Source organism: Acipenser ruthenus, chromosome 10 (genome assembly GCF_902713425.1).
Source record: "Acipenser ruthenus chromosome 10, fAciRut3.2 maternal haplotype, whole genome shotgun sequence".
Classification (NCBI taxonomy): domain Eukaryota; kingdom Metazoa; phylum Chordata; class Actinopteri; order Acipenseriformes; family Acipenseridae; genus Acipenser; species Acipenser ruthenus.
Window position 1 is genome coordinate 50,509,096 of NC_081198.1, and position 454,424 is coordinate 50,963,519.

The 454,424-nt window shown below is 40.4% G+C and overlaps 4 protein-coding genes and 1 long non-coding RNA gene across 15 annotated transcripts in view; 2 read left to right on the forward strand and 3 right to left on the reverse strand.

Moving 5' to 3' along the window:
- Positions 1-9,675: 9,675 nt before the first annotated feature.
- On the reverse strand, positions 9,676-21,125 carry lancl1 (LanC antibiotic synthetase component C-like 1 (bacterial)). 4 transcript variants are annotated; one of them, XM_059032551.1, is made up of 10 exons: positions 21,071-21,125; positions 20,163-20,399; positions 17,585-17,702; positions 17,150-17,357; positions 16,414-16,561; positions 15,979-16,125; positions 15,250-15,432; positions 12,644-12,820; positions 12,300-12,372; positions 9,676-11,373 (listed from the first exon to the last, which is right to left on the reverse strand). In XM_059032551.1, the coding sequence occupies exons 1-10, from the start codon at positions 21,095-21,097 to the stop codon at positions 11,297-11,299; spliced, it is 1,395 nt and encodes a 464-aa protein (XP_058888534.1). In that variant the 5' UTR covers positions 21,098-21,125; the 3' UTR covers positions 9,676-11,296. The 4 variants fall into 4 exon arrangements, with proteins under 4 accessions (XP_058888534.1, XP_033878083.3, XP_033878074.3 ...); XM_034022192.3 differs by lacking the exon at positions 21,071-21,125 and adding an exon at positions 20,571-20,765; XM_034022183.3 differs by lacking the exon at positions 21,071-21,125 and adding an exon at positions 20,566-20,765.
- Positions 20,911-63,574, forward strand: cps1 (carbamoyl-phosphate synthase 1, mitochondrial). 2 transcript variants are annotated; one of them, XM_059032550.1, is made up of 38 exons: positions 20,911-20,979; positions 23,131-23,240; positions 23,759-23,903; positions 24,306-24,395; positions 24,574-24,630; positions 24,775-24,867; positions 25,499-25,588; positions 25,962-26,090; positions 26,625-26,731; positions 27,366-27,507; positions 27,783-27,860; positions 28,168-28,266; positions 28,353-28,448; positions 28,773-28,962; positions 29,123-29,280; positions 30,424-30,552; positions 30,823-30,967; positions 33,428-33,638; positions 33,953-34,151; positions 34,436-34,612; positions 35,769-35,887; positions 38,540-38,681; positions 39,161-39,226; positions 40,009-40,072; positions 40,588-40,769; positions 41,604-41,798; positions 42,996-43,063; positions 44,501-44,576; positions 45,901-45,978; positions 51,431-51,538; positions 51,880-51,969; positions 52,108-52,278; positions 54,977-55,051; positions 55,651-55,749; positions 56,835-56,894; positions 57,118-57,236; positions 62,485-62,614; positions 63,110-63,574. In XM_059032550.1, the coding sequence occupies exons 1-38, from the start codon at positions 20,947-20,949 to the stop codon at positions 63,206-63,208; spliced, it is 4,419 nt and encodes a 1,472-aa protein (XP_058888533.1). In that variant the 5' UTR covers positions 20,911-20,946; the 3' UTR covers positions 63,209-63,574. The 2 variants fall into 2 exon arrangements, with proteins under 2 accessions (XP_058888533.1, XP_033877419.2); XM_034021528.3 differs by lacking the exon at positions 20,911-20,979 and adding an exon at positions 21,236-21,927.
- A 52,330-nt stretch (positions 63,575-115,904) lies between these two features.
- LOC117403204 (uncharacterized) lies at positions 115,905-118,574 on the forward strand. The gene is made up of 3 exons (XR_004544538.3): positions 115,905-116,109; positions 117,191-117,285; positions 117,595-118,574. It is a non-coding gene; the product is annotated as an uncharacterized LOC117403204 (long non-coding RNA).
- A 20,702-nt stretch (positions 118,575-139,276) lies between these two features.
- LOC117411505 (receptor tyrosine-protein kinase erbB-4-like) lies at positions 139,277-397,137 on the reverse strand. 4 transcript variants are annotated; one of them, XM_034019120.3, is made up of 28 exons: positions 396,764-397,137; positions 286,062-286,213; positions 253,486-253,672; positions 218,137-218,268; positions 214,819-214,884; positions 209,514-209,632; positions 208,845-208,986; positions 208,617-208,730; positions 207,827-207,953; positions 206,211-206,284; positions 205,696-205,786; positions 204,832-205,031; positions 203,044-203,176; positions 198,446-198,539; positions 195,040-195,194; positions 192,007-192,081; positions 186,737-186,869; positions 183,821-183,943; positions 183,403-183,501; positions 179,843-180,028; positions 154,210-154,365; positions 153,466-153,541; positions 152,975-153,121; positions 151,358-151,455; positions 150,230-150,400; positions 147,804-147,851; positions 146,820-147,120; positions 139,277-146,446 (listed from the first exon to the last, which is right to left on the reverse strand). In XM_034019120.3, the coding sequence occupies exons 1-28, from the start codon at positions 396,837-396,839 to the stop codon at positions 145,893-145,895; spliced, it is 4,029 nt and encodes a 1,342-aa protein (XP_033875011.3). In that variant the 5' UTR covers positions 396,840-397,137; the 3' UTR covers positions 139,277-145,892. The 4 variants fall into 4 exon arrangements, with proteins under 4 accessions (XP_033875011.3, XP_033875019.3, XP_033875026.3 ...); XM_034019128.3 differs by lacking the exon at positions 192,007-192,081 and adding an exon at positions 192,229-192,273; XM_034019135.3 differs by lacking the exon at positions 147,804-147,851.
- A 29,971-nt stretch (positions 397,138-427,108) lies between these two features.
- LOC117410817 (zinc finger protein Helios) overlaps positions 427,109-454,424 on the reverse strand; it is a 50,394-nt gene continuing 23,078 nt past the window's right edge. For 3 of the 4 annotated variants that reach the window (XM_059032557.1, XM_059032555.1, XM_059032554.1), the window contains exons 4-8: positions 451,280-451,471; positions 447,294-447,461; positions 439,621-439,758; positions 436,784-436,924; positions 427,110-433,560 (exon numbers count right to left, since the gene is read on the reverse strand). In XM_059032557.1, the coding sequence (XP_058888540.1) occupies positions 432,788-433,560; positions 436,784-436,924; positions 439,621-439,758; positions 447,294-447,461; positions 451,280-451,471 (1,412 nt within the window). In that variant the 3' untranslated portion in view covers positions 427,110-432,787. Of the gene's footprint in view, positions 433,561-436,783; positions 436,925-439,620; positions 439,759-447,293; positions 447,462-451,201; positions 451,472-454,424 lie in introns of all 4 variants that reach the window. The other variant, XM_059032558.1, reaches the window with a different exon arrangement.

Below are 454,424 nucleotides of genomic sequence, written 5' to 3' on the forward strand. Positions count from 1 at the left end.
GGCTCTGTATTAAAACTTTCCTAGAAGTTTATTTTTGCTGAAGATGGGAATCTGTGTTTTTCCAAAGTCACAAAGGCTAAATTTCATCCGGCAGGTTGACACTACCCGTTGACAGGGGGGAGTGGCAAGGTAATAGAAAGGGGCGTGGACAATGAAAGTCTTTCCACACATGCTTTTTGTCTTGACCACTCCCACACACCTCATCTTCTGTCGCAAGAAAGTGTGGATGAAGCAGGGCTGAGTTTAAAAATAAACTCGTCGTATAAGGTTAAATGCCCTTGTTATGTAGCAATCCTTCAGAAAGATACGCAACTGCTACCACCATTCCGGGTTTATAATAGGTTAAGATAGTTAGTCTAACAGTTAAACTACTACCTTTCTATACCTAATCAAATACTACAAATATATATATAATCATAATCATATATCAAGTCATATATCAAGTTATTTTCCAGCTCAGTTCTCTATAACCCTCCCCTTCGCTGCTCATATTTATCCCTACTGGCTATACTGCTGTAACAGTCGGAACAGATGCAATCTTTGTTTTTCTTGATAAAAAACCTGATAAAATCTGCACACAAATAAAAAATTAAAATAAAAACTCTTGAAGAAAAGGCTACGTGATTAGGAAAATATGCTAAGACTCGCTTTTCTTTTTTTCCTTTCTTTATAATTGCATGTTTTCCCTCTCCGGAAACAAAACAATGTATGTGCCTATATGTGAAGTTGTTTATAGAGAGTGTTCAGAACAGCACCCTGTTCATACAGCCCGGAGAGTCCTGGGTTTTTGTACCTATAAATGCATGGTGATTTCGAGAGACGCACATGCGTCGTGTTCTGTGAAGTCCGCTGTGAGGTTTTGAAAGACTGCACAGGGATCACATGTACATCTGTCTTCTTTACCTTAGGAAGTACAAGCTGGAAACGAACCCGAAGGCTGAGATTTCACAATGCAGGAAAAGATACGTATTATAGTTGTATCGGTGTATTTTGGTAACGCTTTCATGGATTAGATAAGGATTCATAACACCCTTTTTGTTAGTGACATTGGTAAATCATGATCTAAGACGAATCATAATTAGATAATGAAGTAGAACACACATACACCGATATAAAACGGGAGACTGTTAATATTCGGATGCGCACCGGCGCATGCTTAGAGATGCAACATATCTAGTTCTGGTCCTCTGAGAATCTCTCAGTTCCGTCTTTCCAAGCCTGCTGTATAGTATCCACGAGGCTCCTAGTTAAATGTTAAACTCTGAAGTCCCTAAAGAGCGTGCACAGACAAACTGCATGATATTTGATCCCGGTCCCTTCTGGTGAATCACTTGAAAAGCCTTGCATATTCACAGCACATTAACAAGCAGCTATTAGCAGTGCCTCTGCTGCAGTCTGTAAATTAGACCCTATAGCACCTCAATGACCCGATCATTAAAAGTGCACTGTGATCTCTGGGGGGTGCTTGGATTGTAATATATTCTGATATAAATAGGGAAATAATTGTTATAATCTGCATCATCTACTACAATGCAAAACAAATTTGCCAAATACTACTACTACTACTACTACTACTACTACTATTACTACTACTACTACTACTACTACTAATAATAATAATAATAATAATAATAATGAGAAAGATGTATTCTTTTTTCTTTCTTGCGAAACTGTGAATGTAAAATTAGCAAGTGAACTAAAAGTATTTGTAAATATTTTGAAACAAACCCCCTAAACTCTGTAAAAACAGTGTAGAAAGATGTAATGAATATTTATTTTTATGAACCACATAAAATATAAACGTGGATTCACTACAATTGCTATTACACGACAATAACACGTTGCCTTTTTTTTTTATCTTTCAAGAACCTTTCCTAAACCTGATTCTATAAATTAAAAATACATTCATTACAGCTTTCTCAATTGGTGTTAATTAAAAGCTAACATCCATGCAGAACAGTGTCATGAATTACAAACTTCTAATTCTTCAACAGACCTTTAATAGGGAACAGGGTACAGTAGAGGAGGTTTATCGAGGTCTTAATGTGCACTATATTTTTGTGAAGGGAAAAATAGCTTTCAGAAAGAAACAATCACGATAAACTAATACAGGAAATATCTGCGGTAACTTAATTTTGCGAATGTGTCACTCTGCATGTTTTTGCGCATGTGAACTATACATATACTGGATAAATCTGAATTGAGTAATTATCCTAATTTTGCGGCATGTATCTTTAATCAAAGCGAAATTACCGGTAGTGAATATTTCTTGCCAGCAAGCATTTCATGTTTTACAGCATTAGAACACTCTTCAGACCCTAATTTAAACTTCACAGTTGTGTGATGTTGCTAGTTTCTGGCGTACAAATACAAAATAAATCGATATAAATGTATCCTAATGTGTTTTTAAAAGCTAGAGATGGGCACTGTATAGACTGCTTACTTTGAAGAAGCAGCTGTAGAATTTGCCAGTGTCTTCCATTCCCAACGGTAAGAAAGCTTCAAGGAAGACAGACGTGACAGCTGCCGGTGTCACTTACAGCCCTTGGCCTGACTTTGCATTTTCTGGCTCCCTTCCCTCCGTATTCATTCTTCTAAATCTGTCAGAGCTCCGCGCCAGGGCCAGCGACATGGGCAGGGAAGACATTCCTCAGAAAGGCTCCTATAATTAACCTCTTGATGGGGCGGTTGGTTCACAGGGAAAGTCAATGCAAGCGAGAGCCCCCAGCTCTCTTCAGCTGTCCGCACAGTATTGCCTTCTCTTGTTACATAATACTGGTACATTGAGGTTTGGTAAAAAATAAGACATGGAGTTGAGGGGTTTCCCTACAGAAGTACAGATTCATGCTCTTCCTGATATCACTGTATTGGTGCAAGACAGCTCATCTTTGAGAGTGTATACAGTACGTCCATGCCCTTTTTTGCAGACTGTGAGTAAGCGCTTATAAAAGTTTAGCACAGTAAATTTGCAGTACTTTAGCCATTTTCTCATGCAGTTACCACAGTTATATTATAGGATAAAACCAAATAAACCAAAATGAACACAGCTAAGGGAATTACATACTGTATAAAAACCAAAAGGGCTGTAAACTGCTGAGTAAAATTGCATTTTTTTTTTGTGGGACGGCTTAATTAGGCTACAGTTTTAACTGGCAGACAAACCATTCAACATGTGTCTGTTTTTGGTGACCCCTTCAAAGTTATGAGCAGGATACAGTGCACAGGACACTCAATACTGTAAGGGGGAGTCATGAATGGGAATTGCCTGTTATGTGCTGCAGTGTTCATAGAAAGGCAGTGGAAAACTTGGAAAATGGCTCAACACTCTTGTATACCAGTAGACATCATGTCTGGTATGGTAGTGTGACAAACCTGGTCATCATTCATCTCGTCCAGGGCTTCTCAAACTGGGGGACGGGACCACTGGGCTTGTGAAAAAACACATCACAAGCAGACTGATTTCTTTCATTTCATTCTTTTACACCGGAAAATTGTTTTATGAAAGTCAGTTAGATTAGTACTAAATTGTTTAATCTTAAAAGTCTCTCTCTCTCTCTCTCTGACATATAAACCACGTATACTTTGCTCAATGACGCTTGTAGAGAGGAGGTTGGTTGCACACTCAAAAATATCTTCTTTTAGACTTGACCGCTAATATTATGCATCAGATTCCTCTTACATTTTGTTTTAAAAACTTTTATTATTTATTAAAACAAAACAAGAAACAAACACAACACGTTTCGACACATTGTGTGTCCATCTAGATTTTGTTTTAGACGTGGTAGGAATATTAAGAATGCGTTACTCACTTCTATGTATAAATCAATACCATCTCATGACCATTGGCTTACTAAAACAGCACAGTAACTTTTGGTATTTAAGTGATTGGCTGATTGGCTCAAGAAACCCAGAATGGAACCAGCCAAGGAAGTTATGCCCATTCTGCAACAACTTGAACTAGATCTTTTATTGGGGAGCCCTGTCACTATCTGGGGTTTGGGTGAGTAAAGGGTCTTGCGAGAGGCTAACCGTGAGGATAATTTTTATTATTTGTTTATTTAGCAGACGCCTTTATCCAAGGCGACTTACAGAGACTAGGGTGTGTGAACTATGCATCAGCTGCAGAGTCACTTACAATTACATCTCACCCGAAAGACGGAGCACAAGGAGGTTAAGTGACTTGCTCAGGGTCACACAGTGAGTCAGTGTCTGAGGTGGGATTTGAACCGGGGACCTCCTGGTTACAAGCCCTTTTCTTTAACCACTGGACCACACAGCCTCCTATGGACCACACAGCCTCCTATGGACCACACAGGAATGACAATTTGCTTCAAGGCAGCCCCAGTAAGGCCTCAGTAGACTGGTAATGCACTGCTGTGAGTCCTCTTGGAGAGTGGCAGATCTTGACTGGTATGACGCAGAGTCAAGTGACACCATTAATCTTGGCATGCCAGACTTGCGCTTATATTACCCACTGGGGTCAAAGGGCACAGGAGAGGACCCCCCTTCCCCATGTGTGGTGGCTTTAATAGGCCATCCCATTATAATCCAAAGAGACCAGACATCTACACAGAAACAGAAAGTGTCAGAAAGCAAGGCCAATGTTAGAGGTCACAGGGCTTTCCTTACTGATGCATCGGCAGGGGCATTCACTGCATCAGCTGCGATTGGCAGTGCTAGCGACAGAGTGGTCAGTGGAAAGTACTAGAATGTAACTGAGACTGTCTTCAGGAACAGATGCATTCTATATATAAGATCCCTCTGGAGGTGTGAGATTTCTTAGGATTTCTTAAAAAGGGTAGGGCTCCTTTTATTTTAAGGACCTTGGTAGAGAACTACAAGTGTAAATCTCAGCTTCCTAAAGAAGAGCAGTCGACTTCTACAAAAGATAACTTAAGCCATTTAACTTCCATAAACAAACAAACAAACAAACAAACAAAAAACTTTCCTTAACAAGCTTCTCAGGCTGCTCTGCAAAGTTCCCTCTGCTGCTGCTGCTGCTGCAGGAGCCAAAGCAAGAGGATGTGCCCTTATGTGGAGAGGTACAGCAACACAGGACACTTATAAACATTGTATCTTAAAAGTTAAACAATTTGTTTCCTATAGCGCCAATAAAAATAAATAAATAAATAAATAAATAAATACATAGGCTAAATAAACTTATTATTTTTAACTACATTTCAACATTATACACAACAATCATTTTATATATTTAACATATACTTTTATGTCACATTTGTGGACCCCCAGGAGTTATAGTAAAACTTAAGAAAAGCTAACAGTAGAGAATGATAGAGAGCACACATCAATGGATTTTTAACAGGTAAGAAATGAAATACCATGCAGAAGTAAAAGATATAACGTGTAACACGTGCTGTTGAGCTGTCTTGATTCGCTAAAACTGTGGTGAAGGTGGGGCTCAGATTTCAATACTCCCTGTGAAAGGGACACACTGTCCAGTAAAAAGAAAACGCGAAAGAACGCCCTTTTGTCGTAATATCATATGTGAACGTTTCCTTGCGATCTCGGTGTGCAGTATCTACTCAGCTCGGCATGCAGTATCTATTCCGATCGGCGTGTAGTATCTGTTCAGATCGGCGTGCAGTATCTATTCAGATTTCGACGTGCAGTATCTATTCAGATCGGCGTGCAGTATCTATTCAGATTGGCGTGTAGTATCTATTCAGATTTCGACGTGCAGTATCTATTCAGATCGGCGTGCAGTATCTATTCAGATTTCGACGTGCAGTATCTATTCAGATCGGCGTGCAGTATCTATTCAGATTGGCGTGCAGTATCAATTCAGATCGGCGTGTAGTATCTATTCAGATCTCGACGTGCAGTATCTATTCAGATCGGCATGCAGTATCTATTCAGATCGGCGTGCAGTATCTATTCAGATCGGCGTGCAGTATCTATTCAGATCGGCGTGCAGTATCTATTCAGATCGGCGTGTAGTATCTATTCAGATCGGCGTGCAGTATCTATTCAGATCTCGACGTGCAGTATCTATTCAGATCGGCATGCAGTATCTATTCAGATCGGCGTGTAGTATCTATTCAGATCGGCATGCAGTATCTATTCAGATCGGCGTGTAGTATCTATTCAGATCGGCGTGTAGTATCTATTCAGATCGGCGTGCAGTATCTATTCAGATCGGCATGCAGTATCTATTCAGATCGGCATGCAGTATCTATTCAGATCGGCGTGTAGTATCTATTCAGATCGGCATGCAGTATCTATTCAGATCGGCGTGTAGTATCTATTCAGATCGACGTGCAGTATCTATTCAGATCGGCATGCAGTATCTATTCAGATCGGCGTGTAGTATCTATTCAGATCGGCGTGCAGTATCTATTCAGATCGGCGTGTAGTATCTATTCAGATCTCGGTGTGCAGTATCTATTCAGATCTCGACGTGCAGTATCTATTCAGATCGGCGTGTAGTATCTATTCAGATCGGCGTGCAGTATCTATTCAGATCGGCGTGTAGTATCTTTTCAGATCTCGGCGTGCAGTATCTATTCAGATCGGCGTGCAGTATCTATTCAGATTGGCGTGCAGTATCAATTCAGATCGGCGTGTAGTATCTATTCAGATCTCGACGTGCAGTATCTATTCAGATCGGCATGCAGTATCTATTCAGATCGGCGTGCAGTATCTATTCAGATTGGCGTGTAGTATCTATTCAGATTTCGACGTGCAGTATCTATTCAGATCGGCGTGCAGTATCTATTCAGATTGGCGTGCAGTATCAATTCAGATCGGCGTGTAGTATCTATTCAGATCTCGACGTGCAGTATCTATTCAGATCGGCATGCAGTATCTATTCAGATCGGCGTGTAGTATCTATTCAGATTGGCGTGTAGTATCTATTCAGATTTCGACGTGCAGTATCTATTCAGATCGGCGTGCAGTATCTATTCAGATCGGCGTGCAGTATCTATTCAGATTGGCGTGTAGTATCTATTCAGATTTCGACGTGCAGTATCTATTCAGATCGGCGTGCAGTATCTATTCAGATTGGCGTGCAGTATCAATTCAGATCGGCGTGTAGTATCTATTCAGATCTCGACGTGCAGTATCTATTCAGATCGGCATGCAGTATCTATTCAGATCGGCGTGCAGTATCTATTCAGATTGGCGTGTAGTATCTATTCAGATTTCGACGTGCAGTATCTATTCAGATCGGCGTGCAGTATCTATTCAGATTGGCGTGCAGTATCAATTCAGATCGGCGTGTAGTATCTATTCAGATCTCGACGTGCAGTATCTATTCAGATCGGCATGCAGTATCTATTCAGATCGGCGTGTAGTATCTATTCAGATCGGCGTGCAGTATCTATTCGGATCGGCATGCAGTATCTATTCAGATCGGCGTGCAGTATCTATTCAGATCGGCGTGCAGTATCTATTCAGATCGGCATGCAGTATCTATTCAGATCGGCGTGCAGTATCTATTCAGATCGGCGTGTAGTATCTATTCAGATCTCGGTGTGCAGTATCTATTCAGATCTCGACGTGCAGTATCTATTCAGATCGGCATGCAGTATCTATTCAGATCGGCGTGCAGTATCTATTCAGATCGGCGTGTAGTATCTATTCAGATCGGCATGCAGTATCTATTCAGATCGGCGTGTAGTATCTATTCAGATCGGCGTGCAGTATCTATTCAGATCGGCGTGTAGTATCTATTCAGATCTCGGTGTGCAGTATCTATTCAGATCGGCATGCAGTATCTATTCAGATCAGCGTGCAGTATCTATTCAGATCGGCATGCAGTATCTATTCAGATCGGCGTGTAGTATCTATTCAGATTGGCGTGTAGTATCTATTCAGATCGGCGTGTAGTATCTATTCAGATCGGCGTGTAGTATCTATTCAGATCTCGACGTGCAGTATCTATTCAGATCGGCGTGTAGTATCTATTCAGATCGGCGTGCAGTATCTATTCAGATCGGCGTGTAGTATCTTTTCAGATCTCGGCGTGCAGTATCTATTCAGATCGGCGTGTAGTATCTTTTCAGATCTCGGCGTGCAGTATCTAGTCAGATCTCGGCGTGTAGTATCTATTCAGATCTCGACGTGCAGTATCTATTCAGATCGGCATGTAGTATCTATTCAGATCTCGACGTGCAGTATCTATTCAGATCGGCATGCAGTATCTATTCAGATCGGCGTGTAGTATCTATTCAGATCGGCGTGCAGTATCTATTCAGATCTCGACGTGCAGTATCTATTCAGATCTCGACGTGCAGTATCTATTCAGATCTCGACGTGCAGTATCTATTCAGATCGGCATACAGTATCTATTCAGATCGGCATGCAGTATCTATTCAGATCGGCATGCAGTATCTATTCAGATCTCGGCCTGCAGTATCTATTCAGATCTCGACGTGCAGTATCTATTCAGATCTCGGTGTGCAGTATCTATTCAGATCGGCGTGTAGTATCTATTCAGATCTCAGCGTGTAGTATCTATTCAGATCTCGGCGTGCAGTATCTATTCAGATCGGCATGCAGTATCTATTCAGATCGGCGTGCAGTATCTATTCAGATCTCGACGTGCAGTATCTATTCAGATCGGCATGCAGTATCTATTCAGATCGGCGTGTAGTATCTATTCAGATCGGCGTGCAGTATCTATTCAGATCTTGGCGTGTAGTATCTATTCAGATCTCGGCGTGCAGTATCTATTCAGATTGGCATGCAGTATCTATTCAGAGGCCGGTCACAACACAGGATTGCTTTTGCCTCTGCAATAATGCCCACTCGATGACGAGTCCTGACAGCAGGACCAGCACAGTGACTGGGGCAGTGCTGTACAGTAGCCTCCTGTCACTCTGGTGTGACCTGACAGGGGGAGTCCTGAGAGCAGGGCCAGTGCAGTGACTGGGGCAGTGCTGTACAGTAGCCCCCTGTCACTCTGGTGTGACCTGACAGGGGGAGACCTGAGAGCAGGGCCAGCACAGTGACTGGGGCAGTGCTGTACAGTAGCCTCCTGTCACTCTGGTGTGACCTGACAGTGGGAGTCCTGAGAGCAGGGCCAGCGCAGTGACTGGGGCAGTGCTGTTCAGTAGCCTCCTGTCACTCTGGTGTGCCCTTACAGGTGGGTTAGAGGGTAGACAGGGCCTCTGTCAACTTGCTCCTTCCACTTTTCACTTTGTCTGTGTGTTTGGTTTTTGAGTCTTTGGGCCCTAATATAAATTTGTTTCTATCCTATGTAACACTTTATTTAATTTCAGTTTAGTATCTCTCCTGCATAACACTTAAGCTGCAAACTTTAAAGTGTAATTTTCATACTTTGCATACACTTTTCATTATTTGTATTTAACACATTTTCTATCTTTGCTTTCTTTGCTGGGCATTTCCAATTCAGACTCTGCCTAATTGCTATCTCATGAGCCTTGGTGGCTGATATAAGAGAAAGTATGCAGTAGGTACATGGTCTGTTTATGTCATTCGTTGTATTTAACTACAAAATAAATGCAGCCTCCCACGAAACTAGAATGGAATCCAAAACTGCTTGACACCAGGGCTCTCCAACCACATACAGTACAGTACATGCTCACAAAACTCTTAAGAACACTACTGCCTCCTTGTGGGATAAATATGAATAACGGGGGCTGAGTGTAATCAACAGAGCACAAATAAACACAACACAGGAAGAGAACATCATTCTCAGTGTTTTAATGTATATTTATATCAGGCAAAAAAAGGCGGCTAAACATTCAAGACTCAATATTATGAGGAAATACATCAAGGTTTAGCGTGGTGTCGGGCACTGCACTCATCGGTACAGTATAAACAGCACTGGCACTGGAGGCTTGCTGCTTGCCCCAAGCAGTGCACACACCAACAAGAAGAGCACAAACATATTATCTGGACAGGCACAGTTCATTTTTCAACTACAAGCAAACATTTCAAAACGTTTGTCAATGCTCTTAGAAATAAATGCTGCAAGTTGCGTAGACTTGTTTATCAGTGTCAAATTACAACTAGTTTGACACACAGCATTAATGATTATAGTTACGTTTACATACTGGCTGATGCCAGGATTTTCTAACGCTAAGCTTTGATCTGCTAATAGCCAAAACTTGGTACTGCACCTAGAAATCCTACTTCTACCAGAAACCAAGGCTAAAAAAAACCAAACAAAAAAACACTTTCAGATAAGTGCTCTAAAGCACTATTAAATAGACATGTGTCATCATGAATTTAACACACCACCAGAAAAGCAGGAATATGAATTCTACTAATATTAAATATAAACTTGCATTAGGTAACTTAGCAAAGGCGATTAAAAAAGTAAATAAACAAAGCATAAGTTCAGTTCACTTGCTCTACTGCGATGAAAAACGATACATTCACAAAGCAACTGCTTTTGAAATGAATGCTTGTTCTCATTAATAAGGAATTAAGGTTTTAAAATAAATAAAAGGCTACGTAACAAGCCTGGAATTTTTGTATTTCTCATTCCAAGAAATCCCATTCAATACTATGAGTACAACCCAGGCTAATTTAGTTCTGATGTTTTTCAACTAAAGTACTAACTAATAAATTTAAACTAACAGAAAAGCAAGAACAATGATAATGAGACCTTACTGAAGTTAAATACCAAACACTGGGCCAGTTCAGGTTGAATTCTTTCAAGCACTAGAACACAATCTTTGGTGTGTGCATTTACTATTATTAGCTAATTCATACATTTAATCTCAAATACCAACCCACATGCATTTCTAGCCCTGACCAGTGCTACCCAGGAGTGATTTTCAACTCCAGTCCCTGGTTAACCATAAACGCTCCAGATTGCTGTTTAAATCAAGACGTAACAATGGATTTTAAATTAGCATTTTGTTTCCACACTCCTTTCAAACTGTAGATGATTCTGCATTAATCAGGTTAAAACAAATTATGTTCTTAGAAAGAAAGGTCTTGAGGAGTTGAGGACTACTGACGTTGCAAGAGAATTGCTAAGATAATGTTCAGAGGGTGTTTACCAGGACTTACCACTAGAGGGCACATACACTGAGGCACAGGGGGGCAGTGCATTCTGCCCATGCTGGAGAAACGTGAGGCTTTTAGAATGTTGTATAAACCAGCAGCTGGGAATCCCAAATAACCCTATGATGCTGTTTAACTGGCTGAACCCTCTTCCCTACTCAGTGGCAGCAGGGGTCATCGTTTACCCAGATACTGGGATAGAATTTCTTTAAGAAAAAAAGGAAAATGAAGGAAAAAGAGCAGAGCATACATGTGGAATACGCGGCAGCATCCTTTATGCTTTTGTTTCTCTTCACAGTTCAAATGCTGGGAACTTGGATTTCATTGGCTGCAACAGATCAGCAAGAAAGTAGATTGTCCCCGCCATGCCTAAACATAAAACAAGGACATTTGCGAAATGATTAGAATGCAGCTGAACTGCATTTATATCCTATCGTCACACTAGACTCGTTTTTAATGACGCCATGGAATGTAGACAAAAAAAAAAAGAAGAAAAAAGTCACAAATAAATATTAGAAAAAGTAACAATGTTTAATTTGGTCCTTTGAGAGCCATTTCCTTCTAGGTCTCACAGTAAAATTAATTCATAAACTACTTTAACGTATTTGCAAAAAGGGAAATGCCATGTTTAATCAATTGTTTTGTACTCTCAAATGCACAGATACCCAACAATACTCAAATCACAATATTCTTGCACATACTGTAAAATATATATATATATACATATATAATTTTATAGACCAAAGTATATCATGTAGCTTCAAAAGTACAAACTTGACTGTTTAATTGTCAGTCCAATTTGTGGGTCCCTCGGTCTCTGGTGACGAAAGGATTAACATCTCCTCTGAAAGATTGCACCTTTAACAGAGTGCGACACAAACCCTATGGACCCATTCACACTTGGTTCAGTGTGGGCAGCTACTGTACTTTCTAACCGAGTGCGGTTGGATTTCTATGAAATCTCCTTCGTTTACACTTTCACTCTTTTCTGAGATCACATCAGGAGGTTGTACAGTATAGCTTTGTCTTTTTTGGTATGAACAGAGTTTGGTTAGTTTACAGAAAGCAATTATCACTTCAGAAAATGTGGATGTGAACCAACAAAACAAAGCAAACAACCCATATGTGAAAACAACCCCTTACAGTAAATGTTATTCCCAGGAGGTCTCTTATGCAAGTACTGAACTGGCCCAACTCTGCTTCGCTTCTAAGATATGAGATCAGAATCCAAGATTACACATCCATAGTCACTACAGTACGTCGAACTCTGCTTTCAACCAGCTTATCTTTCGTACCTTCAAACAGGGAGAATGGAGTGTCGGGGGTCCTGCAGCCATGCTTTCCGTAGTCCAGACACCATTCAGCAAACTTGGGACAAGAGAAGGAAAATACATCAAAATACAAATACTGAGCAACAAGGAGGGCAAAAAAAGAAACAGTCAAGTGCAAGGCTAGCCACATTTGTATGCAACACTAACACAGTACAACAACATTAGCCCTTTTCATTTCAGACTCATGTGCAACATGGAGTTACAATACTGTGCTACAGTGAATAGGTACATAACAATGGTCTGCCCTGTACAGTAGTAGACAAACATTTTGTAATGGCTGGGATCTGACTCAACACTCTCGTACACACCTTACAAGCCCTGTACAGGTACTTGGCGTCCTGCGTGAGCTTGTACAACGCCAGGAAGCCATAGGCATTGCCGCCTGCCCCGTGGCACAGCCCATACCCCTTCTTCAACAGTCCTCGCTGCCAAATCACCTCGCCGCACTGCACTGCATCAGACAAGTACTGGTCAACTCCAAACATCTGAAAAGGAAAAGGAGAAATGACCATTGTTCATTTGTATGTGTATTAGGGATGGGATGAATACAGTGGTTCCGAATAATTTTCCTGGTCTCACTGAACCGACACATTTCAATTGAAAGCCGGTTAAACTTTTAAATCACACAATTAGGTTGTGCTGTGTGTATAATCTCCAAAGTACTTTCAATCAAAAACACATCGTCACCTTTTAATCTGTAGAGAGGTGAGTTTCGCGTGGCCGATGCAGATCCGCATTATAAACACATAAGCATAACAATAGTGTGTAACGTCTTCAGGTATGGTTTAAAAAAATCCCTCTTGTTAGAATTCTTTGGTCTACTGATGCTGATGTTTAAAAGTTTTAAATTGAGATGAGGCAAAACATACATGATAATTGGCCAGTTAAAAGCCAACAATTCCCTTTGAATGGAAAGCACTCTGCAGAACCTCATGACATCATTTAAGAGCGTCACCATGTGCAAATTAAATGTCAGTTCCGTTGTGTTTTTTTTTTTTTTTTTTTAAATCCTACCTGAAGATGTTACACACTATTGTTATGCTTATTTGTTTATAATATAGAGCTGCATCGGCCACACGAAACTCACCTGTCTACTGTGTTTTTCACTGAAAGCACTTGGGAGATTATACACACAGCACAACCTAATTGTGTGATTTAAAAGTTTAACCGGCTTTCAATTGAAATCTGTCGGTTCTCTAAGACCTTAAAGGATAATTATTCGGAATTGCTGTATTCGTCCCATCCCTAATGTGTATATATATATTTACTGTAACAGAGTGGCACGCACTCTGGTTCGTTTGCCCCTTTAAAAACCATAGACCCAACACAAAACTAGCGCTTACGCATACGTTTAATAATACAAAATAAACAAAAACAAAATAAACACCTAGCTCCTTCGGAGCGCTAACTACACATTTGCAGGTTTCCTGACTAGCTCGCAGGATGGCTAAGCCGTTTACCTGAGAAATAACCAAAAACACACAGTTTTAAACACGAACAAGAAACAATACACACAGTTCCTGTTTGCTTACTGTTACAGTGCACAGTCGGGCACTTCACACAGCAGTTGCCCAGAAGAGAGCAACTGCTTTCCTTAAATACTCTGCACCTGGCTCTAATTTACAGTAAACGCCAGGTGCATATGACAATTAAATAAATTAACAAACAATAATTAAACACATTTACACGTATCTTTGGCAGGGAGAATTTTAACCCCCTCCCTGCTCTGCTACAGTATATATATTGTGGCAGAGATGACGGAGGAGGACTGGGAGGTAGAAAAGTTGTAGTTCAAGAAGGAGCTGCAGGACTACATTTCCCAGGAGCCATAGGGGAATCACCTGGCTCCTTTTCAGTTGGAAGCACCTGAGGCTGATTAAGGCCCTGCATAAAGGCAAGGGAAACCCTGCAGTCAGGGCTGCTGAAGAAGAATAAGCCATGTGCACACAAAGGATGCACGAGTCAGCTCTATAGAGGAAGAACTGTAGGGCGTGGAGCACATGTGGTCTAAAATATCTGCACTTAAACTGTGTCTTGCACATCTGAAGCAAGAACCAGTTACAACTTGCAAGGAATCTCTCAATCTCTACATTGCTGGAGGAAACTGGTTCATTAATTGGGAGTCACAAGACAATAAAAGACAACAGCATAAAAATCGCCACTGCCAAATAAATGATAAACATATGCAAGTCTGACACACAGACGGACAGACGGCATTATTTTTGCATTGTACAGGGTGGATTTAGTTATCAGTGTATAAGTGGACATATACAACCATGTGCTTTGAGGAGTCTTCAAAGGCTAAGCCTATTCACTCAGCAATAGCTTCAGGCAGAACAGGAAACAAGTCTAGGGGAGTAGAAGCAGGTCAGGAAGGTTGGGCCCTTTGAAGGTTTTTTACTATCTGGTATGAACAGCAGCTGCAAGCTGACTAACAAATACTTTATTGCATTAGAAAGAACATAGCCTACTTTTTCATACTTAAATGTGCTGTATCAATCCCAGGAAAAACTAAATCACGTCGAAAACGTTACGGGTAGTCGTTGGACTGTGCATCAGTGTTTCTTTTCTTACGGCACTAGCCGAACCGTTTCCCAACTTGACTTTGACTCACTGTCAATTTGCTCTTACTTAAGAGCACTGACTTGGTGGCATATGTGTATTGTTTGAAATTCCCAGCTCTCCCTCCTCCCTCCCCCTCTCCTCTCCGAAAACAGATCAGTTAAACAGCTCTGCTCAACGTGCACCACCCTGTATCACAATACGTGGAATGTCGTGCTGGTTAAGCAAATAGGAAATGTTTTAATTTGTCAGAACAACCAGAGCCCCCCCACCCCACACACACACCTGATCTCTCGGTATTAAAGAAGCTCTTCTTGTTCTCATAAAGGGGTTCATCGTGTTTAGGGTTTACCTTGTAGGCCTGAATGAGCATGTAGATCACGCCTGGTGCCCCGTGGCACCAGTGCACTAGTAAATCCCGTGTGTCACCGATGCAAGGTGGGTAATTTCCAGAAGGAAACTTGAGCTGGCACAGGAAGTCCACACTGGGCTTCACCAGTCCTACAAGCTTATCCTGGCTCGCCACGAAACCAGGCTGAAAGGAGACAAAATAAACCAGTTACAATATTACTATACAGATTTGCCTCTGAATGTCAGATTCATGGTTAAACCAGCTGTAACTATTTACTCATCTTTGCACCTCTGTCCCTGACTTTACATAACTTTCAGTGTTGATATTTATAGATACCTTGTGTCATGGCAAATATTGAGCATTTTCTTTAAATTAAAATGTGTTTTATTTATTGACCATATTTTAAATGAAGTGATTGTGAATTGTTAATGTTAATGAACTAACAACATTCACTCTAGTGTTTGAAATGTGTCATTTCCCCCCAGACATGTGTACAGAATGTACCATACATGCAAGTGTTTTTATGCAGACAGCTGCTATTCTACAGCAGCCATCAGTCTAACAGCAATCTCCTGGGTCCCTGAGCTTTCACGATTCTTCCCTACAGGTTTGATGTATTTGAAGGTCTTTATTGTACATGGAGTGTGCAGGGGTAGGATGGTGGTGGTAAAAAACAAAGAATACATTAAATGACTAACTGCATTCCAGTGGTGTTTACCCGGAGTTTACCTGCATGAGGAAGTAGTAGATTCCTGCCAATCCGTGCGCAGCCCCAACGTAGTGTTCCTGGAACCACTCGTACATCAGGGGGCTCTTCTCCTGGTAGCGGCTCTTCATGGACAGACTCTCCCCGGAGACGATGACGCTGTTGCAGATCTGAGACACAAGCACATCCACGGACACGCCCTTTCACTGTACAAGCTAGCAGCGGTGTGTGCGGGGATGGCATTTACTGTTAGGGATGATCCGCTGAAAGTTCAGCTCCAGAATATTCACGATGATCACTGTGTATTTTAAATGTACTGTATATTGCTTTCAGATACTGCAACATCAACTGAGAGAGTTATCAACTGTTATTTGAAAGAAAGAGGTTTATGAATATTCTGCATATTTTTTATATATATTTTATTTTAATCTGTGTCATATAATTTGAACAGGTGTTACCTGTTGTATGTACTGCATGGGGATCTTCTCCTGTCCAAACTGCTCATTCACAAAGACCAGGGAATACAGGTATCCCATTCTACCATAGAGCACCTCATCCGGTAAGCGCGAATCCTGCTTCACTACGGACTGGTGCAGCCGCAGCAAACTGGGAAGATCAGACACAACAGCATGGACACAGCATGAGGAGCGCAGGGGCTTTGAAACGCTATTCACGACTGCAGAAGGGTTCATCCTGGGGTCATGGAGAAAGCCCAGTACTCTGGCCTGACTAAATTCCCTCCCCACCTACCATGACTTATCTCTAAAAAACAACCAAACAAAAAGTTTTCCAGGTTACCTCTGTAAATAAAAGCATGTTCTCTGCTGGACGACTTATCTTTGGGTAGGTCTGTTTTTTAATTTTAGGATTTTGTTGATTATTATAGGACACGATTAATCTTTAAGTCACTGACCTGAATCCAGGCTGGTGGAATGTGGAAACTACTTAATAGTGAACTGAATCGACCGCATGTTGTAATACACAATTGTAATCCCTTTGCTGTTCAAACAATAAAAAAGCAGACTAGAATTTATAGAATCTGTGTGTTCAAAACTGATCTGTGTGATCAAAATGAAGGTGTACAAACATGATCCCACTATTATTATTATTATTATTATTATTATCATGTTTTCATAGTATTCTGATATCCGACAGGGGTAGGAGGACTCGGTGAAATGTGATCGTGTTCCTCACCGTCCGAGACAGTCGTCTGCTTCCTTGTCCCTTTGCAGTTTGTGGAATACCACAGCAGCCACAGCCAGCGGACCTGCATCCCCACACAGGAAGGTCACCCAACGGCGTGTCAGGCAGCTCAGGCTCCTGTTGACAAACTCCAGCGCCCTCTGCAGGTAGGAGGAGTCTCCGTACACGTTGTACAGGTGCAGGTAAAGCAGCGCAATCCCTGAAGATGACACAGAACTTGAATTGAAAAAACACGTCGTGGAGTGCCTGTCATGGAGTGCACTGTTATGATGCAAAGTCTGCACGTCCAGCAGCTCACCTTATACATATTCACATCACAGGATTTCTCCCCACTGTGAATGAGGATGGATTACTATGAAGGTCCAGCTGAAATGCTGGAACTCGTCAAGCTCTACTACAGAGCTGCAATCCGTGTCCAGCGCTTACCTGCCCAGCCTGTGTAGCCACTGCAGTCCCCAGAGTCGGCTGATTTGAGCCCATGCTCCATCTGCTCCAGCAGCTCAGCAACCTTACCGCTCAACCGCCCAGCAAAGTTAGGGGTCAGCTGCGGGCAATGAAACACTTGTGAATGCAGTGCTCATCTGTATGTAATTACTACTTCATCAGTGAACAAAACCATCATTAGTAGGGCCAGTGTTTGCCAGAAATTGCAGTGGTTTTCTCTGAAATGACCCTACATTTCCGAAATCACTAATGCCCGATTTTAATAACAATTGTACAATATTAAGCATTATACTTTAAACTTCAATAAAAAATAATAATAATAAAGCAAAACAACAACATTCAAAACCATCAATCGTCGTAAAACTGAGATTAAAGCTGCTGTGTGTGTTTCTGACTATAGCAAGGCTTTTCTGTCCCCCACGTGTGTGCTGTGGGACTGTTGAGTGCACTTCAGTTCACTCAACTCTCCTATGCGGTTATGTCTGTAGATCTGTGATTTGGAGGTACATGAGTGACTGAATAGAGCTGAAGGCGCTGGACTGACTAAGCTTGTGTTCCACTGTAAAGTGTGTAATGTATCACTTTTTTCTAAATATATATTTTTTTAACTGTTAGTGTTTGTATGCTGATTATCTGGCATCTCCGCTATGATTTCTTTACTGAGTTCTGTGTCATTTTTAAACAGTACCCGGCAATACAGTTTACAGCATTTCACAATAAAGGTTTTACATAGTGCTCACGTTCAAACACATATTGTTTGTACTAATGTAATGTTTATATATTTTCACACTAGCCTTAACCATCAGTTTTTGGTAAAATAACAACAGTTCAACTAAAGAAACTTCTTAAATACAAGGTTCTTAAAGTGTCACTTCCACAAAAGTTACTGTGTTTCTAGATCCAATTAAAATGCTATATATTTTGGGGGTTTATTTTTTATTGCTTTGTTAAAACCTGCCACAAAGCCCATTTTGACATGTCTCTGTTTGTGTCATTTCCCCGTTTCAGTTTGTTTTTTTATTTTTTATTAAAAGCCAGACTTCAAAGTCAATTGCCGGATTTAAAACATAAAAAATAAAACTCAAGATACCGTTATTTGGAAATGCTTTTTAGATGGCAAAGGGGTTTGGGCAGAAACTCATGAAGGTGATTTATCTGTCAGCAATGAAGCCTTTTCATACAATTCTGAAAACATGTAATCCCGAACGGACAAACTGTGCAGATAATTTCTGTTTTAATTTAAGGGGACTGGCAGTACATGCACCTCACTCACTGCTTTGTTTGTTAGTTCTAGGGATGTGATATTACTCAGTCTCTCTAATGCTCAGTTACTGGTACAGTCTGTAGCATAGAGAGATATTTGTGGTCTGTGAAAAAATCCCTAAACACCAAGGTACTACCTTGGTTGTGAACCTCTGTCTGTTCACTTCTAATTTCTGAAACATTAAGAGTTTATTTGTCCTTTTCACAAAAAAAAATTGCAAAATGTGCACTGGAGCAAAAACAGTTTCTAAAAAAGAAATAAAAACAATCAGTGTTATATAAATTAATTTTCCTTTCCTCTTTTACATTATTTTGGCATGTAGTGAATACATATACAATACATACTATATTTTCTTTCCATGCCACTTTGCTGATGTATGAAGCTGTCTAATTACTTCTGCCCAGCCAGCTGGCCTCTGCAAAGCGCTGATTCAACACCGCTCTGTTCTATAGTCAATAGGGTACCCACCATTATTACCCAGCTCAGTAAGGTTAAAGGCTAATCCTCCTCATTGTGAGGCAGAGAGTACCGTCAGACTGGCTGCAGATTGAAATCTGCTGCTAAAAATAAAATGCAACATTAGAACGTGGACAACCGGCTTTTAATAAGGTGGGGGTTAAAAAGCAGAAACTAGGAAGCCTTTAGGTTTGAATCCTACCCCAAATTAATCCATTTTTAATATGTATACGTTGCAGTCATTTCATCATGCTAGTCATTTAACCAGTCAAACACGCTCAAGGTTTTTGGACAATATCCAAATTGCACTTAATGTCCAATTCGTGACAGACATGGTGAGCTGCTGTCCTGACAGGTGGGGTTTACAAGCTGTCTCAGTGGGCAGAATATTGCTGTAAAGTTTTACCTAGACTGTACTATTGCCTGATCATCACCCAACCCACCCACACTACTAGCAAGAGGCTCAGAATTCCTGCCCACCTGGAGGCTGCCATGCAGACACACCAGCGTAGGTGTAAACCTGGCATGTGGAGTAAAGCACAGCTGGGCACTGTCACCACTTGATGGAAAAACTCAGAGCAACATTGTGTTGGGTCTTCCCTTTTCACACTTATAAAAGCTTACCACTGGTAAAGCTGCATGTTAATGTAGCTGTTTTGGCATGCTTATACATCGCATTTACCACGTGAACCTCGACTCCACCACTACTACACTGTCCTACCCTATGTTAAATATTAGCTCCTACTTGCAACAGGGTGATGCAACTGTATATGTTTTACAGAACTAAAGTCTGGTACTGCATGCAACTGTCACAACGTGGCTGTAGTGAACTGTACTCACCCTACCCTGTGGGTCAAAATAGGCCTGGGTGCAAGATGGGGTCCCGTCATAATCTTTGTAGGCATTGTTTATTGCTCTCTGTTCCATATCTGCAGCGAAGCACCTTCTAGGCCTATACAGTGACAGAGTGTTCTTAACATGCGTCACAGTTAAGCCGGAGCCGCGGCGAGCGCAGTTGTTTCCCCTTTCTGTAGTAATCGGCCTCGTCTTCTGCAAGCCACTGACGTGCCAGGACCGCTGTAAACAAAGACCGAGACAGACAGGCCTACGTAACTGTTCAATAAAACTACATATACGCTGCGTGCACATCTAGATATTGTGTTTTTTTTTTTAAACAAATTTTATTATAGAATTTAGGATGTTTATGCAAGGATCTTTATGATAGAAAATCATGTAGACAAACCTTACAGGAGTGTGTCTTGCTGCTGGTGCACTCTGTAAACGTGTAGGGGCTTGCACAGATGTAGGGATTATGTACAAAGATTAAAATGTAAGCAGTATGTATCTATCACGTTTTACATAGTTTGGTATTTTCGATTTCTAAAAAAAATAGTGTTGTACATGTTATTGTTATTCACTTTATTGCACGTTTCTTAAAGATAACGCTTTTCACGTTTTTACACGGGTTACAAATATTTGATCGTCCCTTAGATGAAAGAGAAAATCGACGCCTTTTAAAGGGGAAGTGTGCGTTTTCAGGAGTTTTATTACGTCAGAGCGCTCTCAGTTGAAAAGCTGCAGTACTGGTATTTTCTGCAGTTGGTCATATTGATTTTTTTTTTCTATGGATAAAGTTTGTGTGTGTGTGTGTGAAAAGGTACCAACAAACTTAATTCACAAGTAGAAATTACAAATTGTGGCACTGAGAATGCCAAATATCCATTTACAGACCTTTCGACTTTAATTACCATTGCTTGGTTCAAGCCGTACAACATGCTGCACACGAGAAAAGTCTGTATGACTTTGCAAAAAAGACGCACACCGCAAGCGTGTGGATGATGTAAGGTTGGTTCAATACCGGCGTGCGCGCTGTCCATTTTCATGATAACTATATCACAGCTGCTAGTCATCAGACACCAACCTCTCAACTCGGAATTGCCATAACTGAAGGAGAGGTGTAGTCAGTGTAATCTGATTTTACCACCACTGAAATCACTCTGTCAACTAAAACATTTTTAAAACTTTTTTTTTTTTTTTTTTTAATACGGTATATATAGAGTATAATCTTCATCGCAATATACCGTAATACCTTAATCATTTTTAAACATCACCATTAGCGGTTGAATTCGACCAAATTAAACATTGGTGGCTGCTCTAACAATACCTACCTTAACAATACCTCTGAGTAATATAAGAAAAACATAACATTTCATTAAAAAGACGCCGTGCAGTCCGCGACAGACCGAGTGCCTTAGGGTGCTTCTATTAGATACTTTACGGTACAGTTTATTTTTTTTCATACTTGGGAATATCAGATGGAACACGCAACATTTAATCACACAGGATTGGCTTCGCAGAGGATCTGTGTGGCTGGCTGGTAGCAGAGAGATTCTGCGGACGAGAGGGATTTCTAGTTTGGGGAAACAGGTCATAAAAAGCAGACTTGTAAACTAGTTACAGAAGTCTTCGTAAAATTTTATATACAACGATGACAAAGATTTTGACAGTATACAAGTTGGTGAGATCTCTCAAACATGGGCTGTCTTCATCGTGCCACAATACTGCGGTTTTAAAAGCAGCCGGGTTACGATTATTCAGTGTGAAGGTAATTTGAATCACCTTATATTTATTTATTTATGTTTTTATATATATATATATATTTTTAAAAACAGTTGTTTACTTTGAAAACACACTTTTGCATTCTTTCTTTGTACATGAATGTGTATATGCTAAATAAATATGCTGCCAGTAACTGAACGTTTTTTTTTTTTTTTTAAATTCAATTTAGCCGAATAAATAAATAAATAAATAAATAAATTAATTAATTAATGCGAGTGTTGTGACTGGGTTACTTTACACTTAACTCACATATTTTAAAAAGCGAAATTCTGCCACATTGGTCATCCTTAAGACATATTCGTTCATTTAAAGAAAAAAAAATGGTTATAAAGATATTTTTTACCTCACTTTAGCTCACTGAACGTCGGATCTCGTGCGCTGCTAGCCACCACTGAGGTGGTGCGCGGGCAAATCATAAGGACAGTACATTAGGTTTAGGTTATGTTAGGCTATTGTTGGGTCTTGTTGCCTCTAAAACTACATTATCAAGTGGTGGGGTGGCGTAGCTTCAACTTAGTCACAGGGGAACATGCAAAACAGTAAACGGGTATCCGGGTAACCCGGCTGGTTTAATCCCTGTCAGACAGCGCCTCTCTCTGTAGCCGTTCTTGTTGTCGGCACCCAGGGGGAATGCTGAGCAGATTTTAGGCAGCACCTAGCTTTTCTGCCGTGTGGAACTGCAAACTGTGGGGTAGGACACAGATAACATGTGGGCACCTGTGGTCGTTTGCCATGACTCCAGCACGGGCACTCCTGTTCTTTAGGAATTTACGTATTAGAGACATAATAATTGTTGTGATTTATTCAACTGCTTTAGTCTGAAGCCAGTTTAATTGACAGAGACTTCACTTTAATTTAAAATGGAATTGGAATTGAAAAACAGGAATTGACCCCCCACCCTGCATGGCGCCAACAATATAACCGTTATAGTGGGGTGGCCCTACACCTCAAGGTAGAATTTATTTTTAAAAATTGCAAGCATTGCTTTTGGTTATTACTGTATGTTGGTTATTGAGGGCTAGTTTACTGTTATGACTGTCTTTATTTAATGCAAATTCTAGTGTACTGTGCTGATCAGCTAGTTTACTTCCAAGTTCTGATCTGATGCACTGGAGAGAGAGAGAGAGAGAGAGAGAGAGAGAGAGAGCGTGTGTATATATAAAATGTTTCTACCTGCTTGGTTCCTCAGGCACAGACTGCCCACTTGGTGCTGGATGATGGTACAAAGATGAAGGGCTTCTCGTTTGGGCACCATGGCTCTTCCTCAGGAGAGCTGGTGTTCAACACAGGCCTGGTTGGGTAAGGACTTGCTCTGTGTTTATTCTGTTTGGCAATGTTGGAATTATCATTAATTATATAAAAGCACAGGGTGAAAACCTGATTGGACATGATATTGTAGATATTATCAGTCGGAAGTATAAGGTATAGCTCTGTGTTTTTATTTATTTATAAATGAACTTGGCGCGTGTCATTTTCTGTGTCTGTACAAATATAGACTTCATGTCTTTCTAACCTACGAGGTTTGCATCTGGGATCTTTTTGTTCCTGGTATATTTTAAACAGCTGTTTGATTTGAACAACAGGGATGGAAATAAGACTCCTGTTGCAGAGCAGTTTGATTAATTCCTGGTTTTACTGAGTTTAATAAGACACACCTGATCTTGTTACCTATACAGACTGGGGCTAATCAAGCACATATTAAAACCTGGAGTGGGTGAACCTGCTATGCAACAGGAATTTCATTTCCATTTCTGGTCTTGCATTTGTTGGCTCTTTTGTTGCGATTGCTCAGAAACTCTTCCTCGGATTGATTCCAGGTACCCAGAGTCTCTGACGGACCCGAGCTACAGGGGCCAGGTTCTCACCCTGACCTACCCCATAGTGGGCAATTACGGAGTCCCAAACACAACGGAGCTGGATGAGCTGGGGCTGGTCAAGCACCTGGAGTCCGAACGCATTCAGGTAAATACTGTCCAGAGGAGGGTTACAGTGCGAGTAATCGAAGCTGCCAACAGCAAAAAAAAAAAAAAACATCAAAAAGGGTTTCTGGGTTTCTGTTTCCAACAGGATTCTTTTGCAATTCCAAGCATGCCAGTGATACTAAAAAAAAAAAAAATAGGTTTGAATGGTCAGGTGAATGCAATATGATACTAAATTTTTAGTAAACAAGTTTACTAAAAACAAAAGCATTATTCTTTGAATCAAAACTTAGTATATTTTGCTAATTGAATGCTTCTTGAAGTCATTAACGGCTAAAAGAATGAATTGTGAATGTAGAAACTGGATTCATATTGTGTGTAACTAAGTGACTGTTCCTGGGAGACGTGGAGTGAATTGCAGGTTGTTCATATTCTTCATTTCCAGGTGTCTGGCTTGCTGGTGCAGGACTACAGCCACGAGTACAGTCACTGGAACTCTAATAAGTCTCTGTCTCAGTGGCTGCAAGAGGAGAAGGTATGACTAGTCTGTCCGCTGATATATCCAATCTGATTTGAAATAATCTGAATAGAATATACTGGGTTGGATTTCAAACTGGTTTTAAATGCCTGAAAACCTATTGAAACAGGTATAGTAAATGTTGAAGGTGTATCTAATTATTTCCTATCTCTTACTTTTTTAATTGTTTTAAAAGGTCCCAGCCTTATATGGAGTGGATACCAGGATGTTGACCAAAATTATTCGAGATAAGGTAACTCCCATTGCTGGATCCGGTAATTGGCTCTGCTTGTTGTTGAAAGTTTTCTTAAATGTGGTGACATTTGTTTTTTCATCCTTTCTGTTATAGTAAGTGTCTGGTATAAGACCGATCATTTGTTACTTTTTTTATTTTTAGGGAACAGTTTTGGGCAAAATAGAGTTTGAGGGGGAACCACTGGAGTTTTCCAATCCCAATTTGCGTAACTTGGTTGCAGAGGTGTCCACGAAGGTAAGTGTCAGACTCTTAAAAGGAGTTGATATAGGTAACTCAAACCGTTACTTTGCAGTACAGAAACCAGTAAATAAAATGGAAATGGACTTAGGACAGAGGAAAGGAGACACTTCTTCAAACAGAGAGGGGTATGTAATGGGTATGGAATGTTGCTGAGGCAGAAACACTTGGATCCTTTAAGACTCGACTTGACAAAGTTCTGAGATCAATCAGCTGCTGGGAATCAAATGAGCTCAGGTGGGCCAAAGGGCCTCTTCTCGTTCGTAAACCTTCTTGTGTTCTTATTATTTCACAGTGACATTCAGACTGATTATAATCTGACAGTGGAGGGTCAGACCATTGTCTTAACCCTGTCTTAGACTGTTGGTTGAAGTGGGCAGCGTTGTGGAACATGCTACCAAGAATTAAGGGTGGAGGAGTCCAAGGCATTTAGCTGATATGATTAAACTTGATGCAACTGCTGGAGTATAAGTGTTGTATTGTACTGGTGTGGCACTTACTGCACACGTCTCCCAGTACATTTCTGTAAATAGGAATAAGTACAGGAAGTAGGCGGAATACAAGAGGTAATGTCTGCTCGTTTTATGAGAGAGCTCCTGTAACTGAGTTACTCCCTTTCACTCTGCAGGAAGTGAAGGTGTTTGGCAAAGGGAATCCTGTAAAAGTTGTTGCAGTTGATTGTGGGATCAAACACAACATCATAAGGCTTTTGGTTAAGGTAAGGTTCAGTGTTTAAACCCACCAAAACCGACCAACCATAAAAAAAAAAAACACATAATTATAGCACAGTTGGAAAAAGAACCAAACTCAACATTGATATATATATTGTAAATCACTTGTTGGAATAGTAAAACATTTGTAATGTTATGTCAAGGTCTTTCCGATTACATGACCTTGTCAAAGGCTTGTCAACGTTCACGTTATTATTCAGAGTTATATTTATAGTACCACTGTAACATTTGTTTTTTAAGTTATGGATACAACACATTTCCTCCATTGTGACGATACCATTGTTGTCATTGTATTGATGACGTTCCTGCTCTTCTGTTTGTAAGCTGCATTGTTTCCCTGTCCTTTCCTCTGTCTCTCAGCGTGGTGCTGAGGTCCACTTGGTGCCCTGGGACCATGACCTGCTGGGGATGGAATACGATGGGCTGTTCATCTCAAACGGGCCCGGCGACCCTGCCCTAGCGCGCACCCTCATTGAGAACGTCAGAAAGGTACTGTAGGCTCGTCAAGCAGAACTCTGCTTGAACTCCTCTTTCTTCCGAAGCTGCTGGTGGTGAAATACAGTTTTACAGCTTAATCATTGTCATTATATACAATAATGAGGCCAATAACTATTAACAGAAATTAAGCAATGATACCAGTTACCAATTTCTTGATGCTTCTCAAATGCACCTCCAAGTGCTGCTGTTTTATACAGTCTCTACACCGCTTTGCATGCAAAGCTTAGTTGCTGGTTTATCTCTGTGCGTCAGCAACGTTTTGACCAGACAACTCTTAATTGCACCAGGTCAGGTGAGGTCAGATCTGCTCATTTTATTGTCCCCTTTTTTAGCCAATAAAACATTCTAGCAGCATATGCTGCCCACATACAGCTGCACCCTTGATCATAGTTTTGCACTTAATCTTTTAATGAACTCTTTACACTGTCAATATATTTCTGAAATATGAAATACAGTATGACTTTCGACATGGTGGGGTGGAGAATGTATCAACTCATTCTCTCTCATTCTCTCTACCTTGTGTAGGTGCTAGAGAGCGACCGCACTGAGCCTGTTTTCGGTATCTGCATGGGAAACCAAATTACGGCATTGGCGGCTGGAGCCAAGTCCTACAAGCTGCCTATGGGGAACAGGTGAGTAGGGTTATTCTGTGTGACATAAGCACTTATATGATTGGCTTGTAGGAGGGTGCACACATGATGGGTGCTGCGATGGCAGTCTTGGCAAATCAGAAGGCAGAACAGAATTCTCAAATTCAAATGAACAGGGTGCCTGAGGTTTAATTACAGGGATGGAAATAAGCATAGCAGTTTGATCCATTCCTGAGTTTACTGTGACCCATCTGAGCTTGTTACCTATATACTGGGGCTAATCAAGGATGTATTAAAACCAATACAATAGGAGGCTTATTTCCACCCCTGAATTATATTGATCCTTAGATTGCACACAGCCACACGCTTTATCTTGAGGGCTTGAGTTCTAATGTGAACACTTGTACAAAAATTCCTTCTCAAGGGTATCGGAATCTAGGTCTGCAAAGAAACCAGTTTCAATGCTTGGCATCGCTGTATGTGTTGAGATAAGGTGTTTGGTATAAGGTTTTCTGTGCAACATGTGTTGTTGAAGGCCATTGAGCCACACAGGTAAACCAGTGGCATTTTCTTTGACATATCTGTTGTTTAAATTATTACGTTTTTGAATATTTTCTTATTGCACATCCCGTCACATGCACAATGGTACATTTTTTTTTTTTTTTTTTTTTTACAGAGGACAGAACCAGCCTGTGGTTAACCTGTTGAATGACCAGGCCTTTATCACAGCTCAGAACCATGGCTTTGGGATAGACAGCAAGTCCCTGCCCCCGGGGTGGAGTCCTCTGTTCATCAATGCCAACGACAACACCAACGAGGTGCAGCGGCCAGACTGTTTGTTTAGGCTTCTGATAAAAAGCCATAGGAATAAAGATTGGTTACAAATGGATGTTGCTCAAAAAGTAAAATGTGTTATTTAATGTAGCATGTTGCTAAATCATTGCTATAATCCACAGTACAATGTTTGTGAGGGTGTCTAAATGAATTTACAGTTTGGCCAGTCAGCCTGTCCTAGTCCCATCCAGTAGCTTTGTGCTAGTGAGCTGCTTTGCTGCTCTTCAGTTTGGATGTTTGTTTCTCTCCTGTCTTGCAGGGAATAATGCACAACTCCAAACCTATCTTCACTGCTCAGTTCCACCCTGAAGCCAAGGGAGGTCCCACAGACACAGAGGTAAGATCAGCAGGCGTTTTGGATGCGATCGGTTCAGAGCTGTGAGCTGTGCGAGGTTCATGCAAAATGCTTACTTGCAGCACACAGCCTCTCCCTCACCTCCTACTGTGAAAGTCTTTCAGCGCTTACTGTAGAAAATGTACAACACATTAGGTTACCTGCCTTCTGTCTTGACTGGAGTTATCTTTGCAGTACTACCAAAGCAGTCTGCAGTTTTGAGTGGGGTTATCTTTGATTACTGAAAGAGTTGTAAAAATTACTGGCTTCTATTTCCCATTCTAAGACCCATCCCTTGTCTTTATTCCAGTTCCTGTTCGATGCTTTCCTTTCCCTGATAAAGAATGGTAAAGAGACAAGCATTGCGGCTGTAATGCCCAAGAAATTCCCCTTGCCAAAGAGGGTCCAGGTATGTGAGCCAATATGGGTGGTGGTGGTGTTGTGGTAGAGACAAAACAAATGTGTACTCACAGATATTCTTGTGGATCCTCGTAGGTGTCAAAGGTTCTGGTACTCGGCTCAGGGGGATTGTCAATTGGTCAGGCTGGCGAGTTTGATTACTCCGGATCCCAGGCTGTTAAAGCACTGAAGGTAGGTGCAGTAGCACACTTGATTGAATAATAAAATCATCTGCACTTGATTATAAATATGTAAAGGAATCCTTCTTTTTTGTGCTCTGGGTTCTGATTTCAAATTCTGACGTAACAGAACAAAGCCAGTTGACCATGCATTGTCTGCTAATCAATGGAATGCATTTAAAGAAAGGCTTGCTTACTTCAACTGTTGAGGAAACATTCTACAAAACATGACCTGTAACCCCCATCACCATGACAGAACACTTCTTCAATGTACACAAGCTCAAGGAGGGTTTATTATAGTGCCATTCTACATGTGCATTATTTTATTATATTGTAGGAAGAGAATCTGAACACGATTCTGATGAATCCCAACATAGCGTCTGTTCAGACCAACGAGGTGGGGATCAAGCAGGCAGACTCTGTCTACTTTCTTCCTGTCACGCCAGAGTTTGTCACAGAGGTCATCAAGACTGAAAAGCCTGATGGGATACTGCTGTCCATGGGCGGCCAGACTGCTCTCAACTGTGGTGAGCTGCCTCTCCATGCTTCTCCAAAAGCGTTATCTAAAAAATTTGTGAGTTTGGGGAGATAAAACTAAGTTGAGAGGTCCTACTCTTTAACTATCTGACTGTATGGGTGGTGTTTGGGGTTGTGTAGCTGACTGCCTGTGCTTCCCCCTCCTTTCAGGGGTGGCGCTGTTCCAGAGCGGGGTGCTGAAGAAGTACGGGGTGAAGGTCCTGGGGACCCCTGTGGAATCTATCATGGCCACAGAGGACAGGCAGCTATTCTCAGACAAGCTCATGGAGATTGATGAGAAAATTGCCCCCAGTTTCGCTGTGAATTCGGTAAGAAGCAGCAGTTGGTGGTCTGGACCTCATCCGAGTTCACTAATACTAACTGTTATTAAAGACCACATTTATTTGTGTATGTTAAGAGTCTAAATGGACATGCACACTCTAGTAGATAAAAGGTCAGTTCCCACACTTGGTCATTGAATGAATGCTGAGACATATACATTTATTAATAGACTGACGATGAACAGAATACAGTGAACCAGTGCACGCATGAGTCTGTGTGTCTTTCCCGAGTGCAATCCCTTAAATACAGCTGTTTCACTTACAGTAATTTATAAGTCTTACAGAACACGTAGTCTTGCTTTAATTCCATAGTCTTTTTTTTTTTTTTTTCTTAAACTGTTACAAAAACAGTATTTCAAGATAAAACTTAATAATTGATTGTTTTAAATGTTACTTCTGACTCTGGAATTGAAGGATTGATTTGATTCAGAGAGGATATATTCTGCTTAAAGTCTAGATTTAGGGATGTGAAGCTGCGATCACACACATCCTGGTGTACATCATGTTAACTACGAATCTCTGGGTCGGTAATAATGAGGTGCTTCACCCCTTAACTCAAAAGTGCTATTTTTAGCCAATTAAGTTTGCGCTGCTGAGCTAATGAAGGACATGTCAAGGTAGTGCGCGTTTATTCATTCAGCTTTCATTTTCTTAGAATGAGGTGGCTCTCGATCAGCAATGTTAATGGTGATTTCTTGTATCAGCAAGTTCTTCTGAGGCACTACTCATCACTTGTTCTTCACAGAGACGCTGTTTATGAACAATACCTCACGCTCAGTTTTCAGTACCTTTTTTATCTAGGCTCTTCATTCAGATAAATACCTGACTAGCAGTTGTCTAAAATGCATTTGCTTTGTATGTTACCTATGCATATCCTATATTTTGCATTGCCTGGTCTAATAATCGCAAGCTGTATTTCAGGATGAGCCAGCAAAAGTAGAACATCGTTTTAGTGTTGTTTTTTTTTTTTTTTTTATCCGTGCTGTTCCTGCTCATGAACCAGTGTTTTGATTCCTGCAGATGTCTGTCTGTCTGTCTGTCTGTCTCCTGGGTTATTTTCAGGTGTAAGGAGGTTATAGAGGCGTTCCTCCTGTCTCCTCCCTGTTATTCGTGTGTTTGTGTATTGTGCAGGTGGCAGACGCCCTGCAAGCAGCCGATCAGATTGGGTACCCTGTGATGCTGAGATCTGCCTACGCTCTGGGTGGTCTGGGGTCGGGTCTGTGTGCCACCAAGGACAAGCTTCTGGAAACTGCCAAGAAGGTATGAGTATGCTTGGGAGGCACTGACTGCCCTGCCTGACAGATCCTGTACAACATGTGGGTGGGATCCTTTTGACAGACCCTAACCCATCTTCAGGCATGATAGGATGACTTCTTACCCGAGGGCCCACCTGTTTTAAATTGGCCAAAGATATTAAGTAAATTCAACTTTTTCATTTTTAGATTCATGGTTTAATTGCGCTGTTCCATTGTATTTTTGGACCCTTGAGTTGGAGTTTTGCTTGGTTAGCCATGCCTGCTCCTTCCACAGGCCCTGGCGATGTCCACTCAGATTCTGGTAGAGAAGTCCCTGCTGGGCTGGAAGGAGGTGGAGTACGAGGTGGTGAGAGACATCGCTGATAACTGTGTCACCGTCTGCAACATGGAGAACTTCGACCCGCTGGGCATTCACACAGGTAAACCCCTACCATGCGAGCTTGTGAACTGGAAGAGACGCGGAAAAGTACAGTACCATAACCGCAATATAGACACTGTTAGTGTCTGAGTGAGTGTAATATTTGTGAATTTTGGTAGCATGGAATTAACTACATTGTTACACTATAAGGATGAGACCGCACCATGTTTTAAATTAACAATGTATAAGGATTTTTGCCTATGTATTTCCCTGACCTTGCAGCTCTTTAGCTTGGCACATGGCCCGAAATACACCAATGTTGGAGTGACTGGCTTTTCATAACTCAGAGTGCAGCTGTGACCTCGGGACAGATGATAAAACCTTTGTTTCTGTTTAATAAGCTGTTTTGAGCCTATGTACAAACCATAATCCAACCAATTAAAACTGGTTCTAAAACCATTTACTTTTGTTGAAAGTGACATGCTATAACTTAAGGTAAGGTAAGTGTCACGGAATGCATAATAACACACTATTTGAACACGTAAGCTTTTTCTGATGACCACACACCAGTGTCCACATTGTTCCAATTAAAATGGCACAAGCTCCTATTGTTTCATCAGCGTTTGTTCCTTTTCATTATACAACCTGTTACTTATGCTTCCCATTTAAATGATGAAGGAAGTGAGAAATCATTGAAACTGTCTGTAGACATTGTGTGATTTTCCTGTGTTTAATGTAAGCTCTGAATCAATGCAGGGTTAACAAGCTCTTAAAATTAAGCTGTACATGGCTGGTGCACATCAGCAGTTTGCAATCACCAGCCTTGTCGTTCGACCTTGTGATGTATAGGTATAGCGCTTTGCTGTCTGTGAGAATTGAGCAAAACTCATAGCAATATTCTTAAATGTAACTTCTTGTTATCTGTCTCAGAAAAAAAAAAAAACAACATCTCTGATGCCATGAAAGCTCAACTTGGCTCAGAAGTAAATAACATCTACACTGATGGCAGCTCAGAACACCATCAACTGAGACTTGTATGTGAGATCACTGATGTATCACTGTGGCAAAGTGGTTTGCAGTGCTCAAGTGTAGAGGTGATGCAGTGCTCAAGATAATGACAAACAACAAAGTACTGGTGAAATGGTGGTTTATTTATAATCCAAAGTCTGATGACAACAGTAAAGAAAAGGAGGGTTGGCAATACACAACAATGTGTATAAACAATAAACAGTTCAATAAACAAAGTGTTGCAGTCCCGAAATAATAGACACAGTTATTAAACACACACAAGACACACACACGATCACAAGTCCAAAGTGAGTGCTAACATGCAAGTGGTGAAATACAATTAATCCGTGAACAATGGTCAAGTGCTGTCCGGGTTTGTGCTGGACTTAAGCGACAGCTCCAGATCGTGTTGGCCATCTAATAATAACAAACAATACAATTAGACTTGACAAAACAAACAAAACACTCACAATGATATTCGCTTGTCCTTTAGCGTTCTCTTAACCATAAACAAAGGAACAGATCACCTAGCCACGTCCCCTATTTGTACCTTCAGTCATGCCCCCTTGATTAGCGAGTGCAGCCGTTTCTCCTCCAATCCGTGGTTGCCACATCGCTTTCCCTCTGGAGCAATGATTTAATGTACCGTGCCCCCTTTCTAGATGGCCAACTTCCACCTAACCCTGGGAATTAATTGTAAGGCCATCCAGTCCAGTGCACTCTGTTCCTTTTACACTGCAACCTCACAGGTCGGGAGGGAGATTTATCACCAAGAATCATTCTGTCTCTGTCACAGTCACCTTTGATTTGTTTTGTTCCTGCTTGCATTTTGATTCCTGAATAAACTATTTTTGATTAAATTTACCTGAAGAAGATTAATTATTTTTAAGAAGAAATCAAACCTCTTACAAATGTTTACCATTCGTTAGTTCCAAATAACCACATTACATTCTACATTGAATGTTATTGTTTAGATACAATACGTGACACTAGTATTAACAGAGATAGGCAATTGATCAGATTACCTGAACCCCTGAAGAGCCCACAGACTGATACATCAATGGTCCACAATGATCCTGGAGGTATTAGAGGCTTCTTTGTCTGTGTATGCCTCTATGTCTGGTATTTATACTATAGTAGGCTCAGAACATACCTGACAACAGTCTGTTTTTGTTATCTTACTAATTATCAATAGAAATGAGATATTTAGCTGTTATTTCATTCAAGTGCAACCACCCACTAACTACTCTCTTTTACAAGGTTACTATGGTTAATTGTTTACCATGTTTTCTTTTCCAATACATTTCTCCAATCAGTTACTTTAGCAACTCTACTTATGCCAAAGTCACTTCCAGCAAACTGGTTTAACATTACCAACACATTTTCTCTCATATGACATTTGCATTCTACATGAGGTACAACAGCCTCTCCTTCCTCATTGTTTAATGTTTAAACAATGCTAGCCTGTTCCAGCACTCCTCTCTTTTTGCTAAATCCTGGGTTCTTTCCTCAGGGGATTCCATTGTGGTGGCCCCCAGCCAGACCCTATCTAACGAGGAATACCACATGCTGAGGGAAACTGCCATCAAGGTGGTGCGCCACCTCGGGATTGTCGGGGAGTGTAACATCCAGTATGCCCTCTGCCCCACCTCACTGGATTACTGCATCATTGAGGTGAACGCCCGCCTCTCCCGGAGCTCCGCCCTCGCCTCCAAGGCCACTGGGTAAGGCCGGCCTGCTCACAGAAGCACATGTAGGACTGAGCGGCATACAGGTGTGGCTGTGTCGTGTTTGTGCAAATACGTTGCAACTATGAGGAAACCGATTACCTCCCACGGAGCACTCAAATATAAGTTTGTTTTTAAACCATCTCAGACTTTGAAATAAATGGCATCTTATTGTACAAGAATGTACGGCTTGGGGTGACTAAAAAGGATTATTAAAGAGGTAGATAATTTATATGATCTCTGTCTCTGTCCCTGTCTCTCTCTCTCTCTCTCTCTCTTTCTTTGCTCCTGTCTGTGTTCTGTCCTCGCAGGTATCCACTGGCCTTTGTGGCTGCCAAGCTTGCTCTGGGCATCACCCTGCCCGAAATCAAGAATGCCGTGTCTGGGAAGACGACGGCCTGCTTCGAGCCCAGCCTGGACTACATCGTCACCAAGATCCCCCGCTGGGACCTCGACCGTTTCCAGGGCACCTCACAGGAGATCGGCAGCGCCATGAAGAGCGTGGGCGAGGTGGGTGGTCCGCACTGACACAGCCGTGTGCTTCTTTTTGGTCTCTTTGTGTCTGCTGGTTTTTCGCATTATTTGAAGATGTGACTTTACACTATCATTAATAAAAGCACTTGGATACATAGACAAGCAAATGCTACCTGTACAGTATATTGATTACTGCAAGACCTAAACTAAATATATAATGAGTTGCATTAATATTCAAGTTCTTTCTATTAATTTTAAGGTTGCTGGCGCTTTTTTTAAGTCCTGTTGGTTGGTTTGAAAGTGTCTCTACCTGTCTCTAGGTGATGGCAGTCGGACGCTCCTTTGAGGAGAGCATTCAGAAAGCTCTGCGGATGTGCCATCCCTCGGTAGACGGCTTCATGCCCCGACTGCCCATGAATAAGCCCTGGGCGAAGAAGCAGGACCTGGAGCAGGAGCTGGCAGTGCCATCCAGCACCCGCATCTTCTCCATCGCCAAGGTACAGCGACCACCTTGCCTTTGACGACTATTTGGGGTGCCATGTTTATTCCAGTGGCACCTTTGCCCTCGCAAATAACAATAACAATGCTGCAATACATTAGATTTATAACTAGCCTATTTATTTATTTATTTATTTATTTATTTATTTATTGCTCTCCTTGAAAATGCCTTTTGATGTTTTTTATTATTATGTTCTTTGGTGAATATTGCCTGATACTGTACATTCTTTAGCTTTTAAGTTTAGTCTTGTTGCACTGCTACTGGAGTATTGCTCTGTTGTAATGTTCTCAGGATCCATATTTTCATTCCTAGCTGGTTGGGTGTGTCATTGTAACTCAGGCCACGTTGATTCCTCATTGGCTATGAGAAGCCAAATTTCTTATTGACACAGAACTTTGATACAAAAATAATTCTAACCCCACCCACCAGATGCTTTTATAGTCAAGTTTCATTTAACACGTGCATAATCAATTCCTACAGTAACTTCTCATTTGCTATAGATCTGACTATTATCCTCACGTACGGGAACCAATATGTTGTATAAAAAGAACATACCTTCCCTATTTGCCTGCACATAATTCTAAGGAATTTACATGAACCATTTTATTTGCTTCATTCTATATCTTGAAATGCTCATTAATAAATTGTAACATTCGGGATATAACTTAACATTTACATTGCATAAGAGTGTGAGCCATTCTGCATTTTAGTGTGAGCTTAATTAGAGCCAGCACACACCTTTCTTAAAAGTAACTTACAAATAAGGATCTCTGGGAAAACCTGGAATGGCTCCGACAGTAACGTCATGGGAGTCTAGTACACAGACGTTTCAAGTCTTTTTCAAAGCCCGTCTTCACTTACCACTGTTTTTGATTTGAATCCTGCTTGTGTGCTATTGACTGTAGCTTTGAACCTAATACTGCAGTAGACAAAATATTACCTAGTCCGCAGGACATGTTGAGGTCGCTACCCCCATCCTTCACCTTTTGAAGTTTAACTGATTCCCTTGAAATGCATTGCTGTTTCAATGCACTGTAATTGAACTGGGCTCCTATCCTTAGCTGCTTTTATATCGGTGGCTGTGGAGCCCAGGAGACTAGACTTTGTGTTCAGTCCCTGTCCTTGCCTGTCAAGCTCTGTGCTCTCCCCTCCAGGCCCTACACAACGGGATGTCTGTGGATCAGATTCACAGCCTGACAGCCATCGACAAGTGGTTCCTGCACAAGCTCCGCAGGATCGTGGCTCTCGAGAAGCACATGAGCCACTTCAGAGGGTAACAACACCTTTTTTTTACTACTATTGGGGAATGTTTTAACCTAAATTCCTGGCAGATTTTTTCCCATGCATGCTCTAGCCCCAGAGCACCCTCTGACTCAGCCTCTGTGGTTCATTTATATAATATCACCATAACTATTTTAATATGGGTTGTAGCATGCAGCATTTATCAATTTTTTCATCATTGCTTAACATTTTTATTGTTTTTTATTATTATTATGATGATGATAATGATTTAGTCGTTTAGCAGACGCTTTTGTCCAAAGCGACTTAGGCCCTGTCCACACTACATAACCGATCTCGAGAACCGTACTCGAAACCGCTCTAATTAATACAGCTCAAAGCATCCACACTGAAGTACCGTTTCATGTTTAGACAGGCTTAATGCATCCACACACCATTAGAATAGTTCAGTTACAATTCCCAGCAGCGCAACGAACCGTGGAAATTAATACGCTAGTATCCCACCATGCACTATATTTTATTTTAAAATAATGTGTTATGCCCCATATTAAAAGAGGTCCATATTGTATAAATGAAATATAACAAGTATTGTGGGAAAAGTAAATCCGAAGTTTTCAGGTTTTATTTTTAATCAGGTTAAGTCCCTTTAAACAAATTGAGCTGATTCTGTTTTATAATTAAACTCAGAAAAGGCTGTTAATTACAAAACAATCTTTGTTTTTACCTTCATATCTTGCATGAGCCTAATTCTGGTCCTCTTAATTTTATTTCAAACAGAGCTGACACATTACGTAATTTGTTCATCCCCGATCCTACTTTTAACTCGCATTTCATTTTTGCAGTCGCCTAATTTAACGTTGTGTTTTTGTTATTTTCTCCACTAGTTTAACAGAGATGTCCTGACAGATTTTTTGAAGCATAAAAATGAATACCTAGTGCGGAGTGTACACTGATAGCAAGTCCTTCAGGCGCCTGCTCTGAGTATTTCGCCAAACATACCACAAAGCATTTTGGGATATTGGAGGATACACAAAAAAATGTAGTTTGGTATTACAGCGTCCACACTTCTGATAAACCACACTACCTGATGCGATCTAATTAGAACCGGACTCGAGACTACCTCCTGAGGTGGTCTCGAGTACGGTATTAAATGCTGCGTAGTGTGGACGCAAACCGTATTTGGCACTTTTAAGCCGGCTTAAATGCAACTAATACGGTTTAAAGGCATAGTGTGGACAGGGCCTTAGAGACTAGGGGGTGAACTATGCAACACAACTGCTGCTGCAGAGTCACTTCCAATAGGACCTTGGTTTTATGTCTCAACCGAAGGACAGAGCACAAGGAGGTTAAGTGACTTGCTCAGGGTCACACACAGTGGGATTGAACCAGGAACCTTCTGGTAAGAAGCCCCTTTCTTTATCCAGCAAGCCTCCTGCTTCTTGATTATGCTGTCGGCTTCAGCATATTCAAGCAGTTACCGCAACCGTACAGTACAGTATTAAAAATGACTTTAACTCTGTGTGAGCTTCAGCGTGGGGCACCTGCTGGTGAAACACTGCATTTCAGTAGTAATCTGTGACAAACCAGTTTCTAGTTAGATAACAGCCTCTAGCATGCATGAGATGCAGGACAGGTTGACAGAACTGTGTATCTCAGAGACCACGGTACCATGTTTCGCCAGTTTTATAGCTGGCTTTGGCTGCCACTGTAAATAAGTGTAAAATAAGGGAAATAAGTGTAAAATGACTTTTGAGCAGGTGGATTCATCTAATGAACGAATGCAGCTAAACAGTAATTTTCTGTTTTTATTGAATCTAATTAACCCACTCTCCTTGCATTGTGGGGATGAGCTGTAGTAACCCTACAAGGCCAGAAGATGGCAGATGTGCACTATGAAATACACCAGACAGCAGGATCTCAACTGAAATGAAGCAGCCTTTCAAACTATGTATTGGGGAGAAAAAAATAATATCAAGGAACATTTTAAATAAAAAAATCAGCAAGACTAAACAAACAAAGGCAGTTATTTAACTTTACATGGAACTTAAGTATAGACTAAAGTGTACACTGGTTTAACAGATGCAGTTAATAAAGAACAAGAGGGAAGTCACTTGACTTGAAACATCTGAAGGACTGAGAAAAGCAGGCAGTATAGAAGAACTATCTTTCCAGGCAGGAATCCAGAGCAGTAAGACTTTTCAAAGGGGATTTGGTACAATGCAATATTACTTGTGTACTTGCCCCTGAACCTCAAACCACACAGATTTCAGCAGTTACAAGTTGGATGAATCTCTTTTCTTTTCATCCATGTGTTTGTCTTGGGTATATCTAGCCCCTATTAGTTGGGGTGAGGGTATGTTTGAGAATTAACAAAGGTGTGGGTAATGATGACCTCGGCTTGTGTATAAAGCTTTTTAATAAAAAAAAAAAAGGATGGGATAAGGGAGCGGTTCTGTGGTATGCTGTCTGCCTCTATAGAATCTGTGTTTGTTACCACTATTTTTAATACATTGCACACAATCCAGGTGTAACTGCGTGCTTTTCCTTGCAGGCTTGCTGAAAAGCAAAACCATTTTGAGAGCAGTAGATGCTGAGTGAAGCATCCCCTAAATGAAATGGGGTCAATAATTCAACTTAGACTTGTTTTCTTTCAGTGTTTGTTGTTTTCTGTTTTTGTCCTCTGCAGCTCTGCAGTACCAGATGACTTGTTGATCAAAGCCAAACAAGACGGCTTCTCTGACCTGCAAATGGGTCAAGCCCTGGGAGTGAGCGAGACGAAGAGCAGACAGCTGCGGCTGGAGAGGAATGTCAAGCCCTGGGTCAAACAGGTAACGCAGCCTGGACTTCGCTTGGATCTCCCCTCCACGGTACATAGGAGAATCTTGGGAGACCTGTCTTCACTGTCGGGTCAGAATAATTAGAAAATGAGAGCATAGGTAAAGTGCTGGGCTGCAGTGGATCTGAGGGGCTCAATGGTTAGAGAAAGTGCTGGGCTGCAGTGTAGAAAAAGAGCTAGGCTGCAGTGAGTTTGAGGGGCTCACTGGCTAGAGAAAGCGCCGGGCTGCAGTGGATCTGAGGAGCTCAGTGGTTAGAGAAAGTGCTGGACTGCAGTGGGCTTGGGTAATTCAGATATTGGTGGGAGCTGGTAAATCAATTGAGAGGTGTGTGTTTGTATATAAGTCTAGGTCGGGGGTCGCACTGCATTACCCCCTGAGACCCCTGAATGTTAGTGTAGGCTGGAACTGAAGGGCGTGTGCATATGAAAGGGGTTGCTACAATATTGTCATTCTTTTCTCTTGCTGGCCAGATTGACACCCTTGCGGCAGAATACCCTGCAGTGACCAACTACCTTTACTGCACCTACCACGGGCAGGTGAGTGCTAAAGATTGCAGGGTCTCCAGTGTGAGTCACGCCAATGAAACCCTGTCAGTGTTCTGATATATTCCAGGTACGCATAGTGATGATCACTAGGGAGCTTATACTTTACTGTACATGTCAAAAGTTAGTAGGATTTCACTCTAATTGTTAAAGTTTTTTGCAATTACCAGTACTTTACGTGCATCACTGATAGTAAATGGTTCATGTATAGAATACTTTTAGTCCCTGAAATTGTTTTTTTGGCACAGGCCAGACTGCTTTCAGACTGCTAGCATTACTGTTAAATGATAGCCCTGAAATGCAGCAATCCAATGCAATTGAACTTCTGCTCCAATTGGGTGCCATATGGTTGTCTCTGCCATTTTCTGTCTGCAGAGTAATGAATCGGATTGGTGCTGAACAGAACATACATACTGTAAACAGCACCCCCTCCCAAAACAAATGGCTGAGAAAGATCCACAAACCTAAATTTAAACAAAAAAGCTGTTTTTAACGATGCTGATTAGAAAGCAGTCTGCTACACTATTGCTAGTTATGTTAATTTCATTTCACTGCAGACATGTGAAACACCATGTGGTAGGTGGAATAAACAGGGATGTGACCCAACTCATGACTTCACTTCCAAACAAAATGCAGATAATTCAGTCACATGTAGCCCATAAGATTACGTGAGCCTAAATCCTTCCAGTCCTCCATAATGAGCTTCATTAATTTGGAACGGAACCATATGTGTGGTAGCTAATCGAAGCTAATCAATACTGTGCTCTTTCTTTTAGGAACATGACTTGGATTTCAATGACCATGGGGTGATGGTGCTCGGATGTGGACCCTATCACATTGGTAAGCCAGGCTGTCCCTCGCTGCCAAGCCAATGGATTCATGTAAGCCGTGTCCCACTTTGTACTGGCACGATTCCTCACCCAATCTATGCAAATTCACTGGAGTCTGTTGCGTTTTGAATAGAAGTCTACTGCCTTTAGCTACACAATCCCCAATGGTCAGGTATAGTGTAGTGTAGAAAAGCATTTACTACAGTCCATAAAGGTAAATGTTTTAGAGGTTTTAAAAAGAATGACTGAGTCACGTTTCAAATTTGCTAGGTTACATTTTAGCACTGTTAAGGGTTTTATAGTTCTACCTACAGCATCACGAAATTCACATATAATACCTCACGCACACTTTCTTTTCTTCTCTGCAATAATGAATACAATGTTAATCCCAAGGACTCGCAGAACAAAACCTCAGGTGCAGCTTGTCATTTAAATAAGTAAAGATCTGGCTTGCACTGGGATATCTCAGTGGAAGATGATGTCACCGCCGTCCTCACCCTGTCCCTGTATGTATCCCTCCCCCAGGCAGCAGCGTGGAATTCGACTGGTGTGCTGTCTCCAGCATCCGCGCGCTGAGGAGGCTCGACCGCAGGACAGTGGTGGTGAACCACAACCCTGAGACCGTGAGCACAGACTTCGACGAGTGCGACCGGCTCTACTTTGAGGAGCTGTCCCTGGAGAGGATCCTGGACATCTCCCAGCAGGAGGTGAGGGGAGCATGCCTTCTACTGCTTCAGAGAGGGAGGAGGTAGAGGGGAAGGGTAGCATGCCTTCTGCTGCTTCAGAGAGGGAGGAGGGAGGTGAGGGCAGCATGCCGCCTTCTGCTTCAAAGGAGGCTGTGTGGTCCAGTGGTTAAAGAAACGGGCTTGTAACCAGGAGGAAAGACAGTACTTGGAGTGGTTATTTAAAAAGTTTGGTACAGCAGTGACCAGTTTACTTGTCCGTTTTTGCATTTTTGTTTTCATAACTGTTTGCAAACACAAATAACTCCTCTTTTAGTGATGCATTATCGGAAGGCAATTCTGTGCAACTGATATGAAATAAATAAAACTAAAATGCATAAAACCAAGATGTTGGACAGATCCCACTGCTGTCCCCATCAAAGATGAATGTGTCGATTCACTGACCACCCCTCCTCAAATCTCCTAAAATCAACACACTTGCCCCCCCTCCAGCACTCCTTTATAGAAATACAGACAAACTTTTTTTAAAAATGTGCAAAGATCAGGCTTGTATGAATAAACATAAACTAAAAGTTTTATTTTGTTTTATTAACCCAGAAACACAATGATATTAGAGACTTGAGGCTGCTGAAAAGCTACACAAGTCAAGCCAGTTGAAATGGTTGTAGCTGATGCTGCTGTTCCCCACTGGCCTGCCCCTGTCTAAGATTTGATCATACCGGGCAGCTTATATTTTGGTATAAAAATCTGCCTGCCCTAGGTAAGAAAACAAACCCCCATGGCCTCTAATGCTAGCTGACAGCCTGCCTGCCTGTGCCGTGTGGGGTGCTGATCACTGTTGACAATGTTCCTTCTCAGGGCTGCAGTGGAAGCATCATCTCCGTCGGAGGGCAGATCCCCAATAATCTGGCCGTGCCGCTGTTCCAGAACGGGGTCAACATCCTGGGCACCAGCGCCCTGCAGATCCACCGTGCTGAAGAGCGCTCTGTCTTCTCTTCTATCCTGGACGAGCTCGGCGTGGCACAAGCCCCCTGGAAGGCTCTGAGCTCTCTGGTACGAGAGACCACCAGGGAACTGCTGCTGTTTACTGAGCAGCTTCTGATTTTCAGTTGTGTTTTGTACTGTGTTTAAAGCCAGGTTCTGTTTTGTATCTGTGCTTGCAATGCTTAATCTGTATCTTCCCATTCTGCTTACCTTTAATCTTTTTTTCTTGCTTACCTCAATAATACATACCTCTTACAGAAAAGTGTAGAAGGGAGTTTACATGTCCTGAGATTGAGTTTATATTTATATAGCGCCTTTCATGATTCTGACGCTAATGGTGAGAGAGAACCTAACGTCGCTGCCAAATGACTGATTTAAAAACATATTCCCTGTGGGTGAAAGATCTTGATGACTAAATCAAATCGAGTTCTCTGAGCCAAGCTCTAGTGCCGGGTGACATCCAGCCGGCACTGGGACAGCGAGCCTGGGTCTGCAGGAAGGAAAGGATTGGACCGGATGACGGCTGCGTAGCCCATTTAAAGATGCATTCCTACAGCAGAGTGCTTGGGCTGGCTGCGGAAGGGATGAAGATGAGATGTAGGGGAAAACAGTTTGGGCTTTGATGCTGTCCCTGAAGATCATGGTGCGGTTCAGTGGAAACTGTCTGTTAAATATGCATGAGCCTCTTGCTGACGTCACTACTCACTTTGAACCTGCTTTGAAAAGCATGCTGTACTTGAAGTCATGACCAGCACACTTTGTCATGGATTTTTACAATCCTTGCTGCTTCTAAGATGTGTCTGGTGGTTATTTAGAGCATCAGAAGTTGTTAAAAATAGCCTTAAGTAACGCCTTTGAATGTGGATGTTAGTTTTAATTAAATCGGGTCATCTTGCAGGAGTTAACATTAGTCTTATTAGTAAACCTGGCAGGTGGTGCTGTGTCTTATATATCGCCCATAAGCACAACTAGAGTTCCATACTGGTGACTTCTAATTGAAATGTTTAGCTGCATTGTTCAGTTGTCACAAGTTTATTAAGATGATCAGATTGTAGTATCCAGGCCCATGCTAAAGTCTTGTTGGCTAGTTCAGGTAAGCTGTTTTAAGCTTGTATGTTTTCCAAACGGTAATTGATGACTCACAAAGTTAAGCGAGGTTAGCTTGACTGTCACTGTTTCAATAACCTGTATTAAAGATGGATACAAAATCAGGCCTGGGTTTAAGACCTCAGATATGTAAAACTTGTGTGCATTTTTTTTTTTTAGGAGGAGGCATTCATTTTTGCTGAAAGAGTTGGGTACCCATGCCTTCTGCGACCCTCATACGTATTAAGGTAAGTTCTCTCTAATTAGATTATTTTCACCTTTTTGCTCAAACCAGCTGATTTCATTGATTGTTTAAAAACAAACACAGGGACAGTGACTTGACCTGTTGCATGGAGTATTTAATGCATCTCCTTTCAAATCAATACAGACCACTTTTACACAGATGGAAGTTAATCATCTTTTCTTGGTATGAAAAGCAGATCCAGAAAGCTTATTCTTCAGTAGGATTGCAATATGTTTTTAAAATGTTTTTTTTTTTTAATTAAAGCTTGATTGGGTTTTTGCACTCTTGGTGTTATTTCAACATTAAGCATCTTTCAAACCCCCGAGGGGAACACGCTTGCTTAAATTACTTCTAACCATGCAAAACATGAAAAGTAAAAAAACAAATCCTTGCATTTCAAAGTGACGAACGCTCTTGAAGTATGATGATTGGTGTGCCTGCCTACAGTGCGCTTTAATAGAACACAAAAATAAAGCCTGAGGTATCGCTCTCCGAAACAACTTTAATTAGCGGAATGGAAACAGAAGCGCAGTATATTTACAATTTTAATTGTTGGCTAACGGAGGAGGAAATATCTGGGGGAATAGGAGGACCCGGTAGATTTTAACCAGTCCCTGAGATGTTTTTTGTGAAGGATGTGTCCACAGCTTGGATCGAAGATGGACAGAGCTGTCTCTTCTGCTGCTTCAGTTTGCCCGCAGTTTGGGTACAGTGCAGACAACCAAGGTTCTGAACTAATCCAAAACGCACACCCCAGCAGGATTGTAATTCCACACACTGTTATTTAAACAATAGAACCCTGATACAGAGGGCGATGCCAGCTGGAGAGCCCAAGCTACAGACTCCATATTCCATACAACGGCAGCCTCGTGTCAACACATGCAACACACTAAATTTGAAGTGGAGGTTAAATGTATTTACTTTTGACAGATGAGACATGTCCTCTTATATTTGTGAGAAATAATGCAAGGTAGTTTATTTTGACTGTATATCACTGTTTATGATGTATTGTATGATCAGTGTGTTTGTGATGTATTGTAATCGATTTTTGATTGCAGAAACAGTATTTTGTTTTTAAGGCCAGTGCACGGTAGCTGCAGCTCACTTGCTGAAAAAAATAAAATAAAATACAAGGCAGCTGCTTCAGTCTGCTCTTCCCTGGGACGATAAATCAGCATCACATGTGGGGGGGTGGGGGGTTGGTGGGGGGTTGGGGGGGGGGGGGCGTAGTAAACAGTTCTGAAAGTCGTTTATTCTGTAACGCTGAGAGTGGTTCACAGAGATGGTGCAAATTGTTTTTGAGAAATAAGAGCCACTTGGAGTGAATTTGGAAAGTTGTGTATTTGAGATGCAGATATAAACTATATTCAGTGTGCTTGGTAAGTAAACTGGTTTTAAAAAGGCTGACCTGTTTGTCTGTTTTCTGTCTTTTCTGTGGCAGTGGTTCAGCCATGAATGTGGTGTACGGAGAGGAGGAGATGAAGAATTTCCTGGAGGAGGCGGCCCTTGTGTCTCAGGTAGGCCAGAATGGATGTGTAGCTGAGTAGAACACATTACATTTATTTGCACCCCTTTCATTTTCCATTACATTTTTATTTTTATTACACTCATGTGAAAAGTAGGACTCTTGTGTGCACGCATTTATATTACTCTACTACAGTGAAAGCACAGTAAAGCTGGTTCCTGGCTTGCATATCTATGAAAATGTAAACTTTATTATGAGTTGTTATGTTTGTAGGCGCTTGTTTTGAGCTACACAGACCAAAGCAAATGTACTTGGCAGGGTACACCCCTCATTGTTCAACACTGGGGCCATGTGTCTGACCTCCAAACAAGCCACTATTTCATACACCTCTCTCTCTCTCTCTCTCTCTCTCTCTCTCTCTCTCTCTCTCTCTCTCTCTCTCTCTCTCTCTCTCTCTCTCTCTCTCTCCTCTCTCTCTCTCTCTCTCTCTCTCTCTCTCTCTCTCTCTCTCTCTCTCTCTCTCTCTCTCTCTCTCTCTCCTGTGTAGTCTTTGGGTATGAGACCCTTTACTTGCCCTCAGCATTGAAAAGCCTCCTCTGTTGTTTGGTAACCTTTTGAACTAATCATCCTATTCCAGTATTTTTCTTTACTACAAGACACTTTCCTTCATGGATGTAGAAATAAGTAAGTTGATCAGCACTCTGATATTCCATCGAAGCCCTCAAGTGATTGTTTTGTTTTTCTTTTGTACATTTGTACATTTCAAGTCTTGTACGTGGGTCTGTGATGACATTCTTGCTGCACAGTAATTCAGCTTGCTGTACTTGGTCTCTCTTTATCCTGTGTATTGGTAAGGACTATCATCATTGAAATGAGGACCCCCCCCAACAACCCCTGTAAGTGTATATCTGACTTTCAGTGTTCGTTGACTCCTGTCCAGTTCAGCTACCTATCTACCCTGGAGAGGGGACTGGCAGTCATGTTTCCTCAGTGAAGTTGTGACTTGATGTGAGCTCAGGGTTTTTTGGATAACAAATTTTGCTTTGCCTCAGCCTGTACTGGCAATCCAGACTATAACTCAAAAACAGTGTGTTTGTATTTCCTTGGGCGTACGGTATACTTCAGTCCCTTTTTAAAATGTATTTACGTATCGCATCAACCTCCCAGCATCTTCCAAATTACTCACCTGAGACTTGGCACTAGGTTCAGGTAGGGACCCGGTCTACTACAAATATGCCTGTAGTGTTTTTTTTATTTTATTTTACTACACCTATATTTTTTTTAATTATTTCATTCACTTCGACTGTGGACTTTTAGAACCTGTATAATGTAATGACAGGTGACAACAAGGAGATTTCTTTCTTTCTTTCTAACAGGAGCATCCCGTTGTCATCACCAAATTCATTGAAGGTGCCAGGGAGGTGGAACTGGATGCCGTTGCAAAGGATGGCAAGGTGCTGTAAGAATCAGATTCTGCTCTTGAAAAAGACACACAACAAATAGCTTTGTGGCCTCAACAGGGTTTTGGCTGGTCAAGCAAATGTGTTTATTTGTATTTTTTATAATCCCCGACACCCTCTGAAGGATCTTTCAAGAAAGAGATCCCAAACCCAAACTGTTTTACTGCAGTCAGACCTGGGACACTTTAGTGTCTTGCTCTGTTCCATAACCCTTTCTTCAACCAACCCTGCCAGCAGCACATAGCTTAAAATACAAAATGTACTGTTAAATTTCATGTGAAAAGTAAGTGATTATGTATTTTGAATCCAGTAGTAGACTGGGCTTACTCTGGCCAGAGCCTTGCTCTGTAGTGTCATTCCTGATTGCTCACCAAGCTCCACCATTCAGCTCTGCAAGCCCTGCAATGCTGGGGACCTGCTGTCTTACAGGGCTGGCGCACAATTGGTGAAATTCTGTCAAAGGAAATCAACAAACCTTTCCCAGACACCAGTGGGTGTCATTGAGCTTCATGCTAGCCCCTGGGAACAAACTCAAGTGTTCCACATTGAAATGTGTCTGTCTGCTGCAACAGGGGGGCAAATTATATATATATATATATATATATATATATATATATATATATATATATATAATTATATATATATATATATATATATATATATATATATATATATATATATATATATATATATATATATATAGAGGGCTCACCCGTTATAACGTGCCCCGTTATAGTGCGGAATCGGTTATAACACAGTAGGTTTGTGACTCCCTTTTGCTCCATAATGCCATTACAGTAGCCCTTTTATACCCGTTATAAGGCGGAACACAAATAGCACGGTCTTGTAACTATGGCTCCCCACTATAGCGTTAAGTTTCAGTTCTTCCTGGAGTTTATTCGAAGGGCATGGAACAAGAAAACTGAATGCCTTTTTTCAAATTCTGTACGAGCTTTAGAAACTATTACCTCTAATTGCCTCTACTATTACTAGAGGCAATTGGAGGTAATTTATCTCTACTTTTGTAATGCTTGTCTCCTGCCCGTTATTATTCAACAATGACGATATGCTTATTTTTAATTGAGTACAGTTCACATTTAAAATCAGTTAATTTCATATTGCCTAATAAGCTGTTTGAAGTGCTGCTGAGCTTAATTGCTAGAGGAGTTGTAATGATATGGAAGGGGGTTAATAACTGCAAGTGGTTTAGTTGTTGATGAGTGCTTTTAGTAGGATGCCTTGCATGAGAAATACAGGCTTTCCTTGGTCCAAAACAAATCTCCAAAGTTATAATGCAGACAATCCTGCCCCAAATGTGGAAGTATGGATCTGTGGACCCCACTTCCCACTGGTGCAAGATCTACAAGAAAATATTTCACTGTAGCCTCCTGGCTGCTGTCTGACTAACCCATCTTTACATTCTCCCATTACACTGTAATTGTGTTTTATGCATAGAGATACTAACGTATACCTGTGACTCTGCACTCTGACCTTGCAATGCAAATTATTTGCAGATTCCTGAGAACCTTGGTCCCTTAGGAATCTGCCCTCTGACCTTGGTACCCTTTTACTGCAAAGCCCTTGTTTGCTGAATACAGCTGAGAATGTTACAGCTTGATGTGTAAAACAATTTTTTTTGGGGGGGGACGACTATTTTGTGCTCGATAGGGAGGACCTGAGACTAAAGGGAAGAGAAAAACAGCATTCATGTGCACACCCCTCATGCTTTTGAGCTTGCACGTTGCAAGACTAGATTGGGTTTCACTGCTGTGGTGCCCCATAAACCATCCACTTCTATATGCGCTTAACGTTATGACCAGGTTTTCCTTTTGCAAATAAGACTAAGGAATGTGCTAACTGAGCCTGAAATGAAGACCGCTTCACCCTTTTAATTGCATGAACCTAAAGTGAAATTGGTTGTTTACTGGGCAGCGCGTTTTCAATCTAGTATCTGCAGGGTGTTACTCTAATGTTCTCCAAACCCAGTCCTCACTACTTTGCAATATTATGGATCTGGAACACCTTGTTTCACAGCACAGCATTTCTGGGTTTTAAACCTGGAAAATAAACCAATTTCTGTGGAGAATATTCTCTATGGAGCCTGATTCTTTGCAGCATCGGCAAGCTTAGATTCTTCTGTGTACTTTGACTGTTTCTCTGCCTACGGTACTCTAAATACCCAAGCTACCGAGATTTTATTGCAGTACAGTTTTATTGAAGTCTGAAAATTGGCATTCTGTTTAGAACCAGTACAGGAATAATAATAAAACAAATAATAATCAAAACCGTCAGGGATTACGTTTAAAATATATATTGCTGCTATTTGGATAATGCAGGGTAGGGAGAAGATAAAGTAACATGTTTCTTGTAAGCACTGCAGGGTGTTCTGTAACATTTTAAATTGCACCAATCCATTGTTTTAAATAAGGGAATAAAACGCTAACTAATGACAGGTGATGGGTTTGTACTGCTAGTATCAAATTTCTGGACTGTGCTGTTCGCTAATATCTCATCACATTTAGATTTTTACCCTGGAGTGGAAAAGGCATGCATGTCAAGTCTCAAGGTTTACCCGTGAAACTCACGGTGTTTCAGAGTTTTGAGAGTCTCACGGCCGTGCAATGGTTGTTTGTTATTGTTTGCGAGGCTGCGAAACCCTTTATACACGATACAGCGGTAAATCCCATACAACTGTCCAAGCGTATTATTTCATTTGGGGGGGGTGGGTTACCATGAAGAGGTGTACATTACCATTCTATATTCTTGTAGCTGCTACGCAAACTCCACCTTTACTCCAAAGATAGAATTGCCTTGTTGTCTCAAACTTTTGTCTGCGCAAGCCTTCTATGTTTCTGTACGCAACATGTCATTACTCGGACAGAGTCGAAGGAGAGGCTGTCAGACTGTCACTGTCTCGTTCACGCAGAAATTACCGCAGAAACAAAAGACAAATGTCCCTATTATTATGCCCTTTGAATTTTTGTCCATTATTCTGACTCATATTGATTCTGCATCGTTTTTTTCTTCCAGATTTAACACCTGGGATTCAAGACTATTTTTGATGTATAGCGCTACCCCTCCACCTCTTCTGTCCTGCCTGTCTTTCCTATACAGTGTATACCCACTAATATTACATTCGTCTCCATCACTCTCGGATAAGCAAGTAACACCTATCACATCGTAGTTACTTGTTAGTGCAGTAGCTTCAAGTTCTAACATTTTGTTTCTGAGACTTCTGGCATTTAGATAAATACATTTAATGGCTATCTTACCTGAGTTGTTGCCCTTGTTTTGATGTAGTCTCCCTTCTGTTTTTTTGTTGATTTCTACCTCCTTCCTTTCTAGTTTAAATGCTTCTGAACCTCCTTGAGGATCCTTTCTCTGAGTAGATTGGTTCGCTTTTTACTTAAGTGCAGTCCGTCCTGCCTATATAGATAGTCCTTGCTGTAGAATGTGGTCCAATGTTCAAGGAAGGTGATAATGTTCATTATGATGCCAGTGTCAGTGGTTTATTGTAAAGACAATAAAAAGAAAAACACCATATGATAAGAAATAACAGAACAATTGGAAATTGATGGTATGTCTATCTCTCTTTAGTCAGTGACGGGGAGCGCCACACACTGGTTTGTATTTCTGTAAAATGATGCTTCTTTGTTTTAATAATGTTGACCAGTAATAATAATCGCATTCACACACTAACTGAAGAGTTTATTAAAACTGAAAATCAATAAAAAATATATTAAACTAATGTTCTCAGTATTTACAAAGAAATGTGTAGATGTATTCTTTTTTTAGTAATTTAAACCAGATCACAGATAAACATTCACTGTTAAATGTCATTTTAGTGTGTCGTATACCCAGACTTTTTCTTTGTTTTATTTATTTTATTTCATCTCCACAAATGGAGCAAAAGCAGACATTATTTTCTTTTCATGACTAGCTACAGTTGTGTTTTCTTTGGTTATTTTTTTTTGTTATGTACTCATGCTGTATTTGTGTTGTTTGCTTTGTTCCCTGGTGTGCATAGCTCTTAAGTCTAGATCAGTGGCGTAGCTGTCAGCCATGTGCAAAAATCTTGATCCGTCACCAGCACCCCCCCCCCCCCTTAGGGGTTGACATGTCTGAACAGGGGTTTGAGGAGTTTGAGTTTTGCATGTAAGCGTTATGGGACGGAGACTGGGTGCAAACCGCCGATCCCGCACACCACAACCGAGCGTCTTAACCACAATGCAAAAACGCCAGGCTCGTCTGCATTCGTGGTTTTGCAGATTTGAGCTTCATCTCAGCTCACTGGCAGGGGACAGAATCCGTAACGGCAGTGTATCACACAACACTGCACGTTACACACGGAACTGGCAGGCCGTGCTTCGGGTTGGGCTCACCCCAGGCAGCAGGCTGTTCAAGGCCAGTGATGATTGGCTGTTAGCTGATCATGCTAATTGCTAGTGATTAGGAGGCCCAGGCCGTGCCACACACACACACACACACACACACACACACACACACACACACACACCGCTTCTCCTGGTTTGTTCCGAACATTGAGTGAATGCCAAACAAAATGCATTATTCAAGGCAGAGAGGGGAGGCAATCTGGGAACACTTCACTGCCTGTTCCATATTAATTGTGGCATTCATTTCAAGTGTGTTAATAAACGTTACAGTTATTGTCCGTTTAGCGCCTCTGACATTGCAATTCATGAAATTTGTAGCCTTCCCCTGAGAGAACAATGGTATTTAAAAGCTGAAGTGTTTGTGTGTGTGCGCTGTTTGAATAATGTTCTTCCAATACCTTGAAGTATGTATCTAGTTCCAAAACAAAACAGCTTGCATTATGTATTTTAAACGTTCTTTTGTTTTTGGTTTTATTAGTCTTGGTTTTCTGATTAGTTGCTGTAAGATACTGCCCTCCCCCAGGGGAGATCTGGTACTGCAAAATGTGGTCAATATATGTGTACCATTGTTATAGAGTAAAATTATCTGATTACCATATCAGCATTATTAACGTCACCTGCTTTAAAATATCATACCTGAATTCCATTCAAAACGGTTACATCACAATCGGCTTACGTCCTGGTGCACTTGTTACCTGACTGTTCCTGTGCTTGCACCCCCAGGTCCTGGTGCACTTATTAGCTGACTGTTCCTGTGCTTGCACCCTCAGGTCCTGGTGCACTTATTAGCTGACTGTTCCTGTGCTTGCACCCTCAGGTCCTGGTGCACTTGTTACCTGATTGTTCCTGTGCTTGCACCCTCAGGTCCTGGTGCACTTGTTACCTGATTGTTCCTGTGCTTGCACCCTCAGGTCCTGGTGCACTTATTAGCTGACTGTTCCTGTGCTTGCACCCTCAGGTCCTGGTGCACTTGTTACCTGATTGTTCCTGTGCTTGCACCCTCAGGTCCTGGTGCACTTGTTACCTGATTGTTCCTGTGCTTGCACCCTCAGGTCCTGGTCCATGCTATCACTGAGCATGTAGAGGATGCCGGGGTGCACTCTGGAGATGCCACTTTGATGCTGCCCACACAGACCATCAGTCAGGGAGCCCTGGAGAAGGTCTGCACTCATTCCTTACCCCGTCCACTGGCCTGTGTAGAGTACACGTTATCCTCCAGTAGATGCCTCTATACTGACAGGGCTTCACAATCATGCTGCTTTCACTGTAGCAGCAGCTTGGTTTCAACCCCAGCATGTATTTAATATCCTGCCACCTGAACATGCAATTATAATTGGTACACTGATGAAGTTTATAAAGGGTTGGTTTCAAACCACATGATGTAATCAAGTTCAGAACCTCAAATTCTTTGTAATTGTTCTTCTCTTTTGTTTTAAGAGCACTTCAGATGCTTTCATTGTATTTTTAATACATTTTATTTGTTTATTCCCCCTCACTCCAGGTGAAGAGTGCAACCAGAAAAATCGCCAAAGCTTTTGAAATTTCTGGACCGTTCAACACACAGTTTCTGGTAAAAGGAAATGATGTAATGGTATGTACTTTAACTATGTAGTACTATAGTAAAACCAGGATGTGATCAAACTGCTGTGCAATGGGAGGCTTATTTCCATCCCTGTTGTCTGAGGTACCTACACCTCTCCTTGTCTTCACTTACCTGCTTCCCCTCCAGGTGATTGAGTGCAACCTGCGGGCCTCCCGCTCCTTCCCCTTCGTCTCCAAGACCATTGGGGTGGACTTCATTGACGTGGCTACCAGGGTGATGGTGGGGGAGGACCTGGATGAGTCCCAGCTGCCTTCCCTAGAAAACCCCATCATTCCAATGGACTACGTGGGCATTAAGGTGAGTGGAGGGCAGATTGACAAGTACATTTTCACAGAGTTCAAATGAGATGGAATGAAGGAGAGGTGATCCCTTATAGAGGTTTACCATAGTCAAAGCTATGCAGTCTAATAAAACATGGTAAAGCATAGGTAAGCATTTTAAAGCATAACACGGTATGGTAAAGCATATTAGTAAGCATGGCAATGGCAATCAAGGGTAAACTACTGTAAATGCATTGTATAACCATGGGGGAAAAGCATGGTAAAACTGCAAATGTACAGTGGTAAACTTTTATAAGGGATGGTTCTGTGTGACACACAAAAGACTAGATAGAGGGACAAAGAACCAGGTGAAACTCTTTTTTTGATTTATTATATTTTGGGAGCAGTGTCGTTTTTTATGGAAATTGATCAAGCTTATGCACAGGATAAAAGGCATTTGCATCTCTGAATGCAATTAACGATGGACGGGCCATGCATGTGTGTTTTTATAGAATTGCATATTCAAATAATTTGCATGAACTGATTAACTGTAATTAGTGTAGTTGTATGCAGATTGTTTTATATAAAAAACGAAATCACTTCAAAACAAATACAGTACAGTAGCTATATGTGGCAAACCTTTACTTTAAAAACCTTAGTGTCACTTTTACCAGCCACCAAGAATACATTAGCATCCACTTCTGCGAAAAGAAAGATGAGCTGAATTAGGTTATGAAAATGTGATCACTTTGTTAATCTAAAAAGCTGTATAATCTCATGCCATTCTTGCACTCTTCATGGTAATGTGGCTTATTAATCAACAGACATTCTTCTCTAAAAAGGGAGAGTGAAGATGATTGCTGCCTCATTTTGAATACAGGTCTTTTCAAGTGCACTGATGTGTTCCTTTCCCCACATCCCCTATTATTTATTCCTAGTAACCCATTGGGTGATGGAATGTTCCTGGTGAACTGGAGCAAAGCGTCCTGCTGTATCCCTATCACTACTGTGTGGTACAACACATCACATACACAATAGGAATGCCTATATAAACCAGAGTGGGGCAACAGAGAGGTTTAATTACAGTGGAATAAATAAAGCTGAAAGTGGCTTTATACAAAATAATCTGTGCTTCCCAACAATGAAAGATATCGACTGAAAAGGCACTTGGATGGATTGAAAAGGCACTTGCTGTGAAACAAGGTTTTGTTGCAGTGAAATGTCCTCCTGTTTTGTAATATGTACAATTGGCCCTCCCATTGAGGACACTTTTTTGTATTTCAATCCACTGTTGCAATTATTTTATTATTATTATTTATTTCTTAGCAGACGCCCTTACCCAGGGCGACTTACAGTTGTATACAAAATAAAATACAGATCAAGAATTACAGTACAATTAAGAGCAATAAACAAAATACAACGACTTCAGTCCTAATAAGAGCGAAAACAAAACACAGTACGATTTGATATCGGGGCAGTTCAAGAGCAAAGGACAGTGTTGATAGTTACATCAGGGTTAGATACGAGTGCAAGTGAAATACAAAATACTACAAATTGGGTTAAGTGCCGGATTAAATACAGTAAAATAGGGAGCAGATAAGTGCAAGTTAAAGTGCATTAAAGGCAGGGTGCTATATTGTCCAGAAGGGAAGAGTTGAGTTTTACAGATGTTGTCTGAAGAGGTGTATCTTCAGGAGACGCCAGAAGTTTTATTTACATAAACTTTATTTGAATACGTTGTTGTAAAGTGCGTGGTCAGGTAGTGAATGGTCAATAATATAGAGAAGGGATTGTTCAGGGTTCCTGTCCGTACAGGAAATGACGGTCATCAGAAACTACATTTCACAAAATGGCCGACCTTAATAGACTACGTCCCGCAGAGTGCACAGTGCTTATCCCCAGGTATAAAGCAGGCACACTTGTCAGATATTAGACCTATATAAAGTGCACCCTGGGATAAAGAGGGGATTGATAATAGGGCAGTGTTGTGAGAACTGAAACAAACTGTGCGCATTGCTGAAACTTTTACCTTGTAAGACAGGGCTTCTCAAACTCGGTCCTGGGGACCCCCTGTGTCTGCTGGTTTTCATTCCAACTGAGCTCTAAATTACTTAACTAGACCCTTAATTGAACTGATAATTTGCTTAATTAGACCTTTTGTTCTCGGTTACTACAAAATTGCAGAATTCAAGTTACTTATCAAATGTTTTAGCTAACTTGAAATCTGCAACTGTTAAGACCTGAAAACAAGTAAAAAGGTCTAATCTTTAACCGCTGGACCACACCGTAGTGTATCAGTAGTATGATATACTATCTTTGAAATCCAAAAACTATACAGCAGTCATATTATATTACTAAAGTACTGGGACTGCTTAGATTATAGCCTAGGTCATGGGTAGGCAACCTTGGCTTTTCCAATGCATTCCACTGAAGGACTTTGTTCCAACCAGACCTTTAATTTAATTGACCTCCAACAGGGTCAATTGAATAACTAAGGGTCTGGTTGGAACAAAGTCCTGCAGTGGAATGGATTGGAAGAGCCACGGTTACCTACCTCTGGACTAGGTTGTACAGACTGTTACCTCTTGAAAGTGTTCATTTTGACATGTGTGACCTGCTCTGTCCTCCAGGTGGCAGTGTTGCCGGCAGTCTCCACTGTGGGTCTGCAGCACGGTAGTTGCTAGGGCACTCTGACAGAGAATGGCTGGGTAACGTTTTGGGATTTCTCTTGGCAGGCGCCCATGTTCTCCTGGCCCCGGCTGAGAAATGCAGACCCCGTGTTGCGCTGTGAGATGGCTTCCACTGGAGAGGTGCCCACTTTTAATTTTTTTTTTTTTTTTTCTGATATTTAATTAATCTCTAACAAAAGACTGTTTAGCTTGTCTAATCCGGGAGCAAATGCTAAGAACCACACTGCAAGTCCCTTAGTGGACTTAATAAACTCACTCCTCATTGAAGAAGGCTTTGAGGAATTACAGAAGCCCTGGTAAAGGCTGTTCCTGCTTGGCCCCCCTGAGTCTCTCCTTGTTGCACGCCACACAAGCACTGCTATAGAAAGTGCAGGGCATCGCCGATACACTATACACCCAGTGCTGCTCAGTTGCTTTTTAACAGGCAAAATAAACATCATGTTTAATACCCCGTGTGTCTATTAAATGGTGACTATATTGTATTGCACAAATATTTACCTAAAATTAAAACCTTTTGGCCTGTTAAACACATTCTTTCACTCCAGTGTGCAGTTGGGTGAGGGGGAAACTTGCAAATCTGTTGTGAAACAATTCAGAGAGTTTAATTAAACACCTAGCATTGAAGCCCACATAGTCCTGTCCCTTTCCTGCCCCATCAGAACTATTGTACCTTTCTTTGGCCGGTTTCTCATTTCTTTTTTTTGTTGATTCTTTTGCAGGTTGCTTGCTTCGGACCAGATATTTACTCTGCGTTCTTGAAGGCGATGCTCTCCACTGGGTTTAAACTGCCCCAGAAGGGGATTCTGATTGGAATTCAGGTAGGGGAGGGGGTGCAAGACCCTCAAAGTGCATTTCTTTAATGTGCCGACTAGCAGTATTCTCCTTTCCCGGGCTGTGCGTATGAGCAGGCAGCCACAGTACAAATCACACAGTCGCAGTGTAGAACAAAAAAACGAAATGTGCAAAAATATGTTTAAGTAAAGGGTCATTTGGAAATTGCATCTGAAGCAGTGCATTAGTCAATAGTATAAAATACATATGGGAAAACGTATTTTTAAGTATAAAACAAACAAAAAAATGTCTTTCCCATTCCCTTTGACATGGCCATGTTTGTTTCTACCTGTTTCTTTTTAAATGGACTCATTATTAAAACAAGTCTCTTCATTTAGTTGTTTGGTTCCAGTAAGTACAAGTTTGCAGCTCATGCTGTCATGTATCCCGCTATCTGCTGCTCCTCACAAAGGCATCCATCCCCGGCAGACTCACAATCTGCTTTTAAATCTTTTGAAACACAGATGGTGGTTGACAGTAGTTATCCCTCATCATGGAGAGTCTGTTTTATGTGTCACAAGCGCTCAATACTGGCTTGATAGAAGTATATAACACCATTATGAAACACAACACCCCCAGAAGGCAGAGCAGTTAGCTATTTGGCACCCTTCCAATATTGTCATGTTTTATACTTGTCTCTTCTGCTTGGGGAAATAATGGTGGAAGCAGCTCTGTAACTTCAGCACAGACAGGATTGTAGGATCTTTGTACATGTGGGATGAGTAGCATGAGTCTGGCGACGGAACCTATTGTGTATGGCAGGACCCATGTGGATTGTATGTAACTGGGGCGTTTACTACAGGGCGGAGTGAGATCAGGTTCTCCCAAGCTTTACTTGAATCCTAACTTGGCTGCTTTCAATTTAACCCTTACAATTTATTCATTTTCTCTTGTACCTTGTGAGAAGCACTAAATAGAAGATATATGTACTGAACACCAACTTAAGGCTTAATCATAAAACCTCGATTTTATATCCGAGAAGTGTGTGATTGTGAAGAAAGTAGCTTGATTTTTAAGTGGGCAGCCGTCTACATTTTTTATTTATTTTTGGTTTGGTTTTATTTTTTTCTAGCATTCATTTCGACCCAAGTTCTTGGCCACTGCGCATCAGTTACGTGAAGAAGGGTTCAAGGTAAGTGCTTTCCTTTCAAATCTTTAGTCCATTTATCATAAAATAACAGAATGATGGCTTTCGGAGCAGTCATACACCACAAGGTTGCATGGCTCGTATAATCGGCACCTTGGAGATATCAGTTATACTGTGTGAGGAAATATATCAGTCCTCTTGTTTTAGCACTTGACGTTAGGGATGTGCAGTGTTGTATGAAAGCTCATCTGCACTCTCTGCTTTCCAGCTTTACGCCACAGAAGCCACGTCCGTGTGGCTCAACGCCAACGATGTCCCCTCCAGCCCGGTGGGGTGGCCTTCTCAGGAAGACGAGGACGGCCCCCCCTCCCTGTCCAACATTTATAGGTAGGAATAGCGGCAGCAGTTCAACCTCATGCTTGTCACCTCACCTTCTTAGAATGGAGAAAAATAAATTCCAAATGTAATACACTACACATCAGTCTACACAACTGTCATCCGTTCTAGGTGATATTTAGCACAATCAATCAATCAATCAATCAATCAGTATTTATTTCTTAAATAGTGCCTTTTGTGATAAATCGCCTCAAAGCGCAGATCCAAATTATTTATAATATACAAAATTATTTAGAGATATAGTAAAAGATAAGATGATAAAATACCCCTTTACATTACATAATTACATTAAAGCTATTTTAATTCTTACTTTAAAAAGCAGTGACAAAAATAAATAGTATAAAATAGGATGATACATTTTCCCTTTTAAATTATAAAAATATTATTATTATTATTATTATTATTATTATTATTATTATTATTATTATTATTATTATTATTAATTTCTTAGCAGACACGCTTATCCAGGGCGACTTACAGTCATAAACAAAAATACATTTCAAGAATCACAGTACAAGTATTAATACAATTAAGGGCAAGATAATGCAGCAAGAAATGTGTTGGAAACCGAAAGAAGGGCTAATTCAATAACTCTAAACAGTGTTCGTTCTTTCTTTCTTTCTTTCTTTCTTTCTTTTTTTCTTTCTTTCTTTCTTTCTTCACTATTGTTTCACGGGTATATTGAAGTGTTGACGTGCCTACGATGGCACTAATGTGAGAAGAGTCTCGCTCTTCTGATCACCCAGTCTTCTAAGACAACGCTGCTCCCTCATTATGAGCGGTTCTTAGGGAGGAGAGGTTGCTATTGTTCGAATTAAGTGCTCATTATAATCAAAGTAAGTTTAATGGGGCTCTGTGTCAATGACAGAGAGCCTTCTAACAAGAATGGAGTGCTTATGATCCTTAATTCGGAAGCAGGGCTCTGGAGATACAGATGTTCGGGTGGAAAATCTAACCTCTGCCATTCAACACTCCCAGGGGTCACTATGTACAAATCATCGCAGGCAGCCTTGGAAATATGTGGCTTCACTATATTTTTTAAATACTGTATATTTCAACTGAACATACCCACATGTAAATACGTATTGGCTTAATCTTTCCATTGCCAAGCTCTAACCAGGTGCTGTTAAATTATTAATACAGTTCAAGCACTTCAGTCCAGTAATTTTGTTTTTTTAAATGTAGATTTCAGACAGGATATCGGAAACCTGTAGCTGCTGAAGTTTGACTAGGTTTGTATCTTCGGTTTTAGTACAGTCAAACCCCAGCCAATCACATTGAAAAAGGTTTATATTTAAATAAAAATGAGTTATACCTTGTCATTAATTGTTTTCTAAAGCAACATCATGAAAATCATTCCTCTAATGGAGAGCCACAATTCCCTTTCTGCATCCATTCAATTCCACTCGCATTTACTTTTAACCGTTTGCCAAGACGGACCTCTTGTTGTCTTTGTTTCGTTAAGACGTTATTGAAAGCACTGAAAAGATTAAGAATTAAACTCTCCTGCTCATCCACAGCTTTCACTGCGACTTTTCCTTCCAACTGTTTCCTCGACCAATGTGTTGATGGGAGAAGGTCAATGTTATTACAATGAAATTTTATGCCTGTGATTGATGACTTTTTAAAATTGTTGCATCACTTTCTCAGTGTGAAACACAATAGCATTGGGGGAGATGGCGTGATCCACAGTGGATGGTAATTGTCTATTTCCTGAAGGTGGAGGGGGAGTGATGAGCATACAGATCACTTGTGATGTTGATTCATTTCTGCCACTCAGAATTGCCGCTCTCTTGCAGTTTGACGTGCATGGTAATGCCTAAAGGTGACAGCTGCTTGTAAAAATAGCTACAGATTGGTTTTGTGTGATTGGTCTGAAATTCCTCTGGTCACAGCACATGTTCTCAATCCATTCTCTGTTAGACGTAAAACTGCCCTGGCAGAATTGGCGCACTGTGGGCTGGTAGTTCACCTGAGGCTTGCAGGATCACATTCAGAATCCTCTTTGAATTTAAAAACCCTTCACTTCTTGGCACCCGTGTCTCTCTGAACCTGTACAGCGCTATGTTCCAGTCTGCAGCCTGAACCTGTCAATGCACTTTGATCATAATCAACCCCCTCTACCCACCACCTCATGTACAAACTATATATATATATATATATATATATATATATATATATATATATATATATATATATATATATATATATATATATAATCTATCCTATATATCTATCAGACTGGTAGGACTCGAGTCACATCCGCAAAAGACTTGGATTCAACCTTGTGTGACTTGGACTTGGACTCGAACATTTGGGCTCTGTGACTCTGAGATATTAACAACAATTCCTTTTTATATTTTCTGTTACACAAGTAATATTACAGTTACTAGGAAACTATAAAAACCAACCCAACAAAACATTATCCAATCACTGGTTAGCCCTGTTGTCTTTGCAGCCAATCATAGTAAGAATAAGAAATTGGAAGCGAGTTAGGTTATAGCGTAAACACCCCCCCACACAAACCCCATCGCAGACCAAGTTTTATAAGGAATAAGTAATGTCAGCATGGTAAACAAGTAAGTCATTATTTGGCTTTTAACAAGCCTTTCTGTTTTTTAAGCGCTGTAAAAATACATTTCTAAAACTGCATTCTTGAAAAATACGTAATTGAATTTTGCGGAGCTCTCTGAATCGCTGGAATATAATGTATTTGTTTGCACTGAAAACAATAGAACATTGGTCACCTTAATAATTTTTAGTTTACTGAAACTAAAAATGAATGAAAAAAGAATAATCATGTAAGTTATAATCATACTTTTAGAGCTTCTTTATTCATATCAGAAAGTCGCTGTGTGCTTTGCTTCTAATCTCCACTCGTTCCCAGCTCACGCTGTCACTGTTTGCAAGAAATGTCAATGAATTCACCAGGCAAATTCAGTGTAAAACTAAAACTAGGCACTAAAGTCTCAAATCGAAAATTGCCCGCCGTCAAACAGACAGATATATCAGACTGAAATGACATAGGGACTGATTGATAGCAAAAAAAAAAAAGAATGACAGAATAACCTAATACCACTTAATTTACCAAAATAATTTATTATGGATGCAGGAAAAACACATTTATAATGCACTGTGCAGCGTCAAGCTAGAAATCTGTCTGTGTGAACTTCATTTTTTTAATTCCATTATGAACCTACACACAGAAATATAATATGTTTTTCTGGAAAAGAGAAAAGATAAAAAATACATGATCTGAAATCAAATGAACTGAAGCACAATCTCGTAAATGCATCATTGTTTTACAGACTTAATAAAAGTGCAAATGCAATGAAAGTGAAACATAATGTTTCTGTTTTGCAAAACAAATAATACTACATTTACTATTTAAGAACACGGTATATATACAGTTTCTGCATTGTTTAAATCAGATTGGCAGATTTTACCCCAATTGAAGTCAAAGTAGATGCTATAGTCAGAGGTGAAATTAACTTTAATTTCTTACCGGTGTAGTGTTATTTTCAGGTATGTGTTAAAAAGTGGTACTTCCGCTAAGAAAGCAGGGAAGCGCCCATTCAAATCTGGTACATTATGCTGTTTTTGTGTTTTACATATTTTAAAATTGAATTTATCATATTTTCCAGTCTTATGTCATTTTTAAGGTAATTTACCATATTTTTGAAAATAGTATGCAAACATATGCAATACATTGGGTCTTGTACATTTTTGCGCAACTTTGCGGTGGACTTCTAGTGAATTGTTTTTTTTATTTTTTATAGAAATTGATTGTCTCTTTCCAATTTAAGTTTGCAAAAAAATAATGTATAATTAAAGGTAAATGTATTTCTTTTTGACAATAGGAAAACACCCATCAGATCGCAATTGATTGCACCTATACCAAAATCTGACAGCATACCACTTGCAATCTGACAGCATACAACTTTCTGACATTACACAGGTTATGTTTTGGTGCGCGTACCACATTCTGACAATGTACCACTTTCTAACACTACACTGGCTCTGTAGTCCAGATCATGACTTCTATCAAAGTGAAAAACAATGTCCACAAACTTGAACTTGAAGCTTATCTATAAACTTCAGGCGCATTCAAACAGTATTCCAATTCCAAAAGAAAGGAAGATAGTGACAGACAAGTTGAAAAAGGCATGCAAATAGAATAATATGATGTCAGACAACGTCCGTTAGGTAAACTGTTCCCCCACTACTACCACTAGTTTAATGAAAATTGATTTGAGTTTGTTTCAAGGAATCAGACTCAAGACTCGGACTTCAACTCAAATGATAGTGACTCGGACTCGGACCTGGATGACTTGGACTCGCGACTCAGACTTGGGGTTTGAGGACTCAGCTAAAAGTCTGATTTATATATATATATATATATATATATATATATATATATATATATATATATATATACATGTATACAGCTCTGAATGGCATGATAAGATAGTGTAGCTCTTATTTCTGAGTTACCTGACCCCACTAATGCACAACTTCTTCAGTCTCCTTTAGCAAGCTTCATGCAGTTTGATCTATGCGCAATGTGGATTGACTTGTTAAAGATTAACCCTTTGCAGTCCATTTATTAATTGCGTGTCAGGCACGCCAGGTCTAATTAATTTTCACACGCGCAGTTAATTTTATACGCGCTGTTTTAAAAGTATTTTTTTTTCACAGTCAAACAGGTTTAAATGGCCATGCATATCAACAAAGCACTCACTAGGCATCTCCAGCCCCGACCCACCCTTTCATTTGCTATAGCGTTCACCTATGTAAGAAATAAATAATAATAATAATAATAGTCGTACATACCGATCGATCATCTCCGGATCACTCGTTTTATCACCAAACTCCTCAATAATGCGATCCAAGTCATTATTTTATTACTATAACATCTGAAAAAAGCTCTGCAAATGTCCATGATAGTCTCTGTGCGCTGACGCACTCAGCCAGCTTGTTTACTATGACCGCCCCGTTATCCGATACCTGATACCATGTATGACTAATCATGAGATACGCCTTTTGTTTTTTTTTCGACTTGTCTCGGCTCCTGTCGCTCCCACTCGGCAATTGAATGGTTTTCTCGGCTTTTTCCGGAGAAAAAACGACTAAACACCCGTTTATTGCGTTGCTATAATGATGTCGGACCCAGTCCGACAAAGGACCTGTGAGGAATAATTGCAATGTTGGTTCAAATAAACTGTTTTTGCTCTTCCAGGTTAATAAACGAAGGTGAAATTGACCTGGTGGTGAACCTGCCCAATAGCAACACCAAATTCATCAGGGATAACTTCCTGATCCGTAGAATGGCAATTGATCACGGAGTGCCTCTCATCACCAACTTCCAGGTAAGAGGCTATAATGGAACTTGCATACCAAGAAATAATGGAGTGTCTGACTGACAGGCTTCAGCATTGTTCCTTAACTGCCTCCAGTGTACCACATTTCACTTATCAGTAGTTTCATTCACTATGCCAGAGCCTCTGAACTGCTTGCTAGTTGAAGCTGTCTGTCAGGTGCATCTGATGTCAGGTCAGAGGGTTCCAATTCAAAGGCCTGGAGGGGCCGCATTTTGCTTTGGAGAGCCCTGGTAAACATAGTTTTATCAGACTACTCTTGGTAGTTTACAAGACTGGTTCAGTCAAATTTTAGTGTGCTTTTTAACATTTTAGGATGAACAGTTGCCTGCCAGTGACTGCAAACACACCTATTCAGTTTTCTTGTTGGCCAGAATAGTAACCCAAAGAGGTATGATAACCCCTACAGAAAGTCCAGCGCTGTTGTGTGTGTCTGTTGTGAGAAACAAAGTCGTATAAATGACCCTCTGCTCTGCTCTCCAATAGGTTGTGAAGCTGTTTGCAGAGGCCATCAATCACTGCAGCGTGTTGGACTCCACAAGCCTCTTCCACTACCGGCAAAACGAAGCCAGCAAAGTAATCTAGTGAGCCTCCCTCCCTGTCTGTCCATCTCTGTTCGGGCAGAGTTGAATTGACTCGACTCAAGTCATTGTCATCGAATGACTTGACTCTCCTCGAATCCCTGCAAGAAAAGACTTGACTCGAGTCCCGGCCCAAAAGTCTCCACTTGACTCGAGTCATAGTCTTTATTGTAAAATAAATCAGTTTCGTTTTCAATAACCATAGCCCTTCTTCTGATGCGTACAAGCCCTGCCTCTCTATGAGTGAGAGGAACACATGACAACATAGAGACTGAGAGAAGAGCGTCAGCAGCATGGCTCGCCGAGTTCACAAAAACTACAGAGTAGACGGAGAGAAATGCCAAACTAAAATAAACTGGGTCTAAAATAACTGAAATCGTTGTTGGTTTTTTTTATTATTTCTTACCAATCAGTACTTATTTGGTGGGTCAATCAATAGATTTTTACTTATGTAACCTTAAAACCTAAATGTTGTTAAAAAAAAAGGGTTTAGTTTTTGTTATCTGGTTTAATGTATATTGATCTAATGCTATACTATGTTTAAAAAAAAAAAAAAAAAGTTTTAGAAAACAAAAAAGAACTAGCGAAAAAGCCATATTTTGCTACAATTGTTGTTTTAAAAATCCAAACTACCACTTGCCAATCCAAACTCTTCAAGCTTATAAACTTCAAAATAAAATGTTTTGTACACGAAATTTAACGCAATAATTCACTGTACAAGAAATTAGCACACAACAACCCTCTGGAGCTTTAATAATTGTATTTATTTTTTTTACATTCACATAGCCTACATCCACTGGCACCATAGTACACGGTACAGATGATCAATGAAGCTGTTGCACGATCGTCTTTGTTTTCCAGAATTCCCAAATTGAGTTCATCAGCTTTAGACATGTTCAATTTTAATACATCAGAATTTGCACCCTGGATAGATGTCCTAGAGTTAGTTTTGGTTTAAAATGTTTTGCTTTTTTAAAGAATACATTCATAAAAACAAAACCGGACAGACCAGACCACAGTAGCATCATTTTGGGAATAGGCACAATCAACATTGCCAGACGAAAGGTTGATTGAGGACAGAACTGTATTGTTAAGAAGTGGTCTGAAATTCACTGAAATGAGACAAAACACAAGGCAGAAACCGTGGACATCAGTGGGGCAAGTATGACCACATTATTGTACAACTCAGTTGTCTATGTTTAATTTAAATGTTCTTTTCTTTTTACTTGTAGATTACTAATCTCCTGTGAAATAAATCTGATTAAATCAAACTGTCTCGAACTGTCAGAACTAATGACTTGAATTGACTCAAACCAGATAAGTGACTTGACTCGACTCGACTTGAGAAAACTCTCTGTCTCGACTCGACTTGAGAAAACTCTGTCACAAGTCTTACTGCCCAGTGACTTGACTCGACTCGATTACAGGACTGTTGGGGCACTTCCAGTTCAGCCTTCATCCACAAGGGGCGGTGTTGTTTTCAGCAGTGAAGCTGTGATGGAGGGATTATTTTTATTGATGGGGGGGAAAAAAGATGTGTTTACATTTATATGGCAATTGGCACCACTTGGCGATATGTACGGGAGCCTGTTTTGCATTGTACATCTGTACTTTAATACTGTATGTGAAAATGAAATGTGCAGAGGAGGAAGTGCATATATATTTATATATATATATTGTAACCGATCGATACTCACTCTTTTCAGCACAAAAATGATTGAGCCACATACATAACCCCTAATTTTTCAAAGTGCGGCTGCACTATTTTTATTTTCATATACAAAAATAAAACAAACAAAAACAAAACTGAACTGTTCAGAGTACTAAACTAAACTTCCACAGCAACCTTAAACTAACAAATCAGGCAGCTACTCTGCCTACCGATTTAAAACAAAAACACCCTTTACATTCACAAACACACATTGCACAACAAGGATTTACACAGTACCTTTTCTTTCCTTTAACGACACACAGTTGCGCTCTTCACACAACAGCAACCCAGAGCAGACTGGCTGCTGTCTTGAATTTACAATTATTGCTAGCTAGCAAACAATTAATTATCAATAATACAATTAACCACATGACAATACAGTTAAGGCTTTTCAGCCTGTGACCTTCTGGGAGATGTAGTCCTGTGCTCCCCAGGACTACGTTTTCTCTACTCCTTGTCTCACTATATACAGACGTGCTCAAATTTGTTGGTACCCTTACAGCTCATTAAAATAATGCTTCATTCCTCCTGAAAAGTGATGAAATTAAAAGCTATTTTATCATGTATACTTGCATGCCTTTGGTATGTCATAGAATAAAACAAAGAAGCTGTGAAAAGAGATGAATTATTGCTTATTCTACAAAGATACTCTAAAATGGCCTGGACACATTTGTTGGTACCCCTTAGAAAAGATAATAAATAACTGGATTATAGTGATATTTCAAACTAATTAGTTTCTTTAATTAATATCACACATGTCTCCAATCTTGTAATCAGTCATTCAGCCTATTTAAATGGAGAAAAGTAGTCACTGTGCTGTTTGGTATCATTGTGTGCACCACACTGAACATGGACCAGAGAAAGCAAAGGAGAGAGTTGTCTGAGGAGATCAGAAAGAAAATAATGGACAAGCATGGTAAAGGTAAAGGCTACAAGACCATCTCCAAGCAGCTTGATGTTTCTGTGACAACAGTTGCAAATATTATTAAGAAGTTTAAGGTCCATGGAACTGTAGCCAACCTCCCTGGGCGCGGCCGCAAGAGGAAAATCGACCCCAGATTGAACAGAAGGATAGTGCGAATGGTAGAAAAAGAACCAAGGATAACTGCCAAAGAGATACAAGCTGAACTCCAAGGTGAAGGTACGTCAGTTTCTGATCACACCATCTGTCGCTTTTTGAGCGAAAGTGGGCTCCATGGAAGAAGACCCAGGAGGACTCCACTTTTGAAAGAAAAACATAAAAAAGCCAGACTGGAATTTGCTAAAATGCATATTGACAAGCCACAATCCTTCTGGGAGAATGTCCTTTGGACAGATGAGTCAAAACTGGAGCTTTTTGGTAGGTCACATTAGCTCTATGTTCAGACGAAAAAATGAAGCTTTCAAAGAAAAGAACACCATACCTACAGTGAAACATGGAGGAGGCTCGGTTATGTTTTGGGGCTGCTTTGCTGCGCCTGGCACAGGGTGCCTTGAATCTGTGCAGGGCACAATGAAATCTCAAGACTATCAAGGCATTCTGGAGCGAAACATACTGCCCAGTGTCAGAAAGCTCTGTCTCAGTCGCAGGTCATGGGTCCTCCAACAGGATAATGACCCAAAACACACAGCTAAAAGCACCCAAGAATGGATAAGAACAAAACATTGGACTATTCTGAAGTGGCCTTCTATGAGTCCTGATCTGAATCCTATCGAACATCTATGGAAAGAGCTGAAACTTGCAGTCTGGAGAAGGCACCCATCAAACGTGAGACAGCTGGAGCAGTTTGCTCAGGAAGAGTGGGCCAAACTACCTGTTAACAGGTGCAGAAGTCTCATTGAGAGCTACAGAAAACGTTTGATTGCAGTGATTGCCTCTAAAGGTTGTGCAACAAAATATTAGGTTTGCGGTCCCATCATTTTTGTCCATGCCATTTTCATTTGTTTTCTTATTTACAATATTATGTTGAATAAAAAATCAAAAGCAAAGTCTGATTTCTATTAAATATGGAATAAACAATGGTGGATGCCAATTACTTTTGTCAGTTTCAAGTTATTTCAGAGAAAATTGTGCATTCTTCGTTTTTTGTGGAGGGGTACCAACAAATTTGAGCACGTCTGTATATATATATATATATATATATATATATATATACACATACACACATTGCTATATATATACATTGCTATCAATGTATATATATATATAGCAACACAAAATGTGCAGCATGGCCGCACATGATGGCACAGTGAGAGCCAATACACTGTAGTTAAGCTGCAGTCTGCTGTTTGTACCAATTTACAGCATTGAACAGCTTAACTTCGTTCTAGAACTTTCAAATGTAAAACATACCATCGGAATGGAGCAGATCCCAAATGCTGCAGTTTGCATTATTCATGAGCAGAGCTAAGAAAGCCACTTGTGTGAGTCAATAGCCTTATTAACACAGTGAATACCATTCTTCCTTCACAGGGAGCTGTATTAACTTCCACACAGATGCTTCATTTAGAACTGGCTCAACTGAGATTGTAAGTGGGGGTACGTACAGAAGTTACCAGCACTTTTAAGTACAGTATTTAAAAGTGTGAGATTTAAAGCAATGTACTGGTCGAAATACAGTACTATGCAATGTGAGTGAACACTCTACATCAAATTAATATTTGGTGTGACCACCCTTTGCCTTCAAAACAGCATCAATTCTTCTAGGTACACTTGCACACAGTTTTTGAAGGAACTCGGCAGGTAGGTTGGTCCAAACATCTTGGAGAACTAACCACAGTTCTTCTGTGGATTTAGGCAGCCTCAGTTGCTTCTTTCTCTTCATGTAATCCCAGACAGACTCGATGATGTTGTGATCAGGGCTCTGGGGGGGCCATACCATCACTTCCAGGACTCCTTGTTCTTCTTTACGCTGAAGATAGTTCTTAATGACTTTCGCTGTATGCTTGGGGTCGTTGTCATGCTGCAGAATAAATTTGGGGCCAATCAGATGCCTCCCTGATGGTATTGCATGATGGATAAGTATCTGCCTGTACTCAGCATTGAGGAGACCATTAATTCTGTCCAAATCCCCAACTCCATTTGCAGAAGTGCAGCCCCAAACTTGCAAGGAACCTCCACCATGCTTCACTGTTGCCTGCAGACACTCATTCGTGTACCGCTCTCCAGCCCTTTGGCGAACAAACTGCCTTCTGCTACAGCCAAATATTTCAAATTTGGACTCATCAGTCCAGAGCACCTGCTGCCATTTTTCTGCACCCCAGTTCCTGTGTTTTCGTGCATAGTTGAGTCGCTTGGCCTTGTTTCCACGTCGGAGGTATGGCTTTTTAGCCGCAAGTCTTCCATGAAGGCCACTTCTGACCAGACTTCTCCGGACAGTAGATGGGTGTACCAGGGTCCCACTGTTTTCTGCCAATTCTGAGCTGATGGCACTGCTGGACATCTTCCGATTGCGAAGGGAACTAAGCATGATGTGTCTTTCATCTGCTGCAGTAAGTTTCCTTGGCCGACCACTGCGTCTACGGTCCTCAACGTTGCCCGTTTCTTTGTGCTTCTTCAAAAGAGCTTGGACAGCACATCTGGAAACCCCTGTCTGCCTTGAAATTTCTGCCTGGGAGAGACCTTGCTGATGCAGTAGAACTACCTTGTGTCTTGTTGCTGTGCTCAGTCTTGCCATGGTGTATGACTTTTGACAGTAAACTGTCTTCAGCAACCTCACCTTGTTAGCTGAGTTTGGCTGTTCCTCACCCAGTTTTATTCCTCCTACACAGCTGTTTCTGTTTCAGTTAATGATTGTGTTTCAACCTACATATTGAATTGATGATCATTAGCACCTGTTTGGTATAATTGTTTAATCATACACCTGACTATATGCCTACAAAATCCCTGACTTTGTGCAAGTGTACCTAGAAGAATTGATGCTGTTTTGAAGGCAAAGGGTGGTCACACCAAATATGGATTTGATTTAGATTTTTCTTCTGTTCACTCACTTTGCATTTAGTTAATTGATAAATATAATCTATTAACATGTCTATTTTTGAAAGCATTCTTACTTTACAGCATTTTTTCACACCTGCCTAAAACTTTTGCACAGTACTGTATATCACCCTGACTAATGTAGTATTTGCAGCATGGACTCTGTGCAAGGTGCAATAGGGAATGCACATGATGTTTTTTTTCTGTTTCGACGTACGTTAAATTCGAATGCGTTATCGAATCCAGTGTTCAATGGCCTTTACTTATAAAATGTTACAGCTAACTTGAAATCTGCAGCTATTTAAGAACTGAAAACAAGTAAAAAGGTCTAATTAAACAAATTATCAGTGCAATTAAGAGTCTAGTTAAGTAATTGAGAGCTCAGTTGGAATGAAAACCAGCAGACACAGGGTCCCCAGGACCGAGTTTGAGAAACCCTGGAGTAAACGATAGCATCAGACACAGGAGGTCCCCAGGACCGAGTTTGAGAAACCCTGGAGTAAACAATAGCATCACACGGGGTACCCAGGACCGAGTTTGAGAAACCCTGGAGTAAACGATAGCATCATGCTATAAGTAGGGGTCGCCAACCCTGGTCCTGGAGAGCTACATGATCTAGTTTTCGTTTCAATCAACTTTTCAGTTACTTAATTGAACCAATTATTGGCTCAAATTGTTGATTAACATGTTTTCCAGATCTTTAGCCATTGATGCCGTGAAGACACCTGTAACACCTGCAGGATTGGGGCTTGTAGCAGGATCGCATCAATAATGAGACTCAGAGACAAGAAAAGCTGCAGTTTAAGTGCTGTTGTGCACTTTTAATACGCAGGCAAATAAGACACCAGAAACAAATAAACAGGCAAAAGGACCAAAATAAGAGGTTAAACAAAACCATTTAGCTGTTAGACTGAGCATTCGCCTTCACTGGCTAAGTTCTCCAAAACACAGTATAAACACAGTCACCGGCGCTCCTCTCAAACACAGTATAAACACACAGTCACCGGCGCTCCTCTCAAACACAGTATAAACACACAGTCACCGGCGCTCCTCTCAAACACAGTATAAACACACAGTCACCGGCGCTCCTCTCAAACACAGTATAAACACACAGTCACCGACGCTCCTCTCAAACACAGTATAAACACAGAGTCACCGGCGCTCCTCTCAAACACAGTATAAACACACAGGTCACCAGCGCTCCTCTCAAACACAATATAAACACACAGTCACCAGCGCTCCTCTCAAACACAGTATAAACACACAGTCACCAGCGCTCCTCTCAAACACAGTATAAACACACAGTCACCGGCGCTCCTCTCAAACACAGTATAAACACACAGTCACCGGCGCTCCTCTCAAACACAGTATAAACACACAGTCACCGGCGCTCCTCTCAAACACAGTATAAACACACAGTCACCGGCGCTCCTCTCAAACACAGTATAAACACACAGTCACCGGCGCTCCTCTCAAACACAGTATAAACACACAGTCACCGGCGCTCCTCTCAAACACAGTATAAACACACAGTCACCGGCGCTCCTCTCAAACACAGTATAAACACACAGTCACAGGCGCTCCTCTCAAACACAGTATAAACACACAGTCACCGGCGCTCCTCTCAAACACAGTATAAACACACAGTCACCGGCGCTCCTCTCAAACACAGTATAAACACACAGTCACCGGCGCTCCTCTCAAACACAGTATAAACACACAGTCACCGACGCTCCTCTCAAACACAGTATAAACACAGAGTCACCGGCGCTCCTCTCAAACACAGTATAAACACACAGTCACCGGCGCTCCTCTCAAACAAAGCAGTTCTCCATGCTTTTATACATGTGGCCACTCTCAATTAGGATCAATTACCTAATCCAGGAATGGCCACACGTGATTGTGACTGGGACAGATTTAACCCTATCCCTGCCAACCTTACATCCCCCCACACACACACTAGTTACAGCAGCAGGGCTTCTGTCCTGCCACAGGGCTCTCCAGGACCAAGGTTGGAGACTCCTGTACCAGACAAATCGGTACAGTTGGAGGGTATGTTGTTTGTGCATGGGAACATGCCTGCTGATTTAGATGCATTGGTGTCATAGAAACTTTAATTTCCCAATAAAGTGCTAATTGGCCTGTTAGTTCTCAGGTGATTGGGGTTGTGTGTGTGTGTGCGTGCATGATGGTGAGAGAGGTGGGGGGATTCTGACATTGAGTAGAATGTGTGAAACAAGCCAGTCACGGCAGCAGTTATTCAGTGCAATTAAAACACATTACCCTTCATCAGAGTCGTTCAGGCAAGACGGTGGCTAACAGACTGTGAAATTGTCATCAAGTAATCATCATCAAGGTTGTTTAAAGTTCTGTAGTAGAACATCTGTCACAGATTCACTTCTACCAGTTTAACACTACAAGTGCTGTAGTGAGAAAGACCCATTAGTAAAAAGTGCTAACGTTACCTTCCTACTGTGTTGCCATGTATTGCATGCCGTGACATTGTGATGGAACTCTAGTCCTACACAGTTTCCAATTGCTACAGTATACCAGGATAATCTCTGTTAAATGGTACATTCACAAGGCGTTCTGGTGAGATCTTGCACAGAGGTTTACAAGTCATTCAATAGTTCCTCAATTATTTACAATATTAAGACGATTAACGGTATTTAAAATGTTCTCGATTGATCTTTAGTAGAACTAATAATTAAGCCTTCTTGAAGACCAGATGATGATTGATATTTTACCCTCAATTTTCTCCCCAATTTAGAATGTCCAATTATTTGTTCCCCTCATCGCAGCAACTCCCCACACCGCTCAGGAGAACCAGAGGTTCAGTGGGAGTCCTTCCATCTTACAGTTTTATCTTTTACACCCAGAAACCAGAGAGAGGATAACGTGTTTCTTTAAAATCTGCATATTGGAGACCTGTATGATAACTAATGGAAGTGCTCAATTTATGGAAGTATTGTGTCAGCTCCAATTACTTTAAGATGCTTTGGAGTTCAAGAGCATCTCATTGGTTGTAGTTGCCAGATTTTCACTGTACTTATGCAGTGTGTAACACAAGTGCCCTTGTGAAGTGCTGCCAGTATGAAGTGCCTTTACACAATCATTACTTACTAGATAAGAGTTTGTTTTTACATGTTATAGGAGTATTGTATGTTGGAGTGTTTAAGGCTGAATACCTAATAAAGCATGTACGGTAAACATTGTGCTAATTGCTAACTGCATTGTAAACATGGGAAAATATACTGTGCAAATACTGTATAAGTACTGTATAGTAAGATACACTTTTCTAATATGTACTTACCTGCAACAGGGACCATCACAAGTATTTTAACTTGATTGCAGTCTGTCTGTGCTCATTTCAAAACTGCTTTCATCTGGCGGCCTCTCTCCCTAATAAGAAGCAGCACACAGTGTCCCATTTGCTTCTGTGTGACAAGGTCATTTGTTGAATAACAGCATTGCCAGCTAGACCCATGATGTGAGCATTAAGAAAGGTATTTTGTATCAGGATACAATGTACAGATGGGCTGTGCTGTTGACAAGTCTCGCCCTGGCCAATGTCAATTCCATTAAAAAGCTTGAGACTCAATAGCATAGCTTACAGATGAAATTTGACAATTCTTAATGAGGATTTGATGTATTTTCATCTCACATGTTTCATAGCATTTCAGTGCATCAAGTGGCCATGGTTTGAGATTTTTTTTATTTTAAGTGGAATATTCAAAGAATGGGTTCCATGAGTGTGTTCCTTCTCTGCCTCCTTTCCATCATTTCTGCCTGTTTTTTTGAAATGCTGTATTCTGATTGGTCACCACCAAGTTGAGCAGACCTCTGATAGGCTGTATGGAAATCCAATGTACAAAGTGTGGGTAAAAGATAATTGTTGTTTTTTACCTCAGCTTAAACGTAAGGAAAATCATGGAAACTGCAAAATGCATACACAAATCAGTGTGGTCTAATCCTTGGTTCAAAACCTTGTCTCTCCCTTGATCTAACTAATCACAGCAAAGAAATATGGTACATTAGTAAATAAATGGAAAACTGGCATTTTTCAGCTTACCTTAGCTATTTTGACCTTGATGTTCCTGCTCTCCATAAACCTTAGTTAAAAAACAAACACATTGCTGAGATGACGTCACAACCATTACTCTGAAACGGCATTCATTTCCATCTCATAAACCCCTGGATGTCTCAATGGGGAGATCTGAGACCTCATCACCAGACCATTTCACTCTGAAAGTTCATTTTTCTCAATCGACAGACAGGTACAAGAGCTGTCTAGATTATACATTAGTTATGGGTACTTTCTTGTACAGATGTCAACACATATGTCTGCCATAAACACAGGTGTTTCAAATGCACTGCAACTGGGACCTTTTAATTAAACACAGCTTCTGGCACAAAAGCTTTTTTTTTCTTCCTCTTCAGGTTTACAGGTCCATTTGCTTTAATTTCCCTAAATAAATCCATGAAGATTGCTATCAGTCCGCTTGCTGCGGTTCTAAACAGCACAGGCTGTGCTCACTGCGTGGTCAACACCAGAGAACCGACAAGTGGTGGTGTTAAAATATCAAATAGCACAAATAATAAGATCAACAGGAACCCCCAGGAGTCCCCATCAGTGAAGCGCTTTATTTAGTTTTTTTAAATATGGTATTTACTAACTAACATATGCATTGTTTTTATTGGTTTGAAATTGAAAACAACTGCATTTGTAAACCGATAATATACAACCCTTTCGTTCAGTAGACATATAGGGACCTTTTTAAAATATGTTCAACAATGACATGGTTCATGTTGAATTGATCTCTTTTAAGTACGGTTTAGAAGCCAAGTGACTTTTAATAAGGTCTTATACTAAGTAACCATTACTGGAATTAATAATTAGCCGAAACCCTTAATAAAAGCTCTGAATGCTCTTTCAGCTGAAATAGAACAGCCCTTTCAAGGTTTATAAGACTCATACGTGTGTAAGGAACTTGGGAAGTATGCCAGCGTCCCTAAAACTAGAAAGAGGAAGGAACCCTGAGGTGCAGGTTCAGACATTGATGTGCTGGCTTTGCTGTTAAATGTGTGTCATTATATGACTCAACTCAGACAGCATCCAACAAGAGTTCTATCTGATTAAACAAGAGTTCTATCTGAGTAAACAAGAGTTCTATCTGATTAAACAAGAGTTCCATCTGAGTAGACAAGAGTTCTATCTGATTAAACAAGAGTTCTATCTGAGTAGACAAGAGTTATATCTGATTAAACAAGAGTTCTGTCTGATTAAACAAGAGTTCTGTCTGATTAAACAAGAGTTCTATCTGATTAAACAAGAGTTCTATCTGATTAGCTTCTATGAAGCTTTCATCCAGCAGACACACAGGGATAGATTCTCTAAACTTGTTGCACTAAACTGTTACAAGCACATTCTTTGTGGAATACAACCATGCTTTCCATTGCTTTTTTTCATCAGTATCTTGTTTGTTGATCAGCCCTTATTCAAAGATTTTTTTTTAATCAATTACACATTTTTTTTAAATCGTCACCCAATTTATAATGCAAAAAAGTAAAATAAATAAATAAATAAATAAACAAACCGCGAACTTTGTTTAAACGTACAGAACAAACCGTTGTGAAACTGTCCAAAAATAGTTGTTGGAAAAACATATTTCACTTACAATGCATACCCCTGACATGGGAGATCTTAGGGAGCATTAGAAACCTGCTTGATGTATGCTTGATGCAATTTTGCTTTTCGTGTTTCTCTTCAGTCCCATCAGATCTTCAGAATCATCCAAATCTGTCATCTTTTGCCCGGACCAGCCAGACTGTTTATACTGGGGGCTGCATTAGCATACGCTTTACATTTTAAACAAGATCAAAACACCCCAAGCTGTACTTGTCTTGATCTCTTCCCTGTTTATATATTAACTGCATCAGAAGCTCTGGTTTCTGAAGTTACTCTGTATCCTTTCACAAACCAGCACAAGGTCCTAAGAGACCCCTGGTAAAAAGATCAATCTTTGAGACCCCCTCCCTCCCTCCCCTAGATGTTATAAATATTAAGAGACCTTATCCTTTGGAGAAATCCTCAACTTAGATCATTAAGACTTCCTTTAGTACACTGTGGTTTTACAAGTAAACAACATTAGAAGGGCTAACAACAACCCTTTTTTATTTAGTTAACGTTTCGTATGTCTTGGGCTTTGTGTTCCATGATTTCCATTGGGTTAGGCAATTAAAATGCATGGATGCCGATATGCATGGTTCATATGTACATATACATGTCCATAACATGTGTTGCTCCGTGGGCTGGCATGCGCACACATGCATGTGAGTGGTCACAGCTAAACTGAGTCAGCTCGTCCCAGGTCATCATCCACAGGTCATACTGGCCCAGGGGAATCAAACAGAACACCTACCTATATTGAACTGTATTGTATACAGATGGTTGACATTGTTGTGTTGCATGTGATTGCTGTTCTGCTTAATAATAATAATAATAATAATAATAATAATAATAATAATAATAATAATAATAATAATAATAACTAGAACTGCCAGCCAGATTTAAGGCTTCCAAGCTTAGTACCAGTTGGAAATTTTGGCAAACTGTAGCATTGCAGCACAAGTGTCAGCAACAGATCAGTTTTTTGGAGCAGTTTCAATTCAAAATACTGCATTAGTTCATTATCTCACGATGCTTTATAACTTTAAACACCATAGTAACCATGACCCTATCTACACACTGCAAGGTGTTATAAGCAAATTTTACATTTAATCTTAAGGATGGGCCAAAGGTCACAATCAAGGTAATTTTTGAATAGAGCATATATGAGTTCCTAAATGTGTTGTATAGTAACCATAACCCTATGTGCACTTTAAGGAGTTAATCAACTAAACCGTGTTCAACTGAAGCGGTTTTAAATTTAAGAACAAAACGTAGGTCTGGCTGCCATCTTGTTTTACGTAAGAACACCATTTTGCCATATTTGAATTCCATTGTCCCCAGGATGATGCCTACCAAGTTCAGAGTTAGTTGGTTAAATGGTTTGCAAACAGAAGCAGTTTGATGTTTTGGCACGTTTTGGCGAATTTGGTGGCAGCCATTTTATCCCAGCAACTTCTGCTTCGCAAACTTGAAGCAGGTTTGGTTGCTGATGACGTATGCAAAGTTTCAGATCAATCGGTTCACCGGTTCCCAAGAAGAAGATTTTGAAAGGTTTTTCCAAAAAATACGTCAGGCTGCCATCTTGGTTGACGCAGGAGCGCTATTTTATTTATTTTTTTTGCATTTGAACTGTAATCTACACGGGATGATACCTGCCATGTTTCATGTTGATTGGTTACACAGTGTTCGAACAGGAGCAGTTTAAAGTTTTGGGAGGAAAAACAAAAATAATAAAATAAATAAATAAATAAATAATATTTACAATAACAATAGGCTTCCCAAGTGTCGAACCTTGCCTTCAATCCTCAAACTCCCTGCTTCACACTGGCTGCTGTCAAATTGGAAATACAAGCTGAAAGACAACAAGTGAGCATGGAGCGTATCAATATAAGAAGAACCTTAATTGCTGGGCAACCTGTGAATACCATGCCCTTGGTGCACCATAATGGTGTTCCAGGTTGTAAGTCACAGGTAAGAAAATGTAATAATCTGTTCTGAAGTCCAAAGGGTTCATTATACAGTGAGGATGTACAAGGCAGGAGTCATGCTTCTCATGAGTATTTTATTTTTCAGGGCTTTCTTTAGGATTCAGGGCGATCTATCTGCTTAGTTAACTGCTCGGTTGCTTTCATCCTCTTAGATTTAGTTCAGATCTCAAAATCATGAACCTTTTTTGAGAAAAAAAACACCCTGAATTTCCACAAGGACTCTGTAAGTAGAATATAGACATCAGCTTTAAATTATGCATCAGCAGAAGCTTTTTTTTATGCTTCAACTTATTTCTGTGTAGTATGTAGTTAAAAGTACGGTACTTTAATATGACAGGGATGCTGTACGTCATTTCATAGGTCCTGGCCTGTAGCTGTATGCTTTCTCTCTCATCTGCTTCTCAATACCACCCTCCTTCTGCAGATCACAGTGGCTATGCCTTTGGGACCTGGCCACTGAAGTATATGAGCCAGACAGCATCATTTCACCATTGCCTATGATAATGAGCACATATTTATTGAAACTCGCTCTTACTTTAAACTTGTGATTATGATGGGAAGAACACTACAGTATTTAACACCTACTTCAAATTGCGTGCTCTTGAGAAAACTGTGGGGAAAGAAATATATTAAAAGAATGAGAAACTATATTGCTGTTCTGAAAAAGTGCAAATCCAAGTGAGAGTGTCAGCAGGCGCACAGAGATTTAACAGGCAGCCACATACCGTCCGTGCACAAGTGCAAATGCTTCTAATGAGCTCCTGTATAATGGGTTTAAATTTGTCTGCAATGAAATCCTAATTGATTCCTTGCAGGACTGCTTTTAGTTTTTGGTGGTGTGACTGTCTCCTTCTGGGATTAGAGTTGAATACGGCGCTCTTCATCTTACCAGATTTTATAAAAATGCAGTATCTGTCACATTTCTGTGATCTGGCTATCTTTATTACTGTACTTGCATGTCCTTGTGTAATACATCACCTGGTACAGGGTGTGCTGTTAGAGTGATTATAACAGTGGTACCAACCTACTCTCCTTTGTTATGCATACTTGTGTTACATGTTTACATTCACGTATTCTATATCATATACAGAAAAATTAATTAAAGGCAACCGCAGGAAAAATAATAAATAAATAAAGCCTGTATACATGTTTTGTTATGGTTTTTCATTTAAATGGTTTAAAAAACAAACACATTAAAAGACATTCAGAGGACTCTAGAAGGTGGAGCAGACACACTGTTGACACACAGCAGGACGTGCAGTCCAGAAGTCCTTTATCGTCGTGGAATCACCAGCAGCAGAAAAGGGTTTTTCAGTTTCACACTTGGGCATGTAAAATTTAGAGCTACATGCCCGACCAGGCATGTTAAAATTTGGGGAATTTTCTACCCCTGGTATGTGTTACTCAACATCTTACTCTAGAGAATGGAGGAGCTGTATTTTGATGCTCAGCACCAGATCCTTCTATAATCCGCTTTCCATTCATTTACATGCAGATCCATGTCGACTAGCTCCTCGTGCATATTTATTAATTTCATTACCGCAGCACAGAACGTGACTGGGAAATGACAAGCACAGACTCTCAAATCAGAGAGGAGATGCAAACCCGCATCCCTCTGATCAGCACACATGTCTTAATGCCGATTTTTTAGTTTTGTTTGTTATTTAAGTGAAGCTCTTCTTGGTCTTCTGAGAGTTTGAAGGCAATAAATGGATAAGTGTCCTGGCAAAATCCCAACACAGGCCAATAACAATCTGGCTAAATATTCCCTCCGCACTGGTTCATTCTCAAGCGCAGGTCTCATGTTCACCTACTGCAGTAAAACGAAATCAATTGCAGTTGCATTTATTTGTGCAATTAATTTAACCACTGCATGAACCCTCATGTGTGGAATAACTACAGTACTGCATGAACCCTCATGGAGTATCTTCCATATATTCTTTGATGGATAACATTCTTCCAAAACTGTGTAGGCACTAGTTATACCAATGAAAAATGGAAAAAAACACTCATTGCAATTAAATACTGGTACATATTCATGGGAGGGTTGTATATGGCTTGGTTATTGCTCAGTGATTTATTATTTAATTGCTGTCCTTTTGAGGGGCATTAATTTACAGTATCCAAGGGGTTGCCCTTATAAAAGTTCCCCATAGTAAAAGCATGGTAAAGTGTAATAAAGCACAGTGAAAGCATGGTAAACCACATGCAAACAGTGTAAAGTCCTGCGAGATGTGGTAAAGCATATTAAACAACTTGACAAACCTTGGTAAACTATGGGAAATGCATAATACTGTATTAGCATGGGAAAGTCATGGGAAAACTGCAAAATGACCATGCAAATTTACAGTGGTAAACTTCTATCAGGGTGTAACAGTAGGAGTCTCGCTATGCGTATGTCTTGATATTTTTGCTAAGCCAATATATTATGGGCCATTACAAAATGTGTTACACTCCTTCTCTGGTGTTCTGAACACATTTTTTAACATAGATGTTGCTGTCTCCATGATTCAGTATTCCAACTATAATACTGCCTCAGTACCAACTTTTATTTTAAACTAAGCTACAGATGGGCTATTGTTTAAACTATTGTCTTTATGATGGTGGTCCACTATGAAAGGCGCTATATATAATAAAGATTGATTGATAATGTGGTCAATCAATCAATCAATCAATCAGGCCACTCCCTGACCACATTCCAGCGCCTCCTCAAGACTCACCTCTTCAGACAGCACCTGTAGAACTCCTCTGTTTTTCCCTTGGGACACTTACCACCCTTCCTTAAATGCACTTTACTTGCTCTTATCTGCCCCCTATTTTACTGCATTTAATCCTGTACTTCAGAGTACTGTAATCTGCCAAGTGTTTAATCTGTAGTATTTTGTATTTAATCATATCCTGATGTAACTATCACTGACACTGTTATCTACTGTATTATTGAATTGTATTTTGTCACACTTGTACTTGCTTGACCAAAGTCATTGTATTTATCTTGCTCTTAATTGTATTATTACTTGTACTGTGATACTTGAAATGTATTTGCTTACGATTGTAAGTCGCCCTGGATAAGGGCGTCTGCTAATAAATAAATAATAATAATAATAAATAATCTAGGGGCTTTCTCTGTAGGGGTTTTCATTATCAGGTCTGGTGCTGTAGCTTACTTTATTGTTTTGTGGCTTCAGGGGACTTACTACACCATGCTTGTATAGCATTCGATTCACTGAAACATTAAGGATAGCCTAATGCCTGAACACACACTCTGATAAAGATTCCACAGCTAGATACAAAGTGTTAAAAGCATCCACTGATGGTACCATATACACAGTCTAGAGATACCCAGCTCATCTAAGTTTGTTTATGCCTTGTTGTGATTTTTGTCCGGTAAATAAATTAATGTCAAAATTAAAAGTAGAGGTAGAAGGAGCTAATCCCTTCATGTGCAGATTAAGTGCGAGGGAGCGAGTGGGTGTGAGCGTGTCAAGGACATGCAGGAGCCACATTGAAGATCTCAAGACTCTCCTGAAGTAATAATTATGGCTCAGTAAAATCATTTGAATATTTGATTCCCTGCTACACTGCCGTGTGGTCTTTGCTAGAATTCCCAACGTGAGCGCTGATAGATTAACCGTTAATACCTTTGGAGCCTGGAGGATAGTTACGGGATCAGAGTTTCATTACCGCCACTTACAATAAAAATTACACTGTAATTGCTTTCCGGTCATTCACTCACACACAGGCGCATGAGAGGAGCCTGTGGATGTGAACAGGTGATCCACTCTGGTGGCAGAGCAGGCAGTGGACTACAGCAGCTATAGGGCTCTCAGTCTTATCTAGCTGGATAACGTGCTCCAGTTCTTTGTAGTCCTCCAGTCTGTTACTGTGCAGCTTTTATCAGTCTGTTTGGTTGGTTTTATTGGCTGGATTCCCATTAGATTCTCTGTTAGACCCCCACCCCCTTGTGTTTCCCAACTCAGCGCTCTGAGGATTGGTGGATGTTATTATGCACAAAGACTGGGAATGCACGTCATTCTATCCCATTGGGGCTCCCATTGAACAAGACGAGTTTAGAATCTAGTTTATCAGCAAGGCAGCTATGATTTGTTTTCGGTTTGTTTACTTGGTATTTTGCTCAGACTTGAAGATTCAAACACATTGGTGCACAAAGTAAAAAACATACTGGAGCATGCAGAGTAAACCTGTCATTTGTAGTCCTAACCTGTGTCTTCTGGAAGAATGGGAATGAAGCAGCGTACACTTGTGATGTGGCTGCTTGCAGAGTTATCTGAACTTACAGATACACACAAGAGACAGACAATTCAGGTTCAGCCAGACCCTTATAAAAGTTGACCACTGTAAATTTGCACAGTAATTCTGCAGTTTCCCAATGCCTTTCCCATGGTTATACTATGCAGTTATCATAGTTTACACTGTTTTAATATGCTTTACCATCCATCCATCTCTGGACTTTACAATGCACTGTACAGAATGTTCTTGTGTGTGCTATGGGAGTGTTTGAGCTGAATGTTGATGTCAGCATCTTGAATTTACTCAGACCAGTCTGATAGATCCAGGTCAGGACTGAAAAGGAAGGTGAGTATTTGGCTATGGGTGTAAGGACTGCATGCACTGTTTATTTAATCGCTTCACACTTTGCTGGACATGCAGGCAGGGCACTTATGCAAACAAGGTGTTGATGTCCAATAGAACTGAAAATTGATTAAAGTTTCCTTTTAAGAACTGATTTTTCTATAAGCGATTTCAATACAGTACCGGCACATGCTATCTTTGTAAGCTACAATATACAAAGAGAGGGGGATGTGATACCTTTTATTGGACTAACTAAACAATAATTAATCATTAATGTGTGTGTGTGTGTGTGTGTGTACTCTACATATGAGGTAGGAAACCAGTATCCCTATTAAGTTATTTGTTTTTTGGTGGCTCCCGAGTGGCGCATCCAGTAAAGGAGCTTTGCGTGGAGTGCAGGATGAACCCTATAGCCTGGAGGTCGCTGGTTCGGGTCCAGGCTATTGCACTGCCGACCGTGGACGGGAGTTCCCAGGGGGGTGGTGCACAATTGGCTGAGCGCTGTTCCGGGTGGGGAGGCTTTAGGTTGGCCAGGGTGTCATTGGCTCACCATGCACCAGTGACTCATGTAGACTGTCCGGGCGCCTTTTTTGTGTTGCACAGGCTTGCTTCACCTATGGTTTTCACTACACAGTGCAACATTAATATGCTTTTCTTTTCAGGAGCAATTTTTTCTGGACTATTAAGCAAGCATGGCAAACACTGACCTAAGAAGAAACAGCAATAGATAATTGTACAGAACACATATGAAAATATGATATGAAAACAGGTAAGAAATCCATTATTCATTGATATTTTATAATCTTCGCATACAGTGTATTATTGTCATAAGTTCCTTTTTCCCTTATAAAAGTTTCCCATAGTAAAAGCATAGCCAAGTGAGTGTAATAAAGCACAGTGAAAGCATGGTAAAGCAAGCATTGTAAAGAATAGTGAGCTATGGTAAAGTGTATTAATAAACATGGCAGACCAGGGTAAACTATGACAAATGCATAGTACAACCATGGGAAAACTGCAAAAATACCACGGTAAACTTTTATAAGGGTTGCTACCGATTGTTCATTATTTACATGAATAAATCTAGTAGTAAAAGTTTGTAGTGCAGGTTTTTTTCTTGTAAAGTGTTTTCGTGTGGTTCTCTGTGCTCAGTTTCCCAGTGATCTGCTCATTGATTGCTTGCCGGCTGACATAGTTAAGAGAGCGGCGGGACTCTGCACTCAGGTAATTTGGGAGTGATTGCTGTTCTCGTAGGGTGCAGGCTACACATGGCTGTGCTCCCAGAGGTTACCATTGACAGCACTGACTGCTGTACTATTCATTTAAACTAAAAAGAAGCTGTTATAAAAATGTGTGTTTACTTTATCAACACTTCTCGTTTTATTTTAGGTTTCAGTTTAGATTTAGTGAATATCTTGAGAATCTAGGGCAGGGGGTTCCACTCCAGATTTAACTGGCGAAATGATCTAATTAACTACGTCAGGGTCTGGGTAAGGGTTTAATTGGTTCAATTAAACATTTTAGAACATGGTTCGTACAAAGATCAGGAGTGGAAGGGCCAACTTTGGACAGGGAGTCTGAGCCTGTTCGTTCTTGTTTTCTTTTCCACGAGTGGCTCCCGGTCTTTGATTAGTACAGTATAACCCATGTCTTTGATTAGTACAGTATAATCCATGTCTTTGATTAGTACAGTATAATCCATGTCTTTGATTAGTACAGTATAATCCATGTCTTTGATTAGTACAGTGCAGTAATCCGTTGTATATCCGACTGCAGTGGGACCAGAGTCGCAATACCATATACAATTGAGATTCAGATTTTATTAGGGAGCTCCCCTAAATCCCTTGTTTAGACAGATACAGGTATCTGTCTGCCGTGTGGGTGCGTGCATTCACTGCTGAGTGACAGGCAGGTTGATACCCGTCGCAGGCAAACAGGTTTATTTACAGATCAACACACTGAACAGCTCACAATGGCAGCCCACAGAGCACAGTGTAAGAAACCTTTGGTAGTGTCTACAATATCTGAACTAATCTTCTCTGTTCAATAATAAACTAACATTGCTGAAGAGGTTGATCATGGCGGATAAACAGTTAGGGCAGATATGTGATGGATTATTGTATAGCCAATGTCTTTGATTAGTACAGTATAAACAATTACAGGGAGAACAGTAACAGCGCTTATAATGAAAAATGTGTTTCAGCACACTGAAGTGTCTCCAGCAATGCTTATGTATACCTGCGACACTGAAGTCAGCGACAGCACGCAAAGGGTTAAAACCACTTCATCCAAGTGTCAGTGTCTGTGTTTGATAAGCCCGCATCTGAACACCTTTAAATAGAGGTCAGCAATGGTAGATGTGGGTTGACATTGTAAATTGAAGGTGACGGATGAAAGTAGCCTATTTTCTGCTGTCTTTAAAGAATACTGTAGCTTGTTTGATATGTGCCCACTGTTAAACAAAAAAAAAAGATATTTATTACAGCCAAGGAAGAGGGGAAGAAAAGAGAATCGATAAATTGTTAGCTGCTGCCACCAATGGGGAGATAAATAAGGTTCGCAAGTATGATAGGGTTTGGGGATTAACCCAGGTCAGGGCTGAGAATGAAATTGTAAAATACGTTTCCATCATGCCTGTACAGCTTTGTATTGTGCTGCAGTGTTCACTGATTTCCCTTAGAGGTCACTCTTTATATACATTTAGTGCCACCATGTTGCTGAATTCTCTCTTGCCTACTTACTGTTGTATATTCACAAAAGAAGCCTTATATTTTTTTGCATGGTTTGTAAGAGTGTTAGGGCACTATTAATGTAATTAGCATATTCAGAGGAGAAGTGCTCAGTATAATCCTATCCTTAATAGTCACTAAGTGTAATACATAATTACAAATCACTGAAATCCAGTGGGTCCTTTGTAAAAATAACACAAAGGTTCTCATTTACATTTTTTTATTGATTAATTTCTGTTCAACGTGAAGTGTACCATTCTATGATTAAGTGTTTATGAAATTATAGATGGGTAGTCTCATTTTATAATTAACATTTTTTTTTAGTGAGACTGAACATGATGTAGCTTCCATCAACACTTGGGGAGCAGACGTTCTGTTATCAGTCAGTAACAGAACGCCAAATAAAGCACGGCTGAGAAAATGATACTAATTAGTGACTGTTCCAAAAACAATACACAAACAAAGATAATAAAATAAATAACTTGAAAAGGTTGTAGATTCGTAGTGGTAATGACATTGCTGTGGCGTGTTCCTCGGTAATAATGGAACTTCCACGTTCAAATAATGACTCTTCCATTATTACCTCGTACGTTGTATAGGCCTTAATTAACATCCTGACGTCAACACTGGATGCATTCAAAACGGGCAACTAGAACAAAGTTGTCCCGTCCGTTAATTGCCTGGCACTTCAAGGTACAGATAGGGAGCACCAGGGGGGCACAGCAGAGATAAAGCACTGACCAGAGAACTGGGTGCTGACATATTAATATTTATAGTGATACAATTTGTTTTTAGCACAGCCAGCGAGCAGCCAAGAAAGAGATGCTTGTGAAATATGAGTTTGATTGTGGCGCTCAGTCAAGCAGAAAGTGAAAAAGGCCATAATACTGCCTTTGAGTTATGAGCACTTGCAAGGTCTCAGTCTGTTTACAGTTGTTCTATAATGCTGAAGGATAGCATTAGTGAAGCATTGAGATTTGGATCACCCCCTCCCCTCTCTCTCCCCAAACTCTCCCTCCCCACCAAACACTCCCTTCCCTTACCTGGTCCAATGCATTTCTATAGAGAGAATATGATGGCATCACAAAAGCACCATCCCTGACACACACACAGTATAATGCATTAGGTGGGTATATGAGAAAGATGATTTTATATCAATTGTACAATCAGTGCACTAGCCTTTTGTTCTGAATTGTGATGAGTTTAGTGCCCATGAAAGAAGATGGATTGACGGCCCTGGAGATTGGAGTGCTGAACAGAAGCAGAGCCAGCTTCCCCAGTCCTCAGCCCTGCCCTGAGTGCTTGAGGAGTAGTTCTGTTCCCTCGCCTATTCCTCCTGTTCCAGTTGGCGATCCTGGGAAAATGTCATAAATCTTGTTATCACTTGGGTTCAGCTGGAAAAGCAGTAAGGATTTTGCATGTCCTTATCCCATACAGTACAAACTGCACAAAAATAAGATATTAAAAGGGTTCCCTCGTTACACCTTGGTTTATATAATTCTATTGTAGGGTCATCATCGCATTTAGCATATTTGATTGTCATCATCATAGACTTCTAACTTCTTGGGGGGGGGGGGGGGGGGGGGTGCCAGAGAATAAAAATGCAATACCGAACCAGCAGCTAGCAGCATAGTCTCCAGTCTTGCTGAGTTATGATTTTGTAGATGGTTTTAGACACCAAATTTACTTTTAATTTTACACAGTACAGCTATAACAAACATTAACATTTATAACACTGCAGCCAGAAAGCATAAAGTCTAGTATTCGGTTGAAGAGAAATGATTGCAGTTTGGAGTAGGTGCAGTCTATCCCAGATGAAATACGTACCTTTAATAATGTCTCAGAAGAACATATTGATTATGCAATGAAACAATATGGATGAGCAGCACCAGGCCTCTGTGCTTCCCTTGCAGTTTTTTTATTTTTTTATTTTATTTTGTATTTAGCTGCAGTGAATGAGCAAAAGATATTTGGAGGAAAAAAACTCCCAATCAGGCACTGTACTCTAAGCATAGAGACACTTCAGAAATACTCATAGTCCACAAACAGTTTGCAAGTAACAGGATCTAAATAGAATCCAACTAGTTTAGCTTTTTCATAGATACAATGTTTGAAAGCAATGTATTCTACCATGTAAGTCATATTAAACAAGCTTTTTTTTTTGTTTTGTGTGTGTCAAAAGGGAGGGAGTCTGTAGATTGTCACGACCAAATAAACTGGCTGTCCTTTTCATTTGTGGTATAATATGCAAATGGTTTCCCTGACTTGTATTCTGTCTGAATCGCTCACATCTTCCTCGCCGTCTGTATCAAAATCAGTGTTGATTTCCCTGTACAATAATGCAGGAATTTGAACAGCATTCAAGTGGTCAGCATTATTTAACTGACGGGGCATTGTGGTAGGAGATCCTTTGACCTTTACCAAACTAATTAAAAATCCCATTCGCTACCACTGCCATCCGTCACCATGAAGAGAGCTTAAAAATGAAGAGAAACAGAAAAGGGAGTCTTTATCTCTAATGCGTGCAGGGACACTTTTTTAAGCAAAATGTATACATTCAATTTCCCAGAGCTTCCGTAGAGCCAAGACAGATGGCATTATGCGGCTTTAAATATAGGAACCACAGCTTCCTTTTCTGGAAAAAATGCTTGATGACTTAACCCTACGTAAAAATAAATCTAGTTTTATCTCGTAAGCAGAATGCGCAACTAACCAATCAATTGCTGACTAACCCAGCCTCCGTACCTAATTTCACTCCCGCCTCACTCCAATCCATCTCTGTCCAGCAGCCTCACTGCAGCGCCTGACAGTAATGAAAAGCCTGGGAGACTCCTTTTACTCTGCAAACAAATGTGCTTCATTAGGCAAAGAACAGACTACTGAAATATAAGCTGGAGGGAATTCCTATTTGTTGCCAGGACCCAAGGAAAGTTTAAACTTTCTGCTTGCTTTTTAGAAGTAAAGGCGTGAGATGCAGCTACAGCAGGCATCATTTGTTGGGGTGCCAGACAGGTAACATTCAAGATGTAAAAGTACAAGCTGGTCTGTGTGTTCATACGGTATGCTGTCTTCTAATAACAGCCAAGTAGACAGACATAAAAAAGAGGTCTCTCTCCTCTTATATGTACAAACACTCCTGCTCTTCCCTGCCGAAGCAAGGACCGTGTTAATTAATGAACTAGCTTTTCAGATAGGTATTATCCCCTGCTGGGGAAGCATATGTCACACTTGCATCTTTGCATACAATGTGTCTAGAGAACCACTTGTGCATTTTGAGATGCAACTTGCTTCAGAACCTCGGGGTACATGAAGGCTGACAGTCTCTCTGTCTCTGTCAGAGTGTACAGGTATAAGAAGACATCTTTCCATGTCAAACTTTTAGCGTGGGCGTACGGTCACGCTTATCTGATTTTTCATGTATTTACACCCGTGATGGGGGAGGCATGGCACTGACTACTATAATACATATTTCTTCTAGCTGCAGTGTCAGTTTATACAACAGTGTATTTTGTTCTTTCTTTAGCTGATCATGTTTATGAACAGCACAAGCCTTACATTGATGACAGTTGACTAGCCATTTGAAAGCTTAACCAAGGTCGGAGAATTATCTTTAAAATCCTGTTCTTGATACATTATATTGAGTGAATTATACAGGAGTGGATTTGCTGCTGAATTCTCTGATTAGCTGCTCCAGTTAATTGAACCTGAAATGAGTGATCAATAGTTAAGCAGCATCATTATCAGGGCCTGTGTCTCCCTGCTACATGCAGCTGTCTTGTCCGCTTGCTTTCTGGTTGCTCAGATTATGAACCTGCCTGCAAAGGGAGACTGCAACTGATCAATGAGCCAACGTGGACAACCTTCAAAGATACTTAATTAAGGAACAAACAGAAGTTTTATTAGATGTATATTTTTCTTGGGAGGGGGCTAATTTCCGGGATTTCCATGCGAAGCAATCTCCTAAATTTATTTTATGAAGCTCATGAAATTTCTAAAATGCAAGGACGTGTGTGTTACATTGGGGATTGAGGTTATCTAACTCTACAAATTAATCTGATGGCAAGCCAAACTAACTTAAACACTCTGGGTAATGGCTCGATAGTCTGTTCATCCAGCCTGAGTACAGTGAGGTCTATTCATTTCATCTAAACAGAGGCAGATTTGAACACTGTGATAGCTTAAATCACTAAAAGGAGGAGGTTCTGGGAAGCTTACACTGCCCTAGTCAGCAAATAAGCAGATTCAGTACTAAAATTCATATCACGCACTCACTTAAACATAATGAAACAAAATAAAAAGGAAACTTTGAGTGGATGATGTGTTTATTTGTGGCCAGTCAAGCCTCATGAAAAATGTATCCAAGCATAGTTGGATAAAAAGCTATTTTCACTTGGAAGCCTTTTATCAGAGATAGTGGCTTAGACAGCCAAACAGGGACGATTGATTACATTGATTTTTTAAACAGAAAAAAAGAATAGGCACTTTCCTGCTGGATAAAAAAACAACAATAACAGAGAACAAGGAAGCAAATCCATAAATCATCTGTAGCTTCTCTTCTGCATCTTTCCAGCGCTGTTGTTTTGTGAAAGTTAAGAGCAATTCTTAATTGTTACATGAATTCCAAGCCCCCCGTAGGTGATTTGGCATCAGAATCCTTAGAAGCAGCGTTTTTATGTGCTTTTGGCTTTTATAGATATTTGGGAGAAGTGAGGCATGTATTTAAATTAAACATGACTTTTAATTAGTTTCTTGCACCGTAATGTTCTTGCCGATGGCTGTGAATAGTGTGTTGGCTGGAGTGTGTTGGGGGTGCATAAGCAGTTTTTGAGCATGTGATGGATTTTTGGAGTTCTGGAATTCGTGTCACATACGCATTCTGATCAGAGGGTGTGCCATTCACACCATCATTTACATGGAGAGAGGAGATTGCAACTTCATTTTGGAGAAACTCATTTCCCCTCAGAATAATCAAAAAACAAAAGCAAACGATATAACAATAAATAAAAATGAAATGACATTTGAACCTACTTGCCCTTTAAGAAGCAACTTGGGTGGGGAAAATCTTGAGTTATCCTAACTGATGTATTGTTCTTGTTGTTGATTTGTACGGTGTATCATTTTCATTTTTTCATCACATGCTGCTGACTTTTGAAACCCCTGTGGCCACAATTGAGCTCTCAGTAGAGCTCTCAGAATTGTGTCTAAATAGATTTGGATGCAAATGTAACCAAGAACCTTTCCCCAATGTGTTATTTCTTCCATCCACTGGAGTGTTGCAGAGGGACAGGTGGCACTCTGGTGTACCAGATGTACTCGGAGGTGAGACATGATTTTGAGCTATGCTGAGGCTACAGGAGTGTGTTCAAACTTCATCAGGATGTGATAACCAGACATGGGAATGCTACAAAGAAGAATACTTGAGTGAAGATTACTCTGATAAACACAGCAGCCATATTAACTTGGTCTTTATTAGTGTATCACAGCACAGACCACCCATGCACAGTAGAAACAGCATCATTACTTACCCACAGTGAACTTCCATAATAAAATCTTCAGGAAGCTGATCAAAATTCAGAATCCCTTCCATCAGTTGCTTGAGCAGCAGATTTTTCTCCTGTGGTTTTTTAAAACCGTTTCGAGGAGAAGGTATTTTTAAGTTTCCAAGATCAAACTGATGTTTAACAATTCAGATCATGGACAGATTCCCCTTTTAAGTTTTGAATCCAAAAGGCACTTCTGCTGTCTTTAAGTTGAAAATTAGCATCTTATTTACAGACAACTTGTAGGTGTTCGGTAATTAGGTCCTTGGCATTGAGCGCTGATTCAATGGTGCAGGCTTTATGAAAGAGATTTATTAATGGACGACGTGAGAGAGGTTGCTAAACTGATAGAGGAACTGGATCAGGAGACGGGCAGCCAAAATAGAGCTCATGGCACACTCTACAACCTGGTTTCTCAGAGACGTTGGATTCAGTGGCCAAGAGTTGCGTCGCACAGTGAAGAACTTATCTGAAGCAGCAGAGAGGAGCAGCAACTGGCTGTGGTTGAGACAGAAAGATTCTGGCTGGGGATCTCAAGCACAATAGAAAGAAAGAAACTCTGATGTACAGATAAGTAAGCTGGGCTGAGTTGAGTGGGGGATGGAGGGGGGTGATGCTGGGACACCAGAATCACAGTCGAGCACTCTTGAGGTGTTGTGGGCTAGTCGACGAAACACAGATGGAAGGTGCCCACTTGAAGACCCCAGAGATGTACCCTACTTAGCTCAATCCAGACGGTTGTCATGCTGATGTGCTGGGGAGATCGCACTGTGGTTGATCCCCAGAGCCAGCATTGCAGCCGTTGTGTGTGCTGATGCGCTAGGGAGGCAAATAAGCTGATCCCTGGAGCCAGCATTACACTTCAGCCATCAACACCAGACAGAAGGATATCTACATCATCATATGGAAGGAAACACAAATGGATGGAGACACAGATGGATCACATTAGTTAACTGTAAAGCTACGTCTTAGTTGGTGCTTATCTTGGCGAGAGCCGAGTTCAAATCAGCAAGAAGTTTTAACATCTACTCTCGTGTAATGGAAATCATCAGCAAGAACGCTGCTGCAGAGGGTGAAATCAGACAGTACACTCATTGAGAGACTGAGTTGGGAGGGTGGAAACAAATTCCTTGAGTTCTTTGTGCTGTAAAAATAATCTCGCTGCTTGAGAAATTGTTTAAGCTACAGTTGTCCCATGTTATACCGCCCCCCTTTATAACGCCACCCTCGCATACTGCCAGCTATTCTCTCTGAACAAATGCCACCAATAAAAAAACAGTGCTATTTGTACCCGCTATATCGCCACCCCCGCTGTCTTCCACCTGCCAACTTCCTGTAGTTTTAAAAAAAGATTTATGTTTTATTAAAATGGCCTGGAGATACTGTAATTGTATAACTAAAACATTGAAACGTTTGAATTTATTGCAAACATAGAAGGTTGTGTGTGTGTTTTTTTTGTTGTTTTTTTGACCCTCACTATAACGCCACCCTCACTTATTGCCCGTTTTTGCCCATGGCGATGTAAAGAGGGTTGACTGTATTATAAAATCATTCTGAATTGAAAGGGATTATGGGGTGTTTTGCACGAGGAGCGTGATAGATGACTCCAGGAAGCAGAGTACTCCAATTGCTTTTCCAAGAAACCCACACCAGCTGTAGCAAACAAATTTATGGAATGAGTTCACCAAGCAGAGCATTCTCTGTCCCTGACATGGAATCTAGAGCAAACCACAGAAGAGGGGGCAGAGGGTGGCTACTGTACTTACAAGAACTGATTTCATGAAGTAGAAGTTTCCTATTTAAGGATACACATTTGGTTTCTGCCTGTCTACTAGTGTACAAGTCCCCCTACGCGTCTTTATGAGGACATCATATAGTGTACCTGCCCACCTGCACGGGGAATATCAATGTTATTTTGTAAACAGGTTGCTTAATGTTTTCACCTTCATCTCTTAATTAGAAAGTATTTGTGCCCCCCCCCCCCCCCGCCCCTGCTTACAGCGCTCAGTCTCTAATTAATAGGTCTGGTCCAAGGGACAGCTCAAAGTCTTTAGGATGCTCAATTGTTGAATGATTGGAGCTGACTGTTTGGGATGAGATGTGACAGGCTCTCTCCTCTGTTGCAATCAGATCTAAAGACTTACCCTGACAGCAATTAGAAACAGCCCCACGCAGACCCATAGGAATCATTCCGATTCCCCTGATGAAATTTGTCAAGCTGTCCGTGGCTATTTCATGACTTGGGCTGAGTAGTTTCATGTCAGCCTACCCTCTCTCTCTCTCTCTCTCTCTCTCTCTCTCTCTCCCCCCCCCCCCCTCTCTCGCAGAGCTATTTAATTCTGTTGCTGCCGCTTAGAGAGACGTACCCATACAAAATGTTTACTATAGTAAAAGTAAAGTGTAATTAAGCATATTTAAGCATAGTTAAGCATTCTCAAGCCCAAGTGGCTTAGCATAGTATAATCATGGTAAAAACATTGGAAAACTGCTAATTAGTGTGCATATTAACTTATATAAAGGTAAAAACATCTTGAGACAAGCTTGCAGCAGTGTGGAAAGTTAATTAGTCTGCTACTAAAATGGAGTGGGACAAAGTTACAGATTTGCAAAGCTTTTCTTAATGGTTTTAAAAACGGTTGCTGCTACACAGCTAAGAACAGGCTACACCTTTTGCTTGTATAAGGGTATATATATATATATATATATATATATATATATATATATATATATACAGACGTGCTCAAATTTGATGGTACCCCTCCACAAAAAACGAAGAATGCACAATTTTCTCTGAAATAACTTGAAACTGACAAAAGTAATTGGCATCCACCATTGTTTATTCCATATTTAATAGAAACCAGACTTTGCTTTTGATTTTTTATTCAACATAATATTGTAAATAAGAAAACAAATGAAAATGGCATGGACAAAAATGATGGGACCGCTAACCTAATATTTTGTTGCACAACCTTTAGAGGCAATCACTGCAATCAAACGTTTTCTGTAGCTCTCAATGAGACTTCTGCACCTGTTAACAGGTAGTTTGGCCCACTCTTCCTGAGCAAACTGCTCCAGCTGTCTCAGGTTTGATGGGTGCCTTCTCCAGACTGCAAGTTTCAGCTCTTTCCATAGATGTTCGATAGGATTCAGATCAGGACTCATAGAAGGCCACTTCAGAATAGTCCAATGTTTTGTTCTTATCCATTCTTGGGTGCTTTTAGCTGTGTGTTTTGGGTCATTATCCTGTTGGAGGACCCATGACCTACGACTGAGACAGAGCTTTCTCACACTGGGCAGTACGTTTTGCTCCAGAATGCCTTGATAGTCTTGAGATTTCATTGTGCCCTGCACAGATTCAAGGCACCCTGTGCCAGGCGCAGCAAAGCAGCCCCAAAACATAACCGAGCCTCCTCCATGTTTCACTGTAGGTATGGTGTTCTTTTCTTTGAAAGCTTCATTTTTTCGTCTGTGAACATAGAGCTGATGTGACTTGCCAAAAAGCTCCAGTTTTGACTCATCTGTCCAAAGGACATTCTCCCAGAAGGATTGTGGCTTGTCAATATGCATTTTAGCAAATTCCAGTCTGGCTTTTTTATGTTTTTCTTTCAAAAGTGGAGTCCTCCTGGGTCTTCTTCCATGGAGCCCACTTTCGCTCAAAAAGCGACGGATGGTGCGATCAGAAACTGACGTACCTTCACCTTGGAGTTCAACTTGTATCTCTTTGGCAGTTATCTTTGGTTCTTTTTCTACCATTCGCACTATCCTTCTGTTCAATCTGGGGTCGATTTTCCTCTTGCGGCCGCGCCCAGGGAGGTTGGCTACAGTTCCATGGACCTTAAACTTCTTAATAATATTTGCAACTGTTGTCACAGGAACATCAAGCTGCTTGGAGATGGTCTTGTAGCCTTTACCTTTACCATGCTTGTCTGTTATTTTCTTTCTGATCTCCTCAGACAACTCTCTCCTTTGCTTTCTCTGGTCCATGTTCAGTGTGGTGCGCACAATGATACCAAACAGCACAGTGACTACTTTTCTCCATTTAAATAGGCTGAATGACTGTTTACAAGATTGGAGACATGTGTGATACTAATTAAAGAAACTAATTAGTTTGAAATATCACTATAATCCAATTATTTATTATCTTTTCTAAGGGGTACCAACAAATGTGTCGAGGCCATTTTAGAATATCTTTGTAGAATAAGCAATAATTGATCTCTTTTCACAGCTTCTTTGCTTTATTCTATGACATACCAAAGGCATGCAAGTATACATGATAAAATAGCTTTTAATTTCATCACTTTTCAGGAGGAATGAAGCATTATTTCAATTAGCTGTAAGGGTACCAACAAATTTGAGCACGTCTGTATATATATATATATATATATATATATATATATATATATATATATATATATAGGGTGTGTGTGTATGTATATGCTTCTAATAGCAGGGTAGTTTGTTTCCCTATACATTCCCAGGCAAGACATTCGCATGCACACACAAGGCTCCAGACTCTGAACTTGCAAGGCACACTTCATTGTACTTATTCATTCAAGGGATTAAATGGAAGATGCTCATTGAGACCAAACTGAAGCTATCCAGTGAGGTGTGCTGTTGAGTGTAAATCAAGAAGGAGCTGATTTGCTCATAAATGATAAACCCTGAGGTCCCGGGAATGCAAAGCATCACCCCTCTATACATGTAAACAAGGAAGGGAGAGCCACTCCGCTCCAGAACGGCATGACAGTCTCATCCCTCTCTGTCTCCCTCCATCCATCTCACACTCCCTTGACGGGGCTAGCAAAGCAGAACGCTGTCCGCCAGGCAGGTAATTGATATTCGCTACCTGCACCCTGCGATAGCGGGGGAAAAAAACAGATTGACTTTAATTTATTTAAGACAAAGTTATTTTGTTTTGTTGTTTTGCACCTGGCACAAAAGGCTAGTACACCTCTTTAATTTATTCATTTTCTAATGATTTTCATTGTGAGCACAGAATACTGGCTTTGCAGCTACATCAATTTTAGAATGGAGCCTGATCAATTGAGTTAAAGTCTTCCCCTCTAAAGCAGCACAAGGCATTCTTCTGGCCTGGCACTGTTGGGAATTAAAGAAGGTGAATAGGGACTGTGTGAATCAATCTGTAGTTATTTAGAATGGTGGAACCCCCCCCCCCCCCCCCCACACACACACACACGCAGGTCCCACTTAGCAGCACAACACATATCTATTAAAGAGACGCTGTTTCTTTCTCTTCTCATTAATTGGGGATCAAAGAAGCACTATCTTTCCCTGATCTTTGTTTACTCTGGTGGAATACACAATCAGGCAAGCTGATTTATTTGTATACACATGTAGAATGTGAGATAAAGACCTTGGAACAAGCTCAGGGACTGATGCATTCACTGACCCAACACGAAGGGGGTCATTCGTCATTATGGGTTAGTTTGGGGAGTAATAGGTTCAAGCCACTCTTAAAACTAAGAGAGCAAAGCCACTTGTGACGAATATGTGTAGATCCACACCCCAGAATTCATTCCAGCTGCTTTAATCTCTAGTTTGACGGTATAGATTCTAAAAACATTTCTTTAATATGTATTTTCAAAGTATAAGCTATGCTTTGAGAACTTCAGAGTTTGCCAATAGTTATTTATAAAAAAACTAGGATCTTTCAGGCAGCCCTGTGTTGTTCTGTAAATGATCAGCCATCACAATAGCTGTTGCATTACCCACTGATTTTTATATATGGTAAATATGCAGAAATTCTAACTAGACTTAGAAACACAGTCTGTACTGTTTATAACAGTCCTCGACAGACAGTTACGTAACGGTGTGAACTAATAAGTGCGCAGAAGTTATTGACCCACCTGATGGTGCAGAAATGATTTGATTAGACCATTTGATTGCTCAGGCTTGCAACTGATTTATCTGTTTGACTGAGTTGGTATTCAAAGAAAAACCTGCGTGAGCCCTAGTTTTGTCAATATTAAACATACTTGTCAATATTAAACATACTTGTTTGGGTCTAAAGTTCAGAACAGAAGTATGAGACTGGGACTCATTTACATGTATAAAAGGGTGTTTTTTTCACATTCCTGGGACCTTGGGGTTTATCATTTATGAACAAAGCTGTTCTCTCTAAATTTACATGCAACACACCTCGCTTGATAGCCTAGTTTTGTTTCAATGATCATTTTCTATTTAATCTCCCGAATTAATAACTATAGCTGAATATGCCTTTCAAGCTTAAAGCCGGAAGCCTTTGTATTGTGTGGAGCACTGTTCTGCTATCTGAAATCCATCTACCCTAAAGTTTAACATTAGTTATGTAAGCAACTATTCACCCCAAAGAAGCTGACATAATTACAAATAGATTCTTAAAACCTGCTGTTAAAAGGCCCTTAACATTATTTAGTTTGTCCTGTAAGCGAGCTTTGTTTTAAAAATCCTTTATCACTTGATGTAATTGTGAAAGTAAATCCGACATGTTAGAAATGAGAGGTTCAGCTGTGCAGTGATGTGGAGAGCAGAAGAGAGATTGCCACTATATATGCCTTCTCTATAGTCTAGATTTGTGATGCACTAAATGAACATGTGTGCAGAAATACATATTGTGTCTACCAGCCACAGTAAAAACGTGCTATAGAAACATGAACTATAGTTTTAGAAACTAGCGTGAAACTGTTGTGATTTACCTTAAAGTGGTTAACAATGGATAATGCAAATAATATTTCTCAATAGTCGGACCTCATAATTCAAAGGAGGCCAGGCCCTCCAGAATGGCTAAAGCTTGCATTAGTGCATTTAAGTTAGGGGTGATGGAATCTAATGCACTTATGCACTAGATTCCATATATATATATATTTTTTTGGGGGGTGGGGTGGGGTATCTTCACAAAACCAAATGATCTAATTTCTCAGTGGTTAATACCCCCCCTGTAGCTGCCCAGCTCTGTTGGGCAACAGATTGGCTTCATAGTTTGTTTTTAATTTCCTTGCTGCCATCGTGCAACCTCTTTTGGCAGTCTGCGTGTAGCATGTGGTGTCGCTGACAGTGTTCACATGTTACAGATATGTTGCCAGATTGTGTTTCTGCTCCCCTGTGGCAATCCCAGTGTGGTGCTGCTACCACTGCCCTTCATTTTCCACAGTTTCAGAAATGCTCCTCTGCCCCTCTGCAGAAACCAAGGGGGAAATCGCTTCAAATGACATTGCATTTTTTTGTATATGTTAATATTTCATTTTCTCCAGATAACAGCAAATTATGTATTTCATAAAGTTTCAGAAATATCATAGTCATTAGATACATAGACAAGCCGAGGTACAATCAAGTGGTTAACATTGAAGACATTATTATACCTCGTGTCCCAGTTAGACACTATGACTATAGCATGATTCGTACAGGACTCAAAACCTAAGGATATCTAGTAATCTCCCAGATGTGGATTTGTTTTTGTCAAGGAAGGTTGGTAAATTCAAAATGAAATGCGATGTTGTGGCCAGAGAAGGCTATTGTGCATGATTTGTAAACAATGAAGTGGGTGTAAATAACTTATTTCGTTGTACCTTCTTTTCCAAAGGCTAGAACAACCATTTCATCCTTTGGGTAATAAGTATCTTCAAATGCACCGTTGAAAGCATTCATTTTTTTCTCCAGTTATGTTTTGCATTTTCGCCCGTCCCCAGTTTGGTTATATTTGTCTTGAGGCAGGTACCCCGAAAATGCTGTATCAATTCTAACACAAAACTGACAAGGTCAGCTCAGACGAGAGCAAAAAGACATAGGCCGCTTGAGTTTGAAATTTTACAGAAGGTCCCGATGTCCTCTAAAAAAATCAGAGGACCTCTGAGAAAGAACTGGCATAAAAACAAAACATACCAAAAAAAAAACCATGATCGCACAGGACTAAATTGAACCGATGTTGGTCACCATTTCGAAACCACCTGTTTCTGTGGTGATTTTTAGTCCCGTGCAAATATGGATTTACACTGAAGCACTGCCAGCATTTCATTGACAAAATCATTCATATGAACAGCCTCAATTAACATTAATTAGCTACTCATTACAATTCCAGAGGGGAAAAAAAGAGACTGTAGTTTGACGACATTAGAATAATCCAAATGTTTTTCAAAACTGAAATCTGTATGTAAATTAGCTTTATTTTCAGTTAAATTAGCTTTATTTTCAGGTGTTCTGGTGCGCCTACGCTGTCTGAACCATTTCAATAAAGGAGGGGAATTTTTGTTATCATTCAGTATATACTAAGATTAAGATTTAGGATCCTGTTTTAAAGAATCATTTATTGTTGCACACTTGGTATGACAGACTCATCAGAGTAGAGCTTTTGTTGGCATTATAAGTGGAAATTTCCCTAAATTATATTTAAACCCTGGGAAGCATATTGAATAAAGGAAAGTAGATTCCTGATGTAAAGACCCCTGCTGTTCATCAACCCTCTGCACGCCCTTCAAAACCGATTAGCCAATAATGCACAAAAAAAAACCCCAAACACTTGTTCTGAAACGTTCTTCACTCTGTTCTGTGTTTAATCCATGGCTCTGCTTCAGAGTTATGGGCTGAGGCTCGTCCTTCAGTCTTGCGGTACACATCCCAGTATCTTCAGAAACAGAACAGAGTTTTCTGTGTGTTCCTCGATGTTATTAATGCCTTAAATTCTCTTGTGATCTGTGTGATGATGCAGTTACCAGTTGGGTCTGTCTAACTGTTAGTCCTCAAGTTGAAGATGGCCTCACTGAGTCTCATTGAGTGGCGGGTAGGTATGAGTGGTGTACACACACTTAGTGACAACCTCAATTCCTCATGTGATGGTAACTTTTTTTAATACCATTTTTACAGACTATTCATTATTTTATCATAATATAACAGCAATGCCTAAACCAGTATTTACCCCTATAGTAATGATTTTTACATTGACCATTGGTATTAGCATGGTCTGTCTATAACACAGACTGTGGCTGTGCAGTTTTGATGCACTGCAGCTTTAAATCTGTATCTCTGTGAAACAATCCGTGAGACGGATCCAAGACCTCTGCTCGGGTCTACATAAGGCACACGCTGGGATCCCTGGTAATTAGATTTGTGCTACAAGGCAGGCTGCTATATACATGCTACCAGCAGGAGGAGCTCCCACATCTGTTACAACTAGCAATTGAATAACATTCTGTAAATCACCACCTCTTTTAAAGCTGGCACACCTTTACATTGCAAACCACTGTTATCCAAGCTTTGTGCCAGGATGTTTTATCCACTTACTTATTCGTTGTAGACTTTGGGACCTGAGGGCCTTTAGTCAGCACAGATCGACAACAGGAGGTATTACATGGGTTTGCATAAGAAAGGTAATGTAAGTAAATGTGTATGTAGGTCGTGAATTTCCCCTATTCTGTGAGTGTGTACATGTCTATATCTGTGTCTGTATATATAGCTATATCTATCTTTCTATCTATATCGTTAGTGAGAGAGGTATGATTTTTTCAGCAATGCTAACGGAATTGCTGATACTAAGATGTAAAAGTTGCATCTCCCTGTTCGCAGGTCCGTTTCAGCTTCCCTTAAGGAACTGAAGAGGAATACAGACAGTGTGCCGAGATTTCACATTCAGTAATTTGTTCAGAGAGAAATGATACCCAAGACTAAACTTTGATTTGAAATGAAACGCTGCAGGCCTTTCCCAGCTCCTGTGTCGTGATTGCCCCGCAATGTAAACACAGGACCGTGCAACCCATTCAGTGTAGCTTATTCTCTGTGGAGGGCGATCCTGCTCTTCCGCACTTAGCATTTATATTACAGTTGAACTTGTAAGTTTGCATTCTTTTAAAATATATAAATAAATATATATATATATATATATATATATATATATATATATATATATATATATATATATATATATATATATATATAAAAACAGTAGTTCCTTTCTATTCATATACAATAGTATTTACACAAAACTTAAAGTTATGCTGCATTTTCAGTCTGGCAAAAATGGAAATAGTTACACACTCTCATGACATACATACCAAACCAAAATAGAGGACTGTCAAAATGACTTTTGCAGCTTCATTATATTTACTAGGCAATTGCAGATGCATTAGCAGTATATTTGTATGGAGTCCCACTCAAAATAACCGTAATACCTGACTGGTATGACTCACATAATGTAGAAGTTTGTAAAGAAACAGGGACTGTTAAATCCAGCTCCTGCCTCTCTGCTTTGCAGGTTAAGCCAATGCGATTTGATATGCGACTACATGCACATGCCTCAGGCAATTACAAAAATGAGCTGATGAATTATAAAATGTTTCTGGCTTGTAATTGGCTCGTCCCCGGTACGTTTCCTAAATCTCTGAGACGTTCAAATTGAAAGCGACTGAGATGAATGAACAGCTCTGATTGACTGACACACTGTGATTGACAACTCTTAAACTGCTTCTAGCTGATAGCTGCTTCCAGTCGAGGGACAGGAAAGTCTTTTTCCTTTTCATGCCCTACTTTCCGGTAGTCTGTAACTGTTTTTCTTTTTAAACTAATATTTTCTTCTCAAAAATGGCCTGCATCTTAAATTTGGGTACAGTATAGTGATGCGTTTATTAAAATCACCAGAAAGATGTGACTGCCCGAGTACGCAAACAGCAACTTGACTGACTGCCGAGAAAAGACGAACAAACGCGTCTGCCCGAGTACACAAACAGCAACGTGACTGACTGGCAGTTGAAGGGTTCTGTCGCAGTTATCCTGCGGAGTGGACGCTCTCCTCCTCGATGTAAACAAAGCAAGCTTCCGTTCAGCGCCGCCTGTGTAGATATTGCTGGGCAGTAACCTCAAACTGGTGCTGCTGCGTTCTTAAACAAGTCTAGCCTCCCTGGGAACACCCCCCAGCCAATCAGGACCTCCCAATCCGCTCAGCTCCGGGCCAGCCTTCCTGTTTACCACAGCAGCGCAGCTGAACCAGCAACAGGGTCCAGGTGTTTCATCAAGAATTGACTATTGTAACGCACTTTCTTCTGGTATCCCAAAACGTATGGTTTCTCGCTTACAGCTTGTTCAGAATACAGCTAGAATTCTGACTAAAACCAGGAAAAGTGAACACATTAAGGTGGGGTGAACGCACCCAGTTTAAACTGGATACAACTGGCAGGTTGTATCCAGTTTAAACTGGCATTTTTGCATTGTATTTTTTGCATTTTTACCATGATTTCCCCATAATTTAGCCTGGTTTGCCATGTTTTTTTTTAATATGATTTACCATACCTCTCTGTCTAACAGTGATCTTTATAGAGAGATGTACTGTACACAAGATGATTTAGCATAGGAAAGAATATATGGTACACAGCATGCAATCTCTGTCACGATCTCTGCCTCTCGACTGGCACTGATTAAAAAACGGTGTTCAGGAAAGTTTTTGTTTTCACGGTCTGAAACGGCTAGACAGGGAAAGGGCTAATTGTTACAGAGCAGGTTGCTGTCCTGTTTCAGTTATCAGTCGGATGGAAATTGCTATGTCAACAGTGTCTCTCTTCTTATTTTGGGGTTAAGCAGTGCAATAATAAGCAGGGGAAGGTGTATCTACATTTCATTCCCAGTATTAATTGGCCTGTCCGTCTCTTTCAGATGTGTGGAAGAGTCATTGCTCCATCGCTTCATTGAGACAGGCCGCGTTCAGCTCTATGAGTTCCTGGTCCTGCTTCCTCTGTGAGTCATCCCAGCCCTATTCATCCTTCATTCAACTGGAGTCCTTTTTATCTTTTCGTCTTACTGACGTTAAACACTCTATTGCTTTAACTTATGACTGTTAAATGTACAGTGGCTACTTTAAACTTATGTTGAGCCTATTCTGTTTCCTATTTAAACTCAGAAAAAGCTGTTAATTACAAAACAATGTCACTTGTTTTTACATTCATATCTTGACTGAGCCTGATTCTGTTTCACTTAATTTTTATTTCAAACAGACGTGACAAATGATGTTAATTGCCCAGCGCTGATCCTAATTGCATTTCATTCTTGGAGTTGCCTAGTTTACAATTATGCTTTTGCTATTTTCATTCGTTTAACAGAGCTGTCCTGACAGATTTTCATTTCAGCATAAAATACCCAGTATGGAGTGTACACTGATAGCGAGTCCATCATTTAAAATCTCTTTGATACTGTAGCAAAGAAAAACACATTATAAATGCAGTCTTTAATTCATAGATTTCTCTTTATTTGGCTAACAACGACTCATTAACATTTAAGGGGGTTAGAGATTTGGCAAATAAAACCCGAGTGCAAGCCCTAGCATTGAGTGACCTCTTCACACCTGTAGTAATAAAACCAGAGTCCAAGCCCTAGCATTGAGTGACCTCTTTACACCTGTAGTAATAAAACCCGAGTCCAAGCCCTAGCACTGAGTGACCTCTTCACACCTGTAGTAATAAAACCAGAGTCCAAGCCCTAGCATTGAGTGACCTCTTCACACCTGTAGTAATAAAACCAGAGTCCAAGCCCTAGCATTGAGTGACCTCTTTACACCTGTAGTAATAAAACCCGAGTCCAAGCCCTAGCACTGAGTGACCTCTTCACACCTGTAGTAATAAAACCAGAGTCCAAGCCCTAGCATTGAGTGACCTCTTCACACCTGTAGTAATAAAACCAGAGTCCAAGCCCTAGCATTGAGTGACCTCTTTACACCTGTAGTAATAAAACCCGAGTCCAAGCCCTAGCACTGAGTGACCTCTTCACACCTGTAGTAATAAAACTAGAGTCCAAGCCCTAGCATTGAGTGACCTCTTTACACCTGTAGTAATAAAACCCGAGTCCAAGCCCTAGCATTGAGTGACCTCTTCACACCTGTAGTAATAAAACTAGAGTCCAAGCCCTAGCATTGAGTGACCTCTTTACACCTGTAGTAATAAAACTAGAGTCCAAGCCCTAGCATTGAGTGACCTCTTCACACCTGTAGTAATAAAACTAGAGTCCAAGCCCTAGCATTGAGTGACCTCTTCACACCTGTAGTAATAAAACCAGAGTCCAAGCCCTAGCATTGAGTGACCTCTTCACACCTGTAGTAATAAAACCAGAGTCCAAGCCCTAGCATTGAGTGACCTCTTCACACCTGTAGTAATAAAACCCGAGTCCAAGCCCTAGCATTGAGTGACCTCTTCACACCTGTAGTAATAAAACCAGAGTCCAAGCCCTAGCATTGAGTGACCTCTTCACACCTGTAGTAATAAAACCAGAGTCCAAGCCCTAGCATTGAGTGACCTCTTCACACCTGTAGTAATAAAACCAGAGTCCAAGCCCTAGCATTGAGTGACCTCTTCACACCTGTAGTAATAAAACCAGAGTCCAAGCCCTAGCACTGAGTGACCTCTTCACACCTGTAGTAATAAAACCAGAGTCCAAGCCCTAGCACTGAGTGACCTCTTCACACCTGTAGTAATAAAACCAGAGTCCAAGCCCTAGCACTGAGTGACCTCTTCACACCTGTAGTAATAAAACCAGAGTCCAAGCCCTAGCATTGAGTGACCTCTTCACACCTGTAGTAATAAAACCAGAGTCCAAGCCCTAGCACTGAGTGACCTCTTCACACCTGTAGTAATAAAACCCGAGTCCAAGCCCTAGCATTGAGTGACCTCTTCACACCTGTAGTAATAAAACCAGAGTCCAAGCCCTAGCATTGAGTGACCTCTTCACACCTGTAGTAATAAAACTAGAGTCCAAGCCCTAGCATTGAGTGACCTCTTCACACCTGTAGTAATAAAACCAGAGTCCAAGCCCTAGCATTGAGTGACCTCTTCACACCTGTAGTAATAAAACCAGAGTCCAAGCCCTAGCACTGAGTGACCTCTTCACACCTGTAGTAATAAAACCAGAGTCCAAGCCCTAGCATTGAGTGACCTCTTCACACCTGTAGTAATAAAACCAGAGTCCAAGCCCTAGCATTGAGTGACCTCTTCACACCTGTAGTAATAAAACCAGAGTCCAAGCCCTAGCATTGAGTGACCTCTTCACACCTGTAGTAATAAAACCAGAGTCCAAGCCCTAGCATTGAGTGACCTCTTCACACCTGTAGTAATAAAACCAGAGTCCAAGCCCTAGCATTGAGTGACCTCTTCACACCTGTAGTAATAAAACCAGAGTCCAAGCCCTAGCATTGAGTGACCTCTTCACACCTGTAGTAATAAAACCAGAGTCCAAGCCCTAGCACTGAGTGACCTCTTCACACCTGTAGTCGTTATTCTCCTACACTGTGCTCTTTTGGTCAATGCACTCTGTAGTGGTAAAGAATCTCATAGAAAGTAACTTATTAACCATTAACCTGTCCCCCCGCACTTAGAGCACATGTTGGATTATATTTCTTACAATCTTCTAGGGCAGGGGGACAGGTTAATGGCAACACTCTGGTGTATCTGATGTGAATTTAGACATGTCGCTGAGAGCTCCATTGAGTTTCCCAGAGGTGTGATGAGTGAAACAAGAAACGATTCACTGTGAATCTAAACAACAACAAGAACAGTTAACTGATGTTTCCTACCCCTACCAAGTTGTACCCCTACCAAGTTGTACTAGGCTTTGTTCTGATTAAAAAACGCTTTTAAAAGCTGGTTAGCAATTAAAACCAATGTGGATATATGCTTGGGATTAGTAATGGGTGTGAATGGTACCTCAGGCAAAGAGTTTCAGAGTTTTTTTGTTCTGCAAGTTGCCTGCTGATTTAATGCTGGCATACTATTGTATTGAGGTCTTCGAAACATGGTATATCTTTGATTCAAACAGAATGCAATATACCAGTCTTCTCTTACAAGTGGAATAAGCAGGTCCTGGTAATCGGATTGCTTCACTTGGCAGGAGCCAGGTACGGTGAAGCCCCAGGTAAACTTTGATGAAAATTACTTCAAAATACTGTATGCATCCACCTGCATTTTGAAAAGCTTTGTTTTAAATTCCTGTCAGGTAGAAAATCACATTCTTTGCCTGAAGCAAAATATTAAAAAAACACGCTTGGCGATAAATATTTATCTGTGGACAGAAATGAATTAACAGATATAACCTTGCACGCATTTTCTTTTCAAAGGCAGGCGGTGTATGTTATATAGTGTTTGTTTTGTCATTTCCCTGAGTAAATGAGAATAGTTGTGATTGTCAAGTCTGAAATGGAAATTCCCAAGCAGAGTGGCTATGGCAAGCTCCATTTCATTGAGAGATACTGCACTGTATCGAGTAACGCTTCAGAAAATTGCAATGCTATATATTTGGAATTAAGACACAATTACATTTCTTTTGTAAAGACAGGGAAAAGGGTTATCCCTGTTTATTTTTTGCCAACTTCGTCTAATTTGAGTGCAAACAAAATATGACTTCTAATCCGTTTTAAATATACTGCATTCCCATGACAAAAGGCAGTTTATTGAAATGCAGCACAGCTTTTGAAAGAAGTGGGTTTGCGAGCTTGCCATTGCACTGCTTCTTTGTTCGTATTCTGTGCTTCGATGAAATGGAACCAGTCTGTGAAAATGAAAAGGCAGTGTTGTATTATACTCAAGGGGTTGTGCTGTTCGCATAAATAACACCAAACAGAGTAAAGAAATATGCCCACTGAAACATTACATAGACTAGGTGGTCACACCTAGGAATACTGCAGGTCACACAGGTTCATGAATACTCTTTGAAATACTGTATCATTTAAATATGTCTTCCTGGAGACAAAGCCTGGGGAATGCCATGCAAGCCGAGCTCGCATTACCTGCGGTGGAATCCAGCAGATTCTGTTTTAAACCCATTCAGTTTAGTAATGGAGTAATTTCCTTACAAAACCCTGTTTTGTTCCTGGCGTGAGAGTGTAGCAGCGAGGCGCCTGTCATTGCTAAATTAAACAGAGCCAGCTTCTGCACAGTCATGATGATAACTTCATGTTAAATAGATGTGTTCAGTTGTAAGCTGTAGCAGTGATGTATGATGGGAGGGATGGTGCTCGGCTGTATTGAAGAAAAAGCAACAGTACAGAAGATGCCATGAAATACAGAGCCTCTTCACTGGTACGCCTCTAATGAAAAGGTGTTGTGGCGATTGCGATAAGGAGTCGATGGGCAAGAAGGAACAAAGCAGAGTAAATGCATAGACTTTACCTAGCAGGGTCTACTGAATGTATTTTAAACAATGGCATAGCAGTCAGTAAAAGCATGTGTCCAGGAAGGGGCTCTATTCTTATCATCAAAGCCATGGCTGTATTTGATCCATTACCTTTTTTAAAAAAAATAAATGTCATAAAACATTTGAAGTCCATTAGTAATATAACGCTCTGAAGAATTGTTAGGTTTATTGGAAGCAAAGCAATAGTGTCCATCCTTTCGGTTTTGTAAACAAATGAAACAGAGTCTTTCCACTGAACTCGGGGAGACCATCAATGGGAGTTCCGGAGAAAAGCGGGAGAACACGGATCAGCTCGGACTGGCACTCACTCCGTGCTCATGGAAACGAAGTATTAGTAAAATGACCTGATGGACAGGACAGCATTTTCTAGATTATTAACTGGATTATTAATTATATATTGTAATATGTTAATATGCATATAACAGTTGGACAATGTTTCATGCATGCACGCAGCAACAAGAATCATAATGCAGCAGTACAAGGAAGGCTGGAGCACAAGGAGAGCTCTAACTATGCTTCCCACGTTATTGGTTTCTGTCACAAATGGTGAAATTATGCAGGTATTCATCTGGAAGCAATGCAGAATCTAATCTCCTATCAGGAATATTCTGTTACCCGAAAGCCTCTTAGCAGGAGTGCATCATAATGTAATATTCTGAAGAGAAATCGACTGGATTTTATAGATAGTACTGTACCTTTTAGATTTGACTACTATGCTGCAATGTTTTCATCCAATTTGAAGAGGTCCCTTTTGTTTATTACTATTCTAACTATTAAACGCTCCATAGTGCTGAATTTAGAAACACTTAAACTTAAATTCAATGACAAATGTTTTGACATTGAAAAAGACGTTTGTCGTTGAATTTAAATTTCTTTTCGTTTTTCTAATGTACTCTTTTGTATTTTTCTTGTGCCTGCTTTGTTCAGATAGAACAGTTTCCTCACCATTAGAACATTAGACTCAACTTGGTTTGGGGTCGGCCTCACCTTTTTTTCAGGCACTATACAAGATTTAGCGGCAGACAGGGAGGGATTTTATTAAACTTGTTTACCATTGACATCAGCTGGCCAAGGTGTTTGCCCTCTGCGCACTCCACAGAGGAAGAAAGGCTGTGACTAGACTGCCACTGGGCTCTGTTCTAATGATCTAAGCCATCAATTGGAATACTGACACCCTTTCCCTCCTGCGGTGTGTTTGTGACCCACTCTAAGCATCTTGTTAAAAAACACTATGGAAGGAAGTTCATGTTAGTGGGTTAGCCGGCTTTTCAACTGTCTTAACTGAATGGGTGAAGTTGCAGTGCAGTTAAACTGTAGTTTAACCAGTAGTTTAACCAATGTATTGCATTCTCACTGCAGCTGTGTTTTGTTAGGGTTCCTCCAAAGCCAATCATGTATGTTATTATTATTTTATTATTATTTATTTCTTAGCAGACGCCCTTATCCAGGGCGACTTACAATTGTTACAAGATATCACATTATTTTTACATACAATTACCCATTTATACAGTTGGGTTTTTACTGAAGCAATCTAGGTAAAGTACCTTGCTCAAGGGTACAACAGCAGTGTCCCACACTGGAGATTGAACCCACAACCCTCCGGTCAAGAGTCCAGAGCCCTAACCACTACTCCACACTGCTGCCCTAAATATTCCCATTGCTTTCGCCTTTCATTGGGGATGCACTGACCCTTTTAAAGTCTAGAATTATTAAGCATTACCATTATTAAAGCACTGTAACACTCCAGTTCGATTCTGCTCACATTTCCATCACAAGAAACAACTTTTTCTTTTTCTTTTTTTAGCTGTCTCATAAAGGCTGAATCACAGTACCCACAGTACTGCTGCGAATGGCACTCAGCATTATATGGATGGGTGAATATCTCAGCAGTAGGTCGATTTGCTTTTGCAATGTCTAGAAATTGTCTTTGTGTTTAAAGCTTAATGGGTATTGCAGCTGCAGTTCAGGTTAGTGTTTGTTATTGCAGTACACAGTGGCACCAGTAGAGGGTACTGCAGATGTTAACACTATGTCAGTGACTTTTTATTATTATTATTATTATTTATTTCTTAGCAGACGCCCTTATCCAGGGCGACTTACAATTGTTACAAGATATCACATTATACATTATTTCACATTATTTTTACATACAATTACCCATTTATACAGTTGGGTTTTTACTAGAGCAATCTAGGTAAAGTACCTTGCTCAAAGGTACAACAGCAGTGTCCCCCACTGGGGATTGAACCCACAACCCTCCGGTCAAGAGTCCAGAGCCCTAACCACTACTCCACACTGCTGACTTTTGCCTTTTTATCATCCTCATGCTGTCTCGTACAAATACAAGGAAATGCAGGACTCGTTTTATTAAATGTTTATTATCCCAACTTGAACTGCTGAACTATTTACACTGTTCTCTTCACCAGGGCTTTGAGAGAATGTGCTCTACCCTCAGGTTTGGCCTCCTCAGCTCTTCTTAGTCCCTGGGCTTGTCCTTTCACAGAAATGAATAAGGCAGATCGCCCGTCACACTTCCTTTGCAGTTTACTTTCTTCTGCAACATGGTTCACCATCAGCAATGCTGTTTCAGCTTTGTTTCAGTACTTGATCACTGAGGTCTGCTCTTATGATGTTGCACCAAGTTGCATTTCCTTTCATAAGCTATACCAGGGGGTCTTGTAAATTTGAACATGCAAAGATCAGTAAATTATGGCTTCAGGGAAATAGGCGTTACTGTAGGCGAAGGGATTTTCAAATGGGAATACGGCTGATCTGTAAGCTCTGTGTAACAGCTGGGTGTTGATTGCAGTCTGCAGTTTTAAAGAGGTAAAGGTTTGTTTCATGGTGCAGATTGAAAGGTGGCATTAAGTGTCCTATAGTGTATGAACCCAGTGCACCAGAGTCTCTTTAATGCAGTAGTGTCTGCACGACTATTTCAATAATAGTATTTACAGCTGCTTGTCCACTGTACTCGGTACTGTTTGCTGCCACATGTAACTAACTGCCAGTTCTTTGAGATACTAAACACTTAACTGCAGTTCCCAAATCCTCACGGTTTCTTTTACTTTTTTTTTAAGTAGTAAAAATTATTTAATTCAGTATGTCTGTTTTGAAAGAATGATTTCTAAGACCTAAATCACGTAGCAAACGCGTTTGTTATTTTTGTCCCTTTTTGAAAGCCGTGCTGTACGGTACACTGATACACATAACTGAGTCCCCTGTAAAAGAAGAGGAGATGGCTGCTGTAGCAGTGAGGGGGCTGAAGCACAACACTGCCCAGGAATGACACCTGCTGAGGGGCAGCTGCAGGATCACCCACCCAGCTGTCTGCGTGCGGGCAGGCCTGCTTCATCAGCGAGCTAGGTTAACTGTGCTGGGATATCGCACTTTCCAGCATTTTCATCAGGGAGACGAGGCAGCAGAGGGTCAGCTCACTGGGGAATGGTGCTGTGAGCCAGCCTGCCAGAGAGTTAGGACTTCATTTTAATTTGTATTTTCTTTAAGTATATATTGCTGACTGGAGTTCAAGAACATCATAACTACAAACTTACAAAAAATGCCAAATTATACTGTCAGTGGTATGATTTGAAAAGATGTAATATTTATAATTCATTAATTAATTAAATCAATCAATACATAATAAAATAAAAATAAAAGGAGTCCGCTCTGAATAAAATGCATTCAATATATATATATATATATATATATATATATATATATATATATATATATATATATTAAACTAAATATTCCCATTGCTTTCGCCTTTCATTGGGGATGCACTGACCCTTTTAAAGTCTAGAATTATTAAGCATTACCATTATTAAAGCACTGTAACACTCCAGTTCGATTCTGCTCACATTTCCATCACAAGAAACAACTTTTTCTTTTTCTTTTTTTAGCTGTCTCATAAAGGCTGAATCATTACAGAAGGACTCTGTAGTCCTCAAAAAAGTAGTTTTATCAGCCAGCATTCTGTTCTCAAACCCTCCATTACAATGTTGAAAGCAATGCGATCATATTTTGATTTTTTTTTTTTTTTTTGTTGTCTTTCACAAGCTGCACAGTCCCCCACTGCTATCCCATCTGCACTGGGTATTCTGATCGCTGGCGGCTGGTATCAAAGCATCGGTTCTGCCACGGTGGCGAGTTTGCAGATGGGACAAGATCACGGTTCAGGACGACAGCGTTCAACCCACGGCCAAAAGTTTGAGGAATATCTACAAGGTGAAGTCTCACCTTCATCCCTTCTGTCTGTTTTAGTTTTAATTTCAGTTTTCTGCTATTGTTACCGTGTTTTGTAACTTGAATTAATTAAATATTTAAAAGCTTCCATCAGCTCCAAATGTTGTTTAAAGCTAACAGAATGAGGTCATAAATCTTACTTGCTGTGTACCTTAATTCCCTATATAAGTCTAGAAAGTGCATTTTCAAAAACAGAACTTGTTTTATCAAATACATGCTTCTTTCAAAACCGCACATTTGAGACTATGAGAATGGTTCTACGTGACTGGTAAGATGTATTTGTTAACTGCAATCACTTTAAATAAGATTAACTTCGCCAGGCAAAAACAGTAAATTCATATAGTGCGGGGGGGTGGGGGTGGGAGTGGCACAACATCGGTATTGGTGGTGAAAATGGTCAGATTGCTGCCCTTGTTCAAACAAACGCATCTGAGTGTACCCGAGCCGTGAGCGTTGAACTCTTTCATCTGAGTGTACCCGAGCCATGAGCGTTGAACTCTTTCATCTGAGTGTACCCGAGCCATGAGCGTTGAACTCTTTCATCTGAGTGTACCCGAGCCATGAGCGTTGAACTCTTTCATCTGAGTGTACCCGAGCCATGAGCGTTGAACTCTTTCATCTGAGTGTACCCGAGCCATGAGCGTTGAACTCTTTCATCTGAGTGTACCCGAGCCATGAGCGTTGAACTCTTTCATCTGAGTGTACCCGAGCCATGAGCGTTGAACTCTTTCATCTGAGTGTACCCGAGCCATGAGCGTTGAACTCTTTCATCTGAGTGTACCCGAGCCATGAGCGTTGAACTCTTTCATCTGAGTGTACCCGAGCCATGAGCGTTGAACTCTTTCATCTGAGTGTACCCGAGCCATGAGCATTGAACTCTTTCATCTGAGTGTACCCGAGCCGTGAGCATTGAACTCTTTCATCTGAGTGTACCCGAGCCGTGAGCATTGAACTCTTTCATCTGAGTGTACCCGAGTCGTGAGCATTGAACTCTTTCATCTGAGTGTACCCGAGTCATGAGCATTGAACTCTTTCATCTGAGTGTACCCGAGTCATGAGCATTGAACTCTTTCATCTGAGTGTACCCGAGCCGTGAGCATTGAACTCTTTCATCTGAGTGTACCCGAGCCATGAGCATTGAACTCTTTCATCTGAGTGTGTGTACAGCATAGGTGATTTTTGCAGACATGTATTTGGTCTACATATTTTGAGTCCCAAATTGTAAAGGTTTTACTGAAATTCATCAGTGATTGTGCCTTTCAGCTAGATGACAGGAGCTCCCTGTTGGGAACAGGAGATGAGAGAGTGGCAAGACATCTTAACGAGCGATTTCAGCTAGAAGAGAGGGATTATGGGACAGTCACCATGGCGAGCAAGAGGCTGATGGAGCCACCAGTGCTGTCGTCCCACAGAACACAGCAGGTGAGACCACCCTGACGTATACATGGGGCAGGCCTTAACCCAGACTGTATGCAATTCTGAGTCCTGTCAGCATGTCTGGATCGACTTGTAAAGGTTGGTAAAAAGAAAAGAATCCTAGAGTAAGTTGCTTTGCCACTTCCCTTACTATTTAATGATGTCTGCTGTCAGTCTGAGAGGATCAAGGGCTGTATTATTTTTCTCAATATGTGCCTTTACCTGGCGTCGAGCTTGCTTTGAGCGTGTCTAGAAATTCCAAAGCCAGGACTGAACAGACATTCATCTATTGTCACGTGACTTGAATGGAACTAGGAAAGCTGTTCAATCCCGGTGTCAGAAGATAAATGTCCCCCCTACCCTCGAATATTTGTTCCCCAGGAACAAATATTCGTTCCCGCTATGAACCAATATTTGAGAATGTTGGTTCCCCTTCTGAATATTTGTACCCCTTATTTTTGTGTAATAAAGTAATCATTCTTTGCATATAAGTCTATATGCATGCACTTTCAATTAAAACCTTAATTTTAAGACCGCTTTCCCTAACCCTCTGACAGGTCCAGTCTCACCTACAATAACCCATAACAGCCTGCAAACATCGCTCCCATTCACTAGCATTATACAGGCATTATTTACATACAAGCAGGAGAAATGACAAACATGCATGTATGCGGGAAAAATATTTGCTGGTCGGAACAGATATTCGTTCTCCTAGGGGAACAAATGTTTGGGGGAGGCAATATTCGTTTACACCGGCACTTATGATTCTCCAGACAAGCTCAAAGCAAGCTACAAAAACACGGTGCAGACAGACAAAAATGGTAATAACCCAGTATGACAGCAACATAACCCAGAACCACTCGGGAGGATTGAAGCAAACACCATGAAATGAAAGGAAAAGGAAAACAAGACATTAAAAATGACATGTGAAGGCACTTACCCTTAAATGTTTTGAGCAGTTGGAACTGATCTGTTGAGAAACACCAACTTATGCAAAAAGCATGTGCGTGCTCCGGCAATTTAATTAAGTCCAGTAGTAGCAGTATTTTAGACAGCTACTGCACAGGACAGCAGTGCGCACTGAATGTGTGATTCTATTTAATTCCAGTTAGTTTTTCGAAAGTAGTGTTCTCCATTCATGACAAAATCAACTGAAAGTAAATTGTTTTTGAAGTTAAACAATGTTAATTAGCCTGTATCTAGTGGTTTAGATTGCCATTTCCTGAAATAAACATAGAAGAAGAGCACTCACCGGTCACTGAAACACCGCCTCATCGTTCTCGAGCAAATGGAGAAAATCATGAGGCGCACTGCAACTATGCAATTTAAGGATTCTAATTTGTGTTTAACACAATCTGCCAAGTGTTTAATCTGTAGTATTTTGTATTTAATCATATCCTGATGTAACTATCACTGACACTGTTATCTGCTGTATTATTGAATTGTATTTTGTCACACTTGTACTTGCTTGAACCAAAGTCATTGTATTTATCTTGCTCTTAATTGTATTATTACTTGTACTGTGATACTTGAAATGTATTTGCTTACGATTGTAAGTCGCCCTGGATAAGGGCGTCTGCTAAGAAATAAATAATAATAATAAATAACATTCAAACCGTTAAACTTTCACCTGTATCAATTTATAATCATATAATATTCTTGCATAGCAGAGTGACAGTATATTTTGATACTGAACGATAGCCTCCTACAATGACAATATTCTTTTAAAAAAGGCAATCTTAGAATGAGAGGATTCTGTGTCCCCAGGCTGGGTTTGCACAATGCTTCCACAGTCCCCTATCTCTTTCTGTGTCCCCAGGCTGGGTTTACACAATGCTTCCACAGTCCCCTATCTCTTTCTGTGTCCCCAGGCTGGGTTTACACAATGCTTCCACAGTCCCCTATCTCTTTCTGTGTCCCAAGGCTGGGTTTACACAATGCTTCCACAGTCCCCTATCTCTTTCTGTGTCCCCAGGCTGGGTTTACACAATGCTTCCACAGTCCCCTATCTCTTTCCCTGTTCCCTGTGACTGGTTGGCTAATTGATCATGACGTTTGCTGACTTTATGAAAGCGGAAGCACAGCATTCTTACACAGTATGAGGTGAAAGGTGGGGGGGCTGCACTTGTGTTGGTGCCTAAATTAATAAAACCGGCCCTGGATTGAAGCAGAGAACATATGCATCGGTTTTATTACAAAATCTGCACAGCTTTCAAACGTTTAACAGTGCTAGGAGATGTGCAGTACAGTCCAGTTCAAAATACCTAACGACTTCACTTACAGCAGGTAAGCAGGTGAGGGCTCCGATTTCCATAGAGCAAGTAAAGTGTGTTTTATTATTGGTCGTTGTCGCTGAGTGACAGGGAATTCCAACAGTGAAAACAGACCTGGTACTATGAATCTGCTTGTTTTTGATTGGAGGGTATAAGTGCAACCCCCACAGGAGGCGTGTTCTAAAAAATATTAATGTACACTAATGAACCTGGCAGTCCAGCGCTAATGGAGTGGCCCTTGTTATTAATTCATCAATTCATGAAGTGAATGAAGGTGCTGTTATTATTGGGGTAGATCCCAGTTCTGGAGCTGATTAAGTGAAGAGCCTGATTTTCCAGTTGTTCTTGTTGCCTGCCTGTGGTTCCACAGTCCTTGTTATTATGCTCTTAGTGTTTTGTGTGCACTCATGCCTCTTTGCTAAGCGACTCTTATTTGTTTATGGAGTGATCTCACTGTGGGACTGTGGCTGATCTGACAGCCTTATCTTATTCAAACCTGACATCTTCTTCCCTCGCCTCCCTTCATAATGAAATTACCTGGACTGCAGTAACATGAACCAAAGCAATAAAGCATGGATACCTTTGAGTATGTCACTGCTGAAATTACTCTCGGTCACGAATTCTGACATACAGAAAGAAAAAGAAAGTAGGGAAATGTTTCAGGCTAGTGCCTTCATCGGTGTAATTGTGCCAACAGGTTTCCCAAGGTCTGACACATCCTCCCCATGTCTTCTCTTCTCTTTTTCGTTTTTGTTTGTACTGCACTTTTGCTAGAATGCACATAATGCACATTTGTTTTACTGAAATATATTCTGTCTGCATCTAATTCTGATTGATTCCTCTAGTAGTAATGAAACAAGATAAGTTTATTTTTTTCAGAAGCTTCAATATAGTCTTAATTCCCCAAAGGTGTTTATCACATTTCTTTTAAACTTTATTATGTTGTCTATACTATACAGTATAATTTATAAATACTTCAATGCAACACCTCTGTCTCTCTCTCTCTCTCTCTCTCTCTCTCTCTCTCTCTCTCTCTCTCTCTCTCTCTCTCTCTCTCTCTCTCTCTCTCTCTCTCTCTCTCTCTCTCTCTCTCTCTCATACACACACACACAAACAGACTGCAGACAGTCCAAGCTCTGTGATCCCTGACAGACGTGCTCTGGCACAGAATCTTCAGAAAGCAAAAGTTTCTTTGGGCATTGTTTATCTTTTCATCTAGCAGCAGTGTTTACTGCCAGTAATTAGGCCATTAATCAAGTTAATGGAACAGCCCTAAACGAAATCACTTTCTCTATTCCTCCGCAACTCCTCCAGCGCTGTCTGCTCTCCCAGTCCACGGTGTGGCTCTGGCAGTATGGGCAGGGACACCCCGTTCCTTATTTAACCACAAAAGTGCTGGTCTCTCGCAATCATGTTTCAGCTGAACTGGAAGAAAACACAATATTTTAATAGCTAGTGCTCCATTTTGACAGCCTTAAAACCATATTAAACAGGACATCAGTTTGCAGCAGAATATATTTATCAAACTTTTTAGCTCAAAACAAGAGCCTCTGTGCTTTCATTCTCCTTTTCTATCAGTATACCAGATGCCAGACCTGCCACTGCAAATCCACTGAGATGTAAAGAGAACTTTATATCTTGTTTTGTAACGAGTTTCATCATATTGTTCGCGTAGCAAAGCACCCTTCAGAACTTTCTCAACCGAGTCGTATCGGCTCCAGACCCTCTCCTTTGTTCCTCGTTGCAGGCCTGACATAAAAGAGAACACAAGACAATCCTCAAGGTGATGCGTTCGTATGAATCGTATGCCCAGTGTGAACCAGCCTTTATTCCTAAAGAGAGATATGAGGTAGATGTGGTAGATTGTAGCAAGGCCATGCAGTGACCTGCTGTATCACATGTTTTTTTTATGTTTGGTTGACTTAAAATTGATTTTCTATTTATTATAAACTAATATGGTACAACATCCATTTTTTCTAAGCTGTGATACAGCTGGTAACCAGGCAACAAGCATAACCAAGTGATGAGGTTCAGGTAGAATGGACATGCTGTGTAACAGAATTAGGAATTAAATCAAAACAATTCTCAAGATCAGAAGTTATATAATAGAATCAGTTTTGAACCAGAACTTAGATCCGACTTTCTTTGTTTGACTATGATGACTCACAAGTCTTCCACCGCTGTATAACAGATTTCGTTGAAGGAATTCATAAAACAAGTGGCAATAACGGGCTACAGACAGATGCTTCTGCGAAGCGCCTGCTCTAAACATGAGCCGATTAGATGACCACCATGTTGTAGAATCTAATTATGTACTGTGAATTCTCCCCACATCGCGCCAGAGTGAACGCCATTGTACAGTCAGTGCTTCATTAACATGCCATGACGGTATGCCCAGCGCTGCAGCCCCCTCGCTGAGCCTCTCGCTCTGTTTAGAAATGGAACCACAGCAGTAAGTAGCAGAGGGGACTGGAAGTGCAGCTGATGGGGATGCTGCCCGAGTGAGCCTGCGTGTGGTAGCCTGGTGCGGGCGCTAATGTGTTTGTTTATGGCTAATTGGGTGTTTCTGTCTCGCTTGGTGGAAGTGCACAGGGCGGCCTGCAAGCTGTTGCAGAATCCCCAGGAGGCTTCCCACGTTCAGGTAAAGCCCTCTCACACTCCATTATCTCTCCCATACACATTATCTGGGGTAATGAATTGGCAATTTTGTTTGCCTTAAAAACATACTCAAAGTATAGTATTTCAAGTGGCTGGGGGTGTTTTGTTTATAAAGTTAGTTAGTTCCCATTTGCACGGTTTTCCCATACTTTTCCCCCATGATAATACTGTGCATTTACCATAGTTTGCTGTTTTGTTTAATATGCTCTCTGGGCTTTAGAACGCTTTCACTATGCTTTCACTATGCCTTATTACGCTTTGCTATGCTTTTGCTATGGCAAAGTTATATAAGGTTTAGTTAATTTGTTTGTTTGTAGTCTTCTGTGGTGCCTTTTAAACCCCTTAATCTCCAATCAATTTTCCTGTCCGAAAACAAGTAATAAAAATGAAATTCATTGACCACATTCCATGTCAGTGTTTTGATTGTGTAGTCTTCAGCTTGCAGCTAACCCTTCTCTTAATTTCTCAACTCAGCAGAGACTTGGGAGATCTGCTTTCAAAAATGATCTGTATTAAAATATGCTAACAACTTGTTTGAAGCATTTCCCTATCCTCACAATGGGCTTCAAAAATCAAGAGATTGGGACTATAGAGTCTAATATTATATTGTATTTTCCTTTTTTTTTTGTTAAATGCAATTTCAATGCCAGTCAATCCTACTGTCTATAGGACAATAATAAAAAAAGGCCCAGGGTCTGTCAGAGATGGTTTGTTGTAAATTGACGATGGCTTTGATACTGACAGGGAGGAAGCCCCATGTGCAGTAGAAGAAGGATATCTGAAGTGGCCCGAGGCACAGCGACTCTGATTGTTTGAAGGAGTAGCTGCAGGACTCATCAGTCATTTATCTCTTCAAACATTTATACAGTCCTGAAAGCAACAGAGTGACCTTTACTACCCCGCGGGCTCACCCAGTCCCTCTCTTCATGCAGTAGATACTGGTTTATTGTACAGCTTCACAGAGGAATGGATCTACATCTGGGATGTGGAGCCATTGCCAGTTGTAATAAATCACATATATGCATGCCCTGAAATGACCAACCTGATGAATCTCATTGCTGCAGGTGAAAGAGGCCCAACTTGGAGAATGCCGGTCAAACCCATCTGGCATGGGTCAGTAAGAGATCACTTCAGAGCCACAAGCGTCCCTAGATCAAAGGTCAGTATGAGCATGAACATGGGCTTGCATAGTCTATCCATCTGACTGTCCGTCCATCTGCTATCCTACCAGAGTTAAAACCTATTCGAGTGTTGCAAGTTCTGGAGGCCAACATCTGTATATGGCTTATTTTAATTTATATGAAAATTGGATTTTATCATTGTTTATTAAAACAAAACAAAACAACAAAAAAAACAACTGAAAATTGGTGCAAATAATTTATTTCCCAGTTTTCCAGGTTAATAAACAGTAGTAAAAGTTTTGAAGTTCTGGATGTATTTAAACTGTGCTTTTTGGGGGTTCCGCCAGCTTGTAACAGGTTGGGCAGGCTCCGCCTGCACTAGAAGACTAGCTCTACCTCCGCTACGCTCCCCTGCCTCCAGAGCCCGCTCCTTCTCCACCCTTGCTCCACAGTGGTGGAATGACCTTCCTACAGATGTCAGGACTGCCCAGTCCCTGACCACATTCCGGCGCCTCCTTAAGACTCACCTCTTCAAACAGCACCTGTAGAACTCCTCTGTTTGTATCCTGGGACATTATCACCCTTCATTTAAATGTGCTTTATTTTGCTCTTATCTGCCCCCTATTTTACTGCATTTAATCCTGTACTTCAGAATACTGTAATCTGCCAAGTGTTTAACCTGTAGTACTTTGTATTTAATCATATCCTGATGTAACTATCACTATTATCTGCTGTATTATTGAATTGTGGTTTGTCATACTTGTACTTTGCTTGAACAAAAGTTATTGTATTTCTTGCTCTTATTGTATTACTTGTATTGTAACACTTGAAATGTATTTGCTTACGATCGTAAGTCGCCCTGGATAAGGGCGTCTGCTAAGAAATAAATAATAAGAAGAAATAAATAATAATAATAAAAACAAATGGAGACGTTCAAAGCAATACTAACAGTTCCTGCTGTTACAGATGAACACTGTGTGTCCCTTTGACAAAGTCTATTAATTAGACAAGAATAGTAGCTTGTAGACCAGGGGATTCATGTGTAATGCCACTCTCATCCCTTGAGGTCTATTTATTAGAAGCCCATAATGATGGCGTTAGTCTGCAATATCAGTTCCTTCAATAGAAATCCCATTGAGAACGCCAAGACCAGTATTCTTTTTTTTACATCCCCTATCCCCAGTAACCTTTCCAAGGGCACTATTGTATCCCTGCTCTACTAATTAAGATAGACTTAATGGATTTTTTTCTGTAAAAAAAAAAAAAATCTTATTTTACAAAGAGCTGGAAAAAAATTAATGTACCATGTCTTTACACTGATAAAGAAGGTAGTGAGAATTTAAATGAGTGGAAGATAATAATTTTTCAAAAATAAAAATGAAATATGTTGGCATTTGGCCATGCGTTTTAACTCTTTGAGTAAAATATATAGAATTTTTTTTTAGTTTAGCTTTCTTCTGTTGAGAAATCAAGAGCTCAAACAGCAAACAGTTGAAAGTTCTGTCCATTTTTATTCCAATATACTGTTAAGATCAAGCTAATACCATGTTCCTTGTCGAGCAACTGAGTGGTTCTGACTCCTCCAACTGTGTGCAGCTGATGAATGTCTTATAAATCACAAAATCCAAGGTTACACTTTTAAACATAAAACATTGTTCTTGTGTTTACTTTACAGCCAAGCTGTATGTTCAACGCACAAAGGATCACTTCTGCAGACAAGAACTTTACACATTTTCAAAAGAAAGAAAGTTTTGTGTCAAAATGCACTTGTTACTTACCACTCCTTGTCCATCAACAGTAGCTACAGTATTCACTAAAAGCCAGATACAGTTTCCATCAAGCATAAGAAATTTCATTTCCCTACTGATACCTTTTCTTTAAATTGGTTTCCATGGAAACTTTTTCTTTTCTTTTCTGTACAGCTTGATACGAAAAGACACCCACAAGGATGACATAAATGTTTGTCAGAAAATAAATTCTCAAAATGCGGGTAGCATGCTAAAGAACACAGTCCTGCACTATTTGTTATGTGTAGAGATGCACACTCAACAACCAGCAAATAGCTTAACTGAGAATGCATTTGGAAGTACACAGAGTCACAGACCCCAAAAGTACATTTCCCAAACTTTCAGTTTGTATGCAGAATGTGCACCACATTAATAAATGGACATGTCATCCTTCTTTTTTTCCTTTCCTCTATCATCTAGATTTTCCCAATGTCTAAGCGCTTTAGTATCCTATCATCGTTTTCTAAAGTAAGTTTGGGAAGCATATCCATGCTTCACAGGTTTCGGTGCACAATGCTTCAACCTGTGGGTTTCAGTGCACACAGTGCAACGCTAATATGCATCTCACAGTCTTTTTTCAGAAGCTTTTCTTTTTTTGCTGGAATAATTACTGACTAGAGTAATCAATGACCGAAGCAGAAAAAAAACAACAGAGCATTATACCGAACACACATAATCGGATATAAGGAAGGAAAGCAATGAAATACTAGGAAAATGCGTCTGATAGAAAAGCTTTGTTCCGTGTAGGAAAAGAGGTGCACATCAGACTCATGGGCTAAAAGCTTTGAAGATCCAATTAGTGTTAGAGTTGAGGGCAGTGTTATACAAAAGCTGTCTGTACACTACAAAAACTACAAGGATATGAAAAGGGGTCAAATTTTACTCTGTCATTAACTTCCAAAAATATAGACTCAGAGACTTTTTGAACTGGTCACATAGGAAAACATGAAATGAAAACACCACTTCTGTAAAAAAATATAAAATAAATCAAAATAAGGTTTCTGTTTTGCTTACTGAGCAGTATAACAGATCTTGGAGATAGCAACATTAATAAACTCTTTGCAGCTGTAGCTAGGGGTGTGCTGATGTGACTCATACTATGACTGCAGGAAGCCTCCGTTTCGAGGATCTAAACAAACTGGGAAGGCAGAAATGTTACAAAAGATACACTGCAGAATAAAGCAGTCACCAAACATATTAGACAAGTAATATGGAATAGTAAGAAAACGTGTCTGATTGTGGGAGCCTTTCACTTTGATTTAGATGTTTTCCTTAACCCTTTACAGGTTGAATTGAACCATTAGAATGCTGGGATTTCTTTTATTGTCTTCATCGTATTCCACATTATACTCTTTCAGTTCATCATGTATTCTTTTATCCAGTGTAGCGGAAAAATGAGTTGGGTTATTTCGATGTGTTGATGTGTATTTGATCTGCAGGTTGTGCTGCACAGTTTGTACAAGCTAAGGCTGACAGCCGGACATGGGTGGTCCCTGTGCCACAGGTGAGTTATTGTTTTTCTTCTCCTCTTCTGCCGCGTCTTGCCTTGAACCCCACAGGAAATAACTGAACCCCCATAAATTCAACAGAATGCAGTAGACCTTGTATGAACCTATGGACGCAGCGGCAGATCAGTCTGATTGCTGAGAAGCATCAGTCAATGCACTCAGTAACCCAAACACTGAACGCAGGGAGAGAGCCATGCATATCTACCAGGAATGATTTAGGTAGCATGGACCCCAGCCTTTCATGAATGAACACTAAACCTGCCAATGTTACAAAACCAGCGAGAAACACTGACTCTGAAGAGCATCTACATGTAACTCGTTTCTTACAAATAATGTATTCTTCTTGTTCAGATTCATGTTTGCTGTTATAAGAGTTGTGGCTGTCCACTTAGCCCTCTAAATAATTGTTGGTTAGCATGAAGTTGTCCAGTCCAGCATAATGATGCTGTTAAAACAATAAAGGAAGCAAGCATGTTACCCCAGTCTTAGTGCTGTTATTTCTCCATGCAGCGTGACAAATTGTTACTCCCACAGTGCCTATAAAGTAATCAGCTTGTGACAAATGTTTTGGTTGATGTCATTTGGATCTGTGTGTATCTATGAATACATGTAGATCTGTGTATATCTATGAACACATGTAGATCTGTGTATATCAAGGAATACATGTAATTATTATTATTATTTATTTTCTTAGCAGACGCCCTTACCCAGGGCGACTTACAATTGTTACAAGATATCACATTATACATTATTTCACATTATACAGATATCACAATATTTTACATACAATGACCCATTTTATACAGTTGTTTTTTTTACTGGAGCAATCTAGGTAAAGTACCTTGCTCAAGGGTACAACAGCAGTGTCCCCCACTGGGGATTGAACCCACAACTCTCCGGTCAAGAGTCCAGAGCCCTAACCACTACTCCACACTGCTGCCCGGATCTATGTGTGTCTATAAATACATGTAGATCTGTGTACAAGGACTGCTTTGTTTTGGTAGAGGCACAGTTTCCGTCAGATTAATGGTTTTCTGCGGCCTCTCAGATATGTACAACGCCTTGAGGTGCTTTTACATAAATTCATCGATTGTCGTTGTAACGTTGCTAATTTTGTTTCCTGAAATGCTGTCATCCTTTTTTCCCTTTTCAATTAATTCATGCATGCAGGGCATACTTTATTAGAAGCTAAAGCAAGCTCTCTAAACAATGCTTCAGTATCAAGGACATTAAAAACAGAGAGCGCATTTTACAAGCCAAAATGTACTCAACTGATAATATTTCTGCACTGTAAATTAAAGATTGAAAGCACAATAGTCTGACAAAGATAAGGCACTTCTTTGTGGTTTTGTCAGTGCTTTGTGTAAATGTTGTGTTTGACCTCTTTGCTAACCTCTTTCATTTTGCTTTTTATCTAGCTGAGAAATGACGATTATACTCCAACCAGGCTTCTGACAGAAGAAGAGCTTCACGCACCATGGCAAGTACTGCCGTCTCTGGGGTGAATGCTCAGTGTTTCATCAGAAGAAGAGCTGCATGCACCATGGCAAGTACTGCCGTCTCTGGGGTGAATGCTCAGTGTTTCATCAGAAGAAGAGCTGCACGCACCATGGCAAGTACTGCCGTCTCTGGGGTGAATGCTCAGTGTTTCATCAGAAGAAGAGCTGCACGCACCATGGCAAGTACTGCCGTCTCTGGGGTGAATGCTCAGTGTTTCATCAGAAGAAGAGCTGCACGCACCATGGCAAGTACTGCCGTCTCTGGGGTGAATGCTCAGTGTTTCATCAGAAGAAGAGCTGCACGCACCATGGCAAGTACTGCCGTCTCTGGGGTGAATGCTCAGTGTTTCATCAGAAGAAGAGCTGCACGCACCATGGCAAGTACTGCCGTCTCTGGGGTGAATGCTCAGTGTTTCATCAGAAGAAGAGCTGCACGCACCATGGCAAGTACTGCCGTCTCTGGGGTGAATGCTCAGTGTTTCATCAGAAGAAGAGCTGCACGCACCATGGCAAGTACTGCCGTCTCTGGGGTGAATGCTCAGTGTTTCATCAGAAGAAGAGCTGCACGCACCATGGCAAGTACTGCCGTCTCTGGGGTGAATGCTCAGTGTTTCATCAGAAGAAGAGCTGCACGCACCATGGCAAGTACTGCCGTCTCTGGGGTGAATGCTCAGTGTTTCATCAGAAGAAGAGCTGCACGCACCATGGCAAGTACTGCCGTCTCTGGGGTGAATGCTCAGTGTTTCATCAGAAGAAGAGCTGCACGCACCATGGCAAGTACTGCCGTCTCTGGGGTGAATGCTCAGTGTTTCATCAGAAGAAGAGCTGCACGCACCATGGCAAGTACTGCCGTCTCTGGGGTGAATGCTCAGTGTTTCATCAGAAGAAGAGCTGCACGCACCATGGCAAGTACTGCCGTCTCTGGGGTGAATGCTCAGTGTTTCATCAGAAGAAGAGCTGCACGCACCATGGCAAGTACTGCCGTCTCTGGGGTGAATGCTCAGTGTTTCATCAGAAGAAGAGCTGCACGCACCATGGCAAGTACTGCCGTCTCTCGGGTGAATGCTCAGTGTTTCATCAGTAGATGACAGTTTATTTTATTAAACAGAAAAACTGCTTTTTTCTCGGTGTGTATATGTTATTGTTCAATGGACAATGGTCCAACAAACTCAAGTTTCTCACATTTTCTGATTTTAAAATTATCTTTCCTACCCCTGCCACTTATACGGTTGGGAATCACAACACCTAAACAAGTATTTCTTGCAACAAAGCTATACAGTGACAGCTGGTTTTGTACAGGGCATCAAACTGTCAGACTGTTTCAATAAACAAAGGCATTCATTTATTTACTCCTTCACATAAAACAAACAAAAAATAAATATAATAAAAAGATCAGAATATAATATGTATTTTCATAGTTGTAAGTAAAGCTCAGATTCTGTAAAAAGAATGAAAATATATAACAGACAATGCAGCAGGATTTCAATACCTGTACATTTTTAAAAATACAAACAATTACCAATCCATAGTCCTCTCCTTCCTGTTTCAATCAATATATAATCTGCTTGAATATGCAAACCCAAACCTGTACATAAAGATCCTTTAAAAAAACATTAAATACAGTACTAAATACAGCTATGTGCGTGTGTGTGTGTGGACATGTATTACTATCAATGTGGGGACAAAATTTGAGAAAATGTCCCCACAAAGATAGTAACTCCCTGAAAAAATGACGTTGTGGGGAAGTCCCCACTTTGTAAAACACCTTTTTAAGAACTAAATATGCCTTTAAAAAAAAAAAGTGCCAAAATATTTAGTTTGTTGTCAACTTTCACCCTGTGTGGAGTTTTTTCTGACTGGAGTTGGAAATAGTAAATAAAAATATAGTGAGAGTCAGTGAGAAGTCCCCGTGTGTGTGCTGTGCTGTGCTGTGCTGTGCTGTGCTGTGCTGTGCTGTGCTGTGCTGCGCTGCGCTGCGCTGTGTTGTGTTGTGCTGTGCTGTGCTGTGCTGTGCTGTGCTGCGCTGCGCTGTGCTGTGTTGTGTTGTGCTGTGCTGTGCTGTGCTGTGCTGTGCTGTGCTGCGCTGTGCTGTGCTGTGTTGTGCTGTGCTGTGCTGTGCTGTGCTGCGCTGCGCTGCGCTGTGCTGTGCTGTGCTGTGTTGTGTTGTGTTGTGCTGTGCTGTGCTGTGCTGTGCTGTGTTGTGCTGTGCTGTGCTGTGCTGTGCTGTGCTAGAGCCTTGTAGGTCTGGCATTAGTTCAGTTCCCCACAGTGGCATTAGTTTTGTAATGTGCACAGAGCCTGAGTTAGTCAGACTTGATATTAACCACCATCACATTAGAGCACCATCAGATTTTATATATATATATATAAAATCAAAAAAGTACCATTCCAGCCATAAAGGCACAGAAAGGAAAAAGACAGCAACTCCCAAAAATCCAGGTCCACAATCAACGTTTCAACAAAACAAAGTTTTTATTGATTGGTGTACAGAAGCTAAGATTATATTAGCTATTCTATATTAATGAGGTCCAATTTCACTCATCAATTGGAAAGCATGAATGACTTTAATCAGTATAGTAAAACAAAAAAACAAAGATCAAAAAACAGGATCGGAATTTACAACATTTGCAACTGTATTCATACAAATATATAGATGGCCATATTTCACAGTAATCCATTTGCCCCTTATAATTAAATAGAAATGTAGTCTACATCTTAAATTAGATAGATTAACATCTTGATTCAGTCCAAATGGTTCCAGTGTTTGTAGGGTGAATATCCAATGTGCTTCTCTTCGCAATAACTGGTTTACCAAATTACCCCCATGTGCTGAGACTTGGACCCTCTCCAAACCCACAAAACTAAGTGACTGTGGGGAGGATGGAATGGCTGGAACGGTACTTTTTTGACACATTTTCTTCCCAGGACAAGGCACCCCGGGTTGAGAAAACTTTGTGAACTTTTTTTTTTAGCGCTAGTATACACATCTTTCTAATTTATTTATTCAGTGACCGACTACGGGACAGGTCAAATACCAAGGCTGCATGAAAGATTGTGAATATATATTATATAATCCAGTGTTCCTGAAAGAATTAGTTCATTTGATGAACTAACAAAGCTTACTGAAGCTATAATTTGGGAATCACGTGCCTGAATTAACTGATTCAAGTTTATAGGGTTCTGTTAAGGCTGTGGCTGGAGGTAATTCCAGATTCTTCCATTCTTTGACTGGTATAGTGTGGGTGCAGGGCACCACTGAACCAGACCCTCTAGGGTGTAAGGAACTACCTCTGGCTGCTGACTGAGTTGAATAACAAACGATGTGAAGCCCAGCTTTTTTAGCACAGCAGACATTGAGATTGGGATTGGGGTGTGTTGTGTTAAGGGCCTGGAGATTGGGGTGTGTTGTGTTAAGGTCATGGATTGGGGTGTGTTGTGTTAAGGACCTGGAGATTGGGGTGTGTTGTGTTAAGGTCATGGATTGGGGTGTGTTGTGTTAAGGGCTTGGAGATTGGGGTGTGTTGTGTTAAGGGCCTGGAGATTGGGGTGTGTTGTGTTAAGGTCATGGATTGGGGTGTGTTGTGTTAAGGACCTGGAGATTGGGGTGTGTTGTGTTAAAGTCATGGATTGGGGTGTGTTGTGTTAAGGGCCTGGAGATTGGGGTGTGTTGTGTTAAGGGCCTGGAGATTGGGGTGTGTTGTGTTAAGGGCCTGGAGACTGGGGTGTGTCGTGTTAAAGGCCTGGAGATTGGGGTGTGTTGTGTTAAGGGCCTGGAGATTGGGGTGTGTTGTGTTAAGGGCCTGGAGATTGGGGTGTGTTTTGTTGAGGACGCTTGCTAACGATACTGCCCTCTTTTGGTGATACAGTTTAGATCAGTTTGTACTGTGGTTAAGGCACTTGCTTGCAGCCCCAGTAGTTGCATGTGGACTGCAGCCCTTGTTACATGTGCATGTTTGTCTATGACTGCAGCTCTTTGTCTATTGATAATCAGAGGCTTTTAGCCTTAAGTGCTGTCAAATCTGTTTTCTTTCCAAGAGTACAACATTCTCCAACATTCTTCCTTGGCCAGCACAGTCTACAGTGATCCAATTGAGCAAGCTGTGGGGTGAATATGAACTGTGCTTTGATGGTAGCAGTCCACTGACTACCTCATTGACCCTGTTACTGGCTGAGCCGCAGTTATGCAAGACACCTCCAGGCATCTTGTTGACTCCATGCCTTGCTGACTGTCCAGTGTGGGATGGACACGATATTACTATAGGTGGGTGGGAGGCAGTCCTAATGAAGTGTCGGTGAGTTTTAGATGTTCTGTCACATCAGTAGGGGTGTACGTTTCCCATTTCATTCCCTAAACGTTTAGGCTTTAACATGCTTGTAACCAATCAGAAAAGCCATCATAAGAGGCTTTACATTTCTGCAACATGTATTTGTGTATAAGACTGCATGTGTACATAATTTCATATGAATATGGTAAAGGAATATTGAATATGACATATTGAAATAAATGGTCTTACACTGTACACATACTACTGAGTTAACACTAAAGCTAACATCTGTTTTTGGTATGCATATAACAATTACATTGTAAACATTCCACACGTGGCAAGCGTACATGTTCAAACTTTGAAACTGTTAACAACCCTAATATTTAGGCAGTCACATGAGTGGCTGTGAGAAACAGGTTGGAATGTCATCTATTAAAATTGCATACTCAAGGTGTTGAAAGACATGAATAAAAAAATCACACACTATATATATATATATATATATATATATATATATATATATATATATATGGAAATGTGTGTGTGTGGGAGGGGGGGGGGGGGTCCTTACCATGTATAGACCATCTCTGCTGTTGCATGCTAGGGGTTTTAGAGCTAATAGCATTGCTAGATTCTGTTTTCTAATTAGCAGAACAGATCTCCTGTTAGCAAGGCCTTGCTAATGGAGCTCGGGCTGCCCTTCAACCTGACTGACAAAGAGTAATTACAGTCCATCTCTTGCTGCCTGTCGCCCTCCTCAGCAATTTACCAGCACTTAATGAGCAAGGGTCACTTCCGTTGACCAGGGAGAAAGCACAGTGACAGCCCGTTCAGATGAGCACAAACACTTGAATATTAATACACACTGCAAAAACTGCTAACTGTCCTTGACTTTGAGCAATGCAGTCAGTCCCTGTGGAAAAGATGGGGAAAGGGAGTAATTTTTCAAAAGCAGCTTGAAAGTGTTGGGCGTCTGCTAAAGAAGTAAAGCATCAGCATTGAGAATGAACCTGGTCCTGAAGGAAATTAAAACACCACTCAGCTCCAATGACAAGTCCAAACAGAACAGACATGAAACAGGTAGTAGCTGGTATTACACAATTAAACAACCACCACTGTTCCTCGTGATGCACTAAATATAGTTCAGTGAGTAAAGTTCACAAGGGTTAATGGAATCAGTATTCATTGTACAAGCGTTTCAGATGCAATTTGATCCACTGCTTAAAGCAAAGGTCTTAGTGTTGAGATCCTGAGTCTCATTCCCAGCACAGCCAATCCATAACAAACTGTTAAAAGAGTATTGGAGCATATCAGCAGGGCTGTGAGGGGGCTGCAAAACGAGTAGAAGATGTTGAAGAAAGCATGACCTTAGAGAACATCAGAGACGTGACATCTCAGACTGTAACTGCGACCTGGGAGATTAAAGCCAACTGTTTATGACACAAGGGGCAAACGATCCAATAGTGCAGAACCCCTCCGACACTATGCTGGGGCACTGGTTGAGTTTGGAGCTGATGAGGGCAATTTCTCCTGCTGAGCGTCCTTCAGCACACCTGTTGGTATTCCACAGACTCAGCCTTGGATCATAGCATGACTGCAAGCTTGAGCAGAGAGCATGGGTTTAATCTGCATGACACCTGTCTCTAAGAGACCCTTCTTTTGCAAACACCTACTGTACTTCATGACAAAGTTAAAACTAATGTGGTCTATTTTAATGATCTAAGCAGCAGCAGCAGCAGATTTAAATAACACTGCCCATGATCTCATATTCCTGTTCTAACATGGGGAAAGCTAAAGGGTGTTTAGATCACAGTTTACTGTAGGAATATTAAATAATACAGACAGCAATTCATTCTGAACGCTGTGCTAGGTCTGTACAATCACATCCGTTCTAGTAACTGCCTACCAGCTTAGGTTTCAGCTGTTTGTCTCTGTGTCTCTTGCCCTAACCCAGTCATTTTTTTATTGTATTACTCATGTACTTGGTCATAAAGTTCTCATGAAATGTCTCCAGAGTGGTAAAACTAAACCCTGTCACACATGGCGTCCATTCGTTCGCCTCTTCTGGAGGAGCAGTAGAGTGTGCTTCATGACCCCCGTTGCTGTGCTTGAGAGAGACTCAGATAGGACTGAGCCTCACTTGCTCGCTTACAGGACTGTGAGGGGAAGCTCTGATGGGCATGTGCCAGTTCCATTGCCCCTCAACTTTCGTAAGCACCAAGGTAAAGCCGTGAACCAAACGGTCTTCCCCCGTTACCTAATCTTCTCGCTTGACTCTTATGTGCCTTTCCAGGAAGAACGGTCTCAATGGGAGTTGGACTGGAAGATGGATTACTACATTACCGGCTATCGAGAGCCGAAAAGGGAAGACCTCAATCAGGTGGGGGATGCTATCTCTGTAGATACTGTGCGAGGCAGAGGCAGAGGCAGAGGCAGAGGCAGAGGCAGAGATTGAAAGTTAAGAAACATTAAACGGCTCTAAAAGTGGGCAGCAGTGTGGAGTAGTGGTTAGGGCTCTGGACTCTTGACTGGAGGGTTGTGGGTTCAATCCCCAATGGACGACACTGCTGAGGTACCCTTGAGCAAGGTACTTTACCTAGATTGCTCCAGTAAAAAAATGGGTAATTGTATGTAAAAATAATGTGATATTTGTATAATGTGAAATAATGTATAATGTGATATCTTGTAACAATTTTAAGTTGCCCTGGATAAGGGCGTCTGCTAAGAAATAAATAATAATAAAAGTATGCTGTTTTCTGCCTGGGATAGGAATAATCACAGAAAAATGCCTGAAATTAATTAAACGATGTCATGCTTGATTTTATCTGATTTGGAAGTAATTTATCACTGTTTTGCTGCTTCTATTAGCCATCGAATCAGATAATAATTCGTCTTTACACAGGGGCTCAAGGGTAATTTATGGATGGAAGGCTAATTCCTCGACGTGTTAATGTCTGTAATTGGAACTATTTTCCCAGTGAGTGACAATTGTTACACAATTATGACTGAATGCAATTGCCTCGGAAGACAACAGAGTGTGAAGTATCTGGGGCTTGTTTTGCAATTATTATTAGCTAGTTCATTAGAATGGTCTCTAACCCCCCCCCCTCCCCCTCTCCCTGCTTGTTTTGAAATTATTATTAGCTAGTTCATTAGACTGATCTCTCTTTCTCTCTCTGCTTGTTTTGCAATTATCATTAGCTAGTTCATTAGACATTACATACATCTACTTAATAAAACCAAGTGCACCTTTCTTGTTAATCTCCTATTTATCCGAATAATATACATGTATGTACATTTTCATAATTATTTTCCTAATAGTTTCAATATTAAAACTGCTTGTCACTTTATCGGCTTTGTTTTGAGTAACAGCTTTACTAGAATCCATAGCAGCACTTTGAAAGCGGGATTGGAACATGTGCTTTAGAACTCACTCTTGGCATCTGTTCTGGCTTAATTATTCTTTGAAATGCTGAATGTTATTAAGGCATGTGTAACTCTTGATATACTTTTTTGGCACATGCTATGCCTGTGAGCTCTAAACCGTTAGGGCTAAACCTTTTATGCGTGAAGCTTTAATTTCACGTAAGTTCTTTTATACAATAACTTAAATCACGGTACACTGTGCAGTACAACAGGATTATACTGCGGCTGGATTCATAATTGATGAATATAGTGCTAAACTAATGAAAAGACAATGCAATCCATCTGCACTTTCCCAGCACCACGGTTAATTGGATAATAAAGTGCGCTCCCTGCAGTTTGTGATTGGTAATTGTATTCATACATAGTTCTGTGCACTGTTCCAGCACACATGCTTTCTCCTTTCTTGAAGCCTTCTTTTGCCCATTTTTTAAATGCTGCTGTGATACACAGTGCAACACTAATATACTTCTCCATTTCGCTTCCCTTCCAGTCATAAGTAGGGCTGTATTTTTTCATGGTAAAAGAACTGTTGCTAAATATTAAATGCTTACCTGAAAATAAAATGATCAGTATACTGAAATATGTTTTGCCTAATTACATAATAAACAGTTTACATTAAACCTGATGTTTATGTGTATTTATGTATTAAATTTATTATGTTGATGCTGGGGTTGTGAATTTGCAGGTGCTAAAGATCTTGACTCTAACTTAAATCTGAATACACATCACAAAGCAGGTAGAAAACCGCAGTCAGGGTTCTCTGCACACATTGCATAGGCAGGGGATAGTAGATGCAGATGCAGTGATTACAGCAGGCTAGCACACTGCAGCTACTGCACTTGCTGTTGCATACATATTCAAGGGCTAGTCCAGTTTGTGTGCCAGTTGTGATTGTGAAGTAGGCTTAGAATGCAATTCATGGCATGGTCTGGATTCATCCCAGGAGGATGCCTCTCAGGCTGGGGCCCTGACCTCCAGGGTTCAGCACGGCGGGAGAAATGACGATCGATTTGACAGCTGTAACAGGTTTGCCGTTCATTTCTCCTGATCGGCATGTGGATTAGAGCTCTGGCAGGCCACATTCAAATTGGCTAAAAAAAAACGGGGGTAAATTGATCCAAAAATAATTGCTAATACCATTTCTGCATCTTCAGAATGTTACAACAACTAACACTCTAGCAATTTACAACTGGCGAGTGGCAGTGCTTGTTAATGTTACATATAGCTGCCCCAGGGTTATGCAGTGGTTGACATTTGCAGCTGCCAGCTCATGAGAGGGTCGTGGGGACAGATTGAAATGCCTGAAGGTGTGTGTTTGGTCTCAGCTGGAGGTAACCACCCCTGACCTTGACAAACCTCTCCTTTTAGACTCTCCACACTGTTTGCTAAATACATGGCTAACCTGTGCAAGCGTCTTCAATTACAATGCGTTCCCACCCACTTGATCAGGCAGCAGTGGGTAGCGTTTAAATGAAAGCACTTTGTCTTTGTCTTCAGTCCATGTTGTTCCCGGACATTATTTCTATTGCCTCTCTGTGTAGGAAGTGTCCACCCTACTCACCCAACCATGGGCAAAGCTTTAAAAGCTATTCTCCAGCGTTTTCGAATGACCAAGCAGACAATAGAGCAAGCATCTATTACAAAAGTACTATCACAGTAAGCACTGTCTATGTTTGGAGTCAGTAATATATTGGAATTCCTACAGTATATGCTACCCATTTGTGTTGCCTGCCACTATTGCACAACAGATCTTAATAGTTAAGCAGGGTTGGGATTTTAAAGCACCTCAGCACTTAAATATGTACATTTGAAGAAAAATGGTGTGAAGGGCACTATGCTGTTGTAGGTAGCTGGCTCAATTCTGACGCAGCTAATATATTTCACCCAGCCCACATAGAAATTGACCATTTTTACCATTGGTGGGTATTCATAAATTGTGAATCTGTAGCAGACGTCAGGGAAGGTCACAACAAAGTGGCTTTCTTGTCAGCAGGATGTTGCTGCATCTTGGTATGTTTAAGACCTCAATCCCCAGTAAAAGAAAGTTTTTTGTTTTTTTTAACTGTATTATGCAATTTGCTCTGTATTATGTGAAAATCAGTGCACCGCAAATTTCTTTTTTCTTTCTTATTTTTTCTTCCTGCACTTCTGAAGTACTTTGCAAACACAATACAAACTGTTTTAACCCCACTTCATCTGACAGCTGTTTAGGGTTAGCTGATTGATGTTATTCATAAAACAATACAAAGGTTAACTAGACTGTTTCAAGGAAAATGTATCTGCAGAGGGATAACAAATACTGTTTCACACAACGTGTTCTGTGCATTAGAAATAAAGCTGAACAGCGTTTAACCTTAAAGATTCCAGAACGCCTATAGATGGCTGTCGTGGACAGTGTAGTCCAGCAATGCACACTGGAGTCAAACTGTTTGTCTCTGCCTAATTCTGTGTGAAAAACACTATAACTTCAAAAGCTTTTAACAGAGCGTGACAGGTTCAACACTGAGAATGATGGGAAAGGGTTTTTTTGTTGTCGATTTCACCTCGTATTAATATGCTGTGTTTTTTTTGTTTTTTTTTAAGGTCAGCGTGCTGTAGCAGATCCCATATTGATCCTGTATCCTCTTCTACCACTTGCACTGATTATTATTGAGAGGCAACGGGCACAAAATTGCTATTGAAAGTGATACTGCAGTAGTACATCACAAAACAAACAAGGCCAAACCTAAACAACAGATGCTCTCTAGAGATAGGAGTTGAACATGGGTTATATTAATACACAGGGATCCTTTAGGGAGGCCACAGCAGTTAAGTGGGCCTTCCACAGGAATGTAACGGTGGTGCCTGTGTGTATGTGTATATAGGGCAGCAGTGTGGAGTAGTGGTTAGGGCTCTGGACTCTTGACCGGAAGGTTGTGGGTTCAATCCCCAGTGGGGGACACTGCTGCTGTACCCTTGAGCAAGGTACTTTACGTAGATTACGCCAGTAAAAACCCCACTGTATAAATGGGTAATTGTATGTGATAATGTAATTGTATGTGAAAATAATGTGATGTCTTGTAACAATTGTAAGTCGCCCTGGATAAGGGTGTCTGCTAAGAAATAAATAATAATATATAATCTTTATTTTTATTTAGCACCTTTCATAGTGGACCACCATCACATAGCGCTTTACAAGATATGAGACTAGGGTGTGTGAACTATGTATCAGCTGCAGAGTCACTTACAATTACGTCTCACCCGAAAGATGGAGCACAAGGAGGTTAAGTGACTTGCTCAGGGTCACACAATGAGTTAGTGGCTGAGTTAGGATTTGAACCAGGGACCTCCTGGTTACAAGCCCGTTTCTTTAACCACTGTACCAGACAGCCTCCTTTATGTGTGTAACGGGCAGTGTTGCGTGATGCACTGCTGTTACAGATTCTGTCCGTCAGTGAGATGAAAGGATGTTGAAAGCTCTAAAACCATGAATACAGACGAACATTTGCATTGTGGTTAAGGTGCTTGCTTGCGGGTCGCCGGTTCGCACCCAGCCTCCACCCTGTTGCACATGTATGTTACACTATAGAGTTTTACATGTATCCAGAGTGTGTACAATACATGTTTATATGTACAAACAACAGATTACTGTTGCAAGAGACAAAATAGACAAGAGATTGAGTTGTCCAATGACTGGAATGAGGAAAGCTAAGATTTACCAGTCCACAGCACCAGTGATGGTTTTGTCTCCTCTGAAAAACAAAATCACAGATAAAGGAAAGTTAAATAAAAAGATTTAAGTGGCATTTGAAGGTATATACTCTTTAAAGATTTCACAGTTTCTCCCCGTTTCTTATTCTTTCCCTGACACCACAGAGTGTATCCTGGCAGTTGACCCCTGCATTTAACAGACATGAAATATTAATATAAGCGCTGCAGTAGGGAGCTGGAGTATGAAGCAGCTCAGTGATATTGCTGAGAAGGCGCTGCCACCTCCTCTTGAGGGGTAATGGCACATTTTATCGAATGAAAGAACACTGTATTAAGTTACTTTTTCAGAACAATCCAGCATTCTCGGTGGCACACATAACTGCTTTCAGGTTACAATAAAATTGAAAAGAAATTTTCATGTAATTGCCGCACATTGTAAAGGAAACACGTGAATACCCTGTATCAATCGTGAACTTCATTTTCTATTGAATATTCCGAATGAGAGATCATTGTAGCACCTTTTGTGTAATGGTCTATTCTTCTTTTAGCTTCTTTGTTTTATTGTTGGCAGCTCCACAACTGCCTGTCATTGATAGGCACTTCACCTGAGGGGTACTGCTATTAAAATAATACAGGTAGCTGGTTGTGTTGTTTATTCTTTATGTAAGATGAACTTGAATGGTGTTTAATGAACAACATTGCTTACATACAGATTTTATTTATTTATTTATTTATTTATTTATTTATTTATTTATTTATTTATTAAGTGTTACAGTTAAATAACTTGTTTTACAACAATTTATTTCGTAGAGACAGCTCAAAGCAAAAATTTGTATTTGTGGCCTACTTGATACTTATTTGTTTTGTACAAAAAAAAACCTTGATATAAAACAACCACTAAAAATGTCAGTTTTAATTCTACTATCTGCATCTAGCTGTGCTCCTGTGCCATTGACTCCACAAGCAGAGCAGCAACATGACTATATTAGAATATATATATAAATATATGTATATATAACGTTCCTGACCTTTTGGTGTGTTTAACATACCTTTGTCAAGGGAAAGTGTGCTTGAAAACAAAGAGTGGAGGTGAAAATAGTGTGTCAAGAATGGAACAAGTTGTCTGTCGTGTTTTTGAATAAAATAAATGAAATAATTTAACAAAGTGTGCGTCAGGAGTTCCCTGTTTTGTTAGATTTTGTGCAGGTATAGCTGCTGACTCAGTACAGTTAAAACACAGACACATTGATAGAAATTCACCCACGTGCCCTCTACAATATGCAGAGGTGCAGAAAGAATACTGTTTTGTATTTTTAAATTGAGTTTTTCAATGGGGGCTGACTGCTTTTTGTTATTACATTTAGTTTTGTGCTCATGTGAAAAAATAACCTTTCAAATAAGAACTGCTTAAAATGTATTTATTATTTATGGTAAATACCAATTCTAAATGTCAAAAAAATAAAATCTATATATATTTTTTCATCAACACAGCAATCTCTCCCAAACAATGCAGGATGGGGATTATCCCTATTTGCATGGAGGTGACCTCCAGTTCAAACTGAAAACCTTCAGGAAGGTAGTTAAAATGTGTGCTGCAGTTACATTCTGTTAGGTTAAATACATTTTTGGTTGAAATGCATACGTTGCACAACAATGAAATGATTTACCAAAGCTGTAGAAAACTGTTTTGAGATGAACCCCTGCTTCTAACATGCATGTTCTTCCACACAAGGCGTAAACTCTTTTTCAGTGCATGCTTTTCTTATGGAAACAGTTTGATTTTCATGAAAGTGTTGCTAGCTACTTTTGTGAACATTTGATGTTGTCCCTATTTTAGTAAAGAGCACTTCATGAACCAGCACAGTCTATGTGGAATGCAATGTTAAGATCTGGGGGTGAAATCACAGCATGATTAAATCATGGAACCATCAATGTGCAGCAGCACTTCCACTTGGACGAGCCATTATAACTGAAGTCTTGTATTTCCAGTGTGCAGCACTGCTAGCTTCATAGAACTAGAGAGATACTTATAACAGAGACACACTGCAATTATACACCTATTGTATCCAAACAATGAAGTCCCATTGCTGTATCGCACACTGGATGAAAAGAGCAGGATAATTACACAAGTCGTGTTTTGTAAAGGGAAATAAGAAATCTGTATGTGGTAGACCTGAAATTACTGGTGCACGCCCTTCCCAGTGGTCAGTTTATAAACTACCTCGCTTCAGAAATTTTGCTTTTTAGAAGTGGTTACGAAAAGGACGCTGCTATATGTTCATAAGCATGGAAATGTCCAAGCAGAATCCACAACTGAGAGCACACATAATAGGATATTCTGTACAGTATTATGGAAATATAGATGATGTAAAGTATGCCTTTAGGTGATAATAATTATACATAAGCAGCTTTGTAAGTACATCTCACTAGTATACTAATATGTAAGTGCTATGTGTTATTTATAGATCCCTGGATTTCTAAGGGCAGCAGTGTGGAGTAGTGGTCAGTGCTCTGGACTCTTAACCAGAGGGTTGTTGGTTCAGTCCCAGGTGGGGGGGACACTGCTACTGTACCCTTGAGCAAGGTGCTTTACCTAGATTGCTCCAGTAAAAACCCAACTGTATAAATTGGTAACTGTATGTAAAAATAATGTGATATTGTGTAACAATTGTAAGTCACCCTGGATAAGGATGTACGCTAAGAAATAAATAATAATAACCAGCACTTGTTATTTTGTTCATTATGACTAATTTTTGGCTGTCTGTTCTTCCTTATTATTTGTTTGTTTATTTAGCAGACGCCTTTATCCAAGGTGACGTACTGAGACCCGGGTGTGTGAATTGTGCATCAGCTGCAGAGTCACTTACAATTACATCTCACCCGAAAGATGGAGCACAAGGAGGTTAAGTGACTCACTCAGGGTCACACAATGAGTCAGTGGCTAAGCCGGGATTTGAACCGGGGACCTCTTAGTTACAAGCCCTTTGCTTTAACCACTGGGCCACACAGCCTCCTATATCCTTGCATTAGTGAAACACTGGGATGCAGTTGTTTAAAATGATACTATCACAATATGTCGTTACTTCTAGTAGCACTTGGCTTGCTGTAACAGTGATGGTTCCTAAAATTAACACATCATTTAGAAAAGGGCATTCAGGCTTTTATTTTTTACCGTGGTCTTAGAAAAGACTTTAAAACAAGTTCAAATGCAGTGCCTTCATGTGTATTGTCACTGTTTCCAGTAATAGCGTTAAAACATGATATACTGTGGTTAGCATGGAGGTTCAGGGGTCTGTAGAAATGCTATGTTCAAGATTGTACAAGTCAAGCTGAATTCCACATTGCTTTCTACCTGGCTCTCTGACTCTATGGCACAAAGACTCTACAATATGCAGGGGTGCAGAAAGAATACTGTTTTTCATTTTTAAATTGAGTCTCTAAATGAACCTTTATATGTCCCATCCATGCAGTAAAAAATTAATTAAAAGATTCTATATAGAATGGGGTTCTGTTTTAGCTGCGGCTCATATTGTTCTCATGTTTTAAGTGTGTAATAGTTTTCCACTTTGCAATGCAATAAAGTAGATTTTACAGTGATTTAGCCATTGTGAGAAATACTGTTTTTTTTTAAAAGCCAAATTACTTGGGAATTGAAGACTTGGTGTTGACACACATCCCATTTTCCCTGACTGTCAAAGAATGCAATATCCTCTCCTTAATGACAACTCTTAGGGGAAGTATCCGAGAGCTTAGAGGGGCTTTGTGGGGTCAACTGAATCTATAAACATGTAGCATTGTAGCATGCTGTAGCATAATAGGAATTGAAGTACCTGGTCTGTGATGAAAAGCAAAAGGGATGGGACAGAGAAGAAACTAAGAACTAAGAAAGAATAGTTTTGCTATGTTGTTCCATTCCTCCTCCTCTCTGGCTGCAGGCTTTCTCCCTTAAAAGTTTACTGACAGCACTGGCTCCAGAGGGTGAAGCCCACTGCCAAATATGTATTTATTTGATTTATTCATTGCATTTATATAGCACTTTTTATACAAAGGTATTGTAAAGCACTGTACAGTACATAGCAAAAAAAGAACAAACCACAATACATTTGTATAGCATGTCACACATACAACTGCCACAATCAGACCATTTAAATAGCAGCATTTTTAAAGTTATATTAAAACCCACTAAGATAAGAAAGCCATTTTATGAAAGTGCATTTTTAGTCTTGACTTGAAAATTGTATCGATCCCAGCTTCCCTGACAACCGAAGGCAGAGCATTCCATAATTTAGGAGCTCTACAAGAAAAAGCCCTACCTCCCGTTTTGCTTTTGTTAACACTAGGAATAACCAGCAGCCCTGCATCCTGTGATCTCAGAGTGCAGTTTGGAAGATAAGGGATCAGTAACTCCTGCAAATAACTAGGCGCTAATCCATTCAGGGCATTGTAAGTTAACAGCAAAATCAATTCTATACTGCACAGGGAGCCAGTGTAAAGAGGTCAAATCAGGGTAATATGTTCACTTTTCCTGGTTTTAGTCAGAATTCCAGCAGCTGTATTCTGAACAAGCTGCAGGCAGGATACCACATGTTTTAGGAAACCAGGAAAAAGTGCATTACAATAATCAATTCTAGATGAAACAAAGGCATACATTAGTCTCTTGGTGTCAGATACAGAAATAATTGGTTTAAGTTTGGCTATATTTCTGAAATGGCAAAAAGATACTTTAGAAACTTCCCTAATGTGAATCTCAAATGATAGATCAGGATAAAACTCTTACTTTAATAAGGGTTGAGCTCATGTAATCCCACATTTCCTTTTAGTTGGTTCTGTGATCCCACTAGCATAACCTCTGTTTTATCTGAATTCGACATTAGAAAATTCTGTGACATCCAGTGCTTGATGTCTGTAAGGCAAGTAGCTAATAACACCCAGGCAGAAGAAATTCCTGGCTTTAGTGACAAATATAGCTGGGTATCATCAGCATAGCAATGGAAGTTCACTCTGTGTCTGCGGATAATGTCACCTAATGGTAGCACATATAATAAAAGCAACAAGAGACCTAGAATGGAGCCCAGTCTGTCTGTTACTATAATCCAGAGATGCTAATATACTTCCAATTTTATTAGTGTTTATTTTTAGCTGGAAGTACAGTATGCAATCACTCAGCCATGCTTACAATGCAACCAGAATCCAGTTTTAAAAAATGCAAGGTTAACCTACTGAAATAGTATTTGCCCATGTATAGTACAGTTTTAAAGCCTTTCATCCCATAACAATATGAGTATTGCATTACTGTGCTGTATCCTTGTATTATTCACCAGATTAAGGCTGTAGCTAGCCAGTGTACACATTTATTAAAACCATAGAAAACCGATTTTCAGAGTTAAGAACAATTAGAGTTTCAAAATGCATGATGACGGGTTATATTTCTCTGTTGTTGTGGCTGTGTAATTACTGTTGGATTTGCCTATTACTTACTCCCCCAACATTAGAAACCCTTTGTTCCTCATCCACTCTCATCCACTATAACCAATGCATGCAGGCAGAAATCTGTGCAAAACTGCTGTTTGTTTTAAATGCAGTTAGACAACATCTATTTGTGGTTGCTTTGTTCTGGATAGCAGATGGACCTTAAGGGATTAATCCTGGTGTTATTAGCCAGTTTAATTCAATATAAGGTAAGGCTATGTGAATAGTTCGCTATGCTGTTATTCAGTGAATGGTTAGGTATGCTGTTGTTCAGTGAATGGTTCGCTGTTGCTGCTGATGTTGTTTTCCAGTCAGTTATTTAGTTAAATCAGACCATGGTGTTTATTTATTTATTAAAGATTCAAAACAAAAACAGACACAGAGCTTTTTTATATTTTATTGATCTTTATTTATATTAAATTAAAAATATATTTTTGACAGATTCATGTAACAAAAATGCAGGATTTTTTTTTTAAATGCTATTGCCTAGGGATAGTGAAATGTTTGCTGCAAATTAAAAGCAGTTACCAGCGCTGCCAACAGTTGAAAACTCCCCATTTGATTTCCCTTTATTTCAGTTGCTTTAGAAATCTATCTTTATACCAATCTGGGAGGCACTGGCTGCTGAATTTGTAACGACATACAGATGCGCTCCCTCCAATTTAAAAGCTATGGTAGACTAAAAAGGTATTCCTCAAAATGACCTTCCTACTTCAATGCATACAGTGGTGTGACCTATGCTCTCTCGGTTTTTACATTTAACTATTATGTTCGACCCGTCCCCTAAAATCCACTAGCTCAATTCTTACTTTATTATCTCCTTACTTGGGCCCCCTGACATGAGGTCCATGTTTCCCGAATATCTCCAGCCCTGCTTTTAGCCCATAATCTCTTATGATACATTAACACCGGGCTAACCCACTGCTTCGAGTCTTATTTGACCCACCTAAGCCAGTTCTGTCACCCTCGCGTTGATTCCTGAAATTGGATTCATGTGCACCACATTCCTTGAGATCAAACCGGCTTGTCCTTTAACACAGGTGTGCTTTCAGCTTCTACATGCAACATTATTGTTATGTTTTATGCAGGAGCATTGCAGTAATGAAACATTACCAGTGGAAAGATTCATGTCATGATTGAATGAGATTATATTATTTATTGTAGTGCCCGATTTAAATTTTATAAACCTGTTTTGCTATTGCCTGTTATTGTTTTTAATAACTGTGGAAATCGTTAATAACACTCCTATAACACACTTCTGTGAACAGATCTGTAAACTATACACTGTTACCTGTTTTTCCTTGGGTGACCAATTTGGTGGACCCTAATTCATGCGATCACAAGGTGAAAACATGTAAATAGAGATTCAATTAAAAAGACAAAACCCTGAACCCACTCACTATGTTTTTTATTACAAGTTAATGCAGTTATTTTTATAAACTGTGTTGGCAACACTGGCTGGAGCTTTTTACTGCGGTCAGTATTACAGTTAGCACTCAACCCAAGGATCAAAAGGCATAACTCGGGAGGGTTCACAGTAACAATGCCCAACAGCACCACACAGACAGAGAGAGAGAAAGAGAAAGAGAGACAAACAGAACACAGGGTCTTAAAGGAAGAACTCAAGAAAATCCAAAGACCCTGTCCTAGAATACAGGGCTACTGAGAGAGAGAGGGAGAGGGATAGAGCCGTAGCTTCTGAAGTCATTACAATTATCAGAATTGCAGCAGGGCACCATTGTATTCTGTAACAGCGGGACTGACAAAAGAAAAGAAAGGAAGCGAATAAGAAGTAACAGTACATCGAACAGTAAAAGCAGCTCCTACAACATGAGCAAGTGCAGAAGTTAAAACACATTCACGATTTGTGCTAAACACGAATCACAATTAAATGCCTCAATTTATGAGCTCCCGAAATAAAAATTCACAATCCAAATTACACATATATACACAAAGAAAACATAATAATTATATACTAATAATAATAATAATAATAATAATATTAACCCTAAAGACAATTATGTTCAACAGAAACTGATCCCATGGAGGGGAAAAAAACAATCCTGAAAGAAACTATTTCCCCTTATTTACAAATGCACCTGGCCAATTCTTCAGCAGTCTATAAAAATACTATTCACATTTTTCAATGAACATATAGTAGTAAATCTTAAGGAACAACTATTCCAACATGTCATATTTTCATCCCTTCATTCTTAATTGTGTAGACGGCTCTCTCTACACCTATGGACAAAAGTTTTAGGATTGAGACGTAATTATAAAAAACAAAACTATATGAACATAATTTATATCTTTTATTTAACATCTTGTAATCAAAGAAACTACAAAATGATATCGCAAAAAGTCTACCGGAAGCCATAATATTAGTACAGTATTTTGTGTTAGATTTCAAAATGTCAAATTTTTCATTTTCTTTTTAGGTATATGGGAAACTACAGAGAGGTATGTAATTCAATATGTTAACGTAACATTGTTCAGCAGGTTTCATTTGATTTTATGAAGCAAAATTAGTTAATTCTACAGGCTGATGCAAAACTTTTGGCCATAGCTGTATACGTTGACATGTGTAAGTCAGAACTGACTAAACCCGAGCCAGAACTTAAGCTAGTACCATGAAACAAATATTCAGTGGCCCCTTTCGATCTTTCAAAATACCATGGTTTACTGTTGATCTTTTTCATTTCCCAGATGTCTGGAAAACCAGGAAAACAATAAGGAAATGAGGATTACTGGGAAAACAATAAGGAAATGTGGATTACCGGGAAAACCATAAGGAAATGAGGATTACCGGGAAAACAATAAGGAATGTTCTTATGGAACAAACACTTTTTTTTTTTTTTTTTTTACCGTGTTTAATTTGCTTGGCCTTCACCGTCAAAGTCACATTTCTGAACCAGTTCTTTGACTGGCAATTATGGGTTGATGAAGTTGGTGATGATTTTTTAAAATCAAGGCTAGACTATGAAAGTCTGATTGCTGAATCAGCAAAAAAAAAAAAAAATACGGGTAGATACGGAAGATATTTAACCCTACATTGCTAATGATGGCAGCATTCTGTCTGATAAACGACTTAGTATTCTGATAACAAACCAATGCCTGGAGTCATGTGTGTAAAAGCACTGACTTCAGAAAGGTCATTAAGTCACTGAGGTGCACACATGTGTAATACAGCAGATTGGCAAAAGCAAGGATATTGGCATAATCAATACTGACCAGCTGTCCAAATATGTATATAAAAAAAGAACGTCCTTCCATGTTAGCTTTTCCTTAACAGTAAGCCAGTAATTTAGCATCTGACTGTATGAGATGACATTTTTACAGTTATTTTCAAAAAAGGGCTAAAATAAATAAAAGTACGTATATTTTGTTCAATATTGTTTTGCTTTTTTTACAGCCCCTAAGTGCATGGGTTCACCTTGACTGTTCTTGGCTCATCTGTGTCGTTCATAGATTTTCTCAATTTGTTAGCATTTTAGCTCACAACTAAAAGGGGCCCCTAACATGTTCCTTCTCCTCTAGCTTTAGCCACAGAGGCTTCCCGTTACACGCATGACATCAAGGGGGAGCCTTATGGTTCTTAGTAATAACCTACTTGTCTTTTGTTTTAGCCTGCTATTCGCACTATAAAATAAGTTTCAGTTCTGTGTTACAAAACACATTTGGGTTTTGGTTTAGTTGTTCCTCAACAGCTGCTCATTTTGTAAATTAAAAATCGACCCATATAATGCCAGTAACAGTGTATGCTACATATTCCTTCAAGAGAAGACATAGAACAATTTCCATGTCTTCAAATACCACCTGTACACTGTAATGCAGTGGCAATCCCAATTGCCTTTATACGATTTGAACTTTCATGGAGGTGTGTGTATATATGTATACACACACCTACATATATAACTTTCATATAGAGAAATGGTAATGTCTTTGCTTTTATATGGAGAACCAAGTTCTGTTCCAATCAGATACATCTCAGCAATGGTCAGACACTGCTTTCCAATCTATTACGCAGACATTACCATTGCATTTCCATTCTATGAAAGCATGTTTAAGTTAAAAAAATATGAAAACAAACAACAAAATAGCTCAGTTACTACCTGAAGGTCTGGTACAGCCAGAATCTAGATCGATCTGTTGAACCTTAAATGTATACCTCAAAATACACAAGTCCAGTGTTTTCTTTCCACTTCACCCATGTGCTGATATGTCTATGGTTGCACTTCATTCTACTGGGATACACACAGCAAGCAAAATCACGTCTTTATATTTAGCAGCGTGCAACACATACTGCCACATGTAAAAACTACTTGCACATTTTTAAAGTACTTTTTCTCCATTATCCTGAATTTAGTTTAAAAGAAACACAATTTGCCGTAATCCCATTCTTGGCACGTTCTGCAGTTGAACAACTGTGTGTGGTTTTCTTTTGGGGGATTGTGTTACCCCCCTGTGCTCTGAACCTAATAGCATGTGGAGGACAATATAGAGCATTTGAAGAAATAGACAGGAAACAAACTTGTTCAGTTGTCTAACTTTGTTCTGAATCAGATAGAAAATTGTATTGTGCAGTGTCAGAATAATAATATTGATTTGTGCAAATGAGCGGGTTCCTTTTCCCCCAAAAGCCATTAGGTTGAGAGACACACTCAAAAAACAAGCCATCTACCTGTATAGGTATTAACTTTCAAACAGCTTTCTGAAAGCTAATAAAAGTGCTACACCAGAGCATTAAGTACTCTTACATTTAAAAAACAAAAAACACAAGTCAATGCAGAATGATTTCGGATGCTGCCGTTATTTTTAGCAGTAGCGATCAGTAGAAATTATTGTTGTGTACAGGTCTTTTATATAAAAGATCGGCTTAACCTTTTCAATTATGGAACCTACTTTTTAAAACTAAATATCCAACTAAATTTACTAAAAACATTTTGGCACAGTTTTTTTTCCATTAGAGTGGGTTCTGCCAAAGTTAATGCTTTAAGTATAAAATACAGAACCGCGTAGTATTGTTTTAAGACTTATATCTATGTCTGTTAGTGAAGGTTAAGGGCATGCCTCACCAATAACGTTTCTCTAAAAAAAAAAAAAAAAAAAAACGGATGATGTATTCTGATACTCTTATTTGCAGTGCAGACCAGTAAACAGCAGCTTTTGAAACTTTTTTGGGGGCCATTTCATTGCATTGCACCACGGTAGATAAAGTTCAAAGACTGGTCATTGAAAAGGTCATACTATATATTTAAATAATAATAAAAGTTAACCTCAGTTTTGAAATGCGGGTGGTTCTTGGTTCAGTACTGCTCCTCCACTGGGTGTTAGCTGTTCAAGCTTTTGTGGAGCTCAACAGCTGAAGAGCAGACAACAATACTGAACCAATGACAGGGCTACATGGAATACTGGGTATGTTTATTTTGTTCTCCACTGTCCAAGAGCCATGGTTTTCATATATAATATGAAACACATTTTCTTTTGTGTGTTTATAGTGGCTCTCCAAGGTAAGAAAAACAAAAAGGTTAATAAACACTGGACAAATTAAAATATAGTTGTATTAATATAATTTGATGCAACACTTATTGGCGCTTATTTTTTAAGCAATTGGTCATATCTGTCCTGGTTATAAGCCAAGATGAGACAGAAGGAGACATCAAATCAAACAAAACCGCCCTTCTACTTAATGACCAAATGCTTCTTTCAATTGCTTCAGATTGAGAGTGGCTTCTGGGTCTCTCCGGCTGCTTCACATGTTTATTGTTCTAGACAAGGACCACTCAGTCCCAGTCTATCTGGCTACACCTGCAGGATTCAACCACCTATGGAATGGTGGTTACAGAGCTTCTGTTTTTAACCTGCAATACATGGTATATTGTATTCACCCTATTGAACCGTACCAGACCAACCAGTATGTATTCATTTCAAGTTTAAATAATTCCAGTTTCATGGACTGTAGATCCCAGGTAAACAGAAGCTCTGTGAAAATACCCTCTTGTAAAAACAAACAAACAAACAGCAAACAACAACAAGAATATCCATAATCGATATGTGGCAGTTCACCATCCCAAGATGTCTGTTTCCATCAGAAACAGTTGCTCTTGCTGGTGTTCCTTCATTAGTGTCCCTCAGAATTGGAAGTATGTAAAACCAAATCCAAAATACTTGGTTTTCTTCTAAGAATATCCTTCATGTCACGTGGCTGATGTGTTGCCTCCATATTGCTTTGAACTACATTCCAACAAATGAAGATGGGGAAAGAAAGAGGAATGATCAAGGAGAAACAACACCCATCCTTACCAACAGTTTTTTGTTCATCATTGCTCCTACTGATTTCAGAGAATGGGAACGTCGCTAAAGATACATTCTTTAAAACTCTGCAGGCTTTTTCACCACAGAACACCGTGGGATAAGGAAAACAGCTGCTAGAGGTGGAAAGTTCATCATTCATCACTGCTCCTTGGGGTTTGTACGTGGCAAAAGTTTCGAGTCCCCTTTTGCAGGATGATAAAAAATGCTTCTTCCAGTCAAGGTCTTAACAGATTTATTTTGTTACTGTTCTGAGGAATCAAAAGTCTGGACTTTTTGGGGTGCTGCACAGGGAAACAGTTCTGCAGACAGACCAATTTCCCTGTTTACACTGGATTATAATACTGTAGGCCAGGGTTTCCCAATTCTGGTCCCAGGGGACCCCTGTCCCTGCTGGTTTTCATTCCAACTGAGTTCTCAATAACTTAACTGAACTATTCATTAGCTTAATCAAACCTTTTTAATTGTTTTCTGCTTTTAAAACAGTTGGAGATTTCAAGTTAACTATACAAATTTATAAGTAACTTGAAATTGGCAACTTTGTAGGAGCTGAGAACAATTAAAAAGGTCTAATTAAGCAAATTATTAGTTCAATTAAAGGTCTGAGTAAGTCACTGAGACTGTTGGAATGAAAACCAGCAGACACAGGGGTCCCCCAGGACCAGGATTGGGAAATCCTGCTGTAGACATTACACCACTGTGTTCCTCTGCCTGTAAGGAGGTGGGGGCAGCATAGTCCCTGGTTTCAGGGAGAACTCAGACAGGTACTCTGGGTTCTCCGCTACCACAGGTCGGATGTGTCCATTCTGTTTGTAGAAAAACTTGGTGTTGCACTCCTGTAGGTATTCAGGGTTGTGGAGCGTTGCCTTTGGGGGAAGACTGTGGTGCCAGTACTCTGGATTGTCGAAGGTCTTCTTGGGTTTCTTGTTGCTGATGGTGTTGGTGAGGATTGGAGCCCCATTGTTCTTCTTGGGTTTCTTATCGCTGACAGTGTTGGTGAGGAGTGGGGTCCCATTGTTCTTCTTGGGTTTCTTATCGCTGATGGTGTTGGTGTTCTTCAGGTACTCAGGATTCTCTGCTGTGTTATGGAAGGTGTTGAGGTACAGGGGCTCGTTGACATACTCATCTTCCACCTTGGGTTGCCCGTTGGGGGCGCTGTGGTATGCTGGGTTATCCAGGGCATGGATGTCTACATTCTTCCGGCGTGTGACAAAAGGGTTTTCCTCAACTGGATTAAGATAGTCTGCAAAAAGAAGAGTTAGACTTGATTTTTAATTCAATATTTGATGATATTTACAGATACAACAGCTATTGTGAAGCAGCATTTAATTTCCAGGGATTCCTGTTGAAGCAGATTAAGGAATTGAAATAATTTATATAATCGGGGACAAAAGGGGACTAATGTTGCCTCAATGTTGGTTAAATGAACGCCCTGCTGTCAACACTCAGCCTTTCAGATCAGAACAGTGCTTTATGAGTTTTGTATTTCTTATTTCTTGACCATATCTTGCTGTGCTTTACCATGATTACCTATACTTTATCATGCTTTCCTATGCTTTACTACACTAGACAATGCTTTTATAAGGTGCCAGTGTGGTGTCCCAAGTGTCCCTTGCCTGTGGGCTGCTTGTCTTGCATAGGTGTCATGTATCCGTCCTCGTCCATCTCCCCCCGGGGCCCACGCTCTGCCAGGAAGACGGTGGGATCTGCACTGTAGCGCTGAGCACTGCTGTCCTCCATGGCCCGTGGAGACACCTGCTTTCTCAGAGTTCCGTTACAGCGGGTGTCTTCGAATGCCTCCGGAGCTGCCCCCTGCCCTGCCGGTGTCTCTGGGGCGGCACACGGCTGCAGTGCCCGTCCCAAAGACGGAATCAAATCCTCAGTGCTGAAGCCCCCATCCCGGTATACAAACTGGTTCTGAAAAACAAGGGAGAGCAGGATACAGTCAGTGTGACTGAAGAAGGGATGGCACTGAAACTCCACGCTATTACTGTCATTGCGTAATTGCATTATGATTTTTTCAGCTTTTTGGAAAGGAAGATTTTTTGTTGTTGAATTATACACTACAAAGGCATATATTTCAGCTTCACGTACACAATAAGATTTATAGCACTTGGCCATCGATTAGCTTTTCATTTCACTCAACCCCTAATTTTACTTAAAGGCACAGGCCACTGACACTAATGTTGACAGTTTCTTTTAAGGTACAGAGTGGTAGCCGTTATGGACATTCAATAATGCAAATATTATCAATGTCTTTCTATATTTAAACCCTAAGAAATAAGTTCAGTCCAGTAGAAGAGTAAGTACTTACAAATGAACACGTGTTTTCCTCCTGGTTTCAGTTTCAGTTCAATGTGAAATTAGTATTTACAGTATTCATGACATATTTCACACTTGTTCATACAGTATTAAACCCTTCATGTAAACAGGCACTTTTTTTGAAGATGTGAGTCTTGTTACAATGTCAAGCACAGCCACCCTAACCTCCCCCCCCTCCCCCCTCCCTCCTCCCTCCTCCCACCAGGATTTGCACTGGGTGACCAACTAAACTGCTTACTGCAAGGTAGTTGAAGCTCAGGTAAGACCAGGATACTTACCCCAGACATTGGGGTGTAGGCTGGAGGAGGGCTGTGTCCATTTTGACTCTGTTTGGAAAGATGGAATGATGGTCATGAAGAAGGAAAGGATTCGAATGGAGCAGTGAGATCTAAGGTAAAGGAGCAATGTCTTGGGACAAGCAGGGATCCTGACTGGGAGGGGAGGGAATGGGAAAGCCAACTTTCGAATGGCATACGGATATATACATAATGTCTCTAACCACACTGAAATTACACTGTACCACAACCACACATGCAAATACAGTGTAATTGTACAATACGTTAGCAACATCTTTTCATTTTGTAATAAAGAATGATGTTGTTGCATTGTAACTGGATAACTGTGTGTGTAATGACTGTGTTTCTGGATATTCACCATGTACTTAGTAGTAAGTAAAGAGTTACCAAATCGTACCATTTTTACTGAGCAAACAAAAATAATTTTACTAAGAAATACCTATTCTGGTTGCTGTAGTATGTTGTTTGATAGTGTCTATGCTATAGAGTAGAAGTGCAGAACCTCAACATAAGTATTTGTACATTACCTATATTAAGTAGCCACTATACTTTTTGAAAGTTATTGCACCTATTTGGTGGTCAGGTGATTCACTGACCCTTGCGATGAAGACATGCTAATGGTATATATTGTTTGTTACTACGTGTGATTAGGGATCTGACCCTTTTGGTATAGTGGTTCAGATGATATCTTGGGGATTGTGAGGAGACTGTGAAGCCTCTAATTTGCTTAAATTGAACAAGCACTTTGCTACAGCATACACCAATGATACAAGATCAGAAATACCCACTAAGGTGTCTGGAGCCCATTTTGTAAAGTACACAACTGCTTTAGAAAGTGCCCTTGATAGGCACACAAGTCTCCTATGGCCACCCATTTGTAATCTACATTAAAGGGGATGAAATCCTTATATGAAAAGGCAGATGGGCTGGAAAAAGAAAAAATAAGTGAAAGATGGCCCATACTTTCTATTCCATAATTTGTTGTGTGTGTCATTCAGAAACCTGACACTTCTGCCCAATAAACTGCCCCAATAGTGGGGCAATTAACAAATACAAGTATTAAAGGGCTGGCAACAGTACCTACTGTATTACCCAGGAACTGGTAGACAGGCATTTCCCTTTAAATGAATAGGCAAAACTAAGCAAACGGTTTGACTGGTGCCTTCATCAGTGCAACCTTTAAATTCATAGCCTCGAGTTGTGTAATGGGCCCCCACCTCCAGCCTCCCTCAAAGATGGTGCCTGGAAAGTGCACACATGAATAATAAGACATGCAAGAACACGTCTGGTCACCCAACAGCAGGCCTACCCCATCATCCTTGAGTCAACAGCGCTCCCCTTTTAGTGAAGACACTGCTATTTACAAACGATAAGAACAGTAATGAAAGCTATCCCCAGGAGGAAGCGGCCCAAAAGAACCATGGCCTTTACGTGTTACACTTGGATACAAGGCAAACCGTTTTGTTTTTTTAGGTGTGCAGGGGCTCAGTTTTGCTATGAGCTTGGACACAAGGGGTGCTGTTCATCCATAAACCAGGTACAGCACAGGTATCTCTCACTGACTGGTTTCCCGCTTACCTGTACCGAAGGGACTGACTTGTGTAAAAGTTAGATAATGGAGAATACCTGCTGACCCACACTAGCTTTTGCTGCACACAGCCCCGGATTCAATCCCGATCTCTCCCTGGGGTAATACAGACAGTAGTCGCATTTGCATTACTAATGCCAGCTCCTACAGGTTTGATGCACGTACATGCAATGAGGTGGTATTATTATTCTTTTATTTCTTAGGTGGTACCTCTGTGTTGTTTAAAAGTTTGTACAGTCTGTCACAACACTAAAACACAAACTGTGTCTTAGCGCGTTTAGCCACCTTTGTAAATCAGTCCTAGCAGTGCCTGTAAGACACATCTGTCCATTACTGCTAGTTGGTACTATGAAACTTGCCAATCAGACCTTCCATCGAATATTACGCTCCACCAAACAACACTGGAGTTGCCCTTAAGAATACCAATACAGTGCATCAATATCACCCTTCAAAATAAGTGCCTGTTAATGATGGAGTTCATGGCCTGGGAACTGTATGAAATGTACACATTACTCATTCATATGAATTCAACAAGAAATGATATGCTAGTCCTGCTAGTTCATATGTACATTAATTACATCTCAATCCACACAGTGGACTTAACATTTTTTATTCACTTAAAAGGACTCTGGTACTTTGCCTCCAAGATGCTTGCTTGATTTATCCAATTTCTTAGGTTTGCAGACAAACCTTAAGAGAAAGTCTCAAAACGGTTTCTCTAAAAAATGGAGACTGCAAATGAGCCGGAGAATCCTGGGTTGAACACGACTAGTGCCGCCGTGTGAGCGGATGAGGATCCAGGCTGCAGGGCTGCACTTACCCGGTTGGAGTCAATCCTTGGTCGCGAGGTGTAGATGGGGGGAGGGATGTTGAAGGCCTGGGGCACCAGGTACTCCTCTGCATCCACCATGTCCTCCAGCTCCTCCTCATCCAGCAGGCTCTGGAAGAACTTGCTGTCACTGGGGCTGGGGAGCTTCATACGGTCATCGCCCTGCAACCAAGAGGACACAGCTGCATGAGGACACAGGAGACTTTGCTAGGCATTCACTTCCATTTACCTCCCCCTAACAAGTATGGTAACACACATCCCCTGACATGACTGTAAATACATATACTAAGATCCCATGTCAATAGTGGCTAAGCGGCTCTCTATCTGTTAAAATCGAATCTGTGAACTTATACCTGCCTCCACTATACCTATCACTGTTGCCCCAACTTGGATTGATACATTTTAGTCCCCTTTTTCCTACCTTATTTATTCTTTAGATCAGCATTCTGTTAATAACCGTGAAACAACTCATACAAGCACCCAAATGCAGTCTGAGGAAGCATTTGACTCCATCTTTTGTTATAGGACTGATATATAGTGTTGTATCTTTTAAAGTGAACTAAAGATGAGAATTGAAACGTTTGACTGTGCATGATTAGTCAGCACATGGGGGATTTAGTCTGTGATAGGATTTAGTCTGGACTTTCTCTGCAATATAGTTCCATGTGGATGTTAAATGTTCACAGAGTAGGCAGGACCTGGGTTGAATGCCTCTATTGATGAAGGACATTATCTCATCTGGCACAGTGCCCCTTAACACTCTCAGTGGGGGTCATCCATCCAAGTAACTGACCAGGCCCAGACGAGTTAAAGACCAGGCTCCCAGCTGGCATGGCTGCTACTGCTGGTGTATCAGTATTTAATAGTTTCAGTGGTGTGGTGGAAACGCGTATCTGGAATTGGACTGGTATTGAAGATGCAATCAGGAAGATTTGCTGTTGCTTGTGTCAACATATTGGTACCATATCTGTTTGATTACGCTACGCCTAGTGCCAGGTAATGAGAAGTTTTGAAATGGAACAAGCAGACGTAACGGATGGAAGAAGAGAACACCTGGATGACCAAGTAGCTCACCTGAATGACCAGGTAGCATGTAACAGATGAAAGAAGAGAACTCACCTGGATAACCAGGTAGCGCTGGGGATCCCGGGCCATTCTGCAGAATTCGGCTGCCAGCTCTTTGAACTTCGGTCTGCTGTCTGCATCGATCATCCAGCCTGCGATTCAGAAAACACACAGTCATTATATGTACAGCCTGCTGTCACAGTTATAAAGGGCTTGAAAAGGAATAACCCTAGTCTTGGAAATATCAGCAATTCACATTAAAGGAATCAAGCATCTGCATATCGGATATGAGCACTGTAAAAAAAAAAACAGCCGTCTATAATGATGATGAATAGCCTTCTGTTTTTCATTTTAAATGACAGGTCTATAACATTACAATTTCAATCGAGTTGTTACGAGCACTAGTTTTTAAACATAGTAGCAGTACAAACATTTCACTTGTGGAAAAGCTCGTTCTGTTCTTTTATTTGCTAGGGGTCAAGGCAGACGTTTTTTGGTATCTCTTATACAAGTCAGTAAAGGTTGAGGGAGAGACAAATTAAGAGAGGAAAGCAACATTGTATGAGTGAGAACTGTTTTTGATCTCCTGCTGCTCAGTCCAAATTCTACTTTGATCTCCTCAAGCAAATCAGTTACTGCCTCGGGTGCCAGTCTGTATCGCTTTACAGACATCTCTGAAGTCTAATGAAAGCATTTGAAAGCCCTTTGCATCCCATTGTTTCTACAGAAGGCAGATGGAATTGAGGCACTGACACCCCTGTCTAAACTACTGTAAAGTCAAATACATTTTTTTTTCAAATGTTTTGCAATTAATTCAAGTTGAGTTTAGACATGCAGTATTGCTTTAAATTATTTGTCTACTTTATACATGTGAGAAAACATCAGCAATTTAAACACAACTGCATTTTGCTTTCTGGGCACATATACAGTTTGCACAGGAAAAACATAATTAACGCTAATTATTGCAAAAAACAAATTAATGGAATTAATGCAAAGCTCAGAACAAACATAAAACAAACACTCCCACAGCTTGTGTTTAAGCAGAGTGTGGTTTCCAAATGATTTTGCTTATTTTTTTTATCAAACTGCTGCTCGTGAACAATGTTAGCGTAGGACACAAACAATTATTTATTTCACTGTACTTCAATTGTTTGCCTATTGACTACAGGAAATAAGGTTACCTGCTTTATCTGTAAATGTTTTAATTACATGGCACATATTACAAAGCAATTACTACAGAACACTTCGAATGTTGTCCTAGTTGACTAAATCTGTGACAAAGTTGAGGATGCTATTCTAGCAATGAAGAGTATACTGCATGCACCCCTGTAGTAACAGCTATCATAGAGCAGTGGCTTTGGTATTTCTTTTTTTAAGGTCCTGGATTGTAATTTGAAAAACAAAGGTCAGGTATGTGCTGCTTTCACTGAAAAATATAAACAGTGATTATTTGGTAAATACATGCATACTATCTTGTATTATCCCATGATGTGTGCTCTTAATAATCATGTATTACTGTTTCTGCACTCCTGGATATGTGGCATATTTAACACAATCAACAGCATATTTTACCATTGGGACAGTCTCTCACTGCAGACATTCCACACTGATAAGGGGAAGGGTTCAGACAGCGATGTCACCGAGAGTGGAAGACATGCAAAGTGTCCTTACATTTCACCATGACCATGTAGACGTCGATGGTGCAGATTGGTGGCTGTGGCAGGCGCTCCCCTTTTTCCAGAAGATCTGGGATTTCCCGGGTAGGAATTCCATCGTAGGGCTTCCCACCGAACGTCATGAGCTCCCAGATTGTAACACCTGCAGAATGTGAAGCACGGTCTACTTTTACTAATGGCACTATTATCACACACTACCATGTTAAGCTAGTTTGAGCTTTAGGATGTTTGTGATAAATCATCTGATTGCGTATCACATTGTTATACAGTCTGCTTGTTCTCTGTGTATAGTGGCAGTCTACGAGTGCAATGTGAAAAGATAAAGGAGCACAATAAACAGTCCAGGGTTTTATTGGGAAGGCTTGTATTTTTCCAAACGCAACACATATTCACCTCTGGATCATGCCTTGTCAAGGGGTAAGACCCTGGCCTACACTCACTATATTTCAAAAGGGAATATCTGAGACAAGGTCAAGAATGGCTTACCGTAGCTCCACACATCACTCTGGTGGGTGAATTTCCTGTAGTGGATACATTCCAGGGCCATCCACTTTATTGGCATCTGAAAATGAATCAATAAAATACAATACAATACACAGGTACCAGTGCCTGGTTTGATATGCTGCTTACTGTATACATGTTTAGGTGTGCATGGGGATGTCACACATGCCTCCTGTACAATTTTATTACTGTAACCCAGCGCCAATATCAGAGAAGCTATTGCTTCTAGATAGAATTGCCGGAAAAAGCGATGTGGAATAACACAGCGAAGACTTAACCATTAATCCATACATGCAGCATCACCTGGTGTACTTTGAATGGGGTTTTTGCATAGCATACTGTGCCATACAGCGATGAAAGTCATCTTTTCTGCAGCCCTCTATTCTCTATGAGTGAAGAGCATTGAGATTTCTTTCTTTTAGGCACACATTGTAATGACAAATGACACAAGCACCACATCACTTGCTGATTCTCTCTGCTTTTGTTAGTTGGGGACCCCAGCTGTACAAACAACCCTAGCTAACAAACAAATCTCACTGTAGGCTAAAATGATTAGCATAACACTAACTAATGACTGTATATATGTAACTGACTGATGTAATTTTGTCTCTCCATATATATATATACACACACACATGTGAACAGAAAACACAAGCCCTTGTCTGCATCTTTATACTATGCCCAGTTTCAATGTCTCTCTCAGGCTACTTCTACTAAAAGTACACAGACCTTGCCCCCATCAGCATTGTACTCCTTCTCATCACCATCCAGCAGGCGGGCCAGCCCGAAGTCTGTGATCTTGATGTGGTTGGGCGACTTGACCAGGACGTTCCGGGCGGCCAGGTCTCTGTGCACCAGCCGTCTCTCCTCCAGGTACATCATCCCCTGCCAGACACAATCAATCACACCACATTCAGAGGCAGGCACAGTACAGTACGGGCAGCAATGTGGAGTAGTGGTTAGGGCTCTGGACTCTTGACCGGAGGGTCGTGGGTTCAATCCCAGGTGGTGGACACTACTGCTGTACCCTTGAGCAAGGTACTTTACCTAGATTGCTCCAGTAAAAACCTAACTGTATAAACGCGTAATTGTATGTAAAAATAATGTGATATCGTGTAAGAATTGTAAGTTGCCCTGGATAAGGGTGTCTGCTAAGAAAAATAATAATAATAATAATAATAATACAGTACACCTTTATTTAACCAATGAGAACCTATTGAGACTTTATAGGGGTTGAGTCACCCTTAAAACAAGTTTACCATAGTACAAAGTGTAATCAAGCATAGTGAAAGCATGGTAAAGCACAGGTAAGCATGGTAAAAAAAATAACGAGGTATGGTAAAGCGTATAAATAAACATGGCAAACTAGGGTTAACTATGGTAAATGCATAGTAAAAACCCAGCAAGTGTCCACTGCACAGAATGTGCCACAGTACAGTACAATACAATACCAACAATTAACTGATGACTGTTGACTGTAATTTCTTATCTGCATTTCTGATGAACGTCTATATAAAATAACATCTCACAGCTACCCATTTTGTATTTCCCTTTTGCAGGGAATGCAGGTATAGCCTTATTACAGGCCATATAATCTCCCATAAGAGCAGGCTTGGCGCAGCATATACAGTATAAGGCTGCTTTAAAACAGTCAGTTCTAAAAGTGGTATAAACTCCCAGGGCCCTTGAGAAAGCAGCACTTTAATTATTTCAGCTCCAGACTATGGTGGGCTGGAGTGTTCTGTTACTAAGCAATTTCAGGAAAGCAAATGCCAGTTTCCAGTCTGATCTCATAGCTGCCACTTTGGGAGGGGAGAGAGAGAGACAGAGAGAGAGTTCGTATGTGTGTGTGCGTGTGTCTCTCTCTGCAGTTCTTTCTAACTTACAACAACAGCTGGTGTAACAGGGCTGGCTGTAGCTGGATGCATAACAACGTCTGCACCCTCCCTGCAATGCGGGGGTGTAAACCACTGTACAAATGTGCATCGCACTTCAACACTAGCGTTCTGTACATCTGCTCTATCAGAACAGTTTGATACATTACTCGCCAGACTTGGATTAATACTTCTGTGAAACATTGCTGACTGTGTGTGGTCCAAAGAGTAAAGATATCAACACAAGGGTCGCTGCAATATGATCTCAGATGGTTTTTTTCTTGCATTGAATATCTGGTGATTCTTCTCGTTTTTTTTTACTCTTTCTCTCTCTCTCTCTCTCTCTCTCTCTCTCTCTCTGTATATGTATGTCCCGAATTCACTGTAAGTGGAATGAAAGAAGCAAAAGATCCAAAAGATTGCCATCCCGCTGCTTGCCAGTGGCTCGTGCTGATAAACAGTAAGACAACTGGTTTTAAAGCTGCGCTTATCACTCCTTTAATGGATGGATTTTAACCAAAAGCAGAGTTTTGCTTTTTCATAATTTCCTCTTGTTTGTTTTTTCATCAGATACAGAACATCTTTATGTTCTGTATCTCAGTAGCCATCCACTAAACTGGCTCCCGACTGCTGAGCTGGGAGACGCGTGCCTTCCAAGATAGAGACATGAGCTGTATCTATCAGCCAGGCCGCAGGACCGCGCTGCATTATCCAGACACAGCCTCCGAAAATGGAACAAAAACAAGGTGCAAATTGGCTTGCTGGTGAGTGTGACGTCTTCAGGACGACTCTTCTAATAGACAGGAGCGCTGGCAGCACACACTTTGTGATTACAATAACAGGCTGCTGTTTGTCTGCTGTCTGGGTGTTATTCAGGATTTCAAAAGCCATAATGCTGGTGAAAATTCAGAACTCAACCAGAATTCATTTTAATGGCCAGTGGGTCAGAAGCAGGTGGAAGGTTAGACCACTATGGAATGGTTAAAAATTATGACTAGGGGACTCACTAGAGATCAGAAAGTACTGGGTCATTTTAGAGCATACAATTCACAATATATGTTGTACAAAAAGAAAAAAAGTTTTACAGGAGAACCCATGCAGTTTTTTTTTCTTTTACTTAATTTAACTTTAGTCTGAGAAACTGCCATAAACAACCACTTGCACATTGCAATAACAAAAGACAGATTTCCCAAAACCAACAAATATATATATATATATAACATAATTTGAATACTTGGATTCCTAAACCAGAGTACCACCATTCTTCCATTCATGGCATATTGTATATAATTTAGAATGCAAAGCAATCAGGTCCCATGCATTGAATTTATCAACCTATCTGTGATTGTGGTGATTGTGAACAGGCTGGCTGTAGGGGTGACGTCAGGCCAGAAAGGAACATACAGACAGGCAGTACTGGCGGGTGAAACTGAGACGCAATGGCTGCGCTCAGTGCGTTTAATAAACAAACAAATAAAAGAGTTAAACAAAAACAGCACACGGCACTTGAGGCCAAAATAAATGGACAAACAAAACAGACAGTGGACGAACACTAAACAAGTATTGTGCGAGTCCTCTCACACGAGTAGCATTTGTTATTTTTCTTACTTTTTATTTTCTCCTCTCTCCACACCCTTTCTCCACTAATCGAACACACAACCTCAAGTGAGTGCTTTGTGCCTCTATATATACAGCTGTGCCGAGATTCAATTACTAATTCATCATTCACTTGAATCACTATATATTTTAAATCACTTGTGCTACACAGACCCATTTATATCCCGTGCACCAATACCTATACACCAACATTAACACACCACACACAACATAGAACACGTAACACACACATGGGCGGGGCACACTGCCACAGTGACAATTGGATTCCTGTTATTTGTTAAAAGCATATACATCATTACTTTAAAAAAAATGATGCTTGGGGAAGGCCCTGGTCAGAATACATTCAGGACTGGAATATCCCGACCAATAGTGACCATTATTCTTAACACATGGCAACTGACCATTATTCCGAGCACATGGCATCCTCAGAGTCCAAGAACCCCCCTCACCCCCGAGCTCATTAACTGGTAGGCACTCTCAGCAATACTGATAGGGCAAGAGGAAGACATACAAGTACCCTTGAAAAGGTATGATGTACGTGTCGATCATGACAATCAATAGTCTTCTCATGCTTTTCCCTGCCAGGCATGCACAGTGGAGACCCGCTTGTATTTTTTATTTTTTTAAATTATAATACAGATGATGTCAACTGAGGTCTTGTCTCGTTAGATCTCATGTTGGGTGCTTACCTCTCGATCTCCCTGACAGTTAATCATCAGGCCCAGGAAGAAAATGAGGAAGAAGAAGAAAAAAACTATCCCTCCAAGCGAGCCAGTAGAATTCACCGGCTCATAGCACTTTATAGAGGGCAGTGGTGCTGAATCAGCATGCAATCTCTTATTTATTTGGCTCCAGTTGATTTATGACTTTATTTTAATTATGTATTAAAAAGCAATTACAAGACGTTTAGAGAAACTGGACAAAAAATTCCCTGGCAATTCCCTAGGACATCCTGTGAAGACTGTTCAATGCCTGTTCAATGGAGTAAGAACGCGTTGGATTTGGTGTCTGTTGTGTTGCTAAGCACCTCTATTAAATCAGAGTACTTGTTCTTGCACATTGTGGCAAAATACTTCAGCAATTAAAACACTTTCAAGACAATTAAATAGGGAGAAAATTGATGGCTTGCAAATGCTTGCATATTAATTAAGACAGTCATTAGCATAATTGTAAATGGAATGCACCTTTATATTTGAACACTTCACCTCCTCTATTTGTCTGTTTTTTCTAATATGCTCCCTTGGATATTAAATGCAGCATCTCATTGCCTGGGGGTCCCAGAGTCTTGGCAATACGATCAGCAACAGCTTCTAAGCAACAGTAATTGGACTACTGGTACATCTGGGCTACCGTAAATAAAATGCTCACTACAGAGGTGTGTTCCTTCTGTCGGATCCCAGTTTAAAATGCTCACTACAGAGGTGTGTTCCTTCTGTCGGATCCCAGTTTAAAATGCTCACTACAGAGGTGTGTTCCTTCTGTCGGATCCCAGTTTAAAATGCTCACTACAGAGGTGTGTTCCTTCTGTCGGATCCCAGTTTAAAATGCTCACTACAGAGGTGTGCTCCTTCTGTCGGATCCCAGTTTAAAATGCTCACTACAGAGGTGTGTTCCTTCTGTCGGATCCCAGTTTAAAATGCTCACTACAGAGGTGTGTTCCTTCTGTCGGATCCCAGTTTAAAATGCTCACTACAGAGGTGTGTTCCTTCTGTCGGATCCCAGTTTTCAATGTTGAATTGCTTTTTTTCCAAAATAAAATAAAAATCCTTTTAGGGATCTGTTATAGCCACACTGCACGTCAACTATCAAAACACACAAGAGCTTGATAGATGCATTGTCTGAACTTCTATCAATCTCCCAATGGTGGCTGTCTTGCCTTACACTACCCCTTGGATACACGGTCTCCTGGTGGCATGAAGCCCCAAAATGCATACACCATATTCCAAAGTGTCTATGGTATTATAATTGCATAAGTTACTATGGAAGACCACTTAAGAAACTGAAAAAAATGGGAGAAACCAGGAACAATAATGTAAGGAGTTTAGCTGAAGATTTGCTGAACCTAATGGCATTTTCTTGTATGTAAAATGTTCTCATGTTGTTCTCTTTTGTTCAAACACGACGGATAACGAAGTGTAAAGTGCTTTACTGTAGGATGCAGTCATCGGTCTCTAATGCTGCTTTAATCTGAAGATCCACAGCGTCTACTTCTGTGCATTGACCAAGATGTTCCTGCAGTAGATTCATAGATGTGTAAATAATTAAGACTAATGTACCGAATCTTTGTAGAGAAAAAAGCAGCAGAAGGGGGTCCTGGAGGAAAGTAATGTTTTAAAATATCTTTATTAATTTAGTACTACCTTTTGGCTGAACCATTGGCATAATTCTGCAATCAGTACAATAAATATCGAGATACACCATGATTCAGCAGCCGTGTGTGTATGCTTTTCATGATTCATATAGTGGCACTGTAATCATACGATGCTAGCTGAATCCTCAGATTATTATTTTATTATTATTTATTTCTTAGCAGACGCCCTTATGTATTGCACAACATACACAACTCCAGATGTCATGCGTCTCTTTTATTCAAACCATCCATTGTGAAGCCTGCATACTTTATGTGCAAAATCAAATACACAGCCATGAAGCTATGTACTTGTCATTGCTTATTTTACTACCAATAAGAAGTCAGACAGACAAAGCCCTCATAGCTGCAATAGGGGTGATATGCCTGCTAGTTTCTTGTGGATGGGCTCCTTTGGCATTGCAAGTTTCACTCAACACAAGAAGAAACAAATTATATATATATATATATATATATATATATATATATATATATATATATATATATATATATATATATATATATATATACATACAGTATATATACATATATACACAATATGTACCTCTCTTATCTATTATTATTATTATTATTTTGTTTATTTAGCAGACGCCTTTATCCAAGGCGACTTACAGAGTCTAGGGTGTGTGAACTATGCATCAGCTGCAGAGTCACTTACAATTACATCTCACCCGAAAGACAGAGCACAAGGAGGTTAAGTGACTTGCTCAGGGTCACACAATGAGTCAGTGGCTGAGGTGGGATTTGAACCGGGGACCTCATGGTTACAAGCCCTTTTCTTTAACCACTGGACCACACTATAAAGTTGTGCATATCTTATTATATAACAAAACGACGGTTTAAAACAAATAAAGCAACAACAGCTCTGGCCAAAAGTTTAGCATCACCCTATAGAATTACATAATTTTGCTTCATAAAGTCGAATGAAACCTGCTGAATAATGTTATGTTAACATATTGAATTACATAGCGCTTTGTAGTTTTCCACATACATAATGAAAAACTGACAAAAAATGAAAAATGTGGCATTTCGAAATACATGAAATACTGTACTACTATTATGGCTTCCAGTAGACTTTTGCAATATCATTTTGTAGTTTCTTTGATTACATGGTGTTAAATAAAAGATCTAAATGATGTTCATAAAGTTTTTTTTTTTTTTTAATTATGAAATTCTAGATGATGCAGAACTTTAGTCCACAGCTGTGTATTAAGCTTGCATCTCCTCCTCCCATGGCTAATTGAATGCTAAATACTTGAATACTTGCAGTAGCTTTACATGGCCCCCTGCCAATACAATTACAATGGAAAGGGACAGACCTCTCTTGAAAGTGTATTTAAAATGGATTACATCTGGCTCTCAGGCAGGCGATCAATAGAGACGTTGATTACAATAAGCCCAGCACAATATTTATCCTTTGTGTCTACTTAAAAATAATTAGAAATCGATGTAATATATAGTCCATTAATATAGCAGATTTTACAGTGATAAGGGAAGAAACATAAAAAGGCTGCGGTGTAATTTGGGCTGCTGGCGGTGATGCACTTCACAGCAACGGCAAAGGCTCCGGTAATATTGTAAAAGCAGACACGCTACAATGGGATTAGCTCTCCCTACAATCTTAAACTGCTTCTGGCACTTCTGACGTGCTCGAGCTGCTGCATTAAATGACAAAAGCGCTACAATAGGAGTGGTCTATTGTAAACGTAATGGAACAAGCCTGGTGTCAGCTGTAACCCTGAGAAAAACGCAGCTATTTGCAGTGGCTTGTTACCATAAAATCAACATTGTACAAGCACTGAACTTTGCTACAGTATGAATCATATACACGGCAGTCTGGTTCCAATTGTGTGTGCTCTTAAAGTGTTAAAGACAGCCAAATAGACAAATACATTTCATCAGGTTCCTGTATCGATATACCATGGTACATGTGCATATTGGTAAAGTGGTAAAGCACAGTAAAATCTTTGTGAACAGCGTAGTAAGACATAGATAAATGTGGTTGACCACATAAAAAGGTATGCATTGTTAAACCAATGGTATAAACTGCTGTAACCTTGCTTAGCTTCTGAGTTCAGCTGCAGTGCAATGCAGTACAAATTGAAGTCTGAGGTCCGGTTTAATTTAGTGTAGCACTTATTGCGGCAGGGCTATCGATATCACCTTCTCATCCTAGATTCTGGCCAGGCTCTCAGAGGAAACTGAAATGCAAATTATTTAATCCAAGCTAATACACTTCATGATCTCTTATCTCTGAACCGATCAATGTCACAGGCTCAGTTTTACATTTCAATTCATGAATGAGGGAAGCAAATGTGGATTTTACTGAATTTCCAAAGTGAAGCAGTCGCAACACTAGCAGGCTAGGTTTATTTCTGCTGTACCCACATAAACTCAACCTCTTTTAAAAATCCCCCAAAAAGAACACAGATTAAACTTCCTAGTTTCTTCCGTCTTCTCTTTCAAGCCCTTTCAAACAGAAAAGTAACTGCCCCTCTTCATTTTTATTGAGCGGCTTTTTGATGCCTCTCCATTTTCCAGTGTAGCTGTTAGTCCTTTGATCCTTTCAAATAAAGATCATTTTTAAAAGAACTCTTCATTATCGTGTCACATTTTCTAGGTTGTTCTCGTCCAGCATCCTAAGAAGAAAACGTTCACCATGGCAACCAAAAACAGCCGATCTAGTTTGACATGTTTATAGTTTTCTCAGCAGAGGTTTGACAGTGGAACGGAGGCGTTACTTATTGTGCAAAACGCTGTTATTTCATTGTTACTTATGAAAAGCCAAAGCACCTGTTGTGTTTCTCTGCATACAGTAACTGTAGTTAGAATTATCCAATCTTTATGAACAAGGTATTGTTTTAAAGCAGGTAACTAGTGCAGAGAAACCTATTGTTACATCTGTTACTATACCGACTGTTTTTTGATGGGTCATGTTTTCCACTGGAATTCATTATGAGTCTGTGGCCACTGGTTTAAAGTTTTCTGCATAGCTAGAAAACATACGTTTTTCAGATGTAATTGCTATGGAATTGTACTAAATTTGAGGCGAGACCATAAAGAGGTAATGCTTCCTTTGTTCAGGAAGAAGCTGCTATTATTTTAATCTATTTCAAGAATAACAAGGTTCTTTAAAGAGCTTGAACTGTCCAGCTGTCAGCTTGGAGTTGTAAACTCGGTAGAAGCTCCTTTTGGCAATGATGTAATGTTTATGGTAGTAATACATTCTATTCAATTTCTGCACATTAACTGGTGATCCTCTCTTCTGGTGACACACTGCATTTTCTTTAAAGCAGGATAATTCCTGCAACATGCTGTTATTATTAAAACAAAAAAGTCCCCTTTTTCATGAGCAGAAAATCAGCAGGCATTTGGCTGTTATTGAATCCTATTGTTTCAATTACGTGAAGAATTCAGCTACATTCACGGGGTTAGAAAGTTAAATGACTTTTTTCAGTGCTAGTGTTGTGTCCTGATAAATAGTATTCATTTCATATTTCTCTCATAGACATCAAGTGTGATTTTGAAAAATATATATATACTGATGCACAATGAAAACGCAACAGTCTAAGTTTTACATCACTAGCTCATTGGGCACATACATAATGTTATTTGATTTCATAAAGTCATGTGATTTCATAAAGGCCTATAAGGTTGGCAAAAAGACAAGAATATAATTAAAGTTAACACAGCGTGCCCCCGCAGTTGAGACCTATTTTCCAAAGTGGACCCCCCCTGCCCACCCTCCCTTCTCTAGGTCTAAAAAGCAATAAGGCTTTTATTATTTCACAGACAGCATGGAGCAATTTATCCTGAAAGAAATGTTTACAAACGGCTGGTGTTTTGGTGGGTACAGACACCGCCATGCCTTTTCTCGTCCGGTTATTTTGTTGTCAGGTTGGAGTAGCCCCTGGGAGATGCTTCACAATGGATTCTTTAATGGACACAGCTCCTATAATCACCATTACTATTAGGGAGCAGGAGAGAACTGCCAGCTTTGATTTGGCTTATCAGATAGCCCCCCTGTCCCTGCACTTTCTCACAACATGCCCGCTGCCACAGGCCTGCAGGATGAACTGGGAAGGGACGTTCTGGAACCAGCTTGTCCTCTCTAGCTGAGCTGCTTGGTAGCTGCACTCTGCCTTCCCAGTGACTGGGTTTGTGGTGAGGAGGCTCACACAGAGTGCGTTCTAGCTACAGAATCCATGTCTGTCAGAATGCATAGTGCACACACAAGTCTGTGTGGTGGCAAAGAAACAGTGTGGCTTCACTGTGAATGGATCTGGAGTCGTCGGTCAAGTCGTGAGTCAAGAAGCAGCAGAGTGTGCAATGACTGTATATGAGGAAAGGAATCAGGAGGCTTCTATGGTTACAATGTGTGTGGTATTTGTGAAATGTATGATCTTTGGATTTTGCAGCCATCACGTACTATTTACTGTGTATTACATTTACGTATTATAAACCTTTAACGATATATACAATAGGAGATAGCGCTGGCTACATGAACATACAAACTGACAGGTGGAGCAATAGGTAAAGGTGGTATGGTCAGGGTTTTGACTTTGTGCACCTAAGACCTATAAAGATGGATAACTAGATATGCATTCTAAGAAATAAGTAATTGTAATTCACACTCACAAAAGCTGGCACTTCGAAGTAATACATGTGAATTCCCGTCTCCTAGAGCTAGGCCACTGAAACAGGAACAGGTTTGATAACTTCTAACAAAACAATGTTGACACAATTCCACATATACTGGGAAATGTATCTGTATCTGTATCTCTCTCTCTCTCTCTCTCTCTCTCTCTCTCTCTCTCTCTCTCTCTCTCTCTCTCTCTCTCTCTCTCTCTCTCTCTCCACCTTCTTAACTGTCATCAACAAGCATCAGCAACAACCTTAACACAGCCCATTACAATGCCGTTTTGACCAACCAACCTACAGATAATTCCAGTAAACTTTAAGAGCTAAACAATGCAATACATATAACAGAGGAAATTGCATTCTGAAAATCAGCAAAAATTAGCCTTTCCAGTAAACTCGTTGAATACGTTGCTTTGTGCAGCGTGTCATAGTGCCGTTTCAACATGCAACATTGCACGGCAAATCAGACATATCGTCTTGCAGTCAAATTCAGTGAAAAAATACTTCTGTCCAACGATTTTGGAATCTTCTGTATTCCACCTCCCCCTTTCGCTTCCGTGACATCTCCAACTACTTTTTGGCAACTGATTCTAAATTGTACACAAAGTAAAATAAATGGTTTAAACAAGCCTTCGTTTCTCTATTATTATTATTATTATTATTAATTTCTTAGCAGATGCCCTTATCCAGGGCGACTTACAATTGTTACAAGAGATCACATTATTTTTACATACAATTACATTATTTTTTACACTATTTTTACACACAATTACCCATTTTTACAGTTGGGTTTTTACTGGAGCAATCTAGGTAAAGTACCTTGCTCAAGGGTACAGCAGCAGTGTCCCCACCTGGGATTGAACCCACGCCCCCCCCGGTCAAGAGTCCAGAGCCCTAAGCACTACTCCACACTGCTGCCCTAAATAAAATTATGTGTGCTGTGCTGTTACATGTGTACGTGAGGAAACGGATCCTGTGTGCCATTTGCTTGCCTATTTTATGACCTCTGTGAGCTGTGATTGGCTTAATGGGAATGTCACTCATACAATGCAGACTGCACATGTTGAATACATGTGATATATTAAAGATGTGGGTTGTTTTAAAGAAGAATTCCAAAATGATACAATACATTAATGCAATATTAGAAACTAATGGGCCGTGTGTTTGACACCCCTGGTTTAGACAATTAGAACACAGGCCCAGTATAATCTCCGCTTGTTTAATAACTTGAGTACATACCGTATCATTCCTTCAATGCAGAACGAGTGCACAGTCCTTCAATTACAGCACACAAAGAGCGTGAGGTACTGTATCCCCATAGGATAGAGCTCTAGGGATTCAGAAGAGATGCCAGCGCTGGCAACCCTAGACCCCCAGCGTATCGACACTGACACTCTGCCGTCAGTGATGGACTGCAGCAGCAGCACACGGCTACATGAATGTATTCAACAGGGGTGGCTACTCTGAAAACGTTACAGTTTCCAAATAGGAATGATCCACTGAGATGCAACATCACATGTTTATGGGTGTCCAGTTAGTATTCATAAAGGCAGAGAAAATGAAGGCTTATTTTTTTCTTTAACAACAGTCAGGTGGGGGGGTTTACCAGCCCAAAGGCTCAAGTAAAAAAAGAAAATTGACCATTAAAGATCCCTTAGCAGTAGAAAGACTGTAATGACTGTAATGAAAGCTTGGTCTCATCTAAGAACCTCCAACATCCTGGCTCCCCTCCCATACACCATGCTGGAACATTGTTAAGGTCTGCCCCATAGGGAACATAGAGAGCCCCTATTAAAGCCATCAACAACCATGTGTCACTTATCCATTGATTGGGTCCAAGTCTGCTTAGTTTCTGGGATCACTTTTGAGAAATATTACTGGTGAGCTTCTAGGATTTAGAGCTGGGGTAGCCCAACTCTTCTAAAACCCCTGTCCACACACACACACACACAGACACAGACATAGACAAAGACACGCTCTGGGAGCTGGGACAGGCTCTGGGGTGCTGAGGGTCAGGCTGGGATGCACAGGCGTGGAACGCCACAGCCCTGATCCTGCATGTAATGAACTTGGATGTTGTGAAGAGGTAAACTTCACCAGCAGCCTGTCCGTCACACTAGAGCACCTGCTTGCAGGGCCTGACGCAACGGAATGTGCTGATTCCAGCTCCATACCAAGCAGAGGGAGAGGGAGATAGATAGAGGTGTGAGACAGAGAAAGCAGGGAAAGAAAGGAGAGAGAGGCAGAGAGAGATCAGGGAAAGAAAGGAGAGCAGGAAGGAAAGAGAGGTGCAAGATAGAGAGTACAGAAAGACAGAAGAGAGAGGGAGAGAGGTGAGAGATAGCGAGAGCAGGGAAAAAAGGAGACAGAGGAAGAGAGATAGAGGTGCAAAATAGAGAGAGCAGGAAAATAGTGGAGAGGGAGAGGGATAGAGAGCAGAGAAAGAAAAAAAAGACAGAGAGGGAAAGGTGTGAGATGGAGAGAGCAGGGAGAGAGGGAGAGATAGAGGTGTGAGATAGAGAGAGCAGGGAAAGAAAGGAGAGATAAGGAAAGGGAGAGAGATAGAGGTGCGAGATTACATTTCTTATAAGCTTACTGCACAATTTGGGTTTGAAGTTATGGATATGTTACGACCTACCAATGTCTTCCTGGTAGGTCATAACTTATCACTGTACACGCTCACATGACCGGAATCTCAGTCACCCCGCGAGATCAGCTCTTCTCGTTGGTCTTGGGTTGAGTTTTGTCAAGCATAATTATAAAGGCTCTGTGCTAAAAAGTGTAATGTGTGTAAGAAGACAACAACATTAGGGGATATAGCATTACGTGTCTCTCTTAACAACAAAGCATACACTGACTCCAGTTTCTGGCATACAACCTTGCCCATTACTCTTGTCTTGTATAACCTGACTTTGATTTGCATATCAGGTGGCACTTAGGGGGTACAGACAGATGCCCTCCACTTGAGTTGCCCTGGTGAGTACAGCATGCCAGCTGGACTAGAAAACACATTCATTGTTTCTGAAGCTAACATGCACCAATATATGACCTTGTCATGGAGCAAAATTTGGCAAGGTCCAGTTGCCAGATGGGCTGGCTAATGTGTTTTTGCACTAGAGTGGCATGATGCGTAGGGCCTAGGACCAAGAGGAGCCCAGGATCCTGCTATCCCACCAAGTGGCAATTACCTCAACCTTAGGGGTGTATTTATTACAGTTGGGCAAGGCATATTGGACAGAGCAATGAATGACACAGAGGTGTACTCGGTGATCTTTCCAAGAAAGGGCTAGCAACAACAGACAAAGGGGATTGCATAAAATCAATATATTAATGAATAAATGAAATGCATGTATGCCTCCATAGAGCATATGAACCAAGGTGTTTTCAGTATCTGGACACGTGTCTTTATTTTAAATGAATGAATACATGAGTAGAATTGTGGCGGCATGCACATTCACAGCAGTGTATACTTCTATCAAGGTAATGGGGTACTACAAGTTTCTGTTTAAAAAACAAGGATCCTCTACATACAAAACACAAGTGACCTGGGGGCAAAAATAATTGCTGGAAAAAGACATTTAAAAAACTGAAACAAAAACAAGACCTTTCTTGGTGATTTTGCAAATGGTTCTTGCAGAAATGTCACCGGCTAAGCTCACACGGGAAAATAAAAACACTGAACACAATGTTGATAGCAGGGGATTAGTCCAGGAGAACAGAGAGCCGCATGATAGCTGCAATGTAAAAAGAGCAATTCCGCAAACTAATGACGTCAATCAAGTAAAACACATTTCATTACCACATGTTTACCCTTGTCTGTAAATGAAAGTGTCTCTGTCTGCACAGCTAATTGGCTCTTTTGATTTTCCAAATGATTTCTCAGTTGAGCTGGAGGCAAATATTTGCCTGATTGGGTTGGGGTGCTAATGACTGAAGAAAACCCTGCCTTGGCTGGAACAAAATATTCACACTTTAGTTTCTGGATCTACTATTCAGGTTATAAAAGAAAAACATAATGCATTTATAGTTGCATGTTAGACCACTGTGTTGCCATAGCTTGTTATTATATCACCGTATATTATCGTATTACAAGCTGTAAAACCACTAGGTTTACTTGCTGGATTTTCCAGCAGGCAGTGCAAATAAGGGAAAGAGTTAGAAACTTTCCATACTGATTAATGATTAAGCTTATATGTAATTTATTATAAACACAAAGCAAAATAAGCTCCTCCTTATTTATATTATGTTATTTATAGTATGTTACCGTACTGGATGCATAGTATATAAATAGCAACAGTACTTATGCATAATATATAAACTAACTCTGAACACAATATAAATAAAATATATCTTACCATTTCCCCAAACCAGTTGTATTTAGTAATGGCATATCAAATGTTTTTTTCAATGCATTCTCTGCACACACACACACATTATTATTATTATTATTATTATTATTATTATTTATTTCTTAGCAGACGCCCTTATCCAGGGCGACTTACAATATCACATTATTTTTACATACAATTACCCATTTATACAGTTGGGTTTTTACTGGAGCAATCTAGGTAAAGTACCTTGCTCAAGGGTACAGCAGCAGTGTCCACCATCTGGGATTGAACCCACGACCCTCCGGTCAAGAGTCCAGAGCCCTAACCACTACTCCACACTGCTGCCCCACACATGCACCCACGCATGCACACAGCACACACACACACACACACACACACACACACACACACACACACACACACATGCACCCACGCATGCACACAGCACACACACACACACACTTACAAAAGTAGTCCATAGACAGCCACAAACATTTGCCTAGACTAGTATTTTTAGAAACAAGACCATGTAAATGCACCCGGCAGCAGGCACACATCATTATTTCACTGTGGGGGAGATAAGAGCCATGTTTCAATACAGAACCAGTGGAAGATAAAGTAGTGGAAATGATATTTTATATTACTTGTAGGGTTAGACAGAAAAAGAGCATGCCTTTTCTTACACAGAATATACTGTATGTCATTTCACATTGTAATAACCTGCAGTTTGTATCACTAGTAGCCAGGTGCCAAGGAATCGTGTCTGCAGTCACAAAAAAAGGATGCAATGATCACCACCTGCGAGGTGAGATAACAGAAGTAAACCAAGCATGTATGAAATTGTGGCCATGTGGACACTAAAACCATGAAATCACCAACTCGTTTTACCTAAGCTGGGTTTAAACCAAGGCCTCCTGAAGTGAACAAACTAGTGCATCTGCTCCACCTCTCCTCAATCACATTTTGATTATCAAGATTTTGATTTTCCATATTAAGATTCCCCTTCCTTATTCAACACACACACACACACGCACGCACGCACGCGCACACACACACACACACACACACACACACACACACACGCATGCCAATGCAATTCCCCTACAGCCTCACTGCACTGGCCGACACCCTCCTGAATCTCTGAATCATGGGGCACGCAGCCGTTAGCAGGCACTTAAGTTTTCTAGCAATCAATCTAAATTGTTCTGTTAAGTTTTTATTTGAAACAACTAGACGAGACAAGCTGGGGCGCAGCACTTCTGTCTGCCTGCTTATTAAAATGTAAATGACGGTGCCCTGGTGTCAGAATCACAGAGTCCCTGCTTTTCTTGTATGTCGCTTCTCTCTTATCAGTCCCATCTTCCACTTGAGTGGGAACGAAGGCGATCCCTGCATTTCCCTGGCTGTCTCTGATATACATAGAAAATACAGCTACATAATAAAGCTGGCAGGCAGAAAATTACACTTCAGAGAATGCGATAACCAATTCTTATAGCTTTAATTCTGAAATGGCTCTAATCACTCTTAAGTCGGTAGCTGGAAGCTATGTTACATACAGTTATAAACTATAGAGCTACACAGTGCACAGCAAGGTCTATTCAGTGGTGGAGAGAAATGCTGTTAATGTTTAAATTATTAAAATAGGACCAAAGTTGCTGGTAATGTTACAGATCTAGCAACAACACCTGAAGACTGAAGAGGCTCTCGAGTAACATTCTGAGTTCTTCTAAAGCTTTGTAACATTAACTTTTTAGATTAAAAAAATTACATTTGAGCAGTTGCTTAGAATTGTGTATACAGTTTATGTAAGTATGTTATCTCTATGAAAGTAAGTATGTTATCTCAATATTCAAATAAAAAGCCTTTTTATAAATGATTTTAACAGTGGCAGGTGCTGTTTAGATCTTGCATTGATAGTGAGGTCAGGGCTGTTAAATATGTGTCTGTGTGTCATTGTACATGAGTATACCCACATGAAAATATATTGTTATTCATACTGGTGGTTGGAGCAACTGTAGGAAGACACTTTGTTACCTTTCTGGTTCCTAGAAATGTCAAAGGTCGAAATAGAACATGTTTTATTTAGGGAATGACGGGAGGAGTCCTAAAATATGCAGAGACACACATGGATACAAGTGTGCAATAAAAATACACACATGCAGAGACACACACGGATACAAGTGTGAAATAAAAATACACACATGCAGACACAGCAAGCAATTCTTCAAGGAAAAATTTGCTCAGTGTCACCAGCTGCTGAATCTAAAAAAGGAATTTTGAATGAGAGTGAGTTTATTATTAACCTACCTTGATGATTCAATACCTAAGAAATTAGAAGCATATAACATCTCTGACAGCTCATTGTCTTTGATGACATATTCATTGACACAATAATGCTTAGGTTTGTACTGAATCCATTCAGATACTAATTATATACCACATTGTTCATTGATGACACCCTTGAAAAAGAGCACATTGGCATACCAGTTTTATTTTAATAGTTTAAACATGCCTGAACCAACTCATGTAAGGAATTAGAAACAAAAAAAAACAGTTGCACTGGGGTTCTGATTCTGTATCACACTGGCAGGGTATTGTCATGGTACAATGCCTCTGCAGCAGCTTACCAGCTTGGAACAGTTAATACCTTTGTAACACTATTGGTGTTTCAAAATATGAAAATGAAAACCATTTCTGTATGAAGTCATCAATACTAGGGAATGATTCAATGCTTGCAGGGAAATGAAGGCTGTGATAAAAAATGGATTGCTTGAAACTATTCACTTGCAAAACACTGAGGGAGATGCTTTCGAAAGCCAAACAAAAACGAAACAAATTGCCCCAGTCTGAACTAAAGCAGAGCTCAGCAAGTGTGTGTTCAAGAATTAAAACAAAATGAAACAGGCTTACTCTGGACACTGGGGGGCCTTGGTGCATACGTGCAATACAGCAAAGTAAGACGTGCTTTGTTTTCTGTGTGTGCATGTGTGTTTGGTCTAGGGACTGTAAACACAGACACAGACAGATGAAAAAACAGGCTAGGTGGATCTATCCCACATTTACAGCAACATAACTGGTAACAGAATTGTACGTTAGCAAGGTGTTACTACAGTAAAGTTTGCATGAGGAACTGCCATGAGTAATAACACACCTGTCTGGCTTAGTGATCAATATTCTAGGAGGAGAGTAGCCAGGAGCCTGTTTCACAAAGTGTTTCTCAGCATTATGCATCCTTCTACCCGTTTCACTACATTCTAGGTATCATCTACATTCTAGCAACTTTTCAGAGAGTCTCACAAAGCACTGTTACATGATCTGATGCTGTTAAATACATTCTACACCGAGAAGCCCATTTTTAAATACATTTTACACCTAGAAGCCCATTGTTAAATACATTCTACAACCAGAAGCCCATTGTTAAATACATTCTACACCTAGAAGCCCATTGTTAAATATATTCTACAACTAGAAGCCCATTGTTTAATACATTCTACACCTAGAAGCCCATTGTTAAATACATTCTACAACTAGAAGCCCATTGTTTAATACAATTCAACACCTAGAAGCCTGTCGGAGGTTGTCTAGTGGCTACTTTTACCTCCAATGGGAGCGTTGATGAACCTGAATAGATACTCCCCCGCCCCCGCCCCCCCTGCCATCCTGTGTGTCCTGGATCCCCTAATTCACCACACTCCCATCACCATCACAGCAGCGCCAGGGACAGAATGAGGTTAGCTGTCAGTGAAGTTCACCCCAGGTCAATGCCATTAAAATCTGACTTGTCGTCAGTTGAATTTGACAAGCAGATAATTGAAAAGGAATTAAAACTATAACATAGACTCTACCTCTTCTTTTTAAGTTGGCATAATCACTTGATGTATTATAAATCAGTTTGTACATTTCAAATGTTCAGCTTCTTGATTCTTAACTGTTTGCAACAACCCGCAAATCATACCCTAAGTACCACACAGTACTTATTAATACAATGGCATTGTTATAACATGTGTCACTAATACACACTTGTTGTAATAGCATTGTTATAAAACATTAGTTATCCACTATGCACTGTTCAGTCTGTTACAGAGTTAACCTCCTCTGGCAACACTAACATACTCTTGCTCCACCAAGCTGCAGTATGTGAATTACTGACTCCCTTCTTAATATCACTAAATGGAACACAAATGAAGTGGAAAACTAAGGGGTATTATGATCTGCAATGTAAATCATTCAAATAAATCTGCCAAGATAATAGGGAAGAGGTCCAAGTTAAATGTTGTTTAATAGTGATATACAGTGATGCTGTGTGAAAAAAACAACAACAACACACACACACACACAAAAAAAAAATAAAAAATTAACGTAAGGGATTAATGTTTTTAGTTCAATAATCAACTTATTTGAATCAATAATAACACATATATTTTAAAAAGCCGATTTTCCTTGCTGGGGTATTATGCACAGCATGTGGCTCGTTACGGATTTCTGAAGATTATCTCATATCCCCAGCCTGCTTATATGTCACTGTCAGTTTTTGAGGTCCCTCTGTTTAATTTCAGGGAGTCTGTTCAGATGGGATAAAGTGCTCTGATATTGTGGGATGGGATGGGCAGATTATAACAAGTGGATTTAAACGACATGTACCACAGGCTGATTCTCTACCGAGCCCCCCTCCTGGGAAACAGAGCTTTTGAAACTTTGCCTTATGAACTCTAATTACAAGAAATGGTATACCCTACATGGCCAGGCGGTCAGAGACATGCTAAGCACAGTATGCGATTGCAGTGAGAGATTATAGATGGAGCTAGAAGGATATTCTCCAATGAAAGAACACAGGGAGGTATGGCTGGATAGCCCCCATTGGGTAGCAATGTAGGAGGCATTTATTTTATCACAGACAGATCCTGAATAGTAAGATTATCCGGGGGGGATTTGCATTGGTATAGCACCCAGAAACTTTCACAAACTGCTGTGTCGCAATACATCTCTGCTTTAATTCGCTTGAAGAACCTCCAATATTATTACCCTACAGCTGGACCCGATTTAGTAGGCTTCGTGTTAACTGCTTGCAATCCTTTTCATGTAAAGGGTGCGACACAATCGACTGTGTCATGGAGGGTCTTATTACTTTACAAAGAGCAGGTTAATGTCTTGCTCAATACAGTATCCTTTAGTATTCTGCTCCTCAGTATCAATCACAGGCAATTGCAATGCTCCTGCTTCGTCTCCAATGGAATGCATGCTTCATTCGTAAGTTGTAATTTTGAAGCATCAGAGTGGACCTGTGCTGTGTTTTACAACACAGTTTCACTCTACTGGTTGGAGTGCTGAACAGTGTAAGAAACCAAGCTGTGCAAAGAAGATCAGAATTTAAAGAGGTTGGTAAAGAGGCAGGTCTTGATCCTGACACGTCGTGTTCTCTGAAGACTTTCTAATAGGGAGGGGCTGCATAAAGTGTATTCAAAAGCAAAGCACTGAAGCAAACAGCAGTTTAAACAGAGAGCTGGAGTGTTAGGAGATTAGGACTGACTTATACCTCTTTAATGTCGCCTAAATGTGCTATGTGTCATTATTCAACATTGTCCCCTCAGTCCCACCTTCCATCTATTTTCTGTCCTATCTATAAACACGAGCTGCCCTGAAGGTAAGTCCTTGCCTATTTATATATATTCTGTAACTTGCTAGGTGAGAGATGGAGCGGCCTCTCTTTTTGGTATTAATTCTCCTCTCTGCTCAGGATGATAAAATGCCACCAGTGGTTTTCCTGTTGTTAGTTTGGTGGGGGCAGCCTGGGCCTGTCAGGCTGATGGATAGGAGCACAAATCGACGCTTCATACAAACCCTCTTTCCGAAGTTTCAACGTCCAGTTATCACAAGGCAACCTCATTACCTTGCTGCTGAACTTCAGCGTTATTAGATTATTCAGAATGCTGACTGCCGGAAGACACTGGGGGGGAAAGGAGGGAGGGTGACATTACTTGTGTTTAATACCAGCGTCACACATGAGCCAGCTGGCTGGTCGTCATGCAGAGGAGACGGACTGTAAAACACAAAGCGCTTGCATTAATATGTGATGCAGCTGCCTTTACTCTAGCTGGACATTTCCGATGAAGTCAGTCGTACCGATCACGCCTGATCCCGTCAGCGCTCTGCAACGTAATGATGTGTGCGTTTGTGTGTGTGAGCGTGTAACACGGGGAGATTAGTGTTGGTGTAATTTATATGTGTGCCTTTTGGAGTTGTTTTGTTTGATTGAATTACAGGCGGCAGCTCAGTTGAGACTTGGGCAGCAAGCGATTGGCTGTGCTGCTCCTTGACCAGCAGGTAGGCGGGTCTCAAGTGTGTGTCCGTCAGCATAAGAACATCCGGCGGGGATCGTTCTGAGCAACTGCACCGCCATGTTCGCTCAGGAGGAGAGCATCCTCTCTGCAGGCGAACTACAACTACGCAACCCTTAAACTGCAGACGGTGCACGTGAAAGCAGTGCCCAGCCGAGGCCGTATGAAGACGCAGGAATCGTCGTAAGAATACCGGCTCATAAGTAGGTTAGTTTAGGGGATACTGATCCCAAGTAACGTATGGCGAGGGTTACGTAGTGTAGCAGGTTCCTGGAGCAGGGCACCTCGTTCAGTAAGGCTAGTGCTCGCCCTTTGTGGCACCTTTTATTTGTAGTTTTTGTGCTATGTTTTATTTTGTCTTTTGTACAGTCTCTTGTATCTGTCCTCTGTGCGCTACCATCGCTGGTAGCTTCACATGACCCGTCTGTTTACTTTCTTTTTGTATTTATAAATCCTGCATGCCTGTGCCAGCGTTTCAACTCCATCCTCCATGTCTCACTCTCTTGTATATCAGCGGTGACCCACGCACGTGACAGGAGTACCCAATGTGTTGTGTTAAAAAAATAAAGTTTCAACAAAATGTATACACCTTCCATATTTTTTTTTAATCAGCTTTTACATCGAAAACTTTAAACTCAAGGTCAAGTTGACAAAGGTTTCGGATCAGATGAAGTCACGTGACTGAAATTCTTCTTGTTGAATTGATTTTTGTTTATTTGATCTGAAACCTGAGTGAGGGAAACAGTCTATTACAAGGGCCAGCTTGCTTTAAACAAAATGAAACCTTTAGGACTGGGTAGCTGACTATGAGTTTTAGGCACAGATATAATGGCTGAATCACTAGGCTAATCATATAGGCTGTAATGAGGTAACTACATTACGCTATGTTGACAGTCGTTATGGGTTTTACTGCAGGAGCTAGACGTGATCATTTCTATCACCTCTTCAATCCTCAAAGCCTGTGAAATGTAAAAAGGGAAGCCAACCTCTGTGAATGATCCTGTTCAGTAATTGGAAATTGTGAATCCTGATCTATTTTAAATCTCTATGGTTATAGTCTTTTTTTCTGATTGGATACCAAAACTCCCATTCTCTATTCAAAACCATTGGAACATTAAAGAGAGTATGGTAGCCCGTTAACTATTGATAGGCACTACACCCAGATAATCATACAATGTGATTTCTTGGTCAACCCTCATTTGTCACTTGTCTATTATGGTAAACCACAGCCAGGCATATGGCACCACTGCCAAACCATGTTAATTTTATGCCCATTACATTTTGGCTGAACACTAAACACAGAAGGTGTATAAAATGTATATGCAACTATCCAGAAGGAAAATCCTCTTCTTCTGGAAAACGCTAAGTGCAATGAAAGCAAGTAAGGCCTGGCACAGCAGCTAATGACTTGAGGAGATATGTGTTTGCTCAGCGAGGAAACTGATTTGAACAAAGAAATGACCTGGCAGGTACATTAAACCTTTACAGATTAGAAATCCATTACAGAATATTGTGTTTGGAGGTGAATAATCTTTATATATTAAAAAAAAAGAAAAAAAAATGGAATGTAGACATTTCAACAACAAAGCTTTTGCTATCCCTTACATAAAATGTAAAGAAGAAATTGTCTTTTTTCATCTCCAAATTCTTTCCTTCTTTTTCCACAGTAGGAACACCGCATTGTACAGAGTTGCAGCTCAGCTAAGGACAAGGTTGGTTTTGCACCATGCCAGTGCTGGAATTACAAGCGTAGTCTCTAGAAGCTAAGCAGTTGGTTCTGGTCAGTATATGCATGGGAGAACTCCAGGGAAATTGATGTTCTGCTGGAGATGTTATTGTGGACTCAGTATGGGGGAACTTTTCACTCCAGGCCATACCTCAACTACTGCCCATAAAATGGTACATCAGAAAGTCATTATCCAATATAAACAAATGTTACATATTGCATGGACTGGCCAGCCTGCTCTAATGTGGATTTCAGACAATGTTGAGTGAAATACACTTTAAGTGATCATTATTCAGTTGCCATGAATTGCCTATTAGAACGGAAATATTTGACTGTGGTGAAAAAGATCTGTAAGCTGGCATCGGATCACAAGGCACTTGTATTTAAAGATCATTGATTCTGTTTTATTTTTAGAGATGGCGATAGAGCTGCCTTATTTCAGAGACAGTAGGAGAACAAAGAGATAAGCTGAATGCACGGCAGCCTTAGATAGATAATAGAGCTCTTCAACAAGGACCATTAAAAGGCAGGTGGATAGTGTTTTAGAGACATTGACGAGACAGACTGAGAATAAGTATGGAATGTACAGCACAGCTGTCTTCTATCTGGGGCAGCTTTAGAACAGAGAACTGGATAAGCCTTCCAACCAACAAAGAGGACTGGGAAGGGATAGCTGATCAAACAGAGTGTTGTGACAGAGATCCTTAGACTGGCAGGGCAGTGCAGAGGGGAAAATTTTGGACTAGCAAACGTGCACCGTCAACTTTTTTTTTCAACTTTTTTCACCAACAAGTGCATTACGGAGGGCTGTTCGTGACAAGTGCATTATATTGTAATGGTGGTGCTTTCTATATATCTACCTGGGGCACATCTACATATGAATACTATGCTTCACTACACCTTGATATACTTTTACCATAGTAAACTGCAGTAAATTAAATGCATGACCTGCATGATCTGTAATGGGCAGAGTTACATTATTATTATTATTATTATTATTTATTTCTTAGCAGACGCCCTTATCCAGGGCGACTTACAATCGTAAGCAAAAACATTTCAAGCGTTACAATACAAGTAATACAATAAGAGCAAGAAATACAATAAAACAAGTAAAGTACAAGTTTGACAAACCACAATTCAATAATACAGCAGGTAATAGTGATAGTTACATCAGGATATGATTAAATAGTGATAGTTACATCAGGATGTGATTAAATACAAAGTACTACAGGTTAAAAACTTGGCAGATTACAGTATTCTGAAGTACAGGATTAAATGCAGTAAAATAGGGGCTGATAAGAGCAAAATAAAGCACATTTACATGAAGGGTGATAGTGTCCCAGGATACAAACAGAGGAGTTCTACAGGTGCTCTTTGAAGAGGTGAGTCTTAAGGAGGCGCCGGAATGTGGTCAGGGACTGGGCAGTCCTGACATCTGTAGGAAGGTCATTCCACCACTGCGGAGCAAGGGTGGAGAAGGAGCGGGCTTTGGAGGCAGGGGAGCGTAGCGGTGGTAGAGCTAGTCTTCTAGTGCAGGCGGAGCGGAGAGGTCGAGTGGGGGTGTAGGGAGAGATGAGGGTCTGGAGGTAGCTGGGTGCAGACTGGTCAAGGCATCTGTAGGCTAGTACAAGAGTCTTGAACTGGATGCGAGCGGTGATCGGGAGCCAGTGGAGTGTCAACCCTCTTGGTGAGATGAGATGAGATTAAAAGATCTAAACCATGAATGCACATGATCCCGGCTCTTTTGCAGAGTGATTTAAATGCTCCCTTGCAGTGCGCGGGGTCGTTGGTTTGCACCCACCCTTCTTGTTACACATCCCAATGCTTGTAAGAGCACAAATCAACTTTAAGAGACATAATGGCAGGTTCTACCTGGAGTAAAGTTACTCAGGTTTAATTAAGCGAGAACAGAAAGAGTAGGATGAGTCGTCATTGAGAATGAGGGGTAAGCGGACACCGCTCTGCTCCCTCGAGCGATGGGAACTTGATTAATTGCTGTCATTAAACAAACGCTCTGTCCACACCATGATGAAGAGGATCTGCCTGATTTCAGCGTGGAACAAATACATTTCAAGTGGGTAGGCTTGACACCTGACTCCAGTGAGCTCAGGCGACTGCGATCGGATCAGGAAAGCGGTCTGACATTCAGTCGGTTTGTTTACTCTAACATTAAAGAGGTACTGAACGGATATGCAAGCCTGCCTCTGGTAATGCTGGACAGATGAGCCCCCCTGCCAAGCAGGAATCCCTTCACAAATTAACCTATTGTCACACGAGCCCAGGCACTGTGACACGCCGCTGTTTAAGGATTGTTCTTGTACACGTTTAACCTGCTCTGCAATATGGCAGCCCTCTGTTACAATGTCAGCACACTCCCCGGCCGCATTAATAATGCATGCCATGCTCTCTGCTGAAAAAAAAAAAGCTAGATAGCTCCACCTAATGATAAGGCAATGTCTGTTCATATCACTTACTGTCACTCCTCTTTATTAAATTTACTTAAATAAATGACTTTTTACAAAAATAAACAAATGTTTCACTGAAGAATACAAGGGCCGCCGTGTGTGTCTACTTGCCTTTCTTACAGTTTTGAAGTTCTGGATGTCTTATATAGGAGATCAGGAGATCATGTGACAACTCGCAAGGCTCATCTTCTACAGATAGAAGTGCATGCACTGTATAACTCATACAGCCTGCTTTCCAACAGTATGTAACTTAACTGCACATTTCAAAACAGACTGCAAGTTCAGTTCATGTATTGAATAATTTAAGAGAAGATCCATTGAAGGTTTTTAAGAATACAATGTCATTTTATTTATTATTATTATTATTATTATTATTATTATTATTATTATTATTATTATTATACTGCTACTGGATTGCATGTGGTAGTTAATAAAATAAGGCAGAGACTGAATCCTGCACAGCACTTGGCAGCTCAAAGAAGCTCTGCTCAAATGAAAAGTAAAATTATTATTATCATTATTTTATTTCTTAGCAGACACCCTTATCCAGGGCGACATACAATTGTTAGAATACATCACATTATTTTACATATTTTTAAAAAATTACCCATTTATAATGTTTAGTGGTATGGATTCGCTGCAAGGCTTCATGAAGGACACCAACAGCAAACCAATAAAAAAATCAATAACTTCTGAGAAAAATAAAAAACTAGGCTTGCACAAGATTAGAAAAAAAAATTACATTTTAGTCCGTTTCTCAATTTATCATAAAAATTAAATATATATATATATATATATATATATATATATATATATATATATATATATATATATATATATATATATATATATATATACTGTATGTTTTAAAATACAAACAAAAGTATGTGGTGGCCAAGGTTCCCCACGGAGCACAGACTCCAGGGAATCATTTGATTTATAGATCTAGATAATAAAGCTGTGGATGATCTCCCACAGGCTGAAGAAGGAAGCTGGCTCCCCTACCTTAGCGATCTGGACACACCAGTTGAGCAGGAGCTGGGAGCCAATGTTGTCCTTGTGTTCGTGGACGTAGTCCAGCAGGCAGCCGTGGGGCATCAGCTGGGTGACCAGCTGAATTGTGGGGCTGAGGCAGACCCCCAGCAGCCGCACCAGGTGGGGGTGGTCCATACTGGCCATGATCAGGGCCTCCTGCAAGTGAAGGAAACAGAGCGCAAGACACATGATGCAGCTTCGAAGCCAAGACCCTTGACCTTACTGTACAAAGGGGTATTTACCTGAATCAAAGCATTTACAGTACAGCACAGTCAATACATTAAAGTTATCCTATACAGCATGGTGTGAGCTTCAAAGCACAGGGAAACGCTAATATGCTTCCCCAACCTCACTTGAGAAAGCCAGCCTTGCAGTCTATTCAGAATTTGTGCTGGAATAGTTTGTAAGCATGGGGAATAACAAATTAAACAAATGACAACAGTACAATATCTTACAGGTAAGCAAAATTAAATATTAAGATAATGTGGATGTAATTAAGTAATTGAGCCTAGATGGTTAAAGACTGGTACCAATGTCTGAGAATAGATAGATAGATAGATAGATAGATAGATAGCAGAAAGATTTAGCATATAGAATTTACAAAATAACACAAATAAACACACATATGAATGATCAGGATAACTGCTGTATGCAGGGAAATCAATAAATAAATGAAACCACGTTGTTGTGCTTTGCCTGTTGGTATTGTTTCGCATCAGGGAGCTAGGGCTGTGTGTTTAAAATGCTATGATAGGAAAGAGTGCCTGACAGTGCAATGACCGACTACAGCTAAAAATCACTATTAACACTTTCCTTTATTTAGCGGCAAAAAAGAACTGCTGAAAAAAAGAAACGATCTTTGTGTTTATTGCATTGCTCCGTATTAAAATTAAACTAATTCTCCACTAGCCTCGAAGCAGGGGGAGTCTCAGAAGCAGGAGGCACTTTGTTATTGTGCTTTACATTGTCTTGTCACCTAATCACTTTCTTAAAAACAACAGCAGTGAGACTCTGCAAGCAGTCAACAGCTTTCATGGAAACAACTTGCTGCGAATTATAGACTAACAGCACCCCTCCAGCATCCTTAAAAAAGAACATTTTAAATGAAGTGCTTGTGGAAGATAATGCTACTGGAGATCAAGGTGGATTTGGGGGAGTCCCTCTGTAAGATTATTTTATATTGAACAATAAAGGGTTTATATAAAAACCCATAAGGGTGTAGGATTTTTGCATCAATTTCTGTCTTTTCTTATTCTTGTGTGTCAGGAGTGAGTGCAGTTTTGACAATGTCTATTCTGAGCTTACTGTCAGGAGCATAAGATAAGCAGAGGCAGAATTGCACAGAATCTCACAGAAACCCACAACACCGGCAAAAACATATCGTGCAGGGCGAAAACAACTGGAGCCATGCCGTCCTGTCTTCCATTCTCACCTCATATTATCTGCTTCTTATCTGCATATTATCTGCTTAATAATAACATATTTCTGAGAAATACACATGTAGAAATTAATTAAACTACTTATTAAGAACCATATCAGAACCATTGTTAGTACTTCAAATGCTGCATGTCTTGTGCTTGAGGGATGAAACTCTTTTATGTATAAAAGACGACGCAACCCAGTGTCCAGAGCTCAGGTGTCCATCCTGCTGAGACCGGAGCTCGCTGCTCTGTTTGTATTCTATTACTACAATAAACTAGACCTTATCTTACCACCTTTACACGTTAGTGGTGTGTGTTTTCTTACACCACCTACAGTAAGAAGAAAGAGCTGTCAAATTTGTCTCCTACAGGTATTTGCCAATAGCTATAATAATTCAGACAATCCTACTTGACATTTATACATGAACTCATGAAATAAAAATGAAACCTGCTTACACTTCCCCCAACCACCCAGTTAAAAATCTCAGTGACGCCAGCAGCTTTACAGCATGTAGCCCAAACCCTGGCTCATCCTAAGGGAGTGGGGCGTGGGGTATTCCCGAATGCCCCCACAAGCTCAGCTGCCTGGGAATGCTGATGTCTCTTTCCTCTGGGAAAGCTGCCTACATGCTGATGCAGGTGTCCTCCTCAGCCCCCTGCTGTTGGCTCCATCGTTAACCCACATGGACCCCAGCTGTGGTTAAACAGCAGTAGGAATGCATTTAATCAGTTCACATGACAGCAGGTTCTACACTGGGGGCTAGCTGAACTGCAGCATCACTGTAACACACATACCGTTTGACTTTCACTTACCCTTTAAAGACTGGAGTGCTGTCTGTGGTAAGGGGTTTTGACTGCCTGTGTGTGTGGTGTAGTATAGTGATACATGAGGCTGGCTGGCAATGGTTTTCTTCTAGGGACAAAGGGGGTGAAAGCCAGCATAACCAGTTGTTAACAAACCAGCACAACTGTCAGCTCTGACAGGATCAACCAGTGCTGGTCTTTGCTGAAATGTCCATCAGGGGTTTAAGTATTTTTTTCATGACAGAATGTTGATTTTTTTTTTTTGTAACCTTTTTTTTCATGTTTGCAATAGATCTGGCTTTCACCAATATTTCGTTTTTCTTCGGTGTATGCCTTCCAGACTGCAGGGTGGTCTGTATTATTATTAATATTAAATAAAATAAACAAAGAAGAAGAAGAAGAAGAAGAAGAAGAAGAAGAAGAAGAAGAAGAAGAAGAAGAAGAAGAAGAAAAAGAAAACCATTTTCTCCCTGTATGAAACTGAAAAAAAATAACAGGCCAGTGCTGTGAAAGAAATCTCCAGTGTTTTGAGTTTAATTTCTCCCCAGTTAACGCTCACAGTGAGCTAAGCTGATCGCTATTATTAGCTCTGGCCCTGAGATCTTACCCACAACACCTGACAAGCATTCGTCAAGCTGTCTGAACAATGAGCACTAGGATTTGGGGGATCTGGGGACGGGGGTGGAGGTCTCCTGGATAATTATCACTTTATAGACTCACTTCCCTCCCTGCAAAACAATGACCTTGAGAGACCAGTGCTGGCGGTGGGATGATGTAACGGCTGAGGTTTTAATAGGGTCCAGTGCTGGACAGTAGTGTACTGTGTATTCATGCAGATGTCTTGAACTACATTTTACCAACAACAACACATTATATTATAGTTACATTGTTTTCTAGCACATTTCAGAGCTGTTTCATTATGCTTCTGGTACGACACTATCCTATCCCTATAAGAGGAGAATGAAAACGGACCATGCCTCTACTGTCAGTGCCACGTGAGAGACCCGTGGGGAGTACTGTAGTGTGGCCATATGTTTGTCTGTTACAGTGCAGCAGCATAACGAGGATACCACATGGCAGTGAGTCCAGTACTCAGGGAAAATGTACAATCATGTACATGTAGAATAAATAGGAATTACAGTGAAAGACCATTATCGCAGTAGCAAGTGTAGTACAGTATTTCATTTGTTTTAATTTCAGTCAACATTGAAAATAAAGTTCTGTTAACACCAGTTTGGATTACAAGAAAACTAGCTTTCCAGGATCTCAAGGAAATCCAGAGCCCTAGGCAGTCCAGTAACTTACATCCATAAACTCGACATTAGCCTTGGGTCCTGTTGCCTCGTTAAGGATCTTTATGGCCACAGGAATTTTCACTGTCTCTCCCTCTGGAACCCAGATGCCCTGAAAAAAAAAATAGACCATGCACATGTGGTTACTGAAGCACTGAAGGTACCAAACCACTGACAGGGGACTCTTGTTTACTATTAAAATATTAAAGAAGCGATACTGTTGCAGACCACTGCATTGGTTTGCCTCTCGGACCCCACTCCCTCCCCTAAGGAAGCCTGTTGAATCCGTACCTCTTTCTTTTGGGCAGTAAAGTGGAAAGAGGCAGCTGTGGAGACAGGGAGAATTACGAGCCTGATTAAGAGTGATGGTATTAATGGGAGCTGCGCAGCGACGGGGAGCCTCTCTGATTGAGGCAAATGGCACCACTTACCTTGTAGACTGTCCCGAAGGCGCCCGAGCCGAGCACTTTGACTCGCTTCAGCTCTGTTTCCTTCAGGATGCGCAGCTGGGCCTGATTGGGCGCTGTGCCGCTGGGGGTGAGGGGTTCCACAAGCTGCAGAAACACAACCACATATTAGACAGATCTATGTACCTGGCTAACCGCTGTGGGTAAAGGACAAAAGCTCCATGCAGAATCATGAGTGGCCATGCTAATATAAAAACAGATTACATTTTTGCATTGGATGAATAGTAAATTGTTTTGTTTTAATTATTATTATTACTACTATGTGGTTGATTCTATTAACCATTGATTTTATCGCACTGTAGTTTCACTGACAGTATGTAACATATTTATAACAGAAATACACAAAATAGCAACTACACCCTTTGTGTTGTGTGCGCTTACTGTAATGATGAACGCTGATGGGCATGTGCACAAAGTCAGAACCATGACCCCTAACCCTGCCGAATTGTATTCAGGATGGTTAAGTGAAATGTTTAATAACTGAACTCTTTATCAATATTGCGGCCTAACTGTATTATTCAATGGTATCAGCCAATGCTTCTTATATTTAAGGAATAGTCTCATAATATAAATAATTTCCCTAGTTATAGTTCCATAGTCTGGTACAGAGACCAATCTATCTAGCTAAACTTCTGACTGTATCGATGAAAGGTCAGTCTCCAGCACTACTTTCTTCAACACTAATTTCATTAGAAATGCAAATGAAATAATGCAAAATTGTAATAGGTCAGTAGCTTTAAAAAAACGCTTTCTGGAGCCCCATGCAAATGAGTACCTCAGCGGGAAGTCTTGTGCATATTTCTGTACTGTTTAAAAAGGATGTATGAGGCTGCAGCTAATGCATAAAGCACATACATATTTCATGGTTTGCACTGAACAAACTAAAAGGGAGTTGATAAAGACTTTTTTTTTACATTATTGAAAACAATACAAGGTTAAAGTTTGCAAGGCTGTCATTTTGATATTTTTGAATACATGATTGCCTTGTGAAAGAAAAGGTCTGAGGTTTTCAGAGGATCTTGTTGCAGCGAGCCTGACAGCAGACAGGTCTGCCCTGGTCTGGTTACTGCACTGAGCTGGCACTCAATTATATTTAGCAGTATAATTCTGTTTCAAATGCCAGAGCTGAATTTACAACAAGAGCAATTATATTTTCATCAAGTGATCCCAGGAGAGGAACCCAAACCACAGCTATACACGGGAGCCGCTGTAGTTTGCCTAATTTAATATGTATGTTAAACTTTCATCCCACAAAGAGGTTGTGCTGTGGAGAAATGTAACAGCACCTGAATCTAATACAAAGAAAATACAAAGAAAAATCGAGTTGCAGTTTCTTTTTTTTTTTCTGCTACAAAATGTCACTCGGTCCAATTGAGATGGCAGTTAGACCCCACTTAAACTGGCACTGTATATTATAGGGCTTGAACAGCACTTTCAGTGCAAATCTAACAATGCTAAACTGCACTGAGTACTAGGATTGGTGCAGCAGTGTTGGGGGGCGTTCTTTCCCGTGAGATAGAACTCAACGGGATATTAAAGATCCCACAATGCTGTTTCATGGCTAAATCCCAATAGAGGTCACAAGAAACTCCTGACCTGACTAAATCACTTTTTGAACAGACTTCAAACATCTCCTCTAAGACAGGAATATTTAAAACACAACTGTATTCCACCCCACTTGATAAATGTCACAGTGTGTTCATACAGGAAGCCCATGTGGAAATAATGTAAGCCAGCACTCTCCAATCAGCCCTTAGTTCCTATAAATTATTATTATTTATTTATTAGCAGACGCCCTTATCGAGGGCAACTTACAATTGTTACAAGATATCACATTATTTTTACATACAATTACGTTATTTTTTTACACGTTATTATTTTTACATACAATTACCCATTTATACAGTTGGGTTTTTACTGGAGCAATATAGGTAAAGTACCTTGCTCAAGGGTACAGCAACAGTGTCCCCAACATCAAGAGCCCTAACCGCTACTCCACACTACTCCAAATGTGTGTCACTCTCCCTATCAACCGTGTCCGATTTCAAACCTGCAACCTGTCACAAATGCAGCATGGAATTCCGGTTTCTTCTCATGCATTAATACTATAATGTCACAGTCAGTAGTTTGTTCCAGATTTATGATCAGTGGTTTGGAGCATTTCATGTCAGTGCATTCTATGCCCAAGGCGGCATTGAAAAAATACCCAAGCCACATATACATATTATGTGCATTAATATACTGTATATATTGCTGTAAGAATCTGATAGCATACTTAGCACTCTTTCATTTGATTTGTATTGATAGCTCCTATGTGTGTTTCTGGTATTCCTCTGCACTTAGGCTACAGATTGATACAGTACGCATGTTGATCACTGACTGACAGCTGTCTATAACAGAAAGAACCCCTGCCAGAAATGACTTTCCATTTAGCTAAACTAACTGTAAACCTTAAAGGAATTAGATTAGTATAATATATTACATGCCATCTATCATTGCAGGAGCCAGTATCTCCTTTGTGCTAATTGTTCAAAGTGGTCTGGAGAGGAGTCTAATCACAGTGCACAACCAGCGATTAAAAAGACGTTGATATACAGAACCATTACAGCATTACAGTCTGACAGCATAATTCACCTCTGCATCATAAAACTGAAAATATTATTTCTCCTCCCCAACATTTCTTTTTCTTCTTCTTCTTCTTCTTCTTCATGGTTTATGCATTTCAAATACATAACCCATGCATCTAGAATGTTTGGTTGCATAGTGCCATGAAACAGGGATTCAGCAAAGATTCTGTAACTGTTGATTTAAACTTTTTCCAGCAGACAAAGAAAAAAATAAGTTCTGCATTTCATTTCTTGACTGAACAAACGGTCTTACCTCTGTCTCCAGGAATCTCCTCAGCGCTCTTTTCTTTTTGATGCTCATTCGCCGGACATAAACCGCCACACTCAGCACCACGATGACCACAACGAAGAGCACGCCAATGACTCCTGCGGCGATCAGCGGAGTTCTAGCAGCCAGAGGGAGAGACCACATGAGGGAGAGGGTGGAGCACATCAATGAGCGCTGATGGCAGCCATGTTTGGAGTGGCCAACTCAGGTGACCACTGTAAACTGGAGCGACTCGTATCTTGCTCCTACGTTTTCCATTACATTTTGAACTTTTGAGACTACCCCTTTTTTTGGAATTGTAGTATCGTCCAATTGCCTTTCTCCACTCACTCGCCTGTCATGATCTCTTATTTATTTTGAGGGTTGAAAGGGCAGTGTCTATCCTTTTTGACAGATTTATTTTAACAGTAGACAACACAAACAGTAACTGCAGCATTTCAGAGTTGAATACAGCCAATTTAGATTACTAGGTGAACATATTTATGTTACGTGGGGCTATATATCCAAATAAACCCTAAGATATAAATAACTAGGCCCCATTCATGGTTGAATATCTTCATACCGAATGTAAGCTAATTCGGAAGATTGATTTCATTGGTATATATTTTTGACAGGATATTGGGACTTCTTTAACACATTATCGTTTCATTTTGTTCCTTAACCTCTAGTTCAACACACCTTTCTTGCCCAATTTGGTCCCTCTATTTGTCCCCCCAGTGTACTCACCTGAGATGGCTTTCGTACATGGCTGCCATTATAAAATAAAGCTTTGCAAAAGAGCCAAAAGAAGTGGCAGAATACATAGCTAGCTTTCACAATCAACCCTTCTGTTTCCAAGAGCTAACATTTGCAAATCAAACTACACTAATGCCCCCCAATATGATGGGATGCCTTTGAAGATTTTAGGGATCAAATTAAAAATACCATACCATCCCATACCATACCAATTGCATTTATATAGCATCCTTCATGTGCAAACATCCCAGGCTGCTTTACAAAAAAAAAAAAAAAAAAAAAAAAACAGCAAGCCAAAAGAGCTCTAAACTGCTCACCAGAAGACCAAATCAAAGAGATATGTTTTGAGCACAGATTTCTAAATGTTGACAGACTCAGCATTCCAGATAAGATCTGGAAGGGAGTTCAAAAGTGAAGGAGCTTGAACACGTAAAGCCCTCGAGCCATAGGTCTTTAATTGAGTTCTTCGAATAACCAAGAGGCCATCATTTACCAATCTCAAAGTGCGAGCCGGAAAAGCATATTTTTGTGTAAGGGAGCTGTCCCTCTGATGAATTTGTTTTGCAAATGGAATCCTTCTCATGTATTCTGCAATACAGAAAAGCTTAATCTCCCATTTGCAAGTGACTTTCAGTCATGATAGACACGACAGCAGACTTGCCCCAAGAGAAAACCACACGGGAACTTGGAAACGGAGGGGTTCATTATTTGGAAAGCATGTTAAACAGCCTCAGCGCATAAAACACAGACAGACAGTGAAATAAGAGTAAGAGACCTGTAGTGTGCTACCTAGGATTTGTAGTCATGTTAGGAGTGGTTTCAATGGGGGCGGTCTTGTCATTTTAGTGTTTGAAGAAAGCGCAGCAGTCAGGCGACACAAAATGCAAGCAGTGTTACAGGAAGCAATGGGAGTGCTTTCAACTCAGGGCACAGAGGATTGTGAAGGTCATTTCCTTCCTAAGGTTTAACTATTCATAAAAGAGAAGTCGTAAGAAATCAGTAGGTGGGTATATGTGTCTGCGTGTCAGGTGTTGGTGGTTAAGGGCATTATCAGTTGAGTGTAAGATTTACATAATAATAATAATTATAAATAAAACCACTAATCCTGAAGAGACCTTTAATTCCATTCCTATATCTTTGAAAAAATCTATTCTAGGGATCATCAGGAACTGATCACCTCATGAACCCTCTAGTCATTGGAATAGAAAACACATTTGGAATCCAATGCATAAAGACCTACGTCATCCTCTGTCATTGTCAAGTCATGAAGACGTGATGAGGACCAGAAGACAACAGCCTGTGACGTTTAACACTGGGTAATAATGAGTTTTTTTCAGTTTTTCAAGAGGTAGCAGATATGTATTGTGATACCTTTAGACTAAATATAGATTTCAATTGGAATTACACAAGCTTTCAAGGCCACTTACTGACAGTGAAACATCAGAGTAAATAAGTGGATACAGCATGCTGAAACAGAAATAGAAGGTCTGCACAGCTGACAAAAGGAATTCATTTAAAGTCAAAAATACACATTTTAAAATTAGCCCCATAATAATAATAATAATACTACTAATAATAATAAAGGTACAATTTCCCTGCCATTGATTGTTAAATTAGCTTCCTCGGAGATGTGTAACTATAAAGTTAATAATATATTGATCTGAAGGCCAGCTGACAGAAGCTATAAAACTCCAGGACCAAAGGGCTTTGTGATAAAGCCTCCATGCTGTATAGCTTGTCAGTCTCACAATGGATTGATTTAATGTGAATACTGTCTCCAAGGGCTCTGTTTGCAGAGTTAATTCTTATGCTTGTTTGTGCAAATGTTGGCAGCATTTTCTCTGGTTTCTTTCTCTACTGTTAAAACTATTACGTGTTAAGTACAATAGGCCCTGTTTTAAACAAGCACACAGGAACATTTTCAGAGGAATAAAATGACTGTAATGGAATGGTATCAATATAGCAAAACATTAATGACTCAGAGCAGTAATTGAACTGCTCCCTTCTGCAAACCAAGTTGTTTCAGTACTGTTACAACTGTTTGCCTCTCTCTGATTTTGCACCTGCTTTAAAACGCCTTAAACATAAAAGGATGGCAATTGATTTCTTTGACTTATAGTGCAAATACAGACACTTTTGCAGACCTTTTTCACATTTGTGCATCTGGAGCTGGTGGGGGTAAAAATGGGGGCTTTTTTGCTGATCTCCATGTCATGTTATAAATAAACTGGAAACGCTCTGAATTGGAACCTTTGACAAGTACTAAAACCATGGCCAGAAAGTGCAAATAATAATTATTGCATAACTATTGCATTATTGCATAATTATTGGATTTTCAGATAAACTAAGACCCAAGGAACGCTTAGACCTTTCATTGGAATGCAAAGCGTGGCTAGCACTTGGGTGACATGTGATTGTTTTTCTGATGCTGGGAACATCAGGCAGGTGGCAATGTGATGCACATTAAAAGTGACGCTCTTCACTTGTCAGTGACAGTTAGATAGAGGGGGAGGGGGGTGAGTCATTTATTTAGTGGAATTTGCATGGCTTGACAAGTTAAAGGTCATTTGTTTGGTTGAATGAGAGTCTATGGCAAGTTAATTAAGACCCCCCCCCCTCCTTACTCCCTCCTCACAATACAGACACAATCAGCATGGGCCTCAATCTTTTTTTTTTTTTTCAGGGATGAAATGCCAGCTTCTTAAATGACATCGCCTTCTGATTTTTTATTTAATTCCAATCAGGTATCTGCGTCTGTGTAAATTCCAGGCACCAAGCCGTTTGTGCTCAAGTGCTCAAGATCAATTAACCAAACACGGTGGATTTTCAACAAAAGTTATTTCCCCCCAAATGACTTTCGACTCAAGGTTGCTAACAATATTAAGAGCTCCTTCAGGGACCAACAGCCCAGTGCGGCTTGTTACTCTATTAAATCAAGACAAAGATGTTCATTTTTGCTATTTGGGGAACAGAAAAGTAATGGAAAACCTTCAAAACATTCATGTTGAGATGTGGTCCGGCGGTCTAATGGGTAGAAACACCTAGCAGGACCTCAATGAAAATGAGCTCTGGATCCTATTACTGTAAGGACCTTTACATGCACAGGCACATGACTATGACATTCATCGCCTCCTATTGAAGACACTGCTAATCTCTTTTATGGATGGGTGTAGACTAAAGTTTGCAATTGAAGGACATTTTTCCAGAACTAATCCAACATTTCTACACACATAGCTATATGGGCAGTGAGTATAGTGTTGGTTCAGCCTATCTCTCAGCTAAATGTAACAATACATTTATAGTGAGGAAATGTGCATCGTACTACAATGCAAGCTATATAGATTAAATACGGCTGCAATATATTACAATATCAAATCCTTGGATTGGGTTTTAACGATCTAATCAGCAGCTGATATACAGTAAAGACCATCACATTTTAACTGCATTGATCCTGATGTTTCCCCTGAGGTGTGTGCTACTTCCCCTCTTATTAACATCACAAAAGACATTATAAATACAAGGGAAGGTCAGTGACAGAGCAGGTTTACAGCAGCTTTATGGCAGAGACAATACACATCTCATTCTGTTAGGAGCCACTGCTGGAATAATAATAATAATAATAATAATAATAATAATAATAATAATAATAATAATAATAATAAAATGAAGTAGCGTGTTTAATACCAATCACAAAAAACCTAAGAGTATGAAAAAGATAATTTATGGGGAATATATGAAGCAGTTTCATGGATTTTAATTTTGAAGGCATTCAACTGATTAGGACTCATCAGAATCTTATATTCAAGACAGGATGACGAGTAGGGGAATATGATTAGTAGCAAAAAATAAAATAAAATACAAAGCCAGTAAGCTCGTTCATTAAGTCCTGATTCAGTCGTGTGTGGATGGGAGAAGTGGACTCAAGCCCCTCCTGGCAACGTTGAAGAATGTGCTACTACTCAGGGTTTAATAAATGTGCAGACAATACTTTTAATATTAAGAACAACAGCAACTGAAATGTGGTAAGGGATATGCTTCTCCTAAAGCACAGAAACTCTAAATCCAGCAAAAATCCCAGACTTGGAGATTCCCTCTCTCCCTATGAAGATGCCAGTTCAATTTTTGGACCTCACCAGTACACTGCTTGCCCAAGGTCAGCTGAATGAGTGTTTTAGCTTCCCAAGTTTATAGTACTTAATACCTGTTGACATTACCTTTTCAGAACTCTCAACCTCAAAAAGTGAATAAAATGTCCTCTCAAGAGTCTGGCTATTTGGCACTGTAGCCTGTGCTTTCTGTAGAATATGGACTGCATGTTGCAGGGTTGTAGGTTCTTTAGGAAATGTGAACAGACAGTGATCTTTGCTGTTTTTTTTAATACTGCTTGCCCTATGACAGCAGCAGTAGTTAGTTTCACATGGCGCTTGTGAGAGGATAGGGGTGCGTGGTTGAGGGGGGGGAGGTGGCTAGTATATGAGAGGAGGGAAGAAGATGATGATTGTGATGGGGGGGTGGGTTACCTAGCATGTTGTGGTAATATGGAATGACCCGTCCAGGGATAGAAAATGCAGTCAGCACTAGTAGGGCCTCTACACCTGTGTATATAATTAGAACAAAAAATAAAAACACACACACAAATAAAGAACACGCACACAAAAGGCATTTCCCCAAAGCCAGCAAAGCATTCACACCACACCACGGAATAAGAAATAAATAAAGAATTAAAAGGAGGCGGCTGCTACCTATCCATCATGCCCACACAGTCCTGGATCCGGGGGCCGATGCACCTGTGGGGCACAGCAAAGTTAAAACAGCTCTCTTATTATTCATTCCCTGCTGGAGGGGAGAAAGGCAGCCCATCAGTGACACAGCAGCAGTCCTGGGAGTGGATCACTATTCTTAAATGATAGCTTTCAGCACAGCAGATACACCCTTACCTCTCATGCATACAAACAGACAGCTGCAGCTGCTGGCAAAGCCTTCTCTCTGCCATTAGTCAGCACAAATCTTATAAATACAAACGCTGACAACAAAGTGTATCCATTAGGGTTCTGGGGATGGCTGTACATACAATACCTTGTGCTTGATTAGTGAAGTCGGTCACTGTGGATTGGAAATGCAATCTGGGAATTTTTGTATTGTCATTTTTGTAAAACCAATAAGCAAATAAGTTATGGATAATAATGAGGTGAATGACACCACTTATGCCATTATTTGGCAAAAGCAATTTCTGATCTTTAAAGAATGCTTTAATAACCATTTTTACTCCAATATATAACTTATATCCAATATAGCACTATACTTTTTGGAGCTACCTGTACAGTACCTACATATGAGACTCAACTCAGCTAAGAAAATGAATGAGCTAACCCAGATCCCATGCCTATATTAAACACACTGAAGGCATTAAACTGCATTTGAACTATAAACACTATCAGCTCATAAGATTAGTGTTGCATCACACTTCAGGTATCAACGTTATGAAAAAAAGAACAATCGCTACTGATTCGTTTTCTTAGGAAAGGAAGCCGGACACAAAACAGTATATTTTAATGCACTAACAGAACAAGAACCGATGAAGGATAAGGATCATAAGCCCTTAGTATAATCCAATCATCTATAACATGACATGCTCCCCTAAAGCACTATAGCATAGAGTATAGAGCAGGTGTGGCCAACCCTGGTCCTGGGAGTCTCGCTCCTGTAGGTTTTCTGGTTATTTTTAAATCATCAATGGCTAAAGACCTAGAACACATGTTAGTGTTCACCAATTAAGAAAATCATTGGTTCAATTAAGTAATTAATAACTTGGTTGGAACGAAAACCACAAGAACCTGCGGCGCTTCAGGACCAGGGTTGGCCTTTATATGAAACATAAATCAGATTTCTATATATATTGATTCTATGTAAGCTGTGTGGTCCAGTGGTTAAAGAAAAGGGCTTGTAACCAGAAGGTCCCCGATTTAAATCCCACCTCAGCCACTGACTCATTGTGTGACCCTGAGCAAGTCACTTAACCTCCTTGTGCTCCGTCTTTCGGGTGAGACGGAGTTGTAAGTGACTCTGCAGCTGATGCATAGTTCACACACCCTAGTCTCTGTAAGTTGCCTTGGATAAAGGCGTCTGCTAAATAAACAAATAAAAGTATACTGGGAATAAAAATGATCATCCAACGATGCCTTTACTGTAGGCAGCACAAACTGAGATGGCAAGTGTCTATTTGAAACCATAACAACAATGTGAACTAACATTATTCTAAACACATTTTATGTAGCATTCTTTATTATCATGACTATGACTAACAGTTTATTAACTAAACAACAATCCAGCTTTTATGCTCCAACATACTGTGATGACACATTGGATGCAATGCTTTGATGAGGTTCAACAAGCCAATGAAGTTGAGCCTGGATGCTCCTCAAGCTCTGATAACCAATCAGGAGAATCCTGGCTTTCAGGCTGTCCTTCATTGGTTAGTCGAACCTCACCAACGCTGCAGCAGCGGTCATGCTTCCAGGAGCTTTGCTAATAACCTCATAATAACCCTTTTAAGTATAATTAGTGCCAAAGGTCTCTTCTTCATACTGTTTTTCTTTTTCAGCTTACTCAGAAGCGACAGATTGACTGACACCTGTCTCTTTCATTCCCAGTGCTGTTTTGACATTCACTGCTGTGCTTCCAAACGGCTGATATGCAATTAAAGTTGAAAAGAGACACAGGTCTGCAAATGGCATTCATATTTGACATCAGTGTTAGGTGTTAAATAATTTACTGTTTTAATTTTAGCTGCCGCAGGAAGAGGACACAGCCGTACACAAAAATCTCTTTGAAATGCGGCACGATAACATATTTCTCTTATTCACTTCCAATTATCTCCTTAGCTGATTTTTTAAATTAAATTTAAGCCAGACAATATTTAATGCCTCTTTCTGTTTTGTAGAGTGGCTAATGGCATTATACTGTAGAGAAATGGTGAAATAGCACTTCTCTAAAATCATATTTTTTGTTAGATTTTTTTTTAATTCAACAAAGAGAGAAAACTGCCCTCAGCAAAAGAAAAAGAGAGAAAATAGAAATGATTAAGCATGCATATCACATGGGAAGCACATATAGCTGGTTCTTACTTCAATGAATACACTTTTGCTGGTCTAGCCTGAGTTACTATTAAAAAAAACAACATATATTTGAGTATTTCAATAAGAACCCATCCGAATGACTGCACACATCCTAAAAATACAAGGGGACAGTTGGCTGAAGTTTAAACACATTTGAACTCTGAATGCCCCAACGTTATAATTCATTATGAATTTAGTTTCTAGAACACCCAATCTAGACTGCGTTGCAGACTGCATTACTGTGAGGGTTAAGGTGCATTTATTTTCAACATCACATGCCAACTGGTTATACCAATAATATTTTTTCAAAATCTATTTCATTTTATAGCCCTCATTTATCACAATGATCCGGACTACCAATCCGCCCCACTCCTTCCCTCCCCACACACTCACACACCGCTGATGCACACAACATGGCTTATCCTGCCTCCACCTTACCCCTGGGTGCAGTTTGAATGGCAGGGGTGACACTCATTGTTGGCCTCAGCATATTTGAAAATGAAGCTGTTGGCGCCTTGCAGACCATCTGGGCATTTCTCTACACAGTTCGGGCCGTCTTTGAAATGAGAACACGTCACGCAGTGGTCTGGGCCCTATAAAAATAAATACATAAATAAAAACAAACAAAACCAAAACAAATAAAGGCAATAACGTAGGGAATATTAAACATCGCTCAACGAACACGAGAAATAAAAGGCATACAAAATTTATGACTATAATATGAGCTAAATGCTCCGAGCCGAGAGGCATAAACTGAACAAGAGTTTGTCCTTCAAGGTGCTTCATTCTCTCACTGGGACAGGAATAGTAATGGTCTTGCTTCGTCTTGCTGCCAGAAAAACATGAGATATTTCTAAACATTAATACACATTGGACTGTTATGAGTTTTCAGTGTGAAAGTTTTTGCTGCCTGATTAAAAGTAAACTTGTATTACTCCCATTATACTATGATCTAAAAAATTGTACTGAGGCTGTATTTAATGAGATCACATGCAATGGAGAACCAATGAGTCAAGTATCTTCAACATATATATATATATATATATATATATATATATATATATATATATATATATATATATATATATATATATATATTTTTTTTTTTAATCCTTCTGAGTAGTTCTTATCGCAGTGACTCAAGTTGCTTATTTCTAGTTACCTGCCATACACATAGGTAACATTATTTCATGAATTGCAATAAGAATCTCTCTTAATGATCTGAACCATCATAAACTAAGAGGAGGCAGAAAAAAAGAAAATGTAAATTGAAGCTGCTTGCTCTTTAAGATAAAAACACTATGGCCAAATCAATACATGTTTACCAGTATACTGTATGTTTACACCTGGGGGATCATGAGATAGAGAAGCCTTCAATATGTATTAGCAAGAGCTGAGAGCCTGTACAAAGAGGACCTACTGACACACAGATTAGGAGCAGCAGAGTTCAGAGGGGATGACAGTCAGAGTCACATTTCAGGAGTAGACCTGCACAGTCAGCGAGCCACGATCTGCACAGTCAGCGAGCCACGACCTGCACAGCCAGCGAGCCACGACCTGCACAGCCAGCGAGCCACGACCTGCACAGCCAGCGAGCCACGAACTACACAGCCAGCGAGCCATGACCTGCACAGCCAGCGAGCCACGACCTGCACAGCCAGCGAGCCACGACCTGCACAGCCAGCGAGCCACGACCTGCACAGCCAGCGAGCCACGAACTGCACAGCCAGCAAGCCACGACCTGCACAGCCAGCGAGCCACGACCTGCACAGCCAGCGAGCCATGAACTGCACAGCCAGCGAGCCACGACCTGCACAGCCAGCGAGCCACGAACTGCACAGCCAGCAAGCCACGACCTGCACAGCCAGCGAGCCACGACCTGCACAGCCAGCGAGCCATGAACTGCACAGCCAGCGAGCCATGACCTGCACAGCCAGCGAGCCATGACCTGCACAGCCAGCGACTGCACAGCCACGACCTGCACAGCCAGCGAGCCATGACCTGCACAGCAAGCGAGCCACGACCTGCACAGCCAGCGAGCCATGACCTGCACAGCAAGCGAGCCACGACCTGCACAGCCAGCAAGCCATGACCTGCACAGCCAGCGACTGCACAGCCACGACCTGCACAGCAAGCAAGCCATGACCTGCACAGCAAGCGAGCCACGACCTGCACAGCCAGCGAGCCATGACCTGCACAGCAAGCGAGCCACGACCTGCACAGCCAGCAAGCCATGACCTGCACAGCAAGCGAGCCACGACCTGCACAGCCAGCGAGCCATGACCTGCACAGCAAGCGAGCCACGACCTGCTCTTCTAAGATTCTGTGTAATGTATGACTCTTCTTCTTCTTGGCTGACATCGAAATTATTTCCGCTATTGAATGATGGTATCGGTTGAGGCTGCAAGGTTAACAAGCAAACATAAAGGTGCTGTTCTTTGTACATCATGAATGCATCAAAGTTACTTTTCTCTTTTTGTTTTGTCGTTGGTCAATATTTCTAATACGAAGCACAGGACACAGGTTTTTCTTTATGCAGAACAAAATACAGGACTGAAGGGGATACAATTCCTTGGTGTCTGCTTAATATGTTGAATTTTTTTGAGGTGGAATATATTGTGTAATAACCATTGCAATTAAAATAATCTATGATGTGTTAATTAAAGCAAAATCAACACTTAACCTCAATCACTCTTATAAATGCCAGCCCAAACTTATAGTTTCACTTCAGCTAAAAAACAGTTATGCGCTCAGATGATGTGGCAGAGGGTTGGACCTGCAGACCACCTCTGGAATTTGTGTGGTGCAGTAAAGTGATTCAATTAGGTGTTGATTCCTTTAAAAAGAATGATTCAGCTGTATGTTTCTGTGGAATCTTATTGCATCATAACACATTATATGGATGCTGACTTCCATTAAGGTCTATTCATCTTGATATTCTCAGCAAAACAAAAAGCAACATATGTATAATAAGCATTTGTTTCCCTGTTTCCCATGGTTTAATCTCATTTTTCGGAAAGCAGAAGTAAATGTTAACTCAATCTCTTGGTCGCAGACAGAACATGCTTTTCATTTTATTTAGGTTTCCCTTGGTTAAACTCAGATATAGGAGAGTGTCGTCTCCACAGTGGAGATTACAAGGTGTACAACAGCATGTGACAGGGCAAACAAAGCATGGCTCAGCTCTCACTGACGATTAAATACACAGCAAAGGGGTGTGGAATCGAAGAGGAGGGGCCGTCTTCCACCTACACAGACAGGCTGTTGTTGCACTTGATGTTTTTACTCATTTTTAAGGTAACTAAGCATACTAGTGCTGGCCAATCCGCTTGTCTGTTGCACCAGGGGCCCGGCTGTATACATATACACACTGGACTGCACCTATCACAATACAATCAATACGATGTCCAATATGGGCTTCCACCATTGCGCCCTGCTCTTAAAAATAATGACATTTATTTTTTGGTAAATGATGGATGGAATTTAGCAACCCTGAATGGTTTCCTCTTGACATATAATTAGCTGGTTTGGGGTGTTAGATGATGTCATGATGCTCAATCAGACAGTCACCCCTGATTGCTAACCCAGAACAGGGGAATACAATGGGAGCTAATTACAGAGGGTAGCTTTTCTGTTGTTGTGTGACAAGTATTGTTTGTAGCAAAATAGGGGTAATGCTATGTTATATGACAGCAAGAGAAATGACATTTATGGCAAATAATATGTGGTTTGCTAGGTAATTAAACATTACTATATAATATTAAGCAGGTGGCGTGGAAGGCAAATGGTAATGGGGCTGTGAGCTCAGCCTAATAAATATCATACAACAGTGGCAAAGTCTTACCGAGCCGAGGCAGGTGAACATATTATCCTCAGCCTTCTCACACTGGGAGTCACATTCAATGCAGACTGATCCATTGGCAAACTCACGGAAATCCCTGGGTAATTGAAAAATTGAATACAAAAAATAAGAGAAAAATCAATAACGGTATTTTCGTGCCCGTCTTTCTCCTTTGCAGGTTGTGTAAGTGCGTGCGTGAATGTAAACTGATGGCCGATTGTGCAAGCGTGTGTGCAGTAATATAACTCATTTTACACCACACTGAGCTGCTGAAGGGCACTCGCCTTTTGTAGGAATGCATATTTCAGATCGGGGATCATAAATTTGAAACATGCTATTCTTGACGATAAAGAGAAACACTGGAAGGAACTGGAAACAGATTCTAGAAGCAAAGGGGTTAAACTATTTCCATCTGATATATAGGGCTAGGAGAGATGGGGTACTTCTAGCTAATGGCTCGTGAGTGTTCAGTAATAGTGTGGGCTGTGTTTTAATTCCAGTAACACATGTACACAGCCACCGGATTTAGTGGGCTTTGGCCAGCATTGTGTGTTGGATTAGTCGACAGTACAGCCTCTTTCACTGATTTTGCTGATGTTGAGACAAGAAAGGAGAGAAGTATGGCACTGTTACACAAGGCTGTGCTAACTAAATAGTCAGCTACAGCATATCTTTTTTTAGTTTAGTTTTGCCTGTGGTTTACCACTCTTTCACAATGTGTTTACTAAGCTTCTACCATGCTATAAAAAGGAGTTAGAAGACTGTTTACCACTCTAAATTGAAGACATTGCCAGAGATAATGCAGCAGTCTGGTAAGCAATCCATCTTGAGGCAATGAAGTCCAATTGCTGACATGAATCACCGCAATTCCTTTTGCTATCATATGCAGTTACATGCGTGCCATATTATTTCAAAGTATTTGTGGTAATAGGCTCAGCAGTCCCAGTGTCAGAGACTATTGTATTACGGCAATCTTTTATTTATTTTTAATTTCAGAATGCAGAACAGGGCAGCAGTGTGGAGTAGTGGTTAGGGCTCTGGACTCTTGACCGGAGGGTCATGGGTTCAATCCCCGGTGGGGACACTGCTGCTGTACCCTTGAGCAAGGTACTTTACCTAGATTGCTCCAGTAAAAACCCAACTGTATAAATGGGTAATTGTATGTAAAAATAATGTGATATCTTGTAAGTCGCCCTGAATAAGGGCGTCTGCTAAGAAATAAATTATTATTATTATTAATTATTATGTGACTGTCAGTGAGCTTTGGAAGTTTCCTATCCTAGATCAGTATACTGGGTGAAAGGAGTAATAATCAATAATTAAATAATGGATTAACAAACACGAAGCAGATCCAGTCCACAGGGAAACATGCTGAGAGCCCCTTTATCTTTTAGCAAGAATCGCTGAAAGCTAGTTCTTGCCAAGGGCAATACACAGAATAAAATAAAATAAAATATCAACTAATTTAAATTGAGACCTTAAAGAACTTATTTTGTTGAACTGACATGCTCTGAATATTCTCATCCCTCCTGAATTCAGGGTGCTTTTGATGTTTCATTCATTTTAAACAAGGAACACACTACCTTAAAACATAATACACACTACCTTAAAACACCTTAAGTTCCATCTGAGGTCACCAAGTATCTGTGGCGTAGCACCCAAGTTCAGTCGCAGAATTGTACCCATACCCCAACCCTTTTAACCACCCGCAATCTGCATATAATAATACACTGCAGGAGGACAGGCATACATGTAATACATCCTAAATGTAATCTGCAGATTTGAAAATCAACTGCAATCACTCCACCATCTGCATAGCTGATGTACAGAGGAAGAAGTTCTACTGAAATTATTAAAAATCTGTATTAAAATAATTGCAGATTACATGTAAAACCCCAGTAGTGAAAATTAATGAATATAGGAACATTTTTTTTTCATATAGTAAGAAGGCACGTTTATTTGCTTATCAGGGAGTGAAACCCAGCAGTACCCCCATAACCTCCTTCTTGTTTAATCTACTCAGCACCAGGAAATCTGTTCTGAGCCAAGACCCTATCCTGACTGGATAATGGTGTGAAAGGAATCATCATCCACCTTCAATCCAACGTAGTCAACCCTTTGTATCCCACGAAGGAAGATTAAGTGAAATCTTAGTTCAAATCTGCATCGTATGGCGGTGTTACTTTTTAATTAAAATGCATTGCCACTCGGGGAGGAAAATTAATTAAAATGAATTACTGTTTATCTGGGCTAAGCACCAAATGTTAAGACTGCATCGTTGTCAACCTTTATCCTGGGAAATTAGGTTTAAAAACCATAAGCACTGGGGCTCCCGAGTGGCACATCCGATAAAGGCGCTCCGTGTGGAATGCAGGATGCGCTCTATAGCTTGGACGTCGCCGGTTCGATTCCTTTGCCGACTGTGGACGGGAGCTCCCAGGGGGCGCCACACAATTGGCCGGGTGTCCTTGGCTCACCGCGCACCAGCAACCCCTGTGGTCTGGCCGGGCGCCTGCGGTTTGCCTGTAAGCTGCCCAGAGCTGCGTTGTCCTCCAAAGTTGTAGCTCTGAGGTGACTGCATGGCGAGCCTGCAGTGTGTAAAGAAGCGGGCAGCTGATGGCACACGCTTCAGAGGACAGAGTGTGTTCGTCTTTGCCCCTCCCGTGTCAGCACAGGGGTGGTAGTGGTGAGCTGAGCCTAAAAATTATTGGACATTCTAAATTGGGAGAGAATAATAAATAATTGGCGATGACTACATTTAAAAAACAAACAAACATAAGCACTATTCTTTTCTCTCTCCATCTCTTTTTCTTTACTGCTATTTTAAATCCTACCCATGTTTTAACATCCACAATAAATGAGGTTTAGCAGCTAAGGATAGTATGAACACTTTTTGTCATTTCCCCAAGGTTGGACGCACAGTTAATTGCACTAAAATCACTGCTTTCAAACTACAATATAAGTGCAATCAGAGCACTAAAGAGGTTTAACAATATGATGTTCAGTGCAGCTGAGCACCAGTTCCAGTACAGGATAAACCCAATCTTCTCACTCCCACTGTGGAACAACAATTAAAAACAGAACCATGCTGAAAACACCAGCTGATGGAAAGCATGGCTCAAGGATTACCAACAAGGTTCACAGAGGCTGCTGCAGCCTTATGCCAAAAAGAGTTTGCTCAATATGGCCACCACACTTCTTAAAAGAGGTTTCCATCTTTTGGGATGAAATTAAATATGACAGAACGCAGTATCCCCACACCTGTTTAGATGTAGATAACATCTTCCTGCAGATTCTCCCACATTAGCAGTAACACAATTGACCAAGCCCAATAAAATAACCCTCTAGCTATACACAGTGTCTGTTTGTCCTCCCTTTCTCCTGACACCTACTTCAACATCCTACTGTAGGTGAAGATGGCTCAATTCAGTATCAGAAGTTGGTTCTTTTAATGGACTGAAACCATATAAAAGTTTATTATCAACCTAAACAAAGCAGCATCTCCCATTTGAAACCGATTCTCATTTTCATTCCAATGAGCAATTCTTCTTCTAATGTCATTCTTTTTTGGTACTCGTTTTCGCCAAGTTTAAGGGGAGGCAGCATGGGATTTGTGTGAGCCAGGTTATTTACCCACCGCTGTCAGGGAAAAACAGTGTTAAGCCAATCCGCAGGAGTGATTTTTCTGTAATTAAACATTTCGGTCTTTCATCCCGTATAATTGGCTGTATTCCCAGCAGAAGGTTCAAAACAGGTTTGTGCTTGACATTCTTTTTTTTTTTAACTCTATTCTGTAATCACTTTTTAGAGGGTGAGGCAGTGCACACCTGCATCCCTCCTTGCTGGGACTGGAGAACCCAACGTGTGATTGATGTGATTGGGCAGACCTGTAGATGCTTGGTAAGTCTTACTTATAAGTATGGGATTATGGAGAACATCAAGATTTATACAATGCGTCTGCGGATGTAACTGTCAGTTTTGTGTGATACACTGCTGTTACAGATTCTGCCCTGTCCCCTGTCGGTGAGAAGAGATGAGGTTAAAAGTTCTAAAACCACAAATGCAGACGAGCCCAGCTCTTTTGCATTGTGGTTAAGACACTCTCTTGCGGTATTCAGGGTCACGGGGTCACCGGTTCGCGCCCAGCCTCACCCTGTGACATCGGTGTTCCACAGGGTACTTATTTTTCAGATTTTAGTGGCCAGCTTGTAGAATTGACATCACAATAACAGCTTCGACAAGCTTTGAATGCAGAGAAGCCCACAGAAAAGCCAACGTTTAATCCATAAAAGAAAAATAAATGACTTAATTAAATATATCATCAGATGTAAATTGTTAATTAAGTGTGGGATAAACACAAGTGCAACTCATGAGCAAAGACATAAACAAGTGGTTACTTTAGTTATAGATTTACATTTAGGGTTAGGTCTTCCAAGAACAATATGTAGTCTGAAGTAATATGGCGCCTGCCAGGATCCCGTTTAAATCAGGAAATGAGTTCTCATTTGGTTAAGGTTGATTATAGACATTACGGACACCCAGTCATCAACTCTGAATTCTAGAACCCTTCAGAACGAGTGCAAGGGGCTGAACTCACTTACCCTTCATAGAGGTTACAGGACTCAATGCAGGTCCTTCCCCTGCTGAAGAATCTGCAGAACAGGCACTGGTCTGGACCGGGACCCCAGCAACCATGGTCCGAGCACAAGGGGTCACACGTCATCTTCTCAGCAGCTGAAAGCACACAAGCCAAGTGCACTACTTACATGGATGTATTCTGACCACACTCCTGCGACACTACAGTGGCAATATTGTACAATGACAATGCAATGGTTCTGTAGTAAGGGGCAATGGTCCCCCGAAGGCAGCTACCAAGGTACAAACTGTTGGTAGACCAATGGTATCCCAATGGTGTGAACCAACTGAAATAGCATAGTACCATATACTGTAAGAAGTACTGTGTAAGAAGTCTAGTTCCATAGCAATGCCATGGCTGGTAATGCTTTGGTCTGCTAATGGTTCTGCTGGGGTTTGTTAGGGGAATGTTTTATATGAATACAGGGCAGTCCTTTCAGTATTCACCCTTCCCATATGCTGCGTGAGGCAGAGAAGCAGAGTTGTAGCCTAGCTTGTGACCAATCAGTACTGCTGTGATAAAACCCTTTTTTGTTGTTGTTTTTATTTATAGCTGTAGCTTTTAAACCGCTATTAAGCCATTGCACACATTTAAAATGTACACCTTCTGAAGATGTGAGGAATCAATGCAATGTCTGAATTCTTAAAGAGTAGCACCTAGCTGCATTTAACAGCAGGTATGCCCTACAGGCTTTTAGTTAGTTCTGACTGTTTGGTTAGCATGCACTGGTCTGCCATTGCTGTTTCCATGTTGGTTCCTATTGAAACTGCGTAATTTTCCTTTTGTTGCTGTTCTCTCCAGGCGTTCACTTTTACTGAATAAAACATTATGAACCAAGCAACCAATTACAACCTAACCGGTATGGATGCATTGCCAGCTTGATTGATGGAGTAATTGATTTATTAATAAGCCTAGACACATCCTTGCTGGGTATACACACAGAACATTTTAAAAGGCTCTTAAGTCCCCTAAAGCGTTCATAATGCAAACTGAGAGCAAGTCTAGTGTATCCTGCTAAACTCTCTGCAATCTAGCACATAAAAGGTCCTAAAAACTAAATACAGCACAAGCAAAACATACTGTACAAGCTTATTCTTCCTTGAATTATTGACAATAAAATTTAATTTGCAAGAACTCCACTGATTTTGTAATTTCTACTGGGGGTTGGGTTGAGACCACCAACATACTTTCACTAGTTTTTTCACTTATTTAAACCAAGGCCAAGTGCCACGTAGCTCCCTATTGCATCTAATATTTAAAACAGAAGTTTTTGTATCTTGATCAGCCTGTAGTCTGTTATCCTTGACAATGGGAAGGAGCTCTTCAACCTTGAAATTTCCCACAGAAGCCCTAAGGCACACTTGATATATGGCTCTGAGTTGTAAGAAGATCCATACTGATCTCCTATTAATTTGTCATAATGTAGACACTTTATTTTTGACCCTTAAACCCCTCTCTGTGACAGTAGGCTCTAGACTGTATCTTCCCTGACTACTGCTACGGAACATTCGCATTTAAACTACAAACAACAAAAGGCAGTCACACTAAGTGCCAGGCTCCCCTTATAACGCTGCAGGCTGAAGCCACAGCTGAGAGACGGTGGCATTTGTGTTCCACCGAGAATGCAAGTGCTAGTGCAGTGGTATTCTGGGACAAATGTGCCACGACCATACTGCCTTATTCCGTCTAGGGAGGTAAAGGACTTATAATGCGGAGAAGTGCAATGAGGAATGCTCCATGTCCCTTGACTCACTGCAGTTGCTGGGGTTGCGGTTGTTGCGGATGATGGTCTTCTGCAAGCTGGTCCTGAAGAGGCTGGTCCAGTTGACGGTGTGGTAGTAGCAGAGGAGGTTGTTGTCGGTGAGGTAGATGTTCCCAGCACTGATTTCCTGAAGCGACTGCAGCCGCAGGGAGGAGATCCACTGCTGCTTGAGGATTAGCAAGGAGATACCGCTACAGAAAACACAGGAAGACACAGACTCAGTAAGGTGAGAACCACTAAGTGAATTACTGGTTGGTCAGTAGCCTCATGCATTGGGGTTTCTGGTGACATCTCTTAAAGCTGGTCGAATGATGAGTGAGCAACGTGACATCTCATCTAGAGCCTGAAACACATTTTGCAGTGTTTCAAGTGATTTCAAGATGACAACTGACTTGGGACTGAACACGTTCTCTCTTCTGCTCTTCCAAGAGTAATGTAATGGCAATGTAATGATTAAGTAGGCTATTCTACCCTTTCAGATTTTTTTTTGAAAAAATCTGATCCAGAAATGTGTATCTTTTAGATATTGTGACATAATGGTTGTGCTTCTGGGAAAATCAGATGAGCTAACTGATATTTGGCCAAATTTAATTACATTTTAGCTCCAAAAAAAAATTATTATGGGAAATTCTAAATTCATGCAATAAAGAGAGCGCATGTTGTTCCATTTTTACTTTGATTCACTGCTGATGACGTGTTAATCAAATCCACACAAAAACAGCTTCTTGCTTTGTTTAATGCATGAATTCATATTTCCCATAAATGTTTTTTTTCCTCTGCTAAAAGATAACTGAATTTGGTTTCACAGGCATCTTTATAAAGACTGTAATCCAAGCACAGCTATGGGAAGGTAACCTGTAAAGGACTCTGCCTCCAATAGTCGCCAGGTTGGAGAACACACTGAAGTCAGACATGTTCCGTGGCCAAGACTGGATGTTTAAGTACCCTGAAAAGAAACGAGAGGTCACTTTAGTTGGCTGCTGCATTATATTTACCTGTCTTACCTTACTGTCCTGTGATGTGGGCTTCATACACTGTGCTTTCACAGAGAAAGCATATAAAACAATAGAGGGACACAGGTTATAGGATATTAAACACAAGAGATTTCATATTGGGAAAAGGTAGATGATATAAATGATTATTTCAATTGTTGGCTTTAATGGAATCCTTCACTGAACAGAAGGCGGCCACTTATAAAATTTTACCACTTGCAAATCTGCACAGTAAATTTGCAGCTTTCCCAATATTATACTTTGCATTTAATTCTTTACCATGGTTTTACTGTGCATGCTTTATCACTGCTATGCTTTTACTACAGGAAACTTGTACACCATGACTCAAGAGGTGTACAGTAAAAAAGTAGATCTCACCTGTAATCTCCTGGACAGTCCTGAACACATTGAGTTTATCAGGATCCAAAGCCTCAATGCTGTGGTAAGCATCCCTATGAATCAGAGAGAGAAAGAAAGGCATGAAATAGTGCGTCTTGGCAGGCTGGTCACATCGCTTCCCTGACAGTCTTCTGGGATCGTGGAAAGAAATACATTTCATACTTGCTGACAGTGTGGCCACAAAGTCAGAGCATTGCTTCTGTGTTAAATATTATATCCACAATGGTTTTGCCAAGGGTATATAATGCTAAGTCTTCAAGGTGGATTGAATTAAAGCATTTGCAGTGCTTGTTATTCATCATCTTTATTTCCCTGCTTATGTTGCTATTCAATCAATTTCCCACTTTGCATTAGCAAAAGTGTTGAACGTGAAAAGAGCATTTTAAATTTTAATATCGAAACATAAATCTGACACCAGTGAGTCTGCTGATATATACCATGGTGTTAAATCATTACAAGTGGGAGACTTTAAGAAAACCAACAACTCAAACTGTGTGTGAGGGTCTCTTAAGTGTACTGTTGTCTTAAATGTACTGTTGACTCAGGGCACAGGAAACCAATCAGTAAATTAAGGCACTAACCACCCACAGTATATTGGCTGATCACTTTTCAAAACCTGCATGAAGACACATGAACTGCCTTGGGGCTATGCAAGATTCACCTAAAAACACACTACTGTTCCTAATTGACATCCTTCTGATTGCATTCTAAATCCTGCTGATGTTGCACATATGTGAAAGTTGGGCTGGGCCTGTAGAGGGGTGGGAGTGTGAATACATATATATTATCTATATGTTCTAAGAAAAAGTAATGAACACAAGGGATCTTTAGAGACAGCCGGACGCAATTCCAAACATGGCTGGGTTTATGGGGGTCAGGATTCTCCTTGGCTGGGGTCCAGAGGTGAAATTAGTTCGGACAATCTTACTCTAAACCCTCCAAGGGCGCCAGGCTACAGGCAGAAACTCAGAGCAAATTAGCAGCCTGGAATCTGGGGAGACCCACTCCATACCAATGGGGGCCGAACCGCATACTACCACTGCAGAGTCCACTCTGCCTCTGAGTTAATCAATGCTGCACTGAGTGTTTACACTGTGCACAGTGATACAAAACTACAACACATACATTCAAGTCACATACTCTCATAACCCTCTGTTGTTACATGCTGCCATATTGCTGTATTGTTCTGGACAGTAATTATTATTATTGTTCTTTCTTTCTTTCTTTCTTTCTTTCTTTCTTTCTTTCTTTCTTTCAGTATTTAAGTTTTCCCAAAGTTATTGTCTAGATTCTAGATTGATCTGTCACAGAGTCACATTCAAGTATCACATACTGTACTGATAAGCAACGTGAAAGAGGGTCCTTTTGATAAAGGGACATTTTCTTCGACTTGATTGGCTGCAATTTCTCAGAACCCCTAGAAACTATTCCCTCCACAGAAGATTTGAGGTCCATTGGCAGGGGACCAACATGCCCATGACATACCAATAACGTGTGTGTCCAAAGAAAGAGATTTGAAGTGCTGTCAATACAGCAGTGCATTCATCACAATGAAGCATGGTGATGATACAGTGGAAGGCTTTGTAAGCACTGACCCTTCAATGCCAGTGATAAGAAAGACCAGGTTCCCGTTGATTTTGGTGCAGTTGACAAACTTGTCTATGTTGCTGGAATCCACCGTCTGAGCTAACTGCAAACTGCCCGTCCCAATGCCATCACACGCTGTGAGGGAGAGATAAGGAATGAAAACACAGAGGTTTACAATCACAAGCACTATTACCCTGCAGCACATTACATACAGTGCACTTCATACCTTCAGCTGGGGCCAGACTGTTACATTCTCACAGTCTCTAGGTGGGCCCACTCACATGGAAACCCTTCTTTTTGTAACACTGCGACTTTTAATTAATGAGCAAGGGCCGCGGAATGGGCTGAGGTTTCCATGTTAGCACTGCTAACTCCTTAACTTTCAATGTGCTTTAAGATTTTTTTGGACATTCTGCATTTTGTATGGGGGGGGGTATGAGATAAATAGTCAGACTGCTACTGTCATGTGGGTCTCTTCCTCTTGTTGTAAATCAGGAAAACCCTGAAATAGGAGCATTAGTTTGACCACTTGCTTGGAATTACTATTTGTGAGGTTGCACGAGTATTTGGAAGTTTACAACCTATACATAAATTAATTTGAGATGGATGTTGTTGAGTTTATTTCATGCTATATGATGTGCTTTGTGTTGGTTTCATTTCAAGTTCCATTTGGAATTGTGCACCTTCTTCTGATGAAACAAGAGTGTATGGCCCCTGAGTGCTGATTTCTGTAATTGTTGTTTTCATTTGAAATACACAGAATATTGATTCACTGAAAGACCTTGAGAGCGGGCGTACCTTTGGGACAGATATCAGTACAGGGTTTGCACATTTTAATGCCATTCTCTTCCACTTCCATTTTGTTACTGGGGCAGGCTCGCACACAGGAGCTGTGGTCCACCACAAAATTATCTGAAATTAAAAGGGCACATTCAAAGTGAATATTTATGTCTGAAACAAAAATGTAACCTGCAGTATGTTTGCAGAACTTGCGGTACTTGCAGTTACTATCCCTGGGTGACTTACGCGGACACTTCTTGACGCAGAATGCCCCGTAGGTGTACTTGGCCTTGGGGTTGTGCTCCAGCTGGAAGGTGGTGGGGTTGTAGACGAAAGGCTGTGGACACTGGGTGACACACGCCCCGCTGTCGTTGAAGTTTGTACAAGCCTGAGAGAGAGAGAACAGGGAGGCACCACTCAGAAATCAAATACAGCATTTCAAACGCAAACACAAACACAGATTTATTTAGAAAGTATTTATCCAGGAAGCATGGCTGACATCCAGCATTTCATTGCCAGTGGGCGGCTCTTCCGCTCCTCTTTACTGCTGTGGCTGGATAAGGTAGAGGAGGAAGGTGGCTTGAGGAAGATGGCTTGAGGCAGGACCAAGTCTGTGACTGAAGTTCAAATTCAGGAGGTCCTTTTACTGACTGATCTGGTCTCATCAAAAAAGCCAATAACTGCCTTTCAAATGCCACAACTGCCTTTCCATCTCACAGAAAGCAAGTTAACTTTAAAGCCCTGTACTACCCTTCAGGACTGCCAGTCCATTCCTCCCACTACGAGAGCTAATCAACTTGTCAACTTGAGGCCATCACCACAACAGTGACAGCACTCTGTCACAGCTCTTTCACTGCAGTTAAACACACCCGACGGCTGGAAATATTGGAATAACAGCCTTGAGTTATCACGTACAAAGCAGTCTGTGTCCTTAGGTCCGGAGCAGCCCCCTGCGCACTCCCGATGACAGCAGTCACTGACGTAGGGGCCGAAACATCGTCCATCGCACTGTTCAGCGCACACTGTCTTTGTTACTGTGGAAACAACGGCAGAGTCAAACACACAGAGTTTACACAGTCTTGTGGCTCCGCCCACCTGATGAAGTAAGACAAAAACTCAAATGGTATGAAAGTTATATAGTAACACACACACATAGACCCAGGCTATTTAAACAAATACACACTTCACAAACAAATTAGGTGGTAAGAGACATTTTGAAGATTACGTGAAACAGTTTATAGAACTTCAACCCACTGGTGATCGCTGATGGTTGGTTGTGAAGTCCATGAACAGGACAGGACTTTAGCTTAGTTACAGAATTAAACCATCAGGTGGTGCTATGTGCTAAATAAAAAAAAAAAATCCCAAATTAACCAATGATTAACTGGTATAGCCCCTTAAAAGGGAATCCATTTTAGCCACACTATAACAATTATTTGTTTATACTTAGGCATATCTACGGGCAACCAAAAACAGGAAGGTAAAGTTGATATTTTGGTGGCATTGCATTAGATATGTGAAATATGCACTGAACACAGTTTGGTCATCACCTGCTGTGTATGAGGCCAATAACAGTCCTCTGAAAGCACTGCTTGCAAACTTCAGAGAAAGTGCTTTGAACTCAGCTGCAGGGCACAGTTCCGCTGCGCCGCAACTTCCCATTCTGGCACTAAACTGAAGTTCCAATCTACAGCTAATGATGTTTAACTGCAATTACAATGTACCTCTGCTGTCATTAAACTGCAGTTACAATGCACTCAATTCAATCAGCAATCAGCTGTGGAATTGAACTGCAGTTACAGTTTATATTCCCCACTGGTGTTCAATGGGATGTTTCTAGACCATTAAGGTTTGGGTTATGCTTGGGATCAGTTAGCTTTAATAATCTTTTCTCAGTTCACCAAAAAATATAATAATAATAATAATAATAATAATTTCCAGTTTCTTGCCAAACTTTCCTATTCATCCCTTAGCCTGTTGCATTGAAACTTTCTTTATCAGATTTTCTATCTTTTCCATTCTGCCTTCCATTCTTTTGCAGAATGTCTCGTGGTCGCTACCCTGTGGATAATACCTTACCATGTGAAGGAATACTACATTTCTCAAGTTTGAATTCCCTAGCATATGGGTCCTGATTCAAGTGCTGTGCTTCTGCAGCTGACAGCTCAAACAAAGAAACACGGTAAGCAATTTGAAGACAAGCATGCGCAGCGCGAGAAAGCAAACGGGATGGCTCTCTGCTGGTGTTGCACGGCTGAGTTTCTTAGAATTCCCAGCCACCTTGTCCGTTCAAAACCGATTCCCTTCACAAGCCCAGAGGGAACCTTGAGGATAACACATACTGGCTTCAACACAACTGCACTGCATTAGTCCTCTTGTGTGTAACAAACATTAACATAAGTCACAATGTAGATCATGTCACATCTGTTATATATTCAGGGATAACCTGTCCTGCTGTGACTGAAGATGTGTCAATTCAATTTAGCAGGTCAGGAAGAATTTAAGTAGGTCAAAAAGTATGACCAGCATTGGGTTGTAGCACTTTAATGACAGTTAACAAACCTGCAATAATTCTTACAAAGTAAAGTCAAAGGATTTTCTTTAATGTACAGAGGGTTTGGTTTATGGGGTTCGGGTTAGGGTTATGAAATAAGAGTTGGGCTAAATGAAGAAATCCCTGAATTTTACAACAAGAAAAGATTTATGCAGATTTTTACCAGTAGAAAAATGATGCACTGTAGTTTTTCCAATTATTTTTATTCATTTTCCAATTTTCTCCCAATTTGGAATGTCCAATTATTATTCAACCTGGCTCACTGTTGCAACCCCCTAACTAAGACAAGCACTCGCGTCGAAGACAAGCACTCGCCTCCTCTGAAACGAGTGCTGTCAGTCGTCTGCTTTTTTTCACTCTGCAAGCCCGCCGTGCAGCCATATCCAGAACTTAGTGTCTGAGGACCACGCAGTTCTGAATTGCATACAGGCGGGCTGCAGGCGCCTGGCCAGCCACCGGGGTCGCTGGTGTGCGGTGAGCCAAGGACTCCCTAGCCGACCTAATCTTGCCCAGGCAGCTTTTTTCCATGCTAATGCAAAAAACCCAAAAAAAACAAAAACAAAAAAAACAGTTTAATTAGCTGAGCAAGAAAACTGTACCCCTTCTGTCTGGAGGTTTCAGTTCAAGTACCCCTTTATAATTTTCACTCTACTGAATGGTACCACAGTTGCAGTAAAAGGCAGAATAATCTACTTAACAATTACATTTATGTCACAAATGTTTGAGACTGACAAACTACAGAATACCAAACAGTAAGCCTAATTCTTAAAACTTTTAATTGCAAGTTTTTGAATGCACAGAATCAAAAGGCAGTATTTGGGAATCTCTTCAGAAATACACGCATTCACTTTCTAATCGGCAAAGTTATCATAAATAATACAAAATACTATTTACTTACCACTCAGCATACGTTTGTGTCATTTAAAATATTTATAACATCAAAAACGTTACCCTCATGATAAAAATTGAATAACTAACAATGGCGGTGTTCACATGCACAAGTCATGACAGTTTTCCTCACAACCTGTTTGCCATACTTTTCAGGAAATGCATTGCTATGCAGATTACTCAATTCATAGTGATTTAGGGGAGGGGATATTTCAATGTCCGTGTCTGCTTACTAAGTAGGAAAAGAACGACTCTGAATATCGTGAGGAGAGCTTCATGCGTTCCCATGAAGATAAAAACATTTAACAAGAGAATTAATTCACGTGTTGTCGCGCACATTCTGAATTACGCTGCGCATTAGCTACTTCTTTGTCTGGTTGCCGTTCCAACACACACACATGCACGGCACGTACACACACACAATTCTATAAAATATAATTCCTCTGAGTTTTACTACTTAGAATTTATATTTGTGTATGTGTGTGTGTTTGTAAAAGTTTAATTTCATTAACACTAGAACCGCATTTTACAATACATGTTTTTATTTTGAATATAACCAATATTCAATTTCATATATTTTTCAGTATTTTTTTTTTACGTCTTCACTTCATTTATGCGTCACAGAATCAGGGGCAAGCGCCGTTCACGCTGGCACTCGCATTTGCACTGTGATCAGAATACAGCCCTAAGAGTTTTAGTTTACAGACAGTAACAGTTTAAGATGTTTGTGTTAATAAAAGGTGTTTTAAAAAATACTTTTCATGTCTTTTCTTGAGAAACTATATAAAATAGGTAGTAAATAAAAACATGATTTAAAACAAAAAATCAAGTGATTTAAATCATGATTTAAATCACTGATTTAAATCGACTTGATTTAAATAAGCCAACCCTGCCATGGGCAGAATCGCCAGGCGCCTGCTTCACCCACCCCAATCAGAGTGGAAATCCGTGCAATCAAAATCACCCATGCATACAGGTGGCTGATAATTTTGACAATTACTGTACTTCAGTAACTGGTGAGCAATGTTTTCAATGGGCTCATCCAGTTGAAATACACTCTCATTAACACCAGCAACAGAGCACAAACCCAGAGCGAGCTGTCAAACTGAAAGGAATTCCACAACAAGCAACACAGAACTTTACAACTCTGGCAGGAAAAAAAATACTCACCAGAGATTATAAAAAATACTGCATGGGGTAGTGGGCACACACTACCTCATGCATTATTCTCTATATACTAACCTTTGAGCTGCTAAACAAAAATGAAATATTTATCCACAGTGGCTTAGAGATAATACATAATATTGTAAAAAAAAAATTCAAGATCATTATTTTCTTTTACTTACATTTTTATTTCTGAGTCATCCTGCATACCTGCTATGACCCTTAGAAGTACACCCAGGGGTACGCGTCCCCCCGGTTGGAAACCCCTGCACTAGAGTTCTCAGGTATGTAGATTAAGCAGATGTATGTTTTTACCCTTGTCTTATTCTATTCTGCTAGTGAAAGGCAGGGAGGATGCGAGGGCTGCACTGCTGAAGCAGCAGCTCAGATCATTCATGGCTATGCAGTCTTATCGGCTCGCTCATGTCCTTCATTAAAAATCGTGTATTCCGGTAATAATTTTTGCATGTTTATGAGATTTACGTATCGATTGCAGTTATTTTCCATTACAGCCAACTTACTACCTACACCACCCACCCTTCCTCCCTCTGTCCCCCCTTTCCTGGCACCCTCCCCTCCAATGAAATCATGAAATAAAGAATCGAGGACAGTGGGTGGCAATTTATAACTTTCTAAAATTACTTATGGTAGCCCTTTCCTGGAAATAGTCATTCTGCACTGATGCACGGTAGCATTTATTTATGATTCCTGCATAATGCTTTTATAAGGTTCAGAGTTAGCTATGTGTTTTTCAGTTAAGTGACAATCATATTATATTCTGTCTGTATCATGTATATATGTGCATCTTTAAAATATTATGTGAAAGAAAGAAAGAACGAGTCTGGTGCTTTATGCACATCCTTTATTTTTGTGTCACACTTCACTGTGTTTTTCCATTAAATTGCCTGGCCAGATATAATTATTGTAAGAGTTTAAGTGCAAGGTGAGAGGCAACCCGAGTGCCCCTGCTGTGTGCTTCAGAGCGGTGATTTTCCCTGCAATTAGCTTGTGTGAAAGGGCGGCTCTCTAAATGGGTCATTGATAGCAGAGTACGTCTGCATGGAAAGTGATAGCGCCAAGGCTCTGCCTCTCCCTGCAAATTACAGGCAGGCTTTCTCCAAGCAAAGCGAAGGCATCCCAATCACATTGCCTGGTCTGAAGCCTGGAATATGCCAATGAAACCATGATGTTCGATACCGCTGGAGAACCGGAGCATTTGAGGTTTTCTTTAGGACTCTAAATAGCAGTCTTCTACAAGCTAGAGCTGCAGATGCCTGCTAATTTGAAACACATCTCTTTAGAATAAGTGTCAGTGATTGGTGTTTAATTATGAATGAACTGACACAGAATATCCTACTACATTTCTATTGAATTCCACACAGAATGATCTGTAAGGATTTAGATCTAGAGAACTTCGTTCTTCACTGGAATTTGGGGCTACACCAGTGGTAGGGAATTGGGAGGGGGGGTTAAGATGCACTGGTGTTACCATTGGCATGAGGAAATGTATTTTTCAGCTGGGTCAGCTTGTTTATTAAACACTTGGAGCCACTGATGAAACACCGTTGACCCTCATGGTAAAGAGATACTGTACGAGCCACAATGTATACTCACAGCTCTGGCACTGGAAATTGTTGGGACCCCAGCAGCGACCTGTACAGGACTTGTGGCACCGTCCACCTGTGGAACAGAAAGGAGAGGGCAGTTTGAGCTCCTCAACCACTTCACATCTCAGTGTCGTGGCAAAGGCACACATGCTGTACTTAATTACACCACACACTTTAAACATCCAACAATCCAGAAATCCAACCCAAACAAATATCACGAAAAACAATTAGCAATGTTTCTAACTCAGCAGCAGATTCAAAGATTCAGTTTGAACATGAGTTTTAGAGGATAACAGAGATAATTTGTACAGGTAGATCTATAACCAAACAACATTTAGCCATTGATATTATAATTTGGGTACGGTATATGAAAGAAGCACGGTCGAGTCCCAAGAGTTTCATTATTAGTTGTCTCTGTTTCAAGCATGTGGAAAGCCAGTGTAATGATTCCATTGTAGCTAGAATGGAGCTAGAAGCATTTCCAAGAAAAACAGGAATCTTACACTAGTGCAACCAACAGATGTTTTTTTCAACACAAATTGCAGAATGAATCAATGCTACAATAGATACAGTGTACCGCAGAAGTGCACCTGTTGTACCGTACTGTATCCTGCTATTTAAAGTCTCCCAGTTGCATTGCCTGTGCAGTACAGCACCACATCAGTACAGCTGAGGTAAGAGCATTCTCACTGAGTTGTTTTAGTCCCAATTGAGTCATTTTCACTTCCTATAAAGAAAGAGAAAGCGTGATGCTCACTGTAAAACTCCCCGAATCTTCTCTTATATATATATACATAGAGCAGTTTGTATTGTAAATGACTCTTCGATAATTACACACCATGCAAGCCTTCTTGTTATAGTGTCATCCTCTCTCCCTATTTAAGTTCATTGAAGGGTAATTATGTCAAAGCAATAGCAGTGGTTTTCTGATAACCTGGCATCAAAATGAGCCCGACACCTACCTCCCTCCACCCCCCTTCTTTTATCTCCACCATCTGCTTACTCAGACGTGACATTGCTCCTGTTATTAAAGTCTTCCAACAGAGAGGAGCCTCCATCTGGCTTGGACAGCACAGATATAATGTGTATTAACTGCAATAGTGAACCCACATTTTACAGCAGGATTCACTACTGGGTTAATCCTCCACCGCTGGGAACAAAAGAGCGAGCAAAGGGCTGGCTTAAGACAGGGAAGACGTGGGAAAATGGGTGAATCCACACAATGGTCAGGCCGGGAATCAGAGCTGCTCAACCCAGCGTCTCCCAGCAGGTGTCGCTATTTCACAGCTGTGTTCAACAGTCTTACAACAGCCTTAGATGCCACATTAACAGTGGAATCCCTAAATTATAAAAAGTTGATAGTTTAAAGTTTATGGCTAATGTTTACCTTCTCACTGTGAATTATAGAGGGAATTGTGATCGGTGAACTTAACTGAGCTAACTTGAAATCCATACATCTTGAGTTGAAAATGTACTGTTTGAATCTTGAAAAACCTCATTATAATGGCTGGCAGCATGATATGAATTAGTTTACGTTATACAGATCTGATGAGTGCTCTTGTACTTTGCAGAATGCGTCTGCTTTGATGGTATCTCTCAAATTCTCATTCATGTTTTTAGTAACATTGCTTCTAATAGCCCGGTAGATGGGGTGTCCCGGAGCAATAGAGACTACAGTAGAAAACGTGACCCTGGGGTCTGAAACTCTGATGCAGAAACTTTAAATACCAAGTTCAAAGCTGTTCAAAAGCCCAGAGAAAATGCAGAAAAAGGGGTATGGATTTAACTGGAATTTAGAACATAGTGAACAAGAAAAAATGTTGTGGCAATGAAACTTGCAACAATCCAACAGATTGTCATGGGATATGAGACACCACGCGGTACCCTGGGGGAGCACTGTACCTCGGATTGTCGCGTTCATTTTACGTCATGCGAACATTCCTCATGGCTCCCACATAACTGATAAAAACTAAAATGGTTTGGTACAGAGGTTGATACACAGACTTGCATTAGCTTGCATTGGAAGTAATTAGAAGTCATTAATGAACACCCTGTGCTCTGCGCTCACAGCTGCTACCTGCACCATACACTGACCAGTGAGACACCTCGCCAGGGTGAAATTAGCTCACTTCAGCTCACTGACTGTTGCATCACAAGAGATCCATCTCACACAGCTGAAAGGTCAGGTCGCTGCCCCCCTCTGTGTCATCACAGTCCAAAAATGACATTTGTCTACTTTTTAAACCGTGTCATTCTCTATATACAGTGTTTGCAATCAGTCAGCTTTTTTGCAATTCTTTTTTTTACATTTTTTATGTAATAAACACTTGGTATTATAGCCTACTTTTTATTAACCAGCTTTGGACTAAGCTGATATCATCAAACCTATTTCAAGTCTATGGCCTCTGGAAGTGAAAGACTGGTGACTCACTGGATAACTGGCAAGCAGACAGATCACAAAATAAATCTGTTGTACCAGTACAGAACCACTGTACCCCGAACACCTGAACACTGGACAGTGAGGACCACGGATCTAAACAAGAGCAGATACACACGACAGAAACACGCATGACAAAAACAGGGTCCTTTGTGAAAAGCAAAATACAGTATCTAACCATGCATGTGAGGTAGTATCTAACCATACATGTGAGGCAGTATCTAATCATACATGTAAGGCAGTATCTAACCATACATGTGATGCAGTATCTAACCATACATGTGAGGCAGTATCTAATCATACATGTGAGGGAGTATCTAATTCATACATGTGAGGCAGTATCTAATCATACATGTGAGGCAGTATCTAATTCATACATGTGAGGCAGTATCTAATTCATACATGTGAGGCAGTATCTAACCATACATGTGAGGCAGTATCTAACCATACACGTCAGTCAGTCTATGTTGTATTTTTCAAAAGTAAAGAACATGTTTAGTGTCCCATTATTATTGATTTAGACAATAGGGGTGTTCTGATGAAGCGTACAGACCCCAGAGACAAGCAAACTACCCACTTCTGTCATCCGCATTTAGAAACTTGCACTTCATTACTGACTGCGTTGCAGAGTACGGATGGCTGTGTGACAAACTGATTATGGCAAACAACCCCAGACAACTAGTAACCACCAGCTTATTATTTTGGGAAGTCTGAGTGAGTCTGTAACAACTCTTTATTTGTCTTACTAAGCAGTAACAGAGTAGACGTTTAATATTTCTTTCATGTGCTTCTGTGTTATTGAACTCATCATTTTAAATAAATAAAAACAGTAAGTCTGCTCAGGGTGGGATAAACAACAGCCAGCACCCCCGGAGGTGGAACACTCACATCCTGCACTGCTATTGGTTGGCACCACGAGGAGCTCAGAGCGTGGGTTGCGCACGATGTCCTGCCAGTGGACTGTATCGGCGTGGCACAGGAACTTGTTTTGATCCACGTATACTCCTCCATTGAGGATTTCTGTTGAAAGAAGAACAAAAAAGAAGCAACAAAGTTAAAATCCACGGGGTCCAAGATGTTATTCATTTCAAATAAATAAGAAAAAAAAAGCACAATCATTTGGTGGCATTCTGTTTTCTTTTTATGTTGTATATAAAGCTCACTTTGGAGCAATAACTTCTTCTGAAATGACTAACTGTAAACTGTAAACAAACTGTTATGATCACAAGTGAGCTTGTGATCACAAGTGACTGGCATTATCGAAACCAAACTGTAGAGTGGTATACTCTATGACAGCATCCCCACACACGTATATGCTCTTAGACAGGAAACGTTTCCTATGATAAAAGCATAGTAAAGGAACGATTAGCAAGGGGTGGTAAAGCATATCAATAAATCTAGCAAACCAGGGTAAACTATGGTAAATGCTTAGTACAACCATGGGAAAAGCATGCTAAAACAGCAAATGTGCCGTGCAAAAATGCCGTGGTACTCTTTTACAAGGGTGCTCCTATTCAGACACTCAACAGTGGTGATGTAAGGCGAACTGAATGCTCATTTGAAGAAGCTGATTTGTGATGTAGGTGCAATCAAATGCAAAAACCAAGCTCCTGTAACAGCCACAGCAAACCCAAAATGGTGATTTCATTGCAATGACATTTTTAAGATTCAAGGCCTGGCGAGTCATAATCAAAACTAAGTTTAGAGATGAACAAAGTTATTTTTAAGAAACATCCCTTATCAGCAGGGTGTAACATTATGGAAATAACAGAAATGCATGATTTGGCTAGTGCCTTCATCGGTGTGAATTTGCTACTCACAAACCTGTATCTGTCACATGCAGCATTCTTAACCATTCACAAGGAAAACAATGTTATTGTAAAGGGCTTAAGGAATAACAACTTCCTTCTGCAAACAAAAAGATCTATGGCAAAAAAAATGGAAGGTAGCAACAATAAGAAATATAGACAGAACACACAGAACAAAGCGAGGCCTGCTGTGATGTTATAGGGGCAAGTGCCCCAGCTTCCAGCAATACCAAACTGTGCTAATCACCTTATTTTATTCAGTAAACAACCCCCCAGAGATGACTAATAGATAAACCCGTTACAGAGTGCGTGTGTGTGTGTGCGTGTGTGTGTGTTTATGTATATACACCTCGAATTATAAATAATTGGAGTAATGCGTTGCTGTTTGTTGCTAGCTGGAATATTGAGTCACAGGTTGCTCTCTTGCTTCAGAGCCCATTAGAGAGCAGCTATGAACAGGGTAATTGTTTAGTGTGCTGGCCTGGCTCAAACGCCACATCCTACCATTGATTTCATTCTCCATGCTTGATTTAAAAAGGGAGCGCTTTCATTAACATACAGACCAGTGCAAACCCACCGGATGATGTTGATGTAATTAGGTGATATCCGCAGAGTAAACACTAATTTAAACAGGGAGTGCTTTCATTGGCATACAGACCAGTGCAAACCCACCGGATGATGTTGATGAAATAGATGATATCCGCAGAGTAAACACTAATTTAAATTAGGTATTGGTTTGAACAGAGGAATATAATAGCTTCTAGAGGAGACACACTCTCTCGAAATAAGAGAGAGAGAAAGAGAGAGAGTTCTGTGAGCAGTCACCAAAAAGATGTGCTCCTGAAGAATTTATATTTATACTATTTCATTCCATCTACAAGGTGAATAGTTTTTTTTGGTTTTGACAACTGATTGACACTTTTTTTGTTTTATTTTGTCTCATGTCTACAAGTTTAGAATTGTATTTATTTTATTTTATTTTTGACAACTGAGGTGACACTTTTTTTGGTCAGGTCGTAATGTGTCCAATAATTAACGAGGAAGAGTTGGCTGTTATTATTTTTTCAACTGTTGTTATTTTAAATGCCATATTCTCTAAAGAAAAAACAAAGCCACGTAAAAGCCGTAAAAAATAAATAATAATAATAATAATAATAATAATAATAACAATAATAATAATAATAATAATAATAATAATAATAATAATAATAATAATAATAATAATTTTAAATAAATACAAAAAATGATATAAACTAAAAGTTCAAGTGTAGTTACCCTAAAAAGTACAGTGGTTATAACTGTTCACTTTCAAAAAAGCAGTGGCAATTGGAAGTTTGAAATTGAACTTTAAGTGTAGCAAGTTGTTGCGATTGCCATGGAGACCAAGCAGCGTGCAGGCAGGTGCAGGCAGGTGCAGCACCCTGCAGAGCTGAGCAATGCACAGACCAGGAGGCAGCACAAGCTCATTGTGCTGAGAGACAACCCTGAATGCATGTACTCTGACTACACAAACACAGGAGGCAAGAGGATAAAAAACAGCTTCATCTTCCACACTGAATACCCCCAAACCTGGCACGCTGCTATATGTAGCAACCATGGACACATTAAAAGAAGAGGGAGCTGGCACGGAAGACAAACTGTCATGGGAGAGGGCTCAAACCCAGACAGCACAGTCCTAACTATAAACATATACCACAATGGGACTGTGGTGACCAGGGAAATGAGGCCAGCCTTGACTTCTTTGAGGAATCCTTTCAACCCCTGAAAGAAGAGGTAGAGAAAGAAAAAATACACCCGGCAACCACCGACCCCGACAACCCCGACCCTGAAAACACAGCACCAATCACACATGACACAACACCCGACGTCAGCCGACTGCTCAGCTGCACCCAGCACTTGCGGGAGAGCCTGGCCTGAGTTCAGGGAGCTCACCCTAGCTAGCTTGTCCGAGGCTAGCCTCACCCAGCAGCTGCGAGACGAGGTGAGCCAGATAAAGAGAGAGAGCAGGGTGGCCGTCAGTGAACTGATTACCGAGGTCAGAAACTTGCAGCTGGAGAATGAAGACCTGAGAGCCCAGCTGGTCAGTGTCATGGAGGACATGAAGTGCAGAGAGAGGACCGACATCAAGGAGCTGCAGGGGCTGCCCAAAGTGGGCAGGCTGTGTGATCACTGTCAGCTCAATCAGGTCGAGACAGAGATACACTTTTTACTGCAGTGCACTAAATATAAGAATATAAGGGAAGCCTTCTTCCCAGAAATACAACATCTCTGCACAGATTTCTCAGACTTGCCAGACCCAGAAAAACTCCCCATCCTCCTCGGAGAGTAGACAAGCTGTACAGAAGTGGCAGCCCAGTACACAAGCGCCTACCACAGCCTGAGGGACAGGGAGTGACACTGAGGCGCCTCACACAGGGAGGAAAAGAAAAATAAATAAATAAAAGTTATAGAATACATATACATATATGTATATCATTATTCTCATTATTATTGTTGTTGTGATGTGTTTGAAGTACTGTGTTGTTTTTGTTTTATTTACATATGTTTTAAATGTTCATTGTAAAGATGGAGTTTACCCATCATTGCTTTGGAAATACTTGTAATAATCAGCCATGCCAATAAAGCACTTGAAATTGAGAGAGAGAGAGAGAGAGAGAGAGAGAGAGAGAGAGAGAGAGAGAGAGAGAGAGAGAGAGAATATAAACTTTGAACCCCTTATGATTTCCTACAGTTGTAAGGAAAAGGTACACATTAAAATTATATTTGTTTTTGTTTTGTTTTTGAGGGAAGGTTGGGATCTAATATAACAAACAGTGACACAATATGCAGTATGCAATACACTATGTATATTTTGTACAACATATTTAATATATATAAGTCAGCAAAATTCTATTGTAAGATAAATAATTATGGAGAGCGACTGTTTTGAAGAAATAGAGGTGAGTTTACTGTACAGATCAACGGCACAGTCAAGGCCAGAGCCTACACATTTCTGTTAATTGTTTTTCTAGTTTCTCTTGTGCCAGCTCTGTGGACACTGTGTGTGTGTTCAGCCAGCAGTGGCCTAGACCTGACTTCTTTCAAACACGCATTCTCATCTTGACCGATTAGGGGATAATCTAAAAAACAATAATAATAATAATAATAATAATAATAATAATAATAATAATAATAATAATGTTTACTCTTTGTGAAGCCTTGTCTCATTTTCAAGAGGGTTCTGCGAGGTGGCAGGACTTCTTTCATAACTGTGCCTGCAATCTACTTTTACATGTTAAAAAACAATGTAACACTTTACATTGTGTCTCTAATTACATAGTAGTTACTTAATAAATACACTCTAAACCTAACTCTAACTCTAAACCTAAACCTAACCCTTTTCTGATACAAGTGTGTACTTACATATAGCATGCAAAAAGATTTACACGTTAAGTACATTGTAACCATGCATAATAACATTGTAATTATGTGTATGTACTTACTAAGCAACTGCTATGTAAATACACAGTAATTAGAGACACTAATGTGTTATTCGAAATTCAAGTGCATGACTCACCATCCAAAACAGAGTGCTACTGTACTTATTCTTTAACAATTCAGAAGTACGACCTTCATTCCAAGCCTACAATGGAGCTTCATAAGAAACACAGGGTTTGTAACCTGGATCCGTCACCATACTCTCCAGCTGGTTAACTCATATTTGGCTTCCAAGAAAAAGGAAAACAATTTATTTTGTTCAATATATTGTCAGTCATATAAGTCAGGATTTGTTATAGTCATGAACGGAAGATCATTCCTGTTCAATCATGGCAAGAAACAATTCTGTTGATACTGTACCAAATTTCCCAGAGTCTGTATGGAATTAATCCCTATTCCAGTGAAAAAAGGTTTAGGAGATTAACAATATTTACCACATCTGATTTTTACAGAGGCAGGTTAACAACATAAGGGTGTTTGTGCCACAGAGCAGACATATTAATAACTGAGGGATTCTGAAATCCGCTAACAGTCCCTCAGACACTTGATAAAATTCTGTTGCCTGGCGATTAGGGATTGCAGTTTTCGTGTGTTTATTCAAAGGGGCTTTGAAACCTGTCTTCATCTTAAATTAACTTTCGTATTTGGATACAGATGATGCAAGGTTAAAAGTGACCGTATTCCACGTCCAAGATGACTTGTTTACTGATTATAATATAACCTCAACTGAACTCATTTTGTTTTTCTGGGTCAGTGTTGGCTATTGTCTGACATTACTACTGTATGATACACGGGTGTACTGTATAAGATACTTACAGACCTACCATAAAAGCTTCATTATTTATATTTGGTAGCTTTCCTGGTAAATGCAATCAGACTGAAACATCTGAAGAAGATTAAGTTAGAATAAAGAGATTAGTCGCATGAAGATGTTTTATGTTCAAAAAGAGCCAAACTGTTAAGATGGGATATAAAAATGGTCAGGTTAAACAAAAAAGGCTAAACTGATCCTAGGACCAAATGACTAGTGCTGAGAGAGCAGGTTAAAATAACTCAATCTATTTGGTCTAAAAAAAGATGGGTAAGGAGGGATTAAGTGTATAATATCCTAAATGGGATAAGATCATGCTGGTCCAAGTTACCAGCCCATGGACAACAGCACCCAAAGGGAAAGCGAGTTTCCCCAGTACTACATAATTCAGCAGTACAGTGTGCTTTCATAGGAGTTGATGGGGGAACCAACATTTCTTATCAGAGGTTTTCTATTGCTACACTGTTATATTCAGAAGTGTCACTGAGACTTGCAAAGCATGCATATACATAAACAGTATCTAGGTAGTTATTGTAATTCGTTCCTGACAGAACTACACAAGCTGCACCCTAAGTGCACTTCATATAAGAACCTCACAGTGACGTTACCTCTTATCCTTTGACAGGTAGTAAATGAGCTTAGTTGGCAGTCAGGTTCCTTAGGCAAAGCTCTTTCTATCTCCTGAATAAGCATCAACTCTAAATCACAAAAGCCATTTCATTTGCCAGCGTGACATTCTATTAGGCATTAAAAAAAAAAGTTATTAAAATTAAATTTGACTACTTTGTACTGGCAAGAACTGTGAAGAATCACACCCACACAACCATTTACAAGAAAAAATATATATTTATTTTTGCTTGTGTTGCAATTTCTTTGATTCCTAGGCATGTATGTTTATTCTCATCCATTTCTTTTCTCTGATTTTAGAAATGGCACCTCCAGGAAAGCAGGTTAGCTCCGACTGAGATAGGAGGGTCTTGTTTTAACCCAGTCAGCTCCAGATTCAGCACAACTGGATGAATGGCTCCCTGGATATACTGTACAATAGTTAATGGGGCGCTACACAGAGCCTTAAAACAAATCCCTACCTCTCATAAGCATAACAACTGTTGTGCAAGACCATTCTCACTCTTCTGCAGAACGTTTAGTTTTCCAAACTTTATTTTCTCTTTAGGCTAGCTTCACAGATCCTAATAAGCTCTAATCTTAAGAATATCTTGCTTGAGGTACTGTATGGTTAGGCTGACCAAGATTAGTGGTCATTGGGGTCTGTGTAGTGAGCAGTTCAACTTTAGTCCATTTATCCTGCCAGCACACTGCAGATTCATTCCCTGAGCAAGATGCATTAGGACTCCATCAGAAACATGAAACTAATATAGTGCTTTAGGGCGGTCGGGTAGCTGCTGTACAGGAGGGAACAAGGAAGAAACGTTTTCACGAACACCATCACAGACCCTCTCGTCCAGGGTCATTACTGTAAGTAGGGAGCTGTACCTTCACCATCACAGACCCTCTCGTCCAGGGTCATTACTGTAAGTAGGGAGCTGTGCCTTCACCATCACAGGCCCTCTTGTCCAGGGTCATTACTGTAAGTAGGGAGCTGTACCTTCACCATCATAGACCCTCTCATCCAGGGTCATTACTGTAAGTAGGGAGCTGTACCTTCACCATCATAGACCCTCTCATCCAGGGTCATTACTGTAAGTAGGGAGCTGTACCTTCACCATCACAGACCCTCTCATCCAGGGTCATTACTGTAAATAGGGAGCTGTACCTTTTCCAAGAGGATTACATGACAAATACTTTTAATGCCACTGCTAACACAGAGAGTCGTACAATGTGAGTTATTTGCACACAGGTGCACCAGTGCAGTAATTAACTATGATTGCTTTATGTGGCTTGGATTGTTGCTGTCTCAGATGGGGAGCCCTAGTGACAGCTAAATGCACAGAAGGTTCTGCATGGCTTATACCTTTCTGAATAACCTTATAGTGTACTTGTAGAAGCTAAGAACAGAAGAAACGGAAATAAATGGGTCAGGGTTAGGGTTAGAGCTAAGACTAGGTTTAGGGTTAGGGTTAGGGTTAGGTTAGGGTTAGGGTTAGAGCTAAGACTAGGTTTAGGGTTAGGGTTAGGGTTAGGGTTAGAGCTAAGACTAGGGTTAGGGTTAGGGTTAGGGTTAGGTTAGGGTTAGGGTTAGAGCTAAGACTAGGGTTAGGGTTAGGGTTAGTGTTAGGTTAGGGTTAGGGTTAGAACTAAAACTAGGGTTAGGGTTAGGTTTATGGCAAGAGGTGGTTTTTTTTTTACCATCAATATATTCCTATTGTCAGCTATACCACTTTGGGGCCTTCTGTTTGTTTCGTTTTTTAAATGGAATAACTTTTCAGAAAAATGACGTTTTCCAAAACCCATCAACAATGTTGTGTTCTTCCAAACTGATTGAATAGCCACAAATGTTTCAGTCCTTTGTAGTGACTGGTCATTTCAGGTTTCCTTTTCTGTTCCTTACTGTTAGATTTGCTGTGGTTATGCTGCTTTTACTCCAGAGAAGTCTGTGACATGAACAAGGAATAACCTCTAAATATTCCACCTCTGTCGCCATGCTCAGCGCTTCACTGCTTCTGTGCTTCACTGCTTCAATACGTTCAATTTCTTAATTTATCCAAGGCTAAATTCCATTACGCAGATTTGATTTCTGGTACTGAAATTCAATAACGCTGCATTCCCATGGTCGGAGCAGATTTATTTTAAATGCATATTAGGGTCTTTTTGTGGTTGATTAGCTGTAATAAGCATTGGTGACAGCTCCCTCTGAGATTGTTTTACATGTTTAATTAAAATGCTTAAGTGCAGACTGTGAAAAAGTGCACCTAATTAAAGAGGTAACAGTCAGTGTCATTAACAGTTAATGTTATTGGTCCTAAGGGTCACTCAAATTACCAAATGATATGCTCTTTGCATTTTCAGCATTACAAAAAATAATAATCCAAAAAGCATGCATTACATGCTTTATTAGCAAAAGAGTAAACAGTTTTTTTTTTCTTCCCTGTTTTGTTTTTATTAGTTGTGTGCTATGTTTCTGGAATGGGGTATTTCATTCAGAATGGCTCTGGTTCCTAGTAAGTCATTTCCACTGCATTTGAGTTTGTATTGTTTCATTTAGTTTAGCACAGTGCTGCGGGTAACATCCATCAAATCGGTATTTACTCAAAAATAAAATAAGCTTCTCTATTATTGGCAAGAAAACACAATCCCTGTTAGAATCTCAAGGTATTTGATAATATATTAAAGGTGTAGTAAAGATGTTTTTTAATTCCACTCTCCTACCCTTAGATAGATTCAATTTCACCTTTCATTGTCCCTGCAGGTATCGGAATGCCCCTTTCAGAGGCAATGGTGAACTGGCCCACAGTTCAGGGAAGAAGGATGACACATGTGTTAACAGTTCTTACTAGAAAGGGTCTGGTTAGGAAAGCACTAGGGGCTATACAAGATGCAAATCCCAATGAAGGAGACGAAAGATATATAGTGGCATACCTTTAGAAACTGTTGAAAGTGAATGAAATGTATATAAAAAAATAAAGCATGCCAGTGACATGCATCCTCTACCATGGCTATAAATTCAACATAAGAGCTTTCAGTAACATCACAAAGTATATCACCATGACCTACACCCATTCTTTGCAAAAAATGCTGGTTTGACATAAAGACAGATGGAGATAGAATAACGAAAGCCCTGCCACACGTAAAGATAAGAGCTCCATACATCAGCGCAGTCCTGGCCAGTTGCCTTTTTATGAACTAGTGCATATAGTAAGCCTACAATGTCCAACACACTGCAATGCCATTGAAATCCATCATGCGCTTTCTCTCTCCCACTCCCTGCTTTGTTCAACAGACTCTAAATCAATGTAATTCCACTGCTGGTGCAATGCTGGTATGCCAGTACCATGCTGGTGCCAGTTGGTAAAATGTTCAAAGCTATAATTAATGCAAAGAAAAGCGTGCCTGTGTCTATTTTACTGGGTAGGTACGGGGAAATGTCAACAATCCCTGCCAAATTCCAAAATAGCTTTTTTGTTGATGAGCCACAGATGTACATTGTACTAGTCATGCCTCCAAACCAACTGCGAAACAAGCTATTAATTCTGTGCACTTATTACAGGCAAACGGTGCACCTGTTGTTCGCACTTGGCCTTGATTTAGAAACTCCTGTGATGGGAATAATCCAGCTTTCTCCATGAAATACATTTGCAGATCCCCGACAGGATCATTTGAATGCCACAGTGTGAAGGCATCCCTGTGACTAGGCTGCTGTAGCTGGGTTAGAAAGGGTGAGTGCTGTATGAGCTGCTGAGCATCCAACCTTCCACCACTGTCCTGCTGCGCCTGAAGATACCAGACTCCGAAATCACAGAGGTTCTGCTCCGCTATTCTGGAAATGAATTTGTGTACAGAGATGTTATGCACAGTCACGCCGCATATAAGGCAGGGAGTAGTTAGCTTCACTAAAGCTATGGTGTGGTCTATATTATATGAATTCTCTGTGTCATTCTATTTGTATCTAGAAGCATCCTATAAACTATTGACTGGCTTGAATGTGTTTACAGCTAGTGGATGACAGGGCAAGAACATTGCTGGATTGTGCCTTCGAAAAGAGTTCAATCAGTAATACAAAATAAAGCAAACGCTGAATGCAGGTGAGCTGTGCCAACCATAGCAGCACACTGGATTCTCACCGAGTATCACAGGGGTAAATAGCACAGCCTGTCTGTTTGTATGACAGAAGAAGCAGCTGAGAAAATGAGAACACACAATGAAGAGTGCAGCTCTACAACCCTGCATTATTCTGCCACACTGTCTGCACAGTATTGTTATTGCACTGTGTCCTCATTGCAATAACATAGCCGTTTACCCGGATAACAACTTTGATTTGGTTCTACCAGTGTGTTATCATCACTTTGCTTGTGGGGCCAAGCTGTATAACAGGAGCAATAGAGAAAGGCTATCGAGTCCTCATCCGCTGTCATTTCTCACTTGATTTAGGAGATATTAAGCTAAGCGGAAACTTTTGAAAATATCACTACCTTTGTCATTCTCTGCTTCGCATGAACAAACCTCTTGTGCCAAAGAAATGATTAAGTTCTGTGACCCTAATAATGAACTATGAAAAGGATCACAGGAGGTAAAAATGAAACAGCAATCTCATGAATCTGACCAGACAACAGAGCCTTACTGCATGGAGGTTAAAGAAATTTACCAAACTCCCTGACCCTCACCAGCTCACAATGTGAACACAAAAGACAAAGTTCAAGAGTCTTTAAATAACCTGTGACAGGGTGGCTGGGTGGACAGAGACTCAGAGACAGTAAAACTGCAGTTTAAGCGCTGCTGCACATTTTTAATAAACACAAAATAAAAAGGTTTAACAAAACAAGTCTCAAACACAAGAAACAGAAACAAAAATAATCAGCTCAAGGGCCAAAACAAAAGGTTTAAACAAAATACAAAAACCATAGTGGCTGGGCATTCGCCTTCACGATCCTAAAAAACCCATATAACAACGCCAACAAACAGATCTTCCATGTGATCTCCCCTCTCCCAGGCAATTTCAACACATGGAGCTGTGTAGCTCCCTTATATACCATGTGGCCAGGGTTGATTGAGAACTAATAATTCAATCAACACCCGGCTACATTCTGCACATGTATTTGGCAGGGATAGGAATTAACCCTATCCCTGCCAACCACCACCACAAACACACCCAAGACAACCAGAGCTGGAATCTTAATTTCCAGCCCTACCATATCTAACACACACTTTCATATTTACACATTATTTACATGTTCAGGGCTTCTGTCCTGCCACATAACCTTAACAGTGTAATCTCTTTTAATAAAACTGGAGGCTACGTGGAATATGATAGGCAAAGGAGAAATGTCTGTGACAGAGATAAAGACATGTGATGCACCGTTTGGCCACTAGAGGGTTGTTTAATAACATCCACCTATTGAATGTGCAGTAGAAATGATTATTGTTACATATAGCACCCCAGCATGGTATACAGTATAAACTATATGTACCATAGACGCCCCTATTTATCAAATCATTTACTCCAATGGGCAATTTGAACAGCTTTTGTGATTGGTAAAAAATACCAGCGATAAGCATGTTTTCATTTCAGCCTTTCGGACTCACAGGACCTTGTTAATCCTGTCCGTGCTCCTCTATTGGCCACTGTATCGGTATTCTATCCATCTCACAACAGACAGCCTAATTTATCTGACTTACATCTCACACTCTGAGAATGCTACATTCCTGCCTAGATGTCTAGGATATCATCCCAACTATCTCCAATTCTTCCTTTTTTTTTTCTTGTATTCCCCACCCACTCTGTAAATTCTTCCCTCTGGGAGCTTATCATTTAAAAATAGTTCTGACAGTTGGCTCCAACCTCCTTGCTGAGCTGTTTTTACTCCTGTCACCTGCCACTGTCCTGTCAGAAAGAACTATTCATTACCGTCTAAGCGCAGCAGAGCCTGATTTAGTAATGCAATAGTGGATTTGTCTTTTTAAAAACTGCAGTTAAAAATCATTCTGCATGCAGCTGCAGTCAAACTCCCCTGTAGTCCTTTCCTATCAAAATATGAATCAGGGTCCTAAGATATGTCAGACAAGGGAGGTATTCTCACTGTTGTTAGACAGTAGAACCCGGAGGGTGTTCAGTGTGAGGTTGTGTGGTCCAAAGAGCAAAGACCACAGTGTAAAATGTTTAACCCCACAGTGAGTTTGGTCAAACCTCCCACTTTCAAGCCTTTGTAAAAAGAACACAACAGAAAATGTGAAGCATAAGACAAAGTATTGTTCCTATTTTAATTCCGTTTAATTTTAACCAAAAAAAAAAAAAAAACATAATAAAAAGATGCCGTGGATCTCTAGTATACTAGTATTACAGAACGCCTCGTCATTCGAGTCCCCTTTACAGCAGCTATTATACCCAGCACACAATTATCAGTGTCATCATTGATGCTTAATGCCCCTTAATGTCCTGCTAGGGTGTCAACTGGTGGCAGGAAGCCAACCTGTTGTCATGGTACAAAATATTGTCTCTTTAAACGGTGGTACTTTTTTTATAGAACGTTGCCCAAAGCTCTACAGACTTTTGACCCAGCGATCCAGTGTCCAGAGGATTACATTGAACATACCTGTGGTAGGAACTCCAGAAATACTGTTTGTGTCTGATCTTTGGAGGCCCCTGTCGCTGCCAGTGAGATCAGTTAAAGAGGCTACAGATGAAGGGCACATTGGGTCCACTACCGTCCAAAACACCCTTAATATAACACATAATATAAAATGTTTTTTTGTTGTTGTGGGTTTGTCTGAATTTGTCTGAATATACTGTGGGGTTTAAACTTATACTTTGGGGAACATGACCTTTTAACTGAAAAAAACAAAATTGTTCCTACTGCTCATTTCTTAATGCTACTTTGCTATTATTATTTATTTCTTAGCAGACGCCCTTATCCAGGGCGACTTACAACTGTTACAAGATATCACATTATTAGAAAAAGACCTCTGGAAACAGATGGTGCCTTGGACTTGGACAGACTATCACAGATGCATCAAAAAAGAGTATGCAAGTCTTAATCACAAAAAGCAGAGACGAGCGCTACAAGCAACATGATTGTGCCTCTGTGGTAGGGTTATAGCACTTACATTGCCAATACACACGGTCCAAGAACTATAAAGGAATGTGCTGCCTGGAATCCTGTCCTGTGGTAATTGAAGTTTGTAACACACTAGCATGGGTCACCTCAGCTGTTGCAGCAGAATTGCAATGTCACTGAAAATGATATCTAAAGGGTGTGTGTCAATGATGCTATAATGATAGGATGACAAAACATTTTTAGATCTACAGCACAGCGCTGCCAGCTGGTCAGACATTGTCAAAGGGGTTGCATTTCAATTTATTTTAAATCAAAGAAACAATGTGCACAGTCATTTTCACCCAGTGCAGTTTCCAATCACACACACTCCAAACAGACTGTCTACTAAAGGTTTAACTTGTACTTGTTAAGTAGAGAAGAATAAATGTGCAAGGTAATACATTTTAAAAGGAGACCTTGTTTACCTTAATGTTTCATATATGTTACCCAATACACCCAGTTTAAAATATTCTACAGAATGATGTGTTTTTTGATAGGGTAGTATGTAACTCAAGGCAACTCAGGGCACATGTTAGACTTTAAACAATTACGGCAGGTATCAGGCATTTCTACTTAGCTCTGGGTAAAAAGCTGAGGGAATGAGAAGAATAGGAAACACAGGTCATACTGTGGGGAAAAAAATCAACAAACAGAGACTGTTCAAAACAAAAACAAAATGTGCAGACCTGCACACACGTGTGGCAGGTACCATCTTCCCAGTTTCCTTTCACAGAGCATGACGTGCACGCATTACAATTCCAGCCCTACACCGGCAGTACAGTGAGATCACACTTCAGAGTCCACTACAGCAGTCCCTTCACTCAGATCATCTGTAGCCTGCAGCAAATCAACACAATCAGAATAGCAGAGGAGCCAGGGGAAAGGCTCGGGGCCAAGGAACAGTATGTGATGCAGCTCAGTGTGAGAGGAGCCGGGTGGAAAGGCTCAGAGCCAGAAACAGTACGTGATGGAGCTCAGCGTGAGAGGAGACAGGGAACAGTACGTGATGCAGCTCAGTGTGAGAGGAGCCGGGCGGAAAGGCTCAGAGCCAGGGAACAGTACGTGATGGAGCTCAGTGTGAGAGGAGACAGGGAACAGTACGTGATGCAGCTCAGTGTGAGAGGAGCCGGGCGGAAAGGCTCAGAGCCAGGGAACAGTACGTGATGGAGCTCAGTGTGAGAGGAGACAGGGAACAGTACGTGATGCAGCTCAGTGTGAGAGGAGCCGGGTGGAAAGGCTCAGAGCCAGGGAACAGTACGTGATGGAGCTCAGTGTGAGAGGAGACAGGGAACAGTACGTGATGCAGCTCAGTGTGAGAGGAGCCGGGCGGAAAGGCTCAGAACCAGGGAACAGTACGTGATGGAGCTCAGTGTGAGAGGAGACAGGGAACAGTACGTGATGCAGCTCAGTGTGAGAGGAGCCGGGCGGAAAGGCTCAGAGCCAGGGAACAGTACGTGATGGAGCTCAGTGTGAGAGGAGCCGGGTGGAAAGGCTCAGAGCCAGGAAAAGTACGTGATGGAGCTCAGTGTGAGAGGAGACAGGGAACAGTACGTGATGCAGCTCAGTGTGAGAGGAGCTGGGCGGAAAGGCTCAGGGGCAGGGAACAGTACATGATGGAGCTCAGTGTGAGAGGAGACAGGGAACAGTACGTGATGCAGCTCAGTGTGAGAGGAGCCGGGCGGAAAGGCTCAGGGGCAGGGAACAGTACGTGATGCAGCTCAGTGTGAGAGGAGCCGGGCGGAAAGGCTCAGGGCCAGGGAACAGTACGTGATGGAGCTCAGTGTGAGAGGAGCCGGGCGGAAAGGCTCAGGGCCAGGGAACAGTACGTGATGCAGCTCAGTGTGAGAGGAGCCGGGCGGAAAGGCTCAGAGCCAGGGAACAGTACGTGATGCAGCTCAGTGTGAGAGGAGCCGGGCGGAAAGGCTCAGGGCCAGGGAACAGTACGTGATGCAGCTCAGTGTGAGAGGAGCCGGGCGAAAAGGCTCAGGGCCAGGGAACAGTATGTGATGGAGCTCAGTGTGAGAGGAGCCGGGTGGAAAGGCTCAGAGCCAGGAACAGTACGTGATGGAGCTCAGTGTGAGAGGAGACAGGGAACAGTACGTGATGCAGCTCAGTGTGAGAGGAGCCGGGCGGAAAGGCTCAGGGGCAGGGAACAGTACGTGATGCAGCTCAGTGTGAGAGGAGCCGGGCGGAAAGGCTCAGGGGCAGGGAACAGTACGTGATGCAGCTCAGTGTGAGAGGAGCCGGGCGGAAAGGCTTGAAGCTGGAGAAGAGAGTGGAGGGAGTGGGATTGGCTGAGACTGATAAACAAGGCCAGTAAACAATCTCTCTCTGTTGTTATATATATATAAGACATGCAGGGGATCAGAAAAACAATGCTCAGTACATACAAGTCTTAAGGGAACATTGAACAGAGGAAGTTTTTGTATTATTATTGCAAATTATTGTAAATTATTGCAAATATATATAAAGCATTGAAAACAGGTAAAACTATACCCAAACATTCAAACAAAAGCAAGTTTACAATCAAATAAAAAAAAAGATATACTTTTGTGTGCTTAGTTCAGCAGCTACGGCTTACAGTATGTATTGCACTTTGGGATATTTGTGGAGAGAAAGGGGAAAGAACAGTGTAATAAAGTAATTCACAGTTGTATACAGACGATTGAGGAGACAGCCCATACTGTCCTGGTATGACCAATAGCACTCTGTAGACAGTGCTTATTGAGACCGACACAGTGCGTCAGTGCCGGAGCTTGGCACCTGCAATAATCTCCATCTCATTGTGAGTGTAGGGGTTGTATGAGGTCTGTTAAGTGTGTGTGGGAGGGGTACATTGCCCTCAAGTGTCTGTTGTTGTGTGTCACAGCTTCAACACCTCTTAGCTTCTTCTCGTTTGGACTTCCGCTCCAAGAGTTCCTGCGAATTCACAGGGACAAAGAAAAACCAAACAAACAAACAAACAAAAAAAACAGGATGGCAGGGGAAGAAGTATGTTAAAGCACAGTAAAAACAAGTGTTAACCATGGTAAAGCATGGTTAATGCAGGGCTCTGTGTGTGTATAGGAAAATCATTATAAACTACTGTGCAAATGTGTGAGATCCCATGGCATGACAACTGTTTTTTTAATGGGAAAAAGATCTCCAAAGATAGAATATATCAAGCGTCATTCAGAAACCAGCCAATGACACTTGCTAAGAACAACTGCTACTGTGTGATAGATCAGGTACAAAGACAGCCACAGATATCATTCCTAATAAGGAATTCACCAAAGACCAACAAACTCACTGCTCTTTGTGCTATTCTAACAATAAGCAGTCCAGCAGTATAGTGCTATAGTGGTAAAGATCAAACTAATTTCACAGTAACTGTTCATTTCCTTGGGGGCTTTCATTTGAATTACACATTTAAAAGGTCAGCCTCAGGTGGCAGGGTGACGCAAAAGCACCTATAATTAAGCCCAAAAAACATCTTGCTATCATTCTTAAATTATTCGAACGGTCCATCTAATTTTCTCAAGAATGCATCAGATTCTTAACACTAATTGAGTGATGCATGTAAATAAGGGAATTGATTACAGCTAATCTGAGAATACAATTTATTGAATGGGAACTAAATGGCATCAATCTCAGGGACCCTCCAGGGGAATCAAGACTCGTTTCAAATGCCCTACTGTAAACGACTTTGTTATGGTTTCTTCTGTTCCCAATCCAGCTTGTGTTGAAAATGTTAAGTAACTACTCTTAGAGCTACTGTATAAACACTAACTCTTACTACTATAGGGAGTCCCATATATCAGGCATCAGATACAGAGAGTGGTCAGGGTACGGAATGGGTTACCTAGTCATGTTGATGATACTGAATCAGTGGGGTTCTTTAAATCAGTGACGTTTCCTTTTTTATGAATTAATGAAACGCGATGTGAAAGGTGTGACCATCCCCTTTATCCAGACCGTGGTAAGTTAAGTCTCAGGTTTTTTTTTTTTTTTTTTTAAACACTGCATTGTTTTAAATGTAAGTTTTCAGTATATAAGCACAGCAGATGTTGGGCAAGATTAGGTAATTTGTGTGAGCGTTCCCTTTATGTTGCCAGAAATATTCATCTTTCAAAAGGTTTTAGAAGTAAATGACATCTCTGAAATCCCACCTGTCAACCAGGGTAGCTCAGATTCATTATTCCCTCTGATTGTTTTTGATGTACAGTAGTTTTTTATTACTTTTGCTTTTGAGAGCCAGTGCAATTTAAACTCAACTGAAAGCAGAGCAGAGTCTGATAAAAGGATAGAAAACAATAAAAGTAAAGAGTTAAGTGCAATTTAGTTAGAAAGGTCTGTCTGTACTGGATTGTTGGGAAGATCTGAAAAGTTGGACAGAAGTTTGCATTTAAACTTAACAAGTTTGCCTGATGTTTCCAACTGTTTCAAAATGTATCCGATGCTTCTCACTGTATACAGCTGCTGTTGATTTGTGAAACAGAGTGCCATGTTTCTGCTATACATTACTATAGAAAACATTTATGGGAGAGAAAATGAATTCCTGGGGTAATAATAAAGTACAATCCAGTCAAGTTTGGTACAGTATTCTGTCTCTTGACTTGACCATCTGCATGCAATCTAAAAAGCCTGTGTTCTTTTCTCATTTCTAATCTTGTTGCTGGTCTAATCTGACAAAGAGAAGGGATATTCCAAATTGCTGATTTATACACAGGCGATTATCTGACCAGAGGATGCATTTGGAATAATGATCCTTATTTTTCTTTGTTCTCTCCTTTATCTTCCATCGTTAATATCCCTTCTGCCTGTGCACCTGTGGACATCATTGTTATTGCACCCCTCCCACTGACAACATGCAGTCACACTCCAGAAGTCGTGCACATAGCACAACGCTTTTTTTTTTTTTGCCATGAGGCAGAGATTAATATGGTTTTAGTTTAAAATGAAGATTATTTTATTCCTCTTTGTACTTAAGCAGATGCCTGCGGTTCTTTGAGAATTCGTTAATCCTTTAATCTCTGGCTATTTTTCATAAAGATTCATTGCAAACAATTGCATATGAGATGGTGAAATTTAATCAGAAGGCTTTAACATATTGTTGTCAGAGACCCAGCCGTGTCGGTATTGAAACGCTTGGGCCCTTTCTGCTCTTTTTGTTTCTTTCTCATTTGTTATAAAATAATTTTGTGTCAGTTTTAGAAAGCATGCAGAAACTGATTTAGCTAAGCAATGTTTGCTGCATTTTTTTGAATAAAAGCTAGAGATGTTAATTTAAAGGCTGTTACTGTACTGTAGGTGGACCTGAGTTGTTTTTTGCACTAGAGCAGAGAAGCTTAGTCTGTGTAGGAACACAGAAACATAGAGCTGACAATAGCTGCCCAAGATGACATTGCAAGTTTGTCGAACGTAGATAGAATACAAACACATACTTTTTTAACAATAAAAAGCAAAAGGAATCTATGAGTGGTACTGTTCATGTGAAACTAAAGTCTGTTTACACTGTCCACAGAACACATCTCATGCCCAGAGACCTGGTTATTAATATAAAGTACAGGTCAGTATAATTCTGCAGCGGCTAAATAAATTCCCTGTCTGTCTCCCAGGTACGTAAGAATAACAGTGCCCGCTGCACATTCACAAAATGCCCGCTGCAGATTCACATCCACACAGTGCCCGCTGCACATCCACACAGTGCCCGCTGCACATTCACATCCACACAGTGCCCGCTGCACATCCACACAGTGCCCGCTGCACATTCACATCCACACAGTGCCCGCTGCACATCCACACAGTGCCCGCTGCACATTCACATCCACACAGTGCCCGCTGCACATCCACACAGTGCCCGCTGCACATTCACATCCACACAGTGCCTGCTGCACATTCACACAGTGCCCGCTGCACATTCACAGCCACACAGTGCCCGCTGCACATCCACACAGTGGATTGTAATACTGTTTGCATGAGCAAATTAATTAATTAATCTGTGGAATAGCAATGTCAGAAAAAAGTTCTTATTTGCTGGCGGTGGTCAAAGAGTTACATTTCGGGGCATGCAGTATCCAGATACACCCTCCCTGAACTCTGCTGCAAAGCCCTGTCTCTCTGATTATGTAACTGTTCTGCATTTTCAGCATAACCATGAGTTTATCTGTATTCATTTCTGAACTCTGTAATTTGGATCACAAGCTAAAGAATAGTTGCATTTTGAGGAAGAGTCACGGATCAATATCCTTGAAACCACTGATAAGAAACTTCGGTGCAGCAATGTCTCAGATGCCCATGGCATTACTTCAGTATAAATGCTATAATACCACCAGAGCTTAGTTGAGCAGGACTTTAGGGAATCAAAGGCTCAATAAAATCCATGTACAGTATGAAACAAGTACTTTAGAGGTATGCTTTAGAAGAAAAAAAGAAACATTCTGATTTAATGAATATAGTAAGACCTTTCCAAGCACTTCTGCATTTACTATACCATACTAAGTATTGTAGAATACATACCTTAGCAATGGTGATATGCATTGGTTATATATAGACAAACATTTTGGCAGGGATGACCAGTGTATAGTACCAGAAACAGCATAGTTTGGAGGTACTTTAAAGAGATATGTAAAAGAACAGTGCCTTGGTCAAAACTTTTGCAGTTTGCATTCAATTTGGTAAGGAAAATAAGTCCTTTTGGAGTTGACAGCATCACTGGCCAAATAAGGAACCAATGGGGAAGCCCAATAGCAGAAGTGATAGTGTCACAATAGCCATGATGACATGACACATAGGAGGCCCAACCCAGGACCGCAGGGCCGAAATGACGCTGCAGCTTGGGTCCCATTTCCGGGTTTTACTCAGCGGTGAGGGAGGGCTTTTGAAGATCCAAAGTCGACTGAAGGTGGGAGATCATTCATTATTATTATTATTATTTATTTCTTAGCAGACGCCCTTATCCAGGGCGACTTACAATCGTAAGCAAAAACATTTCAAGCGTTACAATACAAGTAATACAATAAGAGCAAGAAATACAATAACTTTTGTTCAAGTAAAGTACAAGTTTGACAAACCACAATTCAATAATACAGCAGGTAATAGTGATAGTTACATCAGGATGTGATTAAATACAAAGTACTACAGGTTAAAAACTTGGCAGATTACAGTATTCTGAAGTACAGGATTAAATGCAGTAAAATAGGGGCTGATAAGAGCAAAATAAAGCACATTTACATGAAGGGTGATAGTGTCCCAGGATACAAACAGAGGAGTTCTTACAGGTGCTCTTTGAAGAGGTGAGTCTTAAGGAGGCGCCGGAATGTGGTCAGGGACTGGGCAGTCCTGACATCTGTAGGAAGGTCATTCCACCACTGCGGAGCAAGGGTGGAGAAGGAACGGGCTTTGGAGGCAGGGGAGCGTAGCGGTGGTAGAGCTAGTCTTCTAGTGCAGGCGGAGCGGAGAGGTCGAGTGGGGGTGTAGGGAGAGATGAGGGTCTGGAGGTAGCTGGGTGCAGACTGGTCAAGGCATCTGTAGGCTAGTACAAGAGTCTTGAACTGGATGCGAGCGGTGATCGGGAGCCAGTGGAGCGAGCGGAGTAGTGGAGTAGCGTGGGCGAAGCGAGGCAGAGAGAACACCAGGCGGGCAGCAGAGTTCTGGATGAGCTGGAGCGGACGGGTGGCGGACGCAGGGAGAGCTTTTCTAATGATGACACCAGCTGCATTATTAATCTGGGCCGTACCTCCATGAATACCAGAGCCCAGGCCGGCCTGATGTTATTAGCATTAGCACGAAGCCTTTTTTATTTGATCTTTGTGTAATTACAGCGCTTTCGCAAATTATATCACAAGTTTTATGTTAAAAATAAAAACAGCCCTGGAAGTAGAAATCTTCGCTTATCAACCGATCCCTTGGGGCTTGTTTTTCATAAAAGCAAATTTTTATTTATTTATTTTTTTTTTTACTTGATGAGATGAAAACATATTGCAGCAGTTGCTGTATGTATATCCACTTTCCCTTGACAAAGGTATGTAAACATACCAAAATGTATATGCATAAACTGCTGCAAGTTTTATATATCTATATATTTTTTTTATAATTTTCTTATGATTTTGAAATGAAGGATACAGGCAAACAAATAACAAAGGTCTTTTCTTTCTAGTGTGTAACTGCTGCATTTTGAGAGGTGATGTCTTAAGGCATGATTATGGTTAGGGATAAACATACTAACAACCTGTTGTGTTGGAGGTGGGGGGTCCTTACCAGGACCTCCCATCCACCTTTCCCCTTGTATCTCTTAACTAAGCTGAGGGAACACAAAGCCACTTTGTAGCTTGGAACTTGCAGGCGACTAGGTTTCAGGCCACTGCATGGCACACCACGAGACTTGGGGTTTGATACAGCAAAGTTGCCTGAAACTCGGTTTTCCGGTCTCCTGGAACCAGGTTTCTAGCCACTGCTCCTGAAAAAGTGGTTTTGTGTTCCCTCAGCTCTAGACTGGATAACCACCACTGGACACTCATTCCACCTCTGCTTTCTTGTGCATAGTGCAACAAGCAGAGATCATCCAGCCCATCATCTTTCTGCTACCGTAGAATAAACATCCCATACCTAATTCTATAGTAGCAATGTATTCCACTACAACTCACATTGCATGCTCTATTTATTATACTGGATTTCTACCTGTACTTCTAGAAACCTTCACATCAATGCCAGCTGTGATGATTCTCTGCCATTACAGGGTTTCTTTTTTCTTGACGAGAGAATATCTGATCAGGGCTCAGCTTAAACCAAAAGTTTGCATATGCCCACGTTCCAATTAGCTTGAATACAAGACGTGGTACCCCCAAAGCACAATACACATAGAAAGCGTTTCTTTTTTTTTTTTTTTTTTTTTAATAATCCTGCGTGTGCATATGGAGTTGGATGGTTTAGAACCTCTTAATGCTGTTTGTTATTAATATTTCATTCATTTATCCCCATATCTCTGGTGCAATTCCCATGCGGTATCATTAATGAAATGAAACAAAGCCAGCAAAGCAGCTTCTGCAGTGACCCAACTACAAAACACATGTACCAGTCATCATTTCCAAACGCTCCATAACACCACTCCTTTCATTAAACGCTAATCAACAAACAGGAGAGAAAAGCACAGCTTCTGTGATAATTAGCTTTGCTTTCTCCTGAGCTCATTCTCATTCTCGTATTGCTGTGGGGATCGCATGCACAAGCTCTGCAGCGAGTACATCCTCCAAGCACTTCCAGTCAATGGACTTTTTGAAAGGCTGCCAAAACAGGTACCAATTAGTACTAATCACTATTGCTTTTAAAATAGAGCATTTTAGATAGCCAAGGATTCTATATACAGGAACAAGATGGTCAATTATCTAAAACGTTATAATTATAAAACTGTTATTGTAAAATAGCATTCATGTAGAATGAGAAAGCCACTGATTAACAATGCATTTCTATGAAATTAATACTTGCTTGCATGATCCTCCACTCTCATTTCAGTGTTGCTTTAAATTTTGCTTAATAAAAATGACCATCATTACGGAACATTTTTTTAAATATTTTGTTGTATTACTTTTTAACAATAAACAGATAACAACAAACAACCAATAAACGACAAACCAATCTAACTAAAATATATAAGAGGATGCCTATTGGGATCACCACATGTGAAACACATCTTATACTGACCTGCACATCCTGAAACGCACTGTGTTGTGATGTTACTTGCCTCATAGTTACTGCAGGACTATTGGGTAAGTGCTTGTATGAAGACATTGAAATAAATACATCTTTTCATGGCTGTGCAGGATTCAAACTGGTAAGTTAAAGATGAAAGGCTGAGTCAGCCAGCTCCCAGGCTTTCATCTCCTTTAAAGAAGATGGCAATCCAATCCAGATCTCAGCACTATCAAAGTACGACACACCCTCCCAGCACAAAGGCACAGGGCCACAGGTGAAGAGGTTTACCAAGTGACAACAAGAGAGCTCTTCAAAGCCTTCAAACAGACCCCTCTCCACCCGCTAATGACGAGAAACCCTTGTTGAACAATGGGTTATGAAACCAAGCCCCTTGCAACAGGTGGTTTCTGGGAACGTGCAGCGTCGGAGCAATTCAGCACAATTCAGAGAGAGCTGTCATCTCCTCGTCACATATCTGGCACTCTCCATCTTTGATCATTTTTTGCACCAGTTCTTGGCACCTGTGTGGCTTTCAGAGGTTTGGCTTGCCCGTCCACTCAGCTAGGAAGAGGGCATGACCCTTCGAAGACTGCATGCAGAAAGGGACCCGCGGAAGTTGCAAAAGCAGCATTTAACACATATAGCCATGGTCGAGCTGACAGGCATTCTGTCGGTACCTCACAAAGAGGAAAGATTATCTTTAAAATGCTCTGGAATCAGTGGGAAATATAGGGGCTTTGGATAAAGCAGCATGTGGAGCAAATGGGACCCTTTTTGCATGCTTGCTCAGACACAGTTAAAAAATGGCCAAACAACACTGAGGTATTTGTACGTTTTGTACAGTTAAACAAAACTTGTCAGGGCAGGGGGCAATAAGCCATAGCGAAATTGCAGGTCCTGTTTGAAATACTGGCCAGTGCAACAGGTTTACCCGCCTTGTAAACAGCATCTGTGTGACCTGAAGTACTGGAAGTAGTGTGCAAGAGAGCAGGTCAGAGCTAAAATAGTATTTCATCACACTGAACAGAAATGCTTGTCTGTATCTCAGTATGTTCTGTATCTTAACATTTTCTTCAGTTACATGGAAAAGCAATTTGATTAGGTATGGGAAAACTACCTTGCTAAGATCTCAGTTACATCATTTGCCCACCAGGTAGAACTGTGTGGTATGCAACAACCATATTATAAGTACAGTAAAGCTAAATATAAAATAATGTATAGGAGAATAAATTCGTTTTCCTGATTTTTCTCACAACCTTAGCTTGTATATGTTAAGCTCTTAATGTAAGCATTACAACTGCACACCATTAAAAACAGTAAAAAAAAAAAAAAAAAGATTTAAAAGCCATAGTGTACACAGCTGTAACTCAACTAATATGACATAAACTAATTAAGGAAAGCCCTTTGAAGAAGGATTTCAACACTGTAAGCCTCATTGGGGGGCAGTTTTATAAACAACCTTTAGCTGATGTTTTAAGTTATCGATTCTTCCTTATTTAGGATGAATGTCAGAAGTGGTCCTCAGGATTACATTAGCCTGAATTCTGCATGAATAAGGATGCAATCACATTTGAAAAACGACAACTAGAAATAGAATTGCTGCGTTTAACCTCTGCTGCTATCACAGAAATGTTATAATTAAGACAAATTATCTTTTTTTCAGGACCGTCCTGGGGATCAAAAAGGCTGAGGCAGCATTTCATAAACTCGTTTCCAGCAGATGGAGTTATAGGTCAGGTAGTAAAGAAGCAATTACGGGTACAAAGTGAGTAAATACAGGATTTTCTGTGAATAGAGTGATACGTTTAAATGACAGAAACAGCCTTATTAAATGTCTTGGTACATACCTGACTGATTACTTTCTTTCCAAATAAGCTTTCAATGTTTCATCTTTATTCAATCCACACTACAACTTCTGCTAATAATACTAATTCATTTGTAAATAATGGTAGCAGCTTGATATAACTGGCAGTGATGAGAATACCAGCTATAACTCTAAGTGTCACTGATTCAGGTTGGGGTGTTGATATGATATCTGGGTCTGTTAGTAATTTAAGACTGCCATTGCGTAGCAGTTTAGGACGTTCCGGCCGTTACCTGTACACAAGGTGTGTGAGGTGTCTGCTGAAGTTCCCTGCTTGTTATCTTAGAAACCCATAAGAAACCCTCAACTCCTCCTGGATCTACTGTAGCTGCTGGTGCAGATCTAAACCTGCAGCTGGTTGACATGCACAGCACACTCTAAGATGTTAATGCAGGTCCCACCTGCTGCAAACAAAACCCTATAGCCATCGTAATATCTGTGTCGATTTGTTTGTATGATTTGGAAATGACTTCCTGATTCTATGAACACTTTCTTTACAATGACCCTGTGTATCCACTGTACTTCTGAGGCCTACAATATCAATACAGCTTTAATGAGCGATACAAAGAAAGCTGTAAAGACACATCCGCATGAGTGCAGAGTGAGTCATGCAATCACAATCACACTGGGGATACAGGGATTGTAGGTTGGGGATTCAAAATCACCTGGGCTTAGTTCATCCCATTGTGCACCTCAGCAGTGCTGGTCAGCAGTACCATGGCCAGGCTGGGCCCTGACTAGGGTTCTGCAGCTTAGTAACATGCGTTTGCCTGGGATCATAGAGTTAATTACGGTGCTTGGCAATGGAAACAAAGGCAGAGTGTTGATCTTCATTCCTTCTGATCAGTAGGTGGGTTGCAACGTTGAGTGGACATTCAAACTGGGCATTTAAAAATTAGGTGGAAAAAACTTTGTTTGTTTATTAACAAATTAAATAAAAAGTCTGCTGTTCGTGAAACTAGGCTGCTGTTGTTGAAACTTGAATTCAGTTAAAAGATTATTCTTTATTTGACTCAGCTTTGTTGATTGGGTCCAAAGTCTCTGTTTTTTGCACTACTATAGTAATGTAAATATAGTTTTTCTCCTTTTCTGCATTGTGATGAAAAACAATCTTCTCTTCCTCATTACAGACATGTGGACAGGGCTGGCTGTAACATCAATGCTCATATCCAGAGCCGCCCTTCCAAGGTCAAAGACTTTAAATGTTTTTTTTCTCTGGGAAAGTCCCAGTCCACTGAATGCATGTTCTTTTCTTCCTAGCCCCTGGACATTGCTCCTCTCTGTTGCTCACCTCTGTAGTTTTAAAAAGCACACTCTGCTTTGAGAGTTTCTTACAGTCAGAACTCAGCCTAGAGTGATCCACTGTGAGTCAAGGGAGAAGATGGAGAGATGAGTCGAGCGCTTAGAATCGACAAAAATAAACAAAAACACAAAACTACTCCCACGTCCTACATACCCACAAATCTATGTATTTATTTACTTACTTGTTTATTTATTTTACATGTTGTAAGAGAACTTTTTTTAATTTCATACACATTTGCAATTTTGCACATTTCTTGAAGGGTGAGGATACCTGGCCAGGGCTTCCCAAAGCTCTGCAAGGAAGCACACCGCCATTTTAAATTCAACCCCTCCAGCCATGCAGTGCAGGGACTAGCTAGTAAACTAGGCTACTGTAACACATCCTGTAGCCCCCCCTGTGCTTTCTGTAGCGTACAGAAACAACACTGTGGTACTACACCAAAAATACTCACACACAACTATAACACATGTATAGTATGCCATTGTTCTACACTTTGTAAATAAATGCACCCTGTTACAAATATAAGGAGGATTTGTGGGTGTTAATGGTATACAGGCTGTCAAAGGTTTGCAGTGTACTCAAACAGTAGTATACTATGGTGTTATTAATAAGTTAGTGTACGATTCCAACAATAACGGTAAGTGTTTTCTTCCAGTGGATTCGCTTTAAACGATATGGGAATAAAAGAAAAATCAGATCAGGGTCTGTTTTTACCATGATCAGCAGTGCGGGAATCTGGGACACTTTCCAGCATCCAGAGCCCTCAGGTTACATGAAGCTACCGAGTTCAGCAATCAGAGTCTGTCTTGCCAACTGTTTTCATCAACCTGAATGAAATGCACAGCCCAGAGACTCTGTCTTGGTTCATAGTGTGACAAAGAGAAAAGGTCTCAGAGGGATTCCCAGCACAGTGGGGTTGTACTGTAAGCGTTTCCCCTGCAAAAAGATCACTGTGGCAGCCACAGAGTGAGAGTGATAGTCTCCTGAAACAGCCTTGCCACACACACACACACACACACACATACACACACCAGTTTCAAGGACAGTTCAGATTTGAAATAATGTACCTTGCTTGTAACGCTCACTACCCACTAGTAGATGTGAAAAGTACAAAGGTACAATTTAAATAGTACGGTTCGGAAAAATATAGCGCTACACAGCCAACATGTTGCTACAACTGTTTAAATAATGTACCTGTAATTTGTCTTTTCATTGCTAACATCCTGACAACTTTTTACACTTATAACTTGAAAGTTTGTTTCAAAGCTCTTTTCAAAATGTCCGCTAGTGCATTGATAGTGTAAGGATTATTGCCCACTTTGTCAAACAGGTAGCACAGCAATAATGATCCATGATGTGGTACAGAACAGAAAAGCCAGAGCACTTGTGTTTTTTTTCCTGCAGTGATTTAGAGGACAGATCAAAACCCCAGTGCACTAGAGCGGCCATTTCTAAAACAGCTCTGAAACAGACTTTGAAGTTATAAGTGTAAAAAGTTTTTACAGGTACGTTATTTAAACATTTGTAGCAACCAGTGGGGACGATTAAAACTATATTTTTCAGAACCCCGCTACTTACTTTTTAAGGCATGACATTTTAACCCTTGAGCTCAATTAAATGTACCACGCATCTAACTGTGTGCTGTCTCAGGCAAGAAAGCCTGCAACTTCTCAATCTGCTATGGCATGTGCTCGATTTGTGGATCTATTTTAAAACAATTAACGACTGCGTATGCGTAATATTTGTACAATGTATATTTATATGTTACATGCAGATGATGGTAAAATGAATTGCCAGTATTTAAGAACTAATATTAGAAATACAAACCCCCTAAAATCAGCTGTTCAAACATTTTACTACTGCCAACTGATACACATGTATTAATCAACAGTCTGTAGAAATGGCATGTTCACAGCCTTGTGGCAAGGATGTCAGATGCCATTGAAAAGCCGAACTAGTTAAGAATCTGGTTTTATTTCATCTCTAACCCACTTTTAAGGCTTTCTATCTTGCAAAAAATGGCTGCTCCTGTTTCTCTCAGGACAATTTTATTTCATGGCCCTCCACCTCCTCTTAAACATATGTATATATTTAAATTTGGACATCATATTTTCTCCACCTTAACATGTATGTTAAATGACTCAAAACCATTCTATTACTATTCAGATTGTATAACCTCAAATTACTGTAAAATAAGAAAATGCTCTATGAAGAGTCATGGGCTAAAGCAGGAATTAATTGTTATGGTGATTTATTTTGTAAAGGACAATTTAGAAGTTATAGAATGTTTAAAATAATTTGGGTTTGACTCAAGAAAATATGAGAATTTTTAGAAAACTTAATCTTGCTCTCAAAAAATTGAAAGGTATGGATCCAAGCTTCATTGAACCAAAATTAACAAAATCTGAATCTCACGTTCTTAAGTCATCTCAGAAATTTGTTTCAGGTTTTTACAAATTTATATTGCTTCACATGAACATAAAAAATGATTCAATTCAAAATAAATGGGAGAAAGATATGCAGGTTGAAATCTCTCAGGAAGCTTGGACCCATATCAATTCTAATGTTAAAATGTGTTCCATCAATGCTAAGCTTCGCTCCATTCAATTCAAAATTATAAATTGCTGCCATTATACACCATATAAACTATAACGATCAAATCTAAAACACAACTCAAATTGTTGGAGATGCGACAGAGAACATGGAACATTAATACATATGCTTTGGGAATGCAGCAAATTACAAGGATTCTGGTCAAAGGTAATACACTGTATATCAAATATCCTTGGATTACTTTTAAGAAATGATCCTCAACAAATTATTTTGGGGGAATTATTATCTCTATTATAATAAATCTCTTGTTTTTACCTACTACTGCTAAACGCTACATCCTAACAAACTGGAAGGATACCAGTTCACCATCATTTGAGTTATGGAGACGCACCTCAATAGAATTTTTAGAATATGAGCGAAACTGCATGTATGTCTAATTGTTTCTGCAATGCAAAGCTAGGAAGCCTTATAAAGTGAGTGCCACTTCTTGTTGCGGATGTACTTTATTACTAGACTATAACATGCACAGTTCAGTAAACGCATGGAAATGTACCGCAAAGTTTTGGGACTGTTTCACAAATGCCATTACTGTACAGCAATCCCTCTCTGTTCTCTACAGCCAAAAACTCAACAGTTTGTGAAATTATGAACAGCTTATTGGTTTGATGTGCTGCTATCATAGTGTGAGAACAAGGGCTGGTATTGATAAGACAAGCTGTGTCAATTTCCTACCACACTGACTTGAGGAAATCACAGCCATGCAAAGTAATGCATTTCTTATGAAAAGTGACCTCTTAGTTACAGAGTGACATATTTAATATTGGTTTCCCATTTCCCTAATTTTATCTTACAATTCATTTTTACACACCTCAGGAGAACCGTGACAATTCTGCTTACGGCTTTGATGTTTTTAATTAGGTTTTAGTCTCATCAGATTCACATCCAGTGAAAATTCTTTCTGGGACCAGAGTAAGGGCGGATATGTAAATCCTACTTTAAATACCATTATACACCGCTGTAACAATTACTATATTCACACAATTATTGTTTTGAGATTCAGCTTTTATTAGGGAGCTCCTCTAAATCACCTGTTTAGAAAGATAGAGGGTATTAATGCTTGTGACAGGGTAGCCGTGTGAATGCGTGCATTCGCTGCTGAGTGATAGGCAGGAGATCGAGACAGAAGTTGAAGTTGATACACCCCGCAGGCGAACAGGATTTATTTACATATCAACACACTGAACAGCTCACATGACACTACCAGCTATGGTAGCACCTTGTACACATACAACACAGTGTACGAAAACTTTGGTAGGATCTACAATATCTGAACTAATCTTCTCTGTTCAATAATTATTATTCTTCATAAACAAAAAATACATTTCAAGACTAACATTGCTGAAGAGATTGATCATGGCGGATAAACGGTTAGGGTGGATATGTGATGAAACATTATGAGCTATAATTATAAGACAAAACTTTTGAACAATGCCTTCATAAAGAAATTAACTCAACCATTTCCAAAACACAGGGCAATTGCAATGCAGTCAAATACTCTAGTCACACTGCCTCAGTAATGTGCAATCAACGTTGTAATACATGTGTTGATCGTGCAATATAGAGGTTATAACTGAACTCTGCACCATTTCAATGCACTTCTTTATGTGGGCTGAGTGCCTGGACTGGCACAAACAAAGATGAAGGTGTGTTGTCAGACATTTCTCCTCCCAATGCCCAAGGCGGCTTGGCAGAGCAATATTGCTGGGATTTGAGAACCTGTAAATCATCGCTGTGTTCATTGAGCAGGCCACTGGACCCAGACATCCACTATTGTTTACAAAAATCATATTTCATCTCTCGGCCCTACTGACCTTCTGCCTCAATCTACTCACCACAAAGACTGAGCTACAGTCATTCAAATGTCAGGGTGACATTTTTGGTCTGCAAAACACATTCTTAGAGGTTAAATGGAGAACAGAACTCAATAATATACTCCTTATTTTTTTTCTTCTGATGTATATATATATATATATATATATATATATATATATATATATATATATATATTCGTTTCAAATGCAAGGATTATTTAACCAATTCTGCATCTCAGTTTCATCAGTTGCACAAGTGCAGTAATCCACGACCAGTGAAAACACTTGCTCATGTAAATGGTTAATATGATTAGAATTTCTTCCTCTCCAAATGCGCAATGGCTGTAAAATCAAAGTGATTATTGTCCACAGTTATTGCAGTGTAGGAGGTTGAAATAATGAGCTCAATTACATGCATGCCTTGGGGTAAACCACTCGTGTATAACTGGAGGGAAATGAGACTACCTTCAATTCAGAGGTGGAAGGACAAAACAGAGGAGATATTTCCTTTTTGAATTTTCTTCTGTTTTGTTATGATGATGTGTGTACACTTTAAAAGGTTTAAACGCCTCTAAATGTGTAAATAATATTGGTAAAGGAATATGTTACATCATCGTCTACTTTGGTGGGATCCATTGAAATGATTGCCCTATTACATTTCTATCCAATTAGGTTTTTATACAAAAAATAACTTGTTATTGTTGTTACTGATTACCTTTAATTACTCTGTATTAAGAAACTGCTTTAGGATAGTCTGTCTAATAACACTTTTAGACAATTCATTTAGCAATCTTTGTTAGTAGATTGCACTTCAGTTTTTGTTTTCTCTAGCTAACTGTAGTGCACATTATTGCTTGGAAATAGCATGATCCACTGTACATGTTAGGACCCAAGAGTCTGTATTCATGAAGCATCCTCGTGGTGTTAAATGCACACGACTCCAATACATTACTCACTGGCTTATGAGTCCTTGACATCAGCAGGAACAGCATGGCATGAACAACCACTAATAATGGTTGATTTCACATTATTTATAGTTTACAACCAACCTACTATCAACATGACACATTTAGGTTATTTTTTTAACCAAAGTTTTTAGTGATAATTTTTAATCCTTTAAAGGCTTTTGGGATCCTGAATGTCTTGCTCTTGGCTGTAAAAAAAAAAAAAAATTACAGCTGAAATTCTTTCATTAAAACCCATTGAAATGAGTTTCCAGTCTTCTCTGCTGTCTCGGCTGGCTGCATTGGCCCTCTCCTGGGATGGGCTTCTAATAAACCGGGTCCCCACGGCTCTGCCTTTTCGAAGCCTCAGCATCAGCATCAGCCTCAGCCTCAGGTGTTTCTGAGACTGTGGGGCTCCAGGGTGCCGGGCTGATTTTACACTTGACATTCTCGTTGCTTTTGCTAATGTTTGGGTGGTGCATTTACATAACTGCCTTTCACTGCTCAGACAGCGTCATGTGATCTTGTGCAATTTCAGACATGCTTGAAAACAAGGCGTTGAGTCTAAACGAGTCTAACCTGAAACAAGGTAATTAAGGAATTGAATTAGCAGGTCTTGACTGACATCATTTTTATTTTGTTTGCATTTTTGTTATGCCTGGTGCAATGCATTGGCATCGCAGCCCATTGAAATGAATGGAGAAGCAAGCTGCACAGAAGAACCTTTGAATCAACATTCTGTGGTGTTCTTACTAGTTTTGTAGGATTAACATTAACAAGCCCAATATCAAAACTGCAGGGTCTAATTCATGTCAAATGAAAAGTAATATTTAAATCATGATTTTAAAGTGCCATAAACCAGTGGTTCTCAACCCTGGTCCTGGGGACCCACTGTCCTGCTGGTTTTTGTTCCAACCAATCTCTCAATTACTTAATAGAACCTTAATTGAACTAATAATTTGCTTTGTTTGTTTAGCTTACAAAAAGCTGGAGAATTCAAGTTCCGTATATGATTTTTATTTATCTTGAAATCTCCAACTGTTTAAAATAATTAAAAACCTCTAATTAGACATATTAGTTCAATAAAGGGTCCAGTGATTAAGAGCAGCTTGGTTGGAACAAAAACCAGCAGGACAGAGGGTCCCCAGGAGTAGGACTGAGAACCACTGCCATAAACTACTGCTGTTACGGGGACTGGGTCTCTATGTAAGTGCATTTGCTGAACTACTAGTTACACAAAATATTGAAGAACCAAGTTGTTAGCTGCATACTATCCACACGTCCGCCACTGGATAGCAAGCAGAGGGCAGCTAACACAGCAGATAACTAGGAACACCGCCAACCAGGAAAGAGTTGCACTGCCCCCAGGCCTACGTCTGAGCTGCACAGTATGTCTCTGGCTACTCTGTATACTGTTTCCACAGAAGCACATTGTGTCTGGGAAAGTCACAGACTGGACGTTCTCTATTTCATACATTTTCTCTGCAGTTTAATAAAGTGAAAAAGGCTTTTTACAGCAGCATTAATCACCACTATCATTATTATATAGTTTATTTGTGGTCTTCTATTACCAAGTCTCTGTGTGACTGTTTGCCTCAGGTATTATTTAACGGGCCATATTATACTGCAGAAGCATAGTATGTTGATTCCCACTGACTCTCCCTTTAGGCATTGCTTACAATTTAATAAAAAAATACAAATAAAGCCTTTAACAAGCTGGGACTTTGTAACTCTGGTGTCTTCAGTGCGAAAGTAACTCAATACAGTTACTTTGTTAAGAGGCTATATTTATGGCTGCCAGTTTCCTGTCTCCTAGAGTGTTTTTTTTTTTCTTTTTCTGGTGCCACTGGAAAAACAATTACCCTAGCAGGAACCCAAGATTTTAGTCTTGAAAACTTTTTCAGTTTTATTTACTGAACATAAAATAAATCTGCTTTTTTTCCCACTGCTGTTGTGGAAAAGTCTTTTATCAAAATTGAAGGACAGAGTACAGCAGTCAGTCACAGTGGCTCCTGTATTACACACAGACACACACACACACACACACACACACATTCCAGCGGCTCCTGCTCTTATACAAAATAAATATAGTATACTTGATTAAGTATACATATAGTAGTGCAGAATGCAGAAGAATATATAAGTTTTGAATCTATACCGAATGCAATATTGAACATTAATCTGCTTGTTAATTAGAGGCTTAGTACCATTCCACCGGTGTTCAGATTGATGGTAGAATCTGCATTTCAGCTGCCCGCCAGGGGACAAGAATTAGTTGCTTAAAACCACCTAACCCTGACTGCTGGCTGGCACCGTTTCCCTTTAATGAAGCCGCTGATTGAATGGCCATCTTTCCAATGGGGCAGGAGGATTGCCATGTCAGTGCAGTCCTGCAGCTCAGAGGCAGGAGGTGCTGTGTGAAGGACAGGAGGATTGCCATGCTGCTCTCTCCTCCCTGTCAGTGCCGTCCTGCAGCTCAGAGGCAGGAGGAGCTGTGTGAAGGACAGGAGGATTGCCATGCTGCTCTCTCCCCCCGTCAGTGCAGTCCTGCAGTTCAGAGGCAGGAGGAGCTGTGTGAAGGACAGGAGGATTGCCATGCTGCTCTCTCCTCCCTGTCAGTGCAGTCTCGCAGCTCAGGAGGAGCTGTGTGAAGGATAGACCATGTGGCTGTTTCCAGACTTCAAACACAAGGCCTACAGCAAGATCTCCAAGCCCCTGCACTCCCGAGAGCTATACATACATACACATGCAAATATAAAAACCTTTCTTTTGGGTTATGCTGTTCTGATGCGTCCCTCATATGCTGCCGTTCCTTCTCGCTCGCGACGGCTCTTCGAATTGAAAGGGAACGTTAGTACTTACCGAAACTCTGGTTCCTTGAAACAGAAGACGACCACCAACCATGAGGTCGCATCGGTCGGGTTCGATGGAAAAAGAGAAATGGCTTCCTCAGGATGACGGTTTTAATCCCTCGGTGGCGGGACCAAGTGCATCGTCCTAGGAAGGGGCTTATCGGCAGCTCTGGTATACAGAGCTCAGCGATACCTACCCAATGGGCAGGCATATCCCATACTTAATGTCGTTGGTGGTTGTTTTTTTGTTTTTCTTTGATGATTCTGAATTTGATTGCACTCCTATGGTTTTATGAAGGCTTTCTGTTGTTGTGGACTTCTTGAAAATGAAGTTTTAAAGCCCAGTGTAATGGGAACAACAGTATATTAGTACTCTTCCCACACAGCTCCACTCCACTGTATGTGTCCTCTTTGTACATGAAAATGCTAGCCTACAGCCCTGCTCTCGACAGCAGCCTGCATGTCTCTTCCCAGCATAGGGGTCCTCTGCTAAAACAGCTCTTTTGTAGAAATATTTTCAGTTTTGCTTGAACTGGACCTCTCATAACTAAAACTGTGCATTTCTAACACATCTAAAAAAATCTCTTCATGAAGAGACCACACAGACTCACCAAACCTCTTAGTCTAGAAGTCGTAGACAAGAAAACATCAACCACGCTACCAACAAACACCAGGTATGTTGACTCACCCTGTCTCTCTTCAAAAGCAGCTGTCAATAATATTACTAAGCCCTAAAAGTACATAAAACAATGTTATTTACGGCTGGCAGTTTCCTCTTTCCTAACTTGTTTACCTTATAGTTTCTTCAATGAAGCAATTATCTTAGCGGGAAGCCACAATTTCCATCGCTAATGTGCTGGGTTTGGGGGCACTGGGCTGGCAAATCAGATGCAGGTGTCTCGTTTGCCAGTGCTGCAGCCCATTAAAAGAAGGTGCTCTGTGTTGAAACTGAAGACACCCTGGTGACACCACGGCTGCAGCAATTTAACAGCCGCCAGGGAGTTCTTTTTTAATACTTTTTAAAACAAACGTTTACCATTTATTTATCCCTCCTTTTAACACTACTTTTATTTAAAATGTATATGTGATTTACAATGCTTGCCTATGCTTAACCATGATTTCCCTGCACCTTTATAATGCTTTAAGGGTAGTATCGGGTTAGTGTAACAGGATGGAGGCCGGTGTGATCGTGCACCGCAAGCAAGCGTCCTAACCACAATGCAAAATTGCCAGGCATTTGTGGTTTTAGAGGTTTTACGGAATTGTATCACACAACACCTTGTTAACATTAACCTTCCATGCATTGGTCCTGTGGATTGGAATGTATGAGTTTATCTGACTCTACTGCCCCCTGCAGGCCCCCTGGCTCACTGAATCACCTGTCAGGTTCCTAAGGCCCAGCTCACGCAGCCCAACGTTGCTGTCTTTCCGGTAGTTGAGGAAGATGGCGAGAGCGTAGCGTTCCTCGTACAGCTTGGTCCCGCGGATGATGCGCAGGTTCTCCAGCGGCAGGTACTCAAACTGGTTCAGGGCTACCAGCACGTAGCCTGTCACTTCCCGAATAGACTGCAAGAAAGCACAGCAGACAAACAATCAAACAGGTAATGTTATCTCATACAGTAGCTGCCCATTTCAAAGGAAAAACAAACATGCATTTGGTTAGTCTTCATTAGGAATGAACATAAAAAGGACTTTCATTAGCCATTCAAAGATAGCCTATAATTATTAGTATTAGTTTTCAGTATTATTAGAGCTTGATAATTGTCCTTGGGTTTGGGAAATGTAACTTATTCCCTGGCCGCTTATCAATCTGGATACTAATGTTGTAATTGTGGAGAGTATATTTATAAGGGGCACGATTAACTGTACTGTGAATGTAGAGAGAAGTAAGGGGACACAAAAAAAAAATGCAAAAGATGAAAATGACTAACAGTACAAAATGCCTGAGAAATGAATTTATCCAGAACATCAGAAACAGTGCCGGATTTGGCTTGTACCCCTATTTCAGAGTGTCAATCAGCTTAAAAATGCATCTTCTCTATCCATATTATGTTTTGCAATTGCTGTTACACCCCTTGTATAGAAGGGAAATAAATTAATCATTCACACTATTAAGAGAAGTGTTGCTGCTAGATACCGCTGCTGCAGCAGTACCTCTATGAAGAAAGCCTGACTGCAGTAAAACTGCATTCGACTGGGAAGCATGTTCATGGGACTGCAGGGCTACAGGCATTGCTGCGCTTCTGTAATAGCAGCAGATACACTGCCATTCGAGTGGTGTTAAACTGCAGTTACAGTACAATTAAATCACAGTGATGGTAAGTGACATCTACAACACCGCAACTACATGAAGCAGCCACAGCGCTGTTACTGTGCAGGCTCTCGAAGCTGTGCAGTAATTTGTCCCAATTTGGGATCCCCCAGGAACACCTTTTAGTTCCCTGGGCTATCAATCCAAGAAGCAAAACTGTTAGCTCAAGGTTATACCACTGTCTTTTATTACCACGTTCCTTATCATCAGTTTGAAACCTGGTCTTGTAATCATGTTTTACACAGTGCACACTAGCGTAAAGTAGCATTGGCTTTTTAAAATGTTCTTATTTATGTCTTTAGTTTTATTAGCATTACAAGGAAATAATAGTAGTAAATAGTAGTCCAGAAATATGTCTTCTCCAACAAACCAACCAGCAAAATCAGCATACTATTACGACTTAAGATGGAGAACAAAATGTATTCAACAAGAAATCTTTACTCTTGTGTATTTACAGTGTCACCAGAGCTCCTCAATACAATTAGTGTTAGTATGTACTTTATTCCTTATATTATTATTAGTGGTATGTCAACGTAACCTATAATGATTGTATCTGGTATGTTCGTGGACTTTGAGGACTTCCACTGCCTCCCTGATTGTCACGGATTGTTACGCAAGATATATGGCATCATCTTGACTACAATCAGATTTTATGAGGCCATAAAGATTTTCGATTCTGAAGCACTTTCTATCTCGTTCTGCACAGTTTGTTGATTGCAAAAGCAGCTTTGCATTACAGCACCTGTACTCATAGGTGCCGAGTCGTCACTCCCCCCCCCCCCCCCCCCCCATAAATAAATAAGCAAATAACCAGTAAGTAAACAACAGCAATGTATAATAAACAGTAATCAGCGCTCACGTCCTCAGCCAGACCAGCTTGTTCATAACCCAGAGAGCTCCCCACAGCTTGCAGCAATACCTATAAGCAATAATTACTTAAACCAGTAGAAAACAATATGAGCAATTCTTTAAAATGAAAACAAAAACATACCTCAGGTAAGCTGTTAATATGCATACAAGTTGGAGAAGTCTCGCGCAGCTCACCTGACAATTTACTCAACATGAATGTCTTCTACAGGAGTGCTCGAGTCCTGGCGCAACGCTCCGGAACAGAGTTCCGGCACTTTTTTTTGGAAGCCGGAACGGAGTTCCCACACTTTTTGAAACCTTTTCGAAAATAAATAGAAATCTTATCCAGCAAACTATTTTCGAATTTGACCACACACGTGTGAAAATGTATCAAAGAATATCGCTGTCGCCTCGTTCTGGACGTTGAGTGCGGTTAGACTCAGTCAACCTCTGTGCATGATCATAATACGGTAACTGTGCGGATTGTACAGTATGTGCATGTTTGTTATATAAATTAATGAAGACTTTTTTATTTTTAGTTAATATACAGTATGTTTGAAACACTAGTCTTACCATATATTAAAGTTAAGAAAAGTACCATTTATTGTGGGTTTGTGACCACACCACTAATTTTATATACACAATATTTAGAAATTACAAAAGCAAATGTAAAAAGAAAAAACATAAGAAAATATTAATGTATTTAACATTTACTCATTATATACTGTGGGAAGAGGGATATCATTTTTGTTTCTATGCTAGTATGTGCTGACTGTGATTTACAGTTACAGTCGCTTTCGCTGAAAAAAATGTGAAAGAAATGAATTGATATTCATGTGCATACAAAGAAAACAGCAGTGCTTCACTTGTCTGACTCAGTCTTTCATTTATTATACTTGTAAATAACGCTTCAGTACGACTGTCAGATGTGCTTTGTAGAGTGACATTATAGGGGCTATCAGAAAAATACTCATTTTTAAATAAGCCTTTAGAGTCCAATACATGTACGTGTATTGCTATTTTTGTAAACATCTGAACGCTAATCAATACAAACAGCATTGCTATGTTCCCCAGCTGTTCGGATGAATGGGCTTGTGTTTCAATTTTTATAGCTTCTTAATTAGTGATTGCAAAAAGGGAGCTACAATCTGCATTCCGCGTGGTCCTACTGTCCCACAATCTACAAGATCATCAACAGCCTATCAAAATCCCAGGGGGGTCTGAGCCCCCTTTTTAAAAATCCGGCGGGGGCTGGGGACCCCGATCCCTGCCGTAGTCGGTGCCTATGCCTGTACTGTATATATATATATATATATATATATATATATATCAAATATCCATTATACGTTGTTAATAAAGTTTTGGGTGCAAAACACATTTTATTATGTCCCTTGAATGGACACAGGGAAATATACATATTGAAATATATATATATATATATATATATATATATATATATATATATATATATATATATATATATTGTAAGACAGCAGGGAGGGGGCTAAATCCTCCCTGCAGAAAACATGTGCGTAGGCACATTTGTTTAGTTTAATTGTTTAATTTTCATTGGTGATTATCTCCTGCACCTGGTGATTATTATTAAATTAGAGCCAGGTGCAGGGTATTGTATAAAAGAAAGGCAGCCAGTCTGTTCTGGGCTGCTGTGTGAAGAGCCCGCTTGTGAGGGTGTACAGGCGTACAAAGTAAAGTGTGGAAAACCTGTGTGTTTTTGTTTGTTTAATGTGATTGGAAGGTAAACGGCTTAGACCTGCCTGTCTAGTTAGTGCTCTAAAAAGGAGCTAGGTGTTTATTTTGTGTTTTATTTTTGTTGTGTTTATTAAAAGTAAATTTTGCATTCTTTAGCTCAGAATTGAAAGGGCTAACTGAAATTTGGAGGTGGCAATGGGATATGCAACAAAGGTTTCAGGTCGCATAGCATCCACTGTACCGGAAATGAATTATATCCCCGTAGTCAAATATATGAGATGCATTCTGGGATGTATTCTTCAAACCTAGTTCACACATAAATGTATCCACAATGTAGTCATGTTCAAACTATATTTAAACATGGCCCCAAATTTTATATATTTCACAAATAATTTTGATACAAATGGTGCCTGGTATCTCCTATACACTTTTGTTTTCCATATGAGTTGCTGCTCTTTTTCAATACATGAGATTAGATAAAAGGGGGGGTGGGGTGGGGTATGTTTTTACTAGACTAAACTAGGAAATCTCAATTGTCTACAGTGTCTCTAACTGGGAATAAAGAAATGAAAATGGGGACTGGAACATGACGGACAACTGAAACAATACTGTGTAATGATTTATGCTAAAGTACTCATTCTATTTCACATGTCTTAGAATGACATTTTATTCATGGTGCCGTTGTCCTAATACAAAATAATAACAAAAAAAAAACATGCTAACTGTGAGCAGTTATTTAATGCTAAGAACACAGTGCCCAAAACCAACACTTATCTTTATGAGGTACTGTAAGGAAAGCGGTGTTGCATTTAACCTGTATTCCCAGAGTTAGTGCTCAAAGAGAAAACTCTTGTTTATTTTACTTTGGCTCACTCAAACCGCTGCCTAAGAAGTCTTTGTATTTGAAGCTGTTATCTAATGATTGTTCAGTTTCCAAAAGCCATCTTTTCTATTGATTTCTGCCAGCATCCAAAGAGACCATGAAAGGAGAAAGGGGGTATATGTTCCTTACTCCCAGAAGAGGATGTCTTATTGTGCATTAAAGACATTGCTCTGCAGGCTTGTTCCTGCTTTCATCTACAATTTACATTGATTTACAGCAGGGAGAGCTAATTAGAAAGAAAGAAAGAAAGAAAGAAAGAAAGAAATTATACATTTGACGCAGTAGTGAACTGATGTCGGGTTCTTTTCACCAGCAAATCTCTAAATTTGCTTCCTCCAAACAGTGAAATGAAGGCACACACATCTTTAGTAAAAGAAAGTGTGCAGTTTGTACAGGGTCTTGGCACATGTCATCGTGCTACTAGTTCAGGCATGTCCTTCGATAATTGTTCCTGAGGAAGAAACTCAATCTGTTGTCTGAAGAGAACCATTGCATTAGTAACAGCAAGGATAATCTCCCTTGCCTCTCCAAGATAAGTAAATAAACATGTTGCAGAACACGCACTGGGCTGTTTTTTACTGTTTGCTGGAGCCCTTTTTTGAATTTCACTCAAGGCACATGTGTTCAATTTTGCATGGAACAAGTTGTGTTTAGATTAGCATTGATCCTCTTCACAAGAACACACTATTTGTGTCGGGGCACAATTACTTTTGTAACTCCCTCCCTGATTCATTCTAGCTGTCTGTTGTATCACTTTACTCCTATACAGACATCACACCCACTCTGTCTATCTACCTATGTATCTGTGCACATGGTTCTTAGAAAACGATCTACCCTTTCAAGGTTATTTTTGGTATCTTGGGCATTTCCCCACATAAAAAAGCACATATCCCTCAATATACCCATGAGTGCTGCTGTGTACTACTGGAAACTATAATGTTTTTGGACAGTACTATAGTATTTTTTTTATCAGGGCAGGAGTTTATTCAGAGGAATGTGTACTATATCTGCTGCAACAGTGGTGCTTACAAATAGCAAATTGTATAAGGCATAGTCACATGTTGTAGGAGTCCGGATCAAAATGATCAAAATCCGATCATCAGGGTCATTTTCTTTGTCAAATAAGCTAAAAAGCATTCATAGAATTCAAATTCAGTTGAAAGAGAAAGAAAATAAATGTATTTAAGAATAAAAACTATTTCACATTTCTTTCCTGCTACTATAGTTTATTAAATATCTTTAATGTTTGTTTTTATAGTATTTTTGCTATCGACCCCTTTATTATCTAAAATAAATGAAAAATACAGTGGAAAGGAGTCTTCTCAGATGCAATCCCAATTTACAGCACAATCCTTACATACATATTAGATGTCATTAACGTGTTGGGAGCAATGCAGCAATAAATAAAACGAGAGGCTTGTAATTCAAAGCACATGCCACAATGTAACCGTTACTGTCCAAAAGTCAGAGAGAGAAAGAGAGACAATGAAATGAAAAGGGAAATGAAAAGCATTTGAGCACTTTGTCAGTGAGAACACAGTCAAGTGGAACGTTGAGGGCCTCTGTGTATTTGAATGCATAACTAACACTATACCTGTTTCAGGACCCAGTCTGAGAGAGCGCTAGAGACTGTGACTGTGACACTATCACTGTGCAAGTGACAGCTCAAGTACTACAGTCCATTACTCCTCATTTACATACATATAGAACTTATCTAATACATACAAACAAAACACATTTCGAGGGGTTTTAGAGGATCGCTTGCCTAGGGACTGTGCCTCCACTGTCCTTTTTACACATTTGCATGGACTTTGCGGTCTTCATGTGAATATTTACGCAAATGCAGTGTGTGTTTGCACACAGTCAACCCCTTTAGTGGCTTATTCCACATGGGGAAATTAACCTTGGTTTTAAGTTTCATGTCAAAACGGCAATAATGAGCTGGATGAGGGTACTTCCCTGGCTAATGACACATTCACAAGCCATTCAGTGTGGAACGACACTCTAAATAGCTGGCCCTTGTGTGACCCATGCACACTTCAAAACTCTGGGAGAGGAGATCATCAAAACAGACCTGACTTGTAGGGACTGTAGCTCTCATGGTTTAGATAGGAAATCAATATACCAGATATGTTCAGTTGAGAAACGATTTAGTGCTGGAACTGTTATCTTGGGAAAGTGGTTTGCTTGTTGTGGCCCCATAGTTGCTGAGCATTAATGGATTAAAACAAGCTGGTTAAAATGTAGGACTCATAGTCCATGTGGTGGGTCCTTCTTGTGTTGCTCTGCATTACAATACAGTGTATTGTTATATGAGCTCTTCATGCAGGGCATCCCAGGACACTTTACAATAAAAGAAAAGAAAAAAAAGTAATTGGCTAATCAATCCAGCTCAAGAATAAGCTAAAGCAAACAAAGTACTGTATGTTTTTAAATGTGATTTAAACAACTCGACTGTGCCAGCATACCTGATATGATCTGGGACGGAGTTCCAAAAGCAGGGAGCAGAGCAACTAAAGGCTTTTTCTCCTCCTGATTTTAGACTTCTAGGATCTACCACAAGTTCAGCATTTGCTGATCTCAAGGTGCGACTAGGAGCATAAGTTATCAACACGTCCTGTAAATATAAAGTGCCCAAACCACGAAGGGCCTTATAAGTAGTAAGCAGAACTTTAAAATCAATCCATCCTGAGATTTTCACATGCAATCATTTGGAAGGTCATTTTCACAATACTTTGAAATTGAATGTTGCGTTAAATTGAATGTTGCTAGTGAAACAGTGAGATGGCTTCTTTCTACCAAATGACAGTAATTATTATTATTATTTCTAAATAAAGGTGCAATTCCAAAGGCTACAGCAGAACTGCTTCCTCACAGAAATTCTCAGACAATTAGCTGCAATGTTTGTAAGAGCTCCTTTTTATAGCACTATGAAGCCCAAGGCTCAGCTGCACCCCAGCTTGGACCCTGGGGCCACTGGTCTGCTTGCTGTTCCCAGGTGTATTTTATTTAACAAACATTGTAAATTACAATGTACTTTCTCACAAACTGCATCCGGTTTTTTTCACTATCCTTTCGTCCAAGACAGTCCCCCTCTCCCTTTGATCCTGTTCAAAAAGTAACTTTGCTACAAATCTTTGTTATTTTTTAAAGATTTTTTTCACCAAAACATAAAAGAAATGTTTCACTATTTTATATTACGCCGACGCTGCATGTCTTTTCTATTTTCTCTCAATACCAGTATTTATCTGCATTTAAAAATACCTGTCTTATGAGTTTCATATATTTTTTTGTCTTGTTGATTTGCAGTAGAGCTCCCTCCAGCTATGTGAAGTGACCCTGGAAAAATCACAACCTCACAGTGCAGTACAGTGTGTGTTATGAAGATTTCTATATTTGCTCTGGGGTATTGGGGATCACTGTGGGGTATTTTGACCCCACAAACCCAAATTAGTGATGGCCATGATCAGGTCTTTACTAAGTAAAGAAAGATTTTTTTTTTCCTTTGGAAAAACAGCAAGGGCGTTGGATTTGGATGGCAGCGATATTGGCAAATTGGATTACTGTAATTATGGTGCGTCCCAAGGGTTATATCCAAGTGAGAACACAATAACTTCTTAATACATTCCTAACTCCTGCTATAACTTATTATCAAGAGGCACAGATTTCCAAGTGTCACCATTACTTCTATAACAGAGACTTCATGAGGAGGTAACCGTACACATTAAATGGTTAGATTCTTCCTTGGGGGGTTTAAAATAAAAAAGGACTCATTTTGATTTAGTCCCCAGGCATGCACCTTTGAGGTCTCGGAAGCTGGGCTCTTCGCATAAAACTGATATAAACTATGATATAAAACTATGATATACAACTATGATATAAACTATGATATAAACTATGATATAAAACTATGATATACAACTGTGATATACAACTATGATATACAACTATGATATAAAACTATGATATATTGTATATACAGGGGAGGTGACAAAAGCAAAAAAATTTCACTTTTCAAGTTGATAAGCACTGTGTATGAAATATTTATGCTGAAGTTTATTTTAGAATATATATTTAAATATCAGTGTATGGTACCTATTTAGAACATTAACCTATAAACTGACAATCAAACCATCTGTGGAAAATGTCACTTTCAGTTTCTTTTCATCTCTTCTACATTATCCCAGATTGGCACCTACTTCAACATTGCTCTGCCCCAATGTTTCTTGCATTTTTTGAGTGTGTATTTTTTACATTGGCCCCAGTTTTTCTGGTAACATCTAACATTGTCTTTAACTACCATGTAATACCAATATAATAACACACTTACTACATGTGCCGTGGTGTAGTTACAATGCAAGAACATGCTTGATTACAACATGTTGGCAGTTGTGAGCATTTTTTGTAATCACACTGTATTTACACACGTGGGTGTGTATTTACAATGTAATTACCATGTAACCACGCATGCAACTGTAGAGTAATTGCAGTGAAGTTAGATACTTTATAAAGTGTTACCGATTTCCCTTCCAGTAGAACATGCTGCAGATTTCACACTGGAATACATATCTTTGACATACAGTCCTTATATCTCTCTCATATCACACACCCATGCAAGCCCCTTGATCTCGTTGGCTGGAGCAGCCTCCCTCTACCTGATAGCTGGCTGTTTCTATGACAGGCTATTACTGGAGGAGGGTGTCCACTTGCACATTACCCATTTGGCACGTAATGGGATTGCAGAACACAGAACAGTATGTGGTTTATAACACAGCTGATTCGGAGCTGCAGCCGCCAACAGAAACAGGATAAGCATCATCTAATCTCCTCTAATCTGTGCCATCCTAGCGGGTACCTGCAAGCTTCAGGCATCCCAGCACAGCAATTCGGATTTGCAAGGCCCTTGAAAAGCACTAGAACAACCTGTTTCAGCAGCCCAATTCATGCATGCAGTAGCTACTGATCACAATGATTTACTAAGACCTTCAAACGGCACAATGGATTTTCCAATTCAAAGCTACAGTGCAGGGAAATATTAGAATTGCATTTATATGTCTTTTGTAGGGAAATGTAATCATTTATATTGAGGAAATGTTATTGAGCTGCTTGCATACTGTAGCAAATCTTTTCTGGAATAAACAGACTGCTTGTATTGTACTGGAGTCAGGATTCTTAAACTGTATAATGTGTTTGTTTTTTATCGGTGTATAAACCTACAGTACCGCTGTCACACTGCAGTAAAAGGCGTATTTTATTAACACTTTAAAACACATGTCCTCCCTTTCACTAGCTTTACCCACATCACTAATTCCCTACATGTGTACAAAGTTGAATGCCCATTTCTGAGAGTAAGTACAGCAGTAAGTTATGCTGTTTGAAATCATTCTAAAATAATCTCATTGCAAAAACTCAAATCCTATTTTTTTATTTATTTATTACTTTTTAATATTTTCCAGCAATTGGGTGGTTGTAAAACGTTTTACTTTCGACTGAAAAAAATAATCATAAAGAAGACAAATGTGTCCCTTCACTGGGCTTATTTCGTCTTCTACCTGAGCTCTCTGTGATAACACTGTGTGTGGCTGTGAGCTGTCTGAGCTCTGATAGCACCCCAGCGGTCCCTGCAAGTAAAATATGACTTCTTCCTCATGGCCCAGGTGACAGAGACAGAGAGAGGTGACAGTGGTCCATAACAAAAGGATAAACAACAATATCCACATACTGCCCATGCCCAGGCGGTCTGTCAGGAGGACCGCCAGTCACGCAGCGTGCCTCAGTCAGACGGCGTCAGCAGTATACGGGGTGTCATGCAGCATTAAATAACCTATTTTCATGACAAATGGCACTCGGCTAAAGGATTATAAGTCATGCCTCGTCCCTGTAACGTGTAATTTTATAGCTGCTATATATACAGTGATAAATATTCATGGTTATCTCTGGTACTATCCTTGCAGCCTCTTTGTAGCCACCCTGCTGTTTTTTTTTGTTTTTTTTGGCTTCACACATTCCTTGATAAGGCAGTGCTAGGCCATGGCAACGGCTGTGTGCACATTCTGAGAGCCAGACAGACACAGTGTCTAATCGCAGACGAGCACACTGCTGATACACGCACACACACACCCACACACACACACACGCACACACACACACATGCACAGGCACGCACACACAGACACACAGGCACACACACGCACAGGCGCACACACACACGCACGCACACAGACACACACACACACGCGCACGCACAGGCGCACACACACACATGCACACACACATGCACACACACACACACACACACACATGCACAGGCACACACACACACGAACACACACACGCACACACACACACACACAGGCACACACACACACACACACGCACAGGCACACACACAGGCACACACAGACACACAGACACACAGACACACACACACATGCACACACACACACACACACGCACACACACACACACACACACACAGGCACACGCACACACACACAGGCACACGCACACACACATCATCATCATAATAATAATCAACTCTGCCATCCGAAGTGATACGTTGTCCTGCCAGTGCATCATGTGGGTTAGTGTTAGATGTGTGCTCAGTCATTAGTTTCCTTGTAAACACATAGGAGCAGTAAACCATTCACTCTAGAAGAGCACGAGGGAGGGAAGAATCCGACCCCCCACTGCGGCACTACTAAACAGTTTACTGAGATTAAAGCAAAGATTAAAGAAACCCCATCCAGGCACTGCAGATAACTGATTCATTCGTGTGTCAGTGTGGGAAAAAGAACCAGCCTGTGAGTGACGGGTGAGCTCAGATCTACCTGAATCTTCAGGACTCCACTCTCATCCCCACACGAGTGATAGAGACACTGAGGCAAAGCACGGTAAAGGCATTGCTGATTGTAGAAAGCTTGGTAAAAAAAAATTGAAAGCGCAGACAAGAGTCATAAATCACAGTTACATATGTTAAAGCAATGCATTAAATATTGTTTACTGTGATAAACATTTATAAGTGGGTTCAAGAAAGTGAGAACAATACTGATTTTCTTAGTATTACATTAAAGTGCATTTCTAGCCTTCAACGGGCTGCCTTTTATACAACTGGTCACGCCTCCAGTTTCCTTATTGGTCAGCACTCAGACAACCTGCTGCTGAATGACAGTGCTGTCAAGAGTAGCTGGCTCATTTGATAACACCATATTCAGTAATTTAAATGTTACAATGACAAGGATTGCCTCCTATTCATTTCAATGGGCTATATGACGTCATGATATCTCAGAGCACCACAATGGTTCTCTTTAAACATGTTTTTGGCACTCTAGGGTTGTGGGATAACGCTCCTTTTCTGCGTTTGAAGGCAAACAGTGCACCTGAGGTGGGGCGATATGCAACAACCATACACCTGCCATTCCATACTGCTTTACTCTGTCAAAACAGCAACACAATACAGCTGTAACAAATCAATGCAAACAAGCAAAAATAACACCCGACACCTACAAAGTTCTATCCTGTTCAATAAATACAACCTGCAACAACCAAACTGTGTTGTGAATCGCTAAAATTCCAATTCATAAAAAATTTAAAAAGCTAAGTGACATTGTTCTCCTGAGAAGTTGTTTATCTTATGCTGCCGAGTGCATGAAATGTAATTTAAAAGCAACATGAGTAGAGACACACATTTCTGGCAGAAACCATACGTGAGTAATCCGCTTGTATTACACTTGCAGACCTGCATTTTTCATTTGCATATGATAACACACGCTGCCACATAAACCACCATTAGAGAATAACAGTGCAGCATTTAGCAACATTGAGCATGTATGAGTTCAGCCAAACCAAAGAAACCCCAGACTTCACTGCTCTAAGTGTTCAGTTTTGGGGGATTTGCCCTGCACAGAGTGCTTCCAAATACATTTCATTACATATTTTAGTCCACTGGGTTCCTGTCAAAAATAATGCTGAATCCTCATGTACAAAGCTCTTAGGGTTTAGGGAAAGCTACTTCCCAGAGCTGATAAACATGTACACCTTGGGCATGCTTTGGGATCTGATGTAGAGCTGTAAGAAACCAGTTATTATCAAACATGCATGATTGAGATTGGGATGAATTACCCACGGCACTGCAAGGTCAGATCCACACCAAAAGGGTAGAGGCTGGCCGTGAACCAGCAGCCATTTTAACCAATGCAAAAAGAGTCAGGCTGGTCTGCACAAGCAATTATAAAGTGTTAACCACATCTCATCTGAAGGGGCAGAATGAGTACTGGTGAGGCATGACATGTGTCCCATTAGACTTACTGTACACTCATGCAAGGATTAACCATTTTCTTTTTTACTGTAGCCTAATTAGTAGTACACAGTTACCATCAAACAGAACACACACCTTACAGAAATAATCATTTTTAAATTTACATAGAAAATTGTGCTTATTGCAGTTTTTTTAGATTTTCTTTTTTGTTGTCTTTTCCTTCCATTTTTGACATCCAGTTTTCTGTTTCTTCATATTTGGAGGTTCCAGAGGTTCAGCAGGTTTAAAATTGTATATTTATAATAGGCGTTATGATAATGAGGCTCGACAAAACGCTTGTCAAATGATAGTCTTGATTGTTATAGAATGTTTTTAATTGGCACATTTGTATAATTGTATGTCGAGATCAGCCAATAGCTTTTGGCTTTATGAAGACCTGGGAGAACGGAAGCCAATGGAGAGTGAAAAGAGGTGGGACTAAGGGAACAGGACGCAAGCAGGAAATAGAAAAGAAAATAGGGGAGATCTGAAAAGTTTCACTGCACTGCACTGCACAGTTTAGTTTAGTAAAAAACAAAACTAGTTTTGTAAAAAAAACATTTCTAGCCCTAAAGGCTGCTTGAGTAGGATAGCTGGCACAGAAAGAGTACATTTACTCATATTTGCAATTTCATTTCTGTATGTGTGTATGGGCCCCCCTCTGGTGTTGGGGCCCCCCTCTGGTGTTGGGGCCCCGGGTGCCGGCCCTGATTCAGGTCACCTCACTACAGTATACAACATTATTGCAGTAGTAACATACAGTAAGGTCAACTAGGATAATACAAGGACTAAATGGTATGAGAAAAGACAGGCAGAGGAGTTTAATACTGCTCTTTTTTATATTAAACTGTACATATAGATAAGGGTGACGAAAGTTACTATTTCAACTTTAACATGAAAAGTAGAACTAAAAGTCACAGACAGGAGTTGATTAAATGGTAGGTGTAAATGTAATGCAGAAAAAACAATCCATGGAAGAGTTGAATGTGATGTTGTAATGCTGTAACAGCTAAAACATTGGGACCATTCAACAAACAATACTACTTTGGAGGTTACAGCCTGCTATCAACAGACGAGCCTCAAGGGTTTAATGGCCTCTTTTCTTTCCCAACTTTTACATTTTTTTTCTCTGTATTACAGATACGGTACATCTGAGTGCTGTAGAATCCTAGCATTCAGAGTTTCAAGAATTAGGATGCCTCAGTTCTGCCAGTCTTGAGTTTGGAGAATATTATGTGAGAGACAAGAGATAAGAGACACCTTGTATTCAGAGATTGTTGAGTGGGATGCACTCGACCTTCCCTGAAGAAACTGGAAGAAGGCATACTTGAGATTGCAGTGGGGTTGCATGCCCACAGTTGTAATAATTAAACACTTTCTTCAAATTACTTAAAAATAAATAAGTTAATAAATGACCCGTTTGAGGATTCTGGCCTACCAAAAAATGTTTTAAAAAAACAGCCACACCCACCACATATGCAAGCACACACAAAGAATACAGCAAGTCGCCTCCTACAACCAGATTCTGTAAAAGGAACCAGCATCAACACCTACAGTGTACAGAATGAACCAACAAATACATCACAGTAGAACATGCTGTCCAGGGCCCAGCTCTGATGTGTGGGTGTGTAACAATGCAGAGAATGCAACAGTGTATCACAAGCTTCGTGGAGGGGTTCCACAGTGGAGCAGTCAAAGGTGCCTTTAGTTCTCTGGTTTTAAAGTATGCCAGGAATCTGTAAGGGAATGTTTGTGCTTGGCATCCTCAATTCCAACTCCCCCGATCCCTCTTTCTTTGGGGACTGCAGGGAAAACTACCTAGAGGTTTCTTGACATCATTTGTGAGGTACTGTACAGTGGTGACTGATGAGTAAACCCTGGGTTCCACTTCTTACTCAATTCAGTTCACTACCGGAAAAAAGTCCACGCCATTCCGTGAGTTAGAATGTTTGATCCAGAGCATTCCGGAGTGTTGGTGGTGAGAACCACCTATAAGATGGCAGTGCACCAAAAGGTAAGAATAATGGTGTCATGCATTGCTGACTTGCAGACACTTACTGCCTTGGCTACACTGGCCACTCTTCAGAGCACCTGGATACCACATCTTGGGTTGGTTGCTAGGGAAAATCAGTCCCTCATAACTCCATTCCTCAATAGGCTTTCAAGACTGTTAGGCCTAAATTACTGCTGGTAAAGCTCACACTCACATTTACAGTGGCTCAGTATGTTAGTTCTTGATACTCTGTATCTTTGAGACCAGAACTGGGTGATGAAACTGCCCACCTGTATCAACCACATCTATTTGCACTGGCACAAATGTGTTTTTTTAGGTCAGGATCTGTCTTCCAGTAGCTTTTCTATCTATCGTTAGGGACAGTACAAATACTCAACAATTTAAAACAGGATGTTACTAAATTGATCTTAAAACACACATGTTAGTCGTTTCCACAGCAAATCTTTTTTTGCCGCTGGAGGCTGGTGGGGACGGATATGGGATTAGTGGGGGGCTCTCCACCCCTGCCTCTTTAAAAGTGTCAATTTCCTCTTTCTCAGCACAGTACTGACAGATTTACAGTAGCTAGCCTAGAGCCTTCAACATGACATACATATATAATCTGTATTTCGCTTTCTGTTAGGGTAGCATAAGAGTTACAGCCCCTTGCTCTGGAGAAGCCAACAAACACAGGGTTTTTTAAATTAGTAAGTTACTTTTAGGTCCTGAGCTGTTTCCAAGTTAACTTGTGTTTTTTTTATACATTTGGAGATTGCTAACCACTGGTGCCCAAGTGAGTTCTGAATCCAGACCTCTCTGTTGGGGGTTATTTGACCAGGCTGGCCTTGGCATAGGAGCCACAATCAGAACGAGTCAATGTCAGTTTTACCCACCCAAGGACCAGGCTGTTTGGACTGTCAATGTAAGCATTCCTTCTTTGAAAAATCATTAACAGTATTATTCCGAAAGATTTCTGAAGGCTGAACCTCCCACTACTGCCCAAAACAAATAAGAGATACGCAGACAGCCTTAAAAACAGCCCTGGAGATAACAAAACACAAGGTACAAGGTCCCAGTTCCATGAAGTGCCTTGGTATTTTGAGTGCATGGCAGGAACTACAAAGGGTATTATGGTTTTGTATTGCACTAAGGAGTTAAAGAAAAATACATTCAACATGAAGTAAAAAGGGTAGTTTAAAATATATGTATATATAACAATAACAAGTTTACTTCACTGTGTTAACTTTTCTTTCTACACAGCTGAAAAAAGGGCATTTGTCCAAAACGTCCTGAAACAAATTATGTATTAACCATTTAAACCTTTTGTGTACATAAAAAAAAAAAAATTCTCATTTTTGTGCACTCGTCATACCTCCTTTCAACTCTCTCTCTCTCTCTCTCTCTCTCTCTCTCTCTCTCTCTCTCTCTCTCTCCCTCTCTATCTATATATATATATATATATATCTACAGTATAGGTGGTAGCTTTACAGTAGTGCTTCACTGCAATGTAGTAACACTTCAATACAAAGTTGCTGTGTCCAATTATACAGCAGTTCATTATAGTAATAAGGGATTATCTGGTCTAGTGTGCTGATGTGTCGTGTATATCTGTCAGGAGGACAATGGAAAGGCTGGAGGAGGGAGGGCCGGGGTGAATCGATGGAGCGTCTCCACGAGTGACGGCCAGAAGAAAGATGGGCCGCTTGCCGATGAACAGGCAGGCGGGGAGCGAGTGTGAGAGGGAGAGATTGCAGGCCGCTGTTACTCAATAATCCTGACACTGTGTCTATTGATTGTGTAATAATGACAAGACTCATGCATTGAACAGCACGATAGCCACAGAGGGGATGAGAGAGAGAGAGAGCGAGAGATAGAAAGAGAATGAGAGGGAATTTACAACAAATCCACTATCATGTCAGAGATTTCCAGTATTAGAGTGCCTCATTGTGCCTTACTGGCTCCAGCTCGGGTTCACTTCTACTTCCAGGACAAAATGATGGTGCTGCAATAACGAATACAATTAAAAGCTAAGGCAAGGTCATAGGCTTTGATTCTCTATTTGATTTTAGGGAAACATCTTTTTGTTATGCTTAAGGAGGAGGACTGCACGATTTCAATGGGGCCTGTTCAACCTGCTTCTTTTTTTTGTATAGTCAGTATCTGGTAACCTTCAACTTCAGATTACATTTCTCATTTGAATGGAAACTATTTGAGGGATCTTTTATTTTTTAATGTACAAAGACACTGTAAAGGTGCAGATCAAACATCACCAATACATTACATCTCTAAATATCTGTTACAATTCAAGGAACCACACTATTCATTGATATTCCACTTTGAAACTGTCTGTCTGGTCTTTCTTTGCATGCACATGTCTTTCGTGGTCTGTCCTGGTATGAAAGGATTTTGATATGTATGAATGTATTTGTTTATTTTTTTGCTTGTGTGTCATCCATCACAGTCCACAATCATACTGAGGCAAACTTTGTAATCCGAGCGAGTCACGAGACAATGACCTGAGACTGATGAAACACATGAGCCTCTTGTTGATCTAAAGTGGTTCACTTTGCACAACAAATGCCAAAGGGAACTGAAGCTGTACTCATGTGCATGGCTCTGGTCCCTTCTCAGTCTGATCTGGTGAAAGATGGCAAGCTGAGATGTTTGAGGCAGCCGGAGCAAACCACATTTGCTCGATATTGCAAATGATCCTTTAATAGAGTGAGAACTAAACTAAAACAGCTTTTGCGCCAGTCATAGATCCCATCATTAAATGATGATAAATATCTGATCAATGAGCTAGCAAAATTCCAATTTCTTCTTTTAAATTAACCACATTTAATTCTAATTTCTTTCTTTTTTTTTTAGTTGTGGAGACATAATCAAATAATATATGGTCCAGCTCTTGTGTTAAATCAAGGTATTCCTGTACCGCTAATGCAACTATTTGTCATGATTACATTACCATTGATTATCTTTCAGGCGTCTGATTTTCGGGTGAAAGTTTTTTCCAAATTCGGGTGAATGCTTTTTTAAAAATCGGTTAGAATTATTTAATGAAAAAATCAGGTGAAATAAGGTGGATTTTTTACATATATAATCAAGAAAGAATAAATAAATATTTGGGTAGAAATCGGGTTTTATTTAGAAAGAAATAAACAAATGCTTAAGCACAAAGTGTTGACAACAAAGTTGTCGTCAACAGTTTAAATCCCCAGCGTATGTATATTTCCACACATTGGGGTATGCAAACTTTTGATGACATCTATCTCTCTCTCCCCTCTCTCTCTATCTCTCTCTCACACACACACATACTGTATATGGAAGCATTTCTCCGTTCCAAAAAGTTTTATTTTGTAGTTGAGTTGCAAGTATAACTGCACACAGAACTTACGGGAAAACGAAACAACTTTACTACATACTACAAGGTTCTAAATGCTCTTGGCTTAAACACACACTCGTAAAACAAATAACTGGTAAGGAAAGTGTGGGGAAAAAAAATAAATAAATCAGACACCCTAATTATCTTTCACTGACAGAGTAGTTAGGGTCCACAATTTGGAGAGGGTAACCAGATGAAAATACAATATAAATTGCTCTTCAGTAATTACAAATTCTGCCTGCTCACACTAGCTTTGGAAAAAATATTTCCATATTTATATCTGTGCCATCAATTTGTCTCTTTTCAAATTATATTGTCAATGAAAAACTACAATTTTCTACTCAGGGCAGGGTCTTATCTCTTGTCTTTAGAAACACAGATAATATATAATTGCGCATATTGATATCTTTAAGTACTCGCTAGGTGTCTTGCCACAATAACGTCTCAGTTCACAAATGAGGCCCAAACACAACAATGTGTTAATTGCGTGCTGAAGCACCGTAATTACCCAAACCCCTCTGCTCTTACTAACAATTGCCACATTGACTCCTCTATTCTGTTTCGTGGCTTCATCTTTATCTATTCTATTGTGAGGATGAAGGGACATAAGTGCAATGTTACAGTATAATTAGCTGATGAGCAATTGAATTATTCTGGTTCTCTTTTTGCAAAGAAAAGACTTGCCTTAGAGATACTTTAGTTTCCTTTCATTCTCTTTAAAAACCTTAAAAACATCACTGTCGTTTTACATGACTGTACGTTTAAATTCTATTCCGATGGTTACTTTATATTCCGATAAAAAAAATATATATATATGTGTGTGAGTGTGTGTGTGTGTGTGTGTGTGTGTGTATATATATACTGTATATATATATATATATATATATACAAATGTTTTCTTTTCACAAAATGGCACAAATTAGTGTAAAACATTGGGTCAATAATATATTTGTTTAAAACCTTTTGGCTAACTGGCCAATCTATAAAGAAAAGCTCATCTACGCCGCCCTCATGAGTGCTGGCTCCTTTGACAGCCAGTAGCGCCCATCTGTGGATCTCTGGTTTATTAAGAATTATTTTAATATTGGTTCACAAGCCCCTGGGAGAGTTGCAGCTTCTGGAGATCCCTATTAATAATCCTGTGGTTGATTTATGACTCTACATCTATTTCTCTATTACACTGCTTATTAAAGTTCTATTATGAGAAAACAGGGAATGTTTCAGGGAATGTTCTTCTGGGAATTGGGAGACATCTGAGATCGCTCTACGGAATACAAATCTGTGGTGCCTGGATCATGACGTACTGTAGGTGTAGTTCACACAATAGGATTGTTTTTATGAGAGGGTGAGGGTGAAACAGTTTGGTTGTGATCTTTCAAATGTCTTGTAATCTTGTATCTTGTAAAGAAAACCTTTTCTGCGTTCAGCAGCATTCAGGTGACCAGGAGACAGAAGCGTGCATCTCGATGGTAAAGCTGGTTATTGAGTCTGTAAAACAACTGGGATTTGTTTTAATTTATATTCTTGGAAGCTCACCAGATCATTTCATTCTCCCAAACATGCGGTTTGAGCCAGGCCCACTCTGGCAGTCACTGCTACAAGAGAAATCGCCCGAGGGCTAATCAACATTTAGTCCTTCCTAGTGTGTTATTGCAAAGCAATTGATGAATGATACAATTACACTGAATGTCACTTAGCTAAATGGCTATGTAATCCTAATGAGGTCTTATCCAAACAGTGGCTAGTTAGTGTGTTAAGGAAAAAAATGCAAAAGACAGAGAAAAACAACAGCAGCTCATCGCGGCTGGTACTGACGGCTAATTTCAGTGTAAATTCAGACCCACAGATAACATAGCGTCTTTATAGGCAGGACACAGAGAGCTACTGATGAGATACGAGGCTAAAGGCTGCTCTGAAATTTACTGTTCAACAAAAGCAGCTTTATCCATGATCACATGCATTCTGTAAACATATATATAGATAGATAGATAGATAGATAGATAGATAGATAGATAGATAGATAGATAGATAGATAGATAGATAGACAGATAGATAGACAGATAGATAGACAGATAGATAGATAGATAGATTTTACTTGTTTATTTACTTGAATAAAAGCATGCTATTTAACATCAAAACTACCCTGCATGATGAAGACAAGGTCAAATAAGAGTGAAGGGGCCCACTAATCACAATTACAGTCAGGCGGTTGAGAGACCAACACTGTGCTCTCAAGGACCCTAAGCTAATGGATACAGAGAGCAGGCATCTCCAGTCCAGAAAACAAAACAAGATGAATTCAAATCTCCTCCCAATGAATAGGGAGGTAAAGGCTTCACCTCTGGGCTGTATAGCACTGTTACTGGCTGTCAACTGCAGTGGCTGCAGCGTGTAGAGATTCTTAAGTGCATAAAAATGCATACAAATAATGTAAAGAAGGGCTATTTATTATGGATTATTCTTGACAAAAAAGGGGCTGGTTTTTTTTTTTTTTTTGCAGTGGTCTCATTTGGAAAAATACACCATACCCATATGCGCCTAATGAATCAAACATGACTCATATTCGGCATGGGTACAGGATAGAGGGTTAGCGAGAAAGAAAAGGAAAACAGAGATAAGCAAATCAAACAAAAAAAGAAGACAGGCTGGCACTTGTTTTGCATTTCTGTTTGTGGAGGAGCCAGATCTCCCAATCTGATTGGACCTCATTCAGTAATATGCATGTCTCCTCAGCGACTCAGGAATGATGAGCAGTAACCCATACTTGAGTTAAACTAGCAGACCTCCTGATAGGGATCCAAGTGAGTGGCCAACTGTTTTTACCATCCTGTAACAACTGGTCTGGGGGTCATGAAACAGGATCCATCCATTTAGATAACCCAATAAAATATAATGCGGTATGCCACAGCACTAAAAGCATGACCAGGTGTAGGTGTAGCGAAGCACTGTGAAAGAATGGTAAAGAATGGAAAACTATGGTAATGGATTCCAGTAGTACAAAGAATGGGAAAGTGCACTTGAGAGATTACTGTAAACAAACAAACAGAGCAGAACTTTCACAGCCAGTGTAAATACTGTAACAATGTGCATGCTTAATTCAATATTGCTGCTTTTGTTCACTGTTGGCTGATTTCATTGTGGTTACGACTGGGTAGGGATCACTCATGTTTAGAATTTTATCAAAACATCTTGTGACAGTGTTGCCACAGATTGAATATTGTAATATCCCACTTGCATGTGCGCAGAATTTTAATGTAATCTCCATATTTTGGCACAATGCTACAGTATTGCATTTACGGTTAAGGCTGGTTCACACAGGGCATATGATTCAGATGGACACTGAACGGACGCAGGCTGTAGTTCACACTGAGCGATCTTCTCCCTGCGTTAGTTCATTCTGATTGGTTTAAAAAAGACAACACTCTACTGGAGGTTCGGTGAGTCATGCACACAGTCACATTTAACTGCAGCGCCTCTTTTTTTATAAACAGCTGATCCAAAAAAATTAAAATATTGTGTGATTGACAGCAAATGCCACCATTCAGTTTCATGGTAAAATCACTGACATTCGCTCAGACTTTGTTGAGGTGACCCGCTCAATTTAACCATCCCGCTTTCAGTAAACACTGTACGTAAGCGGCTGAGAGACACAACACGGTTTAAATTCCTGAGTTGTTAGTTTTCATTCTGTTTATTTATGGTACCGTACATGCTTCATTATTAGTTATTTAGACATTTTCCGCTACATCTATACTATAAATAGTATAATTTATTTCAAATAATAAACGGTAAATTATATTTTACTTGTAAAATTCTAAAGGAAAGAGAAAGGTGTGTGATTGGATGAACACAAGTGACGTCACCAACATGACACTGAGAAGTTGAAATCTACCAACTCGTCTGCAGCGTCTACGATTTGAATGTCCGTAGTGTCCGTCTGAATCATATGCCCAGTGTGAACCAGCCTTAAGAATGATTGTGGCATGTTTGACTACTACTACTGTAGATATGTCCCTTATGAAAGTTTATTTCTGCAGTGAATAGTGAAGGCCTCATCCGGTTTTTGGCTGATAAGCCTAAAAACTCTCTCCTTCCCTCCTCTCTTCTCTGTGCAGCAGCAGGGTGTTGGTCTCTTATAAAAATGTCATTGATGTCTTTGGATCTGCCCCATTGTGTCCACCGCAGTCACATATTCATACACGCAAAATAGTTCTTACTGCAGAGTGGCGCTCTGAGGGTTCAATTACAGCTCACACATTCCTGCAGCATTGTGTGAAGCTGTCAGAGTCACCTTCACAAGTGAGCTAATTACAAGGATGGGTGGTCTGAGCTGTTCTCAGGACAAAAGGAGTGGAACAACAGATCAGTATTCCTACCAGAGCAACACTCTGCTGTGCAGGGGCAGTCTGGGCTTGCAGAAGACACAAGGGGCTGTGTGTGAGCCTGGGGACTCAGTGGCACAGTGGCACAGTGGCACAGCGGCCCAGCAGATGCTGCTCACTCAGGAGAAATTACTTTCATATAAAGTAGTTCTTTGGTAATCTGGCTCTAGCCTTAGAAGGAATGGCTACTGCAGCTGTGTTTTTGTATTGTCTTTCCAGGAAACCCTTGATTTATTTTGACCCAAGTGAAAAAAGGGTATATCTAGTATTAAAGTCTTAACATATGGGTTGTTGGTGACATGTCCTCCTGGAAGTGCTTTTGAATAGTGCCAACACTTCTCTGAAAAGAGACAAGCATCACCCTTTACTGATTTTCAAGTGGGTCAGTATAACTGGTCTCGACCAACTTGGGGAGTGCAGTATCTTATGTCACTTCCGGTGTGAGAGTACGTTGGCGTGTTTGTCTGCCGCTAAATTGTACTATCTGTCTTTTTAAACTATAGTATTTTAAAAAGTAAATATATTTATACGAGGTTGGAAAGCAAACATGTTCTTTTATTTTACTGATACCGAGCTACTTGTTTGTTTTGTTTGATAGCCCTGAAACAGCCTTGCTAAGCCAGTGACCTGTTTATGACTGCAGACACAAGGGCCTTTAACATTCTTCTTTATTAGATCTAAGTGCAGCCTTCGACACAGTCAACCACAATATTTTGATTGAACACATGGATAAATTACTTGGTTTTACTGACACCGTTCTCTGCTGGTTTAAGTCCTATCTGTCTGGCAGACAACATTTTGTAACTCTTAAAAAGTGTGTCCCATAGGGCTCTGTTTTAGGTCCCCTACTTTTCTGTATTTATATCTGGATATAGATAATATAAATGTATCTGCTTCCACTGTAGTACATAACATGGGCGTTATCTTTGATTCCACTCTGACCTTTGAAGCCCATATTAAAAACTAGGGTGTCCTTCTTCCATCTCTGTAATATTGCACACTTTAATTACTACTAGGCTTAATTATTGTAATGTGCTTCTATCTGGAGTCTACATGAGAGTTTTGAACAAGTTGCAATATGTGCAGAATTCTCATGTACAATAATGCTCAGTCTCTCTTGTTGCAGGCCGGAGCTACAATAGCTAAGCTGAGCACTGTGGGCAGAGGTATGGCCCTTTTCACTGCGACTGTTGTTCCCGGGATTGTGGGCTTGTTAAAATCTAATCACTTTCTATTCAGTTCATCAATCAAGGCCAGAGATTCTGGTCTCATCAACACAAAGGCGAGGGATCTGCAAGCGTCCACAGGGAAAGGACTATTAAAGACTAGAAACATTGTGGTTTGGTGGGGACCGCTTAAATAAATCAAGTGCACTGGCCGCACAGAGGGGAGAAAAGGGCCGTTTTCATTTTTTTTTTTTGTTAAGGGTCAGCAGAATACTTAAAGAGATTGAGGAAAAATGTGAGCGAGACAGAGAGGGTGAAAGGAGAAGAAGAGGGGTTTAATTCAGCTGAAGAATGGCTTAATTTTAGTTTTAGGTCAGCAAGATACATTTTAGACACTGGGACAAAGAGATAGACAGAGAGAGAGAGAGAGAGAGAGAGAGAGAGAGAGAGAGAGAGAGAGAGAGAGAGAGAGAGAGAGAGAGAGAGAGAGATTATAAACTTTGAACCCCTTATGATTGCACATTTCCTACAGTTGTAAGGAAAAGGTACACATTAAAATTATATTTGTTTTTGTTTTGTTTTTGAGGGAAGGTTGGGATCTAACAAACAGTGACACAATATGCAGTATGCAATACACTATGTATATTTTGTACAACATATTTAATAATTTACAATATATAAGTCAGCAAAATTCTGAGGTGAATTAAGGAGAGCGACTGTTTTGAAGGAACAGAGGTGAGTTTACAGAGTTTGTTGAACTGTACAGATCAACGGCATAGTCAAGGCCAGAGCCTACACATTTCTGTTAGTAGTTTTTTCTAGTTTCTCTTGTGTTTTCTCATCTAGGTCGTTGGCAAAGGGCCGGATAGAATAAACGATTTAGCTTCAGAGCCAAAAAAATAAAAATATAGAAGAAATATCAGTTTATCCAATAAAATAATTGAATACGGAAATAAAATATCTGGATTGATTTCATGTTATTGATGATACGTTAATAAAATATAATGTTTTGTTTTTCTTTTTAAGGAATTCTGCATAGTTGTATGTATGTATGTATGTATGGACAGTAAACATGTTTCATTCAGACAGACAGGAGGGTTTTGTTCTGTAAACAAAGCTGGGAATCCCAGTGAAGCTCGTGTTTTACTGAAAGTATTTTGCAATGCATATTTATGGAACCAGGGAAACTTTTAAACAGCTTCTAAGAGCCTTCTAGCTTAAGCAGTGTGGTGGGGGTGCTGTCTAGGCAGTGTGATTGATCGGATGCCAGCTAAAGATTTTTAATGAAGAGTCCATTAAGGCTTGTAATATCATTAGCTCATGTTAGGACACTACCCCACATCCCATCTGAATAATGATGTTGAGCAATGCATCTATTTGACACATCTGACTGTCTAATTAATGGGGTGTTTGAGCTATTGACAAACCCCCGGCCTTCAGTGTTTATTGGCTGGAAAATGATAGAGACACCTAGATCTGTGGCTCTGTCTTTCGGTGCCAGGGTCAAGAGTGTGCTACTCTGCGCCCTGCCAGAACCCAGCGGTGCCAGGGTCAAGAGTGTGCTACTCTGCACCCTGCCAGAACCCAGCGGTGCCAGGGTCAAGAGTGTGCTACCCTGCGCCCTGGCAGAACCCAGCAGTGCCAGGGTCAAGAGTGTGCTACCCTGCGCCCTGGCAGAACCCAGCAGTGCCAGGGTCAAGAGTGTGCTACCCTGCGCCCTGGCAGAACCCAGCAGTGCCAGGGTCAAGAGTGTGCTACCCTGCGCCCTGGCAGAAACCAGCAGTGCCAGGGTCAAGAGTGTGCTACCCTGCGCCCTGCCAGAACCCTTGGCTTTTATTTATTTAAATTATGTAACACTTTACATTACGTTTCTCTAATTACTGTGTATTTACATAGTAGTTACTTAGTAAATACACATAATTACAATGTTATTATACATAGTTACAATGTACTAAATGTAATTACAGTTTTATCAGAAATGGGTTAGGGTTAGGTTTAGGGTCAGGGGGGTAGGGTTAGGTTTAGAATTAGGGTTAGGATTAGTGTTATATTGTGCAAAAAGATTTACACATTAAGTACATTGTAACTATGCATAATAAGATTGTAATTATGTTTAAGTACACATGTATTTACTAAGTAACTACAGAGATTACCTTCAATTCCTGCACTCAAGTGTGCATCCTGGTGCCCAAGAGGCAGCAAGCATGTGTTTGCATGCTACATGATGCAGCAGTATGTCACATTCTGAAATTAACAGGAGGAGTTTGATACCTTGAGCCATGAAAGTCAGGTCCTAAGGCCAACCATTTTAGCCAATTACTGAAGATACAATAGATCAAGATAAAATGTTCTTGCACGGACAGCTTCAAATCCTGTCCTTAAATGCATTACAATTAGAATGGTCCAATATACATCAACATAATGGATTGCCCTTACTGGTTCATTGCTCAGAGAGCTGGGGAATATCAATATGTTCGTAAACAGGGTGGGGAGGGCCATTACTATATGAGTCAAACAGAGTGAATGACTGCATCAGTGTTCAAAAAACTTGCAAGTCGAATTGGGCAGTTGCCATAATGCTCGGGCAGTTGGCGAAGTGCCCAACTGCAGTGGGCAAATGCCGAATTAGCTTCGAATTTGATGTAATTTAGGCATCTGCCCAGAGCCACCCAGGCTGATGGCGAAGAAAGACTTTGAACTTCTTTAAGCGCAAAAGCGCACCATCACCAAGCCACCTGTTGCAATGTTTATTTAAATAACTTAAATACTTTTTGACAACGCCATACCAATGGAACTAAACAAAATATCAATGCACAGTTTATTTTCATCATGGGTTAGACATAGAGGGTTAGAGTGGGGGGGGGGGGGGGGGGGGAACGAGTCCAGAATGAAATGAAACAATGTTTTATTTTATTCTTATTGCAGTAATACAATACACATTTCTGAGTAGAGCTGCGTTGTTTGAATGAGAGATCATTCAATATCAGGAAGAGACTAATAATCACAGTTAGTTTAAACGTGTAAAAACCACCCAGTCAAATATAGTTACCTGAAACTCAGGAAGAACGCAGTGCCAAAACTAATTTATCATAGCAATATTAATTAATCATTAATCAACAGCATAAAGTTTATATTTTTCTTATTTGGAAATATGAACGACAATTTGACTTAGAAGAAAACGTTTTCTTATAAAAAGTTCAGTTTTCGTTCTGTAAAAAATATTTTTTACACATTCAAACAATATTTTTTCATGTCTAACATTAGTTGACATCAGATCTCAGACAATTAGACATTTGCCTCAGCATTTCATAAAAAAAAATGAAATATAAATAAAATAAATATAAACGATTCAGTTGATCTAATGATTAAATAAAGTTATTTGACTGACAAACTATTATTGAGAGCTGCAGTAGATACCCAGAGGATGAACACTGCTGTGTTACTTTCCATTAACCTTCCATTTGTTACAACAGGGCGCACTAAAGTCTTTCTTCGCCATCAGCCCGGGTGGCTGTGGGCAGTTGACAAAGTTCCCGGGCAGATGCCGAAATTACATAACTTTCTAAGCTAATTCGGCATTTGACCGCTGCAGCTGGGCAGTTCGCCAAATGCCCGGGCAATACGGCAACTGCCCGATTTTGGCAACGGTCCATAACATATATATATATATATATATATATATATATATATATATATATATATATATATATATATACACACTCACACTGCTGAGCATCAACAATTTACTCAAAGCCTCCCCCAGTGTTTTCTACTATTATAACAACCTTGACTTGCATAAAGAAGGAAACACATTGAGTGAAATAGCTTGCATCACTCGATTTTCAAGGTGTGGTATCCGAAGCATCATCAACAAGTACAGAGAAACATCATCTGTAATTGACAAACCAAGGACTGGAAGACCCAAAAAGCTGTCTAACAAGGATGAGCAATACTTGAAGATAATATCTTTAAGGTAGAAAGAAGACAAGCGTTGAATTGACAACAGAACTGGCAGAAGGCACAGGTGTCGTTGTCCATCAAATCAACAGTACGAAGGTCACTTTTGAAATCAGGACTTAAAGGATGTGTTGCAACCTCTGTTAAGAAAGTGAAACAAGACTAAAAGGCTAAAATATGCACAAGAACACAGAAATTGGACTATGGAACAATGGTCAAAGGTGCTTTGGACTGTTGATGGATGGACGACGACACCCGTGCCTTCTGCCAGTTCTGTTGTCAACATGTCTAAGACTTTTGAACAGCAGTGTAGAGAGTTGGGGTCCAGTTTTAATAAGTTTGACCTCAAAACTGCATCTGCAACAAGGCAAACCTAATCACCAGGGCTTTGAGAGATACAACGATTCAGCACTGAAAGAAGAAAAAAAAACACTTTATATAACTAGACTAACAAGACTATCAAGTCCAGTCCTTTTTTTATTCTCTCTTTTTTGTTCCTAGGTCATCGGCCGAGATTGACAGGGAGTGATAGCCCTTTGAAGAAGAGCGCTGGCTCGCAGAAGAACTTCACTGTCAGCGACTGACAGCTCGCCGCCCCCTCTGTCGCCCATTCAGAGAGAGAATCCCAGGCAGACTATCCCTGGCGAGGGGAGAGCACTGACATTATGGTAACGCTCTCTTTATTGACTGTCAAATTTGTTCATCGTCCAGTCTCATATGTTATCTTCCTGACGTGGTGTTTTCTTTAAGGACGAGGAACATCAATCTCTGGGCACTGCGAGCCAGACTAGACTTCAGCAGCTAGTTTATTAGAGAGTTGTGTTGATGGTGTGGAGAGAACTATAGATGCAGTTCCTAACAGGGCAGGAGAGCTGAGGTGTATTTCAATGCATACTCCAACCAGTTCATAACCAGTGTTACTTTATTTCCGTTTTACTGGATTTTGTAGTGCTAGACATAATGTTTAACAATCTGAAACATATATAGTGTGAAAGCAAGCACGTTTATTTTACTGAATTTAACTTGAGACTGCATTCAAGAAGAAAATAAATACAATTCATAATTGTCGCATGCAGAGTATAAACATGTACAGAAAATGCTTATTAATATATTTTCTAAATGGTATTAGATGTTACTCACTCGTAAGGCATTATATCACAGACATCCTGAATCTGCTACTAGTGAAAGTCTTTACTTTATTTTTTTTGTTTGGTTGTCTATTAATAAGTCAACATTCACCAAAACCATTCTATCATCCTGTCATTGAGCACTAAACATTGCAGCTGTCTTTGTGAGGCAAGAAAAGCATGCCCAGTTAGAGTCAGAGTCAGTGTTAGGATTAGGATTAGGATTACTGTTATGGTTAGGATTAGCATTAGAGTTAGGGTTAGGGTTAGGATAAGGGATAGAAATGAATGCTTCTGTAACTCTGCACTTGAATGTTATGGCTTCCCATCAATGCTTTAATACTGTTTTTTTTTCTTTTATATTAATAAAAGGAAACTACAGTGATATAAAAACTCCAAGCTGCTTTCCCAGTTCCTTCAGTCAAAGCCTGGGTTGCTGGAGAGATCACGCAGGCATTGGTTTTTCAGCACTCTCCTGCTGCCCAGCGCTGTGATGCTGCCTAATCACCATGTCACCCCTTTCTCCTTTACCTTCCGTGGAAAGAAGGTAACACATGTATGTTTGTCCCTAGATTCAGGTTCACACGGAGATCAGGTGCAAAACGTTTGATAATTTTATTTGAAACAACATGTTGACGAACAACTAAACAAGACTACACAGACCTGAGTTAATACACTGCGCTTTATAATATTAGCCTTTGGTTCGCAGCAACCACAGTTAGCTAGCTCTCGTGGCTACACCCCCTTTCTCCCACTCACTTCCCTTTTATATTACAGCCCCCCACCCCCATTTAAAAACCCAGCTGTATTTAAGGGATTTGCAAGACTAGTTCTGTAACTCTTATCGTTTAGACAAACAGAACACACAAAACAACCAACACACCCACAGTTTCTCTAATACACAACATTACTATCTTATGCACACATCCTCCATACACTCTTCACACCACCCCGGGGTTTAAACCAATATTCATTTAAAAACAATTAATCACACGTGTCTCTGTATATACAATGTTTGTTTTTCCTTGTTGTTATGCTGCTGTCTTACTCGGAATCCTCCGGTTCAGGTAAGCCTTTTATTTTTATTACGGTCTATTTTTTCTGTCACAGAGTACATCACAGTCCATGGTAAGTTATAGGCCAGGAACATGGCTATTGTTCCTGGGCATGTGACGAGACAGCATCACACACCAGCACGGCTACTTTCAGTCATTATTCTGTTTTTTACACAGCAGTGTGACAGTGCAGACCTGCTTTTAAAACAGGGTTTTAATTGTACCCTCGGAACTATAATTTTGGTTGAGTTTTTAACAGAGAAATTGAGCCCATTATTATTTTCCTTTTTTTTTGTCCTGTCTTGTCTTTGGGTAGGGTCATTCCAGGATGAAGATATGAGACAATATTTCCATCACATGTTATATCAGATATGAATGTATTTTTTTTTCTAATATCATTTTTCTCTGGGTCACAGCACAGAACCCTTGATGAGAAACAACAAGATCATTATTTCATAGTGTACAGTGTAAGATATGCTGTTTTTTTTTAGATTACATAGTGAATTGAACTATCGCTCGGCAGAAAAACAGGAAGGCTATAGGAAATAGTTGCTATTGAGCTGGAATGTAAAATCTTGGTACCATTGAAAAATAAATAATGCATGGCACGCAATGAAACACAAACAAACAACAAACAAACAAAAAAAAAGGCAGCGTCACATTTAAAAATACCCCTTCTCAATCCCCAAGATGCCTAATTGTTGAGCTAATGATGTGATGCCTAATAGAAATGTTTACAGTTGCTGTTTGCAAACGCTATCTCAGTAATTAACAGCATATCAGCTCATTAAATGGAAGAAGTGCAAACAGGAACGGCAGTTGGAAAATGAGTTGCTATGGTTAGGAGTAATATCTTGAGTATGAGTCTGTTTGTCACAATCAGGAAGGGTGGACCTACACTAACCTTAACCTTGCCTTGCTTCCTTTTATTTGCTTTATTTCTTCATCCAATGAAAGGGTACTTTGTTATACCAGGCAAAAGAACACCAAGGTAAAAAACCATCAAAGGATGTTAAATCAATGGAATAAACAGCAGGGTATTACTGCTGTGTCAATTTATGTGTGGATTTGGCATGGTAAAACTGTTTGAAGAGTTCACATTGATGCAAGGATAATGTTGAACTGTTTTCACTTGAAGTAACGTTAACCCTGATTACATAACAATTAAATCATTGATAACACCAGGCTTTAAATTATTGTCAGAGGCATTGGGATCACTGCTGTTGTGAATGCAGTTCAAACTGCACTTAACAAGAGTCTAGCATGAGCTATTCTGCTGCAGAGCTGTCATTCGTTTTTGAATGATTTATGATATTTTAGCCACTTTCATCTGAACCTCTTGCTTTGATACAGCAGACAAAAAAATAATTAAAAACTGTTTAAAAATACAGAGAGCATGCTTATCACAAACACGACCTGTCTGCATAGAAAGTGTACAGAAATCCCCCTTCAGGTTATTGGGCAGAAACACAAACAAATAAAAAAAATGATCTAATGTGGCTCAATTCCCTGGCAACGGAAAAGATCACAGGCATCTTTTTTAATCAATGCTTTTTACTCCAATGTCAAATTGGTTCAATCATGGAGCTGTATAGCAAAGCATAGTGATAGCATAGTGAAATCATGTTACAGCTTACACTTTTAGATGGCTCGGAGCTTGATAAAACACAGTAAAAATAAAACACAGTAGAAAAATGTATCATTGGATTTCATAGAAAGTGCATAGAATAAATCCACAGGGACTAGGCCTATGTGTGTAGATGTGTGCATCACGTGTGAGCACATGCATTTATGTAGGAGATTATGTACAGATCTCAGGCATATTTTTACATGAAACCAACTGGGAGGTTTTGTATTAATGTGCAGCACAACCCCCAACCCATCCCTTTCTAAGAAAAAAATAATTTATAAATCACCAGTATTTTCTTCACAAAAACCTATTTTATAGGCGGCTGAATTTATCAATCACCTGCAGGATTTCATTTCTCAGGCATTGATGCGATGTACTATTAAAAGTGTAGTGGTACAGTACAGAGAGCTGCAATCAATCTTTGCTTTCGAAAGCAAGAAAGAAAGAAAGAAAAAGAAAGAAATGCTCTTATTAAACAGGTGAGTTTTCTATTTCATTGACAACCTTTTTATATTGAAATCGTTTCTCTACTGTTACAAAACTCCGCCCCGTAAGCACAGTTGTTTCTGTGCGTTTTCTCTCAAGAAACATTTGCAGCTATTTGTAGTGCTAGATTCAATTGAAACATAAATCTTTTTTCTTTATATACCAAAAGCCCTGACATTGTGGTTGTCAGTCAGCACACTGTTTAACTGGGAGAGAGAGAGAGAGAGAGGGAGAGAGAGACAGAGAAAGACTGAGGGAGAAGGGGAGAGTCAGATACAATGTATTCCGACACTATCATCCTCTCCCATAATATACTCTATCAAAGAAGCAGCTGTAACTGCAACGTTCACAGTGTCAGTATTAACAACCTTTCCCTCCCGTTTTTTCTCTCTTTCTTTCTTTATCAGCCTCCAGCACTCACAGGCCCCCAGCCGAAAAGGACTTCTTGTTTTTTTTTTTCCTGCCATTAACAATCTAATCTGTGCTGGCTGTCACTGTACAGCATAAAGAAGCAGGGCAGCCACGCACCCAGACCCATTCCAGCACCCTGTGTGCATGAGAGCTGGCTAGAGATGTATTACAAGGCACAGGAACATCTGATAAAATGATATTATCTCAGAGTAATCCCCAGCCCTCATGTATCGCAGGTCACTGCTAAAACAGACACTGCATTAAAATGGTGGGTACTGTATAGACAGCCGGTGAGGAGACTAGGGTGTGTGCCCTACCCGGAGGAAGGTGAGGTCTCGGTTGCGGTCAATGATGGTGATCTCCAGGTTGCCCATGACGACCTCACAGTTCTCGTAGTACTTGCGCAGGGTGCGATACTGCTGCTCCAGGTCTGAGAGAGTGCTCAGCTTGTTCTCCGTCCCGGCACATACTGCAAAGAAAAAACACACGGGGATCAGTCGCTCAGCGCCTTTCTGAACAAACTATAGCTATTCTGGCTTTACTAAAGGATAGAAAGAAGACTTCTATTGAATAATAGTTCCACCCATTCCAGGTTTTACTACGAGCTTGATTAGCCACAGTGTACAGGTTAAAATCTCAGGGGTGTCTTATTAAACTCATAGTAGAACCAGGAATGGATCAAACTGCTATGCAACAGGAGTCTTATTTCCATCCCTGTACTATAATACTAAATTTAGTTAAACAGACTTTCAGCAAAACTGCCTTCTACAGTGTTATTCAGAGTTTGATGTTACAGTTGTACTAATAACAAGTAAGGACCAGTGCAGGATTGTCATTTGATTGCAATCAATATTATTAGCAGATGCATACTACTACTACTACTACTCATAATACCAATAATAATAATTTAAATAAACCATGATACCCCAGTCCTTCCAAGGTTTAAAAAAAAAAAAAACCCTGGTATTACGAGGTGTCTAATTTACAACACTTGACTCTGTTTGCTAATTCATATACAGTGCACAACTTCAGTGGACTGACGAGTTTCCAATGAAAGGGTTGGCCTCTTTCACAACCCTTGCACCGGAGTGTTAATGCAAATTTACAGGACAATATGGCCAGCAGCGTGTGCTGTACCTGGGGTGTGGGGGAATCTAGGGATTTCACTTCCTGCCCTCGACAATACCAGTACCTTTCACTAAAGTCATGGCAATGAATTAACAATCCGTTACGGAAAGTGTCTGTTGTTGGCGTCTTCAATCAGTAAAGCTCTGCACATGATCTGCAGATCCGCTTGCATCTCTGGGAGCACCAAGGCCTGATCGAGCCCCAGGCAGGAGAACAGACAAGCCCTTTAGCTCTGGCTCCCACACCAGACTTGACAAGTAATTAAAACAAACCATTTCCACTCATCAAACACCTCCCCTACACAGTCGCTCGCCATCTGCTACTTCAGCTGGCATGGCCTGCCGTTAACTAAGGACAGGAGTAAAAGCATGCTTGTTTAACAGAGGGAGAGCTTTATATGAACAAAAATACAGCACTTCTTCACCTCTGATTAGAAGATAAGATACAAGCTTTAACTTCTCAAAACCCAACCCAAATCACAGTATTAGAACATTAGCAAAAGTAACCACCCGGAATTATTGGAAATATCATAAAATGATACTTAACTATACTGTATGTATAACTATATGTATTACTTAACTATACTTGTTTGAAAGGTATATTGATTGGGATATTAATTACATGGTTAGGTAGTTGGATGAATTGTTCAGATAATTGATTAATGTGGTTGATACTTTACAAGTCATCCTCACATTTCCAGTTCTGCATCTCTTTCTATGAGGGGTCAGCAATCTTAATAAAGGGCTCCAAGGGCGTGTCCAGTGTACACAGTGATTTTAAAGGCATTGGGTTAGTTTTGCGCTGCTGTTCTGAGATAACAATCGAAGCAGTTTGAGACCATACATGATTACATGAGATTCTAGGACTACCATCCTGGTTCTTAAAGGGCCTCTACCTGACTGAAGTGTGTTACTGCATTTCTGCACACAGTAGAAGCAGTGGTGTCCAATACTATTGATACCCTCCTATCTGTTCAATACAACAGTTACTGTAACTGAAAATTAAAAGCACTGATGATTACAAACTGGATATATAAAAAGCAATCGAGTGCTTCTGCTGTCCGTTGCAGAATGTGATTGAATGCACAAAATGTCCTTCTTTGTTTTAGTTAATATGTAACAGTTGGAGGGCTAAAGGCTTCACAGATCTCTTCAATCGTGACGAATTTGCTTCTGTTGCTGCATTTTCCTTTTTGCATTTTTGAGTAATCTTGATTAGATGCAATCTTTCAAACACAGATTTTGGTCACATGTTTTACTGTTCACTGTGAATTCATGTTGATAAAAGATTTAGCATGGAACATGAAATGAACAGATGCTTTTAACTTTAATTCATATTAATTCAATATGAACTCAGTAGGAAATTGTTTATAAGTTGATCCAAAATTAGATAATTAATAACAGAGACTTTTACAGTATTAGGTGTTTTTTTTTTTTTTAACTCTGCCTGAGCCAGGCTGAAAATATTATAATTCTTATGTCACCATAGAATACTCTTAAGATAAATGGTAAATATGTTACATAAATGAATAGAGACTGGCACAGCGCACCATTGTTCAATAAGACACAGGAGCTCTGCCTGTCCTCACTCGTGACAACTCTCCCCTCCCTGTTTATTCACTGCGCTCCATACGGAACGCGCTCCCCATATGTCACCATATTATGCTAAGATGGCTCTGTACATTAATATTCATCATTTGGTTTATCACCCTCTGCTTCATTGACCCTTTTGTCTTCTGCAGAAATAGAGAGAGAGAAAGAGAGAGAGAGAGAGAGAGAGAGAGAGAGAGAGAGAAAGAGAGAGAGAGAGAGAGAGAATGCATGTCCCAATCAGATCGGCAACATCTTGCCCCTTAATGAGTAGCAGATTCAATTAGCAGTTATAGGCGGAGTCACGCACTGCAAAATGAAGCTTGCCCTCCAGGCGGCCACGAACAAGCTGTCCCCTCAGCTCTGACACGGAGACCTGCTGTCCTGCACAGGCCTCGAGCTAAAGAGGGTGTAAATATCTCAGCGGGCTGCCTGCTTACCAACAGCAGCTGGCAACAAGTAAATACAAATAAAAACACATGTATGGTACAGTACATACCATATAATAATATACAGACGCAGAAAAAGATTATGCGTTGGAAATAGTTTGTCACAATAGTTTGTGAAATGAAGCGATGTGTTTAATCTTTATGTATAACATATAAAATCAGGAAGGCAGCTGCATAGCCATGGTACACAATGCAGTAGCAGAGCTAGAGGCACCCACTGAAAGCAGCCTGTGTGGTGGGACAACTACACTCAGAGTCAGCATCATTTTACCTTGGAGGTTCAATTTTATAAGTCAAAGGAAGTGTTTTAAAAGCAACCCAGTGCTTCACAGGAATCCAGTTAAACTGAATCAGAAACTGGAAAGACACATTTACAGCCACGAAAAAGGAATGGCATTAACTTACAACACTGCTAACTCTCTCTCGCTGCAGCAGCTCTTCTGTCAAAGGAACCCTTATAAAAGTCTGCCACAGTAAAACCACGGCGAAGTGCAATAAAGCATTGCTAAAGTGTGGTACAGCATTGTAAAGACCAGAGAGGTATGGTAAAGCATTTAAAAAAAAAACATGGTGGACCATGGTATAACCCTGGGGAAAGCATTGGAAAACTTCAATATTGCTGTGCAAATTCACTGTGGTAAACTTTCATAAGGAACCAATGATATTATTGCGAAATAAATCAAGCCAACTTCATTTTGGTGACCTGCCATCACATAGAGTATACAGCAAGACAAGTACACACACACACAAAGACACGCACGCATACACGCACACACACACAAAGACAAACACACACAAAGACATGCACACACAAAGACACACACACACACACACACACACAGACACATGCACATGAAGACACACACACACACAGACACACACACAAAGACACGTACACATATACACACGCACACACACACACACACACACGGTTGAACCTGCTTTTTCAGGCCATGCACAGTATTAAGACAGCCACAACTCCTCTGAATAGCTCAGAGCCTTTCCCCCTCCACAGAGTGTGCGGGTCAGCAGAGACCGCCCCGCTCAGCCTGGCTGTGGTCCACTCTAAATTAACAATATCCCTGAACATGCAGAGCCAGAATCAGGCCACAGTTGTTTCTGGCGTTATCCAAAGCTGCAAAATTGACTTTGTAGAAGCTGTAAGGCCAGCAAGTAGAGTTCAACACTGAGTCAAAGAGAGATTAACCAACAAGTCATCATTAGGCAAAAATAAGCAAGGTTCAGCTACTAACTGTGAACCAAGAGGTCAAATTTATCTGTCTGTACACTGGAGAACAATTACACATTCAGATGAGCGTTGGAATGTTCTTTGATATTTACAAGCATCGCCATCGCCCCAGCCTGTCTGTAAACCATCACGGAACATGATAAAGTGGGTTATTTTTGGCTGGCTGTGGAAAGTGTTTCTTTGTCTCCAGTTAAACCATGTTAATGGGAGCCCCACTTCAGCCTCATTAGAACTCTGTCGGATCTCCCTGCACTGCAGATCTGTACTGCAGCAGTACAGGCTGAGGGCATGCTTTACTTAAAGGTTAAATGTTTAAATGATACTCCTTTCTTGCTTCACATCAAATATTATAAATACAAGGATTTGCATTCAGCACCATTGATTCCTATCTCATTGTGCATAACTTCTTCAAAACCAGGTTTATTCAAGCAGAGAAAGCTTAAACAAACGTGATACGCTCAAATCAAGCTCCATTTATCCGCACGCCACAGATTCAAGACAAAATACAAAATGAGAAAAATACAATTGGCTTCTTGGACATGAACGAAGATGGTTTTAGTTCATTTAAATAATAATAATTCTATTCAAAAATTGAACTCCAGGTTTCAAAAGAAATTCCAGAACACAGGAACGGATCTTTGTGAGGATTTATTATTATTATTATTATTATTATTATTATTATTATTATTATTATTATTATTTATTTCTTAGCAGACGCCCTTATCCAGAGCGACTTACAATTGTTACAAGATGTACATTTCCAATACTGTGACCTTGTTTACCAAAGATAAGTTCTTATGACATTTTGTAGTTTTTGTTTTGTTTTTGTACGGCACACAGTGTTACCCAGTTGCAGAATGTTTTAACAGCATATTGTTTGTTGTAACTGCAGCAAGAATGTTAAAGGGGAAAATGAAAATAAAACTAAATAACGTCCTGGAGGGTTTGCTGTACTGCGAAGGCAAAAGCCCCTAAGGTCTGGTTAACACAGCAGCAATCGGGATCTACTGATCTCATCACAAATGGGATTTAAGCTTGCAGCATGAGTCAAAAGCTTTGTCTGTAAAACTGTATTTTTGAAAATGCAAAGCCAGAATTTTAATGAATACAGTATTTTACGTGCTGTTTTTTCCCCTCTTTAAGAAAAGCTGGCTAGAGCAGGTCCCCAAGGCATTTTGTATCATTTTTACACAACATTTAAACTGCGAGGCGCACTCACAGTGCACCATTAATAATGCCCCACTTGGTCAAAGTGTTGCACTGTATCCTTCATGCTTACTGCATTAACCTGATCTGCTATCTAACCTCACACACACACACACACATATGTATATTTATATAATCTCCTCAAATATCCTTCAACCACTAGATGTAGAGCATAGCAACCCTAAACCTTGTGTCATTTTAAGAACTTTTGATTTATTATTTTAAAGAGATTATATCGTTGAAGCAAGTCAAGTTCTTTGGAATCCTATATGAAAAAACAAACATTGTGTTGCATTGCATTTTTGTATTGTAATTTAGGTTAGCAACTGTAACTTCAGTACTGTTCAGTACTTGTAAAACACCAGCAAGCTTGAGGCCGAAGCTCACTGTCTCGGTTTAGCATATGCTGCATAGACATGGATGTCTTGTTTTATGCAATTATCTGTAAGGCAAACATAAAAAAGGACACACGCATCCACGATGTAATGTATGCTTCCCCAGCGAATATTGAAACAGGACACGTTTTACTACAGCACTCAACCAACTACTGTATGTATCATTGCCCTGTCATGACCCTGTGCATGACCCTCAGAGCAGAAAAGAAAATTTACAAATTCATAAATCCATAAAGCTGCCTGCCAGCTCCTGGTTTCTCCATGTTCTGCATCACATGGACTGCAGGGGTAGAATTAAATGGAATTGATTCTTCACAAACAGCATCAGCGCTGTGACACAGTGCATCCGGACCTGGATCTGCATGGAACCTTATAGATCAAATTGAAGTTGAAGTTGTCCCTGGCTTTTATTCTTTTACGGTGGTAAACCTTGACATATTTTAGGACAAAACTGCTCCTTTCTGTTTCATATCACCTCCCCCTGCCGCTACCTAATTCTCCAAATGGCAGAACCATTATTAGACCACCTCGTTACCAGGAATAGCAATACAATAGATATACAACAAAAGCAGTAGCCCATTTGTACTGATGATCCAAGTATTAAAATGGAATCACTGTGCTAATATTCCACCGATGGGTTATCTTATTGTAGCTGCCCTAGTCCTCCTGTTGCCCTTTAGTACAAAACCAACGCATTGCTACTGATGATCACTTTATAAGGGTTAACATTATGAGTTACTTTTTGCACCGCTTAGCAAGGGTCATTACATTGTATACTGTGTATTGGAGAAGAAAACACAAGTTTTTGCAAGGTGTTTCTCTGCAATTGTTCGCGTATTGCTTTACCAATGCTATTTTTTTTTTATTCTGGATCACATGCTTTTATAAACCACTCTTTAAAAAAACAGTTTATGACAAATTATTGTAGATTAAGGGTTTAATTATTGAGGAACGTGTCATGAATATCATAGCTGTTTTATCTCACATGTATTTAATTAGAATTCACCAGGGAACAGTATATGTTGATTCATAAATAATAACATTTGAAATATTATTACTCATATAATAAATATTATTCCTTATTCTCCTTGTTGGTCTGGGAAGAAGAAGTCTCTCCCTCCCTGTCATTCCCCCACTAGGGATTTCCGCGTTGTCATTGGCTTTCCCCTCCCATTGCTTTGCTGTTATGTGAAAGACGTTGCAGTGAATATTAGAACACAATGCAGAGCAGACTCATTATTGTGAAATTAGAGTCGCCGACCTTCACTCCCATTTACTATTACCAGGCGAGAAGCTCAAGGACAAGCACACAGTGGAAATGCAAACACAGCGGCAGCGCCACTCACACACAGCTGAGCTTTCTGCACTGCCCAGCAGGTACAAACCCACCAGCCTGCCTCACAGACCAATACACTGTACATTATACACTGTCCACAATCTATACGGTACATAATAGCTAACATTGTGAGATACAGGTAGCCCTTGATGAAAAGCGCTTGCTTTCTTTATTTTGATGTATGTATTTATTTATTTAACCAGGAGATTTAACCATCAAGGCCTCCTGTACAAGGGGACCTGGAAAATAATAAAAGGACAATCGCAAAGTACAAACAACACAATTCAGTCAGGAAAACTCATGCGATAGAAAGAACAACATTTATTAAAGTTTAGACAACTTATACTACGCTATACATATTTTCATTACATCTTTGACCTTTGGCCCTCGGCCTTCGAGGTACCCCTGCCCATAATTGAGTGTGCTGATAGTGGAGAGGCTGACTGTAGGGAAGCCATGGTCATGGGGCAGGATAGCTGCCCTCCCCCTTAGATGAAGCCGAAAAACAGGTGGAGGCTGGGGAGGAGAACTGACGTACAGCAGGGGCGAATGGATTGGGGTAATATATAAAGCCCTTTCTAGCTGATCATTGGACGTGTTATTTATCGAATGACAAATGAGATACTAGCCATTTGACTGATGCATGTTCTGGTAATGAAGGCGCCCAATATGCTTGATGTTCACGATTTTAATCTATCTTAAAAGGGAGTTCCCTGTCAGAACCACTGATTTGCTGAATTAAAAACATGTGCGGTTCAGACGTAATCATCAGCATACAGAGATCAAAGATTGTAATAAATAAGACCTATCTATCTGTTAACGTGGAGTGCAGGAGAACATTAGCAGGAGGTTCTAAGCAATTCCCAAATACTGTTTTTAAAACCACAGAAGGAAAGACAATCAAATTCCTCCTTCATGCTATGATGGAAACAGTTCCACGTTTTTGGGAGTTGATATGCAAAACATAATTCCCAAACGTGTTTGAACCCTTGCAACAGCAAAATGAACAGAATCCTGAGAGTCTAAATCTATAGTCAGTGCTAATCCTTTCTACCAGAGCACTCAGATAGGAGAATGGGGAACTTCACCCATTACTTCAAAAACACGTAAGGTAAATCATGTAAGGTAAAACTAAGAGGCAGTCAAGCTGACAGAAGCTTCAGGGAGCGCCTTCATCGGTGTACTTCTTAGAGAATGCCATCTACATTTTCCAGATATAAAATGTCTTGTCTGTAGTTAAACCTGTAATGTGTGTCTATGCAGAAACAATAACAGACACATTATAGGACACTTCATATTAAACATGTAAGACACTGATATAAAGTATTCCTTTATAAATTATTTCGGATAACAAAAAGTTTACCTTAGGGAGCCAATGCTTATAAAAGTAATAATGTAGATGCAAAAGCACAATGCAAGCACAAATCTCAAATCACTGCAAAATTGAAACTAAATTGTTGTTGCCTTTGCTCTATAGGATGCATAGCATCATTTTAATAGGTACTTTTAATATGGCGCTGTCACATATCGGCTGCATGAATAGACTGCTGAATATTTCATTTTCTGTTCAATGCCACTGTGGTCATAATATTTTACAAGATTATTTAAATGCATATGAATTGATTTAAATGTCAAGAGAAGTCCAAATAACATGAAATGACATGTGTGTGTGTATACTTTACATAGAGCCATGGAACCTTAGAACCTGTTGTCAATCAAAATTAATTACAGGGAGGCCGGGAGACAGACAGCTTCAGTCAGTCAGGAGAGGTCGATAATACTCTGAGGACATCAAATCAACAGCTCTCACTTCAATGCAACTGAAGTGACTGCTCTAGAGCAGAATGTCAAAAACATGACACCCAATCACACAATTCTTGAACTGCCTTATGATGTAGTTTTATTACCTCCCATATATATAACCCTCCCTGGTCTGAACTCAAAAAGACAATACAATAAGATTCACTTTCATTATTAAAGCATACTTTTAAATAACTGTGTTCAACACAATTATTTGCTAGGATCAGAGGCTTTCACTTTATACTCTTCCCTCTTGCAGGCATGTAGCCAGTCATCAAGGACACTAATGAAGGGAGCCCCGAGTTTAAATACCAGAACCAACCCAGCAGAGAAGAGCTGAAAGAGGCGAAGGGTCTTGACCAGGACTGGCTGCGAGAATGCAAGCACTAGAAAAAAGACCTAAACATCAACCCAGAGACCAAGCCATTTGTTTTCCCAGCGAATATTTCCAACTGCATTAGTACTACAGTATTTAGCAGAAGCTGTACCAGATTACTAGCTTTAGAGGGCTAAAAACCAGAGGTTTTTAAAATAGATAGCTGTTTCAGGTAATGTCTATCAGTGTAATGTGTACACCTGACAGCTCATTTATGTGTCTAGACTACACCATTTCATTGCACTTCATTCTGATTTGGGGGGCTATCTCTTAATGTTGGAACCCCCCCGCCCCCCAGTTTAAGCCTTACTTAAAAAAAATACTTAATATATACTTAATATATTTCTTACACTGTTTACTATAAACAGCATTACCTGGTAACAGCTTGATAGAGAGAGTAATTATATTGGAATATGTAAAGACTCAGCTCGCCCCCACTACTCGAGACATGAGTGTAATATACAGTAATGCTGGCAGGGTAACATCATTATTACAATGCTGTTAGACCTGATTTGATATATATATACACACAGTATATATATATATATATATATATATATATATATATATATATATATATATATATATATATATATATATATTTCATGTTAAAAACATTATGAATTTGGTGCAACTGAAGAGACGGTTGTATGGCACTGGCGTCTGTTTTCAATACTGAAGATATTGTGCATTGTCCACATGTACCGTATGTAACATGTCTCTTCAATATGCCTCGGCTGCACTACCGTGGAGAGGGTTGGGAGGATATTTCAGCCTCTATGCCCTCCAGTTTTTGGCTTCTGTAACATACCTTCTGCAAAGGTGCCAGTTCTGTGCCACTTATGACATGGCACACCTGTCCTCCTGAATGACTGCTCTTTGCATGCTGTCCCTCTCTGATCTGCTGATCTGTAAAGCAGTGCAAGTACAGCCCACGCCTTGCATTCTAATCCAAGTTTAATCATTTTCCCCTGTACAGTAGCTGAGCTGCTGAACACCCTAGTGGTCATTTCTATACCATCCTCTTTGCCCCTTCTTCAGGCATGCCTAGAGACAGTAGCAATGGTCAAATATGCTGGTGACTTTATTAAACATGTCAAATATCCATGAGTGTGGAATGAATCCCTGCAGCAGCCCAGGGGGAGCAGCTGGCTACACATGGCTGCTTCTCCAAGCCAGTCAAGCCTGCCTCAGTGGAAACACACAAACTGCACCGAACGAGAACCCACCATGGAAAAAACTCAGCTCTGATTATTGAACAACTGCCCAACTTTGAGTTACATAGAAAAGAGGCTTGGGTTGCTGTGTAGCACGTCTGACTGAAAACATTTCACATGGGGCTACTACAGTACCTGTTACGAAACAAATCAACCCACAGTGGGCTGCTATTTTTCAAGGACTGTATGCTCAATTCCATGAGGCAGAGTGATACACTGTGACAGTTAAAAAAAAAACAACTTGCATTTAGGATTCTTATTAAGCAACACTATGTACCGAGAATAGTTGATTCAAAAGTTTACAGCATATATATGTGTGTGTGTAACATGCAGTATACAGCACTACTTAACTCAATTTTCATTTTATGTACATATTTGCAAAAAGGTCGCTCTGCTAATTTTAACTTAATGGATTGTTTTGGTAAATATTTAACAATGTATTCAAAACAAAATAATTCAATTGTATACAACCTTTAAATAAATAACATTACACACTGTACAGTGTATTATATCTGCTACCTCCAATTCCAGAGCTGTCCCTTTTGGATAAGTTCTGCATAGTCAACAATAGCAGGGTATTGTTCAGGTCATGTAAAGGTCAGGGACACTGCTGTTGTACAGATTCACAGGGCTCTCTGTGACCAAGATATGAACGCGCTTCTCATCTGAATAATGAACCAAAAAGATTACGTTTATCTACTCAACCATGTCCCTGGTTTGCAGCCCTACCGTCCAGCCCTCCAACGCTGGTTGTTCAGCTTTAATTAAGCACTCTTAATTAAGCTCATTTTTATTTGTGCCTCCTGGTTTATTTTTCATCTCAGATTCCTTTTATTCTGTTCAGATAGTTTTAGGAAAATATTGACCTTTATGCATTGCTGCCACTAAAATCAATAATTCTAGTATTAACTGAATTATAATCGTGCAGCCTCTTGGCTCATGGCTGACAAATGGTTATTAAGAAAGGTAATAATTAACTGAATGGCTTGTGAGTAATGTGTGCATCAGGCAGACAATTTATTTTTTGTTCTTTTTTTAATATTAAAGTTGTGATCCATTTCTGTGGATGATTACATAGCCCATTTTCACATGATTACTGGTTGAAGTAAATTGATGTGAGCCATGCCAGATTTAACACATAAATGGCTGCTTTGTGTGCTGGATCTATGTGGACTCTGACCTTCAGGTACTACAAGGGAGGAAGGGTTTCAACAGGGCCTGTGGGAGATGAGAGGGGAGCTCTTCACGTGGAAGGCAGCGTGCGTCACGTGGAAGGTAGCACGCTTCACGTGGAAGGTAGCAAGCTTCATCTGGAAGGTAGCAAGCTTCACGTAGCACGCTTCACGTGGAAGGTAGCACGCTTCACGTAGCATGCTTCACATGGAAGGTAGCGCGCTTCATGTAGAAGGTAGCACGCTTCACATGGAAGGTAGCGCGCTTCATATGGAAGGAATTTTTAGACAGCATGGTGTAGAAGATTGTTTTACAGTGCTTGTTAAAAGAAACAGGGATTGTGTCCATCCTTCCACCTGTCCATCTGTCAGTCTGTCTGTCTGTCTGTCTGTCTGTCAGTCACACTCTAATGGTGAATATGATAACTGCCACGATAACTCCTAGCCTCCTAGAGATGTTTCAGATTGCATATGGCTGTAATCTGATAAACTCTTGATTTCTTGCAAATAGTATTACCTTTTACTTACTGCATGTTTATATAATATGTGTGTGTGTGTGTGTGTGTGTGCATTGGATATCTTTCTACACTGAGGGGTGATGCTGAGCTTTCAAAATCCCTATCAAATCTCACAGTATTGCTGTGGAAAGAAGAAAAATGCCCATAAGGTTTAATAGCGTAATCCAAATGTGTTGAATTTAGGCAATACACAAGGGAACCATGCAAACTGTCCATTTAAAAAAATAATGAATATTCCCCCAGATTGCGCTTGTTCTAGTCTTTAATTTACTAGGTTTTTCAAATGGCAATTCAGAGACTAGTTTAAAGTTCACTTGTTTTCCAGAGAAGCTGTCATTTGCATGGATGCTGTGATTCAAATTAAAATTGAAAATGGTTCCGCATGGCTGTAATTGAGATGGAGTTGTATTCAGTTGCATAGCTCCTGTTATGAGTTCTTGTTTATTGCTATCTTGCTAAATTGCAACTGAAGTTCATGTCATTTAAACATGTACAATTAATACATTACATTTACAAATACTTAATGGTCTTTAGGATATCACTCATATTGAAGTACTTCAAACAGCGTGTACTGAACGTCTGTTATCATTCAAACATAACAAAAAATAAATGGAAAGACTGGATGCAAGGATTATGTCAGGTCAGCATAACAAACCCTACTGGGTTTTCCATGATATTTTACGGTAGCGATTTCTTTGTAAACAGCTGATCTCTCTTTTATAGCTGCAGTTCCTTCTCAGGACTGGATGAAAGAAGGCAGACTGACGTGGTTAAAATTGCAAGGGATTGGAAGGGATTCTGACAGAGTTCCAAAAGAGATCACCCTTATCAGTGTGATCAAATGAGAGGCATTCAAGTGCTGAGCAAAAGGTTTGGTATGTAGGGTAACAGATTACTTCAAGGGGTATTTTAGACAATCTATATTTTCTTAATATTTCATTTCGTACCTGGGTAATATCTTACTCTCTGTGTCCCCTATCATTCTCCGTATTGCTGTTTCTGCTCAGATCATTATTTACCAACGCACTAAACCGTTGCTGTTTTTTTTAACACTGGAAATGCTGAATTTCTGTCCCCACTGAAACCTAATTTGTACTGTACTCTTTAACTGTTAATAGCACAATTAATAACATGGTTATAGATGTGTTTATATACATGTTTGTACACAGATATAGTAACATCTTATAACATGCCTAAACTGGATCTTCTACCTGTATTATGTTCCTATTAGTACTCACATTCTTGCCTTGGTTAATTCATACATAAGTCATCTTGAAATTGCCTTGCCTATTTCACATTGGAAGACAAATCCAAGCCCCACTTTCCCCGTGTTGTCACAGCAGCTGCGAAGATGGATAACCTGATCTGTAGAGCAGCGGCGGCGACTTGTGTGAAGCGATCCGCTGACCTGAAGGAAGACGAGGCAGTCCTGCTCCAGTGCCCTGGTGCTCTCTCCATCCCTCGCCGCTCCTGAGAGTGTGAAGCAGGGGTGTGTCTCAGCCGCTGATCCCAATAGAGAAGTGTTTCAAAGCAGCGGGATGTCAAGTGGTCGGGGTGCCACGGACCGTTAGAAACATGGAAGGGAGCGCAGGCAGAATTAGCCCCCCCCTTCAGAGACCGCGCTGTGTGGGTCGCACTGAAGGAACTTCCCTCATTGGAAACACACAAGCTTTATTAATATAGATCATTTTAATTCTAGTATTAATATAATCTATAACTTTCAGAAGCAGCTGTGGGTGCATTGTGTGCTTTGTTTTTACATTATTGGTTTTCTTTCACTGTTAACCCAAGCCTTCTTCAGGCAGTATTTATATAAACCTGATTTCTTGATTTCTGTATACACATGTATTTTTGGTAAGGTACCGCTTCTGGCTGTTGTTTGCGCTTTGCTAAACAGGCTTAGCTGGTTATAAGAGAACGGATTATCGCATCATTTAGCAAAAGCATGGACCTGGGGTGAAGGCATGATAACAGAGAAAAGAGAATGTGGGTTGAAAGCAAAACATCTCTCGGAGGGACCACAAACTCACTTTACATCTAGCTTTCTGTTTCTGAAGCGCAGGAGCTGAGCCAAGCAGATACTAAAGGTTATGAATAAAACAGTTGGCTCATTTAAAAAAAAAAAAAGGATAAATACATATTTTTGTGAAAAAAAGGAAGGAAAAAGTGTTGATGTGGGAGTGTCGGTGTTTAATTTGTTCAGGAGTGAAATTGAAAAGTCTGTTCAGGGACAGTTCCTCATGAAAAATCAGTATTATTATTATTATTATTATTATTATTATTATTATTTATTTCTTAGCAGACACCCTTATCCAGGGCGACTTACAATCGCAAGCAAATACATTTCAAGTGTTACAATACAAGTAATACAATAAGAGCAAGAAATACAATAATTTTTGTTCAAGTGTGACAAACCAAAAATCAGTAATTTGGATACTGAAACACCTGCAGAATTTGCACATAATACAGTATCTTGCCCATAGTGAGTGAACAGACTAGCAACAGGGAGATGCTACTTTTATATACAGCATTGCCAGATTGTTTTGTCTGTGATGCAATTTACATAACACATTAAGAAGGGAGAGCCTGTGTACATGAAAGTGCTCCAGTACATATTGTAGGCGTGTCTCGTGCACTGCACTGTGTGTCAGTCTTGATCTTGATGATGAATTAATGCTACGGTTGGAGTCTGGCATGTATATAATAGGTGTTGACAGGCTGGTGTATAGAAAACAGTAACATGTTGAATTTAGAAAGACTGTAGACATTGCGTAACAATAGCACCATGGCAAGGAGACCACAGGTGTGATGTTTGTAGAGCAGTAAACCTGAATCTATGAGTTCAAGACCAACATAGCTATTGTACAGTGGAGATATTTGCAGTACTGTTCAAAACGTAGCATTACTTAGCAACCTAGTATACCACTTTGTAACATTCTCCCACTCAATACACTTACTTGATGACTACTCAAGGTTTAAATTCAAAATTCAAAACATAAAACACTAGTTTTTGTTTTGCCTCCTGTTTCCACAGCTCGTGTTCACAATGTGCATACTGCAGCATCAGCAACACAGAGGGGATAGGAAGCAGTCGGTGTTGTTTAAACAAGGATACCAGACACAGCCGGGGCACTGGTAGATAACTGACTGAGGAGATAGTGAAGAGTGAAAGGCAAGGTGGATTACTTAGGAGGTAATGCCAGCTGCTGAGACTATCACTGCTATTATCATGTGTGATATATTATATTGATGAATTTGTACAACAGTCTATCTCATTAAGGTACATTAACTTAAGCGTCTGTGTTTTTAAAATTCTATGTTTCCGCGATGTGGAACAACCAGCAAACGTTATTTCCGTGGATTAAAATGAAAGCTTATTGAATATTAAACAATAGGGATAGATTCTCAAAGCTACTTAGAAAGGAATGATGCACACAGCCAATTGTATGTATGGGCTTGTAAGTAGTGTTAAGTTGTTTTATATTTGTAATGGGTGTTTTTTTTTCGTTTTTTTTATTGTGCTGATGACAGTTTGGAGTTAATATTATGCAGTCCATGTTTGAGTTAATAGTAGAATGTTTGTTTAAACAGTGGCATGTTCGGGATCTGCCTGGAGGTTTGATTGAACAGTGAGATAGGGCTGAATCCACCTGTAGGTCAGTTTAGAGAAGGGTTTAGCTTCTGCTCCCATCAGGGAGATACAAAGACACAGCCCTGCATGAAAGACTGACGCTGTATTGTTCTGAAGCCTGAACGTTGCTTAAAGGACACACAGTGTGAGTAAACATATCATGTTCTGTGCTGAGCTATGGCAGAGAAGAATCTGTTGTTGGATTGCTGTAGCGATGTTAAATAGGTCTTTCCCTCCAGCAGCATGCCTCAGGGAAGTAAGGTTCAACCTTATAATTTGTTCCCATATAGGAACCTGTTTATTTTTTTATTTTTTTATTTAAGACCAAGTTGCAGTATATTGTTTAACGCAGTAGTACAAAGCTACATTCAATTTGATGTTGCCAATACGATCTCATTTCAGTATGCAGGATATTACAAAATAAACCCCTCTGCATTGGAAATGCTGTACTGCAAATTGGAATTACAGATGAGAGTAGATAATTCGGTTTGGCTGTATTATAACTACATGGCTGATAGATCACTGTAGCACTGCTACTGAATTTTAATTAGAATGCAGTAGCTAAATAGGAAACTACCTATGGTACCTGTATAGTATTTTGCTGTCATTCAAACACATTGCTTTTACAGACTTATTTGATTGGGAGTATAATGTAAAGGTTAGAATGTGCAGGCTATAAATGTGCATGAGGAGATTATTTTTAGGTTAAACATGCCTGCACATTCTCCCTCAGCAGAATATGAATGCAGGGCCCATGCCTTTGGGACAGCATTTCCAGGTGAAATCTGCCTATTATGTGCACAGTGCCCTCTCTGCATTCACCTTGGAGTCTCCCATTAGCCAGACACACAGGCGGGACCAGGGAGAACAGCTGCATTAAAATTCATCACTTTGCAATATCCCACCACAAAATGAGAATCCCAATCAAGATGATCGTATTCCACATCCGCGTAGGGCTGGAAATTAACTTTTGCATTCTTAATACAGCCTTGATAATGTCAACTCTGTGAAAATTAGAACATGATTTGGACGCTGTTATTAACATAAAAGGTGATAACAGTCGTCATCAAGATGAACGTGCTGTAGGCGTCAATATTAACTGCATTACTAAATGCCTGTGTAATATCTCTCAGGATCCGGATCAACCCACATTGAACACCATAGGTGCAGTGAGTGCTTGCTGCAGTGTAGGCTTATTCTCACTGGAAAAGAGAGACTTGGAGGTGAGCTGGAGGTTCTTAAAATGATGAACTGTCAAAACCTGACAAGGAGTATTCTTCCCACTGGTAAAGCAAGCACTAACTTGAGACACTTAAGTCTGATTGTATTATTATTATTATTATTATTATTATTATTATTATTATTATTATTATTATTATTATTATTATTATTATTATTATTATTCTCATCAAATAGAAGAGGAACTCACTCATACAGTAAGAAACAATAGAAGGATGCAGTTTTGTATTTGTTTTGTTCCCTTTATGTAATAATGACACAGTACTGTGGCCAGTCATACTTCAGAGGTAAGAGCATGTGATCACAGCATGCTGAAGATCACGGTTACATATATGTCTGGTATATATAACTGCTGTTTCCAACGTTTTGCCCTTGTTCAAAAGTGTTTCTGTTGTAACTGGAGCATCTAATTACACGCTGATTTTGCTGCGACAATAATGTACTGCATTTACAGTACATGTGACCGGCATTTGAACTTTAATCCTACTGCCCAGACCTTAGCTTTACCTGCTGGGATTATCATTTTGTCAAACTTATCAGCTCCATATATGAAAAAAAACAAGAAAGAAAGAACGCCACGTCAATTATCCTTTCCAGGTCAGCTCAGCAGAAAAAAAAATGGCTCAGCGTTTCCACACTCCTTGAGATTTAAAAATGGGATATTAAATCACTCCTTTTCTGTCAGAACTCCAGCAAAAAAACGTCCCTGGGGGATAATTAACCTCGCGGGCGAGAGGCAGAGACCATGGCGGATGGCCGCTAATTTCAGCGTGCGTAATGAAGGCTGGCAGTGACGGATAGCTGATCAGCACAGGATTTTGACTAAGATGAGAATCTATTAGTGCTTCTTTATTGAAGGTGTCTGGGTAAAGACCTTTCCCCGTTCACCTCCCTCCTGCCTATGCATGGCACACGTCTCTCCTGCTCTTTTTTCATTTCCTTGGAAAATAGCTGGTTCCAGTTTGGACACCTGTCCATCTATCATTCCCTGCATGTGAGACTGACACTGCAAGCTAAAACAATGCGTGCACCTCCAGACTCACATCTGTATTAGAAACAGCGACAGCAGGGAACTAAAACAATCAAGAGACATTCAGTGATTAATGACCCAGTTCACCACACACCTTCATCAAAAAAACTATAATGCTGAGGTTACTAAACTAGTAACAGACAACCCTCAGGCGGAAACAGTTCATATTTAAAATCCAAGAACAGTGTCAGCTTTGTTTAGGGCATACTGCAGACATGTTGATCCGACACTCATAGTCTATTGCACAGATACAATGTGGAATACTACCCTGATTTTCAGTGTGGTTGCACTAGTTAACCAAGGGGTCATTATTGACGGTACAAAGGGGAGTGTAACGAAGTGATCTGTTCCTTGTTATGGTTAAACGCTAAACCACAAGGAGACCTGTATTGTAATCGTGAGTGTTTTGTTTGTTTGTCGTGTCTAAAAACTGTTTGTTGTTATTAGACCGCTGTCGCTAAATGCCAGCACTAAACCCGGACAACACTGCACCTTGTTCACGAATAACGGTATTTACACCATGAGCACTAAAGCACTCACTGTGGACTTGTGTTTGTGTTTTGTGTTATGTGTGGGTGTTTAGGAATGGGACTGTTATTATTTCGGGAGCAACCCGTGGATTAAAACAGAGCAATACACACTGCTGTATTACCTGTTTTCATTGTTATTATTTACTGCCTTTTGTCATCAGACTTTTGGATTGTACAAATAAAAAAACATTGCACCTGGATTATCGTTGTCTGTCTGTTTATTGATCACCACAGCATTCCTGCACCTGCACACTGTTAACCACTTTGCCACAGGGTCCAGAGGCAGACTCTACAGAAGAGAGCACATGGTACAGGCCCCCCTGGGAATGTGGGTCAGAGAGAAGACTCCTGATTCCACCTGACTTAAAATCAATACACTCCAGCAGTATAGAAATAACAATGGGGCTTATGGCACTGCACTTTCTGACTTTTGAGCAATCCACTGCAAATGTGATACTGCTTTGCAGGGGGAAAAGTAGATGCAGAGGCAAACTGAGCCATTAAAAGCAAATAAGTTGTACAGTATTTCATGTTAGATTTAGAAAATGTCACATTTTTCTATTTTTTTCAGTTTTTTTTTATGAAGTATAGGGAAAACTACAAAGCGGTGTGTGTAATTCAATATGTTAACATAACATTATTCAGCAGGTTTCATTTGACTTTATGAAGCAAAATACATGAAATGGCCATCAGACATGTCTAGTGTGTAAACAGAAATACCCTGATGTCTCATTGACGTCCTTATTGTAGGTGGCGGGTGTGGTGTGCTTGCATGGTGAGGGTTTGATTTTCATTAGTGAGCATTAGCATCCAGAGTAAATATTTAGACAGCAGGAGACCAGGCTCAGCACACCTCTGTGTCAGACTGCTGACAGCCCCTCCACCCCCTCCCCTCTGTCAGGCAGACCCCACGATGAGCCAGCGTCTCGTCCAGATGGCAAGCTATATATGTCTCTTCGAGATCTCTGCTCTACCTGCAATCTGCTCAATTATTACCATATCATTTTCACAGACCGTCATTTGTCAGTGCCACCCTTCTATAACAGAACACAGGCTTTTTTAATAACTGGGATATACATATATTGTAATATAGTGCAGTTCTTATCCATTCAACTCGCTTTTGATCGATTAACCATCCGATCTACAATTGATTAATCACACCTGTCCGCTAGTGATACAAAATTGTATTGAAAGACAATTACAAGTATACTGGTATACCGTAGCATACCGTAAGCTTTCAGGTTTCAGTCAAACAAACGTAAACTTGTAGTACTGCAGTGAAAGGAAAGCATTGATGACCACATGCTACAAGTTGCAGTCTGTTTTTTCTTCATTCTGAGACATTGTGATATATTATGTATGCCTTCCAGTTGCCCTTTTGTCAAACTCTTTAGAAGTATCCTGTGCCGCTTTTCAAGATTTCTTTTTTGCGTACCCTTTTCTGAGACCGCAGCTAGACAAGATTAATCACAACATATTTTTTCTAATCGATCAAAGCCCACAGTTGTGATTAATCAATTAAAATCCCTAATATATCAAGCTTGCCTATAGGGATGTATTTTTGAGAGTTTGTATGAATCAATATAGTTACACAGCAGTCTCAATTGCATCAATTATTGCACCAAAAATCAAACAGCTAGAGCTAGTGTACAAGCAATGAGACTTTACTGTCAATGAGGCATACCTCAACGTGTTACCAACAGGGCACACTGTGACTAATTATGTTCATAGTAAAACCCAGAACGGCTCAAACTGTGATACAACAGGAATCCTATTTCCACCTGAGAACATAAACTGCTGTGTCACAGAAGTAATCAGAAACTTCCCTCCAGACGTTGCAGTGGTCTTAAACTACAGTTCCAATTTGAAACAGTGATATTAACTGCAACCACAAACCGATTACAATGGTCATAAATTACAAGTATATGCTGACAGTTTAGCTAAACTGCAGTTTGAGCACAGCAGATACAGCACAAGCTGTGAGCTTCAATACACTCACACACTGCCCTCCCCTCTCTCCATCTCCCCTGCCAACAGGTGTCAACTACCCTGGAGGGACCACAGAGGGAAAAGCGAGCCTTCCATTTCCACCACCATGTGACAGATCATGCAATGGCACCCAAACCCATTCCACTCATTCCAGTGTAATTCTGCACAACCTAACCTAGACTGGAACACAAGCCTCCAGAGTTGAGTTACTACGTCACCTTGCCCCTTAGACCTCTAGCAGTGCCTTAATAGGTGCAGTCATGCAGAGATTATCCCAATACAGAAGGGATGCCATTATAGTCAGTGGAATGCCAGCATTCTCATGAAGTCTGCCCCAGGCTTAGTACCCAATTAATTTGTATGTAAAGTGAACAGGGTTTGATTAGATCTCTTATACAGAACCATGTTGGGAAAGAAAAAGAAAAGCCTGAGAGGCTGTATAAATTTCTGTTAAACAATAACGTCATAATACACAGTAATATATGATAGTGATAGATTATGTTTTATAACTTAATTGCAATCTGTCACTGTTTATTCCAACGGCTGCCAGACAATTGCAGTGTTTTCACTGATACCAGATGCAATAAAGAAAGACAAAGAAAAATAAATAACAAGAACATATATATATATATACACACACACATATATATATCAATCAATAAATAAACAGGCTGGCAGTAGCACTACCGTGGGTTGCCAGTGTTATAAACCCCCTCGTCTAACTACACTATGTAACAAATTACATGGGTAGTAAGTGTTATTTCCTAATTGATTATGCCTCAAAAGTATAGAAAATGGCTATTGTTCCCCACAAACTTTGCTTTTGTGACCAGGACAGTGTTATTTTGAAATTTACCTATTTGTGTCTTTTCGTTCACATAAAGTCAGAAAAAAACAACATATGAATCCAAATTAACATGTATTTATACTAAAGTAATACAAAAATGACTACAAAAGATTTAGAAGTGAGTAGTTTTTCGAGATTTACGATTATACTGTAAATCACTTTCACGAATCAGCCCCCAAATGTAGTCTCCCATCATGTTCTCGTTATACTGTCCTTGGTAGCGGCGTTCAAAGTCCAGTATATCCTGGTGGAAGCACTCGCCTTGCTCCTCCGAGTACGCTCCCATGTTCTCCTTGAATTTATCAAGATGAGCATCAAGGATATGGACTTTGAGGGACATCCTACAGCCCATTGTGCCGTAGTTCTTCACCAGAGTCTCAACCAGCTCCACATAGTTTTTGGCCTTGTGATTGCCCAGGAAGCCCCGAACCACTGCGACAAAGCTGTTTCAAGCCGCTTTCTCCTTACTAGTGAGCTTCTTGGGGAATTCATTGCACTGCAGGATCTTCTTTATCTGTGGTCCGACGAAGACACCGGCTTTGACCTTTGCCTCAGACAGCTTAGGGAAGAAGTCTTGAAGGTACTTGAAGACTGACGACTCCTTATCTAGAGCTCTGACAAATTGTTTCATAAGGCCCAATTTGATGTGCAGTGGTGGCATCAGCACCTTCCTGGGGTCCACCAGTGGCTCCCACTTGACGTTGTTCCTCCCCACAGAGAACTCGGTCCGCTGTGGCCAGTCCCGCCTGTGGTAGGGCGCCTTGGTTTCCCTGCTGTCCCAAAGGCAAAGATAGCAGGGAAACTTGGTAAAACCGCCTTGGAGACCCATCAGGAATGCCACCATTTTGAAGTCTCCTATGACCTTGATGCCATCTCAGAAAAATGCAGATATGTATCCACTTAGGAACTAAACTGAACTGGTGGACTTAAGGCCCCTGTATTTATAATACTATTTATATTACTGGAAAGTTCTACTAAGTTCTAGAAGTTACTCCAAGTTTACTCAGCACTGAATCTATCTGGGATGTTCTGGAAAATAGGTAAATTTCAAAATATCACTGTCCTGGTCACAAAAGCAAAGTTTGTGGGGAATAATAGCCATTTTCTATACTTTTGAGGCATAAGCAATTAGAAAATAACACTTACTACCCAGGAACCAAAAAAAAAAAAATTGTTACACAGTGCTATCAGATTCATTAGGTTCTCATCAAACTCTCAATAGACAAGAGGCATTAAAATAAAAACCAGTTTAATTAACACACAGTCACAGGAAGGTGAGGATTCATTATAGCCACCTGCACTGCTACAGCAGATTCATGGCAAACACGTCTCCTCGCCCTTGATTGGCAGTGCCAAGATGGCACAAAACAAAGTTTCTTATTAACTAAGGAAGCTGAAAAACGATGAAAGCTATGAAGACAGGTTAAAGAACATTACATCTCTTTAGCCTACAAATAAGAAGGGAAAGAGGGGACTTGAGTGAAGTCTTTAAAATCATAAATGGTTTAGATAAAGTTAACCCATGGTGGTACGACTTCAAATTTAGCACAGAGAGCAGAACAAGAGGGAATAAATGGAAGCGGAGTAAAAGTAAGTTTAAACAGAAGTTAGGAAGCACATTTTTAAACGGAGAGTTACAAATGCATTAAATAGCCCACCAGGTGAAGTAGTAGCATTGAAAACACTGCAGACTTAAAAAAAAAAAGATTAGATTCGTTTTAGTTCCCCCAGTAGGGGAGAATGGTGTGCTTACAAGGGACAAGCCTTAAAAGATAAGCTTCGGGTTATACCTTTCTATAAGACTTTCTTGTTTTATGTTGTTTAACTACTTAAAGTGATTATCTTTAACTGCCGTTACAGAGCAGTTTAGAGTAATTATATTTTGCCGCTACTATATTTGCACCAGATGAATGCACTTGCATTGCTGATACATTGTAATTGTTCCCTATGGATCAGAGTCTGGGGGCATTTCCAAGACCGAGCTACTGGGATGGCAGGCAGGTGAGCTGATGATCAGAGGAGAGACAAATGCACAGGGCACATAGTACAAGAGAAAGAGGGAGATAGAAGAGAGAGACAGAGAGAAAAATAGGAGGGGGAAATAAGCTGCTGCTATCCAATGCATTTATTTACCTGCTGAACCATTTATTTACCCAGCCAGATGCACAGCACAGTAACATATCAACAATGGCATCTGAATCACTGGCCAGCCAGAGGCACAGCACAGTAACATACCAACAATGGAATCACTGGATATCCTAAAACCTGCATCATATCTGGAACTTGGTTTCAGGAGACTAGGTTCTAGGCCACTACATGGCATACCAGGGGCGACAGGGTTTGATACAGCAAAAAGGTCTCCCGGATTCTTCGAACAAGGGTTTAAGCCACTGTTCCTGAAAAAGTGGCTTTGTGAGAAATGTTAAAATTAAAAAAATACAAAATAAAAAATTTAAAAACAAGAGAGAAAAATCCCCCCATCCCACCTTGTCCATGACAGAGCACGCTGTCTTATTTTGTCACTTTCCTAAGATATTAATAATGCCTCCGGTGTACTGGATTACTGCTGATTGTATTTATGGCTGTACCAGCTTTGGGCAGCTGCGAGGCTAATCTCAGCCCGTTCCAGTCATTAAATAAAAGGATCAGCCACGATACCATTAGAAAGCAGCTCACGAGACACTGAAGCTGGGAGAGCCCTCCCACATGGAGACTGAAAAGGGCAGATCCTGGAAAGGCTCTTCCTTTGTTATTCTCCTTGTCATTTTTTCATTAAATTCTACATACTTCGACAGCCTTGAGTAGTTAATATTCTTCTTTCAACAGCGTCTTTCCGATGTCCATAGGAAGTCCTGTGATTTCTATAGTCTTTAGACACTTAAATATTATGTTTTTATTAGAAAAATATGTTGCCAAAACTATCCAGTCAATTAGTATACAGAAAAGGCAACATGCTGTATAATTAAAAAAACAAAAAAGTTTACTAACCAACCCTTTTAACTGTGCATACCCTGTACAGGTTTGCAGGTTTGAATGCAATAATGAAAATTGTGTCTCATGAGAAAAGATCCTTTTGGGGGTTAGCTGTCTTAATTAACTTGTACAATAAATCTTCACATCCATTTTTAACCCATTATATATATCTTAATAAGTCCCATGCATTGAAATATCCCCAGTGGCCCCCCTGTAATCATTTTCCCCAGTAGAATTACATGTGAAATATCCCCAGTGGCCCCCCTGTAATCATTTTCCTCAGTAGAATTACATGTGAAATATCCCCAGTGGCCCCCCTGTAATCATTTTCCTCAGTAGAATTACATGTGAAATATCCCCAGTGGCCCCCCTGTAATCATTTTCATCAGTAGAATTACATGTGAAATCTCCCCAGTGGCTCCCCTGTAATCATTTTCCTCAGTAGAATTACATGTGAAATATCCCCAGTGGCCCCCCTGTAATCATTTTCATCAGTAGAATTACATGTGAAATCTCCCCAGTGGCTCCCCTGTAATCATTTTCCTCAGTAGAATTACATGTGAAATATCCCCAGTGGCCCCCCTGTAATCATTTTCATCAGTAGAATTACATGTGAAATCTCCCCAGTGGCTCCCCTGTAATCATTTTCCCCAGTAGAATTACATGTGAAGACACACACTGCTTCCTTGCATTGGATTTACTGTACATCAGTGTTTGTTCACTTATCCAAGTGATTCTGAGGTCATAAAATCCATGAGAGTAGAAATTTACGAGCCCTGGTCCATCCCTGTCCGGCAGCCAGGCAAGGTAATTTACATCTCCACTACAATACGGTCACTTATAAATCCATATTACATTACTGTACCCTTATGTTTAGATTTTACTCATAGGACTGCCTGACTTCAGCAGCTACAATTCAACACTTAGATATCTACAGATTCTTCAGCGGTTTGAATAATGGCAGTGGTGGGTGTGTGTCAGTTAGCCAGTGAGGATGGCTACGGTGTGTGTGTCACTTCCAGTGATTCATTATAACAGAAGCAATGCACCAGGGATTTATCAGTGATCAGCATTCTAACAGTCTTTCTTCTCCAGCGGAACCCTGTTTGTGCTCAGTTTTGCCACATTTAAGCCATCTTCTAAATCAGAGAACACTGTCTCTCATTTAGCTTTATGGGTCCTTATCTGTGGTTGCAGATTTTGTTGGGGCATTTCACACAGGCAGTTACAGTATAGCTAATGGAGCTTTTAACAATGGGCAGAGTTAATTAAATTCAACATGACATAAGATAAAAGAAACAAATGGCTCGCCATTATTTCTGTATATGTTTGACTTTGAACGCAACAAGCACTGTCTAGCAACACAATCAGATCATGCAATGGCCCTGTTAAATAGGCACAGTTCATATCTCAAGTATTGCCATCCTAACATTTGCATGCATTTCCCATTTCCACAATTTCCAGGGTCAGATTACTTCCACTGGCCCATAAAATTGACTAAGCCAAGCAGAACTGGACCCTCTGACCCGGAGACCTCCATTCGGATCAATACAAAACAGCCGGTCTGAAAGACAATGATGAAATGACTTGCTGTCAGGTTCTCAGCGTCCGGCGGGGTCAACTTGGCTTGGAGACAGCGCTGCTTGGTAAAGATCAGTGAGATCAGCAGACAGGAACGTTATATTTGCAAGGCTCTGAGTGCTCTTGTCCTTGAGTCTGGTTCTGTTTCTCAAATGAATCATACGATATTCTTGATCTAGCTGACATCAGCACTAGATCCTGGATCCCTAGCACGGATATTGACAAGCATGTTGCTGCAGTCCGCAATAATCACATCTGCTGTAGATTTGAAGTCTGCGAAGCATGGGACAGTGTCACAGGCAGTGATTACAGCTTGTCATATTTACTGCCTTGGATTCTGATCTTGTTTTGCTTTATAAGCTTAGTTGGAGCTTGGTCATTCGATGGGAGATCTAGATACAGGATTAGGGTTAGAACAACAACATTAAACGTACATTTTGTAAAGTAAAATTGTGCAGCACTGAAGCAACGAAATGGGACAAAGAACACCTCTGGATTAATCACTGCCCACAGATCTGACTGTGCATGTGAAACATTTTCACACAAATAAACACATTGTTTCTTTTCCTGACTAACACCTTTACAAGAAACAGAGATAGAACACTGTTACACAACTGTACAAACTATACACGGTGCAGTATAAAAAATGTGTTCCAATTAACAAAAACAGCCATTTGAAGATATACAAAAATATATCAGATGCCAAAGCAAACAAGAGTAAGAAGCATTCACTTACAAAGCACTGTGCCATGAATGAAGTTCCAGTGCAGAATTACCTCAACTTATTTGATTTTACACAAGAGGATTGTGCATGTAAAATCTAGTAGAGTTCGACAATGTTGTTTCAGTTTTCCATTTGCTTTTCCAAGTGTGCTGGTGTAACCTCAGGACATGCTTGTAAAAGAGGTGTGGCAACACAAACACACACACATCCACCAAACTGGACATTAAAGTCCATGAGGACCACTCAATTAATCTAAACTACTGTGGTTAGAAATACCACCTTAAATCAATATAATATAAACATTCCTGAGTTTGTTCATATTTTTAGAGGAAGAAAAAAATAAATACACAGACTAACTTGCGGCATTGGGAGTTTGGTTTTTAGAACCTTGGGTCCTTTATTAATTATTTAAAATGTAGCAGTATTAAGGTCCACTGGCATTAAGATTGATTCAATATACCTCATATCTTAGTTGTTTAGCTCAGGTTTTTCTCCTTTAAATATGGCCCTACATTTGTCAGCAGGAACACACATATAATATTGCACAGTACAGTTTGTTCCAGGCACACTTTGGTAGCTGTCAAACATTAAACCTGAGAAAGTAGAAAAGAAGCTAAAAATACAAGCCCTCTGATTGTGATTGGTTTGTTGAGCATCAGCCTCTGTCTGATGTGAACTTGCTTTGGTCAAGGTTACGGCTTTCGGTGAAGAGTGAACAACCTGCTGGGTCCTTTCTGGCAAGTTCTTTTCTATTTTTACAAACACATATATTTTATTTATGGCGACAATTAATTTTATTTATGGAAGGATGCGGGTCGTGGGCCGCTGTCTTGTTAACTTTGTAAATGAAAGGTCCACGGTGGAGGAACACAGACAACCACAAAGGTGACATGGTGCTCCGCTTTCCCCCTGGAGAGGGAAGGTAAATTAGAGAGGGAGAGAGAAAGAGAGGGAGGGAGGGAGAGAGAGAGACAGGTGAAGAGGAACGGAGAATGGGCAACCTTAGCTTAATTAAGACAAGCCTCAGTGCTCGCCGCAACGCCATTACATTAATTTCTAATCGCTGGCACCTGGGTAAAATTTATGGCAGATATAAACAGGGGCCCATTTGACTGACCTTGGTAAAGCAGTTCCATCCATCAAAGCGAGGAGGGAGGGAGGCAGAGTGACAGGCTTGAAAGGAGTTTGATAGGGGGGCTGGGATTACACAAGACCGCTGGACATTAAACTTTTACAAACGGCTAATTCATTACTTTATTCATTACTTCATTAACCTGGTATACAGTGGCATGTTGATATGTTCCTTTGAAAGAAAAGAGTTGTGCAGTTCAGTGACAGTGATTGCAGTACTTCATATTTTATTTAGGGTTAATTTCCTTAATTTCCTACAAAATTAACCCAAGATAAAATATGAAGTACTGCATTCAATTCCACATTTCACTGTGTTGTTTTGAACCCCGGGATGGATGAGTTATCCTAAATGTTTACCTGCCTTCAGTGAGCAGGGGGCTGTTTCTCACTAACCTGCTCTCCCTGGCTCCTGCAGTCTTAACTCTCCTCTAGTGTTCACACTCACACACAGACTGCAAGATTAATGACTGAGGGAAACCTCATAACTGGAGACATTTTTTATCTGCGCTGATTGCTAGCTTTGGAGAAGCTGGGAGCTTGTCATTGCTTTCTGACATTTAGAAAATGTATGTACAATTAAGGGTGATCGGCAGTTGTGTGACAGCACACAAAGCAATCTATTCAATGGGACCACAATGGATTTAAATACCTCTGATGGCTCAATCATTAATATACAGTAGGTCTCTCCCTGGAGAGATACAGTACGTACTGTGGTTTTAAAGACAAAGAGACACTATAGATGTTAGCTGCGTACGTTGTTTTGCTCATAACCTTGCTACCTTGCCCTTTGCAGTCAATTGAATAGAACACATTTATTATGTTCAGTGCCCTGTCAAGGTCATTTTTTAGGGATAATATTTTAAACATGATTTGTTTTCTTAGGTATTATGGACAGTTTTTGATGTACGTTTACTTATTAAACATATTAATACTTGACCAAGCTGGGGAGACCGAATTGTGGTTGATCCCCGGAGCCAGCATTGCAGCCGTTGTGTGTGCTGATGCGCTAGGGAGTCAAAATAAGCTGATCCCTGGAGCCAGCATTACACTTCAGCCATCAACACCAGGCAAAAGGATATCTACATCATCAGATGGAAGGAAACGCAAATGGATGGAGACACAGATGGATCACATTAGTTTACTGTAAAGCTATGTCTTAGCTGGTGCTTATCTTGGCGAGAGCCGAGTTCAGATCAGCATGAAGTTTTAACATCTCTGCTCATGTAATGGAAATCTTGCGCAAAGCTTGACATTTGTGATTCTGGAAAACTGTAGTCAATATCACTCCATCCCACCACCAATTTTGCATCTGTTTCACAATTGCATTTTTAAAAATGTATTTTGTCTTCTAGTTAAAATCCCCCCAGACAGATACAATCTAGGACTGTATGTGAGGGTAAGATATATCAGGTTTCAAATATGAATATTAATCATGATGTACAGTACATGCAATTTACACTTTGGAATTGATACCTAGGTGGTGGTAGTAGTGGGATCTTCATACCACCATATAACAAAGACTATCCAAACATAATGTTTTGTAAATAATGTCTGTATAAACATGAGGAACTGTATTCTAATGATTTATACAACTCAACCCCTTTTTTTGCCTCAACCAGTGGGCTGTTTCATTCTGGCACAGAATTGGTGCACAACATTTACCATTTACATAACTTGTTTTTGGTGGTACTGTACAGTATATTCTTTTGTCCTGTTGAGGTTTGTGTCCACTTATCTGCTGCCTAAGTGGAGAAGATGCCCACGGTCCCAGAACAGCTCTCCTCAGTGGATCTCTATCTTCATAAATAACTTTCAATACATAAATTGTTCCCAGTTCGACACAACCAGACTAGCCACCCACTTAAATCTGCATGCTCCCATATAGCAAAAGGGGCTCTCACACTCCATTCGCACCCAGCTATAGAACTGACATCAGACAGCAACGACTCATCCCACACTGGAAAGATTTCCAGCAGATGGTATGCTAACTATCCAAGCTTAAAACAAAGTGCCGAGTTATAATACCGAAAAGTAAGCCCCTCGCAATGGGGAACAAACAACATGGAAAAAACACCTTGGAATTAGGAAGCGTATTCATAAGAGTCTCCCCAAGCATACATAATGAGAGCAACCATGCATAAAGAAGTGGAGGAAAGGGGAGGGTAGTCTCTCATGTAGTATTCCCAATCCCTACCCCATAACCCATCTCCCAGCTCCATAAAGTAGTGTAGCAGACAGATTCTCTAATATAAAAATATACCACCTTTCAATTATCTTGTGCCATTCCCTTTTGTAAGTTATTTGCCAGGACACTAGTGCATCGAGTTATTAGTTACACAAAAGTGCTGTAAAAACAACAAGAGTAAGTGTTTCTCCTTCAATTTAAATGTTATGGCTGGCATTGCCTTTACCATTGTTCTTAATCGGCTTCACTTTGCTTCGTTTCTATACCTGGGGACCCATCTGTTGCACCTACACATGGTTTATTTGAGTGGCATTTCAATTTCCTGCACACCCTTTAAAGATGTATTAGCTATAATATTGGTAACTTTGCTAACACTGCATAAAAAAAATAAAATAAAACAAGCAAACAAGCAAACATCATGTATCCTTATCACAGTTGTTACTTGCTTTGTAATTTAATCCCACGCTTCAGCACCTTACCGAGTTACCTGATTACAATGTATCAGATTAAAGTATTGGATGGGCAAAGTGGTGTGGGTCAAGATTCTGAACAAAATCTCAAAACGAATTACAAGGATAAAACACGCGTGGCTCTGTATACATGGGAAGAGCCTTCGACTATCTTTGCAAAGCTCTGGTACAAAATAAGTTACAGTAGTAACACAAAATAACTATAACTACAAAATATACACCATTTACAAGTGAGGGGTTTTCCACCCCATCACAACCACAAGCCAAGTGAATCTCCTCAAAGCTGACCCACACAGGCCGGGACCCAGCTGGTTCTTCTGTAGGCTCTACATGCTGCTTCATCCATGAAATCACCACGCTGCGTGTACAACCAGGCCTGCCGCAAACATGAATCATGCTGCCGCTTCTGTATTATGTGATTACCCTAATGGAAGTGAAGTGTATAATTATATTCTAAGTGTAGCACAAGGTAATTGAACATATTCAAGCACTTAGCCTATTTTCCAAAGAGAGGCACCCTGCACTGTCCCTTGTCTGAGGGGGACAACGTTTAGAGGGTTTGCAAGGACATAAAAGATGCTATGGGGGCTCGAACATCGTCGGGAATGTTTGTCTTTGTCTAAATCTCTCTATGGTAAAATATATTGCAATACTGAATCATTTAGGAATATATTGTATTCTGAATTAAAGGGTTCTATTGACGTAACTTATCAGTTAGTTAAAGATTTTCTTAACCTACAAACAATCTATGACAGTACCATCAACACTTTATAAATTGGGATGTATATTTCACAATATGTAGCAGCATTTAAAAGGGCAAAATTTCATATGTTGAAATATATTCTGATACATGTTTTATTAGTATAAATCCAAAACAATTTACAGTACAGTGAACTGATATATGCATGGTGTCCTACTAGTGGGACCATGTGTTGTCTAGAAGAAACCTTTTTCGAGGTGTTAAAAACCTCCATCTGCCATCTCAGGATAAAGCACCCTGTCCTTCTGAGCATTGCTTATCCCTGCTGGCCATTTCTAACAGGGTGCAATGTACACCCACCTAGGGATAAGACTCTCAGACATTATATAAAATATCCAGGTTCCAACTGCATTCTTCCAGGAAGCAAGACTTGTTTTGCTCTTAGCAACTGTCACCAAGTTAACCTTACATCATTTTGTAAGTAATAATATTCAAGTATTTACACAAGGCATGCATGTACATATCGTGTAAACACACTGCACTTGAAATGTAATAATCCATTACAGATTTGTGTAATTACAGTGACTAATGAGTACTAAACTCTCAGCACTGTGGAACAGACAAGGGATGAGGAAGAGGTTTCAATGAGTGTGGACTGTGAACGAGGGACAGAGTACAGAGTTAGAGAGTGTGTGTGAGTGTGTGTGAGTGTGCCGAGGTGATACAGTGTGGACAGCTGTCCGGAGCTAATGTACCATTTGCACAGATACACCATGCCAGTTCTGAAGCCAAGGTCTTTGCCTAATCAGGCAATCCATCAAAGCTGAGCCCAGAGTCGTCAATTAACAGCTGATATATTGATTGTCTTGGGTTGGGAGATAGCTGCGAATTCATTCTCTTTTTCACATTACAACAGGGCCTTATAAATGATCTAACAGCAGAAGATCAAAATCCAGCTGACTGTTTCTATAGATAGTGTTACTGTGCGGTACGGGTTAAAAAGTGCTTAAAAAGTCACTTGACTTTCGGAAGAGTTAAGTTCACTGCAGATCAATGACACTTGGCACTAAACTATTGAAAGCACCAAACTACAGACCACAACATGCTAGGGCAAGCTTCATCACAGAGAGTGCTATACTGTAGAAGATGCCTATAAGAGTTACTGCATTAAGCGCTTCATATGACCACCATTCATCTCAGAATGCAGTATTTTTACAGGAACATGCAATATTTTGGCAAATGGTATCCTACAGTACGTCCAAGCAACAGAATTCAACAGCAAAGGTCAATAGAAGCTTAAAGCTACTCCGTCACCATATGACCAGACCACAAGACCACCAGTTTTAACATTCGGAAAGCAGATGGGTCTCAGCTTTATGAAGAATTGATGGATGGAGTGTGTCCATGTTATCAATAGGCTCTTCAGCACAGTGGTCTAGTGGTTTGATCAAAGGACAAGGTGCCAGGAAATCCTGGGCTCCAATCCCTAGCTCACTGTGTGACTTTGGGCAAGTGGTTTGACCTCCTTGTGCTTCTTGCTTCCCAGCTGTTGAATATGATCATAAACAGGACCCCACTGGAGATGACAAGCTGCTTCTCAGCTTAGCTGTTCTGGTTAAAAAGACAAATATATAGGACAGTTCCCTCTTAAACCTATTAATAGTCATGGAGCATTGTAGTTTATTGGTTGCGATTCTGTACTAACCAGCTAAAGTCCTTCTAACACTTACAGTTATTGATGCAAAATTAGGATTGGGCATTTCTCACAATTATCTGTTCTGTGCCTTTTAAGCAGCTATAATTTCGAGCCCGACAGCTCGCTAAACATAATCCACTCCGACTGGCAGGAAGGTCGAAGGGGGCTGCATAGCGAGCTTATAAACAAATTAATTGGCTCGCAAACACAATTTATCGTCTCCCTCAGTTAGAGCAGTCAGCCCCTCTTAACTTATTCAGTTCAGCTGCAATTTAAATGGGCTCAGGACACTCAGAAACCCAATAGGCTCTGCATTCTGCATCCTAAACAGGAGCCGGTGAAGAGCCGTGGTCCCTGGGCTCAGGCTGTCACAGTAAGTGAATACGATTGCGTCTTAAGTATTCGGGCTGTCAGGAGGTCGGTCGGGCCCCAGCGACGGTCAATGTTAAAAGCAAGACTGTGTTAGGAAGTGTTATTGTGCATGAACGCTGCTGTAACCAATGCAGGGAAGGTGTTAGGAATACTGAAACAACAAACAAACAGCAAACTGTTGCCACTGTTCTGCTACAGAGTCAGTGCATTGTACATATTTTCCTGAAGCTGTAAGAGTCTGTTTTGTTAAAAACTCGATTGCTTGGTGCATCTGTTCCTGAAATGCAAAGATGTTTTATGTACATTTATTTGAACAATGAGCACACTAAGAGAAATGTTCACTTTTATTTAGTTTGTAAAACAAACAAGTATATTTAAATCACTAAGCTCAACAGCTATTAAGACAAGTTCTTACAGCTAGCAGATGTCTTAGTATAACAATGCTGCATTTTGCTAAGAGGTCTAATGAGATTTGAATCATAGCCATTCAGCTGTATAGCAACAGTTCTTTGACCAGAGGGGGTTTAGAAATTACTTTTGAATCAAGGTGAATGCCAGGTCTCTTGAGGCAGCTATGCCAACACTAAACTATTCAGAAGACTAATATTCAGATGTGTAGATCATATACTTTGTCTATCAGAACATTGAACAGAGGGAGAGGCAGATTCATAAAACCAACAGAGCTGACAGTCATGAAGATTGGCATAATAACTGTCTTCATGCCAGCACCAGTATACTGGAGTGAATATTAACTGTTACAGCCTCGATCTCCTACTGATCAGTTATGTCAGAGAAAACAATAAGACTGCAGAATCCACAATATCAGGGTGTTTCATCCCTGTTACCCCCCTCATTTTTTAAATACAGTTTCACATACTTATAGTCATGTCTTGTACAAATCAAACACTGTGATTGGCCAGAATCCATTTAGAAATGCTACTGTCTGCCCTGAATGGATCGCCTGAAATATTTTAGAAGCACTCTCCAGTATCAGTGCCAGTTTGTGTATACTGTATGTATATTATTCAACCACTGCACACCTAGTTGAGTGTTATTTCCTAGTTGTAAAGCTATTATACTACAAGATAAAGCTCTATTAAACTGTACTTTTGGAAGTCACTTTTTGTGTCTGATACCTTTGCTAAGGATCATCCGGTATGCACCTCTGTAGAATCTCAGTTAAAAGATGCTTTCTCCAAGTGGATTCCAGTGTACACACACTCAGTGGATGGGGCGCTGAGTTGATTTCTATAGGGATCTAAAGGTGGTGGTGGTGGGGGGGGGCTTGGGCTGTCAACATAGGGTTGAATGCACATCATGTTGACAATGTCAGTGTTGCTGCCCTTGGTTTAATGAAAAGGTTTAGAAGTGTGCAAATGCTGTGTTTTCTTTTGCAAAGTCATATGCACTGTACAAAAGCCTAACCAGCAATGGGAACATGTTCTGAAGGAATATGCAACACCTTCATGCACAGCACAGGACTTTGTATTTGGGATATGTTCTGGTGAAGAAGCTGTATGGGGTGATCTTGGTATAGGTTGCCTGGCACCAATTAGCTCTCTGCATTCTGTATTTCAGTCAGGAAACTCATGCAATGGATTATTTATTAAAACAGACTAGACAACAAACACTACTACATTATATACATATTTTACACTATGTTCTTTGGCCTTTGGCCTCGCCTTTTGAGGTGCGCCGGCCCATAAATTAGCTTGAAGATAAGTGGATAGGCTGGCTGTAGGAAGCCATGGGCAGTGGGCAGGATAGCTGTCCTCTCTGTTAGTTGAAGCCAAAACAAAAAGCAGGTGGTGCTGAGGAGGAGGAGGCACACTCTGGCGCACAGCAGGGAAGTAATGGATTTAGGGAAGATATGAATCCATTCTTTGCTGATCATTGGACATATTGTTTATCGAGGGTTAAAGTGAGTTCCCTGCCAGAACCACTATAAATATAAATGAGCTGCCTACTCTGTTTTTAATTGCTGCTGTATTTTATTCACAGTTTCAGCCCCACTGCCATCGGTGTTAACTTCAAACAAGCTTTGTTCTTTTTATTTTTTCACTGTGTGTTTTGTTTTTTGTTTTATTTTCTCCTTACGCCTGCAGCCAAGTTATTTAACATAACACTTCCATGATCACTCTATCATCAAGAGATAGTGCTGATGTACAAGCTGGGGTTCGCAGAGGAACGGCGTGATGAATAAATCTGATGTAAACCGGGAAGCCTGTGTGTTTGTTTTAATATCATACCCACAAAGCACCAGCAGCAAAGTGATTCTGGCTAGGTGACCACAATACTGCTGTGACTTGTATCCCAGTTTCTTTAATGGCTCGCCCACACTCTGCCTACAGCAGGCTCATTTTTCAATGTATTAGTTTAAAATTTGTATCTATTTTACTAATTAGTAGGGGATGGTTGTTTTATATCCAACAGTGACATCACGTATCTCATATTTAATCCCATGCACTACAACCTCCCCTGAAAATACTGTACATCACTTACAGTGTCATCTTTATTCAAATGTGTACAAGCACACACCCCTGCCACACATGCACACACCCACACACACACACACACACATGCACGCACACGCACACGCACACACACACCACACACACTCGGCAGCTACTCGAGAAGGAATAAAGCAGCATTCTCATCCATAGCCAGCCCCATTTAGAACCTGTCATGCTGAGAGTTAAATAAATGGCTCTAATTGTGGCCCAAAGTTCATCAAATTCACATTTTCATTTAAAATGTATTACAGTTCCATTCAGTATGTCAAGGAGTGTAGAAAAAAACAGCATACATTTGCGCCTCTCTCTCCCTTCAGCACAGCTGAGCTGAAATTAAAAAAAAAAACCTGTCTTTTAAAAAAAGTTAAAAGACAGTAGTACTGTATAGCCATGACAGTTAAGCTCTATATGTGTATCACATATTTCAGAATCTTTTTTTCTAACGGTAGCCCATGAAACTATCCACATGTCACTCTTTTCATCGTCTGTCTATTCGTGTGTATATCCTTGTTTCCACTGGCTAGAAGAAGCTAGAAGATACTGTGTAGACACCCTGGAAAAATGCCTGTGGCAACTCTACATTCTCCAGTGACCTACCTACTAGCGCTGTCGAACTGAATATTCAATTATTCGGATTGAGCACTACACAGAAATCAGGTAACGGTCATTGGTGTTGATTGGGCTAATTTACCATTCAAAGAGAAACAAGTGAAGAAACATCTGCTTGTGTGGATTGCTGTTCTACACAGAGTCTACGAAAAGCAGCAATCATCACAAGCCCAAGCAGCTGTTTCTTCACTTATTTCATCAGGAAGTCACCTGTCACTCATACAGACAGATGATCCCATGACTGGAAGAAGCGTGTTATTTCATTTCGGCTAGCTCAGGGTTATCTTTTTCCTGTCTAGAAGGCGACATTCTTATTAATCCTATTCCTGCTAATTGCCAGAGAGCTTAGTGCTGGACCATCAAAGAGACACATTCCAAAGCCAGGCTAAATTACACTCATCACCTTCTCTTTACTTCACCCATTTCCTTTGCAACCTGCTGCCTCCCCTCCATTCCCTTCTCCCTCCGCTGACTATCTTCCCTTCTCTTCTTCACCCTCTCTCCCTGTCTCTCTCCATAACAGATGTAGCGCTGTTCTTTTGGAAGGCAGCGAGCGATATATCTAATTGTGTAATGGAAAGCGATGTGGAATTAATTAATGAAGGGGAGATCACTGTGAAGGAAAGGAGGAAAGAAAAAAAGAAAGAAAAAGAATTTGAAAAAACAAAGCTAATTTGTAAAGACTGCTCGGGGCTGCTGGTCCCTGCAGACTTCAGGAGTTTGTCGTGCAACATGTAAGAGTGAGAAGTGATTAAAAAGCCATCATTCTTCCCTTGCTTTCCGCAGGCACTTGCTTGCCTCCCCATGGGTATACCTTTACATTTCCTTTACCTTACTCTATAGACACTGGCTCATTCTGTCCGTCTGTTTATACAACTGTCTACAAGAAAAATACATTGTGTTCAATTAGTTGCTGAGAGTCTGCACTTCTCGCAAGAAAACTGACAAACTGGTTTTATTCAGACTATGATTTGATTGAGTGTACTGTATAACATAGTGAATGTTTGACTTCTGGGAAGCTATGGTGATGCTAAACAACTGTTATAATACTGTGATAAAAAATGCAGTTAAAATGAAGTTACAGTGCATGTACACTCGTCAGTCATTTGTGTAATGGAGAAAGTTAGAGGGACTGCATTCAGTGGGTTGTTGTGTGACTCACTACTGTGCACTCAAGTTGAGCCCACCAAAGCGAAATTAAATTAAATGAAAATAAGCCCACTGCGCCCCCTAGCACCTACCGCAAGTCCTTACTTTCTAAATATTTATTCATCACGGCCCCTGACACTTCTGTTACTTTTCCTCTGCTTTCACCATTTGCCCAGAGCAGATCCGGAAGCACACAATTGTCACAAACTAAAACAAAGAGAAAGGTAAGCGAAGGGCTGTCGTTGTCACTTTATGAAATGCAAAGTCCTTGTGCTCCTGCCTCATCAATCTTACTCACTCCTGCGGCCGTCAAACCAAGTGGCAACTCTCATTCCTATTTAAACAAGCTCGGCAGGTACGCTTCCACTCTGATCCCCAGCAACTGCCTTTCAGACCCCAATCGCTTTCCCCCCGATCCCCAGCGTCTGCCTTTCAGACCCCAATCGCTTCCCCCCCGATCCCCAGCGACTGCCTTTCAGACCCCAATCGCTTTCCCCCCGATCCCCAGCGACTGCCTTTCAGACCCCAATCGCTTCCCCCCCCGATAGCCAGCGACTGCCTTTCAGAGCCCAATCGCTTCCCCCCCCGATCCCCAGCGACTGCCTTTCAGAGCCCAATCGCTTCCCCCCCCGATCCCCAGCGTCTGCCTTTCAGACCCCAATCGCTTCCCCCCCGATCCCCAGCGACTGCCTTTCAGACCCCAATCGCTTTCCCCCCGATCCCCAGCGACTGCCTTTCAGACCCCAATCGCTTCCCCCCCCGATAGCCAGCGACTGCCTTTCAGAGCCCAATCGCTTCCCCCCCCCGATCCCCAGCGACTGCCTTTCAGACCCCAATCGCTGTTTTTCTGACAGGGGTAGGGGGGAGCAGGAGGGGAGGTGAGTGGGGATGCTGCGAAGGCACAGCTTGAAATGAAACAAAAAAAGAGAGTGAATAATAGGAAACAGCAGATCTGCCAACAAAGTGCTTAGCGAAGCAGCCTGTTTCCTCAGAAATCACCAGCCCTCCGGCCTTTACATTGATTTTATTTATTTATTTAACATAGTTAACTGGTGGAAAAAAGAAACAAACTATGACCCGGTGACAGCGGCTAATCAGTGTTAATACTCCATTAGACGTTGCATGTCGCACATTAAAGAATGCCATTGAAGTGACACAACACATACCGTTGGTTCAGCAGAAAGTTTTACATGCAGGTAATTGGTTTTGTGTGTTGTCACTGGATCACACAGGCGCATGTTTGACATCCTGCTGACTGCTCCACTTGGCATCCTGCGTTTTTACCTAGCTGGAAAGGTGATTTAGCACAGGCAGAAATGCTGCAGTGTGATTTCAAGGTGAAACCATTTAGTGCATAATACAGATGCACAATAACTAATCATGTTATTAAGAGACTGCCTGTATATTACACCACTACGGAGGTGTGAAAATGAGTCTTATTTTAGCTTCAATATAAATGTGATCGAAGTCCCTTTGCTCATAGTAGTCACCTATGTGCTGTAAGGCAGTTCTAACCGGGCTCCTACTGGGAAAACATTTAGGAATCTAACCAGACTATACCTGGAAAAAAGCAGAGAACAATAACACGAACGCTGTGAAAGCATGTGTTGAATTTCTTCATTGGTGTCTCATAAGTTTGTGGTAGCAGTGGATAGCTTCATAGCTCCATTGGTGTCTCATAAGTTTGCGGTAGCAGTGGATAGCTTCATAGCTCCATTGGTGTCTCATAAGTTTGTGGTAGCAGTGGATAGCTCCATAGCTCCATTGGTGTCTCATAAGTTTGTGGTAGCAGTGGATAGTTCCATAGCTCCATTGGTGTCTCATAAGTTTGTGGTAGCAGTGGATAGCTCCACAGCTCCATTGGTGTCTCATAAGTTTGTGGTAGCAGTGGATAGCTCCATAGTTCCATTGGTGTCTCATAAGTTTGTGGTAGCAGTGGATAGCTCCACAGCTCCATTGGTGTCTCATAAGTTTGTGGTAGCAGTGGATAGCTCCATAGTTCCATTGGTGTCTCATAAGTTTGCGTCAGCTGTGGATAGCTTCATAGCTTCATTGGTGTCTCATAAGTTTGCGGTAGCTGTGGATAGCTTCATAGCTTCATTGGTGTCTCATAAGTTTGTGGTAGCAGTGGATAGCTCCACAGCTCCATTGGTGTCTCATAAGTTTGTGGTAGCAGTGGATAGCTCCATAGTTCCATTGGTGTCTCATAAGTTTGCGTCAGCTGTGGATAGCTTCATAGCTTCATTGGTGTCTCATAAGTTTGCGGTAGCTGTGGATAGCTTCATAGCTTCATTGGTGTCTCATAAGTTTGTGGTAGCAGTGGATAGCTCCATAGCTCCATTGGTGTCTCATAAGTTTGCGGTAGCTGTGGATAGCTTCATAGCTTCATTGGTGTCTCATAAGTTTGTGGTAGCAGTGGATAGCTCCATAGCTCCATTGGTGTCTCATAAGTTTGTGGTAGCAGTGGATAGCTCCACAGCTCCATTGGTGTCTCATAAGTTTGTGGTAGCAGTGGATAGCTCCATAGTTCCATTGGTGTCTCATAAGTTTGCGTCAGCTGTGGATAGCTTCATAGCTTCATTGGTGTCTCATAAGTTTGTGGTAGCAGTGGATAGCTCCATAGCTCCATTGGTGTCTCATAAGTTTGCGTCAGCTGTGGATAGCTCCATAGCTCCATTGGTGTCTCATAAGTTTGTGGTAGCAGTGGATAGTTCCATAGCTCCATTGGTGTCTCATAAGTTTGCGGTAGCAGTGGGTAGCTTCATAGCTTCATAAGTTCTAAATGTTGCTCCATCCCCATCAGCAGCAGCTTCCACTGAGTCATAGTAAAATATTACCAGGGAGCGGTAATACATGTTAACAATAATCTCTCAATTTTGTGGTTAGCCAGCGTAATGATTGCCCTGTACAAGCTTCCCTCAAGCCCAGAGGCTCTGCAAGCGTGTTGCAGTCAAAGAGGCACAATTTCATTTAAAAAGTCCATCAGCGAGACACAGGAGACTAACAGGGCAGATTGTTAGGAAACTTAACTATGCATTTCCAGCCCTGCAGTGACAGAGAAATCATCCCAAGAGTTTCATTCCCCCCCCCCCCCCCCCCCCCCGCCCCCCCCCCCCCCCCCCCCCAATATCTTTCGCTCTTTTCTTGTTTTTATTACTGAGCTTGCCCACGACTGTTTTCTATTTTTCCAGTGTCTACATTTCCAGCAGCCCTTGATTTCGGTGCAGGCCTGCTGGGAGGCAGCTAACTGGCTAGGGGGCTGATGGGGACTTTTCCACCTCTAGGTGGATGTTTTAGATCCAGCACAGACAGGGAGCTGACAGCTGTACAACTCCACGTCTGATGTCTGTTTTTGGGTGAAGGGTGGACCCTGGTCATAACTGCCTAGTCCCCATGGCCACACAAGTTTGAAATTAAAATGTATTTTTAAGAACATATGGAAGTCTTTACCAATTACATTTTGGCACTCCATCCGTTGTGAAGTGCTTTCTTGATCTCCTGAACATTTTAATTAATGCGAGGTAAACCTATATAAAATAATACAATATTGGTGTGATGTACAGGATCCTCTCATATAACCCTAACATAGCTTTAAAAAAAGGGGGGTTGACTTGACTAAATCTTATAACAGAACGATGCCATGCCTTGTCATGCAAAAAAGGTACTGAAACCATTTGGGACCAAGAAAAGAATAAGAGAAGTCTGCGATAAGTTAAAGCATTTGTAGCAGGGTGATTTATTGATGTAAATTATATGTGGAAACAGGTTTGTTTTGTGTGCTTTTTGGAGTTGTTAAGCTTGATTAAATGATTGTTTACAGACAGGCGCTCAGTTGAGACTTGTTGCCTGCTAGGCTTGGTTGGGTGGAAGGGCAGCAAGTTATTGGCTGTGCCGGTCCTCAATCAGCAGGTGGGCAGGTCTCGACTGCGTGTCCATCAACATAAAAACATCTGGTGGGGATCGTTCTGGGCGACTGCAATGCCATGCTACAGAGGGGAGCTGCGTCTACTCAGGAGGAGAGCATCCGCACTGCAGGAACTACAGCTATGCAACCCTGAAACTGCAACACGGTACTTGTGAAGGCAATCCCCAGCCAAGGCTGTATGAAGATGCAGGAGTCGCCGTAAGAATGCCGGCTCATAAGTTACTTTAGAGGATATTGATCCCAAATAATGTATAGCGAGGGTTACGTAGTGTACCCGGTTCCTGGAGCGGGACGCCTCGTTCAGTAAGGCTTGCGCTTGTCCTGTGTGGCACCTTTTATTTGTAGTTTTCGTACTGTGTTTATTTTGCCTTTTGTACAGCTTGCTGTATGTGTCCTCTGTGCGCTACCATCGCTAGTAGTGTCATATGACCCTTTTGTTTATTTACTTTCTTTTGTGTTAATAAATCCTGCACGCCTGTGCTGACGTTTCAACTCCACCTCCCATGTCTCTCTGTCTTGCATATCAGCGGGTACCCACACACGTGACACGAGTACCCTGTCACAGCATTGCAGACTGTCCGGGCAGGCTTAATGCTATAGAATAAGCAACAGTGATTAAATTGAAGGTGGTACAGTTAAGCTCTCCAAACCCTGGCTAACAACTTAAAGACTTCCTCCAGACTCATCAGAGATTCCTTGCATGTCTGCACTCTGCCAGGGGAGGGCTTCATTAGAGGAAAATAAGCGTGTTGTAAAAGATTTCCTCGCAATTACTTTTTTTTCTTCTTCTATTCCTTCTCCAGTTCCATTATCCTCGGGGCCATTCGTTTATGCAGTTTTTTCTCTCTTTTTTTATTTTAAATTAATATGCTATGTTTTCCAAGCCGGCGAACAGAGGACTACAATTCCATTGGGAAGCTTCTCGCGAAAGGAGTGGATCACTCAAGCATGCTCCCACAACACCGCCACGTCTAATTGTGACTAGAGGATTATTATCAGCATTAGAGAAGTCACTGTCACTAGGCTCTGCAGACTTGTAGAGCTGAAAGTCTATATCCCAGCCCCCCTTCTCCAGTGGGAAATATTTTACTAGCTCAAGGGCTAAACTGCAGTTACCAGGGTGAATTTCTGAAGGCTTAATCTGCTGGCACTGACCATCTGCACTCTTGCAGGAGCTGCTGAGTGGTGAGCTCGGGTCCCTGTGGAGACAGTCTCCACCCCAGAAGGCAGTGCCCATCTGCCAGAGAGGCGCCATTCTTCCTCGGAGTGTTTCTCTTGCATTGTGGGATCGATCCCCCACACTCGCTTGCTTTATTTACCATCTTTATTGAATTTGGAATTGGAAACTACCTTTTGACACGCTATTTGAAACTCTGTGTTTGGAGTCCAGCTCCCGCCATAACCACTGACAATAAATATAGGGAAGTCAATCCACTTATGAATAGAATGTTGTTGCACATTAGATTATTTTTTTCTTTTAAACTTTCGTTACACATGCACACTATACTGATTTTTTGTACACAGTTGTGCTATTGTGTAGCTAATAGGCTCACAATTCCTGTCTCCAATTCGACCCCTCTCAACCCTTGAGATGGGAATTAAAAGTAAGTATACCCTGCGGTCAAACTGCATGCTGGGATTTGTAGTTTTTTGGTTGCTGGTTTACAATGCCTTCAGTTACTGCTAGAAGGGGGTGGTAGATTCCATCCATCCATATTGCTTACCCAGTAGTAGATGGGCATGCCCTCTTGACCCAAACCTCAGGAACCCTTAGAGTGGTGGGCTGTCTAATCGACAAGCCCATTACACCCCACCCTGAATCCTTTCAGAGCTCCCAGCAGGGTCCTGATCCACGCTAATCAATCCTTCACCACACAGTGTAATTACAGCCCAGCTTTAGCAATACACCACAGCCCCTGCATACAGGAAAACCAGCTCTCCAACAGACCCATGGGCCACTGGTCAACTGGGTATACCATCTGCATTCAATCACCCTGAGTAAAAAGGTCAGCTTCAGATTTCTCTGTTTCTCTTCTGTAATCAGGTCTTGTTTATTGCAGATAATGGTCACAGTGTGAAATAAGTGCATTTTACAATTAATTGATTGGCTTCCTAAGGACAAGTGACAAGAATTCTCTCCAGACATGCATCTGGGTATCCTTGAAATGTTGTATTGCCAATACACTGTAAAGTTTAATTGCAGCGGTCTGATTGAATATTGATGCCAAACTGAATTAAAATATTTGTTATAAACTACAATGGGATGCAGATTATATTAACAGAATTGGTGGTGCAGAAGGGTGATTACCAAGCAATAACAGCAAATGAAAGTTTTTTTCTGTGAATGGGATCTCTTGCGTCATTTCAGGGATAATTTTACCCTAAAGCTTAGGCAATACCAAGCCATTTTGTGGCTTGGTATTTGGTTTCAGGAGACAAGGTTTCAGGCCACTGTATGGCACACCCAGGGGAGACCTGGGGTTTGACACAGCAACCTCAAACTAGGTCTCCTGGAAACAGGTTTCAAGCCAGTGTTCCTGAAAAAGTGGCTTTGTGGTTCCTCAGTTTAAGATTGAAACTTTCAACGCTACTGGATGATACAGTGTTACATGACCAAAAATAGTTTGTGCTATTACCCACAAACGAAACAATTGACACCCTAGCAGTCAATATCCCTCGGACGTCACTCAGCAGTCAAAAGTAAATACCAACTATTGCTCTCTGACGTCACAGGTTTCATAAAGCAGGTATTGTTTTGCCTGCGGCTTTGGGCATTATTGCACTGTCTGATGCTTTTTCAACCCTCAGGGCAACCGTTTTCCACTATAGGTCTCGACACCAGTCAATGTTTGTATAATGTACAGTAGCACAAGTTGTGGATGAATTCAGTAAAGAACTGCTATCAATATCTTCAGACAACGTGCAAGACTATCCCATTGCAGGCATGTTCTGTGGTCTTTTGAGGTGTGAGATTTGGCACTTCAACAATATAAATGCAATGACTCAAAGACATGCAAGCTGGATCAGCCCATGGCATAAATGAATAAAGAGCTGGTTAACCTGCATTCAGAAACAGGTTCATGCAAGTAACCAACTGAGGATTGGAAGCATGTGGATCCTATTTCCAATTAAATGGTTCGACCTGGAGAGAAACGAATGAAAAATAGGGCCTTGAAAATCACATAGTAAAGTTTTATAAGGGACACAGCAAAGCTTTAAAACGGACACAGTTAGATTTTATATCAGACTTTTATAAAGACTTGAAACCTAAAAGGGGTGAAATGGAGAATTAAATGGACATAAATTGACCAAATCTCTGGCATGTTTTCACTTATTTAAAGAGCACATAGAGCTATGAAAATAATTTTTCATACGTCACATATTTCCCTATAAGCAAGACACACATATTATGCTATATGCATTTTTAATGGCATTTTTTCCACCACAGCAGTTAGTGAAGTAAAAGCGTCTGATCTCTAGTCTACTTAGTAAATATTCAAAAGAAGAGCTGCCACTGCAGGTGTGCTCACCTGTGCTGAAGCTTTAAAAGTGGTGCCCTAATCCCCTCTATCTGATGCATGCCATTACAACATTGTACCTTGCTCCTGTTCACAGCAGCAAACCCAACCTCATGGTCCCTGGGGGTTAAGTATGAAACACTAAAGTAATAATACCCCAGTGTGACAGAGCAAGAGCCCTGCCTGTAAATTGTTGGTGTTTATATGTGCTTTGCTGGTGTTTGGCAGAGATGGGGTTAATTCCTGTCCCTGCCAAATACATGTGGGAATGTGGCTGTTCCCAAATGGGATAACTGGTGCTACTTGGGAACAGCCACATGCTATAAAAAGAGAACCTGAAGCTCCCACAGAGAGAGACTACCAGGGAGCTGGAAACAGAGAGACGGTACAGTGTTTGAAAGCTACCTGAATAGTGTGGGTTTTTTGTGACCGGTAAACAGCTTAGCTGTCTGGTATAGTTTAGAACTGAAATGTTTAAGTTAGCACTCCTGGAAGGAGTTTTGGTTTTATTTATTCTGTTTGTGTTCGAGACTGTTTTGTTTAAACCTTTTATTTTTGCTCTTTGAGCAGTGTTTTTGTTTAAATGTGTATTTTGTTTTTGTATAAAACAGCGCACCAGCGTTTTCAACCCTGCAAGTACCTGTGTCTCTGTCAGTTTTCTGGTCTGGGATGTCACCACTCTGCTACCCTGTCACTCCCAGTCTAACATGTAGAGATTTCAAAGGTAAGTGATGAACGGGTTTGGGATCGAGCAGGGGCTAAGAGATGTTTTTTCTTCTTTTAATCACTGGGTGTGATCCCAATTGTAAGGGAGCCAAGAACCAGCGTACAGCAGAAAGCCTGGAGGGGAAACCACAGAGAAACAGGTGCAGCTACTGCAGCCGATTAGACTTTCTTTAAATATGACACTAGGTGACTTTCTATCACTGGGTCAATCACCGGCCCAGTGTCAAAATTATTTCTGCAGTCAATCCCAATACTTTTCAGTGCTCTACTGCTAGGCTATTGTAATCCATACTTTAAAGTTACCTGTATGTTATTAATCCATGCATTTATTGACTATAATGTACAGATGTTATTCCTGCTATATACAGCGAGCAGGTGCCCCCCATGTAGCAAAACTGACAACCCAATTTGACAGCACAGATTGACATTGACTGTTTTTGGTGCAGATCCACAGGTATGACAAGAGCAACAGCACTGTGTTTGCAGTGTGTCACAGCTATTATTCAATGTCATCATTAATGGGAATTGCTGCAAAAGGGGCATGTATTAGAATGGGCAAGGAGCATGAATGATCCTTTCACTGACTAGATGAAGGTCTGAAGGTCTATACTTATACAAAGTGGGCTGAGGGCAGCGTATGTACTGTGCACCATCTACAGTGGATACTCATTCAAGTCTCCTGTGAACCAATTTGGCACCATTCGCTTTCACTACAATCAAAACTGTGTGCTTCTAGTACACGGCTGCCTCACAGTTAAATAACCACACACATGGCATGCTGCCCATCTCTGCTTTTCTGCAAGAGTACGCAACACTGACTGGACCTGTTCTGTTAATACAGTTTAAGCCTTCCCACTGTTCTCTGCAGTGCCCCAGAGCAGGGTGCAGTAGTCTGTAAAGTTTGTATCTGGACAACCAAGCCTACAAAACTACTGTGACTTCCAAAGAAAGAAATACCATAAATACCTGCAGCACTGGCAAAAATCCTATTGTCTCGTATTCAGTGTTCTTGGACCCTTCATTAACCATACAGTGTTATTGACAGTTGGTTGTTAAAAATAATAAATACAGCACTGGTTCTTTCTTTAAGCAGGGTTTGGTGTGTTTGTTAGCATTTAAGCAGCAAATTAAAAAAATCAATCAAAATACCTTGTTTGCAGTGACTTAAAACATAAGCATGTTGTTAAAGCTTATATCTCTTTCTGAGATGTGGAATAGTGAAAAATATGACCAGATATGTTAGGAAACTAATTAAAAAAGAGGTTATAGCAGGAGCTGTATTTTATTGATTAATTAATGAATTTCTTTCTTTATTAATTTTATTAAGGACTGACTCATGAGGTGAGCCTGCATTGTATCAAGGGTCTGGAGCGACAGTGTGGGGCTGCTGACAAACCCTCCAAATAAGAGCATTCCAAAAACGGCATACAGCTGACAAAAAAAAATCCTTGGCTGCTTGAGAGCACTAATAATAGGGGAGTCTAACAGATTCCGAACAACTGGGGCTTGGAGAGAAAAAACACACAGAAGAAACAATGAAGGACACTAACGGAACATTAGGGCAATAACAGAATAGAAAATCTGCACTGCTGCTGTGGAAAATAACATCCCCCCACCGTGCTATAGATCTAACTAATATTTGCTTGTGCATTTACACTGCAAACTTCAAGCTATGGTACCTGAGCACTAATTTGAGTTTATAACATCTCTTGGGTATCCCAGGCAGCCCACAATAATGCGCTCTGCTTTACCGACACTTTTAGGTGCTTCAAGACCAAACTGATTCCTTTCTTTAATATTTAGCTTGCATAGCAGCCTTTTATGAGCTGTGATAATTACAGTCAATTGTGAATTATTAAGTGAATAATTATAGACAATATTATGGCCTCACTCTCTGGCAGCTATCAAGTCACATACATCACTCTCCATCTTTCTCTCTCTCTTTTACTGTCTGAGCAAAGGAATCATTGTGGATCAAAACCATATTTCACAGCAAAGGATCCAGTTAGTCCAGGAGGGTTAGAATCAGGATTTAATTATGCAAGTTCAGATCATTTGGGTTTTTAGTTTTTATTTCAACCTCATTCTACTTAGCAAAAATCAATAGAACTAACAAACAATGTGAAGGCAGATCCAGCAGAACTTCAGCTCGTAACTCAACACCTGGACTGTGCATCCAGGGCAAAAACAGTGAACAGCACCTGCCTCGAGGACACGTGCATACCAAAACAAAAAACAAACTTATTTATAGAAGTCTAGGAGGAGCAAAGCTTCTGTTTTGCCTGTTTCAATTTGAATATTTTTGCTCTAATGCTCAGTGAGGTATATTCAAAATTGATCTAAAAACTGCCCTGATTAAGATGCTTAATAAAACTAGAAGTCCAGGGAGGGTCCCTATTTTGATTATTATTTAGATCCACCAATGGAATAGGATTTCATAAATCAGGGATGGAAATAAGACTCTCATTGCATAGCATTTTGCTCCATTCCTGGTTTTACTATGCGTTTAATAGGACACACCAGAGCTTGTTAAATCCATATTGTGGCTAATCAAACTCCTAGTAAAACCTGCTATGCAAGAGGAGTTTTCTTTCCATCCCTGTAAATAAACAGAAACAGTATCAACATGGCCACATTGTAGAATCCCTTTTTTGCAAACGTTCCTTCTTTGCAAACTGGACAACTGTCTCCCAATATTTCCCACCAGTATCTAAATGCCTGTTTAAACAAAGTTTGTGTTTGGATCTATTTAGACTAAAGGTGCTAAATGCTTCAAAAACTCTCTCTATTGACTGTCTGAATAAGGCAAAAGACATAAAAAATAAAACATCTTTCCTGTGCTATCTCTGTAACTGTAACAGATGGTTCCACCAGGACACTGAACCCTGATTCTCTTGACAATGATTTCATGAAAGACAGAGGAGTTCAGTACAGCACCAGCCCCGCAAGTCTCAGTGGCCCAATAAACTCTCTTTCTCTGTATAAATGGACCATAATACACTGAAGGGCAACCTGTTTCAGTACCCTCGTTAAACTCCAAACCAACCACTAACCACAAAATTAATAGAAGAAGAATTAATATTTCAGATCATTCATGTCCCCTGATAGCTACAGCAATTCACAGCAGCTCTCATATATATATATATATATATATATATATATATATATATAGAGAGAGAGAGAGAGAGAGAGAGAGAGAGAGAGAGAGAGAGAGAGAGAGAGAGAGAGAGAGAGAGAGAGAGAGCTTTCAAATAGAGCTTTCGAGAAAAAAATACCAGGCACACCTAACTCACTTTTGGCAATTTGCCAGATGAGGTGTAAGTGATGAGTTTTATTCAAACTTCAGCCCAATCCTTTACCCTGAGAGGGTTGCGGGTCCTAAAATTCTGTGAAACACGTTTGGTTTCAATCCCCTCACTGGTCATTAACCCCCTCTGAAAGGGTGTGCTTCCAGTGGCACTAGCTTGGAGCTGAGGGATTTCTTTGTTACAGCGACGCATTTGAAACTACCAAAACCTCAATTAGGTGTGTTTTAAAAACTACAAACTTATAGAAAACACAAAAAATAGATAATCTTGGCAAACATTAGGTGCTCACCATACCGTATGCTGTTTCCAATCTCTTTTGGCTGTGAGGTCTTGAAAGAATTATGGAAAATTCACTGTTTTTTTAAAAAAAAAACTTTCCTGTTAACCCCACCGTTTGCATAAGCATGCCTTCCGCTATCTTGACAATGCAGCATGGTTGCCATGTCGTTTTGAACACTGCTCGGTGCGGCTCTCCAGTGTCCTGGCGCCATGCATACTGGCAACTGGCACATTGTGAAGAAATAAGACTTGGCCTATTGTTGCAAGGTAGAGGTTCCCTGCCACTGAAGACTTAAACTCCAAAGACTTTCAGGTGTGCCTGCCCAGGGGGATTAATTGACTGATTGGCCAGCATGAGAATGCAGCAAATGGCTTATATATATATATAAAAAGTGTTCTTTTGTTGGAGAGAAACCACAAGGAAAGAGAAGAACATTGTGAAGAAAATATCGCTCCCCATTCCTGTTCACGCCCGCAATAATTTTAAATTTGATGATTATTGAACTTTGTCTAACCCCAAACAATGCAAAATTGAACAATGCTCAAATGCATGACAAATGCAACTTTAAAAATCTGGCAAAAATCCCAAATCTGGATACCAAAATGTTTTTGCTTGATTCTTGTAGATTTCATCAACATCTATCCATAAATATCTTTGTGTGATTTTTTGGAGCCCCCCTACATGAGTTATTTCGGCCTAAACTTGATAGAAATACCAAAAATTCTAATTTCAGAGGGGGTTAATGACCAGTAGGGGGGACTTGAAACCAAAAGTGTTTCACAAAATTTGGAAGAGTGGTCCCTAAGGTTCTTACAGCAATACTAACATTTTAGGACCCACATCCCCTACAGGGCAAAGGATTGGGCTGAAGTTCGAATAGAACTTGTCAGTTACCCCTTGTCTGGCAACTTTCCCAAAAAATATTTGGTAGTAAAAGGTCAGTGATTTTACTATGCTTTTACCACAATTGACTACACCTGAATTTGAATTTACCTTTACATACCACAGTAATCTTGGACACATGTCAGATCTTTGGCTCAAGCTGACAGTGGCATTTTAATATGGAAATGTTGCTCACCAAAGGCTGTGTCACTTTTGTGGATTATTATCAAATCTATAATGTCTCAACGGAAGATACATATTTCCACACTCAACACACGGAAAGAAAACCCGAACTGCCTTCTGATTACCAAGCGAAATTCTTTATTTGTAGTGTGATAAAAACTCATCACAGTGCAAAACCACTGACTTTCTACCAAAGACTGCAGGAAATAATGTTTTAGAAACTTTCTGGAATACTCTTGATGACATCATCCTCAAGCCCAGACTTGACACTTTTGAACTTCGATCACCGCAGGGCTTTCTGAAGACTAAGGAGGCAGACACGGGACAAGAATTAACCTAACCTGCTGTGCCACATTGCAGCCTGCAACGCCTTACAGCACTGCCATTAACAGCACAGTGCTGCGTTCAGTACAAGAGCCCCTTTGGAAATAGCAATGCATATCTACAAACAAAGCAACACATTCTCCAATTTCAGAACAACAGCAAGGTAATTGGCATGATGTGGGGCCTTTGAACACACTCAGACATATCTGTGCTGTTATTAGTATGCTGGTGTTGATTCACCTGGGTTTTCAGTTTTTCAGCTGGAATGCTTTACTTTACTGGAATGCCTTGCTTTACGACAAGACAAAGTAGAGCATGTCAAAAAACTGGGTTCTTTAATCAAGAGGTTCTCAAAGTGGGGGTGGGGTCCCCTGGAGGGGTCACAGAGTTGAGAAAATGAGCACATCTCAAGACCTACTATACAGAATGGCAACAGTGCAATGCACTCCAGTTCAGTGAAAGTCAAACAAAACAAAATAATAATAATTACGTAAAACAGCGTCAAGAAAAAAAAACCTACTGAGGTTAAGGTGTGTTGCCCTAGGCTGAAAGTAAGAATGTTAAAAAGATACACAGATCTGTATGCCCTAGTTTTCGAACCCCGGGAAAATGCATTTGAGCTTACATGTTCAGATTGACACAGATCTGAATGCATAACCTATGACGCCTTTCATCTGCAGCCAGTGCATCGCTGCTGCCAGCACTGCAGTTTCCTGCTAAGAATTGGATTTTGTCTTTTTTTCTCTGTGGGACAGCAGCAAGTTGTCATCGGATCGGTTGCAAGATTGACGTCTGAGAAGCAGAAGGTACGTAGTAAGTACGTGTGTACACCGTATAAATTAATAATATATTATTGTACTACACGTCTAGATTATCCCAGGCTGCTTTAGGCTTTATCAGTACTACCAGCAGATAAGTCTGATAAACAGTAAGGCAGAGGGAGGTCACCACAAACAGGTGCAGCTGGAAGAAGCACTTGGCTGGTTTGCCTGTGCTGACAGGAATACAGGGGTCTTTTTCATTAGATATCTTTGTCCAAAAAGAATCGCAGGGACACCACTGCAATAAAACATAGTACAGTAAAAGGTTATGGAACGTAAATACAGCAACCAAATACTACTTGACATGTAAAAACAGTGAAAAAGCATTAGGGGTGCAACAATTAATACATGCATTGATTATTTATCATCTGTCCTTCAACTTCCTGAACTTCGATTACATATTGGAGACCTCCAAGGTCTAATCTGGCCCCAATGAAAGAAAAAAAAGACAGGCCGATGTAGCACATTATTATTGTAATGTAGTATTTGTAATGACTCAGGGCGATGCAAGGGTTCCAACAATTAAGGTTTTATTTATTTTCTTAATCAGAACACTACATAGTTTACACAACACAAATGTATAGGTCAAGAGAATATTTTTCTACCATGCCTTTTTCTCTCATTTCTCTCTCATTTTTATCACATTCGGTTTGTCTATGGCAAAAGCAATAGTCCAAAACGAAACTTAAAGGTGCAGTCCTCCAAATCCAAACTGATACATAAGCGTAAATATTTCAGTCTTACATTCTCAGCAGAAGTTCTAATTTCTCCAAAATGAATGTCCTTGGCTGAGCATGATTGTGCCGTAATTAGTGCTATTTGTGCTGAAGGAGGGTTATGGGTCGATAATGAACTGCAAGACCTTTAAAGAAAAACTCAGCGCAATTGGTGCAAAACTACTCCCTGTAACTTCTAATTGAGCACTACTTTTTATTATCATTACCATTTTACTTTTTCAAGTAAACTGTTCATTAAAAAATTCTGTTTTAAACACTTTTTTAAATTCGAGTTCAGTACTTATTACAGATTACTAGTACTGTTTAACATTAATAATGAGGTCACCTTGGTGCCTGATCGTGAGATCTCAGGGGTTAAAAATACACGGGCTCGGCCTTTACTTGGAGGTGCGGCATCCAAGGAAAGCCATGGTGCTGCAGAACAGACATTGTTGGTGGCCCAGCAGGGGGCAGTCTATTCCCTCTGATCAGAATTCTCCCAATACCCCAGGATGGCGTTATTGGGCATTGAACTGCAGGAGGTGCTGCTCGGCGAATGAAATGTTACAGCAAGGTCCTGTCTAGTCTGTGGGAATTACAGATCTGATAACCTTCTATAAGGGGAGAACTCCTATGCCCTGGTTGAAACCTCACTTTAATAGGATGATTAGAACTGCCCTGGTTAATTCTTATCCTGAGTAATAAGCCCAATGAAGAGGCCACTGGTGCTTGATTAGAACAGCAATCTTGACCTCACCAGCAACCGGCAAAGCATCAAGCTTTTACAGTACGCGACCGAGAAAGGTCCAGAGGCTTGTGATGATGTCTGCAGTCGGACGGAATTCATCACATGGGGTTGGATTAAGGGAGTGTGACGTGGGGGGTTTTAAATTTGTATATCACCTGTCTTGTTAATTCTAGTCATTTTATGCCAATAAAATTTTTTTTTTGTATTGCGATTTGGAATGCTGGTCCATGCACGTGCTACAATGAAAAGCGCATTGTATGCAGGTAGCCCTCCTGAGTGGTGTCCCTAGGTACATGCATTAGCTGCATGTCCTTGTTGCTTTTGTGGCTCTATTTGCACTGCAGATTAGGGACAATCCAATGCTATATGAATCCATATTACAGTGCATGCCAATGTGCATTTGTGATAATATTTACCACCACTGCTTGGTAAGTGTGAGAGCTCAATTTGAAAATGCAACTCCATATGTGTACACTTTCTTTAGAACAGATACTCTGCCCTTATTTCATCTTTGCCATATCCTATTCTCCATTGTGGAGGCCCACAGTCTCTTTAATGCATAGCTCAACAGAGTCGACAGTAATTTGCCGCAGCAGGGAGATGCAGATGCTGAGTTTTGAAAACGGCAGTCAGTTTTGCTCAGAGCTTGAGTGTATCAAATCATATTGATATAAATTAACTTAATATTCTGCTTTTTCTGATTGTATTTCTGTCATGTGTGGCAATCTATAGCAGATCAGATTATGGTAGGAGAGCCAGATGTATAAAATGATACACACACTGCCCGGAAAAGAGGGCACCCCTGCTCTAACTCCAGAACTTCAAGGGTTGTCTAACATCTGTGGCTGAATGCCTGCCTGTAGTGCTTTACTACAAAGATTCAGAGACAATAAAACACAAGCAATGAAATGCACATTGTGTGGATGGCCGATGGCCTGCTCTGTCCTGTGGGGTGCAGGCAGATGGAGGTTATCTGAACTACTATCAAATACTATCAACCAAGCTAAAGCCACATCAATGTACAAACAGCATTTTGCATTGACCTATAAAATAAAATACAAACACTAGAACTGTGATGTGCTATTGCAAGAGTTATTCTGCACTTACGTACTGACCAGCTGGTGTTAAACCTCAACAGAAAGACAGAATGTCTCCGAAACAGTTATACTGCATGTGTTGACTACCGGAGTCCCCCGTGCAGAATCATTTCAATTTGGTGCAACTTGCAGGGTGATTTCAACCTGCACAAAGCTGTCTCGAAAGGTTAGTGTTGAAGAGCTGCTGCTCTCCCTTACTGGCACAGACAGACTAATATGTAAAGCAGGGGTGGACAAATCACTACTATGTGTGGTAGACCTAGGGGCTACCAAAAGGTAAACTATGGTAGCCCACCACAAATTTTGGGAGCCCACATTTTTCAGTAGATAAACATTTCCATTTAACGCTACGCACCATTAAAAATGTAGACAGATACAATTGTAAGTTAGTAATGTTCAGAAAAGAAAGCTGACATCACTTCTGAGGTCCACTAATAAAACATGTTTAGTTTTTTTTACCATATATAACCAGATACTGACAAAGTTTTGTTAACAACCTAGTTTCTGTTAATATTTCTACCAAACAATAACAAGCTAATAATAATTTCCTTATATAAAATGTAGGCAATTATGCTTGACCGCATCATTTGCATTATTTTCCAAGACTTTATCAGTTCTGGAGACTTGCAGTCTAGGTTTTTGATCCAACCAATATCTCATCATTAGTTAAAAATATCCACTTATTATGCACTTGTAATAGTAGTGTTGTTTTTATTTTTCCTCATCTGTCTTCATTAGCTAAACAATTTTGTACCGTTTACTTTTATATTTTTAAATATTCATATAAATATCTATAAAAATCATAAATATAAAAAATGATTAGTTAATTTCTTTACCCTGTGCACTCACACTCTCAGTATCCACTGTGCATTCTCAGTAACTAAACTCTTGAAAACAAATGCATTATTATTATACAATTAATATACAGTAGTACCGTACAAATACACTTGGTGGCCTAAACATGTACACAGAATAAAAACACGAGCACGGCTTTCTGCTAACTTAATAAAAACAACAATAACGTCAGGGTATACATTTAAAATAGTACAAATGCGCTGCACACTTTATAAAGACATTACCATGTGAGGGGGCTCCCTCACAATACCGTTAGCTATTGGTTCAGTTGGAAATAAAAAAAATAAAATAACGTACCTTTATTAACTTTCTACTGTGCTCCAGCTACAGTTCGGTAGTCCGGACCCAATTTTTGGTAGTCCCGGGTGGCTGGACTACCGATTTGTCCGCCCCTAAATGCAGGGCTGGCTTGCACAGACAGGTATTCTCTGCGCACAGGAGATGAGCAATAGTTAGCTATGCACCTGTTTTCTAATTCCAACTATAGTCCCTGACAGCCAAAAGTTTCCAACAAAAACTTTGAGCATAACCGTGCATAACATACAAGACTGAAATAACTGTCTAAAAATACAACATATATGTTTTAATGAAAAACACATTAATGAAATCAGACAGGAAGAGAGGTAACAAACAGGCAATATTCCCTATGGTCTTATCTCCAAGGAGAATTGGCATTCTTTTCTGTGGAAGCCCATAATACACTGTGTAGATTTCTAGCTAATGTAATTGCAAACCCATCATTTGAATTTCACAGTCCACCGACTTACTGAGCAGTATAGCAGAATAACTGCTATAAATTAGCCCAAAAGCATCAATTGATCTGAAGGATTCCCATTTAAAGCATATTGATCCCTGCCTCAAGAATATTACCAGAGCCATGCTCATACATCCACAGCAGTGGACAGCAGGAGCCTGAAGCTGCTATCTTCATCTGGTGTGCAGATAAGGGAGCTGCATGAGAGCTTTAAGCTGCTGTAAACACAGCCCTGATAGAAGATAGTGCTTTTCCCAAAAGACTGCAAGACCTCAGGGCTGGCACTTCAATCGTTACTCTAGTCATTGAAGCTTCTGGCTCTAATCATCTTCTTTGCTGTGCTACTTCAAAAACCTACATGTGCTTTAACTGTAGACGTAGCGCACACACGTTTGTTTTATCTTTTTAGATGCTTATTTGCTTGTTTAGCTTTGTGAAGCCTGTACTGTGAGTGCATGGATGGTGCTCTGTGCAAGGCCTGCAGCTTCCACCTGCCTGTCTGTCTGTCTCCCTGGACTTCTTACTTCTTAAGAGAACATCACATCTCTTTTCTTTTTTTTCTTGTTGTTTTGATTGCTCTGCTAACTACAGGAACATTGGGTTTTGCTTTTTCTCTGCTGTATTTCATAGGTACTGACATATACAATGAAAACCTAATAGGCAAATACAGGGAGGTTCATTTATGTGTATGAAATGTTATTGACGACACTGTAGGGGGCACTGTTCTCTCTGGGTCCTATTTATAACGCAAACTTGTAAGAGGTTCTGAGACCACTCCTCAAACACACACACACACACCGTCCTCGAGCCTCAGAACTGGAGTCAGCTGTAAAAGTGAAGTGCTTCACAGACCAAACAGCCACTTTCCCACAGGCAGGGGCTTCTCCTAGGCGGAGGTGGGATGCGAACCAGGGACCTCCCGCTCTGAAGCATAGTGCCGATACCGCTGTACAAAAGAGGCGGCTCCCTTGGAGGAGATGGTATCGGGCTTATGTCTTCATATTTGATTCCGTCACCTACAAGCCCTGACCCCTACCCCTGTGTATGCTACAATATTAACAATAAGATGAAGGTACATTTTAAAACAGTTTGTGTGAATTCTATGGAGTTCGAGAAGTTGCCCTGGCAAAACTTTGAAAAAGAAATACAACATATATGCATGATATAATGGATACATAGATCGGAAACTTAACATGGTACAATTATACACACAGTGTCTGAAGGGGGTATATATATTTTTTTTTTAAATGTCAGGATGCAGAAAAAAAACATGCAGGGAACAACTCAAGAGGCATAAAATATACCACAGCCTACTTGAGCTCTTCAGGCATCTGAATGCTGTGCTGGACACAGCCACTTGATTGTTTAACTCGAGGCTGGCAGTGGAGTGATGGGGGAGGGCTGTTAATCAGGGGCTGGTGTGCCAAGCATTTTATAACAATGCTTGTGATGTTTCTCTCGAGTGCTCAGTGCCCAATTAAGAGTCCAGTTCCAGTCATTGACTTTTAAAAAGCTCTGACTCTCGACGAGCAGAATAAGCAGCAGCAGCATCAATGCATGAGACGGAATTATTCTTAACCTTGCTGGAATTGGACAGCGCCATGCATTCTGTCACTGATCCTCTTTCCCCTCGCCATATGGCGTGAGATTTCACACGCAAAAAAATAAAAACCAAAAAACCTGTAGGGTTATGAAAATAATCACATTAACACTTCAGCAATAACAACATTACCCCATGACCAAATGTCAAAGGATTACAAATGCAGTCTGTGTGTACTTACGCCAGAAGCTGTCAAGAGCACATCAGAGTTGCCAAAAACTCACCTCCACTTCCGATCTGTGTGCGAAGCTACCACAAAGATACAGTACAGCTGAATCTCAAGTATGTGTTGTCATCTTGGAAAAAATGACGAACTGGGAGTGTGTGCACTGGTAACAAAAAACCAGTGAACAATTGTTTAACTTCAGTATAGTTAGCACTCTCAGCACATTGTCCGTCTATATTAAGAGTATATGTATAATATATATATATATATATATATATTGTAGGGACTCCTGGACTTCATGGTAAAGCAATACGTTATGTATTGAGGGTTGGGGTCAACTTCAACTGTTTGTGTCAGCCCCTGAGTTGTACCCTGCTTTCCTGGACACTGTACAAAACCTTGGAAGAATACTATAATCTGTGTCCAGCGTGTCAACTCTCACAAGGGATGAAGTAATCATTTTTACAATTGGGAGTCAGATGTGCCACTTGGCTTTGCAGATCCAGGCACAAAGGAGACTGGTGCTGCTGGCAGTGCAAGCCAACTCAACAACAGTATTAAACAGCAATGAACAGTAATGGCAGATTCCTCCTAGTGTTCAGAACACTTTGAATCTTAGGCGACCACAGTGCTACAGATAATGAAAGGGTGAAGTTTTACCAGGCTTCAAAAACAACATTGATAAGCAAGTTGAAATCTCTGCTTTTTTCTACTTACAACATAGACTGGACAGCTTACAAACTCGACGTGAAAGCTGCTCTTGGTTATTTATCCCCAGTCAAGATGTTGTTATGTGTTTTGCCGGTGTTTTCTATTGACAGTTAAACCCCAGGGATTCCACACAAATCAGCTGTTTTGGCTCCTATGCCAGTGTGCAGACTGGGATTCTAAATGCCTGGCTTCACCGTATTTTGCAATTATATCCTATTATTATTATTATAGGACCATGGTGTACTGGCTGATTCCATTGTGAAACATTAACACAGTGGTCCAATTCTACCAGTAGCTCATACCCTAGTGCTACCATTGCCCCTCAGTGGAAACCTGCTGCATTGCCACTATGGTGCAATTGCATTATCAATGATAATCGCTTGGCAAGGGGAACTCTACACAAATCAACTAGCATCTGAACCATCAGGTAGATGGTAGGAGACGCTCAAAGTGCTAAAACTTAATCTTTTAAGTATAATTACAAATGGTGTGATAATGTCTATGGTAGGTTTCAAAGCAATGCAATCTCCATGGCCTCATGAATAAAACACAAATTACCATAACCCCTTTAAAAGCAGAATGGAGTACCTTATACTACTTACCTTCCAATCATAACTAAATAAATTTTTTCTTATAGCCCATATCTATGTGTGAGTGTGTGTGTGCCAGGGCTTCTAGACATGCCTGCTTACAGTGCAGTTGATATTGACTTCCTTGGGGATGCTAGTATTCTGGTGAGAGGCTGCAGTAGGTAAACATGGAGAGGGCAGGGCAGTGTGCATGAAGACACTCTGCACCCTGGCTCATTTGCCATCCACCTGCATTAGGGGGCCTGTGCCTCAGCCCCACAAGGCAGCTGCAGGCTGGGTGATGCGCAGCTCTTTGAAACCCACAGTGCTGCTTTGAAAGAGGGGCATCAGCACAGAGGTTGAAGGGTTTGCTTGGAGTTCTGTAAGCCTGTGTGCACATTTTAAGTCAACCCTTAATAAAGAACACGGAAGGCATGATTTGTCATTGAAGAAAATGCTTAGGCACTGATTAAACACCATCCCCAATTCTGCAAATTCCTAGATGACTTCTGATTGAGGAATGAAGACTGCTCATGAATGCTGATCTTCAACCCACTCGTGCCCAGTGAAGGGGAAATCCAGAGATTCTCTAATTGGGCAAGGCGTTCTAACTATAACTGTTACTATAACCATACCGAATGACACAGTATGAAAACCCAGAAATGCTTCAGATGCTGTCTCGATAAAATAACTTAACAAAGTTTAAATATAGGTCCAGTGGGTGTCTGGTGGATGATTTCATAGAGAAAGCTCCTGTGCCACCACGCTCCAGTTAGCAGTGATTCACTGGGATCAGGTGCCAGCTATTGATAGCAGGTTGTACCCAAACCCCACACAGGCTAGGCATAAAGGGCTTGCTAGAATGTACTGTGTGTGGAAGAGTCAGCTCATACTACAGTAATAAGTCAAGACCCTGCTCCGCAAGAAGCCCTTGCTTTAAAGATGCATGCAGGAAACCTTAGAAAAAGCTTTTTTCTTTTTTACAGTTTTATATTTTAGTTGTCAGGCCATGGAAATTGAATTGCTTTGATGTATATAAACAAAAAAATAACAATACCCTTTTAATCTTTTTATATTATTGTTTCCAAACATTTAATTTTAGCAAACCACAGCGAGGCATGCTATACTGCAAATGGACCACGTTCTAGATATAAGCAATCTTTTGAAAACAGATTGAGGTTCAGTAAAGCAGTTCTTACTGCATAGAACAGGTGTGTTTATATACAAAGGAAACTCGATCAGCCTGCTCTTAAACTGTGTGCTGCTGGTGGAGACATGGATACAGTCTGACAAGATATTCCACTGACTCAAAAAGAATCTGACTGCATCTCAGGGTTTCACTCCAGGCAAACAATAAAATCCACTGCTTCTCAGATCTGCACGGATCACAGACAAAACACTTCTGTACGTCTGGTAGACAAACACTGTTCTAGTTAGTGTTCATAGGAGCAGTCTTCAGCAAAACCCAGTAATTTGTGCCAATAATTCAGCATTGCAACAATCGATAGATGAACAAAGGGGCACTGAATGGTACAGAGCAAAGCTATTATAGCTACTTCATTTATGCATGAGTGTATGTCTGTGTGTGTATGTACGTACATATGTGTATATGTGCACTGTGCATGCATGTGTGGTGTGTATGTACGTAGATATGTGTATATGTGCACTGTGCATGCATGTGTGGTGTGTATGTACGTAGATATGTGTATATGTGCACTGTGCATGCATGTGTGGTGTGTATGTACGTACATATGTGTATATGTGCACTGTGCATGCATGTGTGGTGTGTATAAACAGAAAAGACCAAAGGTATTTCTGGATGACCTATTGCCAATATATAATGCTGCATGGATTGCAATTTTAGGGATAGAAAATGTGACCTATGTATCATCATCTGCTCCTGTACTGGGGTGGGGCACCGTAAGCAATGCTGACACGGGGCCACATTTTCTTTTCATAGGCCCTGAGATGGAAACCTCCAACAGGCTTGGCTTTGCAGAACCAAAGAAGGAATACTTTGAGCAGCACCTCAAAAAGTTTGCTGATCTATGTATGTATGCATGCATGTATGTACGTATGCACGTATGTATGCTTGTATGCATGTATGTATGTATGTATGTATGTATGTATGTATTTGCGTCCACGAGAGTAGTTGACATATTAAAAAGAAGGAACTGCAGTGGGCACGTTGGCATTAGAAAGCCATTTATTCAAATGTCACTGGTTATAGCTACTGATAAATCTTCACCTCAGTCATAAATTACAAAGTCTAGCATAACGAAAACAATTAACAATGCTAATTAAAATTCTATAACACATGCCAATATGTTAGCCATTGATTTTAATGATTGCATGTAAAAAAAATGAGGTACTATGTTTTAAATAGTTCAACTCGAAAACAATTATGGTTAAAGATCAATCAAAATGTTCATTTCAGATTTCACTGAGGAATTATTGGTCCCATGTGCACTGCAGTGACGTCAATGTTCATTACTTCGCATTATAAGTGCATGTGACCAGATTTACTGAATGGTCTTAATCGTTATCTGTGTTAGGAGAAAGGTTAGGAAGCAACCAACCTCAAAATCAACGATCTTGCAACGGAGAATATGTGGTAGGAAGGATAATGTATTTCTTCTTTCAAATGCTTATATTGTGTGGAGAAACCGGTCAGACCTGCTCTAAGAGTTCCTTGAAGTGAATCTGCCTCCTAATGTTAGACACTGAGGTCTGATCTAAAGAATGGAGCTCTTTAACGCTGTATGATTCCCCACTGGTGTTTACCCCCAAGAGTGGTTTGCTGAGCCCCTCAATAAATTCCCTAAATACTGTACAATACTGTGAAGTATTGCACTGTACAATATTAAATCAGTAGTGACCCACAACCCTTTTAATCCTGTTTTGTGATTTTGAGAGATCTCAGTTTTGAGCCAGTGCAAATTCCTCATGTGGCAACAGTGCTAATACACAAGCATACTGTACTGTACCTCCATCTGACATCATGAAATCATTTTTAGTTTTTACAGTAATTTATTACATGCTTTACCATCGTGTGTAAACAGTGTCAGCTGGTCTGTACAAGGTTATTTAAACAGACCTGCCTCAGAGGGGAGAGGGTGACCTTGATCAGCCCCAGGACACTAAACCACAAGTCAAGGGCAGCTGGGTGTTCGGGTATTAAACATGAGCGATTCTGACTGGCCATGATAGATGAGATTCCAGCTCACCAAGGGAAAGATTCCAGAAATAAACACCTTGTCTGTGTTATCTACCTGTTCTACATGAATTCGAATGCCCTGTAGCTTTGAGTCAACCCTGCTCCTAAGCTCACATAGTGCGCTGAAGCTGTTGTTTTATCCTGGTTCAAGTCTTATTTTTCTGATAGGTCTCAATTTGTTTTAATTGGGAATGAAAAATAGTTTGTGGTATTCCACAGGGCTCTATTTGAGGTCCGTTATTATTTTCCATTTATATGCTCCCTCTGGGTGATATTATAAGCAAACATACAGTAAATTTCCATTTTTATGCAGATGACACCCAGCTGGATGTCTCAACATTTCTTAATGTTGAATGCATCAGTGGGTTCATCAAACCAGCTAGATAAGCCTGAATCATTTGGCCTGGATTTCAGTAGACTACCCTTCTGAAGCTGTACTAGAAATGAGAAATTTAGGTGTGATCTTCGACCCTACTCTTTTATTTGAGAAACATATTAAAAATATTACAAAATCGTCTTTTTATCATTTGAGAAATATTGCAAAACTTAGACCTATAATCTCTACATGTGACACTGAAAGACTAGTACATGCCTTTGTATCCTCCAGAATTGATTATTGTAATGCGTTATTTTCTGGCATCCCAAAATGTTTATTGTCTTGTTTGCAAGTGGTTCAAAATGCTGCTTCTCGAATCTTGACTAAAACCAGAAAACATATCGCCCCAGTGTTGGCTTCTTTGCATTGGCTTCCTGTAAATTTTAGAGTTTAATTTAAAATACTGTTATTAACTTATAAAGGCCCTAAATAAGTTGGCACCAACCTATTTAGGAGAACTGCTTACCCCATATATCCCCAATCGTAATCTTAGATCCCTGAATATGGGATTGCTGGTAGTCTCTAAAATAAAGTATGTTAAATGGGGAGGAAGGGCTTTTTGTTATATAGCCCCACACTTTGGAATGAGCTGCCAACACATGTGAGGGAATCTGAGACTCAATCTGTTTTTAAAACCAGACTAAAAACATATTTGTTTAAGCTGGCATTTTCATAATATGTATGTATGTATGTATGTATGTATGTATGTATGTATGTATGTATGTATGTATGTATGTATGTATGTATGTATGTATCTGTTTTATTTTTTATTGTATATATATATATATAAATTTACTTACTGGTGTTTACATTATACAGACGTGCTCAAATTTGTTGGTACCCCTCCACAAAAAACGAAGAATGCACAATTTTCTCTGAAATAACTTGAAACTAACAAAAGTAATTGGCATCTATTCCATATTTAATAGAAATCAGACTTTGCTTTTGATTTTTTATTCAACATAATATTGTAAATAAGAAAACAAATGAAAATGGCATGGACAAAAATGATGGGACCGCTAACCTAATATTTTGTTGCACAACCTTCAGAGGCAATCACTGCAATCAAACGTTTTCTGTAGCTCTCAATGAGACTTCTGCACCTGTTAACAGGTAGTTTGGCCCACTCTTCCTGAGCAAACTGCTCCAGCTGTCTCAGGTTTGATGGGTGCCTTCTCCAGACTGCAAGTTTCAGCTCTTTCCATAGATGTTTGATAGGATTCAGATCAGGACTCATAGAAGGCCACTTCAGAATAGTCCAATGTTTTGTCCTTATCCATTCATGGGTGCTTTTAGCTGTGTGTTTTGGGTCATTGTCCTGTTGGAGGACCCATGACCCATGACCTGCGACTGAGACAGAGCTTTCTGACACTGGGCAGTACGTTTCGCTCCAGAATGCCTTGATAGTCTTGAGATTTCATTGTGCCCTGAACAGATTCAAGGCACCCTGTGCCAGGCGCAGCAAAGCAGCCCCAAAACATAACCGAGCCTCCTCCATGTTTCACTGTAGGTATGGTGTTCTTTTCTTTGAAAGCTTCATTTTTTTGTCTGTGAACATAGAGCTGATGTGACTTGCTAAAAAGCTCCAGTTTTGACTCATCTGTCCAAAGGACATTCTCCCAGAAGGATTGTGGCTTGTCAATATGCATTTTAGCAAATTCCAGTCTGGCTTTTTTATGTTTTTCTTTCAAAAGTGGAGTCCTCCTGGGTCTTCTTCCATGGAGCCCACTTTCGCTCAAAAAGCGACGGATGGTGTGATCAGAAACTGACGTACCTTCACCTTCGAGTTCAGCTTGTATCTCTTTGGCAGTTATCCTTGGTTCTTTTTCTACCATTCGCACTATCCTTCTGTTCAGTCTGGGGTCGATTTTCCTCTTGCGGCCGCGCCCAGGGAGGTTGGCTACAGTTCCATGGACCTTAAACTTCTTAATAATATTTGAAACTGTTGTCACAGGAACATCAAGCTGCTTGGAGATGGTCTTGTAGCCTTTACCTTTACCATGCTTGTCTATTATTTTCTTTCTGATCTCCTCAGACAACTCTCTCCTTTGCTTTCTCTGGTCCATGTTCAGCGTGGTGCACACAATGATACCAAACAGCACAGTGACTACTTTTCTCCATTTAAATAGGCTGAATGACTGATTACAAGATTGGAGACATGTGTGATACTAATTAAAGAAACTAATTAGTTTGAAATATCACTATAATCCAATTATTTATTATCTTTTCTAAGGGGTACCAACAAATGTGTCCAGGCCATTTTAGAATATCTTTGTAGAATAAGCAATAATTCATCTCTTTTCACAGCTTCTTTGCTTTATTCTATGACATACCAAAGGCATGCAAGTATACATGATAAAATAGCTTTTCATTTCATCATTTTTCAGGAGGAATGAAGCATTATTTCAATGAGCTGTAAGGGTACCAACAAATTTGAGCACGTCTGTATATTTCTTAAACTTTTTTCATCTGACGTGTGTTTTTTTTTTTTTTGTTTTTTTTTTCTAGCAAGTTTTACTATTATTAAGTGCTTTGAGATACACCTGTATGAAGGGTGCTATATAAATAAACTTTGATTTGATTTTGATTTCTGGTTCTTGGGAACTGTATTTCCAAAACATACTGATACTAACAGAGCGATGCTGTTAACAAATTCAGTGCCGCAGTCTGGTGTCACTGATCCTGCACTACCTGCTGCCCATGTGCAGTGAGCCCCCATTCCCAGACCTGGGGTTCACAGGGAAGACCATCTCAATTACAGATAGCAACTCACACAAGTTCACTATCAAGAGTAAAAAACATGCTCAGATGCTTGCATTTTGCCTCAATTATCTAAACCCTCACGTTACACCCTTTTCCCAGGAGTGCAAATTCAATTAAACAAACTTTGCAGTCGATTAATAATCCAGTGCCTTTTTTTTCGTTCTAATGTTTCCCTTGACTTATCCAAATCAAAGCAGACTGCTATATATCATCTTCCATGACATTTGCTCCAATGAAAAGAAACTTTAGCTTCAGACATGCTTGTGCATTCAATAACAATTCTAGGAGGTACTGCAGTGACGCTGTTTATAAAGCTGCACTTTTAAAGTACAGTAGGGTTATGGACCAGTTTAAAAAAAGTGGCAAAACAGATTCTTTTAAATTAGAATATTCTATCAAAATTCAAATTCCCTGAAAAAAAGGACAGAAGTAGGCTTAATGGGCATCAAATGCATCTCTAATTGCACTGTAATTACACTATAATAGCACATGTGGTTACATGATAATTACACTGTAAATACACAGTCGTTTGTGTATAAACTGTGCTGTTGCAGTGTTATAAAGTGTAGTTCAGAGACTCCAAAATGCGTAATCATGGACAAGTCTTTCCAGTAGATAAACATTTTCCTTCTCAAGAGTAAGAATTCCTCAGAATGTTTTGCTAACCTTCATATTTGGCCCATTCCCCTGGCTTTGATACATCCCAGAAGTCAAGAAAAAAAAAATCAGTATGAATAACTGATGAAGAAACTGGACCAAAATTTTACAGCAACGTGTCAACTTTGGAAAAGCACCATCCTGCCAGGACCTTGTGAAAACTGGCATACACCCCTTAAAGTCTCAAGCTCTTCTCAAAGGTGTGTTTTTACTGAGGCTCACTCATCTGCTCTTACTGTAGCTGACAGAATCAGCCCAGAATGTCACACACACTGGTTAAGTCAGTGCACACAGTGCTATATGTTTTAAGACCTGCCTAAAGGCTTCACAGGAGTTACACAGTCAGTTTCCAGACAAAATGTAGCACAATTAAAGTTGAAATGCATCCCCCCCCCACGCCCCTTTATGGTAAGGGACAAATAGAGAATTCAGTCATTCCTTCATGTATAATAATACTGCATAATATAAAGTAACATGTCTTACATGGTTTTAGTCATGCGGGCATGAAATCTACCACGTTGTAGCCTATCAATCATATGTTGTTCAATTCAGAAATACATCATGTAATATCATGGGCATTTTGGCTAATCAATCATTTGGTAGTTTTACACAATTTAGTTTCAGAACGTCTCTGATTTGTTGTGTAATGATATTTAACTAATGGGTGTAAAACACAGAATGCAAAGACCTGTCGTGTGTTTCTGCTCACAGCCTGGATATGGATATAGGCAGTGGTACATGTAGCTCAATCAGGTAGACTGGGTGTTTGTCTGCTGGCTGCATATTGAAATCCCGTTTTGGTTGTGAACCTTCCTCCTCATCCCCTCCGCATTCCCCTTTCCCTGAGGCCGCAGGCCTGGGTGTGTTTTTATTTTTAGCAGAGGTGTGTTTGGGCTCGGTGGTTTCCAAACAAAGGGTGATCTGAAAATAGCAACGGCACACGCCAGAGCAGAGCAGAGCAGAACAGAGCAGAGCAGAGCAGAACAGAGCACAACAGAGCTGAACAGAGCAAAACAGAACAGAGCAGAGCAGAGCAGAGCAGAGCAGAGCAGAACAGAGCAGAGCAGAACAGAACAGAGCAGAACAGAACAGAGCAGAGCAGAGCAGAGCAGAGCAGAACAGAGCAGAGCAGAGCAGAACAGAGCAGAGCAGAGCAGAGCAGAACAGAGCAGAACAGAGCAGAGCAGAGCAGAGCAGAGCAGAACAGAACAGAACAGAGCAGAGCAAAGCAGAGCAGAACAGAGCAGAGCACAACAGAGCTGAACAGAGCAAAACAGAACAGAGCAGAACAGAACAGAGCAGAGCAGAGCAGAGCAGAACAGAGCAGAGCAGAGCAGAACAGAACAGAGCAGAGCAGAGCAGAGCAGAACAGAGCAGAGCAGAACAGAGCAGAGCAGAACAGAACAGAGCAGAGCAGAACAGAGCAGAACAGAGCAGAGCAGAACAGAGCAGAACAGAGCAGAACAGAACAGAGCAGAGCAGAACAGAGCAGAGCAGAACAGAACAGAACAGAGCAGAACAGAACAGAGCAGAGCAGAGCAGAACAGAGCAGAGCAGAGCAGGTGCAAGTGCAAGTGCAAGAGTTCCCCTCCCTGGCTGGACAGGCAGGCAGGCAAACTACTGCAAAGAAGAGTGTTGGGGAAACGACTCCTGCCCCAAACCTTACGACATCCTTCACCCTAGCTATCTTTCTGTACAGTATTATTTAATCGTCTATTTTAACCATTTTGCACAAATTTCTTCAAGATTTTTTAGCTCATGAGAATTCTGTGATTTTTGTATGAAATGCCTTTTTTCTGTAAACTGTATTTATAAAACAAATTGTGTTACAATAAAGGTATTCTGCTAAAATAACAAAAAATATCTATCTATCATATTTGATGAGCAGAAAAATAAATTGAAACAATGAGGAATGTCAGACACATTTCTTCAGAAGCATTGTACATCTGTAAATCACAGAAATGTGACAAGAATGAGGCTGCATGTTTGTGACCGTCATGAATCTTTCCTTTTGTTTGTTGAATCTTCCATGATACTTGCATTTTGTTTCTTTTCTGCCCCAGTCAATTTGACTTTAAAGAATGTTACCCACACTGAGAACAGTCAAGGTGATATACTGTACATACACATAATAGACCTACTTGCTTTATTTAAAAAAAAGATTATAACTGCTTATGCAACATAATTTCATCTACTTGTGCAGCTAGACTGCCGATAACCAAATCACCTGGTAAATAATTAAAAGAGTTGATCAATAAAGTTCATGGCAGTTTAAGAAGAAAGTATAGTGATTAATAAGGTAATGTTGTTCCTAGAAGTAACAATACACCTAGTTCAAGTACCTACAGTACAATTACATGGTTTTAGACACAAAAGAAATCAAGCTCCATGTGCCCTCCTTGCAGTTTTATTTAATCTAGCAAAAAAACTCCAAAACAAAAAACTCTTTACTCATAGTACAATCACAGCCTCATGGTTTATTTACAGTTTTAAAAAAGTGGGACTTATGAAGTACTAGCATGGCTGGCTTCAATACCGCTGGTCCAGAGCCACACAAATACAATTCCATGGCCAAGCCAACCCTGGAACAACATGCTGGCTTACGCGCACCCAGAACATCACATTTCCATACAGTGGCTATGCCTTCATTCCTCCACTTTAAATGAAAAGATTGACAGTCTCCTGAAGTGTCAGTCCAAGCCCTTTCATGTGTAAAAACAATAATAAAAGTGAAGAGGGAGGTGAAACAATGGCACCAATTACTGCCGATTTCAGTATGCCCCCAAACCAAGCTTTAGGAGATATTTAGATTAAAACACGTCGCTCTTGGTGGCTCGAGAGAAGATGGGGTGGGGATTGCAGCTGACACGGTCCGGCGGTGACACATGCTGTAAAGCAGTTAACAGTTTAGTGCTAAAAATAGCTGACCCCCTAACCCTAGACCCTGGATAGCTGGCATTGCTGGGGATCCTGCACCAGATCTCCACTGCAGTTACAACTCTGAAACACACAGGCTCAAGTCTGCAAGGCAATCTTCTAGTTATCTTTATTTTTTTTGTTAAATGTTACATTTTAAGACACATTTTAATGCACCAGCCTAGTTACATGTGCAATTGACTCTTTATGGTAATCTATATAATACTGTATATGCAGATGTATAAAGTTAGTTACTGTACAGCATTGGGCTGCATACTTTGAGGAAATGCAAACTACTGATTTACAGCTGGGTTGAAATATTTCATAAATCATTTTGCACAGGGTGTTCCTGAAATAATGAACATCCCATTTAAAGCTATTTTATTCTGCTGGGTTTTGAAGGAAAAATCTCAGTTTATCGCCAGTCCAACAGGGAACCCAAAATAAGCCTATGACTGGCTTTTATGTTAAATGTTTACTACTGTAAGCATGCAGTCTGCATTGAAACATTTTCTGCAGCTTTTAGTGATGAAACAAAAACATACAATATAGATACATTTTACTCACGGCTGAGTGACAATGCTGTCAAAAGAAAATACTTGATTCTCAATCAGTGTTTTAAACACAACCTCTCTCTCTTGCTCTCGCTCACACTCTCCATTCTCTTCAGTACTTCAATGTTAGGTCCGGGCATTGAAAAACAGGGCTGTCAGTCCGCCGCGGGGAAGCGAGAGCTGGGATGAAGAACCCGGGCTGTCAGTCCGCTGCAGGGAAGCGAGAGCTGGGATAAAGAACCCGGGCTGTCAGTCCACTGCGGGGAAGCGAGAGCTGGGATAAAGAACCCGGGCTGCCAGTCCGCCGCGGGGAAGCGATAGCTGGGATAAAGAACCCGGGCTGTCAGTCCGCTGCAGGGAAGCGAGAGCTGGGATAAAGAACCCGGGCTGTCAGTCCGCTGCAGGGAAGTGAGAGCTGGGATGAAGAACCCGGGCTGTCAGTCCGCTGCGGGGAAGCGAGAGCTGGGATAAAGAACCCGGGCTGTCAGTCCGCTGCGGGGAAGCGAGAGCTGGGATAAAGAACCCGGGCTGTCAGTCCACTGCAGGGAAGCGAGAGCTGGGATAAAGAACCCGGGCTGTCAGTCCGCTGCAGGGAAGCGAGAGCTGGGATAAAGAACCCGGGCTGTCAGTCCACTGCAGGGATGCGAGAGTTGGGATAAAGTTGCTCTGTTGTGGAGACTTGATCAACTTACACCTGCTTAGTTTGTTGTCAAACGTTTTCGATTTGACACCTGCACTGTTTTGTTCTCCTTTTCACGCAGCATGAATAGGTATTAGGAATTAGATATGAAGCATGGCTTATCTAAGCAGCTACTGTAAACACTGCTTTGTCAGTATTTCAGTGTTTTAATAGCTCTTGTAAGAGTCTGAGGAAGAAAGGGTATTGTCTTTGTTTTATTCTTTTCTTTCAAATGTTTTGTTGTAGAAACGAGGGCAGCACACTTTCTTAATATGTGTTTAATAAAAGGAGAGGCCTTTTAAAACAAAACTGCACTTGGTGGGTATTTGATATCAATATCCTGGGCAGGCACTGATCTTGTTATTAACTTCTTGTGGCTGCTTATGCCCAGCATTAGCTTTGCAGAGATCAGGATACTGCACTCACTTTCCTATAGCTTACATGCAGAAGAGGTGCTTAATATGTGATCCAAGATTGCACCTTGACTAGATAATAAACATATGCCAAGTGCAATAAAACAGATCCTGCAAGTACATTAATGAGTTTCTTATAAAAATGAGACTATTAAATTGATATGAACAGCGGCTGATGTTTAATATAGGGCCCCCTGTGTATCAAGGTTATGAAAATCCAACATCAGTACATGATGTCAGCTCCTTTAGTGTAATTATTTCTATAAATATCTACAGCACCAGGAAGAGTGTTTTAGCTCCGTGGTCGTTCAGATTCAATAAAACCGGATGTTTTCATTTGAAAGATGTACTAGGAGGCGTGGTTTTGTTTCCAGTGTCGATGCCCCGATGTATTCTCCCGTTGCTAACACAAGGACGAAGTGAACAAAGCACTGTTTGCGTGTACACAGGGTGTCAGGAAATAAAGAAGTATTAAATAAAGAGACACAGATAACGGTTTGAAGATTAAAGTGAATTGATGCTAATTAAAGGCAGATGACCTTCCCGGTAAATATTTTGAAATCCAATTAGGCATTGACTGATTTAATTAGCAACAACAAGAACTCAGGTTTTCAGCAGAAACAGTTTGGTTTTAATAGAATTAGAATTTATTTTGCAAAGGATTTTTTTTTAAAACCATGAATCAATCCTTAATTAACATCATAAATATCTTCCTTTTTTTGTTAGAATTATGAATGTAATGTTGAATGGTTTGTTTCTGATTTTGCAGTTACTCTTAGACAGAGCAGTGTGTTAAACATGACGACACAGATTGGAAACTGCAATGCATGCAATCACCTAGAGTTTTCATGTTTTCTGAGCGATGGCTCACAGTGCAACAGCAAACAGCAGTGTCTATAATATGCGTTATACAAATAATATATGATACACCACATGCACCTGCACTAACAGCAGTACCATGGTGGAGAGAGAGCTACTGTACACACATCAGGGAAAAACTAGATAATGATGGAACCTGATCCTGTATTCAGGGCTGTCAGCAGGGCTTGCTTGCTCAACACTCTCCCTCTTCCTCCCTCTCTCTGGGAGCTCTTCAACGTTATGATGTTTTATTATATGGCAAACAAACAGCTGTTACTACAACTGTTGCATCCAATACAAGGTTTAAGCTTTTACACTATAAGAATGACACACATACTTGCGTAACCCCTGTACCACTGGAATCATCTACAGCACAGCTCAAATCGCTGCTCTATGCATTGACACGGTAAAAGCATCACAGTAAAACGGTAAAGCACAAGCAAGCATGATAATAAACATACACTAGATATGGTAAAGCTGAAAAAAGCACAGTATTGAAAAAACAAAGTAAAATTACCTTTACCTGTTTGCCCTGCGTAAGAACTACATAAGAGTGTAGTTTTTATTTTTTTATTAATGGAAGTGACTGCCTCATTTTCACCCCTTTCTGCTGTAAAACTATTGCATGGTCTCCTGATTAACCTCTCCATTGGTATGTGACAAGTACATTCTGAAAAACAAACAGGGAATGGAGAGAAAAGTATTCATTCCCATCCTGTCTACATACACAGGGTTAAAGGTACATTGCATTTTATTTTTGTACACTGCTGTTCATGATGTTGTAAGCCCAAACCGGGTCATCTTTCAATTGAGTTAGAAGAAAAGCAACCAGCTCACAGTTGTTTAGTCTACTGGTCCCTCTCGGAGACTGTCACATCTGTGGATTATTCCAAGTTAAAGAAACTGCCAGTGAGTCTTGTCTTTAATATACACCGGGAAAAAAAATGTGGAGGATGAGGATTGAGGAATTGAGTAACTTTGTAAGCAAATATGAAGAGCTAAGATCTAAATGCTCGGAGTAACTTACACATCATTGCAATGTTAGTATGCATAGTTACAATGAACTTAATGTGTAAATCTTTTAGCACGCTATAACCCTAACCCTAACCCTAACCCTCCTAGCCCTAACCCTAACACAAGTGTGTACTTACATATATCGTGCAAAAATATTTGCACATGAAGTACATTGTAACTATGCATAATAACATTGTAATTATGTGTAAGTACACATGTATTTACTAAGTACCTAATATGTAAATACACAGTAATTAGAGACGCTTAACGCAAAGTGTTACCAAATAGTATACAGTAGAGCAAGAATAACTGGTGATTTGAATACCTTATTAAGAAAAATGAAGGAAACAAACTAGGAAATGGAGAGGAACCATGCGACATGTCAAGTGACCATCATCAGTTAGCTGGCTGTAAAAAGATTTGCTGTAATTCTGAGCTTCTAAATCCCAGAGTGGAACTCAGAAATAAAGCTACTCTTTATCACTGGTAGTGTGTTGGAAGTAAGAGATCCATTTGAGAGTGTTTTCCAATAATTACTATGAGTTTAGAATAGTAACTGGAACTGCTTTTTCCTCAACCCGGATTTCCACATCAGTGGTATGCTGCACTTTAGGAAGGGAAAGGAATGTATACAACTGAATTGCTGAACTGCTTAGTTTGTTACCAATAAAAGCAGAGCCGCTCTTGAACGAAAAGTTAGTAAGCTAATATTTCAAACGATGTGGGGGATTTCATTATTCATTTGATCTCCTTTTTGTTTCTAATTTATCCGTCATTGCGAAAAACACTTAACCTTACCACTGACTCACCTTTAGCACCTGAAAGTGTAGACTGGTGTGGGCTGGATGATTCTCTGTGCACTCGTCGTGTGGAAATGAGTGTAATTAGTGGTATAAACGACCGGTTATTTACGACATGCGCCCCAGCAGAGACAGCAGGCAGCAGGGAGAGAATCACTACTGCTGTAATGAGAGGCTCGGTTAATGGGCCGTGGGTTAAAAAAGTCCACTTATGAAATCCACCTGTGATGGTGGGTCAGGTGTGAGTGTGTGTGTGTGTGTGTGTGTGTGTGTGTGTGTGGAGGGGGGTGTCAAATCTGTGGCAGGAAAGCAAATTATGTTGTGAGGCAGGTTAAGAAAACTAAAGCCTGGTTTATTATTCCATCAGGACATTGGCAGTCAATCATACCAACAGGAGTTCCTCGTATTCTTTTTAGAACTCTGAAGGCTTGTTAGAGTAGATGGTGAAATCTGCAGGAGGGGTCAAATGCCGCTCTCATCTTCTGTCAGCCTGTCAGCTTTTGACTTTGTTGTGAATGTGTTAAATGATGGTAGTGCTGTACTCTCATCGCTCATCTTACTCTCTATCTTTCCTTGCTCTGCGGTAAATGGTCTTTCTCCAACAACGGCATGAAGGGACCAAGTGAATTAATACCCACCATGCCCAGACAGCTGCCCTCTATACACAAACAATATCCAAAGGCTCAATTCAGTTTTAAAACATGGTTTCCAATGCAGAGCCAGCTCATTTGACTTGACCATCATGGTTTCCAATGGAGAGCCAGCTCATTTGACTTGACCATCATGGTTTCCAATGGAGAGCCTGCTCATTTGACTTGACCATCATGGTTTCCAATGGAGAGCCTGCTCATTTGACTTGACCGTCATGGTTTCCAATGGAGAGCCTGCTCATTTGACTTGACCATCATGGTTTCCAATGCAGAGCCAGCTCATTTGACTTGACCATCATGGTTTCCAATGCAGAGCCAGCTCATTTGACTTGACCATCATGGTTTCCAATGGAGAGCCTGCTCATTTGACTTGACCATCATGGGTCGTGTTCAATCCTTCGTGGGAGTAATTCCTTCAGAAGAATGTTTTACCCAAACAAAATATACCCTGCTCGGCTAAACACTCTCTAAATTAAGCTTTAAAATGACTATTACTGAGCACATTGGGTAGGCTGCCACTAAATACATGTAATTACACATTGAGTAATATGTATTGCACTATATACTGTACAACCGAAGCGACTGTACCAGTATAATATGTCACTGAAATCATCTTGACACTGTATCAGACAGCTCCACTGCACTATATAATGCACTGATACCAGCCAACGCCACTCACTGACACCTGTCAAGCCTCAATGAGAACCAGGCAGACTCACAGCCTCTCCTCAAATTGAATTTGAATACCCCAGTAAGACAGCATGTCATTGTTACTGCATCTATTTATGTACACATTTATGCTTCTGGAGTCCTATCTCAAGCGTGAAATGTGTAAAATGTGTAAAATGTGCTGCCTGCTACATGCTTTTGCCTGGGTAAAGTAAGCTGCAGTTTGGTTCATCAAAGGACCTTGTCTGAGGAGCACTTTCTGAACTGTTTCTTTAAAAAGTCATCCCAAGCCATTTTTTTAATAGGTTGTAGATTTGCCCAGTAACTTTGCAGCTCAGACACACACACACACTGCATTGTGTAATACCAGCTCTCACACACACACAGACACTGCACTGTGTAATACCAGCTCACACACACACACACACACACACACACACACTGCATTGTGTAATACCAGCTCAGACACACACACACACACACACTGCATTGTGTAATACCAGCTCAGACACTCACACACTGCATTGTGTAATACCAGCTCAGACACACACACACACACACACACACACACACACACACACACACACTGCATTGTGTAATACCAGCTCAGACACACACACACACACACACACACACACAATGCATTGTGTAATAGCAGCTCAGACACACACACACTGAATTGTGTAATACCAGCTCAGACACACACACACACACACACCCAGACACACTGCATTGTGTAATATCAGCTCAGACACACACACACACACACACACACACACACTGCATTGTGTAATACCAGCTCAGACACACACCCACATACACACACACACACACTGAATTGTGTAATACCAGCTCAGACACACACACACACACACACACACACACACACACACACACTGCATTGTGTAATACCAGCTCAGACACACACACACACACACACACACTGAATTGTGTAATACCAGCTCAGACACACACACACACACACACACACACACACACACACACTGCATTGTGTAATACCAGCTCAGACAGACACAAGCTGGAGAGCTGGGAGAGCCTCCACACTACTGGACTTTCTGATAGAAAACTGCCCAGCTGCTCTCCCCACACATCGACAATGAACTAATATAAATCTCATCGGTTTAATTATTTATTTCCCACTATTGGCTTCATTTCAATGCTCTGGTTCTCAGTTCATTAAAAACCAGTAGAGTCTGAATTTGGTCAATATATTTAATGAATGACCTCCACAGCACACAGTAACTAACTGTCTTTGCTATTCCCTGATGGCCTATTTAAGTTAAATGTGGGAAAAAAACTAATGACATTTTTTATTTGTATTCCTTTTCTTTAAATGCTTCTTGTAGAGTCTCTTTTACAAGGACTGCAAACAACAGATTCAATAATATACTGTAAGAACATAAGAACATAAGAAAGTTTACAAACGAGAGGAGGCCATTCAGCCCATCTTGCTTGTTTGGTTGTTAGCTTATTGATCAGGCATAGAGAAGAAAAAACAGTTTTACCTTGCGAGTCGTGGGTTTGACCTTTCTCATAGTAACACCCACATACACATGCTTTATAATAAGTGTTTATAATTCAAATGTAAGCCTAACTCTTTATTTTGTTGGATGTAATGGAGGGATTTCACTAGTTTCCTGATTAATTAATGTGTATTGTACATACAGAATTCAATTGACACATTCCACGCTTATTTATATTATCACCTGAATTACTGTATCCTGAAAATCTATGCAAAACATGTATTGGTATGTTTTTCCATTCACGCTGGCATTTCAACGTGTAAAAAACGTTCAATTCTGAATGTCACGGCTCTAGGTTCCTCGATAAACTGTAGTTAAGTATCTAGCTGGTGGGGACTTTGATTCAGAAGCCAAGGACCTTATCAAATTACTTAAGGGAAATTATTTTGTCAAACAACAAAGTTTCCCTTATAAAAGTTTACCACAGTATTTTTGCAGTTCTGCATTGCTTTTTCCCATCTTTATACTAAGTTGACCATGTTTATTAATATGCTTTACCATATATCGCTTACTTCTGCTTTACCATGCTTTCTCTGCCAACATCAAACAATAACAATACAACAGGAATACAAATCAGTGTTTTCAATCCTGGCACGCATTTGGATGGTGATGCAAGCGAAGCAGTAAAACGCTCTGCCTCTGGCTCACTGACAGATCAGATACAGAACGGGTTTATCTGGATCAGTGACAGACAGAGCACAGCGTAAGACCACTGATTTATACCAGACTGGGAGTGGCAGGGCTCATGCACACTGCCCTCCACTCTATTACTGATGCGGCTGTAGAGAAGAACATGAACTCCTTCATTAAATTAAGTTATTTTCAAATGAAAACACATGCCTTTTTATTCCTCCTGAGACTTCTCATACTGTCCCATGTTCTCATTTGAAATGAATAATAAAGTACATTCAAATGATTTTGATTTTTAAAGGAGATGTTTCAGCTCAGTTCACTAACATTTATCGTGCTCTCTGCCATCCCAATGTGCCTCATATGTTTAATATTGATGTATAGTATAGTATTGTATACATTTGAATTCTGTTCTAGAATATAGTATAGTATACACTGCAGTATACATTTGAAGTTATTTCATTTGTAATTGTATCTCATTGTATTTTTTCCCCTACACAATTCAATAGGAAGAACTGAAAATTATTTCTGAGCTGGAATTCAAACACCCGAATCTGATGGCTTTGTTCTAACTTGATCACTTGACCACACTGACCCCTGCGCCACCTCAGTATAGGGTAGCAGAACATTTCCCATCCTCCAAACTATCAGTCACACACCTCTACCCTCATTTCAACATGAAGGGTCACCGGTTTAACAGGCCTCTCCAGACCCATAACTCAGAAGAAATCTGTGTCTATAATATGATATCTCCTTTCAATTAGGAATTGATTCACTGTGCAGTGTTCAACCTGTTAGCAGAGATAAAGACAGAGTGAAAGAGAGAATTTCAATGATCTTACACTAAGAAATAAATCTATTCATTGTATATTCCCAAACAACCTTCAACACAAATAAACAAGTATGATTTCAAAGATGAGGTTCGTAAGGGTTAAACATGCCTTGTTATGACCTTTATCAGATACAGTACGTTTCGTCTGCTCCCCTAATAACTGTGCAGTTAAACTTTTCTTGAAAAGGTTTCTGCAGGTTCAGTCGTAAGGGGCCGTGTTGTGTGATGCACAGCTGTTACGGATTATGATCTAGACAGGTGAGATGATGTTAGGAGCTCTGTAACGGCTTGTGAAAACAAGCCTGGCTCTTTTGTGCAGTGGTTAAGGTGCTCGCTTGGGGAGTGCTTGCTGCCTGTTTTAAAATCTTTAGTGAAAGTGCATTAAGGACACTACGTCTGCACTCTACCTACAATCTAACAGCAATAAAAAATTCATAGAATGACATTGTTCTAACTACACACTTACAGTGAGACTAGCACTGATCTGATAAACTGCATCAAGTTTCCAGTGGCCCCTTCCCTCCCTCCCTCCCTCGACCCACAAACCAAACTCAATTGCTTGATGCATTTATACCCCCTGCCATCGCTGTAAAAGATCCCGCTGGTACTGAGCCGTAAATCTCTAAACGGGTCAATAATCAATTCCTGAGGACCTCCATGTACTCAGGTACTTTATTAAAGCACTACAAAGTAATGAGCCACTCTCCGCTTGTACTGCATGATCATTTTTATTTGAATAGCCCAGCTGCAATTTATTACAGGGATGCTGTTAAGCAATATTCCACATTAATACAAATATGCTTAATGGGCATACAATGGCTGCATTAGGATTATCAGCAGGAGTGAGGATGCTATACCATATTGTACGTGTCACGTGTTAGAATATATATTCAGGATATTAACTCAGGTGGGGTATCCAGGGATGGTGGGTCAGCTAACAAGTGGAGATCTAGTAAAAGGACTTCTGGTTTTGGACTGTGGATGACGTACGTGTTCACCAGCTAACCGCTCGTTACTGTTGCTATATCTCAGACTTAATCCTTTCTCAATGACCAACCAATACCTTTGCTACACCCCTGCTGTCTGCCAAGTTGCAGTTTACACAGCAGCACTGAAAGGAGCAGGCAGCCCGGCAGCCTGGCACTCTAAGGAGATACCGTTTTGATCTCTTGGATTGAGAGGTCATGAGTTCACATCCTAGTTCTGCTTTGTCAGGGTGAGAGCTGATGAACTCGGGGCTGGGGTGCACATAGTAGCAAGCCTCTCTGTTGAGGAATGGACTCAGTGTCTGACAATGGGAGAGGGAGGACGTGATGTCGGGGAGAGAACAAACCAGCCAAACCTCCTGTGCAGTTCATTTGAAGTGCAAAGCAGCATTCAGACACCACCTCCCTCCAAGGTCTGAAAGCATATAGTATTACATATCTAACGCTTCCATCAGTAAGAGGAGGGGGTGACCAAAGCAGACCCTGGCATTCTTCAGTGCATCCCTGGGAGACAGTGCTTGGGTGCGTGGGAAATTTAGGCCTGTATTAAAAACTGTCGCCGCTACCACTGCTCTGTGGCTGCACTCCAATGACAGGATCCAGTATAGGAGTCCATCAAACCTTGTCGGCGCAATCGAGGAAGAGAATAGAACAGAACTGAGTACGGCAATTTGGGAGCCAAGAAAATGCCAACCCAAATTAAAATAACCAGTTTTTATAAAGAAACTCAGCTGTTGTCAAAGTGAAGCTTCCCATTGAACATCAATATAAAACAGCACTACAAAAAGAGGCACAATTTAAAAGAGATACATTTCCTTTGGCAGAGGAAACCACTTTAGAAAAACAGATCCATCTTTTTTTTTTTTTTTTTTAATGGCTGTGGTTTCCCATTGTGAGTTAAGGCAGGGGTGCAATGGGAAACTCCAGGGTTCTTTACAATACATTAGCATGTGTAAATAGCGGAAATCATATCCTACTGATATGAAAAATAGTTCTGAGTTAGCTATTTTCTCATATCAAGCTCTGTAGTAGCAAAAGCAAAAGCAGTGACTAAAATATAAACCGAACTACCAAAATACTTTGTGTTGCAAAAATAATAACACTAACAATTAAATATGTCAGGAACATACTGCACATACTGGTGTAAATGAGAAATGTGATATGACTATCAAGAAGAGGTAGATGACCATGACCTACAGTCATGTACAATACGGAATACATTTGGGCAGAAAGAAAGACAGGTCCCTCCATAAACATACAGTTTTTGATATGGTACTTTCACTAACTTGTGCCTTCTTAACCAGGTTTTGTGTATGTTGTGGTGGTATGTGAATTCTAGAGGTGTGGTATGATAGAACACAATGGCAAAGGAGGATGGATTTACACTGTACCACCCATTCATCACTGCACTGATAATCTCTGTAATAGGACTCTGGAAGGGTGTAAATAAACAGCATAGAGTGGTTAGGATCAATAGATAAAGACCTCTGTGTCAAATCAGCAACAACGCGCCCCCCCCACCCCCCCCTCCCCCCTCTCTGCTTTTTTCTTGCAGTCCCTCCACCTCGCAATTCTGATACAAAAGTCAATCTAAATGTATTCATCACATTGCTAAAGGTTCTTATACCTGCCATAGCTCCCTTGCCAGTTATAATCAGAGATCAAACGCACGGCTCTGGGTAGCATTGAAAACAACTGACCTGGTACAGCAGGGCAAGTAGAATTTTTACAACTGGGACATGCAAGTAAGAGTTTTTTTGTTGCTTATACAATATGTGACATTTGTGTCCATATAGTTCAAGAATATTGTTACATGCAAGTTAGAGATGGCAACAAACATGTGATTGTGGCAGGAATCCACAATGCACGCAATGGGGTGGATTGGTATTAATAGCTGCATTGTTCAGGGGGGCATGCTGTTGACTTGATTTCAATTGGGACTTTGATAGCCCTTCCTTTTAGACTAGAGCGGAATTCCTGAAGTTGCACAAATTGCTGCCTCTGCATGAGAATGAGAATAACAAAAATAAAAATCATGATCTGGCGATTTTCATACAAAAATCATACAATTAAAGCAGAAATCTTTTCTAGGGGGATCTGTGGGCCAAACGGTTGGGGGCATGCTTGTTTATAGAAAATCTAATTATACAACCAGCCTAGCTCTAGGGTAACATTTTAAATATGTCGCCATTATAATGGCTATAACGGTATCTGAAAAGCACCAAACATCAAAACAAACAGTCATTGTCATAAAGAGAACTCGTGGTTTCATCTGCAGCGTTATCAATGAACACATGCATGTCATGGTTTTTGTGCTTTAGTAATTTTTAACAGCTGCTGTTTTAAAATTGAATCCCCAGGGTTTGTCAAATTAGATATGACTTTAGACAAATTACATTCGGAATAAACAATCACATTTCGATAACAATATTATACTGACACCTACTTTAAAATAATATGAACATGTTAACTGGGATTATGACACTTGATGTATTATATACACATATACACATTAATAGACTTAAATAGAAATAAGTGAGTGTGGTTACCATGGCATCAAAAACTCCATCTCTTGATTTTATGGATCAGTTTATGGATCACTGTGTCCACAAACATGCAGACCACCTCTTTTTCCAAGTTCTGAAAACAATATTAATCTTGTTTAATTGTTCTAATAAATGCGTATGAGTGTGATTTCTGTTCAGAGTAATTGCCTTGTTTTAGTGCTCTCCAATCATACACACACACACAGTGATTCAATCATGAGCACAATGCCTCTGAATTGTCTAGCGCTGGAATCTGAGAGAAGCACCTCCACTCCTTCATTCCTGTGTCACGCTCCAGTTTTATGATTCCCTCAAACCTTTTCAGCAGATTAACATGCGGACCACTGCCCCCTTTTCTGTGCCTGTCTTCTTGGGGATTAATAGACCTCCCATCGTGGGCTCCTAATGTGACGTCCTTCCCAGCAGCTCCGGGAAAAAAAATGAAAACCCTTCTAAATCTTAGCTGTGGGCTGTGGGCTGGTCAGGATCTTGGCCTCATCAGAACAAAAATATGGCATGTTCTTTAACCCATTCAGATCAGCATTTATGGGCAATCACTGATGGTAAGTGGGCATGTACATGTCTAATCGTTTAATCTCTCTGACCATAGACAATTAAGTGTCTGCTACTAACCCCTTCAGGTCTACAGGGAATGAAGCACTTGTTCAAACGTGTTCTTCTTAAAGTACTTGAGAGTGACCCGAGCATCATGAGGAAACTGACAATCTGGACTACCAGCTCTAATCGTTCATTACATTGTAAACCCGTTGTGTGCACCTTGTTGCAACAATAAGAAGCTTATCATCATTTTTATGTAGCTGTTTTTATTTTTCAATCTTCCATTAAAAAATGAGCACCAAGTTATTTTTAAATGGTTAGAAACGGTTTTACTGAAGATATGCGGGGCAGCTCATTCTTTGGGGAGGCTGTGATGGTTATGCCATGTTTATGAAATATGCACAGCACGTCTATCTAAAGCATAAACTGAAATATTTGTAGTTTAAAGTGTACAGTTTGTGTAAACTATACAGGTCTGTACTGTACACAATTGTTCACAGTTATTATATAGAAACAAACTTTACAAAAAAAATTACAAAATGAATTTAGCTGACTTGCTGACTTGGAAATATTGTCTTTTATTTATTTTGTAAATCATGTGGACCAAAAATTGATTTTTGTTGCTCATGACTTAAACAGGGAATTGACAGGCTAATCCTGGTAATTGAGAGGACCCTGAAGTCTGGTCAAACGCCTATGACTAAGCATTTAATTGCTGCACTAATCCTGCATTGAGTGCCTTGCCTGCCTTCTGGAAAAATCGCTTCTGCTACAGGATTATAAAAAAAGTTTATTAAATAAAAATAAAAAAAATACTCCTTCATACTCAGCCACAATAACTTTTAGCTGGGAATAAGGAAATAAAACATTTAGGAAAATATGCCATAAATAGAGCATGTGATTCGTTATTGACATTTTCAAAATCTGTTTATTACACGAGTAGATTGTTTTTCCCCAGCCAAACGCCATATAATCTGAACACTATATTCCGAAAATATAGAATTGTTGTCTCACTGTCTGACATTTCCCTCTTGTTTTCCATCACTAAAACACAACATGCAGTAAATGATTTAGCCCAGTCAGTATGTGTAAAAGCAGCTTCCACAGGTCTGGTGCCCTGTAAGACAGCTTGACACTCTGGGTCATCCTCAGAGCAGGTTTCCAATTGTGTAACAGGTCCACTCACACAGTCCACCACGGTTTGGGAACACAAGCAGTATAAGGGAAGTTTAGAATCCAGGTACTACAAGATCTCTGAAGCAAAGCTAGAGGAAACTATCGTGAATGTGCACAAGCATTCTGGCTGGAGCATTGTGGCTATGATTAAATGTTTGAAGCTATGAATGTACTACAGAAGAATATTTCTCTGCTTGGTTTAATTTACTGCTGCATTAGAATTGTCTCTCTCTCTCTCTCTCTCTCTCTCGGCTGGGTCTGTTTTCTTGTTTTACTAGCTCCCCTTTTCATAATCTCCTTTCCTCTTTTTTCTTTCTTGGTCGCTGTCATTGTTTTTGTTAACTCTAGCATCTGCTCCAGCTGGCAGTAAACATCTAATAGGTTTTACAGTTGGTAACTCTGCAATAAGCTGGACTAATTACCCCAGAAAAAAAAGAAGACTGCAAAAAGAAGACAGAGAGGGAGGGCCCAAGCGGTGAGTTTTTTTACACCAACGTCTGACACCCCTGATGGGCATCAGAAAGAACTCAGGAAAAAAAGCTCATTCTTAATAATGCTGGGCCAGAAAGGCTGCTATGAATGTAACTATTCACAAGATGGTTGAAGTGGGAAGAGAGGATGGGGGGTAATGACAGGCAGCTGTGCCTGGAAACACAGGCAGGCAATATTCAGCACACAGGCGCTGTAAGGGGCCTTGTTTCGCTCTGTACCGTGTGACAAGAGGCTTCTTTGAAGTGCACGGAAATGAAAGATAGAAAGGAGAAATTTAGACGCAGTTTTTGTCCCCGGCTGTGGGCACAAAAAGGAGCCCTGTAGTCCATCTGCTCCTTTCTGGGAGACCGCCTAAGATGTGGGACCGGGCTGAGGTGACAGGGCACCACGAGGGCCGGGGCGTTGAGACGTGGGACCGGGCTGAGGTGACAGGGCACCACGAGGGCCGGGGCGTTGAGATGTGGGACCGGGCTGAGGTGACAGGGCACCACGAGGGCCGGGGCGTTGAGACGTGGGACCGGGCTGAGGTGACAGGGCCCCACGAGGGCTGGGGCGTTGAGACGTGGGACTGGGCTGAGGTGACAGGGCACCACGAGGGCCGGGGCGTTGAGACGTGGGACCGGGCTGAGGTGACAGGGCCCCACGAGGGCTGGAGCATTGAGACGTGGGACCGGGCTCAGGTGACAGGGCCCCACGAGGGCCGGGGCGTTGAGACGTGGGACCGGGCTGAGGTGACAGGACACCACGAGGGCCGGGGCGTTGAGACGTGGGACCGGGCTGAGGTGACAGGGCACCACGAGGGCCGGGGCGTTGAGACGTGGGACCGGGCTGAGGTGACAGGGCACCACGAGGGCCGGGGCGTTGAGACGTGGGACCGGGCTGAGGTGACAGGGCACCACAAGGGCCGGGGCGTTGAGATGTGGGACCGGGCTGAGGTGACAGGGCACCACGAGGGCCGGGGCGTTGAGACGTGGGACTGGGCTGAGGTGACAGGGCACCACGAGGGCCGGGGTGTTGAGACGTGGGACCGGGCTGAGGTGACAGGGCACCACGTGAGGCTAAAGCAGGACCCCAGGGGGGCCGGGGCAGTGAGGCTAAAGTAGGACCCCAGGGGGGGCGGGGCGGTGAGGCTAAAGCATTTTGTTCTACCCTTCACTGACAGGAATTATAATCGCCCCCAGACGACAGTTTCAGTAGCAGGCCTGACAGTCTTATTCAGATTGATGTGCTGTGATCTGACACTTTACACTGAAATGATTTGTGTTGGTTATGAAATTGTCAGTCTTGCCACCCACAATCTTCTCATGGTGTTCTCAATCAGAGACAAGCATAGTGTCTGTGTCTGAGTCTGAGTCTGAGTCTCTCTCTCTCTCTCTCTCTCTCTCTCTCTCTCTCTCTCTCTCTCTCTCTCTCTCTCTCTCTCTCTCTCTCTCTCCATACTTACAGCCCTATAGCCTTCCAAAGTATTATGGTATGAAGCCAAGTGGTTTCTTAGTTCCTTTACATTCTTCTAGAATACTGTACTTCCAAAATGTCTGCAAAACAGCAGAGGAGCTCCGGGCTCCTCCAGTAATGATGTGTTAACCTGGCATGACAAACAGCTTCAATCTGCTGGTGCAATGGGGCCTGCCTTGCAATGTGCATGGTCGCCGGATCACTCCCAGAGTAAAGCATGGTCAAATTAACAGTGATAAATACTTACTCAAATGAAGCACACAATCGTTCTGATTTGAAGTAAACTCCCACAGTATATACTTTGACTTGGACCGCAGTCCATTAAGCACCTTGTGGCCCCTCTTTTCTGTGCATGCTAATACATTATCTTTGTGCTACAGAATCCTGGCATTCATGCTGTCAAATTGCTGTTGCTCAGAATCTAAAACCCTAGCAAACTGAGCAAATGTAATTTGTTATTGTATCTTTGTGTCCAACAGATTTTAATTCATTTCAATTACAGGGCACCGGCACTCCCCTCAACCCCCCAACCCAACCCTATACAAAAGCTAGTAGGGGGATAGGAGGTGTGAATCGAGTTCAGTGGATTTTATGGGGAATTGTAAGAGTTTGCAATCCGAAAGCAGCCAGCGTGACTAAATATTTAAAGAGAGCATTTGGCATTCAGGCCTCGTCCCTATTAAATTCCCAATCCGCTATGACCTAGTGGTGGGGTCTAAATATGTGATGCACCACAGCGAACACCCAAGATGCTGCCGTTTGGAAAAAAACTTTCATTACTTCTTGATTATTATGCATGTTTCCTTCCACTGCCATTCCACACTCACACACGCGCACACGCACGCACGCACGCATGCACACACACACACACACACGCACGCACGCACACACACACACACTCACTCAGCTCCTGTTCTGGGTTTAATTAAAATACCAGGCTGACAAAGAAGGTTCATCGTTAGGTTTATTTTTTATTTAAATGTATATTATTCTGTCCTGGCAGGTAAGTCCTTGTTATGGTGATCCTGTTTCCACAAACGAGCTGAAAATGCAGCAGTTACCAGAACATCATTTATTTATTCATTCATTTATTTGCCAAAAGTGTTTTTTTATGATAAATGGGACCATGAAAGAGACTTTGTTTGACCGTGGTTTTGGGTATAACACAATTCAATTTTAAATTGCATATCATATGTTAGCTGACCTTAAAGTACAAACCATTTAGTGTATCTCCATAGTACTCCAGTATATTTATCAGCAAAAGATTCAAACCTCTTTCTGTCTCCCAGCAGCCTCCTGTGGAAGACTAAGGTGCCGTTACAATAGATAATCTTCTGCTGACAAAATTATGTGAAATGACAAATTCAAGGCTAATGCCCAGCAGTCCTATTTGTGACACAACAGGACAGTCGTGATGAAATGCGGGGGAAAAGGAGAAGGCAGCCACACAGAACCAACCTGCGTGTGATTTACAAGAGAACGTAGTCCGTAAAATACGTTCTGCACAACCGTTCGTTATGTGCGCTTAACCACTTCCAGTTTCATGCGAGAATTCAGAGAGACGCAAGCAGCCCGAAATTATGCTTTGTAATACAGTCTTACGTAGCATGATAATTGAGAAACTACCCCATCTCTGACCAGGGGACTTTTCAGTCTCATGGCAACATCACATTTCAAGACGTGATCACTTCAGCTAGGATATACTAACGTCTGCACTCAGTTCCACTGCTGTTTTTAGCAGTTTAAGGACCTTACACCTCCCCTCTCTGTTGTCCTTACATATTGTATTGATTATTTATCAGGACAGGGGATGCCTCAGCTGGTGTCTGACAGTTAGACCACAGAAGTAATCAAACAGCAGTGGTGTTGTGTGTAACCAGATTAAAAATAAATCCAATCCAATTGCAGAGCCTGTTTGCTTAATAAGAGTAGTGAATCAGATACGTGGTTGCTTGAAAAGATCAAGATTACCATGATCATAGTTAAACAGAAGTGTTGCACCCTCTTGCTTTTGCCTGGCTGCAAACAATTTAAATGTATATAGGAGCATAGAACACATGAACATTATACCATTGAAAATGAAAGAACATGCAGGCAGAGAGACAAGCTGCCGAAACTGCCCTCCGCTACCAGAAGTCAGCGTTTTATTACGGAGGATATTACAATTTTAATAACTAAACACCTGAGCACCCAGACAGGTCTGAAATGATGGACCCAGTCTGTGGGTGCAGCGAGTACCAAATCATTTTCCCTGTAATCGCATGAACTAATGATATTACTCTGGTGTGCCACAAGCTTAGGAGCAGCAGCAAGACTTTACGTACTGTATTGGTCCGACCAGGATTTTAGCTGATTAATATTTTAACCCAACCCTTCCAGGTCAGGTAGAAGCCGTGCCTGGTGTGTGCTTTTTTAGGATGCACAGGTACGCTCAGGGGGAGGGGGGCGGGGGCGTGGGGTGAAAGGAAGCTGGCAATCTCTTACTGCATGGGGACGGCTTGGCAGTTACACAATTACCAGCTTGTCAAGTATCAGCTTTCCACTGCCACTTATGATCCGACAGCATGCAATTTCAATTAATGAATAACTGCAATAAAAAAGAAAAAAACGAGGTGCCCCGCTGCATATCTTTAGTCTATTCAGTGTCTATCACTGATGGTATTATCTCAGAGGATGAACATGAGATTTCATTCAGGCTGAAGAAAATAAAAAAGGGCACAAGAGGCAGGGAGGAAGGCAGGCAGTGGCAGGCAGGCAGCCCCCCCCCCACCTTTCTCTCTCTCTCTCTCTCTCTCTCTCTCTCTCTCTCTCTCTCTCATTTGCAATAAGTCACTTCCACATTAGGGACTTTAAGAAACGTGTTAGGAATCATGTCATGCCAGATCTTTCATGTAGAAATTACGCTTGCAAACGCTCACTCATGCTAAGCAGGCCCCTGTGGTGTTAATCAGCTGACACCTCTCTGCAGTCCAGGCTTTTGTATTCTTTCTTATACTGCAGTGTTCTGCTGAGGAGATATACCGTCCCAGATATAGTCTGTAAAGAATAATGACTGGAAACCAACAAGACCCAAATGAAACTTTACTCTGGTAACCCTTTCCCAGGTTATTAGAATGCGTTCCCTGTGCTTTAGAATGACATTCACAAGGTTTTAACATCAGTAACTGTGATTTACCATGTGTGCCTGTGTCTTACCATGCTATCATTGTGCATTTATAGAACTATGCTTTTACCATGCCATACAGTACACTGCTAACAGAGGAATGCCAGCGGAATGCCATCACAATACAAGTGTTCTCTATCTTGCCCCATTGGAATTCAGGAATTCATTATGAATTTGTGGTTTATATGAATTTGTTTTAATTGACAGATGCAATGAAATGTATGAGCTACTCAAATTTGAATTCATTTGAGTTTACAATTGCTAATTTCCCTGGACAATTCTACCCCCACTGCCCTTCAAATCAGCAATCAGAAACTTTAACTGGGTAAAAAAAATTATAGCTACATAAGTAAACCTGGATAGTTTTTACAATTCTTAATAATAAAACAAAATGAGTTTTAGGTGGTAGCCTAGTGATTTCTTCTTATCGCGATTAGCAGTCCCATTGAAAACATTTCAGTAATTGTGCCAGACGTTAAACCTGCCTTGATAATTAACAGTGGGAGACAGGTAATCTGTGCTGTGCAGGAGAACACTGGTACAATACATGATACCAGCTCGTCACGTCAGCCAGGGATTACCTTGGCTGAAACTGATAGATTGTATCCCACCCTGAGTGGAACAGATTCATTTAACACATGAATCCCTTGCCCAGTCGTGTGAATGCACAGCGCATAGCTGATGTACACAAAATACACACAATATACTGTGTACATCCGTAGCTGATATATAAGAAAGGCAAAAGATACACCCTATTTAACCATACATCTATAAATCTACCTGTGCAAGAAACAAAGTGCAGTATCTACAATGCCATTGCTGTAAGTTCAGCGTTTCCCCCCATGAACAAAGATTAGGACGGGGAGGTTAGTAGGCTTCTTGGAGGGGAGCAGTGGAAGGGGGGTGGGGGTCAGGGGTAGTGGGCTAGCCCCCGTATTGGAACAGGTACTATAAAAGGTAGCTACTGCACTTAAGAATAAGCAATGTCAATTTCTACTTGTGTTGCTACAGTAGCATGAATTAATTTCCAGGGTTAGGTATAACAGCGTTCCAAAGCAGAAACAGTCAAGGAGCCCTAGGGTTAATTCATGGACCACCACAAGCTCTGCTGGAAAAAGGAAATGTGCTACTATACTAAAGGAATGCATTATGTTGACCGGAAATTCAAACTAATTGGAAAAGGAGGTGTGCTTCAAATGAATGTTTAGGAAGACTTTGGATTCTGTTTAAGGGTCAGACAGAATCGTTTTTTTTTTTTTTCTGAATAAATCAACGCAAATAAAAACAAATCAGGAATCCTTACCTGATCGGTTTGTTTTACAGTATTGAAGGGAGAATAATAAAACGATTGGAGAAGGCAGTCTGTGCCTGCTTCCGGGAGAATTGTGCACCCGGCAAAGGACTGACAAACAATCTGGCCAATCTATAAGACCATATTGTTCTTCTCTCCCTTAATGAGCCCGCTCGTCATGCAGATGGGTTGTGAAGCAAATTAGGCCCGTCTCGCCTCCCATCTAGAAACACAAATCTTAATTGTCTTCTTTGATCAGAGGCTAATTCAATTAGTTAGAGCAAAGTTTCAAAGTTGCAGTTTTCTTCTCTTATTAACTAATCCCTTCTGCTGGTAGATCTACCCGCTAGATCCAGAAATGTACAGAAAATAAACGGTCTAATTTGAATAATGTTTCAATGCTTTGCTTACGATTGTAAGTCGCCCTGGATAAGGGTGTCTGCTAAGAAATAAATAATAATAATAATAATAATAATAATAATAATAATAATAATAATAATAATAATAATAATAATAATAATAATAATAATAATAATGCCAATAACGGGTGTCCTCACAAGATTCTAACAACATGTCTACATCTTTTGTAAAAGGGTGCTCTAGTAAGGGAATGAAAATGTTACAAAATAGAGCTATTTCTGCTTTATCTTATCTTTGTAACAGAAAAAAGCTTATTGTGTTTCGATAAGCAAGTCTCACACTCTATTTTAGACATAAAATGCCCTGTTAATGTTTTCCATTACCGTGACTTCTTTCTGCTTGCTTATGATTTCAACTTTTGTCAAATGAAAATTAAAACGATTCCATAAAAATAATGTTTTTTCTTCAAATAAACAGCAACTCTTAACATGTATAGCATTCTGTTTGTAAACTACAAGACTGTCATACTAATTAGTTGACAGCATTGTGGCTTGTGATCAAAGCATTCAGGACCAGGATGGACCTGGGTTCTGACTTCACAGTCAATGAGGTAATCTTGTCACTGGGAAGCAGTACCCAATGGGAAATGAGCCTAGTCAGTATTGTACATTAGTAATGTACTGTAAAAGAGTGGCTGGGAGGAGCCTTTCAGTTTTGTAAACAGCCTATCAATATTTAAACCTCTCTGACATCACAGATGGTGTGTAAGCTAGTCCTCAAGGCTTTCGATGATACGATAATGAGGCACTGGATTGAATCAAAAACAACACTTTAGTTTAGGTATCTGTTATAAGTGATAATAAACAATAGCAAAAGTGTATAATAACTGCATTGCAAAAGCAAAGCATCCCCATACAATTGGGGAGACAGACATATAGAGACAGACAGACAGACAGACATAGAAAAACAAACAGAACTGAAGACAGGTAGACAGACTATATCCATTATAACTGATAACAAAAGCACAAAAAAAGCCAATAGCAAAAGTGTATAATGATAGTTGTATTGTAACATATTCTATAATTGTTAATAGCATAATTAATAACATGTTAATAGATTGTTTCAAATCACTTATAACAGATACATAAACTAAAGTGTTACTTCATACTTCAATAAAACAAGGCATGTGAATGGCATACATAGGTCTCTTACACCTGTCTGTCATAATGAATGGACAGGTTCTGTAGCAAATCAGTTTGAGAGGGGACCGAATATACAGCTGCACACGCCATTGCCACATTTAACGGGGGGTGGGGGGTATTTGCAAATAAACAAGCAACTAAATCCAAACCGGAGGTGCATTCTCATTAGAAGCTGCCTCTGATTCAGATATGAAGAGCTCCCCGTGCCACTGCCAGGGCTCAGCTCAGAGCGTGTGGGAGCTGCATCAGTGAACTCACATTGCACACTCCAGGTGCTGTAGCATTGAAGTGTACTGCTGCAGTATCAGCAGAGTCTGCTGGCACGAAACAAGGCACTAAACGATCCCTGTGGAAGCACTTTGTGCGAGGGAGAATCGGGCACCGTCCCAATGAGTTTCGGATGAGCAGCCACACAGCAACAAAAGCAGGTCCTGTTACAAACAGATAAATTTTAGAAACATCCCACTATGTGTCAGTATAAAATGACATTTACACCAGTTCTCCTATTTTTATATTTATAACCAAACTGGCTTCAAGATTGACACATTGCACAACATTCTCCACAAGCCCCTCAAAATGCATGCAGTTGCTGGGTTATTCTTTATTGTAAAGACTTTTTCTCTGCTATAAAAAAAAAAAAGTTTTAGATGTTGTTTGAATCTGATGGGAGTGTTATTTTGTTCATGCTATACAAATCTTATTGTATCAAATCATTATTCAACGGTTCCGTACCGTTGTGGTTATGGCTGTGTGAATTGGTCTGATGAGGCCCACTAACAGTACTACCCAAACCACCAGTTCCTGGGCGGACAGTCAGCTGTCCTGTGACACCTCTGTCTTCAGGTTAGCCCTGATGCTATTGTGCTCTTTCCTACCAGCCCAGCCTAACAGCTAGCCGGTGAATCAGAGGAGCACGATTAGAAAGAGTTGTTGCCGTATTTGTTGTTCTAATTAAGTTAATTATGGAAATGCAGCGGCAGATGGAGCCAGAATGAGCAGTTATTACACAGTCGTCGCTCCTCTTTATTAGCCAGGAATATTCTGGAGCCGGTTTAGGCGCTTCAGTCACAGATGTTAGAGGAAAGCCGGAGACCTTTCCATGGGAAGGCAGATAGGAGAGGTACGTAACTAAGAATTGGATCTCAAGACCGCGCTACCAGGGGACAGCTTGGTCACTTAAGGTGCTCAACGAAGAGGCCTCTTCACCACGCAAGGGCAAGGAGGTTTGTGGACCAATCCCAGCCTTGGTCCTTGAAACACAATGCAGGATTTGGAAGGCTGGCAAAGCAGAGAAGCACTTGGCCTCATCACAAGGCACAGCTTGTACGAGCTGAATACATGCAATGCAGCTCCTGCTCTGACTAATACACACACACGCACACACACACACACACACACACACACACACACACACACACACATATATATTTCACATTGCACGACAATAAGGGTCTATTTTAATTATCTAAACAGTGATGGATCTTAATAGCACCAGCTTTTGATTCTACAGCTGTGGCCAAAAGTTTTGCATCACATGAAAGCTGCTGAATATTGTTACGTTAGCATATTGAATTACACACCGCTTTATAGTTTTCATATACTTTATGAAAAACTGACAAAAATTGAAAAATGTAACATTTTTACATCCAGCATGAAATACTGTACTACTATTGAAATAGTATTAACAAAAATAACTTGCAATTCACTTTTGCGATATCATTTTGTAGTTTCTTTGATTATATGATGTTAAATAACAGATCTAAATGATGATCATAAAGTTTTTTTTGTTTTTTTTTAAATTATTAAATTCTAGGTGATGCAGAACTTTAGTCCACAGCTGTATATTAAGCTTGCATCTCCTCCTCCCGTGGCTAATTGAATGCTAAATACTTGAATACTTGCAGTAGCTTTACATGGCCCCCTGCCAATACAATTACAAGTAATACAATAAAACTATGATGGAGAAAACGTGTATAACTGAAGATCTTATGATTGAGTCTTTAAAGTCACATATGACCAATAAGAAGGTTTATGTTCGGAAAAAACACCCTTACTGTTGGCCTTGGAGTTTCAATCACTTGTACACACAGACAACTCACCCCTCACCCCCCACCATATCACCAAATGATTAGATGAGATCTCTCCTCTTAGTTCTGTCTCAGGACCAGAAGACCAGGTGTTTAGTTCTGATTACACATTCTTAAGCATGATTATTAAGATTAATTATGCCGCTCCACTCCCAGAGCCGCCGAAGCAGAGCTGGGTCTTATAGACTTCATGACACTGCATTAATATTTAGCCCCCCTTCGAGACCTGCCGCTGTAGGTGCATGGATAATTCAGCGGGGAAAAGCAGAAGGAAACAAATATAATTTGCAGTTGATGAAAAATCCCCATGACCGCAGATGCTGTAAAACAAAATAACAGAGAGAGATGAATCAAAGGTGCCGTATGGAATGACAAAGCTGTTAAAGGAAATTGCTTTCATTACAAAGTGTCAAAGCCAGATTTCCCCGATTCGTTTTCCAGATCTGAAGCCGTGCATGTCCCTTCTGGGTGGGTAAGAAGACTGGCTCCCTGTCTACCCTGAATAACGCCTGCATGAATCGTGCACGGTCTGCAGTGCTCCTGAGAGTGTTCCCTTTAAGGCCTGGTCAAACGGACGACTTTTGTCGACGGCAACGGGAGGTGGACAATATGATTCTAGGATAACCATCAGTGAATGTTATCCCAAATCAAGATATGGGAATCTACAGGAGACCAGTCACATTGACAAGTGTCTTCACTTAAATATGTATCCAGAACAATCCAAAACAGACGGTAGTTAAACAATTTTACAAAATAGAAGCTTTTTTTGCCTCTTGGCCTAATAAAAAAAGTGTCTGTTTTGGGGTCAAATACCAGCCCAGCTCAGACCCACAGGGCATCCTGAGGGAACTCCTATTAAAGTAATTGGACCTGGCAGCTGCACAGGTTAGCACCTATCACTTCTGAATCTCAAGCAATTAAAATAATCCCAGCCACTGGAACTGAAGAGGCAGGATAATGGAAGCTAAATGGATAAGCTTTTGGCTGAGGGACTGGCCTTGCCTCAACGTGAAGCTGGTCTGCAATCAACCATGCTACAAAAAAATCCCCCAGGAACAACAAGCAACAATGCAGAATAATGCAAAGCAACAGGCACAGGACAGCAGTCAAACCTTTAAAGATCATCTCATCTCACCGACAGGGAACAGGACAGCATCCGTAACAGCAGTGTATCACACAACACTGCCCGTTACACGACACCATTGTAATACCAGTGGTTTGCTCCAGAACCAAGAGCAGGCAGAAATATTATAAAGAAGAGGCCACTGATGCAGTAGCACACAGACACCGACATGGTACCAAGGTACTGGAATAGCTGTAAATTAACATGCTAATTAAGACTACCTCCAATACTGAAGGAGAACAGGCTGGCTACTGTAGGTACCAGGCACAGTTCCTGACAGCAGTGGGTGCTCCGTCACAGCTGAAGTGACAGGAAGGCCAGATAAGTGCTTACCGTGTTCTATCACACATGCGTCGCGCTGCATGGTAAACATGAATGACGAGGTGACCATTACTGGAGGTGCAATCGACGCAGCCCGTCCAACACTGACTGCAACATTGTTTTTGTTGTTTTACCCCCCACCCATGGCCCTGGCCGCCTTTATGGGAGGTATTTTCTTTCAAGGCGGCAGCTCTGCCTCCCAAAGGGATTACAGTACTTTATTTTCAATGGAAAGCCATAACAAACAGTGGCACAAGCAATCTCGCCTGGAGGCACTGTTAATACAATTGGATGCAACAGCACGTCAAACAGACAACAGTGCATTCATAAAAGAAAGGTGTACTGTGTGTGTCAGCTCAAATTGAAGTTATCAACCCCCTGCCTGTCTAAACCCCCTGCCTGTCTAAACACCGCCCCGGTAACTGAGAACCTGAGCAAGCCAACAAGCCAGAGAGTGTAAGAACAAGACCTAAGAAAAAAGCAACTCGGAACACACGGCAACCAATAGGACTGCGCAACACAGATTCCATCTAAACTCGTTCCCAACTGTATGTTTCTGCAAGCAGTAAGAAATGAATTCCCAAGACCTGAGCATGATTAATAGCCGGTGGTGCCCTCTAATGTACTGGCTGCATTAGACTCCCCCCCCCCCCCCCCCCCGAGACTCACAAGGTGCCTATTCTTTTCTAACCCCAACCCGCAGCCTCCAGCTACTAATTCTAAAATTAGTGACAGTTTTTTCCCCCGCTTCCAGCTGTACCTTTTGAATCAGCACTACCTCACCTTGCCAAAGGGGATGCTGCTTCTGCAGAAAGTCAAAAACAGAAGAAAAAAAAGAAAGAGGGAGAAAAATACGTCTCTGTTGGTGCGCTATAAAAAGTAACACTCGTAGATTTCCCTGGCATCAAAAGAAAAAAAAAAAAAAAAAATGAAGATGAGGCAAGGTGGCACTTTCTATTTATCTCTTTCAGCCGCCGGTCTGGGCAAAGCGTTTCAACCAACAGACAGCGTGGAGAGCGCTGGCTGGTACAGCGAGATTGAGTGTCAAACCCTAAACTACAAAGCAAAGTACACTTTCTTACAGCTTTACCTTAGAATATTATCTGTTCTGTTTCTGCATACTGTATGTATGTTAGTATGTATGCATGTATGTATGTATGTTTGTGTCTACAATAAATATTTATGGATGCATATACACAAATAAACATACCCTACACATGTGTTGTGTAGAGAACTCAATAAACTGAGACCTTGATAAAGAAAGCAGCTCTTCAACAAACTAAAATACAAAAAGAATTCTATCTGTGTATCTGCTGCGGTACACAGACATTGCAACTGCTTTCCTCCCCATCTCCTCAGCGGAAGCTTTAGCTCCAAGCTGGTGTGAAAATGACTGCAAGCCAAGGTCGATTGCCTTCTCCTTCTTCTCCAAGCCAGGGAAAAGAGCTTTGTTATTTCTGCTTGGATGCAAGGTGAACAAGTGCAAACAGACAGCAACACACACACACACACACACACACACACACGCACACTCACTCTCTCTCACAAACAGCCCTTCCCTGCTGCCATTTCTTATTGTACAATCATTTATTACATAAACGGCTATTTAAAAAAAATGCTGCACCACTAATATCTCATTTACGTTACTTTGTAAGAGGAATTACTCTGCCTGGTTTTGCTATTAAAGTTACAAAAACAAAATGTTTTTATTTTATTTACTGATTTGTTTTATTCCTGTGGGTGTCATACTTGGGCCCGGACCAAATCAAAACTTTGACAACCCGCTAATCGAACTTAACAAAACTGTATTTAATAGCGTTTTCTTTTTTTTTTTTTTTGTAAGTATCTTATTTCTTCTACTCATAAAAAGAAAACGCTATTAAATACAGTTTTGTTAAGTTCGATTAGCGGGTTGTCAAAGTTTTGATTTGGTCCCAGCCTTGGTTGCGGAATAAAAAACACAAAAATTAAAAATGGAACGACAGCTCCCTGGAATGAAGGCTTTTTATTTCTGTCCAATCATAAGTCCCTTTCACACTGGCTTTACCCGGGTCGGAACCTACCCGGGTCAGGACCTGGTATCAAGCGGGTAGGCTACGTGATTGCACACTACTTTTTGATAAAGCAGGGTTGTCCTGGGTGACAGACGCAAGTGCACGATGCGTGTATCAATACCCTGGAAGCAGCTTGTTACAGACGCTTCCAACCAAGCTTCTCTGGATTGAACTGTCAGCCCACATGTTGATTAGAGCAAATGTTTCTTTATCCGTGCTGCAATCTGGCTCATGGTGTATCTCAATCAACACAAACATGGCTAAACAGAATAAACAGAAATGTTCCTTGTGGAAGTGAAACCTTCACGCAGGCGTGGCTTTGTTATTTCGTTGGCTTATAAACAGCCGTCGTGCATTTTGCCTCGCTCAACCCTGGTCAAAGCGTGTTGACCTACATCATGAGGTCAACCCGGGTGTGACCCAGGTACGTGGTTTCACACTACGCGGGATTGTGACGCGGGTACGACCCAGGTACGTGGTTTCACACTACGCGGGATTGTGACCCGGGTACGACCCAGGTACGTGGTTTCACACTACGCGGGATTGTGACGCGGGTACGACCCAGGTACGTGGTTTCACACTACGTGGGATTGTGACCCGGGTAGCCAGAACCTGGGTCGGGACCCAGGTAGGAGTGCCAGTGTGAAAGGGGCTCTAGTCAGTGCATGTTCAAAGCACATCTGTCTTGTAATTCCATTAGTTTACACTAGGAGGCCTGTTCGAAGCTGGGTGCAGGTTTAAGGTCTGAGTAAGAGCCATGGTTTATCATATTATTTTTACCATGCTTTTGCTGGACTTTACTTTTCTTTGCTGTGCTTTTACTGTAGTAAAAGTAAACTTTTGAAAAACAGGGACAGCATGGTTAAAGGTCAGCTGAATCTCAAGGTGACACAATCATGTATCCACAGGGGAGCGGCAGATTGCGCTGTGGTTGTACTACGATCCTCAGTGCAACTCGAATTCAATCAGCATATTATTCATATTGCCTACCCCGAATACCTGTGCACATATCAGTTTGGATTATAGCGGTTGCAGGTAACAGAAGTGAACAGCTGGACGTACGAAGGCCTGATGGGTTAGAGCCGAGTCAGGAACACCCCAGTTACAGGGGTCAGGTGACCTCTGTGTGTCTCAGACCATATCAGCAGCCACGGTGGAAAAAACAGACCAGCCGTACTGGTAATGAAACCTGGATGGCATTAGTTACAGCAGACAACATAGGCAAGGGACATTTAGAGCAGAACATTTTTAGAAGGTAAAGAAAACTTTATTTTGATCACTTAAAGTGATAAGTTTTTCTTAAAAACTCCTAATCTAAAAGGGATTACAGTAACCACTGATTCTATTAAGCAGTTTTCAGTCTATTGTTAATATTATGCTTTATTTGTTTTTTCTTTACTGCGTGCACGGGTAAAGTAAATGAAAAGGGACAGCTACATCCTTCCCTCCCCGATAACTGCCTACAGTATGTCTACGGAGAAGGAATCGTGTTTTAAAACAGTACCGCTCATCTCATTCATAATCCGCACACATTACAATTTAAAAAAGAAATAACACATTTCCATTTTCACAATTGATGTTCAAGCACCGGGTATTAAATGTATGATAAATCATATCAACCTTTCTGCAATGTCTTCAGTGAATGAGTCCGCTTTACCAGTCTTATAACCTTCTAGGGTTCGTCGGGGTACACCAGCAAAATGAACCCTTTATCCATCAGTGCTGTGTTGAGGCTATGGCAGGTGGTTCTGTGTTTTTACTTTCCCTGTATAGTCTATATGGGATATTCCAGAGTGGAACATAGAGAAGCACTGTGGGTACACAACAAACCCAGAACAATACTTACAAACTGATCACCATTCAGCCACTACACATAGATTTGTTTAGATTACTTTTGCAAATGTTTCATCTCATTTTCCACTATTCTTTGGTAATATGGATTAACAATCCTGCAATTATCTCGTAATGAATTCCTTAAATGGTACAGTGTCTGCACCTGTGTGTAAAGCAGCCTGTCTCTTCTCAGTTACTGCAATCCATTCTTTTTATAATACAGGAAAGCTGTTGAAAGCACCAAACAGTAACAGCTATGTATATTATTCTAAACTCTGGATTTCACTCTGTTATTAAATTGCTCTTGTCAATCAGATTGGGGAACGCGGCGACACCGAGCAGCTGCTCCTGTGTTGTAGAATCCGTCCTGTCTGCTCATTTCAATGAAGCACAGTCTGTTCAGCCAGGGCTCACTCTATAGAATTGTGCCGTTCCATTGTTAGTCTATTCTTCCAGTTTCAGGCAGCAGTACTTCAATGCAAAATCAACACAGTTATATTGTGTTTCCAAGAATGTTCACATCACATCTGAGCAAGCTAACTTACTGCAGCAGGTGTACCGAATTCACAAATAAACACAATCTAGGACCCAATCTGGCAACGAGCGTTAAACTAATGTCATAAAACACATTGGGCTAGACAGGGCCGGACTGAAGGACGAGGGGGCCCTACGCTAACCCATATTTTGGGGGCCCTATGCACAATAGCTTGTGAAACGGTGTTGTAATTAACAGCCTGTAGGTAAAGTGTGTCTGCATGGGCAGCTTACAGTTCTACAACCATTCACGCCTTGCAAAACAAATACAAAGTGTAACACATACTGATCTTGGGCATCAATCAACTCGTCAGTGACCGCTGACAAGCAACCAGACTGTTTTACCAATTCCATAATCTCCTGCTTGTGATACTCGGCAGCTTTAGGTAAGTATTCACGTCTCAGCCAGGCTGATGAAGGAATCACTCCACCATTTGCTACACTCAGTCTGAAGAATTTAAGTAACTTTTGGTTGTCCAGTTTTTCAAGAAGGATATCTGTGCAAACAAACGCCTCTGTCAGGTCAAAATGTAATGTGTTTCATGCTTCACGGTTTTCAGTGGACTTTTGGAAGATGGAAGTCACCGTTTTTTGTTTCTTCGCAAGTAAAGCAGTCGCGGTACAGCTCTGGATTTCCGCCTTTTTCTTTCGGTGAATACTTGAATCTAAATGCCTGTCAACAGACGAGTTTCGATAGTGATCTACAGTAACGTTGCAGGACGTACAGAAGAGCTTACCTCCATCACTGTGTAAAACTCCTGCTGGATACTGCTTTACGCAATCTGCTGCAGACACATTTTTAAAGACATCCATTTTCTTCTTTACTGTTTGCAGTATTTTAATTTCCCATCTAGATTGCATATACTGTAGTCACATCACTGCACAGCACTATGTGGATGGCGAATGTTACACGCAGGCAAACACAGAGCTGTACAGTTTAGTTAATGTGATTTTTTTTTGTATGAAATACAAATAATCATGAAATAATGTATTTTTATTTCTTAAGAATATTGGAAAAAATCGTGGTATTAGGCTAATTTCACTATTTCCACACGCATTATACATGTTTACCTTTACCTGCCTTTTTTTCTAAAAATTCAAACCCCTCAATTAAAAAGGAAAGTTTCTAAAATGTAAAGAGCCATACTGTGCACATTTCAGAAGGGACAGGTTTTTGGCCCTAAAACTGAAATAAATGAATGCGTAAATTTAGCGTGATTCATACATTTTATCCTGCACAGACTGACGCCTCTGACGTAGGACTAGGGACGGATCGCTCCCAGGAGGTAGAGGGCGTGGAGCGTTTGGTATTGTACATTAGCATGAAGCTGCTTGCGTGACAGACTCAGACCAGGTATGCTGTAATTAAGAAATGTCTAGCCGTCATTAAATAAAAAAAATTAACCTAAAGCAAGTTTCTGTGCACCTCTCTTCCTGTGTGTGTGGGCCTGGCTACCCACATGCAGTTTTTGTAAAAAGGCCTAAAAACTTCGACCTCGCGTGGGCCCCAATTCTGCTGAGGGTTCTACGCTGTAGCGTAATTTGCGTATAGGCTTTTTTGTTTGTTTGTTTGTTTTCAAATTCAGTCGTCTCCAAAGTTTTTTTACCCTGGTTTTCTCCCCAGTGTGGAATGACCAATTGTTATTTGTATCCCGGTTCACCGCTGCAACCCCCTGCTGACTTGGGAAACGGAGGCTGGAACACCTGTCCTCCGAAACGTGCTCCTGCCAATCCGTCATTTTTTGCATTGGGTGCGTTTCAACTTCCTGAAATAAAGAAATTGTGCTAACAACGATTTGGAGTAAATAGCTTTGAGAATGCAGCCCTTCCTTTCTGCTTCCCATTGTGAGCTGCAAAAAACAAAAACCTGAAGAACCACATTTGGCCGAAACCAGATTTGAACCTGCTAGAGAAAACCATTAAACTAGCCATCACTAGCAAGCATATCCTTTATGCATTTGTGAAATTACTACCTATGTAGACTAGCAGTATAATTAGTGTTGCACATTAGCAGAACACTGAGGTATTGTTAACCTGGTGCTAGCAATGTCACACTTTATATTATTATTTTATTAATGGCAGTGCAGAAACAAATAAATACGATGAAACAGACCACATCCACTATATGTAATGGAAAGTTTACATTTTAGATATATATTTTCCATATATATATATATACTCTATGAGAATTTATTATTATTATTATTATTATTATTATTATTATTATTATTATTATTATTATTGATTAGAGCAGCTGTTTCACAAACTTTTCTCCATTGTATTTAAGGCTCAGAGAACGCTACCCGCTGATCTACGGGAATGGAAAGGTCTGAGTTTCCCATCCTGGGGTTCAGTGTGATGGGTCCCCAGAGGAAGCCAGTTTAAAAATGTATTGATATCACACATGTATTGATATCACACATGCTAGATCCCTGAAGCTGATAAAAAATAATCAGGACCCCTGCTGTAGGGAAGTGGCCTTGGCTGGCAGTTCTGTGAGATAGCAGGACCGGGAGGGGGGGGGGAGTGGTGCTGGAGGGTTAATAGAAGGGAGGGAGAAGAGGTTGGAAGGAATGCATTATTAATACAAAGGAACCGAGAAATACAAAGGGATGTATATAGAGAAGGCAATATTAGAGGATGCACATTTAATCAAATGAGATCATTTGAAAGCTAGATGTGTGCTATAATGTTCAAGTCTCTCCCTATGTAAAAATGGCAATAACTAATGTTGCTGAATTTCTAGTGACACTTATTAGTAGTAGTAGTAGTAGTAGTGGTAGTATTCCCTTGATTATGTGAGATGATTCATTCTAGTATGGCTTAGTTTGGGAGATGTTCTGTTATGAAACAAAACTGTTTGAATACATTTTTACGCATCACAGCTGTAAATCAAGTTTATAGAATTAAATGAAAAAAGATAATTCAATTAAACACACCAGGGCTCATTCTCTAAGCCTTTTTGTAAGTCATGAAACAGAGGGGTGAAAACAAGTTCATCAAAAGCAACAAAATACAAGGATGAAAAGCAAAAGTCTAAAAATGTACAAAACAACACCCACATAGACCAATTAAAGGCACAGAGACTATAAGAGGAATACATTCCTAACAGGTGCCTGCATTCTTCTGTAAGAGCAAGGCATTTGCATCAAACAAACTCACAAGAAGAAACATCCCTCTGTTTAAAACGAGAAGCTGACTGACGAACAGGGCTGCAAACCCTTCCAATGAATTGTAATTAAGGACAAACCCAATCCAATCCCTTGTAGAAACGATGCCAACACTTCGATCCAATTAGGCTGCTTCTCTGCAACCTCCAGCTGGATACGTGTGTTACTTATTTAGTTTGCTTGTTTCTTTCGGATTAGAACAAACAAAAAGCAAACACACATAATGCCTCGTTTTTACCGAGAGCCTGGGGCAGGTGGTGTTGGGTTGCAAATGACTCAAATACTGCAGATACAACACAGAGACAATCTGTTCCAGGACAAACAAACCAAAAAGTAACACACAGCAACACGCTGTGAGGGTGGAGAACAGCACATCTTCTCTATAGATTTAAGCAAGCGGCATATTGATTAAGATCATTTCTATAACTATGTGCCATAGGTACATGCATTGCTCTCCTTGCTATCATTTCATTTAAGAGTCTCAGTCTAAGTGTGTCTAAATCCAGCACTGTCAAGTGTTTAATGGATGACCACACATTGAACAGAAGCAACACGAACTGGACAAGAAGCCTGACCCCTGAAGATACACAAGGAATTGAGAGGCTGTTCAAACGGCTTCTTCTTAAAATACATTTGAGAGTGACTCACGTATCACGAGGAAACTGACCATTTGGATGACCAGATCCAACCTGTCAGTAAACTCTGTTTCGTGCACCTTATTCCAAAGGGTTAAGGAAGAGAGAAATAACTGTGTCTTTGAACTTATAACAAATACTACACGTGCGTGCGCATGCCCAAAAAACTTTTGAGGAGCTATGCTTTAAATAAACACATACTCTGTGCAAACAAACAGGGAGCCTCTGTTACACCTTGCCTATAGAGCCGCATACATTTGCACTGTCTCATCAGAAGCCAGATGCTGGGATGTTTGTCTCTCGGAGAAGGCATTAGAAGCGACACAAAACGCAAACCCTCCGCTGAAAAGAAATCCTCCAGCCTTTCACTTTGCTTGCGGAATTCCTTCAAAAGAAAGTACGCCAGACATGAGGATTAGAGGAGGGGTTATTGCTTTTCCAAGCTGCTGTTTAAAGATGCTGTCAGTCTCCTCGTATTGGGAAAAGAGGAGGGGGTGGGGGGGGGGGGGCTCTCTTTAAGAACAGTCCTGCAGCACTTGAAGCAGGAAAGGAATTCCTGCCGAGCTAAGAATGAGTAACTTTAAAAAAAAAAAAGACTGGGCTTGGCAAAGAGACTTCCCATGTAGTCAATGCCTGCTATTCTTCTCATGAAGTAGAATACACACCAAGAACAATGTTCAGCTTCATCCCAACTTAGTAAAAAATGTGCTTGTATTATATTGTGTGTCTACTGCAAAATATTAGCTTAGCCTAATTAGTTTGTTAAACACTTCTTTAGCACAATACCTCCTGCTGAGCCTTTGGATTAGGGTTAAACTGGGCGACTCCTTTGCAGTGCAGACAGTATATTGGAACTGAAGCCAAGGTTTCTATTAACCCATAAACAGCAAGCAATAGTTATGGTCTTGACTATGGCAACACCTTCAAGACACTGTAAGGAATTCATCTAAATTAACACATCATAAAAAATCTACTCGTGAGCAAGACAGTGTCAGTTTGGACCCCTTTGGAAGTGCTAGCAGAACCATACACAGGGCATGGAATAATTTGACGTATGGATATCAATCACATTGTTTTTGTTTTATTTATTTATTTATTTTTTGATTGTTGCATTATGCCGAAGAGAGTAAAACAACTTTGTAAACACTCAACGAGATTAACTGTGTTAATCAGCACACACATTAAGAAGAGAGAAATTCGATTTCTGGGTGTGATTAGTGAGGTGGTGTAATTGCACTCATTTTATTTAGTATTTAGTAATCACCAGTGTCACAGAACTCCAAGCTCTTTTTTTTAAACAGATTTTAATTATTGCAGCCCACAAGGAAACAAATAAGTTTTATTTTTCTTTCTTTCTTTCTTTCTTTATTTCTTTCTTTCTTTCCTTATTTCTTACTCCCTTAAGGACTGGACTGTTTACTTCCTGAACTCAAAACAAATGGTTAGCAACAGCTCTGTGACAACAGAGACACACATACAAACACACACACACACACACACACACAAACATCTTCACTCTGAAACTGGAGACTACTGCAAAGCAAAATTAAGCTGCCTCTATAACCTGCAGAGACTTTCTCCCTTGAGGGGAAAACACTTTAGAGGCTGAAATGCCTTTTTAACTGTACGCATTGGCGTTTACATGGAGTTTACTGAAGCCTTTGGGTCAAAGATCTAGGGTTTTAATTTAAGGTTTTAACTAATCCCTCAAACCCCTCAAAGAACCATACCGTTGTGATTCTATAGAACTTAAAGAACACCAGTGACTATTTCTTATTTCACGCACACTTACCCCCATGGTATGTTTACAGCACGTTGCAATGAGGGTACAGCGTGCATTGTGAATCCCATCTGTGTTGGTACTTAGTATTGCTTTCTTGCTTACGATTGTAAGTCGCCCTGGATAGGGGCGTCTGCTAAGAAATAAATAATAATAATAATAATAATAATAATAATAATAATAATAATAATAATAATAATAATAATAATAATAATAATGCCTCAAAACAATACCAGGGCAATACCAGAAAGAACTGCTCAATTAAAACAAATGTCTAAAAATAAAGACAGAATGAAAAACAGGATCCCTACCTACAATGTTTCACAGAGCTCACTCCTGGTAAAAGGTTTCAAAAGCAATGCATAGCCAAGCACAGACAGGGAGCTGTAGAAAAGCACATTCACTGGGAGCCCAGCACATACCGTAGAGTAGGGTGTGACAAGTGAATAGAATGCAAGTCCATTGAACTGGAGAAACAAACTCAGGTGTAGTTAGAACTCATAGTAAGCGAATAAGATGGAGATATTGAGCTGCAGGTTTTGATGCACTTCAGGTAATACAGAAATGCAGTACAGTCTATGTGTTATGATATTAAATTGCAGCTCCAAAGCGTGCACACTTCACTTGGCTCTTATTGTGCAGCCCTGCAAGAAGTGCGTTCACAACAAAGGAACCGAATAGTATCCAAAGTGAGCCAGCCTGGTCTTCACAGTCACACTGCACAGCCCAACAATGCTTTATACAGCAACAACAAAAAAAAGGTTTATTCTTCAAGCTTACTGGTGTTGCAATAGTACCTGATAATGTCCTGTGGAAAGAACACATTTGAAACAGTACCACAACAGATACACCTGCCAAGGTCTCTGCAAACAACATTATAGCTGAAACCCATTCTCTAATTAATCTTCAGTCTGGGAATTTTGCATAGCACAGAGTGTCACTTGGGGACCAAATATAAAGAGTTAACCCCACCCCTTAATAATAGCACGTGCGTGTGTGCTGTAGGTGGGGATGATGGCTGTAGATCCTTGGTGAGGAGTGTATGCCTGTAGATTCACAATGCCTGCCACTGCTTGCATATTGTCAGCCTTTTGGGCCAGGACAACACTCTGTATGAGAGACTGATTGGTTTTATAAGAAGTAATGTCCCCTGTCTTTTTCTTTCTTTCTTTCTTAAAATGTAACTTTCTCCTTCAGCTCTCTCATGGCTGTCATTATTATGCTAACTCACAGTTCTCTTTAAAGCGCTGGCCAGACTGATCCTTCGGCCTTAGAAAGTATATGATAATAAAGAGCTTCTCTTCATTACAACGCAGGATAGCACGCAGACAGCCGTCTTGGTGTGGCGTCGCTCCTGCTTTATTTCCTGGACAAACCAATCCCTTTAAGTTCAATATTTTTTCTAAAACGAACACCCAGCGCAGGACCAGCAGGGCTGCTGTACGGTGTTGTGCACTCGTATCATTGTTTCTAACAAGGGAACCGTTTTGGAAATTAAACAGCAATCAATGGAGCCGGGGTATCAGCTACTTAAAGCCTGGTCCGTTGATTTTACCTGTGCTACTGCTATGCGTGTCCTGTAACCGCACTGTGGCGCACACAACTAGAACAAAGTAATACTGTAGAAAGTATAAATAAGGGGGTTGTATATATTCAATGGCTTTGCACTTTAATTCCTGCCAAAACCATTACTATGTGAAGATGAAATTGCCACAAAAAAGGTACTTGCCGCTTACAAAAAAGAACACGTCTAAGGGAGTCACACCTTAATTTCTACTCTGGTCACATATGACTCTGAATGAAGTGTTGTGCTCAGATTGTTAAGAAAATTAGCATCTCAAATATTCCGCTTTGCCTGCCTGAACTCAAAGCGTGTCTAATGATGTAAGCAGCGGATTCTCTCTCTCCCTCTTCTTAATTTGTTTAATCTAAAAGCAATTGACTCAACATCTTGTCGCCCTCTGGCAGCCTCAGTAAACTTCTCCGCAGTTCATTTCTCATTTGGCCATGTACGCAAGCAACCCCCTTCCGTCCGTTTGCTGTTTGGCATGGAGGTGCTACGGCTCCGGTCATTGACTTGCTTTGTAAATTATTCATTACCGCGAACAATGACAAGCCCTCACAGAGCGGGTTCGGTTGGGACACAATGTTCAAATACAAATGTGTACTTTATGGATATTTTATGTGTGTGTGTGTGTGTGTGTGTGTGTGTGTGTGTGTGTGTGTGTGTGTGTGTGTGTGTTTTGTTTTGTTTTGTTAATGCAGTGAATATCTAATCGTATTCGTGTTTGTTTAGTTATGTATATATATATATTAATAATACTTTTAAATACCACCTCTTAAGAATGAATCTGTTTCAACCAGGGTTAGCATGATTATTTCAAAGAAAAATAAATCATACCGACAACAACAACAACAACAACAACAACAACAACAACAATAATAATAATAATAATAATAATAATAATAATAATAATAATAATAATAATAAACAACACGCTGGACACGCTAAACCAGGGAGCCTCGCTCTTACTCTCGCTGTCTCCAGGAGCGGTGAATTAGGTCGCTATGTAAAACAGGTACACTGTTTGCTTTCAGCTTTATTATCAGATTCGTTTTTTACGAGTTAGCATACCTATTTGCCCATAAAGATAACTGAGCAAATCAAGCTTACTATAATCATACAATCGGCATGCTGTTCTATAGTGCCCATATATTGAACATACCGGCGTAGACAAAATGTACAGATAGCAGGCGCCGAGAAATGTATTTACAGGAGAATTCGTTTTAGTTGGATAATTAACAATCCACTCCAAAAATAAGCATTGTGCGACTGCACACTGTATCACTTTATTCACGTGTTCTAGCTGGTTTGTACAGTGTTACTGTTTTTCTCATCCCGTGCCTTTTTAAAATGGCAAGTTTTCTATATTTGGTTAATAATGAGTTCACATGTCATAATAATAGTCACTGTGCGACTCGTCTTTAATAATTGATGCTCTGAGAAATATACACGTTTTAGTGAGACTGTAACAAGGTCAAAACAAATGGTGGTCCCTTCCTGTAGATTGACCAATAAAATATTAATATGCAGGAAAGTGAGTGACTACTGGGATCATGGTTTTATTATCTTAGATTCTTATCTCAAGGAATACTACTACTACGACTACTACTACTACTACTACTAATAATAATAATAATAATAATAATAATAATAATAATAATAATAGATCAAGATTTTAAAAAGCACTATAGCATGTTGCAGATGAATGACACCTTGTTATGATGTGCGAAAAAAACGTTTCCACAATTGAACGTATTTAAATTCGGTGCATTGCCCATCCAAATAGCGTTTCCTTCATTATTTTTTATGACGTATACAACTGAAATCACATCGTAGTTTAGCTTTGATCTAGTCACGGGTGCTGCATTTGATTGCATCAGTGTTAAGTGACACGTTAAAAAGGGATGTCGATTCGTTTGCATAAAGAATCCCTGGCCGAACTGATGCCGCGAGCCAAGTGGCGGCCAGATCTGTGCTTAACTGTCCGAACACTATGAAATAACATTAGGCTTATCATTGCTAAGTCTTTAGCATGTTCCGTTCAAAGGATAGGCCTGTTATAACTGTGACACATGCATTCTTAACATATCAAATAAAATATCTATTTGAAATCTAAAATTTATATTTGGAAAATGTAATTACGTTAGGATTTCCAAATAACGTTTGTTATTATTTTTATTATTAGTATTATTATTATTATTATAAACTAGATATTAAGTATTCCGTTTTTTATAGTTTCCCGTTACCACCCATCAAACCCGCCTATGCAAACAGTGAATACTGCGCATACGTTTGCACCTAAGTTTGGGTTTTAGGATTTCTTGGTCAGTACCTACTGCGCTTACTCACATAAAGGCACCCACCAACACAGGGCCATTATTTACCTTATCAGCGTTATATTATTATTATTATTATTATTATTATTTGTTTATTTAGCAGACGCCTTTATCCAAGGCGACTTACAGAGACAGGGTGTGTGAACTATGCATCAGCTGCAGAGTCACTTATAATTATGTCTCACCCGAAAGACGGAGCACAAGGAGGTTAAGTGACTTGCTCAGGGTCACACAATGAGTCAGTGGCTGAGGTGGGATTTGAACCGGGGACCGCCTGGTTACAAGCCCTTTTCTTTAACCACTGGACCACACAGCCTCCTATATTATATTGCTGTGCAGGTGAACTGAAGCACATACTGTTCACTCTGTTTGGGGCTGCCCACTCTTAGAACAAATGTGTTAAATGGAACACAGTTCTGAGTTCATATAGGGACAACACAATTTTGTGTTAAAATTAACAAACCACAAAACAATAATGTGCTTTTCTTACACAATACTGTATTTAGCCACACAGACGTGTGTTAAAAAGACACATTACTGTGTTGTGGTTTGTTAATTTCATCGTCCATGTGTAAACTCAGAACTGCGTTTAACACATTTGTTCTTCGAGTGTGCGCTGCAGATGCAGACACCCACAGTATTGGTATATGAAATGCATTAACGGGCTATACCTGGTTTTCGTCGCCTAATTGAAAGGGCAACCGTCTAATTAATTGCCATTATAAAGTTGATGGTATATATGCAGCCGTATCGCTGTCCTGGTTCTGGCTACTATCCACTGGCGAGACTGGAAGCTAAGTCTGTTCCGGCTGCTGAATGCAATCACGGATACAACGCTGCGGTTCCCACTGAGACGACTAGTATCAATTCCTCTCCACTAAAACATACATGCCAGCCTCAACTGTTTTTCATTGCTAGTCAAGATGCCTAATCGACACAGTAATACAAACACAAGGATCATAATAACACCAACGGGCTGCTTCCAATTTACATTTGGCAGCGCTGCCCCGCTGCTGCGTGGCTCCTCCACTCGCGGCTTGGAAAGGGAGCATTCTTCCATGCAATCAAGGCTTTCGCGTAATTTAGAAAGCATGTGTTTGATTGTTCTATTTCCACTCCATTCTCAATAGGTTGATCTGAAGCCGACACATTATCCAGCAAACAGGCAGAACAAATGATACCACAACACTACAATCAATCTTAGAAAGTCACTTGTTCGATTTCAAGAAATCACAAGCGGCGCCTGTTATAAGTTACTGTAATTGCGATGATTGGCGGTTAAGTAAACGATAATATATTTATCTGCACAAGTTACAGATATGTTGCTAACACTATAGTATTGCGTACAAACCGAAATACTCACTCGGGTAAAATCAGTGTAAATTATTCTAAAGGGGGCGGTTTTAGCTAGTCTACAGTTAACGGTTACAAATTCCAGCGTGTCTGATACCTACTGTATACATACTTAACATACAGACTACAAACGACCACCCAGGTATACAGCACCTATAGTTTAATCTGTTTGTAAGCTTTCCATTTCTTAAACTACACACACACACACGCACACGCACACGCACACGCACACGCACAACTAAAAAATATATATGATTGCAGTTACTGGTTCTTGAAAATGCTATATTTAAACTCAGTGTGTGTGTGTGTGTGTGTGTGTGTGTGTGTGTGTTTGTGTGCGCGCGCGTGCTAGCAGGTGCCCTTGAAAATATTCCATGAAAACATATTTAATAAAAACTACCAGATGTCTGTCACCATAGTCTTTGTAGCGAAAAGTACTTAAATGAAAACAATTTGACTAAAAATGTTTTCTTCTAACAATATAGAAGTTGCAACATTGTTGAGTTATTTAAATACAGACTGTCAATAACAATACTACTACTATATTACTACTATATTAATAATAATAATAATAATAATAATAATAATAATAATAATAATAATAAAATAATAATAATAATAATAATAATAATAATAATAATAATAATAATAATAATGGTAGTAGGTACTAGTAAAACTGTAGACAAGTAGATAAGATTATCATTTTGTATTGTATTGTTATTTTGAGCAGTCCTAACAACCATGGCACTATAAGTTGTTCAAACAATGGGATGCCTGATATAAACCCGGCTAAGTAAGCCAGCAGGAGTGACTGCTGTGCATTGAAATGCAGAGATAAAGTTGCTTTGGTAAGATCTAGAACATACGCTTCAGTTTCTAATTCAAAACAAAACGCTGTCAACACCGCCAGTACAAAACACATTCTATCAACTGGTCTGAAATCGACAATCAGATGCTGCGGACACAACAACACAACAGCCAAGAGCCGCGGCGTCTGCTCAGAGCCCCTTCGATTTACTGAATACGCCGTATTTGATTGCATATAATGTACTAGTAAATATTTCTCTGGAGAAAGCATGGTAGTTTTACAGCATTTTAACACGGCACTGTTTTACATTCTTTGGTTCATAGTGTTATTATTTGCCAAGACATTTGAAGTTCTAGACTATGATAAGAAAAAAAATAATTTACAAAATCAATAGCCATGAAATGAACAAGCAAAATGCAACAAATGTGTAAGCAGCAATAGCCCCTCCGACGAGAATAAGAACCGTGACAACCGGCTATCATTATTATACCTACAACCCAAGTGCAACCGCAAACACAACTCCAACGAGCTAATAATGCAGCGGCGTAAGCGAAGCCTCGGTAAAGTTTCTGTACAAACAAAATAAAACTAGCAAACAAAATAACAACAGCAGTCGTAACTGCCACCCACCTGATTGTGAGGTGCTCAGCTGTATGGCCACGGTGTTCAGGAGAAAGCCGAAATAGCACAGAGTGGTTAGCTTCATTTTGGGCTTTATTCCTTTTTATTTTATGTCCAGGAACATATCCTTTTTCAGAGGGAAAGTGTGCGTATGTCAACCTGTTATTGCTCCTCCTTGTGTGTGTTTTGTTTGGCTGTTGTTTTTGTCCCCCTTGGTTTTACAGAGTGCTGGAGTTTATACAGTCGTAGTAGTTGCAGTTGTTAGATAGTTCCCAACGTGCGATCCTTCGCTTGCTCTGATTGCACGGGTAAACTCATTCCATTACTCTCTGCCGGAGTTCAGCACGCAGCAAATGCACTGCCAGTCTCAGCCACTCCCCCACTGTCGGGGTCTCTCCTACCACCTGCCAGCGGATTCGCTGCAGGGATCGCTGTCACATTCTGGTACCGCCTTTACTCCGCCCCCTCTCCTTCTGATTGGTTATTTATAGTTGCCAAAAAATCTTGGCTGTCTTGCCTTGGAAACACCTGTCACACAGGACGGTGCGGCTCAGGTGAAGCACCGCTTGTCAGCGAGCATAAGTCTGCGGGACCCCATTGCGCTCGTTTATTTTCTATTGAAACAGGCACTGAGATTTGCAATATGAATACTACCCCGCACTTCTTGAGCGCCTGTTATTACTGCCTTTATTGCTGTAGAATTTATTTATTTATTTATTTATTTGGCATACTTTTTGTTTAGGGCAAATATATTTATATATATATATATATATATATATATATATATATATATATATATATATATTGGAAAACATGACTGTAGATGGTAAATGTGCTTTAAATCTATATTTTCTGTACCAATCTAAGCTAGTTTTGCATTTGTATTTATTTTTTATTTTTATTAATGCTTGCTTTAGATCGATTGATACATGTCTGGCCATTCATTTCATTATTCATGCTTGTTTGGTCCAATCAATCATAATTTATGAATGTAACTAATAATCAGAAAGGCTCAGTAAGTGTATTACATCCTGCACACACCTCATTACCACTCCTGGGATAAATCTCATCTACCTCTTCAAATCCCTTGACCAAGTCTTCATAGCACACATCCCTCCATTGTTCTTCAGTGTTCTAAAATAATGTGACAGTGAATGCTATTGCTCTAGTATTGAGTTGGCTATGCAGCTTTTAGTTTCACTTGATAAATACTGTAATTCATTACTATATATATATATATATATATATATATATATATATATATATATATATATATATGTGTGTGTGTGTGTGTGTGTGTGTGTGTGTGTGTGTATATATATATATATGTATGTATGTATATACATGCACACATGCACACACGTGACTCATATATGTGGCTTTTATAGAAACTGCACGTTATTTTTGGAATCGTGGGTCTGGGACAGTTACCACGGGAGATTGGTCAGCCTCTCATAATGAAATGGAATCGTTGGTCTGGGACAGTTACCACGGGAGATTGGTCAGCCTCTCATAATGAAATGGAATCGTTGGTCTGGGACAGTTACCACGGGAGATTGGTCAGCCTCTCATAATGAAATGGAATCGTGGGTCTGGGACAGTTACCACGGGAGATTGGTCAGCCTCTCATATTGTGTTCAGTTATGTCCCTGAAATCAGGACTGCTGCCATTTCAATGATTCTCACCCACCATTTAGGCCAGCCCTATGGGAAGCACAGATTCCTGCAGTGCAATGTGCTAAAGCATTCCCTCCTGAACCCATGTCTCTGCACTTACAACATCACGCTGATATATACCTGCCTAGTCTGTTTGACTCATCCAAAAAACACACATGCACGTGTTCACTTATCATGAAAAGCTGAACTAATTATAAACACAGCAAAAATGGGATTTTAAAACCCTTTGTGAAAACAATGTAAGATGGTAAAGCTGTAAGTCTACCTGTTTCATTTAGCTCTCGAGAGGTTTGTCATATGTACAGTATGCAACACTGAACCCTTGTCCCAGTGATAATCGATCAATCAATCTTTATTTTATATAGCGTCTTTCATAGTGGACCACCATCACAAAGCGCTTAAAAAGCAAAGCACTTGATACGTATACACCAGGAGCACTGCCTCGCACCATCGCTTTGCATCTCAGAAATACAGGAGTGTGCTATTTAAGTGTGTCAAGGTGGTTATGACACAGTAAGGTACTATGTTAAAGCAAGGTAAGTCTATAGGACTGAATACAAGCATGGGACAAGCAAGGGAATCAATATTTACCTTGGTATCTTTTTTCTTTACAAAACGGTTTAATTGTGTTTTGTTTTGGTCGTCCAATTAACAAACAATCTCAAATACACTTTTAATGAGATATTTATCTTTATTACAGATACTAATTACTGTTGCATCTCTGTCTCCCAATGTGCAGTGGTATTGGACAGCACCGCATGCCTGTAGTACCGCTTCTCCCCAGCGTGGGGAGCTGTAAACACGTTTAGGTTCCTGAGCTGTGCAGTTGACAGAGGGAATCTCATTTCCTGTCTAATTGACAGTTTTTTTATTTATTTATTTATTTTCTTTAATATTTATCAAGCAACATTATTAAAATAATGTTGATGACAATGGCATGGGGGTTATTAAGAATAAATAAACCTGATACAAGTTTAGACATGTATGTTCAAAGTTTATTAACATAATGTAAAATGTAATTTCTAACTAACAGAGCACCTATTTAATATGGCGAATGGAGAACTGCTGGACAGTACACATCATATGTGATTAAGAAGAACATATTTTTAGGACTAAATAAAGACATTGATAGAGTTAATAGAGGAATTTTCGTGAAAAAGGCTTTTTTGTTATCTTGTGATTTAAATGCTGCAAAAAATCTAATCTAAGCTCTGACTTATCACATTAACATGTTTTAAATATGCAATAACTCTTTTTAAACCCTTTGGCACAGTACACCTTAAAAGAGATCAAAGGGGATGGAATGCTGGGTGTATTCGATTTATGATTGCCATTCACTGTAGCGTGCACGGGGTAAGGAGCCGACTCTGTTGTACAGCGGTATCGGCGCTATGTTTTAGTGCGAGAGGTCCCGGGTTCGTGCCCGCCCTGTGCATGTGTGTGGATTGCCTCCCCCTGTGTGATGCGTTAATCGAGATCGCTACAGTATGTTCTGAGACACCACGTGACCCCGTGCTGATTTTGGAACTCCTCACTGACTGCCGCGCGACATGTTTGTGTGTAAATCAGAACATAGCCTCGTTGCTTTTCTTTAAAATCCTGCAGAGAGCGCTGCGGATGTGTTCAAAGATAAAATTTAAAAAAGAGGAGAACAAATACATACAAACCTATTCCTGGGTACCGGTGAGAAAAACACGCAGATTTTGCTTTAAGATATTTGCCCCAAAAGTAACAAGAATCTTTCGCTTTATTTTTTATTTTCTTTGTATTTATGTATTCATTTATTTTACCCGGAGGCTTGCCCATTGAGACCGTGGTTCTTGTGGGTGACTATTACTTTATATAAATTGTCATGCACGAATGTAAGAATTGTTTTTCTGTGGTGATCTAATTTTTCTTTCAAACAGCATACATCTATAATCGTTTGTGTGATTTATTTTAAATTTCAAATATATATCCTGCCCGCTATTACAGTTTTGTTACAGGATTCATTAGGTTATCTGTAATGTAATCACACTTTTACATATACTACTCAAATTCTCGGGTTTCTGGGCCGCTTTGCTTTTCAGATAATGTCTCAAATTCTGGCGCCCTTTGCTTTTCTGAATTCAGCCCAGTGTTGGGATATTCTGCTCAGCTGACAGTCGGGTTTCTAGGTCATGCATGCCAAGTTTATCATACAAAAGTACAAAAAATAACTGGATTGTGAATTCATTTAAGAGTAACCCTTAGTACATGAATCAAAGTTAATGGATTTTTGGACTCTCCCCAGAAAACTTTTTTTTAATTTTTTTTTTTTTTTATGAAGAAACAAATATAATTTAATGTATAATATATATATATATATATATATATATATATATATATATATATAAAAACATTTATTTATTACAATGAAGAAACTACATTGCACTGAAATAGGTACATGACAGTTGATTAAAGCAGGTGTTTTCCTTTATTAAAGGTTAATATTAAAACACATTTTTGAGAAGGAACATGTTATTCCAAAAAAAAGGGACATCTCATTTGCGTATGTAATGTCCATCAATATAGAGTCATGTGTAGGGGTTTAAGAGACCAGCGTCATTCAACAACTTCAAATAAATCTTATTGTATTGTATTAGTCAACTTTTTCCTTATCTGTTTCTAATAGTAAACTGTAGGCTATAATAGATACTTAAACAGTTGGACTATGTAAATATAATGGGGAAAAATACATTGTACAATAGTAATGATTCCATCTAATGAGAGATTACAGACATTCTTGTGTAAAGTACAAGTAACTTGTAACAATGTGACCTCAACCATTAAGTGTACAGTCCTTCCCACTTGGAAACATTTACACTGGCCATAAAAGGCTAACTGCAAGAGTGATAGACTGAGGTTTGGTCATTGACTTCATTGTATCAATCTGTATGACCTACTTAATTGGACACATTTCATGTTTTCCAAGGTCTTTTACAGTTAATGGTTTTAAAAATGCACTTGATTCAAGGTACACTACCTATGAAACATTCTGAGGCCTGAAGAGAAGTGTTAAATGTGTCCAGTTAATCAAATAATTATTGACCAATTAAGTAACTGAGAGCTCGGTCGGGTGGAATGAAAGCCAGAAGACACTGCGGCCCTCCAGGAACTCAGTTCGACACCCCTGTATTAAATGTATCAACCCGTGCCACCTAATAACTGTTTAGATCAGGGGTCTCCAATCCTGGTCCTGGGGGGCTGGTGACCCTCCTGGTTTTTGTTCCAACTCTACCCTAAATTACTTAATTGGACCAATTAAGCTTCCAGTAAGCACTTAATTGGTTCAATTAAGTAAATTAGGGTACAGTTGGACCAAAAACCAGGCGGGACACCAGCCATATCACCAGATTTATATTGCGCCCTTTTTAATCCAAACACCTAATGAATCCCACTATTGTTTCTTGCTAATTCTGCATTTGTTATGTGCTTCTCCAGGCAGAATGTATTTATTTTGTGAAACAAGAGGTGTGTAGTGTAGTGACTACATCTTCCTTACAGGGAGTGTAAAGTGATTAGTTTTGTTCAAGGGGTGTATAGCTAGAAACATGTTTCAGCTCATTTCATCATCGTCAGATATCCGTGATGTAATTAAGAAATTGAGTTGGTTTAACAATGTTAATGACAGCTTTAAAGGCAGGAAGAGAGTAGCAAGCCTAATTATAAACAACCTGTCTTGCATTTTGTGTTTACCCACAGCTGAGTTTGAGATAAGAACGTGATAAATAAAAATAAAAAAATATTAAAACAACAATAAGAAACGTGCTGTGCCTTCTACGAGCATCCCAAAGTGGGCACTCATAAGCAATGGAATGCCCATTCTTTCACAGAAATGGAGGGTTCTGAAACCCCAGGAGCAATCAGAGAGCTGCTTATGCTGCCAGCATGCCACATTTCAAGACCCTGGGTGGTTTAGAACCCCCTTTACCAGACCAGACAGATTGCCCTTTCTCACCTTTTTAAGGGTGATTTACCCAGCGTCTTCAAACACTTTGAACTCCTGAAATTACCATACCCCTAGTTTAAAAAGGCTCTTAATTTAACTGAAAGATAATACCTTGGATTTATATAGCACCTTCCATCCCATAGGATCCCAAAGCTCTTTACTTGCGGCAGCTATTCTGTGCCAGCACAGTGACACAGCAGTTAACGTGGGAGGAGTGAGGAATCGCTAGCCAATTGAACTATAGGGGGACATTTGGGTAGGCCAGATTGTAAGTGTCTGAATTGGAATTTAGCCATTATATTTGCATAGTCCAACTGTTTGAACAGTATCTATAGCCTACAGTTCAAACTATCAAGAATACTTTACCAATACAATACAATTTCTTTTTGCGTGTGACAGGTGAATAAAATATACTGAACCCTACCATTCTGTTCATGTTGAGCTCCGATAAACCCCTACGCATGACTATTTCACGGGGCGTGAGCTGGGTTGAAGAGTAAGGCAGAAGAAGCAGCAAGGAGCTGTTAGTAGGACAGAAGGTGGTCACTGACTGAGGGCGACGATGCCGACACATCCCAGGGGTAGAGGACCCAGCAACCGAAATGAGAGAGACAAGATGATCGCTGACTGAGGGCGACGATGCCGACACATCTCAGGGGCGAAGGACCCAGCAATCGAGGACAGGATAGAAAAGAGGTCGCTGACTGAGGGCGACGATGCCGACACATCCCTGGGGCAGAGGACCCAGCAACCGAAAACACTAATGAGGGTTATGACTCGAAAAGCCGCCCCTCGAGAGGAGATTGGAGAGGTACCCAGCATCTGAGACTTCTGTAAGAGGCGCTCGTAAAACCCCTGATAGGCCGAGACGTCATGCTGCCTGGGACCTGAAATAAGGACAAAGCATTGAGGTTAGTATAGGACTCAGCACGAGTGACCACGTCCTGAAAGAGAGGCAGAATAGAACAGAGCCTCAAGTAAGGCAAGATGAGCGCAGGAGCTGCGACAGGACAGAGTTTGGCCGGGGGTCCGCTCTGACTCACATGGTGAGAACCCCCCTGAAGGTAAGGGAGGCGGATGCCTAGCCCTGAGGTCGGGGAAGTGAGACTCACTTGCCCCCCAAAGGATGGACCCCCGGCACCTCACGAAAACTCCCACACCGTGCGACAAACGAGACAGTACATGCCTACGCATAACATAAACAAAAGACCAGAAGGACAAACAGGACAAACAGAGGGAGATTAGTAATTTGTTAGTAGGATGCGACTATGTGTATACCTGCCGCTCAGTGGAGTGGAAAAAACCCCTTGAGGCCGATTAGGGGAAAACCTCTGGTGGCTCCGGCAGACAGGTAGCCCCCACTCCAGACATGCTAGCGATTTTAAAATGGGCTGCAACTTTATGAGAGGAGAATGAATGAATGAAAGAATCCACTGCAGAAGAGGGCCAACTCTCCACACTCATGATCTGACTGTGATTGATGTTGGCCCTTGCAGCAGAGGGGGCTGTGCCTACAGAATGATTTGGGGGGTGGGGTAGGGGAGGCGTGCTCTGGTGGCGAGGTAGGTTGAGATCCAGTGACGAGTGATCCGAGGAGTGGGGTAGAGTAGAGGAGGGAGGCTTGCTCTGGAGGGTGGAGAGGTGGGTTGAGAACCAGTGATGAGAGATGATAGGAGTGAGAGGAATCAATGAACTGAGGGGAGGGGGGGGGGGTAAGGTTTCTTGCTGGGGAGATACCTTGATGTTGAAAAGAAGGGAAGATAGGGGATTCTACTTGACAGCTGAATGAACTAACCATGCTGAAATTGATCCATCTTGGAGGTACGGCCAAATGATGAAGTAAATTAGAAGCAGAAGAAACTTCGAGTTCTGAGGAGACTGAAGAAGGCTGAGATGCAGAGAAATACCTTGACATTGAAAAGAATGGGCAGATAGGGGACTCTGCTTGACCGCTGAATGAAGTGACCACGCTGAAATGGATCCGTCGTGGAGGTACACAACTGAATGATGGAGTAAAATTAGAAGTAGAAGAAACTGTGGATTCTGAGCTCCTGAGAAGACAGAAGAGGGCTCAGATGCAGATGATCTCCATAGGTAGATCCTTGTATGGGGTGAAGTGGCATTTCCGAAGAGTAGAATGAGCAAACAGATAATGTTCATTGATGTAGACAGACGGGAAGGGGAGGCAGAAGGGAAGGCTCTTAAGAATCTCACGGAGGGTCAGGCGAACTGCTGGTATGGAGAAAATGGGGGGGGGGGGGAAGAGAGAGAGAATCCCTACCATTTATGATGAAAGCCAGGATCTGGTTTTGTTTGAAGGAATAGGATGAATCTGATTCTGGGCACAGAAGGCTGAACACACTGATCAAGCTGTCGAATATGAAGCTCTCGAAGAAGGGCGAGGGATGCAGACATGAAATGCGGAGCAGATTGAAGCAGGTTACTGAGAGTAGGATTCAGTCAAATAGCAGCTGATGAAGCTGGGGAGTCTGGAGGGGGGGGGGCAGCAGACGGGACCAGCTGACGGAACTTGGATACCGAAAGTAGAGGCCGAAGGGGAGCTGGAATTGAGGGTTGAGGTAGCGGCTGGAACTGAACGAACATTGTAAATTGACTGCTGGGGAAGCTCAGCACCCTTTGTGCTCCATTTTCTGGAAACAAGGGAAGAGAGGAGATGTCGACCATCCTATGTGTTAGTTAATACAGGATCGATCAGCGGTCTGCTACTATCCTGTCTGCTTGAAATGGAAAAGGTGAACTCACATTGAGAGACTGGGTTTCACAAATCCAGTTATTCTCCTAGAGTGGAACTCCTTAACTCATAAACAAGACAGATTTCCAGTCTCACCGCGTCTCTCACCATGCATTAATGCTGTAATATTTGAGAGGATGTGAGGACATCCGAATAGATTGCTGAGAAGGTCAAGCACCTCGTATTTTGATTAGATGGGGATTAGCATTAGCCTTGGTTGTGGAATGCTGCTGTGATCTGCATATTGGAGGAAAGCGGAAGCGTTGGAAGCTCTGGAGTAGTGCAGGTACAGATTTAAACTGTAAACTAAAGCAACTTTGCATGCTATAATAGTGAGTAGATCTGAAGAGGAAGCAGAGATCTGCTGCAGTGAGGAGCAATTAACAGAGGGGACGGGATCTGCTGAACGGTGCAGAGATCTGAAGAAGTAACAATGAAGCGCGGTCAATGATGAGCAGTGGTCTGCTGCAGAAAGAGAGAGAGAGAGAGAGAGAGAGAGAGAGAGAGAGAGAGATCTGCTGAAGCAGTGATCTGTTATTGTGAATGGTGGACTGCCATTGGTAGAGTGTGGTGGTCTGCTGCAGAGCGCAGAGATCTGCTGAAGCAGTGATCTGTTATTGTGAATGGTGGACTACCATTGGTAGAGAGTGGTGGTCTGCTGCAGAGCGCAGAGATCTGCTGAAGCAGTGATCTGTAATGGTGAACGGTGGACTGCCATCGGTAGTGTGGTGGTCTGCTGTAGAGCACAGAGATCTGCTGAATGCGGTGGATATTGGTCTTTGAGTGAAAAGTGATTTAGATAAAGCCAGAGATGAAGAATGCATAGAGCTGAGGCCGCTGTAGAACCTGAGAGAATAAAGAATGCGTTGCTCTGAGGCTATTGCAAAATCTATTGATTTGGTCGGGAGCAGTCTGAGTGTATTGTCTAATCGCAGGGTAGGAGGACACTTGACTGAAATGATGATAGTTGTAGGACATGGTTTCCGTTTCTGACTGGCAGCTCACGTTGCTGAAATGAAAACTTGAAGGTTGAATAAAGTGCCTTGGAGAAATTTGTCGGTTTGAAGGAGAGAAGCCAGATGAGGAAGCACGAATCCGGGAACAGGAAGAGGTCGCTGGGATGGAAGCCTGGTGCAGGGAAGCTGGAAGTTAATGTGACGGTAGATTCGGAGCATCTCAGAAAGCCGACAAGTGCGTGGCTTCATGACCATGTCCTCGAAGGGTGGGGGGGGGGGGGGGGGGGGGGGGGGGGGGCAGGTAGAGCTGAAATTGAAGAATGTCAGTTGATATAGATAGACAAAGGATGAGGCAGGAGTGGAACTCCCGAGAATAACTGCGAGAATAAATAGAAAAGCAGTAGTGTCCGAGCTTCGCAGCGATACCAAACTCGTTTAATATATATAGAGAGAGAACTTGTGGTATTCTACTGCCATCCAGAGGTTATGATTGGAATTAAACCATTGACTTGAGTGAAGCAGGGTAGAATCTATGAAGTTATTACGATTAAAATCCTTGTCTATGTAGAACAACATTTGCTTATTCCCTTAGATTTAAATAATAAATGTTCTAGAGATGTTAGGACAGTTAGTCATGTATATAAATAAGTAAACACAGTACTTAGATGTCATGATTCGGCGCGTTGAATTCGTCTCCACCAGTTGTGAAAGCGCAGCAACAGGAAGCCGGAAGACAGCAGTACTGAGGCGCAGAGCACGCAGAGCCTGATGAAGCTGCCTGGTCACCATGACAACTTACCACTCCCCGCAGTCACTCAATGAGGGCGTTACCGTGGTAACCGTGGTCTGTAAGGCGCCGGTGGAAAAGTTGCAGTGCAGCACTATCGTTGGAGCATGTTGTGACCAGTCAAACCACGAGCCGACACTGGTTAAAATGGGCAGGATACGTCTTTTAAAAGGTTGAACGTAGCTAATGGAGGTCCAGGGCAGGATCTTCCGATGGAACGGTAACTGTGCTGGCTCTGTGGGAGCAGGGGAGGGGCGTCTGATTGCAGGCGAGGAGTAAAGAGAGATTCCGCAGCCAAAGCTTAATGGTGGATTTAATAGATTTAAAGTAAGGCAATCGCTGACAACGTGAATGTCGATGTCTTGTCGAAGGAGCTTGAAAGTTTAGCAGAGGACCAGTCTTTCTGAAAAAGTTGCAGACAGGTTGAGTAATGACGCTGCGCTTGAACGGCGCTGTTGCTGGATGGAACAGGAAAGACAAACGTTGGAGCTCTTGAAGCCGAAAAGAGACGCTGTCTGAAAAGAAGGATCACCTGAGCAGGTAGGAAAATGATTGATAATATATCTTGGCAGCGCTGTGCAGAGAAATGACCTGCAGAGCGAGGCAACGAAGTTTAGATATTTAGCGGTGGAGCACGAAACAACGGCGTCTGAGCGTTTGCTACAAAAACGAAACACTAGACAGAAAAGGTGCAGGTGATCAGGGCTTAAATAGAAAATAGATGCTAATTAACAGGAAATTAGAAAATTGGGAGATTGAAGGATTGGAAGCACCCAGCTCCACGCCCCCTGAACCACGCAAGCTAACATATATTGATGGACATAACATAAGCAAATGAGATGTATTTATTTATTTTTTTTGAATACCATAGTCCTTCTCAAAAATATGTTTTAATATTAGCCTTTAATAAAGGAACACAACTGCTTTAATGAATTTTTCATGAATCTATTTCAGTGCAATGTAGTTTCTTCATTGTAATAAAGAAATGTGTTTTTTCAGTTTCTTCATAAAAAAATGTTTCTAGGGAGAGTCAGAAAATACTAAGGGTTACGATCCAGTTCTGATGTACTTTTTATGGTAAACTGAGCATGTATGACTTAGAAACGCGGCTGTCACCTGAGCAGAATATACCCAAAACTGGAGTGAATTCGGAAAAGCAAAGAGGCCCAGAATTTGGGACTTTATATGAAAAAAAGAGCGGCCCAGAATTCGGGATGTTATCTGAAAACTAAAGCGGTCCACAATTTGGGGCATTATAAAAAGCAAAATGGCCAGAACCCTGAGAACGAACAGTCTATATTGTAGCGATCTCGATCTCGATCCTTTGCAAGGATAGGTGTGTGATTACGTCACCTACCAGCCCGTGCACGCTACAATATCTATGTAAAAGTGTGATTACATTACAGATAAACTAATGAATCCTGTAACAAAACTGTAATAGCGGGCAGGATATATATTTGCAAAAAAAATCACACAAACGATTATAGATATATGCTGTTTGAAAGAAAAAAAAGTAGACCACCACAGAAAGCCAATTCTTACATTCGTGCATAACATGACAATTTATATAAAGTAATAGTCACCCATAGTTGTTATATTAGTACAGCAAAATACCACGTTGCTGTATATTTTAATTTAAGTGTCTGAGAAGCACCTCTCTCTCTCTCTCTCTCTCTCTCTCTCTCTCTCTCTCTCTCTCTCTCTCTCTCTCTCTCTCTCTCTCTCTCTCTCTCTCTCTCTCTCTCTGATCACAATGATAAAAATGCCTCCAAGCTTTCCCACTCGTGTTGACGTCATATTCCTCCGAGAGATAGACCAATTAAAACGCTTTGCTGCCAGACGTCGTATAAAAAGCTGTGTTCGATGTTCTTTGTGATTCTATAGTAACGAATCGGTTACATTAATAGCTTTTGTATTTCTATTGCTATTACCGTATTAATATACTTTCACCTTTCTATGGAAAGATATAGCACATGACAAAATATATCATTCAAATAAATGACATTCCTGTTTTAGATTGAATCTTTTTTTACAACAATCTTTAATAGCACATAGGAGGCCTTGAGGTGTCTTACTTTTAAAGAGAGAGTTTTGATCCGCAAAAAAAAAAAAAATCTATAAGTGAAATATGTTTTTTTTTTTTTTTTTTTTTAGCAGTGATGAAAGTATAATATATTACAACTAAGGAGTACAGCAATTATATATATATATATATATATATATATATATATATATATATATATATATATATATATACACTAAAGTATGTTTCTATTATTTTCTTTTCGATAGTATTGGTTATATAATTTAATATACAGTGTGTGGAGAGGCTTTTACATTTAATCAATCTCATCCTACAAATAAGTTATACAGCAGCACCCTCTAGTGGTAATAACAATGTAATCCATTGCTTCCAATTCAATGGTAAAGCGCATTAAAAAAAACATGGCAAACTAAAGTAAATTGTGGTAAATTCATAGTATACTGTGACAGGGTAGTCTCCCAGCCCAGGTGGTAACAGCACAGACAGAGACTCAGACGCAGAAAGCTTGCAGTTTAAAAAAAGCACTTTTTAATAAACAAATAAAACACAGAAACAAACACTGACAAAACATATTAACAAAACAACAGGCGCAAGGGCCAAAACAAAAGGTCTACAAAAACATTCACGACCGTAAACACACAAATGAGCCGGGTCCGCGGTCCGCGGTCCGCGGTCAGCGGTCAGCGCCCAGCACGAAACCCTCCACCTCTCACCAGCATCACATCTCACACTAAGCACTGTAACATCCATGATATTTATACACCTGTGGCTGGAGCCTTAATTAATTATTTATCACTTATTCAATTCCCGGCTCCAGCCACATCCCCACGTGTTTTTCCAGGGAAGATTTTAACTCCCTCCCTGCCACCTCTTGCAAACAAGCCACTAGTGGGCACTGCTTAACAGTATATAGGAAAACAAATCTGATACATCTGGGGTGTGTGTAATTGGTCTGTCCCACACCTGAATGCTTTTTGTATCTATATTGTATTCAGTATCTTCTGTATTTATAGATTTAAACAGAATACATCTTCCTGCTTCAAGTCAGTTGCAGTCTTAATGGACATGACAGTAGATGATTTAGACTTTGGTAAGGGGCTTGGACTGTGTGCCTGGCTGGCAGATGCTTCTGCGTCCAGGTGAACACAGACAAACCTAACTATGGACTGAAGATGCAACCCACAAATACAGCAATACAAACAGTCATAGGATCATGACGACATTCCTAGAGCCAATACGATGCTCCCTTTGGATTCCCCAGAGAGGACCGGCCACTTTGCACAGCCAGGACGTGAACTTGCGCTGTATGACTCACCCTGCACATCACATGGCTGTGCTTCTACCAGGTGAGCCCCCTCAGGGACCCCTTATTTACTGCTGTTTCTGAAACCATCAGTAGTCCAGATCAGTTTTAGGAATATCAAATAGATTTTTGTCATAAAAACATACTTAAAAAACAGTGCTTAACTCAATAGCCTCAGCTTCATTTACTGTGTTTTCTTTTTAAATAATAAAATGCAGTTTAATATTCATGAATCTATCATAAGCTTCTTAAACCATTTCATGAATGTCAAATTTCATTTTATTCAAATCAGATACATTTTTTTTCCTAAATAAGGCATGAGTTAATTAAAACTTAGTGAATTGGGCCCAGTTTTGTATCAATCTAATGATGTTCTAGTATTGGCTGGATAAAAAGAAAAACATTTTCAGCAGCACTTTGGCAGTTCAGTTATTGTTTTTTTTCCCCTTGAAATATTTTACTCCCCTTTGAGGTGTTATTGATTCCCTCAATAAAGAGCTGCTGTAATATTGTACTCACAGATGATACGGGATAAGAGGGGAATGCAGAAAAACAATAAATAAACATAGCAGAGCCATCATTTATTATTGAAATGTGTTATTTGGCTATTCAAAAACCTCTTACACTCCTTGTGTAGGTGAGATTGATTGATCAAACTGTTGCTGAATTAGTAAGACAAGAAACATTTAGTGCGCAGAGCAAGGATTGAAAAAGGGCTGCTGTTTCTCGTAAACCCTTATTCAGAAGCTCCACGAGAGGCTCAAGTTTCCAGAAAATGATGCTGACCTGCGATTGACCAGCAGGTGAGACAAGTTTCTTATTTATAATCCTTCCCACCTTGTATTCATGACTTTACACACACACACACACACACACACACACACACACACATGCACACTGACACAAAGGGAAGGATTCACATTTTCCAGTGGAACTACTGCCTGTCCTTTGCTCTCGTGGTATGTGTGTCTTGTGTGTATCCGTGTGTTTAATCTATGCTGAACCTTCTGCTTTCACTCCACCTGTGGTTATAGTGCAGCAGACATCAATGACTCTACAACTTGTGTGGGTGTGTCTCACACATCCAATGAGAGGTGAGGGATGAAAAGGAGAGAGAAAGACACACATACAGACACACACACACACACACAGCGAATGCACAGATGTTTCTCAATTTCATTCAAGAGGGTTTTTACTGTTAAGTGTGGGTGAGGTTCAGAAGCCGTGGTTTTAGTGTGAACCTGGTTTCCATTATGACTGGTAGTTTCTCTTTACATCATCCCCTTCTCATCTAAATGGCGGGGTGCTCATCGAATGACTGCCTGCGTTTAACCCTATCCTTACTGTATTTCCTCTTCGAGTTACACAACCGGGTTTCTGTAATGCTCCACTGTACTTGTATGGAGGTTGCAGTGAATCATAAGATAAAATTGTCTGGGTATTATATATAAAGCTTGACACACCCACGATCTGGAGTTTAATAACCCATGGATTATTTAGAAAAAAAGGGTCATAGGTTAATAGAAATGATGTCAACCTTTCATCAGATTTTAGCTTGCACTCTTTACTCCACTGAGCACTGGTTAGAAAGGGAGCCTTGGAACTGGGGCTGTAGATTCAAACACCATGGACTAGAGGAAGTTAGCTGACTCATCTTTCACAAGACCAGACTAGACATTTACTTCTCATGCGCACGGCTGTTTTTACATGCGTGTTCTGCGATCCAAGCTGGTTTGCAGAACACCCCTGTTTCCAAAATGAACGGTTGAGTTTCAACTGCCACACTCTATATACTGCGCCTCTATACTTTCCTGACTTGAACTTTTATTTCTATGCTATATTTTTAAATTTCTTTAACTTTCATTTCTATTCTAAAATACAGCAAGTGGTGTAAATCACTGAGAAGTATGCTGAATCTCATAGTCAGCCCCGGCAGATCTAAATGCAGCCCACCCACATTAAGTATTTTGTGTTGTGTGAGGATATGGTTGCAGTGGGATGCCACTTAAAAGAGAGTATTGTTTCGTATTCCTGGAAAATGCTGTGTTCTTTTTATTTGACACTGTGATCTCCACTATGGGCGTTCTCCTCCTTACCTGACCTCCGTTTGACATGCCCCTCGCCTCTATTGAAACTCCCACCCACCTCCATCCAGCCAGGGTGTGAAGGGCAAAGATCAGCCCGGCCACGAGGGGGAATCCTGGAACAGCGCCTGCCTGCATCACACAGACAGCGCTGGTGTGAAACCTCGAAGAGACCCCGCAGCCCACCACAAAGCAGGGATTTCACCACCCGGCTCACTTCCAGTACATCGATCAAGCTCACCTTCCCCTCCCCTGACCGAGTTCAGCCTGACAAATGAACTCTTCCTACCCCCAGCCTCTGGGTTTAAGAACCAGGTCACACACTCATCGCAGTCCACAGATAAAGGTATTCTCATACAGTGCTAACTAACTACATCATTATTTGTGTAAATGGAATGGAAAAGAACAGATTATTATGATTCTTTTTTTAAAAAGGAACACTCTACATTAGCACCTCAGTGGGGCATTGGTACTGTTCCCTCTTGGCTTCTCTGTCTGACCTGCACATCAAAAGACAGTAAGGAGTGTGAATTCATGAAGGATCCCTATAAACTGCAGTGTGAATTCGTGTAGGATCCCTATAAACTGCAGTGTGAATTCATGAAGGATCCCTATAAACTGCAGTGTGAATTCGTGTAGGATCCCTATAAACTGCAGTGTGAATTCATGAAGGATCCCTATAAACTGCAGTGTGAATTCGTGTAGGATCCCTATAAACTGCAGTGTGAATTCGTGTAGGATCCCTATAAACTGCAGTGTGAATTCGTGAAGGATCCCTATAAACTGCAGTGTGAATTCGTGTAGGATCCCTATAAACTGCAGTGTGAATTCATGAAGGATCCCTATAAACTGCAGTGTGAATTCATGAAGGATCCCTATAAACTGCAGTGTGAATTCATGAAGGATCCCTATAAACTGCAGTGTGAATTCATGAAGGATCCCTATAAACTGCAGTGTGAATTCATGAAGGATCCCTATAAACTGCAGTGTGAATTCGTGAAGGATCCCTATAAACTGCAGTGTGAATTCGTGAAGGATCCCTATAAACTGCAGTGTGAATTCGTGTAGGATCCCTATAAACTGCAGTGTGAATTCGTGAAGGATCCCTATAAACTGCAGTGTGAATTCATGAAGGATCCCTATAAACTGCAGTGTGAATTCGTGTAGGATCCCTATAAACTGCAGTGTGAATTCATGAAGGATCCCTATAAACTGCAGTGTGAATTCGTGTAGGATCCCTATAAACTGCAGTGTGAATTCGTGAAGGATCCCTATAAACTGCAGTGTGAATTCGTGAAGGATCCCTATAAACTGCAGTGTGAATTCATGAAGGATCCCTATAAACTGCAGTGTGAATTCGTGAAGGATCCCTATAAACTGCAGTGTGAATTCGTGTAGGATCCCTATAAACTGCAGTGTGAATTCGTGTAGGATCCCTATAAACTGCAGTGTGAATTCGTGTAGGATCCCTATAAACTGCAGTGTGAATTCGTGAAGGATCCCTATAAACTGCAGTGTGAATTCGTGAAGGATCCCTATAAACTGCAGTGTGAATTCGTGTAGGATCCCTATAAACTGCAGTGTGAATTCGTGAAGGATCCCTATAAACTGCAGTGTGAATTCGTGAAGGATCCCTATAAACTGCAGTGTGAATTCATGAAGGATCCCTATAAACTGCAGTGTGAATTCATGAAGGATCCCTATAAACTGCAGTGTGAATTCGTGAAGGATCCCTATAAACTGCAGTGTGAATTCGTGAAGGATCCCTATAAACTGCAGTGTGAATTCGTGTAGGATCCCTATAAACTGCAGTGCAACACAATTTACAGCAATGTTTTTGTTCTTCAACACTCAAAATAACTTCCTTACAAACCAGAACAAATTACAATGGCCACGCAGTTCTGTGTATTTACCACCAGGTGGTGAGGTAGTTCAAGGGATGTCTTAAACTTCATACAGAACAGAGCTCGGGTGAGGATTTAGAGCTTTGTCCTCAGAAGTGTAGCTAACACTATTTTTGCAAGAACAAAAACACCTGTTAGTATTCACACACACAGCTGATATGAACAACTGGTAACTCTTAACAGTAATAAGATTGACATTTTGGATTTAAAAGCTTTGAATACTATCCCCTTTGCACCAAAATACATTTTCTTACATATAACTGATACATTATTATTTGATATTGACAGAGACATGTCCTCCATACGTTCGACTCTTTGCTTCACCAACTGAAACTAGGAAAGTGCTTGATGATTTGATTATCGTAAGAAAACAACAGTGTTCAGATAATCCTTGTTTTTAAAATTCAAGACAGATGCAGTTTAAGAGAGGACAGTTCACAGCAGATAAATGGTTTCCCTTGGGGTGAAGGTAATATAACTGCCTTGTGCCACTGTTCTGGGATGTGAGGGAGAGTGGAGATTTGGTAAGCATGTCTCACTACATTCGTAAACTCCCATTAACACAGCTGAACACTAGTGGAGGGTTCATTTAAATGTCCTTAGCATTGGGTAACAAGACATGTGGGCATTACCCACAAATAACATTGACATCCGTTCTTAAAACAGAGCCACCATTGTCATAACTCATCAATAAGTAAGCATGATCTCCATTCTAATACTAGCTCTTTGGCTTATTGCTGTAACAAGTTTTATCTCAATTGAAGGATGGTTTCACTACGTCTTGATATTTCTGAAAACATATAAGTAATGCTTGTTGAAATGGGACGTAGACACCCGCATGAGTGCTAATAAACAGCCTGATAACACAGTGAAGCTGTATGTATTCTCCGCTCCGTACACACACACATTGTTTCAGTATAGGGAAACAGTTCAACAGAGAGAGCTGTGGAGCTAGAAGAGGCGCTCATGCTTCTGCTCATGACGAAGTTCATCATTACATCGCTACGTACAAGTGGGTGTCTTAGTTAATTACCAATTAAGTATTGGTTATCATAATGAAATAGAACACTGCTTGCTTATACCGTTCCTTCAAGGACTCTGTGTGACCACACAGCAGCCAGATCTCATTGCAGTTACTGGGACGCAGCTTGGAAGAAATTGTAAAGAGACTCCCAATCTGATAGGAGAGTGTGCTTCTCTTGTTTATCTTGCAAATTAGCTCTCCATGTCACATGCAGCTCCTTTTTTAGTTAAGATAACTGTCCTCATGATTAAGAGAACCCTCCCTTTTTCATTTCATTCCACATTTTCATTAAAAAAAAAAAAAAACCTTGCTGGTGTAGCTTTAGCTCAGGGACCACAAAAAAACTGGTGTTTCAGAAAGCTTGCTTGCTGATCGGTTCAAGAAGCAGGCAATTTGCAAAAAGGAGCTTTCTGGTTTGGTAATGGCAAACCCCAGGGCTGGAGCTGCACTGTGTGCTTGCGTTCAATATGGGGAGAGGCCCGCCTCCCTGAAACCATATCCTGTGTGGAAACACAGACAGGCTTCTTATCGGCAGGGCGATCGAGCAACGGAGACCCAACTCGAATGGCCTTCAACGATGTTCAGCTCACAGAGCTGTGGTTTGCACTGTATGAACACGAGGGTGCTGGTCAGATGTAATCTGTAACCTTGAGAGTGATGAAACAAAATGAATGAGCGAGCGAGCGAGATGCACAATGTGCTGACTGGACAGCTTCGCTAGCACACACAGAACTGTGAGGAACGCCAAGCAGCTGCTTATTAGAAATATCCCCTGAACTGAGAAGTCACCCGCTCCTAAAAGTGAATGACAGAGGCCACTTGATTAGGCATGCTCTTTCTTCTTAGCCACACATGTTGGCTGGTTAATCCAGGCTTCACTTTCTACTGGCATGTATCCTATATAATGCAAAAACACTGGAGGTGAATTGTCGTGTGCAAAGGCCTTTGAGAATCAGGAATGGGCTGAGGTGCAGCAGAACCTTCTTTCTCAGTTGTTTATATTATATCCCCTTTGGTCACTAATTTTTTATTACATGTTTAAACATTTTAAAACACTTTGTGTGAACTCTATGGAGTTCGAGAAGATGCCCAGATAAAACATTGAAAAAAACATTATGCATTATAAAATAGACACATAGACAGGACACAAAACATGGTACAATTACACACACAGTGACTGAGGTGGATATACTGCAAGAGCTCTCTTAATGGTGAAGGAAAAAGGAACAAGGGTGCATATGCAGAGCCTGGCTAGCACACCCGGCATGCTGCATCTGTAAAACACCACTGACAATAACCAGCTCTGTAGGAGCACACCATCTTCAACATGATGCCTTCATTTAGCCTCCCTGGACGGCATGTTATCCGGCAACTCTTCCACTGCGAGAAGAAGCTTGGTGGAGCGGGCCTGTGCTGCATTTCTTGTAGTTGCTTCTATCAGCCACTAGAGGGGGCACTCACAAGCTCCAGTTCCAGCTTCTAGCCTTGATTTAGCACAAGACAGAAAAAGGTTGCCACTTCTTTGTTTTTTCCATGAGAATTCAGGGTTACTGCACAACAGCAGATTTTCATGCGGTCGACTCTGGCTGAGTTCAGTGATCCCTGCTTGGCCGTGGACAGTACAGTTCCCTATTGACACTGGGTACTGTTGTAGGGTTGTATTGTAAGAGAGAGACCAAGGACTGAATAGAGAAGGACACTGAACTGATGAGAGAGCAGCTCAGTCTAGGGGTTGTTGCATCAGGGCAGGTTTCAGGCAGGGTCCTGATCAGCAGTGTGCTATTCCTACTGTTCAGTCAATGCATAATATTTTAGGAGAATAAAGATTAGTTAAATAATTTTTATATATATATATATATATATATATATATATATATATATATATATATATATATATATATATATATACATACACTTGTGATTATTATTATTATTATTATTATTATTATTATTATTATTATTATTTTAATAATTTTATTGAAATATTGATTTCCACCATTGGTATCTGGACCTTGAGGGATCAGCTATGGTGTCAAAGTAAGGGCCTGCATATGGGGAAATCAGTCTGTTCCTGTTGTTTTGGACTGGCCATAGAAAGGAGCAGCATATTTACCATGTGTCAAATATTCACCGTGACATGGCGTTGGTCAATTCCTGTACCGTTTAGATAAAAATCCACATTTTAAAGACAATAAAATGAATGACAAGCCAACCTGTTTAATTTATTCTGGCGGTCAGTCGAGGAAACAGGAGTTTACTTGGTTAGTTTCGGTGGAGTCGCCCTTTTGAAACCCTTTTCTTTAGATGTGGTTTAACTGTGTGGGTTATACTGCACTGCATACAGACTGCAGCCTGGAAGTTTGATTAAATACATCTTGAGGTTGGGGAAAAATACCCATTCTTACCTTTGGACAGTTTTTCAATTTAAAGTCAGTCTTTTTTTGTTTTTCTTGAGCTATGTTTGTGGAGCCTATCAGGTCTGTGGGGTTCACCTGGATCAGTGTCACTGCTGCCATTAGCACTGTGCTGCTTCCTGTGGAAGGAATCCTACCCCGTGACATTCCGGCTGCTGGAATATCTAAAAGAGTTTCTTCAGCGTTACTAAGCCGAACGCGTGGCACGTATACAAAAACTACAGTTACAAGGTCTTTTTTTCGGATATTTTCGGTTCAAGCATATGCCCACCTGCAGAGCCATTTTTGTTAGACCACAACCACAGCTTCTGGCTCTTTCTCTTGGAAAGAGCCATTCTTTTTCAGGCTGTGAGGCTGCTGTGTGTGGGCTCCCTGTCACCCTGCACCAGGTGCCCACCCTCCTGCCACCCGGCGGGACTATCTCTGAACAGACTGCGCAGGGCTTTCTCATTTTACAGCATGCTTGTTTCTTTTTAACCCTTTCAGGTACACAAGGAATTGAGAGGTTCTTCATAAAACACATTTGAGAGTGACTCAAGTATCACGAGGAAACTGACCATTTGGATGACCAGATCCAACCTGCCAGTAAATTCTCTGTTTCGTGACCCTCATTTTGTGGGACACATATGTTCCTTGCACCTTAAAAGGTCAAAGGTGTTTATCTTAAATGCATATGTATATACATACATACATACATACATACATACATACATACATACATACATACATACTGTACATACATACATTGATTTCAGACCTGGTTTTCTTTATAATGGCATTCCTATGGTCTGTTTGTTTCAGCTTTAGATCTGAATTATGATAGTAACAAGCCCTCTGCTCTTTCTGGGCTGGTCTTTTCGGTGGGTGCTTTTCACCTCCAGTGAGTGAGGGGGACTCTCAGGGATTAGCCTCTACCAGGGCGCCACCCTATAAAGAGTTTGCTGTAGTAAAAGCAGAGTATGATTAAGCCTAGTGAAGGCATGGTAAGCACTGGCAGCTGGAGGCTGAGGTTTTGTTTGCTGCACTCTTTGTAGTTACCACGAGAACAGCCTTTCTGCCATAATGATGGTTTTAGATGCTGTCCTATCACAAGCCATTGATGGGTGCAGTTGGAATGTTTTTCTACTGTTGGAATCGTATTATTTTCTGTAGCAGAGCGAAGGATCCTACTGACACAATGACAGTAGAAAGGGGTTGCATCAGTGGAAGAGATTCATATATTAGGAAGCATTTACATGAATAACACTTCACAATACATTATTAATGCAATATACAGATTTATACAGAACAGCGGATACTGGAGCAGCAGCAGCGTCCGCGTGCAGAGGGAATGTTTCCACACAGCCAGCACAGTGAACTATTATAAGCTTTATAAGATAAGATTAGACACACAAAACAACATTTTTAAAGATGATTTTAACCACAGTCGTGCCGTGGGGTTGCCCCAGATGTCTGGGGTTGTCCCCTGTGTGGGATTTAACTAGGAGAGGCACCAGAGCCGATTACTAATGCTTTATTGTAATTGATATTCTAGTTATAACCCTCCGCAGGCTGTGATCTGGAACTGTGTCAAATGTTTTCTTAAAATGGGCAAGACTGGAGCTGAACTTTCCAATGCAGTACCAGGGTCCCTGTCCCACGAGCTTCACCCAGACAGCATGCACATTACAGTGAAGTGATGCAGAAACACCAACTGAACAACACTAAGAGCTTCAACTCATACATGTAAGCTTTAGGTTGGTATTTCGTTGTTGCTGTAAATAAAGAGTGATTAGAGACACTTGATGTAAAGTTATACCACAAAAAAATAGAGTAAGACTCTGATATCAGAAACACAGTGCTTTGTTTAGCAATAGTTGATTTCATGTAAACTCAGATAGTCCAGTTGGCTTTATAACAAAGCTTTACAGCAGCTAGAACCAGGACGCCCATTATTTTTTGTTTTAGTTTGAACCGTTGTGATATTAGTAGGACTTGGGTGTATATTATTTTGAGAGTGTTTGTATAATACCCAAATTGGATGATGAAGATGAGGAGGAGGCTGTGTGGTCCAGTGGTTAAAGATAAGGGCTTGTAACCAGGAGGTCCCCAGTTCAAATCCTGGCTCAATCACTGACTCACTGTGTGACCTTAAGCAAGTCACTTAACCTCCTTGTGCTCTGTCTTTCGGGCGAGATGTTGTTATAAGTGACTCTGCAGCTAATGCATAGTTCACACACCCTAGTATCTGTAAGTCGCCTTTGATAAAGGCGTCTGCTAAATAAACTAATAATAAAGATGATGATGATGGGGAGTCCCAGATCTTCGCACTTCACTGAAAATGCATTCATTTAACCCATTACACTTGTTACTGTCATACTGCAGGTGATGTTTGCATTATTAATGGAACCGCAATGATTGACATTTCGACCCATAACAAGAGAGTGCTGTTTTGAAAAGGTTAGTGATTTCATCACAAGAAGGTTACAGGAAATACAGGGTCCTCAAGTACTTGCAATGTGTGAACTGGAAAGAGTCTGCTCAGCAGCTCACCAGTGAGGTGTCCATCGTGTCCATTCCATTGTGCTGGAGCCCAGGTGCCTTGGACCACGGCAGGCAACTGAAACAGATGAGAGCCTGAACAGAGCAAAGGAAGGAAGAACAGGATCTTCAACATTCATCCAGTCACTGAGTGAAACGCAGCCATTCTCAGTATGACACAACCACAAGCCACTTATTATTACCAAGAAATCCAGGGCAACGCTGTTTCATCTGGTCCTGTGGGTGCTCTGCTACCCCTCCGAGACAGAGCAGAGCTGTCTTGGTTACAGAACGTCACGTTTAAGCTTTTATTTCACTTCCTTTACAGTTCTTGCAGTTTTTGTTTTGCGAGGGCAAACTGAGTGGATTATGTTTTTTAGCTTAAACAAGTTTAAAGTTTGAGTTAAAAAAAAAAGGTCACGTGCCAGATGGAGCACACCTAGAGCACTATTTAAACAGACAGAGCACACCTAGAGCACGATTAAAAAATGTCAATGTCCTAGAGTGGCCCAGTCAAAGCCCGGACCTCAATCCAATTGAGAATATGTGGAAAGAGTTGAAAATTGCTGTTCACCAAAGGTACCCATCCAACTTGACGGAGCTTGAGCAATTTTGCAAAGAAGAATGGGCAAAAATGGCAGTGTCCAGATGTGCAAAGCTGGAAGAGACTTATCCAAATAGACTCATGGCTGTAATTGCTGTAATTGTTTATCGAATAAGAAACTAGCTATTCAATTGACAATTTAATCAGGTTATTGGAAGCGCCTAAAATATGCTTGATGTTTATATGATTTGATCTAAGTGAGTTCCCTGAGTGAACCACCGCTTTGTTTAATTTCCGCAACCACACCACTGGAACGTCTCCAGTGTCTGAGCTGATCTTCAACAAACACCTATGCATGAGTCGAACTGTCTCTAAACAGTAAACAGCGCAATCGAGAGGGGCTGTTATTACTACTGTTTTTATTTCAAACTGCCCTGCAATATGGCACTCAGATGGGAAAGAGTAAGAGTTGTGACAGCCTGAGTCCCTGTTGGATCACTCCTTCTTGTTCTTCCCTGCAGGGGGAATTAGACTGAAATAGTTTCTGTTTGTCTTACAAAGCGAGAGACAGTAATTAACCTGATTCCAATGTTGGGATAGCCAACTGCACACACCAGTATAGCAGGATTCCCGGTTTCCTGCTGTCATGCCTCAGCCCCAGTCCCACACTCCTCTCCTCCTCACTAACACGTTTATCCTGCCCCTCGTAGGCAGGGCAGCACACAGGCAACCAGTTTCGGCTCAGATAAAACTGAAGTGAGCTCCTGTGGGAGTAACATTTGGAAGCAATATTTACATAAGCAGTGTGTTGTTCCTTCTTAACATGCTGTTTTTCATCAATTATAAGATAGAAAATATACAGAATTGTTTTTAGTCAAGACATTAATGTATAACAAAAAATGTGGTATCTAATACACTTACTGTACAGTACCATTCTTTCTGCAGTAATAAGTAAACTGAATTGTGTCCACTGTGATCCCCAGCACCTCTATGTGTGAGGTGTAGTACTGGTAGTGCCCAGGAGGGGGGGGATGTCAGTTTAATTCAGTAAAGATGGTATCGGCCCTTGCTGTTGCTACATCGCTCAATGGTCACTGGCATTTCTCCACTCTGGGTTCCTGAATTTTGAAATGTTTTCCTTGCGGTTAAAAGTGATGGTGAGATAACACTGATCCCGGACTGCAGCACAGACCACAGAGCCAGACAGCCTCAGCCAATCGAACGCTGGAACAACCCATGTGATTATATCCAGGTGGGTCCACATGTCTTTTACACGTGACGCAGTCTTGAGAGATAATACTCACAATGCCCTCTGCAGCTCAGACTGTAAGAGGAATTCCAAACATACAGCCTTAGTCATGGCTGATCGTAGGTATGTTTTCAGCTGTTGAAGGCATGAAAAGCTGTGCTTAGTTCTAATATGATATAATTAGCCCCTCACTTTTATGTAGGATGTAGAGTATAATTGCAACTAAACACTGTGTGCTACACAAGGTCAAGAACTGTTGAGCTGATGGAAGTAACAGACCACAGTGTTAGACAGCCTTAGCTCCCTTCGTGCTTATTATTGTGAAATATTTCATTGCCATTCCTTCCCCACCCCACAGATCCATCCAGAGAATGAATCCATTCTCAGGCACAGGCACAGAAAGTGTGGGGAGGTTTTTTGAGAAGAATAATGTATTACATTAGTTGCCTGTAGCACAGTACAGTGAGAAAATGACATTTCAGAGATTGTAGCTCTTCTTTGTCAGGATCTGTTATTAACACTAAGAAATACATCATTAGATGTGTTATAAATAAGGCTGTAGTTTTTGCACGGTTATCAAGTGTAATATGTATTATATTTTCGGTTAGAATAGGGTAAATATGCATATTTTTTGTCACTTAAAAATAAATACTATTTTTAATCATGAAATATCTTGAAATATCTATTTTTAGACTGTGAAATGTGTGAAATAAACAAAGATTTCAACATTTACACAAATCTTTTTTTGTAATTTATTTTGTGTTAATAATTTATTTTGTATAAATTCGCATAATTCCTTTAACTTTAAATGTGTTAATTTTTTTATATAAATGTTCAATAGTTTGGGTGAAATGTGTGTTCTAAAGCCAGGAGAGGGTTAAGTTTATGCCTTGTTTAAAATACTTACAGTCCATTTATGAATGTGGATAGAATGGAGGAAACTGTGGGCCATGATTGGCAGTCCAATTCATGAATTGTTCAGTTTAGTTTATGAGGCAGGTGTGTATAAAAGGCAACTAGCCTGTAGGGGCTGGGGCTTAGGAAGGAGAGCCAGTTGGCTGCTGCCAAAAGTCATAGTGTTTTGCTTAGTTTAAAAATATTTTTTTTTGTTGTTAAATTAAAGTGCTTAGAGGCAACACTATATTAACGGCTGCCTGTTTTCCTGCTGTTTTGCTGTATTGTTTGCACCTAACCATAACCTGCTAAATATGCAATGTAGAGTAATAGAGCATGATTAAAAAAAAAAATATATATATATATATATATATATATATATATATATATATATATATATATATATATACGGTATATAAAACTGAAGGCCAGTAGAGTTTTGAAGCCATTTCTTTTGTAATATTGTTATAATTAGTATGGCATGATATATATATACCACCTCCAAACTAAAGTTTTACAAATCAAGTCAAATGTAACGGAGGCATGTATAAGAAACCTTGAGATTATTTCATGATGCAGCTCTTGCTTCTTTACTCCACTTCTATTGGGGTGTGATCACCAGGATGTATTCAAATCAGGCTTCCTTCAACAAATGCTCTTCTTCTGTCCCTACATGCTATTCATTTCATTGTTGCTGGAGGGTATGCATTACATATTACTACAGCTGCTGCTACTAATTTATTATCCCTTTTGTGTGCTATTTTCAAAGTGCCTGTTTAGTGTTGGTGCTAAATCGAGTACATCTTTAAACAGGGATTTTGGTGAAAGCTGCGAGGGCAGAGATAAGGCAGCAGGCTGTTGGAAGTGAAACTCCTCTTAATCTGGCGGTGCAGGTCCTGGCTTCGTTTCCATCTTGATAAAGGCCTGGAATTGGAGAAGTGCCCCCCCCCCCCCCCCCCACACACTCGCACTGTCACGCACGCACACACACACACACACTCGCACTGTCACGCACGCACACACACACACACACACACACTCTCGCACTGTCACACACACATGTCAACATGGTCGCTCTGCTCCCTTCACAATTCCAGAGGGGCTTCAGTGCCAGGTGTGACCACAGCAGGAGATGAACGTGGACGTCCTGGGTTTAAAATAGATCCCACAGTGCCATCAATCTCCCAGCCACCGGGGGATATGTGGTACAGTGTGGCTGGCCCTTGCAGGAAGTCCCAGTTTCGTGATCATTTAGCTCTGGAGGACAGGAATACATTAAACATCCTTGCTATCCACAAGTCTGTCACACACACACAAATATGTTTAACATGCTACTGGACATCTTTCATTTGTATATGTTTTAAATACTGTTTCACAATATGTATCAGAAATCTATATGTTTAAAAAGTATGGTCCATACACTGTGGACTTTTACATAAAAAAATAGCTGTGTCACTAATAACTGTGTCAATACAGAAGTGATATAACTGTGATATATTGGCATCTAATGGCTAACAAGCATCCGTTATGAAAATGGCACACCACTGTACAGTATAATAATTGAGTGAACTGCTGCACTGCAGTGCCTTGAAGACAATCAGAAAGAACTGAATTCAGATTGAACTATCGCATCATGACCAATGTGCGATATTTGTTCCAAATCGCGTTGTGTTGTCGTAGCTGGTAATGCTGTGGGGGTGTAGTATGTCAACAGTTCTGTAGATTCTTCAAGGTAATAACTGGCTCAATGGGATCCCAAAGGATTCATTAATTTTTTTCTATAATGGACATGGACTTAAACCTTGTCACTTTAAACAGAAATCACATTTTCCAAAGGCCAAAAACCAAACTGGTCTGTGTGAGCAGTTTCATGATCATTGTGAAATTAGGAAAGGACTTTGAAAAGAGCAAGGGCTCACCTTAGCAAGCTTTAGACAAAAAGAAAAACTAAACAACTTGGGTCTTCACTGTTGATAAAACCACACGCCTTCACTGCATGTACCCACAGCATATCGGCTGGTTAAGAGATCTTCACTGAAAACAAATATCAGCTCCAAGAAAATGGTTTTGTGCAGAGCTCTGTAGAAACGTTATTCTTGCAAATGTTTAGATGACCAGAATTTCATAATGAAGGAAGCCTGCTTATCTTCTGACTCTTTTGTAATGCATCTAGATATGATCTCCGTACTTTCCGTGCTCAACATTGGTTCTGATGTAATAGCCCTGACATGCACAGGTGTTAACAAAACTGCTCCTATGCGGTGCATTATTGTTACTGTTGTGTTATGAAGTGTGGATCTATAAAGTGACAGTGTGTGGCTGTGGGATGCTGTGATGATAATAATAATAATAATAAAAATAATAATAATAATAGTTATGTTTGAACTTTATCCTTCATTGGCCTGTTTTTTTAAACTAAAGTTATCTTTTCTATGTGGGGTTTTATTTTTATCTTTGTTTTATGTTCCATGCACCTGTGGTAGATATACATCATGGCTGTGCAACCTTTTCTTCTTCTTTCTTCTTAATAACGTGAATATGTGCAGACCATGGGTGGTTGGCTATGGAAAGCGGAGGGGGTAGCAGGCATTTAGATTAGCAAGCACCTGGGCCTGATTCTTTCAGAGTACCCTGTGTAAATATATATATACTATATATATATATATAGTACTGAATTCATGTTATTTTGTATATACCACTGAAACGTGGAATCTGGCACTTCTGCTCCATCCGAATGAATGCTCTCAAAGTAGTATAGGGAACTGAACAATATAAAGCCTGTCATTAAAAAGAATTGGATTGTATTTCTTAACAAAACGCTGTCTCCCTTTTCCAGCAGTCTGTAGTGTGGGATATTACTATCACCCTTTCACAATAAAATATACTATAGCGGGGTGCTGGGCATTATTTCAACACAGGATGAATAGCCCTCCATTGTTTGTACTGTAGCAGTTTACATAGCATGATAACTGCAGCCCCAATTGAAACCTTCATTGTTTGTACTGTAGCAGTTTACATTACATGATAACTGCAGCTCTGATTGAAACCACTTGTCTTCTGTTGCTTTTTGACTCGTGACTTTGGGAAAGGGAGTCATTGCAGTTCAAGTCCCCCTCCTCCTCTCTGCTGTTTTCGGATCATCTAACAATCAATAAATGTAACTAACCGTGGGAAACTATGGTTTTGACACAGATGAAAACACAAGCTTAAGCATTGTATGCTTGACCTTTTTTTTTGTTCCAGTAAGGAGTTTTTCTTATTAATTAAGAAGGGACAGATTTGCTGTTAATGTGAAACATACCATGACAATACGGTGAGCTGGAGGTTTAACACCTCATCACAAACGCCTGTTTTCTCATGTGCATATGGCCAAGGTGTCAAATTCTAGTGGGGAACCGAAGCAACCTCACCTTTCTGTAACGTTTATATTTAGAAGAACACAAGCAAGAGGTGTTTTTCACTGAACGTCGTGCTTCTATTTTCTTGACAAATTGCACAATCTGTGTTTTTGAGAGCGCACCCTCTTAAGTGTTTGCGGTACCGCAGAAGGAACACCACTCTGCGAATAACTAGGACATTCTGAGAAAGTCAGTGCTTGTAATAATTAGGGCATTCGGTGCCCCGACGTAGGCAGGAAATAAGATATATACACTCAGTTTAAACAATTTAAAACAGAAATCACAACTCAGAACTGCCTCTTTCTACAACACTCTTAGAGGCTACTCGATTTACCTGAACTGAGTAGGATACTGCAAGATTTTCAACCATTTAAATAGTACCCTCCTTAATACACAGTTTAAAAGAATTAAAAGAGAGAAACTCTCGTACACTGTTAGGGATGATGGTGTGCAAACCTTCAATAAAGGGTCTCTTTATTAGTGTATTGTTTTTGCTGTTTTTGTGTTTTGTTGGACTAATAGTATGTATTGTTATTTAAAGAGTAAATATGTAACTTCCAACGTCATTATCTTTGTATTTATTTATTTATTTATTCATTTTCCAATTGCCTTGGTCTTTTGTGATATCTGCAGTCATTCTCAGTGGAATTTATTTATTACTGGACAAATTATGATGAAGTGCTTTTTTATGAAATAATGATTTTTTATTAGACTGTTGTTAAAAACAACAGTATAGAAAGTTTTGTTTTTTTTTGCGAAAAAACTTTTAATTTGAACAACGAAAGTCTTAATTGGATGGAACCCACAATTTCAACATACTGTCTAAATAACGTATCATAAGTAATTCATAATATAAGTTGGGGTTTAACATATTTGTATGTAATTTAGTATCAACTTATGCACAAATTCAGCGTCGGTTCACATGTCTGTTTAAAACATGAACAGCAAAGGGAATAACTCACAACCACACACTGCAGGTGAATGTACCTGAGATTCCCTACATTTATTCCAGTGTGCACTCAATACAAAACAGTAACAGCAAAACCCATATTCAAATGAGTACCATTCTGCAACCATTTCTTCCAGTCCAATTAGTTTGCAGTATTTAACAGATTCCAAAATCGGTTCTCATATACTTCCATTTTCAAAAAACTACTTATACATTAGAACGATTCAGAAAGAGAAAAAAAAAAAAACACTATTGCACTTTAATGAAAAAATGCACTTCTTTAGCTCTGTATGAGGGTAGCAGTTTCAAATGTGTGAAACAAAAACATCCATTATTTAAATTCCTATAACGAGCCCCTTGCCACCAATATCCATTCATTCTTAATTAGCTGCAACTGTATGTATGATGGAAACCATTTTCTTTTTTTGTTCTTCAAAATATCATGCAGTTTTAATAAATGTACTTATATTGTTTTCAAATGTACCTAAAACTTTAACATGAAAGTAATATGGTTTAAAGGTGTCAGCGCTAGTACAGTACAAGTATACTGAATATAAACACTGCTTTGACCTGTAAATAATATTGACATAAAATAACTGTACACAGACTCTTATAAGCAGTACCATCTGTAACAAGTCAGAAACAATGAGGATATAGAAACACACTGTGGATGGATTTGATAAAGACACACAGCACTGTTGTATGATTCTGAAACCTCTAGACACAGGAGGACATACAAAAATAACCCTGTGCTAATAATATTCTTAACTGACAAACATCACCTGGAAAGTCTGACTGATTATTGCCACAGGGAAGCAATGCAGGTGTTAAAGCAGTGCTTTTAGAGCATTTGAACCCGGGTTCTGTAAATGGCAGTTATCTTCCAAAGCAAACTGGTCCCCTTAATAGAACTGAGTTGACACCTCAGGGACCGAATTTATTTTAGTAAAACAAGAACTGAAATATCTCTTATCACAAATCACAAAAAAAAAAAAAAAACGAAATGTGTCCTGGAAATTGATTCTGTGGAGAATGTATTAATTGTGTATTTCTCTTAAATGTGTTCTATATATATATATATATATATATATATATATATATATATATATATACACGTGATGTGAACAAGTATGCTTATACCAGCTAAACAAACGAGACAGTGAGCCCACCTTGCATGTGATAACATGCATGCCTGTAAAGCAACATGTGAGCACAGCGTTACCGCTCTGCCTTGTGCACAACCAAGAACCCATCTGCTCTGTAAACATCACAGACCCAAAAGGCACTGGTGCCCATGCCTAATCATTAAATATCCAACCCTTGGCCTAGGGATAAGGCCACTTCACACCGCTAAAATATCTTGAACTAAAAATAAAACTAACATCAAAAATGCCTCCTGACTCTGCTGCTCTACCAGGCTCACAGAACCCATTCTCAGCTGGGATTCAAAGGGTTAAGACAGGGACCAGTCTGTGGAAGATACAGTCCACACCTTTTGACATCAGTGTCTTTGGATATTTTGACACGACTTGTGTAAAGCATTTCGGAGATATCGTGGCAGGCTACGAAATGGTGCTCATCAGCCAGGGATGAAAACAAGACTCAAGCCATTCAACACTTTATTGTGAGCTTCATGAATTATGGTTGAGCCTGGTAGAGTATGCCTCTGTGGTTGGTTTATTCCAGCTCAGGCGTGATTAACAACAGGCTCATTGTGAAATCTGAAGTATCTCAAACAGCAATGCAATGAGTTTGATTTCTTATTTCTAACCCACACATCAGACATAACAGAAGAAACTTTCGAAAATAAGTTCCACCAGCGTCTCGAATAACCCGTCAAACATGTTGAACTGCAATACAGCATGCTATCGTTTTCAAAACTCCCCCTGATCACGACAATTTTTCAGAAAGAAAGCTACATTTTTAAAAGAACCCTCTGCGAAGTCTTTTAAAAGCATTTAAAAAAATATATATCTCTCCATATTTTACAACTCACTACTCATATACCTATCCAAAGCTTGCAGTCTCTCATGAAAAAAAGATATGCATAATAGGCTACATCATTTTTAAGAACATTTACAACCAAACCAAGAAAAGAAAATAATAAAAAGCACATATATAATTGCACCATTAAATAAGCAAAGGAAACAGGCAGGTACCCTAGTCCAAAAATGAGTGTGTTACACAGCGGCACCATTTGATCTTTTTTTCAAGCGTTTACATATATTTATGCCCAATATATAACACTACATTTTTAGTACAAAAATATGTAAACAGCTTATAAATCTAATACATTATCAACAAGAAAAACACCTCCCCAAAAACTAAAAGACTAAATAAAACATAAGACTAAAGTAAATGAACTTGTTCTAGATTCTAGACTTGTTCTAGTGTAACAAGAGGTTTCAAATAGAAATATGCACATTTCATCAACAATTGACAAGACCTCTTGGTGTTGTTCGGTAACTGTGGGAGTGAGCAAGACCTACACATGCAGCTGTAGTGCTTACTGCACCTTATGAGTTTAAGACTTCCTTTCTTAATCTTAATCAACACAAATGAGCACTTGTAGTGCCATCAATAGTTCTGTGTGTGTGTGTGTGCGTTTGTGTGTGTGTGTGTGTGTGTTTGTGTGCACGCACATGTATTATGTATCTCAGCTACATGATGTGACCCCAATTTCAGAAATGACAGTGCTTCATGAATAAAAATAAATCAGTCAAAATTATCACAGTTTAAAAATGTTGTAACAAAAAGACTAAACAAACAAACAAACAAAAAACGTACAAACAAATCCTTCCCCTTGTTACAGCTTCAGCTACACGACACAGAACTGGCTACATGACTCTGTTCCAATCTTCATTTGAAGAACAGACATCATTCATTGGAAAGTCCCTTTGCAACAACCAGATTTACAATTAATGTTTTTTTTGTTCATAATTTCTCATTTCTTGCACCATGCTTTCTTCAGTCTTGAGGTTGTAATTACATAAGTGTTCATCCTCAAGGTGAAATAAACATGGTACTGCATGACCGTCCTCTTGTCACTAACCAGTGCAGATCTGCAGGGACCTTAAACACAGTCCAACAAAGCAGGGATGGAAATAAGACTCTGATTGCACAGCAGTTTCACCCATTCCAGCTTTTACAATGAGCATGATTAACCAGAGTGTATACGTAACAAGCTCAGGTGTGTCTTATTAAACTGGAATGAATCAAAGTCCTATGCAACAGGAGTCGTATTTCTATTCCCTGCAAAGGTTATTGAAAAACAGTTATTATACAATATTCTTAGGCAGCAGCATAACACCGGGCTGGTAATTCACTCCCAATGTAAAATTAAAACAAAAACATTTCATTAAATTAAAAATCTGTATGTATCCTAGTTACATTAATTACTGATTGTTTTTGGCAAGTGCATAGTAAGGGAAAACTGAATGCAACCCATTCATAATCAATTAGTTCTGCTAAACTTGCCACCAGGTAACCCAGAACCTGTTGGGTCCCAACCAGGAAGGAGAGGCTGGTTTACACCTGGTTGGCCAGACAGTACCTTGACCTATCTTAGGTCCTGCATGGATTTGGGTTATTATTTTGGAAAAGCTCTTGGAAAAGTCCTGCGTCTAATGAGTTTAGCCAATTGCTCAGTGCTTCCAAACAGAACATGTTAATGATCGCCTTCAATAAAACCCTACAAGTAGAATACAGCCGCTTCATATGGAGAGTGAAGACCTGAATGGTTTATAGAAATGAGGTTTCACAGTAAAGCCGTGTTCCCTTATCTGAAAGTTTTCTAAATTTGATGCCAGTGAGGTAATTAAAAACCTTCAAGTGCCAGAATCTCAATGCCAGTCATGTATGCACGAGAAACATTGCAAACATAAAACTCAAGTCTTGAAGACGCTAAAGAGCACCTACAACCCCTGAAGTGCCATCAAACCTGTCTATAATGACCGCCTGCATGAAAGATGTAGTTTTAGCATTGAGGTGCGTACACTACATTGCATGTGTACAGTATGTGTCGAAAGGGAGTTTTTTCTGGGAAAGATTTGAATTTGAAATGAACCAGTGTCAGATACTCTAGCTGATGTGCATTGTAAAAACCTCAGCTGATAAATACTGTTTATATGACAGTGTATAAAAATAAAACAGCTAAAATCTTCTCTTATTTTATAAAATAATGAATGACATTGTTAGAAATGTAAGGAGGGTTTCACGGTTTAAGGGTGCTTACAGTACTGTTTTCAGTAAACAACCCCAATCGGACATGTCTTTCTCGCTTGCTCTTTAAATACTATGCTTTACAATCCACCGGAGCCATTAGAGGATACCTAGGCATCGTGTAGTAAAAGAGTTAAAATGAATTCTGATTTGGTCTATGATGGCAAGAGAGGCTAATTTATGAACTGGTGTCTAATGCTTCAATGAGGAGCTGCGGTGTGGTTGATGCCTTGTCACCAGAGACTCCACCGTTTAGACCACTAGGGTTTGAAACTGTTAGCTTGTATCTGAGCTGAACTGCCTGATAAGAAGTATGCAAGGAGGTTACTGTAAGCTGCGCTACAGTAAGATCTGGAAATCTCACCCATCTTTTATAAGATGTGCTTTCAAACTGCTTCTAGCTACGTCTACCCAGTGCCAGAGTTGAGTGATATGCCCACATTGTGAAATGACTGTCGGCTCCCAGTATAACATCAAACTGGCTCATATTCCCTCATCTTGAGTAAAACAGAAAGTACCACAAGCAAAGTGAGCCATCACTTGCTTACAGTAATGCTTACAGTTAACAATGATACAAACATACAACTGCAACACAAAGTATAAATAGGTACATATGTCTGGGGATTACATAACCACTGTGTGCTTCTCCCTTCTTCCTTTGCTGCTGCAAACAAGAGACAAATAGTGGCACCAAAGCTTAAGTCTGAATTAATAATCATTTCACTCTCAAGGGTGGCCACTGAACTCAACTAAAACTAATACCAGGAGACCTACAAAAATCCCTCCATGCAAAAACATATTAAGTGCGCTTTTCTGATTTAAAAAAATAAGAAAATACACTCACCCGATTAATTTGTGTCCGATCAGTACTGACAGATCTCTCCTGTTTGCAACTAAAAACTACATTTACTTAAAGGAAAGGCATTTTGTCTTGAGGCAAATTCTTATGACAGAAAGAATTAAGAGGGTATAAATTAATGCAACAGAATCAAATCTGTCTATAGCTGCTCTGGTGAGGAAGATTCATACTGTATGACTAACTTAGAGGAAGCTCAGAACTACAGAAAATACACATAAACCCCCCCCCTCCCAAAAAAAAACAGGGTATTATGCAATCCCAAGCAACAGTTAAGAAGCCCTCTCTCCCACTCCTAACATCTTCCTTTAGATTGTTTGTTGGAAGTTGAAATTATAAAAGTAAAATAATTCAGATTTCTAAGTGCAGACCTTCCTAGACTGTTTTATACATACCTGTATATTGTATGTACATAGACATATGTACACACATATACATATGTATACACATATTTTTTGTACTTCATTTGTGTCCTTTGGCTCAGTGCCTAGCGGAATGTGTGCTCTCCTCGAACGATATGAGATGAGAATTCGTAGCGGTCCTGGCTCCGGTACCCACAGATGTTGCACTCCAGAGGGTCTTTGTAACCATGGCAGCCCATGTGAATGGTGTACATGACGTGGTCCAGAAAGAGGACCCGACAGTGCTTGCACTTGAAGGCCTTGACCTGCTCCCCATCCCCGCTGTAAACCCTGTACTGGTTTCTGGAAGGGCTCAGGGAGGGGACAGCCACTCCTGCTGCTGTTGCTGCTGCTGCCTCTGCAGCGGAGGCCTTGCTCGCATCCAGGGCCCTCTGCTCCTCCCTGGTGTAGGCTGGGCTGCTCCGCCTGCTCTTGGGGTTGAAGGCTGGGTTGCTGGGATGGCCCGGGCGCTCCTCGTGGCTGCTGCTCTCCGAGTCAATGGACTCCAGGCAGCTGTTGCTGGGCGAGGCCTCGTGCTCGGCGGGCGGGTTCTTTGGTCTGATGAGGGAGAGAGGTCTGTCTGCCTGGAAGTCTAGGTTCACGGGAGGGGCCTCCCTGCTGCTGGGCCTCTCCACGCGGCCCGGGTGGTAAACCTGAGAGTACAGCGGGTTCATCATGGGCACCACGTCCGCCATGGACACAGGCTGGTGGTGGACAAGGGGCCGCAGGGAGTCGGCCCCCAGGTAGGAGATGGCATTGTTGATGGCTTGGTCCATCATGTGGGCATGCACCAGTTCTGCGTCCTTGAGGCCCATGTCGTAGCGCATATCGGTGTAGCCGTACCGGATCAGTTTCTCACCTGAAACATGGGATAGTTAGTGTTTTTTAATGTATTTTTTAGATTTATTAAGACCCTGTAATAAAGGAAATCCTACACTGTCTAGCAAAAATCATTTCATCAGGTGTTTATTCGAAAAAAATCTCTAGCACTTGGTAACAGATTCACTTATAATCATTTAAATCACAAAATAATTGAGGACAAAACTATTTATATTAAACATGAACAATTACCATTGTTGTCAGACATTACCAAGTCAACCCTTGCCTCAGTCCTCGCCTCAACCCCAACATTATTAACAGTTACTCCTGTGTCACTGAGTGAGTTACAGGTAACTGCCTCCTTCGTTATTCTGTAATGAGTTACTGGTAACTGTTGCCCAGTTGATGTAAAGCGTGACTGAAAATGTAACATGACTGAAAAATGCAACCAAAATGATGCGACCTTTTCCAGTATATTATCTCATCAGAAGGACCTTCAGAAGGTGTTCCAGTGAAATTACGTTATTATGAAATGAATGTGGCAGTCAGAAGCGTAACCCATATCCCTGCACTCCTGATTGTCTGTGGCATGCTGTGTTCATTTAGATATTGCTCTTCTATGTTTTTTTTATCTTCACAATGTGTAATTAAGAACAAGTATGATTTGACCAGAAAAAAAATCAATTGACAGTATATCCCTAAAATAACTGCCTTGTGCATTACCAGCTAGTAATATCCAGATCTAGATGAGCTGCTATACATTTATTTGGAATACAGGTACTCTGCATGAACTACACTGTAGTTCTACTTTTGTTATGTTATTTAATGCATACAGTTTTAAACATAGTTAATTTACCTGTATTTTATTTGATGTATTTAAAGTACTTGTATTTGAACTATTTAACTTATTTAATCATGTGTATTTTATTGGTAGCATGTTATTTCATTTAAAAAAGTCCCTCTCTTCTGAGGATATTATGAACAGATCATGGTGCTGAACAGAGCCTGAAGATTGGATTGGCTCTTAATGGTGGAAAGTCCCGTGCAAACATAATAGCCCAAAATAAATGTTTAACCCTTGCAAAACAGGGATGCGGTAACCTGTTTTGCTTTTGTCTTGTAACTGACTGCATGTTAGTGTTACAGGTGTGCCTAACCACAATAAAGCGAAAAACAGGTCCCTTTATCAGCTCTGCTTTTTAACCAAGAACTCAGTGTCTACAAGATAAGAAACATAAAAAAAACTAATAAAGACATAAAAGGAAGAGAGAGAGAGAGAGAGAGAGAGAGAGAGAGGATTATTAATAATTGAAACCATTGTTTTTATTATTATTATTTTACACAATATAGGTTTGTTGCTGAAAATAATTCTTATTTTAAATGGCACTGATTACAGCATAATTAAAATGTAGTTGCAATGCAGTTACTATACAATAAGTTGTGTAAAATGCTAGTAATGGCAGTGTATTAATGGAACTTCACAAAAAAGAAACATCAGGCTTCCTAATTAAAGTATTCTTTAGATTCCAATTCTATCCCCATACAGTGGCATTTTAAGGAGTTCATAATGTTGTATTTAATTGCAATAAAAAATATCTTACCTAATCAAAATGATATTCCTTGCGTAACTGATGTGTGATCTGATGCATAATTATGGCAAACCTAGCAAGAAACAACTCAGTAGCAGGAAGGATGAGTTTTTGTTTTGTACTGTTTTAAGTTTCAATTGTATTATTATCTTTCTGAAATGGGGCATAGGTTTCAGTATCTTCAAAACAGTTATTCATTTAAAAAACACAATAATGAATATTGTTAACAAAAGCCTTTGCATATTTTTTTTACTATTACTATTTAAGTCACACATCCTTCCATAACAATACGTCATGAGAGTAAAACAAGATAAAAAAACCCTGTTTCTACAAATCGGAAAGGAACGGCCCATCACAACACGGTTTACTGTAGTTAAATCACTCACTCACAACTCAACAGAAACAGAAACTCTCTCAAACACTGACAAATAAAAGGCAAAAGGTGCCTTTATTCTGCTGCTGCACTTTATTTCTGAAAAAACTCTATTGAATTGTTTGAATCTGGCATTAACGCAATGGCCAATTAAATCTTCAGACCACATGACCGCTCACTACATGGACTTTCCTACTCAATTACAGACGTGAATGTGAATCCGTTAGGACAAAAGGAATTTAAACAAGAGGGTGGTATTGTAACAGTTTGGGTGTCGGTTTAACAATTTTTACAATAATTTAATTCTCCAAACAAATATTTTACAAAATGTTATGAACACCCCCTCGTCCCAATTAGTTTGGATAACAGTTGTTATAGTGTGTTTATAAGTAAGAGAAATTTACACACAAGGCAGTACGGCAGCCATGTTAGGTCAGAGGTTACTGTCAGGGCAACCAACACATTCAGCATGGATTATTTATATAGCCCTGCATAAGTCACTGCTTCAAACGTATTCCAAAATACAGCCTGAGGCTTTAACACTGTGGTGGTGGCAACTTCATACAATAACTCACAGAAGGATTTTTCTTGCACAATACCCACGTTCGAACTTGACTGAGAAAATCACCAAATTTTAATAACCCTGAAAATATGAAACTTAAAAAGGTTTATGAGATACTGACAATTTGCAAATTCAAACAAAGTTCCCTTTGTGTGACTGCTTAATGACTGGTAGTGTAATATATACAGTGCTGAAGATGTATGACTTTACAAACTGTCACACAATGCATCCTTATGGTATGTAACGCAACCAGCATTTTATATAAAAAAGAAAAACAGACCACATGGAATTCTGAGGCAGTACAAAGAAAAAAAAATGTTGACAGGCATGTGTATTACTTAAAATCTAAAGCAGAAATTGGACAGAAATACATGGGTTACACTGGTACGTTACACAAGCAGTCACCTGTTATCTGGTCTAACATCAGTCCATTTACCTTTTGTCTTTTTATGAGACACACCCATAACTAAGGAATGATTCAAAATGTTTAAAAATGTAGAAGATTCATTTGATCTACTACGTACAGTATGTCACTGTTTTCTTACTGTTAACTATGATTTTAGTTTTCTAAGTAATGGCTCTATGACCTGCCAATCATAACTCTCATATCACACCCCACCCCCTCCTCTTCACCAATGGAGTGGAGTGAGGTGACTATTAAACACTCTGCACTCCCTTCCAAGAAACTCAGTAGCTGATTAACAGGATCTTCCAGTTCTTGTCCACCTCGCACACTTACCCACGAATTTCTGAGGCGTGGTACTTTTCCGTTTCCCTACATTGCTGTGCAGCCTCTCGATCACAGGCGGTCTTTCAAAAGGCACTAGCGACATCCCTTCCATCATGGGCTCCTGTTCCTTCCCCTCTTCAACGGTAGGAACTGCGCAGAGAGAAATCTGATTCAATACCACCGTAAAAAAGGGAAAATAACACGCACCAATAAAGCAGCACATGGGCTCTGCTATGTGGATAGTAAAAATGTTGTTGTCTCCATGTGCTTTTAACTCTAGCAAAGCTTGACGCTACAGGGAAACAGCCATCTGCATCAGTCTAAGAGGAAACATAGTTACACATTTATAGTAATAGAATGTATTACTAAGTTTCTCGTTAGCACTGTATATATTATGACTTGTGTGTGTGTTTCTAGTTATGGATGAGTCTCTGAATTACCACAATTTCTCCTCTTACTGCTTACAACATACAGCATTACTAACAAGAGCTGATTTTACTCAGACCAAAAAAAGGGGACAAAACACTGTGTGTTGGCTGTCTACCCTTCAGACTCTACACAAACCTCTAACCAAAACCTTTAACCCACTTGAACATACAGATAGTCCTTTATATTTCTTTGTAATCATGGAACGAGAATGGAAATCCTTTTTTTATTTATTTATTTATTTTTTTACACAAGACGTTGTGTCATGTTTTCGTTTAAAGGCTTCTCGTTTGACATTTCTATTTTCTGACGCTTTGGAATTCCGGTTCTCAATCAGCGTTACAGCTATAGACATTGAGTGGGGGCAGGAGAGAGGCTTTTGTGGTGATCGCTCTGTTCACTAAATCTACATCGCAGTCAGAACTCATTCTTTTACAGCTGTGGTAAAACGCTTGCTAGACAATAACAACAATAAAACACACACACACACACACTCACACACGCACACACACAAAAACCCTCAAAGCAGCAATGCAAACTGAATACATTTACAAGGGGCATTTACAAACACGCAATATAAGCTGTTTATATTGAAACACACATACATTTGCTGGTGTAGCACGCTGTTGTGTTACAACTGGATAATACATCATTTGGGTTGGCCTACTGAGTCCCCAGATCTCAATTCAACAGTGAACATATTGAATCTTCTTGAATTATAAAAGCAGAGTCACGAGCAATGTGGATAAACTTTTGAACTGTTACCATGTAGAAGATGAAGTTTGGGCAGTACTCCTGTTCACTGTGCAGTGAGTGGACAGAGTGGAAATGCAACGGCTGATCAAAACCTAATACTGTATGTATTTTTTTATACTCTGCAGAAGAATTATTGTTCCAGTAGAACACAAAGAATGGAAGCTTGCAGTATCTGCATCCCTGATTCCTCAAAGAGAATTCCAGGGAGCAGGAGAATACAAGTGGATACAGACACCTTTCCTTTGCGTTCCTGTCATTCCCTTATTAAGTTGTGTCGAATGTGTTCATGCCCCTTCGTTTAGGTTACACATCCCAATTTAAGGGATATGCAATGTGACAGTGAACGCAATTAAAGAGTAAAATATTTGAAAATGAAACAGGACTAATTAGTGAGTGTGATCAAAGCATCATTTTGTGATCTTACCAAATTAAAAAGTAGATCACAATGACCTAGTTCTACTGTATGCAAATGTAAAATGTAATTTTGACAGTTTGAATACTAAATGAGTTTAATTTGGCAGCGCTTTGTATAGCGACTGTATAGCGTTTTTTCTCATAAATTGCACATACAGTAGTAATGTTGCATTTCTGAATGCATTCAATCAAATGTCATACTAAATCAAATCTCCTAATAAATGTTTAAAAACAGATGTGTGTTCCAGTGACTTACATGAATACAGGGATCACAGGGATCGGCACCCTGTAAAGTAACTGCAGTAATCTGAATCAGTTTAATGGCTGTTCTATGTGTTCACTTTGCATATGCTAAGTGAAAGCCTGGAATGTGTTCAACCTTTTATACCAACAAAAATAACAAAGTGCCAACGAAAGTCTGTCACCTAAGACTTTCTTTCAGTTGTGTAGAGCTCACACAGTCTGACACAGTTCTTTCAGTTGTGTAGAGCTCACACAGTCTGACACAGTTCTTTCAGTTGTGTAGAGCTCACACAGTCTGACACAGTTCTTTCAGTTGTGTAGAGCTCACACAGTCTGACACAGTTCTTTCAGTTGTGTAGAGCTCACACAGTCTGACACAGTTCTTTCAGTTGTGTAGAGCTCACACAGTCTGACACAGTTCTTTCAGTTGTGTAGAGCTCACACAGTCTGACACAGTTCTTTCAGTTGTGTAGAGCTCACACAGTCTGACACAGTTCTTTCAGTTGTGTAGAGCTCACACAGTCTGACACAGTTCTTTCAGTTGTGTAGAGCTCACACAGTCTGACACAGTTCTTTTTTGCTCCCCAAAGCTCAATTTTATTTCACAGTGCATAATAAAATAAAATATTTTTATGGACAAAATTAGCTAAGAAATATGATTAATAATAGTGTTAATGTGTCTGTCCTTAACTGCTAAATAATGACTTGCGGGTTACTGAGGGCCCTTTGCCCTTTGGTCTCAAGTTAACGACCTCCACGACAGTAATTAACGTTTCATTAATGTCATTTGCCTTGGCCCCTCAGAACTCACTGACCTGATGAATCTCACAAATTAAACCATATAAAAGATTGAATGATAGATATATAGCTAAGTACATACATACATACATACATACATACATATGCACATACATACACAGACAGACAGAAATGACTTTGCGCTGCTCAGACCTTGCTTGTATGCTGCTCATTAGATTTGAACAGCGCTGTATCGCAGCAGCCCATACCTTGCAGTGCCCCAGCGTGTGAGGCAGGGTCCAGACGGCCGCTCTGCAGGTAGTTGTGACAGCGCTCCTTGTGCTCCTCCAGGGACGCGCGCTGCTTGTAGCTCCGCCCACAGCAGTTGCACTTGTGCGGCTTGCCCACTGCGGAAGAAATGATGCAAGCTGGTTGTTAAGCCTCCTCCACTGCTTATGTCACTTCACATTCAAACACTACCTGGAAATTGTTGTTTTTAACATGAATGCAAATGTAGCCTTTAAAACTGAGACATTTTCAATATGTACTTTAAATACACTAACTGCTGCTGAATTGGAATGAACTTTCTACAGCTGATGGTAGATGTAAAGAGCATGCAGAGGTTATTTAAGAAAGTGCTCTGGAAAGATAGCAAGTGACAAAGCTTGTTGTTCCTCCACAACTGTACAAGCATACAATATTCCGTAACACTGGATGAAACCCGGTGAAGACTGACTTCTTTAAAGACACTTTTGTTTAAATGTTTTTACTTTACCTTCATTTAGCAATAAAGCAGCATTACCTAATTAAAAACTCAATGGATGAGTTGAAATGGAAAAACAATATTTCATCCTGGGCTCTGCTATTAACTCATCTGCATGAAACCATGAAGCTTAGCATTTCTCGTAGCTAATATCAAAACCTTAATACGACATCAAGATTGGGAGCATGATTAAAAAAGAAAAAAGTGAAGAGCATGAATATTGCGTTTAGTTAAAAAAAAGTTAGAAAAGAAATGGTAGGCGTTACAATGACGACATCTGGTTCCACGCTACAGTGTGATTCAGTGGACCCACACTCACACAAAGCCCAGTGGGTGTGGAACAGGCTTTCAACATGCCCAGGGAAAACCCACTGCAACAGGAATCAACACGGGGTTCAGCATTACAGTATGAAACCTCTGAGACAAACACAACAGGAACATTCAAAAGAAATGCTGTCGCCTGTTCTGGCCACAACTTAGTGCTTCTAGGTGATTGTAAGATTTTCTGATTTCCTTTCCAGTTTCCAATGATTCATACTCTCGGTACCATACAAAGCGATTTTGGGCAACGTTGCATAAAAAACAAAGAATTAATCCGAAAGCTACTGGTGTCCAATTGTTTCCAAAGGGGGTTTTACAGTGCAGAACTCAAAGCTAACCACACACTGCTACTTTGTGGGGACTAGGTGGGGTGCAGCTTCAGTCTGCAATATGCAGCAGGAACAAGGTTAGGTTTATTCCTCTTAGACAATCTAAAAAAGAAAAGTGGGGGTGAGCAGACCATCTCATTCATGGACACTCTCACACCTTGTTTCCACCTGCCCCTGGGATTGAATTGAAAGCGTTCTGAAATCAATCCCACTTGTGTCAACAGGAGCAAACTAATGGCTGCAATAAGCCTCCTCTGTGTCTTGTCTACAACAGGTGACGGTTTATAGTAATTGCTAATTGATGTGTAGGTTTTGTAATGAGGACCTCAGAATACACCATGTATGAACTCATCATGTAGCCAGTTCCATGAAGAGGTGATTATTATCTGTATTAGTTAACATTAACTGATAATAAATATGACTCCGGAGCTTTAACCACACTGACTAAGAGTTGTGTTCAAAGCCAAAATCTGTTTTCATTTTGAAACATTAAGTGAAAGTGAGAACTTCTGAGCTGGGGATCAGAGTCCCTTTGACCTTTCATTTGTCATTTCTTGAAAATGGCTTTGCACATTTTTTTGCGTTATGCAAATGTAGTGCTTTGCTTGCGATTGTAGTGTTAATGAATGGGAAGAGGCTGGGAGCACTGTGTGAGTCCTGTTACGGTGCAGTGTTGTGACAGTGCAACTCAATCCTGACCTGAAGGACAGGGTTTTTCAGTTCAGTGCTAGACTTCTGCCAAGATTAGCATGCTGAACTGTGCAGTAGTTTTGTGTTGTGAACTGCTGGAGACCAATACACGCATCTTAAGTTCCCCTACCCTGTGTAACCTGTAAGCATTCCTGATAAACCAGGGACGAGGGTAAGGAATTACTAAAAAGCTGGTATGATTTGGAAAATTAGGGATGCATAACATTTCTGTGACCCCTCACTAGACCGTACCAGTAACCTGAATGTTATGTTGGAAGTGAAACAAAAATAGGCTCTATGCCAGTAAACACATTTCTTGCACGTGCATTCTCCCTGCCTACACACACACACACACTTTACATTGACTCCCATACACTGTAGATCTCTTATCTTAGATAAGTGTCATTCCTAATGTTTGTTTGGTTTGTTTTCTGGCAGTAACCGTGGTTGGCATGCAGGTTGCTCGACTGGCTCCGGCAGGCTGGCAGTCATGCTCCCAATCTTGATTTTGTATTAAGGTTTTGATATTACCAAGCAGCAAGGCTAAGCTTTATGAAGATAAGTTAATAGTGGAGCCCAGGATGAAATACTGTTTTTGTATAACATCATTATAGGGCTCAACACAATAATACAATAATGAAAGTTAAGCTGCATCCACACTGGATGCGAGAGCGTCAGCGAGCAGCGAAGTCGTAGAATGTCAATCCACACCAGACGCGACTTGGAAACAATCCAAAAGACTGGAAATAAATACATGACCCCGCCCACGCATTCCTATTGGACATACTGGAGATGGGCTGCCCCACTACAAAACAGGGCTTGTTTTGATAAAAGGTTACCACCCTGACCTCCAGCAACTCCGTTGTAAAATAAAGTTTGGACTTGTAAAATCTATAGATCAGAGTTACTTAACATCCCTATATATCCAACAGTTTTATTGTTAACGTATATTAGTAGTAATTGTACATCCAGTTCAATACTCTTGTACTAGCCTACAGATGCCTTGACCAGACTGCACCCAGCTACCTCCAGACCCTCATCTCTCCCTACACCCCCACCCGACCTCTCCGCTCCTCCTGCACTAGAAGACTGGCTCTACCTCCTCTATGCTCCCCTGCCTCCAGAGCCCACTCCTTCTCCACCCTCGCCCCGCAGTGGTGGAATGACCTTCCAACAGATGTCAGGACTGCCCAGTGCCTGACCACCTTCCGACGCCTCCTCAAGGTTCACATCTTCAGACAGCACCTGTAGAACTGGACACTTATCACTCTTCCTTAAATGCGCTTTACTTGCTCTTATCTGCCTCCTATTTTTTTGCATTTAATCCTGTACTTTAGAGTACTGTAATCTGTCAAGTGTTATTTAATCTGTAGTATTTTGTATTTAATTATATCCTGATGTAACTATCACTGACACTGTTATCTGCTCCGTTATTGAATCGTATCTTGTCATATACTTGTACTTGCTAGAACCAAAGTCATTGTATTTATCATGCTCTTAATTGTATTATTACTTGTACTGTGATTCTTGAAATGTATTTTTGTTTACGACTGTAAGTCGCCCTGGATAAGGGCGTCTGCTAAGAAATAAATAATAATAATAATAATATTATATGCACTTTTTTTTTTTTTTTTTTTAATGGAGTGGTCACACTATGTAATCATTTTCTTTTTCTTCATATTTAAGATCATAAACATGTTCCTGCCTCTTACTGTAAAGTGTTACAAGTGTATGTACTGGTGATTACTTCTTTGGAATGCAGCAGGAAATAATATTCGAGTTCCGGTTCTTTCCCATTGTTTGCCACTGTATCAGATTGTGCTTGTTGTCTGACTGGGGTTGATGCTCTTCTTGCATTGCATAACACAAACTATGATACATGTGTGCAATTGTTTAATGCACGCACTGTACAACATGCCTTGGTTGTGAGGCTGAGGAAACACCCTTGAAAATGGAGCAAAGGAGAGGAGGGGAAGGCTTAGTACGTTTCTGATATGCAACAGTGACGATACTTCGGAATTTCATTTCATGGGCTAGTCTGCCTGAGCCAGTCGAGCAACCTGCACACCAACCAGGGTCACAGCCAGAAAACAAACCAAACCAACATTAGGAATGACACACTTATCCGTGGCAGTCATGGGCGGTGTACACGGCATTCCTACTTCATTTCTGGTTAGTTTGTAATATATGTGTCAGAGATAATATTATGCATAAATACACATGAACTAAAACCTGAGTGATTTTGTATGCTTTATCATACTAACCCATGTCTCATCATGCCTTGCTAAGCTATGTTACTATTCTTTTACCATGGTATACCACAGGAAACATTTAGAAAACTGCTGCATTGTCTCTTTAAGTACCTTTCACATACAGTAGCATGTCTGTTTCTTTTCTTCTTCTAATGTTACACCTGCAAACTGGGACGAGTGCCATCGCACTCCCAGAGGAAGGAAAGCCACGGCTGACATGTTTACAGAGTTGCGTAATGGAGCTGGCGGGAGAACCAGTCTCTCCGGCAGGCAGCGAGTGCCTTGCATTCCAATCCTCCCAGCTCAGGTGGCAGGCAAGCAGGGAGTGGAGGAGAGGGAATGGTGGGAGGGCATGCGTCTGTCAGGATTTGACAGCCCAATTGCATTTTTTTTCATAATAACCCCTACATATTTACTATGTTGACGGTTAATACAGTATAAGCATTTTATGGTTATGTGGTCCCTGACCACATTCCGGCGCCTCCTTAAGACTCACCTCTTCAAACAGCACCTGTAGAACTCCTCTGTTGTATCCTGGGACACTATCACCCTTCATTTAAATATGCTTTATTTTGCTCTTATCTGCCCCCTATTTTACTGCATTTAATCCTGTACCTCAGAATATTGTAATCTGCCAAGTGTTTAATCTGTAGTATTTTGTACTTAATCATATCCTGATGTAACTATCACTACTTAATCATATCCTGATGTAACTTTCACTATTATCTGCTGTATTATTGAATTGTGGTTTGTCACACTTGAGAATTATTGCATTTCTTGTTCTTATTGTATGACTTATATTGTAACACTTGAATGTATTTGTATTTGCTTGCGATTGTAAGTCGCCCTGGATAAGGGCGTCTGCTAAGAAATAAATAATAATAATAATGGTTAAATAATACACTTAAGATTGATGAAGTTCGTCAATCTAATGTCAGTAATGTTCTAGTGATTTTTGACAAAGTTCATGAACTTCAGAAGTTACGGATAATGTTCATGAGGTTTTCAATGCATCGACATTTGACGTGGGTCTTTTTATCTGATTAACAACCTCTACCCATCATGCTCTGTATCTTTATGACTCCTATGGTAAACTTCAGTTGTGTTACGGGGGTCGTACAGGTCAGAGAGGGAGTGGCTAGGAGATTATCTTCATAAACCATCACCGCCTCCCTATTTGCACGTGACTGGCAGAGATATGCAGAATCCAACAACAATAACTGTAATCTTCTATCTGTTTATCTTGTCTGGATTTTCTTGTAGAGATTGATTGAGATCACTGGGGCTGCAGTTGCTTTCTAAGTGCAATGGTAAGAGACACAGCTAGAGTGAAAGTTGTTCTGTGTTGCAATGAGCACTCCCGAAGCTTTATCCCATGCTACACACTTCATGCTGATGAGGTGTTTCACCACAAGAAGCCAGCACAAGGCAACTCAGCACCGTGTATGAAGTATGCATTTAGGGTTGCAGTGGCAACATATAGTATTAATGGAGATCATCCATTTTTTGTTATCCTAAATTGTACTTAAGGTGTAAATAATTGTATTAACTGTCAATAAAATAAAATCTAATTATAATCAAACACAGTTTGTGTAGTGTGCCATCTGTATATGCTGATTCCCTAATGCAAAGTTATTTAATAATAAATCTACTACAAAAGCAGAAATTTGAAAGACTGGTGACTGTCAAAAAAATCTGACAGGAAATGTATATATATATATATTTTTTTAATTAAGACAATTCTCAAAAATCATCTTTGCACCAGTATGCTAATATTTTTCACTGTGGTATTCAAATGTTGATTGTATCACCTGTGCTTCCCGGCAAGGGTCTGGTACAAACTGTAACGCCTTGCTATAGTTCTAGGGCACCGAAACTGATGCAAATTGTAATTGCTGTACTTTCTTTGCCTCTAGCCAAGTATTCCGAGCAAAGAAACAGCCAACACTGTACTGTAGATCATCTGTCATACAGCCTGGTGTGAACCTGACTCTGCCTCCTCACTGAATCAATGCCTTGAATGACTGCTGATAAAACCTGCTAAAAAGAAACTCAGTAATACTATAGAACAGAGGTTTTCAACCTTTTTTTAAAATAGCCCTCTTCTGTCGGGAGGTTTCATCTAAAGTACAATTTTCGCTCTACTGAATGGTACCACGGTTTAAATAAAAGGCAAAATAATCCAATTAACAATTTTCTCTGTGTTTATTTAATATATAATTTTTCACAAAAGTTTGGGACTGACAAACTGTTGGTTTAGACAAAATACCAAATAGTAGGCTTCATTCTTAAAACTGAATTACATGTCTTTGGATGCACAGAATTAAAATACAGTATTTAGGAATCTCTTTGGAAACACTGGTATTTGCTTTTTATTTGGCAAAGTTACTATAAATAATACAAAATAGTCTGCATTGTAAATGTTTATCACATTGCCGTTTGCTTACCATCTCAGCATAATTCTGTGTGCCGTTTAAAATGTTTACAATATCAAAAACATTCACCTCAAGATAAAACTATAACTAACAATGATACACTTCTTTTTTAAAGCCATCAAAAAAAAATATATATATCCAAAGGGACTCTGTATTAACTTTCTGTCGCTTTGCACTTTCAGTAGACTCTTGTGTTTTCTTCCTTTGTTTTTCTTTTGCAAAAAATGTATCCATTTCAAGCACCGAACACAAATTCAATCAAATGCTATTGCTAAATGCAGCCACGCCTAATAAATAAAACAAAAACTGTCAAAGTATGAGTAGTGTGATTATTATTTATGTTTACAGAGCATTTATACTTCTAAAAAAGGCAGAAACACTGGGATTCACTGATACGGCAAGTTAAAAACAGCAAAGATCATGAGCAGCATAGTGTGCTCTCCATAGGCACAATCACCTGCTTTACCCACCAGTAAATACAGATCAGAGTGAAAAATCCACTCAATCAAAATCACGCATGCGTACAGGTGGAAAGTGCGGACATGACAGATTTTATGGGGTTTTTTCCCCATCTGCGGTTCACTTTGAGCTGCTAAACAAAAATGAAATATTTATATACAGTGGTTTACTGGTTTACTTCAAGATCATTAGTTTCTTTTACTTTCATTTTTTATTTGTGCATTTCTGAGTTGTTCTGCTTACCCCTATGACCTAGAAGTACCCCTGCTGAAAACCCCTGCTATATAACATCGATAAAAACCTCCCATGATACTATCCGAGGGTTTTTTCAAATGCATTACTTTTTCGTTGTACTTTACATTACAAGATGATTCAGTGTTGCACAGTATGCATTAAAAAATAATAATAATAAAAAAGACTAGAAAGAGAAAAAAATAAATAAAAACGGTCCGTCAAATTATACCACGGGTAAATTTACAAGTTTTACAATGCTTTTCCAAGCTTTGCTACATTGCCATTCCACAGTGAACCTTTCCGAGGGGCTGTGAAAGCGGCAAATTAAAGGAGAGACTCACCGGAGTGGGTCCGGAGAGTGGCTGCGAAGCCAGAAGATTAAAGGAGAGACTTACCGGAGTGGGTCTGGAGGTGTCCGACTAGCATCTGCGAAGCCAGAAGATTAAAGGGGAGACTCACCAGAGTGGGTCCGGAGGTGTCCGGCGAGGGCGTCGCGGCGGCGGCAGGCGTAGCTGCAGAAAGGGCACTTGAAGGGCTTCTCTCCCGAATGCAGCTTGATGTGTCGGAGCAGGTTCCCCTTCTGAGTGAACGAGGCTCCACACTGGTTACACTGGAACGGACGCTCGCCTGAAACACGGAGGCACCCGGGGGGTCAGTCTGCGTGCAACTGCGGGGCCAGCCGAGCTCAAACACTGCACCATGTACAGCAAGGGACACATTACAGAGCCCCAAAACATGCAGGTGTTTACATTTACTAATTCAATCCGATTTACCTGAGTGAAAGAGAAATACGTCGCGAAGACTGATAGTAGACTTGAACTTAATTCATAAAAGGCTGTACATTTGCTCAAACTAAATCACTATAATAATGCAAATATATTTATGAAGTTAACAAAACTAAGGGCAAACAAAAAACTAAAACAAAAACACCGCAATGGAGTGGAGCTATATAAAAGCTGTTATAAGGATAACAGCGGCATAATTTAAATGTAATCCTAGGGTAAGCGTGCAAACTGTACATGTGTTATAAACTGAAAATAAGCAGGTCAATATTACTACAAAAGAGTTTCCAACAACACATTAAACCTCACCCAAATTAGAAATTAGAAATATTATCAATCATTTTGTGCAGATTATTATTATTATTATTATTATTATTATTATTATTATTATTATTATTATTATTATTATTATTATTATTAATAATTGCAGTCGTATTAGTAATAGTAAACGTGACAATACTGGTGTCTGAATTTCCAGTTTCTTATACTGCAATTTAACATTTCAGCACTAAAATAGGGACACGACATCACTTCCAATTTAATGACCAATCCTGACGTCAGCAGACTTGGAGAGGTCTGAAGCACCCACGTCAGTCACTTCGAATGGAATCACTTGATATTTGGCTTGGTGAGGGACATCCACTTACTAATCAGTTGTTAGTAAACAAACTGTTGATGGCATCAGCTGATTTAGCATTTCGGTGTATATATACATATACACTCTATATTAGCTTGGTAAAGTCAATGTATTTTTTCTATAAAAGGCTACTGTAAAAAAGTTTAACCAAGAATCCCAACTTGGCTAACCAAACTTCTCTCCCATATTTAAACAGCATTTTTTGTCTTCAAATCTCTCAAAACCCCTGACTGACCTGATATCATTATGACCTGGTTAGAGTTCCAGGACAACTGGTTGTGCTGGTTTTTGTACAAAGGGGATCTTTCGTTTACATGTTCTTTCTCTAAATATTTTGACCTCCAGAAATACTGCAAGGTTTTCATAGAACCACCTTATTCATTCCAAACAGGTACTGACCCATGAGGAAAGGGTTAAGGCATCTCCTCCCTTAAGGGGAGAGATTCAGAGGGGACTAGATTGCAGAAAAACTGCAGGCTTTATCAGGCAGAGAGGATTATACGATTAGGCTTCAGTAGGCTTTTGCTGATGCTGTTGCCTGTACTGTACATAGTGATTTGTGTGAACCTTTGGCAGATGCTGTCAGACAAGAAGTTAAACAAGACAAGGGAAGTCTGTCACCCCCAGCCAGTGGTGAAAGTGGTTAAAAAGAGTACAGGCATGCAATCAAACCCAACCAGGGAAGGAAGCTGAGGGGGAAGGGGGGGGGGGGGGGGGGGGGTAACTTGGTAACAGTCAAATAAAAAATAATAATAATCTGGGTAAAAAATAATCATTATGTTTTTGTTGGTGGTTTAGTAACCTTTATAACCCCTTAAAGACAAGTGACCTGAATATTCTCTGTATAAAATAGCACTATATATATACAGTATATATATACATACAGGGCAGCAGTGTGGAGTAGTGGTTAGGGCTCTGGACTGTTGACCGGAGGGTTGTGGGTTCACTCCCCAGTGGGGGACACTGCTGTTGTACCCTTGAGCAAGGTACTTTACCTAGATTGCTCCAGTAAAAACCCAACTGTATAAATGGGTAATTGTATGTAAAAATAATGCGATATCTGTATAATGTGAAATAATGTATAATGTGATATCTTGTAACAATTGTAAGTCGCCCTGGATAAGGGCGTCTGCTAAGAAGTAAATAATAATACAGGTAGTGGACAAAAAAATGGAAACACCAATGTAAAGTTACTTAATAGGGCGTTGGGCCACTATGGTATCCTGCTCTGTGGAGTTCTCACCGGACTGTTTTTGATGAAACTGGCTACTTGCGCCCCAGGTTGAAATTTACAGTCAATTGATCTGTAGTTGCTCGCCTGTTTTGCCTTGCACTTCGAATTAATGAACGGATATCACGATCCTGGAGTATGCGCTTCCGCCCACTGTTGCCCTTTGCTGATGATGTCTTTCCCTCGGAGTTCCATGCCGACATCACCTTAGACACTGTTGCTCGTGAAACATCAGCAAGTTGAGCTGTCTTGGTCACTGAAGCTCCTGCCAAACGCGCCCCAACAATCACCCCTCTTTCAAAGTCACTGAGGTCTCCTCTTGCAGCCATGCTAGCCATAATTATAGGCAACCAGGCCTGTCCAGCATTTTTATACATGACCCTAAGCATGCTGGGATGTTATTTGCTTAATTAACGCATGACACCTGTGTGGAAGCCCTTGCTTTCAATATACTTGGTGTCCCTCATTTACCCAGGTGTTTCCATTTTTGTGGGTGCTGAAAGTGTTAAAGCAGCAAAACATCCCCCATAGCTCTCCCTCACCATTTTCAGCCCCAGGTCATCCCCACTTTCACCCAGCCCTCATGCATGTGTCACAAGCTCTTAACTTCGAGAAGTAAATTCTTTTTCATATTTGAGATTTCAAATCATGTCCCACCTTCTAATATTTTTTGTAAGTATGCTACAAGCTCTAATGCTATTCACAACAAACTGCAGGGCACCCATTGCACTGTTTATTTATGTATTTATTTTACAATTGCTAACACAGATGTTGCTAGTTAAGACTAAAGTCTCAATTGCATTGTGTGTAAAGCTATTGCAGCCACTCAATGACAGTTACCACCTGATACTGTATATGTTACTTTTGTGCATTTACATATCTGCACAGGTATGATAATCTTTGATGTGACTTGTGTACTGGTTACTCCAGCATATGCACGACACCTGATATTTTAATTCTGCTTCAGACCAACTAGTTAAAAATGCAAGCAGTAAATCATATTTAAGCCAGAAGCAATGTTTTAATTGCTGTCTTTTGGCTAGTGTCCTTATGACTTAAGGCATCCTGACATTAGATAGAAAATCCTGACAAAAAAATTAAAGCCTTTTCAGTAGCAGGACAAATAAATAACTGGTTTTGGAAGATTCCAATATTTTTTGTCATGATCACAAAAGTCTGTGTAAGATTTTGTATTTTGTCACCCACCTACCCCCTCTACCCCATAAAGAAAGCTGTATTGTTTTTTATATGATGAAGAAACCCTTCTTTCCTGTCAATACTATTCCCGACACGGACTGTTCACTCACTAGTCAGGTGGCTGTTATTGAAGAAGATGTCAACAGGATATTACGTTAAAAAAAGTTACCTTTAAAAAGCAAGTTTTCTTTTACTCAAACTGGGAGGTAAAAAGACTGAAGCGTAGATACTGATCTAGTTTGGTTACAGCGCAGGTGTTGCTCTATACGGGAACAGACAGACACAAACCCAAATCTTTAAGAAGTTTAGAAGACCCAGAAACCACAGAACACCCCTTTGCATGGAGACCCAGTGAGCATGAAGTTAGCACATGAAGACAGTTTGTCCTGGGACCTGAGGCCTCGTATGGCTTCCATTTCGGCCGAGTGACAGCAGTAGGATGACTGCAGTCCTGGAGCAGCCTAAGCAGGCAGTTTTGAGATCAGGTGAAATCAGGGGGCTTCGTTTCCTGGCTGCTTACCAGTGTGGCTCCTCTTATGAACAATTAGCACATTGGGTCCAATGCATAGAATCCCACAGATGTCACACTTCAGTTTACCGTTGGGCAGTCGGATTCCTCCGTCGCCGGGCCCCTCTGCTTCCTGGCTGTGTTCGTGAAGCCCATTGTGGCTCCCCATCAGGGGCTCCTCCATCCCGCCCACCTCCTCCACACTCGGGACCCCCTCCTCCTGAGCCAGGACCCTGTGCTCAGACTCCTCCTCACTGTGAGCTTCTAGCTTGATTAGTTTTGCTGCAAACAACAGAACAACAGAAGAAGACAAAGACTCAGAAAAGGAAACACTTAAAAAGTTGTGCTAAATGACTACTGCTTCTGATAAACCCAGGGACATTCCAGAGTTGAACTCTGCAGCTGAGACTCTCCAGAATGGTCCATGAGACATTACTCCTGTGACCGTTCTCATGGAACACCAGCAAGCTCTGCAGTCTGGATCAGGAAGCCCAACTGAGCTTCTTCTATCAACTGACAATTCAACCAGTTGTATGGACTCCACACATTCCAGACACCTGATCACTACAACAATATATCCCTAAACAGAATATATGAGACGAGCAGTGTGTGTGTGCCGTCATAGCACAGTTTGCTTGTTAATTTAACAGTAAGGGAAGCTGGTTAGCTTAGTAAGAGATTGCAATCGTTTGCAAACATTTTAATATCGTAGCTTGCTCTTGCAATACACTCCGTTTTTCGTAGTTTTTTCTATCTTCTGTAACATAAGTTTTTTTATTCATTTATATAAGGCAGAAATAAGTAGATGCAATGTAGATGCCAGTCTGGCAAAAACATCTTGTTCCAGTGACACTTGAGTGGCCTACAGTGCCTTCGCACATGTGGGAGAGAGCTGACAGGTGCCAGGCCAGCAAGGTTTCTACTTGACTGCATCTTCACAAAAATAGGAGATTTAGTAGAAAACAGTGCCTGCTCATTTAGCACCTTCCCCTTACTCAGAGCTTGGGAGTCGCTGAGTAAGAACAACACGGCCACAAACTGTTCAAATGGGAAATACATGAGAACTGTTTTTTATTTTTTATACATCATCAGCATTCTCACTATTTCTCATTCACTTGTGAACCTTCACTTGTTAAACCTATATCAACATGGGTGACTGGCTACCTCAGTCCACACAGTACAACCTAGTCCTCAAAGAGTAAGTCTCATTTGACAAAACACCTACACAGTATACAGGGATTTTTTTTTTTTTTTATGGGAGAAATTCATAGAACACAAAAAAGAATCCAAAGAAATCCTAACCTATTAGGTGTTTACAACAAAATCTCAATTTGTTTTAAAAGCACAGGTTCAGTGTTAGATTCAGGATGATTAATCACATTCATACAATGCACAGCCATGCAGCAATATCTACAGGACAGGGAGTGGGAGAGTTTCAATGAAGTCCCTGCATTCACTGGCTTTATCCTGAATGTAAACCAGCATGTCCTTAAATAGACTAATCTGCCCATTCCTGTTTCTTAAAGGGCACAGCAATTAGGCTGATTCCTGAAACAAACTTCCTGGACATACAAACTGAAAAATAAGAAGTGTGGCACAGTAAAAAGAAAAACAGAAAAAGCATACTATCTTCTATTTTCTATGCATTGTTATATAGGCTACTGTACAGTATTATGCATCAAAACTATGTATGAAGTTTATAATTGAGCAACAGAGAAAAACAACTATAATTAAAAAAAAAAAAAATCAATGCTCCTTGCAAAGGTAAGTTCAGTTCACCCCCGTTTTTAAAATGTTACGGGTTTCTCCATTCCATCTGTTGGTATTTGTTCACAAGGGGAATAAACATCTTTATCTGACTACCTTTATATTTTCAGAATGCTCAGCTAAATGATAAAAAAGAAGCAGGAGTGGATTTTAACAACAGGGATATAGAGAGTGTGAAGGAATACCTTCATTTTAGATAATACCAAACCAGGGGGAAGGGAGGTGTTTCTAGGGGGGGGGGGGGGGGGGGGCCCACAGCACATCCTGATTGACCCTGATCGATTCATTCCCATGAACTATCGTACATTTCTATTCAGCATTTTCAATGCCTGGGTTAAAAAGAGGGGGCGATTTGCAAGCAGAACAAAACATCGAATTGCGATGGATTCACTAGGTGGGGGTCCACAGTCAGGATGGGCCTTGAGAGTTTGGGAAGAGCTGTCCTTGCTAGCAGGCCCCCTCCAAACAGCAAGCCTGAAAGCCAGCGAGGGGTGTGCACATTGCAGATCAGATCAGAGCGCCACCTGAATAGGTGCTTAGAACTAAAGAATTCCTCTGGAATTAAACAGTCAGTGGCTGCCAGGGCACAGCCAGGAGCGGCACAAACTGGTTTATCCATAGGACTGCATTTTGGGAGTGGAGCACAGAGAGAAGTGGCAGCTAGCTGTGTTAAAATAGCCTGTGAGTAATACCTGCACATATCATGCGAAAAGCAAAAGGAGGAATGTAAAAGAAACAAATGCAGTAGAGCCTCACAGTTATAAACACTTGGGGAATGGAGGGTGTTCATAGCTGTGACATTTCTGTAATTCTGAGATGTTTTCAATGATTTTAATGCATTTGTACTGCATTAGTAAAACCACTTCTTGTTGTCAACCCTTTCCTAGCCCTTTGCCAGGCGGTAAACCATGGTGCAATTCTTTTATTGTGACTCATGGTACATGACTGTGGTCTATACAGTGAAAATTGTACTTGAAATTATATTCAGATCAGGGTTAAAACATTATGTAACAATGGTTTAGGCATAAACATAATACACTTATCGGAGACATCCCCAGATCATGTTCTGAGGCCTGAGATACTGCCCAGTCAATCACACAATAAACCACAACTCTTCTGTATGAAAAAAACAGTCATGTTAATTAGGTGACTTTTTCTAAATAATTGATATTTAAGTGGCCACAAATCTGTAGATCCTTCTTGATCACACTTGAAAAAAAAACCCCAGCTCAGTTGCACTTTGTTGTTCTCACTCTCACCCATCGCTCTGATGAAAAGACAGCTCTTACAGTACCAATCGATCTTCAATGACAATGTGGACAAGGCACTAGGATGGCAATGCATTCATTATTTACAAAGGAAGCTGCAAAGGTAATGGTAGAATGGTAACCCTAACCCTAACATTTCCATATTGTTGCATACCAATTGTTTCCCAATGGTAATGAACACACAATATATTGTAATATTA

What these genes read in the sequence shown, in the direction of transcription:
- lancl1 (XM_059032553.1), bottom strand. Translation starts at nt 20,471, where the DNA reads ATGTGCACGCAGCGTATATGTAGTTTTATTGAACAGTTACGTAGGCCT. An exon ending in TCTACTACTTCCTCATGCAG is followed by an intron (nt 15,433 to 15,978) that starts GTAAACTCCGGG and finishes GTCTCCTTTCAG; the next exon opens with CCTGGTTTCGTGGCGAGCCA. An exon ending in TCCATTCTCCCTGTTTGAAG is followed by an intron (nt 11,374 to 12,299) that starts GTACGAAAGATA and finishes TTTTATGTTTAG; the next exon opens with GCATGGCGGGGACAATCTAC.
- cps1 (XM_034021528.3), top strand. Translation starts at nt 21,811, where the DNA reads ATGACAAAGATTTTGACAGTATACAAGTTGGTGAGATCTCTCAAACAT. An exon ending in AAGCTGCCTATGGGGAACAG is followed by an intron (nt 26,732 to 27,365) that starts GTGAGTAGGGTT and finishes TTTTTTTTACAG; the next exon opens with AGGACAGAACCAGCCTGTGG. An exon ending in GGAAGGCTCTGAGCTCTCTG is followed by an intron (nt 41,799 to 42,995) that starts GTACGAGAGACC and finishes TTTTTTTTTTAG; the next exon opens with GAGGAGGCATTCATTTTTGC.
- LOC117411505 (XM_034019120.3), bottom strand. Translation starts at nt 396,839, where the DNA reads ATGAAGCTAACCACTCTGTGCTATTTCGGCTTTCTCCTGAACACCGTG. An exon ending in GAGACCTCACCTTCCTCCGG is followed by an intron (nt 253,673 to 286,061) that starts GTAGGGCACACA and finishes GCTTTCTTGCAG; the next exon opens with TCTATTCGGGAAGTGACAGG. An exon ending in CAAGGATTGACTCCAACCGG is followed by an intron (nt 147,852 to 150,229) that starts GTAAGTGCAGCC and finishes CTTTCCAAACAG; the next exon opens with AGTCAAAATGGACACAGCCC.